This window comes from Syngnathus leptorhynchus, chromosome 3 (assembly GCF_054491065.1).
Source record: "Syngnathus leptorhynchus isolate UIUO chromosome 3, UIUO_Slep, whole genome shotgun sequence".
In the NCBI taxonomy this organism is placed as follows: domain Eukaryota; kingdom Metazoa; phylum Chordata; class Actinopteri; order Syngnathiformes; family Syngnathidae; genus Syngnathus; species Syngnathus leptorhynchus.
Window position 1 is genome coordinate 15,951,474 of NC_141197.1, and position 576,716 is coordinate 16,528,189.

A 576,716-nucleotide genomic window follows, 5' to 3' on the forward strand; every position below is an offset into this window, starting at 1 on the left:
TTTTTTTTTCAAGGCAGGCAAGCAAAATAGCTTGACTTCCAACTATGGAAATGTCAAGATGATGAGATGATGTACAATAATCCTTTGCTATTTCACGTTTCACCTAGCATGGGTGCTATTGTACTGTGGAATTGTCTTTTTGTCAAAATTCCAAATTCCAATGTTTTTAAAAAGCCGCGTAGGGAGCATATCTCAGACGTCCCTAAAACAACAACAAAAAATGATCAATATTGATAAAGTTTGATTATTATTATTATTATTGAGAAAAATATCGGCCACCTGGGATGTCCAAGCATATCTTTGGAGGGGTATTCCATGTATACATTTTATTCTTGCAATTTCAGATTGCAGATTTTCACATATTGCAGGTGGGTCCGTAAAACACTAATAGTATGCAGCACAAAGATGGAGGAGGCTTGGAAGCGTCTTTTACAGTAGCTCATTCCTGGTGTGAGATTAAAAAGGTCTCATTTCCATATGAGTGGAGCAGTGAGCAAGCTGGCGGCAAAGGTGGCACTGGACCTTGTCATCCAGTACCAGCTGATTCACAGAACGGAGAGAATAAAAATGTGCTTTTTTTTTTTTTTCAATTTCTCCAGATTTCAGATCTTTAAAAAAATATCCCATAGGAATGACTGTGGCATCACGGGTGGACCACTGTTTTGCGTATCTCCCTCACAACTTCTGAGTTTGGGGTTTGAATCTTACTCCAGATACTCCAGTGAATGCTTGTTTGTCTATATATGACCTGTGATTGGCCAGTCCAGGGTGTACCCTATTTGTAACAATAAATAAGTCTGAATCTTAGGTCAAGGGTCAAATGTTTTACACTGGTCTGGCCAGTCTTCAACATCTCCCACTTGGAGGTGTTGTAATAAATATGACCTTAAATGCTGCTATCTTTTTCTATATAGGCTACAGTATACACCACGCCAGTAAGCTCCAACCGCACCACTGATTAAATCAAAGAACAACCATAAAATTCTTACTGAAAAGACTTGGGAATAGGTTTTTTTTCCGAGAAACTGCCAGCTCGCCCATAAATGCAGTTTATTAGATGTATTTTTATGTGCTTTGAAGGTTGGGATGGCTTGCAGCGCTAGTGCCGTTATTATTTTTCTCGGGCTCTTGTCTCATAGAAGCTGTATTTCAAAGCCAGTTAGGCTGTCTCGGAACCAGTGGCCATGATAGTTTAGGCAGGTGGATTAAGTATTTTCCTCAAATGAGCTTCCATTGACTTCCATTGATTGACCCGTAGTTTTATAATAATCCAAGCCTGATCTGGAATTTAACCTTATGTTGTCTTGGTGGAGACGACATGATGACGGAATGCCGTCACCCTGCCCACTTCCCGTCGTAGGTGTCCTCACGTGTCACATTATCCTACTTGTCGCCCTTTTGCTCCAAGAAGGACTGAATAATGTGTACAGCATGAATAAGAGTTCCCACTCAGGAGAATAGGTACACTGTCATTAAAATAACAATGACTTAACACGGGCGATATAATTGTCCCGAAATGTCACTATTAATTCAATTGTTGACACGATGGGATACGGGCCATTCTTGCAGAAGGTTATCATTCTCTCACATGGTTTCAAGGCACGTCCCATCTGAGCGAGCATAATTAACAAGCACGTATAAAAAGCAAGTTCCCCCGAGGGAGATGTCCACTCACACGATACTTGATTAAATTGAATTGTATAAAAGGATCAATTGTGAGTTGTACGCTCTCAACACTTCCACGGACACGTTCATCTGCCATAAAACATTCATTAAATCAAATGGATCACACCGTGTCCGTCGGTCACGTAATTCGTGCGTGGGAAGGGCTGAAGAAGTATGATTGCGTTTCTCCATGTTAATTAGATCCCTCTGTCAATCCGCGCTCACCTTCCAAACATGGATCTGACAAAGTACCACACAGGTCAGGAATTCAGGAGACAGTTTTTGATCCACATACTTCATCAGTATGCATGAATGCCAACAAGCGCTAACAAATACCTTCCCCCCTTTGACACGCTCAATGGATAAAAGCTTCGATCCTGACCCTTAAACCCACCAACTCTAAACCACTAACAATAAAACCTTATCATAATCATTACTTATTGACCCCCTGACGGGAACCCACCAAACCTTAAGCCTAACCCAGACATTTATCATAAACCCAAATCACTAACCTTAACCCACCAACCACAACTTTAACCGGAACCAACCACTGACAGGCTACTGCATTAAAAATATTTTCACTTGAGTAAGCACTTTATAGCTCCGACATGATCTAGTTTTATTTTATATTTGATGTATTTATGGTTTAATTGTTTCCATCCTTTCAGCCAATTTGAAGTTATAAAATGCAAAGTGGCACAGTGTGTAAAATAGATGTTAAATTTTAATAAGGAGCCATAATACAATAAAACACATTTATGATTTTATAAAAGTCCACTAATTGCTTTGTTGTCTTTCTTTTGCATCGGAGGCTTTTAAACGCACCACCTGTGGTTCTGTTACTGATTACCTTTCTGCTAATCGTCCCAATTGTAACACAATAGCGGCTGTACACTTTTTCCAGAAATGTCCATCCATATCAGTGTGTGTGTGTGCGTGTGTGTGTGTGTGTGTGTGTGTGTGTGTGTGTGTGTGTGTGTGTGTGTGTGTGTGTGTGTGTGTGCGTGCACGCGCAAGGAAAGCCATTAGGCTGTAATGGTAAAATGACGCCAGGGAGGCTTTTTGGGCCATTTAGCTTTGGATCAATAATAAGAAGCGTTGGGATTCTTCACATCTCATTTTAGGTCCAAATCCCATCAGTGCTTTTTTTTTTTTTTTTTTTTTGAGGTGGACGGCTAAAGTGGGGCGCAGGTTCAAGTCTGCGTTTTGATCAAGCTGATTGGTGTCTATTAGAGTATCGATCAGTGATTCATTCTGCTTGAGATGATGAGCCAAACAGAGTGACACTGAGAAGCCAACGGGGAATTGATGGATAAGTGCAACATTAGGTTAGCCCAGTTTTTGATACATAAAAATATATATAAAAAAGACTGAAATAAACAGTTTTAAATACAGATTTTATTGAATAATTGGTTATTTCATTAAAATGAAATCAAAACTAAATGATTAGATACTTCTTTTGAAAAATTATTTATTTATAGATGGAAATAAAAACTATTCATATTTTCTGTTCAATAAATAAAAATCGTATAACACTGTACGTATTTCTGTGGAGTTAGTTAACACTGGAGGACGAGGAAGACTGTGAGATAATTGGTGTCAGGGAAAATAAACGGAATCTCTGAAAAAAACAAAGATCAAAACTTTAGAACCTGCATTGGCATTTGAAATTGGAAATGGACTTTCTGTCAGAAAAAAAAAAGAGATTTCATTTCAAGGCCATATCATCCAACCCTAACTGGGGATTTATTTATTTGAAACATCTGTCAAGATTTTAACATCTTTTAGCCTCTTGCCACAGCCCCGCTGAGCCCCTCTCCCATTCCCCCACACACTTTCTTCCACCTTTCCCACCCGTCACAGATGTGACAGGAATACGAATACAAGCCCATCCTCCCTTTCCCCTCCTCCCGCTCCCCCCCCTCCCTTCCTGTCTCCATCCATACCTGACTGCTTGCCTCCAAGGACACAGACAAAGACATCCTCCCGATAAGGGAAGCTATCTCACCACCTGCCTGCCTGTCGACTGTTTGTGCGCCTTTGAACGGCCGTCACCGCCGAAACCGAAGATGATTCTACGCCAAAAATGCTCCCTCATACTTTCCAGCATCAAACGTGTAGTGGCAAAATACACGCAGCTAACTGGGTTGAACCAATTTGACCCCTAATGAATTATGAGCAAATTTCCAAGTTGTCAGCTTTTATTTTGAAGGAATTTTGTAATGGGCTTGGCGAACTAGAGAGGTGTGAATGGAATGTCACACTTAATAGATACAGAGACGTAAATGGGAAAAGATAGGCCGGGGGGGGGTTGAAAAAGTGTTTTATTTACGTTTATGCGTATGGGCGATAACATGAAGGGCGCGTAGAGAAATTGCGCCTCGCTGCTCTCCTTTTCCCCAATTTCAGGTGTAATTACCCGAGAAGACGACAGGTAAGCGGACCAGACGGAAGTCTTTGGAGGCCCATTCCCTCCTTATACACCGATGCTTCCGAATGACACCGAAAGGAAACATTCCCGACAATAAAACGCACACTAACTACCACCCGCGCTGTTAAGTTGTGACGCCCGTGTGCCGTTATGCTATGTAAAGATCACACTGTTGCAAATTGCTGCAATTGTGGGACAGGTTGAGGCTGTAAATGGGCCAAACGGCACAAGTGGGCTTGTAAAAAAAGGGAAGGGAAACGGGTTGTAAATGTACAGTAACTTGCAATGGGAAGTTTAACGGGGGGAAATTGGACACAAAGTCAAAAGCATTTCTATATTTGCTAAGCGGAAAAAACACTCGCTTAAAATGTCTGTTCTCTTAACTTACAAGCAACATGAAGCATTTGGGTATTGGCTGTTAGATCCAAAGCAAAGATGCACGTGCAGGATTTTTCCCTGAACTCACACTTAGCCGCCATTTTAGAAGGGAAATGGATGGCCGTGACACACACTTAACATTCACTTGGGGATTTACTTTGCTGTGGGGAAAGGCGGGCCCACTCGGCAATAGATCCTAATGGATTATTAAAGTGTATTGTGCTGACACTGGCACAATGCCAGTTTGAATATACAGTTATGTGTGTGTGAGTAAGCAGCCGGATTGGAACGCTGATGGACTCCATAAGTGAAATTACATTACGATCGGACTGATGTCAGCCCTTTTTGTCGTGTGATGCAAACGGTAAAGGATCAGCGTAAAAAGGCATTTAAAAAAAAATACTAAATGATTGATACTACAGTACGGGTACTCCTTATTCTTTTTTAATGCTTTTCACATTTGGGGTTGAGATATTGGAGACATAGCCACATTATTCATATTTTGTCCCATGTGCGGGGAGAAACTTTGCTGCCCCATGTGCATGTTCGAGAGCCAATCATGATGTTTCCCGTTCTGATATGTTTGCACTTTCTACCATCTGGCAACTCATCACCTTGCCCGACCGGGGTAAAGGAAAGCTTTAAAGCTCCCTGGATGATCATTTGAATTGGCTTTTTTATTTACCTCCAGCCAATGTCGATTGTGCGGGCGAGAGATTATGTATAGCCTAGCTGTGAGAGCAAAATTACTTTTTTTTTTCTTTTTACTCGGTTAATTTTTGGTTGATTGCAGAAATGCAAGTAAAAAGTTGTATTTTACGACGTTTTTTTTTCTTTTAATTGCTTCACTTAGCGGCAATAAAGTCGGCGAGTGGAATGAACGTCATTGGGGGAATGGAAAAAGTTGTAATCAGATGGAGATAGAGAGATGGTAAAAAAAAAAGTGAGAGAAGATAGAGGGGAAGCCATATAGAAGGTCACGTTGTAAAAGATGTCCGCTTGGGTTTGACACAAATGCCACCAATGGAAATGTTACAGCCTCAGCAAGGAGAAGACAAACTTAAAGGCATTTGATCAAATTGTGTCCCGTCCCTTAACATCACAGCATCCTTTCCATTCTTACGTCACTATTATCTCAATTATCTCTTTAGCTCTTCACCCGTCGTCACCTGTTCGACTGTCACTTTTCTCGCCGCCGTTGTCGCACTCTGGCAAAGGTTTTGCGAATGTGAAACGACATGAAATAAAGCTAACTGGACACGGTGTCACGTCGTAGCGCAACCACACAACAATACAAAAAGGGGATACATGTGTGTGTTCTGTTTTTATTTAACTGCAGTTTTTGGTTGTGCAAAAAAAAAAAAAAAGAATCCTACAATTTTACTTAATTTCAAAATATGTATTATACCATTTTTTTTTTTTTTTGTCAGAATATCCCAAGCAAATGAATTAAAGCAAATTTTTGACATGAGCCACTGCTCCCTCCTCCCCCCTCCATCACGGAGCTAATAAAGCAAGTACGGCTTTCGTTACTAGGGGCTTAAGTGTGAAAAAGCACATTTCTTGCCACTATGCAAAAACTCCAAAGTATCTCTTTGCCCTCTAAACGTTTACCCTTTGACCTCAACTCTCAAGATGAATTCCCGAAGATCAAGGCTTTGTAATCTGCTGCGGCGGCCATTTTGTCATTGTCCGCTTTATAATCCTTCTATCCGAGCAGGCAAATATGAACCGGTATTACTCTCCGAGGGGTTTCTGCTCGAGCCTCTTTCCGAAATGAGGTCTGACAATGTCTGCGGGCGTAATTGTATAATGCCGGGGGCATCGGTGGAAGTGATGCTTGCAGGAGCTGCCCTCCTGCCCCCTCAGCAGGAAATCAAATACACTTAATGGACAAAGGAAGCATTACGAGTGTAATGGAAACAGATGCGACCAATCACGGCTGTTACGTTGGTGACAGCGGGCTTCTCAATGAATGCAAGGTTAACTTGCCGTCAAGACGGTCAAAAGCCACACGTGACCCAACCTGTGGAAAAACACGCGGAGGAATTTTTATGCATAATTCATCTCAAATTTAGTCCAACTCGTTACCTAAAGGCATCAAAAATGGATTCCAGCTCCCGGCAATCCTTAACAGGATAAGCAGCAAAGTAAAATAACTACCCAGTTAATATCTTTGACGTCTATAACCGTCAATGGCACTGAATGAGTTCATGGATGAATTTTTTTTTCCTAGTCTTTGCAAACAGCTAACAACCAGTCTACATTGTAGCTCCAAAACTCTAGATAATGGCAACCACAACCTTAATGGCTCCAGAGTGCAAGACTAGTGGATCGAGTTCAGCCTTCGATCGTGGTTGGCGGAAAGAGCTTGGACCACAGTTCCGATCTAGTTTCGTTGGAAATGTGTGGCAGAGGGTTGCCTCTTGGTAGGCTCTCTAGTTTCTGCAGAATCAGAGATTTTAGGGAAGAGTCCTCAAATTATTCCTGGAAGGTGTTAGCATTTTTCTCCCATGCTAGCATAAATTTTCTTTTGTCCTCTACCTCATCCCTTGTTAGTCCCATTCACACAGAACAACGACGCAGCAAAAAGCTATCGTTTACTCTCCCTTTGTTCAAGCTGTCTTGTGTGTGACATTCCCACTTGACCGCATTGTGTAAAGCTAACACTGCTCTTCTTCTTCTCTTCCTCCTCAACGCTGCTACAGTCATATATTAGGAATAAATAATGAAGAAACTCATCAGAGGAGACTTTGCATATAGATAGCCTACTTAAGCCGGAAGCAGCCATTAACACAAGTTGCGGGGAGGGAGCGTCGGGTAATTAGAGTGGATCGCCTTGCCTCCTTGAGAGCGTGTGACTAATAGAGAGGCCAGATCGACATAAGGAGGACACCGTACAAAAAGAAAACCCCCCAGACAAAGTCATTTCTCACTTACCCAACTCACGCGGGAAAAAACAGACATTCAATAAACGTGTGCGAGCAAATGGAGGATTACACAAACTCAATTTTTATATACCGATATATGACCATGGACTCTCCAAAACTTTACTTCTTAGTAGCTGCCACTCATTTCATGACCTTACTCAGTGGACTTGTCAGAGAAGCAGCTCGGGCGCGACCGATACGATATATCCGGCTTCTATTTCAAAGGTCATTCTTCTCAGTTGACAGCGAGGACATCTTGCTATTATTCCGCATCTTGGCTCCCTCTGCGAATGGACACTCTAATCACTTTCAATAGACACACAAGAACCAAAGCGGGGAATCAGTGAAGTGCACACTGCCAGGATCACAAAATCTTTAGGACAAACCAAACTGTCAGCTTCAAAATCTACCCACGATAGACACGCAAAACCAATTTCATGTTAATGAAACTGAAACGTACAATAGAGGCTAAATTCAATATTTACTCTTTCAAATCCCTCTAAATATTAAACGTGTATTTCGCTTCAGCCATAGATGCCGAAAATATCTCTGTCGGGGATCCGGACAGGAAAAAAGGAACGAAAGTGCTGACGTTACTAGCAACCCCCCTCCATTTTCCAACAGCCTCATAACAATTGAGGATAGATGACCACCGATAAGCCCCCTCTCTCTCTTTTGGGGAGCCTCTTAATGGAATCTCTCTTGTCCCAAGTCGCCGCGGTCTATCGACTGCTCTTGCCACCCCGAGACGTGAATGCACCAGTAGATTGATGAGACTTCCAAAAACTGGCCACAGAACAAATCTTCCACCTCACTGTAAGATAGGAGAGAAGGCATCCAAATGCTACCTTGTTGGTAAACCCACCCGACACTCAAAAAAGACATCCTAGACCATAGCAAATAAAAAGCTGTGTTTTTGCCGGTGTGCGGGAACTTATCTAACGCTGTGTTCTACAAGAGGTCAAGAGGCTGACGACAGGCCGATAAGATGCTTATCCCGCTGGTGAGGCTGCACGGCCTTATCTGGCTTCAAGGGTCCTCTTGGCCGGCGGCCAGCCCGACAATGAGGAAAGCTCAACGGGAAGCTAATTGATTCCCGACATGTCACTTTTTTTTTTTCCCTCCGGCGACCTGGAAGCTGTCTTTTTGCTAACGTGATTGAAACGTGGTCTGTATCTTTAGGCACATCTGGATGACATAAAACCTTCCTGGATGTAATTACTTAACTGTTTCAAGGGCAGTATGTTTTTGCCGGATTCAGTTTGTTTAGCCATCTGTGAGGAGAAACGGTGCCGCTAGGTGCAATTTACACTTATGTACCCCACAGGTCCAACTAGGGGTTTAATGAGAAATCATATTTTGTCGTTTGATTTATCGGTAAGATACAGAGACTGACTGAATAGACGATATGAGGTGAAGGACAGGAAGTGTTACCTGACAACGTAGCGTAAACAAATACAGAGCAGGTGGTGTCACACATTTGTGTTTACAATTTTTTTTTTATTATTGCATTCATATTTTTTATGTTTATTAATTATGATGTCCGTTAAAGATTTGTTATTGCATAAGTTTAAGAATAGTTTTACCTTGGGGATTTTTCATAAAAAAAATGTTTTCAGATCATTTATTTGGAAAAAGGTTTTACACATGTTTTACATGTTATTTTATGACTTGAATTTTTTCTTTTCTTTGTCTTTTATTATTATTTTTTCAATTATTTTACAACTTATTTTTTAACATTTGCTTTTAACCAATTTTGCCAAATTGAAATTAAATATTTTTTACACAATTTAAACTTTTTTTTTTAAATACTTGTAAATACATAATTTTGATTGATCTCAACAATCAGACGAGTGGCATACAACAGCGGTCATGAAAAACAACCACATTAATCCTGACATTTTTTTCAACTGAATTTGTTGGAATAATAGAATTCATCATTCAGAAAGGATTTCACATACACTCCCACTGTTATTTAATCAAACCAAGCGAGCATCTTTTCAATCTGGCCAATGTTATCGAGGAGGAGGTGTTCACCTTCTGCTTCTCGTAAGAACGGCTATAAAAGGTGATTCATTGAGTTTTCAGCCAGCCTTTCAAAAAAGCTCATTGAGATAATGCAGCTCTACTGAGCAGAGTCTTTTCTACGTTATGAAGGCAATCAGTCAGCTCAGTGAATGACATCACGCCTGCCGGCATACCCTCACCATCTCTCCCACCACCACCCACAGCTACTGGAAATAAGGCAGGAGATTTGGAACAAGAGGGGGGGGGGGGTCTATTAGTCAAGACCAAAGAGGTCCGCCATTGTTGACATACTACCAAATGCAAGAATTCGGAATCTGACAAACAAATGCACTGCGGGGTCAGAAGCCCGAGTGGCCACACACCACCCTTCATCCTGAACCTCGGTGGACCAATCCAGTGCTGCTCGCAGCATGCCCAGCAGCGGAAATAAAGGACCGGACTCGGTCTGTTGATTGCGTCATCAAAAAAACAGCAGCAAATTCAGAACTGATGTTCTTTGTGTGTTATGCACCAACGATTTGAGTTCCAGACAGGCACGAACATTTCTGCAGATTTTGTCTTTTGAATCAGGGGTTCGTTAAATCAAGGTTCTACTATAGGTAGAAACTGCAACATTAGGAGCGGAATATATGAAGCCCGTCCACATGCAGTCAGATAATGTACAGTATTTGTAGATGAAGCAGCATGTGGTTCACCACAGTCCTTTTTTTTTTTTCAGTATTCCCGGTAACTGTAGGAAATTATGTTTGTGATAAAAAGGTGGCTTACGGCCAATTATACTGGGAAATATGTTTTTTGTATTTCGTCTATGTTTTACCAATGCGTTACAACGTTACCAATACGTTCGCTGCCGTCACTAATTGCTATTTTGCTTTGTTAAAAGCAGGAATCAAAAAATGAAGGACTCAAACGGATTAATGGCATTTCAATAGGCCTTGCAGAAAATTTACTTCACTTGATAGCGTCTTTTTTTTTGGGGTTGCTTCTGACTTGATGGATGATAGAACCTGTTGAGTGTCTTATTAGCGATAACATTCTCTTTATTTTTTCAAATCTTTCAGAGAGATAGATACTGTTGAATTCTCTATTTCTAATTATCGCTGGCTCATTATTATTCGGCATAAAGATACCATCCGTTGCCTAATGAGAGAAGAGACAAATGTTTCTTTTGGGATGGAAGGTTTGGGGGGGGTGGGGGGATATAAGTGTGCGTTGAGGAGCGCCGTGAGGGTGGTGCAGAGAGACGAATGGTTTGTTTCTCCGGGATCTATGCTTCTCTTTATTGATCCTCCAGTGCGGGTTTGGCCGCTTGATGAGGCGTATCCATAACGACCTGAGCCCCTCCACGTAAACAGATGTTGCTACCGCAGCCAACTACGTGCATTTCAATGGTCCACCTGCTGTTTATTGCCTTATAGCAATCCTTCTTATTTTGCGCAATTCTTTCCGCCGTCAGTGTGCACACAACCTTCCCTCCGAACGGCCATATTTGCTTTTTATTGTCGGGTCTAGTGGGGGGAACTTTCCGCTACGGTGCCCACACAGCATTGAGTAAGCATCTGGAATAAGTCACAGGCCCCGCTAATGGAAATCCATTTAGCCTCGGTGTGATGTGAACGTCGTCTGCGCAGGGAAGCAGAACGACACGCTGGGTTCTTTAGAACCTGGCAAGGACACACAAGGTGAAAAAATATCGCCAAAAGTAAGCGCATTAAGCACTTTCGATGCTGATAGGCTTGTTCAGGCTCATGGAAAAGCTGCATTGTGTCCCAATGAGAATCAATAAATTGTTTGACATTCAGCCATTTTGAACCACGAAGACCACCAACGGCCAATAATACATATGTTGAAACTTTCAAATGTATCTTTTAAGCATTGGTATGGTCGGCAGTCATTCTGAGATTTCTGAAACCGAACAAGACGGGCTCAGATTCAAGTTACTTCTGTGGCCACTAAGTGTTTCCCCCCCCCCCTCCATGATATGTAGCGACAATTTTCGTGTCGGTGCAGCAACCGCTGGCTCTCAATCTAGTCCGTTTTTCCTTTCACGCAAACATTGTTTTGTCTTATCAATTCACTTGCAATTCATTGCCCTCTGTCAGACAGCTTTTCATTTTCACGTCCTTGTTGGCTTGATAGTATCAAAATGTCCAATCCAAGGACGATGTGACGGCAATTAGACGAGACAAGATGACAAAGCTTTTTATGCTATCTGGCCGTACCGGGAATAAGAAGAAATGAGATTCACTCCTAACTGTTTGCATTTCAATTCAATAAGCTATTGCCTTTATTTGAAGCTTCGTTGATGGACGGTCATGTTAAATGACATGTGAACTCTTGCAGAGCTTTACAGTCCGCCTCATGACAGCTTCTGATGAAAGCGGGGGGGAAGTGTGGTTATAGGGTGGGTGGACACCTGGTTTATTGGCGTCCAGATGCTTTGCCATGACATAGGGGTCATTCAGAGTCACAGTGGGAGTTGGTCTTCAAAGCCAGACATCATTAGAACAGCCCGTGTTCCTAAATTTACGCTAACAAGACTCACAACACAGGCTACCATAAAAGGAATCTAAGACCAGGAAACACCTGCTGATGCTGCCATTTAAAAGGCTGATTAGAAGAATTGAGGATATCGGTGAAATTTCAGTTCAGTAACAGGAGTCGTGTTTGAGACTTGCAAATTATTTGTCATTTAAGAAGAGATAATCACTTGTCTCGGCTCCATAAAGGTTAGGAAACACTGCAGTAAAACACACTAGAAGAGTCGGCAATGATTTTATCTTATGATAAGATCAGGATTATCATCACATCATGTCGAGTGTCTACCGAAGGCTGGTGAACTCCAAAATCAAAATGTAACGGACTGGTGAACAGTGTCAAACACAGATACAGTCTGTGCTTGAAGCTGTGCCCATTGAGGCTTCCATGTGGACACTTTTAATCATAGAGATGGACTGTTTCTTTCCTCTGGGCCCCTTGAGGCCTTTAGGTTTTTTTTTCTTCTCTGTGTATCTGTAACAAATAATGGAGTCAAGATGGCCCCCAGAGGCCCTCAAAGCCATAACAGAAATACAACCTACTCCAAAATAAAACTCCCAACAAATCGAACAAAAATTGCGCTTTTTCTTGTCCAGTGACGCAGCCAACATGAAACGTAAGTGACCCAAAAAGATTTCAGCTCTCCTTCACAAAGAGCAAGGAAATTGTTGACATTGTTCTACTGCCATCTAGTGGCCACCGGAAAAAAAACATTGGGAGAACATTCAAGCTTTTTCCAAGCGTTTTCGTCAGTGTCTCCAACGGTCTGATTGTCGGATTGTTTCTAAAAGATTATTCAGAGGAAACAGTCGGGGTGAAGAGTGCAGGAGGCCATAGTAAACAAAGTGCAGGTGTATTTTTTATTTAATTCTTTATTCATAAACTTGATGCAAGTTCACAAATTACTTTACATGGTCAAATTCACCCTTGCAGTGGGGGGAACCAAAACAAAAAAAATTGAAACCAAATGCAATGCATGCTCACCAGTGCATAACTTCAAAAGCCAAGGGACACTCATGGTTTTGTGGAACATAAAACCGGAATCGGTTCCGACTTTGGATCGAAGTCGGTCTCGGGAATTGTCGGTCGAACGGGGGGTGGCGGGGTTTTCTTTCAGTGCACATCAGACTCGGGCTTAACAAGATGTTGAGTAACAATTTGTAAATTCATCTAACCTGGTTCTACGGGCAGGGCAACAAGAAATCGTTGCCAAGTGCTGAGACACAACTGGACCTCAAGACTCATTAAAAACAAGTCCAGAATGAGATGAAAGTGTGTCTTGACTAAGTTTGAGGCTTTTGAGGAATGACGACGCTGTTCCACACGGATATTGCCAACATCCAGATGTTGGATTTCCAGCCGACGAAGCCTCGCTTCGGCTTTCAGATACTTGTTGGGAGTTGGGTTATATTCGCACGCAATGATCAGAATGCGTTTAAGATTCGTCGCTACGTCTGTGATATGTATTCCTGAGTTTGGGCCCAGCAATCCCACAAGATGCCAGGATTGAGTCTATGCCGTTCTGGAAAACGATGATACGGGTTTTGTAGTCTTCTGGGGAATGACGGTTTGGTGCTTTTGTTCAGTCACAAAATATATTTGTGGCGATTTTTGTCCAAACATAACTTGCAATGAAGTTTTCTATGGTGCCCTATGAGAACATCCTAATTCAAACCAAAGTTGGTAACAGCACTGAATATCCATGATGGGAGTGCGTGATATGGAATGAACACGTAGAAGGGATCACTCAACATGGCAAATGCGTAAAGAGTTTCCGCTAGAAGTGAGGTGTAAAGTTTAGACTATTGCTGTGAGTTGAGGAAAAGACCATCGAGGACAACTCGGGGAAGTCACGATTTGTTTCCCCACCTTCAGACGTCTACAAAGAAAGAATTGGCCTTGTGGCTTGTGAGAACTAAGCAGACCGATTAAAAGACAATTAGATGCATAGCCTGATTGAGGTTCATCCGGTTTGAGGAATGACAAAAAAAAAAAAAAAGGGGGGTTCCAAAAGCCTCGGGAATGCCAGGGACAGCCGTGATAAAGAGGCGCCATCAATCAAAGGGGGTCAATGGTCCCTTTTACACAGCCTGCAAAAGTCAGCATTTTCCCGTCATGTCAGGATGAACGGCGCTGACATGGAAAGGTGGGCGTGATGTCATCGTTCGGAGGTAGTATCAGAGCCGTGATATAGGAAGGATACCAAAGGTATTCTGAGACCCTCGGACAAAAGGTTGACAAGATGACGGTAATACTGACACATTTCCCAGTTAAAAGTTGCAAATGCTCCGATGGTTTTTTTTTTTTTTTTCAGGCTTTCTGTGTAAAAGAGGCTATTGTCACCCGGATACCCAATGAATATTAAGAAGAAAAACAAATGCAGTAGTCATTAGTCTTACATAAGAATATGGCGTACTTTAGTTTCCTTATGCAAGAGTAACCGTGTGGCAACTTCTTCATTTCAAGAGGGAAGCTGCTATCAATGGTTGCAGCCACACGAGTGTACACAGCCTGGAGGACCCGAGACGGGGTTACATTAGAAACATCCTCTTGCAGAAATACAAATGTACATGATTACACCGGGGCGTTAAAAGCAGCTAGATTACAGTGTTGGGGGCTGCCGACGCCGTCCTATTTAGTCCGTTTATTTGTGTGGAATTCTTGACATCAGGCTCGAGGTGTCTATGTTCTTTTCATCTGAGGTCTACGGGCTTTGAAAAGACGTCCAAAATGCAAGCTGGCTCGCCATAATGTAGAAGGTCCGGAGAAATGCCATTGATGTGGTACGGTCCAGCCAAATAGGCGGCGTCCCGTTAAAAAGGAGCCTCGGTGATGGCCGATGCCAGCCGTTTTGTGTAGTTCATAGTTTCCATCAGGAGATAAATATACGACGGCAGCATCGGCGTCCGAAGCAGAGGGGTGTGATATATTTGCTTATGTGCTTCTTGTTTCTCGTTGGTTGGTCACCGGAGGAGGAATTTTGGCTTGAAGTTCACTCAACAATCAAAACCGTAAAAAAAAAAAATTGGGAGGGGGGGGTTGTGGGGCAAGTTGGTCGCAAGGAAAATAAATCCAGAGCAGGAAGGAGAAAAATATTAGCCATCCTCCTTTGGGGGTGTGTACCATCCTGGAGGACACAACAGATTCATCACATGAGCACCTTTTGATCATAACGGTGGTGGAATTGGGGTCACACAAAAAATGCTCAACTAAGATGAGGTCAGTGGAAGGATAGTCATATTTTAGTACAATTTCCACCCAAAAAATGGAACCCAAAGTCATTACAGGAGTGAAACTCCTAATGCTGCAAGGATTTTTTTTTTTACCACAAAAGATTATGAAAACAAAGTCTTAATTTTCAGAGAAAAAAAGTTCATGGAGGGGAAATAGTTATGAAACATCACAATACTACAAGAATGAACCAGCAATATTGGGGAGGGTGACCATTTTATCAGAAAAACAAACAAAAAATGTGATAAAATGCAAACTTGCAAAAACGATCATAATTTAAGAATAAAAACATAATATTCCACCTTTTTTTAATTTTACAATACCAGTAGTGCTAATATTACAAGGATAAAGTTGTATTATGAGGTAAAAGCTCTGCAGTTTGAATTATTTGCACATCATTCAACTAGATTTTGTGAGAAAAAAGGAAAACAAATCACTGAAAATAATTTGACGTGAAAAAATTCAATTACCAAATAAATATCTGAATGTTTGAGGCTAATGTGGCTTCTGAGCTGCAAACCTTTGGTCAAGCCTGGTTTGGAGGGCAGGACATGTGAGTGTCAGTGACACACTGCCAAAAAGAAGTGAATGGCATGTGACAGCAGCCACGACTTCAAGGTCACCAAAGTGACTTGGCGTCATATCGCTTTGGGTCTTCCGCTAAAGTTGAAAGGCCCTGACAACCCTTTATGCAAGGTTATTTTACTGTCATGATAATCAAATAATCCATTTCTAACAGTATTTGAGTAGACTTTTTTTTTCATTTCAGATTAAAAACCAACTCGCCTCGTGTTGTTTTGGTGCCAGACTTTCTGTCGAGACAATTTTCGTCCGTCTGTGCTGTGACTTAATGGGGGCGGCCACAGAACGCTGCTTTCTAACACCGGCGTAATTATTTCAGAAAATCAATCCATTGAAACGAGCTCGCAGCTCAGTAGTGTTCAAATGTTCCGTAAATGTCACAGAAATCCATCTATTCATTTTCTGAACTGCTTATCATCATTCCTTTAAAAAAATATTTTAAAAAATCAAATCAAAAGAAGTACTAACCGTTCTTTTCGTGGATCTGGACGAGGGATTTGTAGGACTGCTGTGCTCTGGCTAGATTGTACTGGTTCTGCAAGGGGAGAGAGATGAAGCATAAAAATGACAGAAAATGGCAGAGTGCTGAATATATAATAAGCTTGGATTCAAACACTGCACCAGTATTATGCATATCAACTTTATACCATATCACCAATATTGATTACATCAGCAATCGATATACTTTATGTCCTAAAACTGTTGCACATGCGACTACTCTTAATATAAATGATTGCGCAATATTGTCTGAGGACTAATTAGTTATTGTCATTACATTCAATTATTGGAGTATATCTTAGTTTCAGGATAACTATTTTGATTATGATTATTTTTTTTATTAAATATCGTCTGTCCAGGAGAATTTAAAAAAAATGTCACAATGGAGCATTCATTTTCCTGTATCTTGATTGAATTAAAAATATTCGGACAACACACATTCGGACTATAATATAACCACATTAAGAATTTCATTTTGGACATTCTGAACTCCGGTTTCCTACGCCAGTGTTACGCTGATCAAAATAAAAACTCCCCCGGGCTTGTCATATTCTGCTTCATTACATGGGAAAATAGTTTCACTGAAGTCAATGAACAGACTCGTAGTGCGCTCCTTTTTTACTCAAGTGTAATCAATCAAGTCAATTGAACTCAATTAGTTATAAATCACATCTCTAATGTCTTTGTATCGCATCGTATTCTGACAATGGGGTCGACGCTAATGAAATGTCTTTAAAAAAAAAAAAAAAATCCATGTGAAGAACAACAGTCAGTACTTGCGCTCACTTACTTTGTTGGCTCCGAACTGCACTCTGGCTTTTCCTTTGACTAAAGTGGCATTGATCTGCATGATGACAGACTCAATTGAATAGGCACTGCTCCAACCCTGCAGGCAAGAAAGTGATGCTGCTGTTATAAAGGATCTTAATTCAATTAAACAAAAAAATGCACCCTTTCACTTTTTTAACAAGATAATAAAGAATAACTGACCTGTTTGGTGAGAAGCTCCATGCACAGGGCACCTCCTCCAAGAACATAGCTAAAGGGGGGGAAAAAAAAATGATGCTCGCTTTAATTATCTTGATACATTTTGTTAAACTCAGTGCCCAAAGTCAATTTCACTCTGCTAGATGAAATTTGCAACTTTTGATGACCCACCATCAAGCATCACATTTTGAATGACTCACCCCCCAGACAGCACAGGCGACACAACCCGCACAAATGGAGGATCGAAAGGGAAATTATCCTGAAGAAGGAAACACGGTGGATTTAAACTTTTGCCTTTTTGTTGATGCCGTCGCAACGTTAGCCCAGAATATTCAAAGTACTCACTTTGTAGGAGAAGTTGAGTAAAATGTAATCCATTCCTTCCTTTTCCTTCAAGACTTGTAAGTCGCTGTGTAAGGGGCTGTCTGGATCGACACTGTCGGTAAACCAAACAAGACATTCATTAGTCGGTGTATTCCGAAACAAAAAGCAAGCCCTCATTCCAATTTTCACTCACGTTCGTAATTTGACGTGCCATTCGTACAGGCTGTCGCTGACCAGCTCCACCGAATAGATGCCTGCCATACAAAATGAAGAAAATACACACTTTCATCAAATGCCTTTATATCAATAGTCCTGCCTTTACAGGGATAATCCTCGGTAAGACTCTCGCTTTTTTTTGGGTGACACCTCTTCCATTTTTTAATGCACGAGTCTTCTGTTGCACATGTTGCCGCTGGGAGTGTGATAAAGGCGGAGTTGCTTGAAAGTTTATGAATACCATATTATATATACTGTCTTTTCCTATTGGTACCTGTAGTGTAGTGTACCTTTATAAAAGTAAATGCTAAAAAGCTGTATTGAATCTCTAGTGTGCATGCAAAGCAGCCCACCTGTCTTGTAACTCTGAGACCTGTAGATCTCCCGGAGTTCCTTCATCAGGCGGTCCGAGGCTTGCACGGAACCGGACACGGCCCCCTGAAAGCAATTGAGCAAATCAGTCAAAGGAGCAGGTTTGAAGTGAAGCGAAGTGGTTAAAAAAAGCAAGGACTTTAGGCAGGAAGACATGAACTGGCAAGTGAGGTCAGACTTTGTGAAGTAGCAATGGATTTTTTAGAGAGGCAGGGCGCCGCCTATATGCAAGGGACTCCCGGAAATGGACACGTTTGTGTTGAAGGAGTAAAGCTTGCTTTCAGCTCAATGTGATAGGAGAAGTGAGTGTCGCATGTCAAACTTGACACCACTCTCCAAACCTTCCGTTAAACAAAGGTTCCTTCCCTGCCTCTTTTACAGATCCATTCACTTTTCACACTGCCTGTGAACTTTGTTTTACTTCGCTTCTGTCTCACTGTTCTGTTTAAATGAAGTTGATACAATAGTGAAGTTCCACACTTTCTCTTCCTGATCTGTTGTGTAAAATAATGACTTCATCTGCCACGCCTGACAGTGTCACCATTCTATTGTGAGTAAACTTACACAAAGTTGCTGTTATAGCAATTTTCGCTGGGCTTTGGGTAAAAGGTGATTAAACACTGCCTCTTCTGTAAACATGTGAAGATGCCCGACTCACATTTAAGTGGTCCTGCCTCTGGTTCTTCCTGATCTTCTCCAGGACAGCCAGATTCTCTTTCTCGATGCCATCGTCTTCGGATTTCTTGCCTTCTACGGGCTCCTCCTCTTTCATTTCATAGTGGTCCAAGTCCTCGATGTCCTGTCGGAGAGCAGACCCGAGATGTGAATCATGCTTAAAATGTTAACTAGTATGATTACATTGGGGAAAAGAGGATTGTTTGGCTCTTGTCATATAAATCTCCTTCTTGTAAACAGGAAGTGTTCTAGTACAAATATTGGTACCTCTCCCATCTCTTCCTCTTCCTCTTCTTCTTCTGACGTGACCTCCTCTGTCCCATGCTACACACAAGCATGCACGTTATTAAAATTGCAAAATATGTTGTTGCACGGTAACCCAAATTTATCGGGCTACATTTTTAAATTGTGCAATAAGTAGTGTCAGTCGTACCTTTTTGTCTTGTGCAACAGGGCCGGCGGGGAGCGGCTGGTCCAACATCTCCACATCGGGATGCTGAGGAAGGTTGTACAGCCGGCAGAGGTCACAAATCAGCTTCTTTAACTGCTGCAACAGCTGGAGAGGACAAAAGCACAAGTTGTGTATGTGTGTTTGTGTATTAAGTGGGTGTAATGATGAATCATTTATTGAGCATATAGTCCTTCAACAAAGCGCAAAATTAACTGGGAGGCAATTTTGTGTGTTTGGCAAATGCTCCTGGTTGCTTTAGCTTTCACATCTGTATGCATGCTTGTTTGTGCCTATTTTTGGAACACATAAACCTGAACCCCGCATCTCACACGCAAGGTATTTTTCTTGCCGCAAGGAAATTTTGAACACTTTCAAAACTTATTTGCGACAGGAAATACTGTTAAAGATTATTAATACTGTTGATGAATGTCTGGCAAACGCCTTTGCGACATTGAATGAACCCTGAAATGGAACCAAAAAAAAAAACTCTAAATACAATATTTTCGCCTCGGTACACAAGTCAACCAGGGCTCATCTTGGTCATGTGATGATGGTATGTAGACACTACAGTGCTCCACATAATATGGTGGGGATATTTACCAAGGTGCTGCCTTTTTTCACATCCTCCAGACGCTCCAAAACTTGTGCCAAGCTGGGGTCGTCAGAGTTCACGAACCAAATAGGCGGTGTGGATGGATATGACTCCTGTTACACACAAAAATAAACCGGTTTTAAGTCCACAGGTTGCAATTTTGAGAGTGTACTTTGTTTACAGACAGCTATACCTTTGGCGTATAGCTATATAAGTTATACTATATAGCAAATAAGAGAGATCTACACGAGTGCCATTGGAAGTCATCCAATTCACATTACTGGGCCTAAACATGTGTACGTGTGTATGCATAAATACATATAATGTATTTGCAAAATTTATTGTTTGGTAGCATGGCACCTCCCTCTCCCCTTTTTCGATCTCAAATATTTGTCTTGGATATTTTACCAAGCAGCTCCGTGTATGTTTAGTTATGAAAAGTTGTTTAGGTTTGAACACTAGATTATACTCTCCAGTTTATGAATATAGAATTCACCATGCAAGCCAGGACTCGCACATTGATGTGCGACAAATGTATTTCCCTTGTGGATAAATACAATATCTATCTAATCTATCTAGATCTTTCCCTGCGTATCCACAGTGTAAGCACGGACTCTGCTACTCGACTAGCATTTTTTTTTTCCCCGGCTAACCGTAGCTTGCCTGCTAACCCCCCCTTCCCAATGAACATGTCAATCGCCGTACCGTACTGACCGTTATGTTACAGTGGATAATCAGCAGCTTCTCCCCGGTTACGTTGAATTGACAACTAAGCTCGTCGGGCTTCCAGTCGATGATCCGGAATCGTTCGTGATTTGGGTCGAAAATAGACTCCAAAAACTTCAGTTCGGCCTTCAGCCCCGACACCGACATCTTCCACGCATCTCCGGCCGGGCCGCTTGGGGAGGGGGGAAAGAAACCGGGGCTTTAGCTCGCAGCTAGCTTAAGCCACAAGCAAAAACAAAAGTTGAAATGGAAAAAATAGATATATATCCAGGTTTATTTTATAACTCCAGCAATGACAACTTGTCGCTCTGGCTCCCCTGTGTGAGTCCAAACGACCCGGAGCCTTCCGCGGAAAGCGTCCGGTTCAAGTTAATCTTAATTCGATATGTTTTCAACGACGTAGCAGCTAATGTTCGCATTCAGCACGTTAGCATGCTAGTGCGTTGTTGTTGTCTTTCTGTCTATTGTTGTTGGACGCCTATGATGACAACCGTCTTAAAAGGCTGCAAAACGCCGTCCGCTCATCTCGTCCGCTCGCTCCCATGGCACGGCGCCCCCGTTATTCATTTAAGTGGCAGGCGAGCGCACGGTTCGCTCCTCTACCCCGCTGTGGGTGGAAATAATCCGCCGGAGGAGGGACAGTGTTTTTCATCTCGGTTCATCTGCTGTTAGCGTAGTTGGCCTCTCTGTTGGGGTTTAAAGATGGCGTCCCGCGATCTCGCCGTTCCCGCAGCATCCCATAATCCACTGCGCCTTCTACCGCGCGGGATCCACGATAAAAGTTGTGCAAAAATGATGTTTAACTTTTTAAGTTATTGTATGATTGTCACCCTTGGATTTTGTAATTTACGATTTCAAATCAAGTGGCGGCACTTTATTATTTTTTTTCCCAATAAAAGTGCACACTTGTGATTCACTGTTGTTCGGTTTTACTTCCCGTCTTTCAAATTTGGAAGAAGTCAGTATAGTATTTCATAATTAGTTAGCACGGGTTCAAATAAAAATTCTAGATAATTGTACTGTATTAGTACAACATTTCCAACAGAGGGCGGTATTGCACCAAACAAGAAATACAATATTTTCAATACAAAATCAAAATTTGCTTTCTATGGCAGCACAATTCAAAATTCCCTTCAGTAACATAGCATAATTAGTATACTAACAAAACATTATTATAACGTTTTTTTTACAACGATAGCTGCTACAATAAGAAGAACTACTACTACTACTTCTACCATTATGATTATTGCATTTCTTACATTTTTAGTGATGACTGGAGCACATTTTGGCTACACTTACTTTTCATACCACTATGAACAAAATTTACTTCTGGCTTTGTTCAGCATTGGCAAAGGTCTGCGCCCTACTGTGTTACATTCTAGTCATACTACATTTTACCATTGTTAAATGAAACAAATGTAAACACGGTATATTCATGTCACTGGTAAAAGATGCATCTGACATACACTCCGTCACGTCGAGGCTCTTATGTACGCACTAATAAAGAAACAGATTGCTTTTGTCCTCACTGATTTATCCTTCTCCTCTGTCCCCTGCATCAGCGCCAGGCAAAAAATTAATTAAAAGCCCTATTCGTCACCTCATTCCATCTCGGCAAATCACCGCCTGCCATTCATAACCTTTACGATTTCACCACAGATGACGGCCGACGTGTCGGGAAGTCCACGGCTTGCTATGAAATAGCGCACAAACACAAATGTTATTAACACAAACGTGTTATGTTTTGTAAACTTGCTTGAATTTTTTCAAATACATTTTCTCCTTAATAGGATTCAATTATTGAGCAGAGGGGGTGTATATTGATATCAAACGAAATGTGCACTTTTATCTGCCTCTGCACCAATTTTCAATGGGAGGCTTGATAGGCCTACATGTAATAAAATCTAGTGTCTCAGTCGTGGACATGCACTCCAGTCAAAGTCAAGTACTACACTGCAAAAACTTGGCGAAATGTCAAGTCATCAAGTTTTGTGGCCGGAACATTTATAACTCAAGTCGTCAAGTTGTGCTCGCCACTATAGACGCTTAGCTCCGGATGGCTAAATGTCAATCCCTCACTCGCCCGTCCTGCTGATTCACCACATCCGGCACCAGCACTTTGTCAAGTGGTGACAGCACCATTCCGATTGTCTCAAGGTACACACCAATGGAAAATGCCATTTTCTTAAAGTAAACAAATAATATACATCTTTGATTCTTTTTTTTTTTTTTTTTGCATGTTATTTTACAGTATATTGAAAATGTACGCTTAAAAAAAAAAAAAAATCCTCGGTCAATGGTCGATGCGTCTTAGTCAGATTAAGTGCTTCTCCAATGAGTGCGTGGAGGGCCATTAGGGGCGAAGGCCGAGTAAATGTCACCTTGAGTTGTGGTGGAATCAGCATGGAGTGTCTCTCGGCTCTATTTAAATCGTCACTTGCGCACATAATTGCACCCTTGTCTCATGTGATATGCGATAGAAACACGCTGCTGGCCTGTTGAAGCTTAACTAGCTGCTTTCCTGTTTGTAATGGAGTCAATACAGAGAGGCTATTGGTATTGAGGTATTTAAGTTGAGGAAAAAACATTTTGTACAGTTATGCTCTCTTGCTAATCATGGTAAATATACCTTGTTATGGCTTTTACAAATAAAGTGATACTCGCTGGAAAAACTCACCTACTCGCTAGAAGATGGCGTCAAAGTGATTATATAATGGCTAAAAACTACCTTGCTAACAATAATAAATCATGATAAAAATATCTGTGCGGCATTCCACTGGTTCAAGTTTGCTATTTGTAATATACACAGTTCAGTTTGTAAAAAAAGAAAGAAAGAAATAAAGATTAATTTAAATTAGCAGTTAAATCGTGAAGCAACCAAACAGGATCAGGAAGCTTCTTGGCATGTTGTGTTATTTGAACCAGGCAGCAGTAATCAGCCAGCAGGGCAACTTGTCTCACTTGTGTCACTAATGAAAAGTCTCCGGAGAAGACAGATTAGCCAATTAATAGACGCGGAGTTGTCGTGTCACTTGAAGGCAGGAAAAACACGAGCGGTCGGTCATCTTCCACCAGAAGAAGACAGATGATTTGAAAGCACTCAACATGACCTCCTAAATTCAATCTGCGGTTTCCTTACAATCTATAGATAAGGGGAGGAAAGCTTACGTTACTTCCCAGACAAAAGCACATCATGCAATTATGACATAACGTCGAGAATAAAAATGGATCAAAATCGGATTGGAGCCACTGAGACGCAATTACATGCGGAAAACAGGAGCTGTCCGTGACGTCAATGCTGATCAGATTTGAGTATGACGGAGTGCGGATCCAATCAATGCTTATCGGTGTTGTGCATGTAAATAAGCCGCCTGGATGTGTTGTGTTTCAAGAGGATGATTTGTGCAAGAGTGTGACTTGATCTCATCGTGCACAATGCGGTCCCGTTGAGAGAGAGAGAGGTTAGCAAGCGGTCCACGCACAGGTAGAGCCAAATTGGATATGTCACTGCTCCCCACAATCCAGATGGTGAGTTGCTTCCCCCTTGAGAGCTTTATTTTGTCTTTCTTCTTGTGAAGTCAGCCACTAGTGTAAAATGTTCATCACCCAGACACTGCTTCCCAGCAGCACGGCCACCATATGTCTGTAACTTTTCTCATTCTGCTCTTCACTCTCGCAAAGTCCCCCAAGGACAAGGTTAGGTTCCAAACAGAGAAACCTGCTTGTTAGCTCAGTCACATTGTTTTTGTGAGTTGGTAAAGGAAGACTCTAAAATCATCCGTAGACAACCGTAGAAAATCTCAATAATCAAATTTTTAATGTGACAATTTAAGTGTGTCGGTAAATACATTGTCAGTGATTACGAACCGTTTTGGGGTACAGGAGTGCAAAGTGAGGGATCATCATGTATGTGTTCAGCTTGATCAGTCGTAAATGTGATATGTAAATAAAAGCACAATGGATGGATGGAAATATTAAAATATTACATTTTCAGCCAAATCGGTACTGTATGGGAACGTTAGCTAGCTTGCTTATGCTAGCCCTCTTTTGTTCTAACACTGGGATGAGGTCATGTGTGTGTCTACAAAGATGTAAGAAAAGCTTTTAAAAATTAGAAATGTTAATGACATGTAACAGACAAAAAACAACATACCATTATGTAGTAATATGATGCTAGTTCAAGTTATGCTAGCTCAAGTTTTCAGGAAGCGCCTCAATGGCTGTGTATGGGTCAACCAACATGAACGCGTCCACAGCATAGTCATAGTAGACCAGCTTTGATTAACACGACACGCGTCCTCTTAGCTAATTGTTTGAAGTCTGTGCTTTTTTTTCCACCATTGTTTGCCAGCCCCCCCACCCCACCCCCCCTTCTATCCCTCCGGCCCTGTAAACCGTTTTGGCATTAGGGGAGTGATGCGCTCATTTACGGGACTCTCACAGCAGCCTCATGTTGCCTCCAGCCACAACAAAGTAAATACACTGTGCTTCGAATGCAATTATGGATCCAGTTGACTTGGTTAAGTCGCATGAGCAACAACAGATCCCTCGGAACTCGGAGGCTCCACAAGATAACCTTCATCCGATTACATCGGCTCAGTGCGGTCCATTTATCTATTACAAGCAGACTTATGAAAAATACATGATTTTGCACGGAGAGAAATATGTTCTCTGCCTCTTTGCTTTATGTTGAATTTTTTATTATTGTTTAAATCGTATGCCCTGTTCTGATTTTTATGAAAGCTTTATGTAACATTAAATAGTTCTCTTCCTACCAAGGTTCTTCACCTACACCTCTACTCCTAAAGTACTTGGATTAATAAAAGCTGCCCTTCAAATCTTTAGCCAGAAAAACATCATTGGACACCAAACACAAATGTTTTCAGTCAGCCAAAATATTCCACATGAGGTTATGTCACACTCTATTTAAGACTAAGCAATCATTTTGGATACATTAGACCTTCTTCTATCTGGCAGATAAGGCCCGTGAATTCGAATCATCCAACATAAGTTTGAGCAAAACTTAACAAGACTCTAAAACATAAAAGGAACATACTGTGACAGAGTAAAGTTGTACATGTGCTTCCGTACCGCTCAGTATAATATCCAAAAAGAAGGTGGCCATAAGAGTTCATATAGATTATAGCCGACCATCTTCATTTGGCATTGCCCGTGTCAAGTGTATTCAGAATTCCGAGTGAGTTTATCTGTTGAATTTACACTCGCATGACAGTTAAGAACGTTACTTAAAAAAATGCCTGTAAAGCTATCAAATCTTTATGACGGTGACAAATAGGCCGAAATCATATTTTCATAATTTCCTATGCGGTAAAAATAGGTTGCAAATCATGAATCAATCAGACAAGCAATCGACAGGATCAGTCGATAATTTCGCATGAGGGTGAGGTTGCAGGGAGCTGGAGCCCATGCAGCACTCCAGGTAATGAACTGTCGCTGTGATATATCTACGTTGGTGTGTGTGTGTATGGGGGGGATAGTGGTGCAAGACGGCAATGCGATGGCAGTACTTCTGTGATTTCTCTTCCATCACACTTACTCGCAGCGCACATACTGTACATGCCGAAAGGCACAGCTCCTCAACAATTGAGACATGGAACACTTGGACTCAATGTCCCATCATCTCCCCCGAGACGTGATCGAACTTCTAAGCCTTGCTTTATCTGGTCCCCCACACCTCAAAACTAGTTTGCCATGGGGGACCCTGCTCCAGAAAACTAAAGAAGCAAATAATAGCAAACTCAAACAAAATTTTAAAATGAATACCTAACATCCATCTCGCCATCAATTTTCTGTCAACACTACCTATCTTCAAAGAAAATTGATCAAATTTGAAGTTCAATGAAAGAAAAAGGTTAGAAAAAACACAATAAGTTACGAAAATATTATATAAAAATAATTTTGTCATATTTAAAACCCCTGGAATAGAATCGGATCTGAAGACTTACAATTGCACTCTTTTTTTTCAAACTTTCTCAAGAAACAGGACCCAAGTTTTTATTTTATTTTTTATTTTTTAACAGGACCCAAAGTTGTGTAAAATAAGTACAAGTATACAGCATCAAACATACGTAAAAAATAAATAACGGGTGCTTGGCCTTCTGTGGGTGGGGAAGGGCGTGCATAAAAAAAATGCAAAAGTGTGGAAAGATTTGACTAAAATACCTTGAAAAGTATTTCTGTCCAAATGTGGTGTTTAAAACATACGCACATTGCCTCATTAAATATAGAGTGGAAGAATGCAAGAAAGAGTTTGATCTGTAATGTTAACAGAATCCACACAAGACATGAAGAGCTCCAGTCTAAAAAGAAACTGGGCAGGTCTTGGGCGCTCACTAGCCGCCTGAGACGCCTCAAGAGCGGACACGTCGCTTTTCCTGCTGGATGGACAGACGAACGAACCACCAAAGTACGCACCACGAATCTTTTTTTTTTTTTGAGGTTCTTTATTTATTTTTTATTTTGACAAAGTTACATCACAATGGAGGGTCTTGTGACACCTTTTGGGCCGACGGTAAGGCGCTCCATGCTGCTGGCTCCTTATCGGGGTGCGCCGCTGACGGCTTGTCCGGCCAGAGGAGCGATGCTCTGAGGCTTCGCAAGCTCACTGGTCCCGATGACCGTTAAAATGACGACTACTCTCGTTATTGTCGCGTGCGTCTTCACTTTAATACACGGTAAGTCCTATTCGGCTCATTAGTACTTTATACATAGGCAACTGTAATGCTTATTTAAAAAAAAAGAAGTTATTTTCTGTCGAACTGTCCCAAGACTTTTGCACAATATGGTACATGCAATGTGGACCTTGAGTGTGTTCTAATGCTGTGTTACGACTTTTATTGAGCAGGGCACATGTATTTTATGAGGAATTAAAAAAAAAATATGTAAAGACACCAAAATGTCGCTGGTATAAAAGATGAATAACCAAACATGAACATGAATATTATTTAGACTTAAATATAACTGGGTAATTTGTTTCCTCAAATACAGGAAAGTAGAAGTCATTATTTAAATTATGTATTTTTTTGAGGTTTATTGGGGTGGATTATGATCTTACTAACATTGACAATATTATAATTTAGGGTGTTGTCCAGTCATCAATGTGCTCTCCCAATCCCTCTTAATTTAACTATGGCACTTGTCAAAAACCAAAATGATTTTTTTTTTTTCATTATTATTAACTTTACTTTAGGTCTTATCCATGAATTGAAACAAAGTAACTCAAAGAACCTCAAGTAAACATTTGACAGTCGCCTTACATTTCATAAGCTGTATTTTTTTTTCAGTGCACATGAATAAAAACCCGCCAACCATGCACACAGCGGGTGAACTAGCAAGTTCACGTGGGTTTTGCCGGTTGCCATGTTTGATTGTGACCCCCTGAGGTCTTGACAACATGCCATCTGCTAAGTGAAGCAGCAGGGGTACGAGTCATGGTGGGCATCCCAGCCAGAACACAGAAGGCTCAGATGCGCTAGCATGTATGGCACCATTAGACAAGGCGGTGTTTGGCTTGTTAATGACTTACAGTGTGTTCTCAACAACAACAACAACAACAACAACAACAACAACAACAACAACAACAACAACAACAAAGCCATTACAAAGTTTTGAAGTGAAACGACATTGTGATCATTGATGCGTCAAGTCATATTTTCTCTCTAAAAGGTCACAGTTGATGACTTTCAAGTTCTCCATGGTAGCAATTCAACTTGAACAGGACCCGCCAATTATAGTTTGTTATTGAGTTAACGGATGAGAAATGGGCTTCACAAACACTTAACTATATTATGATTATTATTTTTTTTGCACAATATTTACATGGATGAAAAGTAAACATTGGGGGTTCATTACTTCATTTTGTTTTGCAAATATAATATCCCACCACATATTTATGGTTGTATTCTCAAATCCTCCATTTGTAGCTTTTCACAGAAAAACTCACCTGTTTGCATTTATGTGGGGGCGGAGCTAAATTTAGTCAGGTTTATTACAGGTTTACCTAAACTATGTAACTTGATATATAATATTTACAATCGTTTTTTGCATGAAAAACAATTCTCTTTCATAAATAGAAAATAAATCAGATGACAAACTAACTTTTTTGTACTCTAATGATGCGCTATTTTTCGGAGTACGTGTATACTGTTAGTCATGAAAGCAAATTGTCGGTCTAGGCTGTGGCGGTGCCGACTCAGAGGAGCGCCTCATTAACTGGCTGCTAGGCGAGCACCGCTACAATCCACTCATCCGCCCCGCTGTCAACCAGACCGAGAGGGTAACAGTGAAGCTGCAGGTTTCTCTGGCGCAGCTCATCAGCGTAGTACGTATTGGTTCAAGCCGTGTAAAAACCTCCAAACCGTTTGTGACTCCAATGTTAATTCTCTGTTGTTAATTCTAGAATGAAAGGGAGCAGATCATGACCACCAATGTCTGGCTTACTCAGGTAAATATGAACAATCTGGAACTCAAATTAATCCGTATGCATTGTTAGCATTTCAAACGAAGCCTACAGCTTCGACACGATAATATCATTTACCGATAAAGATGGATCCCAATCGGAAAGTCCGACTTACTCTTCTTTTTGCATTCAGCACTGGGTGGACTACAGGTTATCGTGGGACCCCGCCAAGTACGAAGGAATCGACAAGCTGCGCATTCCCTCCAGACACGTCTGGCTGCCTGATATCGTCCTCTATAACAAGTTAGTAGCAATTCCACGAACCATGGTATCCACTATTTTCACAATTTATCTCATACCAGTTTATAGACAATTGGGAAACGTCTTGGTTCTCGTTAACGTGAATTTCTAGGAGGAAAGGACAGGACAAGATCTAAAGGGGTGGTATAGGGATTGAGCCAATTCACAATATCCCTTCGAGATTCATTTTTCAGCCAGTTCCTTATCAAGGTATAGATTTCATCATGTCTTTGTGTTCCCATAGTGCCGACGGGACGTACGAGGTGACAGTCTTCACCAACGTCATTGTGCTCTCCAATGGCAGCATTAACTGGCTCCCGCCGGCCATCTACAAGAGTGCCTGCAAGATCGAGGTCAAGCATTTCCCCTTCGACCAGCAAAACTGTACCCTTAAGTTCCGCTCATGGACCTACGACCACACCGAGATCGACCTGATGTTGAAAACGGAGGTGGCCAGCATGGATGACTTCACACCCAGCGGCGAGTGGGACATCCTGGCGCTGCCAGGCCGGCGGACGGTCAACCCGCTGGATGCCACCTACGTGGACGTCACGTATGACTTCATCATCAAGAGGAAGCCGCTTTTCTATACAATCAACCTGATCATTCCGTGTGTGCTGATTACCTCTCTAGCCATCTTGGTCTTCTACCTTCCCTCAGACTGTGGCGAGAAGATGACCCTGTGCATTTCCGTCTTGTTAGCCCTCACCGTCTTCCTGCTCCTGATCTCCAAGATCGTACCCCCGACCTCCCTGGATGTGCCGCTGATTGGCAAGTACCTGATGTTCACCATGGTGCTGGTGACCTTCTCCATCATCACCAGCGTGTGCGTGCTCAACGTCCACCACCGTTCCCCCAGCACCCACACCATGCCCCCCTGGGTCAAGCTCGTCTTTCTGGTCAAACTGCCGAGCTTACTGTTCATGAGACGCCCTCACGATAACGCTGCCCGTCATAGGCTGCGAAAACAGCGATCAGGGAGGACAGTTCTGGGCTTGGGTTGCCCCGTCACATCCAAAACTGGTTTTTCCAAGACGACTTCAGCCTTGCTGCCTTCAGACTCCGCCTTCTCAACACTAGGACATAAAAGTGCCCCCACTCTGGGCCTTAGCCACCTCAACAAAGGCGAGTTGCGGTCTACGGATTGCGTCCCTGGTGCTTTGGACCTCCATCTTAGAAGCAATTCAAACTTGACTACAGACGTCCAAGAGGCGGTGAATGGGGTGCGTTTTGTAGCGGACCACATGATGGCGGAAGATGACGATCAAAGTGTACGTATCATACTTGAAATATCCGACCTGAGTCGTTCCTGACTAATCAATACCACAGTTAGAGGGATCCTGTGAGGAACTTCGAGAATCAACTAAGTATGGGTGGAAATTGGGGCGGAAGGGACAAAAGTGGGGCAACCAGTTTGAAATCCAACACGCAATTTAGACATTAACCACTCACCCCTTGGATGCATTCCTGTTTGTTCTTGCAGGTGGTCGAAGACTGGAAGTACGTGGCCATGGTGGTGGATCGCATGTTCCTGTGGATCTTCGTGATTGTGTGCGTGGTGGGCACGCTGGGTTTGTTCCTCCAGCCCCTCTTCCAGAGTCAGGTGTCTCACCAACATCAGCAGCCCACCTCTGAGATGCCTCGAATTTGATCAGTGAGGGGTTTTTAGCATCTTTGTTCGGGAAGAAGGCGTTGCAAATCTGCGGGACAACGGGGATTAAGGATTAAACTCACGTGATTGGCTTTTTCTTTGTCTTTTTTTGTGACTCAAAAGAAGAAACTGCCTGAATGAGTGTTGTTAAAAGAAGAACACCTCACTGGTGCCTAGAGTTCCGAGTTTTATTTCATTCTGTGACCACAATCGTAAAGGAAAACATCCGTAGGCCAAATCATTTTCCTCCATTTAAATTAATGGAATTGCCATTAATTGGTTCCAGCCCCACAATGGGTTTCTCTCTAGTGTGCGCAATTGTTGTGAAGTCATTTAAATTGAGTTTGTAGTCACCATTTAGCGCTTGTATCTAGAATTTTCAGGTCACTCTTAAATCAAGGCTCCAGTATTTCAAGTACAGTATTTCAGTAAATAAAGGCCTAATAAAAACCTTTCCTTTTAAATACACTTTATATATGTATCATCAGTATCTCAATAAATGTGCTATTGACTCAAATAAATAAACAAATACACACCTCCCTTTTCCTCTCAGAAGAAGACAATCTTTCTATATCAGACTCAACTACGGTGTAGCTTCAAAAGATGACCCAAATTAATCGATACAATTGATTTATCGCAGATCAGAATTTTATTTCAACACTACCACTACACTAGTCTGGTACTTCAAATAGAACGAACACACACACACACATTACATTCACCGCTCATTAAATGGTGCTGAGTGTGCTCATTAAGAGATTCTGCAGACTGTCGCCCATTTCGCCAAAGCTTCATCACGAGATTGCAATTAACTAACTCCCACCTTTTTTTTTTTGTTCAAATGGACTTTAATGACATTGTGTGTTTTGTTTTTAAAAATAACTGCAGATGCATCGTTAATATCGGCTATACATTGGTGTCATTAGCTGCTAGGGTCAGATACATTTTATTATACGCTTTACTAGACTGACTTTTCAATCCGTTTTTTGTTGTTGTTGTTGTAAATATCATCTGTGTGATGGATAGGATGGACACAATTAGCCACCACATAGACGAACGACGCCAAAACAAACCTCACAAAGCATTTTTATGATGGAGCAATATTTTCTCACGGGTCCGGCGTCAGCGCTGGAGTTCCCCATATGGCACCTCCTCATTTCATGTCAGCGAAGGCCTCTAAATTTATCGAACGGAGTGCTCGTTCGTCTCACTGAAGGACATCATGGAAAATCATTCTGGCAGGAGGAAAAGTGGAGCGTTTGTTCATGAGGGAAAAAAAATGCCGAAAAGCACAATGACAGGCATATTTCTAAAACGAATCCTCACAAAACTGAGAGAGAAACTTTACTCACGTTGTCCTTATATGTTTTAATTGCCACTTTGATAAGTGAACTTTTTAAATGTGTGATTTTATATGTTTTATAATTCTGCATTCTTACAACTGTTACTGTTAATCCAAATTATAATAATAAAAGAAATCTCATTTTAAGAATTTACCATATTTTTGCTATGGTCATAATGACAATGAATGTAAAGTCATACACTTCAAAAGTCATACTTACCCCGAGGAATAGAGAAGATGTTATAAAAGGAACCTATGGCTTTGTGTCACATCAACTTCTCATCGGTTGCCGTAGCAATCAAGCTTCTGTCAGAGGCTGCCTCAGCCTTACCCTCCCTCCCTCCATCCCTCCCTCCCTCTCCTTCCTTCTCTGCATCCTTTCACTCTTCCTCTTCACTTTCTCCGAGCCTGGATCCAGCGCAGCCTTCGTCCAGCAGCCAGGAAAATGAAAGGCAGTTTTTGCCTCTTTTTTGCATCCACCTGTTCTGTCTTTTGGTTGCATCTTCAGGGTAAGTCAGAATGTTCCTGTTCCGTGACTTAACATAGAGTGATTTACTGGGAACACAGTTTAGTTTGTTTTAACCCCGCAACATAGGCAACTATAATGGTTATTACAATTGTTGTGACCCCCAGAAAAAGCATAAAATAAAAATAAATGATGATATAAATTACATTATTATTAAAGTCGTAGTTTTGTATGTCTCTTGTTTACACCCACAACAAAATTGTATGCTTTTTACATTTTTCTTCTTTACAAGTGCTTTTTACAACCTAAATTAGCATTCTGAAATTTCATTTTTCTTTTACAAAAATGTCAACAATATACATATATATATATATATATATATATATATATATATATATATATATATATATATATATATATATATATATATATATATATATATATATATATATATATATATATATATAATATATATATATATATAATTTATTTATTTATTTATTTATTTTTAATATATATATATATATATATATATATATATTGTTTGTGTCTTTTTGTTTGATACTTTTTGTATCTCTGTCTGTCTGTGGCCATCCATCTGTCCTGTGACCTCAGGAGGCGCATGTTCAGAGGGCGAGCACAAGCTCTTCTCCGTCATCTTCTCCAAATATAACCAGTTCATTCGACCGGTGGAGAACGTGTCTGAGCCGGTCATTGTGCAGTTTGAGGTCTCCATGTCGCAGCTGGTCAAAGTGGTGAGTAGGAATTGCATCCGATGGGAAAGGTAGCAGCTTGACAATTTGGGGTTTGGCTGAAATTCATATTGATCAGAGAGTGGCGGTAGATGACTGGAAGGGCACCGTTGTAAATGGGACGCTATGAATTGTTAATCTGCGAACATAATTGCTCGATTTTTAACTTACTATTAATATCAATCAAGGAGATGACTGAAGAGTGCAATCGTGGCAATTGGACTCTTGTTTGTTGAATAATTTTTTTTTCCTGGACATTCAAAAATGACTTGGGCAATTATGCTATTTAAGCTAATGAAATGAATTAAAAAATATCTGTACCCGTAAACTGTCTGCCATGGAAATTCAAAGCCAGGTAACTGAATATGTATTTTTAGGTATCGTACTTTTTTTTTTGTTTATTGAGAATTCTATTATGGACAATTCCCAATCATCCCATTAAGAAAATTCACAACTTAGTTAAAAGCACTTGCTCGGCCCAGAATGCGAGGAGCACTTAAGCATCATGAGTGGGGGGCACTCGGCCGAGACAACATTGTCTCTGTTTTTGCTGCAAATATATTCCAGCATGTCTTGTTCTAAAATGCTTTCTGCTGCTCTCTTCCCAGGATGAAGTCAACCAGATCATGGAGACAAACCTGTGGTTGCGACACGTAAGCTCACCGTCACAATTGGACTAAAGGGTGCCCAATATGGAGCCTTTCCTCTGTCATGGGGCATGACGAAAACAATCTTGAATTATTTATGGAGATGAAGGGGGGGGGGAATGCCTTGTAGTCCTGGTTCTTAAAACCTGATAGGCATCACAACTTGGGCCCAGATAAACATAGGAAATGGATGCATTGGATTTTAAATGAAGAGTGACGGTTGTTGTTTAAGTGCATCAGCCGTCTTTGCTAATTATCTGACATATCACAAGAAAGCTGGACAAAGACAAAAAAAAAACAACAACCTGCAAGTCATACGATTCGGAATAGGACCACAAATTTGGAAAAAATACGTTTCCGAAGTTGCTTGAGACCTAAGTTCAGTGAGCGAATGACAATTTTGTGCTATCAGTTGCAATTAATTTCCAGTTTCCTATCATTGTTCTTATTTGGCATTATTTTATCAAGTTTTTCGATCCAGCTCTCATACCTAATGAAGAGTCCCATACGGTGCCTCGGGTGCATCACTTTTAAACATGATGTATTTTACTCCTTTGTTTTTGTGCAGACACTTTCATTCATACTAAAAGGGAGGTGACAAGACCCCCCCCCCTCACACACACACACACACACATTTAATCAAGTGCATGTTTTAGAGCACCCGCTGTCTGCCTCTCTCTCTATTGTGCCTTTAAGACTCTTGCAAGGACTGCCAACAGCAAAAAGGCCCGTTAAGCACATTTTACTTTCAGCGCTAACTGAATAACTTGTCTCTTCTTTTTATTGTTTCTATAGGGAGTGGGAGGAGGCGTTTAAAATCAAAGCGTGTGAATGATGTTATGTTTCATCTTCGGTTATATGGTGCAATTTATGAGCTCTTTTTGTATTAACTTTTATCTTGCGCCAGGCACTAAAATCTTTATGTTTCTATCGACCACTGAGCCACCAAATGGTTTTGATTTGTCACCTGCTCGGAAGGTAAATTTACATGAAAATGAGTTTCGCGACAGAAGAATCCTCACATTATATTATCTGTGTTAAGATATTCTTTTTTTTTTTTTTTTTACTGAAATATTTTACTGGTAATATTTTAGATCTGGAATGACTACAAACTCAAATGGAATCCAAAAGATTTCGGCGGTGTCGAGTTCATACGTGTGCCGTCCAACCGGATATGGAAGCCCGATATCGTGCTCTACAATAAGTAAGTCTTTTGGTTTTTAATTTTTTAAGGAAAATAAATAAACTCACCTCCCTCGTCCGTTTCTCCCCACAGTGCAGTCGGAGACTTCCAGGTGGATGACAAGACGAAAGCTCTGCTTCGGTACAACGGCGAGGTCACATGGATCCCTCCCGCTATCTTCAAGAGCTCGTGCAAGATCGACGTCACCTACTTCCCCTTTGACTACCAGAACTGCACCATGAAGTTTGGCTCGTGGACTTACGACAAGGCCAAGATCGACCTGGTGCTGATCGGCTCTACCATCAACCTCAAGGACTTCTGGGAGAGCGGCGAGTGGATGATCATCGACGCCCCCGGCTACAAGCACGACATCAAGTACAACTGCTGCGAGGAGATCTACACGGACATCACCTACTCGCTTTACATCCGCCGTCTGCCGCTCTTCTACACCATCAACATGATCATCCCCTGCCTGCTCATCTCCTTCCTCACCGTGCTGGTCTTCTACCTGCCGTCCGACTGCGGCGAGAAGGTCACGCTTTGCATCTCTGTGCTGCTCTCCCTTACCGTCTTCCTCCTGGTCATCACCGAGACCATCCCCTCCACATCGCTGGTCATTCCGCTGATCGGCGAGTATCTCCTTTTTACGATGATTTTCGTCACCCTTTCCATCGTCATCACCGTCTTTGTGCTGAACGTCCACTACCGCACGCCCAAAACGCACACCATGCCGCGGTGGGTGCGGGGCGTCTTCCTGGGCCTGCTTCCCAAAGTCATGTTCATGACCAGACCGGAGAGGGACCCGGAGAAGACGAACGAGAGCGTCCAGATGATCCGCCCCAGACCGTGCGGCGCTCACAACTCAGGGTCCCAACACAAAACACAGGTTCTGGCCTCCGGCGTGGTGTCCAGCTTGATTAATCGGCAGAAGCCCCCGAACGACACGGAGCTTTCCAATCTCAACAACTTGAACGCAAACGAGCTAGCCAAACGCGCCGGGCCGGGCTCCCTGTGCTGCGAAGAACGTTGCTGGCACCAGAGGTCCGGGAAGCTGCCAACGGACTCCGGAGGAGGCAGCGGCTTAAGCTGCCTAGGGGTCCTTAGCGGAGGCTCCAGCTCGGAGTCTTTGGATGCGGGAGTATTGACCCTTCTGCCGTTCTCCCCCGAGATCAGGGAGGCCATTGAGAGCGTCAAGTATATCGCAGAGAACATGAGAATGCAGAATGAGGCCAAGGAGGTGAGAGATTACAAACACCTTTTGAGCATTGTCCCTCTCTTGGTTGATTTCACAAACCATCGAACTTAGGATGTTCTTACCTGAGCTAATAGTTAGCTTAGCTTCTTTCATTACTATTTATTTGATTTCCTTCACTATAGAAGCGCTTTTCACAGTGTTGCCTCTCACAGGTCAGCGTTGATACGCTGCTAGACATTCAGTTAGACAAGGAGATTTGCAATTGTGAAAATATGAATAGCTGCCATTTCAAATATACCAAAAACCTACTTGTTTATTGTCGCACAGGTTCAGGATGATTGGAAATACGTCGCCATGGTGATCGACCGCATCTTCCTGTGGGTTTTCGTCCTGGTGTGCATCTTGGGGACCGCCGGCCTTTTCCTCCAGCCTCTTCTACTCGGGGAAGACATATGAATACATCTTATGCGATTATCTTTTTTTTTTAAGAATTCAGACTGTCAAAATGCACAGCTTTTTATGAAATTTTAAAAGACAGAACACAAACATACCGACGTCAGTTATTTCACAGATGAACCCATAAGGCCTTGAAATTGGTCTTCAGAGCATGAAACAAGAAATGGGTGGCTACCTGAACACATTATGATCAAAGAGCGACATCATCTGTTTAATTGAGGTACTGCAACAAATTGCCTGCAGCAGTGAAAGATTTTATTGTGGCATTTTGTGCAAACTCTTATGCCTTAAGATACCGTCATAATATCACCTGTAAATACAACTTTCTTTATTTTATGTTGGCTCTTATTTTGCACATTATTTGGCTTGCTCCTCTTTAAAAAAAAGTGTACTCCACAACAAGGAGCAAAAAAGAAAAAAACTGCCAACGTTGGAAAGAGTGAAGGAAATGTCCAAATTGTAGTAAACATACCAGGGCAGCTGGTACGACTCGATCCTCAGGTGAGCTGTACCCTTGTGCCTCGTAGCAAACTCTATCCAGAAGAGGGCGCTGTTGAACGACAGAATGGGCTGATGGTTCACAAACCTCCCTATATACGTCCCTGACTGTGTTCTCCGGAATTCAGGACAAACTCTTCCAGGTGGTCACGTTGAGGCTTTGTCAGGTTTACACTGGAAGCCCCCCATGTAGATGAAGTTGGGTATGTGGGGCATGGAAACTCAAAAGGCAAAAAAAAAAAAGCTGCATGAGGTCTGTCGCTCACAGTAGGGTGCTAGAAAGAAAAGTGAGTTTCCATGCACGGCCATCTTTACCCTGAAGAAGTAAACAACAGGAGCTCAGTCAAGTGTGCGACATGTTTCACTTTTATTTAGAAGAATCACATTCTTAACCAGCTACAATATTGAATCCCTCAATTGTGAATTACTGAGTCGATACACAGCGAGAAATCCTTTATATAAGTGAACATTTGCTCTCTTCTGGAATACATCATGCAAACGTTCGGAATTGGCATTTGGTATGAAAAGCATAATTGGCTGTCGAGTGGCCTTTAAATTCTCTGACCCCCTGGTGGCGTCCCTGGTAATTACAATTTTTTTTTATTATTTCCACATCACGTTTTTTTTCCTATTTTTAAAAATATACAGTAGTAGTTGTCTGTAAATGTGTTGCAAAACATCATCAAATCTAGATGTGCCTCACCTTCATGTTTGCCAACCTTCAGAGGACACCTCCAATATGTTTGGGAACGATAATGCTGGCCCATTTGTAGATAACCGGGATGAAGAGGAGAGCTGAGCCCAGGACGGAAACCAGCAGGAATGCCCAGAGAAAGATTCGATCCAGAACCTGGGCAACAAACTTCCAGTCTTGTACCACCTAGGAAAAAAAAGACATAAAAGACAGTTATGCAACATGGCAAAACTGAAGCTGGTATGATGTTCCTGTGTTAGAAAATGCAACACCTCCTAAAATGTTTGCACAGGGAAAAAAAATTGACAATAAAAAGCATGGGTGAGTTTATGAGGACACGACATTCCTCGTTTGCATGAGTGCTTGTTTGACGAAGCAGAATGTTTAATTGGGGTTGCCATCCTGGATAATCCCCCCCCCCCCCCCCCATCTCATATCTTGTGTTGTCAATCTTGTGTTTCACGGAGCGAGAACCGTTAGTTGAGCTCCATTATGGAGATGTTCTTGAAGGGGTTTTGGCATCAACTTTGGCTGGATGGGGTCTGCATGCAAATGGCAGTAGGCATTCACTGTTGACATACAAACTGCTGTCTATCTGGATCAGGAAAAAATGCATCCAAATCCTCGAGAGTAACCGGGGGGCTTGTATCATAGCAAGCCCCAGTTTTTATGCCAGCCAATTGGCTCTCAGCATTGATGACTTTAGGGTGCAGTAGAACAATAGTGAAATTTGTATATGACCTTTGCATGTACATTATCTTCTTAATACCAGATGGCAGTACCAGATCCAAACCATTTCTACAATATTGTTGGTTTTTTTTGCCCGAAGTATCGATGCCCGGCTTTGTGGTCGTACTGTAATTTGTAAATTTCCTTTAATATCTTGCAATCTTTCACAATGCAAATAACACTCACCTCTCTGACCTCATTTTCTTTGACCACATGCATGGTTATGTAGCGGATGGAATCCAGCGCAGCTTGGATGTTGAGTCTGGTGTGGGAGAGGCCGTGCTCAGCTGGATAGTCCTTCATCATCCCCAATCCCGGCACCCGTCCCGTCGGCGCCGCTCCCGACGTGCCGTAGCGGTCCACGTGGCTGCGCATGCACAGCAGCTTGGGGAGCCGATGGAGGAAGACCCTGCGCACCCACGGCGCCATGCCGTGATGCGTGGACGACGAGCGGTGGTGCACGTTAATGGCGAAGACGGTGATGACGATGGAGAGCGTGACGAAGATCATGGTGAAGACCAGATACTCGCCGATGAGAGGGATGGCCTTGGACGAGGAGGGGATGATCTCCTCGATGACCAGAAGGAAGACGGTGAGAGACACCAGAACCGAGGTGCAGAGGGAGATCTTTTCGCCGCAGTTGGACGGCAGGTAGAAGACGAGGATTGTGAGGAAAGACAGGCCGATGCAGGGGATGATGAGGAAGAGAGTGTAGAAGAGCGGCAGCCGGCGGATGATGAAGAAGTACGTGATGGTGGGATAGGAGACGCCGGCGTCCACTCTTAGACCGCGGCTGCCTGTGGCCGTCACAATTTCCCACTCGCCGTTGTCAAAATAGTCCTGCCTGTCCACGTGGAAGTCCTCCAGAATGATGTCCACCTGCCAAAGAAAAATCATAGACTTCACACAATTACTGTATATGCCAGATAGCACCTATTAAAAATAAATACTCTCTAGGACAGTTTTTTGGCAGGGGAATCTGAGATTTTAAGCAAGAATATTATTTATTTATTTATGTATTTATTTATTTCGCTATTAGCAGCAGGGATTTGTCTACCTGGGAGCCATCGTAAGTCCACGAGCCAAATTTCATGGAGCAGTTCTGCAGGTCAAATGGGAAGAAGGTGACGTCGATGGTGCAGGCAGATTTGTAATTGGCAGGCGGCGTCCACAATATGGTCCCGTCGTATTTGACTACTGCCTTGGTGACTGTGCCCTCGAAACGACCGTCTGAACTGTCAGGGAAAGCGACATGATGTAAGATTTGACAAAATAGAACGTTCCCATTTGGAGCCATTGTTTCCGCGGGCTCACATTCGCACATCATTTATGAGGCTCAGAGTGGAAGATGTTAAGACTACATTTTATTATTCCAAAACAGATTACAGTTAAATTTTCCGGGCATCACGGACATTTGTGACCTGAATTATCGTCAATAAAAGAAGAAAAAAATAGATTCGGCAGGAGAGCTAAATATTTAATTTTGTGGAGAATTTGGACGGAAAATGTTGATTTATTCGTAGACTGACAAGTGCAGTGAATACGTTCTGGATACGTTCCATCCATCACGTAACATACTTATCATAAAGCACGACGTCTGGGAGCCAGAGCCTGTCAGAGGGCACCCGTATCGTGGTGATGCCCTGGTAGTCATCGGGGTCCCATCTTAGCTTCATGTCAGTCCACTCCTGCATGACAAGCAACCCCAAGTTGACTTTAACTTGGATGATAAAATTGCATTAAAATCATTGGCTTGACACAGGTTATAAATAATAATAATAATAATAATAATTGTAACGTTTTAAAAGCGATATGATGAAATACAAAACAATTCATTACAGCTGAGGAGGCATTTGTGGCAATTGTTCATTTGATGTGAGACACAGATGACCATGAATGAAGCTGACAACAGTGGAGTGGAGATGAGGAGGAAGCCAGTGAGGGCAGAAGCTGGCAAAGTGCCAAGAGGACTCATCCTGATGGGAACAGTCAGGGAGATGCCACGAACAGATTTTATGGGAGGCTACATGGACGTGTTGCTCAACCTCTACCTGTTTCATCCACACATTGGTGGTCATCAGTTGGTTCTTCTCATCCTGATTGGTGAAAACACAGCAGGGGCTTTATTATATTCCTATTGTTACCCAATTTAAAAAGAAATTGGTTCGCACCACATCGACGAGCTGGGAGATGGCAAGTCCAAACTTGACGTAAATGCTCTGGTTTAGATATTCCACCGGACGGACCCATTTCTGGTAGTTCCCAAAGAGGTACTTAAAGAGCTTGTCTTCAGCTTTTGCATAGGAGGAAAGCTTAGGAACACCTGAGAGTGATAAGAACCATAGAAATTTTCATCACTCTAGAAACGTCTATCTGACTCAGAACTTCCCTTCTTTTGAAATAAAATGTGATTCATGTGGGCTGGGAGGAAGCGCGTTGATCCTACCGAGTGTATTAAAACACATTAAAACTATCAATCCCACTCGGAATGACACTTTTTGTCTTTGGCGCCCGATTTATGGGAAACGGATCTCGCATTCAGTCAGTCCTCGTGTCGATGCAGACAAGCAATTCCCTAATTAATGAGACTGTTATCCGCCCATTCATCATCTTTTCCAGCCGCCCTTTTTTTAAGGGTCGGTCCGCCTGGCTGAGATTCTCAAATCGATAATGGCGTAGCTGCGAGGATTTGTGGCTCCCTCAGCAAACCAATTATTGGCGACATACTGCTACTATCCGCTTTATTATAAAAAGCATTGATCTTCATGACATTTCATAACATTTAAAAGGACCAATCACATGCGTCGAACATCTCTCCAGCGTTCAGCCAATCAAATGTTTTATGTATGTGCAAGTAGAGCAAGCTGGTGTATTGTATGTAAGGCGAAAAGTGGACGCGACTAAACTATTCAATCTTATTGATTTTTTCGTGGTAGCAAAGTGAGGTGCTGGTTAGCATATTGGCCTCACAGTTTTAGCATCCAAGCCTCAAATTGTCCATACATGTGAATGTAATTGTGAGCAAAGTTTAGCCAGATTTGTTAGTTGGAAGTCTTTGTCACATGTGCATTGTATTTTACCAAAAAAAAAGAAAAAAGAATCATTTGAAAGCCATTTAAGGGGTTCGGGATCATAGTTTGTGGTGTATTTACGATTAACGCAACATTTGACTGCAAGGGTGTGTATTATTTGCCATTTTTATTCATAATCGCGGCAGGGCTCTGTCCCTGTCTAAACGTGGGTAGTGGGGGATATCAGTGGCTTTTTTCCGATACCGCTCAGTCATGTGTAATCCATTTATTGACACGTAAACAGCGTGGGCGAGCAACTTACGCAGCGAGTGGCACAGGTGGCAACAGTGCAGCAGCGGCAACAGCAGCAGCAGCAACGCGAGAGAGGAGGCGGCCGCCCCCTCCGCTCTTAGCATCGTCTCAGAGACGCTCAGGCATCGTTGGCGCGTAAGACGGAAACTGCATTAAAAGGCATCATTGGTTTCGTCAAAATACAACAACAGCACAAACAAAGCGTTATGGTAGGAGGAAAGCAGAGTTTATGCATACCTGTCCCTGAGTGGCGTCAGTGAATAGAGAAGCGATGCTCACAGCCTCTCTCCTCTTCCCACCTCCCCTCCTGCCTCGAGAAAGCACCACCCCCTGAACAACATATACGGACGGTCCCCCTCATCTTCCTTGCAGTTCTTGAGGTCACCTCATCTTCAACCGCAGTCCGATCACGTTTCTCCCTGTGGAAACACAAGTGAACAAAGAGGATTAGAAGCCGCCCCCTAATTTAGACCGTGGGCATATTTCCATAAATAAATCAATCATTGTGGAAATGCAGAAGCGCATTCACAAATATTGTTCCGTACTAAGAGTTTATTTCTCAAATATGCTTTGCAGAGAATTAAATACATCTTGAAATGGCTTTGCAAACGGTAAAACAGAATGTGGGATGTGAAAACATCAGTGTCAACCACAAAATGCTCCAAAAAATGTCTTCATTATTCAAGATAATTTTGTTTGTTTGCCATTTTGAAGGTTTTCTAAGACCTTTGGATTGTAACAATTATGTATGTTAACTGAAGCAAATTGAAACGTCATAATTGTGCAGAGTAAATGCCATGTTTATGGTCGTGCGCTAACATGGTGCTCATGTCGGAAGACTTTGACCTTTAGAATATGACACATGAATTAATTTATAGGGGGTATTTTATCATTCTCTGTACCAATAAGCAAAGGTCCTTTTTATGACATAACCTGCAAGCGCCTCAGCCCTTATTATTAGAATTATGTAATGTTTGTTATGAATTTCAAGTAGTGCGGGGACTCAGCATCATGAACAGGAAACATTCTCAACGGAAAAGAGCCAAAAATAAAAACTGATTAGAACATATTGATGAAGGGGAGACATTCCTGTAAAAATAATGCCGAGTTCAAATACCATCGGAAAATAGGCAAAACACGAATTGAAATGCGATAGAAGTGCAAATGGATGAGGTGGGGAGCAGGGAGTGCCATTTAGTAATCGCATAGAGAAAATGTGAATGTTTAATCACGTATAAACCCACACACACGCCTTTTACTGACCTCCTCTCCTCCGATCTTCGCCCACGCAGCTGAACGAAAACTGTCCTTTCCTATTGTGCTGCAACGCTCGTGAACGTCGCACGCAACCCAAGGGGTGGAAGCGGACCCCCAAACCTAAACAACACGCCGAATCGACTTAAAGGTAAAAACAGAACTGCACCCTAAGTATGCAACATGACATGTGTTTAATGGTATTCATTTTCGTTCGTTTCAGTGAACGGAAAAGTTTGGAAGTGGTAGTTTGTTGGATCGAAAGTGAAAAGGCACTTTGAGTTGAAAACGTTTTGCAGCCAAGTTTTTTGGTGCCGCTCTTGCCTTGTCAGTGGTCGCGGGATTATTAGAACCGAATCCCGGCTGAGTTTGGGCAAAAAAGCGGACTACATACTGAACTGGTTGACAGTCAGCAGCGGGGCACGTAAAAATACGGACAACCATGGAAAATCAATTTCACGCTGCTGTCACTGAGTGAATTTGTTTTGCTGTTTGATTCCAGATGAGATTGACATGTTGCCGCAGCGCCTTGCTGTTCCTTATCTTGCTTCCCGGATCCTGTCAAGGTGGCAACATTTTGGTTTTTCCAATTGAAGGCAGTCACTGGGTGAACATGGACATCCTCATGCAAGAGTTGCACGCACAAGGACACAACTTGACTGTCGTACGGCCCAGCAAGACGTGGTACATTAAGGACGGCGCCACCCACTACAACACCATCACCGTCCCCGTGGAAAGGAGCTTGGACCAGAACTTCATCACCGGCTTGATTTACGAAGTCATCGAATACGAAAGAGGAGGGATACCTCTCATGACGTTCCTCCATATGAGTGTGGGATTGTTTGGGGATTTTTTGGAAGCTCACGTGATGGTGAGCAATTTCACAACGGCGATTCTTGATGACCAGGATTTGATGAGGAGAATGAATGACAGCAAGTTTGACCTGCTGCTCACTGACCCCTGCTGGGGTGGAGGGGCCATTGTGGCCAAATATTTGAAGCTCCCTCTGGTGTACAACGTCCGCTGGATGATCGCCACCGAAGGCCACCTCGCCATCGCCCCGTCGCCGTTATCTTACATTCCCATCGTGGGAACCGGTAACACAAACAAAATGACTTTTCTTCAAAGAGTCAAAAATGTGTTTGTGTTTCTGATCGCTTTGACGCAACATAACCTGGTCATTAAAAACACGTACCAGAAAGTATGCGACAAATATCTCGGACCCGATAACGACATGCACCATTTGCTTCTTTCTGCTGACCTGTGGCTCATGAGAGTGGACTTTGTCTTTGAGTTCCCGCGTCCCACCATGCCAAACGTTATCTACATGGGGGGCTTCCAGTGTAAACCTGCCAAGCCTCTACCTGACCACCTGGAAGAGTTTGTCCAGAGTTCAGGAGAACATGGATTCATCCTAATGTCGCTGGGGACATTTGTGAACGAAATCCCCGCGGACTTAGCCGACAACATCGCGGCAACCTTCGCCAAGCTCCCTCAGAAAGTCATTTGGAGGTATAAAGGCGCTACACCGTCCACGCTGGGCAACAACACTCTCCTGGTGGACTGGATGCCGCAGAACGACCTCCTAGGACATCCCAAGATGAAACTCTTTGTGGCTCATGGAGGGACGAACGGTGTCCAGGAGGCAATTTACCACGGAATTCCCGTGGTGGGCATACCTTTGTTTTTCGACCAGCATGACAACCTGCTGCGTCTCACAGAGAGAAGGGCGGCCGTGGTGGTCACGTTAGATTCGGTGGACAAAGATGACAACTTCCTGAAGGCCATACAAGAAGTTCTTGCTAATCCGTCCTACAGGAATAACATGCAGCGGCTCTCCAGGCTACACAAAGATCAGCCCGTCACACCGCTCGACAACGCCCTCTTCTGGATAGAGTTTGTCATGCGGCACAAAGGTGCAGCTCACCTGAGGGCTGAGTCCTTCAAACTGCCCTGGTACACCTACTACAATGTGGACGTGTATCTATTCCTGTCTGGAGTTGTGCTGGCTCTGTTTTTAATATTATTCATCATGATCAAATGTTTGTGCTCTGCTTTATGTAAGAGGAAAATCAAACGGGAGTAGATAAATCACAATACATTTATGGTGAATTGCTTATTGCAAATGTGACACTGACGAAAGCAAGGTGGTTAACTTCTCAAGATGATGCAGCGATGGGCGAAGATATACAGATAGTACATTTGAATGTTGACGATCTTACCTTTTTTGGAAATGTCTTGAAGGACTATTCGCATTTTCGTAGATTCTGACATGGTCACTCCATAAAGGCTTTGTGCATCCAGTCTGCTTAGTTCTTTCTGTATTTTTTGATTTTGACTCCATTGTTGTCATTCTAACTACTAATCTGCCGGAATCTGTAGCAGGATGAACCCTAAGGAAACAATGTAAATAAATGAATACGAGCTAAACTATCTCCATACTGATTATATCCATCACATTTTTGAGTATTCATTGTTTTCAGACACATTTAACAGTTGCCACATCCACTGTTATAGAACTGTAAAAAATATTTACAGTAAAAGAAAATGTGCAAGAAAAAAAAAGAAGTAGTCAAGTACACGAAATAAAACGGACATAAAACTGAACTTTTGGAAAGTTTGAAGAATGAACTCTTCATCTGTGATACCAACCAGGGGTGGAGTCCAGAAAAATAACACATCTTGGGTTTCAATTGCATTCAATTTAACAGGAAGTCATGTTTCCTTGATAGGGTTGATTTGGGTCTGAGGAATTTGACTTCACAAACTAACTTGCATAACGTGGTCTTGAAACACAATCTGGAAGCAAAACTTTGTTTGCATTTTTCATTGTGTTCAATCTATGTTTATCTATCTGTCACGCCAGCAAACTCTCAAAGCAACAATACAATCATTCGCTTTAAAGTTGCGGAAAAGGAAGTACTGCCGAGAGTCCTCCAAGAAGGAAAACATGCAGGAGTGAGCAGGCTGAGCAGAGTAGCTGCTGGACTGCGCCATCTAGTGGCTTAAAACAGCCTTCCATTTCCTTTTGTGTATGGAAAATTAGTTTATTTCGTAAAATTGATCAAATGAAATGAAATTTATCACCAGAATAGTAAAATTATGGAGTGATAAATTACCCTGTTATGTCAATTTTCTGAAATGACACTTGCATTAACACAGGTAAAATGTGAACTAGCAAACTTTCCCCTTTGAACTATATCCTTATCGGTCCACGAGTGTTTATGAGCATGAAAGTATCATGTCAAAGTCCTACTGGGCTAGAACTGCAGGGACGAACACGAGTTCTCTTTCATAGAAGGGAATCTCTGGACAGAAACTACATTGGATATCAAATGAGGTAATAGTGACTATTTTGTATCAGCAGCATTTTCAACTGGTGTGTGTGTGTGTGTGTGTGTGTGTGTGTGTGTGTGTGTGTGTGTGTGTGTGTGTGTGTGTGTGTGTGTGTGTAATATTCGACGTACGGTCATTCATACATAGAATTAATAGCTTTGTGTTCAGCTAAAGTGGGCCAGGTTGTAAATATGTAAGTAAAGAGAGGCAAAATCATTATTTTAGTTTGTACAATGCACATTTGTGTTATGTTTGGGTTGGTGATGTTTTGTGATCATTTCTAATGTAAAATATCAGGTTGAGGAAACACTGACATATCACTGAGGTCAAGTTGAATAAATAATCAAGCCAAGCCTAATTAAAGGTCAATTATTTACCAGTTTTTAAACAATATTGGAAGAAGGATCCTTCTGCTGAAATGGAACGGTCCAATAATCTAAAGGAATGAAACCACTGTGGATTTTGTCTTACGGAAAATTTTTGTCATCTGAATTGTAGAGTGAAGATGCTTTGGTCTTGGGTCTGCCTTTTACTTTCCACTTTATGTGTGACTTCCGCTTCTGGCGGCAAGGTGCTTGTTTTTCCATTGGATGGAAGCCACTGGGTGAACATGAAAGTGATTATTGAGGAACTGCACTCGAGAGGGCACCGGGTTGACGTGTTGCGAACGGACGACAGCTGGTACATCAAGGAAAAGTCCCCGTTCTACACCTCCATCACGCTTGACGTGGAGTCGGGCTTCAGCAAAGATTTTATTATTGAGTTTGTGGAGCAGTTGCTGCGCATCCAGCGGGAAGGCAAGTCCGTCTGGACTCGTCTCAAACTGGAAATGGAGCAAAGTGAAAAAGCCTCAATGATGCATGAGAAAACAAGTAAATTACTGATGTGGATTTTGGAGAATAAAACAATGGTAGAGTCACTGCGAAGCGCCAAGTATGACCTCGTTCTGACAGACCCGGGAGTGCCATGCGGTGTTATTCTCGCCCATTACCTGAAGCTACCGCTGGTTCTCAACGTGAGATGGACCAGCCACGGCGAGGGGCATTTCGCAATCGCGCCGTCCCCTCTGTCGTACGTGCCCATTACAGGGACGGAATTTTCTGATAAGATGAGTTTTTTTGAAAGAGTCGTAAATCATTTGGTGTTTATCTTTGCCGAATATCAATACTCAAAGTTCATCAAACCGCATTACCAAGGCTTGCTTCAAAAATATTTAAGCCCCGATGCAGACTACCGTTCGCTGTTCCAAGCAGCAGACTTGTGGCTCATGAGAGTGGATTTTGTCTTTGAGTTCCCGCGCCCCACCATGCCCAACGTCATCTACATGGGGGGCTTCCAGTGTAAACCTGCCAAGCCTCTACCCGACCACCTGGAAGAGTTCGTCCAGAGTTCCGGGGAACACGGAGTCGTCATCATGTCCCTGGGGACTCTAATCGGAGAACTTCCTAACGAATTAGCCGACGAAATTGCGGCAGCTTTTGCCAAGCTCCCTCAGAAGGTCATCTGGAGGTACAAAGGTGCTAAACCCTCCACTCTGGGCAACAACACTCTCCTGGTGGACTGGATGCCACAAAACGACCTTCTTGGACATCCCAAAATGAAACTCTTTGTTGCTCATGGTGGGACAAACGGCATCCAGGAAGCAATTTATCACGGCGTGCCAATCCTCGGCCTTCCGCTTATTTTCGATCAACGAGATAATCTGCTCAAGATGGTGATGAGAAAAGCCGGGAAAGTCTTGGATATATTCACCCTGGATCATGATATATTCTACCAGGGCGTACAGGAAGTCCTGTCTGATCCATCTTACAAGAACAACATGCAGAGGTTGTCCAGGCTGCACAAAGATCAGCCCATCCCGCCGCTCGACAGCGCCCTCTTCTGGATTGAGTTTGTCATGAGGCATAAGGGCGCAGCTCACCTGAGGACCGAGTCTTATCAGATGCCCTGGTATGTTTACCACTCTGTGGACGTGCTCGTCTTCTTGACTGCTGTAGTGTTGCTCATTCTCGGTGCTCTTAGCACATTCACTTACTGGCTTTGCTCCAAAATGTGCCTGAAAAGAAAATGTAAACATGACTAAAATTATATACAAGTTACTTGACATCTGAACTTCACAATATACAATACAGTGACTTGTAACCTCAAGTAAGTCACAAGTCAAGTCGGACAATCTTGCACTATTGATTCATGCATATAAACTTGATGTAACTTATCTTTGCGGGTTGTATGGTGAAGGATGACGTCCGGAGTTTGACTCGTTGCGTCTTTTTTTGTTGGACATTTTGTGTTTTTGCCAATGTCCCTTTTTCGAGTTTCTAAAAATCCTAATCCTTGAATCCAAATGTAATTTCTCCATGGTGCTTTGGGACGTGCTTTTCCTTGGTGGAAAACTCAAATAGACATGGGAGATCTAAGATGGTTGTGTATTACAAAAATAATGTATTTTATTAAAAGACAATAATAAAAAAAAACATTTAAATACTGGAACAGAATATACGTTTTGCCCGTGGCATCTTACATTTTACAATTATAAATCAGGTCTTTTTTTTTTTTTTTTTTTACATAATCTGTGGAGGGAAAATTTTGACAAATTTACTCATCATTTTATTCTGGAAAATATTGAATAATTAAAATTAATTCCTTTCACTTGAACACTGGTCTTTGGTTTGTATTGCGTTCGAGTTTGAACTCAAATGAACGGAAACGCAAGAGTTCTTTTTTTTAAGCGGTCCTGGTCCGCTGAATGCAGCTACAGTATTCTCTTATGGTTGAGTATCTAGAAAGGAACCAAATTCCATATTTGGGTCTTCATCTGAAGAAATTCGAGAAACCTTGCTCCAAAATGTCTTTTGGTCGACTATTAGACCACACGCTGACAATATTATAATATAAAAAAACTTGGTTACATTCATCCGGCCTCTGGATCTCAGCTTTTTTTTAGGGGCAAGAGGGGGGGGGCAATTGTCCTCAAAGTGTCTCAAGACGTCCTGGTCTGCAGAGAGCTCATCCTGAGGACGGTGAGCTCAGCGACCTCTGTATCCTGCAGCTCCTCCACTTCCTGTTGGCAACTTTGTCTGATCACGTAGATGACGAGCCCCACGCAGATGACAATGAGCAGGATGATGCCTAGTACCTGAAGAAGTGAACAAGAGTCTCACATTATTTTCAACATTACTGCAATAGACTCACTCTGGGAGTCGTCGAGATAATTCATTGCAAGACAGAAGAGTGCTTGGACGTAAACCGGTTTAGAGGGGAATGTTGACTGGGCCATATAAAATATGAACCACATGCTGCTTCACCAAGTCAGAACCACATATAGCAGCCTATCCTGCTGTAAGAAAAAACAATTCAGAACGTCCACTCACCTGAGAGAAAACAAAGAGTTGCTGCGAACGCAGCATGAGTTCTTGCTGGGGGACACCTCCATCACTTATTGGTTCGCACCACTTCTGCGGAGCCGCCCTGTCCACCAGTACAAATCTACCCTCCCAGTCTGTCATAGCGCAGGCAAAGTACTGGCCGTCCAAGAAGAGCAAAATGAGCCAGACGACGGCGGGCACCACGCTGGAGAGCGATACGGTCCGGCGACGCCACACGTCGCAACGGCACCCCTGGATGATGAGCATCAAGGTGAAGGCCATGACGGCCGGGAGGATGAAGAAGGCGGACGAAAACACGCCGTTCCACGTCGGGTTGCACGGACACTCGAACTCCAGTTCAACCAGCTTCTCCAGTCCCATGAGGATGAAGCCGAATGCCACGTTGGAGACCAGCGGACTACTGCTAAGTTCATCTTTGAGCCTGGTAAGCCATTGTTGTTGACTTTCCATACTAGATGGGCCCAAGAAATGAAGAGAGTCGCTGTGAAAAGCCAAAAAGAGGCTCTGGCGTTGTGAACACATTGGCAACGGCTAAGTGATGCATGATTAACACGGGCAGCCCTGAGTTGTCCCCCTCGGGCAACATGCCGCGCTTCCACTCTGATTGGTTTCGAACAAAGGAGGCGCTGACATCTCCGCAGCCCATTGGCCGGGCCCAGGTTTCAGGTGGGGTTAGTTTTGAAACAAACTGGAGGGAGGGCTGCAAAGCGGAGCACAAAGGCGACGTTGGTATCGCATGTCCGAGTCCGGCGTCAAGTCTCTTCAAGTAATGGAGGTTGCAGTTGTCTCACAAGTGTCTTGAGAATTTTAAGCTTCGAAGTCAGTGAACTTTGTTTTACAAACTTTTTTCTTCACTGCAAGAATATTCTTAATGAAATAACGACAAAAAACATTTTCGTCAACAAAAATAGATTCTCTCTCTCCATCTGTCATTCCATCTACTTCATTCAGGTGCTGCCTTCATACTTTCCTAGCGGATGAGCGAGGTAGTTCCTGTCGACACTTCTCCAAACTGTCCGCATGAGGTCGCACTTGCAGCAGCGCCGATTTCATAACAAGGGCAGACGAAAGGGGATTAACCAGGAGGCCACGTCGAACTTTTCAAGGGGATATGCTTCCGCGCGCAGCCACTCGATGCGCGATGACATGAAATAAATATGTATCAAAAAATGATATCTATATATCTACTTTCCCTCTAACACAATTAGTATTATTAAAGCAGCCAACTGGGAGGGGCAAGCGTCTTGGTGAAGGCCATCATCATCTATGTCGACCGAATTGCATCATAAATATTGCACAGGAGAGAGTGGGTCCATAAGAAGAGGAAGTCACGTGGTTGCCAGCGCGCACTTCCTCCAAAATACAACACGGCAAAATGATGGACAAGGAAGACAGAGAAGAGGTGCGCCTTTTACGCCGCGTGCAATAATCAACAAACTAGAGTGGTGGCGGTGGTGGTGGTGGTGGTGGTGGTGAATATCGGACTCGCCTCTAAGCGTGCGTAATTACGCACCCTTTTTAGAGCGTCTTCTCTTCTCAGGAGTGGAGAGAGCCAATGCGCATCAGCTTGCGCATCTTTGAATCTTCCCAACTACGCTGTGGACAATCTCTGTGACACCCCCTCCCTCCCTCCCTCCCTCCCTCCCTCCTTTCCTCGATCCATCCTCCTCTGCAATCCGACGAGGCTTCTTCGCCGCCGATGGCCGCACATCGGCACCCCTGAGAGCCGCCGGCCGCTTCCTCACCATCCGTCGCGCCCCCCCTTCTTTTTTTTTTTATTTCCTCCGACGGAACCACCCATCGACTTCGTTTTCCCCGCTGTCCTTCAACGCCAAATCGAGGAATCTGCTGTCATGCTGCACGCGTCTCTTCACCTCTACCATCACCACCACCATCATCATCATCATCATTATTATCAGTAGGCCAGTTTGTGATCGACACCAGATCATTCATTTCCCACTCCCCTACCCTTCCCTCACCCTCCCTTTGCATTTTTCCCCCCTGAGCGGGACCACGACGGGATGCGTCCTGGTGCAGTGATGCTGCTCCTGGTCCTCCTGGGCAACTTGATGCCGCCCTTCGTCACGGCTCAAAACGGTAAGAAGAAGAAAAAGCAGATGTGACCCGTGGCGTGACTGATGAAAACACACGAGAATAATAGAGAGGGAGGGAGGGGGGGGGGGGGGGGTAAAGTGACTTAAAGAGGATTTAGACTCCACTTGACTGCACTGCACTTCCACCCTAAGATGCAGCTAGGTAGGCTTCAATAGAGTCGTCGCGAAATGACTTTTATGACTTATTTAGGGTGTCCCATTTTCTTGGTGGCTTTACTAACCTGTCTCTAATCTCAATTAGGGAACCACTTCAGTTTTTTATTTTTTTTATTTTGTGTTTGCATGTTCTCCCCGAGCCCGCGTGGGTTTTCTCCGGGCACTCCGGTTTCCTCCCACATCCCAAAAACATGCTTGGTAGGCCGATTGAAGACTCTAAATTGTCCCTAGGTATGAATGCGAGTGCGGATGGTTGTTCGTCTCTGTGTGCCCTGCGATTGGCTGGCAACCAGTTCAGGGTGTCCCCCGCCTACTGCCCGATGACGGCTGGGATAGGCTCCAGCACACCCGCGACCCCCGTGGGGACTAAGCGGTTCAGAAAATGGATGGATGGATGTTTGCCAGGCTTGGACTAGGAGTTCCTGCTGAGGTTCTGTCTCTTTTTGTAGCCACGGGCAATCAGCCACCCACCTTGTCCACAAGACTCGCCCAACGTGTGTTGTACTTTAAATATGGGGGCCAAAGCGACTACAAACAGTTTTTATGCCCAACTGTGTTGAATTTTTAATATTACGCTTTGCTTTACTAGTTGAATTTATTATATGCAAGATTGTAACTCATTAAACTCATCTATCATTTTTATTTTTTTTACAGATACACAGATAGTTGTCTAGAACCCGTGCTGCATTTTTATCAGAAAACCTCACTAAAATCTTCTTTAAGCGCCACCTTGTGGTGTTGTTGTAAGGTTCAATTCATTGATGGTGTTTTTTATCTTCGTTTAGGATGATGCCCTGTTTTGTTGGGGGGTCAACGATTGCACCTTGTGCAGAAAGTGAAACAAAAACATGGTTTTGCTTCGCTGGCAATGTTGATACTAATTTCTTGTCTAATGACTTATCGAGTTTGAGTTAAGTGCACATAGGGTGTTACTTCGGCTAGTATGTTAGCTAAGAAACAATGAGATTCATATGCAGGTGGTTTGTTTGTCTTGAATAACTACTAAATGCGGTGATTCACGTCACATGGGGTCATCATTGTGTATATGGTGTTGATGTTTTGCTGATGCAATTATTTGTGGATTGTTGCTATTTTAGCAGAGGTAACTAAGTCGAAAGTCAGATATTGTCGTGTATTTGTGTTGATGTGTGCCTTGGAGGGGCGTGGCCTAGTGAGCGACATCACGAGCTGCACTTTTTTATTGTTTTAACTTCCTTTGTTTTATGCGCATAATTTTTGTATGCTGCTTTGGTTGTTTTTAAAGTACTCTCCAAAGTTAAGTTGTTATCACTAAGTACAACTTTGAGGCCGCTTTTTCAAATATTTTAGGTTCCCAAAAAACGTCCATTAGAAATTACTGTTTTGTTTTTGCAAGTTTTGACTCAGAGGCGGACCTTGTGTCACAGTCGCTCGTTTCTTGCCCAACCCCAAGTTTTTTTTCCCTTAAAGTATAAATTTAACACATTTACATTACATTTGTTTGATGACCAAGAGATAATCGTGGTGGGGGGGGATAAATAATGAAACAAACGCATGGGAGGGAATTAGCGTGCATACTTAAATTTAAAGCCTAATACCCCGCCTCGTCTTTTCTGGAGGATAATCGGACATCCATGTGCGATTGCTAAATAAATGGTGATTTTTGGTGACAATTTGAGCGTGGGATGAGAAGGGTTAACACAAAACTGCATTGTCCTCGTTTTGACAGCGTTCAATTTGACCCATTTCGAACAAATACTGCACTACGGAAAATAGAATGACAACGTATCCCAGTGGATTAAAGAGAAAATAACGTATACAGTTTCATAACAAAATCTCATCCCAGGGATTCTGTTCTTTTCCTTTGTTCTCGGTTTGTAGTGCCAGTAGCGTGACGTGAGGCATTTACCCATCTTGGCTATGTGGAAAATCTTATATCCCATAATCGGTCTATTCTTGGACATATCTGAAGATGGGTTTTCTATGGTTGAGATTGTGTCCAATGACATTTAGGGGTAGGGGGTGTTATTTTAGGTAAGTCTGTTGAATGTTACAGTACGTCAGCTGTTTTTTTCTTTTTTTTGCACTCGAAAGTCGTTTGGTTCTCCAACACAATTCAGATTGAGGGCCAAGCGATGCGTGCCTCTTTATGTAATGTTGGGTTTCCTGTGCGACTCCAGCCTTCGGGTTGTGACGCGCAAAGACTAATAATTATAAGTGCATCAGATGTAATCATGGTTTTCGAGGAGTGGCGGGGCAGGTCGCAGGGGGAATCCGTGCCTCTTTCCCTCCTCACATTCATCGGGGAGGAAGTGAACTGTGCGGTCGAGTTCCTGCGACAAATATGAGCGCGAATAGTGTTCCCCCATGCCCCCCTCGCGGCTATTCTGCCCCGTTTCTATTTTTAACGCCACGACACGGCATCGTGGGTTTAAGGTCCTTTTGTGAAAGTGAATCCATTAACGCTTAATGGATGGCCTCCTTGTGCACAGCTGCAGCCGCCTCGCCAAGAAGTGTGATGTCGCTGTCAGCCACGAAGGCCAAGAGAAAATATACAGTACAGCTTACTGCTAATGCTAAGTTAATTGAGGGACCATCCGTCCATCCGTCCATCCATCCGTCCATCCATCCATCCATCCATCCATCCATCCATCCATCCATCCATCCATCCATCCAATAGATCCAAATATCAAGGCTGCACTCACAAGCACTGCATAAGTTATGGTGTATAATAAGTAGTATTTTGCCAATAAGTGTTCCTTTTGTTCCTCTTTATTTCCACCAAGCGTTGCAATCAAGAGAGGCGGGGTTTGCCTTTTTATGAATAGCATTATAAACCTGCATCCCATCCAATCAATACAACGAAGAGACGAAGGAACTACTTGTCCATTATCGTGTTTCTTGTCCGCGCTCTGGACAAAAGGTCCATTTGTAAATCCGGAAAATATGCTGTGGGCCTTGAGCCAGCCTTTCGACCGAGTTGTACTTGATGCGTGTGAAATCTGATATGAACTCGCAGTGAACGCAAAAACACACAGGCTGACATGGGTGCACAATGAAAAATGAGCAGGGTTTAGTATGCGTGTGTGTGTTTTGAGATCAAAGTTTAGAAGTAAATTTATGATTTGAAAATAGTAAATATCAACATCTTTGGTGTAGCGCCCATTATTATTGAAGGCAAACGTGAATGGTAAAATAACAGGGAAGTAGAAACCTAGCTTAATAAACATCGAGGAAGAGAAGCAACACTTCTGGCTCAGTCATCCGCATGGCTAACTAGTAAATTATCTGCAATTAGCATGACGTGGAAATATCCGCTCATGCTATCTCACTAAAGGCATTCGACCTTCAATGCACCACTGCATAGTCTTTAGCATATTTTATTATCAATAAAATGTTGGTGTAATGGACAGATGTCCCACAATAATTCTGATTAATTTTGTACACAATGTAGAGGGTGTCCAGTTAGCAATAAAAGGCGATGATTTAGCATGTGTGTCAAGGTTTGTAACAATCTACTGGCTAGGGTCTTGTGAAATCCCCCAGTTTTGCTTCAAAATGCTAGACTGCCTGCTTTGACCTTCAAAAAACAATAAAAGGACGTGTTTAGCGGTTGTGATTACAGGGCCGGATTAGAGCGTGACTACCCAGCAAGGGTTACTGGGATTTAAATCTCATTAAACTGTTGCCTCGCTGGAGCTGTGTGATTGGGAAGCGCTTTGACTTGAATTTGCAAATAACAGCGACACTGTGTCTCATGGCTCCCCCACCGTGACATTACATAAGATGTAGAATGCCGGTGGCATCAAGCGGTGTGGAAAGCAAACAATGTGGCTTTACATACTCGTAGATAACAACGGTCAATTTTGACTCGGTTCATATTTTGAACGTTTGCATGACTGCCTACCCGTGAAACGAATAGACTCAGGCTCAATATGAAAGGGAATAATTGACTGTCACGTAATTTGCAAATAATGGCCTACTCGATTGGACACTTTGCTCCCTATTAGTGTCATGGTACACTCGTGCGAGGGTACGCTGTAAGCTTGACATTGCAAAAAGGTTAGTTGAAACCAAGCTGGGTTATGTATGTTATACTAAAAGTCACTCATTACTGTTCCAATAAGAGGCTCTGTGTGCAGGAACTGATGCATCGTGTCGTAACAGGTAAGGCAAGTTGCAACCATTTTGTAATAATGTGGTATCTTGTACATATTTCTCACAGGAAATAATTCTTAACCGTCATGTCAAGTGTGAAAAAACTATTTAATCGCTGCATAACAAAACCATATGCAAAGTACTCACCCTTTGATGACAGAGGTGCGTTTTCGAGTAGTTAGTTGTTCATTTGGTCTTCATCACTCTTCGGTGTCATGCAAATGTAAATAAAAAGAAGAAATTATCCACTATATAGAATATTGCGATTATAAACATGACCTCCTCTACTACAGTGGACCCCTGCTAACTCAAGGCTCAGCACAATTTACAATTGTTATATTCAATACAGTATTTGAAAACATTTTTTTTTCTTTTTAATTTGATGGTCAGCACGGTTCCTACCCCTTGCAAATGGCGGGGTTTCGTGCAATAGTTGTAATATCACCTTTCACTACTAGATGGCAGAAATGGTTTACTATGCTTGAAATATTTGCAGATTTGGAAGACATGCAAGACAAACAGTATCTGAATAATTACATTTGGTCTGTGTACATATTTTACACATATGCAAGTACTTTGTCCATATTTAATTATTTTGGTATCCATCTGGTTCGGAAGTGTGTGGTTTTATGTGGCCACCTGTTAGCTACTGATAAAAAAATGGCGGCCCGCTTCATCATTTACGTTGCCCATCCCTGATGTATAAAATAATCCTGTTACGACTGCTTGATGGGGGAGGGGGGGGAAAGTTTGTAAATCAAGTCAGGTAGCACGCAACCACAGATGCACCTACTACCCACTATTTCAACGTACGCACGCGCACACAGACACACGCTACCTTCCTGCATGTGACCAGTTCAGTGGTCCTTGGGGGGGTTTCCTACTCGCTGCTCTCTCTGTCTGCCTTGTGGGAGTGCAGATGGGGATCCAGGTTGTAGGCAGGCAGCTGACTCACTCAGGCTGCACGGCGCTTGTGTGCGGCTTGATGTTGCCTCTCAGGGGAGCTCTCTTTTATACCGACATCAGTTGGAGTAACACTTTAATGCTTAAACAATTCAGATTTTTTTTTTTTGTGTGTGCCACTGTCGCTGAAGAACGATGAGCCTCTCTTTCATTGTGCTACCCTGTTTCGATTCCTTGAAAGCTAACTCAGCAACTTAAAACTAAATAACAGATTTGAACCACCCAAAAAAAATTGCTAGTCCTAACACGGAAATGTAAATTCTCTGCTGAAAATGCCACAACATCGAAAATCTTCTATGTGGTCTGTTAGGATAAATACCGCAGATATGACACTGGACTTGTAGCCAGTCAATCAATAGGTGACCTTTTATCCAGTTGGAAAAGTCAGCTGTGTGAATTACTAAACAGCAAATGTTCTATTTTTGCCACAGTTGAAAAGACAGTTTGGATTTGGCAGTATTCTACCCTGGACTGGTCGCCGATCAATAGAGAGTGACTGTGAATCAGAATAGGACATTGAGTGCTAATCTAGCCCTGATGGTAGCATGTTTTGTGTTATGTGAAGGGAACAAATCTATTTTATGGGCCAAAGCAGCAGAGTCCATTAGTGACCATTCTTGTCCCAATATCACTTTGAAGTGAGAATGCATGATGGATGAATGAATGCCAGCTGCTCTGTGTCAGCATGTTGTTGGAACGGTGCAGCAATTGGGCTTGTGAGCATTGACTGTAGTTTGTTTGGTGTGTTAATTCTCCTCCGCTGAATACAAATGACGATTTTTTTTCTCCGGGCCGTCACCTTGAACAGCATTTAATTGGCTTTTTAATGTATTCATTTTCTCTAGTTATTATCACGGTGGATGGCTACCTTTGCCATGAGCTGAGTTGCTCGACTCTCCGACGCATAGGATCGTAGTAAAGAACGTCACAGTAGAAACGTGTCAGATTGAAATTCCGCTTTTACGAGTGTAGGCGTATTAGACTTGGTTTCACCCTCTGGAATGATGTTGTGAGCTTGATGGAAGCAGATGTTTGCAGAGAAAAGAAACAAATGCTAATTAGTCTGCATAACTGGAGGCATCACGCGTAGAAGCTCGCATTGTAAGTGCTGAATATCCTCAGACACTTTTTTTTTTTTTTAATTCCCGCCAAATTCTCCTCACAATTCCTGCCTATCCAATTCATTTCCATCTGGCTGTGAGTCATGAGCATGTTTTCGGTAACAGAGCTGTTGCTATGGTTACCAAGTTAAAAAAATCATGTATTGTTAAGTATGTGAAATTTTTTGGCTCGACTTTTGACATTCTGTTCGAGTCAACTTGCCAGATGACAGCAATCACAACTTTGGGGGAGATTGCATTTCCAAATCAACTGAAGTCAAATGAGAAATTAAAGTTATGCAGAACGGTTGCTTCTTGGCTAGCACATCTGCTTTGCGATCAATAGATTCAAGTTTTTCTACGGTTAATCTTGCATCCATGAATATCAGATCCATTCAAGAATCCAAATTGTGCGTAGAGTGTGAGTGGTTATTTGTGTTTATGTGCCATGGATTCGACTGAGGACTAAAATCTCGCCCAAAGTAGACAGACAAAGATTTAATGGTGACCTAAATGAAGAAAACCTCAAGAGAAAAATGGATGATTGGAAGGAAGGACGGACAACTAAGCTGCAGGTAAAAATGAACGGGCACCCCCATTTCCCTTGAGGAAGCGATGTGGTGTGCCAGTAAATGGGAGCGTCAGGAGGAGTTATTGCACCTTCTTCGTCGTGTCAGTAGGAGGTGCGCCTATGAGTCACTTTAAGGCAGGAACTTCATCACACACAAGACGTTTGCTCAAGGTCTGACCTTGTAGAGTTTGATTATTAAACTTCGGTCTTTTATGGCGTGTCATCAAGTTTCACCGCCATGGTACACCACATGCGATGACGAAAAATTAATGTCTGCGCATTAATCTCTTGTTTTTTTACGCAAAACATTTTTGATTAAGGGAAATAGCTCACAAATGATACTATATCTAGCCAAAGAATCATGACTAAGCGAATCAAACCATTTCATAGACCTATATACTACTTTCTGCTGAAACAAATCTTCGAGGCGCAGAAACCCCCCCCCGGCAGTTTAACAGCGTTTTTGTTCCAATTTCCTCTACTGATTGAGGACAAAGTTAAGTTAAAGTCGTTTCTTTTTTTTTTCTTTCTTTTGTTTATAGCTGACAGGTGGTTGAGAAGAATATCTGTGGTCCAGGTGATTTGTCATTAGATGAGGTTCATTAAGGCTGTCAGTGTGTTGTTGGGCTGACTACCGATGCGGAACAAGTGTGTGAAGGAAGCCCAAACACACACTGGTACATGTGTATCTGACACTAACATTGATGGGATCCCATTTCATTAACAATACTGCAGTGTTTCCTATAAGGCAAGGAGGTGGTTCCCAGTGGGATACTACTGGCTGATGGTATTCCAAAGTGTCAGTCACTCACCAGTCTGTGGGGGAGGTGTCGGCGGTACACCTTTTCCTCAAATGGATTTTGAAAAGAACAAAAAACTGCTCTTGAATTTCCCGCGCATTCAAATTGAGGGTCGGTTGACCTCATTTTTTGCTGTCATAACAATATCTGCTGGGGATTAAAGGAGATTACGTTTATTCCAGTCCCTCCCCATAAATGTGTGGCGTTTTCTGTAAAGTGCCGTTAACAGGGCACTTGATTTGTAATTTAACTGTGCAGGCTAGTTTATTTGATTAAATACCTCTAATGTCCCACTGGATTACATGTTTGTCCTTCAATGAAGACAGCAGAGAAAGACCAATTTAACAGCAGTTGATCCAGTCTCAACTCACTAAACTGTCTCAAAGACAATGTGACATTAGCAATATTGACAAAGTACTTCAACACAACACCTCCGGGCAGAATCATTCAGATCAATGTAACTCTGGCATTAAAACCCATTCATACTCAGATTTATATATCTAAGGACAATTAAGGAGTTAAATTAATATTTACACATAAACCTTCCATTCAAAACATTTTTAGATACAAGTTTAACCTTTATAGCTGTTGTTTACTCCCAGCCCCAGCAAACATAAAGTTAGAATCCAGGTTTTCCTGTGATTGAGGTCAAGTGAAAGCGTTGCCACTGATTGCCGCGGCAAAGCGCCCAACAAGTGTACGTCTACTCGACAAGTCCTGCTGATGAACTGATTTTGAGGAACCTGACGAGACTGATGAAAATCAGTTGTGCTTTTCCCTAGAATATATATACAGTCGACAGTTTGAAGGCACTGGTCACAGAATTAGTTCGCAATTGGTTTCACTTTGGGACTTACATTTTTCCATTGTCATTTAGTTGCAATGCAAGTCAAATTAAGTAAATTTCACACTCTGTATTTTCTCACTTTACCGACTGCTCTAACCCTCCTGATCTTTTTTGTTTTCAGCTGGATTTGTAAAGTCGCCGATGTCTGAGACTAAGCTTACCGGGGACACGTGTGAGCTCTACTGCGAAGTACTCGGTAACCCCACCCCAGAGATCCAGTGGTGGTATTCCGAAATCAACCGAGCAGATTCGTTCAAGCAGCTGTGGGATGGAGCCCGCAAGCGCAGAGTTTCTATCAACACGGCCTACGGCGCCAACGGAGTCAGCGTTCTGGGTATCACGCGCCTCACGATGGAAGACTCTGGGACCTACGAGTGTCGGGCGAGCAATGACCCCAGGCGAAATGACCTGCGACAAAACCCCGCCATCACCTGGATTCGGGCCCAGGCCACCATTTCGGTGCTACAGAGTGAGTAAAGCATGTCCTTTAGATAACGAATGAACTTGTAACCTTTTGTCCTTACCCACTCCATCATGTACGATAAAATGTGATAGTCTTGCTCAGATATGTCTTATAGGACCGCAACGATACGAGATATCTTCTCTGCTTTGGTTTCATTATTAGATTGTCTACCGAGTAATCCTTTAAATGTCTTGTTGCGTATGATCACAAACATGGAAACACATTGCTTTCTACATTTTTACCCTTCCTATCAATCCACTTCACTGGCTTCTATCCAAATGTTAATTTCATCAATTCAATCTTGAGTGACTGTAATTGTGACTGTTATTTTGGTTGCTTCTCTTGCAGTGGATTGTCTTAACTCTCATACTAGTCTCAGAGTTCTTTAATTTTTCATTTTCTCTACAGCCTTTTCACTCAAATGTAATTGTAGGACAAAGTGACATTGGAGTCCAGTCTCTAGGAAAAAAAGATATCATATTTTTGCTCTCTAATTTGGTGGCAATCCAAGAACAGAATCAGACCCCATCGGGTGTCTCGTTTCACCTTCGAATGAAGCATATTTTATTTCTATGAAACCGTCTCCATGGACTTGTCTGAGCATGGTATAAGCTTCTCGGCCAATCAGTAATGACATTATAGGCCCTTAAACCCTCTGCTCTGTGCACACAAACAGTCAAACAAACTGAATGGCGAGAAGACCTTTCTAATCTGTGCATGCTTGGCTGCTTGGCCTACTGAAGCACAAAGAGACTTAGAATGTTGTTAGTCATAGTGAGCTTCTCCCGGAGAGGCTGAAAAGGTTTCTGATCCTTGCCAGCCATTCTGACAGATCTGAATGGCGGTTTTAGCAACATTTGATTTTGGCAAAATTGATTATTTTTAGCATACCACCGACTAAAAGTGTACACATTCTGTTTTGGCTTGAGAAGACATGTTCTGTGCAGATACGGTTTTATCAAAGGCACGATATAAACCGGAATTGAACATCCTGGATCTGAGAAAAATATATTTCAGGACTTTGATTTGCAGAGCATCAAGACCACCCACATTGTCCTTTTTTAAACATTTTCACGGTCATACAAGTGCAAAATGTTAATAAATTAGAATGTTAACATAATGAATTACTTACCACTTAATGGCGTGTGATGGTCATTGACTCAGAGATGAAAGGACAGGGGAGTTATTGCTTGTCCTTCAGACAGGGGTATCTTCACATTGAGACCAAACAATATCCTTTCCTACTACTTCAGAGGTACAGTTGATGAATCTGGAGGTAGCACACTACTTTTCCATTGCTTGTACAAACTCGTTCTGGAATCAAGAATACAAGCAGTGATTATCAATGTAAATACGACAAAGATACAAGACGGGCAGTGCTATGAAATTACACACAGTGCCTCCTCGAGCTTCTTTTCAGCGGGTATTACCGATACATGCAAGAACACACTCTCACATTTTGAGTGGAGTGCCACTTGAATTAAGTCCAGTGAGTCACAGTCTGTGCTTCAAATCACACTAGTTACATTTAAGAAGGAACATTTTGTGTGACTTAATAAGCTAGTAATGGATCTGATTTTCTTTTAGAACTCAAAATTGAAAATCCCCCGTTAGGCTCAAGCAGTTCCATTTGGTACAATCAAATACTACTTGAGAGACCCATAATTCTCTACATGCCAGTCACTTCATGGCATGATATCATAATGCCCTCAGCTGTTTTTATTGAATTATTTTTGTGTTAAGCAGCACAGTTATATAGTGGGCTGCCTAACAGACAGGAGATCAGGCGTCCAATGTCTGTTGGAATATCTTGGTCAGAAGGTTGCTTGTTTGCCCCGTAATTGTATGACTTATGTCTGGATACTCCCATGTACCCCAAAATGCACGTACGTTATACTAAAGAAGCTAAAATTCCCATAAAATGCAAGTGCGAACGTGAGTGCAAATGGTTGTCTACAATTTGGTGGCGACTGGTCCATGGTGGACAGCTGTACCCCGCCTCACGCCTACACAGCTGGTATAGGCTCCAGCCTTCTATCTATCCGTATGAGACCAAGCACTCATGGATTCTTTTGTGTTGTGTTATCCGGAAAACAGTGTAATACAGGGCGAGACGAGGGAATCTGGTTTCTCTGCCTTTTTATTTATAGACATTTTATAATGCGCTTCAAGCATACATAGAGCTAAATTCTTCAGGGTTATGAAGATTGACAGAGCGTCCTTAGAACAACCTTCTGTGTGAATTGCCTGTGGACCACTCTGCCGAGTTAGCTAAATGTTAATTTATGTACCTCATGTTGTGTCTGTATGCATGTCTTGAACATGCTATTAATAGAACATGCTTGGTGGTGGGGCGAAACGAATGAGAGAGAAGGGGGGGGGGGGGGGGGGCAGTGATTTCCCTGTAGCTAGTGCGCATTACAGCAGAGCAGGAAGATGATGCTGTGAATGCTAATACAAGTCATTGGATAGTCATCTTTTGACACCTGGCTCGTAGCCTTGCAGGGATCAGTACCGTCACAATGTTCGGGCCCAGTACTCCTCCCCCTTCAGGGGTTTCATGGCCGCCGAGGTGGGTCTGCCCTGGAAGCGAGCCTCCCACTCATGGCAGAGCAGAGGACACTCTGCCCTGCATGTCCTTGAGAAATGAATCGTGTAGTGACCAGAAATGTCTCTCAAAGGGCAAAACTGTGTAGCACAGTAGGAATGTATGTAGGAACCGAGGTAGTATTTTACTTGGCCGCAACTAGCAGGGTCGGTATTCGTTTGAGTCTCTAATGGCTTATATAGTGGTCTCTCTCTGTAGATAATATTTCTCAGAGCGTAAAAGTCCATCAAACGTTTTGACATACTTTCACAGGGGTGGGCAATTTCGCTTCTCGAGGGCTACTATCCTACTTGTTTTAGATGTTTCCCTCCTTCGACAGACCTAGTTCATCTGATCTGCTCATCAGCAAGCTGTGCAGAAAAAATAATGATCCTGATCATTTGACAAAGGTGTGTTGGAAGAAGGGAAACATCGAAAGCATTCAGGATAGTGTCCATCGAAGGCTGTAGAGGCTCCTTTCGTTTTTAATGAATGACTAGAATCTGGTATGCATCTGTTTTTGAAATTCCTACATACATGAACTTTACATCAATGCAACTCATTCACAAATATCTCATTCAAATAGCTTAAAGCCTTAAATGGAGCTGCAAAATATTGCAATAGTGAGCCCCGCTCCTGTGATAAGCCTGGACTGTTCGTCTTTGTCTTGCAGAACCAAAGATCAATGCCTCTGATCAGATCATCTTGCCGACGGACTCCCCTGGCGTACCGATTACTCTGCATTGCAACCTCACCACTGCCCACACTGAGCACACGGAGAGCTTCTGGGTGAAGAACGGTCGGGAGATTGCTAACACGCGGACCGAGCACAGGACCACAACTTATAGGTGCGCCTTTGAGGACTGGGTGATGCATAAAATACTGATAGAATGTTAATTACTAAACATCCTAAATTTAGCTGATCATTTCAAGACAAAGGTCACATACTGATTGACCTTCTGGCAGTACACCTGATTTAAATTGCTGAATCTTCCCCATGGAAAATTTGTGGTAATTGGTTTGTTTGGATAAGCAAAACAAAGTCTGATTTCAAACTTATTCTCGATTAAAAGTGATAAACCCTGGCCTTTGGTACTAACTCGTTTTTACTTTGCACTGTCACAAAGGATGGCCAGCGGAGCACAAAGCCACTGTCACCCCTGTAGACAAACCACAGATTCTCCCTAGCCACACAATTGGTCACTTCCTTGTCACATTATATCAGTGGTACTCAGAAGATTACAGCTAATATGCTCATGGCTCCCTTCCCTGCAGGATCCCGAGCCGCTGCGCTGTAATATTCTAGTATCATGCCAACACATTGGTCGCTACTGGCTCGCTGGTCCTCCGGGGGCCCTCACTTCTGTAGTCCCAACTAATTAGTAGTAGTTGACTTCATTGGTTTGAGTGACTGGTAGCTTTAAGATATGGGATTAATGTTTTCTGTCTTGTTGCAGAATTGGTAAACCGCGAGCAGATGATTCTGGGGAATACATGTGTGTATACACATTCGAAATGGCTCCAAATGCAAATGCAACAATTGAAGTCAAAGGTAAGATTCTTGACTTGAATGTGGAAATTGTCATGTTTGTAATGTCAATGACATAAATGTCTTTCAAGCTCCTCACCCCATAGTGTCACTACAATCGATCCGGGCTAATAGTCTGGGCTTTATTGGTAGTATCAAGAGTGGTATAAGAAACGAATGACGGAATTGATGGATTGACAGGCCATCGCTGGTTTCCTTCTGAGCCACGGCAAGATAAAGATGTCCTAGAAAAAGTTAACAACCAGAGGCTGTGTGAAGTGACTCCTTGTTGACAAAGATGTTTGAACTCATCCTGCGCAATGGTTATGACAGGAAGCTCTCCCGAGGCTGTTGTCACTCTTGGCTTTCGCTCAGATGACGGTCTTAACAAAATGGACAGGCGACCGCAAATGTTCAGCAGACATGCAAACATGAAGCTCTCCTGCAGGGCAGCTCGAGGGCCACTTGTCAAAATAAAAGCTTTCCTTTGATTTTCTGATTGAAAACAGTGTATCAGTGCCGATTAACAGGTTATGTAAACCGTGCTAGAAAAACCGACTGACCAAGCAAACTCATGTTGTATCATACAAGCTGACAGCTAAGCCGTCGCCTTGAATAAGGAATCTTTCTTGAGAAAGGGCAAGTGAAGACCCGGTTTCAAGAGAAGCTTGCCTGCGTGCGCTACATAAGCCAATTTGCTGTGGCATGGCTAGGCTGCATATTGAGCATGCCCTGCCTCTTCTTCCGTAGTTGTCTTCGAGCGCTGCCTGATTGCGTAACACGGGTGATGAGTATGTGTGTGTGTGCTCTGCTTTTTACTGGCTCAAGAGCTGACGGGACTCGTGTCTGTTCAAAGTGAAGTGCCCTGGCCGTCGCCGGGGCTCCGGGCCTGTGACTGTTGAAGCTTTCAATGTGTCCCCTGGGAGAGAACGTCAGTCTTTTAACTGGACGGATATTGCACGAGGTTGTCCTTTACGTTCAATGTTTGAAGAAGCTACTGCCAGATTGGAAACAGTTTCATCACTATCCGAATGCTCCTCCTAGTTTTCTCCAAGTGTTTGCAATCTTTAGTGACCTAGGTAGAGAACCCGCTGCTATGCTAGCCAGCTTTGCACTGCGCTTCTTGGCAGCCAATTGCTGAGATCCCTCGCCTACAGTGTCCTTGGCACACTCATCCTTGCAGGACTCAGCTCTAGAGGCAACAGATGGAGGCTTCTGTGATGTTGTAGGATTAAGGCTGTGAATCCTGTCCCAGCCATCTCTGTTGCAGCACAGGAGTTTATTGTCTGCGATACTAAGCTCACTGCCACTACACATTTGGTACCTCAAAAAAAAACCTTAACCTGCTGAATGATTTACTTGTGGAACATTTATCTGTTATCAATAATAGCACGATGCTAACGGCATCTTTGTGGTTTTAGCATTATTATAGGTTAGCGGAGAAACAAAACAGGTAGAGGGTGTCATCATGATTCAGGGAAATGAAGGAGAAATTATTTCATGCAAACTGTATCTATGCCTGCTGTGAACAAGGTCACTTTAACAACACTAATGGGGGGGGGGGGTAAGACTTTTGGACAGTCTAGCGTATCATCACAAGCAGATCAGAATGAAAGCTGCCAATAGAGGAATTAATTTAACTGTCTCTCAGTCATCCAATGACATCCTAATGCATAACCTCTTCTCTGACAGCTATGACCTCCACCCTCATCAAACGTCCATACTATTTATCTCCGCCTGGCACAGTTTCATAATCACGGAAGTGTGAAATTGAGGTTTCTTCTGGTTTGGCGTCACTTTGGACAGTTGTCTCTGTGCTATCACTCGTTGACATAATACAAGGCAGGGGATAAGGCGCAAATAAGCTTGGCCACTCCTCTGCTCCAGCACGTGGGTTCCATAATTAGAGTGGTTGTAGTGTCACTAAAGAGCTCAGACCCCCTCTTACGCCATTATCTATGCACAGCTGACAAAAAAATATCGTTCGGGGTCTCATCCTGCTTAATTGCATGGAAAGAATTATTGTCATTTTGGGGGATTAACGAGTGGTTATCCTCTCACCATGAGAAGAATCAAATGAAAAGTCTCACCTGTTCTATTGGCAGATTTTTGTGACTTGGCGCTTGGTCTCAGCGACTTTTACTAACAGAATATAATAGACATTTTCCCAGTGTTCATTTATCAGAGCCAATTAATTTTTGTTTCTTTCAGATTGCATCTCTTTTGTGGAATTCACTTTGTAGTTTTTGAATTGGAACATCTGGAGGCTCTAATGCCTTGTGATCCCTCCCTCTCGTGACCTCAATATGATTTGTCATGATTGTTTTTCCCATGAAAAAAATAAAAGAAAGTTTTCTCTGGTTATGTCCATGCTAGTCATTAACCATTATGCTTTTGGCAACATTCTGCTTGCTAAAAACCGATGCTAAACACATACAGTGACTTTTCAGGTATATTGTGTTTCTTGGAAATATAAAAACCTTTATGATATAAACATTTTAATGTTAATTGAAACTTTTTTTTTGTAAATCAGGACACCAGAGATTAGCTAACCATTCATTTGTATCTCTTGTCATAGCAAAACCTGTTATCACCGGTCATAAAAGGAGCGAAAATAAAAACGAGGCGGAAAACGCAACAATGCATTGCAAGTCGGTAGGGTATCCGCATCCCATCTGGACATGGCGTAAAATGGATGGCACGTCCTCCAAGGTAAGATTAATTAATTATAATTAATATTGTCAACTTAGTATTTTTATATTAATGAACCACTTTGTCCCTTTCAGGAGATTGACAACTCTACTGGGCGCTTCTTCATTACGAGTCAAGGCAACTACACAGAGCTGAACATCCTAAATCTTGATATTGACACCGATCCCGGGAAGTACGAGTGCAATGCATCCAATGCCATCGGAACAACTACCGAAATGACTATCCTACGGGTGCGAAGCCATCTTGCGCCGCTTTGGCCGTTCCTGGGCGTGCTGGCGGAAATTATCATCCTTGTAGTCATCATTGTCATGTATGAGAAACGCAAGAGGCCAGATGACATTATTGATGGTAAGAGACACCAGTTCCGACTGTAATCTGTATTCATGTACTGTATTTCTTTCTATTTTCGTGTGTGTTTGCATTCTCTTGTCATGTTATTAATGTACAGATAATTAACTTTCATTGAACATGTTCTGAGCCAATGAGTTGTTTTAACAGGTTAAGATTCAGGTTTGTCAAATTCTTGGTGGATAATTTTCAAATGCCTCAAGACATTTTGTATCAAACGTAATCCCCATGGTAGACGCATGCAAATATGACCTTTATTAGGTAAACGAGAAGAGAACTAACCTTTTGAAGTGTTGTTGTTCCTTTGACTGACAGCAATGGTAACAATGGTGTTGATAATATACTGTACAAAGATGTGTAACTGAATTGGTTACTATTCTTCCCTTCCACTTCTTTCGAAACGGCACCATAATCTAAACGGGTGGTAAGTGAGACATTCTGCATGGTCCTAGAAATGTCTTTTATCAGTTGTTTTTAACAAGCCTACTTTCCATTGCCCCCAAAACTCAAGTGTGAAATTGGCTCTCTCTTTTGGTGTTTGTTAAATGTTTGCTCTACCGCGAGAGATTCAATATTCCTCAAACAATGCAATATTAGGTTATGCGAGTGCTCCGACGATAAAAAAAGAAAAGAAAAATGTTTTGCATGCCTCCCCTTGCAATAATTTCTGAAGCCTTCTGTGTTGCCGCAAACTGGGTTTGAGTGTGGGCGGGCACACTGTAAACAGGCAGGTAAACAACGCCTGCGAACACAACTTTGTATTGGCACACTCATCCCTGCAGCAAAAGCTTCAAAAACATTTCACAGACCGAAACTAAACATAATGTCTTATTCATTTAAATGGAATCAAAAGAAGCTGATAGGAAAAAAAAAACAAGGGAACAGATTTGAAATTCAAATAAAAATTCTCATTGTATTCAACCACAATGTGCTTTTAAAACTGTCACATGCTTCTGGCGGAGCCCAAATCCCGGGGAGGAGCTGACCGCTTGAAAATGTCTTAAAACCCCAAAGGCAACCCCGAGTCAACAAATGTTACGTCTAACCTTTACTAAGGCGACTTTATTGTCTTCAAAAAATGGCTGTATTATACTAAAACACAACTGTCACAGGCCCTGCTGTCATTATGGCTCACAGTGGAGCAAGCAAATATTCTAATGCAGGCAAGGCTGCATCTGGCTTGTGTTGTTTCAGAGCAAACAAAAAAGATTTACTCTGGCAAAAACTGCTTCCTAAAGAAATAAAAATATTTTAAGCCTTGATTATTTTTCAATTACATAACTTTCAAAACGGACACCTACAGAAGAATAGACATTTGAATTTACAGTATATATGCTGTAGCCTCATCATACATTTATCGATTGTTATTGATATATTTTTTTATTTTATTTTCTGAAAAAAACAACAGCAGATAAAACTGCTATCACCTTATGACAAACGACAAAGTAATCATAATAAAAAAACACTTGAGCAAAATAAAACATTGAAACGCATCAATGCCTACAGCACACAAGCTCAAGTAAAGTGTGTGCATGGCCTCCAGTTGGTTTCATCCATCGGAAAAAAAATGAAGCGATTAAGGTGGATTATATTTGCTATGTTTATGCCATTCAAATCAGCAGTGAGGACTCTCAGCTCACGAGGCCCAGCCTCTCTAAAATCTCCTTTTAGCATCCCAGATTCCCGCCGGTTTCGGCCCCCCCCCCGTCTGCTCGCATTATGACTTGCTGTATTTGAACACCTCTCGTGCTCCGCAGTCAAGGGCTCTGAGGCAGAGGCTCGTATTTATAGCCTTGTGTTTCAAATCTAGTTGCTTGGGATTTTTACTGTGTGATCATTTCTACAAAAGAAACAAAACAAAAAAATTCTGAAAATAAGATGAATCCTAACAAAAAGTGACCACTGCCACACAGTCAAAATCTTTGATTTGTCATGTGCTTGCAGAAGCAGTATAGTAAACACAGCTTGTGTGGCGTGATGCATAGGAGGTGAGAAAACAGTGGCATATGCAGAAAAAGACGTCCTGCCGCAGTTGATGGCAGCGCCATGTTTGATGACTAACATTATGAGTGTTGTTCAAGTCCGCTTCATATTAACGCCATGGAATGCTGCTGTAACGCTGCCAATCTGCGGCTTGGTAATTGCATGTGGCTGTTGACTTACCCGTTTGCATCTGTATGCCAAACCGGAACGATCCGCCTCGTTTTCATCGATTTGGTACTCGGGAAGTTGAAGAAATGTGCTCAATTTTCGATGCAGAAAATAAATAATCAACGTGAGGAGTAACTTGGCATCTGAAAAGATAACGTGTTTTTATATATATATATATATATATAGAGAGAGAGAGAGAGCAACATAAAGACAATTAAAATATGACCATGGATCTCATTCCAAAAAGAATCATTTACTATAATGAATGAATTGCAAATCAGCAGTAAAATAGAGACTCCTACTGTGCCGTGCTGTAGGGAAATTATAAAACCAATATGCTGCTGCTGGAAGCTCAAAAAAGATCCGTGTCATCATGCCAAATCGGTCACAATAGCTCATCTGTGAATTGTAGGGTTTTTTTTCCTCCCTCGGCCTTTTAAAAAAATAATAAAAATTCCGCTGTGATATTGCTGGCTGTAATTAAAAGGCAGTTTCAAACGAGTCATTTGTAAGCCTCCTGCATGAATGCTCAATCAGAAAATGAATAGCTTAACTCATGGGTTGAAATTAGATTTGTGGTAGCTTTAAGGGTCCATCGCAGTGTTGTCAGATTGCGCTACTTAAACATGATGTCACTGCCGACCGTTTTAGCACACTAATATAGTTATTCAGCTTTAGCGTCTTCCAAGAAGCCTCCTTTTCAAATGTGTCCTTTGAATTGGACACAGAATGCTGCCGACTTGTGCGTGTGCGTGTGATTTTAGAGCTTATCACGAGTGCACGACTGTGTCACACCACCATTCAAAGCAATCTGTTCGCTCAGCAAATGCTTGAATAATTCGCTGAACAACTATGGAGCATTTCTAAGTTAATTTTATTCCTCCCCCCTTTTTTTTTTTTAAACACACCTCAGTGAAATAGATACCTGAGCAAAGTGGATGTGCTAGATTTGGCCTACGTTCTTTTATTACCTTGATCTCATGTTTTTCTCTGTTTGTTTTTCATTCCCTGCTATCCCATGAAAGATGACGAGCCAGTTGGACCAATGTAAGTCACAACGAACTACATTTGAATTAACTGTTGCCCATTTGAGCTCTGTTGCAAAGCAGCAGCACTGAAGTGTGTAAATAGTCTCTCTTACCGCATTCTGTATACAAGTATTAAAAAACGATATTCTGTAAAGTGGTTGGAGCGTCTTAGCTGAATAGATTTATGCTAATATGGTTACTCTGCACCCGTTTTCCTTGTACCTTCATGTTTTTCTGAATCGTACCCGCTTCTTTGGCAGGAAAACCAATTCTACAAACAACCACAAAGACAAAAACGTCCGCCAAAGGAATACAAAATAAGCAATGGACTCAAGTAAGATACTGTGCAGCGTGATGGCGGGTGCTAAATATAGAACGTGCTGCTGAGGATTATCAGTGGTCATGCCTTCTCTTTATTTTCTCTTCACAGATGAGATGGTGAAACTGCAGGTTTTTTTTTGGCTACACGGCGGCATCTGAGTTGCGGCCTATCTTGAAAGAGAAAAAATAATAAAATAAAAGCATATCTTGTCTCTTTTTACAAGGAACAATATCAGCGTAACACTGGCAACAAAGAGCAAGCGGAGTGGGGGAGTCTTAAAGCATGCCTTGTCGCGTGGCGATGTCAGGATGACAAATTGTGACTACAAATCGCCCAAGAGGTGTTTGCATTTTTTTCCCGATGTGATGTTGATGTCTCTGTAATTGATTTTAATCGTGGCCCGCAAATGAGCCAACTAACTCCCCTTTTGAATGACACATCATGTAAATGCATGCAAAATAATTACGCAATAGGATACTCAGAATAGACATCTTCTGTTGTTATCCCTCGTGTGGCTTTTGTTTTGCATCCCAAAAGTTTTTTTTTATAGAGTCATCCTTATATGAATATAGATATATATATATATATATATAAATATGGGTATGTATAAATATATATATTCAAATATATATATTTATATATAATGTCTTCTTTTTCCTCTTGAACATTTGTACAGCATATCATGGTCATTTAATGTTTGATTTTGTGACGACAAGTCCACCTTTAATAGAACTTTTATCGTGAAGCAAGGGCTTCGATGACTGGCAGTATTTAAAATTTAATGGAGAGTGAATACAGAAAATGAATAATGTGTGTTTAACAAACTAAATATCAATGGTATGTGTATTACTTTAATTTCCTTTTGAGAGTAACTTAGAGTGTCTTGTATATGTTGCAGTATGAGTGTTCAAATGATAGGATATCTGTAAAAAAAAAAAAAAGATATTTTTTTTAACATTTCCTAATTTCATTTGTTTTATTTTATTTTTCTTTGACTATATAGCATGGCTATAATCCTATGCAAAATGTATTCTTGAATAGATTAAATGGAGGGCAGTTTGTTTTAATCAGTCAAGCTTTAATATCGTGGGATCCCTTGGAAGCTGGCATAGCGACATTAACTGCTGTAGCTGCATGACCCCTCCTTTCAATACAATGTAATGATGATGTGTGTTGCGATGGCAAACGGACCAGAATTGATGTGAGAACAGAGGGACCAGAGTATATAGCCACGATCCAACATATGAATAAGACCAATATTTTTTTTCTGAATAAAAAAACAAAAATGCGCTTGTTAAATCTCTCTTACTCTAATCAACAATCTGAAATATCCAAAGTGTTAATGCGCAACCACGACGCTGTTGACATTGGCAGCGCAACGCGAGTGAACTCCTACGTAGGGAACGGCGTGGGAAAAACAGCAAACAAACAAAAAAGCACAGCGCTGACTTGACCTCTTCTCTGCCTTCAGTTGTCAACGATGATTCACTCTTCGAGTATTTTCCTCAGCTTGCCTTCCACCTGCTCCACCAAAGCGGGGAAGCTGGGATCCAACAGACAAAGGCGCACGAGGGCGTCCAGGTCTTCGGGTTCTGAAGATACGTGACGGCACAGCGCGGGCAGCGTCAGGGGCGTCTCTCCCAAGAGGTTCTATCGAAATTCAACAGCTTATACCAGTACAACAGGTCCTGGAAACTTCATTTTTTAGGCAAAGCAATCAAATTTGACACCATACTCACATGTGATGGCAGAGGTGAAAACGTTTCATGATTTAGCTTCGCCCAATTGTCTTAAATGCCAATTTAAAGACTTTTCTAAACACTCTAGTAGCAGCTTTTCCCCAAAAGGCAACTAGTGACTTTGTTTATTTATTTTTAAGGTCATATCGCCCATCCAACCCTGTAGATGGATATTAATGAGCGAGTAGTTATCTGAAGATGACTTGTATTGAATACCTGGGTAAGATGCTTGTTGGACAGCGATCCATGGACAACCTCTGGTTCGGCTCCAGCCGCCTCATCCTGCTGCGGACACGGCTTCAGACACAAAAGCAAATGAGAAAGATGTGATCAGACGCAGCACGACAACGCAGAGTGAAGAGTCTAATCAATTGGCTTCAATTACTAATTGAAAAATATCCCACTCTCTTCTCCTCTCTTCATCTAAGCTGAGAACTCCTCCGGGGTGTCTCTTCACCAAAAGGTCACATTCCACCTTGTTGGCACAATGCACACTTTCATGTCACATCCCCTCAAGTGGAATTAGCTCACAACCCAGCGGTAGTTCAAGATACACATTAAATATCAAATCAAGATGGTTCAAAATAAAACCAATATATCCCAATAGTCTTACAGTGTCAACTAGCATTTTCTTTTGTTTATGTATATTATCATCAGTTTGGAAAGGTCAACGTCGGTAATCAGTAATTATTTCATGGGTCACTTTAATTAAATATAAGGAGGCAGCTAGACGAGATCGTCAAGATAGACGAGATCGTCAAGATAGACGAGATCGTCAAGATAGACGAGATCGTCAAGATCAGACTGCATCAGTGCATCAATCCCTCAAGCTACCGCCAGCAATGTGACCTCTAAAGATGAGTATTGTAAATAGCACCACCTAGTGTCCGAGTCCATGTACATGACCTAGTTGAGACAATCGTCATAAATCAGCTGTCAGATACGGTCTCTGCAATAATCACGATGGCGAGACACACAGTTTGTCTTCAGTATCTTGGTTTTGAAAACATCATTCATCATCAACGCATAAAAAAAGTGATTATAAATGCCTTCGTCACATAACCGATATGACCAAAATTGTAATTAGAATGCATCAAAAGCAAACCCCAATTACATTTATCTAACACTGTAATAAAATAATAATTTGCAGAAAAAACAGTTCTTAAATTGATGGTTTTAACCTGAGTTTGCACGTTCTTTATTTCATTTTCTCTTGAACATGTTAAGGTTAGTCTAATTAACCTGCTTATGACAATGAATAATCATACTTCACATAACATGGAACTTTTTTTGTATCCAACATTTGAGGAACCACTGTAGAATTATTACAAGACTGTCATTTAAATTTAAATTCAATAAATTGCTAAATAGGTCACCTGTGTCACTGGCGTAAGGACATCGGTGGGTGGCTGATTATTTGGCGGTAGGGCGTCTTCGAGAGAGTTGACAGGCAGATACTCCCGCAGTCTTTCTGCGGCACTTGAGCACATTTTGATGGCCTGTGCCCTGTTTCTGCCATCAAACTGCATCCTGATCACACGGCCCGATCCCTGAGGACACGCAAACAATCTCGTCACTGTCACTCCCTGCCGACGCGTGAATCATTTATTTTTTCATTTATTTGTCGCCTCCCTTAAATCAGCATCTCGTTAGAACTAAAACAAGGTTGTTGTGAGTTTTTTTTTCAAGAGGCGACGGTAAAATAAAAAAGTCACGAGCAATAACAGACAGACACTAAAGAATCAGACAAAAACAAATTTTTGTGAGCCACAGTCCAAGCTCACCTCCACTGTATTGCGAAGCATCAGGTTGTCTGATTTCTGGTGGACTTTGAGAACATCGCTAGCATTAATCAAAGGAATTTTCTCCTGCAACAGTAAAAGTGACAAATTAATACTTAATTGGATTACAAATGGAAACTAGCTTTATTGTAAATCTGGTGCAAGCATCTCGTCATGTCTCTTCTATGTGCTCATTCTCCATAAACTCAATACCTAAAATAAAAATAAACTTATCATATTCATTCTTTAGAAAGCAAACGACAAATGCCATGACACTTCAATTTAATGTGCTTCAGTCAAGTAATTACTGTTACTGAAATTGGTCAGCAGGGGTCTCTATTTCTCAGTTACGTTTGAGGACATTTTTGGCTCCAAAATGAAATTTCATGTCATTTAGGATCGGCTCCAGGTCACCTGCGACCTAAATGAGGACAAACTCTAGAGAAAACAGATGGACGGGGGGATATTTTATTTTGGAAGAAACTAATGCAAAGTTTTAATATATTTAAGATGAGAAGATATAAGATGATAGACAAACGGACAGACTGACTATTTATTTAATTACCATGTTGACAGAGCCAACACATGGTTTGAAGGTCATATTAAAGCTTTTATTTGATTGGAGACTTAGATTTGAGTCTTTTATTATCTTTTTTTTCCACTAAACTTTTCTAAACTCATCAATGAATGCCAACGTCCATCCATTTTCTCTAGCACTTGACCTAATTGGGGTCAAGGATGAGATGAAGCCTGTATCAGCTGACGATTGGGCGAGAAGCGGATTGCTCTCCAGCTAATCGCAAGATCCTGATTTAATGGAGTTGAATAAGGATTCCAAGAGGATAAGTTGCCATAGTGCGGATGTTCTTTAACTTGCTGTGACCCAAGGCGGTGTTGTGGCGAGCACACGTTATAGGCAAGAGGTTCTTTGTATGAATTTCAGATAAGGCCCACCTGGGTTACCCGTAGTTGAAAATCAATTAACAATCAGTTCTATAAATTCTTAACTCATTCACTGTCATTGAAGGCTATATACATCAAAACTCCATTCCAACTGGGCTGGCAATGAATGAGTTAATGACCAGTTCATTGATTAATTTATACCCACTCCTCGTAAAAAGTATACTTTCTCACTTTTGTACAGTTGCGGAGTCAAGCCACCTTAAAGACTGTCCTGGTTTTATTCTGCTGACGACATGTCTACAGCAGTTGCTCTGAAGGTCTTGACTAACATCATACTATTCTTTCAAATACAGAAAATTACAGTTCACAGCATCTTTCCCCGCCTAGCCTTATCGTATGTCCTGTTGGCCCTCCTAAGCTGAGGATATTTGAAACTTCCCTGAGCGCTGACAGCACCAATCTGGAATAGAGCACTCTATCATCCTTGGCCAAAGCTAGTTGCGGTCCGACCTGAATATCAGGCTGACTGCTGAATGCAAGATATCTATGACTCACTGACCATTTACTTATTGTGTTTGCTGTCTACAAACGCCTATGTTTGATTTCTAAACACAATAATCAGAAACTCTGAAAATAACATTTGGAATGCTGGCTAACCTCCGAGTTGTTCAAATTTGGAGTAACTAACATTCCATGGAAATACTCTGGTTCAGTTTTCATAAGAGCACAATTAGAGTGTAGATGAAAGGAGTATCATGGATGGGACTTTTTATTTTATAATCAAACTTATATTTCGGTTTAGTGGTGTGCTGTGAGATTTTTCGATGTAAAATATGCTAATTTAATGACACTGCTTTGGATGCTCACCAAACTGAAGTCTCACAGGACTTTTCGACATTTGACTTTAGAGGTTCCTTATTTTAGTACTACCACAATAAACGAAAATGTGAATCATCTGCCATTTTATTGCTGCAAGAAAATAGCCACCATATACAACGCAACTATAACTCTGAGATTATCGTTCTTGCTGTAATTTTGTAGCAGATGATAAAGTCCCATATCACCCATCCGGGCTCATCATTTGGAAACCGACATCACTAATGAATTGGAATGTTATTAAATGTTGCAATCTATAATGTAGGCAATCTATAGTGTAATAAGTGGGACGCACTATAAATTGCCAGAATCGCAAGCATGACATTTGCAGATGCAGCCAAGCTGTCATTTATTTTGTGAATTACAGAGCAGAGAGTGGAGGTATGTGGCAAGTAGTTTCATGGATGAGCACGCTCCCAGACTCCAGTGTGTGCATGTGGAACATCACAATTAATTACTGCATTGCGCCAGGTTTTAGTATGGCAATGTTCATGTATTCAGGAGTCTGAGATTAACATCTAAAGAAGTGATGAGCAGCCAGAAACTTCCACCCCCCCTCCTTTTTTTTGTTTTTGCTTCATCACCGTTAACTGGCTCTGGAAAGTCTTCCCTCGAGGCACAGGAGGGATTTAAAGACTCTTTAGTCCCTCCTGACATGCGCCAATCTTAAAACAATTAAACAAACAAAGCTCGCATGGGATTATAACCTTGTTAGCCTTTCTGAAACGTGTTATCGATGGCGTAATACACAAATAGTCTGAAAGTGCATGTTGGTTTGCACAAGGTCAACACGTGCCGTCGGTGGATACGATCTATCTCCAAGCAGCAACAACAACTTTATAAGAATTAGCACCCGACAGATATGGATGTTTAGCAGAATAAATTCTGAAAAATGATTAATTGGCAATTATTTTGGTCTCTTAATACTGAAAATAAAGACATGAAATACAAGCAGAACATTTTGTTTTACAATACATTGCTCTTATTTAACATTAGAACAGAGACATTAAAACTGTTTTTACTCATACAACCCGATTAAATTTGCTGGACCATTCTTCAATTAAGCCTGAATAAAAATAATCTTCATAAATTTCTTACCAAGCATTCCTCTCCCTGCAAAATCATCAAGTATCCAGAGTCCAGGATTGTGGCGATAATCTTGGGTTTATTCCTTTTTGCTTCAAATATCTGGACAGGTAAAATAAATAAATAAATAGAAAAACATCAAATGAAAATAATGGAAACAAATATGATTGTCTTTACCAATAATGTGAGAATGTTTCCCCTTATCTGTTTCTTGGGAAGTAGTTGCTTTTTTGGATAGTCTCTAAATAGCAATACAGTAATCCCACGTTTATCGCGGATAATTGGTTCCAAAAACCACCTGTGATAAGTGAAATCCGCGAAGTACGGTCACCAACAAGAAATACTGGGCAGGCTAACGAGTTAGCGGAAAGATACTAATTCGCGATTGTGCTAACGCGCGAAAACGGACTTCTGAAGGAATGTAAACGAACATTTGGAGCAATACTACATTGTCCTAAAGGTTGGACACACGTTTCCTCAATTTAGAATTTTTATATTGACTTTTAAATGTTTTTTTAATTTGGGAAAAAAAATCCGCGATGTAGTGAAGCCGCGATAAACGAAACGCAAAGTGGCGAGGGATCACTGTATACCCCCATCACGTACATATATCAAAATGTCAACTTAGAGCACAACATTTGAAACCATGTTCTGTAATTTACTCGTATGAGCATAAATTCATAGTTAAACATAACTAAGGGACAAAAACGAGCAAAATATCAGTCGTGTTAATCATCACAGGTGGTTAATCCATACTTACTTTCCAGGATTCATTCTTGGCGGAGCTTGGAATAAGTCGTCCGCAACGTTTCAACTTCCATTTCAGACAGCTGGCCATTTCAATTGACTTTTTATTGTTATTGTTTGAATATTATGTTTGCCAAAAAGTCAATCTCAAGTAATATGGCTACTCGGTAAACAGACGCGCCTTTCCAATTAAGTGAGGCGGATGTGTGTACCGTCAAGTACGAATAAAGTTGTGAAGGTTTTTGAAAATCTAAAGTGCGGCAGTTGTGTGACAAAATGGCGACTAAATATCACGTTTTAATTTTTTTTAATGTAAAAATATTCTATTTTGTTCGTTACATAAAACCAGTTTGTGTTAACTTGTTGCTAGGCAGTTTTTGTGAGGCGCCCTCATTTGAGTTCTTGTCTTCTGCAAATCTACCACTTTTATTCATTAATCAAGAAGAATATAATCTGAAACTATCATTTGGCATACAAAAATGATTCTGCAATTCGCCATCACTTTTAGTTTTGTGTGATTTATCACATATTTTGAAATAGTATTTCAGCATAACAGTTCAGAGGTGCAGGGTTGCATTCCAGCCTTCCTGTGTGGAGTTTGCATGTTCTCCCCGTGCCTGCGTAGGTTTCATATATTATGTAGTAATCATTTCTATACTCCATTACATCCGTCCATCCATTTTATTTGAACAATTCAGTTAAACATTCAGATGCTTGCATGAGGTTTCAGCTCAGCTGGCATTTCTATAACAACTTGAAAATCAACTCAAGGAACCTAATGAGTCTCTCTTTCGGGGGGAGTACCTATCCTGCTGCATTTCTAATACAATATAACCCTGACCCATTTGTAATCATCTTAACTCCTAAATGATGTATCTATAATTGCACGTAATTATTGCAATTACTCTCAATTAGAGAATCAAATCTCTTGTAGCATTTTCCCCCTCAATCATCAATCTGCTTTCACCCACATGAATCATGTTGTTTCATTTTTGCGCCACGGAGGGTTCAAACAATGACCTACCTGTAGCCTCCCCTTTCCTCTTCCCCCCCTCGCGTTTTAAGAATGGGAAACACATTTCCCCTTTAAACAAGGTGGGCTGAGCCCCCCTCGCTTCTATGGCAACCCAACCAGATCATGCATATTCACACGTTCACCTAAACGCTCCTCGCCCGCGCCGGATGGATTGGGGTGATGTCAGCGCGTGAGCCCAGTGGAACGCCGCGTGCACGTTTCCCATCATGATTGTCGCCTCGACGACGCTTCGGCGAGAGGAGCGAGCCTGCCGCTGACCTCTCCATCCCTGCCTGCACACCTCCTCCTCCTCCATCCTCCGGCGCGTCCCTCACATGTCAGGCAAAGGTGACTTTCAGGCAGTTTCCCCCCCACTTTTGCGCGCCATGCAGTCGGAAAGGCGCAAAGATGTGCGAGGTGGCCGAGCATGAGGAGGACGCGCGCGAACGGCCAGATAGTCGAATCGTCCTTTAAAGGGAGCCCAAAAAAATGTGCAGTTTATTTCATTAAGAGCCACCACCATCACCGTCCTCAGAAGCGGCAAGGCGAGTGTGTCATGTGTTGCAGGCTTTCAGGGATCGCTCACAAGGAGATCAGAAGCACCACGCGGTGCTGCTCGGTTTGCCCAACTAGTCTAGATTAGTTCCCTTTTCGCTCCATGCCATAATGGACAGGTTGCATTCGTCCATGCGTAAACGGCTCTACAGCTTGCCCCATCACATCGGACATAAACCGTCCATCATGGGTGAAGGAGAAGACGCGGACAAGGACACGCGGAGAAAGAGCATTCGGATGAAGCCGCTGCCGTCGCCCACCTCCGGGGGAAGCTGCAGAGGCATCGGGGAAACCAAAAGCGGCGAGTCGCTTATCATGGAGACCGACATTGGGAGACCGATGAAGACCAGCTCCAACGGAGATTGCCGGAGGTTCCGGGGCAGCCTCTCGTCTATCACCAGCCGCCATGTGCACGACTCGGACTCGGCGGAGGAGAGGCGCCTCATCACCGAGGGGGACATCACCCCGAGCGAAGAGAGCCCCCCCGGGGCGATCGGTGAGGGCGCCACGGAGCATGGCGCGCAAGGGGCCGGCGGAGGTGGCGCTTCCACCGACAGCGGCGACGGCGCACCTCCGAGCGACTCCCAAGCGGACAACCAGTCCGGGTTCATAAAGTTGGATGGAATTGATCAGATCTTGCCTGACGATGAACGCTTGTACCAGGCCGGCTTCATGCACCGACAGTTCGGGGCCATGCTCCAGCCGGGGGTCAACAAGTTCTCCCTGAGGATGTTTGGAAGCGAGAAGGCGGTGGAGCGGGAACAGGAGCGGGTTAAATCCGCCGGATTTTGGATTATTCACCCCTACAGTGATTTCAGGTAAACAGAACGCTATGGCATCTTTCTGGGTTGACGTTTTTACTTCATCAACCTTTTGTCTGAGCAGGGCCAATTATTCTTTATTGAAGGCCTATAATATGAGAAAAATTATGATTTTATATTATTTGTAACGTTTATTATTGCACTATTATTCGGAGGTTGGTGGTTGAAATCCAGGCTGCGGCCTGCCTGTGTTGAATTTTCATGTTCTCCCTCACTTTTCTTTTAATGCAGAGGCTTTCGCTCCTTTTCCAAAAATTAAATAGGTTAATTGATTATTAATTGATCATTTGCGTGTGAATGGTACTGTGTATTTCCCCTGCAAGTGGCTGCCAACCTGTCGTGCATGTACCTGACCTCTCACCCCAAATCACCTGTGATATCAAGCTGACCTGTAAGTGAGGATAAGCAGTACAGAAAATAAATGCTTGTATTTTTAAATCACTTCTTTTGAAGTTTTATTTTTATTTTTACACATCATAATGGCTCAAATGTGCTCACTGGCCATTTATGGCCCAATCGCCTTAGTTTTTCCACCAGTGGCCAGTAACAGTACATATGGCTTCTTTCAATTCATATTCCTCCACTTTTCATTTGGGGAGATAAACAGTAAAATATAAAAATAAAGCAGCCTCATAAGAATTCTTGAACCTTGGCATTTACTCTTTTGGGGATATTGGAGAGGCCTGTGGTATTCTGGAGCACCCCATGGACGAAACTGTGAATTTAACCAAATATATGCAATTGGAAACAACACTTGTTTGTTTCTACTTCATAGTTCTTCCATATTAGGATCAACTGCAGCAGTTTTCTTTTTATATTATGCAGATTCCTTAGTGCCCTTGAGTTTGTTATTGGCCATATGCATCTTGATTCATGGCCACATGGAGCCTCTGAACAGCTTGGCCGAGACCGTTTTTAAAGGTCCCTTTTATTCATGCTTGTAAGACTTTTTGTAATGCAACTATATACGCTTGAACATCATCTCAGCCATTTATAGAAGACACCGGTGAGCTATGTATTTATTGGCAAAAACAGAAATGATAGTGTGACTGTGAAATCCAAATACTAAAAAAAAAATGTCCATATAGCTTGATAGGAAATTATAAAAATGTTTTGTTTTTTTTCGACCCTTCGTCTTCTTTCCACTAGCTCATTTCCTGTAGCACGGTAATTAAGGAGGGAAATATTTAATTACTGCCAGTGTCAGATTTAGTTCAGCCGTGTAGCTATTCACTGGAGCTATATTGTGAATCTTGCACATTTCCCTCCTTTTACGCTGATTGGCAATGCTGAATCCTATCATAGCATCCCTATCGTGTACGTATCAAAGTGTTTGCGACAAGATGTCTGACACTAAGACATGTGCACATGCGTTGTAGTGGGAGTTTGGTGAGGCAAGAAAAAAAAAAAGAAAAGTGAGACATATAAAACAAGACCTTCTTCATCTCCTCCAGTGAATAAGACATTTTTCATGATCAGTGATATACTTGGCTGGTTTGATTAAAGTGTGATTTTTTGTGTCAGTGAGTGGGGAAAAAAAATTGGACTAAATGTGGGACAGGTGACTTGAGAGTGAGTGTGAAGTCCAGCCATCCGTTACTGCCACAGTTGATCCATGTGTGGGGTCACAGGTGGGCGGTGGGGATGGCACGTGTCCCAATTGTTGTGTCAAAGGAGGCGGGCTAAACTCTGTGGGAGAGAGACAATCAAAAATAGATGTTACAAAAGGGAAAAAAATATTCATGAAAATTGACTATGCAAGTGTATTTTGAAGCGTTCAAAGTTACACAGATGGCCATTTTGGTTGTGCTCTTTCCTTGCTGTTTGACCCACTCGCTCTGTCCACCTCTTTTGCTCTCTTACTCACCGTGTTAAATGTCACCAGAGAGGGTGATTTGGGGCTCGGGGATAGCGTCCTCATACCGAAAGGTCAGAGGTTTGGCTCGGGCCCTCGCTTTTGAAATGTCTTTTTGAGCGGGGATGCAGAATTAGGCTGCGGCGTTGCTCTAGCCGCATGCAGATGATGCACGTGTGACTTTCTGAGCGAGATGTGGCGATTAAATCACGCGAGGGGATGCTCAACAAAAAAAACAAGAGGTTGAGGGGTTTGAGGGAGGGTCCTGCGATTGGTTAGCTAACAGTCCAGGCTGTACCTTGTTTTCTCTCCCATCCGTCTGTCATACCGTTTAAAGTGGCCGAAAATCGGTGGCTGTATCTGTCACTTTTGTTTTTTTTACTTCACCAAGCGGCAGCAAAGTTTACTTGTGACACCAATTTTGGCTGGCGACACAAAGCAAGAATTTGATTGATTGTAACTTGAAACATTTGTAAGTCGAGGCACTCCTAAGTCAAGGCAGTTAGGAACAGTTGAAATATGGCTGCGACCAACAATCATTTTAAAATTCAAGCTGTTGATTATTTTGTTGAGTAATCGCTGAACCATTCAAAAAGTTTTTTTTTTATGGCTTTATTCAAAAATAGCACATGATTTCAAATTGGCAGTGCAGAAAAGCAGAACTGTGGACTCATTATGTTAATATGATATGTTTGGCCAGAAAATGAGCAAAAATGATGAATTCCAAAGTAAATGGTTGCTAATGTTATTTTTTAACACACACACGCACCTACATACACCTCCAATCGATGAATCGATAATCAAAAACAATTATCGATGAATTTGGTCATCCGTCCAGTCTTCTATTAATCGTTGCAACTCTAATAAGAAATAATGGAAGTATAATTTGTCAAACTGTGCTGTGCAAATTAAGTGTAACATTTCGAATGAAAAACTTGGATGCACGTTGGACTTGTGGTAAAGCCCCGTTTTTGTCATAGTTCTGAGGTTTGGAGTTCATATTTTTTCCGCCATTCTTCTTGTATGGCATTTGCATATTCACGATCATTTTTTACACTTTTTCATGAGTGGTAGTGGGTGTGTAATTTTTTCATGTGATGTAGGCGTGTCTCCGACCCTCGCCCCATGTAATGAACATTGGAATTAGTAGTCTACAATTATAATCACAGATGTAATGCCCAATCAGGACAGCTAAAAATGTATCGTGCGACTCTGATCGTTGGAGTGTAGATGATCTTTTCGTGTTTTTCTACTGCCAACGGGGACAAGACGAGGTGCACCACTTTTAATGCATCATTTCACAAGTAAATGGAACTATAATGCACCATTACCGTGCACTCTCAGAGGAAGTCTATGTCATTAGTTGTTCGTCAGCATTAAAGTCAAAGTTGGTTGTTTTTTTTTCAGAAATAATGGCAAAGTTCGACGCGAGGGGGAATAGCGTGCCATGTCAGGGAAATGCCACCGCGTGTTGAGATGACTTTCAGCTTGTATTTGAGTTTTAATGCGCTGAGGGGGAAACGCTACTTTGGACACCTACGTTCTCCAAAATCAGGATGAGCGCAGGACAGGATGAGTCTAATTAAACTACACAGGGATCTGAGTGGGACCATTTTTTAATGGGGCCGCAGAAGAGAAGGGTCGCCGTGACTAAAAGTTTTATTCCCATGTCTGCATCAAAGCTTTAGCGCTATAAGCTCAAATTAGAGTGTCACAAGGAATCACGTAGTCGTCACCGCTCCAGAATTGGGCAGAAATCTTCCCTTGTCAAGTATTGTGTAACACTAAGAAGTAGGGAGGAGCGATATCCAGCTAGGGAAAAAGACGGATTAAAAATGGCATCATAATCCAATCTACAGCCTCAATTTCCACATCCAAAGCCCAGTGGCCGCCTTCCGTCTTCAACGAGCATCTTGCGGACGAGGAGATGCGGTCAGCGACACGATGACACTGAGCATCCAATGAAAGCCATTCTTTTAAATGAGGAAGCCTTTTAAGATCAGATGGACCATAAATATCTGCTGATTGGAACTGTCCCTCTGCATAAGCCCTGCTAAGATTTATAAATGCTTAGTCCTTGCTCATGAATATTGATAAGTAACACAGTGAAAACTTCCAAGATGCTGTTTGGCGTTTGATTTGTTATTAAATTAAAAGGAAGATAAGGGGAAGGTGCTTTGAAATGTATCCTTGATTTTTTTTCAAGGCAACTATTCACAATGGCTCACCACCAGGTTTTATTTTACAGTAAACCCACCTGGAAAAAAAAATTGCTTCAATTCTGTCTAGGTAAGTGTCTTTGAGGAAAGAGTGTGCAGGCGGAATAAAAAGCTGTTGAAAGAAGGAAGACTTTGCAGAACGGATGGAAGCATTCGCCCGCTGACTGTTGCAAAGGGATTTTACTGATTGACAGAAAGTGCTGGACAACCAACCCCCGTCTGTCTCTGATAGGCGGGGTGGGGGGGTGGGGTGGGCTGGCTTAATAGAACCTTCGTTGCAAAGAGAAGGTGAGAAAAAAAAAAAGTTATAATGTGGTCCACTTTCCTTTCTCACCGTGAAAGACTTTCCAACAGATGTGTCCTCTGGGCTCGGAATGACCAGATAATTAAAAGGCACTCGGCAATCATTTCAATACTACGCCGCATTGTTTGTCTGGAGATCGACAGGCAGCGGTGTTGCATTGATGGGATTCACTCGGATATTTCTCTGGGCAAAGGAGACAAACATCAGCTGGTTTTCATCTGGCATAAATGGACATCTCATTGTCCGAGCCGGGAAAGTGTTTTCTCAATTGGTATTGAACGTATAGTGTAACATCGAAAGTCACGTGGTGAATTTGGAAACATTTTGATCAATTCTATCTTCAGCTAAAAATAAAAACATGTTACATCCGTCTGTCTGTCGCTATCAATCTCTGTATGACTGTCGGAAATAAGTTAAAGTAAAAAAAAGCTCTTATTTTACTGTACTTTAAATCTAATCTAACTTTAGAAGCACAATAATATTTCAAGAGCAACACTAATATCATGAAGTCTTTGACAACTGCAACCAGTTGACATTTTTCTCTTCCGGCTGTGTTGACTCAAAACAGTCTGTCATCAGACGGAAATGGGAAGAACAGCTTGTTATGCTGTCATCATGAGAAACTAAAAGCTGACTGCTGAGTGTGGTTGTTCAATACTCTTCTTTTGTTTCTTGAGCAGATGGAGTTCATTCCTGCCGCTACAATTCCGTGATGATTTTTTAATTTTATTTTATAAAGCATTTGAATTGTGAACAGTACGCGTGCGAATACGTGCGAGCACATCAGATGAAATTACAACCTCACTGGTGTTGATTACAGCTGATTTGAGAGAGTGTTTTGCTATTGATTTGTTTGGCTCTCGTGGGGCGCGCCAAGTGTGGCATTGTTGAGTATATTGAAAAACGACATGTAGAGACACGTCGGGGAGGTTGCATGTGTGGTGGGGTCAGAGGTCAACTTACAAAAAAAAAAAGGTTGACGGCAATAGTCTCTGGAGCTGATTTTTTAAATGCAGAAAAATATAAGGATGGCAGAAACCAAATATCTATCAATATTAACATGTACACTAAATGTCATGTAGATTAATTGTTTTTTTTTTTTTTAGATGTTGATGAGGCTTAAAGAATAAAACAAGATAGAATTAAGCAAGGCCAATGAAAACAAAACTTCCTAGTCAGCGGTAATGAAACCTTTTGGATTAAAGACGCATGGATGAACTAAACTCTGGTATGTCAGCTGTTGCTCTTAATGGATCAATTTTTTTCATTGTGCTAATCTGTCCAGAGGTATGACACTCTCACATTGCATAGCTTTTGAGTCCCCCTTTTCTTTCTTTTTTTTCCACAGTTCATGTTGAATAACTCTCCCAGTTCAATTTAGCGACGGTTAAACATGGGGGATTACAGAAGGTTCTGGACCGGCCCTGAAAGTGGGCTAGTCAAAATAGTCTGCCTGCTCTCATCCATAAATATTGAGCCAAGAGATTATTATGGCACAATTTATTTAATGGAGGGAGCCCATGCAGAGGCGGGGGAGGGAGGGAGGGAGGGGGTGGTGTTGGCCGCGGGGTAGAAGAAGGTTGCCTGTCACGGTGGCGGAATGATTGAACGCTACCGTGTGACCTCCCTCGCTTAAATGAAGCAGCGTGAAACCTGAACAACTAAAAAAAAAAAAAAAAAAAAAATGTAATTTTTGCATTTTATTTTTGACTGTCAAACCCCCCGCCCGCCCCTCCCTCTCTGCCCGTTGACGTCATCTAATGCTGCTTCATGTATTAAGAGAGTTTAACCTTGTGACTGTAATCTGGAGGCGAGATTATATTGATTGATTGGACATCATATACAGTTTGAAAATGGGCAAGGCAGCTGCTGAGCTAGATGTATTTGGCTTGCCTAACAAATATAATGTTGTGTGTCCTTCCCGCTTGGCCATCTCCCGTGCTGCCACATCAATTTATAATCTCCCCAGGTGGATACACAGCCGCATTCGCCTGCCAAGACGACTTTTAACACCTTCGACACCACAGTTAGGCTATTCCCTAAACTTCCCGGCCCCTCATCCCCCGACTGGACAGTTGGGGTGGTCGACAGTCTGAGCAGAGTTTGCTATCTCTTTCATTTTGTTCGGAGTTGAGGTTGGTTGAGGCAACGGTATTTTCTTTCCGTGACGTGTCAGGAAATGCTATTATGTGTTCCAAAAGAGTCAAACCTTTAAAAGTTCGTAATTCATTATAGAAAATTTGCTTTTTAATTGCTTGTATACATGACGTCCGTCTCTGGAGGATCTCCCCAGTCTCCATCCATCATGTGTGAAATTAAACACCAAAGTCGTTTTTTTTGTCAGCTACCTATTTCTGAAAATGTGTCTGCAAGTTCTGCTTGAAATTCTGAAGATTTTAAGATTACAAATGACCTCACATAATGACCCCGCTAACAGTTTCTTAAACATTGACTTGAAAGTTAGGCTAGGCTGAAGATTCGCCACTTTCATCATGTCAATCACAAAAGCACCGTCTGTGGTTTCTTTAATAATTGTATTTATTTATCATAATTAGCATCTACATTTTTCTTTTCGTAAGAAATCCTGACACATGCTTTTCAAAGGTCTTAAAAAATGCCACCGAAACAATAAACAATGTACATATTTGAAATGAGTACCTTACATTTACAAACAATACTCTTATGTCAAAATTATTACTGGATTTTTTTCTTCCTTCAATTAAAAATCATGTGACTATATTGAGCTCATATCACCCATCCCTAGTAATTCGCTTTTATTAAAACCTGAGCCTGTATTCGTTTTTTTCTCACTTCAAGCTGTCGTCTCGTGCGATGTAATGCATTTTTGTTCAACTATGCGGGCATGTTGAATTCCAAATGTTCTTCAATGAATTCTGCATTACATCTTCAAGCAACCTCAAGTGAGAGGTTGAGAGACGGGATCTGTCTTGCGTGTGACAATGAAGTGACCGAGACCTCTGCGGACATTTTTTTTTCTTTCTTTCCTTCAGTATTTCTGTTGACATGCTCTGCTTCTGGCTGTTTGCAATGCATTATCTAAACGCCACAGATTCCGTTGATGGAGGCAGGAGAGGGAGGCCTGATAAAGGGCAACATGAAAAGAAAAAAAAAAAGATAAAATTTGTGAGCTTGCGACACTTTGCAAATTGTGCAACTCACTGTACAGGAAGTGACACTTGAGCAGCATACTGAGAATTATGACGACTTTTTGATGGTTGTAAATCTCACTTTTCCTTTTACACTTAAAGGTGTGACTATAACCTTCTTGATATAAATAAAAGCTGGTTGAAAAAAAAAAGCTGATACTTAAGCGGGGCAAAGTCATATGTGAATGTCAAACGTTTTCTTCAAAAATATCAATGCAGTAGTTTTTTTTTCTTGCCGTATTCTAAAACAAAGTCATTTTCTAGTTCATTCTATCCTTCAAAATTTCTCCACTCTAACGTATTTCACAACCAGCCCATTTGCAAATTGACGTCCATAGCCGTCATTGGTAGCGAACACGTTAACAGGTGGACGATGTCTACACTAGACTGTTGTATCATATTTAGTCTTTAAATCCATTCCCCCATTGTCCATCCTCCATGTGTTTTTTAAGTATAGTTTTTATAGTATCTCGATGGCATCTTCCCTTGCTGTTGACCTCTTCATGCATGCACGCACACCTCAGCTTCTGCTATACCTCGCACATACAGGTTAACCTTTTCAGCCTGGGCTTGTGTCCCAGGTGCATACTCACACCCCTTGTCTCTCTGAAATTGATTTTTCCCCATTCGCCCCCCCTCACTCCCATCAGACCAGATGAGAAATGGTCAAGATGTGATACGTTGCTTCGGGGGGCTCTCTGCTCCTGCGGAACATGGCATTAAAAAGCACTTAAAATTTAAAAGTAAGTCACCGCTGTGAACGAAAAAGGTTTGTTAAAGCTCAGAAGCAATTAGCCGAATGTGTCCAAAACTTAAATCAGTTCTACTTGTAGGTCACAGTGTCATTTATTGTGCAAAGAGTCATTAAATTCAACAGCTCAATACCTCTTCGCCAATCAAAAAAGGTTTTACCCAATGTAGTGTTCATTCGAAAGCACTGAGAAGTCCATTTAAACAAATACTAATTGTTTGCCCCAGAAGGTTAATGGTCAAGTCCAGTTCACCTGTAGCTGATCCGAAATAATGTCTTTCGGTATATTCGGCGACGTAAGAAGATTTTTTTTTTGTAATGTAAGAAGTAGCTTGGGATCTTAAAAAAAATAAAATAAATGAAAGGTAAAAAATATGACAAATCATCACCCATCATTCCCCTGCCCCAGAAGACTGTTGATCAAGTTCAGTTCACTGAATACTAATTAATGTCTTCCATAATCTTACATGAACCACCATTTAGCTTTGTAATAAAAATAAATAAATAAACTAAATAATTGACAAGAAACCCTCAAATATTTTGGTCATCAATTAAGTGTTTCCCCACCCTGGGATACTAATGGTAGAATCCTAGAGTCATCTTCCTTTCACGTGAAAATGGTCAATAGTTCACTTTCCTGGAACTTTCAATTTGAGTTACCTATATAGGTCTGCCATTTCTTTTGCCGTTTCGTGGAAGGCCTAAACCAGCTGGATTCAGCGGGATGTCCACTCAGAGACCTCCAGAGTCCAGTGTACTAGATAAAGGTGTGTGTGTGACTCATAGAAGATACTTCCTTGGATCAATTGTGTTTGACTTGGCCACGCCACACACTGTCTGTCTGCTTCACTCAAACAAATAGGCCGAGTTACCACACACACGCAGCAGTGCTAGACAGTGGCTATTTTTCTTTTTCCTCTGCTATGTGGGCGGACTCCTGATTTATCTTCGCCATCATCATCATCATCATCGTCGTCATCATTGTTTGGAACATGTCCTAGTTTTTCTTTCCTCCTCTGTCTCCCCTCACACGAGTTTTAGCCATCATTGAAAATAGAGAGAAGTGAAACGTAATTGAGCAGCAGACATTTTGGCATAGCAATACAATAAATAGAAAGCTACATGCATTAGCAATTTCCCCCCAAAAAATTATGCTGTGCAGTGTGTTAACTCTTTTAGGCATAGTGGTTATGAGCAATGAGCACCTAATTACTTGCTTTTAAATTTCTATTAACAGACACTTTTTGTGATGTGTGTGTTTGTGTGTGTGTGTTGTGTTCACACACGGAGGATCAACCTTCTTGTCAGTCTCAATAGGTCTTAGGAGGGTAATTTTGTTTTGGTGCACCTACTCTTCCTCTTGCACTTTGACCTCTGATCACCATTTTGGAGCTAGACAGGAAAGGCTTTCATCCCAGCCACTCCATTTGTTGATTACGGTGACTGGAGTGCTGGAGATAATAGCACCGTTGTCCAGAACAAGAGGTGATACGTGCAGTGCGATCAGCTTCTACCTTATCTTAGCACGTCATTAGTGTTTGGAGAAAGCACATTGCGCAAGACCCAGCATCCCCTGGCCAACTGTGCTGCATTTGAGTACAATGCTGGTGGTTGTTTTTAGGAGCTGGCTCGTGTGTGTGTGTGTCCTCCTCCGCACTTGTCGCCGGCTGCCAGTGAACCTTGTGACTTAACCCTGAGGACCTTTTTGGAGATAACAAGGAATGGTGATAAAAGACAGGCACAATTACTGGCAGCATGACAGACTGTACAGTCAGAGAGCAGATACTGGCACGCGCTAGTGGGATAAGTGCACGATGGCAGCGGCTGGACATCACTTGTGCCCTTCGTATCCAGTAATGGGAAATGAATTCATACTTACCGGCGTTTTTGTCACAAATTCAACCAATTCACCCCCCCCCTCCCAGTTAGAACTAGTATCCACTCAAAACGAACCTTTTTGCATTTTTTTCTGCTTTTTCTGTAACACACAAAGGTGCCACAAGTGTGCTATAGAAAACAGGAAAGTAGTAATTGGATTCAAGGACTTGTACTGAAGTGATAGATCTCAAGAGAGAGAGTAATTTTTTTTGTGGGCATCTGATGTTAATTTTACATTAGTATGACATCAAACATTCACGTTTGACTAAACTGTGTGAATATGATGCTTGTTTGCCTGTTTGTGACCTATTGACCTTTGAACTGTAATGCACTGATGACTTTTAGTGGATGGCAATAATAGACAATATGAAAACTTTTTCTCTCTCGCAAGGCAGTCTGTTGTTGACAGTAAAAAAAAACAAAAAAACACATTTATGTCCAACAATGGGGCGACTTATTGATGGATTTATTTGAGCAGCATTGGGTAAGGCTCATTTTAGTTTTCTTCAGCTCCCAGTTGGTTCTTAGCAAATCCCACTGTTTTTTTTTTTCCCTCCCCCGGCAGCCTCAGGTTGGGGGAGATTTGCCTCAACTTCTGATGAAATCTTCTTAGCGTAGGCTTGATAAAGCGGCGCGCCTCACCTAAATATAGCCACTTGCAAGCGCACAGCCCCAGTGTCAGTGATGTGCTCGCAGTGTGTCTGCTGGCGGTGCTTAGCAAAGAGACGCCGGCGTTATGACAGTTCATTGGAGCGGGTGATAACAAAAATAGGATTAACCCTTTTCACCTGCATTCTTTTCCTCGCGTGATGCTTAAATCTCACCGTGTTTGCCAAATGGCGTCTTTTAAAAAAAACAACAACAGGCCGCTCTTTTATGGCTAGTGTATTTGTTGTTGTTGTTACAGATGTTCTCCTTTTTAAGTGTGACAGCCTTTTGATAGATTTACTCTGCCCACGGCTAGAAGTTAGTGCGTGCAAAAATCAAGCGATTTTTATTCCCCCCTCCCTGTCTCTGCTCACAAGAGCCTCGCGTGCCTCATTGTTATTCATTCCTGCTAATTCATTCTTTCAAACATGGCTACCGATTTAATGGGGCTGCTGCTCTGTCCGTTTTATTTAACCTTAACGGCAATTAGGCATTAACTATTGTTAAACTGCTATGTCAGCAATATATTGTGAAAGTATATCAAATATTACTCACAACTCATCTCTTCATTATTTAGTATTTTGTTTCGCTTTTTTTTCCAGACAAAGAAAAAGAACAACTCATGATTCAAAGCAAACCATATAATTTGCCAAATATGATGGAGGCCAAGTTGAAATTTCAGGTGTTTAGGGATGAAAGTGATTACATCATAAAATAAAGTCGTACATGAATCATTATGCTTATGTAATATGTTTTGACTGAATGAAATATTAAATTTGCTGTGAAGTTACCTCAATTAGCCTTACGGATATGAATTCTTGTACTGCTTTTTAAGTTTAATTTAAAAACACTTTATCCTGAATCAGCTGCTTATTTTATGTACTTAGAGGACCTTTCTTCTTTGGTCAAAGACAGACATAAAATGGCATCGGAATGGTGGGCCAAAAAACTTTTCTGCCATTTAACCAACATTAATTAAACTCTGTTGACAAGTGACCCCTAATGCTAATGTAATTATTCCCATGACCAGTAGCAAAGGCGAACAAAACATAACATTTTTTGGCTGCCATTAAAGGTGATGTAAAAATAATCTGACTTCCTCCCAGCGGCAACATTACTGATGATATTCTTGTTATGCTCATGTTGACCGTGTGTTATCATCTCCTAAATTTAATATCTATATATTACACAATATGAATTTCCTCAATTATATTGTATATTCTCCATGAAATCAATTAATTACCTGACTTCGAATCCATTAGAGGGAAAATTCTAAACTTTCTGCAACATTCTGAAATATTTGCAAACATAACTGTATAAACCAAGATAGTAGGGGACAATCGGTGTGACATAAATATGGTCACGAGTTAGAGTAAATAAATGAATACATAAATGTAATTAATTAATTTAATCAAATGATTAATTCAATTAAAAAATAGATCAATGCTAAGCACAACATATAAAATACAAACCAGCAAAATGTTTAGCACAGAAGTAAATTATGAATCCAAATCTGCAAGCATGCTTTCTATCCATGAAAATTATGCTATCGATTTCCTCTAGAACAGTAGAACATTACGGACTAGATCCCATGCAGGTGTCCCCTGTGTCTCCATTTAAATATAGGCCTACCCCGAAACTAAAATGTGCGTCCATTTGGCCCTCTTCGTGCCGTTCCTCACAGGTATGTGTGGCCGGCAGTGTGAGGAAACTGAGAGAGGCTTATCGTGTAGCCCGCGGCACTCTCACAGCGACAACATGTTTCCACCAGAGAAGTCGGCCTGGCCGATACCTCGTCTCTCCAGAGGAGGGGAAAATGTCAGGGAGCCCTTCATCACGACTTCGACCTCCCTGTACCGTAACAAGACGAGTAGGAGCGAGTCGGAATCTGCTCAGCTCTTGTCCTGGGTTTGATTGTCCCAAAGTGTCTACTTTCTGACCAATTTGGACTTTCACTTCACCTTAGTCAAGTGGCAAACTTTTTAGAGGTTGTTTTTTTTGGGGCATTTTGTTTTGATTGACACATGTCGACCTTATTTGGGTCAGGTATTCAAAGAACTTGTCAGTCAAAGAGGAAAATTATGTTTCTCAATTCTCCTATATATATTCCTGTCAAATCTATGCAATTTTTTATTATTTCAATCATTATTTTTTTATTTCAAATCAAATTATCGCCACATTAATTTTCTTCATTTAATCATTCTTTTTAATCGTTCTTTTTTCCTTTTGATTCATATTGTCCCACAATTTGTCCCGTAGTGTCAGACTAAAAAATTCCCATCATCCGTCAAAACGACAAATATAATTATTGCCCCATATTATATAACAGATATTAAATATTGATAGATTGACTGACAAAACGGTCCCTTATAGTCACGAAACAAAAACATAACACAACTACCAAATGCTGCAATTTATTTTTTATTTAATAATTTATTCATTAATTTTTGTTGGTAGCTCACTCTCCACCTCACAAGTATTTAATGCCTTTCAAATGTCCCACGTTTGTATTTATAGAACAATTGTCTATGTCAAGAGTCCCGGTGCATAATAAAACACAGTAAATGGATCTCGGCTAAGTTTAGGTGGCCTGACCTCCATTAGGAGACAACGACACAAGTGAAAAAAAAAAAGTCATGAGCATTGACTCTACGTATACGATTCTGTGCGCACACACAAATGCTCCAAGTGATACCATGGAAGGGCACCTTCCTACATGTGATCATTGTTGGGGACACAAAGTCGTTCAAAGTGTTTTAAAAGTCCTCTGTAGAAGGTTTCCTCTCATTATGTACTTTTGTAACGATATATCTGATCTTGTAGTTTCAAAAAAGGAGGCCACCGACCCACTGAACCATGAAGAATTACAAAATCAGCCAATTATTGATATTATATGGAATAATTAGCAAGTACACTAAAGAAAAAATTATAAATCTAAAGAATTAAATGCATGTTTATTTTCTATTATCTTCATGTCAATATGATTTGATTGAGTCATCGCAAAAGCAAGGAGCCATTGTTGTGGACCATCCTCACTTGTATAAGCTGTGTGAATCTAATAAGTATTCATGCCTGACAGATAGTATATGCGCTACAAGTACAAATGTCATTACCTGTGTAAGCATTTCCTCTTTTGAAGATTTTCTCGTTCTCTGGGGGGGCTTCCCGTCCCAGCACGAGCAAACTCGGCGCTGGCAAGGTCTGACTAAATATAACGCCACTTGAAAACAAGCTGAAACACCGGATCCTCTTTTACTTTGAAGAATTCCAATTACTGTCACTGTTTTGTTTCGTGTGTGTGTGTGTGTGTGTGTGTGTGTGTGTGTGTTGTGGATGTGACACTGACACAGAGGTGTTTTTGAACATGAGGACTTCGAAATGTAATCCTTGTGCGGGGGCAACTCAGCATAGCAGCTTTCTATGTTTTATTGACCAACAGTAAGTCTCCTTTCCTGAATTTTGTGTGTGTTTCAGTTGAGATTGTTATAGAAATTGAGGCACGTTTGCCATAGCGCAAGCTAATATTCACATAACATTCAAAACTAATTTTAATTCTTTCGCATAAAACAAACTGTCTGCAGCCGACTTGCCAACGATAAGTTAGTGAGTTCATCAAATAATTAGGCTCAATAATGACTGACTTCTCAAGTGTCCCAATTAACCAATCACCGACACTATATATGTCATCCCACGACATAAGTGTCCCAATCAGCCAATCACAACACCCGCATGTAATTTCTGACACGTTGACAGACCAATGACCAGCGAGTGACAGTATTGACCAAACACTGTCAATATACAGTATGTGAGTGTAAATTTTGTAGATTCTGTGATATTTATTTTTATCCTCTTTGTGAATAGTGGCTTTCTAGCGGTACTTTACTGTGGTTCCCTCTGACATTTATTTCAGCACCGCATGAATCAACCGCGAAATCAATAGTCATCAGTGGGAAGTGAAAGAGCTGTAATTAATTGCTGTAGTCTTGCTAGCTTGCAGAAAAATGGAGTCTCCTTACCCTTGTTATGTACCTACAGGATATGTATAGAGGCTTTCCGTCTCGAAATTGCTTTGGCGTAGCGCCGGACCTTTATGGCCCGGATAAAGGTGGGTAAATCATGTGAGGTCGTTGGTCCAGTGGACAATGCAAGAACCCTTCCCCCTTTTTCATTCCTCTGGGATATATCACCCTTAACACAAAAGAGCCAATCTGGATTCAATTACTGAGCGTCCAGTAGAGTGCAATTTATATCCAAACGTTCATGCTCGGAAGATGGACGAGTTCACAGGGGTTGCTTTATAATTAGCAGTTAACCCTCACTGACCTTCCAGTGCAGATTTACTGGACAAATACTTTTCATGTTGAGCGGTTGTTACGAGAGCAAAGTAGAACACGCGTGGAATATGCATTTGTGTTTACGTGTGAACAAAGAGCTCAAATTAATCCATATTTATCCACTGCTGGATTAAATGCCATGTAGGGAGGCTAATATAAGCAACAATTGGGATGTAAATGGGTTGTTTCAAATTCTTTCATCCGTGATGGTGTCAAGAATGCTGTCCAAACATGTTTTATTGTTTCAGTACATTTTTGGTGTACCCTGAAAACCGAAGCGCTAAAAGCAGGTCAAAGTTGTGGCGCAGGTGTTGGTGTTCTTGGTGGTTTTAATTAATTGACAGATTCAAATAACTGCCTTTCGTGGAGCTGGCATTGGATCAATTTACACCCAATACTCCATTCTGAATGTTGTTGTCCATTTGTTTCCCCGACCAGGTTTTACTGGGATTTGACCATGCTGCTGTTGATGGTGGGAAACCTCATCATCATCCCCGTCGGGATCACCTTCTTCAAAGACGAGCACACGCCCCCCTGGATCGTCTTCAACGTGGTTTCCGACACCTTCTTTCTCTTGGACCTTGTGCTCAACTTCCGGACGGGCATCGTCAAGGAGGACAACACGGAGATCATCCTGGACCCGCAAGAGATCAAAATTAAGTATCTTCGCAGCTGGTTCGTAGTGGACTTCATCTCCTCTATCCCGGTGGACTACATCTTCCTCATCGTAGAGACACGCATTGACTCTGACTTCTACAAGACTGCACGGGCTTTGCGGATCGTCCGGTTTACCAAGATCCTCAGCTTGCTTCGCCTCCTTCGCCTTTCCAGACTCATTCGCTACATCCACCAATGGGAAGAGGTAGGAAAATAATCCAGGGATTGGGGGTGAGGGGGGTTTACAAAATGTTGGTTTGCTTACCCTTGACATTTGACTCTCTCTATGTACAGTACATGTAATGCGATTGGTCGGAGATCAGTCCAAGGTGTATCCCGCCACTTGCTCAAAGTTTTTGCTAATTTGGACAATTAGTTTCGAAAATGATGGATGGACAGGAAATGGACACTTGTTAGATACTTCTCTCGTGCAACGTCAGAGCTCCAACTGAGTGTTTATTTACTAACCATGCTAGCTTTTTAGAAATCCAATTGTTTTTCGTTACCGTTCTGTAGGGAAATTCTTCCAGTGAATTTCAACCTATGTATGCACTTTTTTTAAAATGGCACTAGCATCCTACTGCAGGTATGTTTGTGCAGCACATGTCCCTTGGGAGGGAGGCGCACTGGTAATTATGCGTACCGATTGAAGAAACTCTTTTTTGGCACCTCGGGCGTCAGTGAGTTGATAAAACCACAGTTTTGATTGGCTTTTTCTCTGTGCGCCCATCCAGATAGTGGTGGGACCGCATATCCCCCAGAGGTTTTACCACGATACGAGCGTGATTGTAATTGCGACATCATTTGGAAAAGTTCCCCGTCGCTCTGACGCGTAGATCTTGTTTGCTCTCAAAGGTAAAAAGATACAAAGTGAAAGTGTCAGTGTGGAATTGAGAAGAAATAATGGAATCACAGAAGACTCCAGGGCTCTATATTGGTGTACAGTCATTTTGAGACAAACAGAACGAAATCCATCGACATCTTAACAACCATGACGGGTCTATCAATTCTCCTGGTTGCACAATCAAAACAATCAATTAGACACCTTCATCCACGTGCATGACAATCGGAAGATACTGAATAGAACCTGATTGCCAATCAAAGCACCTTTTCACTGGACCTGTCCATCGCCCGTCCTCTTACAGGTGCTCTGTTATTACACAACCACCCAGCCTGCACACTGTGTGGAGATCAGTGTGTGCTGACATCAATCTCTGTGATGCCATTTCAAACAGAGGAAAAGTTCAAATGAATCACTAGGAGTAGAATCTTCCCCTCATGCATGCCCTCCGCCGTTTCTGGGAGCTCGAACGAAGACATCACGGGATATTCGCTCCGACTTTTAACTTGACGGGGGGGGGGTTGGCAAAAAAAGCAGTTGCGTGTTAAGCCTGAGTACTGAGGCGACAGCGTGATTAAGGAGGAACAATCGCAAAGGAAACAAGCAGATTAGATAATTAAATAAACATCGATACCTCATGGGCAGCACAATAGATTTCTGGTTAGCACGTCTGCCTCGCGGTCGAAAGGTTCTGGGTTGGAATCTCGACGATGTGAGACTCCTTTCTCGATATCTGTTTATTTTCTGCAGGAACTGATATTTACATGTGTTAAACAACACAGCACCATTTGGTCGGTAGTTCATGTGGACAAATTTGCTGTCAACTATAACCAAAAAAGAAAAAGCACAACTTTGCACTGCCAGCTGCCATTTGCATGTTTCATGTGGTCGCAGGTGGCGTACGAAGGCGACTGGGCTGGCTGATGAGTACCAGTTAGGCAGACAGAATAAAAGGCCAGCTTTGCCTCAGCGCCAGCCTACTCCAGATGCAACCTCACACAAATGTCATGTGTCACACAGCAGAATAACTTGTCGCCACCTGACTGACTCTTTGACTTTTCCCATTGACGTTTCCTGCTACATTTGAATATTTTGGGAGAGGAAAAAAAGCCTCACAAGACACTCCTGTCTGACCATTTGAATGTTGAGATAAAAAGGAAGTCAAATAAGGAGGTATTTCCCATAAGACTTTTACATTTCTTGGATTGTTTTACTTTTTGACCCTTTCAGGGCCACAAGACTTCATGCTTGCCCAAAGGTTGAAATTACTTCTATGGATAAATACCACCACGTTACACTCAATCCGCATACTGTATCCAGTTTACACACAAAAAACATGTATCTCGCCATTCATATCCACCCAGCAACATCTTTCTTAATATTCACAGACAATGTAAATAAACACACAGGCATTCACACTAATAATGTAAACATTCGTCAGAAAAGGCGCACTGCCACACATTTTTCTTTTGGTTGTGCAGATTTTCCCATCGACATCATGAAATGTACACACGTCGACCTTGAAACGAGGGCGTTCCCTGGTGCGCTTTTTGTCCCAGAGGTTTAAAGCACTGTACGAAGGTCTAGCGCCACTTAAAGATGAAACCTCATATTGCACGTTTTGAGTCATTTCATAGGCGCGCACGGCGGGTGACAAATGTCACCGGGCGACTCGACTGATTCTTGGTGACGTGCGGACGGGGCGGGGGGGGATGGACACACCTGTCTAATATATACGACCACCGACTGACCAAATGTGTCCCTTCCACATAATAATGACAGCCGATGGCCGACATTCTGTTATAGTAACGTAACTGGTCGAAAAAAAAAAGATCAGCTGCAGAGGACTTTTTTTTTTTTCACCTGTGAGGAGCATTTCCACATTCCGATGATACTTGCGGCCAATTAGGCTCACGCTGACTTGACCAAATCACGCCTCTTTGCTGGTTGCTTACGAGTTTGGGGTGTGTCCGAAGCCTATACAGGAAAATACCCGTAGCTTGAAAGAGTGCAAGAAAGCTGCATAAAAAATTGATTAAAGCGTGAACGGAAGAATACGCGCCACAATGAACAATCTGTTTTGATATAAACAGTTCGTCCATTTACTGCACCAAAGTCTCCTAAGGTAAACACACAATATTAACTCCATCGTTACTATATGTCTTTTTTCCACATCGAGTGCTCCAAGACAAGTGTGTGTGTGTATATATATATATATATATATATATATATATATATATATATATATATATATATATATATATATATATATATATATATATATATATATATATATATATATATATATATATATATATATATATATATATATATATATATATATATATATATATATATATATATATATATATATATATATATATATATATATATATATAAAAAAAAAAAAAAAAAAAAAAAAAGGTCATCTTCACGGTGAAGTTCTTTCGTGACTCATCACACCGTGCAATATTTAGTTCTTGTAACAAGACTGAATGCCATCCAGCATTGCTCACTTAAATGACATCCAATTTTCTGATATGGCAGAATTGGCACACGCAAACATTCCCACACGCGCGCACATCAAATAAAATACTAGATTTCAGCATGCTACATTATGAATAGCGTTGTGGTAGTATCACCCAGTTTCTATTATTGTTTGGTTTTAATTTTCTCTCCAGTAAGGAGTCACTCAAAGGCCACTTCTTGCAAGAAGTGTTTGACTTGAGTAGAGCTGAAACAAATATTGCACACTGCATCGCTTAATACTGCAGGGAGTTCATTTTGAACAAACTCTCCCTTCTTTTATTTTCAGTTTTTCTTCTTTTGTTTAATAATTCAAGACAAACAGGATGGATGTTACAGTGTGGAATAAATCCCCCCAAAATGTGCCATTTGTATCACTAGCCCAGACAAAAAGATCTGTGAGTGATACAAGCACATTTTTTTTTATTTTTTTGAGTCAAGACCAGTAAACCAAAGATTCGCATTATAGTTTAAATGAGCCGACACAATAGAGAACAGTCATGTTCTGTCTACTGATAGTGGCAAGTCTGCCTTTGCTCGGCTTAAGTGCAGCCATTATGAATAATGTGGCAATTTTGGACATCTGACGGTGCACCTCACTGGATGTCATTTCAGCCTGCATCAAAGGATTAACTCTGTTATGCATGTTCATTTGGATTTTTCTGACACTTTTTCAAAAAAAAATGATCATCTCTGTCCATTGATTTACATTAAAAACATTTTCCACATACTGTCCATCCATTATAATGAGAAAAAATACCCGTCCAATCACAAACACATCATTGCGACATATATGGACACTAATATCTGGACCAATCAATGATAATAATAATAATAATAAAATCCAGCCGATTCTACTGACGTGTATTTATTTCTTCTCGTCTCTCCCCTGCTCCACACGCGAGATATAACCGCTTGTCCTTAAGAGGGGCGCAGTGTGTTAGCAGCCCAAAGCACAGACATGTTGGCACATCATCACAAAAGATTTGAAGTGTCCTTACGCATGCTACTTGACCCCCAAACTGCTTCAGTCGGCCATGCCAGGAGATAAAGAGAGGCGGGCTTCACGGTTCAAAGCAGAGCTGGATGTTTTTGGCGACGGTTTATCTTTGTGTTTTAAAAGACAAAATCTTTATTAAGTTTAAAATCTGATTAAGAATCAATGAATCAAATGGATGTTTCACCTTCATTTGTGATTCAAACTGGTATATTTTAGGATTATCATCATGGACGTTAGGCTGGAATTGCTTTACAATGATTTGCCGTAAATGGACCATATTGCTGCTTAATAACCATTTCGGATTTTTATCACATCAGTCGCGTTTACTGTAGCATTTAGCCACAAACGTTAATTTTAAAGATAAAATATCACCGTGTGCAGTCACACCGTTGCAAATGATGTTTTGACCAAGTTCACGTCTAGAAGAGTTGAGTGAAAGTTTGATCCAAACTTAAATTTGGAAATCACCCTCTTTACACATTTTCAACCCATGCGAGTTTGACTAGGGTGTCCCTAATTAACTGAAATATGTTCTTAATAAGGAATCAAACTACAACACATCTGCGGCATCTTCCCCTCTTGCCAGCTTCCTCTTGTCACTTGTCTCCGGGATAAAAATAAGTCTGTGACCGGATATTCTCCTCATCCGAGTTGTCTCCTGTTGATGAACCAGTGACTTGGATGCCATTACTCATCCCGTTAAGATCAGATTCCGTGCAGTACGCTAATGATTCAGCTCCGAGGGCGACCTCTCGCCATCCTCCTCAGAACTGTTTCGACCTGCTGAGTCCATCAACGTTTTAGGAAATGTTGGAGTAGTCTTCAAAACATCAAGAAATAATGTTGATGCTCTGATTATCTGTGTGTGCTGTATCAAAAGATACGTAGTTATTTATTCCTTCGACTGGTGACGTACTGAATATCTGCTTGAAGAGAGTGTTTTTTATTCACTCAAGCAAACACGAATTGAGGTATGACATCTTTTTTTTGAGGCACGTTGTCGATTTGAGAAAAAACATTTATTGATTTAAGTAGAAGACGAAGCCTACTCGGGAACAAATTGAGGTTTATTTGAGAAGTGTTTATTTTTTTGTTGATGACTAATTGAGGCATGCTGTCGATTTAAGATGAGGCAATTAATTTTGAGGAAAAAAAAAAAAAACGCTTCCATTTTTTCACGCTCGGGCGCCTTGACAGACATGGCCCAACCCCATCAGCACCGCCCCCCCCCATCCCCGGGTACCTGAAACTGTGACCACCTCTCACTCATTAAATCCAAGCAAAGTTATTTGAAGAAGGTAAATCAACTCATCAGCCGCCACTCGCTGACCCGTCTCCTCGGTCAAGGAGTGCTCTTTGAGAGATAAGAAAGAACGCAAGAAAAGATTTAATGAGCCATTATGGGGCGCACAATGAGGCTCTCCGGCGACACTGACAGGTCCCCAACACTGTGAATGGGCCCCGTTGTTATATGAAGAGCCACCCGAGTGGATTGAGTTTTTAAAAGACCATTGCACATAAATGTGTGATCCAGCACAAACTGAAAGGCACATCTCGCCAGGAAGAGTGTTTTGTTTTTCTTTTTTTTTTCTTTTTTTTTCATGTGGTGATCGGTGCCCTGCAGGCCTGTTTAGACGGATGATGGAAGGGTGTTCCCTGTGGTCCACTCCCAGGCCCACTTCTCATTCACCGCATGCACTTCATCCACCATGACGGCATGCATGCACATGACATCTCGGTGAAGGCCATTTTTTTTTTTCTTTTTGCAGAAGAGAAACACTTCCCGCGGGTCAGCCATGGTGTTAGCTGATTAGAAATGAACTTTGAGGCACGCATGGATTGATTTAATTGATAAAGCTCATTACTTGTCACACTGAAATCGTGTGTCAATCAAGCACGGGTGATGATTAGCACGGGGTAATTACGACGCGACTCATTACATTAAAATTTGCATGCTCATATAAAAAAAATAAAAAAATTAGGATGTGTTTTGAAAATTATAGCACAATTTTATTTTTATTTTAAATCCTTGAGAACTCTACACCTGACTTACTAAAAAAATGCTTTAAAAATTGTAAACAATTGCAAATTAGTCCTATTCATTGACCAGCACCTGTAAGTGTGCCACAAATAGCTTTTTGCTTAAATTTCCTTCCATTTGACTTAAAAGCAGTCATTTCCCATCTGGAAATACGATTTGTGAAATGAAATGAAAAATATATCAGGAGCTTTGTGATGAGACAGGAAAATGAGGGGTACCTCATGATTTATTCAATTGCCACAGAAGTGAATTGAACACTTTTAAGTTTATGGAATGCCATTACAGCAGTGACAGGAAATTGGACATCCTGCAACAACGTGCAGTGTTTTTTTTTTTCCAAACCACTGCATTTAAAGGAAGATTACACCCTTAATAAAAGGGAAACAAACAAAAGCGCACAGGGCTAAACATCAGTAGGAAGCAAATGGGCAGGAAAGAGTGGCGTGTTTTTTTGTGTATCAGTCATCCACTCTTGAGAAAAGCTGCCCGACGCTTGATTCGCACCCTGGCGCACTTTCACAGGCGCTCTTCCATGATGGAGTTACAATGATGTGATTTGAAGGTAGAGCGTCGGCGGCGGTGGCGGCTCCTCTCGCATCGTCCCGACAGAAGCACAACACCGGCCGCCTTGTTCATAACACGCGAGCAAATAAACACGCACAGGAATAGAATCAACAAGCAGGGAAGTCAACAACAGACACTTTATTCTATTAGATGGTTGATTTCCCACTCCGAAGTTCCAATGAACATCATTTAAATCCATTACAGGTGATCAAATAAGCATGAGAAACATAAGAATAATTTCAAGCAAATCAATTCCACAACAACTGACAATTTCTTATTACTGCAGCGAAACAACAATTGTTCCCTGCAGGAAAAAAAATGCAATAATCTTTTTATTAACTGAACAGGCACTTTTAATTTCATGTTGTCTTTTGTGATCATCATAAAATATTTTAACCACATTTGCTATTGAACTCAGTCTTAGTTTTAAAGTTTTAAAAGTAATTTTTTCATGTCATCCTTTTAATGCATACTTAAAATCAACATCAAATCATGACAATGTTACTTCAATATTAGTAGATCCTCACAAATTTAATATGCCATACAAGTGAAAATACGTGAACCACAGTTATTAAGAGGAGAATATATTTTATGCACTGTCTGACATTGAATTGATTTCAGACCTTAAACCAAACAGACAACAAAAACAACAGCAAACTACACTTACAACTGTATTTATGCATTTAATGGACAAAAATGACCAGATGAAAGGGTTGATGTCATCATTTCTTGCTCACAACCAAGATGAACTACGCAGTCTGAGTCGCAAGCCCTTAAAAGGCCCTGAGTGGATTTTAATCAGGTGTAGAGCAGTTAGCCGTGCTCTTCTGTGGGATTAAGAGGCTTTCCAATGGCCACGGCCATTAAAATCTACACCAGCCCACAAGTCCTGCAGCGCCTTGCGAGTATATTTATCATTAGGATTAACAAACCCTGCCCGTGAAACAATCTCGGCCCAGGAGCGCCGTTACCTCCGCCCTGGCTTGCCATTATTGTATTTGGCTGAGTGGCCGATGATAGGAGTGATTCAGCAAAGTCACCCTTGGGAAAACAGGGAAGCGTCTCCCTGAGGAGGCTTGTCAGAACATCTGCATGTACCTGCTCGTCTATGTGTCGAAGGCTTTGGCTTTGCGAGGCACTTTAGCAAAATGTAATTAACCTTTCACTACTCCCCATCCCTACAACTGAAACGTCCATCCATCCATTTTCTACCGCTTAGCCGGAATCGGGTTGCAGGGTCAGTAGCTTCAGCAGACTTCCCTCTCCCCAGCCACTTCATCCAGCTCATCCCGGGCGATCCCAAGCCAGCTGAGAGGCATAGTCTCTCCATCGCGTCCTTGGTCACCCCCCCCCAGGGTCTCCTTCCACTGGGACATACCCAGAACACCTCATCCAATCAGATGCCACTCGAAAGACCAAAGAATGTTGCCTCCCAAAGAATTTCGCATCCACTGACGCCACCACACAAAGGATCAATCCCTTCAGCGTACGGGAATACACCGTGCTTTACGATCCCCTGAGATTCTGGGAATTTAATTACCTGCTTTTCTCCTTGCAGATCTTCCACATGACCTACGACCTGGCCAGCGCCATGGTAAGGATCGTCAACCTTATCGGCATGATGCTGCTTCTTTGCCACTGGGACGGCTGCCTGCAGTTCCTGGTGCCCATGCTGCAGGACTTCCCAGCTGACTGCTGGGTGTCCAAAAATAAGATGGTGGTAAGTGTTTTTCCTGCGTTGGTATCCCAACCCCTCTGTGTGTTCCTGCCTGATCCAATCAGACGATACTCCGACTTATCTCCTTCATCCACCTCTGTAATTACTCCACTAAAGCCCTTTAGCATCCTGTGAGACCTTGTCTTGCGTATCTGTCATCTTAAAACCGAAATTAAATCAACTGTATTTGTCAGCCAAATGTGCCCACATGCAATCAATTTTGTGAAATGTGCATTGATTTTATATTTGATTCTTAAATGATACCTTTTAACGTTTATCGTTTTATCGTCCTTCCAATTTCTGGAACTACATTTCTTATATACAAAAGCTTCCGTGAAAGACGGCGAACGTGTCACGACCAAATCGGCCGTGTATCCAATAGCCTCACGTTACCTTAGCATGCGACAGGTTACCCACCATAATTTATAGCCTATTTTTGTGAGGCCAAGAAATTGATCAGTGTGCTACCCCGCTTCCCTTTCAGTGTACATCCCAATGAATCAAACGTACATTTAACCTCTACCTAACGCCACTGAGGAGACTGCTTCCCTAAGTGATGGCTCATCAATATATGCGCGAAGGTCAGCGTCTCTCGGAAACCACCGGTGCCATTGTGTGCCGTGTGTTAGTCATCACTGGGAAATTTATAAAAAATAAAAGTGATGGTGCGTGTTGGAATACAGGCGGCGCAGATTGAATAGGCTTATTGGTTTCGACCCAACAGGCACCTCTTAGAAGTGATTACATTTGGTGTTAAAAGCAGCCTTTGTGCAAAGGGAAGGTCTCAGCCAAGAGAATGTCTGCAGAATTTGATGCATCAATAGATATTTGTGTGAAGCATTTTCGTGTACGATCCACAGATGCCTTTTGGCATTTACTTGATAATCTGGCATGTTGTTTCCAAGAACATCACATTTCTTGTAATTATGATCATTATTTTGAGAATGAAAGGCATTTTTTTTTCTTGAAAATTTTAGATTCCCCGAAAGTCCTTCATCTTCAAATGAATTATTATTGTGTTCGGGTAGCTAACAGATAAACACAGTCAGCCTGCCTCTGCTTCTTATTGGACCAATTGATGGTGCTTTCATCAATCCATTTTGCTGTCTTTATAGATGTTCTAATTGTAGTTCTATCACAAGGTTTATATGCATGGCCTGATCTGTGTGTAAATTTGCCCGTCTTGACACACAAGTCCAAATTGATAAATCCCATACTTGACTTGGGAATGTTGAAACGCACGCTTTACGCACACTTGTTAAAAGAGGCCCCCTGGATAAGCTTAAAGACGATTTCATATTCTTACAAGAAGCAACAACTAGTGTTCAGCAAAAGTAGTTTGTGGCGCATAGAAGAAGTTCAGGAATAGCCAAAGAGTAATTGATTTGGCCTGTGTCAAATAGTGAGCCGTCCTTGAGGTCCGCGCTCTTGTTAGCATTTGACGCTAACCAAAGTGGCTGAATAATTGATGTAATCGAAGGGAACGGCGTTGAGCAAATACTACGGCGAGAGCCCACTCTGAGGAGAATATACGGCTCGCAGTCAGCTGTGCGTGCCAGAACAGATGTCACATGAGTAGTTACATCGCTCAAGGTATGATGTATTTGGTTCATCATGCCTCGGTGCCTCGCTGACATGCCGAGCACTCGTTTGCTCCGTACGCCTCCCCTTCCATCATGAGAAACGACAGATGTTGCACACCCATTTCCCTTGAGATGTTGCACAGTTTAGCTAATTTTAGCCTACAATACGTGCCTGTCGGCGTCAGAATTTTTTTTTCAGTCATCAGACTTCCGACCTTTTGCCTGGATTGACACTGCAGGTGTAAATTCAACAAAATGTAAGCACGGATACACACAATGTTGTAGAACAACCCCGTCAGCTAATTGTTATTCAAGATGAGTTTTTAACACGGAAAAGGGAACTTGTTTATAACCTGTCTGTACACTTTAAGTAATCTGAATGACCGTAAATGTGCTTCGGTCGGTGCTGCTGAGTTGGTTAGCAACAATACTGAAATGGGCTTCACAGTTGACTCTAAATTGTAATTGATGTGAAGGTGTGAGCCTGAATGTTTGCTAGGCGTATGCATCTCACTACTAAAAGACGATTCATATCTCGATACATGTAGTTTGATACAATTCAAGGACTGTTCGATTTTCAATCAAAACCGATTTTTCCAATTCGAATAGTTTTTTTTTTTGTTACACCCCTATAGCAAGGACTTTGCATTTGGTATTTTGTAACCTCGTTTAGCAACACGAGAGAACCGAAATGTTCAACATCCTCTTTCATTCGGATGTCCCCGAGCTGAGCAACAAAAAATATGCACTCTAAATCCTGCGAGATGGAAACATGAAGCTTCTCATCCGGCAGCTCTTTTTTTTCTTTCACACACTAAATGCTGTCTAATTAATTGCATTAACTAGAAGAATAGTTCTCAGTGTGACGGAATAACAAATAAATCTTCTGCTTTTTCCATTCCAGGCTATAGCAGCCCCCTCCCTTATTACCTGGGGTTCTGCATTACTTCAATTCTGCTCGAGTCATTGAAGTCGACATCAGTATAATATTTCTTTTCAAATTAAAAACATTTCTCAGGTGTTTTAATGAAATGTCTAACATGGTCAAAATACCCCGAGTTCTAAGAATAACAGCGCACGAAACAGTTCTGAGATCTGTAAGAGCTCTCTTGTCAAGTAAACAGTGGCTTCCTCCATGGCATCCATTCTTGTTTACTCTTTTACTTATCATCGATTTGTCAAGATGGCAGCGCGTGCCAGAGATTTCTGTAAGTCTTTAGCCAGATTTTTCTTTATCTCATCGAGCATTCTGCGGCATGCTCTTGCAGTCATCTTTACATGACAACCGCTCTTAGGAAGAGTCTCAACAGTGCTAGATTTTCTCCATCTGTTATGATGGACAGATTTAGAGATATTCCTGTGACCCTTTTCAAGATGGGTTCAGGTTCTGTTCACATCAGGCAATGTTTCTTGACAACAGAATACTGGTGTGGAGTTTTTATTACGTCGGGTAGATTTTTGATTGGATCCCAGGTTGGCAGGACGATTGACGCTGAATAAAAGCATACGATATATACTATGTCGTATCAACTGATTCTTGATTGTCTTGATTTGATGCTCACTGAGCTGGATTTGCTGATGTCGCTTTCAGTTAATAATTTAACAATATGGTGGATACTGCTTTGCTAGTTTCTGCCAAATGTGTGCTGGTCTGCTTAGTTTTAGACATGATAATGGTTCCATGTAATAAGAAATACTACAGAGACCCAACTATGTGAATACAAGCAATTAAAAAACAACTCTGTCATGGTATGTGCACTCTGCGATACAAATTTTTAGACCTCAAGCCTCCGCCATTATTTCACCGGGTCATCGCTTCCTACCTTTCCACGAGTGGCGCTAATAAAATGGCTATCTCCGCTTTTTTTTTCGACTGTGGAAATTAGTTTGAAAGCAATTTAGACATGTCAACTCCCAGGAGAAATTTCTATTGATTGACCATGAACTACCACAAAGATCTAAAGAGGGTAAAAGAAAAAAAAATGTGGAGGCCATTTATCTACAAATAAGAAAACCCGGCGAGAAATGGCATTTTTTCTAAATGGCTGACCTAGTTTCCTGCCACACACGCCAGCGTCTCCCGTGTGTGTCACGCCTTATTCGCCTGTGCTCGGGCTCCCGTTTTGCACGTTTGGGCCCAAAATGTCGGATCGGTGCCTTTGCATATTGAGGCGGCGCACTCTGCCAGCTGCCTCAAGTGGACAGCTGCCATTGCTTTGCGTCTTTGAAGAAGGCGTGCGGGCGAGCTGGCGAAGAGCCCCGCTGACATTTGAACGTGCCTTTGACTGGATTAGCAAGATGGCGGTATGCATTTACTGTTTGTTTGTTTGTTTTTTTCCCCCCCTGCAGAACGACACGTGGGGACAGCAGTATTCCTACGCCCTGTTTAAAGCCATGAGCCACATGCTGTGCATCGGCTACGGCATGTATCCCCCGGTGGGCATGACCGACGTATGGCTGACCATCCTTAGCATGATCGTGGGCGCTACGTGTTACGCCATGTTTGTGGGCCACGCCACCGCCCTCATCCAGTCGTTGGACTCGTCACGACGGCAGTACCAAGAGAAGGTGAGTCAAAAGAAAGGTTGTATTAGGATGAACTCCCATTTAATGCTTAGGAGACGTTCCAGAACCAAAATCAGCCATTTTAAAAAACTTTTTTTTTTAAATAAAAACAAATATATAAAAACAATCTATATACATAAAATATATATTTTCAAAATAAAATCATGATATAAGTATATAACATCAGAAATATACAATATAAAAATATAGTAAAATATTTTTTTTAAATAAAAACAATCTATAAAAAATATATACTACATAAAATATATATTTTCAAAATAAAAACATGATATAAATATATAACATCAGAAATATACAATATAAAAATAAAGAAATGTATTTTAAAAATAGATTTATCCTTCCCCTTTACCCTTATGCACTGCTAGCCTTGAGTTCCGCAACTCACTTTCAAAAAGTATCTACCTAGTCCATGAAATGGTACAATGTATAAAGTAGCGTAGAAAAGTCCACTTGTGTGCTGAGGCAATCAAGTCAAGCACCATTGAAGCAATCAGGATATAATAATACGTTTGCACTATGATCCTGGCGGCCACTGCCGACCGATCTCCCCAAACATAGTGTGCCATGCGGTTTGGAACATTGTCTTCTCCGTATCCAAGTCTTGCTAAATTAATATTTGGAAGTATATAGTCCAGTTAAACACATGCGTGATCTTTAGAAGAATTGCAAGCAGCAAATGTGTGATACCATGGAATACTGCACTGAACATAGGAATTCCCATCTCACTATGAACCGCCTCCAAGATTTGATGTGCCCTTTTGTGTACTGTCAGGTTTAGTCATGCTCACCTTTTTCCCATCGTCAAATAGCTTTCTCATCCTACAATGTGTCAAATGTTTTGACAGTTTAAAAAATCTCACTGAGCATCCGGCAACCTGAAGTTGGACCGTCTGTCTCCAGTAAGATGCTTTGCTAAGCAGACCATGATTTTTTCTATTTGGGCAACCTCATGCGGCGAGGAACCCCAGCATTCCCACTTTGTTAGGGAGGGGGGGAAGCCCCGACAGCTGGCTCATTGAAGCCGCCTTCCACAGGCGCCCGGCGTGGGCGATAATGAGCTGAGCTGCCGGGCTGCCACATTTCTAGCCGTCTGTGGCGCGTGGGAGAGAATAGATGGGAGGGTGGCCTCCGTCGGATGTTGGTCTCGCTTATATTCAGAGGGTGGATGAGAGGGAGTGAAAGAGCTTCGATGATGTAATGGGACTTACAGGTAGCGCAGAGTGGACGTGTTTAATGTTTCACCTTCACGGCCAGGATGACTCGTGCCACTAATACAACGGATCTGAACGGCAACGTGCTGACAGTTAAATCTCAGCTTTTGTTTTGATTGGCGGTATTAATGTATTGCTTCGAGAAAGTTAGGTTTCACAGGAAAAATAAATAAAAAAATCAAAGTGTAATTTTAGTATCATTCCTAAACAGCTGGCATGTTCCAGCATTCTTAAACGTCCTAAAGCCACATTTTTCATTTTCTGGGTTCACTCACTACCTACCTAAAGATCCTCAGGAATCCCCCTCGCTGCTCACATGAAAACACCCCTGCACTCTCGCAGCCTGCAGACAGGTTATTTCTGCGGCAAGCAATTAAATTTTAAGATGGCGGGTTCTCCCGTTTATCTTTTTCGCACACTTTGGTGATAAGACGCTCTCTACCGTGCACTGCAAGGGGGCTCTTTGCCAATGCCGTGTTTCGGAATTGAGAAGGGTTTTATAAACATGAAATATGCATAAATTACAATTAAATATGCATATTAACTACAAAAAAGCATACAAAATATGTTACTAATATACTGAATATTATTGACGTAAGTAATTGTGGAATATTTATATTAATTCATAATATAATAATTGTATACAGTCCCATTGGAAGATGCTAAAAACGTAATTAGCAACATTGATGAAGAGTCCTCGTGTCGACTTGGCGACTCATTGACTTATTGTGTTGTAAATTCAGCCGGAGCTAATATTATGAAATTAGCGGCATTTACTTAACTTCATCAAGCAAAGCCCAACAGCCAGTATCAACTAGCAACATGTTAATCAACACAGATGCCTTCACACTGGTCATTTGCATATTATGTGGTGGATTCCTTTCTTTAATAGGCCATAAGCTCATAAAAATGTGACCTGTCACAAGCATTTAATGCATGTTAATGAACTTGCAAAGTCAGGCTCAGGGAAGCACCGGCATGCGGTAATTCTAGCTCCCATAAACACATCTTTAACACCATAAACTGTGAGAGGCATTAGAAGGACGAGCAAGCAAGGTGAGGTACTTAAAAGTGCATATAGGCTGGATAATGGCACGTCTTTATTGGTGCCATGAAACTAAACACATGTTCATGGTTGATACCTCAGCCAAGATCATATTAAATTTAAAAAAAAGTCTTCATTGCAATATACTATACTGTACTGAACATTGAAGGCCAGACTTGTGTTATAAGACAGGTTTTATTGCAATTGTAAAAGCATCATAAAGAACTGCAACAATGATTTCATTTTATATGTCTGCTTCAAAAGACATACATTTTCAAATAAATGCTTTTTGTTGATTTAAAAAAATAAAGATTAAGTGGAAATAATCATTCAACCAAATAAAGGGATTTGCCTGAAGCAGCGGAATAAATATAGAAAATAAATAAATAAATAAATAAATAAATGATTGAATAAATAAATAAATAAATAAATAAATAATTTGGGCCACTAAAAATATTAAAAAAAAGTCGGTAATGTTTGTGTAAAAGCTGTAGAAGTCATATTTTTATATTTGTGATAGTAATTGTGGGTATTATTTAGATTGCATTTGATTGGACTCCATTTTACCTTTCTGCTCGTAGCTGAGAAGATTTAAAGTCCGTGTTTATGCAAAGATATTCAAACCATTTCTAAATTGTTTTGTGTGGCATGGTGATTGAGAGGTTTGAGTGGCCGGTAATTGGAAGATCGCTGGGTCGATACCGAAGCCCCCAGTCGGTTTCGATGTTGCGTCATCACAGTGAATTTCCTTACTGTGGGAATGGGAGGGATTATCTTTTCAGTTAGATTACTTGCAAACTCAAAGTATTTTTCCCTCACGCTGCAGACATTCTATTTTATTTATTCATTTTGCTGTACTGTTGTTTGCATTTATTGTGTCGGGGAGGTGCAAAACTAATGTCCGGGCACATCTCAGTTAGACTCCAAGATAGCCGCAACCCCATCTTTGATAAACATAACATCTAATCCCTCTAATTATAATTTAGTATTTTGGAAAAGATCAGGCAAGAACACACACCTCTTCTACTGCCTAGTGGTAAAGTGTGCAGAGCTACATTCTGGATGGAAAAAAAAAAAGGATTTTCCATCAGACTTTTGTCGTAGCTCACGAAAATCAAAGTTTCACATTTTTCCGTCCGGGACATTTGAACAAAAAAAATCTCCAAGCTTTTCACATGGGAAAGAGCAGGAGACGATGGGGGGAAAAAAACACTCTGCTCTCAAAGATGGTAAAAATTATCATCAGAAAACGACGGTATAATCTTTCCTGAATAGAATTCTATTACAATATGGCACCAGGAGATAAATGCCCGCGCTGTCAGAAGCGAGCAAGCCGGCTTAAATGGGCTCTTAAATAGGAATCAGGCAGCCTGTTAACTGTTCCACAAAGTAAGAGAGCCGGGCAATCACACGAAATACTAAAAAGGATGAGGAGTTGAAGTGTGGCCCCCACTGAGATGAGAAATTGCATTATTAGGTTCATTTTCACATGCAGCTTGCCAATCCTGCGCCGTGTGTAAATAGATTGTGGAAGACACAAAGCGAAGCTGGGAAATAAAGTAAAGCAACTCATCCTTTGACCGACGCGTAATGGAGAAGGAATAAGAAGGTGTGTGAAGAGCGACACTGTCACTTAGTGGCATTTTATAGGTATTGATGTTTTAATAAGTTCAAATTAATGTATTTTTACATAGAATATCGATATTTCAGCACAGTTGTTGGTTCCTTAGCATTCTTTTCACAATCAAGCATAATGTGAGTAGTGCTATCAATATTAATCGGTTAATCGACAACTATTCGATTATCAAATTAATCGACAACTATTATCATCATATTTAATTTTTGTTTATTCATAAAAACTTGGCTTTTATGTTGAATGAAAACAGAGTTTTGTAAAACAATAACCACATCAATAGGAGAATCAATTTCAAAATGGTTGGTGGGTGCTCTTTCATGTTTAGTTGTTGTTCAGTTCTTTTTATGATTAACTAAACAACATCAAATAAACAATATTTGGTTAATAAACAGTATATGGGAAAACATTTCGTCATCCACTTTTATGCTAAACAAAGTTTTATCAGGGTATTCGATTAAGCGATGGAATAATCTAAAGAATAATCAATTCTAAAAATATTTGTGACAGCCCATAATGTGACTGATTCACATTTCATTTTGGTCTGGTTCTCAAAGGAACAGGTTGGTACTTGCAAGATGGTTCTATCTTGTATGCTAAGAAAAGGTTGTATCCGATTATTCGATTAAACGATGGAATAATCAATTCTAAATATATTTTTGACAGCCCATAATGTGACCAATTCACATTGAATTTTGGTCTGGTTCTCAAAGAAACCAGATTGTTACTTACAGGATGGCTCCATCTTGTATCGGCGGTACAGAAGAGAATTCCATCTGTGCAGATTGGGGGCACAAGATGGCTGCACGTGTGCACGGGGCACGCTTGCCATTCCGGCTCGCCTATAAGCCGCCGCCGCTTATCTTCATCTATGAAAATGGAAATGTACGATGGGAAAGGGGAGGGTGGGTTGGATGTGGGGGCGCTGCAGAAAGAGGAGATAATCTCCCTCATTTGTGTCTCGTTACTCACGGACGCTCTGTTATACTTGAACTTTTCACATCAGAGCTTTAACACTGGTGTCGGATGGCGCTATAGTTAATTCCAAGAGGGACGCCGTCCATTGAGTGGCTTGTTGAGACACGTCGGTCCCAAGCGTGTTCACTTCAAATTGGACCATGCTGCCCCTCCCATTTAAATCTCTAATTAACACTTGGCAATTAAGCAAGTTTCCTGCAGAGTGGGGTGAGTTAATAAGCGATCTCAAAATGAGCATCTGTGGAGCTCAACGAGCTCTCAAACTTGGCCAACCAAGCCACATTTATACATCAGCAAATATTCTGTAATATTGACTGCTTTAAAATAAAACGAAACGAATTTCATTTTGAAACAAAAATATTTTCTTCAATAAAAAGGCACGTATTGTACTGTACCATAAAAACTGTTTATAAAAATTGCGCCCCAGAAATTGTTAGTTATCCATTTTTTGATTTATTGAAGAAGAATTGGATTTTGGAAATTGGAGATACAATTGGAGATACAATAAATGTTTCTTGTTGGACACCAGCAATATTTGCAAAACAAACAACACGAGAGAATCCAAATTTTAACAATTTAGGGAAAAAAAGACACCCAGTGTAGGAATGATCCTTTTATGAAAACGATGTTTGTCTTTGGCCAAAAAAGCGTGTCTATAATCCACAGAGGATACAATCAACCCAAGGACACAGCTGTCAACAAGTTGAAGAGCTTAAGTCTCATTCTGCCTTACAGAAAAAGCCACTCGCTTCTCATTAGTCCAGACCTGACTGACGACGGTAATTTAACACGTTTTCATTCTTCAGTCTGCCATGCAGAGTTATAGCCCAGTCCCAGGACTGTTAATGTACCCACGGGGTCCACACATTCAATCTTAAGTTTTGTATATCATGTATTTACTTATCTCCACTCTTGATCAGTTTTTAGATCACTATTATTCACGTAGTATAAAATACAAAAACAAATTATTATCATTATTACTATTGCAAATGAATCAAATGTATTGACTTATTTTAATCGAGCACATTCACTGCTTTACCCTTACAAAGTTGTTTCTGAAAATGTAATGTTTGACGCAGCACATACAAAGATTAACATTGTGGAGATATAATAGTATAAAATAACCAACCAGGCCATCAGTGGCTAAATGCAGGATTTCAAAAGCACAGAACAAAACGGAGCCGACCACCGCATGTGGCACTGTCTGCATGTACACATCAATCGAAAAACAAAGCTATGCGACAGTATTTTAATGAGGCCTTTGTTCCTGCCGCTGACTTTTGACTGAGCCACACAAGGTTAGCAAGAAGGTGACAGAGCAGTGGGTGGAGGGGTGAGCAATAAATGTTTAGAATGTATAATCAAGTGGCTGACATCTAAATGAATTATTCACATCGTAATAACAACAACAACAAAAACATCAGCGTTTGCATAGAGAGCTGCACGGGACCAAGTGGAAATGGGGGAAAATAGGAACGATGTCATATACATATACATTACTAACGGTATCATGCGTGACTATTTCATTCTGTAGACTAGAATTTCTGTAAAATACGGTAATTAACACTCAAAAGGATATCAGTGAATCCAGGGACTATATTCTACATGAGTACAGAGAAAAAAAATCCTTTTTAAGAGTAATTTTGGGTGGAAATGAGCTCATGAGCGTTAGCTAACATAGCATATTCGCAATTTCACCTTCAGCGGTACAATGGGATGAAAACATAAAAAATATTGTGATTGTTAATATAAAAGTGCACCATGTATAATGTTCTCATCACATTTGTAGATTTGTCCAAGTGGAGTGTCAAAGCAGGGACGGTGGTGGCGGCTGCGCGGCAATAAGCTAATTTCCTGTCAAGCAGGAAATCATCTCGTCAGCTCATAGGTCGCTTTCTTTACATCTGTCAGCCTTCGCGCAGCACTGATTAACATACTTGGCCGGTGTCGTGCACTCGAAGGGATTTGAAAAGGAAAAGCATGGGGACATTGTCTTGCGTTGTAAGATGAAAGCCAGGGGTAAATGGATTTATTAGATGCTGACAGTATATTTTCATGAATGTGAATGAAAATATAATAACCTCAGCCTTTGAAGCCTCACATGCTCGTGAAGACCCCGCCGTACTCCGCCAGCCAATCGGATGCCTGCGTTTTTTTTTTCTCCTCTGCACCTTGCCATTTTCCTTTCATCGTCACATCAGTAAAGTAAATTACCCTCGTGACACAAGCCATTCATTCATCCATCATATGGATGAAGTATTTCATTTACTACGGTCGTTTTACATTTGTTTGTCTGTCCAAAACAACCACGGTACAAACCCCAATTGCATTGTGTAAATAAACGTAAATAAAAATGGAATATAATAAAACGTAATTGATACACTGTAGAGGCAAGATATATAATGTCTTTGCTGCACGTTTAAAAAAAAAATGGCCATGTTTTCCACTGTCTTACATCACCTTTCCTTCTAACAACACTCAATAAGCATTCAAGAATATATTTTTTTTTACCCCATTCTTGTAGTTGCTCAACAGTCTGGGGTCTCCAGTTTTGTATTTTGTGTATGCCAATGCAGTTTCAGTCTAGTCTAGTAGTCACAATCAAATAAGCAAGGAGAGGTGTTGATATTTTTTCACGCTTACGTGAGCAAGTTTTCAAAAACCAAATATTGCACAGTGCGGTTAGACTCTGATAGCATGTGGTTAGAAGCTTTGTTATTGTCTTTTGTTTCTGCCTGTGATACTCTTTTTGGATGTGTGCTCTCTCTGCTAATGTTCCGTGCCCTCTTTGTGGCACGCCTGTCATATGCTGTATGTGGCGTCGTGGTGTGAAAGCTATTCCACAGATGTGTGGTGCAGTTTTAATGTCACGTTGGAGAGCCGTCCTGTCTTAGTACACTTTGGTTTACAAAGAGTTGGTCAGGATCCTGTCCGCTGTTGTGATAGCCTTTTCAAATTGGCGTTTACGAGGCTCAATGTTCAGGGTTCCCAGACCCAAAAGGTTTGCGATCCCCCGCCTTGAATCATCCCCTTCTCAGATCACTCGGTGACTGATATAACGAAGTTTGCGAGTGGGAGGGCTACCAAAGGTCATCCGAGCAGTTCAATGTAGAGATTGTAGAGATCAAAGTGAAGCTCTAGCATCATCAGATTTAGATTCTTTTTTCGTTGGAGGGCGTTTTCTTTGGTTGAGGGTCAAGGATGCTATCTGTTATTTTTCCCCGAGGGACCCGGCAGCGAGCTTTGATGTGCATTTCGGCTTCTCCCGTACACACTGTCGTGCTTTTGTTCAGAACAAACAGCATAAAGACTAACAGCACCTTTGACAAACTGAAACTCTGTGATATGTCTTTGCTGGTGTGTGTCTTTGATGTCAACCTCATTACAAGAGTCGGATTAAAAATAGCTAAGTATTATTTCAATGCTTTATTGGGTTATTGTTTGGGGTTATTATATCCAAATAAAACAAACTTTTAAAATGTGATTTTATTTTCACAACCAACCACCATGTATTGATGTCCTTTCCGGCTTGATTTTTCTCCCACAGTACAAGCAAGTGGAACAGTACATGTCCTTCCACAAGTTGCCGGCAGACATGAGACAGAGGATCCACGACTACTACGAGCATCGCTACCAAGGCAAGATGTTCGACGAGGAGAGCATCCTAGGGGAGCTGAACGAGCCACTCCGAGAGGTATGGCAACCGGCGTCTTCCGGGTGCGTGGATAACGACGCGCGCCCGGCATACGGAAAATAAGCCCGCTCGGCTACCGCTTGGCATTCCCCACAGTTCACTTCACATTTGCTGACATTTTACCTTTACACTGGCAATGATGGAGGATCTCAGGAAAGGAAAAACAAATGTCATTGTTTCCTCTAATATCCTTTCCTACGTGGAGTTGTGTCAGGTCATTGCATTTTCTTTCTGCGTCTCGCAGGAAATCATCAACTTCAACTGCCGTAAACTGGTGGCCTCCATGCCGCTGTTCGCCAATGCCGACCCCAACTTTGTCACCTCCATGCTCACCAAACTCAAATTCGAAGTGTTCCAGCCCGGGGACTACATCATTAGAGAAGGCACCATCGGCAAAAAGATGTACTTCATCCAGCACGGCGTCGTCAGCGTATTGACCAAAGGCAGTAAGGAGACCAAACTGTCAGATGGCTCCTACTTTGGTGGTAAGCAGCCTGCTTTTTGAATAATGCCCATTATTTCGCCGATATGAACTTCATTTGAGTTTCCGGTGGTGCGTTTTGTGCGGGCGCTCGGCACCTCGCTTAAAAATTCTCCCTCATGGTTTATGCAAGACTTTTCCCCATTTAATTCAAATCACAAGCGACCAATTCATTGTAGGACAAATGCTGTTGAATAGAATGCAGTTGAAATGAAGGAGTACACATTTGAATGTCTACTAGAGATTCAGACTATCACTTGGAAATTACCAAACCACTATAGGATTCATTTTTAGTTGAATCACTGCTCTGTATCATTTATAAAATCTGAAGTGGAAAAAGCTCAATAGCACCACCTACTGGATTTGTAATGGCATTATGGTTAATTATGCAAAGCCACTGCTGTCCGAGTCGACGCTGGAAGTTTGCCAAGGTCATTTTGTACTTAAGTCGAGTAGACTTCTTCATCGGGGGTCACGTTATGTGTGGCGGGCACGTGACACGTGCAGGTCGACACGGCCGCCATCTTGCCCTCACCAAATACTGATTCATTTGCCCAGCGACGGCGTATCATTTAGACGGCGCCGTTAAGTAATGAGAAATGGCGGCGAGGCGTTTGTAACAGCGCCCGCGACCCAACTTGCGGAAGTTTAATTACGCCTCGGCTGCTCAAGTTCGTCTGTGTGCCCTCTCGCTGGGGGGATTCCAGAGAAATAATGAAAAGATGGCAGGCAATCTTTCCTTCCTTCTTTCTTTCTCTGCACATGCAGAAAAAAAAACCTAATCAACATTCTCAGTAAACATGGCCATGCCTCTTTGTGAGGCCAAAAGTTGTTCTCTCCCTTCGCTTCGTCCTCGTCTAAGCTATAGTTCAAAGTCAAGGCAATGTTGCGCCTTCGTAGTTTCCGCAAAACATTAATCTCGGTAATGCATTCGTCCGTGTTATAGAATGAACACAACATGAATGCCTGAAGCGGAGTACACGCATAACCATTTTTAAAATCTAAATCAAATTTTCAAATGTGCTCCTATAGTGTGTGCTGCCACAGAGAATCCAGAAATACAAAGGAAAAATAAGTAGTAGTGGAAGAAGAAATTCAAGCGGCTAGGGTAACTGTTAGCTTTTCTGGAAATTACATTACCATTGCAAACTCTTGTCATTTTCTGACACGTTATACAAACGACCCAATAACCTCTATTAGTTTTGCCCAACAATTGAACAAGTGTCAAGTTGTTTCCTGATTGGATATACGTAATTTTCACGATCGTAAATATTGAACGTTACAATGGTTGCTCCCAACTGCTTTCAGTTCATGTTGGAGAAGATATATATATTTTTTTCAACATAATCTTTTAAGGACATCACCATATAAGTAACAGTGTTATTTTCAGAAATTGTATTACATGCTATATATACTTGGTTGTGTAATACACGTGACATAATATAAAGGTTCTAATACACTCCAGCTCTGAAACATAAAGTCACTCGCTTTGCTCTAATCTAAAGTCTTGGATCTGCAATCGTTTCTCTCCCGCATTTTGATGCTTTTGATTCCCACATTGTGTGTCTATTTCTGGCATTGCCACTCCTGTGGTGAGTGGGGTGGGGGGCGGGGAGGCTACTGAGGTAAGCCCTAAACCACAGGGAGTTTGTTACCAAACACGGGTTAGTCATTCATGAAATTAAATGGCGGGATCAGCACGTACATTTTGCTGTGATTGTCACTATCCGAACGAGTGGGAGTTGAACGGTAACTAAAATGGCAGTCCGGAGAAAGCAGATTTCCACCAAGGCTAATTAACGTTTGGATTGTCACCAGATTGTACACAGCCACTTTCTTAAAGTTTGTGTTGGGTTTTTTTTTTGTCCTAAAATATTTTTTACACTACTTCAAATGGATTTATCTAGAAATACAGCATTTTAAAAATGTTCACTCTTTTGGGGAAAATTTTGTGTTTCAAAGGTAATAGTGGTATCGGTGCTTGGTATTGGTGACTGCTCTAAATTTGAGTTCTCATTTTGGTATCGTTTTGGATAAAATAGTGTAATATCCCTAATAATTGATTTTTGACCACAAAATGTTGCACAGTTTCTTTCCTTGTTAATGGGTGGAAAAAATGTTCATTAGAAATGGCCATTTCACCTCTGCAATTTAGTTTTCTATTTGAAGTAGTTTGAAGGTAAGTCAAAAAGCATCAGCCGGGCTTTTGGTTTAGGCTGCAGTGAATGTTGTGCGAAACTGCACATCAGCATGTCGACAAAACCATGTTAGCGTAACTCATTCATTCATCGAGACCCTGAATTATTTACGCAATTATATGTACTCAACCGTCTGCTCTACTTTGTCCGCTACTGGATAAGCTTGAGCCTTCCAAATGTCTAAAGTGGACACGACATGTCCTGGACGGGAGCGTCGGCTTGGGCACCCAGCGATCCCGCCGAAAGGGGGAAATGTAATGTGACTGCAGCGCTAATGCCGAGGGACACATGAAATGCTGCCAAGCCTGCTCTCTGAATGCTGCTCTGGGCTCAGGAAGACAACATGCCCCCCACCCCCCACCCCCAACGCACCCTCATCTACCCTCATCCTCTTCTCTGCTCTCAGTATTGAAACACTTATCTGAACAGCATCGCCGCTGCTGCCCGTCTCGGCGGCCAGCCCGAGAATCTTATTGTAGGATGTTGTACTTCATCCTTTGTTGGCTGGGTAATTGTGGAGCATGGGGCTCCGTGACCTTGTGTTATGACAGACGGAAATGCTTCTCAAACGGCTGCCTTTGATTAGACCTCATAGGTGCCCCTTCTTATCCATTCAGAGATTTGGTCATCTTCTAAAATGCCACAAGATGGCGCCAAAGTCCCGGCTGAAAGAAAAGTAGTAATTGGTGTGAAGGAATTATGTTGACATGATATATCGCAGCAGAGACTCAAATATTTTTGTCAGTTATGAGCCCCAGTTTTTAGCGGAAGCTTTGGAGAGTCTTCGTTTCGTAGTGACTGCAAAATAAAAATGTTCCCTGACTGACGCTTGGTCTTTCCTCTGGTGGTCATCAACTTCCAAGAATGACTCAGTAAAGCTGGGGTCAGCTGCCTTGGGAAACCAAACCATCTGCTACTGGCTTCCTTGTCTGCTCCCCTTGCAGCTCGTTCTGTCTAACTCCATCTTCATGTTTGGCCTCCAAAGTGAATCGATCAAACCCTACCCTGCTGCTATTGTTTGATGTGTCTGCAGTGCCCGAGCTCCCTCCCCTTTTTTTGTAGCAAAGCAGCTTGAGACCTGCCAAGATTGTCCACCATGCTCGGCCATGGCCTCTTATTTGTAGCACTCCAGCCCTCCGGCGAGCAAAGTGCCTTCTGCTGGAGCCAGATATTTCAAAATTTGACTCATCGGGTTCAGAGTGCCTGCTGTTTTTCCTTGGTGCCCGAGGTCGCGTGTTTTCTTGCTTTATTTCCACGACAGAGAGCAAACCTTATACTGTGTTTCTATTTATATAGATTTATCAAGGTCATACAGTAGATATGTTCTTGTCTATAGATAAAATAATTTATATGCCCTTTGTTAGTAAATTAAAAGTGACAAACTAATAAATTGGCATATATCACCCTAATTCTAAGCATAGTCAATGAGAGTAAAATCACAAATGTATTTAAAAAAAAAAAAAAAAACATGCAAAAGCTTGCATGTCTATTGTTTCCTCGTGGAAACAGGAGAAGTTTGAGTATGAATAAAATGTATTAAAATTCTAAAAAGAGAAGTTTGAGTATGAATAAAATGTATTAAAATTATAATAGTTGTTAGCAATGTGTAAATGAAAAGCTAGGAAAATACGTGTTATCATTTTACCCCCAAAGAAAAAAGCAAATCATTTTAGTTGTTTTATTTCTTTAATGCAAAAAAAGTTGATAAAGTGGCTCAATAATGTTATAACACAATAAATGGCCTGTAGATTCATGCTTTTTACTGCCTTGTCTAATATTTGCATCAAATGATTCCACTTTGTACAAATTACTGTCAACAGCCAATGAGGGAACAATATGACAAAGCAAGCAGGCGAGGCTTAAACAAAAGCATCAGCCCCAGTGCAACGAAAGTATCAGAAAGAAAGACTTTTTCTTTTTCTGAGGAGGTAGACAGTGTCCAGTGGCCTGGCTCGGGAGGTCGAAAGGGGGGAGTTCTGTTACAGTGTGTAGGAGGCAGATGCGAGCTGACAAGCAGGAGCTGGAGCCCAGGTGAGCGTTGCCAGACCAGAGCAGAGCAGAGCTGCTGGAAACGGCCACATGATCACAGTCCAAGCGGGCCCACGCGCATGCACCCGCTCATTAATTCACATCCATGCACACTGGTGAGCACGGACAATGTTTGCTGTGCTTACCTCAACCGAATGCAGGACCATGTGCACTGCAAAAATAGGCTAGTGTTTGATTTTCTCCCCAAATGAGTGCAAGTTGTAAGCAGGTGCATCAAAACGTGTGCGATCATTTTCAAATCATTTTATCAAAATAAAAGCTTTATATATTATGCCCTGTATTTTATTTTTCATCACAACCATAGACTGTAGGTATAGCTAATTATAGTGGGTGAACCCTCACCTGTATGTTCTTCACAAATGCAAATATTTATATTTTTGTTAGCTATCTTCGGCTAAATATATATATATATATATATATATATGTATATATATATATATATATATATATATATATATATATATATATATATATATATATATATATATATATATATATATATATATATAGTCATATATATATAGTCATATATATATAGTCATATATATATAGTCATATATATATAGTCATATATATATATATATATATATATATATATATACATACACGCGTTTAAAATGCCTTTTTCTATTCAAAAATGTTTATTCCACATTGGCAGTTCCATGGTTCCGTCGTTTTCAGGTCTATAAAAAAAATAAAATAAAATACATTATTTCGAGCTAGTGGGGTTTTTTTTGTTCAGAGAAGTGTATACTATTCATGTCTTTTTTTTTCTTGTCTTTGAGTATCGAAAAGGGCAAAAGCAGCATGTAGTGCATGTTGTCTGTCCTGAATCTGTTCAGCCTGTGTGGCAAGTGCGTTACCTCATGAAGAGACAGCTTTATTGACCGACTTTAGCGCTGCTCCCCCCCACCCGCCTCCAGAGCGGATGCAGTCAAGAGAAAGTCGATAAACAATGACGGAGAGGGCGTTGTTTGTCCGTGGACCGTGTAGCCCTGTCATGAATGACACAGTGAGCGTTGAGTATGTTGTAAATTGACTGCATCTCAGGCGAGGGATAAAATGGAGATTTTGTTTATTCTCAGAAACATGCAAACGGGAATTGGGAAAAGCAGTTGGATGGGAACTGAGTCCCCCCCCCCCCTTGAGCAGATGGTGCAATGTTCTCGACTCTTTTCAGCTGCCATGCGGTCAACTTGGTCATTTGAACTTTGTCGCTTTGAGGGTCGTGTGGTTCATTTGAATTGGTAGCCAAGATTCTTGACCTAATTCCATTGGACTTAGTTTTGCTGTTTTTACTTTTGGTTTAACGCCTTTAAAATGTGGCTAATTATGCTGCGGCATTGTGGACTACCCATTAAAAAGAAAATATGCCACTATTTGCATATTCTAACTCTATATTGCCCCTGCCTGTCACTGGTGTAGTTTTGACCTTGGTATTTTCTCAACAAGGTCAAAGAACATTTTGTCATCGAGCAAGATCCAATTTTCCTTGGTGTCATTCAATTTTGATGAATGCTTTGTCTCATAAGTGTGGAAGAAAAAGATTGGCCTCTCGCCAAACACGTTGGCGGCCGAATATCTCCGCCAGCCCAGATACACCAGCAGACACGGTGGGAAAATTCATTGCGTGGCCACATTCATTTTCCCCTTCATATGAGAAGAATTTCTCCTTTTTTTCTCGAAACGCTTCTTCAAATTGGACGATATCACGTGTAATGAGATGTTTAATCTGCAGCCGGTTATCTTGTATTGCGACTGGTGTGGTGTTCATTGGCGCTGTCGCCGCCCCAAATAACGGTCGACGGCTGATCTCATTGTTACTCCAGACCGCACAGAAATGTACGATTGGAGATGGGGATGGAAAAAAGAAGACGACGACCGAGGTTTGATAGCAAGACAGGCAGAGCACAGGCAGCGACATTGAACAGGGGATTGTCCCTATTTTGGGAGCCTTGTGATGAGTCACAAGTAAGCATGAGAGTTAATATGCGGATGCAGTTTCATTCATAAATCCAATGATTCAAACTCATGAAAAGCCACTGAGAAGTGAACACTGCAGAGATGTTTTGCTTTTTTTTTTTTTTTTTTTTTTAGTCTTTTGATTTAACTAATCAAAAATATATAATAAGCTTTCTTTGGAAAGCAGCAATGGTACACGCCACTAGCGGTGCTAGGATTTTTTTCTTTGGGGAGGCCAAGGATATCTTAGGGAATCTACAAACTAATTTCTTCAGAAAATGTTGATTAACATTACCGGTCCGGATAATCATGTTTTTTTGCGTGCGTGTTCATGAAAACACTCCAATGCTGAAAGAAGTTTCCACTGTAGCCATTTTGTATTTATCGCATGTTAAGTTTGAGCCTCTTTTGCAGTCTCTGTTATTTAAGGACATTAGTCCTGCTCTTTTTGTTTCTTCTTGAGCGGGTTTGCTACGGCTCCCAACGCCACCGCGGATAAAATTCTTTCTTTCCTCCTCGCTTTTGTATGGCCCCCGCTAAGTATGTGAGCTTGACTTGTGTGTAAAGACCTGTCCACGAGGCCAGAGGGCTCACTGCCTGCAGCCCTCGCAGCTCATCTTGGCCCCGCCGGCTTCATCCAGAAAGCCACAGGACAAGAGGATTTAATACAGCGCTGCGGTGCTCCTCTCCAGAGGGGATTACCAGTGCGATGCCGCTGCCGGCGCCGCTACAGCCAGGGCTGCCCCCGCGAGCAACCACTTACAGTGCACGCAACGCACAAACACATGCAGGGTATTTTTAAACTCGCCTATTCACAGCTGTCTTCTCCACTTGGCCATGCTCTGTTCAGCCATCTCCTCTTTTCATATGCACTTCATGTTCCTCACTCACATTCTGCCTTCAATGTCCATCTCATATTCCGAGAGCTACTTTGCACTCCATCACATTTTAGAATTCTGTACAGTATGATCAAGACACCAAGCCTTTCTTTTTGTATTTTGTATTCCACGCCGTTCATGAGGGGAGCTGGAGCTTTTCTGAGCCGATTTGGGACAAGGGTCTGAGTGTTAGAAACATTTCAATAATGGACATTTTTGAGAAATAAATCTTGTCGCAAGAACAATCCCTAACCCGAATATTGAGTGGAATTACGACTTTGCTACTATTTACTTGACCTTTCTGATCTACCTCCCAAAATCGCAAACATTTAGAAAAACTGGTTCAGCACAATAAATAATCTATCAAAAAACTTTGCAAAAGAAACGATGCAGGTGAGAAACCTAAAACAAGAACCCGATGGCCTTTTTTTCAAACAAAGTGGGTCGCCTTGCTGAGTAGCATTGACGTGATGTGCCACGATTGTTACCAGCCTTTAACGCAGCCTCGTCATTGCGCTCAACCTCTCGCCGACATTCTCACGCGCCGCCATCATACCCTCGCAGCCAAACATAAACAACAGCCGGCGCTACAAATGTTTTTATTGATTAAAGGAGACGTGGCCTCGCGAGCACCGAGGGATCTGCGTATGTGTTTGCCAACATGCGGAATATGAAGGGGATAAACGGCAAATGGCTTTCTGAGAAAGAGACAGCGGGCTAGCGGGAAAAGAGATGAACGCAAAACAGATTTGGGATGAAATGGACGTGTACACACCTTCACATCCTAACCCACACATGGAATACAACCCCCCCCCCCCAAAAGTTAGCATTTACGGCATCCTCGTAGGTGCATTCGTATCCGCATATGCATATATATAGAATATATAGCCTCTGTTATCACCGCCACTTACACTGGAAAGCTCTCATGAATAAAATATGCACACAGTGGCGCCGATCATGCATGCATGCATACTCATTCTGTGCAGACACCAGCGCGAGCACACACACTAACATACATGTAAATGCATACGGTACAGGCAGATGCATAAACTCAGTACAAACCGGTTAAATGGACCATTAGTTTCTTGAACAGCTATGTTAGACGACGGCCAATAGAGCTCACTGTTTGAGGGAAGTTGTGTTTTTGTTCCTGTAAATTTGAGACTTTCCAGGGAAGGTTTTGGGACACTGTTTATGAGATTGTAGCGTGCGATAACATTATAGGTGATTCGAGAACCTGCAGCAGGTCCACCGGATGGGTCATGCAAATTGCTGTATGTGAAAAGTCCTTTTATTTATTTTGATCATACACTGGAATAGCATAGTACCCTAGCGGGTAACATATCGCATTCATACTTCTGTGTTTCTGGAAAACAAACTGAAAATTTGCATATTTTTTCCATTTGTGCTCAAGGTTTGATTGCCTGGTGTGAGTTCCTGAGAGAAAATGTGTTGTTCAGTTCAGTCATTCGGCCACGTCGCTTTGTGTGGTTCAGGCGTTACTGCATTAGCAGCTAACGATGAGACACAATGACTTCACAAATGTCATGATTATTATTTTTTGTTTTGTTTCCAGAGATTTGTTTGCTGACTCGCGGCAGACGTACGGCCAGCGTGCGAGCCGACACATACTGTCGTCTTTACTCGCTGTCGGTGGACAACTTCAACGAAGTCTTGGAGGAGTATCCCATGATGCGACGGGCTTTTGAAACAGTTGCCCTGGACAGACTGGACAGGATTGGTAAGGATCTTTCAGCATGATATCTCTTTTAAGAAACATACATTCAAACAGTCATTAAAACCCTGATGGCTCTGGAAGCCTTTCACGTTTTTTTTTCATGGCGTAAGAGTACTCAGCCAAACCATTGGAAACTTTGGTCAAAGCTTGTGAATTCCCCGTTTGATCCCCAATGCAGACAATTGATATTCTCAGCATATCCATCAGTCTACTCAAAGCCCCGTTCAAATAAAATATTCACAATGAGAAGCACGTCCGTATCATCACTCAGCCATCGCTCGCCTGCTCAGTTTTATCCTCGGCTATGTTTAGCAAGGAGTAAAGAGACGTTCCTTGTGGGGGAGACTCTTTGTAGCAAACGACTGCTTTGAAAATATACGGTGGGCTGATAGTGATCTTAGAGATGGTCTTCTGTGTAAGGCCCATTCTCCTGCCCGTACGTCCCTCTCTCCCTTAATAACGTCAGCGGCGTACCGTATAGCGCTGACGCACAAATTAATGACTCCGTTGATGGACTTGCACAATCTGATTAGAGCTTTTGCGAGCGATTAGCAAGCAGGTGGATGGGGAGTCATCCTCGGAGGAAGCACCCCAGCCGAGCAGAGCCACCGGTCATAACGACCGATGGCTTGATCTGCATCTAATTGCATTTGGAATATCTCGGGCTTACTCAGGATGGAATTGAGGATGGCAGGCCTGCGAATTGACCCTGTCGCCGCTCCACTATGGTTAATGGACTTAGAGGTCAGAGTTTTGCAATGTTTCAGAGGGAGGTGGAGTCACCGTGTCTCGATGACCTTGTTTACCCTTGAGAGACTTGACTTGGAGAACCTAGTCAGCAAGCCAATAACAATCTTGAATCAAGTAAAAGAACCACTGCTTTAAAATACATTAAAAGAAGAGGTAAAACATCAAAGGACAAATGTGTAATTTGTTTGTTTGTTTAAGACCGCCCCCCTCCCCGCCAATAGGCAATGACTCATAGGAAGGTTTGTTTGTATTTAGTCCCTTTGTTACTATGGAATCGCACAGTCAGAGCTCCTGAGACAAAGACCTTGAGGCTGTCATGCTTTTCGAGCTCCTGTCTCTGGGTGGTTGTCTCCCACCTGTCTTTTATTGTTGTTTCCCTTTGTCTTCACTATGGTTTTCTAGCCCATTGCATTTTGCAAAATCATTGTTTCTCTTTCCTGAGCATTTGATGTGATTTCCTCTCTACAAGTTGTAGTAGTGATGCTGTCGAATGAGTTTGTTAGATGAGTACATTGAAAATGTCAGCAGAGCATTATCTGCTGACAAGAAATGCTCATTCTTGTTTTTTCTTCTCTTTCTTTCTCCCATATCACTCTCTGTTTGTGTGTCTGTTTCTCTGCATGAAAGGCAAGAAAAACTCCATCCTGCAGCATAAGGTCCAGCATGACCTCAACTCTGGTGTCCTCAACTACCAGGAGAATGAAATTATCCAACAAATTGTGCAACACGACAGGGACATGGCCCACTGTGCCCACCTCCTGCAGAACGCCCCTCCCCAAACGCCACCGTCGCCCACACCTGTCATCTGGGCCCCGCTAATCCAGGCGCCTCTCCAGGCGGCGGCCGCCACCACCTCGGTCGCCATCGCTCTCACGCACCATCCCCACCTCCCGCCGACTCTCTTCAGGCCTCCGGTTTCTGTGCTGGGGTCCCTGAAGGATCCCCCCAGTGGGCAAAAGAAGTTTCACACTTTTGGACCATCATCACCAGCTCTTGAATCTGCTGGGCAATCTCCTGCCAGCACACCTTCAAAACGACGCACAGGCGTGGACATGTCCTTACTGGCCTCTTTTCGGGCTCAGCACGTAGCATCAGGTTCAGGGACAAATAGCTCTAGCCAACAGGGTTCAGGTAGTGGAAGCCACCGTGGACTGAATGAGACAAAGTCAGGGTTTAATGTAAGCGGGTCCTCTGCACTTCCTCACAGACCGTACTCGTCGTCTGGTTCGCCCTCATCTAGTTTGGCCCAGCTGCACTCGCAACCGCAGCATCAGCAGCCTTTTCGCTCCACTACTCCTCCTTTGTCTACTTTCTTCCACCAAACATCGACAGGTGGAAGCACGGGGTCTGGGATAAGCGGAAGTGCAGTCGGAGCCTGTGGCGGTACAGCGGACTGGCCTCTGGGTGGAGCAGTCGGAGGGTCTTTGGAAGGGCCGAGCGGAGACGATGGAGGATGGGCCAGCGAGGACTTTACAGCTGCAACGGCTGAAGCGAGTTCACTGAAAATCTTTAAGTTGGGGGCAACAGGGGGTATCTCAGGGGAATCACTTGGGGGGCGTTCCGAAGGATCAACGAGTGGTACTTGTGGTAGATCAGCAACAGGGGACTCAAGCAGTGTTACCTGTGTTTCAGTAGCAGAGTCAGCCAAGAGATCTTTGGGTGGGGTCTCACTTGCATCACTAGGAAGGGCTTCCGGAGAATTACTCATAGGGATGAGCACTGGCAGATCGTCAGGGAGAGCTTCTGGTGGTTCGTTGGAAGGAACTTGTTTAGAATCAATGGTATCAGCCACCACTGCAGGATCATTAAGGAGGCCTTCAGTTGGGACAGTGGGAGAGTCCTCTATAGACTTCCTGGTCTCTACAACCGTTGCAGGGTCATTAGAAAGGACTTCCCGTGGGTCAGTAGGTGGGACATCTGAAAAACTACTCGTAGACGTGACCAATAGCGGATCGCTTGGGTGCCCCTCTGTTGCATCCAAGGTTTCTGGAGGATCAGCTGGAGGGGTAGCTGTGGGTTCCCTTACCGGTCTTTCGAGTGACTGTCTGATATCGAATCCTGGAGGAGGATCTCTGGGAAGGGCTTCCAGTGGAGCAGCAGCTAGCTTCATAGGGGTAGGTTCAAGTGGGCCAGGAGGAGGGGGTATTGCGACACTTAAGAACAGGACAACAGAGGGCACAGTAGGAGGCCATGCAATGAGTGGCCCTTCAGGGGGGGCCTCTGGTGGCTCCACAGGACTTAATACTTCTTCACGTTGTCAGAGCCCAATATCTACTGTTTCTTCCAGCCCCATGCCAGGACAGCTTCTCTACAGTCAGCCACCTCCCAAGCATCCTCAAGTGACCCCCTTGCAACAATTCGCTGGAGGAGGCAGGACTACAAGTAGCTTGAACCTCCTCCACTCTCCTCCACATAGCTCCCCATCTTCAAGCAAAGGACAGAATGGCCAACAGCCCACTGAGGGTTCACCATCATCGCTTGGGCATTTTAGCCTGGCAGGTCTCCAATCTGGATTTCTTCCACACCAGTTGTCTTTGGAGAGGTCTGCCTTGGCTTCCCTGGCCCAGTACGGTTCAGCCAACGCCTCACCATGCCTTACTCCGGTAGCACCGAGCCCGACTATTCAAAGTCCTGTGACAAGCAGGACTTTCCACTTCAATGATCCACCCAGTGCCACAGGATCCCACAGTTCTCTGTTCATGCCTCAGTCTTCTCTTCCTTCGCATCCTTCGGTCCAGACACACACCGCAGGAAGAGATCCGCAGCCCGGTCGTTTTTCCGAGGATCTAAAGCTGCTATCGAGCTCGCACCCATCACTTCCCCAGGAGGTAGCCCAGGCCTTTGGCCACCAAACTGCTTGCTCCTCTGCGGAAACAGGTTATTACCACTCACCCTTCTCCTCACCCACTTTAAAATCCAAACCGTATAGCTCAGTTCCCGGTCATATGACTCCACCAGTCCAGCTTTCTCCGGGCCGCCCCCATCAGACTCACTCCCCCGGAGCCTCGCCATCCTCGTCACTCCGGAGGGGCTCCTCTGCCTGCTCGTCGGATCTAGAAACTCCAACTGTCCGCTCAAAGCTTTCTTCCAATTTGTGAGGATTGATCACACCCTCCTGTGCTCCTCCAGACTGAAATGCACACAAACTTTTTCACGTTGTGAATTGGTGTCATTTTCATTTATCAGATGTCACTGTGTTCCGCCTTTTATTTGACCTTCAATTTGCTGTGATTTAAGAGACACTTTACCAGGTAACACTGTTTTACGCTTTGTCCAATTCTTATTTATACGTCATGTATATAGATAGAGGTATATTTAAGTGATACATTAATCGAGGAGGGTGTGAAAATTATCTCTATTTAAAGGACCGTCATTTCTTTACGGGAGAGGGCAGTTCAATAGACAAATACTCATTTTGTCTGCAGGCACCTATGCACTAATACCTGCATCCAAGGCTTTTTGTGTGTCTCAGCAAAAGCAAATCTACATTTTTTTTGCTAAGAAGACACATCATCTGGGATCTCATATTGTTGATTCTCAAATGTATAGACTGTGCTTATTTATCACGTGTATGTGTGTATACCTTTTGAAACCTTATGACAAAAAGATTTTCGGAAACCAAAAAAGACTTCCAGTAAGGTTTATCCACCCCTTCGCCCGCTTATTTTATATCACTTATTGTAAAAATAATAATGATGATGCTTTTGAAAGCAGGGCGAAGAAGGGCACAAATGAGCTAGCCTCCATTACAATGTGGAGATTACGGTAGCGTGCGTGTCCCAACAAACTCACTTTGTCTTCCAAAACCATACCGCTGAACGTTTGTCCGACACCCGTGTTGTTTCGTTCTTCCTGAATGTCTGCGACTGTTTGTGAGTGCGCGACTCAGCAGGACAGTCAGATGCAAGGCAACTTCATTTTTTTGTTTTTTGTTCTCCACTTTGCAAACTAGAACTTTCATTCAGCACATGTACAGACATGAAAGTTTATTGTCAGTTGTCCTGATAATTGGCCCAAGTGGTGGTTCACCCTCCAAATTTGAATTGAAGGCAACCTTACTTCTTTGAAAATATACCTTTGATTTAATTTAAATGGATAAACTGCAATTAGCATGTCGTGCGTTGTAGCACTCGGACCATGTAATAAAATACAATTCAAATTTTCATCACTAATCAACATAAATCTTAATATGCGGGGTTTTTTTTCTTCGACGGCTGCTATCTGGTCAACGTGGGCGTGTCTAAGATGTTAAATGTATGTAAAAAAAAAAATTACTGTAGCACTAAACAAGACTGTTGTGTCACTTAAAAATGGCAATCGGGTTCAATATATTGGACGTGTTTTTATCAGCAGACATTTCTGTTGCTAAAGTGGCCTTTGGAAAAAGTTGATTAACATTCTTACATGCTTACAATGACCTGGATATAAGACTTGGTAAGTTCAAGTAGCATCTTCCCCAATGCAATACTTTAAGTGTAGCAGAAAGCATATGTAGCATAATGTTAGTGCAATTGAGACCATTTGGGTGCAGGGAAGCATAAATTAATTTGAAAGCTGTTTGTCTCCACGAACTTTTAATTAGTACACTATTTTAATTCCTGTTTTTTCATGCCTACCCAGGGGAATTGTTCCACGGAGTGGATGTTGCTCAACTTCCCCTAGCTTATTATGTTGGTCTTAAACAGCAAAGTAGTTGACACTCTAATGGCTGCACTCTGTTGATGCTTCAAGACATGATTAATCAACAATCAGTTCTTCTCAATCAAATTATTGACCTTCACTGGATTATCATGCACTTTATTGGATAGTCTTTAGAATACAAACGTTCATTTTTAAAAATATCTTAGTCCATCTTTAAAAGGTCAGTGACCCGACAAATTACAAGGGGGAAAAAAAATCAGCTTGTTTGTTCTTACAGCTCTTCTCATGTGTGGTGTTCTCAAATAGACCGACACAGCACACATAACACAAATGATGCAATCGCAAATTTTGAGCAGGTTAAATAAGCAGATCAGGAACGGTGGGGTGTGGGGGCTCACTAATTCAGGATAATCGCTTAGAATAGTCTTTGCTGACTTTGATTGCAAAGGATGGGAGATTTTCAAATTTAACCAGATTGCCAATTTGGGAAAAAATATTTAGGCAAACAAACAAGGACAGGGATGTGGCTTGAAGTAGTTGGTCTGCAGCTCATCACGATATGCACAGAGCCAGGCAGGTTCCTCTCCCACAGCTGAGTCCCCATCAACTCAGTCACAGCGGCCTTATTTAACAAGACATGTTTGTAGTCCCTTGACCCTCACAGACTAACATGGAGACACACACACACACACACGGCCACTCTGTGACCATCTCCCCCTCATTAACACTTCTCCACAATTCCAGTAATGAGGTGCAGCAAACAAGCAGGACGTGACACTGCTGTATATTTACAAGCATGCAAATAGAAAAGCAACAAGAATGCGTCTTAAATACCCTTAGGATTTGATTTTTGATGAGCAAAATGTCATTTCACCTTTGGGAGTTTGATTGCCTATGTTAATACATCCACATAAATCAAATGAGACAAGAAATATTTTAGGTGACATATATGGGAGAATAAGAGAAAATGTCTTGTGTATATGGGAACACATTTAGTGAGACATATTTGGAAGAATAAGGGAACAAAATGCAAAAGGTAAATGTAAAATATAAAATTAATTTTATTTTGTGTATATGGGAACACATTTAGTGAGACATAGTTGGAAAAATAAGGGAATAAAATGCTAAATATAAAATAGAAAATTAATTTTATTTTGTGTATATGGGAATACATTTAATGATACTCTGTTAATGTGTGTTTGGAAAGTTCAGATTTTCATGGGAGCCAATGGGTAACAAATTATAACAGAGCACCCAAACTTGCACAAAGCTTAAATTATAACTCTCACCATGGTTTTCCGCAACTTTGTAGCTGTATTCTACCTTACAAATTTAGCTTGAATTACAACTTGTAAAACCTCAAGGGTGTTGGATATTCTATTAAAAAGTTAGCCCAACACTTGTACATCACTTATATTCATAAGCTTTTTTTGAGTGTGATTGCACCAAGTTGGTTTATTCTTACAGAATTACATCATATATCACTACCTTTCCTCTTCTAGTGGCTCAAACTCCCAAAACGAAAAAAAAAAAAATCTGTGCCAGTGTGACTCATAACTGTGCGTGGAAAGTCGTGTCGCGCGTCTACCACCATCCAGAGAACCAAAGGTTGCAGAGACCGAGCCCTGGGGGTGTTACGACAGAGGACGGAGTGAACGCTAAAAATAATTCCAACTTCGCTTGAATCGATTACGATTGCGGCGAGAGGAGTCGGGGGGCGTTGGAAAGGTTTGAAGGTGTTGACGTGGAAGCACAAAAGAGTACCTTGTAATACTCGTGCTGATAAAAGACAGGTTTGGGCGTCTCGACTATTTGGTTTTTAAGGAAGGTAGCGCCAGAAGGCATTAGTGCGATCTTTTACAGAGATCAACACAATCCTGGAATTGATTCGTTATAGTCTTCTCCATTGTAACTTCTTACAAGAGATGACACCATCTCTTAAAAGCATGGAATTTGTTGATGGAAGATAAGCCGTTATTTTTTTTATTTTTTTTTCTCATGACCGTGCTTTGCATTTATGTAATGGAAATCAAAAAGAAGTGGGAGGCAGCTGGGGTTTCATAATAATAATCCTCCGGGTCAAGAACATTTCTCAACTAGCGGAAGACTGCGTAATCTGAGTGAAAACCGTAAAAAATCACCTAAACTGGAGTAACAAGATTTTCACCTGACAGCAATGTTTCAACTTGAAGAGGATTTGCTATTTCTATCCTCCAAGACTATTTGCGTAACGTACTAGTACAGCGCTACATCAGCTGGGAATTACATGGGAAGGCAAATGGAAGGAAAACAACAACGAGGCTGACTCACTTTCTCAAGCAGCAAACCGTTTTCATAATGTCTCCTCGTCACCCGTCAGAAGAACATGGCAGTTTGAGGGCAGCGCGGGAACAAAACAAAACAAAAAAAAACAATGAAGGCCAGTGGAAGGATCACGAAAGCTCACAGTGTTGTGTCCAAACGCTTGCGGCCATCTTGTTTGGAAGTCTGTTTATTGATCTCTTTGCTTATTCTTTAGCTGCGTGTCCTCTCCGTGGTATTTATTAAAAGTGAAAGTGTGAAGTCCAATTCTAAAAGTCTTTGCTTTACTTGGTTGTGAAGTTACATTTTGCTTGCTGCACCTCCAATTTAGCCACCTAATCTTTACCTCCCACTTCCCTTTTGTGCTGCCCAGCTGGTGCGTGACTATTGGTTGATGAATCAGCGATGCACAATAATGGAATCGTTTGCTGTGATTGAGGATTAGAGGAGCGAAATCGAACCTGCATTTTGAGCCGGGGGAAATGAGGCATTCCACTATACGCCAGAAGTCTTGGTACACAGCTTAGAACTGATGGATCAAGATGAGTCAGATCAACTTTTCCGCCCCTGTAGTCTATTTTCTAACTTTTTTCCTATTTCCATCTATCCGTAAAAATAACCGGAAAAGATTCAATAATTTTTGGGAAAAACACAAATGATTAAAGCAGACTTGATATCCACATTCTGTCTGCCATATTTAGTCTGTACTACATCTGGGTTATGCTAACACCGACCTGCTAGATATTAAAATCCAACTCAGTCCTGTTTTTTTTTTTTCTATTTTTGGTATGAGTCTGAAGTTAAAACGAAAGAATGAATGATACATTCACCATAATTCACGTTGTACATCCGAATAAGGCCCTTTGACACGGCCTTTTATTTAGCTTCCGCGGCTAATGCGAGCATCCTCTTTTGCCGCTCTACTGAGATGGAATGACACGAGGGTAATGTCGCGCTGACCGCAAAGTGTACAACGAATACATTTGTGTATGTGTGTGTGTGTGTGTGTGTGTGATGTCGGGCAGTTTAACCTGCATATGACCCAGTTTAAGAATAGCACGTAGCAATTGATTCAGAGAGCACGGCCGGATCCTTCAGGGTAGTAATGAGATTCCACTGTCAGGATCGTGGCTCACTTGTCAGTGAGAATCTGCGTTACTTCTCACTACTGCCTGTTTGTTTCAAAACAAATATACATATGTGTGAACAAAAAAGGCAAAGATGCACATTTAACATTGTCAGCTGGAAAGAATACAAAGCAGAACCTCATTTTTTGTGAGGCGACAACGTCTTGAAGCCTCCTTTTGTTGAACCCTAATTCTGTACTATAACCCGCGGCATTCTTTCAACTGTACTTATATATTTACCAAGCTTAGTATTTCCATAGGACCTACTTATTGTATATTTATGTATTTGTTTTAGATTCTAATAACTGATGTCATCACATGTACAGTTGTTGACATATCCATTTTTTGGTCATAACGAGAATATGAGATGTTCTACAGGGAAGGCTCAGCCTCAGCCTGTGTGTATATGATGTGTTCAAGGACACACGAGGGAGAGCGACGTTTTGAACGCTCTTGCTCACGATCAAAGGGATTATTACAATGATTATTTTCTGCTTTTAACACGGGATAAAGCAATAACGGACATGTGAGGCTGGTACAGGACTGTATGTGTGTGTGCGTGCGTGCGTGCGTGCGTGCGTGCGTGCGTGTGTGTGTGTTTGTGTGTGTGTGTGTGTGTGTGTGTGTGTGTGTGTGTGTGTGTGTGTGTGTGTGTGTGTGTGTGTGTGTGTGTGTGTGTGTGTGTGTGTGTGTGTGTGTGTGTGTGTGTGTGTGTGTGTGTGTGTGTGTGTGCGTGTGTGTTTGTATTTGTCAGTGAGAGAAGCTGGAGCCACCAATGCATTGTCGATAAGCACACGTGCTGGATGAAATCATAAGGTATAGAATAAAATGAAAAAGAAACAATTGCTTGGAGTATGTTTTGTCACTTTATCAGGTCCACCTGCACGATCTTACGTAACAAGTGAGCAAACTTTGATTTGGCTGACTTTCACCACAAACTAAACCATTGATAATATTTATATTTACAATTATTCCAGATTACCCACTACCTTATTTGATCAATTATTATTATTATAACATAACATACAAACATAAAAAAAACAAGGAAAATATTTTTTTCCCTCCTGTCAATTGACTATTTTTTGTGGGGGTTTTTTAAGAGCGAGGCGAACAAAAAATAAACAGCTGATTTAATGTGTTTGCACAAGGGGGCACACAGTCACCGTTTTAAGGGTCTGTAAAATGTTGGGCAAGTAGCCACGTCATCTTTTCAAGGATACTATAATGCTAGGTTTTGTGGTTAGTATGCATACTGTGTAATTTGTAAGCGGATGTACCAATCTCCCAAGGACTCACATAAATGCCCACTAGACATTAAAAATGGGATGGAATTGATGACAGGTTTTCGATTCTATTTCTATTTTTTTAAATAATGAATGAAGAGGTCTGCAGCAAAAAGGCCACTTTTTTTTTTTCATCAGGAGCTAAAGGGCAGGTGCTTGAGCACCACCTAGGGTCCATGTGTGCAAGAACCTACATCCAAGCAGACTGGGCAGCTGTAAAACACCTGGGAAAACATCTTAAATTTATTTAAGGTAAAATAGAGGCAGGCTTAACGATGTGTGTCCTCATTCAACATAAATGAATGTGATTAGTTATTCAGAGGTGTAATTTTTATTTATATTTTAACAGGGGTGTGTAGACTTAATATATCCAGTGTACATAGGGGAGCAGCTGCCCACAACAAGCGGTCAAGAGGCAGGTGAGGCTGCTCAGACTGCCACTAATGTTGCCAGATTGTTAGGGAAAAAAAAAAAAAAAAAAAAAAAAAAAACAGGACAGTGCTGTTGTATGTGCCCCTGTGAGCACTCAACCATCTGCTTCATTAGAATTCCCCTTTGAGGTAACCTTCCTATCTCCAAGAGCAACTCATTGAAAGTGAAGTGCTTTGTTTTAGACTGTCTATTGTAATTACACATTATTCTCGTCCTCTAATGCCCGCCTGCCATGAGGCGCTCGGCTTTTGAGACTCCAGGCGACCATTTGCCATGTGACCGGCGCAGTAGAAACACACGTACATGCGTCCGTGTGTGTTTCCTCCGGGACATAGTTAAGGGCCGACAAATTTCTCGGCTCTCCTGAGGCTTTAATTAAGGCTGGATAAGGTTATTTTTTTGTCCCGGTTGAGTTATGTGTCTTTTAACATGCACATGTAATTTAAACAGCTGTTCTTTTACATTTTATTCCACTGTCTATTCTATCTGGGTTGAAATAGATGTGTGTTGTTTGATTTCACGTAATCTTTTTTTTTTTTTTTTTTTTTAATGCTTTGTTTTACATTAGTCTTTTTTATTATTATTTTATTTTTCCAATGTATTGAGTATTTGTCAAGTGCTACTCTGATGGTGGAAATAAAAATGGCTAAGGTGAAGGAGCTCAAAGTCAATTGGGCCTTGCACTTCCTTCATGCCATCCTGCACCATGGAGGTGTCCATCAAGCTCTAATGCCCTCTTTTTCAGCTTGGGGGGGGATAATCTGCTCTAGTTCTCCTTGGGTCAAACTCAACAGTAATTAATCCTCACATTACCCTGCAGGCTTCAGGGGTAAAGCACTGTAAACACTTGTGCCCAATATTTTTTTGGCTCCTATTTCATTTCTAGTCATTGAGCAAACACTCTGCATGCAGCCACTTAAATATTGTTGTACTTGAATTTAATTGCTTTAAATTAAAGGAGTCTATTTAGTAGTGCTAAAAAATAGTGTCAGACCTGCAACTGCGAAAAGACAACATGCTTTTGGGCAGGTCTATTTATTTTTACAATTTGCCTTCATTCTGTGACCTGTTTTCTTTGTTTTCTTTGCATTTTCTTTCTGTTTTTATGCCCGTGGCATGCGAGAGTCTTGTTTTTTGGCAGCACTCAGTGCAGAGCACTCAGCAAACTGACACAGTAACTACAGCATATCCGTATTAGTCCTTTTTTTTTTTTACCCCCATAAAATCCTGTCGTCAAAGCCTTTTGACATCTGCCAGCATGTTCGCAAATATTGTCCAAATGCCAACATTGCAATACCAGAGCCTCTGATGGGCATGGCGTAAAGTTTGAGTGTGTGTGTGTGCACATGCGTGTGTGTGTGTCTCCTGGGATTCAGTTGATGAAAGCATGGATGAGATCAGAAAGATGACCACAGGTTGCCAACCTGATGTCCCCTTTCTTGCTCCTGTTGTGCCAAATCCCTCCAAAAAGTGTGTGTCCTCACCACCATCCTCCCGTGCTCAGAGATAGGCCATATGTTCCCTACTCGCAGGTAAAATGCTGACAACGTAATCAAAATATTCTCAAGTGAGAATTGGGCAAAGGCTTTTTAAGGTGAATTTCTAAGCAGACTCAATGGCCATTGTAGTTTTAGCATACCATGATCATCTAATAATCACCAAAATTCCAATTTACCTCCACAACTCTAAAGATGGTTCCTACTATTTTGCATCTCAAGCCTCAGGAGGAAAAAAAAATGCCTTAAAAGAAAAGGCTGTGTTCCTAAGTTTGCACTTCTAATCCTCCTTGATGGGTGACTCCGCCCAGCCAGAGAACACGGATGGGGAAGAACTTGCCGGTCGCTTCCATCACTCTACACCATCACTCACATGGTAAACTATGTAGAGCAGAAAAGCCCCTCCCCTCTCTTGCCCCCCCCCCCCCCCCCGCACCCTTTCTGCTCTAACCCTTCTCCCCTCCCTATTTATCATATTAGTCTGCGCCCTTGAGCATTTTTCAGCCACGTGCATCCTTTGAACTGCACAGACTGAAAACAGGCAGTCCAATGTGACCATGTCTTGTTAATTATGTGGGTTGACGCTAAATGGTTATAAATGATTTACAGGCTGGGTTGTGGACGGTCAAGATTGGCCATGAAGGACAATGCGGTTCCTTGTTTAGCGACAAGTAAGAACAAAAATGTATACTAGTTTCACCCATCAGAAGAAAATAAAGGGAATATTTGGATCGCAAGATAAGACACTAAACAATCTCAAGGACTGACACTTGCCCAAAACTGAACAAGAAGTTGGGCATTTTGAGTTGAAGCGGCCATTTTCTTCTTCTACCAAACTCTCCCAAATGATGCTTTTTTTTTCCCACCTTATTTAACGTGAAAAGTTTGAAGGTCATTTTGGATTCTTGGTAAAAAAAAAAAAAAAAAAGGAAAACAGTATCCGAGCTGCTTATTTTTTTCAGAATATTTTTTGGGGGTCCATATAAGCCAATGATGGCCATCAATAATATTTTTTTTTATTGTTTTTAATTTTTCCTCCACTCATCACTTCTTTACATTGGCGGGAAAACCACAATTGTCCATTCCATGTGACATCCAGCGGATTCGACACACACGACTCATAAAGCTTGGAATGACACCAGTATATGGAGAGGCAAGTCTCCTTCTGCTTAATTAAGATAACAACCAAGTGTCACCACAGACTCATATGGCCGCTCTAAGTGCGCAGAAGGACTCTTGGAAGAAGTAACTTGGAATGGAGGAGCAATTTTCTCAGGCAGCCAATGTCATGCTGGTTCTGCTGACCGCCACGCTTCGTCTCACCTGCAAATGAACGTTGTGGCAACAGGTGGGGAGGCAGTAAAGATGGATTTGACTTCATTCTATTTGGGGGGCATCATGCAGTAATATGATGTAAAGTTCCCTAATTCCTCATAACGTTAATATTTAGAGTAGGGATGCTCCATACCAATTTTCTTCAGACTGATACGAGTCCTCAGCTTTTGCGTAGTCACCAATACCAAGTACCGATACTACTGTTGCTTTTGATACGTAACCCCTATATACCAATATAACAATTTTCCTTGAATTTGCATGTAATAAATGGCAATTTTCTATGCAGTGAAACAAGGCTAATATCTGCACTGATACTAATACCTGCACTGATACCGATACTGATGCCGATACCATCACCGATACATGGTATCGGTACTTATCTATCCCTAACCAGTTTTGATAAAACTGTTACATTGGGTGCTAGTCTCAAATATTTAAGCACAAAAACTACAACAGTATATAATATACAATAACATTCCTGATGTGATAGAGTAAAATTCAATCTTGACATCAAACAAGAATGACATGCTAATATCCGAGATGAGATGATTCACTTTTATTATGGGAAGCGAAGCCTTTTGATCGTCTTCCTTAGGGATTTTTTTTTTTTTTTTCAAGCGAAATGATTGTCTGTGTGTGAACGTGTGTGTAAGCACATAGCTCACAGCGGTGGATTCAATTGACAGTTACAACGCGGCAGCCCAACTCCCCTGAAGCGATAACAGCAGTTGTGTGCAAGCGCGCGTGTGTGTTTATGTCAATCTGCATATTTTTTATGTTCAGTGAAAAATGATGTAAAACATCGGATAAATAACAAATATTCGCGCCAGGGGTTTCTCTGTGTGTGTGTCAGTCACTGTGCATTTTTTTTTTTACAATTGATGACAAATTTGGCAAACTATTGGATAATAAACATTTGCCAATCTGAAATTTGCAAATAGTTATTTTTTTAAAAGAGTATTTAGATAAATTTTTGAGTGTTGGACTTTTATGGATGTAGGGGTGTAGCATGTTCTTGAAGAGTGTTACAGGCAGTAAATGTGTTTGCGAACGTCTCATTCAACTTCTATTTCTAATCTTGGCGTAGCCGCTGGGATTAACAGAGGGCCGTTGTTGTATGAATATTTCATGAATGCACGTGAAACAAATTGGAGGTTTGGATTAGCGTGCCTTTTTCTCCCGTTAATTAGAAGAGTCGGCAAACTTTGTTACAGTTATTATTTGCTCTACCTGATACTCCCTGTTCCCCCGCAGTTAACCAAACAAACAGTCAAGATAACTCCCAAAATAAACATGGCCATTAATTTCTTTATTACTATTGTTATATATGACTATTATTTTTATTATTTATATACTTTATTATTTTTATTATTCATAAATATGACATTTTCTTTTTTACTTTATCAATAGTTAGTAATAATTATTAACATGAACCCATTCAACGGAAACTGGGTCTGACCATAAACATCGAGTCGATTCAATATTTTTCCGAAGTTCAGTGGTTTACACCAACCTATTTTGGCAACGCTTCTGTTTGCTTTATGAGATGCTGTGACTAACCGGCCGTGTCCAATCAGCGGGCAGTGTGCCTGCAATGCAACGTGTTCTTAGTCTGTGTGGAAGGAGTTGCCGAACGGATTTGATAATCCCCCGCCGCCCCCTCCGACAGCATAAAACATGATTCCATTTGGAGAGAGATCCTGGCGAGGTGAACTTTCCTAATCCCAATAGCCAAAAAAGAAAACTGCAAGAATGAGAGAACTGATCCTGGGTGGGTTTAACTTCAGCAGTTCCATCAAAGATACTTTGTTGTTTCTCTGGTTTTGATACTGATATTTCCATTTCTAGATTGTCCACCTAGCTACGTGTCAAAGGTTAGATTGAAACCACAACATATAATCTCGATTCCTGGTTCTTCGCTACAATTGGAAGACGTTAGGCAGAAACTTCAGCACACAATTTATTCTATTAGTGTGTGTATGTGTGTGTGTGTGCATGCTTCTGTGTTTCTGAAAAAAAAAAAAAAAAACATCACGACCTGGTTTTCCACCAATCACCAGGCACAATGATCTATCATTGACTGTTTCCTCAATGAAATCTAACAAAGTGCTCGAGTTCTGATTTGTTACTGATTGCATAGAGATGATGGTGATGATGATGGTGATGGTGATGATGTTGATGAAGGCTACAGTCGACTGCGAATGTTCTGAGCGATATCACGGCTGAGAGGCCTGGTCACGCGCTTGGATATGCAGGTGCACAAAAGTGGCGGCTTTCCTGCAGCAAACAGGCAGCTCTCTCTCGTCAAAGGCGTACTGAGGCGTGACACACACACACACACACACACACACACACACAAAATCCACTAACAACCACATCTCCGTTCTAAAACACTTGCTGCCTCACGGATGGCTAATAAAAATATTACAGGCAATTAAGGAGGGGGGGGGCTGTAGACACGAGTGTCGTCTTAATGGTGGTACACTGTGTGAGTAAACAAGCTATGCATCCTTAAATATAACCCAAACTTCTAATGGCGGCTAATCATGTTCATGTTACTAACCCTAACCCTAACCCTGATTAACCATTCAAGCTTTATTTTCTTGATACGGCCAAATGCACTAGGCAAAGTGATATCCTAATTATTACAGGCTTTGATTGAGTCATAGCCATGAAATAATGCAATGAAATAGTTTTGGTTTTAATCACTGCCTAATAACAAAATAGACACCTGATAAAATATATGGAAACTACAATATTCAAGAAATAAAATAAAAGATCAGCTATTAATTTTTACATCCTTTTGTTAATGAGCCATCTGGTTCAAGCCCATTTTTATATGACATTGTTGAAGAGCAAAAAAGATGCAGATGATGATTTTACTGCCGAAGACCAAATTCAAACCCCCAACCTCAGAACACACACAGAACCCAACAGTTATTTTACGTCAACCAGGATTCCAAGATGGACCCTGGTATGAAATAATGACAAGGTGGCGCCATCTCCAAAGTGAGCGTTCAGATTCATGCTGCAGCTAATGGGGTCTCACTAAGACTGCACTGACGGATGAAATAAGTTCACTTTAGCACTCAAAAGGCAATAAAACCCCGTACGAGACTTTATTTGTTGTTCATTAAAAGCCCCGATTCATGCTCCGTCAGATCGAGGCATGGCAGAAACACATCTCGGTGCATTTGTAACCATAAAAACACTCATTAATTAAAAAAAACCAACATCTTTTTGTATTTCGCCCGTTGGTGAGAGCAACAAATCATTAGCTTTTATGAATACAAATTACGGGTCGCCTCAACGAGACGTTGCAAGTGTTGCGTCAAGCTTTTTTCATCACAGATGTAAAACATGAGGTCGTCCGAGGGCTGCTTAGGGATAAAAAAGCAAAATGTTTGCTTTTTGTCTTTGCACCTTTCAGTGACTCTTCCAGTCTCTGCATTTTATTTCTCATGATAAATAATAATACTAATGCATTTTATATATCATGCACTACATTTGGAGTAAAAATTATCAGCAGCCACTCTCAATTATTCAAAATTGGGACAGATTCAGTTCCTTGTTTGACTTCTATCTCATATCCATTATACGAGTTTCATCCAAGCATCCAGATCTGAGAGTCCGCTGTGACATCACCGTTCGGTCTCATCATTCTCTGTTCAACGTGGATTCGGAGGAACACAGAAATAGAGAATAAAGAGTGATAAATGGGCTATGTGCGGACACCCCCCCCCTTTATTCCCCTTACCCATCATCAGCGCAGGCGGGCCCAGATGAAGGGCTTCAACTAAGTAAGCTCCGGTCCAGCCAGCTCTTGCTCCACAAATCAGCCTCCCAGTGTGTGCGTGCTGCAGATAGAGATAGTGATTCTCAAAGGAGTCGTGCGTTGCCACAATGGTGGAGCGGCTCAAAAGGCTCACTCTACTCACAATCACACTTTTACTAATGGAAAAAAAAAAAAAATAACGGCTGAAATAAATGACCGACTCCCGGGACTCATCCCCGTCGAGGCCTGTCACCTTTCTCCTGCAGTGACCTTGAGATGAAGGAGTTGTTCCCACTGCTCCTCCGGAAAAAAAAAAAAGAAAAAAAACACACACACATGCGTGTCTCTCGTGACAGAAGGAGAGGGGAAGAACCTTCTACATGTCGGCATCAATCAAAGCAGGATTAGACCGCCTCTCTCCGGTCCTTTTTATTTCCCATTAACATCAAGCACGCTGATGAAATACAGTGCTGTTAAATGCTAACTAGTTTAGCCACAGTGCATCTGCTACTATCATTCAAAGGAAGTGTGGCAAAAACATCAATAGAGCTCATTGCTGATGGTAACCTTGCAGGTCCCGTCCATACATATTGGATTTTTCATATAACATAGCAAGGACGGGAAGGACAAAGTCTCAATCGTAAAGACGTTTTAATATGTATTTAGTGTTATCGCCTCGTGACAAGTATTTTTTGAATTAATAAGACTCCCTTCTACAGATGGATCCATTAAAAGTCAGGGTCTGATCGGGTTATACGCTTGTTCATCAGATGAGCGTCTGGGATAAAGTTGCAAGTTGGGGGTCTCCGAGGGGGTCTCCCGCCACCTGAGCCTCGTGGCTGGTGGCACACAACTGATTGGTTACTTCACACCAATTTAAAATGGGGTTGCCGTGTCAGGTTGCACCTTCTAGCACATTCGGCACTTCTCCCCCCCCCCCCCCCCCTCGACACCTGTGGTGATGTCACCGCATGGCCCTCCCCTGACCACTAGAACACCTTTTAAGTTGAATTTGTATAGTAGAGTTCAATAATGTACTTTCCTTTGAGGTTGCCCTAGAAAAAAATGTTCTGGGGCATTCCTACGGTAATGAGATCTCAGGTAATGGTTGGAATATGAGGCCAACCCCGGAGAAATTTGCATACAAATAGCCCAGCTGACACCTTGTTGGTATGACAACGCTAGCACACAGCTGCTAAGGCTCATTTTGGGTGTCAGTCACAAAATACACTACAAGTGAGGAATGTAAATTTTTAAATGGTATATTTTTAATTTAAAAGTGACCCTTAAAATGGCCAATGTGTTTAAGAGCTTTTGGATGGATGGATGGATGGATGGATGGATGGATGGATGGATGGACGGACGGACGGACGGACGGACGGACGGACGGACGGACGGACGGACGGATGGAACGGACGGATGGACGGACGGATGGACGGATGGATGGATGGATGGATGGATGGATGGATGGATGGATGGATGGATGGATGGATGGATGGATGGATGGACGGATATAAATAAACATATAAATACATTTTTAAACCTGCTTTTCCCGTTCTTTTTAACACCCTCCCACCCTGCCACAACTCCAGAGTAGACAGTAAAGATAGCTGACAACACCGCCCCCTTTTGACGGCATATGGTAGCACGTTAGGGCTAGGGGTTAGGGTTTAGGGTTAGGTTTAACGTTAGGGCTAGGTTTTAGGGTTAGGTTATTGGTTAAGAGTCGTAGTCTGGTTTCAAACTAAAGTCAGCTTTTTAACCTCGGGTTAGAGTTTTGAACTAGGGTTTCTGTTTCATACAAGGGTTTGAAATTTAAGTTATGGTTTCAAAATAGGTTTGGGTTGTCAAAGTAGGGGTTCAAATTAGAGTTAGGTTTTCAAACTTGGATTAGGGGTAAGGAGATTCAAGATTTTTAGATCTTAAAAAGAATGTTGCTGAAAAGCAAGGTAAAGCAATATTTTGAAAAAAAAAAAAAAAGTGTTTTCTGTATGCACAAAAGGGTGTACAGAAACCAGTGGCGTAAAAACCAAGGTACGGACTGGACCGAAGGTTAACTGCACCATTGCACCCCTACTGTCTATCTTTCTTCTTTTTTTTTTTATGCCTCAATTTGATAGGCGGTGAGTGATATAACAGTGTAATCATTTACTTCTTTTACCAAACAGAACTTTTGATTGACCTTTGCTCACTATGTGCATTAGCTTCCCTTCCTCACCCTCACAAGTTGTTACAGATTGTTAAGTACAAAACAAATCTGATGAACACTTCATTCAGCCATAAAATCATAACCAGTCTGTTTTGATAAGGAAGTAGACATAAGCACGACCTCCCCGACGTATAAATGCAAGAAGCTCCGAGGCATGACAGCTCTTCTCGCCAAGGTGACAAATCAAGAGTAGCAAGCGGCTTCCAGCATGGCGACCCGATGGGGACTCTGCGGTGCCGGAAACATCAGTCACGACTTCAGCGTGGCTTTGAGGACACTTCCACCTCAAGACCACCAGGTTTGCAAAACAAGAAGCTCCCTGTATCTACGCTCACCTTGCGCGGACTATCATTTGTCTAGATAAGAGCCATCGCATCGAGGAGTTTGGAGCGGGCCCAAGACTTCGTCAAGAGGCACGGCATCCTTGAGGCGTACGGCAGCTACGAAGAGCTGGCCAACGACCCAAATATTGGTGAACGTCAAAAGCAAACAATTTTTCAATTAGCAGGAGTTACAGTCAAGAATGTTAAAAAATGACTTTGTCAACTCTTATTTAAAACCCTAACCCTAGTTTGAAACCCTAGTTTGAATCCCTAACCCTATTTTACAACCCGAGTTAAAAACCCTAACCCTAGTTTGAAACATTAACCCTAGTTTGAAACCCTATTTTGAAGCCCCAACCCTATTTTCAAACCCTAGTTTGAAATCCCTAACCCTAATTCTACACTCACAACACTTGACTGTACAAGTGAAATCCATTGAATGTTGTTTTTTTTTGGTGTTTTTTCTTGTTAAATTGATTTTGCGATAAAATGCTAGTTTACTAAACATAAAATAAAAAAGTTAAAGTATAGAAAATAAAATATATATGTATAAGAAAGATGTAACTCATACCAAAAGCAAATTCCCATCATGTATTTATTTTATACAGATGTCGTATATGTGGGAGTGCTGCACACAGAACATTGGCGAGCGGGCCTCCTCTTCCTCAATGCTGGCAAGAATGTTCTGTGTGAGAAACCCTTCGCCATGAACTCTGGTCAGGTGAAAGACCTCGTCAACGCCGCCAGAACAAACAAGGTCTTCTTGATGGAGGTACTCTAAGGCCAGCCATTATCGATTGTGCACATTGTTTACACACATTGGGCCATTTCATTGGCCTTGCACAGCATGTTTCGGGTTGCCATTTGTCCAGCCAGTCACTGAACCGCTTAGCCTGATTCGGGTCGCTGGGGGTGCTGAAGTTTACCCCAGCAGTCATCATCAGGGGGATTGCACAAATCAAAAACTAATATTTTTACAAACCCATAAAATCTTTCTGAAAATCCTGATGAAAATTCAATACATTTTCCTAGCGGGGTATAAGTGGAAATGATGAAAAATATTCCGGCAAAAATCTGAAAATATCCAAAAGTAAATTATTAGTATTCTACGCATGTATATAGTTCCTGTAAATGTGTCAAGACAATTTCAGCCATGATGGAATAGACAGTATGTCTTCATGTCATGACTCACAAGTATAAAAAGAAAACATGTTGTGTCCAAAGTGTCAGAGAGGAAGTGATGAGCAGCTACCCTGTCCCTCTCAGGCAGTCTGGTCTCGCTGCTTCCCCACTTATGTCGAGGTGGGCCGACGGCTACGTGAGGGGGCCGTGGGGGAGGTCAAACTGGTCGAGGCCTACTTCGGCTCTCCCCAGCTCGACATCCCGCGCTCTGTGGAGAGGGAGCTCGGGGGAGGCGCTCTGCTGGACATCGGCGTATACTGCCTGCAGTTTATCCTGATGGTGTTCGACGGCGAGCGGCCTGAGTCTGTCCAGGCCACGGGGGTGTTGCTTGACTCGGGTATGAGTCAGCAATTTTAGTTTAGGATTAGTCTCATTCACCACCTACTGTAGATCAGTGATCACAAGCTGCTTAGCCTCGACGTTTAATGCTAAGCAAATTTCCTCCTAAGTTGCAGAGGTGGGGAAAGTACTAACTTGGTGTTGCAAAATACAAAAAAGACTCTGGTGAAAGTAAAAGTATGATTCAACAAATTCATATGAACTAATCATAACTAAAAAAAAGAATACATTACTTTTGTGTGTTTTCTAAGATTGTACTGATACATTTTTTGACTGATTGACTTCTATTAAGAGTTTTTTTAATCTGCAAAAAAAACAATAACAAACTTATTTAGACAATGGAATACAAAGTCCAGCTATCATTTTAAATTATTTCAAAAATAAGTAACAAAAATTAAGTCTTGATAAAAGAAAATATAAATACTTAAGTACAGATACCTGAAAAGTAAATATTTGTCTTTCCACTGCTGAATTGCAAGCAAGTTAAAGAAACCATTGGAGGAATTCTTCACGTGGAAAAGCCCAGTTATCTTTGAAAATGTCAGACTAATCCAAATCCCTCCCCCGGGAAGCACAGTAATACTGCAGACTGACAGGCAATGTGGACCTGCTCGTCTCACAGCCAGATAACCTTCCATGAAAAACTGTCACATTATAACGGTGATTTCCTTATCTTTCACCAAACGCCGTGTTGCACCCTTTAATCGTCTCCTAATGATGAAGGTGTGAAATCAAATTCCCCCTGTCATCTTTACTCCAACTCTAGAGCTGCATTCAATTAATTGAAACATCTTTGCTCGGTGTTCCACAAACTAAATGCTAACCAGCCTGATTTGTGATTTTTGTTGCTCACAAGGAGTGGATGAGTCTGTGGTTGTGGTGATGAAATTCTCCAGGAAGAGGATGGCTACGTGCACCTTCTCCATCGCTGTTCGTCTTCCAAACGATGCTGTCATCAGCGGCACCAAGGGATCAATCCAAGTAAGAAATCACAATGAAATTGGATGATAAAATACCCAAATGATTTTGGGAGACTACAAAACAGAATGGTAGCATGCATGCTATGTGGTCCGGCAGTTAGATAACAGGTTTGGCACATTTAACATTTTCTTCTATTATTTTTTTGGGGTCATTTCCTGAAGGTGTGTAGCCAACCAGACTAGTGGTAAATGACAGCATAAGTGAGTATCCTTTGCCAGAGCCTGACCTCCCGCTCAACTTTACCAACAGCACCGGACTTCGCTACGAGGCTGAGGAAGTGCGACAATGTCTTCTTCAGGGTAGAAAATTACAAAATATATACATAAATTATAATGAATCTGGTTTGAGCAAGTTTCAGTGTAGAACTACACATGCAGTATAATACTCCTCCTCTTCATCAGGTCTTAAGGAGAGCCCACGGATGCCTCTGGCTGACTCCATCTTACTGACAGAAATCATGGATGAAATCAGGAAGCAAGTGGGCGTTGTCTTTAGCCAGGACAGCCAATAATGTTTCTGGAAAACATAGCCAGCTTCACCTGACTTGAACCCAGAGACTGTAACCACCAAAAAGCAAACAGCTTGACTCTCTACTTCAAAGCCCTAACTGTAGTTTAAAAAGCATACGTCGAAACCCTAACCTTTAACATTAACGCCTAAACCTAACCCTAACCTTAACACTAACCTTAATCCTCAGCAGCTGCAGCACAATACGCAGGGGGACAGATCGTGGTCCAAATGAAATTGCGGCCGACATGTCACCCCATTCCCAGTGCCATCTGTGCCTAAATCTTCATTAAAGATACAATTATGAAATGATTGCGTCGTGTTGTTCTTCCACGTGTGGGCTCATTTCTTACTTTTAGGTTTGCGTTGTGACATTGCTGTTACATTATAGGTGAAAATAATCTTGCTCCTGCAGCATGTGTAAACTGACTGTGGTTATTTGAAAATATTTTCCTTTTTAAAAAAGTCCATTGCAAGAGTGACTATTCTTAAAGTAAATTACAATTAATGTGGTTAATTAAAAAATGTCAACACAGTGTGTATGCATATACTTTTCTATGGTTAAAACTAAAATAAATGTTTTAAATATGGATTTGAAAAATAGAAAATATACTTCATTTGTATTCCTTTCACAATAATAATAATATATCTTATGATAATCAGACATACAAAACAAAACACCCCCAATAATTGCACGTAGAAGTTGATCTTGTCTACATACAACCATACAATCAGGCAGATTGACTGTATAGTAAACATCCCTAGAAATAATGTAATAAGTGAGACTTTGTCGCCATCTATCAGAATCCCGTGGGTATTACATCCAGATTATGATCCATGACCACTTCCCAACATGGCAACGAAATGGGGGATTTGCAGTGCAGGAAAAATCAGCCACGACTTCACGGCTGCCTTGAAAACTCTTCCGTCCGAAGACCACCAGGTAACGGCACAGCGAGTGATTCCCTTACTATCATCAAACCATGTTTATCCCACATTGCTGTTGCTTAATCGAATGTTTGAGATTATCGTTTGCGTAATAGTGATGTGCATTCTAGTTCTTTTAAGTGAACTGAATCTTTAAAATCAGTTCACTCAAAAGATTCGTTCCCAAGAGTCGTTCACCGAGTCGTCAGTACACTTTATTTATTTATTTATTCTTTTTTTTTTTTTTAAACCATAGTCCTATTCCTAAAACTCGTTGGAAACCCTAGTAGGAAACCCTAACCCTAGTTTGAAAGCCTAGTTAGAAACCCTAATCTTAGAAACGCTAAAAGTAGTTTCCAACCCTGGCTGGAAACCCTAACCCTAATTTTACAACCTAGTTGGGAACCCTAACCAGGTTTTAAAACCCTAATCGGAAACCCTAACACTAGTTTGAAACCCTAATTAGGGATTTTAAAACTGGTTGGGAACCCTACTCGGAAACCCTAACCCTAGGCTGACAGCCCAGTCAGAAACCCTAATCTTAGAAACCCTAAAAGTAGTTTCCAACCCTGGCTGGAAACCCTAACCCTAGTTTTAAAACCTAGTTGGGAACCCTAACCAGGTTTTAAAACCCTAATCGGAAACCCTAACCCTAGTTTGAAACCCTAATTAGGGATCCTAAAACTGGTTGGGAACCCTAGTCGGAAACCCTAACCCTAGGCTGACAGCCCAGTCAGAAACCCTAATCTTAGAAACCCTAAAAGTAGTTTCCAACCCTGGCTGGAAACCCTAACCCTAGTTTTAAAACCTAGTTGGGAACCCTAACCAGGTTTTAAAACCCTAATCGAAAACCCTAACCCTAGTTTGAAACCCTAATTAGTGATCCTAAAACTGGTTGGGAACCCTAGTCGGAAACCCTAACCCTAGGCTGACAGCCCAGTCAGAAACCCTAATCTTAGAAACCCTAAAAGTAGTTTCCAACCCTGGCTGGAAACCCTAACCCTAGTTTTAAAACCTAGTTGGGAACCCTAACCAGGTTTTAAAACCCTAATCGGAAACCCTAACACTAGTTTGAAACCCTAATTAGGGATTTTAAAACTGGTTGGGAACCCTAGTCGGAAACCCTAACCCTAGGCTGACAGCCCAGTCAGAAACCCTAATCTTAGAAACCCTAAAAGTAGTTTCCAACCCTGGCTGGAAACCCTAACCCTAGTTTTAAAACCTAGTTGGGAACCCTAACCAGGTTTTAAAACCCTAATCAGAAACCCTAACCCTAGTTTGAAACCCTAATTAGGGATCCTAAAACTGGTTGGGAACCCTAGTCGGAAACCCTAACCCTAGGCTGACAGCCCAGTCAGAAACCCTAATCTTAGAAACCCTAAAAGTAGTTTCCAACCCTGGCTGGAAACCCTAACCCTAGTTTTAAAACCTAGTTGGGAACCCTAACCAGGTTTTAGAACCCTAATCGGAAACCCTAACCCTAGTTTGAAACCCTAATTAGGGATCCTAAAACTGGTTGGGAACCCTAGTCGGAAACCCTAACCCTAGGCTGACAGCCCAGTCAGAAACCCTAATCTTAGAAACCCTAAAAGTAGTTTCCAACCCTGGCTGGAAACCCTAACCCTAGTTTTAAAACCTAGTTGGGAACCCTAACCAGGTTTTAAAACCCTAATCGGAAACCCTAACCCTAGTTTGAAACCCTAATTAGGGATCCTAAAACTGGTTGGGAACCCTAGTCGGAAACCCTAACCCTAGGCTGACAGCCCAGTCAGAAACCCTAATCTTAGAAACCCTAAAAGTAGTTTCCAACCCTGGCTGGAAACCCTAACCCTAGTTTTAAAACCTAGTTGGGAACCCTAACCAGGTTTTAAAACCCTAATCAGAAACCCTAACCCTAGTTTGAAACCCTAATTAGGGATCCTAAAACTGGTTGGGAACCCTAGTCGGAAACCCTAACCCTAGGCTGACAGCCCAGTCAGAAACCCTAATCTTAGAAACCCTAAAAGTAGTTTCCAACCCTGGCTGGAAACCCTAACCCTAGTTTTAAAACCTAGTTGGGAACCCTAACCAGGTTTTAAAACCCTAATCGGAAACCCTAACCCTAGTTTGAAACCCTAATTAAGGATCCTAAAACTGGTTGGGAACCCTAGTCGGAAACCCTAACCCTAGGCTGACAGCCCAGTCAGAAACCCTAATCTTAGAAACCCTAAAAGTAGTTTCCAACCCTGGCTGGAAACCCTAACCCTAGTTTTAAAACCTAGTTGGGAACCCTAACCAGGTTTTAAAACCCTAATCAGAAACCCTAACCCTAGTTTGAAACCCTAATTAGGGATCCTAAAACTGGTTGGGAACCCTAGTCGGAAACCCTAACCCTAGGCTGACAGCCCAGTCAGAAACCCTAATCTTAGAAACCCTAAAAGTAGTTTCCAACCCTGGCTGGAAACCCTAACCCTAGTTTTAAAACCTAGTTGGGAACCCTAACCAGGTTTTAAAACCCTAATCGGAAACCCTAACCCTAGTTTGAAACCCTAATTAGGGATCCTAAAACTGGTTGGGAACCCTAGTCGGAAACCCTAACCCTAGGCTGACAGCCCAGTCAGAAACCCTAATCTTAGAAACCCTAAAAGTAGTTTCCAACCCTGGCTGGAAACCCTAACCCTAGTTTTAAAACCTAGTTGGGAACCCTAACCAGGTTTTAAAACCCTAATCGAAAACCCTAACCCTAGTTTGAAACCCTAATTAGTGATCCTAAAACTGGTTGGGAACCCTAGTCGGAAACCCTAACCCTAGGCTGACAGCCCAGTCAGAAACCCTAATCTTAGAAACCCTAAAAGTAGTTTCCAACCCTGGCTGGAAACCCTAACCCTAGTTTTAAAACCTAGTTGGGAACCCTAACCAGGTTTTAAAACCCTAATCGGAAACCCTAACACTAGTTTGAAACCCTAATTAGGGATTTTAAACTGGTTGGGAACCCTAGTCGGAAACCCTAACCCTAGGCTGACAGCCCAGTCAGAAACCCTAATCTTAGAAACCCTAAAAGTAGTTTCCAACCCTGGCTGGAAACCCTAACCCTAGTTTTAAAACCTAGTTGGGAACCCTAACCAGGTTTTAAAACCCTAATCAGAAACCCTAACCCTAGTTTGAAACCCTAATTAGGGATCCTAAAACTGGTTGGGAACCCTAGTCGGAAACCCTAACCCTAGGCTGACAGCCCAGTCAGAAACCCTAATCTTAGAAACCCTAAAAGTAGTTTCCAACCCTGGCTGGAAACCCTAACCCTAGTTTTAAAACCTAGTTGGGAACCCTAACCAGGTTTTAGAACCCTAATCGGAAACCCTAACCCTAGTTTGAAACCCTAATTAGGGATCCTAAAACTGGTTGGGAACCCTAGTCGGAAACCCTAACCCTAGGCTGACAGCCCAGTCAGAAACCCTAATCTTAGAAACCCTAAAAGTAGTTTCCAACCCTGGCTGGAAACCCTAACCCTAGTTTTAAAACCTAGTTGGGAACCCTAACCAGGTTTTAAAACCCTAATCGGAAACCCTAACCCTAGTTTGAAACCCTAATTAGGGATCCTAAAACTGGTTGGGAACCCTAGTCGGAAACCCTAACCCTAGGCTGACAGCCCAGTCAGAAACCCTAATCTTAGAAACCCTAAAAGTAGTTTCCAACCCTGGCTGGAAACCCTAACCCTAGTTTTAAAACCTAGTTGGGAACCCTAACCAGGTTTTAAAACCCTAATCAGAAACCCTAACCCTAGTTTGAAACCCTAATTAGGGATCCTAAAACTGGTTGGGAACCCTAGTCGGAAACCCTAACCCTAGGCTGACAGCCCAGTCAGAAACCCTAATCTTAGAAACCCTAAAAGTAGTTTCCAACCCTGGCTGGAAACCCTAACCCTAGTTTTAAAACCTAGTTGGGAACCCTAACCAGGTTTTAAAACCCTAATCAGAAACCCTAACCCTAGTTTGAAACCCTAATTAGGGATCCTAAAACTGGTTGGGAACGCTAGTCGGAAACCCTAACCCTAGGCTGACAGCCCAGTCAGAAACCCTAATCTTAGAAACCCTAAAAGTAGTTTCCAACCCTGGCTGGAAACCCTAACCCTAGTTTTAAAACCTAGTTGGGAACCCTAACCAGGTTTTAGAACCCTAATCGGAAACCCTAACCCTAGTTTGAAACCCTAATTAGGGATCCTAAAACTGGTTGGGAACCCTAGTCGGAAACCCTAACCCTAGGCTGACAGCCCAGTCAGAAACCCTAATCTTAGAAACCCTAAAAGTAGTTTCCAACCCTGGCTGGAAACCCTAACCCTAGTTTTAAAACCTAGTTGGGAACCCTAACCAGGTTTTAAAACCCTAATCGGAAACCCTAACCCTAGTTTGAAACCCTAATTAGGGATCCTAAAACTGGTTGGGAACCCTAGTCGGAAACCCTAACCCTAGGCTGACAGCCCAGTCAGAAACCCTAATCTTAGAAACCCTAAAAGTAGTTTCCAACCCTGGCTGGAAACCCTAACCCTAGTTTTAAAACCTAGTTGGGAACCCTAACCAGGTTTTAAAACCCTAATCAGAAACCCTAACCCTAGTTTGAAACCCTAATTAGGGATCCTAAAACTGGTTGGGAACCCTAGTCGGAAACCCTAACCCTAGGCTGACAGCCCAGTCAGAAACCCTAATCTTAGAAACCCTAAAAGTAGTTTCCAACCCTGGCTGGAAACCCTAACCCTAGTTTTAAAACCTAGTTGGGAACCCTAACCAGGTTTTAAAACCCTAATCGGAAACCCTAACCCTAGTTTGAAACCCTAATTAAGGATCCTAAAACTGGTTGGGAACCCTAGTCGGAAACCCTAACCCTAGGCTGACAGCCCAGTCAGAAACCCTAATCTTAGAAACCCTAAAAGTAGTTTCCAACCCTGGCTGGAAACCCTAACCCTAGTTTTAAAACCTAGTTGGGAACCCTAACCAGGTTTTAAAACCCCAATCGGAAACCCTAACCCTAGTTTGAAACCCTAATTAGGGATCCTAAAACTGGTTGGGAACCCTAGTCGGAAACCCTAACCCTAGGCTGACAGCCCAGTCAGAAACCCTAATCTTAGAAACCCTAAAAGTAGTTTCCAACCCTGGCTGGAAACCCTAACCCTAGTTTTAAAACCTAGTTGGGAACCCTAACCAGGTTTTAAAACCCTAATCGGAAGCCCTAACCCTAGTTTGAAACCCTAATTAGGGATCCTAAAACTGGTTGGGAACCCTAGTCGGAAACCCTAACCCTAGGCTGACAGCCCAGTCAAAAACCCTAATCTTAGAAACCCTAAAAGTAGTTTCCAACCCTGGCTGGAAACCCTAACCCTAGTTTTAAAACCTAGTTGGGAACCCTAACCAGGTTTTAAAACCCTAATCGGAAACCCTAACCCTAGTTTGAAACCCTAATTAGGGGTCCTAAAACTGGTTGGGAACCCTAGTCGGAAACCCTAACCCTAGGCTGACAGCCCAGTCAGAAACCCTAATCTTAGAAACCCTAAAAGTAGTTTCCAACCCTGGCTGGAAACCCTAACCCTAGTTTTAAAACCTAGTTGGGAACCCTAACCAGGTTTTAAAACCCTAATCGGAAACCCTAACCCTAGTTTGAAACCCTAATTAGGGATCCTAAAACTGGTTGGGAACCCTAGTCGGAAACCCTAACCCTAGGCTGACAGCCCAGTCAGAAACCCTAATCTTAGAAACCCTAAAAGTAGTTTCCAACCCTGGCTGGAAACCCTAACCCTAGTTTTAAAACCTAGTTGGGAACCCTAACCAGGTTTTAAAACCCTAATCGGAAACCCTAACCCTAGTTTGAAACCCTAATTAGGGATCCTAAAACTGGTTGGGAACCCTAGTCGGAAACCCTAACCCTAGGCTGACAGCCCAGTCAGAAACCCTAATCTTAGAAACCCTAAAAGTAGTTTCCAACCCTGGCTGGAAACCCTAACCCTAGTTTTAAAACCTAGTTGGGAACCCTAACCAGGTTTTAAAACCCCAATCGGAAACCCTAACCCTAGTTTGAAACCCTAATTAGGGATCCTAAAACTGGTTGGGAACCCTAGTCGGAAACCCTAACCCTAGGCTGACAGCCCAGTCAGAAACCCTAATCTTAGAAACCCTAAAAGTAGTTTCCAACCCTGGCTGGAAACCCTAACCCTAGTTTTAAAACCTAGTTGGGAACCCTAACCAGGTTTTAAAACCCTAATCGGAAACCCTAACCCTAGTTTGAAACCCTAATTAGGGATCCTAAAACTGGTTGGGAACCCTAGTCGGAAACCCTAACCCTAGGCTGACAGCCCAGTCAGAAACCCTAATCTTAGAAACCCTAAAAGTAGTTTCCAACCCTGGCTGGAAACCCTAACCCTAGTTTTAAAACCTAGTTGGGAACCCTAACCAGGTTTTAAAACCCTAATCGGAAACCCTAACCCTAGTTTGAAACCCTAATTAGGGATCCTAAAACTGGTTGGGAACCCTAGTCGGAAACCCTAACCCTAGGCTGACAGCCCAGTCAGAAACCCTAATCTTAGAAACCCTAAAAGTAGTTTCCAACCCTGGCTGGAAAACCCTAACCCTAGTTTTAAAACCTAGTTGGGAACCCTAACCAGGTTTTAAAACCCTAATCGGAAACCCTAACCCTAGTTTGAAACCCTAATTAGGGATCCTAAAACTGGTTGGGAACCCTAGTCGGAAACCCTAACCCTAGGCTGACAGCCCAGTCAGAAACCCTAATCTTAGAAACCCTAAAAGTAGTTTCCAACCCTGGCTGGAAACCCTAACCCTAGTTTTAAAACCTGGTTGGGAACCCTAACCAGGTTTTAAAACCCTAATCGGAAACCCTAACCCTAGTTTGAAACCCTAATTAGGGTTGATCTGTGACGCCACTCAGACGCTCCATTAGGCACAGTTGATGCACGGGAAATGCAATTCACTGATTCGTTCGTGAACGGTAAGTTTCGTCATTTTTCTTCGTTTTGTTTCACGGCGAGGTGCCACCAGCTTCAATGCGTATTACCGACACCTATGGTGTGGCATAAGTTACGTCATTGCATGTTGGTTGAAGTCATATGAACTGAAAAAAGAACTAGTAACTTCAGGAAGTGATCCGTTCACTCACGTTCACTGAAAAGATTCGTTCCTTTGAACGAATCGTTCACTTACGAGCCAACACTATTGCGCAGGGACAGACGACCAGTACAAAGTGCAAACCACATTTACGTTTATTTGCCGTTTTTGCTTCCTTCCAAGTAGTTATTTACGCTCCAAAGTGCACATCAACGACTCGTGTGCTTTAATAATGCGGCATTACTGATATAACATTCCTATTGGGGTCATGCAACATACGCACTTTACAAGCCAGGAATAACATCATAACATGTACAACTATTTATCATGATACATTTGAAGTATTTTATCAATGAATTGTGTGGTGTCTTAAAATCTCCAACTAACCTATGAAAGCCGACACAGAACATTAAATAACTCATCAAATTGTGTTTAAACAGGTTGTGGCGGTGGCTGCCCGCAACTTGGAGCGTGCACAGGAGTTCAGCAAAAAGCACAGCATCACATCAGCATACGGCAGCTATGAGGAATTGGCCCGAGATCCAAACATTGGTCGGTTTGTATCAAGGGCCCTGTGGGTCAGACATGGACTTGTCGTCAACTAAAATAAATCATTGACGGCTCTCCGTCTGTGTTTGTAGACGTGGTGTATGTCGGCGTGATCCACCCGTACCACCTGAAGAGCTGTTTGCTCTTCATGGATGCCCAAAAAAATGTTTTATGTGAGAAGCCTCTGGCCATGAATGCAAAAGAGGTGAAGGAGATTCTGGACTCGGCCAAGAAGAACAATGTTTTCCTCATGGAGGTGATTATGCTTTCAGACAAAATAGAGCTCTGATATTCATGAATAGTGCATGAAAAACAGAAACAAACTCGAAGAAATGTAAGATCATAGCTAAAGCGACGCACCATCCAACATTTATCTCATCCATGGTGAGAAATACACTCAACTTGACTGTGATATTTCCCAGAAACATTTAAATTGCAAATAAAGCAAAGCATTTGTCTACAGGTTTTTATCACGTCGTTCACAACCGTGCTCTGAGTGAAAATCACTTCTGAACGTTTATTCCAGGCCGTGTGGAGTCGATTTTTCCCGGCCTCGGTGGAGATCCGTCGGCTGCTGACTCAAGGGGAGCTAGGCGAAGTGAAGATGGTGAAGGCCGAATTTGGCCAGTCACTTATGCATTTGCCCCGATCCATGGACAAGGAGCTGGGCGCGGGAACAATGCTGGACCTCGGCATTTACCCGCTGCAGTTCTCCATCATGGTGTATGGCGGGGAAAAGCCTCAGAGCATCAAGGCCATGGGAATCTGTACAGAGAATGGTGCGTACAAAGATGTGATGTTGAAGTTAGGACTATACAGAGTAAAATGGGGAAGTGACTCGAGTTGATTTTTTTTTTTGTTATTGCTTTGACTGATGCTAACATACAATGGGAAAACTCCTCAGCACACAGGCTAACAATTAGCTTCTAAGAGCAGATTTTTTTTTTAAATCACTTAAAATCATCATTTTTTAAATCAGTAAAACACAACAAAGCATTAAAAAGTCAAATTTCCATAACTCATTAAATGTTGCATGAAAAAAGCAAAACAGTTAATCATTTGACGCTAGCTCAAATGAATTCTATTGAGGTGTTTCCCGATCGTACAACTTGTACCGTATGTTTCCAGGAGTGGACGAGACCGTGGTGGTCACTCTCAAGTTCTCCAAAGGCCGCATGGCCGTGATCACTTGCTCCTCAGGAATGGCGCTAGACAACGACGCCATCATTGTGGGCACCAATGGCAACATCAGGGTAGGAATGCAGAATATTTAGTGACAGTTTTCTTATCTATCCAAACTGGATGAACTACAATTAGATTTACTTATTGCTAAACACTTAACAAATCAAATTCAACATCGTATAGATCCCTGCTCACATGTGGTGCCCCACCTCTTTGGTGGTCAACGGGAAGGAGACACAGTATCCTGTTCCCGAGTCTGACGTAGCCCTCAACTTCCTCAACAGCACGGGCATGCGCTACGAGGCCGAGGCAGTCCGACAGTGTTTGCTCAAAGGTATTGTGACAAAGCTGTTGATCAAATACCCTAGAATGAATCAAATTAGTCACATTTGTTACGGACACACACATCTGTTTTGTTGTCTCCACTGCAGGACTGAAGGAGAGTCCCGTGATGTCACACGCCGACTCACTTCTGCTGGCTGAAGTGGAAGATGAAGTACGAAGGCAGTTGGGCGTGGTCTACAGCCAAGACTCGAGCTAAGCGTCCAACTAGAGTTAATAAAACAACTCATTAGATTTTTTTTGACACCATCCTTCTTTGCTCTTATTGCCTAAATTGTTTAAATGATATTTTTGGAATAAATTAGTCTGAAATAGTCAGACAAAGCAATTTGCCCAAAAAAATGTTGGTTTTTGTTTCTTTTATACCGGGTTTCTATTTCAACAACATTTTTATTATTGTGATGAGCAAGAGTAATTAGCTCATCCGGCTCACTGCCAGGTAATCCAGGTTTGAATCTCTGTGCAGTTTTTACGATCTTCAGCGATGCAGGTTTCCTCTCAGGAGGAAACAAGATCAGCGATGCCCTAGAGACAAAGCAGTACGTTAACAATTTCCAACATGCTGCACCGCTTCAGGAATTCAAACTATTGTTACACCGCAAAATACTGTTGTCACATTGAAAACAAGCATGAGCATTGTTATCGCTTTGAATACAGAATTGTCTGCTACAGTGCTTGTGGGGGAATCACATGAGAATGTTGTGGCTGGGTATTTTTCCACTTAGCTTCTTTTTTGGTTTCTTGGATGTTACATAAGTTATGAGAGAGTGTGTGTGTGTGTGTGTGTGTGTGTTTGTTTCATTTGACTGTGCAAGCAAAGCCTCCCTTTTGGGCACACTGCTAACTTTTTATTTTTTTATTAACTGTCAAAACAAGTTCACCTTTAGTGTACTTGACCTACCTGTCAATCACCCACCCAAAATCTACAAACTTAGGAGTGCAAGTGGAAAAACCCCAAACAACACAAGATGATGAAATGTCTTGAAATTTGACACTTCCTGACGTTTGCAAACAAGCAAGCCAATTGAATCGTATGAAAGAACGCTGGGCAAGAATTTCCTGTTGCGCCCGACTCGACGATCCTCACTCACTCAACGACTCTGACTGTCGAGCTGTGATCCCCTGCTCTCGGATCCACTCACACATCTGCAAACATGGCAACCAGATGGGGAATCTGCAGCGCCGGCAAGATCAGTCATGACTTCATGGTGGCCATGAAAACACTTCCAGCCGAAGACCACCAGGTACCACCGTGAGCTGCTCGGACACACCTAGAGCACATATTGAGACCTTTTTTTAGTTTGGCACATTTGTTCGGTACTTGTGCAATTCTAGGGGGAAGTAAACACTACTGTCTGTGAGCAGCATTTATTTCAGCTTAAGTGACTGAAAATATTTGACATACTTTTTGGAAAGCATTCATAAAATGCTTTATTATTGAAGGGAAAAAAATCAATTGATACAAGGTGAAAAATCTGACTTGCTTGATGGTATTTTATGAATTTTCTTATGTATTTGTGAAAATAAATGTAAAAAAATAGGGATGACAATAACAAAAAGTTACCACTAGAAATGTATATATTTGTGTTTTCATCAATGCTGTTTTTTGCATGTAGCTTAACATTGAGTGATGGTCAATTTTTAGGCAGAATGATATGAACAGCATATTAAATGTTACTGAAATCAAAGTGAATTATTTAAATAAACCCAACATTTAAGAATTGAAGTTTTTCAATGATAACGGGTTTTCTTTTCCACCACATGCCTTGTAGTTTGAAGCCGTTATAGTTGAAAGAGGAGACATGCAAAGTATCCGGCTCAGCAGTTGTTCAGAGGTGTCATGTTCACAATGCGCATGACAGCACACGTCTGAAAGCATTGTTAGAAACGTAAACTATCAGCTTTTGACCTAATAAAATTGAAGAGGTCCAGCATGACTGCTACGCAGTCGTATGACACAACACAGAAGTGCTCCCAACAGAAGGAGCTGAAGCTAAATTTGCTTATCTTAGTCATTTTGTCACAATGTCTTTTTTGCATATTTTATTTTATTAATTAATAGCGTTTTGCGATTTATTTAAAAACAACCCCCACCTTTCGCTTATGTAGTAAATGGACGTATGGATTCGATGAATATTTTGATTTTGATTGACAGGCTGTTGCCGTGGCTGCCCGCAGCTTAGAGGATGCAAAGAAGTTTGGCAAAACGCACAACATCCCTCGAACGTACGGCAGCTACGAGGAGCTGGCCAAAGATCCCAACGTCGGTCAGTGATCACGTCAGGGTCGTTGGGTCTATTTTGTGCTTTGTCAGCATAATCTCCTCTCCCTCCGCGCAGATGTGGTGTACATCGGCACCATCCAGACCAACCACCTGAGCTCCTGTTTGCTTTTCCTTAATGCCAAGAAGCCTGTCCTGTGTGAGAAATCCTTGGGCATGACAACCAAGGAGGTCAAGGAGATCCTGGCCTGTGCCAAGAAGAAGAACGTCTTCTTCATGGAGGTAACTGAAGAGCAGAGCGACACAGCGGGCCCAACAAACCTTTTCACTGAGAACTCACATAATATATTTTTGGAGGGCGTTTCTGGAGCATAGATTTCTTCTATATTTATAATAATTAAAACGTTTCGTACCTCACTTGAATGAATCTGGCCTTTGGGTCTTTTCCAGGCCATTTGGGCCCGTTTTTTTCCGGCCTACCGAGAGCTCCGGAGGCTGATCGCCCAGGGAGAGATCGGTGACGTGAGAATGGTCCGGTCCGAGTTTGGCCTGTCCGTGCTGCCTTTGCCGAGACTGGAGCTCAAGGAACTTGGCGGGGGAGCGCTGCTGGACATCGGCATCTACCCGCTGCAGTTCTCCATCATGGTGTACGGTGGAGAGAGGCCAGAGAGCATCAAAACTGAGGGAGTCATCCTGGATACTGGTAAAAGAAGGAAAAAAAAAAAACGCATTAGATTCCAGAATCATCTTATACACATGAATATCTTTTTCCAGGAGTGGACGAGACCTTGGTGGTGACGATGAAGTTCTCCAAAAACAGGATGGCCGTGTTCACCAGCTCCTCGGGCTTGCAGCTCTCCAATGACGCCATTGTGGTGGGCACCAAGGGGTTAATCCGGGTACGTTACTGACGACTTGTGCTAACTTGGATGTAATTGCCCCTCATATTTAACAAGGCAACACTAGAGAATGATGTTAAATAGGTTTCTCCACCCCTCCTCCCTACCAAAATTGTTTTCTTTGTTTGCTCAGTTCCCATCACACATGTGGTGTCCCGAAGTCATGGTGGTGAACGGGAAGGAGAAGAAGTACCCTCTCCCGGAGCCTCACTTGCCCCTCAACTTTGTTCATAGCACGGGGTTGCGCTACGAGGCGGAGGAGGTCCGACAGTGTTTGCTCAAAGGTACAAAGGCAGATGAACAAAAGTGATGCGGTTCACGAGAATGTCATTTGTAGGACTAGGAATCTATTAATTTAGAGATATATTTCTGAGAATAATCAAGTGGTTTTTCTCCACTGCAGGAATGAAGGAGTGCCCAATCATGTCTCACGCAGATTCGCTGCTGCTGGCTGAAGTCAAAGAGGAAATTCTTAAACAAGTTGGAGTGGTGTATGACTGAATTTTCTTTTTTGTTGTTGTTGTTGACAGCCTTATTTCGGGAGTGTAAATGTCTTTCATTACGAAAAAGATTTTCTCTGGGGGGGGGGGGGGGGGGGGGTTAAGTTGAGAAAAATCTTCCGAAAATAAAGCAAATGTAAAAATAGAGTTTAGGTACTTGCCTTTTTATTGATGAAATCCAGTCAGGTGACAACAACTAGTGCAAAATGTACAAACTGCATTAGGAGTGCAAGTGGAAACCTCTCAACACAAAATGATGAGAACGTACGGCAGCTACGAGGAGCTGGCCAAAGATCCCAACGTCGGTCAGTGATCACGTCAGGGTCGTTGGGTCTATTTTGTGCTTTGTCAGCATAATCTCCTCTCCCTCCGCGCAGATGTGGTGTACATCGGCACCATCCAGACCAACCACCTGAGCTCCTGTTTGCTTTTCCTTAATGCCAAGAAGCCTGTCCTGTGTGAGAAATCCTTGGGCATGACAACCAAGGAGGTCAAGGAGATCCTGGCCTGTGCCAAGAAGAAGAACGTCTTCTTCATGGAGGTAACTGAAGAGCAGAGCGACACAGCGGGCCCAACAAACCTTTACACTGAGAACTCACATGATATATTTTTGGAGGGTGCTTCAGGAGCATAGATTTCTTCTATATTTATAATAATTAAAACGTTTCTTACCTCGAATGAATCTGGCCGTTGGGTCTTTTCCAGGGCATTTGGGTCCTGCCGAGAGCTCCAGAGACTGATCGCCCAGGGAGAGATCGGTGACGTGAAGATGGTCCGGTCCGAGTATGGCCTGTCCTTGCTGCCTCTGCCGAGAATGCAGCTAAAGGAAATTGGCGGAGGAGCGCTGCTGGAGGTTGGCATTTATCCACTACAGTTCTCCATCATGGTGTACGGCGGAGAGAGGCCAGAGAGCATCAAAACTGAGGGGGTCGTCCTGGACACTGGTAAGGCAAGAAAAAAAAAAAGAAGATATTAAATTCAGGAGACATCTTATACGTGTGAATATATTTTTCCAGGTGTGGACGAGACCTTGGTGGTGACGCTCAAGTTCTCCAAAAACAGGATGGCTGTGTTCACCAGCTCCTCGGGTTTGCAGCTCTACAATGATGCCATTGTGGTGGGCACCAAGGGGTTAATCCGGGTATGTTACCGATTTTGTTATGCTAACTTGTATGTAGGCCACACTAGTTATTGCACACAAAGAATGATGTTCAATAGATTTCTCCACCCTTACCAAATTTGTTTTCTTTGTATGCTCAGTTCCCATCACACATATGGTGTCTCGAAGTCATGGTGGTGAACGGGAAGGAGAAGTACCCTCTCCCGGAGCCTCACTTGCCCCTCAACTTTGTTCATACCACAGGTTTGCGCTATGAAGCGGAGGAGGTCCGACAGTGTTTGCTCAAAGGTACAAAGGCAGACGAACAAAACTGTTGCGATGAGGTTCACGAGAGAGCATGTCATTTGTAGGACTAGGAATCTGTTAATTTAGAGATACGTATATTTCTGAGAATAATCATGTGCTTTTCATCCACTGCAGGAATGAAGGAGTGTCCAATCGTGTCTCACGCTGATTCGTTGCTGCTGGCCGAAGTCAAAGAGGAAATTCTTAAACAAGTCGGAGTGGTTTATGATTGCATCTTTTATTGTTTGTGATTTGGGGTCGAGGGGGAGTTGAAAAAAAAGAATAGTCTTCCGAAAATAAAACAAATGCAAAAATAGAGTTTAGGTACTTGCCTTTTTATTGATGAAATCCAGTCAGGTGACAACAACTAGCGACACATGACCACTTGGCGTTCGCATAGCTCGAGTGTAACAATCAAAAGCTTGTCAGACAATAGCAACAAAGACAAAAAAAAAAAAAATCTTATCTTTTGTTACCAATCATCAGCTGCAACCAACATCGCAAGTTCGCAACCCCTTCACAAAGTGCCTTTTAATTTTTTTGAGACTGCCAACTTAAACATGATCAACTACACGTGAAAGGCTCTATCACACATCTAACTTAAATACAGTAACCAGCTCTGATAAGGGACACCCTTACTCTCTAGATTCAGACAAAATAAGATCGGAATATCCTCAACAAAACACCATTTATAATAGTCAAGTATAATAGACTGTAACAAGATTAGGAGTGCTACACACAGTGAAAGCAAAGACACTTGAGCCACACACACACAGCACTAACAACAATCTGGATTGGGTGGCGTGGCAGAACGTGAGGACGCCATTTTGTTTGTTCGCTTATTCGGCCTCGGAGCATGGCGCTCGTGTTCATGCGGCGCTGCCCAAACGATAGTGGCGACGCGCATGCGCAAGGATCCGTCGATTTGACTGGGAGGATGGCGTTTAATACAAGCACCTCGTGTGAATAAATAAGAGCAGCTTTTGATTTAGGCATGTCAAAGTGGTCGGGTGCCTGACGATTCAATTTTTATACGAGGGAAATTCAATGTGAAAGGAATGGACTCAGGAAGTGGAAATTCCACCCCACCCAGATTGCTTGTCCTGACATTTTGGTCTATGATTATTGTTGCTTTTGATTGCCGAGAATGTTTTGTAATTTTTGTAGCAGGTGTTTGGATAGAATGGTGGAGTGTGAAATAGAGAACAGGCAGCGATGGAGTGGGCCCTTTGTTTTGGCTTCTCATGGAACCAAAACCACACGCATGGTGTTGGTGAAGCCGGAGCCTGGACGCCAGCCGGTCAATACAATGACAACGTCGCCCTCCTTGAAGAAGCCTCTCACTTTGCCTGTGGGTTATACACAAAGTGTCAAAAGTGTCTTTCTTAAACAGCGCAAAGGCGCCACATGCTGTTACACTTGAGTACTGCATGTGATCAAAGCTCTAATTTTCAGTTGGGTTGCCAAATTGAGGGAATTTTCAAATGGAAAAAAAACCCTGAAGGTTGGCTGGTAGTAGGGAAATTGAATATGGTAAGGGGAAATACATTCCGGCATAATCCTGACTAAACCAGCAAGATTTCATGCAAGTAGTACCGTGCATATATTTACAAATCAATGCTATTCCTCAAACAACTGCGCAGAGAACACTGCAGGGCTATTGAGAACACGACACTAATGCAAAGCTTTTTACCCATATCCATGGCGAAGTTGACACGCATGTCGACATCCTCGGCCCACACATCGTGGGCAGGAGCAGTGTAGAGGACTGGAAAGATCCCGCGGTACAGGTGAGCCTGGCGAGCAGTCTGGGCGTTACGGGTCACGGCCAGGATGGGGGCGCGGGGCCTGTATCTGGAAATAAGGTGGGCGGACCTGCAAAAGGGAAAAAAAAAAAAATGTAGGAGGAGTGTAATTCTTAAAAGAGTAATACTGTTATGTTCCAAGTATTAAAAGATGCCACTGTTCCATCATTGCACAACACTGGCACAGTTCTGCATGCCTTAGCTTTCCACTTCAAAATACAGGAATAATGCAGAAAAAAAATCCAAGTTTCATTGAGTTGATAGGTCAAAAGACGGCAAGACTGCGTTAGGTCACAAATATCCAAAGGTAAACTTGTGAATTCCTGTCCTCTCACCTACTTCCCAGTGCAATTAACCAAATCCTCATTCATTCACTCACACACTATATGGGCAAAAGGTCCATTATAGTGTACTTACCCAAGCTGACTTGTGCATACCCGTCTCTTACCTCCCGGTCTTGGTGAGAACAATAATGGCACTAGCGCAGCATTTGAAAGAAGACTCCACGGCTCCGACAGCCACCGCCTCAGACGGGTCTCTGGTCAGGTGGGAGTGGCGCCGCAGCTCCTCAAACAGCTGCCTGTGGAAAGTGGCCGCCTCGGCCTCACGGGCAATCTAAGCCAGGTCCGAGGGGAACCAATTGGAGAAGGAGTGGCGGTTACTTACCATCACACACACCTCATCATTCATACGTCTGGGAAGTGCTTGAAATCACCCCACTACGTCTCCTGGTTGACCATCAGCTTTAGTGTCTTTAAATAGACCTTTGTGTAAGGTTTGTAAAACTAAGTAAACATGCAAGGTACTTCCAGGTGGCAGAACCTTCATTGGACAAGGTTAAAAAACAACCCCCCCCCCAAAAAAAACTGAAATGTCAGCAAAAACAAACAAAAAAAACAAAAAAACAACCAGCAGCTTTATGAACATGATTGCAAGCCTCTCATTCCCAGGATTCCAACAGTCCCTGTTCTGGCCCTACTCTTCCTCTGAAAGCCGGCCCGACACGAGTGCCACGATGAATGTGGACAGTCGCCCTACCTTCCGGAACCCGTGAGGACAATGATGGCAGAGGCCAAACTCTTAAAGGAGGCCTCGACGGCGCCAATGGCGATGGCCTCGGCGGGGTCTTTGCAGTGCGGCGTGGATCGACGCAGGTCCTCAAACACCTGACGGTGAAACATGGCCGCCTCGGCTTCGCGAGCAATCTGGCAAGCGAGCGGGGGGGGGTAGGATGCGACGAGCAAAAGGCAAACCACAAGCACCACACACAAACGGAATGATGAAGATGGAGGAATTACAAAGAACACAAGGGAATGAGTGGGGGAGAGTTAGCGGGGAGAGAGACGGTCGACAATTATTAACACCATAAAATTGACTACAATCCTTTGCGTGATTCATTCTAATGCGATCTTAGAACGTATGGAGTTAAAGCAAAAGCACAAAAGCAGGAAGTCGTGTGAAACAGATGATTAGAAAGGCGGCCAAAGTCAGCAGCTGAAAAGGTGGGGCAGGTTTAAGAGCTGCAAGTTGCTTCAGAAGTCTTAAAATCAGTGACACGGAAACAAAAAGTAGAAAGTGTGTCATTAATGGGGATGGATAAAAAGATTTTTTTTTTTTTTTTGGGCTTTGTCATTCAAGTGGAATAGAAAATGCTGCATCACCCAGCATCTGAATTGAAGTGATGGATGGTGACTTGGCATGAGGACATTCAAAATTTACATTTGCTAATTTGAATCAATATTTCACAGCCGTGAACTGCAGAGGGTGCCCGGTAAATAAGGCCCACGCAGTTTGCTTTTGCTGTCCTCAGAAAAAAAAAAAAAAAAAAAAAAAAAAAAAAAAGCACGACTTCTATGCATTCATTTTCTGTAGTGCTTGTCCATCCCCAAGAGGGTCACAGGTGAACTGAAGCCTAAACTAGGTGATTTATGGTACATCCACCCACATTCACAAGTCGTCAGACCGTCGGGCACAACCCACGCAAGTACAGGAAGAACGTGCTAATCATGAATACTTGGTGATTGAACTTCATGCATGATGCTGCATTCACTAACATCTTTTTGCTGTCCCTATGGCTGACCGTAGATCAGATTTCAATTAGTAAAAGAGGTTAGTTGTCAAAGCGGCGTTAGTAGCATTCTTTCTTTTCTGTCAACTGACCATGTGTTGCGTGCGCACAGCTTCCAGGGGGTAGTCTCCCTTTGCGGTCTCACCGCTCAGCATGATGCAGTCGGCCCCATCCAGCACGGCGTTGGCCACGTCGCTGCCCTCGGCGCGGGTGGGTCGCGGCTTCTTGATCATGCTCTCCAGCATCTGAAGACAAACCATTCAAAATAACTTGTAAAAAAAAAAAAAAAAAAAATGCAGAAATGAAAGGTAACATGTTACAGCGGGAATGAAAAGAAAATCCGACCTGAGTGGCACAGGTGATGGGCTTGCCGGCTCTGTTGCATCGGCCAATCATCATCTTTTGGGCGACAAAGACTTTCTCGGTGGGGATCTCAATACCAAGGTCACCGCGGGCAACCATGATGCCATCGCTGGCCTCCATGATCTCATCGAACCTGAAGACACAAATCAGGCATTACTCAAGGATGGTCAGGAGGTGGTGTAGTTTGCTTTTTAGGTGTAGTGTCACAATGAGGCCACCAGGGTAGAGCAAGTACACATCACTGGATGCTAAGGATGACAGTTAGCAAGCTCATCAGGTTCATATCTCAACTTGGTCAGATACCTGCGCACGCCTTCGTGGTTCTCCAGCTTGCTGATGATCTTGATGTTCTTGCCTTTCTCGCCCAGCACGGCCCTGACCGCGTGGACGTCGGCGGCCTTGCGGATGAAGGAGGCGAACACCATGTCGACGCCCTGCTCCACGCCGAACGTCAGATCCTGGATGTCCTTTTCGGAGACGGCGGGCAGATCCACGGCGGCGCCAGGCAGGTTGACGCCCTTCTTGCTGCCCAGGGCGCCGCCGTTCGCGATCTCGCACATGAGGAAGTCAGGGCCTGGCGCACGACAGTGTTCATTTAAATAAAAAGACAACTTTGAGTTGTCATACAAGATATGGTGATGCAATGGATTTTTTTTTTTAAAACATGTACATATTTACAGCTCAAATATTATACAGCAAACAATTCATTTAAATAGTCATCATCTTACCAATCTCCTTGACCTGCAGTGATATGAGTCCATCGTCAATGTAGATATTGCTGTCGTGTTCCACCACTTTGGTGATGTTCTTGTAGTCCAGCCACAGGATTTCTTCGCTGCATTTGTCCTGGTAGTTGTCATCTAAGGTGATCTTGATCATGTTGCCCTTCTTCAGCTCGACCTCAGCCGTGCCGCTCTGTCAAATCGCACAGACGCACATCCTTATGGCGCTGTTGCTTTCTAAGCAGAGTGTTGTTTTTTTTTTTTTTTTTTTTTTTTTAGTAGGAGAACGCAGTCCTCAACTCACCCCCTGGATGAGGCCTGTTCTGATCTCTGGGCCCTTTGTGTCCAGGGCGATTCCGATTGGTCGGTATTGGATGCTGCCGGGCTCAAAGCTCTCGCATGCCTCACGGACATTCTTGATGGTCTCAGCATGGTACTGTGGGACAAAAAAGTTGAATTGTGAAGTCTTTGTTTCTTAAGGAGACAAAATAGCATTCAAAATGAATGGTGGATGAGTAATAACTGCTGTTTCACCTGTGTCTGACTGTACCAAACCCACCTGAGCATTCTTATCACCTTCGATAAAGTCGGTAATCTGGTTTGCCAGATTGTGTTTCAAATTACCAAATTGCCACATCGCTCATAAATAAGATGCCTGTTTCTGAACAACCATTGTATTGAAAGATGTGCAATGTTTGCCAAGCTGCAAAAAGCAAATATTGTAAAAAGGAAAGTCACACACGCATGCGATAAGGACTGAAATGAATTGCGCAGGCTGAAAGTGACGGCCTTTCTGTAGCAGTTGGGCTTCTCGCAACCCCTCTCGAGTTTCATACATGCCAAAGAGGAAGTTATGAAACCGCTCACCTCGTGTGTGCCGTGGGAGAAGTTCATGCGTGCAATGTTCATGCCGGACTTGATCATCTCCTTCAGCATGTCCACAGAGCGAGAAGCTGGCCCTGAAGATAAAATAAAAGACAAAGTAACAAATGAATGGTTGTCGATGAGCAGTGTGTCCAACTGGGCATTGAAATCATTTTGTTTTTCTCTCTGACACACACCGATAGTGCAGATGATGCCAGTGTTGCGAGCGGTGGTGGGCTTGGAGTCGATATCCAGCAGACACATGTGCTCCAGGAAGGTGTCGGCCATGGCGGCGTTGAGCTGCTGCGTCTGGATGAAGGCAGAGCCCATGTCGACAACCTTTGGCTGAGGCATGGCGATTACCTTGGAGTCTGGAGAGCTGCTGAAGGACAAAAATACAAACAAGGCTTTGAGATTATTTTTTTTTTATGGCGTGTAAAGTATTGTCAGTCCGATAAAGCGTGCAACATTATTTTGAAAAAGAAATGATTTTGCATCAGGCTGATGCAATTTCAACATTCACTATAGAGCAGACGGCACACGTATAGTACACTCTGTTCTCAAACAGCCACCCCAACTGGGTTGCCAATGGCAACAATTCATGATGCACAAATGAGATCACCACTCTTTTTCCCAGAAAGATTATTCTAGCTTTTAATTTTAACTGTAACTTACACAACACATTTAAAACAACAGTAGTAAAATAAATAAATTAAAAAAATCCAGAAATACTAGCTGGGTGCATCCTTGTTTCTATAACAAACAAAAAAAAAAAACTCTGGTTACATAACTATATGAATGGGACGCAACTACTTTCTTGTCAACATCTAATTAAAATGGTAATGGTGGTAGGGCTTTCTAGGCCTCTACTGTCTGTCTCCTTCTGACTGATGATGTAACAGCGGAGTGAATGTAGAAGTGGCTGGGGAGGAGCTGTACGTGCTCAGAGTCACATCCTGCCCTACTGCAGCAATGCGCAGGCAAGGCAGCAGAGTGGGCTGAGTCACAGGGAGCCCCCCGCAATGAGCATTTTTTTGTTCGCTTCATAAACACTGACAACCTCTCCCCAAACAGGTATGCGTTATTCTCATGTGGCACACCAAAAAGACTCCTCTAGGCCAATACTTGTCATTCACATTATTCTAACCACATACGCCACCCTAACTGACACGAGTCAAGTCAAGTCAAGTTTATTTGTAGAGCCCTAAATCACAAGCAGTCTCAAAGGGCTTCACATAGACAAACAATTGACAATTATTCTCAAAGCATCCCCTGATCTTGAGCTCCCAAAAGGGCAAGAAAAAACTCACAAAAAAAAACCCCTACCAGGGGAAAAATGAGAAACCTTGAGAGGGGACCACAGATGGAAGGATCCCCCTTTCAGGATCACCAGGCTGCAATGGATGCAAAGAGGGCACATAAAATACATAATATGGAAATCAAGAAGTGGATGTCCAGGCCAAAGCGAAGACCTGTCAGAGGTGCCATCGATCGTCCTGGCAGCGTGACTTGCGTTTTGTTGTGAGGCGAGGAAGAGAACAAGTTGCAGCCTGAATTGCTAATCACTCAACACTACGTTGAATTGGCCGCACATAATTCTTGGATCATACTACAAAATTGTGGCCTATGCTCAACTACACGTACACACCAAGGCAACTGTAAAGCTGAAGTTCATGGTGGAAATGATTCATTTTGTGTGGTATCTTTTTTTTTTTTTTTTAATGCAGTCAATACGGTTTTCTTTGCCTCAAAACAAAAAGGTTACATAAACGACAAGAATGGCAGCGATCTAATGTCAGTTACAAACAAAGTTAGCAGAGTATCCTTGATGGGCAGTTAGCAGTCACCCTGACACAGATGCAAGGCTAATTTAAGAGCCGGCTGCTCATAATCCCCTCCAATCCCTTCCGAAACTGGCTACAGGCTAGTGACATTCTCACTCTTTCAAATGCTCCTGGTCACATGACCTCCTATCTTGCTGATAACTGCACAGGTACAATCATGGGCAAGGGCACTGCAATCAGGGTGTCGTGACTTTTAGGATGGTGACTCAACACATCCGATACGACCTTTATCGACCACTCCACCGACCTGTTCCATGCACTACATACCCCCAGTAGATCTTTTTGGTCCTCTTGGGGAGGAAGAGGCACGCCACCGCCGCTGACCTCCAAAGGAACCCCAGTGTGTCAGAACGACCAACACACTGAAATAGCTGACAACATCCTGCATGAGCCGGCCTGGCGCAACAGCCAGCCAAGGCGCTCGTGCTCGTTGACACTACTTCCAGGAGCTCAAGACTAAATCCGTTCGGTGTTGATGAGAATGAAGGGCAAAGAAAGCGCCAATGTTGACCGGGCAATCGCCATAACGTGACACTACGGCCATACATGAGACACCGTGAGAGCGCAGTCGCTACAATGTCACTGCTAGCTTTGGACACACAACACCTCAGGCCTAAAAACAGGCTAGTCTAATAATAACATACAGCACGCAGCGAGAGTTTAAAAATTCAATACTCGAGATGCTGGACTATGTTTATAGGAACTACATTACCGATTTGAGCATGCACATGGGAAAGGCATCACTTCAGAATCTGCAATGCTGTTGTCAAAAATGAAACCCTATCACATGCGCCAGGTACCAAATGTGGACTCAGGTGGTTTCATTTGGGCAAATCCGGTTAGTCTACACCGATAAACAGGTACATTTGGAACTTTTCCCAGACCTGAGCTTGTAAACAGTGCTTTTATGAGAAGGGCTGCAAATGAGCAGATGTGAAGTGTACACACCACAACACAGGTCAAGGGCAGGCAAGCCTAGAACCAGAAAATGCAGTTTTGTAACATTACCTTGGGAAAACGGAGGAATAATCTTTGAACATTTCCAGAATGATTACACGTTCGGAAATAAAACAATGTGAACAAATCTATGTGAAGGAGGAAAGGGTCAGAGATAAACTTTGGTCCCATTGTCATGCCAATTCAGACAAAAGGCAAATAATCCAGAACTTTCACAAATCTTGAATGAGGTTAAATAACCTCACTGAGTGATTTTCTTGTGTAATTATTACACACTCAAAATAACTTAAAAACAGGTTTGTTTGAAAGCACATTTCCTCCTACGCTATTAACCACTCAGCAGAACATGATACCAAAGATTCTATGAGCAAAAATATTATATTTCTTGACTTTCAGTAGCACCTAATGCTAACTAATGCACTAACAAAGTCATAGGAAATTCAACACTTCTTTGAGGATTGCATAAAAACCTGCAGAAGCCCATAACCAACTTTATGGAGATTTTAAGATAAAGAAATAAATGCTCTATGAAGAAGGCCAAAAATAAATATTCTGTGTCAACAAAAAGGATTATTTCACTGCAAGGTTTGCTGACGGCTCTGAATAGTGAATTAACGTTCTGCTGTTACAACATAAAAACTATAGTGATTTTCTTTTTATAAACTTACATGTTCTCGTTAGTGGATTGACATTCCCCAACACAAGGACACTCCTCAATACACTGACCATCCTCGCAAGACATTTTAGAGCAAATGACAAATAGAGAGAACAAGTTCAGTCAGCAATTATTTAGATAATAATGGACTAACAAAAAAGCGTTCGTATGGCGTAGGCGATGCGTCAAAAGTCACGTTTGCATCACTGCGTCATCTCGCTTCAAAAACGCTTGAGATCACACTGACCAATCGGAAGCAGAGGAGACGCCAAAACCACGCCCACAACAGGAAGCAACTAGAACAGAGTCTGTCACGGGAGGACTACTGCATACATTGCGGTCGATTACTATTCATTCAAGTGCAAAAACATCCAGCATACAGTACCGTGGCAATAAGTAAAAATACAAAATGAGTTTTGGTTATTCAATATCTTACTGCGTATCCGCGCACCAACACAATTCTGCGTTGACGGGAGCTAGTACGGTACGCACCAATGTCAGCCTCTCAAGATGGCTGCAAAGTTCATCACGTACGTACACTTAGACACAAATTGCAATATGTGTCATTTGTCACGATGGCATTAGAGGACAGCCGAGCAGTATATTTCACAAGCATTTTGACAGGCCATGAAACGTGTCACGAGGAGAGAAAAAGGAGACTGCATTTTAGGGATACAGAATGTGAGGAAAAAGTAACAGTAACGACAATACAAATTTGAGTGGAGCTAAAATGAGCCAACAAACGACCGAAAGATTAGTTGAACCCACCTTCTCTTGCAATAGGACGCTCGGAATGATGTGACGGGCAGCACAGGAATCGGCTCAAGGTGAACTGCTCTTCACTCCTTACTCGGCGGAACTACTTCGTTGTGATGCTGGGATATATCCCTCCGAGGCAAAGCCCACGGTCGCACTTTTAGGCAAAATCCACGATCGCACTCCAATTACGACTCTATTCCAGCATATTGTCATTGATTACACTTTTGCAAGCAAGTCCCCTCTGACACGTTTCATTTTTTTTCCCGTTAAACGCCGGGAAATTGAGAGCTAAATTGGATAGCACACGCTCGCGGAAGCATACACTGAATATAAACTGAGCTAGGGATCTGTGGCGCATTTAGCCAATCAGAACGCGAGAATTCCTCGGCAGCAAGTCGCTCTCAACAATGTTGAGTCAACATGTGACGCATGATGGCGAGTTGTAGCAAGTTTCCTCAAAATCTGTTGTGTTAGTTCCTTTTAGTTAAATACCTTATGATAATGTGTCTTATATTTCTGGACAATGCATTCGCCTTTAGCATCGCAGTTTGCCAATACATGCACCCCAGATGAAGAGATACGCCAGGAGAGAAGACTCCCTCCTAAATAAATAAATAAATAAATAAATAAATAAATACGATTTCGATGACACGTTTATTAAAAAGTAGTATGTTCGGAGACTACACTAGGCGACAGTGTGGTTTGGTATAAATAAGGCATATGTCGCCATCTAGCGTTCGAAAAATAGGCTTGCACTATGGCGCCCATACAACATAAATTAGTAAAACACTTATTTTCATTTCAGACCATTATGCATACTACGTTGTTGTTAGATGACTGATGACAAGAGAAGTTTACATTTTTACAGTTTTTTATATGATCTGGTTTTCAAGAAGATATGTGTAACTTTCATAATGTAAAGTTGTAAATCACTTCTTTCAATATTTATTTTGACTTCATTACCATATTTGATATTAGAGTAAAACACAAATTAAAAGCAATCACGTTACATTACTTTAATATTATCTATAGATATGGTGTTTATTTATTCATTTATTTGTACATTTTTCTCCTTATATACAGGTATATTATATGCAAATACAATCTGGCTTTGGATGCAAAACGTCACAACACTAAACTTCACTCCATAATTTGGGAAGTTTTTCTTTCACCTTCAATCAGAGCAGACAGTTGACAAACTTAATCCCTTTCAGTTTTTGGGTTAGTCTGCAATAGACACTATGAAACAACTAGGGTAACGACAGATTATCCCACAAGGCTTATCACAATTATTTCAATGGCATCAGTGGCATTCCAATTGCAGCATATGGTATTGTACATAGTTGGGAAAAAAAGTCTTTTTTTAATTGCTCTGCATAATAATATGTATTAGATTGGCACATTTAACTGCTTTGTATTAAATATAACAATTTCAACGATGTCTGGTGAAATCCTTGCATGCCCCAAATCATCACTTTTCAGGAAAGAACACAAAAGGCCTTTGTAAATGTAACAGATCCACTTAAGTATTGAGATTTGAGGAAAAACCATTAAAATGACAAATGGAAATTTGATTTGTCAAATAGTAATATGTAATAGAACAATTGAGCTTCATTCATCTATTTGGTATACGGCTTGCTCTGTATTAAATATAAAATATTCGGGGAAACAGGTAATCATCTTTACGGGCTTTCTCGTGCATAAGCGTGAGCTAATCCGATAATATTGTTTGTAGATTACATGAATACACTCAAAAGCATCAACATGATTACTCATCAGCAGACAAAGACATGCGCACAAGCCTCTCCTCTCTATCTTTCCTTTTTTTTTTTTTTTTTATCATCCTCCCAGCCCAGCAGCAGCAGTGCAGTCAGCTGCGGGTCACATGACCTGACTGTCTGTTCTCACTGAGCATGCTCCAAACCCTTTAGTGTTGTCAGGCAAAATACATTAGACGGCGGTCGGCGCGGTGAGAGCTGCATTTGACAAACACACCGGCTCATATCACGGAGTTATTTTTGATGAGCTTTTTGTCTCTGCTTGCAGGCGCCAGGCGGGAAGAGGCTGAGGCGAGGACAGTATCCCGCGTCTCCATCCTCTCTGAAGGTAAATATGGATTGGGGAGGGGGTGCAGAGGGGGGGAGGGGGAAACCGCGCTTGACTGCATTTTGTGCTAAATAATCATCACGGGAAGAAATGAGGACGATGGTGGTATGTGGCACCACAAAGCCTTTGGGGATGGTGATGAGGGGGGGGGGGGGCACATCAGGATGCTGTGTGCAAGTGATAGGGATATTCTCATATTCAGTACGTGACAAGGTAGAATTTAGTTATGAGGAAGACAGTCTCTGAAGCGACGCGGAGCACAAAGAGCGCATGAGGTGTTGGGACTTGATGTCCTTGTTTGGAATTTATATCAGCTTTCTCCATCGCAATGTGTGCAACACTGAAGTGCTTTGTGTTTTGGTTTATTAATGATGTAAATGGTCTTTTGCGTGACAGCCGTGCACCGGCATTTGATAAGACAACATTGTTGAACTCACTGAACCAAAATAGGAAGGACCGCTGTTTTCTTTGTCATACATGACAGCTTTGTGGTTAGAGCGGAACCTATTGCAACGGTGCTTGAAGGAGGATTTGTTGAGATTTCAGAAATAATAGAAGTCAGTCATATGTTTTGAGGTTTTGAGGTAATACTATCAGTCAACAAAAGGAGAAGTCATGTAAAATTAGCCAACAAAAGGAGAAGTCATACAAAAACATATCTTGACAATCTCACACGACTAAGCGCAGTATTCTCATTAGTGTTTGTGGAATCTGAATTAGGTCAAAAAATGCATCACGGGGGTCGCCCATTCAGCTTGCGAATGTCACGTGACCAAACCCTGAAACCAGGTGAGGCCCTTAGGCACTATGATGTCATATTTAGTCGACAGCAATTGGCAGTATAAGACAAAATGGCTGACCCTTAGATGGATAAAAATGGGTGGATTTTTCTGCTCAATTCATATTCCACAAATGTGATATATATTAATCAGAATAAAAAAAAAAGAAAAACAGATAATGAATGCCAGAATGAAAGACTATTGATCTGAATGTTCTTAACTCTTGTTCATAGCATCGTCAGTAAATAAACATTGACTACCGCTGGTCGCAGCCAAGAAGTGAATGCTGTTTCAACTTAATGGCATGATTAATCAATTCCATTTCAAATCCTTAGAAACCAATGGATTGGTGATTATGCACACTCCAAACAGTGACTTTAAAAAAAATCCAATTCACCATGCCAGCAAATCAGGAAATGTCCATTTTTAACAATAGGCTAGCTGACATGGGTATAAATAAAAAAAATTACAAGTCCATTAAAAGGTCAGCCAAACTGAATAGATTATTTTTTTTCCCGAGGAAAACACAGACAACCCGAGTTCTGAACATCCAGCCCCGTTCTCCCACACACACACACTCCACAGTGATTAATGCCACTCAGAAAAAGAGGCAGAGACGGTTGTTGCTAGGAGACAGCAGGAAGGTGAAGTGCAGGCGGTTTAAAAGAGAATTTGCTGACAAAGTGTGTAATGTTAAGCTAAGGCCTCTTTTGTTTTTGTGTGGATCTGACCTATGTCTGTCTGTTTGTCTGTTGCACCAAGGTGTGCAAGACAGACTGGCTTCCTTCCTTCTCAGCTGCGATGGTTGGCACGAGGCCTAAAGCTGACTGATTGAATCCTGAGAACAGCTGAACTGATGGTAAGCTAGTTCATCGGTACCTACATCAAATAAAGTCTATTTATTCCATTGGACCTCCGGGGAATTTGCTTTAATTCTCCCAACAAAAGGATGTCTATTTTTAATCACTTTGTAAAGCGCATTATAAATATAGTGACGTGATGAAAGGCGCATAAGAAAATGATGGCCGCTGCTTTGCTTGCCCACAGGACATCAAAGGCCAGTGTTGGACCGACGAGGAATCCGACGGTGAGAACGAGCCGGAGCAGTTCCTGTACGGAATCCAGGTACGAGTTTAGTCATTTCCTGTTGCTGGCGTTGGGACATAATTAACCTTGACACGCCAGATGGAGTTTTGTGAAGGAGTTCGTTCCACAAATCCATGTGGAATAGAGTCATTATGAGAAGAAGTTTGTGAAGGTGGAAGGTGATTAGACGAGCATTATATGGGCTAGTCGGATCATAAAGTACAGTTCTCGCATGAGACTCGTTGGCGCTTTTGTTCAAGGCAGTTAGAAGAAATTGTCCTTTTCATTGAGGTGAATGACACTTTTGCTCCAGTTCTGATAAAACTGCTGTTAGCCACAACCATGCTACTCGCTTTAGCGCAGGGGTCACCAACGTGATGACCTCGGGCCCATTCTAAAAATAGCTCACCAGTGACGAGACGTTGTAATTTCTCAGGAAGGTAAAAATGACCATTTGGAAGTTGGAAGAGAACTCTTTTTTTTTTTATGATATATTTTTTAAAATACCCTTTGTTCAGCATGAGCTGTTGAGAAGGTAAAATATGGTACTGTCTTCCTTTGCAGCGCTGTCACCATTAGACACCCTGTAAAGTATTGTCCCATTCCGTCTTTCACGCTAACTTTATGATCCCAATTTGCGTTATCGTCCAAGACCTGTAATTGAAATGTAAATCCTGTCAGGGGGCTCGGAGCTTGTCTCTATGCCGCTGTAGAACATAAAAGCGGAGAGGGAAAGATAAGGATGAAGGTCTGTGAAAAGTCTCAGCAAGCTGAGGTGATCAAGAGTCTCACTTCCTGTCTGGATGGCCAGAGATTGGGCTCCCTGGGACATTTTTGAGCCAACATGCAGATTAGGAAGATCCTCAAATATAGCATTTGGAATTTTTTTTTTAAACTTCCTTGGAAAGTGGACTGTTGAGAGTCTGATAATGTCATTTGACAATTTGGCCCCTCTTCAAGAAGATAATAATGATGTAGTGATTCACTTGCCTGACTTTGGTGCAGACAGTATGGGCTCAGTTCCCACTGGGTGACAAAGTGAATAGGCAATCAGTTTGAGGAGATTGCGCTGGCAGCCATGTGGCTTGGACTGAAATGAAAAATAGTACATTTGTAAAACAATGGTGGCTATAATGGCAGTTTTATTAGAACAGGACAACATGAATTTTATATTTCTTATATACCGATAGTCTACAGTAATGTGTTGTGTAATTAGCTTTTGTGTTATCACAAGTTTACTGTTGCTATTTCAAATTAGATTTTTTGTGTTGTAAAAAAAGAAAGTATTGATATAACGAGTCCTCCCATGAGTTGAATGATTGATGGCAAAAAATGTTTGTGACAGGGGAGTTGCGCTGCTGACCTATACCGCCATCCTCAACTTGATGCAGACATTGAGGCAGTAAAAGACATCTATACCGACAGTGCTGTCTCCGTTAGGTACACACACGCACACACACATGTACACACCCCTGAACCATTATCAACCGACTACACCCTGGACTGTAAATTTAGTGTTGAAGTGATCCAAATACATGAGTAGGTCCTGAAAATTTTTTTTATGCTCTGGAGTAAATGAGGAAATAGCAGAAACTACCCAAAGTCAGTTATCAGGGATATTTCAGGGGGGCAGTGCCCTGACCCCCCCCCCCTAGCTCCGCCAGTGATTCAATGGGAATGATCCAATTGAATTGGTTGTGCACATTTCTATGCAACAATACCTCATCCTCACCAAATGTTTAGGAGCTAGGGATAGATCAAATCAATCTTTGAATAAATGCCTATCACTTGTGTCTTTAATCAGGGAGTATGGCATCATTGACGACGTCGACATTGAGCTTCACATTAACATCGGCTTCCTCGATGTAAGTCAGCATTCAAATTTTTTATTTTTCCATTGTTATTCTTATGCACATCTCGTCAACATAATGCAGCTCATAGTCCCAGTTTATTCAGGAGAAGAGAAACTGTCCTAATTAGCAGGCTAACCTTGTGTATATATGCATGTGTATATGTGTCTGATTCAGGAGGAGGTTGCGACAGCTTGGAAAGTTATCAGAACAGAGCCCATTATTCTGAGACTCCGCTTTTCTCTTTCTCAGTACCTCGATGGGCCCGGTGAGTAGAGATCATGTTGATGCCGCTTTTTAGCAATTTATGCCACGCGCGGAGCGTGGGAGGTGAGCAGCACGGATGCATCACGAGGAGGCAGTGGAAGCTCAGGAGAACTCTTTACGTGACTGCCTGTATAATGTCAGTCATCTTCTTGCAGAGCCATCAGTCGACGTGTTCCAGCCTTCCAATAAAGAAGGATTCAGCCTTGGCTTACAACTCAAAAAGTGAGACAAAATCTCTTGTCATTATGTATATTTGTCATTGCTTTCAATTTGCTGCTCGACACCCTCTCCATATAATTGACAGGATCCTGAGCACATTTACGTCCCAGCAGTGGAAGCATCTCAGTAATGAGTTCCTCAAGGCCCAGCAGGAGAAGAGACACAGCTGGTTCAAAGCCGGCGGAACCATCAAAAAGTTCCGTGCCGGGCTCAGTATCTTCTCTCCAATACCCAAGTAAATTTCTCTCTCTAAAATATTTTGTATGTTAGGCTATTGATCAATATTACAGTGTATTCAAGTCGTGTGTGCAATATTTAGTTTTAAAACAATAATATAATGCAGAAGTGACTGAATGTGTTATGAATGAGGGATTTGTTTGTATGGAACAATTAAACATGTTGACACGCCCACTGACCTTGCAATGACAAACACCACATTGTCCCATCGCATGTAAACAGGAATTGCTGCAAATAATTGCTTTGCTCTTGTTATCAAGGTCTCCAAGCTTCCCCTTGATCCAAGACACGGTCCTGAAAGGGAAGCTGAGCGTGCCTGAACTCCGCGTGACCCGCCTCATGAATCGATCCATCTCGTGTACCATGAAGAACCCCAAAGGGGAGCTCTTCAGCTATCCGCCAAATAGCCAGGTTAGCGTGTTGCACACACAAAATCAAAATAGAGCAATCCGTACCGAAGTAGTAACTAGTTTTAAAAAAGATGGTGACCCTTAAGGTGAACTAGTATCTTTGTCAATTTAATTGAAGCCGTCTTCTCTATATATTATATACCGTTACTCATAATGCTCTGTTTCCTGACTCATCAGACCGTGGCGGTTCCGGCAGCCAGGGCTCCTGCACAGATCACCACGAGGCAGCTGATCGAATTGTTTTTCTCATCCCAGGCGGGCGGACACTGCAAGAACATTCCCACACTGGAGTACGGATTCTTAGTGCAGGTGCAAAAATAACTTCTCACTGTTTATTGTAGTCCATGTTAGAGACTAATAGTTGCTATTCATCCATTTATTGCCATTCATGTAGGCTACTCAGTAGCTCTCAGTGATCTTTATTTCTCAAGAAGAAGACATTTTTTTGGGGGCTGTGTGTGCATGTGTTTTCTCTGACCAGATAATGAAGTACTCCGAGCAGAGGATCCCCACGCTTAACGAGTACTGCGTGGTCTGTGATGAGCAGCACGTCTTTCAGAACGGATCCATGCTGAAGGTATCAAAACAGAGAGAATTAGCCACTCAGGGTAAAACATACACATCAAACTCTTACTCCAACTCTTGACCACAACTGATAAGTATTCTGTCAAGCAGTTTTGCTTAGAAATAGCCAATGGATGAAATGTGTACACAAATATACTCAATTATGTCTTTGTGTGTGTCTGTACGTGTGAGTAGCCGGCTGTTTGCACGAGGGAGTTGTGTGTGTTCTCCTTCTACACGTTGGGCGTGATGTCAGGTGCTGCAGAGGAAGTCGCCACTGGTGCAGAGGTGATAAGCGTGCACACACACACACACACACACACACACACACACACACACACACACACACACACACACACACACACACACACACAATGCAATGTGGCATGTTTGCATTACGGGGAGCTACTATTTGTTCTTTGTTTGTAATATACCGGTATTATTGTTCAATATAGCAAAAATGTAACTGGCTAAAAGGTCTCGTACGCCCCCTCCTCTATATGGAGTTGGGTAAATAAGCACTCCCTGAGCCACTATTTGTGATAAGATGACAATCGGCGAGAAAATAACAGTTATGTTTCCCTTTCCTTTTTGCCAGGTGGTAGATCTCCTCGTGGCGATGTGCCGAGCTGCACTCGAGTCTCCTCGCAAGAGCATCATCTTTGAGCCCTACCCTTCTGTTGTTGACCCAAATGACCCCAAGACTTTGGCCTTCAACCCAAAGGTCAGCATGCCATGAAGTGCTGACTATGATTGCTGATTTATGATCTTATTTTGAATTTGGTAGATATAAGCAAGCCACGGCACTTTTTTTTTTAAGTTTATTTCACTATAACCTTGAATAATACCAATGGTTATGAAGGATTTATATATATTTTTTCCATTCAGAGCATATTCAATATGACCCCTCAAAAAAACAATCATTTTTTAATGTTGATGACGTTTTTTTTTCCAGTGGTTTGATGAAATTGTAATTTAGCTGACACTACCAAATAAAAAAGACAACTTGATTAAAACGTAATGATAAATGTAATTTTTGAGGTATGCATGTTCTTTTCTTTCTTTCATCACATGCAAATGCTGCTGGGTTCCACCGATGAACACAGAAGAAGAATTATGAGAGGCTGCAAAAAGCGCTGGACAGCGTCATGTCTATACGGGAAATGACCCAGGTATGCGAAGCAGATCCTAGCACAGTGTCAAATATCCTAAAAATACAACCTTTATCACAAACAACACTGTGCATTCACTCCCTCCCGATACGACCTTTGCCTTTATCCCCACTTTGGCACTTTATATTCAATTTGCTGAACAGAGCACATGCGTGTGTGCTTTTGCCAGGGCTCGTATTTGGAGATCAAGAAGCAGATGGACAAACTGGACCCTTTGGCACATCCCCTGCTACAGTGGTGGGTGGAGAGAACCTGTTAAAAAAAAAAGAAAAGCTCTTTCTTGCACGTTATCAGCTTTTGCAGAATTAGCAACAGGAACTATAATTGTAGGGAAATGAGTATAATATTGGGAAATTGATTCAGGATCACTTTTGCATTACTGTAATCGTGCGAGTAGTGTTAAAAGTAACATTTCAACCGTCTTAACTATCATACAAGTGTGGAAAAATGTTGACTGTAAATTACAATTATGGTATCAGAAAATGCAGATTTTTTTTTTTTACTTTCCTAAAGTCACATTGATTTTTTTAATTCCATGTTTTCTGTGTTTATGCAGGATTATTTCCAGTAATAGATCTCACATTGTCAAGTTGCCTCTAAGCAGGGTAAGAAATTAAAAAGCACCTCACATCCTCTTTTTACCTTTTGTAATGGAAGGTTTCAATTCTCCTTTCTGTCTTATTTTGTTTCCCCTTTCATACCATCGATGACGTCACTATAACAGCAACTGAAATTCATGCACACCTCCCACCAGTTCCTGCTGCTCAGCAGCCCTCCGGCCAAGGAGGCTCGTTTCCGCACTGCCAAAAAGCTCTACGGCAGCACCTTCGCCTTTCAGTGAGTCTGCTTTAGTCCCTCCCATCAGTGACATACTTTGCATTCAGGCAATGCTTTTTGTATTGCATCACATGGGAGCGTATAATGTCAATAAAGTACGTTTGTATATATCGTAGCGATATATTGAGGTAAGGCTTTAATTAAAGCGCTGGCTGTTATATCGGAAAATACGATTTTTATCAATAACTAGTTATTGGCTCCCTGTTGCTTTCAAGAAACTAATGCAACTTAGGTCATTCATATTTTGACCCACCCAAAAATCATTCATATGACCAGGGAGGTGAGTTACTTCACATCAACACTCAACAAAATTTGCACTTTGAACTTGCAGTGTACATTTTGTTCTTGTGTCTCATTTTGAGGAGCCAGGACATTATTCACATGGCTATTTTCTCTCCCCCTCCCCCTACACTTGCTCTAGTGGTTCCCATATAGAGAACTGGCACTCTGTTCTGAGAAATGGACTAGTCAATGCCTCTTATACCAAACTGCAGGTACGTAAAATCCGGCAGTTTGCCTTCTCGGACCATCAGCCTGCTTTGCAACAGAAGCAGGCTGGCTGTCCGGCTGATTCATTTTTGCAGTTAATAGATGCCAGGTTCCCTTTTGGGCTGCTTTGCCATTTGCACTTTAGCCGGCAGGGTGTATTGGCAGAATTTCTCCCCCCAGCTAGTGTGTGCCACACCAGTGGTGCTGTGATACTAGCAAGGAGGCTGCCTGTGCACCCTCTTGGGGTCAACCACTTAGAGCACGGTGTAGGCTATAGGTACGACGTTGCGGAATGCAAAGGATAACGGGACGCAGAGTGAGTAAAGCCTTCTCAGAGAGCTTTCGTTGGACGAGGTCAGTAATAAAAAACCCGTGCTCGGCGAAGACAATCATAGAGGAACTATGCAATTGGTCATTTGATTGATGAGAAATGTTGGTATTAAAATGCTGATAAAACATTATATCTATCATATCATATTTATATTACATCAGATCTAACAGTGAAATAAATAAATCAATAAATACATAAAAATGAATAACAATTATTACCATTAAAGATATTATTTGGGTCAATGTACTTCTGATGATATTCTAACAAATTTAACCATAACAGAAACATGAAAACATATTTTGGGTAATTATCAATGCTGTTAATTAAATTTTCTGACAAAATTTTCCACACGCCTCACTACATCCAGTGGCGTCTGTGAATATTTCTGTTTACTTTTACGAGCGAGTCTTTTTCAAAGACATAAGTGATGAAATTAAAGCACAGATGAATTCGGCAGTCTGCAGAAACGTCTCATTTGCTCGAGAGGAGTGCGTGAAGACACGCTGAAAATAGATTAAATGTGCTTCAAAGTCAAATCACAAGATTTATTTACACACTTTGATGGTCCTTCATGTCGTTCTGATGACTTTAATTTGTGCCGTCTTTGTTCTCATACATTTAAGGTGTCAAAACGCCTTCTCAAGTGGCAAAATTGAACTGCATCCAATAGATAAATATGGAAATACTCACCTGGATGCTCATTATGTCATTATCTTAAATGTGTGTGTCAGTTTGGACGAGTGATGGAATGGGTTGATTTCAATCCATGTCAAATGGTTGAGTAACATTTTTGTTTGTTTGAAAAGTGCTTTAAAAACAAAGTTGAATCGACTGGTTGATAGCCAAGTTTTGTTTGTTGTGCTACATTAATCCTTCATTTTTTCCGTTCTTTCTCAACCAAGCTGCACGGGGCAGCATATGGAAAGGGAATCTATCTCAGCCCCATCTCCAGCATCTCTTTTGGTTACTCAGGTAAAGAACGAATCACTTTTCAGCCCTTTCGTCCCGTGCTGTTTGAATGATTTTTGTGATGGGGATGCAGGAATGGGGAAGGGACAACACCGCATGCCCACGAAAGACGAGTTGGTGCAGCGTTATAACCGCATGAACACCATACCACAGGTAAGAGACGGAACAATGTTCGGCATCATCACAAAGGCGTTCATCATGCTCTTGATTTCCATTTCAAGCAGAGTCGTCCGATCCAATCGAGATTTCTACAAAGTCGAAATCTGAACTGCATCGCGCTTTGTGAAGGTAAAAACAACTAAAAGAATGACACTCGATTGGAATGACACGCCCACACCTCTATAATTTTTTTTTTTTTTAACAGTGATAACATCTAAGGATCTACAGAAGCACGGCAACATTTGGGTGTGTCCTGTATCGGACCACGTTTGTACTCGTTTCTTTTTTGTGTGAGTAATCGCTTGAAATCTGTGGTGCTTGTCCTCATTCAAAACTTGGGCATGCTGGAACTTATCCCAACATAGTTTGAGTGAGTTTACTCTTGAGTACTAAGTGTTTTGTTTTGTCTGCGTGTTTTGCAGGTACGAGGACGGTCAAGTGGGAGACGCTAACATCAACACACAGGAGCCCAAAGTACAGAAAGAGATCATGCGGGTGATCGGGACCTAGATCCGCATCGCTGAGGTGATGGAGGTTTTTTTTTTTTGCAAACTGGACCTCCATGCATCGACTTGGGCAGAGGTGCACAAAACAAGCAGACAAAAAAAAATAGCAAGTGAATGTTTTTGAGGAAGATGAGCTGACCTGCGAGGTATTGGGAGGACAATTATTGTGTTCTTTTTCGTCGGACTTGCTTTTTAACCGTAAAGTCACTGGCATGGCTTTTCCACAGTTACAGCCTGCTTCATCTCCTTTCTTGCTGCATATGTACTGTATCGCCACTCATATTTTTTTCCACTTTCTATATACAATTCTATAATCCAATGATCGCTAAATCCATTTGTGAGTCATCTGTAAAGGATGTAAATGCACACTGGAATTAATCCCCTTTTTACCGGGAACCGTTTTCCGTCATCGTCCATGGGGCATCATTAAAATACGATGCAAAAGAAATTAATATTATCACGTATTATTATTATGATTATTATTATGATTATTATTATATATTTTTTAATTACAGTGTTTTTAGAGTTGCAAAGGAAGTCGCGTCAGGCACTTTGGCAGGCCATGCATATCTCATAGTTGGTTTCCCAAACACTGCAAGAGATGATGGCAGATTATTTTTCTGTCGAATAATGTTTGAGTAATGGCATCGGTTATGTCTGTACAATTGTTATCTAAAGGGCAAGAATAGCTCTGTCATTTTGTCCTTGGCCAATGGAATTCATTTGCCAGAATTCAATAAGGGCGGCTTTGAACTATCCTCTAAAGGAAGGCACTTTGTTATGATGAGATTTATTGATAGTGTTATTATTTTGTCATGATGAATTCTTACAGCGAGGTAAATGTCCTTTATACAAAGTTAAAACGAATATTGTCAGCTAATTTTGACATTGTTTTTACTCATCAAAGATAAAAGATTGATTTCCCAATAGAGTGAATGAATGACAATAGCACCTTACGATCCAGAATGCATTTCCCCTGATGTGCATAATGTTGTATTTTGGAGCATTACTTTTTCCTGTCAAAATCAATTTAGGGAAAAATACTACAATTTAATGTTCCCCAGGTCCACCTGCCCTGTAAAGTGGATGTATTAAATATACACAATTCCAACCTTGTGTACATAATCTGGGTTATGAATTATAATTTATTGTATGTGGACAATGGCAGGCATTTTCTTGACATTGCACTTAATCTACGCTTGCCTAAAATGACGTGTCCTAAAACTGAAATACATTGGGAGACTGTATTCTTAACTATGTATGTCTGTACAAAGAAGAGCTATAAATATGGATGGAATTTACCCAGCAAAGTACAGATGCCTGTTTTTCGGGGGGGGGGGTTGCTGCCAATTTGAACGTCTATTCTCTCGCCGCTTGTCTCTGGTGTAGAAAGTCAATGATGTAAAGTGGGATTAAAGACAATAAAATCCTGATTTTGCACAGTTTTATATAAACTCTCCTATTCTGTGAGAACTTGATTTACAAAAGTTTGACAAAGAGTAACATCAACCATCTGCCACAAGATGGCCCCAAAGCCCGAGCTAAGAAGGCATCAAGGCATTATGTTGAAGTCTTACATCTTAACTCTAGAATATATCTGTATACAGTATTATCACCGAGGACCCAAGTTTAGCTGCAACCATTTGCGTTTAAGAATAACGTAAAATCTCGTAATTATTTTTTGTTTGGGTGTTGACTGCAACAAAATGTCGCGCTGTGCTGCTGATATTTTAGAATGAGCAGATGATGTGTCACTCTGACCTCTGAAGGCCACTGTTGCCCACCTCCCCTCTTTTTAAACAATAGCCAGCTGTTTGTCTCCCAAGCCGTTTGGAAAGTGTCATTTCATAATTGGCCACAAGGAGGAGCTCTGGTTTTATAGTTGTCTTCTTTCTTTGCATCTTTTAAAGCGACTATAGACCCATAAACACACTCGGCTGTGGTTGTTTGGTAGAATAAAAAGAAGCGATAGAAAGGTCAGACAACCTTATGGGCGCGACCTGTGAACCGTCGAAGGAAGTGCGGCAGTTCGATTTCCGCACAAAAGGAGCAATTACCGGGGGAGGTGTGTTAATCAAACACTCTTTTATCAAACTCGGGCACGCGACCCCAAAGGAGGTTGTCCGGTTGGGGTCGAGCCCCTCTGGAGACTCACCCCTGCAGTGCAATAAATTGAAAGTGTATGTTGTGCATGGCAATTAATGCAGATACACGGACTGAATACGTTCGGTGTCGTAAGGCTTGTTGGGCCGACCCTGGCACCGGAGAGCGTGGGAAACAAGTATCTTGATGAGGTAACAAGTAGATGCTTGACATGAACCAAAAACAACAGTTACGGGTGATTACCGAGCACGGTAGCTTGCGGGTTGGGTTGAGCATACCAAATATGTGTCGGCTCGTACCGAGCAAAAACAATGGGTTTCGATTTTCCTGCTTTACAATCCCGCCCTGAGCTCCCATTCAAAACACAGCTCAGCCGGCTCTATTTTCACTCCCTATTTGTGTGGATGCACACTTTGTCATTATATCCAATGGATGCTATTTTCTCATTTCAAGATGGGTTGAATATTTTTTCAGCATTACGATCTTCCCAGCCAAGGGACTGTGGTCACTCCATGGGGCAGTCATGCCGGAGCCCTTTGAATTCACCCCGGCAACAATTGACCTGTGTGTGTTTATGCTAATAAAGCAAAGACACTCTGTAACTATTACAAACAACCCAGGCTTATCTTGGCTGTCCCCCGAAATTGAAAAACTCGTCTCTCAGTGTAGATGGAACACTTCAATCGTACTTTCTGGACGCAAGTCTTATTTAGGAATTTGGCGACACCTTGTGGAAATGTGGCATGTTTTGGTGAATAGCTGGGGATACGTTACGCCAGTTTTTTTTTTAATGAATAATAGCATAATTTGTTCATAATCATAATAGTGCATATTTTTGTTGCATTTCTTTCAGTTTTTTTTCTGATATCTTTGATTTTTTGTGATTTATGACTTTTCTCATACTCTCATACTAGATTTTTCTAGTTTTTATTTTCTCCAAAAATTCTTGTATCGTTATATATTACCATTTTATTTTAACTTATTGTCTCCATTATCCAAATTTTAATGATACAACTTACCCTTTTACTCATTTCATATTTTTTAGATTATGACTTTGTCACAATAATACCATATTTTTCTTTTTGACAACAAAACTTTTTTTTCTTATTATGGAACAACTTTATAACTTTTTTCTCAAAATTATTAATTTCATCTTCTGTTCAACTGGACACAATATTAAAACATATCTGAATATTTTTGTATGATTGTTTACACTTTTTTATCGACTTACTACAACTACAAGTCTAACCCTTTTCATTTTTTATCGCAAAGTAAAAGATTCATTACGTGACACAATGATTTCATTTATTATGTCGCAAATTTCTTGTCAGATTAGAATTTTTTTTTCTTACAATAACATATATTGTTGAATCACATTTTTTTTTTTTTTATTGTGACGCTCACATTCCTTCATATTCCACTCACATCTTTCAGTCATTTCCCCCCCTAGACACGGCTGCTGTCTTCTCTCATAGTGGTGTTAGGCGGCCAAAGCGAATCAGGTGGTGGGGGCATCATAAGACGCTTGCGCCAACACCATTGACATCACGCCAACAGCTGTGTGGCTAATGTTTTGTGACACGGAGCCCTTCTGTTTCTCAGATACCGGAGACGCCGTGTTCCATCTTCAACAAATGGCTTTGCGACTTTGTCATTCACCCCCTAAATCCCTAATTATCACTCCCCTTCTTTTTTACCCCTAACCCCCCACTACACATAGGATCCATATGGACGCTGTATTATTCCGCTGTGCAATTTGCAAGTGGCATTTATGACAATGGCCTCAGCCAGCCTTTCTCCAAAAAGAAAAGAGAGGAGAGGCGGGGGAGCAAAAGTGTGGTGCAATCTGGCAGCAACAGTCACCTCCATTTCTCTCTCTCTCTCTCTCTCTCTCTCTCTCTCTCTCTCTCTCTCTCTCTCTCTCTCTCTCTCTCTCTCTCTCTCTCTCTCTCTCTCTCTCTCTCTCTCTCTCCCTCTCTCTCTCTTCCCGCCTCCATACACCACTTCTATTTCTGTGTGCGCCTTTTCCCTTTTGTTATTAATTTAATTTTTATAGCTTTCACACCATTGGCATAAACAGCCCCCTATCTGCCTTCAAGCGGAGGAAAAGGAAATAGCTGATGTTGATTTTTTTGCACCCCCTCTCTTTTCCCTCCCTGTCTTTTCCTCTCTACACCCCTTCATAATTCATTTTGGGATTAATTCCTCAAGTCTTTGGAGACAATCCTCATTCTTTATTATTTCCACTTCACAGGCTTGATGACATCCACGTATCCACATATCATATTGGGGGGGAACTTGATACCCGGCAGACCTTCTACTTTAGTTTCTCTCAATACTTTTTACAGATATGAGGCAGGAGTGCTGAGCTGCCAGGTCAGAGCTGATGTTGCTACGGTATCGTATGGCTAGGTCAAGATAACCTATTTTACGCAAAGATGGCACAAAATAGTTGCTTAGGAGCCTTATAAACAGATTTGGCACTTATTAAATTTTACAGGTTTCAAACCTGGGGAAGGGTTTTAAATTAGGACTTTTAAATAAGGTTTTGGGGTTTTAAGACAGATTTGAAGACAAATTAGGGTTTTAAGACGATTTATTTAAGTGTTTTAAATAGGCTTTGTATGATCAGGGTTTGAATTTCAAATTAGGGTTTCAAACAAGATTTGTGCTTTATGTTTGCAGTAGGGTTTCAAGTCAATACGGTTTAAATGAGGGTGTCAGGGTAAGGATTTTAAGATGGGGTTTTACATTAGATTTTCAAGATTTAAAATGAGGACTCAAGCAAGGTTTAACTTCTCAAGTTAGGTTTTGGAGCCAGAATTAGGGTTTTGACTCAAGTTGTGGTTTCATATCAGTTTTAGCATTTCAAGATAGTGCGTGAAGTTGGGAAATCAATGCAAGGTCAAGGTTTAAATTTCGGGATTTTTACAAAGGACTAGGTTTCAAGTTGAGATTTCAAATAAGGTTTCTTGTTCTTATTAAACAACTGTGAATGTTTACGACTTCTTTTCATCTTCTTGCTTTGTCCGTCCTGCTCATCATCATCATCCTCTTCTTTCTTTTTCCCATCGTGCATCTCCATCACGCTTCCCTATCTGCTGTGTTCCATTTCTCTGCCTCTCGTTCTGCCTGCGTACACGCCCTCCCTCTTTCCCTCCCTCACTCCATCTGTGTTTTTCTGCCAATCTTTTATTCCTATCATTCTTTTGTGACATGTCTCTTTTTCTGCTTTTTTCTCTGTCAGCCACTTGCTCGAATGGCCACATTTTTAGGGACCATTTTCACTTGCCAAGGGCGCTCTCCCTTTTTTTCCTGGCATCTGGCAAACACACAGGCGCCTGCACCTGCCTGTGCGCGCACACACACACACACACACACACACACACACACACACACACACACACACACACACACACACACACACACACACACAATATGTTGCATCTTCAATTCACTATTAAGTGGGACCCTGAATTTCCCCTGAGCTCTGTTATGGCGGCGGCCACTTGGAGAGTCCGGCTGTGCGAGATGTGTTGTCTGCTCCCTTACCATTCAATTACACGGCTGTAATCTGACAGGCTCCTCATGGCTTGTGTGCTTGTGTGTGTGTGTGTGTGTGTGTGTGTGTGTGTGTGTGTCCTGTCTCTGTGCATTTTACCTCATATCATCTCTTGCCTCTGTATTTGTATTTTTGTAATGCCACAAAAAAATGCATCAAGATGACACATTATTTATTAGTTAATCAATCAGGGTTTAGGTCAATGACTTGGATGAGTTTGGTGTGGAAAAACTTCAGTGTTGAATTTCTAACCTTATCAATTACATTTGGGGTGAACCCTAAATGTCTAGAAAAGACTGGAAGAAGACTGGAAATAATTCACATAGGCAAAAAAATGTCTCAAGCTATTATTCATGGTAACCGCCATCTTGAGTCCCTAGCTTACTTGGTCATGTGCATCATATGATTATATCATTAGGCTTACTGTATGCAATTGCAGTAACCGCCCCCTTGCGTGAAAGTAATAAAAATAATTGACTAAAAATAATACACAATGCACAACAGAAAATGGCCGTGGCGTGCTAGGTTGTGTGGGTCTTCTATACCTTGCTAATTCCTGCCAACCACCATTTTGTGCAAACTTGAAAATTATCCACAAAGCCAGAAAAGTGCCAGTACAGGCCAACTTCCTGTAGTTGTCCAAAAACTTTTGCCAACATATTTCTCATTTCATCATGCATGGTCTTTGTAGTCTTTTTATTTTCCCCTTGGTTATTCGACACTGTACTAGCTCTTCATGTCCTATCAGTCCGTCAAGTTCTTCCTTCATCAGTGTTGTCGTGTTCTCTCTTTTATCTTTATCTACTCCCACTGTCTTCCCCTCCCTTTCTCCTTCTCTCTCTCTCTCTCTCTCTCTCTCTCTCTCTCTGTCAGACTGTCTGTGCAAGGCAGGCTAGTCGCTGGCAGTGTTGACCTGAGAAGGGCTGACATTCAGGGACCGGTCCCCCGCCTGCAGCACTGACATTTCTGCCAGACTTTGATGGCGCCTTTGAAAAGAGATGTGTGGAAGGGAAGAGCTGCCATGTCTCCCTTCCACCCGAGCAAGAGAACTCCAGCTACTCTAGCAGCCGACTATACGAGGACTCGTTCTAAGAATAAAACGCCTTGGACAAATTGTCATTACTCTGACAAGATATAACAACTTTTACACTTTCTACTACATTTTAAAAGGTGATGGTGGGAAATTTGCTCTAGGTGCTTGATAGGGTTGAGATCAGGGTTTTGTGCAAGTTCCCACACAATTTGAAGTTGAAGCAAAATTTTTTTTGCATACTAAAAAATACAAATGTTAAGTGTTTTTAAAGTCAGTATTGAAGAACATACTGTGGCATTAAATTTTGATTTTTGGCCAACGCTAGGTTTACTGTTTTAGCTATGTGGGACAAAAAGTATGTGAACAAATTACACAACAGCATACAGAAATCAAAGACTCCCCCACCGGGAAGCCTTCAAAGACACATTTTACTCTTCGAACCGACAAAACCTGCGCGTGACGCGGAAGGGGACCTAGTTATCCATTCACCCACCCCCCTCCACCTGGCCACGCCCCCCTGCTGTGCTGCCTTCAAAGAGCGCCATGTTACCCCACCCGCCCTCACAGACCTCTTTATTTTTTGCACTCATCTCTTGTGTGCACCATTCACAAGAAAGACTACAGAAGATAAAATAATGACCAAAAGAACGGCTTGATGTGTTATTCCTCTGACAATCATTGCAGAGTGATTTCTTTTGAAAAAAAAAAAAAAAGTGTTCTGTTGTACAGTGACGGCAAGCTGCCTGCTTTGGCAGAGAGTCCCTGCTCTGTGTTGTTATTGAATTTTTTTGGGGGGGGAGAGTTGGAGGATGCGAGCAAAGCACAATTAAAAACGATTTGACGGGGTAGACGAGGATCGAAACGCCTCATTTTGTTTCTCTCCGAGGAGTTGCGGTGATGTTGGTGGCAGATTCTACTTCCACACAAACGTCAATTCAAAGAGCCAGTTGATTGCACTTCTCAAGTAAAGCATTAAATAATTCCACACTTTCACATTCAAACAGACCATTTTCTTTGTGTGGAGACACATCAGATGAATTTAAGTTGACTCGTGATGGGTTTTAATGATGAGGGGCTGACAAAAATGGTGTTTCCATTTCATCCAATTATCTTTATATCTGTCATGTTAGAGCCTTCTTTGTAATGCGGCTCACTTTAAAGTTCCTCTTAGATCAATTGGTATTTTCTTTGAAAAAAAAAAAAACAAACCACTGTATGCTTATCAAATCTGTAAATTCAACACCGGCGGCTTTCGTTTCTACTTTCTGCCAGGTTAACTTTTAAATGTAAGAAAAAAAAGACAATGTTGAATTGTACCTACAATTTATGTAAAGCACATTTTGCATGGTTCTCATAACCAAAAGCACAAAGAAAGCTTTTAATGAGTGTTTCTTCCACCCAAACAAATTACAAGCTATTTGGGATAATGAGCCACATTGACATTTAACCATCAAACGTCCTATTAAAAAAGACTTCTTTTTTTTTTTTATCATGGAAAACCAGAATAGGTGCTTATTAGGAGGAATCATTCCATATTTTCGGATTAAATTAGTTCTAGCTATTTTTTTTTAAGAAAAAACACATTTGATATCATGCGATTTAATAGCTTCTTATCCTTGTTTTAACTCATCCAGTTAAAATGGTTTGACGTCTATAGTTGTCAATAGCAGTGAATGAGTTTATAAGAGATTGTGTTTGAGCATATGAATGATACATGCTTGGCAGCTCAGTAACAGAGAACATAATGATTGGTGTCTTTCCACGAGTTGCTAGTTAGATTTCATATTGTGGGACTCAATACCAAGTGCCCCATCGCCCAAATGAAAAAAGGTCCTACAACAATTATTTAAAAAAAAATATGGTGGACTAATTCTGAGCTAAAGGTTTCAAATCTTGGAACAAAATCAAGGACAAAAAATCCTAGCTCCGCTCATGACGCTTGCCTATACAAAATAGATGTAGAGATGGTACAGAATCAGACTCTTCCAACATTACACAACAATCCCAAACTCCCTACCAGAGAGCTCCCCCTCCCTCCGAGCTGCTGGCGGGCCCCGCCGAATGCGGGGATTCTGCCTGTACTGGGCTATTGATTGGGAACCGGGCTGCAGCTCACCTGCTAATTGAAAGCCGATCGGGAGGGGGGGCCCTGGGGCAGAGCTGTAAAACAGGCCCCACGTGGCATTAAAAGCTGAAGGCTGACGGGCGACTGTAAATCCAGTGGTGCTAATAAGTGGTGCTAATAAGTGGTAAATCCAGTGGCGCCGCTGTACATCCATCTATGTGTACATGCACGCAGTGCACATTTTGGTGTTTGTTCTGCTTAATGTGCACATATTAACCACAAATGTAAAGTACGTGCGAGTATTTGAAACGTGTGTACGGGTTTGTCCCCCGTGACTGTAAAGTGTGTTTTTAGTCGATAGTTTTATTTCAAGAATAATCTGCGTGGATGTAACTCAAGGCTTCTTTAGACAGCAAACTAAAGCCAATCAATAGCGCGTCTGATAGTTGCAGCCAAGTGGTGCACTCCATTTTGCCTCAATTGCTCCAAAATATGATTAATCAACAAGCAATTTCACACATTTGACACAAGTATTAACATTCATTAAATGAGTAATTGTTCATTAAATCCATTCCGAACTCTTTTCATAGCCCTGATCTTAAAAGTTTATTGTTTTACATTAATATTAGGGTCAGGGTTTCAAACTAGAGTTAAAACTAGGGTCAGGGTTTCAAACAAGGGTTAGAGTTTCAAAATAGGGTTTCAAACTAGGGTTCGTGTTTTAAGCAACATTTATTTTCCAAAGGTGCGTTATGCCACAAATGCATGTTTAATAAGCCTTAACCAGAAAATCAGAACAAGACAAATATGAATTATAGTTGCGATAACGTTACAAAAATGATTCATTTACTATTTGCGGTAAATATTCCAATTTTAAGCTTTCGAGGACGCAAAAATTCTGACATTGTGATCACGTTAAATCCCCAAAAGGCTTCTAACTCCGCCATTATATCAGACTCTAATTTCATTGTGTGGAGGACGGAATGGAGGATGGTGGGGGGCCCGACTCAGGGGGGTTGGGTCGCCGGCTGTCCTGCAGGACGTCGTGTGGAAACAGAGGTTAATTGGATCGTAATTAGCGGCGGGGTGATTAATTGATAGCGTCAGTACATTTGGATGTTTCCATTGTGGACTTGGCAAATGAGAGCATGCAAGGCCAGGGGAAGACAGGCAGAGGGAGGAAGATACACCAAGAGTGACATTATACTGCGGACATTAACTTCCTCCACCACAGCTCGATCCTTTAAAAGCAACAAATGTTGCCCAGTTTTCCTTCAATATGTTCTTATTAATAACAATATTCATCGAATGATTGATCTTGTTCATGATTTCGACAATAATTATCAACAATGATCTCTCATGTGATGCAAATTGTTCATTAAGTAACAGGGTCTCTTACTCTCACAAATGTTGCAGCGGTGGTCCATATGAGGATAGAATTAAAATTAATCAAACGTGCCTCCAGTCGGGCCCTATCACACAGCGCCAGACTCCCGCCAATGAGCCCACGTCGCAAAATTTACATTTCATCTTCTTCAGGGGAAAGGTAGTGCAGAGGAGGTAGTACAAAATTTTTAGGCCTGCCACTCGCCAAAAAGGTCCTGGAAGAATGCTAACGTTCTCCGGGCCGCACACGGTGAAAACCCACCCGTCCCTTCCCTGGCACACTTTTGATAAATATGTGGGAGAAAATAGAGGAGATGACAGCAGGGGAAATATTTGCTGTTGTATTTGGAACACTCCTCGGATGCAAAGAATGTGGGTCGGAGTATTTGCGCAGCTGCCTCCCAAGCAGAGTGTTTGAGCGTGTGCCCGCTAGAGTCTATTTGTTAGTCAAAGTCACTGCGCCTGTGTTCTTCAAGATATTCGGGCCTTTGGTTGTGTATTAATCCTACCCGTTCCTTCTCTCTCTCTCTTTACATACGTGTATATTTATATAAATACAGGAGTACAAAGGCATTGCAGTGTGTGTGGAGTGCGAGCGATGGGATATATATCTAGGGAAAAGCAAATCCATCTGTCTTTCTTGGATACAGGCACCAGAGACAAGGAAGACAGAGAGGTTCTGGCGCTCGTAGCTTCCTTATCACCGCTCGCTCACCACATGTTCACCAGCTTTCCAGCTTCCATCTTTCAAAGAAAAGTCGAGTCTCCGGAGAAAGCATTTGCATCCTATGCAAATCTGCTATTACCTTTTGCCAAGCGTTAAAGTGCGAACGCTAAAGGTATTGTTTGATCGGCGTTTATATGGAAGCAGGGCAGGATTACGCTCACAACTGTTTCTTGAGAAAATAATCTGCGAGGTTGGCAATTTAGGTGACCTCTCCCAAGGAGTCTCTCCCAGCTGACTTCTACAACTTATTTACTGTTTTAAGGTTTTATATATTTCTGTTAACTAAATATAAACTCCATTAAAAAAAATACATACTTAGCAAGAGTTCATAACCTCCGGATTTATGCATGGCGCACGCAAGGTTATCAAAACAAAACAGGCAATTACGGTACACTGTAGCGTTATTAAAATGCTCCACTTGGACACAGTGGTACTGTTGATTGTATGTGATGTTTCCCAGTTCATTATACTTGAGGAGAGCATGGCATCTCATGCAGAACTATTATGCGGAGAGTGGTAAATAATGGGACTAAAAAAAAAAAAAATGTTCTATTAAACTCGGCTGAACTTGGAGGGCGACGGATGAATGAGCATAACTGTGTGTTTTTACATTTGTGTACCTCGCGTGGATGCTAATGGCAATCGGAAAGCTTGCAGATGAATAGCGCCATGTTTTTGTGTATTCAAATGCAACATTATTAGGGAATAAATTGGACTCTCACAGAATTACAAATCACCTCAACCTTGCAAATGTGTACGCTGGACAGCTTTAAAAGTGATACCAGAAGAAGCTTATAAAACCATCAATCACGTCAAACACCATCGTTCATATTTCTATTTGGTTTTTGTTAAGTTGTTGCCTCTGGTATTATGGCAGCTGTTGTTTCATACGTTCCCCAGGCATGTCGTGTTTCTATTAGTCGGCATTTATAATGTAGAAATAGAATTCTTGTAACAAGGTGTCGAACAATGAGGCTCTGAATTGACAAATGGATAGTGACAAAAACGACTTTACTGTCATATTGTGCCATCCTGAGTGTTTATATTTTTGTTTGTAGTATTTTTAAAATGATTTACAATCTGAACAGAACTGATTTTCAAAGGACATTATATTGAAATGTACTTCTAAAACCCCCCCAAAACCTGTCTTGCAATGTACTCCAATAAGCGTGCCGGCTTTAAATGAATTAAATTTACAGGGATTCTACTGAGTGCCTTGTAAAGGATTCAATTGGTGATTACAGCCTTCTGCTTTGAATGCAACGGCTGATAATGGACCCATATACTGTATTTGGGACAGATGTTTGATGAGAATGCCTGTTTAGTAACAAGCGCCAACCCTGGGGGAACTTTATGTCCTCTCCTTATAAAAATAGAGGTCTAAAGAAGAAAACCGAAGCTTTTTCCTCGGCTTTCTGGTAAACAAAGTCTTAGCTGAGTGCAGTTTAAATTCACACATCATTAGGATGCAAATAGTGAGCTCAGACTGTGTTTAGACAGCGCCAGTGGACCGTGTTTCATTTGATTACATGATGTCCCTCAACGTTGCTCACCGGGCCCAGCGGCTTTTTTTTTCATCCGTCTCGTCGTTGACCCTCCGTTTCTATTAAATGACCCGGCCGTGACACAGTTGTTCGGTACGCACATTCCCAACGTCCTTCCTTTGCACTCATACTGCATTTGTCAGATTTGTACTCCTGCTTTTTAGCCCTGAGCTCCCTCTTTTTCACTTCAGCTAATTTTGAAAAGAAGACAATAAAATAATTTTGCATTCAGCTACACCTTCTCAGAAACTTTTCAGAGCATCCTGCATAGTGGAAGCATGGTGGAAAAAGTCAAAGAATGTTATGAGAATATGCTTTACGCCAGACAAACGAAGCAGGAAACAGTCAAGTGAACATGCCATTTGGAAATTCATCCATCTTTTTTCTATTCCGCCTATCCATTGCAGGGTTATAGCTCATCACATTAAACTTGGGAGGCCGAGAAGTAAGATACCCCCTGGACACATTGCCAGGAGATTCTTCGAATCTTTGATGGCTGAAAAACCAGCAATTCAATTAAAGGTTCGAGAAAAATACACTCTGCTAGTCATACAGAGTCCAATAGCCTAATAAAATTGTCGAGAGATGAGAAAAATCAAACACTTAGACTTCAGGCTATGTTGTTCTATGACCAGAGTTTGGTTGTAAACTGGAGAGGTCCCGAATCGTCCTGTAGGTGGTGATAATGTGCATTACAAAGGACAACCGTCAAATGTGCCCCGCCCCCAAGCAGAAAGATCCTGGAAATACCTCCAAATTCTAAACCACAATTCTTCATTCTTTCTTCAAACCATCCACAGTTTTGTTAAAATATAAAAACACTATTAATTCACCTCACAGGGAAGTATCACTAAGCTTTTAGAATTGCCAGATTTTACCATGTAAACCTGAAGGGACAAAAACAGACGCAGCTGAATAATCTAAAAATACAAATACGTTTTTGTCATGTTTTAAAATGGTTTTAGTGTCATGTGACATACTTTTGTCAACAATCATGAGTAACAGCTAGCTTTCTCATTCCAATTTTCAGCTTAACTAAAACTTAAAATATTACAAATAAATATGTAAATGTTATTATATGTAAATATATAAATTACACTTCCTGCTTCTTATAAATGAACCCTCTTGCCCTCTATTGTGGGGCTGTGCAACACAAATTTGAGTTTGCGTTACCACAACGACTGGGGGAGGCACTCGGGAGTTGAACGACGCCAGCCAATTCAGAACCTGCATAGCTTTATTGTCATTGTACCGCAGGGTGCAACGAAATGGAACCGACACTACCTATCCAAGAGACGTGAAAAAAAAAAACAATGACCACCAGGGGGATACCGAAAGGTAGTCCGCCTTTTACGGTGCCCCATTTTCGCAGATGAAAAGAAAAAACATAAGGGAGCTGTAAGGGGAGCACAGTATGGATGAGTATTATATGTAATCCGGAAGAAAAGGTCAAATTGTCGAAAAAAGAAAGGGCCCATAAAAACAGTAAAAGCATCTATTGTGATTTCTCTGGAGGCCGCGCTTCACCGAGCTGCTGAGTTATAATAAATTACATGTTAATTAGTGCTGCGGATTCATGTGTCATCAAATACACACGTTAAAAATTAAAATTAATTAAAATAAAACATAAAAATGAAAAAATAAAAAAAATACGTCATATATAATATATTATATATTATATGAAAATGTAACATTTTATAGTGTACTCCGTTTAAGTTGCAGTGGCCTGTCCTTCAATCACACTTTGAGCTTGGCGGAGGTATTGACGGAGACATGCCCTTGCGGATGAGCGGCGTAAACTCTCCTTTGCGTTCATACGTCTTTTGCTCACATGACGACTGCGCTGTCGCCGAATCAATTTGCGGGAGGCAAGCGAAACATTAATTTGGGGAGGGGATTCTCGGCACGGGCTTTGGTTGACTTCCTTGGCGACATAGAGCTGAAAATCGGAAGGACACAAAATGCCCGCTGGGGCCCAAGATAATGGTCCTATGCACATAAATTATGGCAGGAGCAGGATGGCATTTGACAAGCAGCGGTAACTTACTATTATTGCCTGCAACCCATGATGACAATTCCCGCACTAGCCAACAGGTCGGAGCAATGTAATATGCATGGGATTCATGCAAATGCTTCCAACGCACGTCAAAAATATTGCCGCCACTGGCTAGAAGCCTTGTATCTTGGAAAAGCAGCCTCACTGTCAACCATGCATCATATTGTACTTCATGAATAGATTTGGTACCCCCCCTCTTTTCCCCAGAGGTGGGGCGGGGTCGCACAGCTGGCAACCCCCCTATAAAGAGCCACATAAACTTTGCCGCCCAGGTAGACGCCTGGAAATTACAAGCGGGGCTTACGAGGGTGCCCTGGAACAGCAGGGATCTAATCTCCCAAAGCCAGCATCACCGCTTCCGTGAATAGTCAACGGCGTCACAATAAAAAAGTGGCATCATCACCACCAAGCGCATTACGGCTTAGTGGAGAAACATCACTTACATTCCCCGCCACAATGGGGACTCCTAACCTTGTGAAGAGTGTTGTTCTCTTCTGGCTATTTATGCCCTACTTTTTGCACGGCTCGCCGTCGATGCTGAAGAGCCGTCATGGCACGCCGCCGCCGATATATTCGAGGCTAATGGCGAAACGGTGAGGGCACCCTGACACCCTAATGGTGTTGATGGTTAATGTTTTCATTTAGATTGAATGGGAAAAGCAGTAGCCACATGCAAAGGGCATATGGTCCGAAGACCGTTTCGACGACAGCATTCATGGAGAGCAAAGATGTATGTAATTTTACAGAATAATATTTGCATTATGCGTGTATGTAAATTAACCGATTGTCTAAAGTGTCTGTGTGAAAGGACAGTTGGATGTTTACGCTGTGTGAATGAATGTGGTGGATCACTGTTGGTTTGATTATCCAACATATCAACAATGAACAGCAAATAATGTCATGGAAAGTAAAATACGATTTAAAAGAAGTGAATGCACATAAACGATCAGTTTATCAGATAGGTTGTAAAATGTTCTAGTTCTACACGTTGTTCTTTGTCTTTTTGGCTACACTTGACTCAGATCTGATTGTGTGGAATGGATCGGCAAAATCTGGCATCTGGTTTGATGTCATAACTCGCTGATCGATAATGACGATTAATGATGTCATTCTGCAGATCCGCAAAATAAGACACAACGCAATCTTGTTCATTTCAGGGACATTTTATGCTGCTATCGTTAATTTTCCAAAGTTTCTCAGCGTTTTTAGTGTTTCTCAGATTTATTTTACAATCCCACCCAATATTTTTGAACAATTGGTTTTGTTTTCTTAGCATTCCCAAAAGAAGATATACAAATTCTTTTTACACGAATTAACATGCGTGTGTGCGTGCGCATGTGAATGAACAAACCAATATATCCGGAGATGTTTCCTATATTCCCATCTTTACCTTGCCCTCCAGTCTTTGTGCTGCCTCATTATTTGTCTGCAGGGTTTTCATTAGATTCCCCAACTAGCAATTAGCGCTCCTCTCCGAAGCAGAGGTGAAACAGTGGCACTCGATGCCCCTTGCCTTTTATTGCATGGTTAAGTAGACTTCATGCGGCTATTAATAACACCGCCGCTATAGCTTAGAAAAATATGCACTTTGGCTAACTAGGTTATTGCATTGTTTACTTTGCCTCAAAACATCACAACGAACAAATCTACCTCCTGTCCTTTCAGTCTTATTTCCTTCCCTCTCCAAAGCTCCATTTTTTTCCCCGGTTTGGGTACAAAGAGATGCAGAGAGAGGAAAGTTAATTAGAAAGACGTCCACAGAGGGGAGAAAGGAAGTGGGGGTGTGTTTTTGGTAATGGAAAAGGAGCTCTGCATGGAAACAGATGGGCCTGAATTTATTAACTTGCAGGAACGCTTGAAGGAAGCTGCCGCAACCAGAAGAGACCAGACCAGACCAGACGCCAGGCCGGTCAGTGTCTGGACCCAAATGCTAGTAGGAGGCTCAGTACAGGTTGGGGCTGTCTGGAACCCAAAAATAGAACGCAGATTTATCTCCGGAGTGTTGCAAATGACCCGTCAGTGCGGAACAATGGATGCAATCCGCCTCACTGGTTGACATCTTTTAGTACACGATTTGACAGCCGAGACGAGTAATGGAGTCTTTATTCGCATCCAAAGTTAGTTTTTGGATGTGAGGGGACTCCATTTTTTACACTCTGGATGCGATAAACACTCAAAGACAAAAAATGTAGTCAGGCGATGGGTAGAGTGGAATTGAGTGAGTGGGCTGTAAACAAAAGAATATCTTCAAGAATGGAACCTTTGCAGTACAAACACAAGCGAAACCCACACTGTCAAAGTTAGCTACACAACTACACAATCATATTGACTTTTAGGCTAATAGACTCTAAATCAGGGATGAGCAAATAGAGGGAAGCCATGGAGGATCATGTAACTTCCTAATCAGGAGTTCCTATATTTTTCAATACATCTATAAAGGATGCACTATCCTCCTAATCCGACAACAAAGGGTTTGAAGGAACTGACAAAATAACTAATAATTTCATTTTAATTCAATATTTTTTTCAAGTGCAAACGGATCTCTTCCATAAAAAGTACCATTCTGGGATGGCACAAAACTGAAGAAAAAAAAAATAAAAAAATATATTTTTTCCCCATTAAAATCAAGGAGTGATTGGTGGTACTACAATTTAAAATTACAGTCTAAAATCTTAATGCTAAATATGACATATTGTTAGCATATTTGCTTCATAGTCAAGCATACTAAGATATTTGTCTTCTGGTAGAAATACCATGTACCCACGCATATACGTATTTATCCATCAGTATACTGTCAGTAGTTGTAAAGTTTGGCAGAGCTCCCATACGCTCTCCCTCGACACTCTTACTGTTTACATTTGGCAGAGTGCTGTAAGCATTTAGCGGCCTCAACTCCAAAGTGTGCACTTCTACTTCCCATTTTAACTCTCCTCACTTCCTGTAAATTAGACGGCTACACTTGGTTCCGGTCCAAACCTTTTGCTTGTAACTGCACACGACTACCCATTGCATGAGAATATGCTAAACAATAAAAATAGAAAAAAAAAAAGAAATGTGGTCCTAGAGGGATTAAAAATGCAGTGAAAAGCATGTTATCTTGCAGGAAACTGGCTGCTGCCGCGCTTAGAAGAAATCCATAACAGCCAGCAGCCTGCTCCGCATAACAACAACAACACTCTTAATTGTAGCATCTCCAAAACATCATTTTAAGTCAATCTTATTGCCAATTCTGCTTTCGCCTTGGGTTACACATTAGCTCATCATTTCACAAAACACCCAGCGGAGCAATTGGTGTGTAATTTGCTGCCGTAGCAAGGTGTGAGGTGCTGAATTATAACCATAATTTAGCAACACTCCAGCGACAAATGGAGTTCAATGATCTATTATAAAACTATATGTTTTGGCTTGGCACCTTTCATCAGGCGTGGAGTGGGAAAAAAAAAGAAGTCAAATAAAAATTTCATAAAGAGTGAAATATGGAAAAAGAACGCTTTTTATGGCTATGCGCGTGTGCGTCAGTGCGGTTTAACGGGACTTTGTGTGGAAGTGTGACAAACCGTGTGTGTGTGTGTGTAAAATATATCCATTCGACAGCGAAAACAAACAGTTTTTATCTTTCAAGCTCAATAAAGAACACGCCGGATGCAAGAACACGGCTGCGAAAGGAAACTTGTTTGACAAGAAGGAGAAAATGGGCAGATTACATTTTACAAACTTCTGTTTAAATCCGATAGAAAAACAATTTTTGTGATAGAAAAACAATGAGATGTGTGATCTGTGACCTTTAACCTTTAGTCTATTTACTCGCCACACAAAAGTGATTGTTTACTGAGCACGGTTCTTATTCTGTCATCCCTTTCAAAAAAGATGTTGAAATCTTAAATGCAAACTTGAACCACGTTTGTGTTCAAGTACGATCAAGGATTTGAAATTTCTTACAACATTTCAGCTTAATTTGGACCTAAAGCAAAACCAAAAACTTTGTGTTGTGGAATTTTGCTGATTCTAAGACCTTGGAATTTGTAACAAATCCATATTTCAACCCAAAAAATATAAAAACTAGAAAACTTTGAAAAGTTAGACAGAAAAACTGACTCGATTTTTTTTCCACACAATTTCAATGCTTTATAAAGAAGCTTTTTGGTCTATTGAAGTCTTCTTTTTCATCTCTACGACATAAACCAGACAGCAGTCAGACCTGTTTAGTCGCTTCAGCCCATTTTTAGTCTCACTTTGTCACATTATGGTTGTTCGCATTAAATTTGAGGAAACGTTCATGTTCCCTTTTTCTTTTGTCTAAAACTGTTGCAAGTGTCAAGTGAAGAGGGACCCCACCCCCTCCCCGCCGGAAACATTCTGTTAATGGTGGGTCTTTAAGGCACCATAGAGTTGTCACCAGAGTCTATTTTTACTTTGGCGGGACGAACGCGGCGGCATCCGAAGCTCACTGCATCGACACACAAACGTTGACGCTTCCCGTTGCCTTAGCAAGCAGCTCACAAGCTGCTCTTGCCTTCCTCGCACGCCGCATGGGCGAGCCTTAAATAAAGCAGCTGGCTTCACACTAAATCTATTTTTCATTAGCTTTTAGCACTGCGCTGTGCGCGTTCTTTGATTCCATGCTGCAGCTTTTGACTGTGCTCATCGTTTGGACTCCGATGAATTTTTTTTTTAAACTATACAGGCAATGTTTTCAATAAACTGAGCAACAGTCTTAACGCTTATGCAAGCAGAAAATGATAGCTATGTCCTATTTAACGTTGACTCATTAAAATGTATTACATTTCTATTTTGTGTTTGGTTTTTCAAATAATGTGTTCATTGATTTCTTATAAATACTCTCATTTGAAATATAGTAAATAAACAAATAAAAATAAAAATAAAAATAAAAATAAAATAAAATAAAATAAATAAATAAATAAATAAATAAATAAATAGATTTGTGTTTGGCCAGGTAATGAGCGTTAAATTGCTTAGCAATCAGTACAGAATCTGGATGAGGGGATGTCTCTGTCAAAAAAAGTTTTCAAAAAGTATCTCTTTGTGTCTCCGTTTTTCAGGCAATGGTGTCACCGTTGGCGCCATTGACCCCGCACTCTCTCATCTCCATGTAAAACTTTGCAAGTTGTCAACGTCTCTGCACCAATGTCACTAAGACAAACCCGCTCCATTTCAATTGACAGCCTGTAGCTCTGAAAACCTTTGTACTCATAAAACTGCGCAGCCGGCAAATGCGTCGCTTTGTGACTGTAAAGGCATCGCATGGGTCCTCCAGAGGTCCTTTTTACACGCTGTATTTTCATTATTGTATAATGATTATTATGAAGAGAAAAAGCCACGCTGCTAAAAGAAATAATGGTCGATTTGAAATCCAAGGACACTGCGGCGTCTCTCCATATCGCTTGACTCTAATTTCATAAGGAAAAAAAAAAACATCTGTTAAATGATGCCTCGGCAAATTGAAAGAGCCATTTTATTGGAATGCTCTCCGAATGTCGGTGACATTGCGCTGATGTTATTGTTGGTAATGGCGAGCTCAGCAGGGTGTTTATTTGAGGAGCGCTTGGCCTGACAGCTCTTGGCAAGTGCTTTTTTTCCAAGCTGTTGTTTCCCAGACTTTGGCCCGCGACCAAAAGAATTAAAGTCCTAAGCGTCTGTATATTCAAATAAAGGCCTTGATTACAAGTGCGATTTGTCACCGTGATTAATTTTTGTGTGGACTGACTGGAGAAACAGGTTGTGTTTATTAAATATGGTGCGGGGGTTATCTTCTTAAAGCCAGTTTGCAGTTTGTCCTGGATTGATAAAACTGTAACAGATAATATAGAAAATAAAAAGTTCATTTGTTACTTTTTGTTCTAATTTCGTTTTTTTTTCTTTAACCCTTGTTTGAATCATTTGGAGGCTCAAGTAAATCAGATCAAAGCAAGGCTCGATACGAGCGACTTTGACAAACAGAGAGGCGACAGCAATTTAATGCATGCCTGATATATTACATAACATTCCTCCAAGATGTTCCCCGTGCGAGTTTTATTTTTAATGCTATTATAAAACACGCCATGCGCATAAGAAACAAACAAAAAAAAAAGCAAAACTTGTGTGAAGTGAAGTTACAGATGCTGCTCGTAACGCAGCCGTGGGTACTTTTCAAATCTATATCAGGGGAATTGAGGTTGAAAAAAAAAAAAGCCATCACTTTTGCAACAACAGCCTCAGGTAAGGGGACTGGGAGGAGCTTGTAAAAGCTAAATACAACACAAGCAGACATAAAACAAAGCTGGGCCTGCCTGCTTTTGTTTGTCACTTAGCATGATATGTTTTAGATATTTGAGATGTTATCTTGAAATTAACAAAAGGGAATAAGATGACCTCAGACAGACCACATAAGCACAAAAAGAGTATGTGAACGTATCAGTTGGGATTCGAACCCAGAAGCCGCCATGGGGCGGACTCGCGCACCACTAGTGGATTCTGCCTCAACCCAACTCAAAAATCTTAATGAGGAAAGTCTACAAATGATCAATGCATATGGTGAAACATGGGAGTAGATGAGTGACGTTAACATTCAGCATAAAACATGACTTTGAGTGCATGTCTGTGCATATCGAAAATTCAAGTGCAAACAGTGAGTGAGGAGTCAAAGGGAGCATTTGTATTTTGGGGATTCATTAGCAGCCAGGAAAAGGATGTCTCACTGCGATCCACTGACCTCTCATTTGTTTTTTTTTTCCATTTCATTTATTCCCTACCTTGCAATCACGAGCTCATTATTATTCACCGAAACGTGAACAACACACCGCCACACAGAGCGCATTCATATGAGGGAGGGAGGGGGGGATAAAATGAAAAGTCCAAATAACAATGAAACTAAAGATAATTTACGAAAACATACTTCAGCATCCCCCCACGGTTCCCTTTTCCCATGATGGTAAATATAACTGGCAAGTCTAATTATCTCTGATGCTAAATTCACTCATGGACTGCATTTCAACACTGTTGCTAACCAAAACAGCAGCACTTAGCCAAATAATCTTTTGTTTATCTGTTCTGATTTCCAGTTGAGTGGTGTGTGCTCATTGCACAATTTTGCATGTGTGTTTGTTACACGGAGTTATGTGACTTATTAGCCATGTCAGGCCACACTGTTGTGGTCCGAAAAAAAACATGTTACGGAATTATTTTTGTCGCAAATGATGTCTGAGTGATAATTTATACATCTAGCCTAACATTCGGAATAACCCCCCCCCCAGGCTATGAGGTTTCTGGGCCCTTCTGTTACTCCACACACAAAAACTACTGTCACACCTCAGAGTGCATGCGGCATGAATATCAATTATTTCTCCCCCTTTCGAACCTAGGGCCGGTGGAAAAATGTTCATGCATGACGACGCACCACCTGGCACCATATTCCCCCTTTAACGCCGTAATGAAAACACAGTATCAAGGAATTGTGCGTGACACATATATTGTGACGTTACAATAAGTCACCTTGACAGCCGCGCTACGAGTCATTCTAATATTCAGAACAGCCGAGCTTTGAATGTTACCAAAATGATTTTTGCCTATGAGGCTCGGAGCTAATGGCTGAAATGGACGTTTTCCATCCAGAGTTAATTTGAGTGAAACGCGGCTCTCGGTGAGCGGGCGCCTCGTGGGATTTTTCTTTCTTTCCATGTCAAATTCATACAAGCATTCCGAGTTCTCTTTTTGAGACTGAAAAGGGGAACAATTGGCATGTAAAGAAGCCAAGAAGAAGAAGAAGACAAGCTTGCTCGTTTTCCAACAAAGATGACACGAACACGCCAGCCGCAATTGACGAACAAACCTGCGGCTTCAAAGTCTTCGCAGATGCGAGGGCAAACCAAACCGCAGCAGGAAGAGGAGGAAGGAACACAAAGTAAGTTCAATACAAAAGAAGAAAAATTAGAGCGCAGAAGCCATTTTCGGAGATGCTTGACGAAGACATAATTGCATAGAATACATTTACAGAACAAAGCCATGGCCAGATGTTAGTTTCGCTCTGGGAGGACTGTCGTCGCAAAAGAATGCTCACATTGACAGTTGACACGCACACATACACACACGCACACACATACACACATACACACACACCCTTTTCTAGTTAGGGTCAATTTTTTTGGCTCAGTGTTACAAGATAATGACTGAAAAAATGAGGCGCCATAGACACCATTGCAGATTAAGCCATTTGTTGAATGGGACAAATTACTTAAAACGAGAACATGTTAAACTTGTGGGTTAAGATGAAGAAAATAAAATAAAGTAAATTAAAAAATACATTAAAAATACATAAATAAATGCTGTCTTCATACAAATTACGAGCGAAGAGGCCTAAACGTATTATGCTGGCCTTAATGTACGCTGTCTGATGGTGATTTATTATCTTCAATGGGCCATTTAGCAAATGATAGCAAATGAATTTTCATCTGTCACCATATAAAAAAAATATACGTTTAATGACACAAATGGGCAAACAAATTCAAGGATAATCTAACATAGCACACGTGTCACTGCTTTGTAAACTAGCATGCGTCTCTCATTAGTAGCGCTTTTAATTGACTTGCGACATGCAATCAATTATTGATACATGATCCGTTGCCATCGCATATAACTTAATTACCCGTATCAGCGTGGGGGCCTCGCTGCCCTCGTATTGACGCCATATCCCCGACTGTGCTAATTATTAAGATTCTCCACGTGTGGCTCGCGTGCTCACGCCGACAGGTCACGTGCAAGATTCTATCGCTTGTTAACGATTTTGCGTGGCATCGTTGAAAATAAGGGCTTGAATTAACTCGAATCAAATACAAAGGTAAGAAACATACGGCTTGTTGCCCATACACAGACCGCCACAGTAGTTGGCCCGGCCCGCTGTGCAATGCAGACAATTCAAGTTAACATCAAGTTATTGTGTGCTAACATTCTGGAGCTCTACTCTAAATATGTGATGCCCTTTATCTGCAGACCCTGTAGGGATTTTTTTTTTTTTTTTATCAGCTGACCTTGACTCCAAAAGCGTTCCAAACATGTTTATCTGTGTATAAATTTGTGTGCCACATGGCATTTGTCTTTATTTTCATTCCTTCTTAGGAGGAGTCCATGCCTGCTAGGTTGTGACTCAATTAGTCAAAAATAATCATTAATAATTAATTATAAAATAAACCCGAGTTCTATTTGATGGTAATGTAAACAGTGTCTAAATAAATAAATAAATAAATAAATAAATAAATAAATACATAAATACTTCGTCAGTGTTTATGATAAGAGGTTTTAACTATTTGCTTTTATTATATGAAATAAAACAATACAAAGGTAAATTATATTGATATGTACATTCCTCTGTGTTAGACTATTATTGTTATTTATCACAATAAAACATAATGGGTAAACTTTTTTAAAAATATCTAAATCTATATCTGAATACTGTATTTAAAAACCACTGACAGAAAAGCAGGGGAGTTTACACCACTGTTTTCCTTCTGTTAGACCCCACCCCTTGTCACTCCCCGCTCTCCTATTGGCTCAGAGGGCGTGTGCTTGTCATATGCAAATGAGACGGTGGGTGGCCGCGTCTGTTTGTAAAAGTGACGTCACGACAAACGACGGCGAAGGGGAGTAGAAAGGGAGGGGAGGGGAGAAGGGGGATTTGAACGTAATAAAAAAAAGAAAAGCAAAAGGGAGGTGGGGGGAGAGCAAAAGAGAGAGAGAGAGAGAGAGGAGAGAGAGAGAGAGAGAGAGAGAGAGAGAGAGAGAGAGAGAGAGAGAGAGAGAGAGAGAGAGCCGAGCCCCGCCGGCGGCCCATTGAGGAAAGATGGCCACAGTCAGTGCAAACGGAGTGCTGCGGGAGAATGGATTCAGCACCACGGACAGCGGCGGCAGGATGAACGGGCTCGGCCTCGGTAGTCAGAACACCATCCCCATGAAGGACCACGACGCCATCAAGCTCTTCATCGGCCAGATCCCACGCAACCTGGAGGAGAAGGACCTCAAACCGCTCTTTGAGGAATTCGGCAAGATTTACGAACTCACGGTACTGAAAGACAGGTTTACCGGGATGCATAAAGGTTGGTTCTGGACCATTTTACTTCTTTGGCGTAACTGAGCAAACGGGAAACTGTGACCTCATTTTGGTTTTTGGGGTTTTATTTCTTTTCTTTTTTTTTGTTGGGGAAGCGCTGAGAAAGGAAGAGTGGAGCGAACTATTTAACACGTGCATGGGGTTTGAAGTGTGTTAATTGCATGAGCACGTGAAGGCAGCTACTACACGCCTTTTGTGCGTGCATATGTGTGAGCGGGTGCGCGTGTGTGCGTGTGTGTTTACATTGACAATCATGAGCGTGGAAGGGGGCGGGACCCCGCTGAGAGGCTCGTGCGGCTTTGCAACGCGCCACCCAAAATACATAAAGAATGGTTGGTGGTAAACTTTTAGGGCAGGGTTCTCACTGTACAACCATTTTTCAATCATACTAAGACACGCGCACCCATGCACGCGCGCGCACGTACGCACAATAAGTCAACAATGAATGGTGCGTGAACTTTTAGTAGGGGTCTAAATCTTTTTTTTTTTTCCAGCCCCCACACACAAATCCGCATTTTTATGTCATTTGGTGTTTATTTACTCAACTGCAGATGATAGAGAAATATATTTATCTAGGACAAATAATTTAATTTTCATGAATTTATTTACGTGTGGAAAAAAAACAAGCCAAAAAATGAAGGCAGACTGGGTGGAGCGAATACGTTATAAAATTCCCCGGGACATAAACCTGTAGCGACACACACAACAGTGTGACGTTACCACATATCATAGCGGCTGTCTCTACACAAGATCACTTTTATTACTGTAGAGAGGAGAAGTCAAATGAATGCTATGAACTAAGGCAGACTGGGCATGGCTAATAAGTCACGTAACTACCCGTAACATAAACACACACACACACACACACACACACACACACACACACACACACACACACACACACACACACACACACACACACACACACACACACAATATTGAGTACACGTCAGTCAACTGGAAATCAGATCATATGTAAAGATGCCTTCTTTACCTAACATATGATCAGGAAACTCATTCCGCACTGAAATTCATCAGAGGCAGAGCTTTTTACACATTGGTAGTGCTGCTGTTTTGGTTAGCAACTGTGTTCAAATGAGCTCCGCAGTTTTGTCCATGAGTGAATTTAGCATCTGAGATAATTAGACTCGCCAGTGTTGTTTACCCTCATGGGAAAAGGGTGTGGCATTAACTAGTCCCGTATTAGCATGGTGGCCACATACTTTGCACCGCACCTTGTCTGTTTAGAAGCATCGTGCAGCAAAACACCGGCGACACGTTCTCCTCGTCGTCCCCGCCGACGGAGAGATCAGTAATCACCTCGTAATTGGGAAGACAAGCCGCTGATTACGCGGAGATCGATCACTTCTTAATGATAACCAAAAAGAGAGGGTGTGGGACTTTTTCTAGGCACAGGGAGCCATTAAGTCCAAAGTCCATTAGGCGGAACTTTAATTGCTTTCTGCACTTTTCCTATATGTTCAACGCACGTCTTGTGAAATGAACCCTGTGTGGGTTTTTTTTTTCTCCACCAAGAAAACACTTGGTTGATTGTTTCTTTTTCTAAAAATGTTAATTATATTTCTACTAATTATATAGGATTGTATGACATTTTCATTTGATTTAATAGTAAGGCGTCCATTTTGGTGACCAAATGTGGTTCATTTCCTTAAAATGGCTCCTTGTCAGTCATCTACACTTTAGTATTGCCATTAACATTCACAATCATTCCCCTCAGCACAAACTGTCAAATTATGTATGATATGTAAGTCGCTGGCTACAGTTCATGATCTTATTGATCGCATTGAGATGAGTTCAGCTCAAGCAGCCTTGAAAAGTCTCCTCGTCCCCTCCCGCGCCACCTGTTCCTCCTGTGCCCCACCTCTTTCCCCGTTGTGATCGATTAAAACAATATCTCCCGTTGCCGTTGTTTACGCACCGTCCTCGGCCATCCCTGAATGTCAACACCAAGGATGAGAGAGGTCCGACTCGGAAAGAGAGTGATAATCCTGTTCCAAAGACGGACCTATGCGGGAGGCCCCCCCCACCACCACCACCACCACACCCCCACCTCGAGGTTGCTCTGCGGCGGGCATTCATTCCTGTCAATCCGTCCCATGTGAGATTCAAAGTCACTTTGTGTGCACTTTTAATGAGATTTCACCAAATGCATTACAGGGATGAGTTTTTGCTCATGTAACACATGTTCATGTGATAGTACGAACCAGAGCTGGATGCAAGAAAATGGGATTAGGGCCTTTAAGGAAAACCAAAGTAGGTGAAGTGAATCGGCGCCCTCTAAGGGACAAATAAAAGCTTTCATTGGATAAAAGCAATGCCACTTGTGGAATATGTACGAAGATTATTAAGTATATATTGTATTAATTATACATTCATAGTCTTGCTAGTGCTGTTTGGTATTTTATTTTGAAGAGGACAAGCGGTATGGGGGGGGGGGGGTTAAAGGAACCGTAATAGATTACGTTAAAAAAATTCTTTTTAACCATTTAGTTTACATTTCATCATTACGTTTGAACGTACTTTGCAAATCCGTTCAAACTCATTTCAATGAGTTTGCAAAAAGGCCGCAATGACATTGTCCCATATTGAGCAAGTGTGGTAAAAATAACAATGACGGAGTGACGGATGAATGAAAACGGACTGGTTCGGCCTAAAATAATGACGGACTGAGGATGGCCTGGCCACTGGTGAATAACGGACCGGCAAAATGTATTGACTCATGTATTGAATCACTTTAAATAACAGTGAGTCTTCCAAATGGCCAGACTGGATAGATAAAATCAAGATAAAAACATATTTAGATTCCCTTAATCAATCAATAACTAGTTTTATATCTAATTGTCATTACTTGCGTTTATCCAGACAATATTTCACGTCACAGCGAGTGTGTGTTTGTTGTCAGGTAGTTTCAACAATCTCCTAGTTGTGGGGGGTTGACTTCACAGAACCGGAGGAGGGCAAGACGCTCGTCAGCCCAGGTTGCACCGTTTAACATCCATCATTCCGGCCCGGCACTACATTATCATAACGCTTAGTGTCAGCGTCGGAGCCCGTGTGCGCCGCTCAGACATGCTGAATGATGGCGGGGGGCAAATCCCGTGCTTGAATAGCGTTATTTATCAATCCGTCTGCGATGCTGAGAGGAGACGCACCGCACAGCCCGTACAAAGGCAGCCTAAATGTTCTCATCCATTGCCCGCTCATCGGAGGCTCCATGCATGCAATGAATGCACCGAGAAACCCTCGCAGGCATTCCGCCGCCCGCCATTAATAAAACATCACCGTTCCAAAATACATGACACGGAATGTTTTGTTCGTATTACTTTTTGATTTTGTGATTGACGAGCTAAAGCTGGAAGCGGGATGAGTGATGGGTCATGTATGTTGCAGTCAAGTGAACTAGACAGCTCGTGTTATAATGTTCGGAACAGCTCGTTCTGGACCAAAAGAGGTAAAAACACTCAACGGGCGAGGATCTTAGCGCCCATGAGTCATTCAGGGCCGTTTGGAAAAATTATATTTAATACAGTATGGACAAAAAACAATTTTCAACTGCATCCACAGAACCGAGCTGTTACTGGTCCCAAATTAAAAAAAAAAAAAAAGTGGGTTGCATCAGGAAGGGCATTCGGCGCCAAAGTGTGCCAAACAAATCATGCGAGTGACTCACTGTCACGACCCCAGATGGGACAAAGTGAAAGTCACAATAATAACAATCAGTAAAATACATTTGCACTAGACTGGAAAACTCAAGTGTTGATTTCTGCTTACTAATGTTGTCATCTAAAGCTGCCACCCCCCCCAAAAAAAACAGAACAAACAACTGGGCTGACTTTGTTGTTTCTGACAGGAATGAAAAGAATGAAAACTGAGTAAACCGAGTCTAACAAAAAAAAGATAATACATTCAATCTTAATTTTAATTATTTTGTTCCCAAGGGTTTTTCCAAGATTGCCCTTGAAATTTTGCCTGATTGTGATTAAATTTGAAACACATTTACAAGCTAGAAAGAGGGCTGATGCTACTGTGTGGTCTGAGGGAGCTGCTGTTATAGCTAGTTTCAACGAGACAAGAAATAAAGAGTGTAAAGTGTAGCCTAATTCTTAAATCCATGGGGCAATTTGACCAAACTTGTCATTCAAACACCAGGTAACTGTTTTTAATTGTGAAAAGGAAAAAAATCCAGTATATTTTCCCACTAAGAAGAACATTTTCAGAATCTTCAATTATGAACATCTGCTGTCTTAAAAAATATATATATACAGTATAATTACTATGTCTGCCTGCATGTAATTGTCAGTTCATAGTTAGTTTAAAAAAAAAAAAACAAGGTACTTAGAAAGTAAGTTTTGAAAGTAATCAAACAAATCATGTGGGACCGACTCCACTTTTTGCATTTAAATAGAAATTGTGGGACTTTTGTTGTAATGATGGAAAAGTAAATTGTCGCCACCCCACTTAACCTGCTCATCACAGGACGCTGCCACTTCCTCTGTTCAACAACCGCCACACTTTCTAGCCCTCATTTCCCAGCCATTGTCCATTTAACTCGACCAACTTGCACGTCTAATTGCTTCAGAAACTTGAAATATTGACGTGAAAGATTGCTTTTTATTGCATCTGCTAGCTGAGAGAGCCTTTACCGCCATATGCTACGCTTTTACAATTAACAGATAGTTTGAGTTTACTTAATTTGTGATCCAATATGCTTCAAGACGAAACTGATTTTGTGACCTTTCCATAACTAATATACTGTCATGATAAGATACACATTTGCCCGGTAGAATTCATCCCCACGTGCCGTGTTGTTGCCGAGGCATCATCATTAGTCAATTCACACGTTTTACGCTGACAGCGACAACCTGCCACCAGCTGCTGTACTCGGCTTAAATGTCTCTTCTAAGCCCCATCAATTCTCAAAACAAGCTCTCTCAATCATAGTCCTTTGCGATTAAAATACCAGAACCAAAACTACAATACATAATTGACATGAATCTCACTGGAAGCCTTACAGATGGTCTGAAAATGTAAATACAAGCAATATTCCAAATGATAATAAACATGGTTTGTGGAATAGTGGATGGAATGTTCAGGAAATGCTGTTCTGAATTAAATCAAGGATGCTTTGCATTTTTAATGAAGATGGCCAAGATTTGGAGAAGAGCTCAAATTGATTTACATTTAGTTTTTGAAGGGACTGGAGCTAAAGGGTATGTGAAGAATCCCCCGAGTTTTTCATTTTTCTCGCTACCTGTCATTGTATTTTAGTCAGCGATCAACATGTGAATCGCCTCATAAGCAAGACATGCTAATATTTACGGGGATATTTATTATTCCCAGGATGAATTCCCACCACTGAAGTGAGGCGCGTCCTCCGATGCGTTTCCAATCATCTTATCATTGCGAGTGTTTGTCAAAGCAAAGCACATGTGACATTAAGACAGCCAGGAATCGGCCTCCCCTTGCGCCAACCCGCAGTTTTGTAACGCTGAGAAGGATGAAGAGTGTTCCCTCCGCCCCCTCCCGGGTGGCCCCCCAAACTTTTTCCGCTTTGCTCGTATGGCATGCCGTTTCATCAGTGTCTCCTGGGGTGATTTTTCCTTCTGACTAAGTGCCTGGTAGCGGGTGAAGGTTGTCGTGAAAGGGAGCGTTCTTGGCCGAATGCCAGTCGCTTGGCTTCGGGGGCAACTATATGCTGGGAGCAAGTTATCATTACCGTGCGTGCGCGTGTGTGTTGTGCTCCTTCTTCTCTCGTGGGAATGCTTGGCAGCCGCTGTGACATGTAGTAATGGGAAATTATGCTGCACGGTGCAAAACCTGGAGCTGAATGGGGTCATCCACTGTCAGCTGTGCAGCCAACACACACGACACGCTCCCTGACGGAAGCTGTCGCACATTTGTTAGCGCCTTGTTTATCCGTGCATGTTTACCTCCTGTGACTTTTTTTTTGCTGAGATGTCTCAAGAGATGATGCAACTTTCATGTCATAGCTGTTGTTGTTTTTCTTTAGAATGACTCATGTGTTTGAAACTACAAAGGGGAAAAAAGGGCCAGCTCTGGCTTGACCCAGTATGGAGTTCTAAATAAAGCTCTTGTTATATGGGGGGGTCAAAATGAGCCTTGTGACTCATCAGTAGTGATCTAAGATAGTTCTAGTAAAGATATAATAGGGTTATATAAAATTAAAAACGGTTTGAATCCATAATCGGATAAATATCAATTTTTTTTTTTTACGAACAAGTATGATGTTGCTGAAGATTTTTTTTGTTTCTTTAAATGTTATTCTTAATTAGTTTGTGCTTTGGAGAGCTTTCATTTATACGAAACATGACAAAAACTACAGCTGTGCTGTACCATACCAAATCGAATCCCACTGAATCTTACTGAATCAAATTGTTCCATGAATCTGATTCAGAAGCAATATCTGACTCTCACTATTTTTATTATATTAGCTTTGCACTATTAGGCTACTGTGCTGCAATGTACAGTATGCCCTATATTAAAAAGTGTTGGACAATTTCACAGAATTCACAAGGAATTTTTGCAGCAAGTTCATTCTTTATTATTTTCAATACTTAGAATGGTGGAATGACTTTTTTTTTTCTCTCTCTCTGCAGGATGTGCCTTTCTTACATACTGTGCCAGAGAGTCAGCACTGAAAGCCCAGAGCGCCCTCCATGAACAGAAGACTCTGCCAGGGGTAAGTTTATCCTTATTGTCCGTGACCCTCAGCTTTTCGAGATGCTATGTTGGCCGGTTTGGCATGGCGGCCTAAACAAACCTCATCCCCGTCTGTCTCATGCACATAAATAGACTATCTCACCTGAGTGAAGATATTTGATCAGCGCTGCTTCATAACATCCGTCCTTCCCCGCGTCCTCTCACAGTATGGCAGTCGCAAACACTAATTGCCTTGAGGAATCCCTTTCTCATTATCACATATAATCAAACAGTAAGTATAAACAATTATTTTAACCATGAATATCGCCATCTGCTTCTGTTGTTCCAATTCTCATTTATTTTTGTCCTCCTTCTGACGTCTCGCCTTCAGCGAATGCGTAACTTTTACCGAATCAAGTTGTGGTTGTTAGACAAAAAAAAAAGGCACAAGTTGAAACAATCAAAATATGGTTCCTGGTGGTGGGCGTGTCTTAAAGCCAACTCGGGAGGAGTTGTGTATCTGCACTCGGTGTGTGACGACATCACATCTTGGGAATTATCGAGGTGTGATTGAATTATGCCCGCGGGTCCTAAACAAGGACCCCCCCCCCCCCACCACCACCTCATTTTCTCTCCCTGCCAGGTTAGGGCTTTAATCAGAGCTGCAGGATCTTAAACCACCAGGGGGCTAGAGGAGGTTGGGGACTAAAAAGAATTGTGTGCAAAGAAAGGGGCCAGAGGTGTCTGATGGACTTGGGGGGGGGGGGGGCTTTGTCTCCCTCCTGCTTTTGGGTTAATCACATGTTTGCACTCGGTGGCGTGTCGCAGGTACTTCAACCCGCTGCAGAAGAGCACCCCTGGTGAGTGAGGGGGCAGAGCTAGCTCCTGCCCCATCTCCCCATCCCATGTGGTTTAATAATGAGATGATTGTTGTGATGGTTTCTGTCTTTATTGGCCTTAAGACGGGACGCACTTGTTTGTCTTCTATCTCCAAAGAGGTTAATGGCCTGCTCTGCCGGCTTTCGGTAAACATTGGCCCTGTACAGAGCTCAGTGTGGGGTCAGTCCTGCAATCTCATGCAGAGCCCAGGCTCCACACTGAGGGCTAATAAAGATGTCCTGGTCTTCTCTATGTGTGTGTGCTGTTAAAGTAAGGCCATAAACATGGGGAGAAAAGACAAGAAGACTTCTAGACAAGCCTGATTGCTATTGTCACGGCCTCTGCTTTGAGTTAGTTGGCGCTTCAGTGGCTTCTCCTTACAGTGCATGATAGAGTCCACATATGTGTGTGTGTGGTTATCAGGCAACACAAAAGACGTTTTTTTTTCCACGCTCCAGCCTGTCATTGAATGCCTTTTGAGATGAAAATAATCAGCAGTGATTTTAGTTTCATCGTCAACTTTACTTTAAGGAAGTTGGTGTGTGCATCTTTACCCTAGGCTGCTACTTGACTCATTTATGGAGGGCAGGATCATAAACACATGTGCACGATTAGATTTGGCCCCTTCCCAATCAAGGACACCAAATACCTCATGGAACAGAGGTGAACCTTACAAAAAGTGTTACAAAGATTCCCCAACAGCACAGCTACAAGTGATCCAGGAGGTCACAAAAGAATCCAGGACAACGTCTAAATAACTGCAAGCCTCCCTCGCCTCAGTTAAGGTCAGTCAGTATTCTTAACAGTAAGAAAGAGACTGGGCAAAAATCACATGCATAACAGAGTTCCAAGGCGAAATCTACTGCTGATCAAAAAGAGTCATGGAGATGGAGGTGGCCAAGGATATTTGAGGGGGTCAGACAAAAAAATGTCATCTCCAAAAATCTTCAACACTGATGATTAAGTATGGAAGATTGAGGGAAATGTAGAAAAAAATCCCATCTTCCAATAATATAATTTATTAAAAAAATATATTTTTTAATCTTTATTGTTTTGTATTTTTATTTATTTATAAAGAGCCACCAATGTAACCTGAAAATGGCCTCAGAATCTCAAAATAAGTTGACCTCATCTGACTTCTCTTTTTATACACTGCCCTCCTATAAGAAGTCTGATTTGTTTCATATTTTTCACACTTTTCTCACACCATGCTATTTTCTTATTAGCACTTTGCACACTTCTCACAACATTTGAGGCAATTTTGCACCAGACAGTGAGATGGAAAAGAAGCAGAAATAAACTATGTGTGCGTGAGTGTGTGTGCGCTCTGGAAGTCACGATTATTACATCATCACGAGCTGAGAATCTTCAAATTTTCCTTAATTTGCAATATCTTATTGACTGAATCTCGCACTGTTGTGGGAATCGCCCACGAGGGAATGATGCTGGTTCTCAGCAAACTTCATTAGTGTTATTTGATCAATTGTATATAAAGACCATCATGAGCAGTGCTGAATAAGTAATGCATTCAAGAGAGTGTAGTATAGTGTGATTCTTAATTGGCAAATACATCTTAAAATGTGACAAGGTCATTAATGAAGATGGCGTTCCCCCTGAGTCTTTCCTAGGGCCCAAATATTTTCTTTAATTGCGCCGATTGATCTTTTTTTTGATTTAGGAAACCACAAGAACATTTGGCATTTGTTCGTCTTGGTGATCTACATGAACAACATAGATTTTTTTTTTACATGTTTTGGGGGGCTACAGATGTATTTCATTGATAAACCCAATACTTTGAAGAAAACCCATTTGACAAGTTTAAAGTCTATTCCCCCTCCAAAGTAAGCCCCAATGGCTTTTTGATTGCCCAAACATTCTCCAACAATCATATCATCTCATTCGCAACACCATCTGGCTATAAAGGCGGTGCGCGAGTGTAACTAATATTTGCAGTTGCGGCTGAACTGAAATGTTCCTTACAAGTGTTTGCCAAACACCCTCCTGACATTGGAGGATCTAATCTTCAAATGAATGCTGCGCTCTCATCTCGGGGGCCACGCCACTTTCTCCTCTCGGGCCAATTAGCTGCCAGTGTTTGCGTGTAACAAGCATGCTAATTGGGTGAGAGTGAAGCCCAAAAGCCAATTATAATGTTGGAGGATAAAAAAACCCCGCATATATTGGCTTGTCTTTGTCTATCTTCCTCCTCCCGTTTGTGCATAATATCGCTTCGGTTTTTACTTCCACCCCCACGACTGAATTGTCATATATTGCAATGTTTTTGTTGGGTAAAAGCAGCACCTGTCTGCGGTGATGATGAAGAAACAGCCAAATGAGAAATATGTCCCCAAAATATTGCTGGGCTTTTTTTTTTTTCCTTGCACCATGGAAAATTCAAAAAAATGACTCATGAATGAACGAGACAGAAACGGGGTCAGGAGGAGATTGGCTGTTGTCCCACATCTTCTGTAATCATGTGCGCTTGCTAAACAGCTGTCGGCATTGCATGCTAGACACAAATGATATTTATGTATTTGTCTTAAAAAATGTAGTAGATTTATTTTTATAGTCCAGAAGCAAAATATGTGATTCTTCTTGCCTTATATGAGCAGTTTAATCAGAATTGAAAGAAAAATATTCCCAGATATTCTTGATGTTGAGCGCTAAATCCTGTTATCACATATCTGACTCAGCAAAACCAAACATACCCAGTGTCAGGTTTCTTGTCGGTATGCTTCCAGGTGTATGTTTTACACGGAACTCCAGCAGATCCGTTTTTCTTCCTTACTTGGACACTGCAGTTTCTTTATGCATCCTTTTATGGGACTAATTGTATCTACTGCTGATCAATTTGTCCTTAGTGTGAGATTATTCCACCCCCGGAGCCCCTTGAGCGGTGGCAATTATGCTACAAAAGGTCCAGTTTAAAAAAAAAAAAGAAAAAAAATGTTGAGAAACTAGATGCGAGAACTCTCCAAATGATCCCTGTGCTCTCCTAATCATCAATTAAGTCGGTATCATTTTCCTTCTACTGTCCGCTTTAGAAACGAAATTAAAATGGCCTATTGTCTTTCTTATCCCAGTGGGATGAAGTCATTTACTCCAGCGCTGCGCCGCGCAGAGCCGTCCCGCCTATTTCGCGAGCCAATGGTCTCACAATTGCAATACTAACTCGGCATTGTCCCCTGTTATGTGGCTGGTGGCCTCTTCTTATTGTGCAGAAATTCATTTTGGTCCATCTGATGGGATTTTACCAAATGGTAATGCTGACAAATAGTCCAGTGGGCGGACATGAAGGGAGTCTGTTTTTTTTTGTTTTTTTTTATGACAAAACTGTTGATTTTTTGCAGAGGCCAGTATATGTGGCAGATCCAAACTACGGGACGGATTGTGGATTTAAAGGCCTTGAACCTCAAGAATTCTTTGCCTTATATGTGCGAATCATCTAATCATCTATACTATACGTGTATTCAAATATTCAAAAGGATTCCAATTGTGAGATAGAAAAGCCCGCATGTAATGTCCCTGCATAAAGAAGCGGGGTCGCAGCAGGTTAATTTATGACAACTTCTTACCCTGCGCTTATGAGACCGACCTTCTCTTTCCCCCCCGAAATGACCGCGGGGACAAATTAAGAAGGGATTATCGACTAAATCTTTCAAGATAATAAAAAAAGAAAAAAAAAAACTGGGCCAGACACTTTTGATCGGTCAGCAAATATTGCCTCTGCTGTAGAAACGTCGCTAATAATGAAGCAGACGCTGGAAGATGAGAAGCCGGCCCGATTTGGTTAATAAGCGTGTTAAAGTAAGCGCTTCCTTTACCTTCCCTCCCCTTTACCGCCGCCACCCTTCTTTCCCCTCGCTGACAGGTGCACGCTCCCCTGCACTAATTTAGCTGCTTCTTTAGCCGTAATGAGGCAGAACTGGTAAATGTAGGGGGGACAGCATTGTTAACATCTCTGCTTCACAGAGAGAGCGAGAAAGAAAGCGCGAGGAGAAGGATGACAAATAGCAAGAAATGGAAATGAGGGTGTGGGTGCTGTCATCATTCCAGGAAAGAACGCTTCGAAGTTTTTTTTTCTTTTAAACTTTACTTTCACTCAGGCTGGCTGGGCCGCTGCTTCTAAGCCGGGCTGCCAGCTGGGTGAGTCCACTTCCTCAACCAATTAAAAATCAAAAGCCGTGCTGGAGCACGATCAGCTAGTTTATAAGAAATACTCCAATGAAAAAATAAGGACTTTCCGTTCGGTTATTTTCATATACTGGAAACAAAGTTACTGATTAAGGTGAACCCGCATCGTCTTGAATCTGAGGCACACAAATCTCGTTTGGACCAGAAAACGGGACGGGTAGGAATTGATTGGTAGCCTGCTGAGTCACAATGAAAGAGAAAAAAAATATGAAACATAATTACGAGCACAGCATCACTCCTCCATCAGCTTGTCCAAAGGATTAAACACATGCACGTTCATCTCCCTCCATTCATAGCAAAAAGAAGACAATGACCTTGGGTTTGTTTACGTACTGATTAAAGACAGGAGGACAGACAAGGAGAAATGGCGGGAAAGTCAAACGGTAATTGGGAAGACGTTTGTTCAGGAAGTCAGTTTATACGGCGGCACAGCGAGCGGTTGCAACATACAGCATGGAAAAAAAAAATGGATGCCGCGTAGCAGCTAACGAGCAATGAGTGGGGTGGGATGAAGCGTGTGTGTACGCATTGGTGTTTTGTTCGTGAAGGTTGTTTGTGTGATTTAAAAAAACAAACAAAAAAAACAAAAGTATGCTTTGTGTGTGGGTGGTTCCATTAGTTAGTCTGCCTGTTTTATTGCACTGGGAATAACTGCCGACGGTAGGCTCATATGAGTCACACCGTACACTCCACTCCACTACACGATGTGTGTGTTTGTGTGAAAGTGTGTACATGTGTTTACGAGGACTTGTTTCCTTAGGCACAGCAAACTTTTGCTGGCAAATATTACATTATGGATCGTGCATATACATGCACACATATATTATATATATATATATATATATATATATATATATATATATATATAATATATCTGCTGTGCATGAATGAGTCGGAATTTGTTCAGTTTGGACTGACTCAATCGTTTGATTTTCACGTTATTCTGGTCAAGTTGGTGTTTTACAGTCTGAGTGCAACTCAACCATATCCAAGGGAAAACTCTTTGCCTCAAATGAGTCGAAGCTTTTCGAAATGGAGGTTGCAGGGGTTCGGCACATCCAAGTCCTTGGTGGCGACAGAAGCTCCTGCTTTTCCATTTAAACGGTATCATTAAAAGGGAAGACGGCACCTCCATACCTCATAAAGTGCGAGTGCCACGGCAGCCGAGAAGCCACGCACGGCTGCTTTTACAGCGAGCCAAACACCCCCCCCCACCCCAAGCCCCTCCATCCCCAACTCTCAAATCGCTTTCATGGCGATTCGTTTAGATGATATTACTCACTCTCCATTCCCCTACTTTTGTGCCCCTGCTAAGTATTGACCGATATCTCAACTGCCCCCTTTCGAGTCTTGCCTTTTCTCGCTGTCAAATTTCCCCCAACGAGGAGTCAGAGCGTAACATTGAAAGGGTATAATCAAGGTGTGTGTTGAGGGGGGGGAACACTCAGGGAGCCCATTTGAAGCATGCTGTAGGGCAGAGTTGATTCAAGGGTGCAGATTGAGTCAAGCCTCATTTCGCATCCCCCCAATTAGTCATCCTGCTCGTGCCCTCCATCGCCCCCTTCTTCCACTAGCCAGACGGCTTCTCGTTTCACAATAGGGCCGAGTTTTATTTGAGGTTTTTTTTTTTTTTTTACCTTGCAATGAGACAAAGCTATTTAGTTCCCCTCCTCCCATCTCACCTGCTTCTCACCTCCGCCGGGATAAGCTGCAGCAAAACCCTCCTTCTCCACAAACCCTCCTTGACTTTCTCCTCATTCGCTTGTGCCTCTCCAACTTTTGCACCCTGCCACTCGTTCTCCCTCCGTCATAAATCTCCACTCAAATCCTACTTAAACCTGCATCGGCAGCTGTCCTTAAAACTCCATTATCTACAATTACTCCAGCATTAGGGAACCGGAGAACTCCTGCCCCCACATAAAAGCGGCCTTACCTAAAAAAAAAATATATATATATTAAACCTGCCCAAAAGGGATTTTATATATTTTTTTTATTATTTGTAGTACCTGGGCTGTGGGCGCCCCCGCGGCAAAGCTCGCTAACAGAGAAAATGCCAGCAGTTGGGATTAGCGCGGTGAGGAGCGGGTATGAGCATGCATACCGAAAATTTCGTACAAGATCTAGCCCAAAACGAGAGACTACGGACAAAAGCTGGATGTATGCCTTTAAATCTGAAAATTGACTCAAGTATGGGCGATTAGCATCTTTTAACCATCTTTATCAAAAGTAATTCTAAAAAAAAAAAAATCCTTGTCAAGTAGAATCTAGCATTGTGTGAAAGTGCTTCTTTGGTGGTCAGGTGGTCTGATCTTACGTGACTGACACCAAAGGCAGATAAGGTGCAAAGCTGCAAGCAAAGATATCAGCCAAGATTAGCACCTTGCCCCCCCCACACACACACACATAAAGGGGGGGGGGGTGTAAATGTCCACAGTGACAGATTGAGACGTCTATGTCCAAAGATCTTTGCTGTCCAACGTAACACGATGCGAGACTTTTTATTGTACACGTGTGCTATTGTGCATCAGATCGTTGAGTGGCCGCTATGAGGAGGAGAAGGAGGACGCTCGCTAATGAGCTCATAATCCAAGCGGCTGCCGTTTCCCGGGCAACGCTGCTGCACACTCATGAGTAGCAAACAGATGCGCTCGCTCGTCTAATTCCGTCTACCCCTCCTCAGCATCCCACACAAGCACCACCACCACCCTTCTCACCCTGTTGCTTTCTCCTTCCTGTCAGCGCAGGCCCTCCTGTCAGCTCCAATTCTCAGCTTCCTCTGTCATTCCTAATGTCTCTGTTCACTTTTTCCCCTTTCCCATTCGCCTCTCCTGTGATCACAGAGGCCCCCTGAGCTTGCCCTCGCACTTCTTCCAATTTTCTTCCCCCATCAAAACAGACCTCTGGTTGGCCTAATTCACCTTCTTCTTCCTGTATACACTCTTTGTTTTTGCCTAGGCTCGCTCTATCTGTGCAGGGCTGCTGGAGGCATGGATGAAGGCTCACTGGGAGAGCATTATGTGGTCAGGGCCTGCAGCCTCCTCCTCCTCCCATGCCCTGCACCACTGGAGCTCAACCGGGATTTTGTTTAGTCCTGGCAGCACTGTACTTTTTTTTTTTTTAGGGGGAAAAAAACAAAGCTGATTTTAGTCATTTGATTTTTGTCATTGGTGTCATGGAAGTCAGTTAAAGTGATCTTTGGATGTTGGGGGATATTTGGCAAAATTTAGGTTGGGTTGTTTATAGAAGTTGATGCGAATCTTAGGGTATATTTTTACTCTATTGAGTTTTCTGGCTGTCCGCAGTCTCATTTCTGATAGAATAGTCTCCAAGAAGTCTGCTAAGGAGCAAATGTAGAAGTCGTTCCAACCTAGATTAATAGAGCTAAGCTGCTACGGTCCTATCGAACATCGGAACTATGGTGTAAATACAAGTGATGTATTGGTCACAGTTTCCAGTCAACTAACTGCCCTTCCATTTTTCCTCTTGGCCCGATTGTGCTTTTGACCTGTGGAGCAACAGCAAGCAGAGGTTGGACTGAGCCTTAGGTGCTGCGCAGACAATCGACCGCCTTCACAGAACAGACTAGTGGACATGAAAGGAGTTTGATAAACGACCGGCTATTTGGCCTCTAATTGCAGCCCTTTAAAACGTCTCGCCGGTGATTGGAGAGAGCTTTGACTCAAGTTAGCCGGATCAAAGTAAAGAGGGGAAGATTAAAACATGCTGGAGCGTCTGCGCTTCGACTAACGTTGCGTCTTTCGCTCGTGACCCCGTGTGGCCTCACCGGCGCCGGGAATGGCCAATATTCCACGCCTCACAGCCAGATAAATCAAAGTCTCTGCGGAAAGCTATCTTATCGTGAGTTATGCCAGATCCTGGATCCTGTTGCAGTTAATCATCATTGCTCAACTTCAATCCCATAATTTCTTATATGATCTGAATAAATGTAGAAGTATGGCAGGGAGCGGAGATGGGCAACGTGAGATCTGTACTACAGTCAAATTTTTATGAACAATAAACATCTATTTAACCCTGGAGAATGAGTGTCACACTCATCTCAATTGACAGGTTCACCTGTCTCAAGGGTTCTTCAAGTTGGACATGCCTTCTTGTCCCAGATTTGTCATAGAACTTTGAACAATCAACCAAGATTCGAATGGCAGGAACAATACATTGTTTAAAAAACAAAAAAACTTTATACTGGCAGTGACCCAATGAATTTCCCAAAATTCATCTGTCCAAGTGGTCCATCAGAATGGCACTTTACCAATTGTATCATATCAAACAATTTCATTCTCTTATTGAACTCATATTGGATTTGAACCAAGTTCTGATGAAAGACCTTCATACTGGCCACAACAGCAACCACAAGACCAAAGAGCCAAAGCGTGTGAGCCAGATTGCCCACACAGCCATAGCATCCAAGTTAAACTTATTACATTTAACTTTATCATATCATTCCCCCAAAGCTCTGATATTAGATCAAATGTCAATAAATCCCAATTTGTGCACGTGATTCGTACAGTATATACCTTTGAGGTCTAAATGGAATTTCCCCGTGAGCATTCCACACTGTTGCTTTAAAAAAAATATATAACCGAAAGACAAGGAAAGTATAGGAAGAAACAAAACAATAATAAAGACAAATGACAGTCAAACAGAGTGCTGAGTGTGTGCGTGTTGGCTTGTGATAGAGACAAATGGGGTTAGTTCACAAGGAGCCATTAGGACAACGGAGGGGAGGGCGAGCCCAGTCGGGAGGAAGGAGCTGCCGCCGCTCTGCCTGAGTCTCCCCTGAGTCGTCTCGCATACCATGTTTAATCAGGCCCGTGAACCTCTGAGGCTGAGGTCACGGCGTAGCGCTCATTAGACCTAAAGGGAACGCCGCACCGCGACGGACGGGGCGCAATCTCCACACTCTCCATCCATCTTGAAAACACACATAATCACCTTCCACACACCCCTGAACTTTCATCCTATTACTTGCATGTGAACCCAAGGCTACAACAAACACACCTACAGTATGCCTTACACACACACACACAATGAAGCTGCTTGTGCTTTGTGACTTTGGCTGATCTACTGTACGCACTCTGGCCAAGGGCCAAGCATCTCCAGGAAAGATGAGCCTCTTCATTGATAAAGTGGGCAAGAGGAAATTACTCCATTATGAATGGCACAAGGCCTGTAGGAACAAACAAATACAAGGCTACGATAGGAACGGGAAGACACCATGTCCAAGATGCTCAGACGGCTACAGCTCGTCAAAAAAAATACGATAAATTGGACCGCATTTGAAACGATTATTACTCAGCTTCGAACCCAACAGGTAGGTTGATCAAAGTGAGACTGGCGTGTTTGCAGAGCACGCACACACACTTCCACACGCTTCCTCCAAGTATGGTAAGGAGCGCTGAGATTTATTACCATGCAGATGACAGCCCACAGCGCACGCCAAGGAGTTAATTACATGCCAAGATATCAGAGGAGAGACACCAAGAAAGTAGATGTGGCACTGGTAGAATACAGCGGTGGGGGTGAGTCAGGATGGCTCAGTACCGTCTTCAAATGGATGGAAGAATTTGAGTTTGAAGTTAGCTTATGTCAACAAAGTTTGCTCACTTGCGTACAAATCACAGAATGTTAATAATTACATATCACAACATACTTCGGCCGGTTCACCACAGAATTTTTATGCTCAGCCGATGAGGTTCAGGAGTGAGAGCTGATTATAGTTAGATCTGGTGAAGCAGCATGTGGCTCAATACCCTGAGTTATTTTGAAGAAAACCTTTTATGCGCCATTGCAATTGGGAATTTTAACTAGAACAGGGGTGTCAAACTCATTTTTGTCCATTTTTGACAATTTGCATATTTTGTATTGACACTGCGGGGGGGGTTGACACCCCTGTCCCAGAAGGACAAAACTTTGTGTTCCCAGTCTTTCAAGCTACTCAATTATTAAACCATATAGAGAAAGGTGCCCAATGTTGAACTAAGTTGAAGTAAGTGGCTGGTTTAGCCACTCTTATTCCGCTATTACTAGGAGGAATGGTTTATCACTGGCTTCGACAGCAAATATCCCAGAGGTGGTCAAGAGAAATAAGTGCATGTGGACAGCAGCAGTTCTCTTATTACATCAAGTATTGAACAATAAGCTTTTTGGCAGACTTTTTATTGGCCTACCTCCACTTCACCAGCTGACCAGTTGCAAATAATAAAATCCCTACACAGCTTATTTGATCCTATGATGGTGGTGGTTGGGGGGCGAGAAGTGTCAACACAATGAGACAATATTTCAACTGGGCATGCAGCGGCAAGACAAGAGGCAGAGGTGAGATGCATAGTGCAAAGGGAGAAAGTAGTATTTCTCTTATGGGGGAAGAGAAGAACTGCTCCTATAAATCCCGCTCATGACAACTGTGTAAATATTTATGTTCACAAGCCCGGCTGAGACTAACAGCGGAGGACAATGCGACTGGGCAAGCGGGAACGGAGCCCGACGCCGCTCGGCACGTTAACTCAGTATTCATCTTCTTCTTCTTCCCCTTCCACTCTACTTCATGTCGCCTCGTCCCTCCCGTTGCAGACCGCACATGTATATTCATTACTGACCTCCGACTGTCTCGTAAAAGTCATGAGCCCCGAAGGCTGGCTGCAACGCCGCCGCGAAGACCATCACGAGCGCTCGACAGCGCCGGTGGTGGTTTCACTTCAAGCTATTGTGCGCTGTGAGAAAATGTACAAAAGCGTGGTAATGGATTCTAGAAAAGATTTTCTGGAGCACTCGTTTGTCTTCTTATGGTAGTGCGGTTTGCTTTAGGTAGCATCAAGATATGAAAGCATAGGGACAGTGAAGATTCTGGTCTTACTTAGAAAGATTTAAAATGGCATCCAGCAAATGTTCAAATTGATCAAGATGGAGATCTCTTGGAACAAATACCATATCTCTAAAATTCAAACAAAATGCTTTGAATCCAAATTGCTGACTTTGTTTTATTTCAAGCACGAGTACTTAAAACATGTTTGTACATAGTAACATGAAAGAAGAATGCATTTTGAATTAATGGGTGACATCCAAATAAATTACTCAGGCACTGTGAGACAATCGTGATCTAGATTTGACAATTTTGTATTGATGCTATATCATAAACAAAAAATGATACATAGCGATAATGCTATTTATACTGCACATGCAATCCATCATATGAGAATTTGAAACCAATTTGCACATTTCTATCGGGGCGATGGCATAGCAAATGTGTGTGTGTGCGTACATGTGTGTGTTTGTGTGTATGTGTCCAATGAGTTCAGGGGAGAGAGATAAAGGGGACCATTCTGGCCGATGGGAGACAGGAGGTCTAACAAGGATGTATGGCAGCTCCAAGCATCCACCCGAAGACATTGTTTTGTGCTGTCAATCAACTTCAGCACTCTCACTTTTTCTCTCTCCACACACATACACACACGCACACACATAACACATGTAATCGTCTTAACTTTAACCAGTCAATTTGAACATTTTCACTCAGGGGTATACTCACTTTTGTTACCTGTAGTTTGAACTATAATGACTGTTTTGTTTTTTCCAGAACTCATCCCCAGTTTTTTTGGGTAAAAAACATGTATCGTAATTTGTCTGCAGTTTGTAAATATTTTTAAAATTCCTTTACTACCCTCCCAATGCAATTCAATCGGTGTTAGTTAGATGCATATTTTCCACTCTTTTGGTGGTCGACCATATTACAAAAACTGGACTCATTTTTACGAGATAAAGTAGAAGCAACTCACCTTGAGTCCACTTTTACAACTATCAGTCTTGACGTTGCTGGATTGAATGGTCCGAGTTTTGTGCCCCTGAAATGAAAATGGGAAAAAAAAGTCAGCCCTTCTTGCTGCATTTAACCATGCATACATACGTGTGTGTTTGTGTGTGTGTGTGTTAGCTCATCGTTATTTAGATCAATTCCGCACAGGAAGCCCAGCAAAGGTCTTATTATCATCTAATTTCTTCGAGCAGCTGATTAATTAGCTGATAGTTTGGTATTCTATTAATAGTGTGCTTGAGTCCAGTTTCATGTTTGATACACACTCTCCGGCTGCAACGTGAGGTACACACAAGTCGATGGCCATTATTAAAAAATTGTCTTTGGAAAATGACGTCACATCCTGGAACTCATTGGCATGTGTTGGTGTAGCTAATTAAATGTCTCAAATGTATTCAAATAAAAAGTTGCATGCGAGGTACTTAGTTATTTTTCTGACTTCAGAAGTTATTTAAATGCATTATAAAGCTAAGATGATAAGTGGCTCTTCTTTCTTAAAGTCACAAATGTGTCTTGAATGCATCCGTGACTGGCAGACTATTTATGGGCAAAGCATTATAATCCTTGCACAGGCAATCTTTTATTTCATGAGGTCTAAAAAAAAAAAAAGAATGAAAAAAACAGTTTAGATTCATTAGAATTTTTTTTGTGAACACTTGTTGGATTAGTTGTGGAATTGGAGGAGCTGAACAATGCCGCCTCCGCTGCATGCAGCGCATTCTCACAAGTGCCAACATTATTTGGACAGATGAAATGCACGCAGCACCTAAAGATAGATGTGGCAGTTCTCAATTAACTTGGCACAAAAGCGAAAATGGAAAATCTATTTTGACTCAAGCATGCAAAAGTTAGTCATGTCACAATTGAGCAGCTTCCTATTCTTTTAAGAGTTTTGGCAGACGTGTTAATTTTTACACATTAAATAAAACGTTTAATGGGGGAAAAATAAAGAGTGCGGTACTTGACTGCAGCCAGCAGAGGCACTATTGACTCATTGTTAACTGATATAGAAATTCAGTTCAGAACATTCTGAAATAAATTGCCCATTGAATATTATTTGACTATATTTGTTTTTATTTCATTTCTAACTCCCAACATTGCACATCATTGGACAGAACCAATATTTTTATTTTGTGCTTAAAATTCTCTCATATTCTTTTCCTCTTTTTTCCTCTTGCCACTTTTCTGAGGATGATGTCAGCGGAGAAAGCATTAAATGCATCCCCTCTCATTGGAGATTGAATAAATACATAAATGAAGATTAAGTTACTGCGGTTGAGGTTGGATGACGGGCTGTTTGAATAATTTCAAGCTTCACGTATCCCCTTGCAGACTTCCATACAAATTCAGTGAACAGCAGTAATAAGGTTTCAGAGCGCTTCCAAGCAACAAACACTCCAATACACAACATTGCACACAAACAATTAGTGTTTATTCAAATACATTTCAGTAACACATATAGGCACATGGAACTAAAGATGTTTGTATGTAACGTTTGGAGCTTATTTATACCTTTGTGTTTTAAGAGAGATTTAAAAAAATAAGTCACATTTACAGTCTGTTTGCAGACCGCATCTAATCTGGAGGGGTATATTGTAATAGAAGCAGAGATGTCACAGCATGGAGTTGAAAAGGCAGAAAGCACTCAGCACTCCACACCAGAGGCCACTAAATCAATAAAGGGGCTGATTTGCATCTGCTGTACAAACATGATCCTTCTTGTTGCTGTTTGGGGAGGCTGGCGTGCAACTTGTGCTGCTGGGAACCACCCCGTCGTGTGACACGACGATACTATTGACACATACCATGGACTTGGAGGATTATTACAATGGGATTGATATCTCCTGCTCTGTTTTCGTCTGCTGCTATTGTTCTCAATCAACTGAAGTGTATTTCTGACATTAGTGATGTATTTATTTTATATTTATTTTATCTTTTTATTTTTTCACTGCCATTGACAGATATAGATGCCAAAGTTTTTAACTAGGCTGGCAGTGAATAAATTAATTGTGGTTAGCAGTATTTATTATTAATAGTCTATTTTTGAACGCTGGCTAGCATAAGCTAACTGCCTCAGTGATAACAACTTTGGATCAGATCCCATTTCCAATAAAGTATTAAATGTATAGAATGAACATTTAGTGTTTTGGTCATTGCTGGGATTGGCTCCAGCTCACCTGCCACCATAATGAGGTCTTGGATGGATGGGTAAAATAAGTGAACTGTCAGATGCTTTTATCAATGTGTGCGGACTTACACCAACACCCTGCGGCACTCCGTTGCCATAGGCATTTTCATTTTCACCAATTGGCTTGCATGTTAGAAAGCAACATATTGGCATCTCAGTTGTAGCCTTTTAGTTGACCTTCATAACTTATTTTCCTCCTCCACCCTGCTTTGGATCATTTCTCTCAGATAGTTTCATCAGAACAGGGATGCATGATGCAGAGCTCCAACCAGTGGGTTTTTTCGGCCGCCGTTCTTAGCTTGAAAATCGGAACCCCCTAGCGTGTTTTGTTGTCTATCCACCCACATACCCTCTCACAACCCCCAAAGCCTATCGCACCTCCTGCCGGGAAAGACTCGCCATAAGTCGTGATGAAGCATTTCCCGGCCGAGCAGCCCACGCCTCGTCGCCCTGGCCCGTGTGTCTCTTCCCATTTCCACAAAGCAAGCAGCCGCCGGGTAAACCGAGACAGCCCCCCCACCCGAGACGAAGCCTCTGTCTTTCCTGCAGTCAGCGTATGAGTCACAGACAAATTTATAGCTGCTTTTGTTCCTTTCCTTATGTGCATGTTTAAGTCTCCAGTGTGCTTCCTCCAATATGCATACTAACCACTAGTGTCTATTTAAAGTGGAGGTGAAGGGCTGTTTCTACTCTACAAGGCAATTAAAAGATGAGGGAGTCAAAATAGCACTTTAAGGATGTGGAAGCTCAGCTGGCAAATGGACAAATCCCCTTCCTGTTCAAGTGTTCACTGATGACTCCCAATTTTCTCCCAAAATTATACTTGCACACATTTTGGCATTAAGGGGCCCGATTCACTCCCATTCGACCAATCAGAAACCTGAGCTGCTCTTGGGTACAGAATATTATTTTAGCTACTCAAAATAAAGACAGAGAAGAGATCTGCAAAAGTTACAGCTGTACTTAAACTTTTTCATTTGGTTGAAATAGCTGAGAAATGTTTCTCGTACAAATAATTACCGTCATTTATGTCCGTTGTAGAAACCGAACCCGATTGTAAACTGACTGACCAATGTCATGTTCTTGTAGCTCTTGTAGTACCCGAAAGTGCTTTCCGCATAATTGCTAATTGAGATCAATTCGTTAAGAAATTGCTGTTCAAAATGGTAAAACATCAAGAGTTCCCTTTAAACGGAAACAGTCCGCGTTAAAGCTTTTCCTGATGCTGGATTGTCTCTGAGACAAATCGGCCACGGTGGTCTAATACATTTTGAAATAGCACCCTTACTCCGATTTTCAGCTTCCAAATCATATGCTCCCCTTCAACAGTAATAGACAGTTCATGCATGCAGCGCCCACAATCCGCCAAGAGTTATTTCCACATTGTGTCGAGGGCATTTTTTCTATTCCAAGCCCGGGAATTAAAACTTCAGCCAGTGGTGAAGGGAGGACGGTTGTGTGAGTGGCAATAATTGAGGGAATATTGCCTGAGTGGAGAAGCGAGCCACACTTTTTACATGAGGGCCCTGAAAGTCATTTCCTTTTTCTGCCCATTACTTTTTCCCCTTCACCATATTTTTTTTTCAGGGGGGGTAGGGGAGGGATCAAAATGTTGTCAAGTGCTCACTTTGAGAGCCCGAGTGAAGAGAGTAAAAGGAGGGTGATGTGAGAAGGACTGATGTGACCCAAGGAATTACCTGGAAAAAGATGAAGGGGGAGGGGGGGAGTGGAATGGGCAGGATGTATGTCACAAGTACGAATGTTTGTAGTGTGTGCCAAAAGCATCTAATCAGAATATCGCCTTCCTGCTTCACTCTGCTCATCCGTCCAACTCTTTCCCATTTCCTACTTCTTGTCTGCCTCCCCCGCAGTTAACTCTGACAGACGGTGAAGGCGGCAGGATAAGCGATTGTCTGGCCCCGAGGAAGCGGTGGCAGCGACGAGATCGGTGAAGGGGCCGACCGGACAGGGCAGGGACGAGTGGGTTGAGGCGGGAGAGCTGTCGCTACGGTGACGCGACGTGGCGGGCTGTGGGCGAACTTGACATTGCTGTCGGGGGTTTAGTGTTCCATCTTCTAAACTTGGTCCGGTCCTTATTGTGGCTGAAAAAAAGTTACCTGGGAACATTCCTGCCTGTAACCTTACGCAGGTTCAATTATCCATGCTCATTTATCCAAACAAAAAAAAAAAATTATAATAGAGAAAAAAAAATACTCGGTATAGTGTAGAGTATATTCACTATCAGCAGTAGTGCCGTACCTGCGGACACATCAGAGGGGTTTATGGGATCTTTATTTCTGATTGCACCCTTGTGAGCTGACAGCGGCATAAATCTCAGCAGTGCTTTAAGCAGAAGCATATGCAGCTATGAAAAAAAAACTCAGTGAGGTTGTTACAGTAGGGGAGGGGCAGGGTCTCCTTTTAACTTCCACACTGTCGGGAGATTGATTTTGCTCAATCTTAAGCGATACCGTGTATTGATATCAAATAGCTTCAGTCATGATATATTCTGAGCGCTAAAAACATGGAACCCGGTCGACATAACCAACATGGTAGAAGTCTTTAAATTATACCGGACAATCTATTTGACTGGTCCTTTGCCTGCGAGTGGTTCCCGAGCCCCCCTCGGTTTCTTAATCAACATTGAACAACACTGAGTAAGGCTAACTGGTTCTGGCAGAAGTAATGGCACCACACGGGAGGGGTTCTTCTCTCGTTCAATCCAGCAGACTTCCTTCAGCTACTCGCTCTCTTCTGCGGTAGATTGTTGAGAATGTTTGAGACTAGATTCGATATTCTGTCACGTAGTTGCTTTATCCCAAACGAGAAAGGTGACTACAGCTCATGAGCCATAATCCATTCCTGCTCATCCAGACTGGAGGACAGTCACGCGTCACAGCGGTGTTTCTATGGTGGAGCCGATTCTTAACGAGGACTTAGCCTCCCCGCCCGCGACGGCATCTGCGCTTTCGCCTTCCTGCATGCGTACATCATGTGGACGTCACCGCTTCCTCGCAACCTGTTAGGCTGTGCTTAATCCAGCCTGCCGAGACGCGGCGCCTTCTCGACCCTCCGGCCATATGTTCACCGAAAGATCAACTCTGCCAGGAGGCCAACAAGATGCGTTTTTGTGCTTTCTGGATATCACGGCTCTTTTTTTTTAGTCTTACTCGATTAAGACGGTCAGAGATGAAGACGGCGTCGTTCTCTTGTGAAAGCCGCCACAACTGACTCACGAATCACGGCCCACTTCACAAACCAGAGTTCATCTGGGCATATGGGCATATGGGCATGCTTGATATTACAGATCCCACATGCTGGGACAGCAGGGCATCCCATAATATGGATTGATCCCATATAGAGAGAAAGTGGAAGGGTGGGGGCTGGATGCGGGGGGCCCACCGGTGAGCTAATCTGGTATACTAGAGAGGGGCTTTGCCCCAGGGGAGATGGACCGAGCAACTGTGAAAAAGAAATCCGGAAATTTTATGGGTGATAAAACACAAACATATTTTCTAAGCCAAATTATGCCGCCACTGTAAAAATCTTCATTTTTGTTTATTTTAGAAAATGATGCCCAACCAGTGTGTAATTGTCTGAATGTGTTCCAGCATGTGACAACATACATCAGACAGCCAGTAATCAAAACCAAGAATTTTAGTGAACGTCTCATTGTCATTTACCTTTGCAGGACTGTACTGTTACTTGTAGTCCATTCAGGGAAAAATTCTCCTCTCATTGTCACCGTCATCATCATCATGATCATCATCATCATCCAGGTCCCCACTTTGCTTCTCCTTCAAGCTCCATTTTTATCTGCTCATCAAGTTACACTGAGAGGAACAAAAGAAGAAGAAAAAAATCTTGACATGATTACTGTACTTGCACTGGAAAAAGAGTCAAAAGTGTGTGTGTGTGTGTGTGTGTGTGTGTGTGTGCATGTGTGTGTGTTACATGAGTGTGTGTGCATGTGTGTGTGTGCATGTGTGGGAAGATGTGAACATTTTAAAGATAGAAAGGTCAGGATGGTAAATTGCCTCTCAGTACATGAGTCTCACTCGTCCTTTGACTATAATGTGGGGGTTTAATCCGTCCTCCTGCCCTTTGTGCTTACACAGAACAAGAGATTGTAATTCCCCACGGGCTGATTTTTTTACTTTTTATTTTTATTTTATTTAAACATTCAGTAAATGTTTGCGCCTCCCCCCTTTTTTGACACTTCTTAAAAAATCATTCTTTGATAAGTGGACATGAATGTCTCTTGTGAAAGTCTTTTTTTCTTCAATGGAAAAAAAAAAGTCCATTTAGGTCAGTGATTTATTATTTTAAAAAAAAGTTCCATTCAGTCAACCTGGTTTGGGCCAGATAATAAGAACATTACGACTTTTATTCTTGGAAGAATAATTTCATCCTGCTCATAAACTATTTTTTGATGCACTTAAGCATGTTTATTTCAGCCAGTTCCTAATGTTCATTTGACAGAAAAGTATAAAAATATTTGGATATTTATCATTATTGCCATAAAAGTAGTCATACTGTGAGTTCTTTCCAAAATTTGATGTTTGCTGCAAGCACTCACTGACACAGTACAACAACAACAATACATTTTTGAAATGGCGGGCCCGATATGCACACAGAATCAACCCTTCACAGTCATTCACTAGGATGGACAAGAATTTAGAATTTTCAATTAATCGAAAATACATGTTGCTGTAATGTGGACGATTGGACCTGAGATTTAAAATCCAAATCTTGAAGCTGTAAAGTAGTGCTAACAATATATATATATATATATTGTATGATAGGATATCCCAAACACATATGCAAGTTCTCTCACCCCAAAAAAAATCATTTTTCAGAAGTCACTGACTTTGACTATCTTCCATAGAATAATCCTGGATGTCTTTGTCTGCGGATGTCTTTTGTTTCCTCGCTCTCATTCTTCTCTGAAACAGATACAAGCGTCGAGCTTCATTTTCATATAATTGAATTGCGCCGCTCCCCACGGCGAGCCGGGATTCAGTTAAGCCGAGAGTCCTCCTCGACTACTGTTACCTCGGCGCCGATTTGGTTACAGCTGTTACCGCGGCAGTGCAGCCTGCCAAAGCCCCGTCTCGGCGGACGCCTCCCCCTAATTGCTGTGTTTATTGGAAATTAAAGATATACCAGTTAATGAAACGCGGCAAACATTAGCGCCGATGGAATGTCATTAATTCGAAGCCGGCTCCCCATCTCTCATGTGACACGCAGGCGGGGTAGAGGAGGGAGGCTGAATATTAGCATGAAAATGATTTGTTTTTGTCTGTGGGAAGGCACTTGAATATTTTTTCATATTTCCAGCATGAATGTAAATAAAGTTGGTGGATGAGCTGCGAGCTCTTCTTTGTTTATGGATAGAGTTGGGGGGCATAAAAGAAAGGCCTGCAGAGTGGCGGCATCTGCGTGGCATACGGCATGGACCCCAGTCGCTGCCCCCTCCCCTCCCCTAAACACGCATACTGTATAGGCTGGAGTGCCTATATCGTCAACAGCCTGAGTCTCAGGAGATAGCACAAGCTGCCAGCGAGCTGCTGATCGATGTTTACTGTCGGTTTGGCACTCAGTGATGCGCTATAGTGGCCCATTCATTCTTGTCAATGAATATGCAAAGGGATGGTTATTTAAGCGCCAACGTCAGTGCACATTTCAGTACAAAACGTCCAGCCTGGCGAACATGAGATTCTTCCCTAATGGAAAAGTGTAGCGGCAAGTTACGTTTTTTTTTGTGCTGCATCTGGTCGGTAAATAGCTGCTGAGGGACCACTGTTGGAGCTCTGCTTCCATTTTTGCAGCCGTTTGTTTCACTGCCACGGCACATGTTCACGTCTCGGTCGAGTGATTCTGTTTAAATGCCATTCAGCTGAGATGTGGAATTCAAAAACAAAAAACTGAGGTTGCACCAAAGTTTTTTTGTTTTTTTTTCAAATTTTCATTTCAACATTGCTGCCATCCTTCGGCACTAGAATATTTTACAATTTAATGTTGCCCATCTGTATAGCATACATGGTTTCTGGAAATGGCGTCTTCAAACCAAAATGGCAAATCTCTAAATTCTATTTTGCCAAACTTTTTTTGATCATCATATACAAGACATCATTGTTAGTTTTGCGTTTTACAGCAAGTCGGGAAATTAGCAAATTTTTTATTATTTTTTTTCATTTCTAGTGACATCTATTTGTCTAGAATCCATGCCCCAAGTTTCGTAGAAATCTGAAGGATCCTCGAAATGGCCTAATTGACTTCTTTGTATTTGCTGAGTGAATTTCTGGGTGTTTTTGTTGTTGTTTCCCCATAACAGACATGGCTACCGAATTTAATGTTGTTAAATTAAACTGGCTTCAACTGTCAATATAAAAAAAAATATTTATAAGAATGCCTAGGTTAATCAAATTTGATATTTGCTATTAATTAGTCTAATTTTCTCATTACATTTTCTCTTTTCTCATTACAATTCACTTCCTGAGTGTCATTGGGTTTGGTAATTTCAGTTTGTTTTTGTGGGTCCTAAAATATCTCTTAAAAGTGTACTTGAATAACTTTTTAAGCACAGGCTTCTTCTATATTTCTACCACTTCTACTTCTACTAGTTTCTTTGCTCCGGAGATGACTGACTGCAGAAGTATCAAAGCTAAGAACATGAAATGAATGCAATGCTTTTTTTTTTTTTTTCTTCACTTTTTTTAGCCGAGTGAATCGTGGCTCCCTTGAGGCCTTGAGCTGAGTGGACACATGAACTCAAGAGACTTCCTCACTGTGCTTCAACAAACGTGTGAAAAGCTACAGGGAGAGTCCTTCTCTTCCATTTTCTTTCTTTTCATGTGGAAGACAAGCAGAAGTTTGTGTAAGGAGAATGAGATCAGAAGACATGTGTCATGCTTTTGGTCTTGAAAGATTTTTTTTTTTTGTTCACAATTTGATGCTTGGCTGCTAATTACGCTCCCCCGTGGAAAGTTATCGTCTCTCTGCGTCTTTAAACTGTAAACACAAGCAAGTCTGTACTTGCATCGCGCTGTTAGTTAGCCTCCCCGTGGTGACGTCTATGTTTTTTTTTTTCTCATATCACTTTTGTCCTACACGTTTCCTCATGTACGAACAAAACGTTTTCCTTTCACCTTGAAGCTCAGCTGTTATGAGATTATAAAACGAAAATAAGTCATCCGGCGACCGCCCTTTGGAATCCCTACGATGACGGTGATGACGCCAAACACATTTATCAATGGTGTCGGAATTAAACGGTGTCAATTTCATCATCTTTCAGCCAGGCGGCCTGAAAATAACAATAATAACAGTGTAATCCAATTTGATAAAGGGATAATTGAATTTGCAAACATCAGAGGAGAGATGTGATCCCAGATTATGTTTTATTTTTTTATTTTTTTTAAATGAAGTCTAGAGATATTGGCCATATTTAAATTGTGGAAACGTCGAAATGGATACCGCTACATGATTAGGGTCCAGTCATGATGAAGTTCTGTCGCTTTAGATGTGAATGATGTGGGCTGCTGGGTGATGTTAAAATCTGATTAAAGGTAATGAAAAAGTATATGAGCTGGGGGAATGAAGGCTGTCATGACATCTTATGGAGCAAAAGGCTTCACATGTCTTCATCTGGATATTGCTAGCTCCCAGTGTGTCTTTATCCTGTTTAAAGGTCGTCTGGGAGGAAAAAGAAAAAAAAAAGCAGTTCATCTCCCCTTGCTGTTGTAGTCTTTTCACTATCCCGACAGGTGGTCGGTCTACTTGCAGCGTGACCCACTTTTATCATTATGTCCTCATCTGACCTCCAGGCTAGACTGCGAGGGGCACTCGAGGAATATTTGCTTGTTTACCAAAAGCGTCCGTAAACCTTCTTTGTCTTTATTAGAGGTCATCGCAACGACGTGTGCGGTATACTTTACTCGGTGGGCTGACACTTGGAAGATATTAAATCAACTGCATCTTTTATTGTAATTGAGCCTTGTTTTTTTTTTTTTTTTTTATCAATCGGTGCAAGCCATTTCCTAATAATACAGAGAACCACAGCAGAGCTGGCTTATTTTTCCAACAGAGTGGGCCAACATTATAAAAGCTTTGTGTCCTTTTTCCAGCCTCTAAGCGTACCTTCTATGTCTATTCTCATCTCCTTTAAACACCCATCTCGCATGCCACTTTGTGCTGGACTTTACATAAGGGCTCGAGGTAATTTTTTTTATTTTTTTTTAAGAGGGGAAAAAGGGAGGATGGGAATCAGTGGGGCTTTGTCACAGGTTTTAGCTGAGTGAGTTTTGTAGATTATTCATGATAAAATTATAGCTTTCAGGTATCCTAGACAAATGAGCTATGTAAAATCACGAAGATTTTTTTTTGCCGATGCAAACTACTGAAGGCGGAGCCTGTCAAAAGACTATTTTGAGAACTTGCCATGACAAGCCACGGTGAGTCCCGTTCTAGCCATCTGCAGTTTTAATTATTTAATTTTGGTTTTAAGAGAATATCAACCACTCAAAGACTTTCTGGGTATATTAATTTCTGGTATTTTAGAGATTTGCTTGCCTATTTAATCTCTAATCTTGACTGAGCTCCTTCATATGATTTGCCTTTCATAAATAATAATACAAAATGAATATAAACATTTGTTTTCCACTACTGGGAATACTATGTGTCGGCATGCGGACCATAATCCTCCCACCTTGGTGGAGGTCTGCACTCTGCTGTGTGGCTTTCTATTTGTAACTGTAGAGCCTGTTTGGAATTCACCAAATAGATGCATCTTATCGCGAGCATGTTTCTACCAGGACAAAGAAGCCGCTCCTCGGCAACAGAATCACTTTGTCAACAGTCCGTGCCTACAAGCCTCAGCCCCCCCCCCCCCCCCCCATCTCCTGCTTTTGGAGGGTGATCTTTCAGCCTCCAGGTGTTTACCTGCAGGATACACATTCCTCTTGAGGAGCACATGAGTGTCACATACGCCAGCTGTGGGCAGACACATCGCTCAGTGATATCGAGGGAGGGAGGCGAGCTGGGCCAAACAAACAAGTGAATGGAGGGCAACGCCGCTTTTATTATGCACCCGCCAAAAACTTCGACTCATTATGTATGCGGCCGTCCCAGAGAGAGCATCCATATCCGGAAAGCGATCCCCGCAGTGGCTCTGATCACATTTTTCTAAGTCCAAGGTCAAAAGGAAATATGGAAGGCAGAATTTTTAAAGCCAAACAACAGGTGTCGCTATAATCTGGGACCAAAATTGATGACTCAAGGAAAATTAGGAAAGTTTGCTCGATAGGGTATAAAGGGGCAATGGTTAATCGATTAGTTGACAATTAATCACTCATTGAAACAATCGATGATCATTTTTGATAGTCGATTCATCGTGTAGACAGTTTTTTCTCAATTTAAAATTCTCAGAATTACAGTTTCAATTGTTGTATTCCTTGATGAATGCAGGCTGATAAATTTTGTGTTGGGTGCCATGTTGGGAAAACCTGACCTGGAGGTTTCTTATTAAACATTTGCATGTGCGAAAGGTTATACGTTATTTTGAACTTTATGAACGTTGCGAAATTAATATCCTGACATCAAAACACAACTGTCTTCTTAACCACGTAAATCAAGATTATAGATTTATTTCAGTAAGTTTTGGTTCTGGCGAGATCAGTCAAAAAGTTTTAATGCAAATTTTTTTGGGTGGACAACAGGCTAGCTAAAACTCGTGATAAAAAGTTTGAAACAGCCTGTTGGGATGTTCATCACAACGACTGCGGTTGACCTTTTTCAACACAAACAGCCACCCATGCTCTATTTGCTATCGTCTGGATGCCATCAAAACGCAGAATGGAAATTCCGGGCTACTTAAGCCTCCTGCAGCTGCTTGCGCAAGACGGAAGATAGCCTTTGGTCAACGCCAGTTTGCCCTCTGTGTGTGTGCCGCAAGTTGCAAATGGAAGAGGGAATAATAGATGAGTATCCGCTCGCGTCTGATGGAAGGTCTAAGTGATACAAATGCGTCCCATTCTGGTGATCCATCCGGGGCTGTGTCATGGAGGTGATTTGTGGGAAAGGTCGAGCAAGAAATGACTTTGGCTGTGGAAGGCGAATCCCCTTGTTTGTGTTTTGGCGGCCCCCGCCGAGCGACGGGCTGCGGCGACGGGCGTCTGGCGCAGGTGGTGTTTTCGGAGGATCGGGCTGATATATCATTTTGCCAAGGTCGTACTCAATTAGGCTATTTGTTGAGCACGGCGGCGTGAGGTTGGTTTAATCAAGCGAGGGACGGAGACAACAGCGACAAAAGAGGAAATAAATTAGGCATGGCCAGGCGACGCTGTCAGCCTGGCGGCAGCCGGCTGGAGAAATGCTCCATTTAGCTGGTCTTTTTTGAGAAAAAGAAAAAAAAAAAAAAAGGACCGTCCGCACACACAAAGCTTAAATAATTGTCTACACAGTCCGACTTCAACCATCTTAATTTCGCAAATCTATCTCTTGGAGGATCCCCTCCTCTTTCCACGTGGCGCGACCCGGATATTTGGTCTCCATAATACTGCTAAAGCTAACATACGGTACAAATAGAAGAAACTATTGAACATACAATGCTTCGTGTGGCTCGCCTCATGTATGAAGATGTTTTGAAATGAATCCGTTCATTGATACCGTGCCTAATAATATGGTGCGCCCAGTGGTCTGAAAAATATGGTGGTACTTGTGGGGCCAAAAGGTCAAAACAATATGGTGCTTGTAAATTCACCGTAAATGACGAAATAAAAATAAAAAACATTCATTTTACTCCTCTTGGAGACTATGCATCCCTTTTCATACGGATTGATGTATATTTTAAACAATTAAACAGTTTCCTGGTTTCTTAACGTCTGACTTACTTTGGTCCCAAGGATCAAGAATTACAATGCACTTTACGCACCAGATAGGAAAATCGCTGAGGTTCTTTGTTACGTATTTTTTATTTCAATTGCAAGAGAGACCAAAAGCTCAAATTTGGCCCCATTGGCTTGTCACTAACACTCACCTTTCCTTTTTGTTTATGACTTTCTAACGCAGTTATAACCTTTTTTTTTCTGAAGCACAACAGGCAACACACAAAAGGTTAATTACACCAGATGGGCATGATTAGCAAATGCGTTTAAATAGACACGGGTGTGTGTGTGTCTGTGTGTTGGGGAGGGAGGGGGGCATTTAGGTGTGACTGCAAAGACTGGCATGCATCAAGCAAAGTGACAACAGTTGTTTACCCTGATTAAGCCGAGCCCTTGAAGGGCGCTTAAGCACCTATGCAAGCGGGTTGCAGCCCTCAAGGAGAAGAGTCAGGCTGTGTTAATAGCGAAGCAATCAGCGGCCATTCAGGTTAATGGGCTTTCAGCGAGTCGGCTCCAGCTAATGTGTGATTTGCGGGGTGAGCCCGTAAGCTTGGCATTAAAGCTTCGCCGCGCACTCCGCCGACTCTGCCCCGGCTCGACTTTTTCCTCGCCACACCCTCAGGCGCTGCGGCATCTTATGGCGGTAAATATTTGATTGAATAAAAAGAAGTGGCTCAATTTGCTCGGCCTTTGCTTTCATACTAAAGGGAGTGTTTCTTTATTACCTCCTGTCTACACTGTCATTTCTTCGGGCTGTAAATAAGTTAAAGGCGAGTAAGATGGTGGCTGGGGAGGAGCGATGATGATGATGATGATGATGATGAATTGATAGTACAGAAAGTCAATGGTGACAAAAACGAGGAGTACTGCTTGCTTTTCTCGGCACTTACCTGTCTGTTCTCTCTCTCTCCCTCACTTGCTCGCTTTCCACGAGACCTCTTAAGCTGTGACATTTCCGTTTCCCTGGAGACAGAGCGTGCCAGGCGGTTGCCATGGCAACTCCCTGCACTTTTAGCGTGCACGCACAACCCAGGCGGGGATGGCTGCTGGAGGAAGGAGGGAGATCCAGAGGAAAAGCACACCTGCTGGCTTCTTGCTAATTGGCTATTTCTCTTTTGCACTTTTTTTTTTTTTTTTTACACCCCATATCTGCTTTTAACTTTGTACCCTCTCCTTGGATTGCATCTTCATTCCAGACTTTAGAAGTTCTTTCTTCCTGCCTATTGTGTCTATTTTTAAATTGCTCTTCTCTCAAAGTTCTTCACTTATGCAAGCACTCAAGGCATCTTCTTTGTGTGTGTATCGAGTACGAGCGCAACTTCAGAATTTATCTTCATCTGACCTTGTCACTCCCCATCATCACGCACAGCTACATGCTACATTGTCGAAACCCTTGAATGCACCTTGCTTTTATTAGCTGCTTGTCATACTGTCTTGTTTTGATGGGTTTGAGCTTCCATCCAAACAACCCCTTGGACAAACACACTTTACCATAATAAATCACCTATCAGGTTATACTGTAGAACTCCATATGACAAATATCAGAGCTAACCTTTCCGATCGAGGCGCTAACTACTACAATGCTTGTGGTGCGACGCTTGAACACACTGTGCATCATCAGACATTTGTCATGTTTGCTTGTCCTCTATGATTTGGGTAAATGATTGGTCCTTCCACGCCTTTCCACAGGCATAAAGGCATAGATCCATAAATTCATCTCACACACCAATAAATATCCCAACGAGATGGGTGCACACTAAGAATCTCCTTCTAGTCATGATCCCTGGCTTCCACTTTGATCTCTTGTGGATCTTAAAGGCCCAACTCTATATTGCAAATATCACAGATAATCTTCTCAATCCTGCCGCTAATCACCGTGTCTGAGACGCTCGGACATATCGTGATTATTATTAGCTTCTTGCTATGTTGTGGTAGAAGACGCACTGGTCAAGCATTTAGTGGACTAAATTGGGTTGGTTGGTGTCTTTGGTCAGAGGAGAAGTTGTCATAGGGAGTCTTGACGGGAGGCAGAGATAAGCCTGTCATCGCATCCGTGACATTTGAACGCATGACGCAAGAGCACAGCTATCCCTTCATTAAGTCCACGAATAAACCTGCTGTATCATCGCTATTGACTCGAGGAGGGTAACGATTTTGAAATGTTTGCCGCCACATAGTGAATGTTCAGTAGTTTACCATTTTCCTGGCGGCAGAAAGGCAAATATCGATGTGGTGAAATTTGGGGGTAAGAAAAACAACAAAACAAAATATAACAGTAAAGCCTCAAATGCCAAATATGCTACAATGGGCTTCTTTTGTCCACCAACTTGTCTAGCAATGTGTTTACACCATCAACTTTCTGTGAGTGAAAAATAGATTTAATACAAAAAAAGACACCGTGGATTCAATAAGTCCTTTGACCTTTTATGGACTGATGCGGATTGGGTCCAGTCCCCCTGACCCATTTAAACTTGGCCACATGGAGCTCACAATTACACTATTGATCCGACTGCCGGCCAGGCATCATCCGTCCAATTCATCCACCTTCGAGCACTTCAATTATCAGAGCCATCACGGCCACGCCGCTGCGAGTGGCAGCTTGTCCAACACTGTAATCTGTCAGGGAATGAGATCCTGACCGCCTCGTCATATGCCAGATGCTCCCCTATATGTCACCTTGATCATTAAGGGCCGTCAAGCACTGACAGGGTTGTGAAAGGGCCTCGGGTCCCTTTAGAGCAGCAATTCTCATTCTTTTTTTTGTACCAAGGAGCCGTTACATGCACAACAATATTTCTCTTTGGTAAGCTTCAGACGGTTGTGTTGTGCAAGTTAATTTATCTTACTGAAGTCCAGTACCGACTAATACAGTGGTTGCTTTTGTTGTTTTTTTTGTTTACAATACGTTATCATAGCCCAAACTTGTATATGCTAATATAACCCGTTCGTTGTATCATCACGGGCCATTCGGTATAACTTCCATTACCTTCAGAGTATTTTTGTTAACTAAGTCACAAAATAAATCTTACACCTTCCAAAGGACCGGCAGCATGTTTAGGACATATTGGAAAAGCTGCCTAGGCTGAACTAGCTAGCAGGTAGGGGACAGAATATTGATCGAATATCCAGTTTGAGCCAAGTGAAACAGCACGGCCTCAGCGCTGCCCACGCCTGACGTGCAAACTCTACAGAAAGATCCAGGCTGTTTCTAAAGCCTGCTTTTCTTTGTGCAAGAACAACCTCCCTAATTCCCTGCCAGGAATGCTCCTGCTGACAGCCTAAGGTCTGGAGGTCTGGGACTCAGAGCTGCACAAATGGACCGAGATGAACTGGAAGCAAGGCCGAAGCGGAATCAACAACAGTGAATGCAGGAAATTACTCTTGATCTACTATTTTTCCCCACAGATTGATGACTAAAACACCACAAAAGCGCAGTTTATCCACGTGAATTATGATTTATTTGAAGGGATTGTGAAATGGTTGCAAAGAAAATCTGAATGAAGATTAAAGTTGTTTGTGATGGGATATTTCACAAACTATTATAATCATCCATCTATTCATTCATGGTGTTTCCTTGGGATGACTTTTTGAAATGTTTTGCTTCAATTTGAATTTCTATCCAGCTGTCTTCACTCCACAAAGATTGCTAACTAGGAAATAAAGCATTCAGGGATCTTTTTTTTCCCAGTTCTTCCCATGCCGATTGCTCGCGGAAACTTTCCCATTCAATTGTTTCATCTACATAATTTTACTGAGCCATAATTACCATAACAAAGATTTGGCGTCCTCCGGTGACATTGCTCAGACAACAAATGCCATCTCAATAGCTCTAAAATAGCATTTAATGTGAATGAGAATTGGAGGGGATGTTGACAGCTTTATGATATGCAGCACGCATCGGTGGGATGCACCGAATTAGAGCTGTTTTCACAGAAAACTGCCTCCCAAGTCTCATCTTTGCCATGCCATTCCAGTTACCTTAAGCTCGCTAGGAAGAAGGGACGTGATGCATTTGTGTGAAAATTAATTATGGTCTTTTTGTTCTGAAAGACTAATCATCAATCTACGGTTATATTTTTTGTCCAATTTAAAAAAAACAATAATGATCCCAACAAAAATTGAAAAATGCAAAATACATTTCTGCATCCAATTTAGTGAAACACAAAAGAATGATTGTTGAAGATCATTCATTAGCAGTTGGGATGACCAATATTTGATCAACAAGAAATCATCGTTCACAATACAGTACAACCGGAGTCCCTGGACTTCACAAGATCCCTCCACATGCTTTTTAATAGATGTAAAAGTAAAGTAATATAGTGGTACAATTGCCAGTCATAATGGGGGGCAGGTGCTTTTTCAATATGGTCACATTTACACCAAGCAAAGATTATATTTGTGACCCGAACTGCCCACTTATGTAAAGATGGCCCAGAAAATATTTTTTTTTTTAATCTCAAATAGAAGCAACAGTCTTATGTTGTTGAAAAAAAAAAACTGTTACAACTGCCCACAGTGCAAACAACATCCTCCGTGTGAGTCATGTTTGGATGGCCCCTGGTACAATGCAAAAAATATATTACAAATTCAGCTGGGAGAAGAAAATAACCAAGTCAATGTCAAGAGATTAGAGAAACGCTTTACATCATAAAACTGGAGTGACGAGGCTCAGAAAGGAATTATCAAGATGAGCAAGGCCCCCCCGCTTTTCTTAAACAGCCACTTTGCAGTGAAAATTGCTTTAAGCCACTGTATATTCGACCCTATCTCTCGCATATCATAAAACTGTCAACATTCAACCCCATTTTCATTCATATTGGATTTTATTTTAGAGCTACTGAATTTGAAATCCTTTCGTAAGGGTTCAAAGTCTTTGTTATGGGAAATTAATCTCAGTCAAATCACTTGGGAGAGCACTGCGACGTAGTTAGCGCTATTCCGTCATGGTTGATTTTACTGCGGCACTGTGGTCATTACCTAGTCGTCCAACTCTTTGTAGTCCCGGGAAGAGCAGTACTGGCTCAACTCCACTTTGCACCCCATGAAAACTCAACAATAGAATTGAATATAGCTTGCAAATTGGCACAGTCGGAGGTCTTTTTAAGGCTATGCCTCCATTTCCCATTTTATCCTAGACCATGTACGTACAATCTGGAGTCAATTCCAGTTTAGCCAATGTGAAAGCCAAACTCCACTTTTAACTGAGCTAATGTATGGACAGACAATAAATTACATTTAAACATTTAAAACCTTTTAATCAAATCTATGCAGCTTCACTTCCGGCTACTTTCACAGTGCACGTTCTGCAACATGACCGCCGTGAAGTCAACACAAAGTGACTCAATTACACGGGCGCACCGCTAATCCGCGTCCTCCTTTACTCCGCCACCATTATTCCCCCACATAAACAGACTCGCTCGTACATTCACGCCTGTGTTTAGTTTACCGTTTATTTTTAGAAGGCCGGCGCCTAATTAGGAGGGAGCTGGTGTAGAACACAAGCATAAACAGCAACATTAGTGCTGATGGCTAATGAGAGAAGCTATTGTGGGTAAAGCTAGGGTAGTTTCATTGCATATTTTTATTATTATTCTTTCATTATCTTTTCACTGGATGACTGACCCTTTCGCCTCTTAAAAGACAAATGCTAAGCTATTATATTTGTGTTAACTTAGTTCTCACTGGCATGTTCTCAAGTTGTTGATGCAATAAAATGTAATAAAAGGGGTGTATTAAATAGCTTTGCTTTCCGAAGATAAATTCCCAATTTTTTTTATATTTCTTATGCCTGAAACAATTAAAATATTTTTTTGCAGTAAAAACATTTCTTCTTATTATTTAAGAAATTCTGCAAATAGGGGAAAATAATTGAAATTATTTGTTGCTGTGAGATGGAGCGGTAGCGCAAGGTCCATGGAGGCGGAGCAGTCGGACGAATTGCTTTGGGCAGTCAGCTGTGTAGCGCTTGATGTGAACCAGTGCTGTCACGGGCTTGTTATCTTTATCATTTTCCCTCATAATGCGCAGGACACTGGCGAATTGACTGTCTTGCACAGGCTGATATCTATGATACACTGTGCTTTTCCCAAGTGGGCAAATAAGTGCATTAAGCCTTCTGTGCTACAATTTTGTCACATATAGATATGCCCATTTACATTAAATAAAGCATGACTCATTTGCTGTACTGGTTTGTAACCCTTTATGTGCAGTAATGCGCTTTATAACCCGGTGCAATTTATAACCCGGTCCCCCACCCTATAATTTCTAAAAATAATCCTCTTCATTGAGACTATCTAAATATCTTGAGGTGTGCCTTAAAGTCTGAGAAAATACGGTAACTTAAGTAAATACATGTTTCCTCAAATATCGATCACAACTCTAATATATATGTATGGTGCTCCCCAATTAGTTGACGCCTCTCTTCTCATAATTGGAAAAAAAATAGCATAATACCTGCCTCTTTTGTCATTTGAATGACAATGTCACTTTATATGAATTGTAATGCAGTACAGGATCTACGCAATATTCCAAAACACAATTTTAAACATCTACAAAAAATAACACAAATAAATGCCTCTCACATCTACAGTTGAATACACCTTTTGCAAAATAATAATATAAAATCATCTTTTCAGTAGATGCAAACAATTTTGCGCATGGTCCCGACTTCCACATTTCACTGAAATGACTTTTTTCACTCCAACTGTGCGCAAGCAACAACTCAAATTTTCATCGATTTTTTTTTTGTCAGAGTTAGCATGAGTCCATATCTAAAACTGTTATGGGTTTTATATATGCAGAGACACAGAGTTCATGACTGAGGGTTACCAGTGGTTACCTGAGCACGAAAGCCCGAGAAGCGCCGTCACGGCTGTCTCCCCGCTGCCCCTCACGGGCCGTAGCCCCTCTGCGCACATCAGCCTAATCAGGCTGCTCAGTATGCAGAACAACCTTCCCAGACGGCCCCGGCGCCGAGCCCTCAGTCGCTGACCTCCCCTACAGCAATGCAGGCCAGTCGGGCTGAGCTGTGCCCAGTCAGCCGGTGCCAGATGTCAGGCGGGATGGATAGCGGCGATAGTTATGCAGAGGAACAGGCGAAGCCTGGATCAAGTGGTACTGGCAAGGATTTTTTTTTTTTTACGCATTGCCTACTGGGGAAAAAAGAAAATGATGTGGCCCACATTAAATTCTCTCTTGGCCAGTGTGTAATAGCAAGAGATTAAATTTGTTCAGGGATGGTTCACATACTGGACCCAATGTGCACCTTTTTGCATGTTTAATCCAAATAATAGTCATATTAATATATTCCACTTTTAAATTTGTTGTAGCTGATATATTCACAGCACAACTGGTAATAGCAAGTGTACAATGAAAACTTACAAGGTCTATTAAACGTGGGGACAAAAATGGATGAAGAAAAAAACCCTCCACCAAGGCCAATTATTTTAATGTGATGGATTTGACTAATGCTGTCCACTGAGTTTTGTGAAAACCACCTCTGCATTTTGTTTTTGGTTGCAAAATCCAAATGAAGAGCAATGTTAACTGTTACTTTCCAAAAAGCCCCAAAATGTTTTCTTTTTTAATCATAGAATTATTTTATACTTTATCACTAATACATATAATTAACATTTTTTCTTGAAACTGAAGCCATTCTTTAATCACAAATATAAGCAAAACTGTCATATGTTGAAATTATTTTTCAGAAATAATTTAAGAACTTATTTTGTATTTTTGTAACTTTTTGAGTGATTGACATTGAGGTCGATTAGAGCTTGTAAGAATCATTGTCGGATCTAATCTGCAGGCACATTGTTTCCCAGAACACAAAAATGGATGCACACAACACAGAGCACTGATACTAATGAAATGCTAATTGCTTAACAATAAGTCGCCAAACAATGTGAAATCATGCTCAACACAAAGCAGGAATCTTGTTTACAACGAGCAAGACTTTACGCGTAAATTCATCGAAGCGACTGTTTACGCACTTTATTTGTAGGTCCTGCTGTTTTGGTTATCAACAAGGTTAGCAATATTCTGCAGGGTGCAGCAGTTAGCTCAGTCAATTACACCCGTAAAAGCTGGGCAACATACCCGGCGTTAATTGCTAGATGCCGTCTATTAGCGTGGAGGCCACTATTTGAGGAAATAAGGTTTAGTTTTTGAATCAAAAACACGAATGTTCACCGGAGGTAATCGGCTCCTTTCGTTTAAAATGGCAACACTGCCTTGATTGCAGTCGCAGCAATGACACATTAGGTGAGCACATATTGGAACTAAAGCGGCCCCTCCCTCTGCAGGCTGATGTAATCCGAAGCAACACAGCGCACACCCATATATTCTAAAATCCCCTCAGAGACAAGAAAGGGAGGAGGAGCATAGAAGAGAGAAAGAAAAAAATGGCTTCTCCCAGGGAATTTAGGAGTAGAATTCCTCGTCTGCCCCTCAACATGTCACCCTTAAAAAAAAAGCAGGTTATTGATCTCTTGGAAGAGAGTCTGTCAGATTTCAGCGTGTGCCTTCTGCCCTCGGCTCCCAGCTCAACCGGATCCCAGAGAGGATGATATCCCCCGGGGGCTGATTAAAGACGTTTTCCCAGAAGACTCCTGGGTCAACCTATAAGCTCCTTCCCCCCTTTTTACAGCAAGCCTGCTATATTCAACACGTAACACTTGGAGCGATGACTCCATATGAAGAAAGACTCTTTACAACTATTATTCTCCAGTTACTCTTTATACTTTGCCAGGGAGGGACAGTGGAACCACGAAAGTGGATTGTGCGTGATCTATTCCGTAAGAAATAATGAAGTGAATGAATTTTGACAGCTGAATCTGTACGGGTGATTTTGATATACAATTTTAAGATTTCTAATAGAGTATAAGGAGAAGGTAAAGTATTATTAAGTGGAAAAATAACTATCGAGTGATAGTGGCTTGTAATATGACCTTGGCATTGCATGAATATAACCTGAATCATCTTTCTGGACAACATGTCTAAATGGCAACACCTCCAATTATGCTTTGCACTGAAATTGTCTAGATGTAGACCTCCAATCGGAGACCCGGAGGTTGCATTACGTGGAGCCTTCTGTCTCTCAGCGGGTCAGAGCTGGAACAGGACCAGTCGACCGCGGGGCCAGGCCGACCTTTACCTTATCGAGTTAACCATGATGAGATTATAGAACAACCTGAACTGCCACAGCCATTACCAGCCTGTTGTCCATTAGTGACCTGTGGCTACCGCTACATGTACACGGTGGGCACACACACTCAGAAAGGGAGAGAGAGAGAAAAAGTAATAAAAGCAATATAAAGAAGCACACACACATGACAAATCTATCAAGTCTTTGTATGTTTTATATTTAGTGTTGCTGATTGCATAAAACAGCATATAAAGCACATGGTGAGGCAGACACGACTCTGCCTCACCAAGGCAATTTCGTACGCCAGAAAAAATATCGATCATACCTGCCATCCCATTGTTGTATCGCTTTATGCCTGTATACAATCTATGCGTGCATCCCAATGATGGTTGCTTCTAGTATTTATTACAGTGTGGGAGTGCGCGTGTAATCGTGTGCATGTGCACGTAGCGAAACCGTCGTCGCTATGATAAGTGACTTGCCGGGTGATTAAAGAGAAGTCGCTGGCTGTGTCTCTGCGTAATGAACACAGGAGATCCATCAAGCGGGCGCCTTTGAGGAGCGCCAGGCTCATCGGCAGCTCAAGAGCCAGCCTGTGATCTTTCTCCTGTTTCAAGCAACCTTTATTCACGTTATTAAATGGAATAGGATTGAATGAGGCAGGTGAGATTATTTAATTTTTTTGCATTAGATACATAAAGAACATGTTTGTGTATATACTGTCATGTCATTAGGCTTTTCACCCTCTTGGAGAATTTAGAGCCTTCAAGTAATCCAATGTGCAGATTTTGGTATGAGACGAGCCATGACGAGATTAATACACACCCTGCATCTTAAATATGAGATTCATAGTATCAGGTATGACAGGTCAGGAGCTACTGAAAGGTTCTCGAGATGTTGAGGGCAAACGGAGACCCGGTTCAAACGTACAAGGTAAATCAGGCAACGTGAGGACCGGTTTTATCATTCATGCTGGGAGTTGTCCCACTTATACACACTGCCACTCAGGTGAACTCTTATACGGGATCGGCCGCTCTCACTTGATCTGATCGCGGGCCTGTGGCAAGGTTTGCAAGAGTGTTCATTCCGATTACTTATCCCGAAGTTGTCACCCGTACATTGAACCCGGGGTCAGTGAATCTGATTTACAAGTGGAAATACCTATATGAGTCTCACTTTTTTCTTCCCCAAAGAGAGCGGGCCTTTGATTTGCCTTTTCCGTAGTCAGTCATGGACTGTTGCCCCCACACTGTTGTGAGTAATTTGTTCCCACATGTTTACAACATCAAACATGGCATCAGATGATGTATTTTGTGTTTGAAAACAAACTCCTAATGCAAAATGGAGCATGATTTCAACCACTTCATCATTTGTAAAGTGACCTCGAGACCTTGTTCATGATTGCATCGTGTGACGCATCTGATGATCTCCCCATGGATTAAGTGTGTCTATTCTCTTTCATATCTGAAATTATCCGAATAGACACTATGGAGAGAGTCTTGCTAATCTCGAATTACTGGCTAGAGATCTTTAAAAAAAAAAAAAAGATTAAAGGAGTAAAGCGTTAACTTGCTAATGTTAACCTGAGCAACTGTGGTTCTGGACTGAATAACTGGGTTGATCTGGCCATGAATTGCGGCCTGCAGTGCTTCCTGTGAGTCTTTTCATTTTATATTTGTGTTTGACTGCTTGTCACATTCAATAGATGAGCTAATAGTGCATCAACCTAGAAACGATTTTTTGACATTCGTACTGAGTGGGAAAGCTTGACGAGATTTTGGAGAAGCTTTCAGTTTGGAGCTTGCAACGCAAACATTCATTGTGATGCCATTTGCTGGTGCCGGCCATGTTTTGTGGCAAACATTCGCTTGTCAGCGCTGGCTCATGGATGTTGTGGGTCACCTTTGTGACAGAGACGACACGCCTGATCAAAGGCTGGCCATTTGCCGCTGGGAGGCCTTGGATTCCCGCATCCAGCTGCGTGTGTACGCTTGTCTGACCTTGGCCTCGCGTTGCGGAGGTTCGTGCGGCAAATAATAGCTAATCTGACCCGGCTAATGCTCCTTCGGTGTCCCCTTCATCTGTCGTTTCATCTCGGCGTTCTGTTTCTTCGGGCTACGTGGGGGAGCCCTGATGAGGCTTGCCAAATAGCGAGAATATTATCACAGTTGTGAGCAGATAAAAATAAAATGTGGCTCAGATTGTATCCACGCATTTCTGGTGCACTTTGCTCAAAAGGGGGCACTCTGAAGCGCCGCCATCTGCCCGTGACGGCTGGACATACCGCCAACATTAGCAACAAATCTCACACCAGCTGCCTTCAACTGCAGCGTTTTGTCTCTTTGTTAGTATAAAAAAAACACTTTATTTCCTGAATTGAGTATAAACAACTTGTAGCAGAGAGAAAAGGTTCCGCTTGTATGATTCCGCTTTTATGTGCCGAGACAATTGTTCCTATGAAAAGCCCGGGAGTTATTTTTTTGATTTTTTTTTTTTTTTTAAATAAATAAAAAAAATCGACAAGTGATTCATTTGTAAAGCCTCCCGCTGCAAATGGCAAATGTTTCTTTCCATGTAAACCACTCAGCCGCTTTTATCGGGGATCATTGCACTGGCAGTAACTTTCGGCTAAACATCAGCATTGGCATTCAAATGTTGAAATTGATTCCACTGACAGAGTAAAGAGGTGAACAGTCATAACACACTGTGTTTTCACATTTATTGCCAAGTTCACTTTTTGAATGAGGGGGAAAAAATGCATTAATGCATAAGTCAGGGCAACTTGGTTCATTGAAAAGTGTAAAGCAAAGCACGGCATTCAAAGGAGAACTGACTTCTACCAAGGCCAAACTCTGAACAACTGGAGTGAAGAAGGTGAAGTGTCGAAGTTGTGCTCGATGCTGGTACAACTAAAGAGGGTCTAATGGGCTGATTTCCAAATCGGTGCAAGAAAATAATATTTAAAATAATGATCTCAGTTTATAGATGCTACTGTCCACATATAGGCTACATTTACTTGGTGAGCTGATTTAAACTCTGTTGCTCACCAAAACAGCAGCACCGATGCACTGAAATGAGCAAATATGACGTGTGCTTCACAGTTATGATAATGAGTGATGGACATTAGATTTCTTTTTTTTTTTACAGTGAGCTCAGCAACACACTGAGCTTCAAAAGGGATATTGTGAAAAAATCATGAAAGAGTCTGACAAGCCCATGACACATGAGGGATATTTCTCTTTCTAGAGATCAGTGAGGCTGGACAAAAAAAAAAGAAACACGGAGACTCAGTTGGGAACGTGTAACAAAAGCCCAGATACAGAAAGAGACATTCAAAGGCAGCCCCATGATGAAGCTCATGCATTGGGATCGTCACTCCCGACGACTCGCTCTGATGGAAGGATTTCATCTGTTTTATCTCCTTTGTCTTCTTTTTTTTCCCTTCATGTTATACAGACCATGTCCCTCCTTTTTTTCACCCCCTCCCTTTCCTTTTCTTTGCTTCAGTGAGGCAAAAGATCTTAATCGCGCCTGACCGTAATCTAGCAGAGTGGAACGCTTTTCTTCAATAGAGTAAGGGTTATTGTCTGACAAAAAAAAAAAAAAAGATGTGCGGTTTGTGGTTTTGAATTGTGTCATTTCCAGACTATAACCCGCTATAAAGATCTGGACGGCCCTCTATGGGCTTTACTGAAGTCTTAAGAGAGTTTGGGAATTGACAAAATGGAAAGTCATGTGATGATTGTGACTTTGAGGGACATTTTTTCATCTATTTCCAAATCTCTCAGGGAGAGTCAAATTTGGAGACTTCAATGTGTTTTCGAAAGTATTCAGCTGGCACCCGGGATAGATTCAAAGTGACAAGACAACAATAAAATGAAATCATCATCTTCAGCTTCAAGTTTGACTTTCTCCTGTGATGGCAGATGCCTCCTTTTTTCCCTTCCACGTTTCTCCTTTTGTCTCTGTCACCTCATTTTCTTCTTGTTGCCTTTTGTCACTTTGCCTCTCGGTCTTTGGCATCTTTCTTGTTCTCTTGTGTCGTTGTCACTTCCCATCTTGGCTGCCTCATTTGTCATTTCATTCTCAGAGCTTGTCTTTTGTAGACAAACATGGGGAAAATCCTCTTTTTTTTTTTTTTTCTCAGTCTGATGTCAGAAAAGAGTTTGAAAATCCACAAACGTGAGTAGCTCAGGAAGTACATGTTAGTTGTACATCTTTTCCTACCATGTCTCCTTTTTAGAAAGTCCAAGCCTCACTAAACATATGAAATAGTTCATTTGGCAAGATGAAATTTAATAAGCTATCATCAGTATACCCACAAATCTATTTCAAGCGTTTTGATACTCAAGCTAATACGGACATGGTAATATGAGCCGGCAACGCATCACTCATGTGTTGACTTACGATGTTCCCTCGTTAAGCGCCGCCGCGGACCGTCCAATTGGAAAAGAGTCTTATCTGGCGTAAATAATGGCATCTATCTGTACAGAGGCACGGAGCAAAGGTTGGAGCAACAGATGCCTTTCTCCCCTTCATTGAGTCTGCTCGCTGAATTCTGCCACTCACATACTTGGCTCCTATTCACACTCATTTGTATTAATTCAGTGCATATAAAAGGAAGAAAGGATGAATGAGGATGTTGATACAGGAAATGAAAATATACCCCGTTGAGCTAAGGTTCAATGTGTTCCTTAGGGCCTATGCAGTTTGTGGCAGATCAGTGAAGCATGATGGGAGTTGACGTTTACGCATTCATCCATTTAGCCCGTCTTCACAAATCCATCCAAATGATCAGGCAAAGGCAATTGAGAAGAAAGACTGGAAAATTAAAAAAAAAAATAGCCTTGCGTCTCTTGTGTTCTTTTCCCAAAGACGGTAAAACTGCTCTTTGCATTTTTTTCATCATTCATAAAAGCATCTGTTAAAAGCTTGCAATTACTTCTCCCTTCAACCACATTTAAACTCAGGTCCACATCTAACCACTCACAAAATGTTGACTGCTCCATCCAAGCCTTGTTTCCACGAACTCGTACAAGTTGCTATGTATTATAATAATCAAGGAGTGACATGACGAGATGTAAATTGCAAAACTACAAGAGAAAACATCTTTTTAGTACTTTTTAGGAGGCAAACTGAATTTTTTAGATAAGCAAGTCTTATTATAATAGGAGTAATACTTTTAGAAAAAAACGGGGTACTATTAGAATAATAATAATACAAGAACAGTTAAAAAAATTACAGTTGCTCACATGAATGCAAGCATTTTTAAATCCCATTTAATGAGAATAAAAATGTTGATTTGCAAGAACATTGCAATCCGAATAAAATTGTGATATAAGGAAAAAAAGCACTAGCACAAACTAATGAGGTCTAATAATCATCTCAAAGGAATTAAAAAATAAAAAAATTCTACAAAAGACTTGTACAGAGCTAACCAATGAAAGCCATGCAAGCTTTGATTTATGTGCAACAGCCCGGTGTGACATTGTGCGCGTGTTCCGTCAACAACAAACAGCCCAGTGAGCTACGGCACCTTCCGCCATGCACCTGGCGTATTCGTCAATAGCCTGAATAAAAGCCAACGCTTCCCCTGTGTCCGCCGAGCCTCGTATCCTCGCATTGATTTCTCCCCGGCCGTTTGCTCTCCCCCACAGCCGAACCCTGGATGCAATTTAAGTGCCATGCGGGGACGCGTTTGCAGCATAGAGGCCGACACGGTGCGGTCAATAGCCCGGGGCGGCCAACAAACTGGAGTGGCGTACGAGCTGCTCGACAGACTTCCTCTTTCAAGCTCACCTCACGCCTCTTTGTCAAATTAAATGATGGAGGCTGGATGGCTTTCCAAGAGGCCTCCGGCGGGCTTCCGTCTCCGAGTGGACGAGGTGGGACCGTGACAGACGTAGCGCGTTCCACCGCGAGAGCACACTTCAATTGTTCTGTTTGATACAGCGTCGGATTTCAACGTGCTGCTTCAGGAAGTTGAGTTTTGCAAACAGGTGTTGTTTGGATTTGCAGAACGAGGCACTTGATGCCGATGGTTGGTTTGAATTTACAAGATTTTGAACGACTGCTCAAATTTGAACCACGTTGAGACATAGCAAAAAACTGCAAAGATATTTTCCCATTCAGTGTGGGCAGCGAATATAATCACTCCATTTTCCAAGTGTTTATAGAATTTGTTTGGCCCGAAATTGATCCGGTAGCGCCCACTGGAGAGCTTCAAGAGTTGCACCCCCAAAGTTTGTTTTCAGGTTGCAACCAGAAATTTGGTAGCCACGTCTTTCATGAGTTGACTCAAAAAGCTGTGCCTGAAAATTCCAAGAAATCGGCCATTTTTGTTTGAAGATGCCATTTTAAGTTTATTGTTCAGAATAAAAAAAATAAATCCTGTTCGTAATCAAAATCTATCCTGGCCTAAAAGAACAAAGAGTTTGCTTACTCCAAAACTCCAGTGACTCAACTCAGAAATGATTTAGTGTAGAATGACATTACCGATTTTAAAAAAGCAAACACATCCACCACTGACATGAACGTATCGATGAAATACTTCTACTTCAAACAAAATTCACTTGTCTGCTGCACCTTCAGCCAGGGGAGAGGCTGTTTGTATTCGTTCAGAACAGAACAACCGGCCGTGTGGATAATGTAAACATAAATTCATGAATGCCGGCGTAATAGGGTAGCCGCTCTACATCTTTCTTCTACGTTTATTATATATTTGCAAACCATTGGCAAAGAAAAACAAATTTATCTGGGCGAGGATGAAGCCATTACTTTGTCTATTACTCATTCACGTGAGCCTCCGGGCCGATGGAGGGAAAAGAAAATGGAAATAGTAAAATACGCCGGCTACGAATACTGTTCATTTGATGTTGCCTCTTGGATACATTGTGTGGTGGCGACACTGTTTATTTTATTCCTCGACATGAGTGCGCAACGCCGCTCATGCGTGTGTGCTATAAACATTGCACTCCAATGTGCAACCATGCTTGTCTTGTCCGTGTACTCGCATGAACCCCCCCACACACACACACACACCAGAGCTTTTTTTTTTTTCCTCCACACATGCCGTATCAGAAAGTGTCTGCAATTATACACTCCGCAGTAAAATTATTCAGTTGGCATCGACGCCACATCGCAATTCTACACGCAACAACCGCCTCCCTCTCCCTCCCCTGAAATCTCAAAGGGAAATAAAGCAAAACCATTTAGACGGGTTTGGAGCTCAACCTTTTGTTTGTCACACCTGGGGAGCACAAATGGATTCTGCTTGTACAGAAGATTGAAATTGTATGCTTATTTACACCTCTCTGCTTTATTTCTTTTTTAAATGACAGCAACACCCCTCCCCCTGTTAGTCCACATTGTCCTCACTCTTCTAAGACAGTTGAATGTTTTTCAACCTTTCAAGAACTTAGGCTGGTCCTCAGAGGAGTTTCTAAAACTGAAACTATTCCTCAGAAAAAAAACTAACAGAAGTACGCAAGTCCTCTGCTTTTAGCCTCTTCCCTGACTTCAAGTAATTGGTGGTCTTGACCTGGGCTCTCTCTGTCGGCCTATTAGTAATCTTGGAGAAAGAAGGAGCGCTGCACAGTTGCTCATTTTGTTTTGACGCTCACAAACACCCGCCAAGAATCAACATAAACAATCCCAGGACGATGCTAACACTCCCTCGCACACACATACAGTACAGGCAGGCACAGAACCAAGGCAAGAGCGGGATTGATTTTATGATGATGACCCTGGCTGCTTCCAGCCATGGAGGAATTAGAGGCGGCAGAGCTTTTGTGCACATGTGTGGATTTTTTTGGTGTGTGTTTTGCTTTTTGGGAAATGAGGAGTGCCGCTGTTTGCTTTTTGGAAGCAGTCTGCTGGACAGGCCAGACTGTGCTACTGCTGCTGAATGCACAGCTTGTGCAACATGGATGATGTTGGGAAGTGTGAGTGTGTGTGTGTGTGTGTGTGTGGGGGGGGGGGGGGCAGCCATGCCCACCTCCACAGACCTCCTCAGCGCACACACACACACACACACACACACACACACACACACAGGCAGACCTGCAACTGCCAATCAAAGGCGCCTCGGGCGCCGCCACTGCCATGTATGCATAAATTAGCATTCATTTGCATGAGCAGCCACTCGGTTAGCAGGCCCACTTGGACCCCCCATTCCTCCCTCCCGACACGCAAATGGCATTTTCTCCCCCCCCTTCCCTTCTCCTCAATTGCTCACTTTTGCTCTCCTTATCCCATTACAAGCATCGACAAGAGCTAGAAAATAGTAAGTTAACCCTTTTTCTCCCAAACAGCTCTCGACATGAATTACAGAACAGGATTTTGAATTTACATGCTTGTTTGTTTGTATCCCAAACTTACAAATGAGCCAACAAACAAAAAGAAAGCAAACAGAGGGTTAGCGGGCTAACAATCTAATGAGCACTGGCAGGGCTCAATTTTTTTTTCTGGTCGGGGTGGTCAAGGACAAAAAAATTACAAAACCAAAAAGTTCTTCAGGAAACTAAATAAAAAGATCTGAGACAGAGGGGGAGAAAATTGCCGGAAAACTTTCAAAATCCAATTATCTATCCCGGCCCCTTAGGGGAGTTTTGAGGACGACATCTGTAAACTTTGTTTTACAATTCTATCATTTTGGTTACTTTAAATTAGAAGTACAAACTATTTGCTTTCAGCGCTGACTACCAAAATACGGTGTTAACGTTGTCATTTCTGACAATGTCAGTGAAAACCGGCCATTATTATAGTTGCTTGTCACAACTCTTGCATGGGATCTCATTAGATAGCCTGTGACTTACTTTGCCAATAAAGTAAAACAATCTTTCTAAAGCACTCACATAAGACTTTAACTTTCCGCCACCGAGCTGCGCAGGCACCAAAAACAGGCGCGGACCAAGCTTCATTATCCCGCGAACTCTCAAGTCTTGTTTTGCACTGGGAGCAGCAGTGCATGCATGGCTGTCTAAATTACATTTTCTCCCAACAAGAAAATTCAGCATAACGCTCAGCAACAGTTACACAGCCAAGGTGAGCCAGTCAGATCGGGGAATACAGCGAATAAAATGACATGAATTTTTCACCACGAACACTCAAACATGACACTATATAGTGTTGGCCTGCATGGGGATTAATAAGTAAAGAACAGAGAGGGCTTATAGCTGCCCTGAGCACAAGTTTTGGGATGTAGTAATTGGCCGAGATTGTGCATTCCAAGTCGAGTCGGAGCAGCGCGCGTGAGCCTAATGAAAGTTTCCTCTGCTGCTTTGTTGACCTTTTTCTCACCCGTTGCACATATTTTCAACAAAGTTCACAATGATTAAATTATTGAAAATGTTCTTTGGTCCATATAACTGCCTTCGATTGCATTTATCCTAAATGTATTCGTAAAAAAAAAAATGCTTCAATTAACAACAGCATTGGTAAACATTTTAGGGGGTGGCATCAAGTATTTAGGATTTTTTTTTTACTTTTTGCAATACAGTTCAGTCCCTAGTGGATAGTTGAGGATTATGGTATTCTGCTCACCGGGTTTAACAGAGGGCATGTAGCTAGCACATATTAGCATAAAAGTGCATATGGAGCATGTATAGTGCTGTGTATACATTGTCAGAAGCTAATCTGGGCTGTGTACCACACGGGGTGCTCGCATCTGCAGGCCTTGGCGACGCAAAGGAGATTGCAGATAGTCTCAAGTGCCCACAGTTGGCTGTGTTTCCTGTCCTCAACCTCTCTGTGACCCTCCAGTTGAATACGAGTCACAGGAACTCAAAGAAGCACTGCCACGGCAACGGAGCCGCATGCTGTCTCATCCGATTTCCACATCACCTCGCCTGAAACACATCACGCCCTTTTCATGTGCACTTTCTATTTATGTTGTTTGTGTCAACTGGGAGTGAACTGAGGTATAGTTAAGGCATCAGGGTTGTAAAGATAGTAGGGGTCTACAAGTTTGTTATTTCGTGCCACATTCAAAGGTTTGATGAAGATCATTTGTACAAATTTCACCCAAAATTTGAATATCCCGTTTTCAGAGTAGCATATGAGAAGACTCGGCATGATCAAGAAAGTGTTAATGCTCACAAACAACTGCTGCTGCCTCTTGTTACGAGTGCTAATGATGTCAGCGGAGGGGCCCCTGCTTGTTGATTAGCCTAAATGAAGGGCTAATAGAAGTTGCCCGAGCGTAATTAATGACTGAAGGGTCGCCTAACGAAGACGAGAGCGTGCAGACATGGCGTGCGGGGTTAAGTGCGCCAATATACAACACGGCAGGGCAAACCTCATCAGCTCGGCCATGCTAGCTAACCTGTGATGCCCTGCCACCGTGAGCTACGCCAATGCCCAAGACAGGCCTGCCATCCTGACCGGATTCTAATTAGCTGTCACGGCAGGTGGACCAATGCCACTGTGTGGTCTTGTATCTCTGACAGTGTGGGACCCCACCGAGCTTCCCCTTGACACCAGGCACCACTGCAGAGAATGTGCGTGTGTGTGTGTCTGAACATAGAATACATTAATTTTAGAGATGGGCACACAATAGTCCTTTACTGATAGATATGCAGCCAAATATCCACTTTTGGTTCAATCTAAGGCCATTTTTTAATATTCATGTTGTGTTTGCCACTTCATTTATATGTAGATTAATAAGATAAATCAAATATATAATAATAGTGGGAACTTGCACAACAGAAAAACTAAGTAACTTGGGTCCATCACACAGTCACTGCATGTTATATTATATATAAACACATTTCTTGTCTAGTTTGTCACTCAGAATCAACAGAATGTCATCAAATCATCCAGACAGTCAAGAATTCCCATGAAGGCAACATGCACACACACATACACGTGCATAACTTATATGTGTACCGTGCTTAATAATCACTCATAGTCTCAGGCACTCAAATACGCCCTAAATTTACATCTCCTATACTGTAATTAATGCAATTGTCCTTCTTGCCAGTTATTCATGATAACCGGCAAGCATGATCAATACAAATCACCGGATCAAATGTAAATATTGCACTGTCAAAAAATAAGTCCACAACACTCCGTTACTCTGCCTGTCATATAATCAATGAAATTGTGCATCTTGCCAACTATTCACAAAAGTTGCCACTTTGCACAATAGACTGAACCTAAAGTAGAACTGCTCAAAATCATCAACAAAGTTAAGAGGGGGCACAATTTGTAAATCATGTGATTTCTAACTGTGCCGGTTTTTCATGAGAACCGGTACCATACCTCCGCTTGCCAGTATTTTTGTGGATAATACACCTTCCACAATAAAAATAAACACAAGGACCAGAAATAATCCATAAAGTAAAAGAATGCACAGGCACTATAAAGAATGTAAAGTCAGGCACGATGCAATAACAGCCTATTGTATAAAATCAAATGGCCTTGTGTGAGTACATACAGTAAGTAAGTACCGGTACTAAACTAATTCCAAGCGATATATCATTGTTACCATCAATTTCAACACAGCATTCCATCATTACGCCTGCGTGTTGTGTTTGTCTACCCTTCATCATTTCTACCGAACATAACATTCTTAGACACCGTGTCAAGTGTTAAACACACATACATACACACAACGCCGTGCACGGTGATGTATGGCTCATTTGCGGCGTGATATGTTCTACACGCGGTCACTATACATCAGCCACTGATGTTGCGCAAACGGGTCCATTTGATCCTCTTTGGCAGATGGATCCAATCGGCCGTATTGGCCTGTGACAGAAAGCAATCTAACGGCAGCCTCATTGATGATGATGAGTTCTGTTCCATTGCGCCCGAGATCCAGTCCAATTTCAAAAACAAATTCAGCCATTCATCTTCCAAATAATTGTGGCACTTTATCAATTGCTCCCGGCTCTTTTATCTATCATTTCGATTGATGTGATCATTTTCCAAAATAGCCGTCTGAACCGAGTCTGGTCTTGAGACACACTTGCGTGGCTTTGCCGGTGTGTGAGTTCTTTGGCTTTGAGGGATATTAGTTGCAGTATGTGAATGGCAAAAGTGCTTTGATAAAGATCTCAGTTGACTCACAAAATTTTATAAAACGGTGACTCATGAAAATTTTCACAATTTATTACAAGCTATCCGTTTTGTATACAAGTTTCAGATTTCAATCACAGAATTTTGCTTTTTGAAGGACAATGAATGGTCCAAATTATCCTTAAATGGACCAAGACTTCAACTTGTGCATTTTTGGGTTTTTGAGACTTTTTCTCTGTGAACTCATGATAAACCTGCCTGCCAAATTTCACGCAGCCAAATGAAACTGGCCTTGAGGGGGCTAAATGAACATGGTCTGGATTATCATTCATGGCTGTGTGTGTTAACTCAATTTTACTTTAGTGAGTGACTTGTAATGTTGTGAGGCAGTTATTTTTTTGAGAATCTTTTCATTGGTTCATAACAGAAAAATGCTTGGCTGCAGCTACCATCAGGTGTGTGCGAAAAGTAGTCCAATCATGAAGTTCAATCTTAAACAATATTTTTGTTAATATTAAATGTTTTCTTATTCTATTATTAGAATTTAGACCAAGCAAAAAAATTTGACTGAAGTGCGCAGTTAGGAGGGTGCGGGTTCGATTCCACCTCCGGCCCTCCCTGTGTGGAGTTTGCATGTTCTCCCCGGGCCCGCGTGGGTTTTCTTCGGGCACTCCGGTTTCCTCCCACATCACAAAAACATGCTTGGTAGGCCGATTGAGCACTCTAAATTGTCCCTAGGTGTGAGTGCGAGTGCGAATGGTTGTTTGTCTCTGTGTGCCCTGCGATTGGCTGGCAACTGGTTCAGGGTGTCCCCCGCCTACTGCCCGATGATGGCTGGGATAGGCTCCAGCACACCCGTGACCCCCGTGGGGACTGAGCAGTTCAGAAAATGGATGGATGTATATTTAAATGTTAAAGATTGGCCTGACTTTAATTTAAATTTCATCTGGCTTTGACCATCCACAGCTAATTTGCATGCACATGTACGTTTGTCTTCAGTCAACACTTTCTTTGATTTTGTGGCTTCCTTTATTAAGATATTACACGGGCGCCGCGATCTGACAGATCCAATTTTTGCGTCGTTGTCAGCACCAAAACTACTTAGCATTCTAAGTGAATGCACGCGGGAGAAGATGAAACAGATGCGGTATTATATGACAGCTCTATCATAAACTCCACTTTGAATAGGTGGAGGTGGAGGGGGGCGGGGTCACAAGAGTTAAGTATTCTGTATGAGAGAGATGTTAAATGTTATAGTGGGAGTTTTGATGTAATATCACATATTTGGTATATTAATTACAATTGACGTACATTTGTTTTACTAATTTAATTTCCAAGAGGGGTGTACTTAGTGTTTGTTCCATCAACATGGCCGCATGCATGGGTGATAAAATCACTCCGTTTCCAGGACGTATACATGTACACGTGACGGATCCGTGATCCATCATTGCTTTACATTTATTACTCTCGACATTCTCTTTAAACTACTCGGGTCGTTTCACAAAGCCTGGCTTGAAAATATTTGCACTGTGGCCTTGCGGAGTGATTGATGCACCCGGGGAGGTACCGGGTTATTGTTATGGCTTTGCGTTTATGTGCAGGGGCTTGTGTCTGTTAAGCTAACCTTCTGTGATATGGAAGTATTCACTGGAGTGCATGTTTATTGATTTCATCTTCTTGATTAGTATGCATGCTGAATAGTTGTATAGTACATATATGTATGCTGGATCTGCACTCGGCTATTGCTCTTGCTAAGATAAAATAATTTCAATGTGTTATATTCATCCTTACTTGTAATGCTGTGTTTGTAAAAGAAATCTCAGAATGTTATGAAGTAGATAAACGGGATTTTCATCAAACAATTTCTGATTTGTTGCCCTTGAGAAATGATTTACAAAGCAATGTTGGAAAGAGAATAATAACTTCCAAAAATAAAATTCCAAAGATGATTCGATGAACATTTCCCATTCGTCGGATATGTAGCAGTAGTCCGGCTTGTCTCTTAAGAACCAAACACACCAAGACGGCAAAAAATATTGCGCCTTTGCACATTCAGATAAATGCCAACAGTTTGAGACAAGTAATCAGAGTCTCTTGTCTGAAGTAATGAGTAAGAAGAGTTAAAAAAAAATATATATATATTTCCATTCCTGTAAAGACAATGTTGTCAGACACAATACCATCTGCATGGTCCAGTTCTGATCAAACTCCAGTTAAGGCAAAGTCCAAGCTAATGCCCCTTGTGGTGCTTTCTTGCTCAAGAAATAATATCACATCCGACAATTTGGAATTTGGTAAGACAGAGTGCATATCATACCGCAATAAATTGGCTACCTTACACAGCTGTGGAAACGTATTACAAGAAGAAAAAAAAGTATGCACTTGGTCCCACACCTATTATGCAAAGTAATTTACTCATCTCACTTCAGTATGCTAATGCTAAACAGAAGCGAGAACTTCCTTCCAAAAGTTAAACTTTTCCATTGTTGCCTGATCCCCAAGCTTCTCGTATCCGTGATTTCTTCCTCTAATCTCGCATCTTTAATCTTACTTCCTTGCGTTTGCTTCTCTCTCTCTCTCTATCCCCTTTTACCCCGCCGCCACTTATACTTCCTTTTCCAAATACTTTCTCCACATGCCCTGGCGAGGCGAGCATCCCTCGAGAATGAGCCAGAGACGGGGAAGGGAGAATGGTCGCCTCAAAGGAGCAGACCTCATAAAACTCTCTGTCACTTTGACTAATTTGTTAGTCTTATCGCTCTGTGTCCAATCGTCACCCCTCTGCTCGAGAGGGAGGGGGTTTAGGGAGGTAAAAATGGGGCAGTAAAGGTAATATAGCAGCCGGGCCATTGGGTGCATGGACCTCCATGGCAATCTATCTCCAGTCCAAGAAAGAAAAGAGGCTTTATGGAGCAGAGGATAACATGATAGCTCAATTTCTCATTCGTTTTCTGTCTCAGGCTGACCCCCCCCCCCCCCCTCAGACTCCTCCCGCTTCAAGTCCAACCAAAATTAAGCGAAGATAGAAGCATTATGAGCACGGGTCCACAGTCCCGGAATTGGATGGCATGACACTGCCAAAAGCAGGCGGAGCCTCTCGGAGGAGCCAGCACAGATAGAGAGAGATACATAAATGTCAACGCTCCTGCCTGGTGGGCAATTACGGGGAATGAGAGTAGGGATTACAGAGACATAACCAAAAGGAAAACAAAACGCATAAGGGGATGCAGCGAGGGAATAGTGCGAGTCTGATGTGTTTTTCGCCATGCAGTAATGTGACCTTAAAGCAAAAGAGTCATATAGATACCAAACCATCGAGGTTCTTGCCATGATATCCTCGAATCGCCCAAAACTTTCTCAGTCTCTAACTGGCCCTTCTAGTTCCTTCTTGGATTATAATTCTCTCGCAGTTCGGAGTCCTTGGTTAGCATAGTTGTTGACTTCCATGTATTAGGTGTCAAATGGATTCCCACTCTCTGTGCCAGACCAATCCAGGGTTGACTACAACCTGGCTAACGAGGCTAAGTACAAAATTGAATAGATGAACTGTCACATTTCCTTTCTGTGACTTTTGAGTGCAGATGACTTCGCCGATAGAACCCGTCCCAAACAGCATTAAATAGCAGAAGGGGTTCGGAGCTAAGAATAGGCCAAATCTTCCCGCTGTCCACGCATGTAGCAAGCTGTCAGAGCCTATTCCCTTTCAGTGCGACTCCACACTGAGCTCCGCTTGTGGATTTCCCATCACTCGGATTCTAACCCCGTCTGCTCCAACAAACTCCGCCGACTGAAACTCTCCTGACTTCCTGGCCTGGTGGGGAGGCGACGGTGAACACACGCTCTAATTTGAGAGCGAGCGCCGTTCCCGCTGCGCTGGCCCTGTTTCTTCTTTCACGTCGGAATGAGGGGCAGGGTGTCCTGATGTGTGAGTGATGGGTGATGGAAGGTGTAATTTGGGATGGTACAGCAAGGCCTGTGCTCAATCTAGGAGCTTACCTGTCAGGGAAATAGGCCCTGAGGGAGATACTTGTATTTTAAACCGGGTGGATTTTTACGAACGACATATCTGAATGAATCCTGACAGCCTTTTTGTGGAGTAGCACACATTTACTCAAGATTTTTTACGCTAATTCAAATATTTTCCTCATTGTTATCAAGAAGAGGAAGGACTTGACCTGGATCTGCATACAAGCTGTACTTTCTTAATATTTTGCCAAAAACCTTTACGAAAAGCAAATATAGTTAAGCCCTGCGGCTTGTTCATACCCTGGCCACATTTTGAGTTAAATTTTGTAATGGATATCTTTTAGCTGACAATGACAAAGGAAATCTGTAAAAGATTAAGTAGCCCCTTTTGTTTACATTTGGACAAAAATGATTCATCGTCTTATTACTTGCAAAACACAAAACGTTTTGTTTTAAGACCTATATTACAAAACTTTATCATGCACTGCCAAAACATGGAGAGCATATACGATACAAAAATAATGCTAAACATGTTATTGAATCAAAAGCCATTTATCAAGAAAACGTATGTCTACTATCATAAGCTTGGAAAATGCTGTTGTAGATTATTGTAAAAGTCACCAAGGTTATTAAAAATGGTGCAAAAGATCGGAGCATGTCTCCAAACATTTGCAAGACATCAATCATTTTCTAAATGCAAAAATGGTGTAAATTGAGAATATTTATTTTATGAATACCTCGTTGTTGCTATTTTGATGTGCCATAATAATGATGTTGTGGAATCATGTCAAGAATAATATTGTGTTTACAAAAATGTTTTCCTTTTTTTCCAAAAGTGTTCAAATATGAATTATACAACTGTGTCGTTAGGATAACGAAAGACTTATTTTCTTAAATACTTCATTTGGACAGAATACACTCATATTTCTATGAACAATCACCATAATTATCAACTATCAATAAACAGAAAAAGATTGAGCGATTGTTTCATGCAGTATTTGGCCTTCACAAAGAAGGATTCTCCATCTTATCAAGTGCCATCAGCTCTTTGTTAGCTTTCTAAGAAAAGTCAGTCAGCATTAAACACCTTTAATGAGTGTCGAAGGCTATAAATGGAACCAGCAGCTAAAATGAAATCACAGCCGAGCGGCAGGAATCATAATAAGCCGGATCAAACAGATGTTCGTTTATCAAGGTGGAAATCTGTGATGGCCTTAAAAAAGACAAAGAAATTAAATCGGTATGCGATCAAATGAGAAAAGTCAGTTTTCTCCATCAAGTAGGTTTTGTTTCCACTACAGCTTGTTTGCCTGTCTGGCGTTTGGATTGCACTGAAACGACCACCGTGGTTTTCAATTTTCTATGGACATTGACACAAAATAGAGTTTTATTGGAAATTTCAGTGCTCAGCGGTAGTGCGCCGCGGCGGTATTTGTTTTGCTAGCCGCTGTTGAGCAAGTTCAACAGGACAGGAAAACCAAGCAGATCTTTTTCAAGCCGTCTTCTGTGTAAGAACATCATTTTGTATTGTTTTGACTGTGACTTGGGGACTTGGCGGGATAGATGAAGGGCCGCCATTTTTGAGCAATACTCCTCACAGCTACAATAAACTTTGTTGGCTACACAGATTAGCAGCATTAGCGTCTGAAAATGGGCATATCCTTGATTGCTTGGTGCTCAATGGGAAGTCTGAAAGTATTTCTTTGTAATTATTTAATATTTTCAAGCTGCTGCCGGGAAGTGACACACTTTGAAAGCTGCTATTTGGGAATGATTAATTATACTTTTCAGTCTCGTGAATTTGCATATGGTTAATCAATTGATCAGTCGGGCTTTGTATTATTGATGACTTTAACAATCTGAATTGATGAATGCATCTCAGAGAGGCTCATTATCTGATATTGGCACTGCATCAACATGTACTTTTTCTTCACTTTGTATGCCAGGTGACATTTTTCCTGATGGAGAACTTTTATATTTGTCATGCAACACCATGATTGGCGCAGCTGTTTAAGACTAAAGTGAGTAATGTGACTGGCTGAGAAGATTTATCATGGTTCCTTTAGATAAATACAACAGTTCACAAAAAAAGACAGTTTAGGGTATGCATGAAGAAGAATCACCGGTGTGCCGATAACCCAAGAATCCATTTGCGTATTAATAAAAGACGAGCTATTTCCCAGCAACCAATCAGAGAGCATCTCCAGCTCGAGGTTTTCTAATACAGTTCAATTGTGATTCACTTTCTTGGTACAATACATTTGCATCCACTCTTTTAGAACATTTTGTTTTGAAAACATTTATTTTGATAAAGTTTATATTTAACTTTTATGGACATACATTTTAGTTGAATCATTAAGTGGGTTTTTTTTTTTATAATTGTACTTTTTTAAGCACAGTTTTTATATTGAAAATGTCAACTGTTAGAGTGGCATAGAATAAATAATATTAAATCCATAAATAAATCAAATTCAGATTTCAGGAGTAAAATCTCTATCTTGTTTTAATTAACACTTGGACCTACTACGCTACTGTATTTTAATGTTGGCTATTGGTGATACGAATTTTGAGACTGTCCTGCCCACAGTGCTTGGTTAACATTTTTCATGTTTGCAGACTGTCGTGCAAAATGGAAAATATATATAAATAAACTGTCCTTGTTGACTTTTTGTCTCCCTTTAGACAAAGCATGGTCAAGCGTGGTCAACGGCCAGCACTGACCTTGTCTCACTTTCTCTCTGCTGCACTTGTTATCAATCAGACACGCTAAGACTGAAGCATCTGCATGCAAACACACACAACACGCACACACACACACACACACACACACACACACACACACACGCACACACACACACACACACACACACACACACGCACACACGCACACACACACACACACACACACACACACACACACACACACACACACACACACACACATAGGCACGCAGTAAAGTCCTTCAGTGGAACAATGCAAGCGAGCTCCACTCTTCCGCACTATAGTTTTTCCAACCCTCCATGTCTTAAACACACTTGTACTCATCATAAAAGAATGAAAAATATAGATTCAATGCCGCAGAGTGGAGAGGAAAAAAAAGACAAAAAGTGAATGTATAGACATAAAGCAAATAGAGCATGAAGGAGGGGAAATGTAGAGGGAGGTAAGGAGGGTTGAATGTTCAAAAAAAAGTGGAAAAATGGCAGGGATGAGGAGAACGAGAGATGGCCTCTCTAAGTGCGCCTGCGTAGGCGCAGAACTGCGCGTTCCCAGGCAGGACAGCATGAGCTGCCTATTTGTCAGCATTGATCAAGCCATTAAGGGGCTGTGGAGGGAAGCATATTGGTTTTGGAGGCCAAAAGGGCACTGAGAGACAAATATAAAGTAAGACATGGACAGGGTGGGGGTGGGTGGGTGCTTCTATCCCCCGCAGCAAGACGTCTGCCAGATGAATAAGCTGGATGTCTTTCTTCCGAATGTTGATGCAGCTTATTTTGTATAGGCCCGATGGGAAAATGCTAGAAATCATTTCACCGAGACTGGTTTTCACTGGTAAGTCTCAATTTATGTCTATATCTGATATCCGGTCTGTCTCCTGTGTGGGATGTGTGAAAGAGACTGATATGGAACATGGACAAAAGCCACACACACATTACTTTAGAGCAGGGACGTCAAACTCATTTTTGTCACGGGCCACATCATAGTCATAGTTTCCTTCAGAGGGCCATTACGATCGTCAACAAACTGATGAATGACAAAGTTTGAAATTGGAGACTAGTAAAAACGGTTCAAATATTTTTTTTAAATCAATGGTAACAAAAATTGCTAGCAATATCTGTATTATTTAAAAGTGAAGACGATTTGTAACTTTAGAACTGACAGATGAAGTTGATACACAATTTGTCTTCGAGGGACACATAAAATGATGTGGCGGTCACCTAAGGTACCAATGCAGGATGGCGATAAGAGCAAAAATCGGTGTCACTTGGACTTTGTAGTGTAAATCCATCTTTAGGTAGCACTGTGTCACTGCGACAATAAAATCCTTATTAGCCAGTATCCCCGGATAGACCAAATGTGACTCATCTTGATTTTGTGTGAGCAAGGGTTGGTGGTTGGTGGATGCTTGGCCCAAGGGGAAGGCAGGCTGCCTCTTCGCCCATTCTCTGATGAATTCATATAATTAACTCAGCCTTGATCTGTTGGCTAATCCTGCACTCTGTAATAAGGGATTAAAATGTCACCTAAAACACCTGCTGTTATTGAGCCCAAAGACTTTTTGTGATAATGTCAGGGAGGGTTTGTAACATTCGCGAGGGGACAGTACTAGGAGACGGAGCTACTGCTATAAGCATGTGCATGCTAGCAGTGACTCAATAGTTGGCCCAGAAATTGCAGCAGCAGACTTGCTCTGAAAAGTCCCGGTCAGAGTCAGTGAAAAGGGACAAGAAAGTAGGACATGCTGGAAGGTGTGGGAGTTTACAGACTCTTTCCTGCGCACTCTCGCTACGACCTCCTTGGACCTAGCCAAGGAAAAAAAAAAAGGAAAAAAAGAACCAAGTGCCAATTGGTTGGCAAACTGCCCGAGGACCGACAAGCTCGCTCGCTTTGTCTGCCTGCCGGGCACCTCCACTCTGTTGCCTAGCAACCCCAAGTGTACTTTTGGTACGACTAATGACTCTTGTTGTAGAGCGGTGGGGCTCAAGGCCACTAATGAAGCTTCTTGGCCAATCGTTGGCTCTTAAAAGTCCCAGAAGCTGACTGATCACAAAACGAAGAGATCTTCCAAGCTTCAGGCTGTCCTTAACTTCTCATGCCAGACAAACTGTGATACTTTTACATTTAAACCAAGTACAGTACATTTAACACTTAGAGTGCTACAGTTGACCTACATTAGTCCTGATGCTTGACGATTGCATACAACAAAGACCTTTATCTGAGAAAGTTTAGACTGTGGACTTTTAGCAACCAGTCGTAGCTGTTTTTGTGAATGAAAATGCATCGGTAGCAAGTAGAGACAATCTGACGAGGTCTCATATCAACTTTTATTGAAATTTGTCTTGGGAAACATTTATAGCCTTCATTAATATCGCCGGGCGAGTAAATTGTGTTCCCTGGGTGTCGCCATGTACTTTGTATCTGAATCGATACATGCCCACCAGATTCAAGTCTATATTTAGCTTTTCGGTCCCGGCTCATGTCAACCACTGTCAAGTGCTGCACTGCCTCGAGGCTCGACACCCACCGTGTTGCCCGAGCTGAGTGATCTGAGCAGGCAGTGCCTTGTGCCGTTCATATGTCGTCGGTGAGACGGACCCGAAAGTGACAAAAGAAAAAGTAAGAAATATGATGCATGTGACCTGGATAAGCAAGGAGCTGCAAGAAAAACTTCAGCTCAGGAAGAACAAGTAGACCTTAAGTGCTATTCTGTTTCTGAGTCTTGAGCCATGAGAGGAACAGGAAAAGTGAGCACCAGGCCAGAAAGGACCTCTGCCTGGAGGTGCGGGAGTGGCTGATGTAATAGCATTAATCTCCGAGTGCCATCTGACACCCGGTGTGGTGCCGTCATTGAAAAGTGCGAACTCTGCTGAACTGTGAGGGGAATTTGGGCATCTCTCGAGGCGGCGCCCTGCATTAATTAAACCCACTGGCTGGGATTTTTGTGTTTAGCTAACAAAGTACTCATTACACACCAGGGACTACCTTTCGCATCTTCAGGCTCTTGATGAAATAAGTTGGCCTCATTGTTACACGCTAACCATTCCTTCTTTTTTTCTCTCTCCAGATGAATCGGCCCATCCAGGTGAAGCCAGCAGACAGCGAAGGACGGGGAGGTAAATAACCTAAAAAAAAAACAAAAAAACAAAACACTGACACACACAGTAGTAAAAGCACAATCCTTAATATTCTCCTCTCACTTGAGACGCACTGGGAGTTAGCAGCACGGTCCGTAATATAGGTCACTTGCTTCTATTGACTTCCCATCTGTGCCAGCAAAAAGGGGACTGTCGCGGTTCACAGTCACCGCGAGCGGGTCAAAGACAAGCGAGAGGAACACGGCGGAAAGACGAAAGAGGACGGAGAGCAATAAGTAGACACACTGAACCGTCTGTTTGAGGCTTTGGGGGAAAAGGCGAGACAAAAAAAAAATATGAGAAGACAAACAAAATTGAAGAGAGAAAGAAACACTGAGCTAGACAATTTCAAGACGCTATCTTGAGTTTTGTGATTGAATTGAAAAAACAAAAGAATAATAAAATAGCAGATTCCATTCTACACAAGAGAAGAACGTTTGGAGGGAATGTTCAGGTGTTGCTGTCCTTAAAAGTTCTACGTGTACTAAAAGTCTGAATCATCACAAATCTATTTCCCTCTCGATATCTGGCACCGACTCTCACAATAAGGACCGATGACTGACTGCATTATTTCCGTGACGACCATCACAGGAGGTTAATGCAGATGAAGCCAGTTAAACATGCACACACTGGGTGGCACTGGCTCTAATTGAACCAGTCAGCGTCTGCTTAAATTTCAGACCAAGCCACGCCGGTGATTTATCCGCCCCGAGTGTGAATCAAATGGCTCATTCCCATCGGCGCGTAGACCCCCAAAGCGAATCTTATTTTTGTCATGGCGGCACTTTAATTAACGGACATCTAAAAAAAAACAGGCAAAGTCTGACCGACAAGGCTTGTGTGAGTGCCAATTGGCATTCTCACCAAGATAAATTAGATCTCTAGCCTTGAGAGGGAAGGATGGATGGATCCCAATATCAATTACTACTCCTCTTTCACCGAACAGAGACGTACAGGCGTGAATGATACGGAATACAGACGGCTCTTTGGCTGGCACATCTGTCGCTCGTCTGTTAGATGAAGTTTCTATATGGGAGGACAGGCTCGCTAACAGAACGGATTGAAATAAGACCAAGCCGACAGGCCCCAGCAGAGATATTGAGCTTTAATGGCAACAGGAAGTCGGCTGGCCAGCAAGGGAAGTAAACCACAGTCACGGCTGACAATGAAATGAGATTTACTATGAAGCTGTGCGGTTAAAGGGAAATAGACAGCCCGGGCTGACAAAAAGAAAGAGGAGCAAGGATTCACTTGTGGAAGGACCAGTCAGGTATAATTAACAGTGAGAGATACTAGATTGTCATTTGGAACATTTACACCTTCAGTATGAAGTCACAGGTTTTTTTTTTGGAAGACGTCACACGGCAAAGAATAAAAATGGGTCTTCAAATGAGTTCTAAAACTGTGGGCTTACCTAACATTTAAGGGAGGGGGGTCATTCCCCTATTTGATCAATTTTCTCTCTCTTTGCCCGAACCGGTCTGATCTGAACAAGTGAAGAATGGAACCCGTACTTACTCGCACTGCTGACAGCCCATGGGCGGACAAGCTATACATCTCTATTCAAAAGCTTTACTCCAAAATGGGACAAAAATCAGAAAATGTCAACTCCTCTATCTATACTCTACCCCTTTCTTTCGCTATTGGTTTTCTTCTTACGCCATCTTATTGGTACGCCGATGCGAGGAGCAAGATGAAGCAAGCGATAGTGAGGCCTGCCGGGTCCGTGGATGAATTTGAGAGATAAAAGGCGGGATGAGCAAAAGAGGCCACGACAACAGGATGAAAAAGTTAACGGAGAGTGATAGAGGCAGCTGAGTGAATCTCAGTAGTAAATCATGCGAGAGCCGCCCCCATTCCCTATCGCCCTCCTTGCGTCGCCCGGGAATCTTCTCCCACTGACCTTGTCTGTGAAGAAAAGATGGGGGGCCAGATTATCTATGATTGGAGATGGCCATTATCTAAACACAATCTCTGAGCCAGGGTCCCACTACTGTCAGTTAGGAGAAAGCTTCATGACGAGGAGACTCGAGATAGCTCAGCATCTACTTTTGTCTGTCAATATGGACGTTTTCTTAGTGTCACATTTTGGCTACATGTAAGCTTCAGATAGTAAAGTCATTAAATGTCAGTACAGTTGATCCTTGCTCTTCCATTTTTCTGTGTTCCAACTGATGCATTCAATCTGTAATGTTTTCTATCGCACAAAGTGGAAAACCAATCATCTGCAATGAAAACGCAGCATAAGTCAGCTGGGAAAGCTTCAGGCTAACCCCAAACAGGATGAGCGCTATAGAAAATGGATGGATAGATGTCCTCGTTGTTTATTAGCTCCCCCATCCGTTGGCTTTATTGGATGCTTATACAGTGCCGAGAGCACGGCGGCGCCTGAATTCTATTCCCAGTGGTCCGAGTGTGAGTCTTTTTAATATCTCCACGCCTTTTGTCTATCTCGCTGAAGGGGAAGTGTCTGCAAAGGGCTCACGTTTGTCCTTGCAAACCCGTTCTTCACAAGAGTGACCCCAGTCGGGGCAGTCGGCAGATTGACGGGACCTTAAGATGTCGCGCCGTGTGCTGTCATAGCTGAGCCCAGCGGGCATGGGATAAGTGAGGGTCCGCTGGCTGGCACAGTCTGGCAGGCAACACGGGAGCGGCTGTCTGGAGGCACCTCATGCCGTCAGAGGACCGTGTTCCACTTTACATGCAAATGAAGCCAAAGTATCCCTCTGTGCCCCGAAACTACCGCCCAGCAAAACGCAACTGTGGTGGGCAGTTTTGAGTACGAGCAGAACAAAGCAGAGATGGCACTACATCAATTAAAGCTTTGTTAACCATTAATTTATTGAGCTTTGGGCAAGGGCCTTTGGACAAAAACAACGACAGGCAACTGGTTCCCGTCAACTCTTTTGCATGCAGACCAGAAGGTTGCAAGCCGTTGTTGGTATACAAGTGTGTCAGGTTTGTTTGTGAAAGTAATGCATTTGCATGTAAACAACGTGTTGTTGCATCACAACACTGACAACTGAAATGTTTGTTTTTGTGCGATTATTTCCAGTCTGTATCCACGTAGAAAAAAAGCATTAAGCAGGATGTTACTCTAATTACACTCATAATTAACCAATTAATTGCTATACTTGAATCAGACAACAACTCAATGCAAGTTGCACCGAAGAGAAAAAAAATTCAAAACCCCATCAAGCGTTAATAATTATGGAAATGAAAAATAATTATTCTGTCCAATGGAAAAGTTCCTTTTGGCTATCTGTGATTCGACGCCGCTTTTCCCAGCTAACAACCTCATCGACTAGAACACCTCTAGAGAAATTTCTCTGGAAGATTGCTCATTCAAGAAAGCAGTTGTGGCAACAGGAAAAAAAAGAAAACATTCAACCTTGGAGAACTGATTGTCCCTCACTCTCAATGGCATAGTTTTTTTTTTATTCTTTGTGACCTGGATGCTGGTTGACATCCAGTTTGTTTTAATTTACAGGCAATTATTCAAAAAGGAAATAATGGAAACTGTTGTAAACAACATTTTAACCTTCATAACTGTGATGAAAGTATAAAAATGTAGGGAGTTGATGGATAAAAAATAAAATAAACCAAAAGCTGACATTTTGTTAACGCACAACAGGCGTTTGACTTTAATGAAACTGCAGGTTGCTGAATTTAACTTTTATGCTAGCAGCTTTGAATGTATGGGGGGGGGGGGGGGGGCAGGTCTTGGAAGGTGACTCACTAAATTAAAAGATTACTGATAAAAATCAATTATTTTTTGCTTACTCATTTTTTTCAGTATATACTGCAGGTCAATTTAGCTCGGGCAGAGTTCGGTGGACATAATTATTGTTTTATTTTTTTCCATCACTTGTACCCTTCAGTGGTGTCGTGTCACACACCCACACCCACACACACCCACACACACCCACACACACCCACACACACACACACACACACACACACACACACACACACACACACACACACACACACACACACACACACACACACACACAAAATCTACTCCCAAAAAGTCAAAGAAAGAAGCTTTCAAAATCCCTTTTCAAAATCCCTTTTGACACTCATTCATCCAAAGTCTCACGAGATATGCCGAAGTCTCGCGGGATTTACTCAAGTTTTGAGGTATATCTCATCCGTGACAGCAGTTCGACTTCGGAAGTTTCCCAAGGAACTTTCTAGATGCGTAGTCGGAACCATCTCAGCCATTTTTTAGAAAAAGAAATCTGAATCTTATATGCAGATATTATGCAATGCAGCAACTATTACTATTATTAAAAAAATATTTTATATCACCTTTAAAAGTCAACATAATTGCCAGTTTAAACCGTAAATGGATTGTTTGGATTTTGCAGGGTCCTTTTTGTAAACGGGCTATCTGTTGTTCAATTTAAAAAGTTGACTTGCAGCCCTTTTTCTTTATCACTAGGTGGAAGCGTACGGAATGCTCATTACCCCCCAAAATGGACTTGACTAAAAAGTAAATGGTGCGATTTAAATCCAAACTGATTCCCATGGCGTCACGCAATCGAGACACCGAGTAGATGACGCGAAACATAGCCCGACTCGATATTGAAATGAACACTTTTTAACATTTTATACAGCCGTTCTGTGTACTTTCATGTGCAAACGCGTCCGTTGGCGAGCCTCGCAGGCACACCAAAATAATTAAGTAAATAACAAACTAAATAAATAAATAAAAATCATCCTTTGCTAATGAGTCCATAAGAAGTGCAACTTCTCTGATATGCTGCCCAGAACATTACGCCGCATTCGAAAATGCACCCGGCGGCCTGGTAGGCATCTTTTATTGTCGGGTGCAGCTGTCCATGCTTTGTGAACACTTGCTACTACCAAGCCGCCTCGACAATAGCCAGCAGGCATGATGGGATGGAATGGTGAAAAGAAAAGATATTTACCACAGCACAGTTATTCTTTTCAAAAACATTCTTACCATAGACACAAATTGAAATATAGACTTTGTCGCAATTAACTATTTGGCAAGAAAGAGAGAAGAGAAAGTGAAGGATTAGGCATGCGTAAAAAATCATATAAAATCTTATAATACATACTTGTGTGTATATATATATATATATATATGTAATATTTCATTCATAATTTATAATAAGAATATTTATATATTTTACAATATTTAACATTTTATAAAAAGTAATATGATAAGAAAATAATGATATAATAAATAAGTACAGTTTTCTAAGGTTTTCTGGATGTTTACAGTTTAGCAGAGAAGTGTTGTTGTCTTTTCAATTCATTTCCTGTTGCTTCTATATGAAGGGCCTCAAGCCTCTTAATGCAAATATATGGGTGCACATAAGGGCTCTCCATTTTTTTGCTCCTCTTCACTTTTAATGGATTACTCTTTAAAGTCGTGGTATCATCCCCTTACGCAGAGGGTGCATTACATGATATTCATATTCATAAAACGCCAATTTAAAGTGCGCAAGTGGCCATGGGAGATGTGTGGTGGGGGGGGGGGGGGGGGTGAACTTGTAAAAATCTAGTGCGAGCGGCTTCAGAGACAGGTGCAAAGAGGAGTAATTAATAGCAATCAATACTTGGGGCCAGGGCAGGCGGCTGGCCGGTGGAGACTCTCTCAGGTCAGGCAATGAAAAGATAGCAAGCACCAAATTCATTCTGCTTTCCCGGAGGACGGCTCTGAAGTACACTCACACTTCCTTTAATGCCTTCGCAGGGGTGTCATTTATTTTTGCGTTTGCCAGCACATTTGGAAAGTTCATTACCTCGCTCATGGCTTGTTAATTAGCCTTGTAAAGCCACCATTAGATCTCCTCGGGCCAGGACCAAGATGAGACTTTTTTTTTTTGGTCCCACAACATTAGCACACAGTCGGGGGGTTGTAAAACTGCACTCTGCCCATTTAACAGGGACCCCTCTGTGGAAATCTGAAAGATAGAGGAGCCTTCACGGCAAATTAGGTCACATGTTGGCTGGACAGGCTGCGGCCTTCCTTCATATTTCCTCTTCACTGCCTCGAACAGAGGTCAGCTTCATTTACCCTAACACATGTTCAAGCCCAATGTCTCGGGATTGGCATTCGACTACATTTCCTTGATCGACTTATAATTTAAAGGGGACATTTTATGGAAAATTGACTTTTTAATTGCTTGTATAGAAAAACATCTCTAGAGTGCCTTCCCAACCCTCAAGTGTGAAATTAAACAACCAACTCATTTTTTTTCTGTATGGTGGTGAGCTTTTTTGTTTTGTACTTTTGTCCCATTGCAACACAACCGTGGAGCTCATTTCCATTCTAACCACCTCCACACAGTTTTTCTGAATGTGTAGTTCAGATAGTAGTTCACGAAATTATTATGATAAAACATAATAAATATATTATTAAATGTAAAGTCTGCTTTCCTTCATCTCTGTTTTTAAACAGGATAGGCTGTACAATATGGATGCATGGATATTGTTTTTTTTACTAGAAAATTCATATAGAATAGAATAGAATAGAATAATTCTTCAACTATACTACTACAATACTTAAAAAAATTAAAATTATTATATGAAATATGGCATTTAACCTTTATATATATATATATATATATATATATATATATATATATATATATATATATATATATATATATATATATATATATAAAAAATATCCACGATCCACATCTACAACCCAGCTAGACACCAGCACTACAGCGGCAGCAGCCGAGCCCATCAGGCGCCATAGCCTTATTGATTATGCAGGTGGTCATTTGTGTGGCCAAGCGGGTAGTGCGCACGTGTCTCATTTGAACTTTACAGAGATGGAGCACGATCGGATTGCCTCGCCGCAAAGGCGGAGGCTTTATTTTTGGACCAGATGCATCTAATGGGGCCTGGCAGGTACAGGAGGCGTCACATCTGTTGAGGCCCTGGTGACGCTCTCGCCGTCCTCACCTCCCCACCAACAGCGCACCTCGACGCTCCGTACCAGTCAAATGAGTCACGTGGAAGATCAACAGTGTCATCCGCAATAAAGTTCTCTCCCGCTCGCTGCCGCTTTCTATCAGTGCTGGGGACGGGCTCTTGCTTGTAACCATTTTCTTCCACAACTCAGCCGAATTGGAGATGAATAATGCAAAAGATGTAAAATAAGATGAACGCTCTGTCTATACCAGGATAGATTGGGAAAATTAATCCCTCCGACTTTTCAAAATGATAGTGGAGTACAACTTTTATCTTGCTCTTGAAAAGAACACATTTATTAACAAACTGGATTAGATTTAAAATAATAATTAAATCACAACAACAAACCCTTCTAATTTTGTTGGAAACCTGTTGTCCAATGACAATAAAGGCATTTTAATTCAAATTCTAATCACCGTGCTTGTGATGATTGTAATTCTTACAATAAGTAAATAGACTCAGAACGTGTTTACAAAACTGATTATTTCTTGGTGCTTTTGTTATCCAGCCTTACTCATAATTACACGCAATAACAGAAGAATGTTATTCAGTCTTACTGCACATTCCAATAGCTCAGTGTTTATTCTTTCTTCCACTCTAATTGTCTTGTTGGTGAGAAGTTTTCCAAAGTTGTCTCGCACAAGCAATAACATTACTTATAGCAGCAACAATAACATCTGCACAATAAAAACAATATTTGCTGGGCTAATGAAAAAGAAAAACAACAATTTGGCCGACTTGGCAACCTTGACATATTTGGCTACTTACAGTTCCAAATTGCGATTTTTACGACAACCTGTCCAGGCAGTAAACTAATTAGGCAATTAAAACAATATGTGACTATTGTACAAAAAAAAAAAAATCTGTTTATTAACGTACTACTGGTTACGGTCAGAATGTTCGTAATTTCTGGACTATAAGACGCACCTAAATATAAACCGCACAAGCAAAAATTTGGTTTTGTTCACATATAAACCGCACTGGACTATAAGCCGCAGGTGTTTGATTTCCATATAAGAATATGCACACATTTTACAATATTGCCCAAATCATGAAAAATCCATAGATAAGCAGCACTGGACTATAAGCCGCAAGGTTCAAAGCTTGTGCAAAAACTAGCGGTTTATAGTCCGGAAAATACCGTATTTAGGCACTACTGAAAAAAATGAAACTGGTAGTTAGTAAACGAAAAAGTTGTCCTGTCCTTGGTTGAAATGCACAGCTCAGCACACCAGACATGACTAAAGTCGGAGGCAGTGTGGGGGAGGAGGGGATGCACGAGCACCTCTCGGCTCAGCAGAATGCTACCATCAGCCGTTGTTTTTCCCTCTCTTCCGATCCAGAAGACAGGAAGCTGTTTGTGGGGATGCTCGGCAAGCAACAGAGCGAGGATGACGTCCGGCGGCTCTTCGAGACCTTTGGCCAGATCGAGGAGTGCACCGTCCTGCGGGGTCCTGATGGGGCCAGTAAGGGTCAGAGCACACACACGTGGTCCCTTGTCATTCCTTTCGCGTTTCAGCCGCCTCCGCTCGAGCATCCTTGAGGCAGCGCTACTCGCTCGTTCGCTCTTTGTCACGGTGCTCCAACACTTCCTTCCTTTTCCACACCACTCCATTTTCACTCACGTCTTACTTCTTTTGTACCAGCTCATCTCTTCCCCTCCCCCACCTGTTATCTGAAACAACGTGTTTTTGTTCCCCACATCGCCATCATCCCTCCCCGGGCGACCATTACGCCCTGCTGTAAATAAACAGCCATGCTCTGTGTTTAGCTGCACTCACTCTCAATATAGCAGTAAACATATCGTATTACATCAGGGGGGATTTTTTTCCCCCAAGTTTTCACGTTTTTTAAACCACTAATAGATCCAAATGGGCAAAGGATTTGGAGTTGCATCTTTTGGGATGTGGGTTTCGGAACCCTGGGGTTACTTTTCAAATTCTTTGATGACCAAAATGTTGTTGAATGAGTAAGAAGCAGAATTTGCGTCACATCTGGTTTAGTCATAATTATTCCATAATTTGACTTTAAACCTCTTCAATAAGATTTAAAAATTGAGAATATGTCAATGAATTGAGTCTTCAACCATTCATGCACAAACGTCTCAAATATTTGCTACCTTTGACAAGATGTCATATGGCAACAAAGTGAACTATACGACCATTTCAAGCGACTCGATAAGCATCTGTAAGCCGTGACGCTTCCGTCTATACGATGACGTGTGACGGCAAGGCAGCGTGAGAAAATGCATGCGTTCTCTTGTTAAATCAATAAAAAAGGCTCGCTGGTATCGAACGGCGGGTCTTTCACCGTCGACATCGCTTGCCCTCGCTGTTAATCCCAGCTCTTTTTCTTTGTGTCCCCCAACCACATTCATCCACCCCGTCAACCGCTTGCTTCCTATTTTTCCATGCCTCGCTTTTTTCCTTCCTGTCTGCTCAGATGCCTCGGGCTGATTGACAGCACATAAAATGAAATCGGGCCGGTGCCGGCGTGTTCGACAGGAGCAATACTTTGGCTCCTTTTCACCCTCCTCGCAAGTCCTCTCTTTCCTCGTGCGCCATATGTTTCCTCTAGCGGCGTTCGTCTCGCACTCGTTACTTCCCTCTCACTTGTTCTTCACTCCTTCCATAGCGTCAAAAAAACAACAACTGAATATTAGCAGTACAGTGTAACCTCTAAATGTCGAATGGCCCAAAGTCATACAAAAGTTTCGCTAACACGTTTCAAAAACTTAAATGTGACATCAGCAAATGTCATGAGAGTTCAACACATTGAGCATTAAATGAAGTTCTTTAATGGGTTTTTCACAATTTATTTTACCTAGCAACAAGCTCTGGATGAACCTAATTCAAATGAAGCTGACTTTTGAAATTGACTGCGCTATCTGCTCCAAGATGCTGCTATGTTGATATCAATGTGCTCTTCTCAGAAGCCTTTCAGCACCGCCCTCGTCGACAGATAGAAAGACCGAGAATTTCAAACCCTCCTCACCCTCGCCGCAGCGATTCTCTAAAGTACTGGCAGCGTTTGCCGCCAGAATTGAATAGAGCCCCGGGTTGTCAGGAATAATAGAGAGATGGCTTTTAGCTCTATAATTAAGTTGTGTTATAAATGTCACCCATCCAGCCAGATGGAATTCATGCATACATATTACTACCCAGGGAATTCAAAAGGCACTGGCGAGATCCCTTCACTTGAAAGCAATGCAATCTCCTCGCTGAATTTGCCCCGACTCATTCGGAGATGTCAAATATGAAAAAAAAAAAATCAACACGTATGCTATAATTTATAAGATTCTGGCACTTCCATTTAATTAGAGATGTTTTTGCACGGCATTCTTCCTGGGCTGCACATCGGGACAAAAGTGAGTGGATGTTTGATATGACAATAAAACTTTAGAACATGAGTGGGAATCTTTTTTCAGAATTCAATTCAACCAAGGCGCAAGGATTTACCGTATTTTCTGGACTATAGGCCGCTACTTTTTTGGACAAGCTTTGACACCCGCGGTTTATAGTCCAGTGCGTCTTATCTATGGATTTTCCATGATTTTTATGATATTGTATGAATTGTGCATATTCTCTCTCATATATGGAAATTAAACATAAAAACACCTGCGGCTTATCGTTCAGTGCAGTTTATATATAAACAAAACAAGAGTTTTCTCCTAATTTTTGTTTATATTCGGGTGCGGTTTATAGTTCAGAAATGCCGATACGTACAACATACCAGAATAATAAAACTCAGTTGAAAACTGAGCTCCACCGCCTGTATTTGTTTCTAAGAATCGCCTGGTCAGCCAGACCAAATATTCTGACGGGCCTCACTGGCATTGAGGTCCACCCAACCCCTTGTTGGAGAAACAACCAGACTCTATCTTGGCCTTCAAAACCACACTGAACTTAATTTTTTTTTCAATTCTTATCCTACTAAAAGTCAAATTTGTTTGCTCTTTCAAAGGCAGACTTCAAGTCACAAACATCTTTCAGTCAAACAAATGAATACCCTTCCTGCCTTGAACCCCCTAGAGAACATTTCAAATGAAGTAAAAAAGCGGGAGAACGGGATCAAAGTGTTCTTTGACGTGAGCATTTCCCCTCTGTAGATCTATTCAGCTTTAAGGACATTTGACACAACAACAAAACACACATGGCCTTTTGCTGCTCACTTGAATGTCTCCACACAAACAGTTTACGCTGCTTTTGTAGTGGATGGAAAGCCTCAGGTGAAAGTGGATTTTGTCTTCTATTGATTGGGGACACAGTGCGAGAGTCCCAAAGTTTTGAAAGTTTTGATTAGGTGAAGTTAGAGAGACGATTACCTCCAAAGTTGGACATGATATTTTTCAGGGATGATGTCATACCTCGAATACGTGCGGATTTAATAACACTCATCCATCCCTTTTTCTAGTACATATTCTTTGTAAAGATAAACTGGAGGCCATTACAGATGACTTGAAGCAGGAGGCGTCGTGAACTCTTTCGTACATTCCCATAAATTGCATTTCAGGTTGTACAGTTCTCATAGCATTTGTTCACTTTCGAGAGAGAGAGAAAACAAACAGTAAACCCTTTTAGCTGACATCTCGCATGATGTGATTATGTCTTATGTGATGTCACACATAATGACAGTTTGACTGAATTTAGCTTTTAGTGGTCTGTTTTTAAAAATTGGAGGCGGCCATTTTGAATATTGCCGATTTCCATTCATCCATTTTCTCTATGACTTATCCTTATTAGGGTTACTGGTGAGCTGGAAACTCCTCAAGTTGACTTTGGGGTACCACAGTCAAATCATGAAGTGACTCAAAACAAAACAATATTTCAAATCCGATTTCCAGACATCTCCCGGGTGATCAGCTCAGGAAGCGTGCACCCGGTTCTGTGAGCACCGCTGTTGCTCGATTAATGAAAAGCAGCTGAATAAATCCTCTACGTTGTTAATTAGATAGCCTTCTAAAGTTAAAACATGAACGACCTGAGGCCAAGGATAAAAATAGGATAGAACAGAGTAGTCAATGATGGTAAAGCTGATTAATCCAATGCCGTTTCCAAATGAACATTCACATTCATTTTTATTTTAGTGCACCACATGTTGTAAAAGTACCGTACAGGATCTCTCTGCGGTTTAGGACGAGCATATGAAGGTCTGGATATGCCAAAAGTGGTAAAATGTCATCTTAGCGCACTTTGACCTCATTTCAGCCAGCGTGGAATGCTGAATGAGTAGTACCGTATTTTCCGGATTATAAACCGCTACTACTTTGCACAACCTTTGAACCCTGCAGTTTATAGTCCATTGTGTCTTATCTATGATATTTTCATGATGATTGATATGATTTTGTGCATATTCTCTTATTTATGGAAATTAAACATTAAAACACCTGCGGTTTATTGTCCAGTGCGGCTAATATATATATATATATATATATATATATATATATATATATATATATATATATATATATATATATATATATACACACGAACAAAACAGGATCTTCCCTGAATTTTACCCGGTGCGGTTTATAGTCCAGAAATTACGGTATTTTAGTATCTTGTGATCGGAGATGATCACCAGCAGTTATGAGGTTGACTTCTGTGAGGTTTTTTAAGTTGTCTTATAACCCAGTGCACACTCGAGATGGAAATTTACCAAAGCAGACCTGTTTATTGAGACTGAGCCTGATCGTCCAAAAAGTACGATTATATGATGATGTCAATTTGGACTCTGGTAAATTATTCCCAAAACAGTTGATCTCAGTGGGAATCTTTATGGATCAAAAGTCCACAAAATTTTGAAGCAACACTTGATCACGTGACTAGCATATCTGAACCTCACATGCATTCATATTATCCACTTGAATCACCCTTAATATCGTTTGGAACATTGATCCAGCAAAGCTCCCCGACACTGCTGCCGACACTCATTTCTCTTGTGTTCTGGCCAACTTCTCATGTTGACTCTTCCTTCCTGAGCCTTAACCACACAACAGATTTAAAATGATTCCAACGTCCTTCGAGGCAGAAAAAAAGAGCCGTCCCTGCCCAGATTGCCTCCTCCAGCATCACCGTCTTAAATTTGAGGCGAATGCCGATTCCGTCGGATAGGCCGATTATAAGAGCGTGCTATTGTCGTGCTAATCTCCTTTATGAGTGACTGCACACAAATCACAATGTGTAAATATTAAACAGATTAATATTCACAAACAAGTCTGTGGAATTAGTGCTGCTGGGGCGAGGGACGGGATGTTCCAGGCCGCTAATGCCTTTAGCGACGATCCCAACACACAAGTGACCAGAATATATTTATAGATTAGATAACGTGAAGACAATAGCTGGTGATTTTTCTTTTTTTACTTGATAAATCCAAAGACCGTCTGCCTGATGTTGTTTCACCTTTTTGTGTTTACAGGCTGTGCTTTTGTCAAATTCTCCAGCCACGGAGAAGCACAGGCTGCCATCAACAGCTTGCATGGTGGACAGACCATGCCTGTGAGTAAAACAATCTCTCAACAAGCAAATAACAGAATTAGCTCAAGTACTCTTACAAATGCATCAAATTTTAATGTAGGTCATATTAAACTTTCACCTGCTACTAGGGCTTTTTATATCGCGCCCGATGCTCAGCTTTCCTTCAGAGAGTTGCGGTATGAGTCTGGAGGGAATATTGTATGTGTGTTCACATCGATTGTGAAGGCAGACAAATCGAGAACCAGAGGCGGGTCGGTCCCCTTGGCGGAGGGCCACTCCTGTCGGCTCCCCTTATAAAATTACTCTTGGCAAGCAGAGGCGGCATCCATCAGACATAAAGTGACCCGGCCCAGCAGAGAGGAAATGAGTGGGAAAATGGAGTATGAATCAGGAGTTTTGGGACACTTTCTGCTCACTTTTGTAGACACATTTGATAGCCGGACGAGTGAAATTTTGGGGAGAGAGCGGACAAAGGTTGTGCGTTATGAAACAAGAAAGTTAAATATCCAAGGCATGAAGTCAAACCGGATTGGTGCAAAAAAGATAAATTGTAAAGAAGGTGTTCTGTCGTGTATGATATATGTCTAAAGAACTTAAAATACAAAAATCGTCAACAGACACGACATCAACATTTTTCACTGTTAGCATAAACAAAAGATACTAACAGTCAGCATCGGCCTCCTTACAGTGCATAGCTCCTTTCATGTCTTTACACTTGATCCGTTCTTTCTGCATCTATTCAAACTAGCTTCTCAGCAAACATATCGCCTTTCCATTCGTGTCGTACAGAAGATACGATGACTGCACACACGCCGCCGTATGCAGCCTTAAATGCGTCCCAGAGAGACACTGTGACGCAAATGTCTTGTACGGGATGTTATTTACGGGTAACGGTTCAATCGGCGGTCAAAGGATGATGCCGAGGCTAATGTGAAACACTTCTTATATAATTCATGCAAATGACAAGGATGAGACTTTGATCGGAGGGACGTTGAAGCGGACATATTGCTAGAAACGTATAATGTCATTTAACCGATAAACAAGTATAGCCTTTCAATTACAAAAATTACATGTTTGATTAGTATGCTTTACAAGAAGAGACAAACTGCTTTCTTGAAATGACTGCGAGCCTCAAGCATCCAACTTCAAATTAAAACAAAATCACATTTTTAGCTCTGCCATATGTACGAAATCTTGAGTGACATTCATGTCAGTTCACCCTCCAACAAAATATGCTGTTTAACCTTTAGTGGGATTTTGTACTTAATTGTCACAAGGGCTTGTTGATCTACAATGTGCAAAGCGGGATGATGGCGTGCGTGGGGGCGGCAAGAAAAAACAGTGCGTGCAAAAGCATGCGTAAGTATTCTCTTATCACAAGGAGATAGGACTGTTTTTCCATGCGGGCTAAGAGGCCTTCGTCATAAGATAAATGCCGCTCTTAACCTCCTCCTGAAAATGTAAATGAGTGTATAATTTGGGGCTTTATGTTGAAGAGTGTGTCGAGAAACAGTGAGCAACATTTTTTTAGGAGATTGGCTATGCAGGTCATGCTTCCGATCAAGGAAGTAAAAAAAAAGTTTTACACCACTTTTCTAACGTCAGGTTATTGTGATACACAATAAGAGAATGAGACAAATCATTTCAATTTAAACAAAAAAGAAATACTGTGACCTATAAACTGTATAACCACCACCACAAGCTACATGGGTGGGGTGGGGGGGGTCCTCAAACATACATCAGAGGGTCGCAAAACCTCCCAAAAAAATAACAAACCCCAAAATTCTTCAGAAAACACTCACATTTAAAAAGTAAAATCTAGAAAAATCGGAAAATACCGAAAAGGTCGATTATCTAGCCTGGCACCAGCGGGTCTAAGCATATTTCAGAGGTGGGCAGTGCCCCCGTGTCCACCCTCTACGTCCGCCAGTGAAATTTATTTTTCAGTATTTACTACTATAAAAAAAAAATCTCATTTGGTTGGTTGGTGGTTGGATGATAGAAATGCTCAAAAAGCAGTATGACAAACCCTTGGGACCAATCCATTTCTTGTTTGAAGAAAAAAAATTAATTAACCCAGGCGCAGTGTATAATAGATGAAAGATAAAAGTGCAGTTATTGACTACTTAATAGCACAAGTACACGTGGAAAGGTAAAAGGCTTCACACAAGACGTAGCACCGACGGAAAAATGGCCCGCAAAAGGACCATCACGGCTGAATTATGACTTCAGTTTAGCCAATGTCACCGAGCGTCTATTAAATATTTAAAACACTTATCAAGGGAGGTTTCAAGGCGGCGACTAGACGGGTTGGTTAACAAGTACGTCAATAATGTTGACAAGCACTCTCCGGAGTTGAGATTGATCTGCAAAACAAGGTCAGGTTATTAAGGTGGCCTACCTAAACTGTTTCGCTAATATTTTTGCCCGGCTCTTATGAACCCATTAGGCCTTCATAATAGTGTCGGACTAGTGCTATTTATCAGTCTACCTCCACCGCTGGCAACAATATTAAGTCGTTACAACAAAGCAAGGACAAGGCTGTTGAAGTGGGCTGTGCTGTACGAAACATGAGTTGTCCTTTTGGTTTTCTTTGAGTAGGGTTGAACAGCAAATGCACTTTAATAGGAACTGTGAAGTTAGAGGGTGTTTTTGTTTACTTCGACGTGATAAACTGCACCGCGCTGGATGGTGTTTATTTGGGAATTGGAAAATGGGGCCATGAGAACCGGAAGCTGTCGTCAAGCGGCAGTTAATTATGAATCCGATATGCTTCCAACTCGCTCAAACAAGGCCGTGTAAGTATAAGAAATGATGTACGGCAGGACAAGCACACACACACACACACACAATCTCTGGCAAACACTCACTCTTCACACACTTCACTGATGTGCCGCGATAAATATTTACGAATGCTTCCTGGCAGCCATGAAACCAGATGTGATTTAAATTTCATTTTTGAAATACACTGAAAGAGTGAGGGAGAGAAATAAGTCTGCTTAACTTTGTGCACAGTTGTCCCGTAGAGGTTGTATACTCATGCAAACCGTGACGAGCAAAATCAAAACTAAATAATGATTAGACTAATTAGAATTACATTGATTCACGTTCGGCCGTATTTAAAAAAAAGATAAATACATTTACAATGACCTACATGGTCCATCCATCCTCCCTTGCCGTGAGTGTCGATCGTGAAAATCAAAGGACAGAGAATCTTTTCCAGGCTTCTGTACAGTTCTGTCGTACATCTGCAGCCTTGGCAACGCTCGCGTTAGCTCGAGCCAGTCAGCTGCTTGAGCTGTGCAGCAGATGAACTGTCCACGGCAGCAAATGGCTGCACAAACAGACTTTGGGCTGATGGACAGCAGCCATCCAAAAAGTTCACTAATACACTTTATTAACTAAATCTCCTGCCTCTATCCCTGCACCTGTTATCCTCTTTGCACCCCAAATCCAGACTTGCTCCCAGATTAATAGGCACCCAACTACGAGTACGCCTCAGATGAATAGGGAATTCGGTTAATTTGGATAATATCGTCGCCACATGTCGTCAGCAACCGTCCAGCAGGACCCATGATTCGGTGTGCCGCTACCAGCTGTGAGATCTGCATGAACATTGAACAAAGAATCTCTTAATGTTTTCCGTCGCATCTGCGTTACCTGGCACTGGCGTACAAAACCATGAATAAGCGTGACGCCAAATAATGGCACAAAATATATTTATGGAGACGTACTCAAACTCTGTGTGTGCTGTAACAGAAGATGCAGAAAAAAAATCAACAAAAAAAAAAATCAACTACATTATTGAAGTCTTTGTACTTGCTTCCGACCACTGTCAAAATTAAGTCCCACTTTTAATTTACGTCTACTACAGACTGCAGGTGTTTCCGGAATTAACTCAAATGACAGTCAGTCTCGGTTGAGTCACGCTAAAGAGACACGCGTGTGGCAGAACTTCAAAATAGAACGCGCCAAGGGTAAGGCAAGCGGGCGGCGAGCAAATTGTCGCCATTGTCATGTTGGCTGTCACGGCACGGCTGACAGGCCCCGTGGAGCCTCAGCGGCGTTGGCAGCGACAAGAGCGTACAGGTGTGTGTGATAGTCGACTCGTGGATTAATGAGAGATAAGACCGAGCCAGAGAGCATTGTCGTGGCAACGTGTAGGGCAGCAAACGTCACGCCGAGGTGTTGTGGAATTTCAAGCTGTGACATGCTCCATGAGATTTTGGATGTCCTCAGTTCGAATAGAGCAACTCTAACACACACTTCTACATAGAGGCAAAATTTTGGATTAGTTCGGACTTTTTTGGATGGGCATTGGACAAAATATGGTTGGCAGAAAAAAAAAAATTGATGATTCGATTAATCTTTTTTTTAGTTAAATGGGATTGGACTAAAGACATCAAACATATCTGCCTTTAGTGCTGTCCAATCTTCAGTGAGTCAAGACCCAAGTCGCATTAGAAAAGTCGCTTTCGCATTTGACAAAATATTGCCGGCGGAAAAAAAAAAGATTAATCGATGAATCTTTTTTAGTTAAATGGGACTGGAGGAAGGACGCCAAACATGTCTGCCACTAGTGTTTTTCAATCTTCAGTGAATCAAGACCCAAGTCACATGAGAAAAATCTCTATCATGTTTCTGTGTTGAAATGAATGGTCCCTCCCAATCAATCAGTTTACACGATGAATATTTTTCCTCAATCGGATATGTTCACCTTGTATATTGTCAAAGAAATCACAGGCAAATGACCAATCTCATTCCATGGCAGTATTCCTATTGCTTTGTGTTTCTGGGCTTTATGCAGCTTTACTAAGCAGCTGCAGCAGTCTTTGGGGGGTAGAGCAGAAAGGCCAAACCGAGACAGCAACACGCACCGCTAATGAGCGACAACCTTCCCGAGTGGTTTTACCAGCCGTGCAACACTGGGCCCAGTGGGAGTTAACTCATTTACCAAGGAACTCGCTATCATATATTCAATTAATTCATTACACATGCTCCATTCACACCTTGAGACTTTAAATGTGTCAACAAACTTTTGCTTATCCTTTAAAAGTATTTTCCTCCACGGACAGGTAAAACTTTGTTATTATTGATAATTCCTATGCTTATTTTCTCTCCAGAGAGGCTGTAATATTACATAATGTTTCTCAAGATAGATGAAAATGAGGCTGTTTACCTGTTTGCACATATTTTACACACAATTGAGTCACAAGAACTGCAGCGATAAAGACTAATGCCATTCCACGGGCGTAGTCGAGTTCTAATCCCTCAATTACCGCCGCGTATTGTTCCGTTGCAGCGTTGCCCGACCCTATATAAGATCCAATATGGGGAGATTTTCACGAGTCAAGTGTGTTATTTAAGAAATTAGATTAGTTTTTGAACCTGTTGCAAATTCCTTCGTTGTACCTGTCAAAAGTGACGGCTCCCCGTTGCCCCTTATCAAATTCAGCAAATTCATTTTCTCTCCAGGTATGAGGATTTGTGCTGCGGGAGGTTATTATTCTGTTTGTTTGTCAGCTCGGGATTTTCTGCATCCAGTTGGGGGAATTTCATTTTTTTTTTGTCGTCAGCTGCCACCTGTTCCTTCATTACCCGGACACATATCGCTTGGCCTTTTTTGTTAATGGAAACTGTCGATCCACGAGATGAAGCCCGCATCCTATCGGAACGCATCAGAATCTTCACAAGGGTGAAAGTTAAGCTTGAGACAGCGGAGGCCTGTTTTTTCTTTCTGTTTTTGTCAACGGCACAGACCGCCTTAGGCTTTAACTGTTCCAATTGTCACAAGCCATTCTTTGCAAGGTATTAAATGAATATGAGAATGTAGGCGGCGAGGGGTGTGAGCTAAATGCCAGGCGTCGTCGCCACGGTAGGCAGCCTTCACTGGCAGCGACGCAGACGGACAATGTTTGCTCATCATCAGCCTCATTAAACCAAACCGCCTGGCGCCTTCAAATGGCCACCAAAGTTGAGGAAGAAGTGTAAAAAGGTCAGGAAGTGCAGTGGAATAAAATTAGAAATGGGGGGAAAAAAAAGTTCCTTAATGCCGCCATGTCAGAGTATTGATTTAACTAATTGAAATGGCACACAAGGAAAGGAATCTGAAGGCTGTCGTGTGTCTTCAGGAGGAACGCTCGCTGCCAATATAGGAGCCAATATGCAGCGAAATGGCCCCTCGGGGCCACGCTGATGCTCCTCAGCGTGCCATACATTTGTCCGCAGATAGTAAAAAAAGCTGAGTTCTAGTAATACAAGTAAGTAGATTCCCAATCACAGCCAATTTCCAATAAGGACTGAATAAGTGCTAAAATCAAGTTGAATCTGACATGATTGTAAAATAAACACAGTGGTAGGGGAAGCGTTTGACAGCTTCCGACTGCTCCCAGGGCAATCTGAGTAATTTCTGACTTTTTCTCATCACTGTGTTGAAAATCACTTTATGAATGATGTTTTTGCACAAACACTTGCGACACATGTTACTAGCATTCGTTTAGCATTTGTATTCCGAGCTAAACAACAGCTGAACGCTCGTCATCTTGATAAGTTCTGACCTTTTGAAATAAACGGTATTGACAAGGACTTAAGCGAACCACTAATAACTCAGGCTTTATATAAACTGTGACTGCATCAATCTTTAGCTTTAGCTGTATACTACAGGCAACTAAGTAGGACACTGCCGCTCCGTTGCATTATTTGGTTGGAGGGACCAAGGTCTTCCTTGCTTCTGTGCTTTTCCACTGGAATAAAAACTAGTACCTCATGCAATCTGACATGGGGAGCATCTGGGCGTAGCTTTCTCAATTTCACTTCATTCATGCGCGAGAAACAGGTGTATGGCACACTGGTCACTTTGCTCCCACGTTTTAAGTCCACACTCCAGGAGACAATAGAAATCTGAACCAAAGCCTCAATTTGTACTGACCCTGTCAGCATGAGACATTTACTAACAGAATCCCACATTTTTTGATCCCTTCTCGTCATGTCTTCGCTTTTATGTTCTTATTAATCATTTCCCGGCTCATCCCCTGGGGTTCCTGTGTCCTACCGTCCTGGTTCTTTTTCCCAGCTCTTTTAATTAGACTGCAGCCCGGTCACAGTGAACTTTCCCCTCCCTAGATGTCACGGCAGCAACTGACACTAGTCTCTCTATATGTGAAATGATTTAATTGGATGCAAACTCAGCAGTGCGGACATCAATACGGAACTATATATGCCATAAGGTAAATCTATTAGTCAATACTTCACCCTTCATACGCTCAAGGCTCGGGGTCAGATCTAATTACCCGCAAGTGTATGCAGCAGAGCTTCACAGCCCGGTGACTAGAACTCCGGCGGGATCTGGTTAGGATCACAATTCTGCTGGAGTTTGAAAGTTTGCATCAATCACCACCGTCTTCCATTTAATGCTGACAGCTAAATGACTGCACCCATAATGGTTGCATATTCAGTTCCACTGGCTTCCTTGATGGATGTCAAGACACCCGTTGAAAAAAAAACAAAAAACTACTCTCCTCTTTTATATCGACGGTCATGAAGAATGTGTGCTCAGATTTTTTCAGATTGTATCAAAGAGTAGGCAATTCCGTGGGGAGACAAAGCACACAGCAGACAATTATAACTGGGCTTGGAAACACTTAGTTGACACCCAAAGTGCGATTCATTTGACGTGAGCCCGTGTCCAGTCTTAAGTATATTTTAGTGTGGCGTCACTTTGTATATATAGACAATGGTATAAAAAAAATCATGCTTGTGTTTTGCTTCAAAATTACACATGAACATTTACACATGAACCCCCACCCCAAAAAATACTTGGAAAGTCAAGCCTGTAGGAAAACCTAACGTTACTTATTCCTACCTTTAGGGCGCCTCGTCCAGCTTGGTGGTCAAATTCGCAGACACCGACAAGGAGCGGACTTTGCGCCGGATGCACCAGATGGCGGGTCAGCTCGGCATCTTCAGTCCCATGACTATCCAGTTTGGGGCCTATGGCGCCTACTCTCATGCTGTAAGTCTCAGCCCGGCGGGGGAGGAGACGGTGAGCTTGAAAACAGAAAACAAAACGCTTGTCATTGAAGGTTTGACCTCACTTCTCTTTCCCACTAGGAATGTGATGATATCCACTTGTATAAACGCATTGGCCATGACATTGGCTACACAGGCACAGTCAAATATAACGCAAGATGAAGTAGCACATTTTTCAAGTTTTATTATTGTGGTAGAGCTTTTGGTGGTGTGAAATTGCTCTACACCCGTTTTTACTGTGACCCTCTCTTGCAGCTAAATTCACAGAGCAAACACTACATTAACTTGAAATACTGTACAATGTTGTAAAAGATCACAATGTATCCCACCAGACATCTACATTACAAAGAGCTAGCAGATATATATATATGTTTTATCATAAACAGCAGGAGTGGGAAAATTATGTTGCTCAAGAGCTTTATTGGATTTTTAAAAGACTGGCCTGCAGGTCATTTATTTGTGAAGTAAAATATGAATAAATTCACACTGTAAATGTAATGAATCATCAGTTATTTTGATTTAATTATTTTATATTAATTATAACTAGGATTTCCAAATTTTACAGAATGATTCACCGTTTTTTGATACTGTGTCTATTCACCTGATTTATTGATGCAATGTTTTTATCCTGTGTACGCATTGCTGTGTTTTGGCATCTACTTTCCATTCAAGTCACTTTTTTTTAGGACTACAGTACTTCATCGAATCCCACCCACCAACACATTTTACCTTGCACTCCAAACTCAAGTGTATGTCATTACCGAGAACCAACACCGGCTACCCCCTCGCCAGCCCCTCCCCCCCTCGCACCACCATCACCACCGTTTCATATTCACACATGAAAGTCACAGCCCGAGTTAAAAGTCTGTGAGATTTTGCACTCACACGGTAGCTAACAACTCATCTTGACAGGTGAGAATCGCCCACTCGCACATTCCCAATTTGTCCTCTCCCTCCCTAATTCCTGTATAATGCTTAGAAATTTCTGGAATCATCAGCAAATAGTTTTGATCATGAGGCAGTACAATGAGGACAGAAGTGTGTTATGGACTGGTGAGTGGAAAGTGATGCTGAGGGGTGATGCGGTCCAAGAACAAGGCGCGAGCCAAGTAAACAGAGATGTGACAGTAAACACGTTCTGCTCCCGCGGCTATTTCAACCCTCCTCTCTGTCCTTCCCCTTCTTCCCCCGCCCGCTGATCTCTAATCCTACAGCAGATGATGCAACAGCAAGCAGCCCTGATGGCGGCAACACAAGGGTCCTACCTGAACCCCATGGCAGCCATTGCTGCCGCGCAAATGCAGCAAATGGCGGCGTTCAATGTCAACGGCCTGGTGGCGACTCCGATGACACCATCCTCAGGTATGGGGGGGGGGGGGGGTTCTCGTCTCAATTTTCTTTGCTGAAGCCCATTTTTATCAACCATACATGCTTATCCAGGTCAAATTTGAAAATGGCAGAAAAGCTAGCATGCAATATTCCAGCCTTGAAAAAAAAAAAGATGTTGAAAAATTCAAAGACTTTCAAGAACTCCAAGAGGCTGTAGGTATTTTGATTTTTACAAGCAGGATTATGAGAAGCAGCGGTAACAAATTCATCCAAGGTCTCTCTACATATGCCCTTGTTGCATTTTTTAAGATTTCACTTTCCGTGCTGAAAGAAGCCTGCGTTGGAGCGAGGCCGTGATGGGGGAACACGTGCGGCATTCCCGCCACTTTCGTTGGCAGCCGCATTACACACTTCTCGCTCTCATTATCTCTCACTGCCTTGCTGTCACTCGCTCTTCGCGACAGTGGGTTTTTTTTTCCCGGGAACGCCGCCAATCCTCATGACTTTGGATTCTGAGTCCGTGGTTTAGCAAATATAAGAGCGATGTCTCAAAGGCGATAATCCCGGACCTCGGTCTGAACTACCTTCTCGGTCGTTGTCACGAAAGACTTTTCTGACGGCTTGACACTAAGTAGGCAGACGGCCTGAGAGGCAGGGTCATTGCAAATACATTAAATGAAGTGCCTTGATGCCGTATGGAGCAATTGTAATCCAGAAGGTATACACGTACCAGGTAATGTTTATCAAACGTAATCCCACATGTTATAAATGCCCTTCGCCTTGGATTAAAAACTAATAATAAAAATCCATCAGTTCAAAGGTGACATGAGCAGCCTATGACATCCAAAAGCTGCATTACAATTTTTTTTCTAAGACTCATATTTGGATCATTGGATGTTTATCATCTTCAGATATGCTCATTTGCCAATTGTTTGAACTGGAAATTATGCTAATCCGAGTTTTTCATGTTATGAGGGGAGTTTGAGCTGTTAGTTCAAGGATAGTTCGATGGGTTTAATATAAAGAATTTTAAGAATCTGAAGCAGGCTGATTAAAAGGCATAGCGAGGCACTAAATTACTGTAACTGCACATAAAATATTTTGAAAGTCTAAATTCTGATTAAATGAGTGTTCTCAAGGGAATTAAGTAGGATTTCCTAAACAAAGCCATGAAAGTGGCAGTGCTGTTAAAAGATGGAAATGGGTGGAACGATCTGTTTTGAGTCTGCAGCATGAGGATACTCTCCTTTTGTTCATTTTTAAAATAAGTGGTATCTATTTGCAGGCACCAGCACACCCCCAGGCATCACTGCAACCGTCCCCAGCATAGCCACGCCCATCGGGGTCAACGGCTTTAGTGCCCTGGCGCCACAAACCAACGGGCAGCCCACGTCCGAGCCAATTTACAGCAACGGCCTTCACCCTTACCCAGGTGAGCTGAAAACGTCATTTGCGCTGAGGATTTGTTGTCTTTAACCACAAGTGTCACCTGATGAACAACAACGATGAACGTCGTCGCATTTTACGAGTAAAAAGTTGACAGGTCCTTTTTTTCCGTTTATCCTCCTGTGACATGTCTTTTTTTATTTGAAGTCTTTTAAGCTCCGGGGCCAGTCAGCCGCATCTTTGGCAGATTTCAGAGCGGCCAACTTCCATATGATGATGAATCAATCATTTCAGCTTTCTATCCTTTCTGGTTAATTTGACGTGTGTCGGCCTGTCCTGAGCTCCTTGATGCTGTCTGGGAATGATTCCTGGAGAAGTGACAGGACTCAAGCTCCCTTGCGTGTGTTTTATGCAAAGAGAGCGGCAGTTGTAATGAACTACAAAGTGGTTTGTTTGGCACGTTATTAATATTTGATGCAAACATCTGGGTCGAACAGGCAATTTTGAAGAACTGAGGGGAATAACAACCCAAATATCTGCCATCTCTCAGTGTGATCTTGCCCCCTGATGGCTCTCCACAGTTAGTTAAGCCAGCTTTCCTCAAAGCGCTACCGTTCACGTTAGCTCACCATAGATAATTTTCAGGAAGTGACTTGCATCAAGGTTTGTCATAGCTGCTTTAGTTTCATATAGACAGTGACATCATAGCCATAGGATGACATAGTGTAACTTGTCAATACGTTACAAAAAAAGGTCACAACATTTCTAAAAAAAAAATAGAATCTTTAAGCAGCACCCAAATGGCATCATCCGCAACCTAACCCTAACCCGCCAATCTACAAAGATATTCTTTTATGTTGCTTTTGTAGTATCTTAACACCTTAAAATGATTTGCAAGCTGACAGCCAATCAGTCACCGACAGCCGACACCATTTTGAGTAGAAAGCCAGACACTAGTATCACATCTTTGGTCTTTGTCTCGGAGCCTCTCTTGACCGCTCTCCACCTTCTCTCTGCTCTCCACCTCCCCCTTCTTCCACCCCACTGCCTCTCTTGCAGCACAGAGTCCGACAGTGACCGACCCTCTCCAGCAGGCTTACGCCGGCGTCCAACACTACGCAGGTGATCCGTCTGTTGTCTAAAGTATCTCGCTTACTCCATCTGCACCTCCCTGTCTGTTTGTCACACTGGTAGACACTGACGAGTAAAGATAGCAGGCACAACCGGCTAATTTCCATCAGGATTAGCCTGCTTTACATTGGGATTGCAAAAGGATTTGGAGTTGACTTGATAGTACGCCCACATACACAAAAAAAATGTCTTCATTCCAAAAATACACAAAGAGCTGAGGTTCTGAACTTGTCATAGTCTACAAGAGAGATGACATAGGCTTCTCACTGTTGCCTGACATCGACTCTCATTAATGAGACGTAAGATTTCATGCACGGGTGAGTTGCTGGTTATTAACTCCCTGCGACGCTTTAAACTCTAAAGTTTAGAGTACCGTGGTACTTGAAAATGAGACCACATTGACATTGGTCAAATTTATAAAAAAACAAATAATAATAAATGTATATATATATATATATATATATATATATATATATATATATGATCTCAAGGTAATATCATATTTGTTCCACCCTGAAAACAGAGAAACGATTATTGCCTCCTTCTTGTTTTCTCCCCCTTTTGCAACAGCAGCCTACCCCGCCGCCTATGCGCCGATCAGCCAAGCATTCCCACAGCAGCCGACCATCATTCCCCAGCAACAGCGGGAAGGTAAGAGCGAGTGAACGTGCCCACCCAAGATAAAAGGTGATAATTGCTGTGTTCCATTCTAATGTTGCCGCGCCGCTTTGAATTAGCAAAAGCAAGGGGGGGCGGGGGGTTGGTGGGGAAGGAAGAGGCCGCCTCGGAGCTGTCTCGGAGTATGAAGAAAAAAAATAAAGTGAGAAAAAAAGCTCTAAAACACATTAGCAACAAGACGAAAGTTACTCTGTCATTATTCAAAAAGTGAACTAATTCACACTCGGATTGCTTAATCAGTCCATTACAATGTATTTAAGTGGTTATAAATATTCATCAGATTAATTATCTGCATGCATAATCATTTACGCCATTACTAGAAGGAGCGTTCACATGCAAGCCACATAGACACACCTGCACGGGCCTTGCCATCATATATAATAAAACAAAGGATGTACGCTGATGTTAAATTACTCTTTTTGACATAATTCCTCTGTCTCAATTATTCACCTGTATGATGATTGTATGTAGGTGACATTTTAGAGCGGCATGAATATTCAATGTAGGAGGTAAGAAATGAAGTGCTTCCATAGCCGTCTTGCAGAAAAACTTTGTTTACCACAGCGGGAGTGCTTTTAGGAGTTCCTGTCCAGAAATTGAATTGGTGCTCAAATCAACTACAAACAGCTATTGAAATAGTCTCGATGAGTTTGCTGTCTAAAGAAAATGAGAAGTCGACAGTTTTGATAGGTTAAAAAAAGTGAAAATAACAAGCAATAAAATAGATTTAAAATGTATCAAATTGTGACATATTTGGCCCAATGTCAGCAACTGTTTACTCCTTGTCTGAAAGTCTCCTTCGGATGTCACTCGTCTTGTCTGTGCTGTCTCCTCCGTTCACCAGGGCCGGAGGGCTGCAACCTGTTTATTTATCACCTGCCCCAGGAATTTGGTGACGCAGAGCTCATGCAAATGTTTCTCCCTTTTGGCAATGTCATCTCGGCGAAAGTCTTTGTGGACAGAGCGACCAATCAGAGCAAATGTTTCGGTGAGTTCAAAATCAACAGTGGGATGTGATGTGGGAGGGGGAGCAGTTCGGAATTATGCGCTTGGGTTTTGAAATCTTCTCATGCCCCTCGCTGCTTTCATGCAATTAGCATTTGCCTTTTATTTTCTTAATTCCCACTGTCTATTCTAATCAAGCTTCAATTAACATTTGAAAGGTAGTTTAAAGGGAGTGTTTAAAGCCACTGAGCGGGGGGTGGCGCCGTTGTCAATCGACACTATCGGAGAAAGTTACAATGAGTAGACCTAAATACATTTGCTTTGACATCATAGTAGACGTCATGGTAGAGTTCTGTGGTGACCTGGCTGGGCCTCCAATACTATAGTTAGGGTTATGTATATCTTTTGATCAATAATTGTCTAGGAGTTGTCGTTGATTTGTTGTTAGTCGCTGTCTAGTCAGTTTCGACTAGTTTACTGTAAAGAGAAAAACAACAATGTAGAAATGAAGCTACTGTGCTATTAGTACCATTAGTTGCGGCTACCTCTGGTGCTATGCGAAAGAATCACCGCTTAAGTACAGATCAGTTGTATTTAACTTTTTTTAGTAGTGTTTGCATTTAATTTGTTTGTTTTTATTTCTGTATGCAATGCAATATATATTTATATTTAAACATTTAGGTCATTTTTTCCTGTTGTATGTTTAAGTGTACAGTTAAAACTGCATAATATTTGACTGTCTTACAATTATAGTAAAAATACTTTAAGGTATACATCCTGTGTGTTGTTTTTGATTAACAGAGTATATTTTAAATGGTTTAGTCCACACAACTACAGATTCTCCCAATAAAAATAACAACAAAAATCTGGTAAATGTGCTCATGCTAATCACTATTATAGTAGGTGATATTTGGTCACAAAAACTAACAGTAGGAATGCTTTCCTACTTAATAGAAGCCTGTGAGCCCTTTGTGGTAAAAAAATTAAAATAAATATTCCAGTCCTATTCTACCACCCCTAATCAACAGCATCCCTCCCCGATTGCAACCATTTTATCAGGGTGGAGCCCTTGCAGGTGGACTCCAAATGCTTAAAGCGATAATAATAGACTAGTGTGGACCTTACTGTTGATTCAGTGGGACAGCCGCACCCAGGAGAGCGCACGGAAGACTCTCGTCATTGGCTTTCTTTCAGCATCTCTCCGACACGCTTGTCTGTGAGCCGCTCGGCAACCCCCACCCTCATTGTCCGTCACGCCGCGGGAGATGATGAACTGTGGCGGGATAAAAAAAAAAACAGTGAGTCTCAGTCAGTAATTAAAATAACGACAATTTAAAATAATAATAATAATAATAATAATAATATTAATAATAAATAAGTATGTTATTTTGTTCTATGTGAAGGTTTCCATGCTACAAGCGGTAAGTCATGAACAAAGTAGACAAAAGAAGAGTTTCCAAAAATATTTCTGCTTAATATGTTGAAGTGCTTGAAGGGCAAAGTGTTAACACAAGCGGCTATTATGCTCAACGGTACACGCACGTCACAATGAACAGTAAAGTGAAGTAGACAGAAAACTGTCGAGAGTGAGGCTAAGTATTTCCGTTCAAGTCTGAAAGCAGGTGCAGGTGCAGTCTTCCTTTCAAAAAAAACTTTATATTTCTATTTTTTTTTACCCCAGAAAATAATCTTGTCTCAACTATTTAAGTATACTAATTTCTGTGGTGGTCATTTTCAGCAAATAGAAAAACTAAACTAAAGGTAATTTACCAAAAATTTTAAAAACATTAAGATTTTCATTTGCAATATATCACAGGAGAGTAATTTTCATAAGGGAAAATTGATTGCAAATTTGCAAATTTGAATCAGATGAATGCATTGGGAGAAAACAAAAAGTACTTCCGCAATAGCAATATGCAACACTGGCATGAAGAACATTCCAAGATGGAAAATTCCCTCAAAATATTGAAGCAATTAATTCCTTGGTCAAGGAAATTGAGCCAAAAGCCACTTCACACTTACTACGGCATCAATTCTACAAACTTTGAAGTATTTTGATATTCTGATTCCTTTCAAAGATCCCTTCTCAAACATGCACCAAATCCGCCCCCAAACTGTCTGGTGAAAACAGCCAATTAAATGATGTCCAGAAATCTCCCAGTAGCTTTTCTGACGTCCTCTAACAACACTTTGGCTGCTTTCTCCCCAACTTCCTATCACCCCTTTTTGGCATAATGTGAGGTATGGCGATTCATTAAATCCTGTGGGTAGGGTCACAAGTGTGTGTGTGTGTGTGTGTGTGTGTGTGTGTGTGTGTGTGTGTGTGTGTGTGTGTGTGTGTGTGTGTGTCTAGTGGGGGATTTTTTTTTTTTAGGGGGGGGGGGATCACTGCCAACTGACAGGCCCTTGCCTGCTCCGTTTGTTTAAAAGGTTTGTAAAAGCAGCAGCCTTATCTCATTCGCACTGACAAAAGCCTGCCCTCTACCCCCAAATTAAATTGGACCCGTAGCAGTGCGATGAAATCAGATGGCAGGCGGAAAATGCGCGCCGTCAATCACAGCTGTGTCTGATAAGAACGGGCACGGAGTCCCGGTGTGGAAACCTGTGCTCTCATTGCGTTGTGACACCCAGGTGATAACTCAGTGCTGCAGGCGTCTACATCCCGTAGCCCCCCTCCCCCACCTGCCTGGATCACATCTCATCCCAACCTGATGCCCTTTACTTGCCTGCACGCTTTGTCACGTACGTTCAACATTCGCACGACAATAACGGATTTGCCGACAACATTGTCAAAACCGTTCATGCCAACCTAGAAAAAATGACTGTTGACTCTAATGTGCACACCGCGGCTGTGGTTGCCGATAATATTTACGCTGAGAAGCAACACGAGTTAATGTGTCAACTACCGGCCCTCTTCTTTTGACGACAGCAGGTGCTCGATTTACAACGTAGCTCAAGTCCTACGGTGGTGACATGAAGCAAATATGTACAAAGTATGAATATGCCATAATCTATCACTATGTATCAAACAAGCCCCTTAGCTCAGGGAAAGAAAAAATGGCGTTACACACGGGCCGTTTGTAACCTTATGGACTAAGATTCCACAAGATTCCACCAAAGCTCTGGATAATAAAATAACAGTATTGGCGTCAAGGAAGTATCAGCTTTTTTAGATCATTTGGAAAGCTTTGCCCAGGTTGTTAGCTAAAGTTTCTAACTCAATCCTTCGTGCTAAAATGAACGGACGCTTGGTAAAAATGTGATTTTGAACCAAGCGTTGCTTCTCTCAGACCTCTTTTCTATTTTCAAACCTTTTTATCTTTGTTTTTTTTCTGTGTTCACTATCACAGTTCTACTTTGAGTTTCCTATGAGGTCTTCTGTTTCATTGTATTATCTGCCTTATTAGCCTTTGTGCTATTTTATGTAATCTTTTCTTAATTCCCAAATTTTCAATTAATGTGCTGAAAAGACAAAACAAAGAGCTATTGTCATCTCATTGTTGCCAGTTAAAAGGGGCCTCCTTTCAAACGCCGTCTCATCTCGTCTTCCTCCTGTCAACCCTCTCCATCCCTGCCGATATTCCTTTTTCTTCCACTCTCCCATTCCCTTTTGTCCCCCCCTCCCCCACTCCCCCCACCCTGCCACTCTGTGTTCTCGTCTCAGGCTTTGTGAGTTTTGATAACCCCTCGAGCGCCCAAGCCGCCATTCAGGCCATGAACGGCTTTCAAATAGGCATGAAGAGGCTGAAGGTGCAGCTAAAGCGGCCAAAGGACGCCAACCGACCTTACTGACTGGTCTACAGTCCTGATCAAGGTATGGTGACAGCTTAATATTAAAATGGTCAACCTTGAAAAAAAAAAAACACGGAAAAACATCAATACATCTTTTTCCATGAGCGACTAAATGTGTGGTGAATTTTTTCCCCTAAAAAGAAGGTTGAGAATTCCATTAGTAACTGCAGGATTTGCCAGTGTAAAATTGATGACATCATCAATATCCAACTGTGCATAATTACCTGACAACTGGAGACAGCGTTCGCGATCAATGCGAGTTGTCGAGCAGACAAATCCACAAAAGCCGAACAGCCCTCAGAGACCATGTTGGCTTACAGCAACTACATTACAATGATGAAGCCACATCTCACACAAAAAAAAAAAAAAGAGACTATGATGGCTTATAGCAACTACATTACAATGATGAAACCACATCTCACAAAAAAAAAGAAAAAAATGGCAGTAGAGTAACCAAACTGCAGATTTTCAATAATATCTAGATTCGGCAAATGTTTTCTAGAGTTTGAAATATTTTCTTGGATATAATAATAAATACACGATTCAAAGGTTCACACCTTAACCATAATAGGCATATAGTCCAAAATCCAACCAATCCCAACCTTCAATTAACTGTATCAAAGTTTTGCAGCAACTGCTGCATTTTTGGCCTTGAATACGATCTCCATAAAAATAAAACAAATAACAAAAAAAATCTATAATTCAACTTCAATATTGTTTCTCTCTGGTTAAAAATAAATAAAGAAAACTTAAAAAAAAAACTTTTATATGCTGATAAATTCTAAGCCCCATTGTATTCCTCTCTAATACCTCATTTTGGTTGGGGAAATTTTAATAAAAAAAAAAGATCAAGCAGTGTTCTCTTCCAACGGAAAGAAGCCACTCATAAATTGTGTTTCTGTGCAGAAAAGATAAAGTTAATGCAATAAATAAAGCAAGGAAGAAAGGAAAAAAAGTGCAGCCCTCACTGTGTGGCCGACCTCATCGCAAACAATGCAAGGCAAATCCAATTACTGTAGACAGGAGGGTTTCTGAAATATGCATTTCTGCCTTCAGGGTTATCTTTGTGGATATACAAAAAAGGGAGAAAAAAAAAACATCAATTCATCCTTTTCAGTTTTCACAAGTTTTCAGGGAATCTTTCTCCGCCATCACAAAGGGAAGCAAGAAACAACTTTCTTTGGTGGCATGCTGATAATTATTTGTCCTTTCTATTTAACATGTCAATCCTGTTCTTTTGTGTTTTTGTTTTGCCAATCATTGTGGTGCATAGAAATAATAATAAGAGAAGCAGGTGCCTTGTGACATAAGGACCATTGCGGTGTGTGTGTGTTTGTGTATATCCCTTTTTACCCAACAACCAAAAAGTCACAAAATTCAGACAATGTAGTACGACAGTTCAGTACGACTTTTGAAGCTTCATATTTGCTTCATGAACCTGTTTGCTGTCATTGTTGATTTAAAGAAAGATGTGGAAGAAATTGAATGTGTTTTCATCTCCATTGAACAGAAAGTGCCATCTAGAGGGCTCAGCAAACACAACAAGTGTTTCATGAATCATCTTCAAGCTTCATTTGCCTGTCACATTGGTGCTTTCACTGTATTCATTTTTCTGGGTCACTATTTCATCACATTCACAGTGTTTCCTCAAGCGAGCTATTATTTGTGTTTTTACATGAAAGTCTTTGCAAAAAGGACCTTTTTCCAAATGCAATCAACAGTTGTTTAGCGGCAAGATGGGTTGACGCCGAGATGACCCTGCCATGTTTGCGCGGCCAATTAAATCTTGCTGAGAGCGCGGGCAAATGTTGACACTCCACTTCTCTGTGGATTTCCATCTGCGCAGGCCTCACTCATGCAAGATTGTTTTGTTTGCCCAACACCAGAATCACTTCTCATTTATTTATTTATGAGGCTGCAAACCGATTACATTGTGGCAACAGAGCAGCTAGCAGCACCACCTTGTCCAAAAATATTACCACCATACCCGAGCCGTATTGAACGCATCCTATTAGCAACAGGATGATCCTGTCATTTAAATTTTGGGGGGCGGGGCATGAATTGTTTGTTTGCCTGGATCAGATTGGCTATGAAGAAAGGTTCTTTCTTTGCAAGTTTTCAGTCTGGCCAGGTCAAACCTTGATAAGGCTAAGTCAATTTCAGTGAGATCTCTCAAAGGCAGGTGACTCTGCCCTTTCTTTTGTCTAGCCAGATGCACCCACGGGACCGTCTACGCTGGGTGGGGAGGGTCACCACAGGCGCCTTTGTGGCTCAGAGTGCTCTTAGGCACCTTTTATGGAGGTGTTTACGAAATGTGAGGTGAGGTGAGGTGAGGTGAGGGAATCTGCAACAAAAGTAGTAGGTGGACAAAGGTCAAACGCAATCCACTCTTGATGATGTTCCAACTCTGGCTCTTTGTGTTTTGAAGCAAAAATGCCAATAGAAAGTCAGGGGAATAGAAAAAAAAATCCTTGACGCAAATTTCTATTTTAACAAAGTTTTGGTGGCTTCTTGTGGAATCTTCGGGGTTTTAGCGCAACGGGCTCTATTTTAGTGGAGAATGTGAGTCCTGCCCGGCAGAGGCAGTATTGACCAATTCTTCCACAGGTTGGCATATCTGAGAGAGGGAGGTCTGCCCTACTCTGGGAGTTATCGCTGCCGACTTCAACCCCGTTAAATGTTCGCCACTAGCCACGCAATAGAGTATCAACTACGGTGACCGTGCATCTGCACCGTGATTTGGGTACATGGAGACCCACAATGGCAAAAAGCCATGGCACAATCTTAAGAAGTTACATACGAGTAAAAAGCTTGATTTGGGGAAAAAGGTGTCACAAAAAGCCCAATACAAAACATGACACGAACCCTTCGACCCAATTATCGACATATTTAGTTGGAACTGTACAAACTTTAGCACAATAAACTTTAGAAGTTACATGAACAAAAGTTATTCCCGGATGTTGTTAGCATATAAAATAAAATAAAACACCATTAAATACATTGATCATGTGCTTTGGTAGACATAGAGCTCAAGTCACAGCTTGCCTCCAAATCAGAATCCATAATCAGAACCGTTGGTCGTTTGTATGCCCCTAATGGCAGGCCTGGATTTGACTAACATCTAAAAAGTAGATCTATTATGAACGATAACAAGCTCATTTTACAGGAGGCAGACGGTAGAACAAAGAATGTCTGGCAGCGAGTTCGCATCGGCGAGTCGCGGCCTTTCATGTTCGCTCTTTCGAAGAGCAATTTGCTGTGATATCGGAGCCTTTCTTCACCCACATCATAGCTCCCAACATATTAGAGATAAACTAGATCTTTTATGTCCAAATCTCCCGCGCATGGATACATTTATCTGTAATGTGTCAACACAAAGGCAACAGCGATGTCTCATGGGCTGTCTCTTGCCAACAAATAACTGAAATAACTAATGAAGATGTGCCGGATGTATCGTCCACACAAAGGCATCGCTAACAAGCAAGAAGAAAAGATGGTTGCAAATAACCAAGAAGGTGATACAAATCTTTGCTACATTAACCCAGTTAATATCTTTGACGTCTATTATCGTCATTGGCACTGAATGAGTTAAGCTGTTCATATTCATACTAATTTGATTTTACCCCCTCCCATTTGTCTGTCATGTCATGCTTGTCAGTCAGTTTGTGCGATCATTTTTTTGCTCTGTGTGTCGCAGGATGAAGGGCCCACAACACCTTATTTCCACAAGTGCAGTCAAAGACTCCTTGCTCTTCTACATATCACGACGGACAGGTGGTCCCTTGATCCCGCTGGAATCCCACTGGAAGATTGGGTGACTTGAGTGAAGAATCCCAATTTTTATTTTTCCTTCATTTTTTGGCAAATGCCTTTTTTTGTCTTATCAATCCCTGTTTATTTTATTTATGAATTAATTTATTTTTGGCTTAGGCATCCGTTGGAAGCAGATTTTTTGCAAAGACCAACTTTTTTGCTGCTCTTTTTTAGACATGATGAGTTGAAAAGAAGAAAAAAAACCACATTCATAGACTCATTATGCTCAAAGCATGCATACCATCAACACGCATACAAACAAGATGCTATAGCTAAGGAAAATGACAAAAAAAAACATTGTACATAAGTGCAAATGCCAATTCAAGTACTGAAGCAAACACACACACACACACACACACACACACACACACACACATACATGCAAACACGTACACACACCAGCCTGCTGCCATTTTGGTTTTTGTGCCTACACAGACGTTGTGTGCTCTGTGACAGGGCCGAGCACTGGATGGATGATGACGACAAAGAAGAGGAAGAATCCAGGATAATTTACATGCATCATTCCTTAGGAAATAGGGACCAAAGGACTAAAAAAAAAAAAAACAAAAAAAAAAAAACAAAAAAAACCGCTTTTTAAACAAATATATAAATATATAAATATATATTTAAAAAAAAAACTCATACCTTGTAGCTACAACTATTACTCTTAGTCAAAAAAAAGTAACAAAAAAAATCATTAAGTCAATATCCAGTGGCCTACTGTAATAAAAGAAAATGGACTTTATGTATTGAAGAAAAAAAAACATGGAATTGTAGAGTAGGGGCTGTTTTTTTTTTTTTTTTGCTCTGGATGCTAATCGGGCACCAAGTTGTATCATAGTGAAGTGGGTAAAGAAAAAAAAATGTAGATTTGCTCATTTTTCCTGTTGTTAAAAAAAATACTTGAAGTTGCAATGATGAAGGACAAGAAGAAATGAACAATGGACAGTGCTGTTTACGACACTGGATACTGCGCTCATCACGATGTCCGAGGCGCCGCAAAAAGGAGAGACTGTTTCCCGGAAAGGGCAAAAGAATGAACTATCTCGTGCCTGCGCTGTGCAGACACTCAAGGCTCCTTCCTTAGCCTATACGTTCAAGCGACAATCCACTGTAAAAGACCAAGCAACACAGACCCCCGAGGGCGCCTTTTCGATTATTTTTTTTTTTCTGGCCCTTTTTGTATTGCGCAACGTGAAAAGCAAAGTGGTTCAATGAAGGGCGGCAAATATTACAAGGATTTTTAGGGAACAGGAAAGCTACTGAAACTGCCAGAAGAATGAAAACTAAAGTTTCCACCAAGTGGTATAGTTCAGTTTGCCACGGTATGGTTTTGCAAACGCTGACGGCCGTGAGGCAGCCAAAATTAATTAACTAATTAATAATTAAATAAATTAGGGCACAGTTCTGTGTGCAGACAGTATCGATAAATAAAACTGATTTCCAAGCCATATTTTTTCCTGTTCGATGTTCTGTAGAAACAATATGGACATGTAACGGGACGACTAATAAACGTCTTTTCTAAGTTGAGCTTTGAGGATGCGTGGAAATACATTTCGGTAAGCTACGAACCTGAAACTGATGTCTCCGACTGCTGTTTGCGTCATAAAAACTCACACAATAATTTCCCATAATTAAGATCCATACCGAACTGAACTGAACAATACTGCTTGGTGGAAAGAGAAATAAGTTGTATAGTTGTGTCAAACGTCCCCTTAAAAAGAACCAATAATGTTATTATATGAACTACCTATAAATGTTAAGACATAATAAGACCAACAGAATTACACATCCGAAACATTCCACTGTGAACATGCTTCTCGACCTCCTTTCTTGGTAACAATCCATGTCAATTCCCCCAAAAAGCTGAAGACACAGTCCATCATAAAATGCCAACTTGTAAATTAGCTCTGGCTCTGAACGTTACCCAATTTGCTCGGTTGGAACGTCGCAACGATTCGATCAACAGTGGTGGATGGCAGGCAGTAAGAAGAACGGAGGTGGGAAGGGGGGAGGGAGTAAACATCCTTCAAAGTAATGCTGCGTGGATGAAGCCCAAACACTATAAAAATAGAAGGTGTAACCAAGCTCCTGGTGACAAGCACCATATATCTGTTCTGCGGGTCCCACAAAAAATAAAAAATAGGATTAAAGTGTTCAGAAAGCTTGGTCCAAAACAGTTGGAGTATTAAATCCCATTGTCTCTCAAGAAAATAAGACCTAAACCAGATTTATTGCAAACAACTGACAATGTGCTACAGATTTGTAGATTCATTGTGATAAAGCACAAGTTGCCAAGATAGTGTCAAAACCCCTTCGCTCAATTCTGCTCATTTAATGTCTGTTCAATTATCCCCTGTCCTTTTTATTGCACTGTAATCACCAGCTTTTATCCAGCAACAGTTTAAAAAGAGAAACATCACCAGGATATTTACAGGGACCAAATGATGAGTAGGGGGTGGGCGGATATTTCCTTGTATGACACAGGAAAGATTAGCCAAAATGATGTTTGTGCCTACCCCTACATTTGAGAGTTGACCCGAGATTAGCAACACTGCCAAAATATCCCCAAAGACAAGATAGCTGATGTGGTACAAAATATTTTCATGTCGTAGCTCAAACTGTTTTATAATATTTATGGACCAAAATTTCAGCAAAAGTTAATTCACAATTGTAGTGCATTAATAATAGTTTTTGAACTCTGGAAACTCCATAATATTTTTCATTTGACATTTTATGGAGTCATACAAAGATGAAGCTAATTTTCCTTCTAAATCAAAATGATTGAGGAACACCCTGTCGCAATCATCTAAAAAAATGTGGTATCTAATTGAAAAACTAAATCTGAAATGCACACCTCCTATCATCCCGGACTTATTAGGTCTGACACCATTTTCCCACAACACAACTATAAAGCAGACAGCATCTGTAAATATTTATGACTGAGTTTAAAAAGAAAGTTCTTCCAGTAGCAAGAGTTGTCAACACTGATGCTGAGGAAATTACGGACTGGGGAAGAAAAAAAAAACAGCCAAACAAACAAAAGCCACCTCTAAAAAATAAAAATAAAAAAAAAAATCAATCCCTTGTATTCTCTGCAGTTGAAAGAATAAACTCCGTCTCCGTCTTTGATTTGCTATCATGAAGCAGGGAGTCAAACAAAGCAGTGCTCTGCAAAGTGTTTCTTGTTCATAAGAGGCAGAACTAATTGATGGCAAATCTAATGTTCCATAAGCAATGAAATTTCCCGTGCTTGCTTTGGCCTCACATCGCAGCGCATGCCGATCACAAAACCTCACAAGACGACTCTCGCAGGATGCCGTTGTAGTTCCCGGTGGTAGGTTGCACACCCGAGTGAGTTGACACCCACGCTAGCCTATCACGTTGCTGACTAACCAGTGTTGAATTTACGACATGTAATATCCTACGGCGAGGTGAAATGAAAGCATTAGATAGGCAGCAGGAAACTTTCAACAAAGATAGTCTGTATTACTTTTTGCTCCCTTGAGGACACACTTTTTAAAGCGATGGGTAGTAAAAACAGAAAAAGCCGGGTAGTTTTTTTTTTCCCACCGGAAAGTACATCTACCTGTATGATGCAATATTCATTCTCTGAGTCACTCAAAATGACAAAAGATGTGTCCACATGTACACAGGTATACAAAATAAATAAATAAAAAAACACCAAAGTGTCCATGATAGATATTTTCAAACTTCAACCTAAAATAGCATTTAATGATTATGACAAGGCAACAGAGATCATTATTCCCAATTAGAAATGAAAATGCCACACTAATAACAAAGGCCAAATTGAGTAAGTAATTAGTGTAGCCTTCTAATGAGGCAAAGTAATTCTTTAATGAATGAAACATGCGTCAATCTGATGTAAAGTAAAGAAACTAGTACCACAGTAGAGAGGACACTTCTGCCGTTAAGCATATCCAAGTAACTTTGTACGGTGGTGGACACTCAGGGGGGTCCGGCTAAACAAAAAAAATTACTAACCCAAACTATTCTTCAGAAGACGCTGAAATATGGGAAATAATTTTCTGGAAAATTGGGAAATACCCAAAAGTTATTTATCTGGCCTGGCACCTGGGTGGTCTAAACAAATTTCAGTGGGGCAATGCTCCAGTAGCCCCACCTCTAGCTCCATCAGTGAATAGAACCCCTTGAGAACTATAGTTGGAACTTCTCTTATATGGATCATCACCAACATTTTACAGGTTGTTATTCGTCAGATTTATAACCCTACAAATAATAAAAATGTAAATAAAATAATTTGATCAAGCCCATTTAGCGAATACAAATATATATCCGGGTCCATGTGGACACAACCCAAAGTATTGCTTATTTTATATATCTTTTAGTTAGAAGTGCACCTTTAACCGTTGAGATCTCCTCTAACCAATGTCGGCCATATCAACCAGTCTCCAACACCCACCCTAAAATAGTAGAGATTGTCAAGGAAAGGAAGTGAAATGTAATTGACTGAAAGTCTAGCGATAATTAAAGTCACCTATTGGGACAGGACGGAAGAAATTAATGCTTCTCATTTAAGAGCTGCTTCCAGACTGAGCTTTTCTGTCATCTCACTCCAGTTGTTACTGGTGTGGAAATGAGATTTTTTAGATGGAAATAGGCACAGGGTGGTGGTTGTCGAGGGAGGGGGGGCTGAAACCTGAAAACTCCAAATCACTCCTGATACTCAGGGCATCAGGCGCGATGATGTCATGATTAGTGGAGAGGTTCCGAGCCTCGCCTCACCGCCTCACCCTGAGATGGGAGATCGCATCCCATCACTGTGATGGCGATGAAGTATCTAATTCCTATCAAGCAGTCACGAGTTTAACAACAAATGAGATTACAGTATAGTTTAAGACAATAATGCACAAAGTCACGAGGGATGTACGATCATGCTTGACTCAGAACGATAACGACCAGTTTTTGTGTTATTCTTTCATGTAAATAGCCTATAAAATACAAAATTAGAGAGATTGTACAGTAGTGTGCTCTGAAAAGCTCCACTCTCTGGTACAATGATGTCATTTGATACACCACAGCAGTCCTGAGATCTGCGGGTCATTTTTCAGTCCCTCAACTTTTGAAGTTGTCTTACTTTCCCAAATGCTGGCATAAGTAAAACAGGTTCAGTTCACCCTAGTTTGAATATGGTTGCAGTGAATCATGGGACGTGTTGTACATTTGTGGAAATTGATACCAGAACTCCAGCTCATGTTCTTAATCTGCTTTGAAACATTATAAAGCAGTAATGGACCTAAGAAGAAGAAGAAGGGGACGAGGAAGTGACAAATTATTGAAGAAATATGTCGCCTTCCATGACTCTTGACCACACTGCTGCTACATCTCTCTTGTACATACAATATAGCTTATTTTTCAATTTTGTTCAGCCTTCTTTATGGGCTTACGTACAATATCTCATGTTGAAAAGGTAAAAAAGAAAAACAAAAACAAAAAAACAAAAAAAACCACAAAATAATCTATTTCAGTCAAATAAAGAGAAGGAACCTATGGAGTAATTTTAACAAAAAAAAGATGAATAGATAATACAATAATTTTATTTCTTGTACAGTGTTTCACAAGGATTTTATACTCATGTTGGAAAATTGGTGATTTCTCCAATGTTTTCCTGAGCTAAGATGGACTCATTATCATGAAGTTTATTATGATTATGATTTTTTTATTTATTTATATTTTTCAGGCTGCATATGTATTTAGAAAAAAAAGGAAAAAAAATCTTTAAGAGATTCCGCATGCTAACAGCTCTTGGATCAATAATAAACTGGACAAAATGCACTTATGGTTACTGGTCAAGTGGAATCAAGGAGGAAACACACTCTTTCTTGCTTATGTCACTTTTGGGGACCTGCAGACTTCTCACCCCCATAAACCGGCCTTTATTAAAAAAAAAAAAAAAAAGGTTTGCAGTTTTACCCTTGTTAGACGTTTCCATTTGTCCTCTGTGGAAAAGGAGTCCACGAAAGACAGCAAAATCAACAAAAACCCACCAACATCAAAACCTATGCTGTAACCTTGGAATTAAGCTATGGATGAATTGTCTTTGTTTGATTCTGTTTCATTTCTTAAGGGCTGGTGGTTTGTCACGTCTCATATTTTCTGTGTTTACATTCTTGCTTTCTCATATGTTGTGGCGAGGGTTCTGCCTCCCAACCGCAATACACTGGAGATGTTGATTTGCCAATGTGACGAGGGAGTTCTGCCTTAAACCTAGCTTATTCCCCACCCCTCTCTCTCTCCCTCTCCCTGTCTCTTTCTCTCGCTCTTTCTCTTTCTCCTACCTTCTCTATCTCTCTGTCTCTCGCGGTACTACCTGTGAACACTGCTTGGACACCCTGTATTGTAAAAATGGGGAGACACCAAATCCCAAAAGTCAAAGAAACCTGCTGTTTAATTTACCTCAAGCCCATCCGTTGCATGAATGAGAACATCTCCATCACCATTGGTTACACGGACCAAAATATAGAACTCAGAAAGCTGAGCGGTTTGCGCCAACTGAGAATCCAATCAGAGCCTTCAAAGAACTCAAACTGAGACACTAGAAGTTTTTGCCTCATGGGTTTTTCTATCATGAGTCATTGCCATCTTTGCTAATCCTATTCATTCATTTTCATGCATTTATACAAATTAGCAATGAATGAAATTGTACAATTCCATGACTCGAACAAATAGCATTGTTTGATTTATTTTTGAAACAGAGATGTAATTTGAATCAATGTTGGCTCGGGTCCGATTCCCCTGGTTTTGGAGTGATATCCTCCCCATAGTGCTCCTGAACGCTGTAGTTCTCTAGTTCATTATATTCTGCTTAGACTAAAATAAAGCACAGACCTGTAGAAAAATGATCAACCGCTTTGTCCTTTTTATTCCTTCATATTGCAGAGGCTGATGTCATATTTAAGAATGAAAAAAGATCCACCGCACATTTGCTACGATCAAATCCACCAAAATCGCCTTACACCACCTGCGCCACAACTTAGACCTGATTTTAGCAGGTCTAAAGTCTAGTATAATTATTGCCAGAAAATAATGCGCCAAAATATCCTCACACCACCTGCGCCATAACTTCGACCTGGTTTTAGCTGGTCTAAAGTCAAGTCTAATTATTGTCACAAGCAAACACTGGCGGACCTCACGTCACTTGTTTGACTAACACGGCAGAATACTAAATCAGATGAATTGGTCAGTAGAAAGTCATTGAAAAAAGAGGGGTGAATAAAGCATAATAAATGTGAGGGAGATTGGAAGGAGAGCAGAATGAATTGATTAAAGGGAAATGGATCGTCATCTCTCGTTATTGTGGCATTACCGCAGAACTGAGAACCAGGTGCAATAGGTCCCCGCCTACATAACAAGTGGGAGGTCAATTGATTAATCATGCTGCATTTTATTGATGTAGACTGCACGGCAAAGGAGAGGAAAGGTCACATTGAAAGCTTTTGTTTAGTTTCCTTTTAATGGCCCTTTGTCTCCTCCTTACTCAATAATCCCAATATTTAACATTTAGAGTAGAGGTCATGCTAGGCCGGCAGGTTCCTGATATTCCGGTTATAATTGATTGTGAATCTAAATGACGGTAATGCTTAGTATCAAGCGAGTCCATCAAGAACAGGAGAGACCTTCCAAAAAGGCCTGAATGGAGCAAAGTCTTGGAGCTAATCTAATGTATCACATGGTTGGTGGGTGGGATTTGCTGGTTCTTGGCGAAATATAAATCAACCAGTTCCTTCAGCCACAACTGCCCCATCATGGTGGAAACATCTAAACTCCCTTCGACAGTTATTGTTCCCTGAATGGGGCGTTCCACCCCAGGGGACATCAATGACCAAAGCATGCCTGAGACACTGCTCATAATTTCTTGTTTATGGCCCTCCGTGGTGTATCTGTGCCATAGCATTGGTGTGGAAACAGATTTACGGTTGCTAAATTTGCTGGTGATAAAAAAAAAAGGGGAAAAAAAGGCCAAAGACGAGGCCAGTAACTCTCGGCTATTCACGTCTCGATTCCCGCACTCCAGTCTCCGGAGAGCCTCTCCATTGTGAGGGAAGGCGATCCATGATTCCACATGACAAACTGGATTTTTCCTCGAGTGAGTCTTGCTGAATTATTTTGGTCCCTTCGATTGAATCTGCAACCCCGAGAGAATTTCCCTCCACTGTTGCTTTTGAGCCATAAGCCTCGACGGCCAACCGATGTCGATACTCAATCTACGGCGTAGCCCCTGAAGCTGAATAAAAAATGCTAACAGGGGCGGTTTGTTTGTTTGTCTCCAGGAGGGGGGGGGGGGGGGGGGAGGTTTGGATTGTGGGAATAGAACAAGGCCCTTTTGACAGCTCCATTTTTCCAATCTTTGAGAGTTGGGGATAATCAAGGAGTATGGATTGGACAAAGGAACAGAGTGCTGTCTTTATCCGTGTTTGACTTGTAACAAAAAGGAGTGACGGATTTTTCCATTGGCTTATTTTGGAGAGCTGGCTTTACGTAGTCGCTTTGTGATACAGTGCGACGACTGTCATTGTGATGTTCATTTTGATTCCAATGCAATTTACTCAATTTACAATAGGCCTCTTACCAATTAGAATATAATACGATTGAGGTACGATTCACTCCGATTCTGATACAGTACAAGTCAGTGTGATTTGAAGGTGATACAGTTGACGAAATTTAATAACATCATGAATTGATGCACTCGGTTTTTACGGTTTTTACTTTCCATGTTTCCTTCTTTCTCGATAAATCGACAACACTTACGAAGTTGGTAGGTTTCAAAATGTCACAGAGGACAAAAAAACTCACGTAATATCATTTTTATTAGGACAGACGGTCTTCAATTTTAATTAGTTGTTCCACATATGAGGCGGATGTTCGAAAAAGTGTCTCCTGAACCGTGTCATCTAAATTCAGCCTTTGTGCCGATTCTGTGAAAGTTAGTTTTGTATCCTGTTGAAATCAAAATGAAGTTATCTTGTGTCAGATAGAACCATCATCATTTGAATTTTTGAGCAGCATTACGAGTAAAAATGCTTTATGATACCGCATGCAAATTCGTCATCCATTTACGATTTTTTTGAGGCCCATGCTAACGTCAATATAAGCCAAATGTGCCCAAGAGCATTTCTTTAAAATTCATTCCCCCGTGTTTCATTACACCGTCGGATCGCTCGTCTCAAGGTAATCCTGAATAACGACCTTTCAACTTCTTAACTATATCCGATGCAAATATTTACCACATTGACTTATCACTTGTCACTTACGGCGCATTTAGCGCTTGACTTTTATCGTCCATTAATCTATCAGTGCATCCATTAGGGACACTCAAGCACTCGGAAGCCTGTGCACTTTCCAGAAGGCCCTCTTTACTATTCTCCGCTTTAATGGCGGAGCAGCTCGCAACAAGTGAAGCATAAACCCAGCCACGGTCAGAGCTTAAATTGGAGATGATGCATAGATGAAACTACTGTATGCATTGCGATGTGCTCCCAAGAGGCTTTTGTGCAAGGCGAGGTCCCCCGAGCGTAGAAAACTCTCGACAAATGGGTGACAAATTCCAATTTCATTACATGCAGATTCCCAGAGTAACAAAGGATTATAACTAAATGAAAGCATGCGCAAGACGTCGGTAAGCAAAGGCAGCAGAATCCCCGGGATCCCATTATGTATTACAAAAGCTTAATCAATATCTAATCAAGGGGAATACAGAGCCCCCGTGTCTTATAGAGGTCTTTGTTGTCGGAGGTGAGGGTTGCCATGGCGATTGGACGGGTGCGGGGGACCTTAGTGCTGCAGAGGTATTGATGGAAATTAAGAAGCATTGATGAGACCTGACGAGGGCAGGATGGAAAAGGGAGATAATTAAACAGAGCTGCAGGAGGGGGAGGGTGGACGCAGAAGAGACTCAGCTGGGGCAGACCTGGGAAAATGTGGACAGTGTACGTGTTCAGATCAAGAATATTGTGCTAACGCACAAGCCTATGTATAATTTTGTCCTCATTGGAGTCACAGGTAAAAGGAGCCTGACAATATTACACGTATTGTGACTTGAACTGATCAATCACGCCAAGCTTCCCGTTACAGCTCATCAGAAGTGATGCAGACCGTAGTTTCTATCCTTTTAGGATAAAAAAATGCACAGAAACATGTGTCTGGACCTTTGAAGGTGAGTTTGGTTTCCAATCAGTGTATATACACATACGTAAATATACACAGAAATTTGTAAACGTTTGGACTGAGTCAAATGTATGACAACTCTGAATTGCCTTCCGGCGCAGACTAGAGTCCCAGTTCTTGTTCCCAATAAAACACCCGAAGGGTAATATTCTTCAGGGTTAAAATGGGCTCTCTAAATTTATGAAAGTTGCGCACAACCTATACGAACATCCAAAATGACTCTAAGTTTGTTCGTTGTTCACTCCTATGTAATTCATCGGGTGATAAAACTGGAAGAGAAGATTGAAAAGAAGCCTCCCATTAAAAAAGAAAAACTCTGCAAGGCTGAGTGGGTGCTCATGCTGCAGGGCTTTTGCCTGCATGTACTGTAAGCGTGTGTCCACTCTGTCGGCACCTGATTAACACTTGAGATAGTACGGTCATTAAAGTTGCCCCTCAATCAATACGTCCAATAGAGTAATCAAGGTAGAGATTGAATGAACTCGGACCACCGTGGAGCACAACGCGGACCTTTTAATCAGAGACACTGAGGCGTTATACTAGATTGTTTCCTTTTGTTTAATTGACAATATACTGTACGTGATTTATTTACAGTCGAGTAATGAATGAAAAATAAGTAGTAATTGGACCATGAAATAACATCTTCACAAAAGAATTAATGGATAGACTGGCTTGTATTAAGGATCTCCGTCACTGCCATCGTGAACTCAGATGACCTTCCTTCCATGTAGCACAAAGTAAATAAAATATGACATTATCAGGGATGACAAAATGTCACATGACTTCTGCTCAGTATCCATTTAGAGGGTTATTGCATTTTCTTTGGCTTTGTGGCTACTTTTGTGATGTCATAATAGAAGATCACAAGGGGATAACAAAAACCAATAAATAAGAATCATCTTTATAGACCAAATATATTAAACGGACAAAGAATTGGTCTCCGGTAGTTTTCGCACTCCATTCATTCATTCTACAAGAGGGCGCCAGAAAAATATCAGACATATCTTTGGCCTGAGAACAAAAGCAGCATGTAGATGAGATTTTCGCCAAAACATTTTAATTCCTGAATGCCGAATCTGTAGATAAGCAGCGGTTCGAAAAACGTCCCTATTGATGTGCATGACTAAAACTCGAGACTTGAGCAGGAACGAACTCAGTCATAAAAGGAGCTCAGCTCCAAAGAGCTCTCTTTCATTGTTTGCTCTGGTGTCAAGTTGGTGCACACAAATAAAAGTTCACTGGAAAAGATGACGACGACAACAACAAATAGTCACCGTCATTACTTTCACCAACGCTTGTCCTTAATATCCGATTTCCTGTCTCTCAGAGGAACGAATAAAGCCAGCTGTGCTATTGCATCACCTTACAAGCAACAAAGAGATCCGCAAAAGCATCTCTCCTGGCAATTTAACAGCGGTTTGCCCCTGCAGGAGCTGGCACACACGATGCCAGTGTGGTTCATAAAAAGGCCCATCACTGCGGGGAAGTGAGGCTAATTCTTCTCCGAGAGAGCGGCTCTCGTAAAGAGACATTGCGGTGGGCCCCCACTTTAATGGAGCTGATGCAACTCGGAGGCAACACTTGGGTTGTTTCCGCCCTCGGTTTCCCCGCGCACGCGTCGAGGAAGCGGGCCGCCGCCGATTGGCCGGCGCTGCTCTCGACACGGGCCAACCCGCTCGTGAGGTCGTCGGATTTGGACAATCTGTTGTCATCCCTCTACCAGCATGGTCCGTGCGGTAGCTTGTCTTGCTTTACAACTCGTTTCACATTACTGCGTAAGTTTAAAGTTCATTTTCATCAAAAAAGGATGTTTGAGGATCAGCTCACCGGGTGCAAGATGCTGCTGGTATCTTAGCAACCTGTGCGGCCACTGAGGTGGGAAAAAAATCTTATTAACCTGTTGCTATGACAACAGTGATAGACAATAAGTCTCCTTGAGCACCATGATCAGAATAGCTTGTAAAGGAAATATGTTTTCTGCCGTATATGACTCTGCAATGGATGGCCATTGCATTATCTTTGCTCAGCAAAATGATGCAAACCGCAGCCAACCAACTCAGTTAAAACAAAAGAATGGCAAAAAAACAACAACCAAGCCTTTTGTGTCCCTCCTCCGCATGGTGTGCAATTAACGCCTCACAGTGTAAATGCAGCATCCGATCAAGGTTGATTTGAATTGACGCTATTCCGAGAAAGGAGAAAAGAAAATTGATGTATTTGTTTTTTTTTTCTTTTTTGCAATTACGCCCCTCGCGTCAATTCATCAAGAGATTTGCATGAGGTAAGTGTCGCTTTGCTGTCTACTGATGCATTTTTTATTATGTTTCAATTAGGGTTGGAATCCAATTAGGGCTGTCATTCCCATCAACCAACAAGGGGTCTCTCCTTTGTCAAGGACTCTTATGTAAAGCATATCACTGCAGTCCAATAAATAAATATATCAATTAATTAAATGAGTCTGGTATTGATTTGAAAGTGGATAACCAAGACAGGAAGGATATTGATACATTTCAAGTGTAAAAGTTGGTTCTTCAAAGACAAAACTTTACATCGAGCGGGAGTTAATGCAAAAGCTTGCCATCGTTTTTATAAAGCTCAGCACATGAAAGCGCTCACCTCAAACCAACCCCATGTTCCATTCCCTCGCCAGATGACACAATACCAGCGAAATATGCTAACAATCAGCCAACCTGAGAGGCAAATTCACCCTGGGTGTTTAGTTTTTTTTTTTTAAATGTGTGTTTGTTCAAATGTGAATTAACATCATAATAATAATGTCAGACGTGGGCAAAGAAAAAAGAAATGGACACCATTGAAAGTGAGCCTTTTGGAGGTCGGCCTCTCATCCTGTGACATTGTGTTAACGTCTTTTTTCTTCAGAACAAAAAAAAGAAAACTGTAGAAAGTAGTCTTGAAACTAGATGGGAGATGTGTGTACTTAGGGAAGCAGTCGGAAAGGCTTGAACAGGCTTTGAGAACTGTCATACTGCCCCCTAGGGATGATGTGAAGAATTACAACCCGATGCTTCAGCACCAAAACACAAGGACGGTGCATGAAGGAGCACTCCCTTGGGTGTCTATCATCAACACACTAATTGGATCTGCCATAAGAAAGTAATGATAAGGGGGACAAAAAGAGAAGGAAAAAAAAAAAAAGTAGCACCTTGTCTCACTGTTTATGTGGCTAAAAGAGATGAAACGGTGGAAATCCCCAAAGGCTTTACAGTATGTTCAAAATATATTTGAGGAAAGGTTTTAGGACATACTTCTTTTATGAATTAATCTTCTCCAACCTATGATAACATAGTGGATATATTACTCAACTCCAAGTTGCCTTTAGTTTCTAGTGCTTTTATCGAAGTGTAGCGAACACAGCTGTGCTCATTGAAAGGAGGACAGCAAACCATGCTGGAAAGTTCCTTACCAACATTTAACTTTTTTTCTCAAACCCTACTGAGGAAAACCCACAAAGGACCCCCATGACTGAAGTCGTCCACGCCTTTATCGAATATTATAGAGGCGTTATTTTTCATTTCTTTAGGCATATTCAGCTCTGGTTCAGAGTTCGTCTAGTAAAAATATTCCATAATAAAATGCAGGAGTTAGCAGATTGCCCACTTTGGCTGTTGTATTATCCTTCGCTAACTCTCTCAAGCGCGTATTTTTGCACCACTGTCCCGCCTCTTGTCATTCTTTCACCTGTCCCCTCATCTCTCGACGCCATCGGTGAAGACCCTGCGGCCTCCTACGTAGCGCTGGCGGCAAAGTGAGGGGCCGGTAGCTCGGCAACGCACCTAGCAACCGCTCCTTGTAACTATGGATGATAACCTGTTGCCAAGGGAGACAGAGATGGAGGATTGATTTTTTTTCTTCACTAAAGCTTGAAGTTCAAAGTGAATGAGAATTTATTAATAAACAATCCAGCAACACAACACCATTCATGAAGTTATTAGTATTGCATTAGTCGTAGTAGTCAGAAAGAAAGTAAATTACATTAAATTACATTTTAATAATTCACTGTTTAGAGAGCTCAAAAGTGCTACACATTCTGTTGTTATTCCTAAAAAAAATGTAGAATTGTTTTCCTTTTAGAGTTGATTTTTTTTTAATTAGTAATAGTAGTAACCAGCAAAAAATTTTTTATTTCCACTGATAATTTTATAATAATAATATAGCATAATTTAAATTTATATTTATTTACATTTCTATAAGATTTTTTAAAATTGTAATTTAATTAATTTTTATTTAATTTTGATTATGTGACATTGAGCCTTAATTCATGTGTTTAATTACTGGGGGGGGGGGAATTGATATGAGGTACTGGCTAAAAAAAAGTTTAATTTAACTTAAAAAGCATTATAAAGTTTCTTGTTTTTTTACTCTTCACTTCACAATTTCATTTTAAAAATTCCTCCAATAGTTAATCATGCTCCTTGTATGACATTTCGGGGATATTTTGCATTTTTAATATTTTTACGACATAGGTTAAAAAAATATATATATATGGTAGGCTTAAGGGATACACTGACTTCATCTGTTAGTTTTGTTGTATGGCAGCCCCCCTCACCAACAGGCGCTTTTGCTGTGGACACAACAACTTGTCATTTAAACTAGGCCACCATTTTCCACAACCTCGCCTGGCGTCCCGCAGAGTGGCTTTTGTGGACGTGAAAGCCCGCAATTGCCCAAATGCTGTGGCATCTCGCAGGCCCCGACTAATGATAGGCTGCCACCCGAAAGCAGGCTGGAACGGAGCCGGCACGTCCTTGGAAAGTGCAAGCTGGTGAAGCCACCTGCTCTGTGTCATGCTCGCTCGCTCACCGTTTAAACTCTCTCTCGTGTCCATAAGAATTGGGATCTTCTCCCGCTAGGCTTCACTGGCTATTAGAACACGCACTTTAAAGTTTGCATATTTATTTTGCATCATGACTTGGTGGTCTACCAATGACTCATATTAGAGAATAGAAAAGTAAAATTAGTAGGTATCTTGATTCGACTCATCTTGCAATATAATTTTGTTTTAGTGGGAAGTGTATATATCACAGCACTTAGCTGAAGTAGAGGATGGTGCGTAATGTATATGCGGTTCAGAAAACGGATGGATGAATTACTTTTGGAAAACTTCAACAAAACAATAATTTTATACTGTAAAATATTACATGTATCAATCACCCTGTGACCCTTGTGAGGACAAGTGGTTCAGAGAGTGTATGGATATACTTTTATTTATTTATTTATTTATTTATTTATTTATTTATTTATTTATAGGACTGGTAGAATGAATGTTGATTTGTTGTCTATGCTGTAAGAAAAAAAAGTATTTTGGCACCATCTTGTGGTTTTTCGTATATGCCCACAATTAGAATTATTGTCATTAAGTATATTTTATGTCAGTTAATATTTGGGAAATGAGATCATTTGAGAATGTGTAGAAAATTATGAAAATAATACAAATGTAAATTAAATATATCATGATGTGCATTATTTTTGAGAATCTAGAAAATGTTCGTCATTATCGTATTACATTTGACAGATAAAATGATGGTATGTTGTATCATATTGTATTGTGGTATATCAAATTATCCGGTTTTTAATGTTACATTTTTATGCAATGCACAGCTGACTCATACATAGGGACACTGGCATGTAGTGCTTTTTTCTGGCACATGATGGTAGTCTAAGTCTGTTCCAGTAGAGCTTCTGGAACAAAGGCGAGTTAGTGTATGTAAATTGTGTGGAGGGTTTATGCCAGTCTAATTTCATGGCCAGTCAATCCACTGGGAATTGGACCTTGGGCCAGGAAGGCATTGTTAGAAAGTGATTGGTGTAAAAACAAAGTGCAATTTTTCCGCATTGAAATTGTTTTATCTCATCATCTGTCTTTGTCACTGTTTTGTTTGTGTGTGTGTGTATGAGTGTGTGTGTGTGTGTGTGTGTGTGTGTGTGTGTGTGTGTGTGTGTGTGTGTGTGTGTGTGTGTGTGTGTGTGTTAATGCAAGAAAAGTTGATGAGGCACTCTATTATTTGGGGGTGACGGGTCACATGAGGACATACATCTTGTGCAATGTGTTTGGAATGAATTTGGAAGAGGAGCAACGGACACATGTAAATATTGGCACTGCTAAACATATAAGGGGGAGGGGCTGAGGAGGCTAATCTACACAGCTAATTGATCAATTTGGTAAACAGAAGCCTCTTCTGGATGGGGAGGGGGGTGCGTGGAGGTGCGGTGGGATCAGGGGAAATTTGTGGGTGATAACGCTAAAGTGCTAATGACTCATCTGTGGCTAAATGGAGTCAGGAGATGAGAAGGCAGCAGACGAGCAAAGCAGCTGGTGGTCAGTGTGGAAGTAGAATGTGCCAAAAGGCTTAGGTAGGAAAAAAATTGATTTAGCGGCACTCAATAGCATGCTTGGAATATCAAATGGGCAACCACAACATTAGGAACACCAAAGTAATACAGTGAACCCCTGCATGTTTCGGATTCAACATTCGCAGATTTGCGAAATTCCGTAATTTTGCCTTTTCACAATTTTTGTAGCCTAACTGGTTGAAATGAGCAACACTCAACCACTGACCTCCACTAATGATGTCAACCAAACATTAACCAACGGGTTAAAAAGGTCAAAGACAAAATGGAAAAAAAAACTTTTTTCAAATTGATTAATCTGGGGTCCTCATGATGCCCTAGTGGAAAAACAGGGAAAGTAATTTTCCATGGGCTCAAACCCACTAACAACATTTTAATGAACTTTTTGTTAATCCCGCTGACTGTAGCTTTGCAATTATTTATGGTTTCATCATGTCACAATGGCTGACGTAAAAGAGCTCATTAAAACGTCCGAAATGGTTTTGCGACTTACGCACGTAAGGTGTGATATTGGCTAATTCCTTCATAATGTGGTTCAGTCAATTTGGTGCATTGTCGCCTCGCAGGGGTGGGTGGGGACAATGTACGCGGGGTGGTGGTAATTCACTGACAAGAAGCGCTGTGATGTTCTCAATGTGCCAAGTAAGTGGTGCTGAACGAGACGAGCTCGGGCGCCTGACAACCAGGTGGATTGGGTCCCCACCCTCATTCCCACCGTCTTTCATTTGAATAATGCATGCTAATTACCTACTTGCCGCCGCACAACTGTCACCCCACCAGGCCCCAAAAGACTTTCTCGCACACACACACACACACACACACACACACACACACACACACACACACACACACACACACACACACACACACACACACACACGTTGAATGTATGGCGGACACACACTTCAGAATATGCAATCACTGGCACACACTTGCCTAAGCGTTGGCACGTTCACCACCGGAACTTCAAGAGAACCCAACAAAAGCCGCTGTCAGGTTAGCATGTAGGCTAATGATAGCGTACGTCCACCCCTTTGCTGGAAACGAGCTGAACGTTAAACACCGCTAGTCTATCGTACTTAATTTACTGTGTTTATATCGTGGATTTATTTCTTTACTATTAGAGTATTCTACAGTGAAACACTTTTGCCATTTTCAGCAGTAAAAAGTTCAAATTTTTTCAGATATAATAATCATGAATAATTTCATCATGACATTTAAAAACATGTTTTTTTACTTGATGTAAAATGGAAAAGACCACTTAAGGTGAGGGCTCAGGTAAGCAACAAAACATGACTCAGCTTGCGAAAGTCATATGAGGAAATAGAAAAAAAAGTGAGCTGTAACTGGTTATTAGCTAAGCCCTTGTCATTTTTAGTCAACAGCACATGGCCAAAAGCGATTTTAAAGATATTAAATGTACAGTACATAAAAAACAATAGCTGCTAGTCCATTGTGAGACTTCCATTGTGCCAGCTTGTTTTTGTTGTTGTTTTTTTAATCCCCAAATTTGAGCTTTGCTTCCCCAGAAAAATTGTTTTGGCACAACCTGCGCTTCCACTGATTAGCTCTCTGCCTGCAATATGCTGAGGTAAAACTTGGCCAACTGCATGCACGTGTGTATGTGTTGCTCAACTTCCAACTTCTGCAGTGGCCATGATTTGCGGATCATTTGCCGCCCCCACTTTTTGTCCGCTGGTGAAAGTCCTGCCATTGGTATGCAAAGCGTGGCGTGTCCTCAACAATAATTTGAGGATAAAATCAATGACGCCGTCAGTGAACGCTCTGTGGTTTTTACGGCCGCCATCAGTGACTTTGAGGAGGGCGACTGCGCCTCTCCACCGACGCGGGGCCAAAGCTTTTTGACGGATCTTCAACAGATGTGTTGGCGGAGAGGCCGAGTGCGAGCGTGTTGACAAGGCTGCCCATTAACGTTACACCTGACACATGCGAGATGCACTCCGGCCCGTCTGTGCCATTTGGGTCATTATGTCATCGTTTCGCAACTGCGGAGGGCTGCGCTCCGCCATAATGGACCCCCCACCCCAACCCCACGTGATCCCATCTCACTCAGATCTCCATTAAGATGTCAAAGCAGACGTTCATATTTTTGAGACAGCCCGCTCACCGCCACCCCTCGGCCTGCTAAAGCGTTATTTATGACGCTTATTAGCAAGTGTAACCCAGCCATCAATTAATGTCCTGTGGGCATGCTCGGCAATCGGCTCCGTTGGCGTCAGACCAAATGTACTGGAAAGTCCATTAATACAGAAATCTACACTTAAGTACTCATTTCTAGGAATGCGCTGAGAAAAACACAAATGCGCAGTTTTACGGTGCAGGTGACACATCCAGTAACTATCTTGTATCTTTTTTTTACAGTATACAGTAGCTAGCAATCCATCCATCTATTCAGAGGGCTGTCAAAATCGTTTTTGTTGCGAGCCACATCATAGTTATGATTTCCCCCGTGGGGCCATTATTGACTATTTCATACTACTAATATATGATACTATATAAGACACAATACAAATAATAATACTCATTATCACAGCAATACAAAAGAATTCAGTAAGAAAAAAAAATTCAACATTTTTCAAAATGAGTTTGAAAGTGAGGTTTTAACAAAAAATGGTTGCAATGTCTCAAATTTGCTTTTGGTATTTTAACAGTATTTGAGTTGGCACATTTTTGCCTTTACGGGCCACATAAAATGATGTGGCGGGCTGGATCTGGCCCCCGGGCCTCGAGTTTGACACCAGTGATCTATTGTTAAACATTGTCAGGGTCACACCTCCTTAAACGCAGAAGATGCATTGGGCGTAGGGCCTCATTTTCAGTAGCGGGTGAGATTTTGCTTTGCTTTCCTTTTAGCCTTGACATGATTGCATGTCAAACTCGTGTTTTTACATGACAGTGCTCGTGCACGATAATGCTCCAATGTGCAATATTTTTTTGTCATTTTAATTATGTTGAGTCTTTGCAAGAAACGAAGACATTTCGTGCAAAATCTCTATTATTTCAACGCAATTCACTCCATTATGGTAAATGGGCTGAGCTGTTGCGAGTCTGAAAATTGCAGTCTACCTTTGTTATTATGTGACCGTTTTTCCCCGAGCAGACAACAAAACAATTATGAAATCACAAAAGGTGATGCCGCCATTGCTCATACGAGATGGCCAATTAGTCAAACGCTGTGTGCAGGGTGTTATCAGCACAATTCCATAACTTCGGAGATGAAGGACAGGAGTAAACACATCCCATGTATTGAGCAAATGTTGTCTTCTCATTATGTATGTGTGTGTGTGTGTGTGTGTGTGTGTGTGTGTGTGTGTGTGTGTGTGTGTGTGTGTGTGTGTGTGTGTGTGTGTGTGTCTGTGTGTCTGCGCGTGTGTATGTGCGTGCAGCGTCACAAGTCTTTGTGTAGATAAATTTGGGTGTCTACAAAGTCTGTAAATCTAAAAGAAAAAAATCTTTCAAGTTTTGTTTGGTATTTAAATGCAGGGTCACAAGCTGGAATGCAAAAGAAAGTTTCTTATCAATTTTAGTGACAACAATCTAACGTTACTTACAAAGAAACTATCAAGTAATGTTCAAGCTTTGATGGATTGGGTTGTAAAGGTTTGAAGCAGATTTTGTGGACAACCTAATTGAAATCAAACGTTTTGACAATTTTGACAACAATTTGCATAAGTGTGCACACCCTTTTATAACGGCAGTGTTGCTGTTTTCAGATTTACGCCTAACCGGTATGATTTTTAACTGTACAGTATGATTGAGGAAGCCGAGTGTCAAAAGTCATATAGAAGGAATAGAACAGATGCCGCCTTGATATTTATCACCGGAATACAACTCCCAGCAAACAGTTTCACCGATTAGGCCGAGCCATACCGATCCTGGGGCGACAAATCACATCAGGAACGGTCAAACTTAGTTTTAAAAGGACAGACTTGCAGGAGCAGGCCTGCATTTCAAATTGAAGCACCGTGGGAACCCCTGAAGGATTATTTAGGGCATGATGGTCTGTTTGCAAAAGACAGATAGAGTAGCAGACGTCTATAGAGGACATAACAATAACAAATGACAGACTCGTGAGTATTGCTAAATGCATCTAGGCTCAATACCAGCCTATAAACTAGCCATTGTTACTACTGAACAAATGAAAAATAATGTATTTTTATTTTTTAGAAATAATGGTTACTTAATTTTTTTGTTATCTAGCATGCTCAAAATTGTGGGGTTTTTTTCCACTCTGTGTGGAATATATATTATTGATTTAATGTGTCTTGAAATGTTTTGAGAGAAAATGGGGTGCATCAATTGGCCGCGACCAATAGAGACGCTATTGATTCAGTCATGTTTTCTTTGAAACAATTGGTTTCCCATATTTGAGTCACAAGAGAGTTTCATTTTAAATTTCTAGTAAGAATTCACTGACCTACATTAACACAATAGTTGTTGACATACATTCAATAAATATTTGCATGAAAACGCTTTTCGACTGTAAATATAAAACTAATTAGAATATGCCGCGCGATGCATTATGATGCCATTTGAAGATTAGGAATGTTGTATGTCGGGACACCACAAAGGTCTTTTACCACGACAGAGTAGAGCTTTTTTTTTTCTTTTTCTAAGGCAACAGTTCACCCCTGAAAGTAATAACAGCTTGTCTTCGCTCCTTTTTTGTGAGGTGACATTTGCCGCCTATGATTACCGCATCTGCAGCCACTTTCAAAGTCAAACTGTTGGTGCAGAATAACAACACCATTCCCAAAAAAATAAACCTGGTTATTTTACATTTGACATTGGGTATGGCGATGTAGGTCAATGCACAGCAGGAGGACGCATGTTCAGTTCTTTGGAAGCAGCTAAAAAAAAAAGGTGAATGGACCGTATTTTTTAAATTACTTTATATTGATGTTCACAAGAACACAAAAATGGTTTTACAATAATAGAGCTTTGAAAACTGACATGGTTTGACAATTTTCTTTTTGGGTCCAAAAATTGTTGCTGTTCTAGCTTTCACACATTTTAACAAACCCACTTGGCACCACGGCTGACTTGGTACCATGAAGAAAGCGTATCGGAAATTGGGTCTTGTGACCAATATGCTTGACTGTAAGATCCAACTTTTTAATTAAACAGACCACAAATTAACTGGTTTTAAATGTAGTTTAATCTACTGACCACGGCTAGCTGCAGTTTATTCCCCACGGTATCATTGTTTCACTATAAATAAACACACTCGTCTATTGCCAAGTCGCCATCTTTTGTAATTAAGCCTTTTAAAGCCGAGATAAAGACCCCTGTGTTGGAAAAGTTCTCCACTTCAGATGATAAGGCTAATTACTTTCTTTCAAATGAAGGTGGTGCCCCGACTCGCAGCTCATTTAAATTCAAATGCACACGCGTATCGCTGTTAAGCTGGATTCATTTAGGACCACACAGAGACGCTATTTTAATGTAAAGTATGTTTTTAATCGACCGGGAGCTGCTCGATACAGAAGTTGGGGGAAATTATTATTTATTTTCCTCTCTTCTAGTGATGTAATATAAAATAATTAATATTTTTTGAATGTAATAAAAACATTAACGTGAGAAATTCCGAGGTTTTATATCATAACGATTACCCAAACATTTTGGATTTTATTGACATTATCTTGAAAAAAAAATCCATATGAGAAAAGGCCAAATGTCTATGAAAAAAAGGGGGGGGGGGCTCAGAACAGATCGACCGTCTTCTGGAATGGATCGAGGTCAACCATTTTCCAGATGGTTTATCTCTAGCCGATGCAATTTAGTCTCTAATATTAGCCGTTTGCAGCTTTAGGTCATTTAAAATACAGCGTAAACATGTTTGACTGATAGTGTATGTTTATGGCCCGTGGGAAGTTGCTTCTGTGCTAGTGTGTATATGTACGCATCTGTGTATATGTCTGTGTCTGTGTGTGAGTGTGTGTGTACAAGTGTGTGTCTATGTATACAGTGGCCTGTGGGGTAGAGGCTTCTGTCAGACACGTGTGAGTGATGATGTGTCTCATACGAAGACCACAGCACCAACTATCAGTGTATGTGTGAATGCGTCCTTACGCCTGAACACAGTGGTAATATTAAGCAAGCATGATTAATGTATATGTAGAGAATGGGCGACTGTATGTGAACATTTAGATTAACAATGCTCAAAACAATAAATCCCATTCCATTTTTCATTGTGGGTCTGATCACTTTTAGACAAGATTGGATGAAAAAACGCAATTTAGCAAAATCCATCTGACTGGGGACATTTATACAGTTATGACTTTTTGACCGGTAGCAACAAACAAAATATCAAACAAATTCATCTTTGTAAGACCCCTGGGAATGGCCATAACAACACAAAATAAAAATGCAGTGCTTTTTTTATATTGGTCTATGAGACTTTTCGTTCACTATTTGATGAGAGACATGCATACAAAATTTGGTGTTAATTTGGAAAACTCACCAGGACTAAGACAATTCTTAGGGTTCAGACTTGCAATTAGTTTTTTTTTTAACTGAAGAAAATCCCTCAAAATGGCAACTTAATTCATAAAGATGACAATCAACTAATTAATTTCAAAACGGCGCAGCGGATGCTTGGCCCCCAAATCCAAACTCCGAGGCAGTAAATCAATGTTCAAAAAGTTGCACGATAAAAACGGCACCTGAGAGGACCCCCCCCCCTCCTGTTGTAACGCTTAGAAGTGCATAAAAAAAAAAACAGACGTACAAACAAGCGCCCATACTCGTGCACTATTCTTACAGCGTGGCGAGATAATGCTTCTCCCCTTTCTCATCTGCCTCATCCTCGCTCATCCTGACACCCCCCACCCCCCCCATGCCCTCTCCGTCACACTGCTGCTTCTCATCACAAACCTAATCGTCTCACCCCCTCGGCAAGTACGTGCTGTGCGAATTAAAGTGCCCTTGCCCTCTTTTCTGTGTTTCTTCATCCTCTTTGTCTTCTTTCGTCTCCTCCTCCTCCTCCTTGTGTTCCTCTTTCTAATAATTTGCTGATTTTGTATGGAACAGGGTGTCCAACTTTTAAGTGGACACAGCATTTCAATAATGCATTTACTTATCTCCATTTAAGCTATTGAGTGCTTGACAATTTCAATTTATGTTTACAAATTGCCAGCATTAACATGTAAATGTGGTGGCGGGGAGCCTCACGGGGCTTGGCGTGCGCGGGCGAGGAAGGGTCATAGAGTAGGACAACAAACCAGTAATGGCACAGTTTGTTGCGAAGCATTGGCACTAATGGAATCCTATGTGCACTCACAAGATCACATGAGCGCTGTGTAATTTGTTACGTCCTGTTTTTATATGAAATGTATACAATTAGAGGTTACATTAGTTGCACATGAGAGTGACAATGCTTTCAGAGGTTATGCAAGGGCCAGTGTTGTTGTATTATCATAATATTTATGCCTGGATGAGTTGTAGCTACAAGTGGATGTATTGCACAGCGTGTCGCATCGATGTCATGTCTTCTTCAGAACAAGCAGAGACGTAAACCTGCGAGAATTTTTTTTTTTCACAATTCACAGTTTCCTGTTTCATAACAAGTCTGTCATTATAGGGCCTAGTCACCATTAAGTACTTTTAGAATTGGCTATTTGATCGATTAATAGAGTCACGGATAAAATGTTTGTGTATTTAAAAAAAAAAAAAAACATTTTGCCTAAACTGTTTCTAAATGGGTTATTGTTGTTTATTTGGATGTGTTCAGGGATTAAAAAACAACTCCAGAAATCAGAAAACGGTTACCTTTAAAAAGCTGCAATCAGAGGATTTCTACAATTTTGACTTAAGCAACAGATCTACAAGTATACTGCATTATGAAAACAAATACACTTGATAATCGATTATCTACACCAAGAATTATCTACAGTACACTTGAGACACCCTTTTTCTTGTCTTGTTGAAATTAATTTGGCTGGCTCTGTCTTAAACAAGCAAATGTATGGCCCGCCGGACATCTGACTCCTAAACAAGAGTATATAAAGACACTGGAATGTTAAGTTTGAACCTAAATGAGCCACACAACATTCAGCCCATGCGACAACAGCGTATAATCCAAGGAGAATGGCTATCATGAAGCGGCAAGCAGCACCCTCTCAGAAGGCTTTTCAATCAAGCCAGACGCGCTAATTCACTTTCTCCTCCAAAGCGCAGCAGGTCGCGCTTGAAAGTTGAATTACACGGACAGACAGAAGGACTAAATGTTCATGAGAGGGATAAAGCCAGGCAAGCAAAGTCTATATTCCGGGACTTCAAACTGCGCTAAGAGAGGAGGCCGCCTGGAGCTGAGGGGGGGGAGTACAGCGGGAGTCATCTATAACTGAGAGGCTCGTAATGAGAAAGATGTGCCAGCCGTCTGCTCACTGTGATAAGATGCCCAAGTTCCCTCGAGGCCTAAAGCATCGCTGACCCCGACAACAAAAAGACAACAAACGGGTGACTGCCCAAGCCGTTCCCTCTTATTTCCATCCACCATTTACATTCGCTTTTCTTCCTCACGTAAGCACTTTATGTCTCCGGCTCGACGTCCTTCTGCCCAAATCCAACTTGGCACGAAGACCCGCCGCCATTTAATCGGTTTCATCAGCGTTTTTTTTTTTTTTTTTTTTTATAAGCCAAAGAAGAATACACGGTAATTAACGGGAGGGCTGCAAAGCGTGACGGTGGGGAGAGGAGCTTCACTCGGCCGCTGATGTGGAACAAGACGGGAAGAAAAGGAGGAGGTGCGGGACCAAGGGCAGGAGAGAAATAGCAAAGACAGCAGCTGAAAGGGCAAGAGCGAGCGATAAGGCTGGCTTGAATGGTAACAGGAAATGAAAGGCTCGGAGCATGAGGGTCACAATGATTTTTCGCTCTTGTGGCCAGCGCGGAGGCTGCACGTCGGCGGAATGGAAATGAGTCCTAATGTCCTGTTAATGCGGTCCAAGAAGAGTCACACCGCTGTCGTCCGCCTAATCCCCTGTGTCCACTCCAATGGCCCATTCCGGAGGAGTGCTCAGCGAGGGTGCTATCAGAGCGTTGTTTTCATGCTAGGTGCAGTTTTATGGTCTTCACACCCTCCGAGCGATACTAATGAAGTGGACAAGAGAAGCTGCCGGCAGCTGAGGAGCTACGGGACCGATGAGATCTGACTTAGATTGCCCCTGATGTGCTTGACATCTTAAAACGCAACATCTTTGCGAGGGCCATTAAACATGCAATTAGAAAGAAACTAAACTCGCAAGGCTCCGAAATTGCAGAAAATACAGCAGGTACACTATCAGGGCAAAAGTATTAATTGGGAGTTGGTAGGAGTTGCTCATTCTCATTCCCTGGATTTGTAATTATATGTGTGCCATCTATGTATATGATTTTTTAAAATTTTGCTGTAAAACTATTGCGGTATTAATATAAGGCAAAGAACAAACTTAGTGTTAGGAGTAAATACTTAGTGTTAGGAGTAAATACAGTAATCGCCAAGCTGTGCTAAAATTAATTTTCTGCTGAAACAGCCAGTGGCCAGCAAGTGCAAGTTTGCCTAGAGCTGAAATATCAATTATAGTTTTCTCCTTGGTAGAGAGTGCAACGCTTTAATCTTTGCACGGCCAATCAAAACGTTGCCTCGTCGGAACTGCACGGGAAATGCGTAGTGTGTGGCGAGGGGGGGGGGGGGCGGCGTTGGGGGTCATGGAGCTGTTGCCACCTAGAAAGAGTTTCAACCATTTTGTGTCTCATAATATCACTCATGCAAATTAGCAAAAAGTACAAGTAAAAAATAAAAACGGAAAAAAAAACCAGAAATCAAAAACAAAGTACTTTACCGGACTATAACCAAATTATTGATATTTGCTCATGCCTTTGGGAAATTGTTGCTTTTGTAACAAGTCATTGTAGCTCAGGTTGATCCTAACTGTTCTCAATCCAAATGCTTGAACTTATATAGACATAAATATATAGATATAATAGATGTAAGGTTTGGACCGCGTCGATATGCATCAAAATATGGCCTTGTTCTATTTCAAACGAATTAACATTCAAGACTTAATTTCACAGTAACGCCTTCAAAATGAAGAAAAATGTGGCAAAAGGATGCGCACACTCCACACGTACATGATACGATAAAACGTGTGCCCGATTCCTTAGCTGGGAAGCACAGCAGGCTTCCTGGCTGGCATGTGAAGACTGTAATTTTCCGCCACGCTTCCCCTGCTCTTTCTTCCTTCTCCACGCGCTACGGGCCGGGGTGTGGAGATAGTGAGCGAAGAACAAGGTGTGGACGTCGCTAGCTACACTCCCGCCTCTTCTTGTGATCGTTAATGCAGCGGCAGCCAACATGGCTGACAGGTTAAAGCGGCAATCTGCTGGTGTGCTAAATAAGATCATTCACGGCCTCTTTTGAAGACAGATGCAGAGTCGCGTGGCACTCACACATACACATTTTTATGAACGTGCCTCTGAGTGGGCGCAGTGCACACATAAGACTTAATGCCTAGTATGGTAAACATAACCCGAGAGGGGGTTATGTGTTCGTGGGAAAGACAAATGTTTCTTTCTGGGGAATAAAAATGCTTCAAAAGTCAAATTTTAGCTCTGAGCTTTTTTTTTTTTTTTTACAGTATTTTAAAATGAGACATTGTGGTAAATTGTAGCATGCAAACGAGATGAAATTTGGTGGGGAAAATATTGGCAACAAAAATGCGACCAAATCCATTTCATAAAAAAATATAAAGTTTATGTTTTATTTCACAGGCTGGTTAGTTATAATTATATCTTCAAATTAAACTACCTGTACATTTAAAGGTTTCATGAAGGTCACGGTTTGTGACCCAGAATGCATTAGTTCACTTCATTTTCCAAAATTACTTTGCAATGTGAACAAGTTGGACTTAAACCAAATATCAAGGTTTAGTATTGTGATGGTGATACAAATTGGAATTGTTCAGTCTTGAAGGGGTTTGCTCTTCAACTCTGTGCAAAACTACGCAACGAATGCATCATAAACACGCAGCAAATTATAAAAGTCCCGAAGAAGTCGATATTTTTTTTCCAAGGGGCCATTTAAAAGGAAAGAGCTATCAGTGCGCCCGCAACTAATTAAATCAAGTGAAGTTAATTAGCATTAAGTGTGTGAGTTGCCAAAAGATAAACACAAAATGCTCTTTGTAAATAGAGTTTGCACTACATGTTGATATGAGGAAAACAATTCAATCTTTCTTTTCCATTTACACAGACATTGCTCAACAAATGGATAACGTCAGCAGACAATGTTAGCTTTATGCCACAGTTGCAATGCTAATGCTAATCAGTAAAGGTTATTCCTCATCAACCGCTTTTCGAATATTTATTTTTAAATGCGAGGCGAATTTGTCGACACCATGTATTGCACTAAAAATATATAACGTATAGAATGCTCATATTTGTTTCGCTCCAAATGTCTCAAAACTAAGCCCGAGCTTGTGATGCACTGCACCAAAGGAAATCAATGTGAAAAGTGGGGCTGTTGTGTAAACAGATTATTAGCACGGTGTTGTGTGCCCATTCCACTGTATTAAATGGCGCTATGATTCTCAATAGACAACCCTTACCACTGAAAACACAATGGATTCTGAGGCACAGGCTCGTGAAAGAAATCCATTGGTAATTTCAGACTGATCAATTATCCGCTCGAGCTCGTCACATTCTCCAACAGGGCTTGTACCCATGTGCGACAATGGGAAAGCCACTTACTCCGGCTGAACGGAGAATTATGGAGAAATTGTATTTTCTTTTTTTCGCAACTCTCCCGTCCATATATATGGATCTTATGCTCTTGTGCCACAACATTGGGCACACCTGCGCGTTGACAAATATTAACTGGGTTAGATTTTTTGAAGGCTAAGTAAACATGCCCAAAAAAACCACATTGTTTTATTCTATACAACAGATTCAGTATCTAAATATAGTCTGGCACCACACAAATAAATATATATAAATTATATAAATATATTAATCATTTTATAAAATATGTATAAATAATATAAATTATATAAATAATGATATAAATGATCAATACATTATAATTATATAAATAAATATAAACTTTGGGCAACTTTTAACTTTACATCGCCCTTCACCTTCGTCAACACTCGGCCTTCAGGCAAGCCTGCCTTGGCAGTGACTGATTATCATCTCTCCTCACGCCTTCGGGAGCCTTTAAAAAGCGGTCGCGATTGCCCAAGCTTAAACTCCGCCTGAGGCGAAAAGGATCGAAATGATTTTGAAGCTGATTTTCTATTCAAACCACAACAGATAAGAGCAAAAGCACAATGGGCACTTAATCGATTAATGGAGTAATTGATTGTTTGGAATATAGTCAATTGTTTGGAAAGACTTGTTGGTTAATTACGTCTCAAAGTAATTCTAATGGAGCACATTTCTTGGCTGCAACATGCAGAGATACTGTTGACGCATTCCCAACTAGTTTGCGGTTACAACTTGCCATATATCGCCACATCTTACCACAATTTGGTGACTACTGCGATAGCGCCAAAGCTTTGGTCTGAGCAGGAGAATACGTACGACAAGACAGAGATTTGCAAATGCCGACGTATTCACTGTATTCACACTCAGTAGTTGGTCGTATCAAAAAAGAACATCTGTCCAAAACCAACTATTTTGGTCGCAAATATTCATGACTATTCTTCATCGTTTGTGTATTTTTGACAGAAGAATATCAGAGTAAACAGCAATGGCGAACAATTTTAAATTATGAACAATGTATATGTGCAAGCAATACCTCGTGTGTATTTATTTATGACTGAGAGAGTCATGACTACGCAAGCAAGATCACTGCCTTTGGCAGCACAGGCGAGTCAAGAAAAGCAAGGGGATAGGATTGTGTACGCGTGTGTGCGTGTGCATGCGTGTGTGTTTGCAGAATTGTCCAAGTGTGGCGGTAGTGGTCCTCAGTCACTTTATCAGTGCCACAGCAGCACTTTTTCCTTTCATCCGTCTGCCCGGCGACGACTCTCCCGCCTTAACGGAGTGTGGAGAAAAAAAACAACAACACTCCCTCCCTCAGCAGAGGTGGCGCAAACACGAGCCCAAAACCACTCTTTGTCTCAACACACACCCTTTTCTTGTCGCTCAATCCCATATTTGTGGATTTGCCAAGAACTGAAGAATTACCACACCTGACCTGCTCTCCACATGCGCTATCCACTCGCTTAGATATAAATATCACACGACGCCTGGTTTATATTCAGAAAAGCAAAGAAAAAGAAAAAAAATATATGAAATATATATATATGAAATAAATAAATAAATAAATAAAATATATATATATATATATATATATATATATATATATATATATATATATATATATATATATATATATATATATATATATAATATAAATGAATAAATCTATATAAAATGGTCATGAGTGACTGCCAAAACACAAATTATAAAAGAGAAACCTATTGAGCCATCATGAGAGCCTTGTGCACTACATGGGACTTTGCGAGTTTACATCCAGAATTGAGAGGTGTTATGTCAGAGTAGTTTGTCCATGTTCCCTCAGCCAAAGTCAGTATTTCATCCATTCTTCTCCCGACAATACATCACTGGTGGGCATTTACTTTGTCGATCCACTCAGAGGTGCAACGATCAATAAGACTCACTTGAATTAACAACCCTGTTTATGGATGGCTGCGATCACCAGGCCGCCTACTTGACTGTCGCGTTTGTATGCCTTCACATAAACAAGATGGATCTCATGCCACAAACAGGGACACAACTTGTAAGGAGTCATATTGGTTGTGTGTAGAATATATTCAAGCTATCTATATATACAAGCAAACTGTTATAGAAACATAATTGCCTCCTCTCCAAAAAGCAATGCAATGCATCAAGAGGGTCAATAATTTGAGTCTCATAACATAATGAGTCTCATTTGCTTCATGGTGGTTTTCTCGATAAATTCCACTGACATGCACAGGACGGAGTGGGGCTCAGGCCTGAAGCTGTCCCAGGATGTAATACTCCATCTTTGGACTTGGTATCAGAACCAGACTTTCTTCCTGTTGCATACCATCTGATACAACCACCATACGTGGAATACTATTCAATTATTTGTGAATATTGCGCTTTAGTCTACTCACGCTGCTAACTTCAAAAAATGTAGTGTATAGATCGACACATGACTGGGATGTAAAAAAAAAACCTCAGCATGACAAGCCCAGTCAAAGGAGGGGTGAGAGGGGAGGAGAAAAAAAGACATTAGCACAAAAAGCTTCACAGTTGACGGCTTGCAGATTCGCTGACGCCTGTAATAAAATAAGGCCATCCGGGTGTGCAAGAGTTGACATTGCGTGCAGGTGTACAGTCAGGCATCTGCATAAAGAGCCTACGCTTCTGCCAGCAGCCATCATGGCCTCGACAGATTAGAAATTGTGCGCCCGTGTGTACGGATTCGCGGCAAATAATGAGAAATGACTTTTAAATTGTGGCTCCGGCAGCAATGGGGAAAAATGGGCCTTGTCAATACGAGATGCAGCCGGTGAGCGGGAGGATTTAAGGGCGAGCGAGATTTGGGGGTGGGGGGGGACAGACAAAGAGAGAGAGAGAGTGAAGGGGAGGGAATCAGGGGATGACTTTGTTTTGGTTTACTGCTTATTACCATCATAATCCTTTGTCCCATTTCCCCACTCTGCAGTCCGGGCACACCTCTCTCGCCTCGCCGTCAGTCGTTGTGATTGCCTTGTATTTAAGAAGCCTTCTGTGAGCCTGTGTTCCGACAAATGCCTTTCCAATACCAATCACAGCCGAGTGCGCCTCATTTGAATGTGTGAAAGGGGTTTTGATTCCATCAACGGAATGCTCCTCCAAGCGCAACGTCGACCATTCAATACCGGCAAATATTCTCACCTAGTGTATATATATACAGTATATAAATGCAGGTGTATTGTAAAGGCTCTTGAAATATTTTTCATTTATCCCTCTTTTATTCTCGACATACGGCTTCATTAGCTCTTCTCCTTTTATGGCATTTGGATCTTGTAACCGGCGCACCAAACGTGCGATGAAACAAGTGCCGGAGTGATCGTAAACCCAGACGAAGAGGGAAAACAGACTAATTGTGCTCAGCGTTTTACTCTTTGGAAATGTTATCGCCACCTGGTCACCGGCTAATTCGAATACGCACTCGACTTTGCAAGATTGATACCGAGTAGGGGGAGCGCGGGTAGCTCCGCCTAAGCAGCTGGTTGACCTTCATACTTATCGGTGCGTATCGTTCGCCTGCTTCTTGGGGGTCTGTGAGGGGTTGGGATAATGCATCCCAATTAAAATCTTACGCAAATCCCATTGCTTGATTACTCGGAGCCATGGAGAGTTAGCTAACTTTAATGTTGAGGAGATTCTTAAAACCCAAAGTAATTTCCTTCCACCGTATTGGAGACGCACAATTAATCCTACACTTGGGCATTGCAGATCTTGGTTTGGTCCTTATGGTCGGTCATGTAGAATCCAATAAAACTTTCTAAGCTTGTAAATAAAAGGCACAGGTTGGTCCCACACACTGTAAAGTGGTTTTTGTCTATGGTTGGTCAGTGGTGTTTTTCAACCCCAAAAGCGGAGTGCTTAGTCAAGAGGCCATTCTTGGTCTGGCTAATGAAAACGATCAAAAACAAACAAGCAGTTATCGGATTTTACATTGCCAATTGAAAATCAATTATGCATGGTCCATTCTGTCTCTTCAGAATGTTATTTTGATACTTCAAATATCACGGCCAATAAAGGTTTTATCAGGGCGACAATGTCGCCGTGGGATACAGCTGACCACTGTGACGGAACAGATTGTTTGACCTCCGAGAGTGCGCTGTTGTGTAATTTCACTGGAACAATCATGACCTGTGAGCACAGTCTAAAATTATCTTTAGACTTGATGAACTGCAGCCAAAAACATTGTTCTTTCCGCCCAGTACTTTTCTGCTGAGTATTAAAGAAAGAATAAATGAACACTGAATCCCAGTGTTTGAGATTAGTGAGTTTGTTTAATCGCCAAACGTGCGGATGTTAAACAGCATCTTTTGTTGGGATTTTGCAGAATACACATTTTGCTTAGCTTGAGGCAAAGATTAAAATGTGTGGCAAACAGCTGAGACTTTGTTTTCTTTCTTTGTATAATGTCCAAATGTACTAAAAGTATGCAAAGTGCATTTGCTGTGCCGATGTTTGCCTTCTTAAAGTAAATCTTTGGTTGTACGCTTAACAAATACTGGACAAATAATATGGAGTATAACCTCATGCATGACAATGAAAATCCAGTGCTAGTGAGGCATAAATGAATCCACCGTTTGCTGTTACATCAAACCCAATTTCATGGGTGACGTGGTGAAAAAGGATTACCACCCAATTTATATACCTTTAAAGGGAAACACGGGGCTTCGAAGGAGCTCGCGGTTAATCCTCGGAGTACTCCGAGGTTGGATGTCTTACGAACCCGTTGGTCTGTCCCGATGACTTAAGTGACAGAAGCAGTGCGAAAGGCTAGAGTGGTTGCACCCAAAGTGATGACAATGTCAAAGGATTATGTGTGGGGCTATCAATACTAATGGTACTTCTTTTGCATTATGATAATTGCCAAGACAAAATTGCTGCCTAATTTTTCCCTGTTTCTAATTATTGGGCTCTTCAGCGCTAGCGGGCTGTGGAAGCAGAGCATTGGCAGGCAATTAAACTCCCGCAATTATGCCTCTATTGTAAAAAAACGGCTTTACCAAGGATTTGTAGGGCACAGGATAATTGCTTGGTGATGCAGGTGAGAAGATCCTTCAAGATGACTGCTATTGTTCTGTCACCAAAGCCAGCAAGAAACAAAATCTAAATAGGTAGCCGGTCACTAAAGGCAGATTTCAGCTCAGTTAGTATTATGCTGATTTATTTACCGTATTTTCCAGACTATAACCCGCTACTTTTTGCGTGGAATCCTGCGGCTTATAGTCCAGTGCAGTTTATCTTTGGATTTTCATGATTTTTATGCTATCGCATACTTCGTGCATATTCTATAACATATGGAAATTAAACATTAAAACACCTGCGGTTTATAGTCCAATGCAATTTATATATGAACAATTTTCCCCGGATTTTAGCTGGTGCGTTAAATAATCCAAAAATTATGGTATTTCATAATTTACCTTTGTGAATTGTGACATTATAGAAGCAGAATGTACACTTGAATATATTCTGTGTTCAACATGAAGTCATCGATGTCTTTGTTTAAAATTATCAGTCCAATATGGCTACTGTAAGTCAGTCATAGTGATCAATAATAAAAAAGTAGTAGAAGGATGACAATTACAGATAAAATTGTTTGAGTCACTACAATTTTGATCCTAGAAATATGATACTGCTGAATTTTGCCGACCCCAGCCCCACCCCACCCCACCCCACACACCCATGGGACGAATGGTTCGGAAACGTGCACAAATGGAAAAGGTTGACCGGCTCCCTGGAACGGATTGTGATCGACCTCCCGCTGTACTTGCAAAGAGAGCATTTTCAGGGTGGCGAGCTCGGCAGGATTATAGCATTCGCGGAAGCGAGCAGTGACCTGATGCAAATGTGTGTTCTGGGAAGTTCCAAGTGAGGAACGGTGGGATGTAGAAGGGGTGAGGCCATCTGGAAAACTACAAAAACAGGAGGATGTTGATGAGAGACTAGACCCGGCATAGCAGAAAAAGAGACCACCTACTTTGTCTCTATTTGTCTTACACAAGTCACTGATCCGGCGCAGCGTAGTCGAAAGGCTTCGGGAGAGCCGGGGGTTGAAAAGCTTACACTGGGGCTTGAGTGGAAAAAAAAAAATCAATATCCAAGTAAATGATATGGTGTCTAAACTCAGATGGAAGACAAAAACATGGACACGAATGATTGGGCCAGCAGTCAGAATCAGTGAGGGTATAGAATGGAGTTTTTAAAAAAGTAGCAGGTTTGTGTTTTTGAAGGTTTTATGACATGCGTAATTTTTTTGCGATGATTTTTCTACTAAATCAAACCGCAAGTCAGATGAAGGTCTCATATACCGCAGAGCAATCACAAATCAGTCAGGGTTGTTTCAAAATTTAACTTCCTCCCTGAAGAAGAAGGGATTGATTGGAGAGGAAACGTCTACGTAATTACAGATAAGAAAATGTATTTCTGATGAGTTTGAAGCCACAAAAATTCAGAACCAAATTGAGGCCAACGGATACATAAGAATGATTTGTTAGATAACATTTTCATTTTCACAACACGTCTGGCTTCAGGCTGCAAGTACGCGGAATTTTTTTATTCGTCACCTCGATTGTTGATCTTTCCATTCAGGTGTAGCAATGTTTGTCCGCACATGTACAGTGGAGAGGCATGACGCTTCCAAATAGAAAAGTAGAGATGGTGGATTGTGGCTTCGAGGCTTTCATTATGCCTTCCAAATTTCCCGCCGTACGGTCTATTAATTCACAATATAATTGATCAACATTTTTCTATAGCGTCCATTAACTGTTAGCCTGGGGGGGCCAGTCAAAAGAGACACAGACACAAAAGGCCATTATCAGCTGCTGCGGTTCTTGTCAATTTAAATGGGTGTCATTCATCAAACCGCCTGCAATAACAAATAAACATATCTGCAACAGGTTTCTGCTTGGCAGAATCTGATATACCATCTTTCAAAATTGAATGACAGTGAGGCCCTCCAAAGTTGTCGAAATCTTTGCCGTATCTCAATAAAGCAGATAACGATTTCATAATGGAGACAGTTTTGACCCTGGACCAGATTATTGCCATTCCCATTATTACAATCAAACAAAATGAAAGGCAGACTAGCATCTATCTCTCCATCTTTTTCAAGCTGTGTCATGTTGCGTGTGTCTTCAGTGAAACTTCCAGCTCACTGTGAGACGCATCTGCAATGCAGTGCCGAGGGAATGGTTGCACCCGAGGGAACAGGAACTCATGTGTGTCTGTGTCTGTGTGTGCGTGAACAGTAGGAGAAGACAAGTAAAGGCGAGAAGAAAAAAGAAGATGCAAGTGTTGTCAACCAACAAGATGGATGCCTGGGGGACAGACACATTAGCTCTCACATCATTCAAGAATTTTATATATTACATATGGCAAAAACAGTAGAATCTTTTCAGTTACAAGCCATGAGTTGGTGGATTTTTTTTGCTATGTGTTGTGGGAGAAAGTTTGAGTTCTGAATGAGCTGCTGTTTGGAAAAAAAAAGAGAAAGCGCTAAAATCGCTGATGCATTTTCTGCCGTTAATTGAACAAACGAAAACACTCGCAAGGAAAATGGAGGAGATGCTAATTGTGAGCTAACGCTGTAGTAAATAGACAACGTGACTCAGCGTGAATTTATATCACTCGATTGGTCACTCTTGGAAAAGGCAGTCATAAACATACGTCTGTTTTATGAATCAGCTTAAATTCTCTTTGATTATATTTTCTGTTTTTAAATGTATACATTACAATACAATGTTATTATGATTCCTGTTAATAGTTAAAAAATATTCGCAATACAACAACATTGAGTTAAGAGCTTGGTCAAGGAATGAATTCAACCCCTAAGTCAAAAAATAGCACTGTTTTGTTATTTTCTGCCATTACTGCAGAAACATGGCCCATTTTAAAATGTCCAAAAATCAAACACAGCGACCATTTGCACCTCAAAGTGCTGTCACATAGAAATGGCGGGGAGGGAGGGTCATCCACCCTGCCTCCCACAAACGTTATTAATGGCGTCATCATTTTTCCCTCGCTCACTCTATTTCCCCTCTGATAGCGCGGCCCTGCTCGCTCGTGTTCTGCCATGTTTTTGTAATTGCTCCAACAGCCTTCCTTATGCTGAGCGTATACTTTTTTTCGTGTGTCTCCCTATCCAGAGGCTATGTGCATATGCATGTGTGTGTGTGTGTGTGTGTGTGTGTGGGTGTGTGTGGTTACTCCCACAATTTTGCCAACCGAGGGGCCGGCTGTGAATTTGTGGGGCAGAACCAAGCTGCAGGGCGAGCGCCACACGAAGCGAAAATGAGCGCCTGCAGGCCACCGTTGTTTGATGACCGTGAAAACACTTGCGGTTAACGCAAAGTGAGTGACCGGCTGTCAAGGGGGAGGCCACGTGTATGTGTGCGTGTGTATGCGTAGCCCTGACTATGCACCACAACACCAAGTTGTATTGTATGTCACCTTGACGAGCTTTGATGCATCCAGCGGAACTTCATATTGGTGCTTTAAAGTCTATGAGCAGTTCCATTTAATGAAAAACTATCAACGAGATTTTGTCAAATTCAAAACCAATTAAAAACATAAGGGAAGCAAAGGATAACTAAAAAATATTCACAAACAAATAAGGTTTAGAATTGCTTTACTACAGGACCTCTAACAACTAGCACATGCTAAAAGTGGATCATGATTAATACACGTTCTAAAAAAAACATTTTTTGAAGTCTATGAGGAAAGAAAAACATCCTTATTACTGCTTTCAATCGCAGCTGAGGTGAGCGAAACGTTTTGGTCTGGCTTTCCCTGAAGACTGAAAGTCACAGATATGAACCAAGGTTAGATCAAGTGAGGTGTAAGTGCAGAGAAATTGCAAAGGAGCAAGTGACCAAGCGTGAGTGCCCGTCGCTGCCGACACAGCCGCCGTCCCCGACACGGCTGCCGCCTTTTCCCGTCATTAAATGAAGGCACTTACAATGCAGGGAGGGAAAGGGAAGGCAAAGGAAAAAAAACACTCTTCTCAAAAAGGTTATTTCATACCACTTCAGAGCCCAAGATTTTTGTTTTATAAAACTATGTGAAGAAGAATATGATGGAAATTGTAAAGACAACCAGGTGAGCAAAGATATGAACTGCTTTGCTAGTTTCTCTTATTCGTCGTAGACCGGTTCGTTGTCAGGTTTGTCACCGTCTTTTCTCAACAGGGTTATTTCGTACCACTTTAGACCCCAAGATTGTGGTTTTACAAAATGAAGTGAAGAAGAATATGATGGAAAATTGTAACGACAACCAAATCAGCAAAGACGTAAACTCCTTTGCTAGTTTTTCGTATTAGCCGTAGCCTTGTTAGCTGTCAGGTTTGTCACACATGATCAAAAGTTACCATCTTCATTTTGGAAGTCTCCTGGCCAATATTTTCTGAGCAAATGACATCTGTTCTGTTTTAACAGAAAAAAAAAACAAGCAAAAGGTGTAGCTGACGCTATATTAGCTTCCCCTATGTGTTTTCCACTTCAAAACACAGCGGGCTCTTTCTAAAGGAGCGAGTTTGTTCATCAATAATGTCGACGCCAGACGCCACAAGCAGTAAACTACGCGCCGTGATGATGTGGTAAATACAGATGATTACAGAGCAGTTTTCATCATCAATTTAAAGCTCTCTGTGGTTAAATTAGACTCCTCTCACCCGCTGCCCTCCTACATTTGCACCCCCCGCCTAACCAAACCCCCTTACCCTCCCGCCACTGCTATTCTCATGCACACACACGCTTTATTACGCAGTGACATTACCACATCCCTGTAGGCAGCTGTGCATCTCCGTATGACTGATGAGCGTAATTTCTCCCAAACAACAGAATGATCACTTTGGTGGCGAGCGCTTAAAATCGCTCCCTCTCCCTCCCTTCCTCCTCCTGTCCTTGCTCTCGTGTCTTCTTTTCAGACAGGGAAAACAAAAGGCAACAAAAGAAATGTTTTTTTTTTCCTTTCTCCTCCAACGGAAACACATTGATCTAAAATTACTCCTCATGTTCTTATAATGCCGAGAGCCCCATTAAACACATTTGGTACGAATAACAGCGTTTAAAGGCACTCAACTTTTATGTTTGTTTATGGGCAACAGTTGGATAATAATACCCATATATGAATAATACATAGGGGTCTGAGATACAATGGAAACATTTGAAGGTGACAAGATGGAAGCTCTCGGAAGAAGGTCAAGGCCAGGGATTCCCTTATTAGCATAAATCGTGCACAAAGCACAGGCCTGTATATTAGCCTCATATAGCTGTCTGGGCACTACTGTTTACCAGGAGATATACTGAGTGGAAAGCTAGTTACGACTCGTCGGTCTCTCTCCCAGCCTTATAGGTTCAGCCTCAGTGGGCTGTCCTCACACATTCTCTCATCTGTCAGTCACATGGAGAAAAAAACAAATCCACCTGTCCTCTTAGCAGATTAGGTGGACGCCACCCTGTCGGGGCCTGTCGAGGGTGTGAGAAATGAGTTGGGCAGCGCCACCCACTGGTGACGGGAAGCTCATTAAGATTGCTCTACACCTATCATTATCAATCCATCTAGTATCCATCCAATTAAAAGGGTGAAGAAAGACTGTCACTGAAGAGTTGCTTTCTGCGTGTAATGAGTCTTTGATCACTAAAGCGAAAGACCTATTTTTTTTTTTTTTGGTGGCTCAGCGCTATCGCCAAAATTAGTATAGGCGGTAAAAAGTAGTGTATTAAAGTAGCAGTACAGATTCTTGACTAAACAAGACTCAAGTAGAAAAAGTTGAAATAATGATTCAATTTCTTCAAAAGTAAAAACGTAAATACAAATGTAAACAGTTATTTCGTCATTTTAGTTCTATTTATTTATTCAGACTATCGTGTGTGTCAATCTCCTAAGCGTGTATGTCCGTCTCTAGTTCTCAAGAGTCGCCATTTGGTGTGTTGGAGAAGGGAGACATCTAAAACATACACGCCAGCATCCCTCGAGGACCAGATTTGGACCGTGCTGAGTTAAAGTACGCCACAATTTTATGCAGCTGCCTTTCAGCCGACCCTTTTGAAGGATCTTTGCAATTCCAATGCAGCTAATTTAATCCATATTGGGCAATTACTTTTTTTTTTTTACAGTTTACAGAGGTGTTATTCGGGTGCTCAGATTTAATCAGTCGTTTACATTGAAAAGTGCCATGTCCTCAAAAGAGATTGACAAAGTTCCTGGGGGGGACATACGTGAAATTCCTTAAAGGGATACAGCGAGCTGATGTAGCAGAGGAGAGGACGGTGTTCTGGATGCGAGACAAAATGCCATGTGCCTTTAAGAGGGTTACCCCCCCACCCCCTCATCCAAATGCCCCCCCTCCCACTACCACCTCCCTCACTCAGCCACACAGACCTTCCTTCTGTGAGCATTGCCGAGGCAGCTCCGGTCCCTCATGTCTCTCTGTGGGGAGAATCAACATACTTCCCGCGGCATCGCTGGAGACTATCCAGATCAACGCGCCGGGGAACTCCACGCAACTCCAGTAAAGGACTTGTGCCGGAGTAGAAATGGGCAAAAGTGTAAATTTTGACGGCGGAACTTCTGAGCGGGACTGAAATGAGAGGTCACTTCTGAATTGAGAGCGATACCCCGAATGGACCGGACTGCTTGAGGAAAGGTCACATCTTAAAGTTACAGGCAAAGTACTTATATTCGGTAGCTACTTCAGGAAAAAGTCAAATGAAAGTAACAATATAGGCTGTTTTCATTATCGTTATCTGTCCCTGAAGCGCTTTCCAAATGCTATGAAATGGAGACACTCTTTAAAGAATGTCTTGAATGGTCCCGGCAGTGCTTTTGATTCACTAGCCGGGCGTTTATCTTAATTCTCCAGCTCTTTCAGAGAGTCTGCATTAAAGACTGCGTTGATATCACTGTCGGGGGAGAAGAGAAGAGGGTAATGTTTCTTTTATGAAATCTGTTTGTAAAACTTTACAGCTGTCAGCAGGAGGAAGAGTCGAATGGCCTGCCATGACGGGAAAGTAAATAAATCTGGACTTGAAGTGAGGCTGTTGAGGACTGGAGTCATGTTCACGGGGGACAGCGTGGTCAGTGGCCACTTCCTGACCGGGGGTGCGTTCAAGCCCCATCAGGGACTGGAAGTAAATGCCTCGCTTCAAATGGAGAATGGACAACACTTTGGGACCGTTCCTCCATACCAGGGTCAGAACGTCACGAATGCCAGCTTGCCCAAAGTGGAGAACAACGATATTACAACTCCGTTTAAACCGACACCTCAACCGGGGCCTCCCGCTGCTCTCAAACTAGGGCAGGAAGGCTTTAAGAAAGTCTGCAGGACCGAGGAGCACGGCCCCAGTCCCTTCCCCGGACTGGCCTCGGGGGTACTGGAGATGCGCGTTAAAGAAGGGAGTAAGATCCGCAACTTGATGGGCTTCGCTATGGCGCGGATGCAAGGCGACCAAGGACTTTGTGTTGCCGGAGAGGGCGGACTCAGACAGGTGGTCTTCACCGGCTCAGGCCGCGCCGTCACCAAGACCATCACGTGTGCTGAGATCATGAAGCGGAAAGTGGGCTCACTGCACCAGCTGACCAAACTGCAGTACAAGGTGGTCAAGGAGGTGTGGGAGAACACCGAGGGGGGCACATCAGAGATGACCGTGCACAGAACCGTGCCCTCCATCAGCATCCTGTTATCTAAAGACCCCCTGGACCCTCAGGAGCCGGGCTACCAACCCCCAGAGACTCTTGGCGCACTGTGGGAGGACAGAGACAAGCACGCCACGGTGTCGGCAATCAAGAGACCCCCGGACACTTTGCCGTTCAGAGGTTTACAGCACTGTAAGCGTGTGTGCTCGGGCGAAGGGGTCTCCGTAACCCCCCTCTTGCATTGACTGGATGTCAGAGTCCACTTGAGCACAACTCTGAGACAATCAGAAGAGCCACTGAGATGGAGCAGCGCTTTGGCACAAGACTTAACTACCAATTGCAGCCTAACTGGGAAGTTCTGAGCTTGCCTTCTGTACAGACAGCCATCAAAATTGTGTCGATTATATACCCGCTGTAAAACCTTAAACCTGACGACGATACTTTTAAGATTGAGAATAAGCCATGAACTGCAAAGACATTTTTCTCGTTTGTTTCAAACAAAGGTTACAAAAAAATTAAACTGCTGGAAACTACTGATGATAAATGCAAATCTTGACATTGACCATTTTTTTAGTAAAACATGTTTTCTTTCCGCTACGCTTTTTTTTGGGTTGTCAAACTTGCCAGAGGATATTCATTAAAAAGGGTGAAATTGTCTATTTTTAATCATGCATTTAATCAACTAATCCACCTGGAAAAAAAAAATGAGTTAAAGTTTCATTTTGGCTCACTACCTAACCGAGTTACCGACTACTATTTATCCACCAGATGGCGCTACATTTCCTTATTTAAAGCATGCAGCAAAATTTGACACATCGTGTGTGTGTGTGTGTGTGTGTGTGTGTGTGTGTGTGTGTGTGTGTGTGTGCGTCTGTCTGTCGACAAATGCAAATAACACCATTGTCCATTTTTAATTTACCTCACTATTAAACACTATTCCCGCCCCTTATGGAAACGCCTATGCTGTATTTTATCTCCGCCTGGCTGAATGCGCAAAGCTGTGATTGAAAAGAAAACCGACTTGCCGATCCTTTCTGATAAGAGCGACGGCGGTAAACTTTTTGGACGTGGCGTAGAAAAGGCTGATTTAATGACAAAGCTGTTGATAAGGCACATCTCCTCACCCCGCCCCAGCCTGGCAGAGGAGCCCGGCGGCTGGTGGGGATGGGGGGGGCACAGAAATACAGGCAGCGATTATCATTAAGATAACAACATAACATCGCACAACACAGCAGAGGGAAGGATTAAAACTAGGGTTGACAGTGGCTCACACTGCACTCTTCCTCAAAAGTATGTAACACATTATCCTCCCGCCCCCACTACCACCGTCACTTTTAGCCTCGGGGCCTGCACGCACATTTTCTGAACAAGGTGTATTCTAATTATATTTCTCAAAATGGCCTTAAACAAAAACAATTGATTCTGAAAGGGAGATTTTATCCTAATCAACGAGTTATTTTTCTACTTAATCTACCGTGCCTTTTGGGGATAATAGCCTAGACAAGTGGAAGCGTGTCTGAAGCCGTTTGCCATTGATCTTAATGAAAATCTGCAAACGCAGATGTCAGCATCCTTAAGTAAATTAATCAAAGTGACTCCGCGTAACCGCAGCGACAAATCGACTCTGCATACAGAAAGAAAGAAAGAAGTCGCTGCATTTTCCTTGGGATCGTTTTTCGTAGCCCTTCATCACATTTCAACCAGTGATCGGCGGTCACCCGGACAGTCGAAGAGCCGAACTTAATGATTAACCTCGTGGCAAATCCCATTTGGGGGGGAAAAAAAAAATGTCACAAGGCTGAATAAGAAATGCTGCGACTGCAAGCGCTCAGGTGGGAAGCAAAACGGCGTGTCCTCGAAACTAGCCCGAAGGTTATCGCTCCAGGGTCGCCCGTTATCAAGCAGGTAACAGCTTTCATCCCGGAACCGATAGGACAATCGTTGCGCAATCCAGGTCAAAAAGATATTCCCCAATCGACCTGCATCTGCTATCTGGGAATTCTGGTGGGCCGAGCGTAAAATGCAGAGGCGAGGTGGGGGTAATTAGGGGTAACAGCGGAGTGAGAGCGCAGATAAAACATTGTGACAAAAGTATTATCCTGGAGCCAAATTCAATGTGGCTGTGAAGAAATAGCAGAAGAGTCAAGCAAGTAGCAATACGGACAAGGTTATTCATACAACCTGAGAGTCGATTACAGTTATAATTTTTGTTTGCAAACAGTCAACATGGATTTGGGGGAAATGCTGGCCCTCACCCAAAACACGTTTATACGTGATGCACGCTGTATATTCAACCCTTATACGGTTAATCTCTATACCTTATATGAGCGTACGTCTCCAAAAAAATGACATGTAGAATTTACTATTGAAAACCATGTAAACTAATACAGTCCTTTATTTTCACATTTTAATTGACAGCCATATTTTTCCCATTCAAAGCATGCAGCAAATAAATTGGAATTTATATTGTTTTCTGCAAGAATGCATGATTTCAACTTAAATAAGCACACCTAAAGCTGGATATTAGTGTCTGTGTATTTTATTTTACCACCAGACGGCGCTACTTTTTCCTGATATGCACGTGTGAAAAGCATGCAGCAAAACACTACATGTTTTACAGCTTAATGCAAGAGTGCTCTGCTATTGAAATAATGGCCTGATGTGTTGTTACTGATGTCGGTATGTGTGGCCTAGCTTATTTCGTTCACCAGATGGCACGACTTTTCCTATTCAAAGCATGCAGCAAAAATTCTCACCTTACTGTTTTATTCATAGTACGTAAAAAGTGTTTCAGGCCCCACTCTGCCTTATGTCCACACATCGGGTTTGAAAATATATTTGTCCCATGTTTCTTTTTCGCTTGGGCTTAGAAGTGCAATGCATCCCATCGATGGCTATTTCTTATTTAAAGCAAAGTATTACTAAAAGGTAAACACGACACCCTCGTAATAAACATTAGTTTTAAGACTGACGCGTTGGTGATTTCTTATGAACGGATGCAAGAGTAACATTGTGTTTACTAAAAGTGGGGAAAAGCAGCATATGCTTTGAATGTCAATGAGTTCATTTTGAAAGTTAACATAATGAAAGTGTTGGTACTCATTCGTTCGGCCGCCGCCTCGGATGAGAGTGAGGTCTCGCGGATGGCGTGGGAGTTCGCTATCTGGCAGCCTCCAGATGGCTCCGTCTTCTCTTATCTAGAAGAATGGGGTGCTGCCTCAATTTTTCAAGCCGCCTTATCTGGGAATCCTTTTAAATTTAATATTTACAGAGGCCTATGTTTTGTGCGGGAGTGGAGTCGACATTGCTCCAGTCAGTTGCTTAGCCGCTGTTGTTGTTTTTTTTCCGTTTAACTCTTCAAGTGGGGGGGGGGGGGGGGTGATGACTGATTACGTGACAGAGACGAGAGAATAGGAGCGGAAGAAATGGCAAACAAAATGAAGAAATCTACAAAGGGAAACATTTCATTTGCGATTTTGCATTGAACGCAAAAAGAGGGGGAGTATGATGACCACGCAATTACAAAAACAAACTGGGCTTTGTTACTTTATATGCACAAGAATACACATAAACAAAAATATACTTAAAATTATTTAAAAATATATATATATGAAACCGAATGCATATTACAAGTGTCTGAGATTATATTGGACATGAAGAGAGACAGAAAAAGCACTCCACAGGCCTCATCTGTAATTTTACCACGAGATGCTGCTTTGCTATTTCAACTTTTTTGTTGTTGTCGGGGATTGCACGGACCACTCACCAGCACCTCCAACCCCTAGGCTGGATTTATGAAGAAGAGCGTGTCATGGCCGCCATAACATCAGTACCAAAAGTTCATAAACATGATTTTTCTATTCCCAGAGAATTGACATTTTAAATTGCATGAGGATTTAGGAAATCTGTATCCTCCAAAAACATGAATATATTCAAAGCTTAATAATACAGTGGCTTAAGTAAAGCAAGAGACTAAGAAACGTTCGTTAGTTAAACACGCCATTGTGTGAACCTCCATTACATTAAATCCCTCCGTTATTGAAGATTTTAGGAGAACACTTAAGCAGCCATTGAAATGTCTTATTGTGACATAAGGACTATGGCACAAACGAGCACCTACTCCTTGGCAAAGTGTCCGCTTATGTTCTTTTCATTTTGAAGGAAAAATAAATAAATAAAACAATAAAGCCTCCGCCTTGGATTAATCAGTGCGTCCGAGGATGTAATTGCAGTGCTGGAGTCAAAAGCTGGAATTGCAGATAATGAACACATGGCCGTGAGGCTGCCAACATCCAGGGCAGAAGAAATGACAAGTTACAAAACTGTGACTTCAGCATTATTTAAAGCCTCACTAGGAAATGAGGGCACTTTGTAATTACTTCCGTCTCACTAGTGACCAAAAAAAACTCTCCAATATGTTAAAACTTCAATTAGGAGTACTGACTTCAATATTTTAATATATATATTAAAATATATATTTTTTATAACAGCTTAATGCGCTGTTAATATATATATTAATGTTCTTTAATATATATATTAAAATATTGAAGTTATATACAGTCATATTTTTTTTTTTTTTGACAGTCAAATATATAAATAAATAAATTAATTAAATACTACAAAGCACTAGGTTGTGGCTGTGCAGCATTACGGAAACTGCACTATCAAATGTAAACCATCCTTTGAAATATGCTTATTTTACAAGTACAAAAAATGGATGATAAACAGTTTTAACGATCACAATTATAAAAATGACAGTTGTACATTGCTGCTCTCTGGTGGCGACACTTCTAAAATCCACAACTGATATTTAGGAAACAGTAAACTTGAAATGCCATAAATGCTCATACTGAAATATAGTACGTACTGTGATTCTATGAATAAATATAGATAAAATAATTAAATGGTGAAAATTGAGACTTAAATAGGTTGTGGCGCTGTTTGAGATTATGCTCATCCATATGCGCCTCACCCACTAGGAAATGTGTGCTAAGAACTGCTATTAAGTGTGATAATTCATATTCATATATTGAGTTTTGTTTGTTTTAACTATACAAAGTACAAAGCACAAGCGCAAAAAAACGTATAGTAAAATAATTTATTGAAGGGAATCAAATCATAGAAATGTATACTATTTTGATGTGATAAGTTTTGTAATTTAGTAAAAAAAAATCTAACAAAGTTAGTACTACCGACAAGAATTTACAATATAAAAGTAACTACTGTACAAAGGTGGATATTCCTTAACATTGATACAAACCAGTTTGGTGTCGGGGCAGAACACATCAACAAAGCAAAAGTAAAATTAGGGAACCAAATGGAATAAAGTTGAACTGACTTAAAAGTATATCTAATTTTTTTTTTTTTGGCATTGTTCTGTCATTACCCAACTTGTCACCCATGCTCCCTTTAAAACAAACTGCTCACATCATCTGAGAACAAAAACTATGTACATATAAGTTAAAACAAAACAAAGAAAAAAATGCATGCAAATTGAATACTTAAGTCTTACACTAAGTAAACTCTCTTACCTTATAAACGTGAAAAAAATTAAGAGTCAAATAAATAAATAAATAAAGTGCACGCCCCTCCCCCTCGGAATTCCGCAAAAATCAAAATCCTCCTTGACCTTGTGTACGCTACATAGGCAGTCGTCCTGCTTCTATTATACATTGCATCAGGACGGGGAAGCGACAGCCCATGGGTCACGTGATCCGGTCCCCCATCGGTGAACTGAAATGACCCACAGAAGGGAAAAGATCCTCCCCCCCTTAACTGCTCAAAATAAATGTTCTGATAATCTACTGGACCATTATATTATATGTATATAAAGACACCCTATTCTAATGTGAACAGCTAACCCTTGAAGCACCTCCGTGATCCGTTCTGATTGGTCACGAGTAGATGGTGATGACCTCGCGTCCGCCGCCTCGCACGAGCAGCACCCTCTCCAAACCTTCCGTCAAAACCTCCAAAAATTCCATATCTGAAGTGAGCGCAAAAGTGAAGGGAACAATGGCAAAAAATGGCTCTTATGTTGCGTCCCTTGCCGCGGCGGTAAAAAGATACAATTCTCGTCTCCGTCCGTGTCACGGGGCGGTCCTGGCATGTTAAGGAGCACCAACCGAGCATCGTGGGACCTGTTGACTATCACCTCGTTCAGCTTCACGGCAGTGTGCATGCGCCGCACGTTGGATTGGTCCCTGGAGTTGAAAATGTACATGTTATAATACATTTTCTTAAAAAGTTAGAAAAAGCTGTTTTGTTTTGTGTCGCGTGGTGGGCGGGCAAGCTTCGCTCATTAGCATGTGGGTCTACTCTATACTTCTGAAGTAAACCAACTAAATGAAAACACGATGATAAAGAATACAAATATAATTGAAATTCTAACCACTTACCATACTGTAGCTACCTACGCTTATCAAAAAACTCTTCAAAAAGTATCATATTTTCACACACTATAAGGCACTTTGGGTTAAAAGGCGCAGAATTAATTATATATGGCGCACCGCGTCATACGGCTAAAACATACGGAACACAAAAAAGTTAACAGGAGAAAAACAAAGACTTCGTTTCAACTTCATTCTTCTATTTAATATACTGTACTCACATTATTGTTAATAAATCTTCATCCACAAATCCATCAAAGTCCTCATCTTCTGTTTCCCAAATAAACAGCTGGGAAAGTTCGCCATTAAATACGTCAAGTTGTCGGAGTTTGTCTCGTTCTTCAGCAATGAGCCCAGTTTTCCAGAAAGCTCGGACAAGGGTTAAAGCCGATACTTTTGCCCAGGTATCCACAATCTTTCTTGATGCTGTACTCTACGTATTAAACCTTATTAAAAGGTGCCCTCGATTTTTGAGAAAATGAAAGCCTTTTAAATGTGAATCATGGTGCAGAACACACGACACAGCAAATACTTTTGCCCAAGTAACCTTCAAGAAAACTCCCGTGCCTGGTGCCGGACATACTACAAGTGTGAACAAACTACATACAAGAACTTTGGCATCATTGCGAGTATTTCAATGTTAAGAAAATGCGACTCACGGTTTGAGGCTCATGAGCTCTCTGAAGTTTTCAGGCGCATTGTTTCTGATTCTCCTTTCGGCTTCACATTTCTCCTTCGTCCACGTCATGTGAACGTTCTCCGGCAGAGGACTATCCAATGTGTCCTCCTCCTCGTCCGAGTACAAACTTCCCATTCGCACCAGTGAGTGTCTGTCCTTAATAAGTTGTGCCTGTGAGGAGAAAGGATGTTCGTCAGAATTCCAGGCGTTGCCATTTTGATGAGACTTGTGTGTGTGTTACCTCTCTCTTCCTCTCTGCGCCGGACAGTCTCATCTGCCTCAGCATCTGAGATCTCTGCTCCATCATCAGCGTGCGCTCGTAAGTGTACGCCGAGATGTCGCTATCGTGCTGAAAGGCATCAGTGGATTCTTGATCAATAACATCAATATTAAACTTCTTGATGATCATCTCTGCTCACAGTCGGGCTTCTCATCTCACTGCATGAGATCATTTCTTACCATCTCCACCACTTCTACTTCTGCCTCTATCCTCAACTGGTAGAGGAAAGTGGCTAAATCCTTTTTCATCTGGATGCTGTTGTCATCCATCTGGGCGACCGTGAAGATACGCATTCGGCATTTTCTCCACACCTGAGAAAAAAAACAAAGCCAGAGTTTAATAATCAAACTCTCACCCAAATATTTTTCTCCATTCAATTTGCGCCGCCGTACTTTATGTTGCTTGAGCAGGAAAGGCAGCAGCATGAGCATGCCCCCGTCGTGGACGATCCACCACACGTCAATGCTGCCGTCGGTGAAGCGCTCGTGGTTGCTCGGGTAGAACGACACGTTTTTGGGTACCATTAGAGCCAGGTGGGCCGCAGTGGTGCAACGGACTGTGTCTGTGCGGAGATGAGAACACGAAGACCGTTTAGGGCTTAATTGAATCATAGTGGCCCAGGATGTGAGGATGCTTATCGTCTTAATGTTCCAATATACAATATGTCAAGCGGCAATTATACTAGGATGTCCACTTGGCAGTTCACAATTCAAGTCAATTATTAAGTTTAGGACTTTGAAGGTTACACAGAGTAACAGAGCAGGGTGGATGTATACAACTAGCAAAATATACTTCAATTTAAAATAGATCAGTAAAAATGTAAGAACAGGATCTGATATGGAAGTTTAAAGTAAAAAAAAAAAAAAAAGAAAAAAAAAGCTGTTTTTAAATCCAGTTCATTAAATATTTAACTCATAATTGAGGTCTTTAAAGGTATTTTCAAAATAAAGTTTCCAGTATCTTTTTCTTGCACTGTTTGTTCTTTTAGTCATTTTACTCGGCAACTAATTTATGTCAATTTTTTTATTTAATGTCTCATGTTCTTTTGTTTAAAAAAAAATTCAGTTAGCTTGTCTATAAAATGTGTTTTCTACAGAAAAAATAAAACCTGCCATGAAAACAAACTGGACTAACATTTGACCTAAGGTTAACCCAGTTATCTCGATTCTATAGGCCTATAACTGCATCTGTGTCTCAAGGGCTTACTGATAAAAGTCTTCCAAGCTCGAGGATCCTCGCTTTGCCTCCAGCCGTACGGCCATCCCATCATCACCGTGTTGTGCTTCATCCCCCCGAGACCGCAGGACTGGATCAGGTGGACGATTCCCTCCCGCACCTTGGTCGCCACCACCACCTGACAGAAACCCTTGACCCTCTCAATGTCCATCATGTTCTTGATGGTCTGGGGGGATAAAAAAATAAATAATAATCAACAAGATATTGATCACAATGCACAACTGTTGAAGAACACCTTCATGTACCTGTTCTGCTGCTTGCAGTTCTCCATAGCTTTCCAAAAAATGTCCCTGGATGACAGATCCCACAATGGTAAGACCCTTCCCGGCCTTCAGCTGCGAGGCAAAAGTTAGCAGTCGAGGATATTTAATGTGGAGATCCTCATCCAGCTTTGACAGAACCAACAGCTGAGGTCTGTTGGGCAACAGGGACATCATTATTTTCAAGATGATGTACGCGGAGATGACATAAATCATTTGCAGGAAGACTTCAGCGTACCTCCAGTTCTTGGTGTGCGGGGGTCCCACTTCTAACCTTAACAGGGCATAGCGTGCAGCACTTAGGGAAAGTCCTCTGATGCCATCTCCCCACTCCTTCTCTGCTCTGTGTGGAAAAATACAATACGCTAAAACAAAAAGCAGACATAAGAGCCACAAAACATTGAAGTTATGAACATACCCCTGGTACTCGATGTACTTGTAGATCATCCCAGCAATGCCCATGGCCACAATAGCGTAATACCAGGAGGAGATGAACATCAGGGCCACGCACATGCTCATTCCGAGGAAGGATAGAGTCCTTTGTGAGATAAAACATGATGAAATGTTTATTCCTTCAGATCCAGGGAAACACTCGCATCTAGCAAAAAAAACTAGTCAAGCTTATCCAAGTGGAATGGAGCAGTTCAAGGTTGTTCTCACCAGTGGTAGTATCTGAACCTCGGTCTCCAGTTTGGGGTGCGAAGGAGTGTTTGCACAGCACAGGCCAGGTTGACAAAGAGGTAGCACATCAGGAAAAACCTGCAAGAAAAACAAACACATGGATCTTAATTCATTGGGTTTGGTGATTGGATCGAAACAAGTATACATCATTTTATTTCATATAGCTATCAAGGCCAAAACAATCAAATGACATTTATAAAACCAACGACCAAACAATTAGACTGAATAGTTTTTTGTTTTGTTTTTTATATCAAGACATCCTAAAAAATTGTAATCCTTATTAAAAGTATCTACAATAGTATCATTGTCAAAAAACTGCTACCTTTTCATTCTCAGTTAAAATACGTTTAATTGGCTACAACAAAAGGTACAAAGTCGAGGCAACACAAAGCAAGTCAACTTACATGGAAAGAATAGGTGCCACCATATCCAATGAGGCGATCAGGATACCAAGCTCAGCTATGAAAACAGTCAGCAATAGGGCCCATGTTGGCTCACCATTAGCCTTCCCATGACCAAAAACCTGAAACAAAAAAAAAATAATCAGCAAAGAAAAATCATACATTCCTTCTCTCTTCTGATTAAACAGGGTTGATCTTCAGGTTCTGTTCTGAAATGCATAATCCACAATGTGATTTTTTTTCTCACTCTCAGGAACGGGATGATATTGTCCGTAGCGATGGCCTGAAGAAGTCTAGGCGCTCCAGTGAGTGTCTGTAGACCTGCCCCCACCGTGGAGAAGAAGGAACCGATGACAATAACCCAAGGGGATGGCCAGGACAGAGTTCCCACGACCAAATTGTTCCTAACGGCATCACCAAACCTAAAGGTACAAACGAGGTGAATTTAACAAATAATAGAAGCAAATATGACAGCTTGCAAATACATGACTTACTTGTCTCTTAGGACCACCCCTTCCACACAGGCCCCAAACAAGATCACAGAACTTAGATCTTGATGCAAAAGGTCAAGGAATTTACAAGCAGTTACAGCAGATGAATTTCCAACCGAAAGATTTGAATTGATATCGTCACCCAAATAAGGATACAGACAAGAGTAGTGGTGGTAATAGCTAAGATGGTTCCAATGGGAATGGATTTCTGAGCATCCCGGAGATCTCCAGACCGGTTGGAACCTGCCATAATGCCTACAAAGCACAACAACATAATGCTTAATATTAATTCATGATATTTGATATAATTCAGGATATTTGATGTCTATAGTCGTCGATGGCTGTGAATGAGTTAAAGCTAAAATGTCTTTTTTTATTCACAAGAAATCCAAATAGCACAGTTTATGACATTCCAATTTTCCTTTCCCAATGTCTTACCTGTAGCCGACGGGAAGAAAATGCCCACCAGCAGCATGAAGGACGTGGCGATGTCTGCAGAAACATACATGCCAAAGTGCTCCATGGTGCTGTGGGAGTCCACCGACACGAGGCCATCCTTCTCCAGTATCTCGCCTTTCTGCAGGTAGTCGCCCCATAAATTGTCTACCAGAAACAGAAAACACGAGTCAGTCATGTTTTTTTTTTTTTATTTACCGACATTTGCCGCAGGTTTTATCTGATTTGATTTGATTTCACTTTATTATTAGGTATGCCATTTGGGAACCTCCACAAAAGGGCTCTCATCAATACCTTTAAATATTCCACTAGCCAATCCGGGAATTCCCTGGATCTCTGTGACGTTATTCTGCAGGAAGTAGTCGTCACACTGTGTGCTGCTCGCGTTACCCGGAAGGCAGAACATGTCCCACAGCTGACTGGGTGCTGTGACGTTGCCAGTGGTGACAGTTTTTGCGCACACATCAAAACGATCTCTGACCAAGGTCCTGTTGCCAAGCATACAAATCCTAACGCAATAATAAAAAACAATCAAAGTCACCAAAAGATTTCAAACAGCTCTCAGTAGGATGCTTTACACAAACTTACGGGAATTCTGGCGGATGAGAGACAGACTTGATTGCGCCGGCGTAGATGGAGACGATTGAAATAATGACGCAGGCGAGGAAGAGCGAGGCCAACTTGTTGACATATTTGACCCCTACGAAAACCACCACAGCCATGAGGCTGAGGCAGATGGTGCCGTAGACGCGCATGTTGTTCAACATGGCGCTGTCGGTGCCGTGGTGGTCTGCAGCATGAAAGATGGCGGCCTGGGGCACCAGGTATTGCTAAGAAAGAAAGAAAATAAAGAAAGAATTTATATCTTCCCCCATTTATAAAATACTACGAGAAAATGTAATTAAATATTGTGGTAATATTAACTTGTTCAAATAAACGAACGGAATACATTTTTATTTTAACATTCTAAGCAAACAAATATGGTTCCTGTGCTAAAAAACGAACCAAGAATATTTCAATGGCTCCGAGGATGTACATGGCAGAAGCAAAGGTGGTGCCAAGGTAGAAGCACAGGCCCACAGCTCCTCCAAATTCTGGACCCAGAGAGCGCGAGATCATAAAGTAGGCCCCGCCGGCTACAAAAAGGAAACACATTGTTACAAACCAGATGCTCCAGAATGCAGTTTTACACAATTTTAATAACAAATAAGACTATTATCTGTAGCCGCAGCGATTCAAACATTACCTGGAACGACACCATTCGTTGCGATGGCACTCATCGATATGGCCGTGAGCATGGTCTGCAAAAGGAAAAGGGACAGTGCAATTAAAAAAAAATAATAATAAAAAGGTTTGGCACAGATATCGGGCAGGGACATCTGTGTGGCACGCTAACATCCGCCCATCAAAATGATGCCTGGGCACATCATCATCCAACTGACTAAGCATAATCCCGCCTGAAATAATTACTACCGTTTATTATTGCTGTATCCTGGAAATACAGTTCATACGCCTACAACGCTGATTACGTAAGACGATGGCTCGCGCTGCAGAAATAAAAGTCTAAGTGGCCACTATTGATGACAACAAAACCGGATATGCTAATGTTGCGGCTCGTTTAGATTTTATTGACCGGTACCCGGTGGGCACAGGCTGATGACCCACATTGGGCTTGAAATCCAGCCGGCATATTAGCCCAGTTTGTGTGGGCGAGTGCGTACTTACACACGTGCAGCACATGATAACAATCAACAGGGACTGCATGATGCCGGCCACCCCGACGATCCACGTCAACCGCAGGAAGAGGATGACCCCGAAAATGTTCTGGAGGCACGGTAAGTAGACACCCATCAGAGTGCCCATGTTGGGGGACTGAGGGGGAGGCAAAAAGAGGGGGGGGGGGGGGGGCGGTGATTATTGAATAATTCAGGAAACAGTGGTATTGATGATCATTATTGATTGGTGTACTCTTTAAAAGGTCACTTCAGAGTGTTACTGCTCTTACATGAACAGTGGATGCAATCCAAGCCAAGCTTGCTGGACAATCTGTCAGCAAGTTTTCATATAAAAGCTGGCCAGGAAAGACCTGTTGTTTAATTTTACCCGGCACCGTTGCACTGACCTTGGGAGTCTTTCTGCGCGAGGCCTCCGCGCTCTCTTCTTCCTCATGCTCCTTGGCTCCCTGGGTGATGTTTGTGTAGCTGACCAAGCGACTGAGCAGAGAAGACACTTTGGGTCGGATGTCCAGCTCTTCCTGAATGAAGGGGAACAAGGGGGGAAAAAAATCATGCAAAACTTTTTTTTTTTTTTAAAAAGAGCTAAGGTTGTTATTTGATTTTGATAAACAATGCAATAAATACCTCAAACAAGGCCAAGTTCCTATCGTAGAAGTCCTTCTTCTCTTCAGGACTGTTGAGAAACGGGTGGTCTTCTTTGTGATTGCCATGTCCTATCATTGGGACCAAACGATACAAATTAGAATTACATTGATATAAGGATCTGCTTGGAACATTTTGCAGACATACCCCTGGACAATGATGCTATTTTAGGACAATAATTTGCGCATACACATTTTCCTATGCAGTTGTTCTTAGTAGAATTGCAAGTCGAACATTGAGCACATATAGACAAACAAAAAACACATATAGGCATTATAGATGAATTACCTAACATGTATGATTTGGGAATATATGGAACATGCAAACTCCACACAGTAGGGCCAACTTTGAGATTTGAGGCAGAAATGCAGACGACAAAGCCATCTTACTGCCCATTGAAACAACTACTGGAGTTTTTTTTGGCCCAGAGTGTTCGACCCGTCTCAGGTTTCAAGTGTATCCTCTCCAAACTCTTTCAGCTCCCTTCTTCAAAGTGATATAAATCACATACTGTACAGTCTTATCGTAAGGACTCAAGTTACTATGTAAGGGCCTTTGCCAAATAGAACTTCTAATTCAAGTAACACGCAAGATGGCACCAAACTAAAAATGTATGCATGCAAATGTACGAGCCCAAAATGACACCAGCAACAAACCTTGCATCACTTGTTTTGGAGAAAAAAAAAGTGTTTCAAGAATTAATCACCTGCAGCACCACTGGTTAAGAATAAATATGACTCCCCACTCACCTGTGCTCAGTGTGGCAATGCCGCTGCTGCTGGTGGTGTCACTGAGGCTCAGCATAGTTATGAGCGGCAGTGCTGTGCACGCTGCACTCACATCACTAACTACTATCCAGAACGCCCGCTCACCCTGGGTCAACACCCACTGTGGGGCCTGATTCAAACACGTGTGGTGCCACAAGAGGCCGGCCGGGCTCATTGATGAAGCACAGAACCTTGTGTTATCGTACGTGAATGTAATTGTCTCTCACTTGATGTGCATATATAAGTAGAGGACAGAACTAGCAAATGAATTGATGTATTTTGTTTAATCACCATCAAAATGCTTCACAGATGAGTTGCAGAAAGGTGGGGAAATAAAAAGTACACAACACTGACATCTAGTGTTTGGGTGGAGTCAATACATGAAAGGCAATTTTAAACAAACTAAAACATGTTTATTATCAGGTTCATTCACGTGTTGTTGAGGAATACATCTCTCATTTACTCATTTATACTTGCAAGAAGAATATTTTCATATTTTCAAGCTTTTCATCTGCAGTGCACTTTCTCAACAATTTAAGTGTCCATCAGCTCCATATTGGAAAAGCAGCTTACCTGCTAAACTTCCCCAATAATGATTGCATTAAAGGTTTAGCACCGAGAAGCCGATTAGCTCAATCTATTTCCTATTTAATATTGTTTCTACTCCACCGCATAAATTCTCTGATATCCTAACAATTACACAAGATTGTCAAATTCTACAGATGCCGATGTTTATGATGGCATCTCTGGTAGTCTTAAGGACTTTTTCCATGCGGAACAACATCGAAAGAATGCTAACAGCAAAATATTTTTGTGCTGATCAACACTAATAATGAGCAAATGTTCCTTCTTTGCCATCACTGGTGCCTTTCTCTGTCGATATCACAAAACGGGAATACAAAGCAAAACATTGAGTGAGGAAGTATAGCCAGAGGTTGCTGGCAGTCACATTGCCCAACTGTAAACTATCCGCCCAAACTGGTGAATGTATGGGAGTACTCTTTTGGCTCTACCACAATGACGGCAGTGTTATGGATTCTGGGCCCGACAGAGCTGAGTTTTGTCATTTCCTCCCTGGTTACATTACTAAAATAGAACAAAAAAACTACGTTAGACTCAAATATGTCATTTACTGTTTCTATTTTTTCTACACCGCTTGTGCAAACACAAATCTTGTTTCTGCAATGACCTAAAGTTAAAATTAAAAAAAAAAGCAAGGCAAACGTCAAGCACAAAAACAATGACAACTGCAGAATGATCATGCCATTGTTGTCGTAGATCTCCATGGCCATGAAGCAAACTTTCCTTATTATAGCCCACGCCTGTTCTCCTCATTCACCACAGTCTCACTTCCTTTTTCGACAGCATGTAGTCATCATGGCAGCTGCCCGTGAACTGGGATGTCATTGCTGCAGGAAGCTCACCACACAGCAACAGGTCCAGTTGGTTCAGCGACAAACTATTATTTATGTCTTTAAAAAAATATGACTTCATTATTTTTTTGTTGTTGTTTTGCATGGCATTGGTATTTTTTGCAGTAACTGAATCTTTAACCTTTTTCATTTTGGTTAAGCCATTCTTTATGAAAGGACCTGATGTGCAAGAAAAACAAGAATGTGTTGATGTCATCGTTTTGATGTGAGAAATGTGTACTGGCCTAGTGGGGCCGGTGTCAGTGAACTTCAGATGACTCAACACAGTCACGTACTAACCCCGGGTCAATGGGCCACTGTAAAAGCCTTAAAATGTCTGTATTTACTGTCTGCTATGCTTTCTTTATGCAATGCAATATTTAAGATCAGTGACAAGAGAAATAATAGAAAGTTGTGACCAGTGTGAGGAAACGGATTCTGTGAAAGTGTTCAATACAATATAATACAAGGTAAATAACTTATTTGAACTTAAGGTGAGTCTTTAACCTGTCACAGTGAGCTCACTCTTCACTTTGAAATAAAATTTCAAATGCAGCTCAGTTAAGCGTGTGGGTTTGAACAAAATAAAGCCTTTGGTTCTGTCCGATTCATTTCAAAGACCGCACCCAGTGTGAGTCTCTTATTCCAAAACATGTTTCTTTCCTACAGCCCATGTACAAATCCCACATAATCACACTCTTTGCCTCCTGCTTGCTCTTCTTGTTTTGAATCCTTCCCCTCTTGTGCAAACACGGTAGAAACACGTGAGTGACAAGCTGAGGCAGAAATGTGCTGCAGCCCATTTTGGTGAAAGCAAATCCTCCCAGACGTGAGCACCATCTTTTGTGCCAGGCGGCCTTTAGAGGCCTTTTTTTTTTTTTTTTTTTTGGTGTGCTATCAACGCAGCCCTCCCTTCCCCCTCCACATCCCCAGTTGTGTAGCTCTCAACCCTTTAAGTCTACTTTAGAAACATGTAAAGCGATTTGCATTTGGAAAAACGTGTTTCTGGCCTTGTTAGAATCGCCATGGTAACCGTCCAAACAGCTGTTGAGCAGTGGTGGTCGCCACTAGTCACGCTGAGCTTACGCTCCAAACTTTGGAAAAAAGTTATGCGGCTTACCGTCAGAGCTGACCGTGTCTTGATTATCCGGTGGGCCACCGTCGCTGTGGTCCACGGAGTTGATCCCCTCCAGACTGTCATAGCCAGACTGGGCTCGATCCCTCACGGGTACCACCGTAAAATGAGGCATGATTTCATCCCCAACTCCAGCTTGGCATAGCAGGTTAGCTGTTAGCTCCTCTTCCCACTAATGGCAACTGCATTCCACTATCCTGCTCTCACTTCCCCCGGCCCTGGCTATGATTGCAATCCACGCCCACCGACCGGCCCCGATTCTGAGGTGGAGTTCTTCACTGGGAAAGACCATGGGAAGACATTTGGGTTCGCTGACAAAGCAGGAGGAGTTTCCCGATAGGAGGGTTGGGTTAAGTGAAGTCATCCTCCCTTTGCAAAGGTTACACTGAGCCTTCAGCCTTGCATGTGTCCATCCTGAATTTCGTCAACAGTCAGCTTTATGTTCAAGGTCCGGACTGTGTGGGCCTTTTGACTGCTACGTGGCAGAATCAATAATATTTCAAAGAGTTTGCAGATGTTTGCATAACCATTGCCTCTCTCTCTCTCTCTCTCTCTCTCTCTCTCTCTCTCTCTCTCTCTCTCTCTCTCTCTCTCTCTCTCTCTCTCTCTCTCTCTCTCTCTCGCTCTCTCTCTCTCGCTCTCTCTCTCTCGCTCTGCCCACGCTTTTCAAGAGTAATCCTAAAACCATAAAACTGGCAGATGAAAGCAAAACGTCTGTCAGGAAGGCACTCTAAGAGCTTGCTAACGACACTTTTTGGGTGCCACTTTATGAGCTGTCTTTTACTTTTATTGTTAGGATCGCATGATAAATGGTCTGTGGAACATAGTCCGCTATTGAGGTTGGTTGTGATTGTGTTTGGAGAAGACGACACAAACAACCTCCATGTGCACACAAGCCAAATTGTGCAAGTCGTCACAATACAAACATAATACGTAAGACTCGTAAAAATAATAAAAAGCCTCATATGTTCACTATTATGATTATTATTATTACTCGCATTATGGTACCAATCTGATAGGAATCTGATTTTTAGCCACATTTGAAAACGGCTTGATTCCGATCTGAATCGCTCACCTTTCTGGCTCTTACTTTTTCACGTTGCTTATTTTTACGGTAGTTTTCAAACTTTTGACTTGTAATGAATGCCGTCAACCGCTAGATGCCGACATTGAATCGCTTCACATATCCTCACCGCTGCTTGTTGTACTGCTTAGTTATGACCACTAGAGGTCAGAATTGTGATAGAAAATATAATACGAGCTGCAGCCAAACCATTAGGAACGCCTACAAAATGTAATTACGTAGTTGCCACTGAAATTAATATAACAAAATTTAACATTTGTCATTATCATTTTAAATGTATATTATTTGATGTATTTTGTATGATCTGATACGACAGATGTTACTAATTAAATGTATATTGTGTGGATTTTGTTTTTTTTTTAAATTGTGAAATTAAGTTTCTTAAGTCTACATAATTGTAGTAATAGTAATTGTAATTGCACTTCTGGTTAAACTATCATTCTTAATATCCTTTTGTATGTTGATTGTGCAGAAATGTAACACAAAATAACTGGCAGCATTTCCCCGACAATGCATCATTTTCCCACAGTCGCTCATGTCTACTTTTCAAACTGTCATAAGATAAAGAACAAATAAATGCTACTTCATGGCTCAGTCTAATTGGGAGTGAAGGCTATAAGCTCCTCTTGCCTCCGTCCGCCAGTGACATTGATTTGGATTTTCTAATACAGAGCCTGAGGGGGCTTAAGTCAATCCAATTAACTTTGGCTGCCATCAATAGCTTGACATGGCTGCTTCGCAATGGTCACACAATGGCCGCTTGTGGCAGCTTTAATGCAGTACCCAAGAGCAGGCTGTGTTTTTTTTCAAATGCCTCTGGGAAAAAATCCAACTTTAAAGTCGAACAAAACTTCACGCTTTGAATCATGCATGACGTCACGCAAGAGCTCAGCATATCTCTGGAGACCTCAGTTCAGCAAGCTTCCATACATTTCTTTTTATTTAACTATTTTGCAAGTTTTTTTCCAAAAGAAGTACCAGTCTCAAAAAAAGGTTTTTATTTCTCGTCCAATATGTTCCTATGGAAAAACAAATAATTTCAAAATCCAAATGAATATGATTGGTCCATTGTAAGTAGTGTCAAACCAAGACACGCACACTTTTTGGCCTGCCTTTGATGTGATCCCTTGCGTCTCCTATCATGTATGTTTTCACACCCCATTTACTTCACCGGGTGGTGCTTATCTGAGCATAATTACATGTAGCAACCCCTCAAAGTTATGTGTAGTCAATTTTTTTAGCATAGTTGCCCTCTTTGTTGGAAGCACCACTTAAGGACTGTGATTAAATCAGTTGTGAAATTGTACCTTGGAAAATATATAAAAGACGATATGTAAACGTTGAATAGAAAAAGCGGAATGACCAAACTCTATATGTAATAATGTCAGAAGTAAAAGACACGCTAGCACGGTAGAGATCGAACAAAAACAACTGCACACTCTATTATTAAATTGTATTGACTATTTGAGTTCATTGCATTTGTCAGTCAAATGATTTAGGTCAATGTGAACAAAACATTTGTAAAGTTACCACACCAAGGACTACACCCCTGAAAGCACAAAATTAAAGCAATGTATCTTTTTAAACATACAATTTTATGAGACGATGAAGATGAATTACAGGGCTGTGGTATTTCACACCTTTAAGTTTTATGAAGAACTGCTGAGTTCATTGATAAATGACAGAATACTTTCCATATTGCCTTCAGCCAGCCTGTCAAAACCTTGTTTATTGTCTCCATACTATATTTAATACCCTCAATGTTCCCATCAGTCTTTCCATCTAAAGGCCACCAGACGCCTAAGCTCACTTTTGATTTTATCTGACGAGAAAGTCTATGATGTCTACGATGAAGTCTAATCTTGCGGCGTATCTGACGGAGCAGACGAACCAAAGATAATACAAAAAGTTGCTTTACTGTGTAAAAGCCAAGGACACATATACTAATTTCTGAACCAATTGCTAATTGTGAGAGAAAAAAAGTGTAGTGATTTTTTTAGGTCTTCATATTAAAAGCTGTTTACTTATTTTTACACTTCTATGACAGTAAATAATGTGAAAAAATGTCACTTGCCTCTCCTATTAAAAACATTTATGTTGGGAGAAAAATGATGTCCCATAGTGAAAATCATAAATCAAAGGTTCAATATTGCTCACTTTTTCCGGTACGCCTTCACTTAAAACCAAAATTACATACGATATGTTTTGAATCATTATATACGAAAAGCAGTTACGTGCACAAGCTGTCCTCCCAGAAAATGAATGGACAACGTAACAAGACAGTTATTGTGTGACCAAGTGCAGACGAAGAACCAGCTCAAATGTAATTACACTCTACAGTATAACATTAAAGTAGAAGGTATGAAATTGCAGAAGAAAAGGAGGGACAGAAATTCAAAGAACTACTTGGTGGGGCCAATGAGTCAAATGTGACATCATGTCCAACGTTTCAAAACTTCCATATCTTGCTTAAAAATCTTTGTGTATATCATTAGAACTTCCTCAATGTATTTAGTGACTAAAATAAATGTAAAAATAAATCTTAATTCTTCTGAAGGGTTAACTTAACTGAGTCCCATCTGGCTTGAATTAATGATAAATGGTCCAGATCGTGAAGGCAGGGACCTGCCTAACGTAAATAACAATGTGAAGGTCAGTATCACTATAAAGTGCTTTTGATGTCCATACCAGAGTTTGGAGCAGGATAACGAAAATCTGACGCATATAAGTGGTTTGCACAAATACCAGTACGATGGCACATAATTTAAAAAAGTCTTATTGTTTGCAACAGGTAATAAATTGTTGTACACCCTGTTATGATGTGGGTCACTCCCCCTCTAAGCAAGTCTTTGAGGTTTTCATTGCACTTTGTATTTTTTCAGTGGAGGACAAAACTGTGGGTAGTTGCTGAGAAAATATTTACACTTGTGTTTGTGCAATTTTATGTCTTTTGGGATGTTGCCAAACTTAATATTTACACTCTGTCATCGTAAATTATCAATTGATATCATATAATAATATATTATTATATTCAAAATATATTTGTTAAACAGTACATAGCTCAGTTTGCTAACTGAATAATGTTGTCTGTCATATGTATTGCGGTTCACACTTAAAACACAAGATGCCCTCAATAAATTCAAGAATTTTAATCTATTTAAGCGTGCATGACCAATATTTGTTCATAAAAGTATTCTTCAAATAATAAAAATAAAGTTTAACAGAATATCTGACCTTCTTATAGTGAAATGGATGTCTCAAAAGCACATTTTATTTTTATTTATAAAAGCAGCAAAACATGTAAAGATGAAGTATTCAGCAAAAAAAATTGGAGGACTGGTTTTATAGAACTGCAAAATGTAAACAACCAGGCGATTTATTAAACAAACTTCACAGCCAATCAGTTGTGACAGTCCAATTATGGCTTGACATCATCCAATGGCTGCTAGTCAAATGTACCCACAAAGCAGCTGACTCTGTGCCGGGTCAAAAGCCATCAGAAAAATAAACTAGTCCAGATACTGACAAATCGACATCAGTACACGGACCAAATACCCGAATTGTACTGCATTACTTACCACCACTCTTGACCGCACTGACATTATCCACCACTTACATTGTTTCTCTGTGCATGTTTCCTATTTTCTGCAAATTAATTTCTTCGACAAGAGGTCAAAAGGGATAAGCGATAAGCCCTTTCCATGTATGGCCGTATCTTTTGTTGCCATCAGAATGTGGCCTCTATTAGATTTGTGTCTCCATGGCAGGAAATAGGCCTTAATTTTTGCTTTTGTGGATAAAAGGGAATGGAATGAAGGTGGTAGAAGGGTTTACGAACATGGTGTTTACAAATTGCAGGAGATCCTCATTGGTGGTGTGTATGGGCGAGGTGGCAGGAAGTGTATGGCCTATGGCCATTAGTACATTAAGTGTTCCTAAGTTGCTATTACGTTCTCGAGCCGATGAGTTGCCAAGAATAGCAATGTTATCTTGAATCGCAATAAACACATGGAGTACATATGATTCTAACTGTGGTGAAAACAAATAGTTACTTGAGTGCTATTTTGGAAACATTGCCATGGTTTTTACATTTAGTACCTTCTTTTTAAATCAACATACTTGATGAAAGCACAAAAAGTGTTTTGGTAATTAATTAATTGTTATTAACCTTTAACTGTGTAATTTATTTATTATTTACGGTCTTGTCTAGTATCGTATTGGATCATACCGTTCCGCATCGTATCGTGTTCAGTGGTTACCATCAAAGTTTTTCCTCACTGGTAAAATCCACTGAGCTTGAGTTTTGCTGACATAGCAACCAGCAAAAGGCAACACAATGAGAGGGATGAGTTCCTGAAAATTGGATCAATCGGATAGAACAAGCGGTCACAATGGAGAAGGATGTTAAAGAACGAGCCTGCTTTGGCCCAATCACATTAGGCTGCCAATTAAGACTGGCTGCGCAACGACTTCGATCGGCTTAACACATTTGGCTAAAGTTGAAGCTGTTTTGACCTTTGTAAAGCCAAACGACGACATCACGAAAATAAGATTGACCAATCCGAAGGTTTCGATATGGATGTGTTCTGTTTTTTATTTTTCATGACCAATTTAGAAAATGTCTTGAAAATTCTTCTACCTGTGTACAGTCACGACTTTATATTATATGTCTTCAGTGAATTTTACGACAAAGCTGAAGTGCATCAATTAAAGAATAAATGTGCAGGAGTGGACATTGTAAGCCTTATCATGGTAGGAAAAGGTCAGTCTGATGAAAGCCCACACAAAAGTGCAGCGGACTGAAAAAAGGGAGGCACAGCACAGCCATCCGTTACGAAAGGCCCAGTCAGCAACAGAACAAAATGGTAAGTTCCTGTTGCCGGGAATGAGGTGACTGGACCTTTTATTAAGTATAAAAACAACCTAAGATGGCAGTCAGGTGAGTGTAGAAGAAATACTTTATTATGATCGTGTGACTATGTCTTCATAGATATTTGCAACTCACGTTCAACAGGACATCATAGGATATTTTTATTATTATTATTATTATACACACTATTTTTGTAAACATAGTCCAGGAAAGTCCATATTCCATAGTCCAAGATTATGCTGAAGAATAGTTTGGATTTTTTTTTTTAATATTAGCTACACATCAAACACACATGATATGACATTTAGGACATTTGAAATACTTTACATTCACATTTTGTTATAAACCATTTTGATTAATACAAGATTAGATATAACAAAAGAATATATCTTTATATTTTATGTATTCCACATATAATTGGATTTTTATACATATATCTTTTTTTTTTACTCTGTGGCTTCACTTTTTTTCGTAAAGTCAGCTTTAAAAAAATAAATTAAAATAATAAAACAAGCAGATTAAATTTCATCATGGCACTTGTATGGTAGCTAAAAGAACGAATTGAAGATGCGTGTGACGACCCAGCATACTAATAACAGGGTCTTCAAACTACGGATCTGGGGTCCAAAATGGGCATTTTTTGGGGTGGGATTTGGATACTTTTTGAAAGTTATTTTATTAATCACACAGTTTTTGATTCATGGTGACTAATGACGATGAACAGTACAGTAATGTTACAGTTATACTGGATCTGACAATTTACGCGCATTTCGGTACGGTCACGTCTGTTTGGTGGTTAACCCTGCTTGACGGAAACTTAAAAAACCCAATGTACATTCGCCTCTCTCTTGTACAGCCTCACAGGCGTGGGACAACACACAAAAACATTACAACCACAAAGATGTGTTGGAGCCTCAATGAAAAAACAATAATTATGTTACAAGAATCAAGTCAGTATTGCAAGAATACATTTTTTTTTGCTAATCATGAGGTTTTTGGGCAGTTAAACTAGGATGAAATGTTATAATTGTTTTTTATTTATGAGAATATTATTCCATTTCTGGAGAATAAAATTGAATTTTGTTTAGAATAAACTGTCTGAGGAAAGGTAAAAAAAAACATAAATGATAATTTGGGAACAACTGAAGTTGTATTTTATCAAGAAATTCACCAAACAATGTTTTCCCTCATGTCCTTTATCTTGCAACCTTACAACTATTTATCATAGACAATTTGTATTCTTGTAGCATAAATAAATCTATTTTTTATTTTCAGAGAGGCCTTAAAACTCCTTCATTGAAAAGATTTTGAAACAGTTACCACCATTTATTCATTTATTCTTCTAAATTTTCACCTTTCTTTTTTTTTTTACTCTTTGGAGTTCCGCATGTATATATATGTATACATGTATATCAAACCGCTCCCAAAAAGCACAAACAATAGCGTCCTATTTGATTAAGGCACAGATAAGCCCCCCCCCCCACCACAAAAAAAAATTGCAAAAATGGTAACTTAAATAAGAACAATAACATTCATAAGGCCGAAAAAGGCAACAAAAAGCGTGTCATCTGTCAACTTTTGGTTTTGATTCAGTGTCTTGCAGGAGATAACAGTCAAGATTCCTGAAGTTGATTCGAATGATACTAAACATTGTCTACAAGTACGTGTTTAATGACGTGAAACAACTTTTGGACTACTTTCATATTAAGTGCTTGACAAAAAAAAAACCTAGCTGAGTAACGAGTGATATAACTGGGTTTAAAAAAAAAGGCCCCTCTTGTCTTGCGATGGCGAGAATCCACGAATGATTCTCAGGCTATTCATCAAATGGCCAACCAGTGCCTGAGCTGGGAAACGGAAAAAAGAAAAAGTTGTTTACGGGAGAATTCTAAACAATGGCAGATATTTTCAGGCAAAAACCTACTTACTTTAAACTGCCGTATGTTTCCCTCTGCTACCAAGTGATGTTCGTGTTCGGGAGTGATGCAATAGGCTATTTTCTGCAAAACAATCACAATGAAACACAGTGAAACCTTTTGGAATTAAAGTGGCTGCTCAAGCTGTCAGCATCACGGAAAATTTTATTTTCGATACGTGTCACTAAAATGTTATTTACCTCTAAAATTAAAAGGAAGAAAATGCAGTATGCTAAATTACAATTATATTCTCCATCATATCTTATGTAGAAATTGTATTTGAAATCCAATAAAAGTGAGGTCTAAACAGACTTCTGAAGATATTTTACTGGCCCAAAAGGAATGCAATCAATCCTTCTAGTGCAACATTTGTACTAGGATCTTCAAACATTCCCATTATCGCGAATGGTGGATGTATTTAAAAGCTGATTGGTGGGTTGATAGGGAGAGGAAATGACACCTCAGAGAAGCAGAGAAGCAACGTTTTGAGTGCAGAATGACAACAGGAAGAGCCAGTGAGGATGCGGGCTGCATTTACGGCAGTGTGACGCTGACACAGAACGGATGAAAACAACTTTCCGGTACTTTGATGATTGCCATCGTAAATTTTTGAAGGCTTCAATCTGAAAGCGAACTAAATTTATTTTGGATGTATTTTTCAACAGGGAACATCCCCACCAGCTTCAAAGCGTAGGCGTAAGAGCAATTACACTTGCTTCCGTTATGTAACATCTTTTGTAAACGTGTTTTATCACTATCTAAACATCACACTAATTGCCCCCATATGTGTTTCTGACTATTTACCTCAGTGAAATGAGTTTCACTGACCTCTCTGAAGGTTCCTGGCACACTGCAAAACTTGTACACAGCGTAGATGGGTACACACAGCATGGAGGACATGGCCACACCCCATCCCAACACGTTGGACCAATGGGGGAAGACATAATCGTCATACTTGAGGCCTGATGAGGTCACCGTGCTGGCGATGACTACAAACTGCCAAGGGAAGGACGAGAAATTGTCAAGTGTTGTCACCAGAGAAATATATGACAAAATTTTCCAAATCCTGCCATGCTGAGCTTGGATAACTTTGACTAAATTCCATATTGGCTGCCATATTGGCACTAAAATGACGACAAAGGTCGGCACATTCTGTATTTACTGATTTATGTAGCAATTGAAGTAAAAAGATGGCAGTCATGGTAGCTGCCAAAACAATTGTTGTGGTGGAGTGCTACCGGCCAACTCCAAAGTAAAACTCCAGAATAAACACAACACACCAACCAATAAGCAAAAGTAAATTAATATCGGCTATACAGTCATTAAAAAGTACAGTATACCGTGCATGCTTCAGGTAGCTGAGTTCATATGAACCTTTTTTCTCAGTGCTCCAACAATCATGTCCACTTGTTGCAAAGTGCTTTTCTCTTCTACTGCGTTTTTCCAGTAGTTTGGACCTTTGAAGGTCGAGGAGGATAAATGAGTTATGAACGCGCTGGGACTGCACTGTGTCTGCCTGAGGCAAGTTGGCTCAGGGACAGAGGTGGGGGCTGTAATGCTGTTGTGTGTTTACCTGGGCATTGTCAAGGTGTTAAGTGCATTAGACAGAAGGCTAGCCTGAGCTGTCCCGGTGTATACATTACCGTCGGCTATGGTTTGCTTCCAATGACGTTCTTCATATACAACAACGTGAATTTGAAAAGCATTGAATCACTGAAGAATGTACCAAACCATCTACCCAAGGTCTTCAAAGGGATATCGGTACATAGTAAAATGCAGACCTTTGCCGTATGTTAGCTAAAGTAAACGCGCACTACAGCGTTAGCTTAAACAGCGTCGGAGCTAAATAGTCTTCAGTTTAAATAGGCTCCAATGTAGTATGTTCACAATTCCCTGGGAGATTTGTTTGAACTCTTTTTCTTCGTCTTTCCAAAGAAGACTTAGGGGGAAGACAAATGTTTAGGGTTGAGAGGGAGGAATTGGTGTCGGCCATCTGTTGACCTGCTTCTGATTGGGACAATTACTTATTTGAGTCCTACTTTCTTGAGTGAGTTTTGGCATGTTATGTTTGGGACGCCTGAAAAACAGTTTTTAGTTAAAGTAGTGGCTTATAGTCCGGAAATTGCGGTACATTCAATATTTATAATAACAGGAATCTTATTCCTTTGGATTCACAATAGAGTGCTGAGTTTTGATTCAGACTTTGATGGAAACGTTTTCATTTACCTTCATGGCAATTCTTGCTATCTATTTTGGATGTAACTTGCTCATGGCTGGCTTTGCATGAACTTTTCTTTGTTGGAAAAGACATTCTTCTAATATAGCCCCTGCGGATATAAATACTTAGGAGATAGAATACCCGGTGATATTCTTTTGATATGATGAACAACAACACAAAGAAAAACTAAACACCAGATTGGTTTATTTTGGTGTGGGGTTGTGACTTTTAGAGTCCAATCGGTGCCAGGAAAAGTTTTCGTGAAGTACAAAAACGATGGGTGGTAGTTGGGGGGACAAAAAACAAAAACAAAATATTGAAGTTATCATACCATTCATTTCTGGACAAAGTGTTGTTTGACTGAAGGAGGCAACGTGATGGTGAGCTCGACTTTTTAATGTGCTACAATGCTTTCATTATTGTCTATAAATCATTCGACAACAAGAGAAGAGTTTATACATTGCCTTCTTGAGAGTCAAGTGACTCTAATGGACCAACAAATGAAACAGTAGTTAAATAGTTCTCATAATTCCTACAGTCATCCACTTACTCTATAGCACTTGTCCTCACAAGGCTGGAGCCATATTTTGGTTGATTTCACGCATCTTGAAAAGTATTAATCTCAGTGTTTTGCCCTGTTTCCATCCCAAAATGGAAAATTTTGAGGCTAGCTAACACGGGAAAGTTCAGTTTCTCTCCTTGCTTCTCAGTACAATATGGCTTCCATATTACAGTAATGATAAGAATTGCAGTGAGCCATCTCAACTATAGCTATAAAATAAATTAAATTTTAAAAATTTGGGTTAGGTTTCAAAATGATAAATGACCAGATCTCACTGAAATTGAACGAGTTCTCTTACCAATAGAAAAGCAGGGCTGACAAACTTCCAGCACAGTCTCCAGTAAAGTCCCGGCTTGAAGCCCATCATCCGCTCAATATCTTCGCTGAAGCGGTCCACGCCTGAAAGAAGATGATACTTTTTTTCCTTAGCCAACTTCTGTGCTCCCAGCAGGCAACCCTCAAAGCCACCCCAGATGTGATCTAAGCTGACGTGATGGAATTGGCATATGCTTGCTAATAATCAAGTCCTTATAAAATATTCTTTGTTATGATTTTACTTGGCGTTACCGCCAATGGATTCGCATCTCCTTCTACTGGCCATGAAAAATATGATAATCTATAATCTGTGGAACTCAATTTGAAAATAATATTTTTGGATATTGTCTAAGTCAAACTAAACAACTGAGATATTTTGGTTTCACAACAGTATATACCCTGTTATGACTGGAGATGTGTCATGTGGCTGTGTGTTCGGAATTAACTTTATTTGGCAAGCCATCTCTGTGTCCATTTTTAAAACTCGATTGAACTAACTGATATTAACACTTAATACTTACTTGTGGTTTGACTGTTTTCAATGTCTTTTATGTTGTTCCATTGTTATATGTAAAGCTCCATGTGTGCACCATAAATAAAATTGTATTGTATTGTACAGGAAAAGCTTACAAGAACATCTGAGATTTGTTTGGTTTAGAAAATTAGATATTTTTTTGTGAAAAATGTGTGCTGACTCCCTTTTAACATGATTGGTTAATATGGAACACAGCCAAATCATCATTTATAATTTATGTACACTTATGCAATCACATCTCAGTTGTTTTGCTTATATTTGACTTCTTGAATTTTTCCCCTCAAATGAGTAGTCGTAATTTTTACATCATAAAACTCTGACATTTGAATGTGTGTGTGTGCGTGTGTTGACTTCATAGCCACTGGGTACAGTTTATTTTTTCACACTTTATGTCTGGTATTTTGACTTGCATTCTTTCATCTACTTGGAGGATAGAAGAACTGAAACATAAATAAATAACTGAAATAACTGAAATCTACTGTTACATTTGCATCAAAATCGAATATTAGTATGACAATTCCCAAACCCAATTAAAGAACATAGATTTGTAATCAGGCAATGGAAAATGGCAATTTCTTTTCTAATTTCCATTAAGGACCCCCATTAAATCTTTTGTTGTATATTGCCGGGCCACACCTGAAGGGTCACGCAAAGGTGAACAACTCAATATAAAAAGCTGATTATAGCTAATTGGAAAAAAAGCAAGAGTAGCAAATTTAAAACAGATTAGATCGTTATCGAATTATAGATACACACAAATTCACCAGTAATATTTCTGAGATCATTCACAACAGTTCTTGACGACCCGCATCAAATCATCGCAATCAAGTCTATTCATTTACAGGTAAACACAATTTGTGCAGCTCTTGAACGTCACCTTTCATTAAAAGGACAAAACACTTTGTTGTTGTTTCCATCGGCACTCGTGGTCGGAATTTCCGCCCGTTTTAATTAACAAGACAGATGATGCGATCAGGTCGTTCCTAACGCGGGGAGATAATACAATTCCATACCGTAAAACCACGACACGCCGATGGCCTCGATCAGCACAGCGAAGAGAATGGATGTCCCGGCGGCGTACTTGTCCAAAAGAGTCAGCACGTAGATTCCCCCCTAAGGGGATAAAGAATATATATTTTGTTTATGTGGTTGTTTGTTTGCCAGAATTAAAGCCAAACTTTGTTGCCATCAATTGTATTTCTTTTAAGATCAAATTATTCATAAGCGAGTCCTCAGTGGTGCTTGTCAGAAGTCGTTTCAGTGAATGGGCACTTTGACTTGTGCTGTATCTTACTTTACAAATCTCATGTGAATGAAGAAGCAGGAGGAAGATATTAGCTTCCTTTTCGAATCATTTGACTGATTTCTTTAACAGAGGCCTAACAATTAATTTTGTTACCATTGGAAGGCTTACAGAAGTTGGGGTGGGGGGGAATAGGAAAGCTGATCTCGCATCCTGAATGCCTTTTTCATTAAACACTAACCGGTTCATCAGAGTTCTTCTTTTGATCGCTCCCTTGAAGGAGCTCCTTTGACGTTTCTAGGTCATAAGATTTTTTTGAAGTCGCCATGACAAGTTTGTTTTTCTGTGTTTTGATACGTGGCTAAAGCCAGCAGATTTTCATGGATAATCAATAACAAATGGGTGAATGTCGATATATTCATCTTAATTTAAGAAAAAAAATCATTTAGGCTGCTCTCAGAATATTAACAGGCATTGATACTATTCATTTCCTCTATTTCAGGTTTCCATCTAGGTTTCAAAATAGGGTTAGAGCTTCAAGTTTGGGCAAAAAAAAAATCAATTATTATTATTATGATTATTATTATTATCATTATTATTATTATTATTATTACACATTTTATTATTTCTTTAGGAATCTCAAAGTGCCAAAGAAATTCCAAAATAAAAGATGAGGCATGGTTTCATATGCGGGTTCCAAATTGAAACATTGACTTTAGGTTCCACTGTAAGCAATAGCAACAATAAATTTTGTTATCAAAGCAGGACAAGCATTTGTTTATTTAGGTGATGATGAACCTTGTGATACTCACGTTAGTGACGCAAAGCAGCGCAAACAGGAAAGTGCAAAAGACTGTGGCGAAGGTGAACAGCTTCCTGTGCCTTTTGAGGATTTTGTGGTCATCTGTTAGGCCCGTGATGACGGCCTCCATGCCACCCATCTGATGAATAAAACACGCAGCGCTTTATTACTTTGACCCGGGCGAAGGGTAGGGACAAAAAACAGATCCTGGGTCAGTTTTTAATTGCGCTGCCTATTGTTATGAGCATAGCATTTTTTTAACTTTAGCTTTTTTAGCATTACATCTAATATAGGAGTTGTATGCATCCTTTTGCAGCTATTAGATAAAACTATCTAAAACTGAATCATCAGTGTACCTAATTTTTTTTTGGACAGTCTCCAGACATTGAAAATGAATTTCACACCATTCTTTCAAATATTAAAGATTATTTGACGGACTAATTCATTATTATGCCCATCCCAAATGCTCTTGAAATTCCGAGATCAAAAAACAAACAAGACATCCCACCAACTTTGACATTTAAACGAAGTGCTGGAATGATGCATGAATTATCAAAAGTGTTTCCACAGCTGCTTTGGGTTAGTTTTATCAGTCGTTTTGTAGTAAACAAGATATGCTTCCTTCCAGATAGCCTTTAATACAAATAACTTGGATACAAATTTACAGGGCTGCAACAATTATTCTTATAACTGGTTAATTTGTTAAAATTCACATCCATTTTGAGTCGTCGGTCGGGACTCACCGAACTGTCGATGCCGAGAGTCAGCAGCATGATGAAGAACACAATAGCCCAAAACGTTGAGCCCGGGAGGGTAGAAATGGCTTCTGGGTAGATGATGAACACCAATCCTGCACCTGTTTGTGCACAACCAAACATGTTAAAACGCGACGCATAGGCCCATGCCCTCTGATAATACAGCTTGATGGCATGTATTCACCCTCAGTCGCCACGTCTTCTATTTTCACTCCGTGTTTGTACGCCATGTAGCCCAACACAGAGAAAATAGCAAACCCTGAGAAGAAACTGGTGACGCAGTTGACAGTGCTGGTCAACAGAGCATCCCTGGAGAGACAAAACATCCATAAATATTATTGTAAATAAAGTCCAAACAATGTCAATGGCAAAGTCTGTTTTAACCTTTCTACTTTGAAAGTTCCTTACATTCCAATGGTTAGGTGTCTCTAATCAAGCGTTTCATCCGTTTATTTTGGAAAAGTAAAATTATATCTTCATAAATAGTTTTGACCCGCAGCTGGGAGCACAGATTGCTTCCAAGAGCAATGTTGGCTGCAACGCTGACACACCCATCAAACGGAGGTTTAAAAATGTAAAAAATGTCAATTTATCAAAAAGAGGTCTGCCCTGAAATCCCCCCTTACACTATGTGCAAGGCAAAATAATTGGCAATAAAAAATGATGTGAAATGTGTTTAATAATTCTGCTACTTTGAAATTGTGATTTAGGGTTAGAGGCCGGTCGCCTGTCAATCGCAGCACACATTTGGCAAACAACTATTGGCACGTCTATTCACACCTTTGGGTAATTTAAGAGTCATCAAGATAATCTAACATTATTTTTTTTGGCATGTGGGAGGAGGTACAGGGAGAACATAAAAACATCTGACAGGCTGACCTGAAACCAGATTCAAACCCAGAACCTCTCGCCTGTGAGGCAGTTGTGCTTCCCGGTAATGCACTCTGCTGCTGGGTTTATATTTGTAAATCTAAGACCGATTTTGATAGAGTACTGTGTAGGATGCTTACCTGTAACAGTTATTGTCAAATTTGTTGTAGCTAGCAAAGGCAATGAGCACCCCGAATCCTGCGCCGAGGGAGTAAAATATCTGCGTGGCTGCATCGATCCACACCTAGTGGAAAAAAATAACACGAGGCAGCTTTTTATTGGCTAATAATAAATAACAAATTCCAACAAAAACAAAAAAAATCACATAGAAAATAAGATTATTTCCGGTGAAGAAAAAAAAAAAAAAATTTGAAATTTGAACCAATGAAAGCATATTTGGGCGACAAAACAAAGAGTATTTTTCTGCTTCCAAAGATTCATGTGGTAATGAATGTCCCTGTCCCACAAGTCAATTCAATTTTTCCAAGAAAATTCTTTTTTTCCTCTCGTTAGCCCAGCGAGCGAGAGATTTTATCTTCAGTATTGAATTGGAAATTTCGGTTTCATTATCCCCGAGGTCTTGATTCAGTACCAAACAACTTTGATTAAGTCAGAAGGAAAAGGTCTCTACAGTCTGTACTCAACAAATGGGGTTACATAAGAAAATACGATCAAATCTTGTGTGCAAAAAAAAGAACAATTACGCAATAAATTCTCTATAGAGACTTTTAAATGGTTTCCTAAATTTGTGTCTTAGACCGCCTGTAAATATTGTGCCATGATAAATGAATATGTTGACCAGTAGCATAAGCAAAAAGTCACATATGATGGAAAATTTACATGTTATTTGTTTGCATAGTTTAGCTGTTTCTCTGGACTACTTGCTTGCCAACCAAGGGTAAAATCAAACCACAAGTAAATCTTTGATCTGCCTAATTTGGAAAATGTGTCTCTGAATGAGCTGTCTGAATGTCTGACCCTACTGTTAAGTAACTTTGGATTAACTTTGCCGGTAGTTATACAGTATATGGTGGCTGGCTTGATGTTTGTCACTATTGGTCAAAATATTTGTCATTAAGGTTGAGAACATGTAAAATCTGTCCCTTTTCTTTTTGAAACTGTCCCACCAAGCATTTATGTTATCAAGACTTCTGAGATAGTTGTTGCATTAAGTATGTTTTTTTCCAAATACATATAGTATTTTTAAATTCCTTTTCAATACATATGTTAAACAATTGTTTCATTAATTAGACTTCTATTCATTTTGATAAAATCTTAAAATTAAAAAAAATCTTAATCCTATTTGCCTGTGGCACCAACACAGATTTCAGGTGCGTCTTTTTTTTGCTGACCTCTAGATTGTTGAGCCTCTTAAAGTCGATGTGCAGGTAGGCTCGAATGCCATCCATGGAGCCCGGTAATGTTACTCCTCGAATGAGCAGCACAAACAGGACCACATACGGCATGGTTGCCGTGATGTACACCACCTGAAGGAAAACCAGGAACATTTTTATATTGGAACCGTGCAGTAGTACGGAAAGATTAAGGTGAAGTGGGCTCGAATACCTTCCCTGAGGACTTGACACCTTTCCATAGGCTGAAGTAGAGAATGAAAACCACCACCACCAGACACAATGACAATTCCCAGCGAGGGAGGCCCAGATCCTCAATGCCTCTGCTCTCGTGGAGATGCAGCACGCCGCGTCTGGATTTTCAATTTTGAATGAGATGTTTCACAAGATGCCTTAAGTGGCAACAAATTGCCTCAGACACAATCCAAATCATTGTAAAATTCTTTCCAGAAGGAAGCTATCAAAACCATCTCCGGCTTCTATCCCTTAAGTGCAAACTCCAGATTTCCTTTTTGAAAAAAGACAGGAAAATTGAAACCATCCACATATGGAGAGATATAGATTTAGTCAATTATATGTGGATGATATACTGTCTGTCAAGATACATTATGTTGTTGAATACGTAACAAGTATTCAACTACCACACAATATGCCTCTTAATACATGATAAATATGAGATACTATGAAACATATGGTCTTGATCGCACAATGGCAGATACTTGGAATATATTTCAGGTATAATCTGTTTTATCCATGAGATACATTTCTTGGCCCATTATAAGATTTTGAGCTGGAAATATAGCAGATTACACAGTGGGAAAAATGGGGAGATGGAATTTAGCTCCATTTTTTATATAGTATGACTCCAACTGTTGTAGAAGTATTTAAATGATAGGTTTATTTGACTGCAATGTACTTAATGTATCATTATTAAATGCTGTTTGCGCCAGGAGTCATATCGCTTACGACAACATATATCTTCTAACGACTCGTACATCAGAAGATGTTCAGACTTGGAAAAGACCCTGAAATGAATCTTCCATTGATCAATCAGTAAAGATCTTGACCGCAGTTGACACAACCTGTTGACATCTTTGCGTGTTTTCAAGCGGAGGGAGTAAAATTGTAGTGGAAATCTCTTCCCCTCTTTATCTCTGAAGGACAAATACCTCAAAGTATATTAAGGATTTGGTAACTCCCTCAAAATAGTCTTATCATGACGGGACAACACCGGTTTCTAACCCCGACAGACAGAAACGCTCAAGATGAAGGCATAACAGAAACACGGGCGCCAAAGACGGCCCGTCGAGATGTACACCACCGAGGCCCCGACTGTTTTTGACCTCAATATATTTTCTTCTGTTTGTTTCCCGTCCTCTAGATTTAATTGAGTCAGCATGTGATGCGGTCCTGATAACCGGCGAAACCCAACACAACAACCGAGCACAAACAAGCAGAACGACATCCACTTTTATGTGGTCTTATCAGAGAGCTGATTATATATTCAAAGGGTTTTTTTGTATGGGGGGGGGACTTCTGGGAGCCAGATAGCCACTGGAGGACGCAGACTCATTTGGAATGATAAATGCGCAGCCTACGCTCTGACCTGGACGCAGTGTGTCGGTGTTGCAATGCCCCAAGGCCTCCTTGTCCAGCCGATAGCGTTGATAGCGTGCGGCTTGTAAACGCTCACTGGTAACATCAATTCAAGTCCCTTTGGCCCAGTTACTCTAAGCACATTTTCTCTTATCATCACAAAGTGATCCGGTTCTGCTGCTGCGCTCGCTTCTCAATGATGCCATTGAGTCAGTTGGTTGTATGCTGCTTTGTCTTTTGCGGTGATTACAAAACAACGAAACAAGAACGGAGTCTTCAAATGTAACGTTAGAGGGAGTTAAGTGAAAACACAAATGAGATGTTTTATCCAATTTGACTGAGATTAATCAATCTGATGATGGCTTTGTTGTTGCTACAAGGTTTTTTTGGGGGGGAAAATAACACCTCCTGTCTTTCATAATCAGGTCAACCTCATTTGGATGAGAGTTAACCATCTGGGTTTCATTATCAAACCAAGACAAGTGAAAACGATGACCTCTTCAGAAGGTTATTCATAAAGTATCTCATTGATATTAACATCGAGTCATTTCAGGCCAAGGCTGAAACGAATGACTTGAGAAACAAAATGCTGGAGGCAAACAGAAGGAAGGAAGTTGTATTACAAAATGTCTAGATAAAATAGATGATAGCGACGCGTCCAGGCTCTAAAGTAGCAAAGCAGTTCCGAAATACATATGATACACCCCACCGCCATACTTCACAGTTGGCGCTGTGCTTTGCTTTTGCCACACTTAGATTTAGTTGTTTTCTTTCCAAATGACACAATTTTGGTTTAATTCATCCACAAAATATTTTTCTGCTAGCGACACTGTCTTGTTTTTTGTTTTTTTTTACTTTGTTGGGCAATCTGTGCTATTGACAGGACAACTTATAGGGCAAGTTAGGGTGCTGAACCTTTATGTTCAGTTTACATGAAACTTTTTCTCCTCACAACAATTTCTAATTTTCCTTTCATTACGAACTTTTTTGCCAATGATTTTTTTGCCATTGCATCCCGAGTATCACGATATCTAAAGTTATGTAAACATATAAGTCAGAGTCTGAGTTTTACAAGAGAACACAAATCAACTTGAGATGACACTTATTCACTTGACAGCACCATAAAATGGTGACCTCATGAAAGGAGACTAGAATTCCTCCCTGCAAACGCTTGTCAAAGAACAAGGTTGTTCCAAAGAATGAATTCAGTTTCCTCAAAATAGCACAACATTAAAAAGTCACTCACTCGTAGTATTCTGCTGCCGGGGTGATCTTATACTTGGCATACGAGGTACCGTTGCCCAAGACCGAGCTGTTGATGGCCTTGGGGTCGGTGCAGTTGGGGCTGTTCCAAGGGTTGTCGCATTTGAGCCACGGCAGCTCGCGGGTCATAGAGGAGAACATGTAGTGGAGTGACCAGGCGATGATTACGTTGTAGTAGAAGCCCACGTAAAGAGCGATGATGATCACGGTGTAGCCTACGCCTGTGGGGCAAGGCAAGTTTGTTGGATTGGTTCAAGTGTAGTTAATTCCTTGACTTTATTTTTAAGACTAGCAAAAGTCTGGCACGAGGCACGGTCTAATCTGCGTAGGGGTGGGCTAGACTTTGTTGTGGTATTTTCACAGACACGCATCTTAGTCTGCTTTTCGTCATCGTCACATAACCAAACTGCTAATGGAAGCTGCTCGTCTCATTTTTTTGTAAAATTGTTGAAAAGATGATGTAAAGTTGGCGAAAGACATCACAGCTCTTGGGGTACTCTATAACTCATACGGTTTACGATCACGATCATCATCAAGCATGTTCGGTGTTATTCACACTACATTGTCTCCTGAAATATGGTATAAATATGAAACAGTCGAAATGTTCTGTGAAAGAATTAAATAAAAAATAAAACAGGACTGCAAATAGATCGAAACAAGACTCAGAGTAATTGAAGCTTTAGGCAACTTTGTGTTAAGTTCCACATCCCATGTGTATTTAGGATGAGGCCGTACCTGCAGATGCGCCTCATCTAAACATAGTGACTTTTGTGACGTCCGCTACTAGACATGAAGGCAAAAACACGGTGGGCTGGTTGTCACGGTTCTGATAATAACAGGAACTGAAAATAAGCAGGACTCCCGGTCAATCCGCTGTCTGGCGTTAAGCTCAAAACACATGGCTGGAAATGAACGCTGGTCTCGGTCGCGGCATTTACATGTTTTTGCCATTTGTCACAAAGGAACCTTTTAAACATGGGGGAGTCGTATTTTGTTATACTCCATCAACAAGGAGCCTACTACTTATATATATATATATAAAAAAAACTGACAAATATAAATATATCGCTTTACAATTTTTTTCCCATTTTGAGCAGAAGCTTTTGCCTTTGTCGAGAGTAAAAAAAAAAAAAAAAAAGAAAAAAGGTACAGTCCTGTTTTCTTCATGAACCAGGAAGTAACCTGATTAACATAATAATGGACAAAAAATGCTTTGCAAAATTTTCACATTAGTTAATTATTCAAAATGTACATGCTTGCATCACAATGGAACGTTATATTTGTATCAAAGTGAAAAATATGGTCCAGCCCAGTTTGGCTCTCTGTCCATGTTCTCAAGAGGGCAAATCTAGTTTACTCTCATTTTCTTTCGAAACTTTTGTATTATTATTATTGTCCATCTCTTTGAAAAACAAAAGTCAAAGTAAATAACAGGATGATGATGAGCGAGCACAGTGTGTGGTGCAAATTCCAGTTCACCTTTAAAGATGGGGCAGATCTTCCACACGGTGGCCGCCCCCTCCCTTGTGTACTGGCCCAAAGCCAGTTCCATGTAGAACAATGGCATCCCCGCGATGACCAAGAAAAGAATGTAGGGGATCAAAAAAGCTCCTGAAAAAAGAAAAACAGAAATAATTGCATTGGGGGGAAAAAAGACAATCAAGTGAGCATAGCACCATGTGGATGTGTGACATAACGATGTGGAAATGTCACAGTGATTTGGTGGACAATAGAATTAAGGAAATAACGGAACAAGGCCATTCGTGATAATTAGAGGCAACAGGTTGATGATAGAATGAGCTGGATGTGCTTGTATGTTGGAGAGGTGACCATCTTGACATTCTGGGAACGTCAACATGCGTGCAAGCAGGAAAGGCACAACGCGGCACAACGAGGAAATGATCTCCAGTAATTGGATTTTCCCTCACGTTGCAAACGACACATTATGTAGAGTAATAAATAGCTTTTTTGCCGCGGGCTAATATGATTGACAGTCCGGTGGTGGAGCTGAGTACTCTTGGGGGCCACACACACACACGCACACACACTCACCATGCTGCCCCCACCCTACCTGATACAAAGTTGTGCTTCTCTTTCTACCTCGACTCAACATTGTCATTAATGATGAACCTTTAATGGCTCACCCGCCAGCTTTAAGGCTCACTTTTTAACACGACAATGACTACCTGCGATTAAATCAATAGCTGTCTGTCAGTCTAGCTACTGTATGTCCCATTGGTACACGCATTCGAGTCAATATCGATCCGTCGTTCTGTCTGTCTGCTTGTCTGTCCTTCCTCCGTCCATCTTTCCAATTGTTCATAAACTCCGTCTGTCCGTCTATCTTGACCATATGTCTGTCTGTCTGTCTGTCTGTCTGTCTGTCTGTCTGTCTGTCTGTCTCTCTCTCTATCTATCTATCTATCTATCTATCTATCTATCTATCTATCTATCTATCTATCTATCTATCTATCTATCTATCCGTCTGTCCCTCCATCAACCAGGTCTGTCCATACATTAATCCTTATTTTTGTCCACCTTTTGTGAGACATCATTCGCATGATCTGTATTCTTAGTATGAATATTGTTAATTATTGATAATATCATTGATTAAGAATGTCATTTAAAAGAATGGTAGCTCACCACATTACAAATTCGACTGACTTGGTGAGCTATTTTTTACTATTTTCAGAACAGGCCTTCAGGCTACTTAAGTGGTCCTGGAGGTCACAGCCAGTTGGCCGTGGAGACCATGTTGGTGACCCCTAACCTATGTCAATCTGTCCATTTATTTACCGCCCATCCATACATCAATCTGTCTGTCTGTCCGTACGTACGTCAATCTGTCAAATCAAACCTCTTAATGTCCATTTTTTTGCCTTCCTGTTTGCCTTTAAGGACTAAAAGGCGCTCTCTGTCCATTCATCTATCCTCCATCTATAGGTCTACTTGTCTGTCTGTATATCCCAATTATTTAGAAATTTTTGAAACAGTCTGAGTTGTTTTTTTGTCTAGAAGAAAAAATACACCATCTATCTGTGCCAAACCACCATGTACGGCAACTTTTATTTTTATAGACAAAGTTTTTGCTTTTAGTAAAAGAGAATGTGATACAAGAAAACAGTGAAGCTGTAAAGCCGTCACTCTCGCTCGCGCAGCACGGAGAAACAAATCCTCTTCAGAATTTGAAGCCAACAAAAACAAAGCTTGGTGTTCAACAGGAGGCACATGTCGCTGGTTAAAGATATTTTAAGACATAATGGCTTGAATAAAACACACGCTCAATCCTTCAAGGTGCTTCTCTCTTTCCACTATTTGTTAACTATAACCTGTTGAGTGAACTGTTTTTGTAAGGCAAGCATAAACTTACAGCATGGAGGTTATCGTGAGGTGTACGTATATTGCTTTTACAAATTCCTCTACCCGTATCACTGCTCATCGATGCCTGAAATGTGAAAATCAACAAGCTGATTGTGAATATTCACCACCCACATGAGTACATGAGGGTTTGTGTCATGGCTATCACGGAAACATGGCGGGACAACAAGTCTGTTGAGGTGGGACCCCCCTCAGCTTCTCTTCCTACATTCACTTAGAAGACCCGTGGGGGCGGGGTCTGTTTGCTCATCCGGAACAAGTGGTGTCTACAGTGGGAGTGGAGGTGACTGAAATGCTGTGCGTCTCCCTTCAGCATGCCCAGAGAGTTCCCTCGGATATTGTTCACTACTAAGCACTGAACACTTTTACAAAAGCAGACTGGCGAGAGAGACTAAAAGCATTGTATGGAATGATACACACAACCCGCCATGTTATTTGAAACTCTTGCCAACCCCTCTGACCAAGAACAGATCCAAATTCTCTTTTGTACCGCAAGCCATGAAAGGATGGTTTTTGTTTCCTATGTTATATATATTATTCTTTTCTTATTCTCAGATTTTCAATTTGAGTGCTTTATGAAAAAAAAAAGAAATTTGTTAAGCACATTATTATTGTATTAAGAAAAATCACAGTTATGCATCGCTAAACAGAATCAATAGTTTTAAATCACTGATTTGGCAAAAAATACTGAAGCACATTATCTCTTGATGAAGATGATAAATTATATTCACTTACATTCCTGAACATTAGTTTTAGCACACAAACAGAAAGAGTGCGTATTAAAGTCAAACAGCCAGCCACTCTCTATTTGATGACAGGTGCCCGAAGATTTCTTAATGCACTGTGCATGCAAACTCATCATTGGGAAATTAATTTCTGCACCACATCAGCCCATGGTGCACGATTTATCAATTGCATGCATGGAAAAAGTATGTACTCACCCCCTCCATTTTTGTAGCACAGGTAAGGGAATCTCCAAACATTCGCCAAGTCGACCGCGAAGCCAATGACCGAGAGCAGAAAGTCAATTTTCTTGCCCCACAACTCCCGCTCCTCCCCGGTGTTGGACCCTGGCAGCCCCGGGGATTGACTGGGCGCTGGAGCGATTGACGAGCTGGTGTACTGCACGCCGTTCTGGTCCTTGACCAACAAGAGCTCGACCTCCTTTTTTTCCACGTTGCATTGTTTGAGCGGGGCCACCGACGAGAGCTTGTTCTCGGGCACAACCTGGATGTTCATCTTTGGAGGGGTGCGCTCTCACGGTCCACTTGGCGTGGTGTGCGGGCGGTGTGCGAGCGGGCGGGTGCTCTCCACGGGAAAAAAAGCCGGCGACACCTTCGCGTACATGGGCTGCGAAGGGCAAAGGAGGTGGGGTAAGGTTAAGTCACCGTGCGTAAAAGTTGCGCCATTACGCACGGAGAAAAATACACTTTGCGAGTGTTGTCATTTATAGCTTCTCCTACATACAAGACACAAATGAATCAATATTTGTTAAAGAATTTCTTAATTGCACTAAAAACAAGCAACTCAATTCATAAAATCACCCAGAGAAATGTCTCGTTAAGTTTTTGGGTAAACCAATAAAAGGTTCGGTCGGCGTAAAAGCACGTACGTACTTGGTAACTTAAGTACAAGTCTCCATGACCCGGTGCCGGTCTGCTCTGGATGCGTCTGAAGGGAGCTGGCCCATCCTGAAGAAACTTTTAAGACTCGCCTTCATCCAACCAGAGACGCTAATAAAAAAAGGCTGTGTTTTTTTTTTTTTTTAACCGGGTTTCCCATCCACGTGATGTACCATAATTGGCCACTTTGTCTCCACTTTCAACTGGATGCGCTTTTTCTTGTGTTTATTTATTTTGTTGTTGTGCATAAAGAGCTCAAATTCTCATGAATGCATCATGTGCATTCTGTCAACTCTGCATTTATTTAGTATAATCATGAAAACGAGTCTTTCCCGCTGCACCATCACACAGTTGGAGCACCCCGTCACATGCACCCAACCTAAGAAGTCAAAACAATTATTATTCCAAATCATGCGAATATTAATCGGAACATTTCTATTTACCTTAGCCAGTCCAGGTTTAACCTCACACTCCTTGGATTCCAATCATGCCCCCCAGTGTTGACAGGGGGGCAAATGTCGGCATAGCCCCCCCCCCCCCCCCCCACACACACACACACACACATACACACACACACGCCCCCCCCACACACCGCCTCCCTCGCGCAACCCCAAGGCCCCTCATTACTGCCCCCTACAGTGTAGGCTTTTCATGCCATTAATACAGTATATAATTTAATCAAAGAGTTAATCAATTTATTTCAGGTACAAATAGTGATCTAAAGATAACTCAACAAAAAGAAAAACGGTTGGTCATTTATCTTACATGGTGCTTGCTTGAGGACCCAAAAGCAGGGAGGCAGGAAGGCAGATTGTACTGAACCAAGCTATTTATTTAAAAAATAAAGTGCTGAGAAAAGCTTCTTAAAAAAAAAAAGAAAAAAAATTGTGGGTAATTTTGTGGGTAACCAAGTGGCGTGACCCAATCGGTGCACTAGCTGAAATTCTAATGATTTGGAAAGTTTAAATTAAAGTTTTTTTCAGGATTAATTAAGCATAGAAATTAAAAATCCATCTATTTGCCAACCAATTTGATTAATCGATTCATCGTTGCCATTCTACTCATCCCAAACTTCCAAATACAGCCTTCGCAAAACATTTGTTTGCATCAGAGTGTTTAGTTTGAGTTGTCATTTAGCATTACACAAATTCTAACTCCAATTTTGCATGCAAGTAAACTTGCAAAAAATAATGTTTACATTATCTGTTTCTTCTCTGCACTAAAGTGATCAAATTAGGGATTTTCTAAGAAGCAGTAAAAGCATTGTGTTCCACACGTAATTCAATTGCACATCAGCTTTTGCCAGAGGGAATGATTTCTATTAGATATGCTTGATCAGTTCATCCCATTAAAGTCAATGACTGTCCTCTTTGCTCTTCGGGGGGTTTGTTTTATAAAAGCCTAATAGGCTCGGTTGTTGTGTTGTGTGGAGATTGATTAACTGCAGTGAAGAGGAGCAGGTAACAAGAAAAGAAGATGACTTCTGTTTGTTTGGCATATTGTACATCTGGCAGCAGGCACCGGGTGCAACTCCGACTGGACTGCGCTGACTGAACCCGTAACATTTTGCCGTTGCTGCTTTAAAAGTCAAGTTGATTTCAATCCATCCTTACCTCGATCGCACTCCTCGGTCTGTCTGTCCCGTTCTTAAGGTTTAGTCGCTCGGCTTGTTGACCTTCAAGATGAGAAGGTAATGAAACCAGACGTAGCCTCGCAGAAGTCACACCATGAACCTCTGGTGCATCCAGCTACAGTCACAACCTTCTGCCTTTTACCGTATTGACCCACATCGTGCGTGAGGAGTATCCTTACTTGCACGCAAAAAAGGATTTTGGAGGATCTGTGGGATTTTACTTCCTCTCAAGTATTGGCGTTCTTTCCCAGACTGTTCAGAAAGATCCTTGAGGAACGACAATTGAGAGGGAACACATTTTTCCCAATCCTTGATTGTTCTGGATATTGACTAAACTGTGTGTTGGGAGAATTTTGTACATCAAACCGATCTTGGTCTTCCTTGGATATATGTGGAGATCAAGTCCAGATCTTGGTCATGGTAGTCCATAAGGGGGAGTTGAAAATGTGCATTCGAATGAAGTTGTTGATAAAGAAATTTAATTTCACTTTGATGTTAGTGAGAGGGTCCAATGCCCTAGAAACATAATGGCGCCATCTTCCATGAGCTTGATAACCCACAAATGAACTTTGGGTATTAAACTAAAACCTGTAAAAACTAAAGACAAAGTACTGTTGTTGCACCTATTATTAAAATTTTTAAATGTTTCATTAATTAATCAATAAACATATAAATAAATATTACATTTGTAATTTTTTGCATGCATTTTCATTTTAGGATTTTCGTATTCTTGGATTTTTCATCTGAGGATTTAGTTGTGATTGAATTTGTGTGCCTTTTTACATAATATTTAGTTTACGTAACCTGCCAACGTTAAAAGCAAGGTAAGCCAAATTGTGATTTACCGTTTCACACTGCCAATACACATAACCGCTGATGAGTCCGTTGATGCCCTTCGTCCAAAAACAAGTGACCCAATCAAACAATTGTGAACCACCCGAAGCACAGGGGCAAGAAAATAAACCTCTTGTGCAGCTAGCACCGTCACACCACTGACGTTTCATGCGGACCTGCCCCGGCCGGGACCTTCACTGTTTGGACAAGCCATCACGCAGGAAATGGGGAACAATCACTTCGCTGAGAGAATAATGTAGGGAGAGAATCAACAAGGTGTCATCTGGCACGATAAGGAAACCTAACAATGAGGTCTGGAGGAACTCCCTGATGAGCCCTACCAGATAGCTTGCCAGAGACCAAGACCTCAGGAGTTAAGGGGATTTTCATGAGGCCTATGTTCTAAATTGGACACAAAATAATAATAATAAAACACGGCACACTGGCTTTTGCCTTCGGGGGATGAAAAAAGTAAACTGGCAATGATTCCAGAGAGAGATGATCCCTGGATGTCATGGACATTTATTGACAAAGCGTTGGTATGCTAATGAGGTATGCTAAATTGCTAGCCTTGATCGTCACCTGCTGACAGAGCACTAAGACAAGCACTTTGGTACCAAAGGTAGCACTAGACCAGTCAAAGTTCATTTACAATGTTGTGAACAGCTTGCCTTGTAAAAACCAAGTCATTCACAGGCTAAATATATCAAAGTTAAGCAAATTTCCCATGCTAACAAGCTGCTAATCTCTGAGGTGACATGCACAGAGAAAGCAAACAATATTATGTTGAAGATTTGAATGATAACTACAAAGCAAGCTAATAAAATTAGCAAGGCATTAGCATACTCTGTTACCGGTGGCGTTACAAGCTGCAAGCCCATGTAAGACCTTCTAGTGAAAAAGTTATCTTGTTCCGCAGAAGTTACCCTAAACTTGTAGTCATGTTGATATGGTTTGCATTACAAACATCAACCCAGAATGTTCCGATCAAGTTTATATTACATCTAAATATCTTTAACAACTTTATGACAATAATTAACATGCATATGCTTAGCTAATATTAGCAAAGTGTTTTTATGGATTTAGTCAACGTCTGTGCGTGTGTTTGAGACTTCATCCTGTTTTCATAAAAAGGAATGATCTATTCCAAGGACATAGAGCACATATAATAACAGTTTGTTCCTGTTCCTGCAACTTTCCCTTAAAAATACCCACCCTAGTGGAATGTAATGTTTTCATGATGACATCCTGATTTTAAATCATAATGCAGTTAAACCTCCCAAAATTAACATGACTTTTTCAGTTCACTACTAATAATAAATCTTAAACATCAGCCTTTCCTTCCCCTGCAACATCCTGACAGAGAGCTGGCACACCCACTTGAGACGTCTCACTGAGCTAAAGTCTTGTTATGAAACTTTTGAGGCCTGTTCTTACTGAATTCCAAATTGTGCCACTTTTGACATCTCTTTTAAAAATCAGTATCAATGAATTCTAGTGCTTAGCAAAAACCCAACAAGCTCCATTTCTTTTGACCTTTACTTGCCGGGCCGGCCCATTGTCTTCGCTGTATGTTCGATACCCGTGCGCGGCGTGGGCTCCTAACCGAGGCTGCATGCTTGCTCAGCCAGGTCTTGCCACCAAATCACATTAGTGGGTGCGTATCTCCCACAATCTGCTGCGACAGGATCAGCCCCTAGGCGCTGCTGAAATGGATACAGCAATATACAATGTAAGAGGGAGGATGGCTAAGGGTGTGCGTATGTGCACCTGCATGCGTGTTAGTGAGAGGGTGAGGGAGGGGGGGGGGGGGGCACACAGGACCAAGTCCCAGCGTCTTTAAAAGGGACAAGAGGCACGTGCCTCCATTGATCTCATCATCTTGGATCCAAATGAAATGAGACGCTTTGAAAAGGTTAAATCCAATTGAAGGGTGGAATTCACAAGTTTGTTTTAGCGGTGGGGCTTTTAATAAAGCCACCAGCCCCAAAATCATTTATCTCGCTGGTGCGCGTGCAAACGACATGCACAGTAAAACGTGGATCCAACATTATATGTAGAATCATTGGATTTCAAATATACACTGCATAAAATATTCACAGGGCACTGGTGATGTGAAAATGAAGCTTCAAATTTGCTTCATGAACCAGTTTTGGTATTTTATGACTCTTCTAGATGGCAGTGGTTGTTCATCATTAGGATAAGAGTACCCTGAGTTAGATCCATTTATTTAAACCAAAGGGTTCCAACCAACTGCTTCGTGAAGCATATTTGAAGCTTCATTTCAGATGGAGAAGGTATTGGTTAAATAGTGATGCTTGATTACAATCTGCAACATATCACATTATGGTGCCGCTGTCTTGGTTGGGTATTTTTTTCCTATAATCTTTATGTATTGATGAATGAAAGGAGAAGTCACTCGTGACTCGTTCAATGTTTTTATTTTTAGTACAATCACAATGAAATGTCACAATTGCACATTTTCTTGTGTTCACAATATAAACATTTGTAGTAACATTGAAATGAAGATCATGTCTTTCGGAGTACAGTAATATCATGCTTGAGGTGGGGTTTACAAATATGGAGAAAACCAAGCGAGATGACTGCTGCCACCGTGTGGTGACTTGGTGAATGACAGAGCCTATTAAGTCAGTGCGTGCCTCATTATAAAAGTTTTTTTTTGTGTGCAAAACAATATTAATTAAACACATAGTCTTGTTTTACTTTCAAAATTTGCAAAGTCGACAAAACAACAGAAAACATAACTGCTTGTTCGTGTGAACGCCCTCTGGAATACACTGCTTGGCTTTTTGCTCACAAATTGCCCTATTTTATTTGCGCTGGAGTTGACTTAGTGCTGTCTCAGCAAGTCAAGCGGGGATGCAAATAAACAGAACATGCAAAGCAAAACCTCTGGCTAATTATACAGCTGTCTTACAAAGGTCCCTGTCCCTGAGTACACACATACAACATCTGCTAGCTTGGAAATCTAATAAAGCTTCGTGTAGACTAATTACACTGAAACCCTTTGCCTCTATGTAAAACAAAGGAAGGTGTGGGTGCGGTAAACTCAAAAGAAAGTCACATAAGGTGGAAAGCACACAAGGAATAATGCACAGAGCAAGCCAAAGCACAATAATTAACAGTTAAAAACACCAAACACAGATTTTTTTTAATTTGTTGTCTTTTGTGGGTGAACACAACAAATGGATAGATTTTATTCGTAAAAATTATTTTGAATTTGTTTGTCCAATTATTTGCTAAAATTATACAAATCAAAATTTTCTCTATATTTATATTGGTTCCTTATCCGAGTAAAACGAATTTCATGTTGCTAAGTAAAGTAGGCTTAAAGGCTGAATTTTTTATTTTATTTTTAAAAGCTCAGTTTTGCTTAGTTCGGTAGCAAACTGTGGGAAGAAAAGGGCCAAGATGGCTAAAATACTGGCTTCAAACCAGCATGGCTCACTTCTTACGTTTTTTTGGTCTGTCTACTGATGGTAACTTCCTGTCTCCAAATAACCGTTGCCAGTGGTTGAATTTCTGAAAGTATCATCCCACAGTATCCCTCCAAACCGCCATTTTTTTGTGCCCTAAGGAATTCAAGGACGAAACAAAGCAAGTACAAGAAAAGGGGGAGTGTTGTGACCAAACAAATTTTTGACAGGGGCTCCAAAATGCATGGAATTAGTGTTTGCCCTCTAAGGCACTACTAAGACTGAAAAGAAAAGCGGTTTAAAAATGTCCATTAAAAAAAGCAAGCGACATGACCTGCGACGTGGTTCTTGTGACCAGAAGGAGCGGACCACAAAATGGGTTAGTCGTCCTTTTTGTCCGAGATGCTGTCTTCCTGATTCTCGCCTGCACCGCTCAGCTCCAACTCGCCAGGCGTGGCCTCCTGGATTGCCTGATACCTCTGAAGCTCCAGATAGGTGGTGAAGAGCTTGGCGTACTCCGGGTGGCTTGTGGCAAAGCTTTGAAATTCACCTGAGGGATCCCCAAAAAATATGATCTAATTTATATGCGGACTCGTCACGAAATGCCAAATGGAAGGACTATTTTCAGAGTTTGAGTCAAGACTGGAAATTTAGATTTTTGGTGGACATTGCTGCCATCTGCACTCACATTCGAACACCTAAAGACAATTCAATTTTGTTTAAATACATAAAAGCGTGTCCAATAAACTCCACGTGGTCATGGGTTCTGCATTTAGTATTTGAATGTCATCTGGTGACATCTTGGTGTCAGGGATCTACGTTGGAGTGAGTTTATTTATTCTTTAAAACATAAGTAGATCTTTCACACCATCTTGTAGACAATTAAAAACTTTTTGTGGGGTGTCATTTCATTGAGTTGTTTTACGACAGCGCTCAGTTTCTATCCACCGTAAAACTGCAATGATTCGCTGTACTGCAAAATTTTACTAAACACATTTAGTATTTAAAACAACTACCCAACTTTGCCTAGCTAGACCATGATAAGAAACGCCAAAGATGGGCTAAGAAATAGCATCTATGTAGTGGCGTTTTGCTTTGATTGACAGAAAATTACACATAAACGGTGCAGCAACACATGTAGACAGACAATATATTACAATATAAAAATATCCACCTATTGCAACTCATATCCCAATGCACCAGTGTAAATTCCAAAAGTGAGAAAAGGCTATATATATTAGCTTTGATAAATGTGGCATACTCACTGAATGTGATAAAACCCGAGGCGTCGGCGTCAATTTCCTTGAAAAGTTTGACCATGTTGAGATCAGACACGCCCAAAGCGGAGCGCAGCAGCGCCGTGAACTCCTCCCGGGTGATTTTCTCATCCTCGTCAGTGTCAAACAGCTAAAACAAGAAGAAATATTTGAATGATACGCCTGTGCAGGTAAACATACCGCAAAGTTTCTCCTGTGCAAGTTCATCTTGAAAGTGAAACTTTGTAACAGCATTCTATTGTTTTTTTTTTTTTCCAGTCCTTTTCCGAAACTACATTTGTTGTCCTGGTCAGGGGAAAATTGACTCCCAAGACTCCCAAGGCGCTCGGCAGCAGACACAGATTATTACCATGACATGATCCAAATGTCTTTGAATGCGGCTGTCTGCTTCCATTTCACAGCAGAGCCACACACTCGGATTTCAGTCGTCTGAGTTCATCTACGCTAACGCTCCTCTAACATCAGTGGAATAGCATTCAATCGTCATTTTAGATTGCAAAATGAACATACCCGGAAAGCCATACGCAGCACTTCATCGGTGTTAGCAGGTCGACACAAGATGGTCACGCCAATGACATATTCTCTGAAATCTATGGTGCCATCGCCATTCTGTGAAAGAACCATACACATAAAAGTAGAGATGAGCCAGTAAATTATTTTAATATCATTTATATTATCTGGTCAAATCATATTTCAGGGAGAACATTGGCCCTGTGGCCCCCCCTTCTAGCTCTGCCACTGCTGCATCCCAATAGATTGGCCTGTCCACCGAGCTAGTGTGAAATTAAACACCAAAAATTTGACCTGCCTATTTGAGTCTTATGACAAAAGCATTACATCAGTGAAAATTGTGCCATATGTCTTGTGAATAATTAAAAATGCATTACAAAGATATGAATTGTTGTACCCGGTCAAAGAGTGCAAAGAGTTCCGCCAGGGCAGGGTTGACGGGGAGCTTTAGGAAGCTGGCAAACTCCTTGATGGTGATACGTCCGCCTTTACAGGAAGTGGCCATGGCAGCAAAACTGTCCAGTTCTTTCCTCACGTTGTCCCATTTGATACTACAAAATAAAATAAAAAAACAGCAGGTTCATAATGTGTCAGTTCAAAGCCAAGCTGCTCATCGTCCTACTTGAGTTTTCGACTGATCTTGGTGAATTCCACCAGACCGGCCTCCATTGGCAGAGTCAACTCGCCGGCCGAGATCATCAAACGGCAGTCCTCGTAGGTGTGGTCCGTCACGGGAACGCCCAAAGCCCTGCAGGCGTTGTTTTAGCACGATACGTACAGAAAATCCCAGTTGGACTCATTGCATGTGTTTCTTTACCCACTTGGCCATGATGTCTCTCACTTTGCTGGCGAGCAAAGCGGGGCTTTTTTTCTCCTCTTCCGTGGGGATGTGAGGAGGCAGAAACTAAAAAAAAAACACAAGATGATGGTCACGTGATCTAAACATTCCGCAGCTATTTTAACAATAGCCTTCCACATATCTATTATAGAAACATAATTGCGCAAGAAAAGCCGCCATACAACATTTTTTTCTGTTTGTTCAACATACTTTTTTGTCTATCGTGTCTTTGTGTTTACGTTGAAGGCTAATTTACCTCGATCTCCACTGTGGTGTACAGCTGACACAGTGTTAGAAGTAGCAAGGTCCTCCTGCACACGATTCAATCAGTTGGTAACATGAAATGCATCAAATCAAGGGATTGGTTTATGTGAACGGTTGTTATTTAATAAGGAAAGATGATTTTGGTGTAATGAGCACACTTACGAACTGAAACCCTGCCAAGTCCATGTTACTGTGTCCTGGGAAAGCACACGCATGTTCAGTTGACACACGGTTAGGGATGCACACAGATCCGTATGTCGCAACTTACTATTTTATTCGGATATCTCAGAATGATAGGCTGCACAGGTACGCCCGGAATAAAGGCACCTACAGGAAAGAATGTAAGAAAAGAAAAAAAGTCAGCATTTCTGGAGAATTTTTTTTCAAAGATTTTACATTGACAAGAAAATGTTTCACTATTTCACCATTTTGAGGCATCTTGGTGCCATAGAACTATGTTGAAGTGATCTGATTTGGATATTCGCATGACTGTTTGTGTACATCTTGGGTCTAATCCAATGTGCATCGGAGGTTGCAGCTTGCCAGTAAACTTAATGAAAACAAGAAAAAAGGAGGGATGATTTGAATACCTAGTTTAAATGTGATGAGACACGAGCGATTTGTACACGTCCCCTCAGGAAATATCAAAACCTGAGGAACAAATCAGTAAATCAACAAACATATTCAACCAGCTTCTATGTCAAACTCCTAAATTGGTGTATTTTTTTTTCTTTTATACCTGCGGCCAGAGACCTCCTGACTTGGCTCTGCCAACAATCTCTTGGATGGTGTTCTTCCTTGAGTCAGGGTCTTTTCTGGACACCAGTACTGGCTGGAGGCAGCGTACAAACCCTGCGAGAAAAGATAAAAGAAAATAAAACAGAATGAGAGGTGTGGCTGCTGCACCAAAAGTGAATATAATGTATGAAAAAAATAAAAAAGTGTCTCACTGCCAAATATGGGCGTGGCCAGGTTCTCCACACGGGATACAGTGGAAGGCAGGCCCGCTACGATGCACACGATGCCATCGAAAAAAGTGGAGTGGGGGGCCACGGCTAGAATGGGGGCCTCGGCGCTGCCCACCTGTTTGCCCTTCACCACCACCCGGAAGCCCATGCAGAAGTAGTAGGCTCTCCCCAGGGCGGCCATCACGCTCTGACACATCAGCCTGCGGATGGCACGGATTTTTGTTAGAGATTAGCAAAGAGTGAAGTCCACAAGGGTCTTTTTTTTTGTTTGTAATTATTTCCAATGTCTTTGCAATGAGGATTGCAAAACATTGCACAACTTCAGTCTGCAACCTCTTTTGACTTCCGCCCTTCACTTCCTCATTGCTAAAGTCATCAGCTTCCACAACCGCTTCGGCCGTTCACATTCAGTTTGAGTACAGCATTCAGATAATGGAGGAATTAAAGCTAAACAGTGCAAGAAACCAAACGCTTTATGGTACTCACTGCGCGTGTTCTAGGAAGTCAGCCAAAGTAACACTGCTGGTGCAGATATGATCTCCCCCCCCCCCCCAAAAAAAAAATCAAAAATCAAAGCACTTAATACAAACAATGTCAATATCTATTTGTTTTGATGATACGCTGCTTTGCCTGACGGGCATTTTTGTTTTGGAAGGCATATCCGAGAACAAGCTCACAGGACATAAAATTGAGTACATCCTCCAATGATTAACAGCACTGATTTTTTATTTTCCACGACCAAAGTTTTAAATGAGCATTTTAGACTACAAAATGACTTTCTAAAAGTATTACAAGGATTATTTCAACAACTGGAAGATAATGTGATGCGAGTCAGGAAGAGTTCATCACTCTTTTGATCATTTGTGTTGTCACTGATGGTGTAATGTTTCATGCATTCAGTTCCTACTCAGTGACGGTGTGAAAATAAGAGCGAAAGGCTCTCTGTCTCTACAATACCGGTAAATATGACTGGCGATCAGCCCAAGGGGTGTCTCTGCTTTTTCTCAGCTGTGATACGCCTCAAGTTCTCATAAGCCTGAACAGGATGAGCAGTATAGAAAATGCATTTGGGTTGATATTGTTATTGTGCAGGACAGTGTTTTCGCTTTAAATGGGTTGCTATCATACTGAATGTTGTTTGTCTAATGCCGTAATCCTAATTTCCGTTTATAAATGTACAGTAAGCCCCCGTGTATCATGGTGGATTCGTTCCAGACCTACCCTGAATAATGTGAAAAGCAATAATATAGAGACCATACATCGTTCAGCATTGGTGATGCCTTCATTGGGTTTTAGGTTACCCATTGTCATGGTCACTTTGTGCTGATAGCTACTGTTGGGAATATAAAGCTTCAAATTTGCTTCATGAACCAGTTGTTGTATTTTGGGACTCTTCTAGATGGCACTCTCTGTTCATCAGTCTCTCTGAAAGTTTACTGGCCCACCATTTCTTAAATCGCAAAATGTAAACCAACATGTAGAGGAGTCACAAAAATACAACTGGTTCATAAAGCAAATTTGAAGCTTCATTTTCATACCACCAATGATAACATCCGCATAGTACATTTCCTTTTTGGCCCGAATGACTAAATTGAGTTACAGGCTTGGTCAACAAATTACATTTGTAAGTATCTGTTTTCTTTCCTTCAACCATTAGACAGGTTACCTTCTCCATCCTGTCATTGGTGCCACTGCTCCCTTCAGAGGATGCTTGAAGGTGATGATGACAGCCACTGGCCAGGTCACCATGAGGACCAATGAGATGAGGATGGCTCGGAGAGGAACCAGGAAGATTCCCTGGAGGACACACTACACAAACACAGTAATAGTTGTGTCAGGAAAGACACATTCCATGTTTACATTCCATGCGTCAAATCCAGATCAATAAGCAGCACATAAAGGCTCTTATTGTTCTGGCTGTGCAAAGCAGATTACAGAGGCTGGAAGGGACATGCAAGCAATCCCACGCATGTTGCCACGATTTATTCCTTCTTTGCATTGATACTAACGCGCCATTGTCACTCACTTTGATTATGGTGGCCTTGGACAGTTTGGTATCCTGCACAAAAGGGTTGATGACAGCAGGCAGGAGCAGTGATTGCTGCCTCGGCAGGGCGAAGACGCGTTCAGACGGCATCGCGAGGCAGGAAAAAGATGCAGGGTGCAGTTACAGGAGCAGCTTCATGTTATCATTTCACTTCCGCGTCGGAGGGCCTCATCTACCGCTTTCTCTTTTCTTCTCCTTTTGCCTATTGCACACGGAAAACCTAAGCGTTCATGCTAGCAAAACAGTCAGCCGAAGCAATCCCGGAAGTGACCCACCTCAAGCTCCGCCCTCCCTCGTCACCGATTTGACAGATTGTTAAACAAAGAATTAAAAAATTAATTATTCTATAATTTTTAATAATTAGTTGTGACATTTTCCATGATAAAAAAATCTTTAAAAAAAAGTTAATAGGGTGAAAAACGTTTCATGAAAAATTATTCATTCATTAATGTTACCCTATGATAAATTTAATCTTGATCGAGATTTAAGCTGCGCCTTCTGTGACTCCCATAATGAGAATGTTTCCTCTGCTTTGGAAATGCACTTATACCCGTAAACCGTGGGAGTACATCTGCAGATGTATTGTGAATAATGTCTCATGTAACTTCGAGTATACTTTGCAGAATGCACGTTTTGGCTTTTTAAAGTGTGACATCTCACTTGAAAATCAACACAATTTTTTTTATCATTATAATTCTAACAAAGTCTCATATTCACAAATGTAAACTTGCAAAGGTCAAACCTATTTTTTTGTGCGATATGAGCTAAAGAAACGATTACTGTAAAAAAAATATTTACTTTTAAGTAAGTTTATTGTACTGTATTAAAATTTCCACAAGGTGGGGCAGTTTTATGTATTTAACAAAAGTATTAAACAGCATGGATGGTTATGGTCAAAGATTTTGGGACAGATTTTCAGTTTCTGCTATCTTCGGTTTGGTTTACTGCATATGTAAATCACACCCGTCTCACATTATTACCTTATAATGACCATCTTTATTAATGACAATAACAAAGTGCACAAGCATGGCAACCAAGACAAAAAAAAAACACTACCACTGTATCAACAAGTTGAGTGTAAAACAAAAATACTAAAGCGGTACTTTTGTCATGATTTTATCATGCAGCAAACAAGACCTGAAGGGCCAACCTGTGCCTTCAGTCCCTCCATACCGAACTAAAACATCAAAGCTTCTACAAAGTGCTAAATAAGAGGAAATTAATGGCTGTCTAAACATATTCCTGGAAACTCCCCCACTTCAGACATGACACAGAATCTAAAAATGCATCTATCTACAAATGAGTGTCAAATTAAAAGATCACAACTATTTATTGCGTAAACATATCCTTCAGTTTGACACTCCATTGTGTGCATTTTCTTGAGAAAGTTTCTAAAGCACCATATTCGGTCACAGAGATTGTGCAAAAGTCATTTTTTTCAAATGTAGTGCACAACCATGCGCAAATAAACTATAGTCAAATACATTTTTTATAAAACTACTTTAAACACTTAATCTTCATCTCAGCCAAAAGTGGAATCCTCATACCGTTTACAACAAGCTCATCACGGTAAAAAAAAAAACATGTTCATTTTAGTGTGGACATACCTGATGTCGCTGTTAAAAAAAACTGGGTTAAAACCAAAGAACTATACAAAAGAAAGAGTAAAAGACGTAGTAAATGTGCATGGGCTTGACAAATGAAACATCAGACATTAAAACCAAGCTGTGTTTCGCTGTATAGAAAGTCCAACGGAGGCTTCCGAGGCAGGATTAAAACGTAGCGTGCGCCGCAGCGGCCTCGGGTTGAGTATGATAAAGTGTTTGGCATTGTCCTCATCACAGGTGATGTGCTCAACAGCCGAGCCAGTCCTTTTTGATTTCGCCCAACTTGACGATCTTCAAGCTGCTGTCCTCCAGTTTGAAATAGTGGTTGCCTTTGAAGAAGTAGCTGTAATCTAGTAAAGATGAGCAAAGAACACAAAATACTGAAAAATGTACACGCTCCATAAAGAGACTTGCTTACTCAGAGTTACTCATAAACTGCATTAATTTTAAATATGAAATACAATTTAGAGCAAAAGCGCCTTTGGATGGATCTGTTTTGACATTGGCCCACTTTACTGCTTGATGCATAGTGGCCACACTTGTTAAGGCTTCTCCAAATGTTGCAGACAGGGGCTGGTCTGTCTAGCTGCACAGACTCACTTTTATAAAGATTAGCAAAGCTGCAATGGAGAAAAACCTTGGTCACGTGTCACTGGCAAAATATTCCCATTCAGAAGGGAGGCCCATGGAGGTTTTCATCAACGTCCATTCCTAAAACTTACCCTGCCTGTATTGCTTTTATCCTGTCCTGTTAACATTACATATAGTTTAGTTGACTTCTACATCGTCTACTGCTTTAAGTACTGAATTGATCGTGTCGACATAATTGGGTCATCATTGCATCCAGAATATAAAAGTAGGAATATCACCCAATTATGTTTTTTGGGTAACTTCACTTTATCTAATGACACGCAACTACACGTAAAGTAAACATGAGGGGACAAAATGATCAATTACCAATTCCGTTGAGACTGAAGGCAGCATCAACGCCATCTGGGATGCCATTCCAAGCTTCAGCAATAAGTTTGGGGAAACCGCTGTCCATGGACTTTGTATTTTCATCATATCTGCAAGTCACAAGTTCATTTAGCAAAAACGATTCGAAAATCGAGGTCATTTGACAAATAAATTGTTCCTCACCTCCAGAATTGCTCCCCAGCAAAGAGGTAAGTCTTCGTGTTCTTCCTAAAGCTAAAAGCGGCATCAATCTGTTCCAGGTCGCCTGGCAGGCCGAGGCTGTCGAGCCTCTTGGGGTAGCCTCTGTCCAGTTCAGTCCCCTTATACACCCACAATTGATTGCCTGGATGACATAAGCACGATAGCTAAAAGTAACCAACTATGAAGCCCGTTGGCCATCAACACAAAATGGGTGACAACACAAGAAGAGTGTAGCTGCTCCAATGAGGAGATTTCACCATCCCAAAGAAATAACAATCTATATTGTTGAACAAGGAAATTGAGTCAAAAGCCCTTCTTGACATAAAATGCACAATATAACTTCGACAGACTAGGCATGTTTTTACAGCTGACACATATTATGTAAAGGCCATCCTAGTCCTAGGACATTATTATTTCATTTAGTTTAGTCAAGCCCAAAGAATGTTTGAAGAACCACTAATAATTGGCACATGGGATAACCCCACCAACAATTCCAGAAAATGGAAATGGCTGACCTTTTAAAAGCAAAGTCATCCAAGTGGTTAAGGAGCAAAGACAAGTATTTGTTTCGAATGAAAAAAGAAAAATTCCGACAATCAGCACGTTTATTCATCAAACCTGAAAAGAAGACTGTTTTCTCCTCCACTGGGTTTTCATAGACGGCGTCTATCTTGCTGGGCAAGTCAGGCCAGTAGGTGGCCACCAGCATGGGTCCATTGGGCTTGCTTCTGAAGCTTACTGACTTGAACAGGAACCTGGCACAAAAACAAGAGAGGTAAAAAGAGGGCGGGAGGTGAGGGTGGCCTAAGAGTACAGAGTTGAAGAAGGGGGTGGGCGGCTTGTTCGACTTGTGGTCGCATCAGCCAACAAAGGCGTGATTCACGAGCATCTGGTTCCCGTTAAGACCAGAGGCTGCGCCAGTGGAACAAGACCCTTCTTGCCCGGATTCGCAATACAGCTACGCAACAACAACAACGGCGACGGCCACTTCTCAAACGCTTTTCCACTGACCCAGTTTTCAAAAGGCAAATGGAATGCCAGTTTTTTTTAAGGAGAGGAAGAATTGTCAAATCAAAATGAGAAATAACAGGCATCAGTGCTGATCTAATTTTGCTCTTAATGAATCTGTCTGCATGTTCCTAAAGATCTCTATTGAACTTTTCTATTGTTTTCAACGTGACAGTAATACTCTGACTTTCCAGAACTTAGTAAAAAACATGAAATGCAATCCATCTATTATTTTAAATAACCTTAGAAACATGCATGAAACAAGTATAAATTACACCAATAAAAGCAAGGAATGAGCATAAAACTAGTATAGCAGAGAATGTGTAAACACGGGTTGAGTGGCCGGCTAAAAAATATTTTAGTGCACTTTGAAGAATAAACATGTTGAAACTGCAAGAGATAAGATCTTTATATGTCTAACGGTCACTTAGTATGAGAGAAAAATACACAAACAGGATATGTACACTCAAGAACAAAAATATGGTTAAGCTATCAGACTGTTAAACCTTAAAAATCTGCTTGGACGTCTCAGCATAATGAGTCACCGGGAATCAGGTTTCAGCACAGCTTGATTTCCAAGCAATGAGCCAAAGATTTTGAGGCCTACAAAGAATTTGATCCCCTGTAAATGTTGTTAAATAAAAGCAAATTTTCCGAGTTGGATTCTAGTTTGATTCAAACTCAAGCTTGTCCGGGAGAAACACTTCATTCCTTGGTCAGGCTGTCCTATTTCCTCCAGAGAGTAGTACGTATCAAAGTAACTAAATATCAAAGCTTGTATTTACTTTGCCATCCCCCGAAAATTCGTAGTCAGCCAAATGCTCAACCGCTAGGCCAATTTTCAAGAAGACTGATGCACAAACAGCATTTCTCTGCTGCATGAGTAATTGCTTATTCAGCGGTTCATGCGTACTAATGTACACAGCTATTTGTATTGTAGGCTGTTTTTAGTTTGAACGCGTAACGTAAATAAACGCTAGCTTCAAGTGGTTGGACTTACCATTTCCCATAAATAGTGTTTGCATTAGCCTTAGATCTTCATAAGATTTTAAAGTAGCAGAGAGAACAGTAGCTGTGGAAAGGAATCCTAATAGACAACAATAAAAACTCTCTCAAATCGATATATTCACAATGTTAGGCTATTAGATGGAGCAGAATGAGAAGGTGCAGTGTTTGTAGCAACTAGTGATGGCAAATGAAACTTCAAGATGCTTCATGAACCACTTGGAATTTAATTTGGAATTTACTACAGGTTCATGAAGCATCTTGAAGCTTCATTTTCCAATCACCAAATCTGAGTGGTTACGGGGATCCAAGTTGGTCCAAAACAATCTTCCAAATTTCATTTCATTTACCTGTCTTTAAAGAAGAAAGTCTCTCCTCTAATTTGGGCAACAGCATCAAAAGTAATGGTCTCCTTACAGATGTCCATGGGGGTAACAGGTACCTGGGTTGGTGGTAGAGGCTTGTCTGTAGGGACGCCTGGAAATAGAACAGACCTCTGTCATTCCTTAGGCTGTTTTAAAATCAATTTATGATTGTGTGGCATTTCGTTCCCACCATACAGCTCCTGGATGCCCTTGATATCATCGCTAGAGAGTCTGAAGTCTTTGGTGTAGGTGTAAATGGGGGCCATCAGTGCATTAGTGTCATCAGAGTGCTCCAAACCAAGGGCATGGCCAAACTCATGAGCAGCCACCAGGAATAAACTGTAACCTGAAAACAATTTGTGTGATGAAATATGTAATACTATATAATATTGAGTGATACGATATGCATTGATTGGTCACTACCTTGGTCTGGGCAGAAACCCCACTTGCGGTCATCATCGTAACTCTTGGTCGTACCGCACCACTTCTTGCCATCACTACGCCCGGACGTGGTGCAGGAGTCATAACTGTCTCCCAGGAAGGTGAATGGGAAGACACAGGGACTGCCTTCACTGTTGCCACCCACGGTTGACATGGCTGCAAAAGAATTCCGATTTGAATAACGCTTATGAGAACCACAAACTCGTGTGTTATGACACTAACAATGGAGAACATGACACGGATTTTATGTGAAGCAGAAGAACATGTAAACAAAACACAGGAAGGTCTAGAGTCGAGATTCAAACCTGGAATTACAAAACCATGAGGCAGACTAACCACAGCTAAAACCAGATATACATAACGTAACGTAACATGACGTAACGTAATGTAACTAACTTTCGTGGAGAACCTTCACATGGCCTAAACAAGCTTGGAAACCAGAAGCCTCTCACTCCAAGCAGCAAAAGTGCGAACCACACAGAATCCCAGTGGTCATACTTCTCGATCATAAAATAGAGAACATCAAAATACTTTCACATGGTTTGGGTAGACCATGAACAACACCGGAAACCCTCAAATGAATCTTCCCTGGAGAGGAGAACACCCATCAGGGCGATCAACGCTTCACAGTCCTGTAAACAAAACCGATAAAATCCAAAAGAAGAATGCACCACCGACCGGTTTCGGGGCAGAAGCCGTAGGATTTGTCCTGGTCGTAGTTCTCGGTTGTGGCACACCAGCGATAGCCGTCAGTTCTTCCTGTGGTGGTGCAGCTGTCATACTTTTCGCCCTCGAAGGTGAAGGGAAATTTACATGGAGCGCCTTCGGCATTTCCACCCAGGGTGAAGAGCACTGCAATGTCCAGGTTGAGACAAATAAAGCGTTAAACCGGGTACAGTATATTCCGACAATCAGGCACAATTTTCCCTTTCGTCTCAAGCGATCATTACATGTTTGACAATTTCCTAAAATGGGGCAAACATTTTGGAAAGCAAATGATTCCCCTATAAAACCACATAAAAAAGTTATTTCCTGGCAAAGTCTCACATGTACTTTCTTTCAGTACAAAAGAACAGATGTCATTCATTACGATTAAGTCTCTCGGGCCATGACTTACATTCGTGAGGACAGAAGCCATATTTGCCATCATCGTCAAATTTGTAAGTGGTAGAGCACCACAAGAATCCGTCGTCGCGGCCTTGAGATGTGCAGCTGTTGTACTCGGTCCCCTGGAACAGGAAGGGGAATTTGCAGAACTCTCCGTCCGCATTGCCGAATTTCACCTTTACCACTGTTTTGAAAAAGAACCAAAAGGATTCAACTGCTTGAATCTCATTCGGGTCACCTGTTGCAAAAGAGAATGCAGCACTTTGGCAAAGCTCTACCTTGGCCATCTCCCAGCGTCCACTGCTCGTCGTCGTCAAAGTGGGAGTCGCCACCTATTCCTGGGCCGGGTGCGAAGGCATGCGCCAAGAGACCATCTTTGCCATCAAATGGGTAACCATCGCCATGCTCTGTTGATGGCACAGTATGGATTTCATAAGCATCTACAGCAAGGGTGTCTAAGTCTGGCCCGTGGGCCAAATCTGGCCCGCAGTGTAATTACATACGGCCTGCGAAGGCAAATTGTGCATGGACTGTGTCGATACAAAAATTGCAAATTGTCTTGACTTTTAAAAAAGAGAGATGTTACTCGGAAATTTTACTACCATTCATCTTTTTAAACATTTGAACTGTTTTTACTAGTTTGTTGTGTAGCCTATACTGTATATAATATGACGTTCATACATTTATTTGGTTTGACAGTCAAAATAGCCCGAAGAAGGAAACTATGACTACGATGCGGCCCATGACACTCCTGATATACAGTATTTCAGGTAGAAAATTTAGTTTTCCTTTGGGGTTATGATCGGGGAATTTTGAGAATATTTGTCAACTGTAGGCATGAGAAGTTTCTGTAATTAAGGGTGACAGAAATTAACTTGACGATGAAGATTGAAGTCATGTTTAAATTCTGCTTTTGTAGTAATTGTGACGGTGATCCAGCAAAAAACAGGACTGCGTTTATTGACATACCATTGCGGCCAAAATTGATCATAATGTCAGCCTCTCCGTCCATGAGGCGACTGAATGACAGCGGTGTGACATCACTCCACACTTTGAAGGCTCTGAAGAAAGCATCATTGATGACTTCCTCATCCAGATCCGGAGTGTAGCCGAGGATTCTGTGGAGTTTAAAATAGAATTGTGACAAGAAGAAGCAACCACTATCTCAAAGCAACAGAGATTTCAGAGGAATTTGGCTGGAGGGGGGAGTGTGTGCATGTGTGTGTGCTGCCTAACAACATGGCCATGAGTCATGTGGTAAAAAAATAAATAAATAAAGCTGATTTATTTATTTGGGACATAAAACCGCTCATCTGGAGAAACCAAACGTTTTTGTAAACCTCGAAACACAACACCTGGATCAGTCCAGCATAAGAATGACGGTTTTAAGAAGAAAAAAAACAGTTTCACGGCCCAGTGGATGGTGGTGAGGGGGCTGTTTGGGAATGTTGAGGGAGGGGCTGTTGAAGTGGGTCGGGAGGGGGGGGTTAATGCAGACAAACTTTTCTTTTCCAAGCCTATCTTATCCTCCCCAACATGCTGGACAAATAAACACCACCACACAATAAATTCTACATTATTTACATGTTAGCATAACAGTATTTTAGAATTTTAATGACCCTCATCGTATTATATATATATATAAATATATATATATATATATATATATATATATATATATATATATATATATATATATATATATATATATAAATATATATATATAATATATATATATATATATAATCCATTTAGTTTCTTTTTTAATTTCACATTTCAACAATTAAAGGAGTCAAATGAAGAAAAGTTCATGCTCTGACCTATACGTGATGTCTTTCTTCTGCCACTGTGGTTTTCTGTGGAAGAAGTTATAGTTGGCCACATCTGGCACACCGCAGCGGGGCTTCTTCATGATCTCAACAGTCTTGGCGTCAATCTCGCCAGTCTCTTGCAAGGAGAAGAACTTTTGCATTTTTTTCAAGGTGTCCTTGAGCACCATCAGATTGCATCGGTCTTCCGGGCACCCATAGAATGTGTTCAGGTAGCGCTATAATAGGGTGAGGAAAATTTTGCGGAAAATTATTACAAAGTTGCAAAAAAAGGAGATTGCAAAAGAAAAGTAAAAAAAAACTTACCAGTGCAACTTCTTTGTCTGTTATGGGAGTGTCATCTCCAGGAAATTTGATGATAGGAGAAGGGGCAGCAGATGTTGATTTGAAGTGGATGAAATGGAGCAAAAACACACTTACAAAAACTGACACTAAACCCATTTTGAAAGCCTTTAGGTGTCCTGAAAAGTTGCACAGAGTTTCTCGAAGGTCCTCCTGTGTGTGCAGCTTCTGCTCTTCTGCAGTTTTTTCTTTCTTTCTTTTTCCTTTCACCTCAAGCGCTTTCTCATTTTTTTGCTTACACAAGCACTTTTTTTTTCTTCCTTCTTTGTGCGCAGCCTTGGAGCCGTGACGAAAGCAGAGCTGAAAGTGGGAGGCATGATGATCTAAGTAGTGGATAAAATATGTCTGGAGGGCCACATACGGACCTTTGCATTAGTTGTTGCATTGGTTTTGTTTATACAATTGGCTAATACATTTGATATTCATAACAAATGTATTTGTATTATGAAATGATTTTGCACCATTCTGAAGCAAGTAATAAGCTCAGAGGTTAAGTGCAACTAATACCAGTGATAGCATTTGTGAAAAATATGACCATAATCACATATGTTTTCTGACTATTTCGTACTTGTACTTTTGTCTAATTAATTTATTTTGCAGAAATAATTTCTTTTTACTGTCCTGATAATGATATGACTCAACATATGAATTAGGATTTCATTAAACTTTCAGTTAGAATGCCTTCTTGAAACTTTTAATGTCACGTAATTGTACGGTAGGAAAAGTTGAGTTGATGCTTTTATGAACCTCAAATTCAACGCCACACGTTTTTATGAGCAACACTGACACCTGGCGGCAAAAACGAGCAAGTACGTAAATTGCTCAAACACTGACGTTTGGTGGCAAAAAGTGGGAAAAGCCCAATTGAAAAATAATCTTGAAAGGTCCACTGAAGCAAAATAATAAAAAGTATTTTTATATAATTATTAATATCCATGCTCCCAGTCTAAAGTTTGAACACAGTTACTAATTCAATAGATTGTGTATTCACAAATTGTAACTAGTAGTGAAGCTTTTTATGTAAATTTTTATGATTTTTGCATTAGTTGTTGTTTTTATGTCGTAATATGCAATTATGCGACTGTTCTGAGTTCAACCCGAGGGACAAAAAAAATCAAGGGTATCTTGAAATTAGAGTCACTATTCATAAATAATTAAATCTAATCATATGATTTTTTTTACAATACACATACATTATAAATGGAAAAACTGTAACGTCAGAAACAATAGTCAATATGTTTAAATTACCATAATTCAGACCATGAGGGAGAAAATAAATGAATGCGTGAATAACAATAATAATTCAGTATTTATAGATTTACTGTAAAGCTATTTCTAATGCAACTTTACTGGCCTCTAGTGGCCAACGTGTGCCTTGCACCTGCAAATCCAAGCCCCTGGAGCGTCTCCGTCCCATTGAAATCGAGATCTTTGGCATAAATTTCCAATTACGTCCATTCCCGCTTGACATCACTTTGTTTCCGCTCTTGTGGCATATTACTGCCAACACACCACAGCAAGCTCAGATTCTCAAATGAATCACTTTTGACAGACCCCAAACAGGATTTGGTGGTTTATCACACAAAGCAACCCCCCCCCCACCCCTTTCCCCTTTAGCCATGCTACATATAGTTAATTTTTCTGACCAGACAACATCCACTCTGTCACTTATTCCATGTGTGCCATTCCTTAAAAGGCTTGATCCCTCGCAGAGACCGAAATATCAAAACGGCTGCCTATGAATACACACAGGCCCTCCTGCCTCTTCCAATAAAAAAACATGAGAGAAGTTAGGCCTAACCGCAACTGAACATATCTGTGCATATGAATACTGTTCTGCAGGGAGAAAATAATGTTTTGATTTGCATGTAAATTGTTTTTTTCGGGTTGTAACCAACAATCTGTGTGTTTTGATCAACTGTTGTTTTTTAGCATAAGTGTTTAGATGTTGAATTTTATTTGTATTTATTTGCTGTACAGATGGCAGACTCAAGTGGAGCTGATATCTACTTATCAACACCTAATACACAATCCCAGGTTGGCATTATGCCACATGCCTGTCCAGTATAAAGGCTACCTACTGACACTGAATGAGGTCGACTTGTCAATTTTACGCTCGCAAAGGTAATATCAGAGTTGTGACAGTTCTAGCAATTTCGGTGTAAAAGCCACCAGTCGGTAAATTACCAGTGAATTGCTCCATTCTTAAATCCCGCTCACCAACAATTTCCATACTCAAACGTGCAATAATATTTTTGGGATTAATTTTCCATTTTCCTTTGCAGTTAGTTAGTTAAATCAATTTATTCATTTTATCCCATTGCAATCATTCTCAGCTACTGATGGGAGTTTGGGGCAGAGGGGATGAAGTCTTACATCCAGGCCTGAAGTCTGTTCAGCTGGACGGGGGTCAAACAGGCAGGGGGCATGACGATACCAAGCCAGCTGGAGCCCAATGACTTGACCCGGCATTACTTCCAGAATGTCCCATTTGTGGCCATCCTGCTGGCATTTCTGGAAGAAATCACCCCTTCTTATTATTAATGGTGTGAATTGTTGATGTGCTGGACTGGATGACCCTGAACGAGCATATGGCATCATTCACTCATTGGATAGGACAGGACACCTCCATGGATTCCATATCAGGGCTGCCCATTCCTTCTGCAATTTAGAAAGACCATCCCATTCCACATCCCGATTCTGCATTTTAAAGAACAGATGACCCCCCCCCCTCAAAAAAACCCCATAAAACATTCAGTTTGCTATCAGTGCAGTTTGAACAAAACAATAATATGGAGAAATTGTGTCAAATTGTCAGATTGACCTGGCCAAGCTCCTATTGAAAATGGAATTTTTATTTTTATTTAACATGATACAGAATGAAGACAAAAAAAAAAGGCTGAAAAATGCAATGCTTTCTAGTGTCTCATGACACTGTGCGTTTTAGAATCTTAGAGTCTTCCGGCATTGTTTGTTTCTCCATTCGCAGGAGTAATTAAGCAATGGCTGCTGAGTAAATGAACTTTGCAACAAGCTGTCAATAAATCTGTTTCATGCTAACTTAATTTGGCTAAGCGCTGTGTTACAGAACCCGGCGATACACACTATATCACTGGATGATGAATTATTGAGTATACAGTAAATCCATTATCTTGGGCATATTTTATTTATGATGCCAGCAAGACACGGGAGGAGTTTAACACTGGCGGGGTAATCATTGTTGTGCGTTGTGTCGCCGAATCAAAGAATGGCGCCATTTGACTGACAATTTGTTTTTGTTTGCGCGCCAGGCCCGCAGCGACATTAGCCCGATTGCCTCGTTTAACGGCGTCGTTCTGTTTTCCCCTCAAGCGTGCCTTGTAAACACCGATGCAGCAAACGCACAGCGTTCTACAGAAAAGATGGAGGGGTCTCTGATGGTATTGCGATAATAGGTCAACAGCTGCATTTAAAAAATGGATCGCATCCTTGGCTTTGGTGCTTAGGGAGGTTGATTTGGAAGCTCAACGTTGGGCCTCGGCGGGGATGAAGGAAAGTTGCCTTTGATGAGTACAGCGTGTAAATGATTTGTGTGTGTTTGTAGGACACGGGGACTGGCCTGCACTCGCTGCCAGGAAGTCTAGAAGTTCAACTTTATCAGGAGGTTAAGTTGATCGAACACTTGGATAAAAGAAGTGAATGATTATATTTGTGAAGATAATTTGAAATCTCAAGCTAAGCAAACATCAGAGTTGGTTATAGAACCAAAGTGTTTCAAATCTGGTTTGACTCCGCCCATTTTCGTATTTTGGTTGTACTTCCGAGATTTATTTACAGTGTATAAAGAGGGTTGTTCCCATTGAGGACAAGCAAACAGTCTGTTCGTATGTGGTTTCCCTGATGGGAGGTGGGAGGGGGGGGTCATCAAGGGCTTTGCTTGTGCAATCTTTCAAGGAACTCAATTATTGATGTCTTACTCACATCATAGACAAATTAGCCTTGGAGATACTTTGTGGTGGTGAGGACATAGGCATGAAATATGAATTGCTAACTGGGATTGCTTTTAGTAATTGTGAAATATTCAAAATGCTACACCAATTTTTTTTTGTAGGTAATTCCATTTGGTTGTCATGTGGAATGTTTTGTCCAGGATGGAAATGGAACGCGATGTGGCGGCAAGGCGCTGACAGCAGTTAGTAGGGGGGGAAAAATGGGCTGGCGTCCTGTACGTCAGGGAGCTCTTGTTTGTTTTTGTGAAGCTTTAATAGTTGCGCCTTGTTAATTCTTAATTGAGGAAATGTATTTGGAGTTCATACATAGACAGATGGATGAGACATTTCCGAAATGATACCCGTGCATTCGCGGGGGAAATCTTTCCCTGTCACTCATGAAAGACGACGAGCAGGCCCGAGAATATAATCCAAGCCTCCGTGGGATCTAAAAATCTTTTTCAGAGCTTGCGTTGGGCTTCCTAGACAACAATAACAACAGCTGGATTCACTTAGTTGTCCTCTTCCTAGTTTCTTTGAAAGCATCACAAACTATCAGCTCTTCCTGGAAGTATAAAGCGATGCCTTCGAGGGTTGAGCGGGTCAACGGTACATCTGAGGAAGCTTGTTGATCCGACAAATGGGGGTATTTGCCTGTCCGTGTCAACATGTTTTGTGTCGCCTCAAACTGAGAACACGGGATTCAATAACCAGATGTAGAACAAAAATGTTAAAGATGGACAAAATACATACCGGCCAATGAATAATAAAAATCAGCACGATAATACAAAGTATTTAAACTATTTTAATTAATTGGAGAGCCACCTTTAACTCATTTTGATATAAATGTGCTTTATGGGAAAATGGGACAGTATTTATTTAACTTTCAACGTGCAATACATTTTGATTGAATAATTATAGAGTACCATATAGTTTCTGTGTTTTCTTATATGTAAGGGAAATGCTCCAGTTTCAGTGTTCAACCCGTGTATAATGTAAAGCAATTTAAAAGTTTACAATAAAGATAAAATTAAAATAAAGCCTACAATGTCACTATATTTTAACAGTGGTCATTATGGTGGTATTTGGAGAGTATTTTTTGTACGACAGTTAAAAATGTCCAAGAAGTAAAACAGCACCGTATTTCATATTGTTTGAAACATTTGATAAAATGTCTCATTCAAGCAACACAAATTGATGCAAAGCCCTGTTCTTGACTTTGCACTCATGCAAACGTACAGTCCGTATTCCTCCACAAAACAATATATAACATGCCAAGCGCTCCTCGAGAGCCGCACACAAATGAATTAATGCGCAAGGCTGCTTTGCTCACTAGATAGATGGCTTTCATTTAATTTACGTAATATTCCCAGAAGAATCGTTTATACGGCGGCGTGCAATATCACTGGGAATGTTTGGCCTATAAAGAAATTAACTTTGTCTCTATGCTAAGTACACCAATGCATCAAGCCATTACATCTTCGTGATAGATGAATCACACTTGGTATTACGTGGGACAAATGTATTCATATTGCATATTTTTCTAATTTTGCCTGTCTGACCATCTGTGTGTATCTCACTGTGATTAATCCACTGATCCTGTTGATACCAAGGGCGGCTTGCGTTCCTTGCACACACAAGAGCTGATATGGAGCCATAATCCAACATATTATTATTATTATTATATTTGAAATATTCCTCAGTATCTGGGGCACAATGAGACCTGATTTCATTATCTCTATGCGCGTGCGCATATGTGGATGCATATGTGTCTTCCTGCCTTTGTTTACTTCCAGTACATAAAAAGAATAAATAAATACAATCCGTGGCCGCCAATGTTAGTTTAAAAAAATACACTGTTACATCAACCTAATGTCACAGCTTCAATTATTGCAAGGCAGTTTTTTAATTGGTTCAAAACCATATTATTTAATAAATCCCTCATGGGGTGACAATGTTATAGGAAAAACTCAGTTCTTATAATGAGGCATACGGTTCCTCACCCGATAAAGGTCAACTGTAAGGGTCATGGTAGGATTTAACTTGATTGTGATTAAAGTAATTCTTCCATGTAAGACAAAATCGAATGTAATGGGTTAGAGGTGAGGTAAGGAGCAAGTTTATGTATGAGGTCAAGTTTAAAACAGCAAACAACATTGTAGGATGTGTGGCCTTGTGTATCTAAGGGGGTCAATTTGTACTGAATCAGGGGTAAAGGTTGCTCCCCCAACATGCTCAACACTGACCCAAATTCCATCAATCCTGCCCTTACACAAACCCCATGATTATTTCTTACACTAAATGAAGTGAGGTTAGGATTACACTCCTATTATGATTTATCACCCATATGCAAGTAAAACTTCTACATTATTAAATTACGCCATAGGAACTTCATGAATAGAAACTAAAACTGCAAGCAGCAATGAATGGGCACTCACAGATTGAGTTTGACACGATGGCAATATAAGATGGCGTACAGTTTGAGTTACAGATACCAATTACTTGTCAAGGAATTCCGAAGATGCTTTGAAAAAAAACTGCTTTAATCATCCGCAGAAAAAATATACTCACAGTAAGACAGAGTAAGAGTTCATTAGTAATAAACATAAACTCAGTCAATATTTAAAGCACGTGTGGCTAAAGTCAAACTGTGGCAAGGTTTTCACTTTGTGGAAATGGATTTGACACCTCTGTCTACTTCATGTGTTACTCGGCAGTTTGGGTGTTAAGTTGCTGAAATGTGCTGAGTCGAAGCTTCATCATTTTGAACAGGAATTGGTGGAACAACTCCTCCAGAATTGTTTGGCTCATCCTTCATATTTGGCTGCTCCTCTTGTGATTCGACACCGTTGTCATTTTGGGAATCATTGGATTCCTCGTAAAAATGCAACTCTTTGAGCCTTGCGTCAGCAGTAGCTAAACAAGTCTGAATATCAATCGCTTCCTTCTCTGCTTTAAGCTTAGCTTCTCGTTCCAATGCTGCCACTTCCAGTACTGCTGCTTTGAGCTTAGCTTCCTGTTCCAGCGCTGCTGCTTTAGCTGCTTCGAGCTCTGCCTCCCATTCCAGTGTTGCTGCTTCAAGCTTAGCTTCTTGTTCCAGTGCTGCTGCTTTAGCTGCTTCAATCTTAGCTTCCCATTCCAGAGCTGTCGCTTTAAACTTAGCCTCCTGTTCCATTTCTGCTGCTTTAGCTGCTTCAATCTTAATTTCCCATTCCAGTGCTGTGGCTTTAAACTTTGTTTCCTGTTCCATTTCAGGTCCTTGAGGTGCTACAATTCTGGCTTCCCATTCCAGTGCTGTGGCTTTAATATTAGTTTCCTGTTTCAGTGCGGCTGCTTTAAACTCTGCTTCCTATTCTGATGCGCATCCTTTTTCAATTCGGCTTTCAAGCATGCATATACAGCAGATGATGTTGAAGAGTTAAAGGATGACCAGAAGTCAACTTAGATCTTTTGAGTTTAAGGCTTCTTCAATGTTTCCACTGGTACACTATCAGAAAGAAAGACATTGTCATTGACTTCATTTGAGTCTTCCATATATCTCGATGCACTTAGCCAAGCAGTCACTCATTGAAGTCTCGAAACAAATTAGTCATTGGTTCAAGCCAACACTGCTGATCTTTGGTTGCGTCCTATCTTGACTATTTGTTGCAACAGCCCTTTAACAAACATTCAGTGACTCAAACTCAACAGCCAATTTAACTTTGACATCTTCCACATTTTTTTGTATTAGTTTGTAATCCAACAGCTTCCATTCCTTCTTCTGTAGGTTCCTCTGTAGCTGTCTTTATCAGGCTTTATGATGAAATATTAAAGCCTTTCAACTTGCTTGATGTAAGCACACTACTTATGCCTACAATGCCCCTTGTAATGTTGGTACACATATTTCTATTGTACTCTTAAATTCCTGCCTCCAAAATTTCAATTGCAATGCGTTGATGAGGAGAAACGTTACTGGGCTTAATGTAATTTACTGCGAGTTACGTTTTACGTGCAGTTAATATAAATTATCCACTTAATCCATTTGAGTCTGTCCATTCTTGACACGACTGTTTTGATTATTAACAGAAAAAAATAGACAAACAGTGGAACCTCAGTTTTCGACCACAATCCATTCCAGAAAGCTGTTCGAGAAGTGAATCGGTCGAATTCTGAATCTATTTTTCCCATTACAAATAATGGAAAAAAAAATCCGTTCCAAGACTAAAAAAACCCCGCCTTTTTTAAACATTTTTTCATTTGCTCATTTTTGTCCAATCGCGCAACTGCAGCGCACCGACGAACGCACAACTGCAGCGCGCCAGAGAACGCGCAACCGTAGCGCGCCGCCGAAGGCGCAACCGTAGCGCGCTGCCGAACGCGCAACTGTCCCGCGTTGGTTGCATTATTGTGACAGAGCCGTCGCTGAAATTTAGAAAATATTTTAGAAGTCCTGATGTACTTTCCAAAATTTAAGTGGACCTCAGTGTGCAGGGAACTTAATTTTGTCTGATCGCGCAACTGCACCGCGCCGCCAATCGAGCAACCGCAGCGCGCCGGGCGCTCACTGGATGTTTTGTATTGAAACGTCATAATTTTCCCTTTACTAGTTAAGAGCGCCCTCATGTGGACGCTCACTAGATCTTTTGACGGCATCAGTTATACATCCGGTGGATGCACGAAGTTGATGTTCTTCAAAACGTTGTTGCATTGGACAAGATTTGTCCGTAAGTCTTGTGAACTTATTTTTTTGTGTTAGAACTTGTGTAAACGATTGTATGTTGATTTTATCTACATATTGAAGTTACGTTAGCTAACATGCTACAAGGTAATGATTGTCTCACGCGGTGTTTCTTATTATATTTCAGTTATACGATGGTCTGAAGAGGGCAATGATTTGAGGCCATTCCTCAGTAAATCAGCATTAAAGACAACAAAGTCTGATTATTTCGGGCATCGTTTGCTGGCTGTCTAGCTGGTGAAAAAGTAAACGCTTCGGAGTGAGTACAGCACAACAATGACCTACATTATTCTTAACCCTGCCTGTTTTAGGTCCTTTTTTATATGTCTTGTTCTGATACAACCAGCAATTATTTATTACCATCTTTAGTAATGTTTGAGAACAGCAGGTCCTCAGGTATTTATTGAAATCTTTAACAAAAACATCTTATGGGCTGGGCATTGAACCCTGAGGAACTCCAAATGGGAGGCATGTGTTGTGTGCTTCTTTTCTTCTTTCTTTCTTTCTACTTTTTGACTTTTGCATGCTGCTCCATGCATGTTGTTCATCCTGTTGCTAACACGGTCTGAGAACGTGCCCTTCTAAACAGGCCAATGTAAAACACTTGTCTTTCCTAAGGCGTTAGACAAGCGGGAATGCTGGCGGCTCATGAACGAGTGTTAACGATCAACCCGTCACTAGTAATCTTAATCTGTGGCTCTTCATGTGCACCATCAAAGCCATGCAAATGGAATAAAGTATTGATTTCTGCCACATTCTCCATTCCTACTCCATTCCCAGAACTTGTATTAATCGTCCAGTTGTCTCTGTCCTCCAGAATAGAGGCACGCAATGCTTTTCTCCTTGTAAATCCCAATCATATAACATGATAAATGTTTATTCGTAGATTTTTTTATTCCAAATGCTTTTGTTTCAAATCTCTATATCTCATTGCAGATCCAAAACTTGTCAATGGCAGATCAGGGGATTTGAAAGGGTTTAGAGCTGTAACAGATGGTTTTTCTATCATGTGTCCTAAATGCTAATCCTGTCAATGCCAAAGCAGCTGTGATTCATGCATTATAATGTGGTCTATTGGGAGGAGGGGAAATGACAATGTATGTATCCCTCACATTTTGGAATACTGATTGGCTGTCACATAAAACATTCTTTAAAATAATTTATTAACAGTTTAGTTGTTTTTTGTTAAATTTGTTTTGAGCAAACATAATCATATCATAAAATGATACAAACTATTGTGGCTGTCTTATATCAAATATGTAAGTGACATTACATATTTACATAGTATTCAAAAATACCACGACAAATAACACCTAAAACACCTTTCCATTGTTTTTGTTTTGTTTTAGCCACGCATGATTATATCATACGTACCTTTGCTAAAATGTTAATATAGTGGAGAACGTAAACTATAGAAATATTAAATAAAGGTTGAGTACTATTTTTGATATCAAATGCTGACAATTTAAGCAAAAGAAAGATTATAACCTTGCAATTCTTTTAGTTGACCACTTGAGGACACAACCTACAAACAGAAGGCAATACTGCCGTCTATTCTCTCTCTCTCGCTCTCTCTCTCACTCTCTCTCTCTAGATATATACTACTCGTATATATATCTAAAAGAGTTTTCAAAAAGCCTGTGGCGTCCAAGATTCCACTTTTACTGTCCAGCCCTGCACGATTGTTTTCCAATCCATCCAAATGCCGCATGTGTTGTAAGTGAGTGGATGGCACCCTTCAGCGTTCTAATTGATGCCTACTGGGCGCAGTCCGACAGAAGCCGTCTCCTGGCAGCCACATGGGAGGAAACCGCTGCCAAGGCAGCTTTCCTATCAGATTGCTCTTTGAACTGGAGGCTTATGAGCTTCTGACGAGCTCAGACTCCGCGTGGTGGCACACAGCATTGCCTCTTTGCCTTCCTTCCTCCGTTCAATCCCACAGACGGAGCAGGAATCCACAAAGTCAACACGGTTGGCTAAAGACGGGAAATGCCCCGCCGCTTATCTGTCACAAACGTGTGCGATCTCTGGCGCGCAGTGATTCCGACTTAACTCTAAATGGAAACAGTGTTGTTTCTTTTCGTTTCACGCAGCAGAACAGCGTGTCAGAGCGTTTCCCCGCGGATAATTTCAGACACGAGAGGCCCCGCTCTTAGGCCCCCTCTTGCCCTCTCCTGCCCTCAGCGCCTGGCATTCATTAGGCCTGACTTATTGCTCGCACATGGCCCACAGTGGGCCGAGTGTTATCCTCACACGAAAGGTGCCGAGGAAATTGCAGAGTCTCGCGTCAAAAAGACAACTCCCGAGGGGGATTTCCTCGACCCGCTTCGCACGCGTGGCTTGGCGTCAGCCTGGTGGCAAGTAGTTATAATGAGGTTTAAGGCGACCCAACCAACAAAAACCCTGGCAGGTCCCCCTAGCCCCTCGATGAAAACTAATATCCAGAGTGGGCTTGACACCGAGCCCTGAGGGGTCCCTAATGCAGTCCTATGGGAGATTAGCGGTGTATGTATGCTTCCTTTTTTGATAGGCTAATCATAAGCACACACAAGCGAGAAACCCAGACCGGAGCTCAAGAAATAGTTTACTCAACATTTGTCCAGACACTGGTCTGTTTGGACATTTAGGAACTACATTGCACAGGGAATCTTTTTACGGAGAATAAATGGATTTACGAGACAGCGTGATATGCTGACAATAGGACAGCGACAAATATGCTAGTCTTTTATTTCTGTAATTAACGCTGACTTCACTTTTACAGGACAGCATTTGATTTACCGTCGCGGTATACGCTATAAAAGGTTGTATATTGTGTGGTGATGTGACAATCAAAGCCCACCACACACAAAATGGAAATTCTCCTGCATGTCTTGATAGACAGTTAAAACAGAGCGCACTTTGTAATTTTTTTTCATGCTTAATGAATCTTGACCTTCATTGGATTGATTTTAGCAGGTGAAGTATGTAAAAGTAACTCCAGCATCCTTCAAGTGTTTCGTCATATGTGCAATAATATGCACAGCAATGTAGGATATTGACTTTCACGACGACATAAAGAAAACCACAAAAGGTGAAAAGTACTGTACCCATCTAAAAATATAAAGCGTATTAATAAAGCCAGCAAGCGCGCATGCAATTGCTAGCTAATACTGTTATATGTCTTTGCATGCGTGCGCTCTTGTGCCAAGGGTGAAGATGAAAAGTTTTTTTGGACTTGTAACCCTTCTTCCCCCTGCCGGTAATCGCGGCGGAGCCCTGTAATCCGCCGCACATGCAGATGCCACGGGGGGAATATTACTGTTCATAATATTAATCTGCTCTCAAATTCCTTTCTGTTACCAAAGATGAGGAGCGTCGCGCGCCATGTTCTTACGGGTATTAAGTGTGCTACATGAGATTCGTCGAGGGGTCGGGTCTGTCTTGGCGGTGGGGGCGGTTGAGCGCTACAGGAGATCAGGCCCGAAGCCCCGGGTCGAGAACGCCGTTTTCATATTCTCATAAACAGCCCGACATGAAAGAGGGTTCCTGCGTCAGGGACTCAAATCCACGCTGCAACTCCGGCGTGAATCAATGTCAGCCCGACGAGGCGGGAAGGTTAAAGCCTCTTTAAGGTCCCCGGCTGTGTTACCTGACTTAGCAGCAGGTAAAGCCGGCGTGCCGCAAGGCGTTGAGGGGCTGGGGGTTGAATTGTCTCCGCCGGGTTGATCAAAGACCTTGACGGTGCGCCATCGCCGCACGAAACCACAGGAAGACGGATGAATAGGATCTTATTTTGCTATTCATCACACTGGTACCTGAAATTTTGCTATCAGAGTGTCTGTGCAGCACAGCCTTTGGAAAACAACATTATTATGCTAAACCTTGGGACCTTGGGGATTGTAGCCTATTATTAAAGAAAAAAAAACAGGCTAATGACTGCAATTATAACAAAGTAGCACAGTGTGCCAACATATTTCAGCTAATGTGGACTATTAAGAGTTCTCATGACCCTTTTAATGTCTTGCTTTTATTCTAATGTTGGTTATGCACAAAATGTACTCCAATTTATTGTGATCAATGTTTCCATAGTTTTGGAACAATGCTGAATGAATAAATAAAAAATTCTACATATCACTGGTGCATATCACTGTATATGTTATGAGAAGGCATGGAATTGAATGCAGCCTGTTGTGTCACAATAAACTCAGGGGGTGCACGATGCGGGCTGAAGGGTAGTGGCGTGTGAAGGGATGGCACCAAAATGACTGAAACCTCTAAATAACACCCACGTTTGTTTTGCAAAAAATGAGGTATGAAGTGAGGTCAGAAATGAAAAAAAGGAAAAAAGGAACATCCGATTTTAGAGGCGGTGCTGCGTGGAAAAAGCAGTTTGAACACGTAATGGAAAGTCGCTCTATTGAAACTGAGGTTTTATGCCCTTTCCCTTTGTCGAATTTAAAATCTACATTATTCCAAAATGATGTGTCAGGGCACAAAGAAAGAAGAAAGTAATGCGGCGCATTGATCACTGGCGTTGTTACATTTCTGCGCATGGGGTGTATTAGTCACCATTAGCTGTTGTTGGGGTCACCTTGCAATAGGGGACGCCATTACATAGCATCGTTCGCCATACTTGTAACATAACCTTGACTAAAGCAAGCATACCTTCTAGTCACCATACCTTTCTCTCTGCTTATCCTCTTTTCCTATCAGTATGAGTGCAGAGCACCAGTCGGGTATTAATTACTCCATTCCCAAGATAAATCTGGCACACGGTGTCGTATCCATCATGGCTGCCACCCCCCTACATTGAGACTAAACCATTTTGCTCATACGCACTTTTATATAGTCATCCATTTTGTATGGTCTGTTCATTGTTTGCGTTGACAGATGAGGTGAGCTCAATAATATGTAGACGGCCAAGCAGCAAAGCCGCTCTTAAAACAAGAACGGCTTTCATGAACTTGAGCATATCCATATTTTGTTTATAAGTAAGCAGACTTTACTTTTTGGTTTTATAAGCTATCGAGACGTATCTTTTGTGGTTTAGCTCATTTAGCTCGTAGCTAGCACGTGTTCATTAATGTTCATTGTCCCTGTCAAGTAAAGTTGTTTTTCTCCTATTACATCATATATCATGTGATCACTCCATTGTTTTCCTACCTTTTAGTAACAATTGAATAATCTGAAGAAAAAAAAAAAAAGAATGTGACCGTGTCATGGGCTACTCTGTGGTTGCCATCCCAAATACGCAGTGACAACCGTCAATCTTTCTCTTTCCAGGTTGATGTTTTGGCTATAAGGACAATGTCCAAAAACGTGTAGCGATCAATATTTGCAAGTGTGTCTGGTGGAGAGAAGGCCCAATAAACAAGTGTTAACAAAGGCCTCGGGTTCTAGCAACGTTGCTTTACAGCTTGTATACACCGGATATGATGTGAAAACAGCGGTTCTGTCCTTAGGAAGTCCTTAGTAGGCACTCTGATCCGTGTTCCCAAATAAATAACAAGGCTTGTCCACTCAGAGAGAACACGAAAAAAGAGATTTGCCACTCTGGGACTCGGGATGATGTTTTTATATTTTTGTGTTCTTTTTCGTGATGTGTTATTCAGGCGAACACGGGATTACGCGTGTCCCCGCCGATATGAAGCTCAAGCGCGGCTCTAGGGGATGATTAGAAGCAGAGCAGGTTATGCGATGTACATAATAAGAATATTTAGGCAATATTGGGGTTATTTTGAAGGGCTTACATTAGGATGGCAACCGAGGGGAACAAATGTTCACGGTCCCATCTGGACTGTTGAGCTTCAGTTGGATTTTTTTTTTGTATTTGGCTTTCAAAGTTTAGGTCCATGCATGAAAACCTTTTCTTTAGACAATTTAATTTATTTGATCTTATATTATCGGTCATGCTTACATTACTCTGTTGCTGATTATGAAATTGGCATTTGTGGGTTATCTTACTGATTGAAGCAAAGCTGAAAATAACTCTGCCATTTCTCATTTTGTACTTCCTGAGAGTAAATATGATACACTGATTTAACAACGAAGCTTTTGCTGATGTATCCGGTGTGGATGAACGGATGTATGCGGTGTGTATTAACTGTGAATAATGTCTGCCGATGCAACTTGGTGTGACAAAAGATGGCCGCTTTCGAGTCTGCAAAGTGCAACGCGCTGATATGTCGTGTGTTACACGCTTGGCTGCTTCTGTTGGATCGACAATAATTGATTCCTTTCAATGATTTGAAAAAAAAAAGCACAGAAAGTTCTGCTGGCATTGCTGCATGTTTAAAAGAGAGTACAGGCGTGTCACGCATGGCTCACCTCCACTGATATGCTTTGTGTGTGTGTGTGTGTGTGTGTGTGTGTGTGTGTGTGTGTGTGTGTAATTCAATATGGCTTTTCTGCATCTGACCAAGATGATTAACTTCCACCAGCGTCTCCTCCACTCAATGTGTTTGCTTTTTCCTACATTCTTGTCAACACCTTCTCAGACACACACATGCACGCAAACACACACACGCACACACACACTAGTATCTGGTAAAATAGTTTTTTTTCTTCTTGTCAGTATGGCCCCAAAACTCCTAATTTACGAACCCTTGAAAAAAAAAAAAACATCCCTACAATTTAAATGCTAAACAGCATTCCGTGTGAGTGGCAGCTAGTGGAATAATACCGAAACAATAAAGGAAATCAAACAGATGCATCAAATGCAATGCAGCTTCCGTGTTCCCGTTCGCTCGAGCCAGTAAACAAGCGTTGAGTTATTTTAGAAATGAAGCAATTAAGCAGATCCAAAATGAACACAACCCCCTTGTAAAGCAGCACATGGTTGTGTCATTTGCATGCCTTTGAATAACTCATATCCGAGGGGACCTCCTTCAGATACAATTCTGTGCCATACACTCTTTGTTTTAAACAAACAAAAGCATCATCACCCCCCCAAAAAAAACCAAAAAAAAAACACACCCTTCTCGACATCCTGTCACCTGACCTGCATCTGAGTGACAGTAACTACGACACCTCTTATGTTGGCTAAACAGACGAGCGGAGCTTTTGTTTTCATCTTAATTAGAACCTTCATCCATCATGGCCGTGGCGTTTTCATTCATCCGGCTGATTGGGGACATAACAAATGAATGTGGGAATAAACGCAGTGTCGGCCTTGATGAGGGAGATGGATATTGTCTCAGCGGGAAGTGGAGCGACAGTACAGTTAGTGCTGGCGAGTGGCCAGAGCTTCTGCTTCTCAGCTTGCCTCCGGGGACCCGAGATCACGACTCCACTTTCTCCCTTCCGGCCTTGTTAGAAAAACGAGTAAATCAAAAAATGCATGGTGGAAGACAACCACGACATATGCTAGCTAGTGGACTTGCTTTGTTATGGACTATACTAATGTTTGGATTTTCAGACAAAAACTATACTTGTAAATTCTTTTCTCGTAACCTCAACTCCTTATATGCTCCTGAAACACACAAAAAATGTTTTATCTAATATATCCCAATCAGAAAATGCACAGTGGAAGACAACCGAGACATGCTAGCTAGCGGACTTTGTTACGGACAAGCCAACATTGGGATTTTCTCACAAAAACCATACTCATAACATTTTTTCTAGTAACTTCAGCTCTTTATATTTTCCTGAAATATACAAAAAGCTTTTTTTTTATCCAATATATCCCATTGCCGAGATTGACCAACCAACACAACCGGGATACGTGTTTGACCTTCTTCCCCAAATTCCCTACCATGATGTGAATAACAATCAAAACAAATGGAAAAAAATATATATTGTAAATATACTTAAAGCGAATCATCTTTTGAAATGAAGCGGTGTAGTGACAATGTAAGACGAGTGCTACTAAAAGTGGTCGAGGATGTGATCATGAAACAATTCAACGTGAACAGAATAGACAGTTTTGTGCTGTTGGCGGGGGCACCGGGCGCCATTGATGTGAAGGAAAAACAGAGCGAGTTGGAATTAGACGCCATTTCAAAGCATTTGACTGACATAGTGTAAAAGCCTCCTTCTCTGCTCCTCCTCAGCTCGCCCATTATTAGCTCGCTCGCTTTGATCTTATTATACGCTGCGCTATTGTTATGCTGGGAATGAAGAACTAAATAATAAAAAGATTATTAATGCCAGACTGCACCCGGAATCATTGAATTATTGGTTTTTCAATTATCGCAGTCTCAAAAAAAAAGAATCTCAGTTATGTATTAGCCAAATTTCTAATTTTATTGTTTTGTTCTGTATGAGACAAGAAGTCCTGAATGAATAAATTAATTACACGCTAACAAAGAAAGCTGTCACTTTGTCGCTTTTGACTATTAATCACACTGAACTTATGGATTCTTCAACAGGGAGGAGCGTGACGTTTATCTTTTATACGCCTAGCAATAATTCTACCCCCCAGAAAGCCTTATAAAAAGCTAAAATGTCCAACATCATTGTTTTGGCATAAAAATTACCTTAAGTTTAAAAAAAAAAGAAGAAAAATGGTGCCACATAGACAATTTTAAGGACAATTGAGTCATAACAAATATTCTTAAAGCTGTGTGTTGGCATAACAATCACCCACCTACAACATTGTGGGTCTTGCAATAACGCTAAAACCTTCACGAAAGAAAAAACATGCAGAGACTATAACATACATCGTAAATAATCAACTTTGATTATAAAAAGGTATGTTTTGTTTGCTGATTAAGCAAACGTGTGATAAACAATAAGGCACTCGCACCAATTCAGTCAATAATAATCTTATTCCCTGACTTTAGTGAGGCACTTTCACCGCTAAACCTGCCTAAAAGGGAGCATGACAGCCATGTCATTTCCTATTTGACGACTTCAAGTGATGGAGCCGCATAAACAAATCCTGCAGAGGAAGTCGGATTTACTGTCACAGCCTGACTCGCTCTCACTTTTGGGAAACAAAAGGAGCCCGGAAAAAAGGGATTTGTGATCGCAGCTCTGTGGCATAGTGGATCAAAAGCTGAATGATTTATCTAGTTTTTTTTTTTTTTTTTTTTTTTTTATAGCCGCCCCTCTTTGAAGAAGAGAACAGCTGTCTCCTCATCGCCTCACTACCTGGGGAAGGCCGCACCATGGCAGGAAGCACTTGTCCTCATATTTAGAGGAGTGCACACGGAAGGGTAACAAGGCAGAGTGGGTTGGGGGTGCGTTGGTTGTGGCCTGAGGCGATCTGGCGCGGTCTTCCCCGAGCTTGACGAAAGTGCGTGAGACATTTTTCGAAAACACACGTGCATTTTGTCGGAGAAGAAAAGACAAGAGAAGTAATGGCAAACTCATTAAAACTGAAAATGAGCGCAAAGCTTTCATGCAATAGGACCAGTTTCTTTTAATGTGACATCTGACATTGCCAAGAACAGCCAAGAGGGGGCGCTAAAAGCAATTCTTTACAAATCTATCTCAAATCAGCCTCTTGGGTAATTTTTTTGTTTCTTTTTTTTTTTTTTCTATCGCTGCCCACCTGGTGTTTGGTTATTTTCATCAACACGGGGAGATTTTCATATTTGTTGTTTGTCTCGAAATTTGTTTGTTAATTCTATGTGTGACTGATTGTTTATACTTATCCCACGATTGGCTGGTGACCAATCCCGGGTGTTATGAAGTAAGAGAGAATAGTTTTGGTACGTAGTCCCACTTAACAGAGACATTTGGTATTTATATATTTATATAACCAACCCCCCCTCTCTTTTTTTTAACCGAAATTATGATCAACGTTGTCATTGCATGGCTACGCCCACAACTTCATTAACATTGGTGAGATGTCGGGCTCCTTTTGTCTGCCGCGTTGTTCATCGCAAGCGCTCAGGAATACTTCGGTGAAGCGAGGACCTTCCTCTTGAGAATTAGCCTACTTTACTTCTCCCGCACTGACAGAAATGGGTTGTCTCCAATCTGCCACTTCATTAAAGAAATCAACAATAAATAAAAAGGAACAAACAAACAAGCCAGATTTGACCCCACCCTTTTGAAACGTGTCACACATCCCATGCAATCTGTACCGTCGGACTCCGGGGAGGTTAATTGCCTGTCATGGCTTCAAAGAGGAGTTTTGATGTTTGTCTTTAGCCAAGCTTGGAAGTGGAAGGAGCTAGAAGAGGGATGCTGGGAGACAGAGGAAGAGGAGGAGGGGATTGTGTCTCCTCAGGTAATCCTTCCTCTCAAAGGCATTATTGAATTTTCCCTTTATTCTTTGTTGAGGCAAAAAGAGGAAAAGGGAATAAGTAGAAGAAGACTGGCTTGTGGATTTGTGAAGGGTCTGCAGATGTCTCTTGATGCACCTCATTCACCTTTGAATTCCACAACACAGCCAGACCTTTTAAGGAGCTCTCATGTGAACCTCAAACACAAACTAGAGTCCATATGTCCGGCTCGAAAAATATTTAGGCCCGCTTTTAAGATTCCCATGGACCACCTTGGACCTTTGGTCAGTACAGTCCCACACAATGACAAATGAATTAAGTATTGAGATTTGATACATGATGCCGATGTCGACATTTGCAGATTTTGGTCATAACACTATCAACGGGTCAATAGAGCACAATTAACCTCACAATGTGTCGAAGCTGCTTATTTCATTGTAATCCGACTTGATTGGAAGCAAACAAGCGCCTCCTAATCCTCACCAAGCGTTGTTCTTAGGCCCCCCTGTTTTACCTCCTCCAAAAAAAAAGGCACCCCCTCCACCCCCTCGTCAAGACAGACGGGAGAGAGTGCTTCGCTTGAGTTTTAGGGCCGCTAATCCCCCAAGCTTGTCTTGTCCCTTTCTCCTCTTATCCTCATCAATGCACATTTGTCTTTTTTGGGGGAGTGGTGGTGGTGGTGGTGGTGGGGGGGTTTGACTGCTATTTTGGTTGCTGGAAAGTGAAAATAGCCCGGAGGGGCTCGTGTAAACATTGTAGCTTAGCATCAACAAGAGAGGCTGGGAGACTCGGAGTAAGTCAAACAAATCCGTGTTGTTGCACGCTTAGCTTGTCGTCAGAGGGTTTGTCTAAGCAGGTATCACAGGTGCGAGCTGTCGTATCAGCGCGCATCATCGCCGTCTTCTGAACTTCCTGTCAGTGTGTCGTTCTCCCCCGTAGCGTCGTTTTAGCATCTCTTCCGAGGCGAGATGAACCTCAAAGAATCATTTGCGTTTAGGCGCGTGCTACTTAGCATCTTTTGGGGCGCTCACGTGTCACTGTGGTCTTTAAATGTGCTTGCTTTGGCATCTCACTTCAATGAAGGGAAGATGTCAGGAGGCGGCAACGCCTTTTGAGAGGTGAAGGGATCAACTTCCTGTCACTGTCAGTCTCAGATGACTTCCTGTTTGTGTACTAAAGACAACTTGCAACCTCTTGAGTTGGTTATGTTTCCATATGTTTGTTATCTCGCTCAGCAACTTGAACACGATAAAGCAAAAATTGTCGAAGCAGCAGTGAATTTATTGTTCCGCCAGTAATAAACGTTAAACTGTCAAAGCTCAACGCCGTGTCCTGCTTCGATGCCGTTTTGGTATTTGCTATCATTAAATAGTATTGTAGTTGTAATCATCTCGTCTTACGTGTTCACAGGAGTTCAAGCGCTCCCCTTTTTGATACTTTTTAAATTTGATCCAGTCACTTTTTTCCCCGTTCATCAGCACCACAGTTCTAGCTTTTTATTGCTTAAGCATGTTGACAAATGGCCCTTTGTCCATTTTGCAAGCTATAGCGACAAAGTTGTCATCGGAGCCGACCCTTCTTTCAGGCTGGCAAGCCCACCCATGATGGGGGGGCTTTCACGAAGGAGCTTATTTATAATTACCACTCATTAAGAAGAGGTCCCTTAAAAGCATTTTCTCTTTAATGAAGTTTACTGGCACCAGTCAGTCGCTTTGAGGCCAAACGTATTCTTTGGTTACACATTAATATGATTTGTCTTGGCACGTCAAGACAAAAACCGGCACACAAAATCACCGTATGCCAAATTTTTCCTTGTGTGGTTTTACTTTGAGGATAGCAGGGAAAAAATGGAATTAAAGCCATTGTTGCTGTACTCTGCGGGGAAGCTTTTAGCTTGCAATTAAGAACAATATCCTATTTGGCTGAATTTATGTCGCAATAAATTGGATTTGTTCCGCTCAACCTTGTAAAATGTGGGATACTTCTTTTCACCTGTGTCTCTTTCCCACCCATTTAAATGCAAACATAATAAAAATATTGCTGAATGGAAAAAAAGATAAAATACCCCAAAAAACATTTTTTTTAAAGAATAGACTTTAAATGTATAAATTAATTTTGTCATTTTTTTAACAGGTTCAACTTGGTGTAGGTCATATTAAATACATAAAATACATATATATAAATTGTATATTAAATATATTCATCAAACTATGCCATCACGGTAATGACAAAAAAGGTGCCCCTGCCTCCTCCGCCGCTCTGTCTGCGGCGAGTGATCCCTCCCATCCGTGTTGGGTTACCTGGCTGCTGTACCTGCTGAGAAATTGCAAGGTGGGGGAAAGCAGGAGGGAGGTGGGCTTTGGGGGGGTTGACCCCTGACAGTGTGAAGGCTCCTCCAGGCCTGACTGCTCCCTCTCAGCGGGTGTCTCGCCTGACTTAAGCGCCGCCACAGAGCTCGCTTTCATTCCACCCGACGCGGCGTCCTCGTGAGACGAGCATTTGATCCCCTTGAATTGCTAAATCGCAGCCCCCTCCCCTTTGATTCCCTCTTAACTGGTCCTGTGTCGCCATCACTTTGTTCTGAACGTAGGTTAAGGTTTCACGACTCAGTGCGGTACGGTGTTTGGAGAGTTGTGTCAAACTGTCCGTGTATTTGTGTATGTGTGTGTGTGTGTTTTGCAGCCTGTCTCCATATATTAGCCTTCATGGATGTGATGGTTTCTGACAACTTATGACTTGTATCGGTACCAATCGCATTATTTTAGACTCTCAGTTTATTCAACCCATGACATACGTCTTTGAAATACCACAACTGACATAAAAAAAGCCTGTTCAACACAAACGTAAGACAAAGTTGTAGTTGGCCAAATAGTGGACCAGGATAGACAAAGCTTCGTCTCTCTTTGGCTTTAATATCAATTGGATTGTTGGAAACATTCATTTATTGATGTTTTTACCAATTAAACTTGGTGCAGGTTTTGTCATTACCAGTGAATGTTTAATGAATGTTTAATGATCGACCATTAAGGGAAGAAAGGGAGACGCGTGTTTTACGGGTTTTAATGCATGTTAACACGTATGCACGCCATGTTAGCTAGCTCGGGAGAAATGTCTTGCATTTTTTATCATTAGGTACAACAAAATGTATTCTATACATTTAAGTTAGAATGCATGGTTGGAGACTGCGATGTATTCCACCAGATAATCCTTTGGATTTTTTTTTTTATGTTGTATGTTCACATACTGCTTCATAGAGAATGAAATGATAGCTAGCGTGTTCTTGTTCTATCTAGTGTTGACACTAGAATTGCACTTCACAGATGTGTTTTTTTTTTCTATAACAATCAGAAATTGAAAGTGAAATAAATCAAGTGATTTTAAACAGTGTTAATTTAATGATGCAAACATTTTATATTACACAACTATACTTTTAAAATTTAAAATGTAAAACAATTTAAATTCAAATCAGATTGAATTTGAGTGGCATAAATGCAAAACTAAAATTTTAATAAATAAAATGAGGTAATGAAATTTGAAGAAATATATCGTACATTCATATATTTTGACTTTTGTATGAAATAGCTTTCTCGGTAGCTGCAAGTTGATTATTAGTGTCTACAGAGTTTGCAAAAGTCTCTTGAGAATTCTCAGCAGCTTCCACGTTGTTGCTGTCCAAAGTGTCACGAGAGCATCAACTCAGCTCAGATCACATAGAAAATATTTCCTAACATGTGTTGTGGTGCCTCGGCTTGTATGGCTGCCCATCGCGCTGTGTTTAGGGAAATGAAATGAAAAGCACTCTAATGCCAGTGCCAGTCACAGATGCCCAACACCAACCACCCGCCCTGGTCACCGCTTGTGCTGTCTGCGTCCCCACCAACCCTCGATTCATGACAGGGGCTTGATGGTCCCCCTTGCGAGGGCCCACAGGAGCGCCCATCAACCGGCAAAGTATGTCAGGAGTGAATGATGCAGGCTGTTCCTCAAATCTGGCTTGTCGGGAAACACAACCAAAAGACAATCAGCAAAGGGAGATTGCTCGTTTGGTAGCATGAGTACATTATTTCTTAAACGTTGTGCTACAGTGATCAATGATCAATATACTGTAGTAGAAGAAAACTATACAGAGTGGCTATCTTTTCCTCTTTTGTGGAGTACCCCAGGGGTCAATTCTTCATACTTTACGTTTGCTTTCCATTGTATATTTCATCGCTGTGAGCCATCCTACATAAATATAATGTGTCTTTCCATTGCTATGCAGATGATTGCAAAATTTATGTCACTCTGAGACAGTCAAAAAAGTGTTTGAATGAGGTCAAAGTAATGTTGAAGGCTGTAAATTGTCCACAGCTGTGGATATATACAATGCCCTGCAACTGACTGGCAACCAGTGCGTGGTGTGTCCGTATCCCATCCTAAACGATAAGTTCCAGTTCCCTGACCCTAATGATGACAAACCCAATAGACAAAATGGAAGGATGGATGGAGTCAGATGGATATGTTTAGAGTTTTTTTTTTTTTTACCTTGGGTGGCTATCCTTGGTCTGAAAGCATATTGTATCAGAGTCTATCTATGGCGCCATCAAACCACACTGCAACATTTAAGCTGGTCTCCAATGGTGACTCATGAGGGTCATCAATCAAGCAGTTAGCTAATGTCACATCCAGCCCCATGAATCTTTCAGCTGCCTCCCAGCCGACCACCATGCACGTGCTCAGCAGATGCCTTTGAGAGAGCGCAGAGTCGGACATGCCAGCACCACAACTTTGATGTGAGCTTGTGGAGCAGATCGGCGTGAGGCCCGGCCGCAGATCTGTCCAGGATGTCTGGCTGAGGCACGGCATGGTGGCACTAAAGAACACACAACACACCCTCCCAGTCCACTCCAATGCTTGTGGCTGCCTTTTCATTAGGCACGCATCCACTTTGTAATGAGATCCAGCAAAAGAACGATATAAAAATCTATACTCGTAAAAGATAATGCCTTGTCAGACAAGTGCTATTTTTTTCCATAATGTGAGACACATTATACATTAAATGAAAATGTATAAAATGAAATTAAAGTTCAAATAAAAGTATAATTGATACAGTTAATTAAAAATAAGTGTGTATGTAAAATTGTAATGAAAAACAAATACAACAAAAATAATAAATACACTTCATACGAAACTTCAGAATAACTGAGTATACTAATTTATTCACCTTTTTAATAAAAGGGGCTCTTGAGGCAAGCAAGGTGGTGCACCCCCTCGGCCGTCTGTGAGGGTGCAGTTGTTAATTAGGCTTGGGAATTCTACTGTTTTCCTTTTTTTTTTTTGGAAGGGGGAGCAAAAGTAGCAGATGGACTCGGCAGGGGTGTAGAGGTAAAATTGTAAAATAAAAATGGACAGAACAGGGACTGATAGGCACCCTCTTGTCGTCCCTCGAAAAAGAGACAAAGCACCTAAGCAATTACAGAGCTGTCAAAGTTGTCACAAAAGAGAAGCCAATCTTGTATGGCCAAGTAAGATTTTTACTCTGAAATGCCGTACAAGGTTATGAAACCCACTATGAATAAAAAAATTGATATAATCTCATGTTAAACTCTGCACATTTTCACTTCTACTGTGAAAAGTCAAAAAACAGCTAAAAGACAAACCGGGGCGATGAATTTGCTGCTCATGAATAATGTACTGTAAATGTTGTTTTTAACATCACATATGTTGCTTGATTTGACTTTTGTTGGTATTTCAGTTTTATAATCTCGTCGCATTGGGTCGAAAAATACAAAAACTGGTTCATGAAAGAAATTTGAAGCTTCGTTTTCCCATCACTAGTTTGCCCTGGGCTTAGTTTGCAATATATAAATATAAAAATCAATACTCAATCAATCAATACTCCAGCATTATACATAACAGCATTATAGCTTCCTGTCAAAGAACCCCAACCACATTCACTTCTCGAAATTTCCAATTGATTTTACTGAAAAAGACCAAGAATAACAAAAGATGCTACGACGATAAAAAACAAGGAGGCAAAAAATGATGGTAACTCAAGGAAATGCAATAAAAAAAAAAATCTCATTTCCATTCTTGCAGGGCAAAACAGATAAAGAAGACTGATTTAGCGGATGAACCATAAAAACAAGCAGCCCTAGAAATATTCTGCGGGGAGAAAAATTGCTCATGACGGGTGAGTGGAGTGGATAAGAAGCGGTGATCACTGGATGGATAAAGAGCAAGGGAGAGGAAACGCTCAGTTACTGCCAGACTGGAGCACTTTTGACAGCATGCAACCATAAGGCCTGTCTCGTCTGCTAACATGCCAGCTGCACATACATGGGTGGGAGTAGTTTCACGGGGGGTGATGTCCCTGGGCATGACATCTTGACATGGGCGCCACATTGACAAATAGCTGCAGTTTTCACCTCCTGCTACACTGTCTGCTTTCTGCTATGGCGGTCCTCGTCGACGGCGGGTGGACGTGGGGGTTGACAGATATGCTGTCGGGACGTGAGGGTGGGTAGCTAGGTGAGTGGGTAGAAGAGTCAAATCCCCGAAGGACGAGTGGGTGGCACCGGCCTTTGTCGCCTCACCACTGTGTCATCACAACATGGCGGTGAATTGAGATCTCAGATATGAAGCTAATCCGTGCGGGAAGCATACAATAGAAATTGTTCGGAAAAGTACAGAGATGGCTGGGCTGGTTTTGTGTCTCGCATAATCTTGTTGGAGCAAATCAGATCAACAAGTATAGAAGGTAATGTTTTGGTCTTGATAAAATTGCTAATCTGGAACATTAGCATTTGTTCTTTTCCAAAATGACGAATTTCACTGGCTTTATTGCTCAATCAGACTACGATATTTTCCGGACTATAAACCGCTACTTTTTGCAGAAACTATGAACAGTATAGTATAGTCCAGTGCGGCTTATTTATGGATATTCTATGATATTATATGATTTGTGCATATTATCTTTTTTGTATGGAAATTAAACATTGAAACACCTGAGGCTTATAGTCCAGTGCGGCTTATATATTAAGAAAAGTGGTACAGAAAATGGATGGATGAATGGATGGATCGACATCACTATATTGCTTCAAAAGTGAGAAAGTAAATACTATACAACATCTATGTGTAAATTGCGGTACATCATGAACTACTTCTGAACTGTTTCTCTGTGACTACTCGAGAGCCAGTCCCGCCTCAGCGGAGCACGTGATGCCTGGCGTACCACGGGGGGGCCTTTAAGTGCTGCCGGTGCGCCCTGGTGATGGGCCCGTATTGATTAATCCTCGCCCGTGTAACCTCCAGCTCACTTTGAGGCGTCCCCGGTGTGCCCGAGCTCTCGCTGTGATTAATGCCCATCCCGCGAGCCTTACTTGCGAACGCGCCGTCGTGTCAGGCCAGATTTGTCAGCTCACAACTTATAGATTAGTCCAGCTCAACTTCGGGGGGCCCCTTTAGTGTAAATCTGTCCCTTTTTCAAGCTTAGGCGCATCCCTCGGGCGAGGGGCAGATGCATTAAACAATCCTCCTAATAGATAAGCTACAATGGGTTTGACTTTCTATCCGTACGTCCTTCCTCACATCTCTCATTGCCGAAATAGATTTGCGTGAAAGAGGAGGAGGGGGGGTATCCTCACTGGGGTTTTTGTTAAAATATTTATAGGTCAGGGTTGACTGGTTAAATTGAATATCTATGCCGATCTCATCCGCCTGTTTAACTTGCGGCTGGGCAAATATGTTTCCTAGGTGATAACCTTTTATGTACCGGTCTTCAGACTTCATTGAAATGCATGGAGATAAAAATGTGTCACACTCGGCAGTGGAGCGCGCCGATACTCGATTATTCAAATGATAATTGACCGCCACCTGTAGACGCCGCGCATCCATTCACGAGTCAATCACTTTCCAGTGTTAAGATTTTATCCCACCCACCCCTTCCCCCCTCCAATGTCATTTACATTACAAACCCACACTGAATGTCAAGTATCCGGGGCAGAGAAGAATGGCGGCGTGAAATATACGGCCAATTATGATTTCCCATCTTTTTAATAATTTAAATGCTGTTGATGTGTGAATTACTGGTCGTGCTCCCGTTCTAACAAATGACTTGAAAAGACTCGGACAAATAACAAATCTTCATCTATAATTTGTTTGATATAATGGCTTCTAGTGGCTTGCTGTTGAAGGCTAGATAAATTGACTATCTGCCGCAACGCGTGGATGTTGCTCGGCTTTTTCTTCCAGACGGGATGGAGAATGAATACATATTCATAAATTTATACACATTCAATCATATTTCGGTGACTCCTCATTGTAAGAAATACAGAAATGCAGGTCGTGTCTCTGCCTATCTGTTTTGCTAACAATGCCAGTATAAAGAAATCAGCGTTTTTAGCTTTTTTCATAAACAGCGCCATTGATTAACTTAACTTCATAAATTAGGTCAAATATTTAAATTCAGATATTTTTGCAAGGCCTCATTGTGAGGAACATAAAAACGCAAATGATTTACATTCTGACGATAATGTTGGAATGTTTACGTTACATACTGCAGTCTCGCTGCTGAATGGTTGCATACATTGTGAAAAATTCCTTACAAATTCAACATGAAAATATTGTGCGCTTTTTCAGTATGCACTAGCGCACTCATGCTGACAAATGTATTCTTATCTATAAACGAATCAACAAGATTATCTGACATTCGTGCAAAGTGGGCTTTTGATTCGATTCACAGTAACATGGAGAATCGTCGTTATGGTGAAAGAAAACATTGAGAGACAAACGTAGACATTGGAAAATTTAACGTCTGTCATATCAGAAATTGTACCGATTTCCGTCTCCTGGAAAAAACGGTGACGGTTGACATCTGCACCAATGTCACACCATTTGCATAGATCTCCTAATTGAAGGCGTGAAAAGCAGCCAGTGTTTGTTTAAAGTCAACCGAAGCTCTATAATTAGCGGTGTTTAATTATGGAAATGGCTCGCCGAGGAGAATTTCAAACGCACTCCCCTTTCCTCGGGATCATTAGTCACCGAGCCACAAAAAAAAAAAAAACGGAATGCTCTCAGCTATGAAGGGTTCATATTTCAAGCTTATAGCTGCTAAAAGGCTGTACTCGGAAAATCAATTTTATGAAAGTCCGTTCAGCACTAAAGGGAGTTCTATGCAACTAAGCAATTTTCAAATAATGTCAGCGGGTGGCCTGATTCATAGACGCTAACAAGACTTTGCTCTCCTTTGCCTGGAACATTATCCTTCAAGCACGGTTCAAAGATTAGCCTCTGGTTAGCGTAGCTCCGATTTCAAGGCAGCGACTACTAAATTAGTAGTCCTCAATAACATTCCACCCAAAAGCATTACAATGATGTCCCGCCCTTGACCTTGCGCACTGTAAACACGAACATATGCTTGCCATCCACGCCGTAAATCCCATCACTTCCTTTACCGCGGCCCACATCGTGAAGGATGAGGACATATGTGCGAGGGGTGTCACATCGGGAGACCACATCACCCGACGGGAGCACCCCACCCACTGTGCTAATAGCATCTTATGGGGGATTCTTTGGTGTCTTTTTGGGGATGCCAAGTGGGGGTGGTGGGTCACGTATAAAAGCGTCTGCAGCTGCGTGATGCGAGGGAGGGGGACTGGCCCGTGCTCCTCGGAGGGAATTCCCATTAGGCAGATTGATTGTTTCCTCTCCTCTCCCACTTTGATTCATGTCTTCCCTCGCAGCTCTAATGAACCATCAGCCGTATGGCACCACTCAGGGCATCTGTGCATCGACCCCGCTACTGTACGCTATAGGCTAAAGGGGGAAAGGGGCGGGGGGGTTAGCACATCCTCACCTTTTTGGCAGGATCGCCTACTTGACCCCTTGCATGAATAAATATTTACCTACTTAACAACAATTTTCTAATTCAAGTAGTTCATTTCAGGACGGCTCGCTGTGGTGCGTGATTTAGAGTTTGGGAAGGTAGATAAAACCATGTCAATAGAAATAATAACAAAACGGTAAACGTGACGGTTGTGTCAAGTGAACCATACGTTCTGTGATCTGCAAAAAAAAAAAAAAGAGCTTCCATAAAATTATTTTTTTGTAACACTGGGTCAAATTTAACCTGACATGTAATCATGACATTTAACTTTAGTGTGTTGTGGGTTTAATTTACAAAAAGTCATCACATCTCAAGATGAAAACAAAACATTTGGGGCATTTTTAATTGCTGTCAAATGTCAACATGGATTAAATTTGACCTTAACTTTGGATAGGGATATGTCGTTGTTTGTTTTTCATACATAAATGCCACTTGAGGAGACAAGAATGAAGTATCCAGTCGGCTTACTGTAAGTTTGCCCTGGGTGACATGAACGGACTCGAACACCTCACCTTCTGGGTGTAACAACGCTTCAGCAGGCCTCCTCACTGTATGTGGAGGGAGCTGTCTCTAGAGGTCACTGCAGTTCCATGGGTGACACGTTCAACAACATTCACTTCCATTCACCTCTGAATTGTGTGTTCGTGCGATTTTGTGTGTGTGTGTGCCTGTCATCAGAGGCTGCAGATTAAAATCCACATGCGTCTGTGTTGGACGCTAATAGCAGTGATTTCACACTGTTCACAAACACCACAAAATCTATGTGGATGATCTAGGTGGGAAATGAAAGGTGTCCATGAGAACAGGATGTTGTTTTATGATTATTTTACACCTCAAAAGGCAAGGGCATGGCTAGACTATGTGTTGAATCTGTTTTTATTTTTTTAAAGCATTGGAAAAGTGAATAAAGTTGCATGAGAGTAACCTTGGAAATAAAAGTTAAGTATCCATCGATCGATTGATCCATCCGTCCGTCCTTTCATGATGTGATTTGTTTTTGGAAAAAGCTGTATAAGGCTGCACTATATGTTTCCCAAACCTCAAAAACATGCAGTGGGGCGCCTCTTGGCCACTAATTCTATTACACAGAGTTATTTTGAAAAAGTCTAAACATTTACAGTGCACCGTACACTGAAAGCCGCTCTTCCACATGCTTTGTTTGTATTGTGGTCGGTGGCAGCAGTAGCGGCGGGAGTTCAACAAGCACCGATGCCAAGTTCAAAATTAGTAACAAATTTAATATGCGCTCCGCTGGCATCCGGTGCGAAGGGCCCAATATAGAAACCCCACAGAAAATCCAGAGCAGATGCAGAAAATGACGAGTGCGATGAGGCTAAGTGAGCTGAAGTGCTAACACGAGCGCTAAAATGTCTTTGGCAGCATTCTTTTATTGTTGCAAAGCCCCAACGGCAAACCGCAAGCTATGACCATGAGTTAAAGCAGGGGTTGTAAACTGATGGCAAGGGGGCCCAAATGAGGCCCTAAAAGGAACACGTGAACCGGTCCATCATTCAATTCTAAAACTGGATGCACAGTAGTATATTGTCAGAACTGACTGACTGACAGACTGACATTCCAACGCAATATTTTTGCTTAGTTTTGAAAATCTATGACATTGTATATTTAAAAAATTCTTAACCCTATATCTGAAAAAACTCCTCCATGGAGTAGTTTTACCATTACACATCTTATCATGTGTATTGGTAAATAATATACAGTAAGTACATTTATAGATACTGCAGGACAAAATAGTAACCACTATTTGATGGCAATTTATTTAATTGATAATCTCAAAGAAACACAAATGAAAATTCCATCTCTTTTATTTATTTATTTTTTATTTTTTCAACAACCGTGGATTGACTTGAATGTAGTTTTCCTTCGGACCAGCAGAGGGAAGTCATTGCTCTTGCTTGTGTATCCTGATGATGATGACTGATAACCAAAGCAATGTGTCACTTATTATATTTAGATAATGCGAGCACGGTGGGCCTTTTTGAAGTCTCATTTATTAGCATCAGGGAGATAAAGGGTCCAGATTCCTTCGGAACAGGTCAGCGAGGGCTTAAGTATCATTCAGCGCACATGAAAGTGTGAAAGGGAACATTTACAGGCATCAGTCATAGCCGGAATAAGATGGGCCAATAAAAATAATCATGATGCGCCATCTTTTGCTGTAGCTCCGGGCTCCAGGAGATATAATGGAGGCTTTTGTTTTTATGAGCCTTTATAAATGGAGGAAAGTGGAGAATGTGTGGTCTTTGTATGCCCCCTCTCCTCTTCCTCCTCCTCCTGCTCATTGTTTACCTTCGCTGCTGCAGAATGTAGAGCAAGTCAGGACTGCCCTGTGGCCGCCGCCTCTGTGTCAAAATCACGTCAAGCGCTGGCACGCTAGAGCCGCAAACAAGCGTTTTTAGCTCGTCTACTAGTTGCAGCCTACGTCTTGATGGCGCTTAGGCTGGCCCATTTATTTTGTTTGTTTGCCATAAACAAAGCCATTTTGTTTCCACAGACACACGGCAGCCGCCATGCATAAAATTTAAAAGGAGGGCCCGTTTGATTTACTGACAGGGAAGCTCGGCCGCGTGTCGTAAATTACGTTTGTTTGTGTTCGACACGGGCTGCTTGTGATTTGAGTCGTCGTGAGGTCATCACTCAGTGCGTTTCCATGAACACAAGTAGCTTTGACGACGATAGTGTCAAAGTGCAGCACAACCAGACAACCAGGATGCTGTCTTAACAAGTTTTACCGAATGAAATTCCTTATTTCTGCGTACATTTCAAATATATTTGAATATGTTACATTCAAATGTATTTGTTTCCCTCGGCAGAATGTATGATTACGTTCCGTCAACATGTTTCTGCTGATTTCATATTTCCTTGGCATGTTTGCTGCAGTAACAGTAAGCAGAGTCAATACAGCCATCAAGCAGGTGTGGAGACTCCATTAGGGACTCCGGAGCACCGATGAGAGCAAGAAGCCCAAAACAGTGCGGAAAAAAAGTGCTGTCGACAACCATACTGTTAGGTGTAAGCTTTTCTTCTGCCTGCGGTGATGCCAATGAAGCTAATACAGCGGGAGTAGCGGGTAGTCCAGGCAGTTCGTTATAGGTGCCACCGCCGAGTCGTTTCAGGGGAGTGGAAGAAAACGCAGCTCTGCGGCCATCAAATGTGCACTGGTGGTGTTGGCACGGGATCAGGAAATTGGAGACATAAATTGGAGACAATTGTGAGGCTTTTGCCGTCTGCTTGCCAAATGGCGTTCTCAGCAGATTCTCACTTATCATAACTATGACAATGAGTAAAGACATTGTGACGCAGTTTTTCCCCTCTCTTGTCCTCAAGATAACTTTATTATTTATAGTAGTACCCAGATTTACACGTTTGATTCACTCAGTGAGTGACCAAACTTGTCTCAGTTTATCAAGTCAGTAGTTCCCATTGAAATGAATTGCAATGCCGTTAATTCGTCCCAGCCCTCTTAAACGCCACCATTTTTTAAAATGTTTTTAATAAATATAGAATTGATAGCAACTCTTAAATTACCACTATTAAAATGGACTTTTGACCGAGGTTGAACCTTAACAGTGAAATCATACTACTATAAAATGGTCTGACCAACATTTGGCGCTAGACAATTTTACTTATTATGTTATGTTTCCCTGGTTGCAAAAGCAGATGCCCAACATCTAGGGGAAGAAAAACAGAAGGAGCGATTGAGATTAAAAAGGAGATGTGTGTGCGGTGTAGGGATTATGAAAGGGCATTAAAATGACACAGAAGATTATGCTGATGCCCATGACGGCATCCTCGCTAAGGTCAACGGCAGCAAAACGGACAAACATAACCCAACAAACAAGATAACAGGAGTTTAACACTAAATAGAGAAATGAAAGCCTCTTTGGCGCTGAGATTTATGATTGTTTGCTTTTTACTGTGTGAGAGGTTTGTTTACCTACCAGCGAGCTGAGGTACATACAAAAACCGTATAGCTGATTTTTTTTTTCATGGCAAACAGTCATGGAAAAACATATTTGGGCGTATTCCTGTGCATTTCTAAAGCATCTTTTGACTTCTTCACCAGTTCCACAAGTAATGTTACATAGACTTCTTTAAAAAAAATATATTACCGTGAACGTTAGACTAGGACTCCTGCAGGGGAAGAAACTATATTTTCATAAGGGAGTGATCTTAGCTCTACTGGCTCCCGCCAGCGGTCTGAACTCGCCGAGTGTCTGCAAGCGAGCCGCTGTGCGTGTTTTTAGAGAAAACACGGCAATCCAAACTTGCAGCGTCCCCGGAGAACCATTTGCACTTCTTTCAGTAGTTACACAGTCCGAGCAGCGTAAATGACCTTTCGCTGCATTTCACTGCTTCCACTGACAACAGGGAGAGAGTGTGACAGGCTAAAGTCGACTAAAAAGATATCTAGAAACCAATATATAGCATAATTTTGGTTAAAAAGAAATGGTTAGAGGCTGTCAGAAACTAATTTGAGATACGAGCTTCAGTTACAACTTCTTTGTGAGTCTTGAGTCTAGCCACTTTGCTGGTGCCCCACCTGATCCAAACTAAGAAATAAATTAGACGTTTTCTTAACTTATGAACCTACTTACAAAGACATTGTCAGTGATCTGAATTGGCGCTGGAGGTCAGATAGCGGGCCAAAGGAGAACGACGCCCCACAGAGCGTACCGGGGGCTGGAGTTTAAATGCAAAACACAGTCCCTGGGAAATGGCGGCACACCAGCATTAATTTGTGCCACGCTCAATTAACGTCACGTCGATGAACAAATGTGGCAAAGACAAAGGTGTTGGAGTAGATCAGAGGCCGGCGCTACTTCTGGAATGAAGGCCGGGATGTTTTGGGACACGAGGAGCGGGTCAAAGACGGGCTAGAGAACATCCAACCCCGGAAAGCGCACAAAGCCAGCTTTTCATTCCGACGGGCTCGTAATTGTCTTTGACAAAACTCATTAGCGGGGACCTTGTAGCGACATCGTCAATCTGAAATTCCACGGAGAGAGACATGAACCCAAACAATATGGCATCCTCGTTGCATTGAACAAATGTAATGAAGGGTACACATTGAACTCCAGAAAGACCGAGCTGCCCGGCGTGGGACACATCAAATGGCACCTCCCGGTTGGCACTTCGACCGAAACGATTGTTTGCGAGGTTGTTGTTGTTGTTGTTACGCAGGCTTACTATTTAGACCGAGAGGCCGCCGCTGTCGAGTCACAATGATTCCGATTCTTTTTACACGACGGCTACCGGCTCATTAGGAGCGAGACCTCAATGGGTCATGATGGATGCCACTGAGAGCACTTTGTCAGAAGTTAACCCATAGTGGACATGAATCATTCCTCCACACAATGTAAACAGTCATTGTGTAAGTGCCTGCGACCCCTCCGTGACCCTGCTCACGGGAGCAAGACAAATGCGTCAATAGTTTACTCTTGTTCCCACATTATGCTCCGCTCCAGACTTTTATTTCACATTTTGGCTGTGATTTTAATTTTTTTTTTTAACTATATTATGAGGTTGTCAATTACAAATTTGTGAATTTTAGTGTAGTTTCTGAGCAATAAAAATGAGCTTTTATTTAAAACTAAATCTTATTTCATTTCATTAAAAAATAGTAAAAGTCAATGGAAAAATCAATAAAACCCCAAAAAATATGAATTTATTTGATTAATCACATAAAAAAATCCCATATCTACCAGCTTCTATATATTGGACCCCATCAATGATCTTTGCAGAATATTGAACGAAGAAGTCTTAATGTTCCATTAAATAAGTGTACAATGGTTCTAACCTGCTTAATCCAACTATGTGATTTGTGACACTGGAAAAGAGCAAAGTTTATGACCCCCCTCAAAAGATCAATGACTTCAGCAGAATGTGGCGCCCTATCTACCTCCATCACATTTCATGAGAGATATCACAGATTAATAATTCTGTCAAACCTATTTAAGCATTGATGTTTACCCTCACTTGTTTTTCTTTTTTGCACATTTGTGCCTCATTCTCAGATTATGGCAAATCTGTTTTGGATTATGAAGAGTGGAGAACCCCCCTCCCTCTGACCCACCATTCTTGTCCCCCCTCCCCTCCCATAAGAAAAATGTAATTTACCAAGATGAACGTGTAATGGGGAGATTTGCCCATCCGCATTGAAGCTACCTAAGGAACTTATTAAGGCGAAACATGGAAGTTTACCACAGATTTCATGTCTGACCTCAGATTAGACATGTAGGACAAATAATACGCCCCCCTCACCCCATTCCCCAATACCCCATACTAAAAAATGTGCTTAAGATACTGTATCTCAATCCTGTCTTTTTTCAATTTTTCCAATGCAATAAAATAAAATATCCCGTGTGTGTGTTTATCTGCATATGTGTGCCTTCAACCAACATCATGTAGTTGATTTAATTCTAAAATACCACCAGATCCATTGAGCTGTCACAGTGGCTTATATATGTATTTGTTTTTTTATTTTTATGGACCAGCCAAGACACATCACTTTTGTATTTAGCATTAGCATCTGAGCAAACGATATAAGTACATAAAAACTTTATTTTCTAATCTTATCATCCTTCTACTAATCATGATCTTTTATTCGTTAGCCATAACGAGACGGACTGAAAGCAAAAGAGTCGAATCAAAGCAACTCTGATGGGCCGTGTGAACGGTTTGATGCTACAAATGACCTTTTAATGAACACAATGCCAAGTTAGCTCAGCACACGAGGGACGCGCCATCATTCAGCATGCGTTGCCACGCTTTGGCTACAAAGCGCTCGACGCCACCGGTGATTAAACCGCGCCGACGACGCCTTTCTTGTGCGACTTGTAGATTTGGCTCACGCACGTCGAGTGGAGGCGGTCAACTTTGATCAAATGTGCATCTCCCATGTTTGAATGCACGTCCCTTCAATGCTATTGAAATAATCACAACGCACAGTAAAGTCTTTGACAAAAAGATTTTTTTTTCATAAAAACAAAAAAATACACAGTTCACATTATAACACAATGACAACACAACATTCAACGTAATATTTTTTTCCCGCCACAATACATATTTCGTAAAAGAACATTTAAAGGGGACACAGAATAATCAATGAAAAACAAATAAATAAATAAATTAGTTCGCAATGATACACGATTGCTACAAACAAATTTTCATACAATTTTACATGTATGATTTTTGCATAAAGTCTTCACCACCATATAAAAAACAAAAAGTTGTGCAAAATGTTCCACAGTTTGTTTGCTCCGACTGCAACACGCAGCGCTCATAATTGTCCCTCTGAGGCCTTTACGCCCATTAGTGCATAATTACCCTCCTATTTGTCGTACGGTCTCCATTCACCTAAAGGGAGAAAAAAGAAATATATCATTAAAATCACTACAATTAAAAGTAAAAAAGTATGCGTTAGGATCGAATGACCTAGGCTTGATCCGAAAGTGCTGTCGTGGAAATGTAGCCTTTACAAAGGTAAATTAATGCTGAGTTTTGTGTGCAGAAGCGTATTTGTAATTTTTCCGTTTTTGGAACTATGAGGCACTCGTGCAAACCGCAGATTTGCATATCATTCGTACTTGTGTATGAAGAAGAATACAACAGTTAAAAAAAACAACAACCATCAGATGAATCTCTACATGCGTGCTTCATGTGTGTGCATTCACCTCTTCATCACAGGCCTGAACGCAGTGACCTTGTCGTCCTGCAAGGTCACACACGCTTGACTGAGGTCTGACGACGCCTCCGCTGCTTTGGCGCTGGAGAATCCTGCACAACCAAACAAAAAAATACATTTAAGAAATGTGCGGGTTTTTTTTGTAGTGCTGTTGTTAAATGTCGTTTACCTTCAGTTGTGGAATATTGGCATGTGTCTGTGATGGCAGCGTAGGACGGACTGTGCAGCTGGAAGCCTTTGTGATTGAAGCTGCCTGGCCCATAGATTTTGGAGTGCAAAGGGGGGCCCTCAGGAAAAGGGGTCACAGCACCGGAGACACTATTTGCTTCCTGGAGGCCTCTCATGAGCCCGCATTGTCCTCCGGGAACAGCGGGGGCGCCCGCTAACCTTTGGAGCTGGCAGTCCCCGCTCGAGTTGCTCGTCCTGAGCTCAGAGGCGTGCTGCGGGCTCAGAATGATCCCCGCCGCCGCCGTACGAGCCAAAGACCAAATCCGAGGCTTGTCCGACGCTTCAAAGTGAGAGAGAGTTAAGGTTCCTGTGGTGGACGGGGTCTTGGACGCCACGGGATCGAGGAAGTCGGCAGGAAGAGGAGGGAGTGGTGGTTTGATGGCGCAGGGGAAGGCGTGGTGGAAGCTGTTGGACACATTCAAGTGAAGCTCGGAGGCGCAGTCTCTTTTGTGGGGTGAAATGGGAAGTGCCACAGCCTCGTCTGGGACGCCCTTTTCGCATTCGCCATCCAGCTTGTCGCACTCATCCTCGTCCATGTCCTCCAAATCGCTGAGATGTAAATCTTTCTCTTCCTTGCACTCATTGGAATCTATAAGAAATGAAAATTCAGAACAAATGAAACTCCTAAACACACTTCAACTTCATCCATGAGGGGCGGCAAAGTACTCTTTTTTTGATGTTTCTCAAAAGACTCATCATTCTGGAGGGTGTTCGATTTTAAAAAAATGCAACAATTGTGGAAAAAAGGTCATGGAACAAAATTTGGACTAACTTAACAAAAGGTGACCAGATGTAACTTCTCAATTGATGATGCCAAAAATTGGCTGAGGAAAAAAACCCTACATATATTTGAATAAATAAATAAATTGGTATGGGACAAACCTTTGGTGGGACAGTCATGGTCGCTCTTGCTGATGTCGTCCTTCCTGTCATCGCCGGCCTTGTTTTTGGGCGACCACGTCATCTTGTTCTCCTTCTTGAGCCTCCGGCGAGCGTTGGCAAACCAAGTGGAAACCTGGGTGAGGGTCATCTTGGTGATAATAGCCAGCATGATTTTCTCCCCCTTGGTGGGGTAAGGGTTCTTGCGGTGCTCATAGAGCCAAGTTTTCAAGGTGCTGGTGGTCTCTCGGGTGGCGTTCTTCCGCCTGGCCGTGCTGTTAAAATCCATCGTCCCGTATCTAGCACACACAAGGATTCGGCTGAATGATAGCACACTACTACCCCTCTCATGTTGGAAATCGATATACACAAAGACACGAAGCCAAGTATCCGAGTAACAGCCTGACCGTTGACCTCAGTGTGGCTCGCTAATGAAAAGTGGAAGTGTAGCAGATTTTGGCAAGCGAGCCCGTCTGAGCTCGAATGACACAAAGTGGACAGAAAGTGGAGCATAAACCTCACCTGTCATATTGATACTGGCCCAGCGACGGATCGTAGGGATAGTACGCAGCCGTTTGACTGATTCCCGAGTGTAAAGTGCCTGCGGTCTCCATGTCATATTGTGGATTCTGTCACACAAAAAATATAGCTCAATGTTGTGCAACCTTTTACATTTCTCCATTTGAAAAAAAAAACCTGAGCCTGGGTGTTTCTAGAGTTGTTCGTGAAAACACATACGATAGGGTAAAATAATTTTTTACATTACATTGTTCTTTGCAGTATATTTAGACAAAATCCTTTTGTGTAAGAGTGAAACTTTTGATTATTCATGCAGTTCTTTCAGTTTTGTTACCTTAATACAACCCAATGATGATAGATAGATCTACTAGATACTTTATTAATCCCCGGAGGGAAATTCTGTATAATGTAACAGATCAAAATTATGCACTCAGTATGGCTGCTTTAAAGAATACAAACACATTAAGTTGTGTTACAAGTTGGAGCAAACTTTTGCACACATTTATTCACCGAATCTTCTTTTACTTCTAAAACTGGGAGACTTATTGGACTGCGATATCGTTACTTATTGCATTGATTGGAACGATAGAGTTTAAAATGAATCACAAAATTAATAGAATCTATATAAAACATAAATGTTCCTACTGTTAACATGATACAATTGAATCATAATATGTCTGGGTTTTTTGTTTGTTTTGTTTTGTTTATTGGGTAAATGGCTACATGAAAGAAAAATATTCACTTTATTATCTATATTTTTTACACCCCTTCCAAAATGTTTTTTTAACAGTTATGTGGGAAAAAAATGTCATTTTTCAGACATTATTTGATCCATTTTTTTCTATATTTCTACTAACTTTCCCGAGAGGTGTAAAAGGCTAGTCGGTTGGATTTAAGAGTTTGTCATCACATTTTCCCTAATGGATCGATTCAGCCAAGCAAAGCCACCCCCTTCTCTCTCCCTTCCTCCCACTCTCCCCCTCAACAAGCAGAGGTGAGCCCACCAGAGAGGAGTAGATAGCGGCGGAGGGTTCGGTTCCGTAGGGGAAGTAGTTGGCGTAGTTCTGGCTGGCTGCAGCCGCCGCCGCGTAGGGGGAGCCGTACACCCCCAGAGCAGCCGCATTAAGCTCGCTGCGGCTCCCAGCCAGCAGCCGGTTCTCGTAAGGCGCGGGACAGCAGAAGGAGGCGGCGGCGGCTGTGGCGGCCGCCGCTACGGCTGCGGGCGTCTGGGCTCCTCCGGTGGAGCCTTCGGGCGGCACTGACCTGGAAATCGAATCGCAGCAAGTCGTACTGGGGTTTGCCGACACGAAAAACTGCACAGAGAGAATGATGGACAGAACAGTCGGATAAAAGTCTTGAAATGAATAATAATAATACTAATAATAAAAAGTAACTGAAGCCAAATGAGGTTCAATTAGATTGTGACAAAAAGTAAATTCTCTTTATATGAGGTAAGTCACTTTTATGACAATTCCTGATTTAATACTAAGTTTAGTTTGTGCCGTGTAATTGACATTTTTATTGATGTGACACATTGTTGGTTAAATTAAACTTTATACATTCTGGGTGATATATTTAGCGGCTGTAAACTTGTGTTTTAATTTTTTTCTATTATTATTAAACAACTCTATATAAACTAAGCGGCACTTTTCTGTCCAAATTTAAGTATTAAACTCGTACTTGACGTTCAATTGAGACCTCAAAACTTTCCATTGACTAACTTTTCACATCAAACATCCAAATACAAACATAAAAACGAGAGTTTTGGTCACAGTGAGCACTCTTGAATCGTTTTTAAGTTCAGCCGAAAGATGCGTAATTACGCGTGGCGCGCGTGGTGACATCAATCTCGCTTTTGTCACCAGAAGAAAAAAAAAGACAACACGTGAGTTCATTCATAATTCAGTGTTATTGGACAAGGGTGCGTATGTCGATATGGCACAACAAGCACCACGCAAATGGTGAAAAAAGTCAATAAAATCTCACATTTCAAACAAGACACGTTTTTGAGTGGAGGAAATCATTTTAAGGTTATTTTTTAAAAAGCGAGGAAAAAGTCTTACCTGTGAACTTGCATTGTAAGGATATCCAAACTGCGAGAAAGACATCGCGCCTACTATTGTAACCATCAGCAATAACTCCTCCTCATGCAGCCGGGATCGATTGCTCCCAATTCCACTTCAAATCCGCACACTTCCACGCATTTCCACGCGCGCACGGCCCTGCTCTTCGCCCCTCTCAATAATACATGACTTTCGCCCATATAGGAGGGGAGATTTCGCCGCGGATTGTTTTATACGAATGAATAATCCCTTCCGAGGATCTGATGAGAAATGAAATTAAGCGTCATTAGTTGAAAAAAAAAATTATGTTAGGCGAAGGAGGCTTAAAGGATAACGTAAGACTTGCAAGATATGGACTGTGCTTGTTCTATTATTTGTGCCTCTATAGTTCTTTAGCATTCATCCATGCAAGGGTAGCAGCGTGACGTCACTGTAATCCCGAAACGCCACGGTGGTGTACCACGGATGCGGATCAAATCTTTGCCAGTCGCGTGCAATATAAAGATGCGCTTTTTCTCTCCCTCCTTAAAGTGCACACACGTACAAATGGACAATTAATCGCCATGGCAACATATTAATCACTCTTTAACGCTTGGAAAATCTTCTAAATTAGTTTTAAAAAAAAATTCAAGAACAGTTATTTGTGATTTCATTTTTTTAAATGCATTTTTTCTTTTTTCTTTTATCAGTGGGAACCAAGTAGTAACAGCATAAGTATAAGTACTATCAAATATGTTCTTTATGATGAAGTAAAAAAAACAAAACTATACCTACACTAATTTCAATGGTTCAGAGTTAAATCACACAATCAATGTACTCTTTTGGAGAGGACAACCCCTACCTTTTCTCAAATAATGCAAGATATAATGTGTCACCTTTATAAACCATAATGCTTATTTTGAAGTTATTTTTCAAACAAAATTTCCATGACTTTTGTTGTACTTTGCAGAGCTGTACAACTACACTTCATGTCACTGCCACTCTTATATGTCTAACACTCCATTCAAAAATTATGAAAACACGACTATTAAAAAATATTTAAAATATTTCCCATTTTCCCCTTCTTGTCTCTCTTTTAGCGAGAGGGTAACCCCCTAGTAGGATTATAATTTGTATTTATTTATTTTTTGACAGGTCAATAGAGCTGTGATTGATGCGTTCCTTGAAACCAGCGGGACCATTACGCGCTGCGTGCGTAATTGTATCAATTAACAAATGACTCCAAGCACCTTGTTTAACCAACGAGTGAGAGTGAAGATACCTTGGGGGTGAAATCTGAGGTGGCGCTTAAAGAAGAAAGGAGACAGTCTAATTAAATAAAAGGTGGGGGAGGATGAAAATGTATTTTAATTGAATGATGCTCACACGATGAAAGGAGAAGTCATTTAAAGCTTTGTTCAACATCGCCAGTAAACAACTTTGCTCCGTCGCACACACTCCTGAGTTGGAATCACGTGAGCCACAATTGTGAAAGACTGCGTGGACTTGTAAAAAAAAAAAAAAAAAAAAAAAAAAGAGGGTCCCACGGGCATGACCGTGACTGACGTGTGTTGCCCCCTCCTTTTTCCCTGAGCCTGCAGTTACAAAGTTTCTCTTCGGGGGGCACTGAAGAGTCACCTCGAAGAGGGAATAAAGATCTCCTTTGATAAGTGCATAGATAAGAGACAAGAAAAAATGCTTATTGTTGGTGTAGATTCTCAGTCATCCAGGTCATGGTGATCCATAAAGGCTCATCTTGTCTGCTTTACGTGGTGTAACATCAGCAATTAGGCAGCGAGAGAAAATTGCAGCAACCGAAATGTGATTGCTCGCTATGTTGGTTGATGCACTTGGTGCGACAAGGACAAGAGTGCCTGGGTGCATATGGACTCATGGACACTTATGCATAATGCATGCCCAGCAGTCAACGTACATCTCCCTGAATCTGGCTGAAATGAACACTAATTGTATTGGCAGATTGACCACGGTGACCTTGCCTTCCGTCACATCTTCACAATGACAAAAAATTCTCACACATCTGTGTCTGTGGACTTGAAGACTTAATAATCACAAAAGATTCCCTTTTTAGATTCATAGTAAACTGCGGAAATGTGGCTTCACGTTAAGTTTGATTTCAACCACTGGCGGATCTAGGATTTTTTTTCGGGGTGGGGGGGGCATGGGGTGGCCAATGAGATCGCAGGGGGTCTACAAAACCTTTTTAAAAAAAACTCAAAAAATTCTCACCAAAATGCTGATGAACACTCATCCGAATGGGGGACTGTAGAAATGTGGAATAAAATTCCCCCAAAAATCTGAAAGTACCCAAAAGTCAACCTGGCCTGGCACCTTGCAGGGTCGTGACAACAAATTTATACTGACTTTCTGAGAAAAAAGTGGCGCATATCAGCTATATCTTCATCTATTTTTAGTAAGAAAAATTAAACGTGCAATTACATTTTTAAGTACACACCACGCATGTTTAAGGTTGACCAACTGTGTTCCTCAATCATTATTAACAGAAAAAGCCTTGACCATCCATACAGTCATGTTCACTGAATGTGACCTACTCGTCTATTTCTATCTGGAGCTGACTAATGAGGTTGAGCGATGCGGCCGTCTTTCAATCAAAGCATCACTCTGTAGAAACGCAAATACTGGAAAGGTTAAGTCAACACTCAATAGCACTTGGTCCTTACTCCCCTATTTCATACATTTCTTCTGCTGACTTTGTCAACTACAAAGCCTTTTTCAGGAGTTTTTTAATTAAGTAGAAGGGGTGGCAGTATGAAATGATAATAAGCGCATAGAAGGGAAGAAGCATGAACCAAGCAGGGGAAGGAGCGGCACCTACCTGGAGGTGTGTGATCTCATTACATCCTAAATTGCTATGTGCCAATAAATCCAAAGGCCCCTCGTCATGTGGAATTATTACACACACGGAGCGGACTCGTGAAGATTAGCTCTAAATTAGCCAATGTGGAAAGAGAAGTAATAAATATTGTAATGAGAAATAATAACACAAAGATCACACATTAGTGGCCTGTTAATGCTTCAATAAACAGTCAGCTGGGTGTGTCAATAAGTCATCAAATGAAAAATAGAGGGCCAATGATACCACTGTCTCCATCAATCTGAGAAGGGAGGAAAAATAATCATGCAAGTTAAAGTTGGACACAATAATGGTTGACTTCAAATCTGTCACAATTTCAAAAGAACATCAATCTTGAGGTCCCAACAAATTGTATGACTTGACAGATTCCTCTGTTGCTCGCTTTGATCGGACACTAAACAGACAAGGAAGTGCATTGTGAACGCACAATTAAATCCATCTATATTTATTTTCGTACAATACGTAGATGAGACGCATAATCCGTGTTTCATGTCATTGTGACGGCTCGTATTCTCGTGTTTAACTCAAACAAACCCAAGGCATTTTGTGTTGCATCCCAGAGGCCCCCGGGGGCTCTTGGGAAAAGGTGACAACCACAAACACAGAGGGAGGTGTGTGTGTTTGTGTGTGTGTGACTATAACTTGTTTGTGTGTGTGTGAGCTGGCTGGCAGAGTCTCCTTTAGGCTCTACTGTAAAGCCATCATCAGTGGTGGTGTCAAGAATTTGTAGCCTGTCACACACATGCACACACTCAGTAACTGTGGGAAATAGCTTCTCAGGCAGTGTGTGTTTGTGTGTGTGTGTTGGAGAGAGAGAGAGAAGTCTCCACTGCTCGTGTCAGTTGATCATGTGCTGGCTTTTATCTCAAGGCCTTGGGCTTTTTTGTTCAGTGACTGGTGAGTCAATGCTGAGTACGCCATTTTGGTTTTGCAAATGTATATTCTGTATCGTACACTATATGTCACTACCTGCACGATAACAACATAGTGGTGAAAATGATTTTTTTCTTCTTACATACTTTAAATTGTGTGTTTTCAGTACTTATGCGAGTGTGACACTGACAATCTCAAAAGCAGCAGAGTAACAGTATCAAGCGAACTACCTTATATGATCACAAGATCATTTTCTAAATTAATAACACCATCACACCTTAAATTGGTAGATGCTTGATTTAAGGCCAGGATGGAGGATATTTTTGTCAGGGTTTGTGGCAGGGTTGAGGACCCATATGCAGGGAAGCAGGGCAGGAGTGAAAAAAGAAGTATGAGAATAAACACTTGCATGAACAAATTTGACAAGTAGACAAGGCGTGACATCGACAGCACATTGAACAGATGAAAATGACCAAACAGAGTGAATAGAAAGGGAGGAACTAAATATCAACAAACGGACGATACGATGAGGAACACCTGGATGAGACAAATGTGGCCGAGGAATCTGATTGGATGACACAAGGGGCGGGGCTAACAAGAATAGGTGGGAACTATGATCTAACAAGACACAAAAACAACAAGAGACAAGAAAAACTAAAGTCCAAATTAAAACCAAACAAACTCGCAACATGACAATTTTTCCTACCATGCAAATGTCTTTGATAGACAAAGTAATATTTGAACACTCTTTAAAAGTGCAAAACAAAACCAATGTTTGCTTTTTATGAACAAAGTTTTGGAAGGCTTCACTATAAATTTCTGGTGTAGATTTCAAGACGAAGGAGCTCTGAGCTCAAACTTTGATGTATTGAATTATTTTTTTTAAAGAAACTAGATTGTTTGGAATGTTTTTCCCCTTCGTGCCTCATACACGTGAATTTGAACAATGTGAATCGTTTTTTTTTTTTTTGTTTGTTCCTGCTTCATGGCGTCCATTTTAATTTGATTAGAGTAACATTTAACACATGCTCAAAGTGCCACTAAAAGTTCAGAGTCTTGATGTTTGTGCCATACAGTTGTTGGACGTTATACCAAAAGCAAGAGAACGCACATTTATGCTGTAAAGTAAATCAGGTTTGACAGGACAAATCAGTAAAATCTGCACAAAGTGCTACGTTCCGTGTTATTATGTAACGAGAGCACACTATCATGCTGTGAACAAAAGAGCTAAGCATTTGAAAGGAAAGCAAACATTAATCCTCAAAATTCTTGAAGCTAATAAAATTTAATTTTAGGCCCTCCAAAAGTAATCCCAAACAGTCTTGAAATGTTTTAACATCGTAATGTTAGCACACTACTTTTTCCACTGACTCAGTTTTGTACTTTGACGATGACCTGACGGGTATTCTACAATTTTGCCTGGCAGGTGATTACTGTATCCGGAAAGTTTTAACTTCTTGTGGTAGCCAAGGACAAGATTATCATCCCCAAATTGGAGTCGTATTTATGACTAATGCAGCTAGGCCCTCTGTTCTTTATATACTGATGAGTCTTCGTTGTAAAACAGATCCATATGTGTGTGTGATATGTTACGCATATGTCAAAATGACAAGGCGAGCTCATTTGTAGTTTGCCACCAACTAGACATGAACCTTGGTGATTATTTTTGTAAAATAAAAAAATGAAAATCTTTACTTTGGTGTTTAAAAAGTTCATTTTTCAAATTTGAGAAAAATTTGAGTTGACTTTGACTTGATAAGTCATCCTGTTTAAATCTACAATTTAACAAAGTTTGTCTTTTAAATAATAAATGCCAGTAGGTTGATTAATTTAATTTTAGAAATATTTAAACCGCCATTTTCATGACGGTAGACTCACACTGCATGTGTGTGCAGTGAAATAATGTCTTCAGACTGTACGGAAGACTGATCTTTTTCCACAAGAAGAAAAAAAACTCTTATGAACACAACATCTCAGACAAATCCTCTGTCTGGTCCATACATACTTGGCAATAAGATGACTGGCCGGGGGTCATCGGGAATGTGGTCGGACGGAGCACTGAGGCTAAAGCCTTGTAGCCCCGAGTCCTCCCTGAGGGTGCTGGGCTCTTTGCCGCGGGCTTATCACTACATTGTCATTTCCTACAGTCTCTGTCCTGCTCCTCCTTCACCATGGCCGCTTCCTTCCTTCCTTCCGCCTCACTCCGGTTCTCTCTTCTTGACACCCCTCTCGAGCCATCATCACGGCGGCCCACGGAATTTCTTACAGGAAAGGGAGGATTGTGTTTTGGAGTGAAATGCTGATAGAGGGAGGCTGATAGGTGAGTGTTACACTGCCAACTGACATGAGGCGGCCAACCCCTGACCTCTGTTTCTTCAAGGATGGGACACGCCATGTGCAAATACTGAGAGAGGTTCATGTCTGAAGAGCACCTCTGCCATGGCCTTGTACTTCAGACTTAGTTTTTTTACTTCATGATATTTATGCTAAAAATAAGACCTGATGGTGTCCAAGTTTTCACTTCTCAGTGTGTTCTGTGATAACTCAGTCACTGTGAATAATGTTTTATGATGATATCAGTTTCACACTGGACCAAATTATTTTTGTTTAATGTTTTGAGATGGGCCCTTATTTTTGTGCCCAGCACAAATTTGCCTACTTTTTTTTTTTCACAGACAGACTTAGCTGGAAAAGGGGTGTTTGCATCATTGTGGGAGTAAACACATCTGACCAAATCCTGAAAAACAGAAAGTTGCGATTATGTTATATGAAGAGAGCAAATCCCAACAAGATCTACAGTTTTGCATGTTTGTTTTGCAGTTGTGCAGAATGTCGGTATTTGATGTAATACATGAGCCAGAGTAAAGGTGTCACTCTGGTCACTCTCTTGGGGAGTGAGGCCTCGAGTTGGGCCAGCACAGCGGTGACCCGATGACTTCATTACCATTCAAAAGCGGCGGTGAGAAGACTCGTAGCGGTGCATTCCCAGTCCGACTCATCTCATCATCCGGAGATGGCACGGGGAGGGAAGCGGGAATTGTTTGTAGACTGCCGGACCCCCTCCCCGCCCCTCACGCCAATACACACACTTTCGCTTCCTCTCTGGAGATATGCGACCTCTGCTTTCTGTCAGGGCACCCTCGGCAGCAGACTCTGTGGGAATTTCTCCCCCCCCCACACACACACAGAAAACAGGATCTGAGTGAGATGCTGCCCGTCCTTTTCCCGTGCCGTGTTTCCCCTTTGCCCCGCACTCATCTTCTGCTTTCTTCTTGTCCCGTGGGTCGATAGCATTAATTGGCCCACTCAGTCACAGGTACATTGATTGCAGTCACTAATAAAAGGCCTATTGATTGCTACTTTGTATAACAGCGCTCTATGCAAGTAAGAGCTGCCCTCTCATACTATCCTGACAGCAACCTTTTCCTGTTTGCCCATCTGCTATTGTCATAAATCATGTCGCTCGATGAAGGGGATGTTTTTTTTTTTTTTTTACCCTTCCCTTCACATTCAGATGAGGAGGCTCTTGAGAGAAATTACATTCTTGCAGATAACAGGGCTATATTTGCCATTAAACAATTGGAATCAATACAGAAGATGTTCAAAGCAAAAAAAAAAAAAAAGTTGATGACGGATATAGAGATCGCAGAACATTTTACGCTACATTTATTTTTTTGGATCGTATCTAAAATGACCCTTTATTCATCATCATATTGTTTGTTAATGCGATCTAATAAAATCAGTCAGTCAGGATATGATAGCTAGCCACAAAAAAAATCTATAATATGCGCGCCACTTTGACTTCAACAGACTTTATTTCTATTTTTAACTCAATTATCTGTTCTTCCTAATTGAGCGCCACACTGAATCTTAAGTGTGTCTGAGGCAGGTGTTGGGTTGGTAGGCTGAAACTGGCCTCTAAGTACTTCCATGAGAGATTTAATTATCCCTATTAAATATTCACTGATCAATGGAATTTGTTTTAGCCGATCAATAGGTGGCGAGGCTTGAGAAGGACGTTGAGCATAAGTTAATTTGCATTTCAAAGCAGCCCGTGTCACGTGGCCTCATTGGAAATCCATACCATTTTGTTAGGTTGTATTTCATATTTAGCTGCTTTAGGCCCTTATCACTGACTGTTATTGATTCCCCTCGCTTTATTTACTGCCTTGTGTAACCACAATGTAGAACTGCAAGGATAATATGAGGACTTGATAACTATGGATGACAACAACAGTTCAGTCATACCATAATGTTCTGGTATCGGATTTATTTTGAAATCTCCTCTTGGGAGTCGAACTGGATCAGTTCGTCATCTGTAAATAAGGGCAATATATGAGCATTGGAGCTAATGCATGTAATGTATAAGTACAAAAAAATGGAATCTGTGAGTGTTGACTGGACTGTGTAACTGTAAACCTTGATGAAAAACCAAAATGTGAGAAGTTTGGTTCTGTAATGAAACGAGATAATATCCTAAACAGGGGATGAAGCAAATAGCAGGTGGCTGTCCCGTGTTTTACCATTCGGTATTGCCTCAGGATTCATTTGCAGGCCTGCCTATCCATCAAAGCGGTCCTCAAGCCGGCAGACAGCACAGAGGTCATAGGACTTGACTGCGTGACGCATCATCAGTGCCATCAGGATACATGAGCTCGGGCACTGATGCACAGCGGGGACGACCAAATGACTGCAAATGTGTGTGTGTTTGTATATATCGGAACTACACAGTCATGTCTATAGACCTCCCAACTTCAATACATGATAGATATAAGTCCAAAGTTACTATTTTTTAAATATAATATAGAACTTCAATATAATGACTTTATTGTTTGGGTCAATGTGCTTAGTCTGGTAAACGATAATGACGGACAAATGCTAATGCTAAATTAGCCCTTAGTTTTGTTAGCCTAGCCACTAAAGTCATTAAAGCTAGTTAAAGTTAGACATGTTTTATTATAGTTAGACTCATTAGTTTAACATTATTATAATTATAGCCTGGACATTTATGTAATGAAAAATAACATGGCCTCAGTGGAAAGCAGATCTGTGTTTTTAACGCTTCTTAATGTACCTTTACACACATTTGTACACACTTTACAAGCATTGGCACAGATTTATCGTCTCTCTGCCGTCATGTCAAACGTAAAGGTATTTTAAAGGCTTTATGCATCCTATGAACCAGCCTACATTCGAGATTATACATGCTACCATGTTCATCTCTGGGATTTTAATTGCTCCCTGCAGTACGCTTAATCTGCGAGGAAATCAATAGAGCTTTTACTCTCGCGATGGATGGATGGTGACCACTTATTGACGTTCAGGTGTCATTTCAGTGGGGGGGGATTGGATGTTTGTCTCTACTTCTCTACAATGAGATGGCACCAGAGGTCAAGCGGTGTGGTGCACTCGCATTAAAGATGGAAACTTCGGTGCATTTAAGATTTAGGGATATATCTATTGACTATTTTTTTTAATTAAATGGTGATATTGGAATACGATTATCAGCTTTAAACGAAAGGATAAGGAAGGTACTTTACAGCATTACGGTGCACACAGAACAGCTAGAAAATATATTTTGGGCTATAGATTCATTTTGATTGTTCACATTTTGTGTGTTTATGCTTGACAACACAGCATGAATCTAAAATAGAATTTACAGCTTGGGTTTTTAGACAAGGTTGAGCAACTACAACGTAAATTTGAACTTGGGATACATTGTGGTTATCAAAGACCATTAATGTCTTGTCTTTGATATCCTTGAGAACCCTTTTGTCATGTCTTCTTATCGATAGATTTATCTCCCATCCTTCCTGGTCCTTGCATTTCCCTCAAGGGGGTCTTGCCGGCGAGCCCCAGAGTCACATTTCAGGCTCGGCTGCTACTTAAAGGCCCATAATCTGTTGGCGGAATAGCCGCGGCGTGTTGGCCTTAGCGAAAGCGAATGATTCACTTTAAGGACTCCTGCTGCTGTGGGACCCGCAGCTAGTGGCTGGTTAACGTTAGCGCATGCGGTGCGCGAGCCGTCATTATTTATTTAACCCGTTAAGTGTTTAAAGTGGAAAGGGCCCACCGGGACGCGGCGTCATTGATGAAATTATTCCACACATATATATGGTCAACTCCTTTAGGGATATGGAGGGGGCGGGTACATAGAGATGAAGACTTCCTCTTTTGAAAATGCTCGGTCACATGAGTTCGGAACTACAGAAACCACCATTTTTCGAGTCATGTTATGTTCATGTTTGTGTCTGTCAGACAAGAATAAAGCACATGCATTGATGTTGTTGGACCGTGTCGGCGGTTTCACACAAAACCGCCTCGGTCATGTGGCTTAAGACAGTTATTGACGTTTCGTCTTCAACATTGATTCTGCTTTTAGTGTTTCTGTATTTGGTGGTAGAGTGGTTAAAATGTGACATTATGGTGTCTGCCTCACAGCTGGAGATTCAAGATGTCATTACTGTGTGTGTGTGTGTGTGTGTGTGTGTGTGTGTGTGTGTGTGTGTGTGTGTGTGTGTGTGTGTGTGTGTGTGTGTGTGTGTGTGGTTGGTTTAGTATAGCTAGCCTACTCTGTATAAATTAAATGACCAACACAGTGAATGTTATGTTTTTCTGCCGTTGACAGAGGAGCAGTCTAGATCGGGTCTTACCAAAGTCATCTGGGATACAGAATGCCGTGAAAATGGATGGATGTTTTGTGTTTGGTCAGAGCAGTTGTGGCTCTTTTGTTATGATGCTATGTACGTGTTGAATAGTGGCCATTAATATTTCAACAGTTCGTGTTGGCCCTCCCATAACATGTTGGTCGAGGCTCTCGTCCCATGTAACAGCACAATAACACATCTCCAAGTAGCCAGCACTTGTTTACCTTTGGGAAGTCCCTCTTCTGTCTCACCTTTTCCTCACCCCATCACAAAAAAATACCTCAAGCCCGTTGTTGTAATGTCGAACTGGAACAGATTTTTTTTTTTTTTAAAGATTTTGAAAATGTCAAGACTGATGTTATAAACCTACAATGGTAAAAATAATTGTAATCTTATCAACATTTGCTGAACTCTGCTTTAAAGTATTTTTCCTTGCACAAACAACTCCCACCTGTTTCCTGAATGAGAGCCAAGTAACTGTCACAAAAATAAACATTCGAATAGTGACATTTTGTGGCAGCCATTGTGGGACGACCTACAGGTAGCTGAAATGGCTACTTTCAGTACGGGTTCGTCAAACCTCAACAAACCCCAAAAGAAATTGGACGACATTAGGAAAATCCATCTTGTAAAAATAAAGACAAGTCACCAAAAGCTTATTTAAACGATGGTGATGGCTAACACGTGCCGAGAGAGAGATGAAGCCGGAAGAGTGAGTGAGGGGAGAGTGAACAGATTGAATGGCTAATGAAATGGCTACCTCCAGGCCTGAATAAATTCTCTGGTCTGGCGATCCCCTCAGGATGCCGGCCTCCCGGGGAGATTAATGACCACTGGGCCATGCCATAATGAAGTAGTTTGCCTTGGCAATGTGCTCGCCAATTCATCACGGCGTCCACAAGTGGGCCGGCCGAGCGCGACGTCTTTATAAATCCCGACTTGCTCTTCGGTCCCGCTGTTTCTGATTTATGGTTCCCTCCACGTCCAGCCCAAATGGTTTGGCCCTCTCACCAGAACCCACCTGGGCTGACCGTCTCCACCCTTCCTCATCCAGGTCACTGAATTTGACGGGATGGAAAATGATTAATTTCCCTCTGCATAAAAATATGCTTACCTCGAGAAGACGTTACGGGAGTGGCCGCTGTTGCTCGACTTGTATTAATAGAATTTTTTAATCTAGTTAACTTAAAACCAAGAAAGCGGTTGATTTTCAGCATACAAGTGACATTTCCACTTTGTGAACACATTTTTAATGCGTAATTGCCGATGAAGGGCATGCTTATGTGTACTTTTCTGCACATTTTTAATCCTGTTTACTACTCGGTCCTAATGACGCTTGAATCCCTCCAGCTAATAGTAGTCTTAAACACATTCTCACCAGAAATCCCTGGCATTTGTTCCGGGCCCGTGCCCTCGTTACCGAGCCATTCATCTCTGGCGCATTAATGGCTAAAGACTGATGAGCTGTAGTGTTTCACAAGTCATAAAGTCTGCTTCTTTGATAACCGGCAGCTCCATATGGAATAGCGGGCGAGGAAATTACAGGAGAACAATAAAGCATATTGAGGCATATTTAGATTAAAATGCATTTAATTGGACTCGGGTCTAATGCGTTTGAGATGTGTTCTCGTGTCGCCTCATTGTTCTGCTGCTAGCACTAAACGATGATCCTGTCATGACGATTGTCGGCTAACCCGCTAGAGTGTATTCATGATTTTGATGAATCGAAATTGCATAATTCCAGGAAACATCTGCTTCCTGGAATTTCAGGGTCGAACTTCAAATTTTCAGTGTTTCACAGCGTTCGACCTTGGAGGTCTTTATAAGCGTAACTCTGTATCTGTCTTAATTATCAAAGGCTTTGCGTCGCCGTTTTACCTCGAGATGCTTTATCTTAATCTACATTTTTCTCGCAGAAGGGACGGATGCGTAATTGTACAATTGACATCGGCTTAGACGGCATCATCTCCTTTAGTCCCCAGCTAATCCTACACGCTGATAACAATAATGGGAAGAAATGAATTGAAAGATTCTTTTTATCAAAACAAAAGAAGATATGCAGTCTCATTCATAATTAGCTACAGAGGTCAAATACGCCATCCGGTTTCAGAAGGTTAATGAGTTTTTTCTTTGTTTTTAACCCTCCCTTTTCTCCTTACTTGTCAACCTTTGATTCAGATTGTGACCTTGTGCGCCGTTAATTGTGTGCATCGGTGTGTGTTGATAAAAAAAAAAAAACAGGCATATTTACCCTCTTGATTTCTTGACAGTTTGGCAAAGAGCGTGCCGCATTTGTGTGCACGACTGGAAGTGTAATTTATTTCAGAGAGGGTGGAGGAGGTTGCGACCCCCGCACCCTCAAAGGCCCCCCCTGCCCCATCTGCCTGCCATCAGACAGCTCCGCATGGTCCCAAGGGGGAGCCTGTGAAGTAGCAGAGGTGTAGAAAAGCAGACCCTTTACATGTGTGTTTTAACATGTGTGGGTCTATGCTGGTATTGATCCCCCCCTCCCCCTCCCTCCCCAGTCTTTCCCATAATGAAGTGGAACTACATCTCCATTATGAGCTGCATCGCCATTGGCTGGAGCTAATATGTAATTAGCTAGCGTGCCATAAGCCTGTCACTATTGATTTCACTATCCAGATTACTTGTTACAAAAGAATAGAGCTGTCTGCAGCATAATTGAACAAGTTAACTCCTTGTCTCATAAAATGGAGACCTGTATTGATTGTAACCGAGCGCGAGGAGAGAGAAACTGAGTTGTGCGCCGAAGAGGAGGTGCTGATGCGTTCCTTTTTCCTCGCCGTGGTGTCATGCCGACATGTCGGATTGAGGCTTTTCCTGCTGAGTTGCAGGATGCCGCACCTTGAATGATTTGCGTTATCCATCAGCTTCACGTTACAACCGGTGCATGTCTTGTTTTTATTCCCGTTGTTGTTTTTTTCATTTCGAGTGGATGCATTTGTCCTGTTTTTGCAATTTATTAACAAATGTGAAAAGAAGCTGTAACATGGAGCCTAAAAAAAAAAAAACAGTCAAGACAATTTGTTAAAATTTACAATATATTATGAGCAATGGTAGAATATATTACATGCCTAAGGAGTAAAAAAGACAAACCAGGCTACATTGACATAACTCCAGCTTGATTTTTTTTTCCCGTCAATTTTACTGGAAAAAAACCATAATAACATTTTATATATTTCTGGGACCAGTCTCTAGCCATCATAAAGTCTTTTAACTTTATAGCCAATGTTTTACCCAACACGTAATACAGGCATAAAAATAAATTATTATTTATTAGATACACTGCATTTGAAGTCAAATGAATAGCTACATGCCCAGGTACTTTTTTGTGTAATTTTCTTCTTAGCCATTGAAAGGCTACCAGCTAATTGTAGCACCTTAACAGCCTTTTTATGCTTAACCCGAGTAAGTGGCGAGTTAGCCGATCATTTTCGCACCATTCAGATTCACGGCAGAACACCAGCTGCGGGATGTAATCAGGCAGCAAAGAGAACGACATGGCGATAAATTGTTTGATGTTGTTGTTCCTAAAACAGACATGGAAGCTACAGCGGTGTTCCCCCGCCCCCGTCGACAGGGTGAGAGGTTAATCAAACGCGATTTCCGGCACTCCACTGCTGAGTGATAAGTAGCTAACCAACGGAGCCTGTAATTACAATCTTACAGAAAGCGGCCTGATCTGTATATAAATCTCACCATCCAATTACAAGATGTAATAATTCTGCACTCAGCCTGGTAATGAGGTCTAATACCGGCGCATGTGATAATCCCCTCTGGATGCGGCCGTGATCAGATGTTGGCTTTGTAATTAGACTGGCATAAAATCATTATTTGGTGTTTAGAGAAAAAATAAGGTTGGCGGGAAGTTAATTTTCGCCCCATTTTCCCAATCATAGACAAGAATTTAATGATTTAATCATGATTGTTAGCTGTTTTGCAATCAATTTGTCATGATTGTTTCGTAACAGCTGCTTTCGGGGAGCGAAAGATTGAAGGTGTCATTGATACGGTGTGGCTTTGTTATAGGCTATACTGTAAAAATGTGTTTATATAATTAAAGCGTAAACATCTATTCTTCTTGGTCACCATATTAGGTGTCGAGTCTTGGAAATAAAAAAATAGTGGTGTTGGTATTACTGCAATGTTGAAATACCTTCACTTTGATCAAGTAAAGCTCGTGAGTCTTCTCTCAGCTTTAGCTCATCTCTCTAATCTTTTGGCAACGGAGAACTCCATTGACAGAGAATTGACTCCAAGCTTTCAAGACGATTTTTATAATTGATAGTTTTAACTTGCGCCTACATGTCCGAGGGTTCAAAGGCGGCTTGCTGTTTTGATGTGGTAATGGTAGAAAAAGACTAAAATGCCAAAAAATGGACTGTATCTAATATCTGTTGAGAGTATGATAAATTAACCACGTTTGGGTTTCGTAATGGGTCCTCTTTAAGTTTGACTGTGAGTTTTCCACAATTGGGAGACGATCAGGTTTTGCACTGTGAAAGAAATGTCTTGTCTCACTCAACAAGTTTTGTCATTAAGGTAACAGCTTCAATCAATTCTTTGTTTACGTATTAGTTTCTGTAGAATTTCAAAATATGAATAAACCAGGGTTGTGGGACTAATTGTGTTCCACTGAAACGAGTTGATATATTGGAAATAGTCTTGTCATTGAATTTTAGCTATCGGGTCGTAGAAAAGTGTCAAGATATTGATTAGGTAAAGGAAAGGTGAATGTCCCTTTTGAAATGTAAACAAAGATCTTATTTATTCCTTTCAGTTAGTTGCATTGTTTTTTGATGTCATCTTCAGTTTCTTCTCATCCTTACTGATGAATCCTGAGCATTGTCTGGTAGTATAGTCACTGTGGACCTTTTCTCGAGTGGACCTCTGGGTTTTTCAAGAGGCAGCCATTTTACACTCCCCTGCCCGTTCCCAACCCCTGCTTCTCCGTATTGCTCACCTCAGAAAGGCTTTCAAGTGCTCTTTCAAAGGCATAAAAGCAAAAGTTGAAGAACTCAAACTTGTCTTTCACAAACCCAAGATAATAACCTCTCACTACCCCTGATAACAGTTTTTGTTGTATCCTTCAGTGGTTTTTAGTTCCGATTCATCTGTTCTACTTTGGCCTTGTGTCCAATACAGCCGCCATTATGTTTGACACTTTTTCAGGTCAACTGCATTCTTGAGAAAGGCTACTCATAATTTAAGTAATACAGTCTATGAAATACTTCCTCTGTGCCGAACAAATCATCGAGTGTTAATCCACAACCCTGGAGCTGATTTCAATATTTTATGACTGGTTATACACTATATGATCGATTTTTTGAACTTATCAATTATGAATGGGCTCTAGGAAGCTTAGGGGCTTCCAGTCTAGGACTTGTTCTTCCTTGTGTGTTTATGACCAACACAAGACCGGTGTGAGAGTAGAGAAAACACATGTAAGTATATTGATTGACAGCATGAGTGGGTTCACTATGGCCAACATAAAGAACATATCGTGGTGTCGCTTTAGAAATCCACATTGACGAACTGGACAGCCACTGTAAGTGGTATTTGCCAATCCTTTAAACATCTTCAAGGTTTAAAGTGAAGGAGTTCTTGGGAAAAGTCATTTGAAGACTGCTGCTGCAAGCTCATCATTTCCCTTCCCCAATGATATTGAGACAAATGATAAAGTCCCACTCCCTGTAGCGCTTTTCTTATCTGTGCCTGGCGCTTGAATGGACTCTATCAAGCAGTAATAGGACAGGCTGGGACTTTTCATTCCTCCATGAAACATATGTCCAACTTTTAATAGGGGTAAAAGTAATTATAGACTGGGATGGAACAGATAATACTTAGTTGTGCAGATTGTCGCCATTGATTGGTCATTGATGTATACATGCTGGATTTATCTAGTTTTAATTGTTCTCAAGACACATTCCACTCACCCTTGTAGTGTAAAATCAACCGACCCAAACGATGGTTTATGCCCACACTGCTCTAGACGGAATTAGATATACGAGCCTTCTGAAGTGAATGACAAAATTTTGTGTCCTTCAGCCGTGAAGCCCTTGAGATGAAGAGCAGATGGACCAAAAGTCTAGACAGGCATAAAGTTCACCCCACAATCCTGCCTCCATTAGCAGTGTACATGTTTACCGTGGGCATACGCCAGGGATTTAGTTTGTGGCATATGTTGAAGCCCCCTGGCAGACTTGTGACAAAGCACTTACCGAGGAGATGGCAGGCCAAGTTGTGGTGAGGTCCCGCCCAGAGGCTGTGTGTGTCCCGAGGCAATGCTACTGGGCTGGGCTGGACATAGAGGATGATTGGCTGCTGAGTTTTCATCCAAATCAACTTAAAAGCTTTTTACGAATTTTTTTGTGATGACGTTCAAATTGGTTTCAACATGCAGCAAGGACCTCAAAGCATCGTTTTTAGGAAAATTTATAGTTTGGGTATTTTTTTATATACCTAATCATAAGCTCCTGTTAGTACCTCCAATCTCTCTCAAGTAAACGGCTACATTTTCCCATCAGTCATTTTCAACGGTTATGTTTGCTAATCAAAACAGCAGCACATACAGAACGTGGATATAATCATTATAATAATGGAGACTTTTATTTAAGTTTTCAATTTTCATGTACATCGATGACCTCGAGATTATCGATTTGAGTCACTCTACATACTTTTCTTTTTTATACTTATCCCATTCCTACTACTCTCCTTTTAAAACAAAAAAAGACAATCTCTTCTTTTTAAAGAAGACAAGCAAAAGTCTCAGCTTTCAAGCATTTTTATGTAGTTGTTAATGACTTTTTCTGAGTCAAATCTTTCTGCATTTTATTTTTGCACTGGTGTGAAGCTGTCTTCATTAGAACCCCGTTAGACCTGATTTCACCAGACTGACAGACAGACTGTGATGAGGCCCCATTAGACCAACATTCTATTCTCTCTGGACCATCTATTTACTGTTCCTCTTCCTCTCATCCTTCCTCTCACTTGTCTCGTACTTGTTCTGTCTGACCACTCTAACCCCAGGAGCCCCCTTAACACACAATGTTCGAGAGTCCAGTCAATCACACGCAATGATGTTAAACTCTCCTCCAATGAAGAGCCTTCACGGCTCTTCAGAGCTGGCCTGAGTCAGGCGGCTTATTAAGGGCTCCTATCAATGAGGTTGATCTTAATTCGCAGCCTTTCTGAAGTCCACGTTTCTTCAGGGATCCAACCTCAACATGGCTGGTTTACCTTGGATCACCTGTAATAAGATAAAATCACGTCTTACCAGTATATTAGGGCGGCTTTTTCTGAAGTTCTCTTACGGTGCAGTACTCGAAACCAAAGTAAAAAAAAAAAGATATACAGAGTCCTTTACAAGGAAATCAGTTAAGATTACTCAATTTTTCTTTATCTTTCCCTTAAATCATTCATTATTTTCAACTTCTCAAATTAACAATTTACAGTTTACCTGAAATGAAAGTAAAGTGGAGCTTGAGATGGATAAAAACAGTAAACTCAAAAAGTGAAAGCAGACGGTCAAACATGGGCAGCAGTTGAGGCTTTTGTTTTGTGTAGTTTGAATGCTTTGGGACTCAGCTTGCAAGACGCTCCTGGATATTCTCTTAACAGGCTTATACCAGACTCTTTTATGTGGAAAGCAGCGACCGTAAAATCCCATCCAGTACATCACAAACAAGGGAAACAGACACTTGATATATAATATAATATAATATAATATAATATAATAAAATATAATATATAAATAAATTACATATATATTTTTGTTACTAGCCTCAGGTATGCTTTCAAACGACGTCTTTCATCTCTGCTTAATGATTCCAATTTAAAAGTGCGTCATCACTAGACGTCACGGCTCTGTTGTGCACATGCTCATGTTAAAAGATACAACCAAGCACATGGTGCAAGAGATCTAAGTAGGCATCCTACTGGCCTTTTAGTACCTTTCGCTCCTCAGGGAGCTTTCGCCACATCAGTATTCCAGTCCACAACTTCAGCCCTTCTCATTCCATCCACCCCTCGATTTATTTTCATACTATGAGGCTATGATAGCCCCTTAATAATTCATATTTAGAGTGTATACCCATGCACTGAAAATTCTGATTCATCCTCCTGAGTAGCTGCCCACCCTCCTGCATGATTTAAGTATCTGAGTTCTTGTTGCGGCTCACTCGTACTGTCTGCGCGATGCTTTCTCCAGTAGAGCTGTCAAATTTTTTTGGACTCTAAGAGGAAAGTTTGTGCAGGTGGACAAGAGTGTCTTTTCTTTTAGCCGACACGCTTCTTTTACGAGCGGTAAGAATCTAGGCGGACCTAGCCTCAGATCAACTTCAAAAAAGAAGATAGGGCCTTCCATAGACATACAGTACAATAGAGGTGAGCAGTGTATTCATTTGATATTCACACGTCTTACAATTTCTTTTCCAGCAGGATGTTCTCAAAGGAAACATTGTTTCAGAGGCCCCAAACGTGAACTAAACCAAAAGCCAATTTTGAAATCAAGCGGAAAGTCAAGCACAATCCATTCCGGGACTGTGGTCAACCATTGATTTTTCTTTTCAGGTCTTTCTATGGGTAATAATGGAAGCCTTTATAAATAAAATCTTACCTTAGTTGTTTATGCCTGTTCCAATATGTGTTGTGTTGTAATTTTTTTTTGCCTTAATCATTTGGTTTCAAAAACCATAATTCCTGTCCGTCATGGTTCACTTTTGGGTGCGGTCATGTGATGTTCTTAAGGTTTTTTTTTTTAAGACATTTCCTCCAAACAAGTGCCCTCCATCCACACTTCAGTCTGAGTGTGCTGGAAGAGGAAAAGGAAAGGATGGTGGTTCTCCCTAGAGAGCGCTGCCCGGAGGAGGCACGATTAGGAGGTGAAGCAGTCAAACACTCGGACCAAATGTGCCAGTACATCATGATAACCTCAGGCTGTTCAGGGCCAGCAGGACTGACAGGCAAACTCTGCCTATGGCCGACTACAACTATATTATTTATCGTCTATAGCCGTTCCACTGCACTGTAGCTCATTTGGAGCCCAAATCTGTGTGCAGTGCGCACTGACACACGGATTTGTCATAAGGCCCTAAAACCCAAAGGCTTTCCAGTTTCCAAAGCTGGTTTACTGTGTGATTCCAGTGATGTGCAAATCAGTAAATATCTGCTCATTCTCTCTCCGGTATTTTGTAACTGCTAAAAGTGAATTTATATTTCAATATAAGATTTGCACACAATGTATAAAATGTGCCTGTCTAATAATGTCAAAATATCCAAAAATCCAGAATTACAGCATACTTTAAGAAATATTTGCTGAAATTAGCCTGTAAATGAGCCCATAAATATTTACTTGTGGAGTCAGCACTTTATCACCTAACCACCAAATTAAACGAGATAATTACAAGGAAGGAAATGTGTTTTTTATCGCCGCCAAATCCAACAATATATTTTTTATTGCCTTGCACGTGCTTGGAAGAAGCACCTGGTAGCCTGCGGTCGTTATCTTTCATTTTGTCTAGCTGCTGGTGTCAGCCCACATGATGGCCGTCACTATGAAAGCAGCTCCGGTATTACTGCCGGTGAACAGCTTGATCTGTTTTTGCATTCTTCTCTTGTGTGAGCACTATTATGGTTTCCTTGGCTGATAATTGCCAAAGCAATGTTGTTTTAGGACCTGACACAAATGCCTGCTGGGCCTCTAACCTTTTTGGAACTTGACTGTAATAGTTCCTGACACTTGTTTTAGTACCTCTCAGGCAGAAAAGCAACATTTTTGGCTCTGCGCAGGAAGAACAATCATCTTGGCACAAATACCGAAGTGTAGTCTTTTGTTCTCCCGGAGATAATTTGAAGCGGGTCAGAAATGAGAGCGTCTTAATATGATTGCCAGGTGAATGAAACAAGGCCCATGGGCCTGATGAGTGAAGTGGGGGAAGGTTCTTTGTTTTTGCAGTGGCTGTGAGCACTTGACGGCTTTTAATTGAACACACATTTATTATGATAAGTTCAGCTGGAGTGTGACGGGTATGATGAGGCCTCAATTAGAGCCATTAACAAGATGATTGGACTCAAAGTCAACAAGGAAAATTTTTTTTTCCCCATCCCCGCCGAATCACATCCTGTTGTCAGATTGCCCAGTGGCCTTGTGGGAAAATGTTCTCATGCTTTGAAGAAAATGATGATGGAGGCTCCATTCGTCATCTGTCCCCACACTACAATGCAATCTCAATCCATTTAGCCGACGAAAGCCACATGTCAGGATGTGTGATACCGTTCAATCCGTGAGGAAAGTGCCCTCTAAGGTACGTCGTCTTGATTTTACTTCTGTTCCGTCGCAAAATCTGTTAGCTAGCAAGAGTGTCACAACCACTATGGCTTCTTTTAATCCCAAGAGCACAATGTGACCATCCGAGCCTGAGTCGCAGCTGATATGTTTGAGTGTGTCTAACCCTGTGATCTGTGTGCTAACATTGGCCTACTGAGCTAAGATCAGTTCGTCAACCCTGTCTTTGTTACCCCGTGAAGGAAGGCTTACCCTAGGACCTCCCTGTTTACTCTAGCCTCCACAATGGCAAACTCTAAACTCCCTTTGTTGCTAGGATTTAGGCTAGATTTACTTCAATTTTATCTGCGAGGGTCCCCTTTCATCATCTTGGAGGTCTAATGCCCTTAACTGGCTTAACCTGGCTCCCCTTGTGATCCTCATGCCCCGGTACCCACGCTGTCTTTGGCCTCCTCAGCGTTCCTACTTATCCTCAGCTCTCTGCCCGGCCCTTTAAGTCGCCTGCGAATCCCGAGCATTGTGTAGCGTACTCAGTGACACCTGAAAGTCATGTTTAACATGCCATAAGCGTGTTGTGTGTCAGTAAGACAATCTCAACGCACAGTAGTCCAGTAGAAGTCAAAACAAATCCTCAGCGGATTGTCCATTATTATGTTCAACCCTCAGTTTGGGTTTTGAATGACTTCTTTCCATCAAAATAATTGGAAAATAGGTATGCTTTTAATGGTAAAACATAACTTGTCACAATTTTTCTAAATTATCTCAGAATTAGAATTACCGTATTTTTCCGATTAAAAGCGCAGTCTAAATTAACTGGGATATAAGGTGTATTATTATTGTACATTAAGGGAAACAAATCAGGATATCAAATGATTCCGAATTTGTTCAATTTCGATTCGACATCCGACTGCCAAACTTTAGTTCAGTTGCTTCACTATAGTTGATGTTCTTACAATAAAAACAACAGATTGTTGACTCCATTTCAGCACCTCTCAGGATAGACAAACTCCAGTGGCTTTGCTCATAAATAAAGATGAGCTGTCACTCAGTATTTTTATCAACCTAATCTTTACTGTGAGAGTAATGTTCTCCCTTCGTGAGGAGGGGAATCATATTTTCCAGATATAGTGGGAAAGCCATAAAAGTATTTTAGCCTTGCCTTGTTTTATCACCGAGCACTGTGCAACCTGTCCTATGACCAGGCCACTTAAAACTCTTTCTGTGGGAAGCGTTCAGAAAATATATATTTATATATTTTTCTTTAACTTTATTTTTAAAATAGGAACTAGGCCAAAACAAAACCTCGCCAAATGGTCTCAGTGTGATTTAAATCCTGCCGTCCTCCCCGGCAATCCCGTATTTATGAGATGAGTAATATCCTTTTTTTTTCCCTTTAAAAAAATCCTTTTGAATTGCAAATATTCCCAAATCGGGAGTAAAGTAAATTCAGGGACAGTGTGGCGCTTATCCCTATACCGCGTAAAATGGCTGCCACATGTGCCCAAATTGTCATGGCATCATTATGTAACCTAGACCATCCAGATTATTCAAATTCTGCTTGAAAGTGTCATCAGTGGTGCTAGTGTTCCTTTTTTTTGAGACCTGTCACCTTTTTTTTTTTTTTTTTCTCGGGGATGGGTCTCTCTTTCTCGCTAATTCCGCCCACTCTCCCTTCTCAAGATCGGCCTAATCCAGAGAGCGTCAGCATCAGTGTTACCTTTGATGGGCCCCGGATTTAAGCAAATCTCCATCTCTTTGGTGGATTTCAAATGCAACGCGAACAATGATGCCAGCCAGGGACGAGCTAATGAGGCCTGCGGTGGACTGGCAACTTTCAAAATCGACCTGATTAAAGGCAAAGCCGTTATCGCCGTACCTCCCCACATGAAGCATGTCACTCCTTTTTTTTTTTCCAAATTGACTTTTTCTATATCTCTTCATTTTTCTCCGCCTTACCTCTCCTCTGTTCTCTGGTGGGTGAGGCCTGACTTAATTAGTGGGCTGGAGAGTGAGTTTACCTTTCACAGGGCGCTAATGAAAAGCTTTGTGCATTTCTTTTCACTAAATTAGCGAGTGAGTCTGCCTTCCTCCCTCCTCCTTCCCACTCAGCCCCTTCTGAACGGAGGGAGGCGTTATTACAGGGACTGTTGACTTTGCGGCTTTAGCGTTCCGCACGTCTCCGTGGTACAGCTCTGATAGCTTAATTAAACATGCAAATCGGATCTATCGAACACGTCTCAGCCGTACCGTTGTGTCATGTCAGATGGTCCTTCTTTGTGTCGGGGCTCTCGTTTTTAAATCTAATTAAGTAATACCAGCTTGTGTGGGGAAAAAAATAATACACGGCCCATCTTAACGTGAATTAAATTAAGTGTTGTAATGTGATTGATTTCCGTGAAGCAGTATGTAGTTATAGGTTGTTGTTGTGTTGAATGGCGCAAAACAAAAATCTGCTCGTTTGGATTTGGTGATTGAAAATATGAATGGTAAAAGTATTTATGTCTTGAATATATTCTCATAATGCCTCAAAACTCCCATTTCCATAGCAGTGTCATATAGAATAGTTTAATCCTGCCTGGAAGACTAATGAAAAAAAAAACAGTTTGCCGTACATATGACAACAAATTCATTAATATTCGGGTGAAAATCATACCTTACGCCATTTGCTACTGTCACCTTAACAATGTGTAATGGCTGCTGTCTCGGCATGTTGAGAAGTATTTCATACGGGTTTAAGCAAGCAAAGTTGATTGACGGATTAATGCTTCTTGACAACCGATGTGGTATCACCATGCACGTAAGGGTAAATTGGGGAAAACCTCGTCTTCCTCTTTTCCACAGCCCTCGGGCAAGCCATGGCTTAGTAATGCTACTTTTAATACAAATGGTCAGCTTCAACAGGTTTGTTTGACTCTATGAGATTTCTTAGTAATGTAAAGAGGATGTACTACTCCGACACAGACAGGGACCTACCAATCTGTTTTTTGAGTGTATCCTTTTTTTTATTACCCAGACATAAAAGACATACTTTAACAAACCGTCGTAGCAAGACTTAGATGTCCATGAACATCTTTGCTTTCCAACGTTATTGCTGTGTGGTATCCTGTAAACTTGCTGCTGAACTGAAATCAACTGAGAAATGCTGAAAGGTACAAAACAGTTTGTTTACAAAATGACAATATGATGCCATGCCTGTATTTCATATTACGTTTTGCTTTCTTTTTATTTTTCCATTTACTCACTTTTTAGTTCGACCAATGGCAAATGTTGGTTATCATTGTATCATAAACTGTCCCTTCATATTTTGTCTCTTGCGATCATCTATCAGTCAGTGCCTTATGAAGCCGTCGTTGCCTCTGACTTCCACGTGGCAGGTCCAGGCCAGAAAGCGAGTTAATCTCATTGTTGTATGGATGTATAATGATATCCCAAGGCACCATAGGATGTCGCTCTCTGTATGGCGCCGGCTTCTTGAGCCTCTGGTGTTATTCTTTATGGATCAGGGCCCAACCCTTAGCCTTGAGGCAGGGGTCCGCCTTGTCCCACTCTGTGACACAAAACCTGGTTTTGGCTCATCACGGGCTACTTCAAACATCTTTGGGGTCTTGACATGGGTTGGTAGTAGCATTGTGAAAGAAATTTAAGTGTTTGTGCTAGCTTCTATTTCCTCATGCGTATGTAGCCGAGGCTTGTGCGCGAGATAATCCTAGCCAGTCTTTCTTTGAGGGGGAACAGATGTAGATTTACATATGTGGAGAGTCCCCAGCCTGTGATGAGATTAGCCGGTCTGGGATCTTTCTTCATAGCAACTGGAAGGTGCATATTTAATAAATGCCTGGAGCTAGGCAGGGCGATGCGGGGTCTCGGACCTCAGAGATCCGCGGGACAAAGGCAGACAAGGCCCGTGACAGGCTGGCCCATATGGGAACAGGGTTAGGTACAGATTGCACTTGCCTTTCATTGGGTGCGGGACAAGGCTTTAAGAGGTTTTAGACAGCGAGCGAAAGCACTTGGCCGGCCACTTCTGCAGCCTCTTCACAAAGAGAGCTAATAAAGGGATTTGGAGCTTGGAGTGGCTCATCTGTTTGCTTGTGTGAGAGACCAGGTTGTGTGTAGGTGTGGGTAGTATGTGTGTCAACAACAAGGGGCATGAGTGTGTGGAATCCCCAAAACATGAAAATAATAATAAATGGGAATTAGGGAGCAAGATTGCACATTAGTTGTACTACTGCCGGGCATTTGATTCAAGCATGTGAAACTTTAAAATGTACAATGCAGTTGCTATGGTGACTATTATTTGGAAAGTATCAACCTTCTCTTATCTTTTCTATTTAGAATTATGATTACCCGAAATAATGCGGATCGTATGGATGAATGTGGCATCCGCAAGACTATTTTAAATACCAAGCTATATGCCAAAATATCATTGATACATTTCAGATTCCCATATAAGAAAAATGAATGAGTAACCAATCCATTAATGGTGATTTTTTTTTTTTAAGGGTTGGAGGACTCTACTAGAATGTTGTGAACCTCTTTCCATATGAGTATATTGCCAGACAAGCGTCCCATTGTTGTTTTGGACAGTTCAGACAGAATCAACTGATAAAATTCTAATACTTACAGCTGAGAAAAACGATCATTACTATATCATGGTATTGCAGATGGGCAAGGCAAAATATTGACAAAATAGGGGTTCTCTGACTTCCACTTCAGAATAATCCCGTACGGAGGTAACTGGTTCGCATGATGTAACATAAGTCCTCAAGCAAAGACGACAACCCTCATTTGCAATTCTCATCTCTTAACTATTTCTGTCATATGATAAAGGCTCTCCATTGGCTTTTTGCGGCCGTGGTAGCATAGCGTAGCGCTCTTCCAGCAGGTAAGGTTGTCAAGTCTTGTTTACACAGAAAACAAGTTGAACATGTGTCCCCCGCATTTCCCTGGCTTCCCACTGGACCACTACAAGCCATTTGAACAAGAATAGCAGCGAATGCCAACAAAGCTCAGTGGATGCACATAGTAAACCACAACAGACTTTGCAGCTTGTGTACATCTGTTCTGAATTCCAACCTAATAATCCACAAGACTTGCACATGTTTCTCACAAAGGCAAAAAAATAAAAATAAATTACCAAATCTGATTGCTTCTATTTATCTCCTTGCTGTTTTATTTTTGTGGCATCAAGTCAGGAGTCGTAAAATCGATTGTGTTGGTTGTTGTGGTACTGATTGTTGATTAATTGTGACTTAAGTGAGGTAATTTTCCCTTTAGGTGATCAATACAATTGATCAAATACCGTAAAAATATATTTCTAAAAATCTGAAACAGTCTTCAGTCTCACTGTCTTCTTTCAGGACAATCCTAATGAACCTTCCTCACAAGGGACTAGTTTGGGCAAATATTTGGAGCAAGCTCGGAATTTTCATTCCTTTCTTCGACTTTCGGAGGGACTGCGTCCACTCGGTACGGTTTGATCGTTTGTGTCTCACAGGGAAACGGTGAGCTCAGATGAAAAGATGTGAGGAAGCAACCTGAGCTTTCCCGGCGGAACAATCTTCCTCCTGTGCAATCCAGAGGCGTACGAATACGAAGCATTTTACCTCTCCAAAGCACTCACCGAGGGTAAAAGTCGAGAGTAGCGCATCCCAGTCTTTTAGGTTTCGGCTTTGTTTACTTCATGTTCTAATGTTGAGTAGAGACATTCTTAACATCCTCATGGGTCAGCGCCAGATAGAACACGTGTAATAGTGGAAGGAAGGTAAACAGAACCTTACAACTGAAAGTTGGAAGAGAATAATGAAAGTGGTGGATGATCATAGACGAAGAGAGAAAAGAAGAATTTTTAGGACTATTTGATTGAAAGAGTGTGTTTGAGTTGGGGGAGCCAGGAGAGGGAGGGGGGGAGCAACGAGGTAATCTCGGAGGATGTGGCAGTCCTCTGCGGACCTCCTCGCAGACACCTCGGCTAATGAATCAGACCTGGTTTTTTAACGTCTCCTTGCTCGCCAGAACAAAGCAAGCCAGCATTAATATTTTAGCGTTTCTTTTTATCTCAATGCTCAACAGCACTCCAAACAATTTTTGCCAGGAAGAGGAAGAATTGGGAAAGAGATCAGGGGAGTGGGAGAAAGTGAAAGAATGAGCCACAAGGACGAACTGTTCTCAGGATTTTAAACCTGTCTTGGGTAATTGTCTCAAGTACAAAAAATAATATTCAATTTGGTTTTCGATTTGTGAGGTGTGGAACAATTCAAGGACAGTTCGATCGGAAAGTGGAATGATTCCATTTGGTTCAACTTGGTGGGATTCCGTCCGATTCAATGCTCAGTTTGAGAGGGACTTTTTTGTTGTGATACATTTGAATGGACTTTTTCCTTTTAAGATAAGGAATAAAACAATTCGATACATTTTCGTACATAATTGGTATGAGTGATTTAGTATATGTGGAATGATTTGATTCGCTTCTATTCAATGCACTTGTATCTTTTAAAATAAGAAAAAACGTTTTAGCTCAAACTGTTTTTCCATTCCATCCATACTGTTGACATACTAAAAAATGTCGTTATTGGTTTTGTAACTAGATTTAACAGCATACCAAGAATTTTATTTTGTGGAAAAGTCACTTTAATTCCCAAGTGTACTACCCGGGAACATTTTCACTTTTATTTTCTTAACCACAGTTACAGCTCACCCAAATTCTTCTAATTGAATTATCACACTGTTTTCCCAACATAGCGGGCAAAGTAATCAATAAACTATTAGGACTGGCAAAGAAGACGATTAACCAAGCCTATTACAACCACAGACGTTTACCACACTTGATGTACAAGTCAATGAAATCAAGTTCAGGACAGAATCTATCACCCCATGGTATCACCCCCCCCACCACCACCTCCCCCTTGGAAGTGCAATTTTTCACATATTCTGCACATTATAGTAATTACAGGGGCAACAATAGAAGCGTGAAAGAGAAGCACAGACACAAAAGCGCAACGACATGTCTCAGCCACGTTTGATTAATTGCTTCTTTGTAGCCTGAAATGGAGCAGCAGCATCTTTACCTGAATGTATCCAAAAATGAGAGGGGCTGGCGAGCTGTTTGAGGGTCTTGTATTGAGCCCGGGGAAGTGGGTGGGGGGAGGGGGGGTGGACACTGCCGTCAGGAGATCCCGGGGCAAGCGGTCGTGGGCATTCAACTGTGAAAAGTCATTCAGAAGGAAAACGCCGCGCATCCTTTATTTATTTGTGTCTGAAATATTTATCTGTCACACGGGCCGTCTCATAATGGTACTGTCAGTCTCCTCTGCCCACTCAAGGGTGCGGGCATGTTGCTCTGAGCGCCCGCTGTGGATCTCCTGTGAATAATTGCTGGAATTTCACTTTTGGGAACGTTGCACTCTGACCCTGCAGCTTGTTGTTTTTTAAGTTGAAGGTAGAATGTTTTAAAGTATTTACCTCTGTCTGGGCTTTTACGCCCACGTACACACAAATACACACACATCCATATGCGTGCACACAAATTCAAGTCTGAAAATAAATAATTCATCCCTTTACTTTGAGACCAGAACCCAATCAAGCTGAAAATCCCTGTCTTTCTGCACCTTTGAGCTGCCACTTGCTCACTGTTCTAATGTCCGCACTGGAAAAAAAAATACCTCTTCCGACGTACAAGCGCACTCTATTAAGCCGTTGAAGGCACTTTTAATCTGCTGTCATCGCCTAAATTACATATAATGCTGCCTCTTAAGGGAAACTTGAAACCCAATTTGTTTTTTTTTGTTTTGCGATGATGTGGGCAGAACTAAAATGACTCATAAAAGTTCAACCCTTCTGATATAATACAAATATTAAAATGAGCAGTCACGCAACAGCCACTAATATAAAATGTCAAAATATGTATATGTAAGATCACTGTGTAAACACTTCACTCTGCAGAGACTATCATAGATATCCATCTTCACTTATTCAGTGTTGTGCAACCATCTAGTCATTTTCCCCGACATGATTGTTCTTTAGATAACCGCTGACAATTAGACACCTGGGTACAAAATGCACCATCGCACGGATAGTCACACACATACGCATACACTTGAATGCATTGCCGGTAGTCTGTGCATGCATAATTAAGAAGTGCCTTGTTTGGAGAGAGTGCATGTCGCCTCCCCATGTGCATCATGCATCCTGAGAAGGAAGCTTTGAATAATGAAAAGTGCCACCTATGCAAAATGCAGGAGATGAGCAAAAGTGACGGCGAGTGTGTGCCTTTTGGGATTGGCATGTATGTACAGTATTCTGGTGATTGTGAATGTGTGTGTGTGTGCATCTACAGACGTACACAACCGTCGATGCTGAGGCAGGGAGGGCTGGTTGTCATTTAGCACGGTGCTGCTCGGACACTGAAGCATATGTGATGTCACAGAGTTGACAGCTGAGACACGGTCCTCGGTGGTCCACCCTCCCACCTCTGCAACTTCGACCCTCATGAGCTAGCACCCCCCCCCCCTCACTCATCCCCCCACCTCCACTCTCACTGACACCTCCTAGCTTGGTTTATTGTGAAACAGTTGCCGTCAAGATGAGAGGACTTTCACACTGTCCATAAAAGCTGCATCAAACATTTTATTGTAAAGATAGTTTTGACTTGACTTCTCCTTTAATGCATTTATTTTTATGCTGACTTTTTCCTTTTACTCCCTTCAACTGTTTACAGATATCTGTACTTTAGTCATTTTTTATCCAGTTGGTATTACCTAATTTCTCCGTCTTACTGATGTCCACATAAGTGTGAGCCAAAAACTTAAATTCAAAGAGACCAAATCTGCGACTACTTTATAAACTGCCAACATCAAGATGCTCCATCGTAAATCCATGATGAACCGTTCCTCCTCTCACCTTGTGAAGTACAATCCTTACCCCCCTACCTACCCGTCGACAACATCTACCTTACAACCCCGCCCCATAGGCACGGATAAAACATAATATCTAATTAAGTTTCAGCGCCGCATTTTCATTTGTTAATCACTTAAGTGCTCGGAGGAGAAGCTGATATCCAAAGGTCTGGTCCCAGTAGCCCAAAATGTCAAAATGCAATTATATGCATGATTAGCCTGACCTGCTTCTATAGCGCACACCCTCCCTCCTTGCCCGCGAAAGCTGACAACCGCTGCCATGTTTATTTGGATGAGATTAGCCCCCACCCCACACTCCCCCATCCCATTGTATGCAGCAGCAGCTGTGGCTCCCCCATCTGGTCACTGTCGGTACTGACTATCAACACCGCTGGCAAGTGAGGAGAGCGTTTAGCCCAGGTGCGGGAGATAATCTTTCAATCTCTGTTAGCCTTAGGAACTATGAGGGGGGTAAAATACACACACAAATGGAAAATAAATGAATAAGAATAAAACAATTTATGCTTCTTAAGGGATAAAACTATCTCAAATTATTAATCAAATCATCTTGATCCTTTTTTTTTTCCTTTTTTTTGGGAGTGCTTAGTGGAGCAAGCAATCCGCTCTAATCTGATTGTGTGGAGATAAAGCGGATTTAGTCTTGCTATTGTGTTGCTCTGATTAAAGGGCCAGGTGAAGTGCACACACTCAATAGCGAGAAGGCACGCAAAATGTATGTAACTTCAATGACACGCAGAGAGGATGCACGAACATGTAAGAAGACAGCTGGATGTCTTCAATTTAGGTTAGCATAGTTCATCTGTTATTATTATTATTTTCCATAGAAAATAGATTGGCTAATTGTACTTTCTAGCATCTAGTTACAGGAACCTTTAATGGTCCACAGTGGTTTGGAAATCTCAATTTGGGTCTCTGACAGTTGAGATTGTTTCAACAGCGCCTCTGCTGGTTGCATTCATGTATTGCACTTCAATTTGTCCCAACTAAAAGACGTGATTAATTAACACCCAATTCCACACAATCATCATATCCTTCAATTCATCACAAATGTTATGTCCGTGATTACTCGCCACCAGAACCTAAACCATCTGTCTGTGATCGAGCTCATACAAAGTTAGGCCGCTTTGCCTAATTAGATGTGGCTTTGTGTTTGGACTTAATGGAATTGAAAAGGAATATTTGAGGAAGTGTTCGTTTTGACAAAGGCTGCCGGTTCGCAATGTATGGAGCCCAAGTGCCTCAGGAGAGTCGTGTCAGGTCCCTTGGTAGCCCATTAGAGCGCGTACCCCCATTCGCACCTTACGTCCCGACCACCACCCCCAACTCCAGTTACAAGACGCGTTGTGCCGAGGGAGACAAAATATTCATGGTAGACCACCTTGTGCATGTATGTGTGTGTGTGTGTATTTGTGTGATCGGACGGCTGATACACACATTCACGAGCAGGGAAACACAATGCTTATATGCAGTCAGATAATTATGAACACTTGAGAACGGTTAAAAAAAACAACAACAAACTAAACAGACTTCGGTCAAAGTAATCTTTGGCTCCTAATAACAAACGTGGTTGGCTTTTACTCACTGACTCTCAAGAACCAAAAAATACAACCCTTATGTGTTCCACATGGATAACATCCCACCATTACTTCATTATGTAGTCATGTCTTATTATAAAAAAAAATAGATATCAAAGTACTTGAAAGTGAGGCAGTTCAGATTAGTCATCGTCTGTCTTGTGTTCACTGGATGTTTTTTTCTTTTGGCAGTTTGAGGTGCGGTGGGACTTTAAAGCTGTAAGTGTGACCTCATGTTCCATTCTGTGTCTGCGTTCGCCGTACTCCTGTGCAGACGTTTGCATTCGGCCATAAATCGGACAAATGCTATGGGACGGTGAACATCTGTACATCGTGCACAGCTCCTCTCACCCTGGTCACCGGCACAGCTGCTGTTGCTTTGGGTGTAGCTTCATTGCTTTTTCGGCATATATTTACACTGGTCACATTTGCTTGTGAGTGTTGTGACTGAGTCACCATTTGCGTGTGTTTGTGTCTGTGTGTGTTTGTGTGTGCGTATTCATTGACAACTGGACAATCCACCCAAAATGATATTCGGGGACTCACACATCTCCAATAAAAGGTGAAAAATGTAGACCAAGGTTGGCTTATTTTGAAGTGAATCTATTCGATTCTGTTCGATTCTGTTCGATTTGACATATATACATTGCGAGAGGAGATAATCTTCTTGATCTTTCGTATCTACACTATATTTTAGTTCCTTGTCTTGCCTTTATATCTCCAATTAGTGGACAACGTCGGATTCTTGTCAGCTAGTTTTCACCTGATCTTTTTGTTGTGTTGTTTGACAGGGAAACTGCGCCAACCTCTGTGCTGTACTCAACGCTAAAACTAAATGTTTTATCAAACGCCCTGTTTATTGACTTCCCTTTCATGTCGCTTCTTTTGTTGTGCCTTTGTAGTGGCAAAAGATCCCCGCGCGTCATCATTTGCGAGCAATCTGAGGTGTCAGAGGTATTGTTTGATGTGGAGTCGGTCCTCCCGCGCGAGGCGCCACCTGTATCGTTCTCTCGCCAACTTATGTTCAAATGGCGCCACGTGGGCGTAGCTTTTTGTGCGACTGCATCTTTGCGAGCGCGTCATTATGCATCCCGAGAAACTCCAGCGGAATCATCAACCTCCGGCTTGTGTTCCGGAGGGAGAAAAATGGCCTTGAAAGACGAACGTAATGATTGCAGCAGTCTGATTCGCATCGACAGCTTTTGTAGTGCTTCCTTTTGATGAAGGCTCACCTTAATGATAGCACACACAAGTTCAGTAAACACAGTTTCTTACAGTTTTACGCAAACATAGTTGCCATGGTGCCATTTTGGTAAGAATGGTTGAAAGTGCGATAATATACATTAGAATATCGATATTTTTAACTGGCAACTCGCCCCTGACAAGATGGCCGCCACACAGGAATAGTATATCCCTATCTAGCCAGATCGTATATCAGGGTTTTTGAGTGTACTGGACACATTTTCCTCTCCGTTAAATCAAAATTTTCCACATTATTGGTATTCTTTGTTCCAAGTCATGGTCAACGGAGAGATGTTTGTGCTCATGTATCATAAAAGTGTGACAGCAGCTGCTGTGCTAGAAAGAAAAGAAATATAGCTCTGCAAAAGCGCCAAAGTTTATTACGGTAGTTTAGTTGTGTTGCCACAACAATCGTCCTCTGGAACAAGCCTTCTTTTGTTCTCCAGGCCAAGTTCTGCCATACTTGCTGTCAAGTGACAAACTACTGTTTTGTTCAAAGACTAAAATGAAAATCATACACATAATTTGATGTGCCTGGTTTGTTTCTCTGGCACGCCTTTAAGTGTCAGAGAAAAAAGCCATAAGACGACAGATTTTCCCCTCACTTATTAATGCCGGCTAACTAATTACTCAGATAAAAAAAAAAAATCTTGACAAAGTAGAACACTCATATTTTCGTAAAATGTTTGGGACGTCCATGTTTACTCAAATACAAACAAACCGTGCCCGGACATTTGAAATGAGGCCGTCTTGTTTGTGTTGTACAAGTGCTCCTTTAAACAGGCCATTGATAGAACGCCTCTAAAGTGCGTCCAGTAAACAACTCGAGAGAGCCTACCAGGGGACGACAATTCCTCGAGTGTTGCTAATGAATAGAAGACGTGTGGCGACAAGCATCTTTAATTCTCCGGCTGTTTGGCTGTTTGATAGAAGATGTATGCGCAGACCTCTTGTGGTTTTGTGCTGCTCAGATGAGAGAGTATAAATAGAGCAGTTCTCCCATGACAAGCTTTTGCTTTAAAATGGATGCCAAAGTAACACAAAGTCCATGACACATATATTAAATGTTGGATAAGCATGGTGACAAAAAAATTGTTTTGAAAGTGTAAGAACAAAAAATAAATGTGATTTGATTGCCGTTCCCTGATTGCGCGATGTCGTGTGGCTCAGTAGCGGCAATATCCGACAATTATTGGGTTGTCTGGAAATGGCGGAAAAATCCTTGTTACTGCTCTGATGGGACAATTTAGCGGAAAGTCTGAGGAATAAAGACCCGTTCACTCGTGCAGCGCAGACAAAAGGTCTTGTTGATTAGAACGTTGGCGAGCGCCATCCATCATTCATCACCTACCCTACTCCCCCCCCTTCTCTGATTACTCTGTCACACACATACACGACATAACACAATATCTGAAAAGTTCTCATTGATTGAATGAGGATTAATTAGCTATGAGGTAATCATTGGCTCCAAACAAGGCCGTATGTCAGGAGAGTTGACATTTTGTCGACAAGGGAAGTGTGCGCGCGTGTGTTGCTATAGAGAGCAAATCGTAACACACGCAAGTCACAATTTAGGTCTGTTTAGTGACAGCTTTGTTAACAAGTCTGAGCAGATCAGAGGGATTATTTTATTTCCATGGCATGAGGATAGTGTTGAGCAGTGCTACCGAGTCGTTCACTTGTGATTTCTTATCATTTTGGAATATGTGGCCTCCTTTACTGTTAGCAACAGAGTAATATTAGCTCGGATCCATTTGGTTCAGGGCTTAGAAAATTATCTTTCATTATGTTCAAATTGTTTGCCACGAGGCTATTTCGTCAAAAGAGAGGTTAACAATGATTGGATATTGTACATCATGCAGCTTAGTTGTCTATTTTCAAAGCATTCTCGGTACGGAAATGTCTCCAGGTTGCTTTTGAAATGGCTAATGATGTCGTCAATTATTCATCGTTGTTTGAGCGGCCAAAGCTGATCGACTTATGGTTTTCTAAATACACAACGTTCCCACAAGACTTCCTCTCAGTGTCCACCCTATATACATCGCGAGCCATCAATATTTCATACTTCATTATGATGGCAATGTCACCAGCTTGTTCGTCGTATTTCTGGAGAGGCAATTTGCGCGCCGTCTCGTATTATTATTGTGGTTATACTGAGTGAATTAATAAGTCAATCTGTTTTTACAATTGCAATATTGAACTTTCATATTTAAAATGCCCACACACCAAGAACAGCTTCCCATTACAGCACACTATATAGATTACGACATCAGATCAGCTTGAACCAAATGACATAAAATTTGGTGACTGAACAAAAAGATGGGGAAAATTATGCATCATATGTCATGTCTTTGCATTTTCATTTGCAACCACCCCCCCAAAAAAAAAATCACAAGCTGACATCATGTTGCGTTGGTGTCAGCCATCCACAATCACCAAACACACACAATGACTTATCAAAGTTTTTGTGTTTCATTTTTTGGTGTGGTAAACTTGACTGCTATCCACCATTTTCGACCAATGTGATCGAAGAAGCTTATTAATCAGTTTTATGAATGCATCCCCCCCCTCCCCTCCATGAGCTCAACATCCAACTGTGACTCTGTCATTGTGTGTTTGTGCCGTGCACCTGCACCTTACTCCACCGCTCACCCTGTAGGCTTTGGTATATTTGGGAATGGGCCATGTTAGTTTTAGTCCAGCCTCTGGGACTAATCACCTAATGAGGGCATTAAGAGAGTATGAGGGTCATAGTGATTTCCGTGAGTGTGTTTGGGGCAGGTGGTGTCCCTTGACATCTCGGAAGCCCCCCCACCCCCCGCCTCCCCCAAGGGAGATATTCAGGGGGACAGAGAGGGCTCGAGGGCCTGGCCAGTCACACGCTGCTTGGATGGTGATGGATACCTCGCCCCAGGGAGGACGACCGTAAGAGCACTTAAGCGTAAACTCACACACAAACACACACCCACAAAAGACGAAATGAGTGAGATGCAAAGCGCCAGACAACGGAGGAAACAAAAGCGCACAGCGAGATAGAAGCGTCATGTTTAGCCTGATGATGCATGACATGTGTAATGCATTCTAATTCTCCCCATCAGAGCACAAGTCTTTAAGAATGATGGATGATGTTGTTTCGGCGTCTCAGTAAACACAGCTTAATAGATGACGACCCCGACCCACCAGCCTTAAACGGAACCCCCCCTATTTCAGCGATTGCCCTAAATCCACAATGGCGTGTTGATTTCACTCATTTTTCATCACATTTGGGACTTTCAGTCACATAATTCAATAAGATGTCATTTATTCACTGATTACATTTGTTGTGATATAATCATCGTTATTGTCAATTAACCCTGGCGATCTGGATCGGGGATAAACTCCTTTTAAATAATGAACGCTAATGTCATCAAAATATCCCACTCCAATTATTCCTACTTTAATTTGGCAAGAATTGTACTTTTATATATATATATATATATATATATATATATATAATATATATCCCTGGGTGTATATATGTTATGTTATATATGTTATATAATGTTATATATTCATATATATAATATATATATATATATATATATATATATATATATATATATATATATATATATATATATATATATATATATATATATATATATATATATATATATATTAGCGCTATATATTGAATATATTTATATATACATACATATATAAAATATAATATAATCTACATACACCCTCGTTGTGCAGTTTAGTCACTAGCGTCTATGTCACTACCCTAAAACACGAGCTGACATGCAGACGTGTGCAGTGAGCTACTGTAATTCCCCAAGGAGCAAGGAAGTGAATGCATAACTCCACAAAGCTTCTGAGGTCTCTCTGTAGGGAGTCTCCTCCTCACTCGCAGGACCCGTGAAGATTAGAGTCTGGGTGTATCCTCCAGAGTAGGCACGAGGTTGATTTAAGATGATCTTAAAAACAACCAAGTCAGTTTTGAGGGATGACACTGTTAAAATCAACGAGTTAGTATCTTGATTAATATTTAAACAAGATATATTAAGAAGATAGAAAGCATGTCACGGATGGATCCATCTCTCAGAAAAAAAAATTTTTTCCAAAAGAACACGACATGATTAGATACATAGCCCGGTTCACACATGAACAAATTAAAGAACCATAGCGTCAGTGTGCCGGTGAAATTTGTTTTGGACCCCAGCCCAAAAACGAGGAAACCAGTGAAAGCTACGCATAACATTAAAGTTCAGGTTTCGTCAAACAGTGGGTAGCTTATTAAATCCCCTTTGATCGGACCCGTCTTTGATTTCTCTGCACTCATAAAGAATTCACTTTCACTGGTAAATATAGGTAGTTCAGAGAGATAACGTGACACACGGCCCTCGTTCCACCTCTCGCTCTCGCTGATTGTTTTTTTTCTTTTCATAACACAACTTTACGAACTTGGCAAGTGTTGTAAAATAAACCGACGAAGAAATACTATTTTAGTGAAACTGATAATTGGTGTATATATGACTATTGCACCATTGTAAATATAATGAACATTGATGTGACATGGTTGAAATATTTTACACTTTAAAAAAAACAAAACTTTGGTGGGCCAAATTTGTAATTTGCATTGGAACAACTTTGAAATTGACGTCTATGGCAATGACGTTAGTTAGGACAACAAAACAAGCTAACATTTAGCTGAGTTAATTTTATTTATATGTTCAAGATAGGGAACAACAAAAGGGACTATTGGTTCTGTAAAAACGTATCTTTATTGTAAATAGGTGAAAGCCAATTTTCACATTAGCTAAACGCTTCAGTGGCCAAACTTAACATTTTATTGACATTTGCCGCCTTGAAATTTGGAGTTGTTACATGTGACCTGGAATTCATTTGAACATAACTATAGTTGTCAATGTCAAAAGCCTTCTCGCCCGTAAACACATAGATACCCCAGTTGCCATGGCATCTCCGTTTGCCCCAGTTTTCCGAGGCAAAAATAATGAGCAGCATCTCACCGAGGCCTGCCAACTCGCTCTCACGTCCCAGGCTACAACCTGACCTGGCAATGCCACCCGACAAGACCCATTTTGCCCCGGGGGCCAGGCATGATTGTTTGGCCTGCCCAGAAGATGACACCCTGCTACGGAAAAGGAGAGGTCGTACCGGCGCCCCTGACCTGACCCTCTCACCCCTCATTCTGCTTCATGCCAGGGTGGTGGGGGTGTCATGACGGCATTTTATCCAAGCATAGACACACAAACTACAAACCAGTTAAGCGGGACTTTAATTTCTGTCATGAATAACGCTTTTGACTGAAACGTCACTCCAATGAGTGCTTTAATTACCCGTATCCTCATTACAATTGACCACTAAGTTTCCATTTTATCTCGTGTCATCGTTCCTTGCTGGCTAAGCACAGAATCCATCTTCACAGTGCATTTCAGCTACCTTGAAGTTGATCCCAGAAAAAATATGTGCCAAATTAATGGGAAGAATCCCCCACTATATATATATATATATATATATATATATATATATATATATATATATATATATATATATATATATATATATATATATAATAAATGTAGGGCACTCCATAACAATCTAGTAAAATTAGAAATTAAGACTTTGCTTGACAGAGAATTAAATGTGTAACAGGGTTTTTGCCACCATGAGCCAAGTTGTGGTGGTCCTGTCCATTAAATTTGAGTTATGATTCAATGCATGACACTTGTGTTTTTCTCGTTTAAGTTTTAACTCTACTTAATTTCTCCGATGTAACAATTGTTCTCCTTTGTCCTCTGTGGTCTCTTTACTCGCCAACTTCAGCCCTCTAATGGGCATCAGGAGCCTATGAAGGCGAATATTCACCTTATTAAGGCCACTTACTTACATGTCGCTCGGTGATAAGATATCATCTCCACGCACGATTTGAGCTCACAATTTGCCTCGTGAGCAACCGTTTTGTGCAGAGCTCCTCAGGGGCCATTTCATGTGTCCACTCGTTTTAGCCAAAATGAGGCACAATGATAATAGGCCTTCCCATGTTTGTTACACCACATTGGATAGAATTTTAGAATTGATTATCTTTCTGGGTAAAAAAAAAAACATACTTGAATAGTCTTATGAGGCAAGGGGTAAAAATCTAAATTTACACTTGGGCCCACACACATGCATCACATCATGATTACAGCGTTCACAGGAGAATCTTATTAATCTTGGACATTTTTTCTTTCTCATCTGGAGGCAGCTCATGAACAATTCAGCCCATGCCCGCTAATAGTGTTTCACAAGGCTCTGCGGGATATCTTTTATACATCACCGAGGGCAATTATCAACTTAACCGAGGAGGCAGTGTCGCCAGCTCAGCCCTGCCCTTTTCTCTCTCGCTCTCTGTCTCACTCTCGCACTCTCTTCGCCTTGCCATGCCTTTTATTACGGCAGTCTGCATTTAAAGCTGGAGTTGATACATTTTGAATATAAATTTAATATAGATTCATTTTTGTTGTGAGGCTGTAGACTAAACCTGAACGTACTTATACTTGACTTTTCGTGATAAAATTCCAACAATTTTCTGAACAAAAAAGTTGCTGTACAGTAAATCTGCAAGTAATCTGTGAATATAATTGAACCTGAAAAGGACATAACCATGAAAACTATAAAATAGTTTACAATTGGATCTGTGACACCAATGTTATCAAACAGAAAATGTATGCAGTTTCTCATGGCCACAGTCCTTCAAAAATATTAAATCACTTGGCACAAGAGGGCACCACAGTCCGGCTTACCCCCAGGGATGCCACCTCACCCCGCCCAAACTGCCCTGCCCCCTGATGTCGCTCCCTTTTCTTTTATCCACCGCCGCGGTTTTTAGAGGGAGTAGCCGAGCACAGCTGTCGGCATTAGTCGCTTTAAGCCTCCATGCTAATGCTAATATAAGGTTAGGATGGACATTATGAGCCATATGATGGGCACGGGTTGAGAAAGTGGATGAGGGCCACCCGTGGCGTGATGATGATGATCCAAGATGGATGAGTGAGCAACATGGCAGAGTTGACGGGAGAGAGTTACCACTTTTTTTTTTTCAACCACTAACCCTCTAATTACATTAAGCTTGGATGTGCTCTTTAGTTGCTCATGCTGTTCAGAGATGTTGTGAGCTTGGGCCTATCATGCCCGTCTATCACAGGGTGCATACAATATCTATTTTTTCCCTTACAATTAGATTTTGAATCGTTTAATACAAAATGATTCCAAGCTTCTTGAGGTCAGACTGTCTTGTAAAGCCATGTGAACATCTCAACAGCAGATCTACAAAGTCAACTTGATTCGATGCCTGATGGCTTGTTTCCATCCGACAGTTTTTCCAGCCTTTATATCACTTCCTCAATCAATCTTTCTTCATGCCAGCAGTTCTTTACGTGCGCTCGTGTTCTCCAGTTCCACGGCCTAATGATCCTCCTCTGGCAAGAGAGCCAACAGCTGGCCGCACAAACCCGAGGCGCTGCCTCTTGCCCTCAGAGGCCAACGAGGCCTTTGTGCTGTGTTCCCACAGCAGCGGGGAAACCTCTGTTTAGGAACAACAGCCATCACGTCGGGGCTTATATTTATAACCACCATAGCATGACTGCCGTTGACCCTCGCGGTAATCACCAGTGTGCATTGAGCCCGAGCGAGGCAGAAATTTGGCCCGCTCCAGATGGGCACCGGCCAGCTTGGCCCGGCAAGCTCCGTGTTGAAATCATAGACGAGCTTTTGTCCATGCCAACACAAAACTGGCAGAGCAGTTGTTCAGATCCTGTGCGGGGAATACAAAAAATATACACAGGACATGGGAACATGATGATAATGTTTCAGCTTAATCATCGGAAAGGTCACTTTGCTTTGAACGCCGTTACTCTTTGTACGCTCGTTTGCAAACGGATGGTTTCAAATTGCTGGATTAATGTTGTCACGGAGTGTCTATGTCACCGTGATTTTGTTTTAGACTGATAAATTTAAATGACAAAGATTAGATGGCTTTGTGCTGCTCAGCTGTTTTGTTTTATTGCAACGTTGACAACTGAGTCTTGCCATTGTTTTGGCACGACAGTCTGTCCATTCCTTTCCAAATCTAAACACCACTCTGACGATTGGCTCCTCCCACAAGTCACTAACGTGACTTTTTTGAGGGGGCACTATTGAATCACTTCTGGGCAACAAACTCATTTTGCTGGTCTTTGGCTAACAAACTAGCGCCATTAAATAAATGGTGGTGTTTACGTATTTTGTAGAATGTTTCCTTTTTAGAATTAAACACGTTATGCTTACACGAACCCTTGATAAACTCGTAGTGGAAGACCTTAGGACACAGCAAGGATTTGTCCTATGCCCGTGACATCATCACCTCGAACAATTTTATTTCTCCGCTTCTCTCCCTCCCGTTCTGTTATTCTGTTATACCCTAATTGCCTGTGCTTGCTGTTAATTACCATACCTGCTCCCGGCTCGTTAACTACTTATACCCTGCATTTCCGCCACTCCTGTCCGACTTGCTACCTGTTGGTTTGTGACCCGGTTCTGCTCGCTACCTATTTCCTGTTCTGACTCCCGTTACCTAGCTTGCCTGTTGACTCGACCACTCGTTCTGTCTGCCAGTTTGCTCGCTTTGTTTTATTCCCCTTTTTCTTAAATGCAGAAGTTAGTGTCGCATATGGTCGCCCTACCCTCGTTCATGACAGGATCAGTCATGCCGCACAGTTCACCACAACAACCCCGCAATGTTGCACTTCCACATTAAGCCGACGAAACTCGTACAAGCATCCCTTAATCCGATATGCAGCAAAAGGATCCATTCTGCTTTGCCAGCTAAGCCCGCACCGACATGTCCATTTGAGGTTTTAAGATGCATTTCACTGGGTTTTCTCTAGATGCCTTCAAGGACCCATGGGGAGAATTAATGGCAGTGCTGGCAGCACAGTAAAGCCACAAGTAGGTGAAAGAAAAACACAGGCCACAGACTGCTGGTGTCATCCTCAGTGCACCGAGCTTCATGCTGTGTTGAGATGGCTGCGTATAATATATAACTACTAGTAAGATGACAGTTTATTTGCTAGAAGCATGGGAATAAGCGGTATAATGTCTAATTTCAAATGCTCACAAGCTTACGCCGATGCCAAGAGCAAAGTGCAAACTGCAAAGCGCGAGATCATGTAACTACGGTTCATCCTACTCCTCTTTTAATTTGATATGAAAAAAAATACAAAGGAAGTGATTTGTATCATTCTGTACTGAGTGTCACTGACCAGAATAGATGAGCAGCGGTTATATTTTTATACTTGTCGGTATGTAACGATATTACTTGGTACAATGGTTGGTTTTGCATTAACGGCTGTTTAAAAGGTCTAGAAAGGCAAGTGGCTGTGAATCCAATCAACTATGTGGGAGCGCGTGTCGTTAATGACAATAGTCTCGGTTTCGAGCGAGCCGCATCATTGCCTGTCTGGGAATGACAAAAGCACGCGCACCAACGCGGGCCAAGGTTGCCTCGTCATTTGTCTGCCGTGTGTGTTGAAATGTGTGTGAGTGCATTGCAAGCCTGTAGCTCCTGTGTGTGTGTTGGCGTGCAAGAGAATGAGATCATGTTGCGTTGAGGATAATCCCCCCCAGTCTAAATCACTGGATATTACCCGAGCCATAAGTGATTTTAATTGGCTGTCTCAAATAACACACACTCCTGCTTAACACAAATGCCACCCTGTAATTGGCTGAAGGCCCCCCCTCCCCCGCCCCGCCTGTTAAGTTCATGAGACAATAATGGTTTAGGCGACAACGTTAGCGCCTATTGGACCTAATCAACGGATCAGACGTCGGTTGTCTGGCTCTGGAGCTGTTTTTAGGGCCTGTCATGCGAGGGTGTGTTCATTTCATGTTTTAAGCATAAAGTCCTCGTGTCCATTCTCTAATTTGGGTGAGCCTGAAGATAGCACGCGCTGAGATCTTTCCTTCCACAACCTCTAATTGAAGGCTTAGCCATCAGGATAATTCTGGATCTTTTAATCACTGTCGCGATCAAGGAGGGCTTTAGAACTTTGCTTGTCATGCTCGGAGTCCTGCTGGGTCAACTGACCCCAGTTTGGCCAGTCCTTTGGGGTCCTTCTTAGTTGTTTTTGGCACTTTGCTCTTGTGAAACATAATCTATTGCCTGATGCTCATTGACTTTAAAATATATAGTATAGTATAGAGAGGCTATTTTGTTTGAGCACAAACTGTCACTTTTTATTTAATTGTACAAGTAAATTGGATATTTTAGAAAGCATTTCTTCCTAATGTCATCACTACTTAATTTTCATTGAACAAGGCAAATTTCTCCCATGTCGATCCCAAGTGGTCTGACCCTCCTCCCCCCCTTTGTACAGGATAATCAATTTATCTTTAATCCACCACTTTATTTTTGTGCAGCCACTTGTTCCACACAGTGTTCACTAATAGGCTCAGTGGAAGCACTTGCGCATGCTAGCATTGCCGCAAGCACTACACAGGTGCACGGCTTGACCTTGGGATCACTGCAGAGCTTGTCTTTATGAGGCTTTGAGGCATGGCATTTGTGGCATTTAACCCCTGCATCACTTTGTGACCCCCATTCATCTGCCCCTCCTGTTTTTTTTCCTCTCTGTACTGTCCCTCTACCTGCATATTATGCCCTCCCTTCTTCCTTTTTGAAAATCCCCTTCTGTCACTGACTTTAGCCCTTTAACCTGCCTGGAGAAGCGCAATGTTGCAGGTATTTGTGTGTCCATGCATGCATGTGTGTGTATGTTTGTGTCATGGGCATCCAGACAAACCACAGAATGTACCCCACCCCCCTCCCCTGCCAAACACTCCTGTTGCCGGAAAGGGCAGGGGGATCTTGACAAGGTCACTGAGCTTTGTAGCTCATAATTACCCAGTCTGGGTCTACAGTAGATCTGTCAAAACAGCTGGACCATGGAAGGCCCACACAATGTATTGAAGTTGATAAAGATGAAGCTGAAGTAGTTGATAAAATGGTGAATATTAATCTGAAAAATAGATATGTAGTATATGACCCTAACCTGAACCCTAAATACAAAAAAAAGAAAAACATGATGTACACGCACTGACTCATTGAAGTTTTCTTTGGGGAGAAGTTAAGCTTCATTGCATTAAGATTTACAATTTTCCCTCGCTGGTAAAGGTTAATGTCTCCACAGTGCTACTTCTACTTTCCACGGTGTTTTATCCAAGATGCATATTTGATTATTTGGCGCGGCTCCTCTCACTGAGCTCCTTTGTAGATTTCTTTTCGAGCAGCTCTCACTCACCTACGGATGATTAGCAAGATTTGCACCTGTGGAAAACACATGGGGCTTCATTAGCATAGTAAATACATATCCCACTGTTCCATTTTTACGATTTCTCCCCTTTCTGTCTTATACTATGAAGAAAGAGGTGGTAGAAAGCTGGCAGAGGGGGGGTTGACTGTTTGGGGAATGCAAACCTTTCATACACTTCCTCCTTTCCCCCAAAGTTTGGTTCCCAAGATGTTAGCTTTCCCTCCTTCCCAGGTCCCTATGTAGGTCTTTCGAAGCCCCCCCCCCCCGACCTCTACTTCCTAGATCACTTTCCCTGGGCTCCTGTTCAAGTTCTTAAGCTCCTTCCATTGTAGTCTTCTTCCAGAAAACCAAACACTAATGAGGACTCTGAAGGTAATGGAGGAAAAACAGCTGCAAGTGTTCAAACACCTCCAAAGCGGAAGCACCCAAAAGTGGTACGATTTGGAGTTCAACCAATATAAACAAACGGTGGAGTTCAAACTTTTCATGTCGTGAGGAGTCAAAAAATATCTCAGGAGACTTTACCATTGTAGGCTCTTAAGGGTGCTTCATTTTTCCTTTGGCAATCAGAGGAGTTGCCTTGCTGTGTTCACGCCCACAACGGCAACATTTGATCCGGCCCACATTGTTCAAATCTCAGCTTTGGCCACCTCCTAGAACTAATTCAGCCAGTTAACTTTCTAATTGGGTCAATCCCAGATGTTACCTAAACTAGTATCTGCTGAGTTAATAAAGATTGTAACAAATTGACTTTGCTTTGTTTCCTGTGAGCGTCATTCAGTTTGACATTCTAAGCGTATAGTTTGCGAGTTGGAGGAACAATAACACAAATACAAGAGTAACTTTCTTAAACCGTCAACTATCATGTATGGATTGAATGAGGACACATAACTCAATTTCCCTTCCACTTACTTCCACTTCTGACAACATATAGCACAAAACCTTGAGCACACTGATACGGGATGGAAGAAAAACAACTAGGCGGAACAACGACGTGTAATACACACTCCGCCGACTTTGTGTGTGATTTCACGGGATGCAAGTTTTTCGCTTTTCAAAGGGAATACCAGAAACGGATATATCAGGATAAATCAAGACAAAGCTACGACACGACTGCTGTATCCAGCGCGCCACATCCCTGCCTCCCGTTTTTGATCTGCACTTGCAAATAGAATAAAATACATATGGGTTATGTTTAATCATAGTTACCCATAGATTCAACTGACAAGGCTTATTAGAGAAATCCTTTGAGTTCCAGAACATGGATTTCTTTGCTTGATATTGATGGGAATGTAACTCTAAAATTACAGGTTTTTGTTTCCTGGTTACTGAGTACGTTTTCTTTTCGAGACTAAAATAAAGTAAAACTACTCACCATTGGAAAATGGATGGCTAGGTGGAAGGACGGTTCATTCATATTCTGGATAGCTAAATCTTTAAATCGGATTTAAAGGTGGATCGTTTTCAAAATTTTATCAGATGATAGAATCACATATCAAGATTGTTAAAACTACAGCAATCTTTCAGTTTATGTGCTGTTGTTGCAGAGCGTGTTGAAGTAAATACCCTCTCTTCTGTGATTGTAGTGCAGAGCAAACATGGTGGCTCTTTTGGGGATATGGTGCCTAAGGCTTCATCCTGTTTTGGCAGCTTTTCTGGCACTCTGCCTTCTGGGGGAAGAGGCCGGGGGACAGGTGGGGACCGACTGGCCCATGCCAGCTGACCTGTCAGCTTCAGACCCTTGTGTATTTTAAATAAAAGAAGGGGAAGGGGGCTCTCTGAGGCAGAGATGTGCCTCAGTTAGCTTATGCATGCAGTATGTGTGCATGAGGAGTAAAAATAAAGTAGTAAAAGGGGATGACAGAACAGAGTGGAGATCAAATGTGACACTTCTTGTGTGATTAATTGGGATCAGGTCACTTCTGTATATCTGGACAGTAATGTTGTGCAGTCTCATAAGCTCTATGTCAGATAAGTTCCAGGACTGGTGTCACAAAATGTACATTTTAAGTTGTCCAGCAACCAACACAAAGAGTTCCCGTGGCTTTTGAAGAAAGCATGAGAGTTGTGGGAGGACAATCCATGGACAACACGCTTGCTCATAATGCCTTGAGCATCTGACAATTCCTGACCGGGAAAGATATGTCTACTTGTGTTATATACTTACATCATATAAAAGGCAAATATACTGGTTAAAAACACTTGTTAATAAAGTTTTTTGTGATCGTGACAATCTCTCGACATGATTTGCTATGCGAGGAAATTGTTGCAAAATTTAGCCCAACGAGACCGAAGCGAACAGTACGGTGTTCAACTTTGGAGGCTCAGCCGCACCGTCAATATTTTTAGTTGTGCTTCTCGTCCAAGTTGTTGTCGATGTAGTAGTGGAGCTTGTTGGTCTCCTTGTCGTATTCAGGTACAACTTTTTTTTTTCCCCGCTACTGTTTTTCTTTTACACATTTTCCTTGTGCTGGAACAAATATATGTGCTTGACAAGAGCCACGACTAAGAAAGTGGTTGTCGAAGCTGAAGTTCCTGTGTTACCTTTTGCAAACTCTCTCTCAAAGCCCCCCTGTTTCAGAGGAGGGGATATAAGATGGCAACCCAGCGGAAGGCGCAGATACTAAGGAGACACACGGCGCTGAATAATTTATGGCGCAGCAAAATACAGACAGCCACTTGAAGTCCTGAGTAAGTAGAAGATATAGACAGTGGTGACATATCAAGCCACAATAAAGACACAGTGGAGAAAGCAGTGGAAAAGGATGGGGTGGGCGCACGGTGGTGATGGGGGGCTGGCGCATTCTGTGAATTTCTCGAGTTAAGTTTGTTTTGGTTCGCCTGCACTCACTTGCCTGTTTGTTTCAAAGTTGCTCACTGCTCTTCCTTGTTTGTCGAGTCCTCTCGAGCTGTCACACCAGGGAGAGTACCCAGGTGAGCTCAAGGAATAGAGAAGCCCGTGGCCCCCTTTTCATGTCCTCGGATTAACTATTCCCTCTGTACACCCTGACGAATTCCACGCCGGGGTAACAGGGGGAGACACTTCCATCTCCATCCGGTGACAGCATGATGAAGGCTGCCCGAATGGCCCGGTGTCTGATTGGTGGACTGCCAGGTAGCGAACTTGTAATCTAGGTGGCTGTGACATTCAAGACCCACGGCCCCCCTTCGCCAAGACGGCCGGCCGCTAGAGCTTCGTCTCTCTCCATTAAACCTCAACGGCAGGTCACGACGGACTCGCCGTCCTCACGTTGCCCCGTCGCATCCCCGACACTTTCATCCCCCCTGCTTTTGCTTTACAAGTGACATCTGTCATCGCTTTAGAAGCTTTGGAAGTTCCGCGTCCTCGCCATGAGCTCCTTTGATGGTGATTCGGCCTCGGGCGTTTGTCATACATAACTTAGGTAGAGAACAATGTGAAATCAGACTGGAGGATTTTATATAAAAGTCTTAAGTATGCTACGGGCGGGTAAAAATCAAAATGGCTCTAACCGCTGGAGGGAGCGAATCAAAGTGCAGCAAGGAGACGACTTGAAGAATCCTAAGTTGCTTGTATCACAGTCTTGTCACTTTGCTTCTTGTTCGCCTCGTTAGCGTGGCAGGCAGTCACCGTCAGTGACTTAGCCGGCTAGCATCACATGTAAGAGGTAAATCTGCGAGCTGTGCTGCAAATAGCGGAAATATGCAGGTTGATTGTGGTCCACCCAAAAAAGTCATGTCACAAGATAGTGGCATAATACTTTTTTAAAAATATTAAACAAGGTTATCACTTGACTAAGTAAAGCTTCTCCCCTCTAACATAGTGGCTTGACCACAAGATGGCACAAAAGCAATACTTTTTTATTAGACATGGCATTCATCTGAACGCAAAGAAAAACTGGGTATCCGACTGCTGAAAAATATAAAACCAAAATGTAGTAGTAGATGGAACTAAAAAATGGAGGGATTACTATTTACTGTTTTGATATGATATTTTTACTCAATTTTCATTTGACCCATCGCATTGCCAGATGTCATCAGATCTTTATGCCAAATGGAAGCAGGTTGATTCCAATGTGAATATATTAAATTCCAATTTTATTTGTTTTTCTTAACGCTGCCATTACCTGTTTCTGAACTGCAAGGGGGGGGGGGGGGGGGATCTGAATTTTGTCAACTAAATTTATGAAGCGTAAATTCATCCCATTTTCCTTTTTGGAGAACTTTGTGACAAGAGTTTGGAGCGTATATCCACAGCCATCTGCAAGCAACAATGTTATTAGGAACAACAGAATAGCTGCGTGCAAACAAGATTCCTGAGGTAGTGGTTGCAGTCAGTCATATCACAAGTCTTCTGTTAAGTGTGTTCAGCTGTGTTTTCGGAATGCCGATTGGAGCTCATGTTTGCGTGTGACAAGCCACACGACTTAGATTACGTCCGTGTCCACATGTACAGTATGCACCCAAAACGTATGCGTCTTCTAGTTCTGCATTTTCTAGCTCCTTTGTCGCTTGATTGTCCCTCGTTCAGAAGTAAACCCAAAGTTCAGCCGTCCCTTTTTCTCACCTCATCGTGACTGACAGGCGTGTCTTCCAGATGGCTGGCAGATTGCCCAGCTTCTTGTCAGTTCACATTAAGCGGCGTTTGATTAATGCAACATTTAAACGTCCCCCTGCAAGTATGTGCGTGTCCAATTAAAGTCGTTGGGCAAAAGTTAATAATGATTGGTTTTGTTTGTATTTTCTGACTATTTTACATTGTTTTACTCTCGAGCACAACTAATTAGTTATTTTCCTTGCTTTGATAAGCTTTATTGTTTAAACTTGCTAACACATGTGCATGCTTTGATTTGTTTAGCATTGCTGTTAATACTCACATATGGTCAACATCAGGGTGACATTGTGTGAGAAAAAGAACAAAGCTGAAAAAGCCATCGCAAGTCAACATGCATAACAGCAGCTGCAGAGTTGAGAAAGTCTTCTGGTTGTGAGGAAAAAAAAATAGTCAGTAAGGGAACCAAAAGCTTGGCCGACAACAGACACGGTGCCCCTGGGCTGACAACACACCTGCTAGCTTGTTAGGACACAGCAGCCTGCAGGTAGTAGCAGGGAACAAAAACACGATCACACAACACAGTCAACGCAAGATGTTTTTTTTTCTCTTTTCTATTTAGTAGTAATACAAAAAATACGTTGGCAAACAGAGCTTAATTGTTGAATCTATCAAAATCAATTTACAGCGGACTATCATCTATTAGCTTAGGTTAGCTAAGATTATGTATTGTGTGTGTGGGGGGGTTAGGGGTTAGGGTTGGGGGGGCTTAAAGATTTATCTTTACCCCTTGTGGGTGACTACCTGAAATTTGGGGTGAGATCCAAACATGCTTAGTCGAGCCTCTTTGCCCCATTGATCCACCTTTCCAAAATGAATTAGAGGCGAAGCTCTCCCATGCAGCCACCCGATACCTCAGTGTTGACACCATGAATCATATCGTGAGAATTTAACCGCGCTCATGCCAACATTAATTTTACATCGGGCACTCACATGACAGACTTGTAATACCCTATCAAGTTCCCGCAGCCGAAAAATAAACACACGTCCTTGCGTGAATGGAAATGTCACATTCCCAGGTATTATCTCATCCCGTCCGGTGTTGCTACACTTCAAACGTGATCAAGGCGACGGTGTGATGGCGCACGCCACAACTTTCATTTGTGTCATACATCCATCAGTCATAAATAACCTGAGTCGAAAGGAAGACAGAAATGAGAAAAGAAGAAGGGGATTAGGGGTGTAGATTATTGTTTTATGATGGTATTATGCTTTTTATTAAAATAGAACCTCTGCTTGTCAGTGCCAGAACTGATCATTGCAATGCATCTCAGTCTCACAGTTTATCTCTGCAGTGATAATGTTTTTGATGACATGTTTGATTATTTGGTAAATTTACCAATTAATCAAACAATATTTGTTGTACAGCCCAGAGTCTATAAACACATTCACTGCCAGCCCGGTACAAAGTGATGTTTGACGTCTATGCTCGTCATTGGCAGTGAACGAGTTAAAGTAGAGGTCACTAAATAAGGATTGAGGATTGGTTGCGCTATTATCCATTATTCAGATCGCCAGATATCCATGTTAGCAACACAGCAGAGGGGTTGATGATAACATCATTAGCACTCATCACCAATTTTATGTTTGATCGACTCAGATACCGACACACACTTTTATTTGAGCAGCATTGTTGCAGGTGCCTCGTGGTCCTCTGAGCTTCCGACACTTGTACGCTGATTGTTTCATGTTTCCAGGGCCGGGGCAACCCTACGCCTACGGTGCTTTTGAACCTTCATCCTTTTGTGCCCTCCGCTCGCGCTTTTGTTCTACATGAAACAGACTATGTATGGTCAGCAGCAGCAAGATCCTGTAGCAGCAAGTGTCAGTTCCGCCACGGGTTCACACGGACGCATTTTGAAGATGAAGGCGGCCGTGCACAAACATCCCGCGGGTCAGGTGACACGCTTTTTTTTTTTTTCTTACGCGAGCACAGCATCCTGCAAGATCAATCCCAATTACACGGAAGACATTAAAGTTTCATCTGACTGCAAGAGCGGTGTTTGCTCTTTCATTCTCTCGCTCTCTCTCAGAAGGATTCACTTTTATTTAGAGTGAAATCGAAAGTAGGAAGCTGCTTTCTTAATATACGATGCGGTTGTTTTCGTAAACCACCAGACCTGTTTGTGATGTTACTCCGAAAGCTACATTTGCTTTATTTTACAGAGTCTTTCATGCAAAGCAAAATCAAATGACTACAACGGTAGACTGACTTTTCATTTGTTCACTACCGAATAGGAAAGAATGTTCTGCACCCAAACAAGTGCACTGTGCAACAAATTTGAATATTAAGAAAAAAAACAAAAAGGAACATTTGCGTCGAGGGGGGCGAGGGGGGGGATTGTTGCCGGAATTACAGTGCGAAAGTGAGACTGGCCTCTTGGGCTCTCTCTCTAGTACCATACTTAACTCAACCCACTGAAACGTGTTTGTTGACCCAAAAATTATCTTCCCCGAACCCGAAAATCTCAGTCAAGACAGCCTGTGATCAATTCTCTCTCTTTTCTCGATTCTTGTTCCGCTGTTGCCCGAACAAAAGCCAACACCAGTCGTCTTTTGTGTCTGAGTATGTTCAAAACCCAAAAAGGAAACCAGGCCATTCCCATTTCCTCACCCCAAACACACATTGCGGGAAATCTCGCGCAGCCTCCAAATTCGGAGTCCTTTTTCCGAAATGCCCCGTGACTGATGTTTCCCAAAAGTGGCAACACGTGTCCCTCTTACCCGACGACTGCAGCCTTCTCGTCTACAGATGTTGTTGCTTGATGTAGCCGTCGCGTGGCACGGCGCAACTTAATAAAATATCACTTGCGGCTTTGACAGGAGAAGGCCTTAATTGAGTCCCTTGTCAGTTTTATCAAACTGTGTGTTATAGGCGTTTGAAACTCCCCTCCGCACTCCTCCTTTCCGTTCTCTTAAAGAATAGGATAGCAGCCAAAAGAGAAGAGGAGGTGATGCTGAATAGAAGAAAGTCAAGAAAGAACAAGAAAGGGAGAGGGGTGCTTGGAAAGAGCCGTCAGAGTCCGTGTTGTCATTGGATTCATAATTCAGAGTCATGATTTTAATTTCCTTCTGTTGTGATCAAAAGCCGGCAGCGGAGCCTGGTCCTTAGGATGCGGATATACGCGCATACCAGATGAACCGCCCATCCTCATCGCAATGGTCTGGACAACACAACGCAAGATGAATGGAAAATCTGTCAAAGAGATGAGAGAAGGAAAAAGTACTCACTGGAAAAGCCGACAAAGCTCGGCGTTGTTTACAGACCCCTTTTTGACACCATTTTGCTTTTTCCTCAAAGCAAATCCCCCTTTGCCCGAACCGCATTCAATCACACGGAGAAACAATCGAAAGCTGCACAGACACACAAACCGTAAATAAAAAAAAGAAAGATGCTATTGGAAAAATTACAAGCATCATTATTTTCATTTAAGGAGGCAGCACTTCATCTCCAAGCCATCGAATAACAATCTTCAGGCATGCGGCGGATAAACTACGAATAACAAATGTTGTAATAATGTGGCGTGCCATCTGACATCACTTGTTAGAATACTGAAGTTGTCACAACAAAGCCAAAGAAAAAAAAAAGCTAATTAGGCCTTGAAAAGCCACAAACACTCAGTTCAACCTTTCATGCAAGGCAAACTGAGCTCCGGTGAGGAACACAGACAAGTATAAAGTAAAACATAAAATTAGTCATTCAATGCATCATGAAGTGAGCTCAATCTTGCATGATATAATTTAGTCTTGCGTGGCCAGTTGAAACTCTCGAGGTTTAACCGTATACAACTGCAAAGTTTCACCAAGCCCACATATCCTATAAGTAGTATTTCTCCCATTCTGTTTGTGTTAAATCAACCCCCCCCCCCCCATCCATGCACTTGTGGTCTGCAGGGGCGTTTTTTTTTTATTTTTTATTTTTTTTAAGACAGAGACTTCCTGAACTATTTTGGTATCAAAGCTCAGAGGCTGCGAAAGACATGCTCTCTGAAGTTGACATGTAAGGGGAGGGAGCCCCCCCCCACCCTCGACTCGCTCCAGCCCAGCCAAGATGGATCTCGACGGGGGGATACGAGCCTCAACCGCTCCCCTTCAAGAACCAAATCCTCCCCAGACATCGGGAAGGCTTTGCCCACTGCGTCTCGAAAAAAACACTCGGGCTATTTTCTTGGTGAACATTTAGAAACATTCCTCGGTGATGATTTAATGCGGATATAAGCAAATCCAACCCTGCAGGGGAGGACTGTCGTCCAGGTGACCATTTGAGTCGTCTGTTGCTTGTGACCTGGCTACACTCTGCCCCCCCTTCCCAACACCCGCCATACCGACTTCCAACAGTCTGCCCCCCGACTCATCTGCTGCCAACTGCTTCAAGTTATTCATCTGGAAGAAATATGCATTCATCATTGTATTTTTAATCACACCAAATAGATAGACAAAGGGAAAGCCTTCGGGAGAGGGAAAGCAATCTGCAATTCCCAGAGCTCACATGCATTGTATTCCTGCCCCGCGTTGGCAAACATTCACCAAATTAACTCTGAATGAATTTATTTTCTAATGTGTGTAAAATATTCTACCATGGAGAATAGAAATGCTCTTTGTGTGCTTACGTGTGTGCGTGTGTTTTGGTGCGTTTGTATTCTTGTGCATACAAGATTCTAACGTGCCTTCAAGTTTTAACTTTCGATCAACAGTACAAACGGTCACTGTCCAACAACGACAAAAAAAAACGAATGTCTTTTCTTCCACATTTTCATCATACTTAATTGTTCTGGAATATTTTTGAGCTAGGAGGTTGCAACAAAGCAAATGTAAAAATAATTATAGGGAGTATGGATGAAATAGTATTTTCACTTACGGAGGCAGCACTTCATCCCCAAGCAATGTGCCACATCTAGTGCACACATTCCTAACAACAAATATGAAATTTTGTAACTATCATAGGAGTGAAAAAAAATGTAAATAATCTCCACTGTACGTTAATTCATATAATCATTTGCTGTTAAGTAAAGAACTCAACAATCAGAATTCAAACAGTCGCCGAAGATGCCCGATGCTCTCTGCAATTAAGTAATAGAATCTCCTCCGTTGCATAACCACTTCCCCAATCATCCGAACATTATTTTACCGTGGAGCCGTTTGGCCTGGCCAACCCCAAAACAAACGAGCGAGCCCATCCCTCTGTGCTCCCCTTTCCCATTGTCTTCATTAATACTGTACATTCATTTAACAACTCATCTTGCCTGCCGTCTAATTGAGTCCCATCGCAGGCCTCGAAGTAGGACACGTACACATCTGACAAATGGAAAGCTATCCGGCCCTCTTGTCCTCTGGGCTCTGCCTTGCCCCCCCCCCCCCTTACAGCACACACACTGCTTTGTTATAGCTCTGTCGCCGTGTGTGTGTGTAGAGATCTGATGCCTCTTTCATCTGCTTTGAGCTATCTGTTGATTATCTCTGCAGACCTCGGTCTGAGTCTACGTTAGCTGCCGCAGATTGGAAGGTGGGGGTCGCTCAGAAAAGACCAGGGGGGATTCCTTTTTCCCTATCAGAAGCAAACTCCCCTCGTATTGTCCCTGCACACACACATCACAAACAGATGTGGGCTCACGGGAAAGGGAGGGTCGGCTATAACTTAATGCCATTACATTAAATTTTAAATAATATTATGCAAATCAGAAATGACAGGAGATTATCTCCTTGGGACCTTGGAAGGGATTCGTCAGTTCTTATTCCAATAGCCCTGGAAAATAGCCCAGACATCCCAAGCGACGTGGGGGAAATATGGCAGGGCGTGACGGAGCCTGCCACTGTTTGAAAAAGGAGAACGTCAGAAAAAATATAAAAAAGGAGGACCAGAGCGTTGGCTATTAAATCAATTTCGCCAAGACGTTGATGAAGAGAAATCCGTCAGGGAAAGCACCTCCTGGGACAGTTCAGGGGTCCTGGCAAAGAAAATGCTGCCACTGCCTGATGCCAAGGAGGTGGAAGCAATCTGTTTGTCAAAGTGAAGCCGAAGAAGGAAGCTTCCGGACCATCAATGAAAAACATCCATCCTGCAACGTCTTCCTCCTCGCTGAACTGATGTGTGATATAACGTGGTCAGGTTTCAGTTCAACATCAAAACATGGTGTTATTACTTAATGTTTAACACTTAATGCTCCGCCCCCTCGACTCAACAACCCCAACCACTTTTCTCCAAGGTCCCCGCAGGCCCAGAGTGCACCTTCTGTGCTCATAGACGAAAGTCAAACTCAATATTGTGTCCGGGACACAGCCTTCCATTACTGAGCAAAACAAAGTCGTGTCTGTCTTCATCGCTTTGGGACAACAATTAAAGACATCACGCATCAGCAGCAGAAGCTCCGGAGGGGAGAGGAAGAGGAGTCGGCGGAAAGGGAAACAGGGAACGGTGCAGCCATTCCATCAAATATTGATGGAGATAATTGAGGATTTTAGGTAGCGCATTGCATCTTGTGACGGGTATCGTGTTTCTCCTAGCAGATGATTGTCCTGTGTATAAATTCCTTGTTATTGTGAACATATTTTCTCTCATTGGAAATAATGCTGTATTGCAAAAATAAATATTTGATGATGCAGTCAAAATGTGAAACGGTTTTATAAAGTTTCATTACTGTACATATTATAGTATCCATGTGTTGTGCTCTTATGGGGCGTGGCCTTTAGTGTGATATCACAAGCTTGAGTCAGGTTGGTCAATAAGTGTGTTTGAGCATATGAGGTTGAGTTGTGTTCTGTTTTGAGAGCTGGTCGAGGCGCTAGCCAAATTTGAACGGAATGACACGACCCACTCTGATTGGATCATAAGTGTAGTGACCACTCCCACAGTTGCGCAGCCCTCCCATTCGCAGATAGATGTCTGTGAAACGGCATCCTGAAAATAAAGCCCAGTATATTTCATCGTATGATTGGATATGTTATACCTGATTTGCCACCCCAAAACATGGAAATGGAAATAAGGCAGTCCCGGTTTCTATCTATCAAAAAGTGAAAGTATGTCAACTGGAAGTTAGGGTGACACACTTTCAAAATGTTATATTATAAAGATAAATGTATGATAAACACGGGAAAAATCAAAATTGTAATCATGTCATGATATTTTTATTCACCATCTTTTTGAATATTCTTACCGGTTCTGACGGAAAACAGGAATAGCATCCGCCGCTCCCTTCTGGTGTATATATTTTCACCATCTAGATAATGCCGGATTAGGTTTCCGCCCTCCCCCTCGCCGCCCCCACCCGTTGCTTGAAATCTAAAACTTAACGCTGCAGTCTGTCTCTCAGTGCTAGTCCCGAGTGTGAGGAGCCTTTACAATGGCAGCTTTAATTTGTTGGAAAACAAGTTGAGAATATTGATTTCAAAAAAGTGCTCCCTTTTCGCTCCTCTGAGGAAAAAAAAAATGCCTTGAATGTGAAAAGCTGTAGCCTTCAATTAAGCCGAGGTTTGTAGGTGTTTTCATTTGGGCACGGTGTTGACTGGAAATGATACATTAAAAAGGCCGTGTTTTATTTCAAGCCCACTCTGATAATATACACGCAGACACCGAGTGTCTCCTGAAGGACTCAAGTGTTGGCACTGGATCATGCCGTACAACACAAGACAGATGGGGCGTATTTATCACGGAATGAGAATCGTGTTCTCATGCTCAGAGAAAAAGACAGGGAGGAAAATTCTGCCGCTGGAGAAGGCGACACGTGTGCTGTGACATTCACACTTGTCCCACTTCCCTATGTTACTATCTTTGTTTGACAAAAGCCACACTTTGGTTTCCTTTACCACAGTGTGACTATTTTAATTTACTCAACCAGAGATTTATTCAAGGTAGGGCATTAGTTATTAATTATGGTCACATCAAACCAGTTCTATTCGTCAATCCAGTCAGTCCTCTTTTTAAAGCAATCTATTATTTTGATTTTAGCTCAGTTTTCATCTACACCATAGGTATCAAACTCAAGGCCCGGGGGCCAGATACGACCCGCCCCATCATTTTATGTGGCCCGTGAAGATTCAAGAGTTTTTTTTATTCGCCATGTTTGAGCGTGCCAAACAAGGAATTTGACTTCGGTCCATCACAGCCTCTGTTCAACATTTAGGTGACTAACAACACTTGGGACATGTGGAAAAATGACAAATATTCTCAAAGATAAATTTTGCAATGATTTTGTGTCATTACTAAAATTACAAATTGTTTTCACTTTAAAAAAAAGATATGCAATTTCTATTACCATTTATCTTTTTAAACTATTTTAACAGTTTTTACTAGTCTCTGATTTCAAAACTAGTTTTTCATCTGTTTGTTGCGAAGCCTATACTGTCATAGTCATTGTCATAATAGCCCTCCCAAGGGAAACTATGACTACAACGCGGCATGCGACAAAAATGAGTTTGACACCACTGACTCTATTATTGTGAGATATCCTGTCATCTGTCCATTGAACTTTGAACTTTCTACACCGCTTAAGACTACGCTGGTTTAGTTTTTGTTATGATATATTTTGTTAATTGAGCAATTTATTTCCAGAATAAAATGGACACTCTGTGGGTTACAATCAAGAGACCAATTAAATCGCGCTTCCCTGCGGTAAGGCCGTTTTTAATGCGAGGCCTATTTGGGGCTCTCATCTGGCGCTTAAGGCCCAGACAGAATTGGGTGTCAACACGGCGAGTGACTGGAGCTACAGGGCTTGTAACACGGGCTTTTGGAAGTCATCCCGCTTAATACAGACACGACTAAAGCTCCCTATCATCCCCCACAGAATGACACGGCGCGGCTCCAAGTCTTACCCGCGCACAAAGAGCTTAAATATCTTAATGTGTAATGCATAAAGGAGGTCCTCCTATTACGAGCCCACGAAGTCCTCTTGTGGCTTGTTCCTCAACGGGCTTACCACCTGATAGCGGGAAAGTAAGAAGTCAAATGAAGTTGTGAGCTCATATTTTCTTTCTTTTGTTTCTCTTTTTGTGTCACCAACTTGCCTTTGCTCGTACTGTGTTCAAGTTTTAGTCGGAATGGAAAAAAAGGGGGCGAGAAGCTCCCCTAGTGGTCTCTCCAGAGAGTTACCTCTGAGAGTTTTGCTCGGCTCAGCAGCAAGCAAACACAGATTAATGGAACCAAAAAATAGCAAACGTGTTACTTTTTTTGTTATTGTTTTCATAACAGCAGGCTATTTTTTGTTTGCTTATATATATATATTTGTGGAGGAAAGCTTTGTTTGCAGTAAGCTTCAATACTGTGTCACAATTTAGCAACTACAATGTTCTCATCATGCACTACTAAATAAAATACAAGCGTTGAGGGAGACATACGTGTACACAAATTTTAAGTGTGAACATTGATTTTTATGCTTGCTTTTCCCACTACAATTCCACTGAGCAGCTTTTTTTTTTCTTTGTTAACTGAGAAAGCGCTTTGCAGTCTGTATGCTTTGAAGATTGCATTTATTGTTGATGTCGGTGGTGCAATAAGATCACTGAATGATTAAATCCATGAGTGAATAGCCATTCATGGTGAACAGGAGACACTAATAATATTTCATTAGGTTCACTGAAAACATTGAGAGCAAGAATGGGCCGATTCCATTTTTTTTACACAATTGTATGTGTTTTGCCCTTGTACTAAAAATGGGTTTATTAAAATGTATTATAAAATAAAAATATTTTGATACTTATTTATACATTTATTAGTTAGAATTAACATAAACATATTTTATTAAATAATTAATTCTAGATAATTATTAGATAATTACCTATTGTGGAATCTCTTTGGTAAAAATCAGCCAATTTATTATTTTGTTGTTTTGCTCGGGAAAAAAAATAAATGTTATGACCTGGCAAATTAATTATTGCATCAATAAAAATAGATTTGCAGCATCGAAAACAATTATTTCCTTTCATCGGTCTCTTTAAACGCTGTGTAGACATTGTTGAAGCACAGAAATGCTTTGACCTAAATTGATTACCCGCTTCCTTTTTTCATCATTCCACCCCCCTCAGCGCAAGTGCCAGGTTGCTGACTGGCCAGCTGATGGTATCAGGAAGTGTCACAGGATATTTGAATTTCATTGGATTTCAAGTGAACGAAGGAGGGGAAGGGTGTACACATTAGCGCCCTGATACAATCACATTTGTCAGCATGATCCGTTTTAAGTGCATTTCAATCAGGACGTGATTTGTTGATGTTGTTACATTCAAGCCCTTTGCTGACAGACTGCCATCTAATGTGCACAATTGAATTTTCTTAACGCTGATTTTTCATACGCTGGGTTCCTCAGATGCTCTTTGGTTGCGATGCAGCAGGCTTTTAATGGAACGAGGTAAGCTGGGAAACATCTGTCGCATATCAACATAACATCTGTATTTATGAGGTGGCCTGGCCCTTTATCACTTCTGGGCCATTATCTCATGCCGACGCAATGATACAAGATGCTTGTAGAGATGTGTTAGTGCTGACTGACTTCTATCAGCTATCTCTGTTCACTTATCTAATTCATGGTGTTCAAGATAACTCATCACTTTATTCTCAGCATTTCGGAAGTAGGCTACCTGTTCATATACGTAAACAATCGATGTGTTCATTATCATGAACTTCAAAATTCTTAGGCTATGAGAAGTGGCCATCAAAACACGTAAAGCAAGTCTTCGGTTTATGACGGAATTCTGTTGCGATGGTGGTTACGTTGCCCCGATTTTCATGAAAGTCGGAAATAAATAGTCTTCAAATCTTTTTGTCACTATTTGACAAAGATCATGCTGCCATCTTCAGTTGGCTCACTTCCTGGTTCTGTGTTACAATCACAGAACCTTGACCCTTTTTTATTATTTGTCTTCGTCCCCTTTCCTTAGACACACACGTCCGATACAAGGACTGTCCTTACTTACATTCACATTAGTGGAGATTTTTATTTTTCTAACACTGAGCTCACCCTAAGTTTTACTGCCTTAGATGTATTTTCTTTCTGATGAGTGGCTTTTATTCAGGACACACAGAAGCCTCACAGCCAAATAGGAATCAATAAAGTGAGCTTGAAATTCAGAGAAGGGTGCCGCAATGTCACATCAAGGTTGGAGGGTACCTTCGGTTGAAACAACATATCATTCACAGGAAATCCTCTCTAAGTCTTTTCCACTCTTCAGTGGTCGCTTGGCTACACTGATATGTTACTGTGGTATATGAAAGCCGCCATAAATCAATACAGAGACTGAGAATTTGGGGTGTTGTGACCGGGTCAAGTCCAAGACTGAAGTAATGGTCAGGCAAGTAAAGACCACGAAAAAGGCAGGTCAAAGCCAAGATCAAATCTTTGAGGATTTGATACCAGGTCAAATTCAATCCAGAGGCAATGGGAGAGCAGGTCAAGGCCAAAGCAGATTTAGACCAAGTTAGCAAGTTTGAGGCAGGTCGAGAAGTTCAAGTAAAAACCAAACCCATGCATGACCAAGTCAGAGTCTTTGGGGAGTTGAGACTTAGTCAAGGCCAATACTTGAAAACCAACCAAAATTGATGCCAAGACTGAATTGACCCAAGTAGTGAGACTAAGCTCAAGACCAAGACCCAGTCCAATGCTTTTGTTGGGTCTACAGTACGCGCTTAATTGACCTTAATGACTCCAGTACCAAACCTGCCAGAACTTCTTGCCTACATTGTCACTGAAAAGGAAGAAGTTCTCGGCTTTCGCCAGTGTTTTCCCAACAGACAAATATCAGAGCCAGCTTGCGTAGACACTGCTCAGACCCTTGACCCCGGCCTCTCTCCTGGCAGTAATCTGCGCTGGCCCACTTCAGGCTGACACCACAGAGTCCCCTCTGTTGTGCTATTATCAGCCGAGTGTTATTACCCCTCTTTGCGCTGCCAAATCTGCCCTGATTTCCATCGACCGTCCCCTGAATCAATGCTTTTAAAAATCTTTTACTTAAGAGCAAAAGCATGCATTTTATGTTTTGACATGACTGTATTGATTGGGGACGTTGGGGTGGGAGTAGTTTTGCAGGGTGGTGGGGGGGGAGCTTGTTGACCTCTTTATCATTCTTTCTGCTGCTTCTCCAATCTTTGCGCTCTTCTCTCTTTGCACTCTGCCAGTGTCTGGTAACACTGCCATCCTTAATGGCTTTCTCGTGCTCCGTCTTCGCCTCTCCGCCTCCAAGCACTCCACCACCACCACCACCACCACCACCATCCTTCATGTCTCTCCGGATCCCTCCTTCCTTCCTACCCCCTCCACTAATCAATACTCCCCTCTATCCACACCCCACGTCACTCACATTTGGGCCGCCAATAAATTATGGATGTAGGCCTCTCACATCTCACATCTAAAATTTCTATTGTGTTTGTCAATGGATGATCGATACACCACCTCATCTCATCCTCAAATCTCCTCGCACCTCCACACGCCTCGCTTTTCCATTGTTTTTTGTTTGTTTGTTTGTTTTTGTTGGTTGGATTTTTGTTTTGTTTGGAAGAAGTGCTTCATTTCTGCTGCCGGAGTCTCCCGAGGCTGAAAATAACAAAAAGGTAATCATCAAATAAAAGCCTTTGCTTCCTCTCCTCCAGCACCTCGCTCTGACACTTACAACCTTTTGTTTGATTTTTCTTTTAAAATGTCATTAAATTTGTCTTGTTGGAGAATATGCCACAGTTTGCGGCTATGGAATGCAGGGACCTCATGGGTGAAAAGGGTTTATTTTTTATTGTTGCACAGTTAAGGTTTAAGCCAACTGGAATTTTGGCATGATTTTATTGAAGTGGCATTATAAGGTGTCCTTGGTTTACGACTGAGCTCAGTTGCTTCGCCAGTGACTGAATCCAAATTTGTACTTAAGTCGGCATGCATCTTAGCTAGTCACTAACTTATGCTAAGGCGCTTGATAAATCATTGTTACAGTACTTTTTAGGTCATAAAATCTTCTAGTCTGTAAATATGATGCAATCAGGACACCTTAAAAATGTATTCTACAAGTGATTGCAAATCTCAATATTTTCTTATTATGAACAGTAATGAGGGATTTTAAATCGGAATCATTTTTACTTCCCTATTTAAACGGGGTTGAATTAAGAATAATTTTGAACCACTTTTTTTGGTTCAGGAATTCAAATGATAATACTTGAACACCTTAATCAACAAATAATAATGCACTTTACCATTTCTATTTGAATCGGAATGACGACTTTATTAAAAATATCATTTGGGTTCGAGTTTCTCCATACTGGTCCATTAACAATGACAGACCCAAATATTTGGTTATTACCTCTGCTGTTAGTTTAGGGCAGCTGCTGCTCTGATTCATTTTATTAAGTCACCATATATATATTAAATAGCTACTCAACCGTTTGCCTTTGGGTTGGAAGAAAACAACAACATTCTCATGCACACACGTGCCAGATTGAGTTTCTCACACCCACAAATTCAACTCTCACTTTCTGCACGCCAACCCGGCAGGGTCATAGCAGTGCAGTGGTGTAATTTTAGTGCCCCCCCCTTCCCTCCCTCACCCTCATCACCCACCCAAGTTGCACCTGCTCCTTACACCACATCTCACCTCCCACCTGCTGATGACGGAGACTTTGCCGCCTCGTAACTTCAGCCGTGACTTTTCGGCCTCCCGTTTCCATGACCACTTAACCCCTGGACACTGGTTTTTAAGTGAAGGTCTGCTATGTGTCTGCCAGCCTGCACTTGGCAGCTACGGCTTTGTGCCATTACCTAAAGTAACACGCAAACCCCTGTCGGTGAGAAAGGGGGGGGGGAGTCCTTTCAATTGGCTGGACTCACACGGCTGTTTGACCTGTTGGCGTCTGTTTTCTCATATTATGATTGGTGGATATTATTGACTCAACTACTTGCAATCTTGTAAGAATAAAATGAATTAAATAATTACAAATAAATAAAAAAGAAAACAAAACATAAAATAGTGAAAACATGTTGAGATTAGAACAAGTTTATGAACAAATTGTGATCTTGTGGAAAAAAATGTAAATGTAAATTTGAAAGGAATAATCCTTCAATCAACACTCCTTGTCATACAGGAGCTCTAAAAAGGCTGAGCTTGTTTTGGCTCCATCTCTCAAAGTGTTATCTGCTTCCTGTCTGTCTGCACCTTTGTGCCCCCCACTCGCCCGTCCATAACCTCACCACACACCCACCCCTGCTCACCCCAAGATCACTGGCAGAGAACCAGACCAGTTTCCCTACATCCACTTGTCCAATCCCTTCGCGCTGTCATTCCATCCTTTCCCAAACAGCAGGCCAGGTGAAAAACAGACTGTCTCGGACACGCCTTATTGGTTCATTAAAGAAGCCCCCCACCCTGCTCATGTCCTGCCACCCAGAGAGACACGCACACATGATCATATGCAGGCCCATGTGCACTGACACATTGCCACTCTGACAGGCTACAGAGCAACAAAAGCAGCCAGGCACGATAAGTCCTCCCCATCAGCAAGGGTCAACAGCCTTATCGTTCCCGTGTCTGAACCTCACTGGTGTGTTTCGCTTCACTTGATAGTCTCCCGTACAAGTCCAATCATGGCAATGTATTTCTGTGACATAAATATCATTTTAACCAGAGTACATTTGAGGGCATCATATACTGCTCCATTAGGTTAAGGCTCTAAAGCCAAAGGTCAAAGTCATGCTCTTGTCAAAGTGGGTCAGAAAGTGACTGAAGGTCCGCTGGTGACAGGAGTGAACTACTAAGGTCATTCCATTTCAAGAAATTCCAAGAGAGGTGATCTCAGACTCGGGATTGATAAGCATACACATGTACGTATACAAACCACTGGCGCAGCTGAGGGGGGTGGCTGCGGGACACTGCCCCCTTCAGTGAAGCAAACAAATTACCAAGTTGGCTTGCTTTCGTTCCACGTCACTTCCGATTATTTGCGATATGGCTTTCAAAAAATCTTATATTCCTTCATGAGTTTCCATCCTAATACTCATACATGCACACGAGAGCACACACTCATTCTGTCACTTTCCCGTACACCGCCGCCTTCTCAGACCAGAGTCGAGGTGTACAAGCCTAGGCTGCCGTCAACCCCGAGCCGTCGCTTCGGATTTGCCTGCGAGAGCAACGAGACTTCGCTGATTTGTGTGACAAACACAAATGCTTTTAAATTCCCAGAGCCCCGGCTCCTTACCAGCCTCATACCTTGTAATGCATTATTCACATCCTTCTCCTGCAATTCCCTCACCCACCCCAACACACGCTCGCCCAACCCTCTCGCATCACTGGAGGAACAGCCGCAGACTACTCAGCAGGCAGGAAATCCATACGGCCTTGACATTTTTGCTTCAAGCGGCCAATTAACCGAAGGCGGATATTTTGTCTCATGTACTTAACGGCAAGGACATAATGATGTACTCAAATTTCAGCTGGCCTATCATGAATGCGAGTGATTGCGTCGACTCAGATTGTATGCATCAATTTTATTTCCGCAAATCATGGCCCCTAATCTAGACCCAGGGACCGTTTTGAATAAATACCTGTCCTCAAATAAGTTTTGCCTCATAGGTGAGTCTTCATGCAGGAGGTTAGCTCTGGCGAGCTCGTAATTTGGTTTCATTTTGCTTGCTGACTTTACGAATGTTTTTTTTTTTTTTGCTAACGTGAAAATGCAGCATTTTGTATAACTTTATTCGCCTTGCAGAGCGGAAGTAATTAATGATAGATATCCTCTCTCGGATCCACTCAGGAATTGTCTCTCTGCCTAACACGTAAAGGCATATGGCGAATCTTTGTCCGACCTCCTTTTGAAACTCGTCACACTTTCTCTTTGTTCTCGGGCATGTCAGTTTACTTACAAAATGGGTTGTGTCACCCGCCATTGATGAATAATGCATGGACAGCAGCCAGCTTATTTTCCCTTTAATAATACTGAAATCTTCTGTAATATTAAGTGATATTTGCATGGATCTCTGTGACAGAATGGAAGCGATGCTGAGATGATCAAACGCCTTTCGGGTCACGTCATCTATCCGTCTAAAGCCTCTCTTCGAACCACTGGAGGGAATCCCTCACCCCCTCCCAAATAACACCAAATCACTCACTTTTCCGGCTCTACGTCTCCTCTCCATCCCCCGCCGGAAGACGTGTCAGGAACTGACGTCTGTCACGCTGTCCCACGGCGGCCTCTTGATCCAACAAGTGAGTGGCGCCTCATGTCTTGTCACCTGTTATCTCCGCCGCGTCTCGTGCTTCTGCATCTGATCACTCGCAGCTTTCTTTTACAATTCTTGAGCGCTTTGACGTTTGTTCATAACGATTAGAATTGATGAGTTTGGATGAAGAAGAAAGATTGGATTAGCGGTTGGTATCCGAGAGTCACAGTTCTGAGCTTTTTGGGTGTGAATCTTGGTTTGGACTGGGGACATGAGTCAAATCCATATTTAAACTATTAAAAAATACCATAAAAATAGAAACCAAAAACTGTTCCAGAGTTTTCCACAGGGATGGAATCATCTTTGTCCCCGAGTTTCCCCATGGCGCCTTCCTCTCTCTGGTTTTGGCGGTGACAGTCGGATTAGGTCGACCTGTACAAAACTGTTGTAGGTACAAGCATGCGGCATGTACTTTGGATTAATAAGAGTCGATAATATATGTGTAAAGACTTGAGTGCTACCTACAACCCCCGAGAAGTCCCGTGGTGAGCATGCAGCACCGAATTAACCGAGAACTCGTGGCGACATCTGTTTCAGGTGTGCAATGAGCCGCGGAAAAATCAACATGACATGTCGGTAACTCTAAATAGCATTAATATGCTGTTGCATCATCTTTTACCATCCAAGAAAAACTCTACTGGATTGGCTTATTTCTACCCAGCTACTTAGGTTTAGGTGCTACTAAGGATGGGCGAGTACCAATACCAGGTGTTGGTATAGGTGGTAAGACCAAAATTATTTCAAGGTAATCAGTAACTAGAGATTAGAACAATGGAAAATCGGCAATATCTTCATGTAAATTTTTGCCCATATTTCTTCCATTCTTAATTTTTTTTTTTTTTTAATAACACAAATACAACTTCAGATCAACAGTTGTAAAATTCCCCAAATATCTCATCTTAACTGCTTTTAATGGATAAATAAAACCATTTCCGCATTCATGTTTATTTTGTAAATAAACTATATATATATATATAAATATATATATATATATATATATATATATATATATATATATATATATTATTTATTTATTAATTTATTTATTTATTGCTTTTTGTTGTACTTTTTAGTGGGAGGTTTTTCTCCCATGAAGCCCCTTAAGTAGCAAAGAGGAAATGTATAAAGATAACGACTGATTCAGACAGAAACAGATCTAGCTTAGTGCTAACATGCCTTTAAAATGACAAACACTTCGTTTTTGTTTGCTTTTAGTTCCGTGTGAGATTGTGCATATTTTGGTAGCTGTCAGCTTGTCAGCAAGACTTTTTCCCCAATATCACATTCCTCAGCTTGTCACACAGCGTCCATAGTGAGGTAGAAGGCATGAGGAAAAAAGCCACAGGGCATACCAGCGAGCTTAGACACACCACAAATATCCACCCTGAGATATGACACACAGGCTCGAAGTTGTGAAACATCACCACAGAGCGATAGCATTCTCCTTTATTATCTCTCACTCTACTTTTGTTTCTCCTTTTTTTCCACCTCCTTTTTCCCAGTGTTCCCACAGATTTCCCTGCTGTCGGCTCAAATCACAAACCCCCCTAGCCACCCCCAAATCTGTTAGCCAGTTAGCGATAGGGGGGCCAGACTTAAAAGGAAAGTCTTAAGGACGAGAGCTTATACAGTGTGCCATATTTTGTTAAATAACTATGAGACGACGCCGGTGCCAATTCGTCAGTAATTGTCCCTTCTGGCGGAGTCGTGTTGAAAAGTGCCGGTGGAAGCCTAAGCTCGAGATCACCGCAAGTGTTAATCTTCTTATACTTAAGGTATCAGGTTTTTTCTTTTGATGTCGCTAAACATGTTGACTCCTATCTGGGGCGCAGAAGGCAATCCAGACATAGCTATGAGCCAGATGGGGGTTTGTCTGTCTTCTTCTTCCAAAAATCTGCAGCTTTACGTGTGTTCTTGCACCAGCCGTCATTATGCTGCGAAAATAAAGCAACAACAAGACAAGAAAAGGAGGGGGAAAAGGGATTGATTTTGTGCTAATTGTTCTTTTCTTGGCTTGATCTTTCCTGGTTGTGATTCATATTTAATTTATTACTTTGCAAGCAGTGCCATGGTTTAGTTCGGTGGGACCTGTTGAGTCAATTTGATGATCAATGTTGATCAATTAACTTAGTGACGTGTGAGGCTTCTATTCTGAATTTCATTGTATACCTGCTGTACATTAACAATAAGTGCTTTCTATCCTATCCTATCCTATCCTATTCTAGCCTAGTCTATTCTATCCTATGCTATCCTATCCTATGCTAGCCCATGTTGTCCTATCCTATGCTATCCAATGCTATCCTATTCTATCCTATTCTATGCTATCCTATGCCTTCCTATCCTATCCGACTTCACTCAAAGTGAAAATTAACTGTGTTTGATGAACTTGAATGTTTTTTCTCACACATATCTGACAAAGGTTTTTACACCAGTCACTTTCTCCATTAAAACAGCAGCAGTCAAAACATTGCCTCCCAGACGGACACCTCAAAGTCAAAGGTAAAATTACAGTCAAAGACATACCTCACACTGACAGAGTCTATTCAATAGACCTTCTTTCTGAGAAGTCCCCACTTGTCTTTTTCTTAACACAAACCTGAACAATTAAGTTGTGCACGTAAATCTTTCAACATACGGTACACATTTGAAAAAAGAGGTTCCCTCAGGCATTGAGACATTTTTGTTTTATTGCAGTGTGAGGAGAAAGTAATAGAACAGTGTTTTGGTTTGCAAGTTTGTATGATTGAAAAATTGCTTTGCAGGCTAATTTAATAGGAGATATTAGCACATGTTGACACATGTACATAGATATATAACAATAGATGTTTAGAAGGCTAATTTTAGGGAATTTGAGTGTTTCCCAACACAAGTGTGTCCTGAGACAAACGTTGAAAAATTCTTAACATACTTAACCCAGTCACGCAAGTGTAAAATAAAATAACTAATCTAGTTAAAAATATATCTGGATCCAGATTTTTTTTTTATTAAATTCAAACATGACAAAATAAAATACAATAAATTCAAAACCATCTTTTTCCAGTGTTGAAAAGCTGTCACACATTTTTTTAAATAAAATTGGTACACTTATATACATTCATAGTTATCACACTAAAATTGTATATTTTTTACTTTGTCTCTGATAACACGAAACTCAAATGTAAAAAGTTTTCCCCCTTCCAACTGCTTAGCTCCAACTTGTTAGCTCAATATTACCATGTTTCAAAAACACAAGATGAAGTGGGCCTCAGTAGAAAAAGTTTGGACTTCTCTGTTCCACACAGTCATTACACTGGGAGAACAATCAAAGCAACAGTGTGTACTTGCCTTTCAATCCCAACTGAGCTTCAAGCAGCCCTTGACAAATCTCTACCTGCGCAAAGGATCAGTGTTGTTGTCGTACGTGCAGGAACTCGCCTTGATCCCTCAGCCTCCTCACCCGAGGCTCTCCCATCAACCGACTCACTGACTGACGGATTGATGAGAGAAGCTCACCTGACGCTAAGGAATCAAGTGATTGATCACCGAGGCTCACCTGAGCACTCGAGGCGGCGCCGATGCAACAAACGCAACGCCGGACCGCTGAGAGGGATTCTCTCTTTCTCGGTGAGTCCACCTGAGTCCCTGGGGCGGATTCCCCATTGTAGGCACCTGCGTGGTCACCTGCGCTGCACGTATGCTAACATCCATCAACAAATGCCTAAAACAGTCAACCTTTGGTTCAAGTGGTAATAAATAAAACTAAACTCAGTCCGGTTTTTTTTCCCCATAGTATGTTAATAATGTAATTAATTTGTTCAAGGCTTAAACTGTCACCAACATAAAGAATTCACGCTGGAGATTTTTTTTTTCACATTTTGACATTCCTAACTCTTATATAAGTGTACAAAAACAGAGGTTAACCACAGTAAAATAAAATATAAAATACTAATAAGCTATTCACTTTGAATTTTATACAGCTTATCTTTACACTTGTTTGAATTTTTAAAAACACTTTGAGGATGATTGTTTTTGTCACTACCCTCTCTGTTGTCTTACTTTTTTAATGTCACTACTAGTTCAGGTGATTTTTACTTTTATTTTAGTTCTCTATCGTCCCATTTGTAGTGTGACACTTAAAAATGTTTTTAATAAAGAGAGAGATAAAATAAACACCAACAAACTACTCTGTCTCTACATGCGTCATATCATCAAGATTAATTTATCGCGTTTTTGGTTTATTGTGTCTCATTGTAACATTGCTAACTAATTGTCATGCTTGTAAGACTACGAAGAATTCCAAATGTTGCATAAAAGTTTACTCATGCAGTAAGTCAATGTTTTAATGACGATTTGATTGTAAAATTAGTCAATTAGATTTCATGGAACATTTTGTGACTTCAAACAAACGAAATGCTCGTTTTGAAGTCGAGAGGTTCCAGTCTTCTGTGACTTGGCATCGTATGTTTCAACGTAGGACATGATGAGTTCATAAATGTAATCGTCCTTAAACGCTTTGCTTTAAAAATGTGCCAACATAATTTGCTAATTTGAAGCTTGGAAAACATCAAACCACGTCTCTGTCTTTTTTCCCAAAGCCATAAAACGTGTTGCCATACACATAAATGGCCACAGGACCCCCCCTTAAGCCCGGGCAGGTTCTAACAGAGCCGGACCCAAAGCTTATTATTACATTATTGCCGGGATGACGCGTGGCGGGTATAGACTGGCATCAGTCAAAGCCACAATCTGGCCCCCGCGGGGGTCACGCCAAAGCTGGCACTTTAAAGACAGCACTCACATCATCCAGCTAATGATGGAATTACAGCACTGACTCACCATGTAGCTACATGTAAGCACCGGGAGGACGGCAATAGATTATAGTCTGAGGGGAGGGAACGAGCAAGAGAGAGAGAAAAAGTAGTTCCCGAGAAACGCAGCTGTCAGTGGGGAAGAAAGATGGAGAGAAGGAAAGAAAGGTGGAGGAGGACATAAACTCCCCGAGAATGAAAGCTTAGATTATCGTAATTATGGCCCTCTTTAAAACGCTCAATACTGTAATTATCATTGAGTCATACATTCAGCAGAAGGGGGCCGTTTAAAGGGGACATGTCATCATTGTCTGCGGCTAAAAAATAAATAAATGTAAAAAAAAAATGGCCTCTAAGATATACGCACTGTCTTTTTAAAAGTGGGTACCGTCAATAAACAAGAATGGGACGTAATGGATTATGTCTGGCTGTGGGTTTGTTTTCAGCGCTGGTTGCTATTTGTTATTACACTTCTCATGAATATGTGGATATGTTTAAGGTTTGAGGCATGCCCGCTCATTTGGAGCATCTGAACTGCCTTCAGAACGCCTTAATGCCAAAAGGCTTGTAAGTGCAAGCGTGGCCACTGTTAGCCTCTGTTGTGGCAGCTCTGTGTAAATGCTGCGGTCGCTCTGTTTTCTTACTTTGCTTTTATTCGTTTTTGTTTTTATGGTCTGCTTTGAAGAGGGAAAATTACATCCGTATTTATAACCTCCTGTCATGATTCAAGTTCCAGAGGACACAGATGGAGTTGGGTGGTAGAATATGGGCCTCCGTGGTGGTTCTGGGACAACTCTATGAGACATAAAGCCACTGGTGGAGGAAATAGCCTGTGAAGGAGTTTTGCTTTAATATTAAATAATGTTAAAATTATTCTTTGAATAGTCTCAGTAGAACTAATACAGGTATCATAATGGCAACAGTTTCGGTTTCTATTTGTGCAATTATCCATCAAACAAGACTCCACAAAATTGTCCAGGTACCCTTTCCAAATGTGGAGTCGCTGTGTCCAGACAAGCGCCCCTCTTAACTGGCCCATTATGGTAACACACACCTTGTAAGAGAAGTCAGACACCTGAGACCTGAAGTCAGGCGGCTGGAGGGAACAAGAGCGCAGTTTCCATCTGCTTGAACCCTCTTGTACTTGACTTTTGTCAAACTCTTTGTGATGATTGTGGGAGTCACAGGGAGATTATCTGGTGGCACTGTTTGTGGCCTTAGGCTCTTGTAATGAAGAGACACAAAATAAGATTTAAAGGGCGAACTTGGTCCACGATGTACAGATATGATACCAGTCCTCATCTTTGGGGAAATGAGAATGTGATGTCATAAGTTTCCAGGTTCAATGACTGCTCTAATTATCTTTTCATATATAATTTGCTCGCTAGCTAGCTAGCTAGCTAGCAATTAGGGATGGATGGACGGATGGTATTACGATGCCTTGTGATGACCGTTACCTTTTGAAACGCCATGCAAGCAATTAATGTGCCATAAACAAACTCTATAAGCAACTTCATATTATATCTTGAAGGTTTAGCTAAACTCGTAGCTTCCGCATTATGTCAATATACCCACGTAACCTTCTTTTCCACGATGACTGCAGTTCGATCACTGGTGGCGGCGGCAACGCTGGAACCGACCCTGTTAAAACTTGAAAACATTCCCTCGTTAAACCACCGTGACTGAGTCGATTAGGCCCACATCCACAGGCAAACACTTTTATTTCCTGCAGATATTTGGGGCGTTTAATACTAAAACAATGCCGCTTGGCGCACTGAGCCCTCCCGTTTGCTGCATGCTCTATTATCCCCATTCTTGGAGTTAACTGAAATAAAGCAAACAAACGCTTGGGTGTATAAAACAAACGCAGCCGTGCCAGGCTTAATCATTCCCCCCGATGAGCCGTTTCATATGTCTACAGCCATTAAAGTCACGGGAGTCGAAACAGAAACAAGCGTTCCCTGCCTATGTGGTCTAGCCTTTGTAGAAAGCGTGTCATTGATGACACACGGCTGTATGCATATTTCATCGGGACATGCATATTTTACAGTGTAATCCTTGGCACACCGCTGCTTTGTTCACTGTGTGTGAAAGGGGGGGGGGGGGTCCCGAAGAGTTGGAGGCTTTCCTTTGTGCGGTTTATGTTGCATCAAGAAAAACGAGAAAATTGACATTCACAAACGTCTAACTTTTACCGAGAAACCTTTGATAATAATAGAAGGGTTTGACGGGTTTTTCCCCCTCTTTTTATTCACTGTAATTTACCAAATGAGCTGGAATCATTTTTAACAAACAATTGGAAGCTGTGACAGACTGGATATGAACGTAATGACACGTGACGGTTTCCTGTGTTTTGTCTTGGTCGGCATTGCGGTTGAGGGAGAGATTATACCGTGCCAAAGGAATGCTTGCTTGTGAGAGAGGCAGCATCCATTCAACATTAAAACAACAAACAAAAGTTAGCATAGCGGCGTTATGGTTTGCTCCAGGTATGTCGACTTCCTCCCGCATTCCAAAAACATTCATTTTAAATTCTGTTCAGACTCAAAATGATCTTAAAGGGGGGTTTTCTACATACATGATAGCATAGCATTTCTTTTGTCCAACTTTGATTAAAAAAAAACTGAAATGTGTCTTAGCATGATTAGAAGATCCAATATTTTTGGGGTTGTATTTGGAGGTGGTCAATGTGACGATCGTCGTCTGTAAAAACACGACGTGAATCAAAAGCAGATCTTTCTCCTCATTTAAAACACTGTTGCTCTTTCATTGAGGACGAGATCGCATGTCACGTTTGTCTGTTGCCAAAACGTTTCTCAAGATTCCAGCGACAGATAACTTATCTTAACCTTGTGTTACCGTCGAAAGGTATTTTGTTTATGTCACTCAAGCTTAGTGTCGAATCTGTAAAATATGTTTCTCTAGATGGACGGATAGATGGATGGACGGACAGACGGATGGATGTTGAATGAAAATGTTTAACATTATTGTGAGAAATGTATTTTTGGTATGCACATTCCTTTGTCCTCCAGCATCCCCAAGAACGAGACAAGGTCAAATGCGTAAAGGATCACGCCACGCTTTCGATGGTCACTGACTTACAAATCATAAGTATTGATCACGGCAAGGATGTTCCTGAATGTAGGGCAGACGGTAAAATCATACCCACTTAGACTTAATAGCCCACATTAAAGCAATTATGCACACAGACTGGGACTGTCTAACCGTACGCATATTAGGCCAATCCATATATTTTCTTTTTTTTTTCCTTCTACTCTTTTACTTTGCATTTTTTGCCCATGCAATTTTGATAATGAATCAGTGTTTTACTCGGTATTGACTTGCTCGGGGTGGAACAGTTCTAATTGGTTGGGTGACCCCACGTCGGCTCGTGGCCGCGCCGTCTTGTAGATAAAACTGTTTAAGTCGATGACATAATGCGCATAAGGTTTTTATATGTGTGTGTCAATACTCTTGTATTTACTAATGACAGAGCAAGCACCCAAGCGGTTGACCCGCTAATGAAGTCGGCACATCGGAGAGTCTGTCCAACAGGTCAAGGACTCCAAAGAGGTGCTCAGCAACTGCGACGGGACAATTGAGGACTTTTGAGCAGTTGAAATGAAAATGAGGAAAGTGAAATTTGAACATGACAACAACAAAAAAACCTCAGCATCGTTTTTATGTCATGCAACAATTGAAAACCTTCACAGAAACGTAAATGGTCCAAATTCCAGGACTCACACAGGCGACAGTGGAATTCTTACTGGTGATTGGCCTACATGCTCGGGATCCTGCTGACTGCCGGGTCCCTGCTGACTGCCGGGTCAATGTGTTTTAAAAAGGAAGAGCACATACACACAAAAAAAAAAATCCATCCCCTGTGAGCTTATCAGAGCACTTAAAGCAGCGGGCCATTCCTATAGCTTCTAATTTTGACTCCCACTTAGGGCTTATGATATATGGGCATGTTATTTAAGGATTTTTGAGGCTGAGATGAGATAGTACGTACATCCACGAAAGAATACTGGTCGCGTTCTCAGTACAAAACAAACACATATGAAACAGCCCAGAGAAAAAAGTCAAAGAGGCAAAGAGAGTATTTTATTTATGTAATGGAATTATATTCGTGAGCAGTTAATTTCCAAATTTTGCTGTGCGGTTATCATCATACCACTTTTGGTAAATGTATATATTATATTATAATATATTATATTATATTATATTATATTATATTATATTATATTATTTGCATTTATAATTCTAATAATTTTATTTATAATTTTATTATCATTGCACTTCAATGTACATTGAGTTGAAGTTCTGAGACTTGAGTCAAGGTTTTGCATGATGCGAAATCTCGGGGCCCAAGTGCAAGGAATGATGATGCCACTTTTGCTCCAATCCTCTTCTAAAGTATGATAAAAATGCATTTCTAACCCCAAATCTGTACATTTTCACTGATGGATGCCCAGTAGTCATACTGCAGTTGAGTAACTAACCCTAGCCATTTGCTCTTCCTTGCCCCTCATGTACTTTCAGGCTCCATATGGCTTCTAATTTTGACTCGTAAATTCAGGGCTTATGATATGCAGCCATGTTATTTTGAAACTACGCCTGCACGCATACATCCGAGTATAGGCTGCTTTCTCGGAAATAAAAATCCCACGTCATCAAACTCTTTCATTATCTAATGTTAACACTCCAGAGATGAGTGCCTGGAAGATATGGGTTTATAATTGCTTTTATTGGTTTATTGTGCCAGCCGAGCAGCTCTTTGAAGTATTTAAGGGAGCATCCTAATGAACGAAGAAAGGGATTTCATCTCTAAGGGGGATGATGTTGGGGGGTGGAGAGTGTGTGTGTGTGTGTGGTGGTGAGGGGTAAAGTGAGGTTGGGGTGTGTGCGTCGTTGCCATGCATTCTTTTGTGGAGCTGCAGCGGTGAACAAGCGAGGACTTAATCAAGCACATTTGAACACAGGGCAGGTGAGTCTGTGTCATCGGGTGGAAACGCCTCCGATGCATCGGACAATGGTTATCGGGGCAGGAGGGGCTTATTACGTAAATATTCTGAGACAGAAAAGTTCATTTAGGACCTTTGACCTCATATTGATTGACCATGAATCAGCATGAGAACATCCGAGAAGGAGGATGTTTTTTCAGCTTGGCCTACTGATATTTGGTTGGATTTAGACTTTGACTCAACTTTATTGATCTCTCGGGATTGCTTACTCAGGAAATTCTGGTTACAGTAGCTCACAAAGAAATAATACAAAAGAGAACATTACAAGGTTGCTCAGGAGATTTACTTATCTCGTAAGTCAAGGTGCTTGGCTAACTGGCAGCTAACATTAGCACGCTGTTGTTGGGTGGGCAAAGTACCACGGCTCTGGTTCCACAAAAAATGGTTCGAATTGAAGCGAATTGTGTTTTCAGTCTCAAACTGCCAACTGTGCTCCTCTTTACCCACATTCTCATGCCCGTCGGATCAGTCAGGTTAACAGCCGTTAAAGAGGAGGAGGAGCCGGGCGACATTATCTCACGTCTGGCCTTTCGTGGCCTGGTGAGCCACATTAGCAAGTCCAAAGAAAAAGCGCATTAGTGTATATACTACAAGCGTTTGATGAGCGGCGAGGCAATAAATTCATTAATCATCATTATATGCCTCATCAAACCCTTTGCCAGCCTCTCCATGGGAGTTACACAAATTAGCCGGCGAGAAAGCAGTCACTTCAGAGGAGCCGGGTAAGTGCTTTTTGATTGCTTTTGTCGACAATGCTTTCCGTGACAAGCTCATAAATCACACCTTTCTGTACTTAAAAGTGCGTTTACCGTGAACCCTGAACACACACACAATCACATACAAATAACAAAAAGGAGGAGGTTTTTACTAGCGTTGAGTCTCTTTCACCAATTTATTGAGGATTCTTCCTCGCTAAAGCACAAAAGAGGCCCGAGCACAAAGCCCGGAGGGCAGAATGAACTGCTTTTACTGAGAATAAACTCATGTTTGACTTAAGTCATAGTCATTGGTGACCATTTGGAGAACAATTTAATTAATTGAGGCCTCTGCTGTAGTAAATGCCAGTCCTCACTTAATCACCGGGTGTGTTGCCACTTGCAATACTAAGAAAATAAATACGTAATGAAATAATAAAAATATAATAAAAATAATTTTAAAAGAATCATAAAAATAATATAAAAAGTGATGCCAGTATTTTGTATATGATGAAGTTTACGATTACCACCATGTGTCACATTGCGATAACCAAAACAGCAGCACCTACTAAAGCTCTGGCACATTATAAATGTTATTTGTATTTGTTAGAATGTTAACATCCCTAACGAAGATTGTAAATATGTGTCTTGTGATTTAACCCACCTCTTACCCAAAGATCCATTGCATCTTCACGAGGAGGAGTTGAGCCGGCAGGTGATGCTTACCTACTGCAGCGATCGCATCCTTCCATCCAGATGGCCTTTCCATGCAAGACCAACAAATAAGCCATCAGACCAGAAACGTCTCTTTTTATTGAAAAAAGAGGTCAATAGATGATTCGCCTCAATCCGTCATGAACCTCCTTCCGTGTGTTGGACTCATCAGGGAAGGGTGGCAGGGCAGGATGTGGGGGGGGGGGTTGCAAGTGAGGGGTGGTCTTTATCTGTTTAAAGGCACGCTCTGATGAGATTACCTATTGGCTGTAAAGCACACTGTTAATCTGGGTGCGGCAAGCCAACACACTCCCACTGGCTTGGAGCCACTCTTTTTGAAGACGGTGGAGCCACCACTTCAATTTTCTTTTGGAATCATCTGGGAGACCTAATGAAAGGCATGTGAATTAATATCAATAATATTTCAATTTGGCTGTGTTTTACAGTGGAATAACTACAATTAATTTTCCGTCCAATTTTTTTCAACATTTTTATTCTCATAGGGCCATATGATTCATAATAATCCTTGCCAGAGTCCAACTGTTGCCATCATGAAAGCTTTATTAACTATACAGGTGTTTTTTAGATAATGCAAGAGTTAAAAAAAAGTGTTTAAAAATGTAAAAATAAATTAACAGTTATTTGGTTGTATATTGCTAGTGAGTAAGTGCAAGAAAGTCATATGCAAACATCAACATGAGGAGGCGGCACAGGCGAAATAAGAGACTGGGGAAAAAATTAATTTCTTTTTATTGTTCATGTCAATTTTACTGAAATGCCATTAAACAAAAATAATTGATTCAGCAAAGCAGTTATTAGTTTCTGAATGTTCAAAAGGTGTCATGATTCTGTTTGATTACATTTAGTTTTGTTTCATTTTTTGTTTCATATGCCTTTTCTTTTTCTCGCTCGGGTATCACTTTCCACCTGTGCTCGTCAACCTGGTCCCTCGCGTTAACCAATTAGCTCCCTCCAACCATTTGTGTGTTGTCCAGGTGTTTCTTGTTTTCCTGTCAGTTTCCTTGGATTTAGTTCTTGGGTTTCTTTCAGTTCTCTTTTGACTGTTGTCACTGTCACGTTGGTTTGCTCCTGGTGATTTGTTTGTTTGAGTTTAGGTTTCTCCAGATCTTTGTTAGTGCTTTTGGTTCAAAGTTTTCCCAAAGTATACCTGCCGGTGTTTTTGTTAATAAACACTCCTGAGTACACCCTGCTACTTCTGGGTTGTTGGTCCCACCATGCAATTTTAACAAACTTGTCACAAGATGGAGTCATACCATATCACCAAAGACAAAACTCAATTCAAGTCATTTCCTTGCATGATGAGATTTGGTGCACAGTGTTGTGCAGAATGGGCACAAATATCCAATTGCCTTTTTGCCTCTACCACTTCCAAATAAATCCCTTCAAATTTTAGCCCTTGAATGTGTTCCCAAATTTCCATGGTGAAAGCCATCAAAGCTAACTAAAGCACAAAACCCTTCATTTGGCGTTCTACAACTATCACACACTAGGAATGGGCATCGGAGTTGTGATGCTTTTGATTGAGCAGCATATGAGTGACATCTCATGACAGCACATTACCAAATTGCTATTGGGACACCATTACACTTATGGGGCCCCTTAATGGCTTCATGCATCCCTCCCTCCACTCATTGTGTGGAAGCAAAGGACTGGCCTGGAGTTCTCCTCCAAAGAGGTCCACTCCCCCATTCAACACAGGCATAGACTAACACACACACACACACACACACACACACACACACACACACACACACACACACTGAGCAGAAAATAACTTTGAAAGAGGACAGTTTAAAAAAAAATGTGTTGACCTGTTTATCTCCATCTTGGGAGCTAATCCAATTACACAAGTGGTCATTTGCATCCATCAGGCTACAACCAACAGAGAAGGTCCACTTTAGTGTACAACATGGCTGAGGGAGAAGCGTGCAGTAACGTCCCAGAAGAATTGTGTGTGTTATGGTACCGTAACACACAGTCGATGTGTGTTTGTGTGCGTGTCAGGCTTTATTACGGCGGTCATTAGGACTCATATCTGTGCGCTAATGTCGAGCAGATGTTGAGAAGAAAGGGATCATTTGAAAAGGGCAAATGTAAATAAACATCCCTCCCTCACCAGACCCCCTCTGAAGGGGGGCTGAAAGAAAACACTTAATCAATCTCCATCAGCAGCGTTAATATTGTCATCTTTAGGGGTCTCGTCTGAATGGCCTCGTTAATGATTTCCTCACAAATTATATTTATAATGACATATTTTGTGCTGGGAATCAAATCAAGTCATAAAGCATAATTTTCTAATCTCTAAAAATCATACTTATGCCAATTTTCTTCGTCAAAATATGTATTAAAAAACAAATGTTAAAAATGTCGATATTTTAAAAAAAAATTTTTGTGGTGCCCGCAATGCAAGGGCTTACACAAGATTGCTAAAAGTTGAGTGTCATTCATTCATTTATTCATTAATTCATTCATTCATCTTCCACACTGCTCATGCCCATTGACTTGCATTCCTTGACCACCAGGAGGCAGTATAATGCAGCAACTCTAATAAACAAAGAAGAGTTGTGAAAGTAAGCTGCAGTAGTCATACTTTTTTGCTGAGAATAAAATTGTGTTATATTGCCTGTCTATGTGTGTTGCTGCACAATTTATGTTGCAACAAGGATTGTAACCATGACGACATTGATGCGAGTTTCATTTGGCCATCTTTGGCATTTGTATTATGTTGCACTGTTAAAGCATAATTTGAAATTGGAAGGATGGAAACAACAATGTAAAGAAATCAAAGGTTGACCGCTTGTGCGTATACTTGCGTGTTTTGGAATCGGCCTCTTCTTCCTGCTGCTCCTCGTCCTCCTTCAAGGCAGAGACCCTCGGCTTGGATTAGGGAAAGATACCGATATATGTGCGTACTTTTCGAACGAAGTTAATAATCGGCATTGCTAAAAAGCAGCTACTATTACTCAGCACTGCAACTCAGTCAGTTTTCACAACCTGAATCGGCCCTTTGGTCTCCTAAAGGACTTCATAGTTCATCACTCTCACTTAATGTTTTCCTCCCCCTTCTTCTCCTTCTTTCTCCTCATACAAATGTTTTATTTATGTAGGGGGAGGTCACTTAAAACATCTCGCTGCAGAAAATTACACGTGTAATCTCTCCCCAGAGGAGCTCTCTCGGCTGAAATAAGAAAAACAGTCGGTGAAGCGAGTGAGCGGCCGCGAGAGAAAGCAGCGAAAAAATAAAAAAGTGCTAAATCACTCTTTCCCCTGCCGCCACCTTATCTGAGGTGGCTTTACAGTATGTCCGAGAGGCTTTTAGAACCCACACTTGACACGGCCGCACTTTACCTTGACATGTTTATTTTTTCCTCCCCTAGTTTAAGTGTGGAGTTATTTTAAATTTTGGGCTATGCAAAATGTGGCTTGGGGGACCCAAATTGAACCTTTATTTATTTATTTATTTATTTATTTATTTATTTATTTTTAACTTCATGGTAATCAACAAAATTTGAAGGCTACCAAAGAAGCTAGTGGAATAATGGCTGCCATTTTTTTCTGTTTGGGGTTTGCATGCGTGCATATTTTGAAGAACCAAAATTGTGTATTTTCGTGCTTAAACGTGGATGTGTGCTTTGTGATTGGCTCCTGACCAGTTTAATGTATACCCAGCCTTTCGTCTCCAACTCACCTGTGACCTAGAATGAGGACAAGCGCCAACGGCCCAAAACACAACGCACAGGAATTCCATAGTCCTTAATCCAATTTGTCCTTTTACGTAGCAGCTCTGATACAATACAATCAAAATTGTGACTGTTGAGATGTTGAAACTCAATTCAACTGAAGACTTTCCATTACAACAATATTGCATTCCTCATTTGGCAACACTTGAGTCAATGAGTAATCCGTCGAGTCATTTCGCCTGCATTTCACCCCAGCGTGCATGCTTGCGTTTGGCTTTTGTCATAGTTATAAACACGGCCCATCAACAGGTCCCATGGTTGCTTTAAAAGGCAATGAAGTATGTTTGGTGATTTTTAAATTGAGCCTAAATGGACTCAAATTAAGGCTGTGTGATTTAATCATGGAAGAAAAGGCAATGAAAGTGATAAAATAATAAAGCTCTTAAGGTTACAGGTGAGCTGCCATTTTGGTGAAATTAGCGGGATACACCCTCGACTGGTCAGCCATCAATCAGAGGGCACATACGAACAACCACTAACATTCACAACTATGGAAAAGGGAAAGTCTTCAATGAACCTACTGTGTATATTTGTGCAACGTGGGAGAAACCCTAACTAAGCACATGCAAACTGAAGGCCACAGGCAAGATTCGAATACTGAGAAACAAGCAAACTGGCTAACCGCCATAATTATGAAATATAATGAAGTAAAAAAAAAAAAATAGTGTCACACTAATTTTCCAAGGTTACAATTTTCACTTGCCTATCATTTTGATGAGTGCCATATATAAAGGGTTAATTTTACTCAAATAGTGAACCATTGTGAAATATTGGTGGCATTTTAAACTTGTTAACACAGTTCATAGATGTGTTATAGTAATAAAGAACATTGTGTGCACTTCAAAGATAATAACACCAGCTAATAAGACTTAAGGGTATGCGAGGGCAACATTTAAAATTCCACGACTTGGATCCCCCCACTCCCCTTTTTTTTCATTATGAATGTCAATCCATATACTAACATTTCATCTTTCTTTAACCTTCACTTTAATTTAGAGACTATATTGGCTTGATTTTTATTATATTCTTCAGCTGTGAATATATTATTTAAGTGTAAAAAAAATCAAATTATTAAGCGAGGAACCGTGTGTACACTCTGCACTGAAACACAAAACGAGAAAAGGGGAAGTTTGCACTGATTATAATTATAATCGTGCATATTTTGCGCACACGTGCACCCCAGCCAATTTGACATGTAAACGTCATGCTGTCTCTCTCCACCCCTCTCGTCATGTGATTTACACCTCACAGAGGGCGTGGAGATAACGCTCTGCGGAGCACAATTTGTCACAGAAAAAAAAAGCAGCAGTTTCGGCCCTCCAATAATAAAAACGATAGGTAATCATAACCATAATAATGATGACAATAAATTAGAGCACATGACACAGAGCTGTTGAAGCCCCTGGGAATAAACAGAAGAATACACACATCATTACGCATTGGTGAGTGTGTGCGCGCGCACGCGAGCCAATCTGTGACACGTTAAAAGCCTGGAGGGAATTTCAATCAAATATTTTTTTTTTAATAATGATGATCATAATACTGGTTGTGTCCTTTAAATATTTACAGACATAACGAATTTATTAACGGGTGCGTGCGCGCTCAAGGCCTTGCTGCTGAGGCTGTGCTTGTACAAAAACAATAATTAAAATAAGTAAAACATTCTTTAAATTTTCTTCTTAGAGTTGTCTTAATCCATGTAATAATTATCAACATTATTATCATCATAGGTGAACTTTTGACTGTAGTCCTATGCAAGGCATCGTGACCAAAAGCTTATGAGAAATCAGATCAGTGAGCATCTGCAATGATAACTCCAAAAATTAAATGTGTTTTGCTTTTTTTTTGGTCTTTTTTTTTTATCCAATAGCAGGAACAGCGATTGTCTGCAAATTTTTATAGGAAAAATAACAAATGGTGGAAAATAAAAACCTGTATTTTTAACACCAAATGTATATTTTAATTACGTTTTTATGTCGTTTGTATTTATTTGCTCAATCATATAGTTATTCTTAAAATTATGCACATCGAAATGATTGAAATTATCTTAGCTGTAATCCTTCATAATTTCTTATTATGATATTATAAGATACTATTGTCCCGACAACGTTATCATAATAATAATAATAATAATTGTATTATTATTATTATTGTTATTACATTACTGTGTGTAAGTCCAATGTCATAGCAAGCAGCACCAACAGAACGAGAACCAGAGGGACCTCCTGTTGTGAAATCAGGGGCAAGTGTGACACCTACCTGCAGAAGTTGGAAGATTTTCCACGACACGCGTGACAAACAAGAACCCACCCACCTATTTTTTCCTCTCAGTGTGTGTGTGTGTGTGTGTGTGTGTGTTTGCGTGTGTGTGTGTGTGTGTGTATCTGTGTGTGTGTCCAAACAGTCATTAAAAATAGCGAGTGTGTCCCTCGCCTTGCATTAATGGAGCCACTATTCAGGGTTTCTCTCTCTCTCTCTCTCTCTCTCTCTCTCTCTCTCTCTCTCTCTCTCTCTCTCTCTCTCTCTCTCTCTCTCTCTCTCTCTCTCTCTCTCTCTCTCTCTCTCTCTCTCTCTCTTAAAACAGCCTCCCTTTGCAATAGTAATGAGGTCTAAATTCGGCATAAAATCGAGCTCATTACCTTGTCCCTCCACCTGATTGCACCGCGTAAAACACGCGAGGTAATTGGCTTTAAACGGTTTATTATTTTGGAAACTTTTAATAAGAATAAATGTGATTCGTTTGATGTGATTAAAGAAATCTTGACCAAAGCGCAGTCTTTAAATGTTATCTTTAAATTAGGTCTCTTTCTGGTACCCCCTGAAGTGCAATAGAATTTGATGCGTTTGTCAGGTGCACGCCCCCCCCCCCCCGCTTCTTTTTGTTTTATAGAAACACATTTGCACCCACAAAATAACTGCTGCACAAATATATTTATATAGTTTTTCCTCTCTCCATAATTTACTTCAAAGATATCGTGTCGTCCTTTTTTTTTTAAATACAAAAAAATGCTACATTAAATATACATGTTTAATACAAATAACTTCGGCTGCAGCCTTAAGACCATTCTCGTTTACACTCGTTGAGAAACTAAACAGTTTTTCTTCAGTGAATGGGAGCGAATATATTGTTCAGACGTAACTGTTTTTTTTTCCTTTGTTCTGCGTGTTGTTTTTTTGGGGGGGAAATAAATTAAAAAGAAGTCAATTTTTTTGGAGCTGTTAAATGTTTGACATACCTTTCTTCAGTTCGTAAGGAGGGTCTTTACAAAGCTCTACCTGCGTTTGGCCTCTCACTCTGTGGCTCTCTCTCACCAAAGCCTCAGCCCTACTTAACACAGTCTGGTTTAATCCATTGAAGTGCGCCGTGGAGGAGGGAGTGCTGCTGGGGCCGGAGCCGTGGAGGTGTCCAAAAGTGGCCCCGTGGTAGTTCGTATAGCCCGGGTAGAAGGGCGACGCGTAATAAAGGGGCCGCGAAAGAACGCCGGGGGAGGAGCGGGAAGGGGAGCCTGACGCGGGCCCCATGACGACCGAGCAAGGCTGCTGCTCGCTCCGCTGCAGTTGCTGCGCGTCCCCGCTGCTTTTGCAGCGGTCCGACGAGGTGGCTATTTCAGCAAGGGACCACAGTTTGGGTTTGGGGGCCGAAGGGGGCGAGTGGATGACGGAGGTGGGCGCGTGGCTTAGGTCCGACGAAGGAGCCCCAGCCGCGCGTGGGGACGAAGTGGTAGGTTTGCCGCCGCAGGCGGAAGAGGAAGAAGAATCCAACAACAAGTCAGTAGTCCGCTCCTGCGGGTCCTCCGGTTCTTTAGACTCGGAGTCGCTCAGGAGGGGGTCCGTGTCCTTGGGGTGCAGGGGGTCCTCCTTGAAGCGATCGCAGCCTACGTCCCCTGGGTGCAGTGCTTTGGCATCTGCGAGGGCATGACGCAAACAACCTTCAGATGCGTAATAAAGATCATTTAAATATTCAGTCTAAGCTATTTAAAAAACGACTAAACAAACGACAATAATCATAATTCTGCTTTTTAATGAGGCCAATCCACCGTTATTATGCATTTGGAGATAAATGGCGTGCTAAACACTTTGCATGAGCAGCACTTTCATGCGCTGGCAAGTCAAACGAGGGCAGTTCAAGGTGATTATTATTTAAAGCGATTGTCCCATTATAAATAATACACTGCCATTAACCAGCAATCAATTTTGCACCCTGAGTAGAAACGACTGCGATGAAAAATTGATGTTTTTTTTCTCTCCCCCCCCTCCCACTGCGTGCATGTGCACCACCAACCTGCTTCAGTATCCGAGGATTCTTGAGTCTTGTCTCCGGTGGGTTTGAAGTTGTTATTATTATTATTTGGGGTTACGTCGTCGTCGTCGTTCTTCTCCAGGTCGATGTTCTCGTCCTCCTCCTCGTCCTCGCTGCGGTTGCGCGGCGTCCACGTCATCTTGTTCTCCTTCTTGAGTCTCCTGCGGGCGTTGGCGAACCAGGTGGAGACCTGGGTCAGTGTCATCTTGGTGATGATGGCCAGCATGATCTTTTCGCCCTTGGTCGGGTACGGGTTCTTGCGGTGCTCGTTGAGCCAGGCCTTGAGCGTGGCGGTGGCGTCACGCGTGGCGTTTTTGCGGTAGGCCGGGTCGCCGTATGGGTAAGAGCCCAGGGGCGCTGCGTACGGGTGGTACCCGATTGAGCCGGCCATACCCGTCGAGTGGTCGTAGGGGGAGCTCTGCATAGCACAATGCAAAATATTCATACACTCCCTTAATGCGCTATAACGCTGATTTTAACGACTTTAATATTTGTTTGATAAGGTTTTATTTGTGTTAAAAAAAATCAATATGCAAACTATGGTCTTCTCAAAAACTATATGACGTGTCAGCTTTTGTTTTTAAGCAGGCCGACATGCTGGGTGAACGCTCAAAAAAGGCAAAATAATAAAAAAACAAAACGGTTTTTTTTTCTTGTGCAAGAAAATTTTAGAATAAAAAAAATGAACATAATGATGCTAATTAATGCATGCATCCCTTTCACCCATTAAAAAGCACAAATCAACGCCCTCCCTCCAAAAATACACCACACGTTTAAATGACAACTTTTCTCTATGATGACTTCCTAATCGATCACTTCCAATTGAAACTTTTTTTTTTTTGAAAGATAAAAATCGTGTACTCACCACGTACGAGGTAAAAGTGGCCGCCGCAGCCGCCGCCGCGTCTGCGCCGTACGGCAAGTGGTGCGAGTTGTAGCCGGGCGAAGCGCCGCTAAAGGCGGCTGCGGCTGCAGCAGCGGCGGCCGCCGCGGTGGAGGCGGTGGTGGATCCGGCGTAGGGTGCGAACGCAGAGCCTGACGACGAGCGGCCGATCTCCTCCGTCCTGGGTCCCGAGATGACGCTGGTGCCGTAGGCTGCCGGGCACGAGTAGAGGGCCAGGGAGGCGGACGGCTGGTACAAGTAGCCCTGAGGGTACGCCATAGCTACGGCAAGTTTAACACTGTCTCCCCTCCACTTTTGAGCTTTTTTTCCCTTGCTTGTTTCCCCCCCTCCTCAGCCTCTCATGGGCGCATAGAGACAGCCGTGTGTGGAGACCTGCTGCCTCCTTCTCCTGCTCCTCCCCCTGAAAAAAATTCTCCAGTTGTCTCTTTTTCTTTTGAGGTAAAAGTTCTTGCAGATCCTCTCTTTTGGTGTCCGCGTAGCTATTTTGCTTTCGGCCGTGGAGCAGACTTTTTAGGGGGGCTTCGCCTGCCCTGCATGGGAAAATCTAGTCGCGTATGCCAAGATGCTAAGTTGGAAATTGAGGAGCCTACTTCGCTGCACAGCACGCTCCTCCTCCCCGTGCTCCTCCGCCTCCCTCCTCTTGAGGGGTGTAGTCACTGCAAAGTGGAGTGAGCGCTCGCTCAAAGCGCCCCCCCCCCCCTCTCTCTCTCTCTCTCTCTCTCTCTCTCTCTCTCTCTCTCTCTCTCTCTCTCTCCCTCCAACATCTCTCGCGTTAACTAACATTATTTCATTTCTCACTTATATATATATATATTTATTGGTCTTCACACGCTCCCTCCCCAAGTGGAACAATGCAACGGCTCATTTCTGATGGCGACATCACGCCAGTCTTGGCAACTTTTTTGTTTCCCCTTTCATATGTTTTTTGTTTTTCTGCGCACTCCACTCGACTGCTTTTGAGAGAGGGTCACAACAAGGATTTATTTTTGAATGTACTTTAATATTTTTTTTCATCCGCTCTTTATCTTATTCCTTTTTGTACTTTCTGCGTGTTTTTGCACGTAGAAAAACAGCTTGAGATACTGCAACGATGCGTATTCAGGTGGATTTTGAAAGAAAATAGATCTTATTTAATTTGTGCACGGTATCTTTGCCTGTCTCAAGTGGAAGTACAAGCGTGCGTCTTCGTGAGTGTGATCGTGTGGCAGTAATTACCAAAGTGTGTGTCAGAGTGTGTGAGAGCGGTGCGTCGCATTTAAACAGATTGCGCACATTCGTGAGGGTCCATTTATGCTTTAAAACAAAAAAGCCCATTTTGTTTTTTTCTGCTATTGTTATTTCAATTGTTATATATCTGCCTATTAGTTTGGAAATGCGATGCTACGTATTGTTAGACTTATTCTTATTTTATCTGTTAAATTGTCTTGATTATGGCACGTGCATGATTTATTTGTCATTATTATCATTTAGTTTATTTTTAAATAATTTATTGTTTGTCAGATTGGCCACACAACTCATTTGGCAAAAGAAATAATATATGCATCTTAATAGACTTTATTAAAAAATGTTGTGCATTTATCAAATTTACTTGTTTTAGCACGTACGAATGGTGTAAAAAAAATCGGTGGGTGGACTGTATTATCTTTAATGTAATATGATCATATATTATAATTCTAAGCAGTGTATTTTCTCCGCATGTGTGGATTGCCTCTGCCGTCTAGTTCAAGTCCCCGTTAAGCCGAAAGGGATCGCTGTAGGCGCTGCTAAAGAGTGTGTGCGCGCGACTGGTGATCACGTGGTTAAAAAAATCTACAGCGCAAATAAAGGGGGGAAAAGAGCAATGACGCAGGAACAGAGAGGAATGGAGGCAGCCTTTTAAAAAAGAAGGAAAAAGCGGAGAGAGGAGCAGGGGAGGGCTAAACAAAAGCGAGTGGAGCACCTAATGATCAGATGACAGCGCGGCACAGCAGCATGATGCTGACACCAATACAAGACTCATCGGAATGGGACCTTTTATTTATTCTTTAGTTTTATTGCATAAATGCTAATTGCATTAATCATACAGCGGGGAGTCATTGTGACAACTGCACACACACAGGTGAGTGTGTATTTTTGTTTTCTAAATTGATAGTTTGTGTTTGAGTAGTCCATATTTCATTTATTACTTTGTGCACCCTTGAAAACTTTTTTCTTGCATCAGAAGCCCTTATGAATGTGATTTTTTTTTAAGTGGTGCACAAAAAAATGCTTGAAGTATTCATGGGATTTTGTCCTAAACCGATTAGTTGACACCAATTTTTCTTTGATGTATTAGCTGAGGGCTTTTTGCCATTTGGAAGTCAATTGAAATTCAAAACAGTTCCCCTCGCCCCCCCCCCCCCAAATGCCCCTCCCTCAATCCAAAATAATGCTTTAGGGGATCTAAATTGATGTGACTTATTTTTGCCTTGAATACTTATTTGTATTATGTTTATCATTAATTATTTGACCATGGAAATGCTAGAAAGAGGATTCATGTTATTCAATTATTACATATATATATAAATATATAAAATCAGATCTATGAAGATGAATTTGACTCACACATACTGTTTTGTGAATTACAATGAAAGAGTGTGCTTTTCTGATCTGCTTTTCCTTTCCTTTCCTGACCTGGATGAAGATGTATGGTGTTCATCAGATGGCGCCGCCCACCCTCATGGGGCTGAATGGCAGACTGCTGGATGCACTAAGTGATGAAATGATGACCCCATTATGAGAAGCGGCTCCAAAATTAGGGGGTATCGGCCAAAGATTGCAGACCGCCGCCTTCCTCCTCCTCCTGCTCGCCCTGCTGCACACACGATGATTGATTCGCTTGAGATGGATCACAGGAAGCAGCTATTGATTTTTCTTCTCCCTGCCTATAGTGTTTTATGAAGAAAATACTTATTTACACTTGGGTGTTATCCAGACTTACTCAATATCCACTTTTTAGGGGGAGGATAAAGGATCTAATTGTCCTTGCTCGGTGACGTGACAAATGACCTGTAATATTATTTCGGTAGGGAGTCAATAGGTGGGCTGACTAAATGAATATTGATTTGTTATAATGAAGCCCAAGTGTGAATGGGAGCGCCTTGCAGTCAGCATTCATATGTGATGATGCCGTACGTACACAACAGATACATAATACAGTCAAACAAGGGACTTTTTGCAAAATAATTATTTTGTAATTGTGAAAATAAAATAATAAATTCACAATCATATTGTACCATCATAAAAGCTTTGCTAACTGTAAAATCAATATTTTACCATTTATATGATGTGTGTAAAAACAAAGCTACACTAAAATAAAACCAAAATATGACACCACATAGCAGCAGTACCCTAAAAAGATTTTTTGTTTTATAATAAATTTAAATCAAGTCAATAATCGGAATGGTGATTTTTCACATTCTTAACTGTCATACAAGTGAAAAAAAAGAAGTTAACCATCGTTTAGCAAGACTAAATTGCCAACTAAAATGAGGTGATTCAGTCATGATGGAAATGTAGTTTCCACAAAATTGTCAGTAAGGAATTTCTGAAGGTGAGCCAGCGTTCTGCACTGTATATTTAACTTTCTTAACTTGCATACAAGTGTAAAAAAAAAAAGAAGTTAAAAGCTGTTTTGTGAAACATAAAATGTGTTGATTATATGTGTGTGAATGTGTCTATGGATGTGAACGTGAATTGTTGTTCGAGATGCTAACAACCGCCGCACTGCACACATTTGCACCAACTGGAATCGGAAAAAAAGGAGCGTAGCGCTCAGCTTGCATATATACTGTATGTGAGGCATAATGAAATTTGACGAGGTTGGTGATAGATCACAGCCCAGGTAATGTAAACACATTAATCCCTCAGGGTTCACCCACTCTTCCTCTCTCTTTAGCCCTCCCCACCCCAAACCCCCGATCTCTACTCCATGCTCATCATCTTCCCTAAATATGTTATTGGAGCACAAAACCAGAAGCAGCCTTAATCTGTCAACATGGCCTTTAATTGGACCACCGGAAGAAAAAAAAAAAAAAGGAGAAAAACGGTGCCACTCCTAAGTGCACACATGCCATACGAAGGAAGTTCATCTGGCAAGAGCTCGGGAGGCATAATTAAAAGTAGCTTTTAATAGGCTTGTAATGCAGAGCTGACTTTAAGTAGAGGGCAGACATGTGAGGGGGCTTGTAAACGATATGCCACCGCCATCTGACATCATGGCACCCCCACCATCACTACGGTCACCAAAAACAAGGCTGAGAAAAACCTTCACACTTTCCATTTTTGTCATTTAAACAGGCCACTGACACCTTCAAGAGTATTTCTAATTGTGTTCTTTTGTCTGTTGTGTTCAAGGTAGAACTCTGACATCACCCCGCCACCATTTCTCCTATCTTGGATGTGGTGAGATGTCGTCACTGGGACCCAATTGAACGTTTTAAAATTAGATCTTCATCATCATCATCATCATCATCATCATTTTTTCAAAGTTGCATTTTACATTTCATTCAGCTGTCACAAATAAAAATAAACCATTTTAAACCATTTAATTTAATTTAGTCACAGTAAAATCTTAAAGGAATCTCAAAACTATAATAGCCCTATACCTAAAATATATGCAAAGGGAGTTTTATGTAACATGAGTTGCAGAATATTTTGTTTAAATTCATAATTGATTTTTATTATTTTGAACTGTGGTTTTCTGGGCTTGGAGGAGGTGTGGTGTCATGTTCTCTTTTTGCATTCCACAGCAGCCGCATTGTTGTTGTTTATTTTGTTCAGGACACTCTTTGATATGGTGTCGTCTTACCATTTTGCGTGCTGCCAGCTGTGTTTCATAATGCCATTAGAAATTCAAATAGGCACGCTTTTCCTTCTCTTGAGTCAGCAACTTTCATTAACTGCTTGTGGTGCTCAAACTATAATCCGCCAAAACTTTGAACAACACAAAACAAAACAATTCACAAACAATGTCTTTTCAGTGGTGTGTTATGCATGACTGCGGGCAAAAAATGTCAAAATGGTGCCTCTAACCCATTTACTCATTTTAAACAGTAATTGAGGCCCAAAATATGATGGCACTTAACGTGTGTGTGTCCATGTGATGAAGAGTCTCCATCAACAAACGAGGCTAAACTTGATGCATCACCCACATACAAAGATGCATCACTTCCACACAGTTCCTTGACACCAATTACTACTTTCCTATTATCCAGGGCTTTGGCGCCATCTTGTGGAATCTTGGATTATTACAGAAAGGTTGGTAGGTGGGTAGGTCGGAAGATAAAAACTAATCATCACACCAAAACATACCGCCAAATGTTATTCTAAATGTTTAATTTATTGAATTTTTCACCGCTTTGACATAAACTTTCAATTCCGTGAGCTAATTGCGGGTGTAAGTGAATATTTAAAAGTCAAACATGTCGAAATAATGTCAGTTGAGTTTGGACAAGGCACAGATGTTCCTCTCAGGCGTTGCCAAGTCTTCCTCGAAAGATTGTTTTTGTCCGACATCCAAAGCAGAAAATTCCTGACACCTGGTGCATATTTAGTTGGTATTTTAAGATATTTCCCCGAATTTTTCATGTCTCTTTCCACTCAGCTGTGCCACTCAGTATCTCAAGCAGGGGTGTCAATCTCATTCCGATCACATTTAAGTTCCTTAGGTGGCTGTTGTGACAGTGAAACCATAAAGATGTGTAATATTGCAAGTCCTGCAATATTTTAATGTCTTAAAAGTGAAGACAATTTAGCAACCGATTTGAGCAATAGACTTATGCTTTAGCAGGCCACAAGAAATGATGTAGTGGGTCAGATATGACCCCTGGGCCACGGGTTTAACACTTGTGAGCTAAATGATGATTATTATTATTAATTTTACAATTCTGATGGAGTATAGTTGCCCTAATCATTTGTTTACCTCTTTCTTCCAATGCTTTATCAAAGAGGTATGAATGCCTAAATGACATGACATTCCAACTTCGAATCAAACGCTTCTTGTAAGTCTCAGGACCAATTTTGATGGCCTATGTATCTATTGGCAGCTGTTTCAAAGGCAGCAAGCTCAAGAAAAACACGAAGAAAGGGTAGTACTTTTGTTTTGTTGTTGCTGTAATCAAGTGCATACAATGTGAATTTGGAACATCAAATAAACATCTGCTACACGGATAAACAAAAGCTGTGCTCTTCTTCCCAATCATTTAATCTTTCTGTTATCAACTTTACGTGAATTTATCACCGTGTGCCGTTACATCGAATGCACAGTAATACGGTACATACTAAAAAAATAACAATATAAATAAAATATAAATAAATATAAATACAATGAATTGATTGATTTGAGTATTTTTTAACAAAATAATACATACACTTAAATAATTTTATTTATTAATAAATACATAAATGTATATATAAAGGCCAATAGATTAGTCAATCGACGATACTTTGCCTTTTATGTTTGCTAATTGTATTTCCAAGTAAAAAGCTTGGTGAAACTTAAATATTGTGATAGTTCCTCCATAAAAACACATTGCTTGTTTCAGGTCGGGTGAGCTCACACTATTTATGTTGACACATGCAACTCCTTCGCCGGTCTCCTGATGCAAATGCAATGGAGACGTTAGCAAAGCAAGGCAAGCGTGGCCCCATAAAGGCTGCGAGCTGCAAACACTCGGCACAGACAACTATCACTAATCACTCCCAGAGCAGTGCGGCGTGTAATTACTCCGCCAAACGTTTTTGCCTTTTCACAGTTTAGCACCGGGAGCCCTGACCCCCCGCGCTTCCTCGTCTTTCCTCGCCACGCTACATGTGGAAGGGGAGGATGCCCCCCACCAACACCCCCAACCTCTTTTTCCATTTTTTTTTTTTATTCTTCACCAAGGAACTGAGTAAGGAGACCTTCTCAGTATTGAAGGGCTGTTGACTTAAGGCCATTTTTATCTGCAAGTGTATTTTACCCTTTGAGGTACGCTCCAGGAGACATGCCCAAAACCGTGGTTTGGTACGTAGGTTGGTTGAAAGGTCACGGCTCGGCTTACATCGGGTACTGTAACTAAACAAACAACAGCTTTTCTTGTGTGTAAATGGGGATGGATTTGAAACCAAATGAAAACTTGCTTCTATTTGAAACACTACAAAGTGTACTCTGAAAAATGAAGCTTTGGCTTTGTTTGACTGTATGATCACGTGACAAACATGCATCATCTAGCCCAGGGGTTGGGAATTTATGGCTCACGAGCCAGGTATGGCTCTTTTTATGATTGCATCTGGCTCGCACATTTACGCTCTTCAGATAAAACATATTATCACTTGTTTTAATCCAGCCATCAATTTTTTTGCGGCTAAATCCTGTTCAGGGCCGCAGGAGCAACTGTCCATTGTTTTAATTGGATAATAGCCTACAGGTAAACGCCCCCTTTAGAATTAGTTTGCTCGGTCATGAGCTCAGGAGTTGAGCAACTGTCCATTATTTTAATTGGATAATAGCCTCCAGGTAAACGCCCCCCTTTGAATCAGTCTGCTCAAATCTAACCCTTCGACAAAGATGGTGAAAAAGAAAAAAAAGATGACGATTATTGTACATTTCAGAATGAATGGACAGAATAATTTGCCTTTGTGGAAGGTGCAGGTTCTGCAGTATGTCTAATTTGCAATGACAAAATTGCATCGATGAAACGGTGGAATGTAAAAATGCACTTCGACACGCGTCATGTTACCTTTGCATCAAAATAACCTGCAGGAGACATTGGAAAGAAAGCGTGCCAAGAGCTACTGACCAAGGTGCAAAGCAAGCCAGCAGCAACTCCGCGTATAGACCCGGCAAGGTGACTATAATTCCGCTGGATCTTTAGCAAGAGTGAAGAATGGAAAATCATTCGCAGATGGCGAGTATGCTTAAACGTTCATGAAAAAAATTCAACCCGAAGACCAGCTGATTCTCAAAACTTTCAACGCGCTTCCTGTCACATGTCACATGTCTGTACCTGTATTGACCATGTTTGGATCTACGTATGCATGTGAGCAGCCATTCTCACAACTTTAAAACATCAAGAACAATCTACGGATGAAAGTCTCAACGCTTGCATGAAGCTTAACCTCACCAAGTAGCAACCAGACTACAAAGACATCAGCAAATCCATGCAGCAGAAGTCGCATGGTGAGTAATATAACATTATTTAAAAAAAAAAAAATCTGAGGCTTATTGTACTGACATTTAGTTGAAATTACTTTTAAAATATAGAATATATATATAATATTTTATTATATATAATATTTTATTATATGTATTCTGACTGAAACAAATTTCCAAATATTTTGCTTTTATGGCTCTCTTCGTCAAAAAGATTCCAGACATTGGTGAGCAACGAGGAGACGCCATCGTTAACCAGTTCAAATGCCACATAAAGATGGATTGTTTGAACTTTTGGGGCATGTTTTTCCTCAAAGTTCAGTTTAATGTGAAATTGCTTGTTGAGACTTCAAGCCACCGCAATAGTTTGATGCTCATATTTTCAATGTGTCATAGTGAGTGTCTTAATATTCACATGAAATATTTGATCAAAACAGCCAAGTATTGTTCGAGCACGTTTCCACCTAAGCCTGTCCAAAAATATCAGTTTTGTAATGCCAAAGGTGAGTTTGGTTTCCATTACCTTGACGACAACTTGTTGAGCTCCAAGTCTCAAATAGCAAAATTTAAAATAAATACTAGGCATTTTTTTCAAAATGACAGTGCCACCTAGTGGACTGGCATGTATATGACAGTTTTTCTACTTTTATGCATCTTGTCTGTAAGTAAAATCTTTACAAAAAAAAAGCAAAGACACAAAACAGCAAGAGGTAAAGAGGAGAATTCCAATCGGTGCTTCCGGCTTTGTGGAAGCCCATTTTGAAACCACTTTGAAACCTTAGCCACCCGGAGATCAGAAATAGAATTATTGACTGCATGAGTTCTTAGAGCTCACACACATGCATCAGAGGGGGGCATCTACAAGCTGCGTGCTCATTAATTTTACATCAGGAGAAAAATCACATTCTGCCGGCTCTTTTTAGTGTCACCGGGTCGTGCTGTTGTTGTATAATAATTCCTTTCATGTGTCGCCAAGTGCAGGACACGTAATTCCCCGTCTTCCTTCCCTCCTATTTACTCGCATTAGCCATGCGGCTGATCCCGTCGGCAGTCTGCTCGTAAAATGACACCATGCAAATGTACGTCGGCGTCGAGCGACTCCGCCTTGGCAAGCAGGTAGGCTTCGGGGAGCGCCGGCATCCCATAATGACTATTAGCTGGATTTCACAGCTTGCTTGTGATCTGCTGCAACAACAGGAGGGGGGAAGCCCCAAGAAGGAAGGGTGTGCCAGCATCCCTTCTTTAATAAGTCACATGTGGGCCACAAACACAAAAGAAGAACAGGCATTGTCAGGAAGTTTGAAATGGCGCCATTCAAGTCCAGTTTGCCCTTCAAAAAGTGCCCTCACTTGTTCGTCCAATGCTTTGTTGGAAGGATTTCTTCATTGCTGAGGTTCTAACTAGCGGGAAACACACATACATGCTTATAGTGTCATTTTTCCCCCCAGAAACAAATCAATGCATAACATGCCATTTACATTTATATACATTTTCCAAAACATACTTGTCTTCCAAAATATGTAATTTTATTCGTTATTTGCAGCTGTATTTTTAAGCCTTTAGTTTATCCCAGTACTGGCAAATACTCAATTTTTAGAATTTAGTTACAATCTGTGGGTGAAAGAATGAATGAATAAATGAACGAGCAGGACTGAGAAACTTTAATGAATTTAAACTTTAATACATTTGAAAATAATGCTCAAATCCCAGATTATTTTAATTAATGATTTAAACCTTCTATAAATGTTTTTTTTTAATAAATAAATTTAATTTAAATATGCATATCATATATTGAATTTGAATGTATTCTTTTACATTTTCTTTTTCATTTAACATTACATTAGTTACCACTAATAATAAATATATGGAACACATTAAAAACATTGATATATATACAGAAATGATTTTGCTTGTGCAATGAAGAGGGGAAGGCTGAGAACAAACACAATGCAAAGACATGGCGTCAACAGAAAGTTGGAGTCCATCTTGCCCTTGAAAAAAATACCCACACTTATAATGACTAAAAACCCTGATTAGATTTGCCTCGTTATTCCTTCCACTGATTGAGTTATGTCTAACTGAATGGAGGACCTGTTTTCATATTCCGCCGGCCCGGCGGCACAATGGAAACGGACATTTTATAGCCGAAATGATCATTTCGGCGTATTATGAACGCATAATATATCCTTATCTGCGCTTCACCTCGGAGTCATCTCGGACGTATTGTGGCGCTGCTCGCTGCTGTCGTACAAGTTCATTTAGATTGCAGCTACAGCGTTAAAGAGCGATCTTGTAAAAGCTTTTCACAAAGAACTACCCCATTTTTTTTATCACTGATATAGTAATTTCACTTCATCAGTCACTTGTGACTAAAAATACATCAGGGATTAGCTCCTCGGCCGAGGCGGCTTTGATAACATAATGGCAGCCGCTTGCAGTCATCTGATATGTGCAGAGTACACATGCAGTAATACCACGGGGCAGAGAGTGCGATCCGTCTCGTGAAAATGACGCGTCTTGGCTTTTTAATTCCTTTGTCGGAGCATTTTGCAAAGATGAAAACACACGCGCCCGCATTTCCACTTATTAGCTCTGGTCCTTGAGGGCAAAATGACAAGAGGTTACTGGAAGACTATGTGTTTAATTAATTGAAAAAAATGCTTAAATTGCTTTTACAGTTGTTATTGGGGGGTGGTAGGGAAAAAAATGTGAATCTGTGTTGCCAGTGCTCTGTAATTAGCACCCGCGGGAATTAAATATTTAGCATTAGCTACATTGTAGCGCGCGGGACACAAATTCCTTGTTTTAACTCTGAAAATCGAGCCTGTGTGTGTGTGTGTGTGTGTATATATATACATGTATGTGTGTGTGTGTGTGGACAGCTGTGCAAAAGAGGGGAACGGTGAGACTTTCCCCCCTAGCGCCATCCGGGGGTCCTTCCACATCACACGTGTAAGAGATATGGCAGTTGTACTCCCGAGGGCCACGGCGTTACTCTTGACTATTTAGTTTTCTAATTAGGCTGAAGGCCTTCGTCCACGCCTGCCACCGCCGCGGCAGCCAAAAGGGAATTTCCTCTCATACGTGTCAAAAGGCAAAGAGAGAGCCAAAGACAAAAAATTAGAGAGGAATGTGCAGTGAGAGGACTCGAAGGCTTTTGTTTACAGACTTTAATTACATGTTTGCTCGATATAGCGACTCCGCTGCAGTGTTAACGATGTGTAACGGCGGATGGCAAACTTTTGAAAATGCCTTTTTTTTTTTTTTTAAGCCTCTTTGGTCAAGCGAACCTCTCGGATACGTCAGCTGTTGGTTTTGTCAACTTGCGTCAGGTTACCCACTAATGAGCCAAAATAAGGGTTATCCCAACTTTGTAAGACCCTGATCTTCTGTCCGCGCTCGGGGATTTAGGCTCAAAGTTAAACGGGAAGGTGTGTTATTGGACTTCAACTCCATTCCAAAGAGCGTTGGAAGTCATTAAAAGCTCTCGTTTCAATTTTAAACCCCACAGAGCCACCATTGAAATGGACACCATGGATTAGTCACTCAAGAGGGAGATGATAAACAAAATCACCTATTTAAGGTGTGCCTATTATGGAAATTGACTGCCTCCACCAGGGAAAATAATTTTTTTAATTTTTTTATTTTCTTAGTTAGTTTTCTTAGTCTTATTTTGTATAGTTTACTTTAATTAATGCAACATTTTTTACATGTCAAAAGCCACTATTGGCAAACCACCCCAATAAGCCAAACCTGAGCCAGAGTCTTTTAAAATTCGAAAGGAATAATTCAATTAACATAACAACATGGTTGCACTGTGTTACTTGTTTTGACACAACGTTGTCTGGCATGGCTGAAGCACTTCAGAGTGTTTCAAATCCATGTTTCAGGGGATTATTTAAAGCTCAGAGAATTGGGATGGGAGGTGGCAATGAAAAAAAAAATCCAAGCGGAAAATTAGCGCCCATTCAACTTCAGGCAATATTTTTCTCCAGAGGCCAATATGTTAATTAAAGTAGCTCAACCCCCAGATTATTTTATTCCATCAAAAGTCTGCGCTGAATTCTCAGCAATTCGAAGCCACTCAAGGTGGCCACTGAGGGGGAAAATGGGCAGCTATTGAAAATATTTCAAAATAAACCATGCAATGAAATATTTTTCAGTACTAAATCACACTTCTTGGTCTCCCTGACAGTGACTAGCGTCATGTCGCTGTCATAAAAAGCACCTTGGCTGGACGCGGCGCATCCCGGGGAAATTTTGCGGCCAGACGCCGACCGTCCTGGTCAGTCTCGTCAGCGACAACAATAACCTCCATTCCTTCTAACTTGTCTTTAAATTCCCAAGCAAAACAAAATAAAAAGCTTCGACACTGTTGAGTAATTTGCGTTCCCAAGATGATGCAGCTCATCTGGCCTCAATGTGGCCTCGACAGGCTGACTTTCAGACACAAGTGTCTATTTAAAGAAGCAATGGCACACTACTTGCATAGTGCAACAGAACCTCCTCTGTAAGATTTTACAAAAAAAATAATAAATCCGTAATAAATTCTTTAAAAAAAAAAATAAAAAAAAAAAAAAAAAAAAAGAGGAATACCTTATGTTAGTTTTAGGAAATCAATAACGCGAACAAGTGCAACCAACAGTTTAAATAGTCTGAATGCATTTGTTATTTCTTTTGACTCTGTTAGCCAGATGCTGAGCTGTACTGTAGTTGTTTACAGTGTGTGGCTACGGGGCAAGAAAAATCTCTACAATATCGAAAGTTCCATACTACAAAACAAAACAACGACAACAAAAAAAGATTGCAGCGTGTTCGAGGGCCTTTGTGAGGCTAGCAAAACTGCGTAAGCTGTAGTTAAAAAAATCAAATACCGAATAAAACAGTGGGGCTCTGCATGAATTGCCGTAAATTTCAAATCGGAAGTGAGATCCACTTGGCAAGAAATGTTTTATAGCAGCAACGGTCTTTTGATTTTTAGATTTCCTATTGGAGCACCTGTCATCTATTTTTTTTGGCAAGGGCACACCCCAGCGCCAGGTCTACTTTCTTGCGTGTGTGTGTGTGTGTGTGTGTGCGCTGCCCATGTGTATATGTGTGTGTGTTTCTTTTTACATGTGTGTATAAGATGAAACAGCCGACAAGGAGCCAGAGTGATCACACAGACAGACAGGGTGAGTGACAGACAATACCTGCTGTAAAATTCCCTCACATCTCCCCCTGATCTGTATTCACATATCTCGCCTGTTTCCGACGCCACAAAACCTGAGCCCACACCGCCGCCTAGATCTTTTTAGCGCGCCGCCCCGTTTACTCTCATTCGTTTTATTTCTCTCTGCTTTTTGCACGTGAAAACATATTTGCAAGCTTTTGTTCGTAAGTGACGGAAAAGGCTCATTTATGCTCATTTGAGTACCATTTTTCTGTCACGCTCCTTACGGATTACATAGAAAGTGTTGCCGTACCACTGGAAAACCATAGGGGCAGTGTTGAGGTTTGAGGTGAGGTCATTTTACAGGAATGGTGGATACCACTGAAAAAGATGGCGGTAGTTAACAGTCATACAGATCACCGCCACTTTATTTTTGAAACACTTTTTATTACTGAGTGCTCTATTTTTTTTTCACATTTTATTGGGGCAGTAAAAATTACGCCCTGTGGTCATCAAAAAAAAAAAAAGACTGCCATTGGCCCAGCAGTAATGTTGGCATGAGAAAGGCCTGTCTCCCTAAACAGGCTAATTTTGACTAGGAAAAAAAAAAGGACCAACAATCAGGACACATCGGATGATGAGAAATTTTCAAAGAATACTGTGTCGCTGTACAAAATCCGGCTTCACTGACTTCTGTGTGAAAGGCAAAGCCAAATGCCAGACATTAGCTTAGCACTGACGCTAACTGTTTAACAATGACTATGATGAGCCATTTTTGGAACCTGTATAAAAAAGACTTTTGTTCTCTCTTTTACACTATTTATACAAAACGCTTGAAAGCATAGACAAGACAGCTCATTTCTCGATTTTTGCCTTCCCTCCTACATGACTGACTCTTGTCCTAAAACTTCTCGAAAGCCCAGGCGGTGTGACGAGACACCCGGAGGACACCGCAACACAGCAGTGGCTCAAAGTAGATTAGGTTTGTTGTGCTAGATCTGGGTTTCAGGTTTGACTTCAGTAATAAGTCGTTTAATTTCTCCGGAAATTGTTTTGACAAAACAAGTTAACGTTAAAACAACAAGAAAAAAAAATCTGTGCGTGTGTTCTTTTTCCCATGCTCATGTGAAGCGCATGTCAGTCATCAGCGAGGTGTTACAGCAAATGTGACATCAGAACCCTGGAGGGCTTGCACTCTGCAAGAAGCTTTTTGATATGATTTCTGAGAACTGAGAGTTTAACGGAAAAAGAAAGGCAGCTGCCGGTGTCTCTGTTGTCGGAGAGAACGGAGGAAGAATAAACTCTATACAAACACTGGAGGTGAAACAAAAGGTGCTTTCAGCGAATCGCTATCATGGTGGCTGTCAGTTGAGGTAAAAGCCGGGACGGCTGACGGTAAATTACACTTTTACTGTGACAAAGGTAATTACGCCGACATTGGGGAACACGGATGAAGACGTGTTTGTCTGCCGTGATTACACTCGCAATCATTCTGTGATTGTAAAACGGAGCCGTGTTTTTGTTTGATTGACCTAACATGTTGAAACCGATTTGCGATGTCGCGCCGTGAACGCAACCTCATCAACTGCTGTTGTGCAATCATTGAAACATTCAAATGGGATTGGCTACCTTTTTTTTTTTTTTTTACAAATATCTTCTAAAAAATGCTTTCACAAACACTTGAAATGACATTTTTTCCTTCAGAAATTATGAATCTTTTGTCACCTGCCGATTTCTGACATTGCCCGCCGTGCTGCAGGCTAGCATCTGTGCCGGAGGATCTGCTTTAAGACATGAGGCCCTACAATGAAAAAAATCGAGCTGATCTTTAAACTGGCCCATCTCAGGAAGGAGGCGATGATGCCCACAGTGGCCAGAGATTGATGGATTCAGGGGCAACCCAAGTGGCCCGGTCTTTGAAGTCATCCACGCGAGCGGGAATTGATATATCAGTTTAAGCCCTGAAAGCCCCGATGAGGTTAATGTGATAGCCTCGATGTTAGCCGCACACGCATCCAGGTCAACCCCGGGCTTCGCGGCAATGGAGTTTTAGTTGCCCATCACTAATGTTGGTTCTCACGAGTGTCAAACAGTGGATTTAAACCTTCAGGCTTCACCTTCATCACCAGTCTGAGAGATTTATTTGAAAAGGTTTGTGAACGTCTTAACCACACCCCCCTCCCAAAACGTCTCCTTGCCTCGTCTCCAGGAGGTGCTCATTCATTTTTAATGAAATGCAGAAATACATTTACATTAAATATGCAGAGTGGCATCTCTAATTCAGACATATTTATTATTAAACCATTGTCTTGGAGGTCAGATCACGAGGAGCCTGCCCATCAGATGAACGCGGGACATCCGGATCGTTGCCGTAGTTTTACAGCCCGTTTGTTATTCACTTTGATTCGCATCCCGTGTCACAAGTCATCAGGCCAGTCTGAGGCATCAGAGAGAAGAGGAGTGGGACCAGAATTAAACATGAATAGAGGGAGGGGTGTGTTTCAAAGAGACAGATGACAGTGGTCAGAGTAGAATTATACATTCGCAGGCAACTGATGTGGTCCTCATCAAGCGGAAGACTTTGGCCCTGGACATCTGTGCTTTGGTCCCATGTTCCCCATCACACACAAGCCTGTTGGATTTTCTTTTTAGCGACTGGAGACATTAACTTGCCTGATGGATAATAACTAATCTCAGAATGAGTCTCAGATATTTGAACAGGGTTCTGATGGTCTTTGCCTTTTTGTCAAAAAGGAATTAAATAGGATTCATTTTTTATCAGATGACACTTTTGTTCGACAAAGCCTTGTTGTGCGGACAACAAAGCTTTTACGTCTCAATGGGGCAATGGTCAACCTCCAATTTGTTTGGAGATGATGATGATGATGATGATGATGTTTTTTTCTGCCAAGTCAAAGACTATAGAACACCATTAATGTGTATTGAATGAGAAGAGCTGCTTTGATTGACTGTGATTATATTCGGCTTTGTTCATTCCCACTGCGGCGCAGGACCCCCTTTGGTTTTTAGTCACCATGCTGCACCAGCTTGTACAAATACCAAAACTTAGTCCAGCCCGCCCACACAGATTTAGACCACAACTTGCGCCAGACGTAGGCACAAAAAGAGAAAGAAAATGAAAATAATTGCACACACACACACACACACACACACACACACACACACACACACACACACACACACACACACACACAGACACATACAGACACACACACACACTACTGCGTTGTTTGTACAAGATTTCATGGCATACTTTCTACCTTAGCGCAATATTCCTAACTTCCATGTAAGATGGAAGGAAAATAAAGAGGAATCTCTCAAACAAATGACTTTATGACAATGTCTTTTCACATCTACGGATCCGTGCATATTTTCCCCGGCTGGTGTCGAGATGAATCCCGTGTCGTTCCTATTATTGGCCTCTCCTGAGACTCGGCGACGTGAATGACTGTCGAAGCGCCATCAGATCCGTCAATTGCATTCAAAGAAATGCTAACCATTGCTCTCGCCCAACCTAGCAGATGTTCACATTTTTTTTTTTGGTAAATGGAATTCCTTTATTATGTTAATAGCACTGTTTTGTCACATGCGCCATTTCCATCTGAGTGGTCTAGAGGAAAAAGGAGAAGGGGGGGGAATCATCAGATGGATTGTGCTCCTTCTATAAGAGATGTTTGACATTTAGCGTGGAAAGAAGAAAAAAAACATTTGAATGGCAAGTGGCATATGACAATCATGAATGAACATAAGATCACAAAAGAAGCTTGGCATCCTGCCTTTTTTCTTTTTTTGTGTAAATTTTGCCATCAAAAACATTGTTCAGAGCATAAATGGTATGGAAGATAAGAACATTAAACTGAGCTTTCATACAAGAAACACTTTTTAGTGGTAGTTTATGGTGTCAGCCATTTTGAACTGAAGTAGGTAATCGCATTGATTTCAAATAGAAATGGTGATTCTACAAATAAATATCTGTTAATACATTTTTATTAATATATTCACTTTTTAAAACGACAAGCAGACATTGCGCTCATAATAGCTAACTAATAAAATTATATTGCAACTGTAAATGTGATTAAGATGAACATAAGAGTGTTTTGTACAAACACTTTGAGTGTGTGTGTGTGCTCGGCAACTTGTTCAAGGGAGCGTGGCTGGCTAGCAATAGGCCCTCACGCACAGTGCACTGAAGCCTTTCGCATATATATGGAATTTTTGAATATCTAAACCATTATTTAGCATCGGAATCAGTTCTGCTTGTCTGACTGATGGACAATTTTAGTGTGACCCGGTTCTTTTTTGCATGTGACCTATACTGTGGGGCTGCCTTGCATATATTGTTCGGTGCGTTCAACATGGACGCCGCTCCCCCCTCCGCTCCTGCCGCCCCCCCCTTCTTCTTTGATCCTTTTAGCATGCTCTTTGTGTCGGAATTCATGCAATATTCATGGCTGGACTGCGGTTTCTCCGTATCTTTACGTACAATTATTGGCAGGCGTCCTGTTATGTCAAGCCATCTTAATAGTCACTATTGGGCGCACTTAAGTGTGACTTGAGATTTTTCTGACAGTTTAGCAGGCCGGGGCCTGTGCTATGAATTGATAAGGCGGGGGGGGCATTATATTTGCAGATTGTGCCAGCGTGGCTTCCTTCTTAGCCTGACATTAATATTGATAAAGGTAAATAGCGTGTGTCACGTCACAGATGGAAGATCAGCTCTGGAAAATGACATATTGTATGAACCATTTTTATTGGTATTATTTGGGACAATAGTTCTTCAATTTAAATATTATTTTGGTATTCTTTGCATCTTGTAAATTATGTAATACAACAAAAACGTATATTTTACATTAGAAAAAGAAATGCTATTTTTCTCACAACTTGAAACAATTCCCATGTAGTTTAATAGCATATTAGTTAGTAGTTTGCTTTGTTAAAATATACCAAAAATTAAAGCACACTATACACAATATTTTGAAGATCTCGCTGAAAATGCCACTTTGTGCCACGTACAAATGAACCACTATCCCCTGTCCACACAAATTCTTTGTTGCAATAAGATGATAAGACAGAATCTTAAAACAAAAAGCGATGCACACATGGATTGTATTTTCACTTATAGCTGCAGCTCTTCTTCACCAAGCTAACAAATTACATTATCAGTTAATATGCCCATTTTTTTCCAAACTTGAGCTCCAAGGCACCTTAAACTGTAATTAAATACAGTACAAGGGCGTATATGTTATTCCCCACCACTGAGGAAAGTTCCAACAGATAAATGGCAAAATAACAACCTTCTGGAACGTAACGATTTTAAGTAGGGTGCCATCTGTATTTTTTTTTCTTCCTGCAAAAGCAGGAGCCTTTCTATGTCGAACATGATTCTTGAAAGTGTGTATGCGAGGGAGGGAAAAGTTCATTTCAGAAAGCGGTCTGTTTGCGCTTCAACGTCTTCGGGATGCCTGTCACAGTCACACGACTTCACCTGGAATGCAACACCGTTGTGCTCCGACGAGCCGGGGAAACATCACAACAGCATCGGGGTGGGAGGGGAAAGAATAGAGCCGCTTTTAACTTTACGAACTCCTCAAGTTCTCCAAGCGACGCCTGTGCGCCCGCAGCTTTTTATTTTTTATTTTTCAACGACGGCGCCCCCGCCTGCCGTGAATGAAGAAGGGCTGGCGAGAAAGGAACAATGTAGTCATTACCAGTCACTTTTGTGTCACTTTGGCAGGCAGCAGTCTTCCCCGCTGCTCGGCTTGTGATGCATACGCCGGATCACGCCTCCGCTGTGCGGCCTCGGTGCCTGCTCTGCGAGATGTGTAAACAAAATAATAATAATAAAAAAAAATGAACACAGACAGCAATTTAGTCTCTGACAACGCATTTCCGTTTTTCAGTGTGTATTGATTTGAGGCGACAAAGTAATTCATCAAAGTTTACTCACTTCTCCTCGGATACACAACAACCTGTGCAAGAACATAAATATGTGATGTAGTCTTTAAAGCCACGCCCCCAAATCACAACACAACACATTCTCCTCTTTTATAAGGAATTTATTGTTAAAAATGAACTGGATAAATCTAAAAAAAAATGCAGGACAAGGCCTATTCAAGTGAAGCCTCATTTTCAATATTAGTCATTTAAGCTAACATGATCCAGGCTTCAACAATTGTATACATACAATGCAAATTTCAACTATAGTTTATAAAGTGATGTCTCTAACATGACAAATTCTGAAAACCTACTTTGAACTGTGAATAAAGTACAACAACCACCTCAAGGGACTTTGGCAATTCCTGTTAATACAGTTTGCAACCAAGAAAAAATAACCAATTACGCTACTAGTCAAGTGCTTTTTTTCTTCCCTTCCTATGGGAACGATAAATAAACATGCCCAAGTGTTTTCGCTATTAAAGCCATCACTGAGTTATTTGCCTTGATTAGCTGCAGGAGGCTCAGACGTCCCCGCCCGGTTCGAGTCATTGGAAGCGTTCAAAATGAAATTATGCGGCATTTCGTGCAGATATTAGTGTTAAAGAGTGACTGGCCCGCGGCTACAATAATCCCCTGTTAATCCTGACCTAATGAGACCAAGCAGAAGAGGAAGGTTCAAACTACAGTACATGAGCTGATACAGTGCACTTGGCCAATTTAATCACGTCCAATAAAAGAACTGCATCAAAAATTCTGCCTTCATAAAGATAATAATGCTCGGTTTGGTTTGATTATAGACTCCGAGAGGTTTTTAATATTTTATTCACCATGTGTAGCTGCATAATTGCCATGAAGTGTGAAAATGGTTGCCATCATGATCCATTATATTAGTTTTAATTTGGAACTCTTTCTTTTGTATGTGGCTGTCTCATGGTTATTGTGATCACCTGATACCTTGTGTTACCCAATCAGCTTCCTCCAACTCGTGTCCTGTTCAGTTGTTCCTGTTCCTGGTTGTCCTGGTTTGTTTGTATTTAGTTCCTCCTCTGTTTCAGTTCTGCTTGGTTTGCTGTGTCCATGTCACGTCAGTTGCTGTCTGTTCAATTCAACACGTTTAAGTTGTTTTCCTACTTTAGTTTATTTTGTATTTGGAATCAAACAACTATATTTTTGCGTCGGCTCCTTCAAATTAATTTACTTTTTTCAACTGCACTCCTGCTACGCTTCCCTGAATTTTGGTCCTCTACTTTCTCCTCAATACATGACAAAACAAAGAAATACTTTAAAATGCAAATAATAATTATACAATACTAGTGATTACTTCTAAATAACATTTAAGGTTGAAAGCAGCTGTAAAAATGTCCTTCCACAACCTTTACATTAAGGATGACCTGTGGTTATAATCTCAGTTGTACACATCCAAACATGACATCGAGATCATTATATAACTTTCTGTTTATGCTTTTTTATGGACAGAAATCAAGTCTTGGAGAAAGACAGGAAGACTTTAAATCACATTGAAACTCCTTGCATTCCTATGCAGACTTGAAAGCCATTTTTCTAAAAGCGTGTATGTGTGTGTAGGCAGAGGTATATCATCAAATTGGTCATTAAGGTTGGAGCTCAACACACATGCACACAAGACTTCCAGGACTGTCAGATTAGAGCAGGTCCTTAATTTGTGTGACTTTCTGGAGTTTCACTCGCTAATGAGATGGGGCTAATTGCCATCGTTACTGTAAACTCCCGTGGCACAGCCAGCAGGGGAGGGCAACACATTTAAAACATACACTCAAGTGATCACACTTAAAAGCTGCCGGCACAGCTAAAGGTCATTAGCAGCAATGTGATGTCGAGGCGGGCGCGTTCGACGCTGCCGAGGTTCACCGAGGTTAAAACATTCATTTGCTAATTCTAGGTATGCACGTTGCGAAAGAAAAACACGCTGTAATTACAAGAGAGAGGAGGGGCTAAAAGGACCAAGGGCCCCCTTTAAAAACACAATGAACAAGAACAGAACAAGAATCCAATGGAATTTTACATGGAACCAATTTTCCTGGCAAATTAATAACACTTCATACGAACAACATATTTTTAATAAAATATCTAACATGAACTCACACATTTTATTACAAATACTTATAAACAGTATGACTAATATTACTACAGTATATAAAAATAACAAAGTTATCAAATTAAATTATTGACAAAATATCAACTTTCATTGCCCCTTTAACAGCAATATGATTAGTAACCCGTTCCTCATACGTATGCTTTTTTTTTTTTAACTTGTGAATCTTTCTCACCATTTTCTAGGTCGTAAACAACCACAATGTTGCCCACCTGGCACTCTCGTGTCAGCTGCTGATGATACTGTGCATTCTGCAATTAACATAATACGGTCAGTCATATCACACTAAGCTAGGTCATCATCATGAGAATGCTATCGACTCTCAACTCTGGCCTTCATCCGAGGCGGTGGAATGAGAACAGTAGCTGATGTTATCGCTAATGTTAGCATTAGCGTTAGTATTTGCACCGAAGATGGACGGATCAGCCGGAGCTCGTCTGTCCACGTCAAGAGACAGGTGGGGCCGCCAAAGCGGTGGCGTTGAGTTACCCGAAGCGAGCGGCCATGTGCGTCATGCCAATATTAAAATACACAAAACACAACTTAGGCGCTTGGATTGACGGTGTGTTTTTCTTAAGGCTGCGTCAATACAATAATATTGCCTCTGTTGCTACTACAACACAAGTAAACAACATATGCTGTTCCCGTTTTCACTGATATCCACACGGGCAAATGTGCTGACACTGCACTTAAGAAGAAGCAGATACTAAAGGTCATTCTCATTATGTGGAAAACAAAATCTTTCTCAGGTTTTAGAACTGGAGAATCAATACCTGAAATTTTACTTTAGTCACACCTCATCATTTCCCATCATAACCAATATCCTCTTCATTTAAAAAAAAGGCACCCCAAGCACACTTGTCATAACACAGCAGAAAGTATGAGCAATCTTTTCTTTAGTCACGGCTTGATTCCGCTTTGTGATGCTAAAATTTGGTGGGGGAAGTTTGCTTTAGCACCGCACGGGCCAGCTAAGCCCTGCCACCTGTTCACCGGATCCATAAGCTTTATTAAATATTGGTATAAAAGCTTGGAAAAAAAAGAAAACAAAACAAAGCACTTCCTGTGCGCCTGTGGCACATCATCTGAAGACCTGTCCTATTTTAAGGCCACAGAGGCCCGTGTCTTCTAACCTCAAAGCTGGTGTTTTCAGGACTATAAAAACATACTTAATTGGACTGATGGGATCCTGACATATGATTAACAAGGAACAATAAATTTGATTTTTTTTTTTAATCTGCAATGCAACAATGGCAATCACAAAAAGGGGACACCGGAACGACATTTTGAATCTCCACTCCACACTGCAGGCGATGTTTACAAAAGGATCCCCGGGAAAAGATACCATGTTTGCCTTGCAATCATATGTGTGAAGTCATGCAGCCATGAACCTCCCAAACGACGTTCCCTTCCGGGCAAAGAGACGGGAGCAACAGCTCTAAATAACGTACGGGTGCCATCGAGCCAAAATGGCAGCCGTCCATCATACGCGGGGCAAAAATAGAGATCCCGCATAGTTAGATCGAGTTCACACGGACGCGTAGGCTAGCTTGTCTCCTCATAAATTCAAATAGCTTGTACTGACAGTGTCAAAACACATTGGAGACCCCCGTATGCCAGTTACACACCACCCTCTGCTTAAGCAACCACACATTGATTTAGAAATAAAAGTACACTGGCTCAGAATGAGGAGAGCAACATTTAGCATTGTAATGGCAAACCTTCGGCCACCTGTTTAAGTGGTTTGTAATACTGCTGGACAAGCCAGCAGTTGGCATGTTTGATAGCAGCACATCTTTATTAGCTATTTGCTACTTTGTATTTGTGCCAGCTTGGTGGCTATTTCTTAATTTTACGAACAAAAGCCACTGTTTGAATTACAGTCTAGGGGGTTTTAATATTACAACAAATAATACAACAAACATTTTCACAGAATTCCAGTCAACACTTTCAGGTTATTTCATTGACCTACAGAATATAAGGATTTTTTTTCCCCCATACAAACTGCACAGTGTATACCTACTGTTAAACATGAAGGAGAATTGGATTTGCTTTGGAGCAAGTAGTCTTAAAACCGTGCACGATAAAATAAAATCTTTTGACTGTCAAGGTATTCTGGAGTGAAATACTGTGTCAGGAAGCTTAGTCTCAGCCACATGATGGGAAAAGAAGAAAACATACAAAAAGTCAGAGTGTTTTGAAAGACCCTCAAATGATCACTGATCTGAACCCATAAGAACATTTCTGGAAGGAGTGCAAACACGTGAAGGGACCCTTCACAGTTATTCCAGCGAACATTCCAGTTTTTCTTCCTTTAACAGAAGGTTCCAAAATGGACCGTCGGCTGACTTGATGGAAACGTGACTTTCTCCCCACCAGACAAGAAAGCAACGAAACGTCAGCTTCTATTCATCGCGATCAGCGATCATTGAGAGGTTAACGACACAGAGGTCCTGACTGCACTCAATATTCTGTTAAACCTGACACAGTTTGAAACAACATTCTTTTTATTCATCGAGATCAGTCGGTTTAAACGCTTGTTGAAGTCAACCCAAAAATAAAGAGAGGAAAGAATTTCATTAAATGAAAATTCCTTTGTAACACCACATCAAGCCAATCAACTGTTCCACTCCACACGGGTAGATCAAACTAATATTAACTAGAAGGTGGAGGAGGGAGGGGGGGGGAGTGAGATAAAGCGAATTATTCGTCCTTCTGTGCTTCAGTAGTACGTCCTCCATTTTTGGTTGTGTGTCGATTTGGTCACTTTATTCCTATTTGAATTCACAGGAAGACAATTGGATAATTGGAATACCTTGAATTTTGTAGTATACACACTATAACTTGGCCGATTTAAAGGATTTAAAGCACGTTTTTGAAAGATAACCCTGAGTGATTATTCTGCGATGCTCATCACGGCTCACCTAAACTGTATGAGTGTAACCTGCTTTGCAGGTAACCTGATTTACTGCCATACAAAGTGGCAGGTTGAGCAGGTAATGAACTCATTGCAAACACATTGGCTGAGAGAGGAAAAAGAATTAAGCACTTCCACTGGTTCCCCTGGTGGAAAACGGAGTGAGAGTGAGAGAGAACAAGAGCCACGGGTTTATAGCTCCACGCCGACTGATTTGTGAATCTCTTCTCTTTAAACAGCTCTGCGCCACTGTGCGCACGTTTGGGTATGGAAAGTGGAGGGGAGGTGGGGGTTTCCATCTATTTGTGCATTAATAAACCTCCCGAAACATTTATTAAACGCTAGGGGGTGGGGGTGGGTTGGTTGTATTTACAGTCGAAGATCTCCAAGACACATGAATGCGTGTTTGTTTGGCAATTTGCAAACGCTCGGCCGCACGGAAGGGAGGTAATGACGTCCTCCGTCCAATTAACACTACTGAGTGCCAATAACAGAGGCGATGATGGAGGGGGACACACCATTAACCCTGTTACTGTTAATCGACATGAGGCGCTCATGCTAGACCTTTGTTAAGATGATTACATCTTACGATATTCAATTTTAGGTTGTTGTATTTTGTGAAACAACCAAAATAGAGTTGATTTGGAGATTGTATGTTAGGCTGCTGTAGAGTTTTACAAGAAGCAAATTACAATGGAAATATTCCTTTCAATGATCCAGTTTGCGGACATTTAGGGCACATTTAATTTTTAAGATGAACACAGGGTCCATTACAGATGAGGTTAAAACCAAAAATCTGAAAATTTCAGCAATAACATCATCACTCATTCTTATTTTTGTAGCCACTGGAAGTCTCACATGATGTCGTTTGCCATGCCTTTGAAAATTTATTCGACACGAGGCATTTTTTTTCATTTTTCATTCAGATAAATTTTGAAAGAACTTTCGTGGATTATTGATGCAAATATCTACTTTTGCTTATGCCACTTATCTGCGAGCATTGAATGTGCAATATGCTTGCGAACTTATGTTTTTTAAAGGGTCATCCTCACCCCATTAAAATGAACGACAACAGACGCTTTTCATGCGACACGCACACACACACACACACACACACACGCACACACACACACACACACACACACACACACACACACACACACACACACACACACACACACACACACACACACACACACACACTTAAAACCGCACCACCCCACACCAGCCCACTCCATCCGCCGTGTGGGAGGTGTGTGTGTGTGTGTGGGGGGGGGGAGCTGTCCATACGGAGGCCGTGGTCCTCTCAGTGTGCCACATCAAACTCTATAAAGGGAATCATTTATGTGCCACTCCCCATTACCGAACAGCATGGAGACAGCTAATGAGGGCCGAGGCAAAAGGAATATATCCACCACTTTGCTGGCAGGGGAAGAAAACTGGCGGTCTTTGGGGAGTCATTGTTTTCAAGGAGGTTTGGGGAGGGGGGGGCGACAAAAGGAATTTGTGTGTGTGTGTGTGTGCACGTATGTGTGTGTACTCGCTTCATCTTGCCTTTTATTTATTTATTTGCCGCCTCAACAGCTTGAGGTGAAGAGTCTGCAAAACACACATCGTTTTGTGAATGGGTATTTACTCCGTGTGTGTGTGTGTGTGTGTGTGTGTGTGTGTGTGTGTGTGTTTGTGTGTGTTTCTGTGGTAATGTGTAAATAAAATACCCCAGTGGTGAGTGTGTGTGAGCTAATGGACACCTCCGTGCGTCGGCAGTGCATGCTGGGACACACACACAGACACACACGAAGAGGTCTAGCAGTGCTGATATATATAAAAAAAAGTAGGTAGCTGTGACATTTCCAATTTGCCATGCACCAGCCCACTCCATTTTCTTCCCTGCTGCCTCTTACATGCTAGAGTAAGCCTCCAGGATTGACAATAATTACAGCCCGCATAAAATGAAGAGGGTAATATGAACACAGCTTTGCCATAATTGCCTTTTCATTATTTGCTAACAGTGAGCTATTCAGTCATAAGAAAGAGATTGCATAGTAATTGGCTGACAAAGGGAGGCTGCGGCTCTTTTCACAAGTCTTTTTTTTAGGGGGGGGGCGTTCGTGTGTGTGTTGCTGTGAAGGATTTCTTCTCTTTTTTTTTATATGATTATTAAAAATCTCTAGCATTAATGTGTAATTTAAAACTACAATTTTCATCTGTGAATGGAAATCTGGGTATTAACATGAGCCACCTATTTAGAGTGGAACATCCTATTAGCTGTATTAACTCTATTTTTGGTAACTTTCCATATCGGGGCTGCCTTTCAGCCCAAATGGGATTTGGAGACAGCTTTGTTTCTGATCAACAACCACACAGTCTTGTTTATATGCCGTTACTGCTAATTTATTGGCTAACGTGCTTATTCAGTGTTAAGTGAGCATTTGGCAGTGGAAACGCAGCCTTGGTGCACAAAAGGAACACACAACATTCAGTACAGGTTGAATCACAAATGGTAATGGTAATATATATATATATATATATATATATATATATATATATATATATATATATATATATATATATATATATATATATATATATTCATCTTCTTCGTTCAAGTAGCCCCGCCCCCATCATTGAATCAAAACCTCCAAGCCAATCAATATGTATCTCATACAGAGCGCTCTTGAGTCGCTCGCCATAATCGTTTAGCTCGAGTGCTCGCCTGAGTGCTGAATAAATTACATTTGCAGATTTACAATGATATCATTGGTTGCCTGGTGTTGCCCGGGCATTAGCGCATATTTAGCTGCGGCCGCACATTAAAGAAGAGGTCGATAGAGACGAGCAAACAAGCACATGTAAGAGAGTAAGTGGAGGTTAATGTGATTGCACCACTTGAGAATTATCCACTCTTTAACTTCATATTGACTCTTATGTTTTTATTGTGTCGATTAACACAGAGTAGCTGGCACGTGTTTAAGCAAAAGCAACATTTGGATAAAATCTTTCGTGCTGACCCTTGACCACAGCAGAAAATATATTCTTTTGATAGTTTGCAGCAACATTGTAATTCAAATTACCACCACCTTCAGGACGGTAGGGGAATTTTGTATTGGTAGCTTAAAGTGAGAAAGAAAATTGTCACTTTTTCACAAATCGAAACAGTTGCTCTGTGTCCAATAACACCAATATTGTCAACATACTCCAAGGACCATAATAATAATAATAATAATAATAATAATAATAATAATAATAATTATTATTATTATTATTATTATTATTAATTCATAATAATAATGTGTTGGATTTACTATATTGCACTTTACTGGAGAAAATTAAAAAAATACCTGATAATGCATTTAGCAAATGCTAATCAGTGCTAATATTGCAGTTCTATAAACCAGTGGTGTCCAAACTGTGGCATGGGGGTCATCTCTGGTGCACCGTCTATTTCTCAACGGCCAATACCAAAAATGAGATGTGACACAACCGATTAAAAAAAAAAATAATAATAATAAAATAGGGTGGAGGTTGTGTGGGTGCTGAACTTGACCCATGGAGTTAGACCATGTGCCCAAAAGAATGGATGCTATTTTTTAGTATTTTGTTTATTTTCCACTCTGGGATCTGCTATATTTTTGGGAATCATGCCAAAGTTTTGACTGTCTTGTTTAATATCTTGTTTAATGTCCAATTACTGTGGTCGTCTCTTCTCTGCTGTCCATGTGAGACGACCCCCTCATCACCTTCACCTCGCACCCACTAACACACGCCAGCAAGGCAGCCATGAGTCTTGTGTGTTGTTTGAGGTGAGAGATGGTGTCATAATTATCTAACACAACAAGGTTGCTGCTCTTATTAGTAATTAGCTCCCACCAAAACTGATTGCTACGCGCACCCCCCACCTTCGTTCTCTGCTCATCCCTTTTAATGTTTAACCATTTACTTTGTGCTTGAAGGATTTGTTTGTATATATCTCGTGTGTGATGAGCGCTTTTCAAGTAATTGGCTCCTGGGGGACGCCACTTTCCCAACAGTTAAAGAATAATTACAGCCCCTATGAAATGTTAAACTGCCCCGACTGTCTTTTTCACTGGCGCTTAATTGCGTGCAACAAGTTCGAAGGCAGCCTTTTCATTTTGTTCCAGTGCTACGATGGACGGGACTGAACTCTAGTGGGAAAAAAAAAATGCATGCTTTTCTTTTGCAGACTTGTAAATAGCCTCTCATATGGTAATTTAACAGGACACCAAAGCAGTTTGAAAGGCAAAGCGCTCATTGAAACTGATGCTGGTAACTTGTTTTTTGTTTGTTTATGTTTTAATCATGTTGTGGAAAATGAAGGCTTGGTGTTGTCTGTCTTTCTCTGTTCTAATGGACATTTGCATTTATTTTGTAGTTCTTAAAGGAGAACAGCAGATTAAAATTCCCAAAATAAGACAGTGAAGGTTTTATTTATTTTTAAACATGTTTTTTCTGTAGGAAACATTTGTAAATAAAACATTAAATGTCTGAATGTCCTCACCGATGCCACACTGCCATGACATCGCGTAGATATTAGAATGAGAGATTATCACGCGTCGGTGGTGAGACTCAATCAGCCTGGTGAATGCCACGCTTATTTTCAAAGTGATTAAGAGGAGAACGCACCATGCAGAACTCTCCTGCAGCTTCCCGCTCACGGATTTTAGGTGTTGATAATCTGTTATTTGGCTTAATTAGCAGATAGGCGTGCCGTGCATTCAGGTATGTGTTGTACTGACGGAGATGTAACATTCTGGAAAATGTGTTTGCCTTTAATTGTTTTCCCCGTTGTTGTTGTTGTTTTCCAACCTGTTAAGCAAAATTAGGAGGAAGATTTTTTTTGTGTGACTGTTTTAATGTAGGGGGCAAGTAGGCCATGTCTGATATTAGGAAAAATCTCCAGAAAAGGATAGTCATGGGTAAATTAAATACTGGATATTTGTGCAAAGAAAACCATTTGTAAATTTTCATTTGGAATACGAAGAGATGTGTAACAAAATGTGTTGCTTCTCACATTTTTTTTAATGTTTGATCGATCGATGGATAAAAGACGTTTGTAAGTTTGGAAAAGTGAGTAGCCTTAGCTTAGTTGCAACACCCTAGCTCGGCTTGAGGTTATCATGGAAACGAAAGGAATCTCTTGTACTTGTTGACTTGTGTGGTCAGCATGTTTTCACTATTTGTTTGGGCATTTTTTTGGTCACACAGGAACACAAACTTTATTTGTATTACTATATTAATAAATAAGATAATAATTAGTCAGCAATATCCGTTTACCATAGACTTTGTTTTTTATTTCCCTGTATTCCAACTGACTCAATCTAACCGCGACCAAACCCAAAACAAACATGACTCCTAATTGTTTCCTTTGTTTCCCTTTCACTTAATGATTTATTTCGATGCTCACAGTGCACATTTAAAACACAAATCCAAACTCCATTTGGTTTTGTAATCCAATTTGATCGAGGGCATTTCTGTTGAACCGGGGCTGCTCGTGCTAACTCGATGGAGCCCTGTGATCCAGATGGTAAGCAACACAGCCCTTGGCTAAACAAATCCTCCTTTGTTTTGTGTGTGTGTGTGTGTGTGTGTGTGTGTGTGTGTGTGTGTGTGTGTGTGTGTCTGTGTGTGTGTGTTGAGTGATCTCCATTGAGAGGAGGGGACGAGTAAACACTGCGAGCTCTATGGAGCTACACATTGTAAACACACAGTGCTCATTAACTATAATGAGATGTTATGAGCAGCCCTTGAGCTCATTGTGTGTCTTCCACTGAAGAACTTGCTTTGCTATTGTTGTTGTTGTTTATGCAAAGTGAGTCGTGGATTTTTTAAGCAAAGGGGGAAGGCAAAAAAAAAACAACAACAAAAGAAACAGTGCATTCCTCTTGTAGTTTTCATGCACTAATCAGCAACATCAGGGGAGCTAGTTTAGAAACACCTCACTTGCTCTCCACTGCTACCTTTCATGCCCTCTCTTTGGCCCCTTTCAAGTCGTATTCGCTGCTATTCATGTATCCTAATTCCCGACTAGGTCTTGAAAGCAAGAGTTCTGCGGTTGAGAACATCGGCTCCTCCTCGCTAACGGTTAATTAGAGCAAGTTTTTTTTTTTTTTTTTTTTAATGAGGATGACACCGACCCACGCTGGGTCACCGTGACCTTTCTTTGGATCTCCAACCATAGTGGCATTCCAGCCGATCATGCCCGCTTATCATATTTCCTCAAATAGCGGCCAGGAGGGGAGGGAGGGGGGTTAGATACTCAACAGTAGAAAGGTGTTCACTTGAAGCCTGCATTTTTGAGAGGAGGCCTTTATTTTGTTACAATTCCAGAGGAATGGTTTTCATTCTAATCTCAGTTCTTATCAATAGAAAAGTGCAGTTAATAAGACCATACAACATGAATTAGTTTGATTTTTCTCTTCAACACAGTCCCTATGGGCTGTTTTACCCAAAGAATAAAAACAAATACCTCGCCTATAACTTGACGGAATAACTTGACGCTGTTTTGTGTCAAAGAAAAATACAGGGCATGAAGGCGATGACAGCTCAACAATTTCTTGGCTTACGGGGTAGAAGTGAAGTGTGATAGTGTGTATGAAAGGGAAAAATGTACAATTAGAATACCTGAGAAGTCTCCTCTCCCACTGTGTTGTTGCCAGAAACTGCTGTCTGCCACAGCTCACACCCAGACACTTACACATACTGTTCATCATACGCGGATACTACAATGCAAACAGAATTTTCTTCAATATTTGTTTCCTTTTTTATATTTTATACCAGCGATCCTTTTGTTTATATACACTTAAAACGCCTTTAGAAAGTATTTTGATAAGTCCGTGTGATGAACAGAAGTATATTATTTGAGGCCAGGTGTTTATTTATACAAGTCGCCAATGCTCCCCTCTATTAATTGAGATACGACTGCTATTTAAGAATAAATTGAGCCCCTTTTGGTAATGACACCTTTGCCAGCATGCTCTCCTGCGTGCATCAGTTAAAGTGACTGCGGGGGGGCTCTCCACAGTTGCCTAATTATCCCAAAAGTGCCACAGGACATTCGCACGTAACAGGGAGGGGTCCGAGTATCACCACGGATGGCTGGCCAACCAGTGTCTGCACCTTAGGCCGTTAATTGAACACCCCTTCCCCCCCAGCGACTGAACCCCCTCCCCTCCCAGACTGATTGGGAGCGATCTGAATCGGCTGACAGTTGGCTACGATTCCTCAGCCACATGCAGCCCGACGCCTCCTAATTAGACTCTCCTATAGGGTGGTTTACATTAGACAAATATTTGTGCAAGACCTTGGGAGATGCCAGCTTTTGTTTGGAGAGCTCGCCACACACAAACACCAAATGAGAAATTTCCAGACTTTGCATGTGTGTTCTGTCTGGATTTGTATATCTGTGCACATAATGAATTTTAAATCCTGTCCCAGAGACGGATCATTGGAAAGAAAAGCGCCTCAAAGTTAATTTCCTTTCCTGAACATCATTAACATATTCAGACTTATCGGTCTTGTGTACCCTCACCATGCATGTGCCATGCAATTTGCTGCGGTATAGTAAATAAATGGATGGATGTTTTAGACCACAATCTTCCCACCTTGGTTTGTGCTCTATTCAGTGACTTTAGTATTTATTTTTTTCTACACAAAAAGCAATGGTTGATGTATGGATCTACCACACCTCTGATGCTCACATGATAAGTGTCCTATAACAATACGTTTCACACCAGCGGGGACATATTTCTATCAGGCTAGCCTTTTCTTTCCTATTTAATTTTCTGAATAAAAGCACCCCCTTCCTTTGCACTTTCTCTTATCACCTCAACCATCGTGAGCCCTTTCAGAGCCAACAAACCCGATTTCAAATGGGCTTGTTCGGCAGGTGACAAGGTGTAGCTCATTTCACTCATAGACCGGCAGCAAGGTCACCACTCTCAGGTTCATTTTCTGGTAGGTGGGAGGGAGCCAGAGGGGAGGGGTGGTGGCAACCAGAGAATAAGTCCTCGTCCTCTTGCCTGGAGGTCATTCCCAAAGCCAGTCATCATATTCAGTCGGATAAGAGAATTGCTGAGATAAGTGTGTCTATGTGTTTCAAACTATATATAGACACTGTGGTTTCAAATGCATCGACTTCCTCAAGTTTGCCTACTTTAGTCGGCTAGCATTTCTGTAATTGCGATGCCCGCATGGAGAGCCTGATAGAGAGACGGTGAATTATTAGCATATCCCCACCGTTGGCTATTCTGGGGGATTTTCTGTAATAAGAGGCCCCTTTGTACTTTAGCCTGTCCTCTTGTGTGGCTGCCGGGCTTGTCAGCCTGATAGTTTAATCAGCCCACATGTCACAACCGGTGCAGGAGTGGGACGCCGGCCCTGTAAATGCAGATTTATATCTAAGTTACATCATTGAATTACATTTTCTGTCTAAATAGCGGGCAGGGGGGATGTAATAAAACTAATCTACATACAGCTCTGGGTGGATAATCACATCTAATAAGTGGGTACTCACGCCCCTATTAGCAAGTAAACAGTGGGGGGATGACGGAGGACAATTTGAAGAGTCAGCTGTGCTGGCTAATTATCTCCTTCGCCCGATGTCCGAGTGTGTTTACGTGAGGGCCGTGCGACACGAAGAGGTTCTGCCACATGTGTGCATGGCTTCCTCATTTGTCAGATCAACAAGTTTGATTTATTAGCGGTGAAGTTGCCCCCTCTCCCAATTTTTATGTTTTCAGTCCATACTGAGAGCTTGGACTAATTAATTCTAAGTGACTCATTCTTCAAAAAACACAAATGGATGGAAAAGTTTGGGACATATGAATATTTTCCAAAACGTTTGTTTTTACCAGTTTACAGTTCAAAGTCGTGGAAAATAGACCCTAACACATCCAAGCTGGACAGCAGTAGCAGCTGGATGATAAATGTGTCTCCTACGGCCTAAATATCTAAATTCTTGACACAGCTGTCGACGTACGGGCTTTCGCTCCACAACAGCACATGCGTGTCTTCACCTTAAGCCTTGCTAGCTATCTCAATTTCCTCTTTTTCTTCACTCCCTGACAGCAAGGCGGTGAAAAGAGGAAAGAGAAATGGGACCACGTGAGGCCTTTGGGGTGTACAGAATCTTCGGTGGTTCTCAATATGCATGCCTAATAACCAGGATAATCAGAGAGGGCCTAAAAAAATGACTTTATAGAAATGCAGATTGCTTTGAATATTGGCCTCATGTCTTGTGTGTCCGAATGGAAGAGTAAGACTGATCCTTCTTAATCTGCCCGGACCTCCAGGCACAATGAACCCGACCTGGCGTCAAGCCCGAGCCTGTGGCAACATTGACCGCTCCTCTGTCGTTAGAAATAATTAGGGACAATTTGACGCCATGTAAAAATTGATCAATAATAATAAATGTTTAAACAGAAGAGTGACAGGTCCCAATTTTAGCTGGAATTATTTTACAATCATATCCAAGTTTTCCAAAGAAGCCTTTTATGACCAATATTTCCCACTCACTGGCCCTTGATGATGTAATAGAAAATTTAATCCTGTCCTGTGACCGAGTTTCACATACAACATCACACATGAAACACTAAATTATTCAGCGGCCGACTTGTGTCGTTTTACATTAACGACAATATGATAGGAAATTAATGAGGCAGTCACCATTTATGATTTTTTTTTTCACCTGACTTATTAATACCACACCCACCAGGTAAAAGTTGGCTTTTTAATTGGCGGACAAGCATTAGGAACATGATCTTCATGGCCACTTAATCATTGCTCGTCATCAATTATTGACTGTAAATGTTTCCACTGAGCACTGCAGCCCCTCACACACACACACACACACACACACACACACACACACACACACACACACACACACACACACACACACACACACACACACACACACACACACGCACACACATGAACAACGCAGGCTCCCGTGCTTCAAAATGATACGTTTGGGTGAAATTCACAGCGACATTATCATCATCTCAGCTAAGTGGGCAATCTCCAGGCTCCGTAGTGCCGTTAACGCATTTTTTTTTTTTTTGGTACCCCGATTGAACTGTCGAGTAGCGATGCGAGGCGTGGCGAGGCGAGGCGATGTGAGGCCCCTCGGGCTCGCTGTCGCCGCATTACCTCGCTAACTGGAGACTCCTGTTTCACCAGAGAGCTATCACATTTCATAACATGGAAAAATAACACTTTAGCAAGCAAGGGGGGGTCAGGTGGGAAAATGGCACCTCTAAATGAGGGTTAAGGCCGTATCATTGTCTTGCTGGCCACCGCTCAGCGCCGCCTCCAATAATTCCGCTGACCTTCGGCGCCACGCGGCTGGTTCGACATGGAGGGGTGAGCTGCCGGGGAGGCGATCCTTTTCACGCCACCCCGCTCCCCTCAAAATGGCTTTTTTTTTTCTTTTCACAGACAATCATCTGATACGCGAGTTGAATGAAATCACAGATTACATAAGAAAAGGTCCTTGCCGTCGCACAGCGCCAACGATAAGGCCGCACCTGAACAGACTGCTCTCGCTGCACTGCCATCATCTTTCTTATCTAGTCTCGTTGCTTCCTTCTTCCTTTTCTTCCGCCTATTAACCTCCGCTCTTGATTTAAAATACCGTGATGGTGCCCGGCCAAGCAGATTAATATGTAAATGTCTGTAAAGCTTTATAATTACAGAAGATTAACTGTATTGTAATATAATACTGGAGAGAGATGCTAAATTCCGTCCATTCTCAGGTGCATAATGGTCTTTTTACCATTTTTTTCTTTTACAAATAATAGAAATATTTTATTTCTCTTCAGAACAAAGCATTAAATAAGAAATGATATCATTATACATTCATTTATCTTTTTTAAATATATATAAAATTTATTTATTTATTTGTCTTTTCTGTGGTGGAGCGATTGTAATGGAATCAGAAGAATATGCCATGACAAGGGAGCATAATTAAACCCTCGCACACTTTTGATGGTGTGTGAAACACAAGGAAGGGAGGGAGGGAGGTGGCTCAGAGAAGAAAAGACAGTGAGAGTCAGAGTGCCACACTGTGGGTTGGAGGAAGAAGAAGACTATTAAACACAAAATATATAGTTAAGTGTAAGTGGATGATCTGAATAAAAAAAAAAAGAAATAAAATGACTACCACACAGACACATACAGAAGGAAACTAATAAGACACACATATCATAGCTGCTTGTCTGATCTTTTTAGCAACCCAATCCACATCAAAATTGAATTAAAAAAGTTTTACTGTAATGAATGAAGCCAATCAAACACTAGCTGTTGTACATCTTTGGTCTCGGCCACCAGCTCCTAAGAAGAACCATGCAAGGTCACCGGAAGTTGTTCGCCGACGTTGGCACCAGTGACGACAAGTCTACAAAATACTTTCTCAGTAATTGAATACCAAATTCAAATTTTTTTTAACTCAATAAAATGTATCGAATTCTGATCTTTCTACCACTTTATACATCAACTTAACACATTCTCCTCTCCTTTTATGCAGCCGAGATTATCCTTGAGGGGTTTACTGATATTAAAATCAGAAATCAGTAATTAAACGTGAACGCGGCCTACGTAGCCTCAGGATGTAACATGAACAGTACATATTTTCATGCTGTAGGTGGTGGAGGCATAAAATAGGGAGGAGGGGGCCTAAATCTCCTGCATAGATTACTCAAGTGCAGTTTTGGCTATTAATTTTAAGGTTATTGTTCGTAATAATCTCCCCCTCAAATGAAATGATGACAATAGCTTAGCATACATTAGAACGCTGCAGCTGACTGATCACAAGCTAGCACAGCAACATTGTTTACAAAAGGGCGACGGAAGTTTTGCCATGTCGCAACGTATCAGATGCGTTTTGCAATCTCCGAAAGTCTTCCCGTCGACTTCCCCGGTATCAAATGTGTTCGCCAGATAAGACGAGGAAGTCAGGTCTTGTCGGGTGCTTCACTTATCTGGGCGAGACGCGAGAGGCAGATTGCATTTCAATCCACATGTATTATCTCAAACGCTTTGAGGTATTTTGTCGAAGAGCAACTCAGCTACTTAGAACTCTTTCAATGTTCATCTGGGGATGCGTTTGAGAAAGTTATTTTTTTCATAAAAAAACAAACATCTGCAAGGATTAAAAAATTAAAAGATTTCAGAAGCGAGAGACTGACCTGGATATATAATCTACAAACAATGCTCACTGACAATTTCATTTTATTTACTCCCAATCTTATTGGCTCCTATAAATACAAATAGTAAAGTCAACTATCCAAAACAGTTATGCATCTGCTATAAAAAAAAAAGAGAGAAGAAAATGAATCCTGTCCCGCAAGAGCTTAGAGGTTCACTTCTCCGCATTCTTTGTGTAAGAAAATGTCTAAATCAAACGCGGTTATCTTAAGCAGCTCTCTCCTGATTACGAAATGAGTTTGCGAAACTCTTTCCAACTTATTTAGCCTGATTTGTTTATCTCTGAGTATTTCGCCCCCTCCCTTCTTGAAATCCTCTTTAATTTATTGGTTAAAAAGGCACAAAGGGAATACAGAGGGGGGGGCTTTAATGCCCGGACAAACCAGAGTGCACATCCAAGACAATCCCGGTGCTACCTGTGCCATGAAGATTAGACCATTGTGCGGGGCGCAATGTTATCGTGCCAAGTGAAGACTGTGCCCGGAAAGTCGCCAGTAAGGTGCTTAAGATATGCAGTTTTGTCACGGGATTTATTGATACAGTTACAGGGAGAAAAGGTGACCTGGTATCTCGGATAAAGTCTTCGCTGGAGACACTTTGGGGATTTTTATGATGGTATATATATTTTTACACCTCCTTGGCAGTGTTTTGAGGTGTTTGCGCCTTGCTAACATTTCATCGACTTGGAACAGAAATTGAAATCCTCAGCGGACTAACCCGACATAGGCCGGAAGCCGTACCTCTCTAGGCATTATCCTATGCACCGCTAACAATATTGTTAGCTAAGGCTAACAATAGTCCTAACCTTACAAAGACTACCTTAAACATTCTAACCTAAACCCTATCAACAATCTAACTGTAACCATCCAAGATCTGAAGTTCTAACTCTTTGAAACATTTCTGCTTATCCCAACATGGGTGGACAATTTGAAACCACTCCTGTCTACTACTGGTTGTAAATCCTAATCAATCAAAAATAAAATCAACTTAAAAGACTTTGTAGTTGTTGTGTTAAAACATAACAGAGCAAATGTAATGGCTCGAGAGACTATTAAAAATCGACGGGATCATTTAACAATAGAAATATATCTCGACGAGAGTGTATTAAAAGGACAATCCAATCCTGGAGCGAGGCTACGCTCGAGGACGCTTAGGTGGACTCCGGGCTGGAGCAATAAACAAATGAACAGAATGGCGTCGGAAGTGGCACAGTGTTCCGTATCAGAGCTCTGCTGTGTCGGCACTCTGATTCCGTTTGTGCTCTTACATAATTAAATTTGGACTTGGACGACGCTTTTTAAAGAGATTATGTGAGCATATGTCGCTTGAACACATGCCAGCCTGTGAAGCGCGCCTCCTTTTCATGAGCGCGTATTAGCTTTGGAGAGTTTATTGGAAATTAGAACGAAGTTTGCTGCCAACAGTTAATGAATTAGCCTTATGATGTGAGTCCAAAAGGATGCGAGTGTGCTGGAACTCACTTGACGGTGGGATGCAGGCAAAGGTCTATTAAACAGACTGTATTTTGTTTTTAATTCCACTTTAACTCAACAGTAAAGACGTTTCATATACTTCACTTTCAAATCGCCCTTTATCATGGATGCAATACTATTGTAGATTCTGCACTTGAGAAATGTGTCCATAAAGTGGATGTGAGTAGTTCTTAGTGATTGACTGGCAAGCAGTTCAGGGTTACTTTGCCATTTGGTGTGATTTTGTGAGTGCTTCAAATTATTCAAAACGTTTTATTACATAAATAATTTTTTTTAGTAATCATTCTGATTATTATTATTTTTTTGTCATTGTATACATTTGTAACTCGTTACAAATGTGGATTAATTTCTCATATATATGTATTTAATTATTAAATTTTTTATAGTTATGTTTTTTTCACCCTAGTTATGTGTAGGTGTACATTTCCACAGGAAAATATATTGCCTTAACTCTACATCATTTCATCACTGTGAAAGTTCCAACATATGCATGGAACGTTCCTTAGTGCAGTGACATGCAATTTTTCTTACTAAATTCTCACTAGGCCTCACTGCATCTGACC

General features: G+C 41.5%; 22 protein-coding genes, 1 long non-coding RNA gene and 2 pseudogenes across 36 annotated transcripts; 13 read left to right on the forward strand and 12 right to left on the reverse strand.

The window, feature by feature from the left end:
- Positions 1-12,824: 12,824 nt before the first annotated feature.
- Positions 12,825-21,364, reverse strand: ube2q1 (ubiquitin-conjugating enzyme E2Q family member 1). The gene is made up of 14 exons (XM_085906746.1): positions 21,228-21,364; positions 20,613-20,796; positions 19,907-20,011; positions 19,289-19,411; positions 19,123-19,179; positions 18,839-18,979; positions 18,162-18,246; positions 17,786-17,846; positions 17,614-17,704; positions 17,469-17,527; positions 17,272-17,320; positions 17,072-17,167; positions 16,252-16,318; positions 12,825-15,097 (listed from the first exon to the last, which is right to left on the reverse strand). The coding sequence occupies exons 1-14, from the start codon at positions 21,284-21,286 to the stop codon at positions 15,066-15,068; spliced, it is 1,209 nt and encodes a 402-aa protein (XP_085762872.1). The 5' UTR covers positions 21,287-21,364; the 3' UTR covers positions 12,825-15,065.
- A 5,906-nt stretch (positions 21,365-27,270) lies between these two features.
- On the forward strand, positions 27,271-30,998 carry chrnb4 (cholinergic receptor, nicotinic, beta 4 (neuronal)). Its single transcript, XM_085906745.1, has 6 exons — positions 27,271-27,319; positions 28,820-28,965; positions 29,044-29,088; positions 29,237-29,346; positions 29,588-30,614; positions 30,827-30,998. Exons 1-6 carry the CDS (start codon positions 27,271-27,273, stop codon positions 30,992-30,994), a joined length of 1,545 nt encoding a protein of 514 aa, XP_085762871.1. The 3' UTR covers positions 30,995-30,998.
- A 1,783-nt stretch (positions 30,999-32,781) lies between these two features.
- chrna3 (cholinergic receptor, nicotinic, alpha 3) lies at positions 32,782-37,231 on the forward strand. Of its 2 annotated transcripts, XM_085906744.1 has the most exons (6): positions 32,782-32,845; positions 33,418-33,557; positions 34,163-34,207; positions 35,296-35,405; positions 35,478-36,621; positions 36,907-37,231. In XM_085906744.1, exons 1-6 carry the CDS (start codon positions 32,782-32,784, stop codon positions 37,033-37,035), a joined length of 1,632 nt encoding a protein of 543 aa, XP_085762870.1. In that variant the 3' UTR covers positions 37,036-37,231. The 2 variants fall into 2 exon arrangements, with proteins under 2 accessions (XP_085762870.1, XP_085762869.1); XM_085906743.1 differs by lacking the exons at positions 32,782-32,845; positions 33,418-33,557; positions 34,163-34,207 and adding an exon at positions 34,886-35,179.
- Positions 37,232-37,892: 661 nt separating this feature from the next.
- chrna5 (cholinergic receptor, nicotinic, alpha 5) lies at positions 37,893-42,582 on the reverse strand. The gene is made up of 8 exons (XM_085907274.1): positions 42,517-42,582; positions 42,290-42,426; positions 41,128-41,279; positions 41,008-41,052; positions 40,535-40,644; positions 40,014-40,191; positions 39,143-39,835; positions 37,893-38,413 (listed from the first exon to the last, which is right to left on the reverse strand). Exons 2-8 carry the CDS (start codon positions 42,381-42,383, stop codon positions 38,255-38,257), a joined length of 1,431 nt encoding a protein of 476 aa, XP_085763400.1. The 5' UTR covers positions 42,384-42,426; positions 42,517-42,582; the 3' UTR covers positions 37,893-38,254.
- Positions 42,583-43,569: 987 nt separating this feature from the next.
- LOC147059503 (UDP-glucuronosyltransferase 2A2 pseudogene) lies at positions 43,570-45,952 on the forward strand (annotated as a pseudogene). Its single transcript, XR_015065621.1, has 2 exons — positions 43,570-43,684; positions 44,036-45,952. The product of XR_015065621.1 is annotated as a UDP-glucuronosyltransferase 2A2 pseudogene (transcript).
- An 803-nt stretch (positions 45,953-46,755) lies between these two features.
- On the forward strand, positions 46,756-51,376 carry LOC147059504 (UDP-glucuronosyltransferase 2B1-like). Of its 2 annotated transcripts, XM_085907520.1 has the most exons (3): positions 46,756-46,873; positions 47,368-48,819; positions 51,207-51,376. In XM_085907520.1, the coding sequence occupies exons 1-3, from the start codon at positions 46,758-46,760 to the stop codon at positions 51,277-51,279; spliced, it is 1,641 nt and encodes a 546-aa protein (XP_085763646.1). In that variant the 5' UTR covers positions 46,756-46,757; the 3' UTR covers positions 51,280-51,376. The 2 variants fall into 2 exon arrangements, with proteins under 2 accessions (XP_085763646.1, XP_085763645.1); XM_085907519.1 differs by lacking the exon at positions 51,207-51,376 and having other exon boundaries at positions 47,368-49,524.
- Positions 48,904-62,822, reverse strand: LOC147059505 (calcium homeostasis modulator protein 6). 2 transcript variants are annotated; one of them, XR_015065633.1, is made up of 3 exons: positions 62,539-62,822; positions 56,810-56,867; positions 49,873-50,005 (listed from the first exon to the last, which is right to left on the reverse strand). XR_015065633.1 is itself a non-coding variant. In XM_085907523.1 (2 exons), the coding sequence occupies exons 1-2, from the start codon at positions 50,775-50,777 to the stop codon at positions 49,850-49,852; spliced, it is 693 nt and encodes a 230-aa protein (XP_085763649.1). In that variant the 5' UTR covers positions 50,778-51,387; the 3' UTR covers positions 48,904-49,849. The 2 variants fall into 2 exon arrangements, 1 of the variants encoding a protein (XP_085763649.1); XM_085907523.1 differs by lacking the exons at positions 56,810-56,867; positions 62,539-62,822 and adding an exon at positions 50,241-51,387 and having other exon boundaries at positions 48,904-50,005.
- On the forward strand, positions 52,277-73,354 carry nptnb (neuroplastin b). The gene is made up of 9 exons (XM_085907521.1): positions 52,277-52,352; positions 61,065-61,412; positions 64,667-64,841; positions 65,451-65,545; positions 68,100-68,233; positions 68,308-68,581; positions 71,758-71,779; positions 72,021-72,094; positions 72,191-73,354. The coding sequence occupies exons 1-8, from the start codon at positions 52,277-52,279 to the stop codon at positions 72,079-72,081; spliced, it is 1,185 nt and encodes a 394-aa protein (XP_085763647.1). The 3' UTR covers positions 72,082-72,094; positions 72,191-73,354.
- rec114 (REC114 meiotic recombination protein) lies at positions 72,029-79,415 on the reverse strand. Its single transcript, XM_085907524.1, has 6 exons — positions 79,228-79,415; positions 78,480-78,569; positions 75,606-75,689; positions 75,198-75,371; positions 74,038-74,118; positions 72,029-73,732 (listed from the first exon to the last, which is right to left on the reverse strand). Exons 1-6 carry the CDS (start codon positions 79,303-79,305, stop codon positions 73,568-73,570), a joined length of 672 nt encoding a protein of 223 aa, XP_085763650.1. The 5' UTR covers positions 79,306-79,415; the 3' UTR covers positions 72,029-73,567.
- Positions 79,416-80,895: 1,480 nt separating this feature from the next.
- hcn4 (hyperpolarization activated cyclic nucleotide-gated potassium channel 4) lies at positions 80,896-138,587 on the forward strand. Its single transcript, XM_085907984.1, has 8 exons — positions 80,896-81,602; positions 97,200-97,623; positions 105,949-106,110; positions 110,040-110,258; positions 118,691-118,837; positions 119,082-119,322; positions 127,982-128,146; positions 129,521-138,587. The coding sequence occupies exons 1-8, from the start codon at positions 80,896-80,898 to the stop codon at positions 131,989-131,991; spliced, it is 4,536 nt and encodes a 1,511-aa protein (XP_085764110.1). The 3' UTR covers positions 131,992-138,587.
- An 8,382-nt stretch (positions 138,588-146,969) lies between these two features.
- LOC147059509 (trans-1,2-dihydrobenzene-1,2-diol dehydrogenase-like) lies at positions 146,970-151,124 on the forward strand (annotated as a pseudogene). Its single transcript, XR_015065755.1, has 8 exons — positions 146,970-147,317; positions 147,668-147,790; positions 147,853-147,964; positions 148,424-148,587; positions 149,082-149,334; positions 150,193-150,317; positions 150,418-150,616; positions 150,719-151,124. The product of XR_015065755.1 is annotated as a trans-1,2-dihydrobenzene-1,2-diol dehydrogenase-like (transcript).
- Positions 151,125-151,658: 534 nt separating this feature from the next.
- Positions 151,659-161,464, forward strand: LOC147059510 (trans-1,2-dihydrobenzene-1,2-diol dehydrogenase-like). The gene is made up of 7 exons (XM_085908643.1): positions 151,659-151,767; positions 159,274-159,385; positions 159,475-159,638; positions 159,909-160,161; positions 160,511-160,635; positions 160,748-160,898; positions 160,996-161,464. The coding sequence occupies exons 1-7, from the start codon at positions 151,678-151,680 to the stop codon at positions 161,103-161,105; spliced, it is 1,005 nt and encodes a 334-aa protein (XP_085764769.1). The 5' UTR covers positions 151,659-151,677; the 3' UTR covers positions 161,106-161,464.
- On the reverse strand, positions 158,993-163,920 carry LOC147059511 (uncharacterized). The gene is made up of 5 exons (XR_015065756.1): positions 163,541-163,920; positions 161,035-162,177; positions 160,774-160,928; positions 160,498-160,590; positions 158,993-160,147 (listed from the first exon to the last, which is right to left on the reverse strand). It is a non-coding gene; the product is annotated as an uncharacterized LOC147059511 (long non-coding RNA).
- LOC147059512 (trans-1,2-dihydrobenzene-1,2-diol dehydrogenase-like) lies at positions 161,959-164,608 on the forward strand. Its single transcript, XM_085908644.1, has 7 exons — positions 161,959-162,150; positions 163,062-163,173; positions 163,246-163,409; positions 163,578-163,830; positions 163,902-164,026; positions 164,160-164,310; positions 164,430-164,608. The coding sequence occupies exons 1-7, from the start codon at positions 162,061-162,063 to the stop codon at positions 164,525-164,527; spliced, it is 993 nt and encodes a 330-aa protein (XP_085764770.1). The 5' UTR covers positions 161,959-162,060; the 3' UTR covers positions 164,528-164,608.
- Positions 164,609-164,716: 108 nt separating this feature from the next.
- On the forward strand, positions 164,717-167,579 carry LOC147059513 (trans-1,2-dihydrobenzene-1,2-diol dehydrogenase-like; the record flags this gene model as incomplete). The annotated part of the gene is made up of 6 exons (XM_085907202.1): positions 164,717-164,831; positions 164,904-165,068; positions 165,219-165,470; positions 165,543-165,667; positions 165,787-165,934; positions 166,067-167,579. Coding segments are annotated over 6 exons (921 nt in total), but the record flags the coding sequence as incomplete, so codon positions are not given.
- pkma (pyruvate kinase M1/2a) lies at positions 166,246-176,133 on the reverse strand. 4 transcript variants are annotated; one of them, XM_085908647.1, is made up of 11 exons: positions 175,978-176,133; positions 171,951-172,135; positions 171,757-171,848; positions 171,194-171,325; positions 170,896-171,082; positions 170,471-170,741; positions 170,150-170,300; positions 169,897-170,049; positions 168,185-168,351; positions 167,625-167,806; positions 166,246-167,280 (listed from the first exon to the last, which is right to left on the reverse strand). In XM_085908647.1, the coding sequence occupies exons 2-11, from the start codon at positions 172,105-172,107 to the stop codon at positions 167,174-167,176; spliced, it is 1,599 nt and encodes a 532-aa protein (XP_085764773.1). In that variant the 5' UTR covers positions 172,108-172,135; positions 175,978-176,133; the 3' UTR covers positions 166,246-167,173. The 4 variants fall into 4 exon arrangements, with proteins under 4 accessions (XP_085764773.1, XP_085764774.1, XP_085764771.1 ...); XM_085908648.1 differs by having other exon boundaries at positions 171,951-172,132; positions 175,978-176,087; XM_085908645.1 differs by lacking the exon at positions 175,978-176,133 and adding an exon at positions 175,223-175,374.
- A 1,720-nt stretch (positions 176,134-177,853) lies between these two features.
- LOC147059515 (protein mono-ADP-ribosyltransferase PARP6) lies at positions 177,854-189,354 on the forward strand. Of its 5 annotated transcripts, XM_085908237.1 has the most exons (24): positions 177,854-177,937; positions 178,015-178,074; positions 179,616-179,712; positions 179,901-179,978; positions 181,285-181,379; positions 181,744-181,804; positions 181,967-182,057; positions 182,212-182,278; positions 182,361-182,510; positions 182,773-182,923; positions 183,100-183,231; positions 183,404-183,499; positions 183,682-183,774; positions 184,085-184,210; positions 184,593-184,658; positions 184,828-184,895; positions 185,215-185,263; positions 185,383-185,495; positions 185,917-185,989; positions 187,218-187,287; positions 187,358-187,437; positions 187,506-187,572; positions 187,649-187,733; positions 187,866-189,354. In XM_085908237.1, exons 3-24 carry the CDS (start codon positions 179,710-179,712, stop codon positions 187,951-187,953), a joined length of 1,902 nt encoding a protein of 633 aa, XP_085764363.1. In that variant the 5' UTR covers positions 177,854-177,937; positions 178,015-178,074; positions 179,616-179,709; the 3' UTR covers positions 187,954-189,354. The 5 variants fall into 5 exon arrangements, with proteins under 5 accessions (XP_085764363.1, XP_085764362.1, XP_085764365.1 ...); XM_085908236.1 differs by lacking the exon at positions 177,854-177,937 and having other exon boundaries at positions 177,961-178,074; XM_085908239.1 differs by lacking the exon at positions 177,854-177,937 and having other exon boundaries at positions 177,961-178,074; positions 187,509-187,572.
- Positions 189,355-212,254: 22,900 nt separating this feature from the next.
- celf6 (CUGBP Elav-like family member 6) lies at positions 212,255-311,241 on the forward strand. The gene is made up of 13 exons (XM_085907327.1): positions 212,255-212,507; positions 219,160-219,242; positions 276,090-276,138; positions 284,466-284,594; positions 289,540-289,619; positions 297,466-297,639; positions 298,841-298,988; positions 300,241-300,387; positions 301,401-301,463; positions 302,043-302,123; positions 302,995-303,138; positions 306,760-306,909; positions 310,585-311,241. The coding sequence occupies exons 1-12, from the start codon at positions 212,255-212,257 to the stop codon at positions 306,885-306,887; spliced, it is 1,479 nt and encodes a 492-aa protein (XP_085763453.1). The 3' UTR covers positions 306,888-306,909; positions 310,585-311,241.
- A 39,238-nt stretch (positions 311,242-350,479) lies between these two features.
- On the forward strand, positions 350,480-352,499 carry LOC147059517 (ribonuclease P protein subunit p25-like protein). The gene has a single exon (XM_085907783.1). The coding sequence runs from the start codon at positions 351,047-351,049 to the stop codon at positions 351,935-351,937; it is 891 nt and encodes a 296-aa protein (XP_085763909.1). The 5' UTR covers positions 350,480-351,046; the 3' UTR covers positions 351,938-352,499.
- A 4,277-nt stretch (positions 352,500-356,776) lies between these two features.
- slc12a4 (solute carrier family 12 member 4) lies at positions 356,777-368,706 on the reverse strand. The gene is made up of 24 exons (XM_085907191.1): positions 368,243-368,706; positions 364,926-365,014; positions 364,688-364,819; positions 364,291-364,437; positions 363,812-363,866; positions 363,571-363,701; positions 363,154-363,395; positions 362,860-363,074; positions 362,548-362,712; positions 362,266-362,364; positions 362,113-362,170; positions 361,866-362,040; positions 361,622-361,740; positions 361,197-361,295; positions 360,955-361,074; positions 360,775-360,879; positions 360,522-360,690; positions 360,247-360,442; positions 359,433-359,602; positions 359,220-359,351; positions 359,002-359,109; positions 358,741-358,931; positions 357,762-357,895; positions 356,777-357,678 (listed from the first exon to the last, which is right to left on the reverse strand). The coding sequence occupies exons 1-24, from the start codon at positions 368,370-368,372 to the stop codon at positions 357,587-357,589; spliced, it is 3,273 nt and encodes a 1,090-aa protein (XP_085763317.1). The 5' UTR covers positions 368,373-368,706; the 3' UTR covers positions 356,777-357,586.
- Positions 368,707-374,276: 5,570 nt separating this feature from the next.
- On the reverse strand, positions 374,277-392,754 carry slc6a2 (solute carrier family 6 member 2). Its single transcript, XM_085907372.1, has 15 exons — positions 392,633-392,754; positions 391,958-392,366; positions 389,118-389,249; positions 387,622-387,859; positions 384,994-385,132; positions 384,780-384,914; positions 383,568-383,671; positions 382,742-382,866; positions 382,546-382,658; positions 381,813-381,941; positions 380,771-380,870; positions 379,206-379,306; positions 376,956-377,123; positions 376,140-376,211; positions 374,277-376,058 (listed from the first exon to the last, which is right to left on the reverse strand). The coding sequence occupies exons 2-15, from the start codon at positions 392,253-392,255 to the stop codon at positions 376,035-376,037; spliced, it is 1,878 nt and encodes a 625-aa protein (XP_085763498.1). The 5' UTR covers positions 392,256-392,366; positions 392,633-392,754; the 3' UTR covers positions 374,277-376,034.
- Positions 392,755-397,530: 4,776 nt separating this feature from the next.
- lpcat2 (lysophosphatidylcholine acyltransferase 2) lies at positions 397,531-404,722 on the reverse strand. The gene is made up of 14 exons (XM_085908261.1): positions 404,426-404,722; positions 404,066-404,208; positions 402,382-402,599; positions 402,171-402,283; positions 402,022-402,082; positions 401,700-401,758; positions 401,594-401,628; positions 401,424-401,478; positions 401,151-401,233; positions 400,952-401,077; positions 400,727-400,880; positions 400,330-400,428; positions 399,808-399,949; positions 397,531-399,092 (listed from the first exon to the last, which is right to left on the reverse strand). The coding sequence occupies exons 1-14, from the start codon at positions 404,534-404,536 to the stop codon at positions 398,923-398,925; spliced, it is 1,569 nt and encodes a 522-aa protein (XP_085764387.1). The 5' UTR covers positions 404,537-404,722; the 3' UTR covers positions 397,531-398,922.
- A 697-nt stretch (positions 404,723-405,419) lies between these two features.
- On the reverse strand, positions 405,420-413,583 carry mmp2 (matrix metallopeptidase 2). The gene is made up of 13 exons (XM_085907613.1): positions 413,273-413,583; positions 412,958-413,184; positions 412,107-412,255; positions 411,416-411,544; positions 411,148-411,321; positions 410,709-410,882; positions 410,013-410,186; positions 409,780-409,935; positions 409,575-409,701; positions 407,830-407,966; positions 407,194-407,353; positions 407,011-407,120; positions 405,420-406,403 (listed from the first exon to the last, which is right to left on the reverse strand). Exons 1-13 carry the CDS (start codon positions 413,405-413,407, stop codon positions 406,300-406,302), a joined length of 1,956 nt encoding a protein of 651 aa, XP_085763739.1. The 5' UTR covers positions 413,408-413,583; the 3' UTR covers positions 405,420-406,299.
- Positions 413,584-449,705: 36,122 nt separating this feature from the next.
- On the reverse strand, positions 449,706-453,475 carry irx6a (iroquois homeobox 6a). Of its 2 annotated transcripts, none has more exons than XM_085908045.1 (6): positions 453,410-453,475; positions 452,351-452,659; positions 451,350-451,456; positions 450,831-451,126; positions 449,890-450,537; positions 449,706-449,812 (listed from the first exon to the last, which is right to left on the reverse strand). In XM_085908045.1, the coding sequence occupies exons 1-6, from the start codon at positions 453,473-453,475 to the stop codon at positions 449,706-449,708; spliced, it is 1,533 nt and encodes a 510-aa protein (XP_085764171.1). The 2 variants fall into 2 exon arrangements, with proteins under 2 accessions (XP_085764171.1, XP_085764170.1); XM_085908044.1 differs by having other exon boundaries at positions 449,706-449,822; positions 449,891-450,537; positions 451,350-451,461; positions 452,308-452,659.
- Positions 453,476-535,832: 82,357 nt separating this feature from the next.
- irx5a (iroquois homeobox 5a) lies at positions 535,833-538,690 on the reverse strand. The gene is made up of 3 exons (XM_085908584.1): positions 538,087-538,690; positions 537,204-537,639; positions 535,833-536,826 (listed from the first exon to the last, which is right to left on the reverse strand). The coding sequence occupies exons 1-3, from the start codon at positions 538,381-538,383 to the stop codon at positions 536,141-536,143; spliced, it is 1,419 nt and encodes a 472-aa protein (XP_085764710.1). The 5' UTR covers positions 538,384-538,690; the 3' UTR covers positions 535,833-536,140.
- Between the last annotated feature and the right edge of the window lie 38,026 nt (positions 538,691-576,716).

Bases quoted from the DNA above. Each gene is read 5' to 3' on its own strand.
- ube2q1 (XM_085906746.1), bottom strand. From the start codon at position 21,286: ATGAACCGAGATGAAAAACACTGTCCCTCCTCCGGCGGATTATTTCCA. The intron at 17,847-18,161 runs GTGGGCTGCTTT...TTTGTATGGCAG, and splicing joins GTCTCAGAGTTACAAGACAG to GCATCTATTCGGTGGAGCTG. The intron at 17,528-17,613 runs GTGAGTACTTTG...TTCCTTCTTCAG, and splicing joins TACTCAACTTCTCCTACAAA to GATAATTTCCCTTTCGATCC.
- chrnb4 (XM_085906745.1), top strand. From the start codon at position 27,271: ATGACGACTACTCTCGTTATTGTCGCGTGCGTCTTCACTTTAATACAC. The intron at 27,320-28,819 runs GTAAGTCCTATT...TTGTCGGTCTAG, and splicing joins CGTCTTCACTTTAATACACG to GCTGTGGCGGTGCCGACTCA. The intron at 30,615-30,826 runs GTACGTATCATA...TTGTTCTTGCAG, and splicing joins CGGAAGATGACGATCAAAGT to GTGGTCGAAGACTGGAAGTA.
- chrna3 (XM_085906744.1), top strand. From the start codon at position 32,782: ATGAAAGGCAGTTTTTGCCTCTTTTTTGCATCCACCTGTTCTGTCTTT. The intron at 33,558-34,162 runs GTGAGTAGGAAT...CTCTCTTCCCAG, and splicing joins TGTCGCAGCTGGTCAAAGTG to GATGAAGTCAACCAGATCAT. The intron at 36,622-36,906 runs GTGAGAGATTAC...ATTGTCGCACAG, and splicing joins TGCAGAATGAGGCCAAGGAG to GTTCAGGATGATTGGAAATA.
- chrna5 (XM_085907274.1), bottom strand. From the start codon at position 42,383: ATGCTAAGAGCGGAGGGGGCGGCCGCCTCCTCTCTCGCGTTGCTGCTG. The intron at 40,645-41,007 runs GTAGAGGTTGAG...CTTGTCATGCAG, and splicing joins CCAATGTGTGGATGAAACAG to GAGTGGACTGACATGAAGCT. The intron at 38,414-39,142 runs GTGAGTGTTATT...TTTTTTTCCTAG, and splicing joins AAGAAAATGAGGTCAGAGAG to GTGGTACAAGACTGGAAGTT.
- LOC147059504 (XM_085907519.1), top strand. From the start codon at position 46,758: ATGAGCATGAAAGTATCATGTCAAAGTCCTACTGGGCTAGAACTGCAG. The intron at 46,874-47,367 runs GTAATAGTGACT...TCTGAATTGTAG, and splicing joins TACATTGGATATCAAATGAG to AGTGAAGATGCTTTGGTCTT.
- LOC147059505 (XM_085907523.1), bottom strand. From the start codon at position 50,777: ATGTGTTCACAACGCCAGAGCCTCTTTTTGGCTTTTCACAGCGACTCT. The intron at 50,006-50,240 runs GTGAGTGGACGT...TCACTTCTTCAG, and splicing joins AACTCTTTGTTTTCTCTCAG to GTACTAGGCATCATCCTGCT.
- nptnb (XM_085907521.1), top strand. From the start codon at position 52,277: ATGCGTCCTGGTGCAGTGATGCTGCTCCTGGTCCTCCTGGGCAACTTG. The intron at 61,413-64,666 runs GTGAGTAAAGCA...TTTGTCTTGCAG, and splicing joins CACCATTTCGGTGCTACAGA to AACCAAAGATCAATGCCTCT. The intron at 64,842-65,450 runs GTGCGCCTTTGA...GTCTTGTTGCAG, and splicing joins CACAGGACCACAACTTATAG to AATTGGTAAACCGCGAGCAG.
- rec114 (XM_085907524.1), bottom strand. From the start codon at position 79,305: ATGGCCAGCTGTCTGAAATGGAAGTTGAAACGTTGCGGACGACTTATT. The intron at 75,372-75,605 runs GTGAGCTTGGAC...GCGTGTCCTCAG, and splicing joins TGCTTCGCAATACAGTGGAG to GGATCGGGCCGTGTGATCAG. The intron at 74,119-75,197 runs GTGACCTATTTA...TTGTGTCTGAAG, and splicing joins TCCTTACGCCAGTGACACAG to CCGTGTCCGCAGCAGGATGA.
- hcn4 (XM_085907984.1), top strand. From the start codon at position 80,896: ATGGACAGGTTGCATTCGTCCATGCGTAAACGGCTCTACAGCTTGCCC. The intron at 81,603-97,199 runs GTAAACAGAACG...TTCCCCGACCAG, and splicing joins CACCCCTACAGTGATTTCAG to GTTTTACTGGGATTTGACCA. The intron at 97,624-105,948 runs GTAGGAAAATAA...TTCTCCTTGCAG, and splicing joins ACATCCACCAATGGGAAGAG to ATCTTCCACATGACCTACGA.
- LOC147059510 (XM_085908643.1), top strand. From the start codon at position 151,678: ATGGCAACGAAATGGGGGATTTGCAGTGCAGGAAAAATCAGCCACGAC. The intron at 159,386-159,474 runs GTCGGTTTGTAT...CTGTGTTTGTAG, and splicing joins GGCCCGAGATCCAAACATTG to ACGTGGTGTATGTCGGCGTG. The intron at 160,162-160,510 runs GTGCGTACAAAG...GTATGTTTCCAG, and splicing joins GGGAATCTGTACAGAGAATG to GAGTGGACGAGACCGTGGTG.
- LOC147059512 (XM_085908644.1), top strand. From the start codon at position 162,061: ATGGCAACCAGATGGGGAATCTGCAGCGCCGGCAAGATCAGTCATGAC. The intron at 163,410-163,577 runs GTAACTGAAGAG...GGTCTTTTCCAG, and splicing joins AGAACGTCTTCTTCATGGAG to GCCATTTGGGCCCGTTTTTT. The intron at 163,831-163,901 runs GTAAAAGAAGGA...ATCTTTTTCCAG, and splicing joins GGGAGTCATCCTGGATACTG to GAGTGGACGAGACCTTGGTG.
- pkma (XM_085908645.1), bottom strand. From the start codon at position 175,296: ATGTCTTGCGAGGATGGTCAGTGTATTGAGGAGTGTCCTTGTGTTGGG. The intron at 170,301-170,470 runs GTATCTGACCAA...TTGTGTCTTCAG, and splicing joins AACCACGAAGGCGTGCGCAG to GTTCGATGAGATCATGGAGG. The intron at 168,352-169,896 runs GTCAGTTGACAG...GACCTGGCTTAG, and splicing joins CTGTGCGCACGCAACACATG to ATTGCCCGTGAGGCCGAGGC.
- LOC147059515 (XM_085908237.1), top strand. The intron at 182,511-182,772 runs GTAAATTTCTCT...CTTGTTATCAAG, and splicing joins ATCTTCTCTCCAATACCCAA to GTCTCCAAGCTTCCCCTTGA. The intron at 185,990-187,217 runs GTACGTAAAATC...TTCTCAACCAAG, and splicing joins CCTCTTATACCAAACTGCAG to CTGCACGGGGCAGCATATGG.
- celf6 (XM_085907327.1), top strand. From the start codon at position 212,255: ATGGCCACAGTCAGTGCAAACGGAGTGCTGCGGGAGAATGGATTCAGC. The intron at 212,508-219,159 runs GTTGGTTCTGGA...CTCTCTCTGCAG, and splicing joins GTTTACCGGGATGCATAAAG to GATGTGCCTTTCTTACATAC. The intron at 301,464-302,042 runs GTGATCCGTCTG...CTTTTGCAACAG, and splicing joins CGGCGTCCAACACTACGCAG to CAGCCTACCCCGCCGCCTAT.
- LOC147059517 (XM_085907783.1), top strand. From the start codon at position 351,047: ATGGCCTGCCATGACGGGAAAGTAAATAAATCTGGACTTGAAGTGAGG.
- slc12a4 (XM_085907191.1), bottom strand. From the start codon at position 368,372: ATGCCTCATTTTACGGTGGTACCCGTGAGGGATCGAGCCCAGTCTGGC. The intron at 365,015-368,242 runs GTAAGCCGCATA...TCCCAATGATAG, and splicing joins AGACACGGTCAGCTCTGACG to GACATGGCAATCACAAAGAA. The intron at 360,443-360,521 runs GTACATGAAGGT...TTATCCCCCCAG, and splicing joins AACTGCAAGCAGCAGAACAG to ACCATCAAGAACATGATGGA.
- slc6a2 (XM_085907372.1), bottom strand. From the start codon at position 392,255: ATGAACATCCAGGTTGTGCCCGAGAACAAGCTCTCGTCGGTGGCCCCG. The intron at 382,659-382,741 runs GTGAATACATGC...GTGCACAAACAG, and splicing joins AGAAGACGTGGCGACTGAGG to GTGCAGGATTGGTGTTCATC. The intron at 379,307-380,770 runs GTATGGAATTGT...ATCTTCTTTCAG, and splicing joins CGGCGTGTCGTGGTTTTACG to GCGTGGACCGCTTCAGCGAA.
- lpcat2 (XM_085908261.1), bottom strand. From the start codon at position 404,536: ATGCCGTCTGAACGCGTCTTCGCCCTGCCGAGGCAGCAATCACTGCTC. The intron at 401,234-401,423 runs GTAAATTAGCCT...TTTTTTTTTTAG, and splicing joins ACACCACAGTGGAGATCGAG to TTTCTGCCTCCTCACATCCC. The intron at 399,093-399,807 runs GTGAGTATGCCA...GGGATCCCTCAG, and splicing joins CTCGGGTTTTATCACATTCA to GTGAATTTCAAAGCTTTGCC.
- mmp2 (XM_085907613.1), bottom strand. From the start codon at position 413,407: ATGGGTTTAGTGTCAGTTTTTGTAAGTGTGTTTTTGCTCCATTTCATC. The intron at 410,187-410,708 runs GTCGGTGGTGCA...ATTCTTTTGCAG, and splicing joins CGGCTTCTGCCCCGAAACCG to CCATGTCAACCGTGGGTGGC. The intron at 409,702-409,779 runs GTGGGAACGAAA...TTCTATTTCCAG, and splicing joins GGGCATCCAGGAGCTGTATG to GCGTCCCTACAGACAAGCCT.
- irx6a (XM_085908044.1), bottom strand. From the start codon at position 453,475: ATGGTTACAATAGTAGGCGCGATGTCTTTCTCGCAGTTTGGATATCCT. The intron at 452,660-453,409 runs GTAAGACTTTTT...CTCTCTGTGCAG, and splicing joins CTTACAATGCAAGTTCACAG to TTTTTCGTGTCGGCAAACCC. The intron at 451,127-451,349 runs GTGAGGTTTATG...TGTGTGTGCTAG, and splicing joins GGCCAGTATCAATATGACAG to ATACGGGACGATGGATTTTA.
- irx5a (XM_085908584.1), bottom strand. From the start codon at position 538,383: ATGGCGTACCCTCAGGGCTACTTGTACCAGCCGTCCGCCTCCCTGGCC. The intron at 537,640-538,086 runs GTGAGTACACGA...TGTGCTATGCAG, and splicing joins CCACTTTTACCTCGTACGTG to AGCTCCCCCTACGACCACTC. The intron at 536,827-537,203 runs GTTGGTGGTGCA...ATGCCCTCGCAG, and splicing joins ATCCTCGGATACTGAAGCAG to ATGCCAAAGCACTGCACCCA.